The 419,533-nt window shown below is 46.8% G+C and overlaps 13 protein-coding genes across 26 annotated transcripts; 8 read left to right on the top strand and 5 right to left on the bottom strand.

Annotated features, from left to right (window-relative positions):
* The first annotated feature begins 4,215 nt into the window (after positions 1-4,215).
* Positions 4,216-5,978, top strand: LOC143429357 (uncharacterized). Its single transcript, XM_076904922.1, has 7 exons — positions 4,216-4,342; positions 4,417-4,603; positions 4,686-4,814; positions 4,885-5,070; positions 5,150-5,414; positions 5,482-5,668; positions 5,785-5,978. Exons 1-7 carry the CDS (start codon positions 4,216-4,218, stop codon positions 5,859-5,861), a joined length of 1,158 nt encoding a protein of 385 aa, XP_076761037.1. The 3' UTR covers positions 5,862-5,978.
* Positions 5,864-7,308, bottom strand: LOC143429358 (small ribosomal subunit protein mS37). 2 transcript variants are annotated; one of them, XM_076904924.1, is made up of 3 exons: positions 7,170-7,308; positions 6,315-6,444; positions 5,864-6,241 (listed from the first exon to the last, which is right to left on the bottom strand). In XM_076904924.1, exons 2-3 carry the CDS (start codon positions 6,439-6,441, stop codon positions 6,009-6,011), a joined length of 360 nt encoding a protein of 119 aa, XP_076761039.1. In that variant the 5' UTR covers positions 6,442-6,444; positions 7,170-7,308; the 3' UTR covers positions 5,864-6,008. The 2 variants fall into 2 exon arrangements, with proteins under 2 accessions (XP_076761039.1, XP_076761038.1); XM_076904923.1 differs by lacking the exon at positions 7,170-7,308 and adding an exon at positions 6,627-6,730.
* Positions 7,088-13,291, top strand: Zw (glucose-6-phosphate 1-dehydrogenase Zw). 2 transcript variants are annotated; one of them, XM_076904919.1, is made up of 7 exons: positions 7,088-7,368; positions 10,291-10,415; positions 10,509-10,876; positions 11,561-12,159; positions 12,285-12,490; positions 12,595-12,755; positions 12,834-13,291. In XM_076904919.1, the coding sequence occupies exons 1-7, from the start codon at positions 7,353-7,355 to the stop codon at positions 12,922-12,924; spliced, it is 1,566 nt and encodes a 521-aa protein (XP_076761034.1). In that variant the 5' UTR covers positions 7,088-7,352; the 3' UTR covers positions 12,925-13,291. The 2 variants fall into 2 exon arrangements, with proteins under 2 accessions (XP_076761034.1, XP_076761035.1); XM_076904920.1 differs by lacking the exon at positions 7,088-7,368 and adding an exon at positions 9,126-9,324.
* A 546-nt stretch (positions 13,292-13,837) lies between these two features.
* On the bottom strand, positions 13,838-18,356 carry Strip (striatin interacting protein). Of its 2 annotated transcripts, none has more exons than XM_076903754.1 (12): positions 18,037-18,356; positions 17,801-17,917; positions 17,451-17,734; positions 16,882-17,374; positions 16,600-16,810; positions 16,384-16,538; positions 16,067-16,311; positions 15,733-15,960; positions 15,478-15,649; positions 15,197-15,401; positions 14,851-15,105; positions 13,838-14,729 (listed from the first exon to the last, which is right to left on the bottom strand). In XM_076903754.1, the coding sequence occupies exons 1-12, from the start codon at positions 18,037-18,039 to the stop codon at positions 14,701-14,703; spliced, it is 2,397 nt and encodes a 798-aa protein (XP_076759869.1). In that variant the 5' UTR covers positions 18,040-18,356; the 3' UTR covers positions 13,838-14,700. The 2 variants fall into 2 exon arrangements, with proteins under 2 accessions (XP_076759869.1, XP_076759867.1); XM_076903752.1 differs by having other exon boundaries at positions 18,257-18,355.
* A 164-nt stretch (positions 18,357-18,520) lies between these two features.
* On the top strand, positions 18,521-21,850 carry Wls (Wnt ligand secretion mediator). Its single transcript, XM_076903761.1, has 11 exons — positions 18,521-18,981; positions 19,222-19,409; positions 19,485-19,590; positions 19,660-19,784; positions 19,858-20,013; positions 20,099-20,276; positions 20,346-20,473; positions 20,637-20,798; positions 20,869-21,096; positions 21,217-21,370; positions 21,444-21,850. The coding sequence occupies exons 1-11, from the start codon at positions 18,876-18,878 to the stop codon at positions 21,542-21,544; spliced, it is 1,632 nt and encodes a 543-aa protein (XP_076759876.1). The 5' UTR covers positions 18,521-18,875; the 3' UTR covers positions 21,545-21,850.
* Positions 21,851-23,631: 1,781 nt separating this feature from the next.
* Ubce2h (ubiquitin conjugating enzyme E2H) lies at positions 23,632-52,898 on the top strand. 4 transcript variants are annotated; one of them, XM_076903773.1, is made up of 5 exons: positions 23,632-24,307; positions 32,694-32,770; positions 48,555-48,722; positions 48,817-48,945; positions 49,261-52,898. In XM_076903773.1, exons 1-5 carry the CDS (start codon positions 24,255-24,257, stop codon positions 49,395-49,397), a joined length of 564 nt encoding a protein of 187 aa, XP_076759888.1. In that variant the 5' UTR covers positions 23,632-24,254; the 3' UTR covers positions 49,398-52,898. The 4 variants fall into 4 exon arrangements, with proteins under 4 accessions (XP_076759888.1, XP_076759885.1, XP_076759887.1 ...); XM_076903770.1 differs by lacking the exon at positions 23,632-24,307 and adding an exon at positions 24,541-24,669 and having other exon boundaries at positions 32,650-32,770; XM_076903772.1 differs by lacking the exon at positions 23,632-24,307 and adding an exon at positions 24,841-24,879 and having other exon boundaries at positions 32,650-32,770.
* A 7,931-nt stretch (positions 52,899-60,829) lies between these two features.
* Positions 60,830-95,665, top strand: LOC143428708 (inositol 1,4,5-trisphosphate receptor-like). 7 transcript variants are annotated; one of them, XM_076903746.1, is made up of 47 exons: positions 60,830-60,863; positions 68,838-69,024; positions 77,370-77,440; positions 77,611-77,723; positions 77,850-77,936; positions 79,025-79,519; positions 79,649-79,778; positions 80,001-80,212; positions 80,406-80,732; positions 80,808-80,954; positions 81,037-81,338; positions 81,412-81,538; positions 81,613-81,788; positions 81,857-82,012; positions 82,095-82,245; positions 82,345-82,492; positions 83,348-83,687; positions 83,762-83,927; positions 84,006-84,225; positions 84,330-84,868; positions 84,954-85,069; positions 85,142-85,277; positions 85,359-85,616; positions 86,751-86,828; positions 87,587-87,707; positions 87,774-87,940; positions 88,057-88,080; positions 88,511-88,698; positions 88,793-88,904; positions 89,700-89,807; positions 91,133-91,250; positions 91,330-91,562; positions 91,640-91,781; positions 91,849-92,147; positions 92,218-92,727; positions 92,792-92,941; positions 93,013-93,205; positions 93,276-93,398; positions 93,477-93,649; positions 93,725-93,889; positions 93,964-94,144; positions 94,216-94,308; positions 94,387-94,544; positions 94,612-94,777; positions 94,849-95,009; positions 95,079-95,240; positions 95,362-95,665. In XM_076903746.1, the coding sequence occupies exons 2-47, from the start codon at positions 68,927-68,929 to the stop codon at positions 95,440-95,442; spliced, it is 8,421 nt and encodes a 2,806-aa protein (XP_076759861.1). In that variant the 5' UTR covers positions 60,830-60,863; positions 68,838-68,926; the 3' UTR covers positions 95,443-95,665. The 7 variants fall into 7 exon arrangements, with proteins under 7 accessions (XP_076759861.1, XP_076759862.1, XP_076759860.1 ...); XM_076903747.1 differs by having other exon boundaries at positions 79,649-79,787; positions 81,412-81,526; XM_076903745.1 differs by having other exon boundaries at positions 79,649-79,787.
* A 4,743-nt stretch (positions 95,666-100,408) lies between these two features.
* On the bottom strand, positions 100,409-275,126 carry LOC143428794 (uncharacterized). Its single transcript, XM_076903927.1, has 16 exons — positions 274,819-275,126; positions 232,339-232,500; positions 228,992-229,175; positions 199,349-199,465; positions 173,038-173,150; positions 163,557-163,722; positions 129,239-129,367; positions 128,959-129,074; positions 128,332-128,563; positions 124,963-125,097; positions 114,763-114,881; positions 106,858-107,036; positions 106,027-106,188; positions 104,500-104,776; positions 101,513-101,654; positions 100,409-100,817 (listed from the first exon to the last, which is right to left on the bottom strand). The coding sequence occupies exons 1-16, from the start codon at positions 274,949-274,951 to the stop codon at positions 100,622-100,624; spliced, it is 2,562 nt and encodes an 853-aa protein (XP_076760042.1). The 5' UTR covers positions 274,952-275,126; the 3' UTR covers positions 100,409-100,621.
* Positions 275,127-385,085: 109,959 nt separating this feature from the next.
* On the bottom strand, positions 385,086-386,457 carry LOC143429070 (uncharacterized). The gene is made up of 2 exons (XM_076904465.1): positions 386,365-386,457; positions 385,086-385,890 (listed from the first exon to the last, which is right to left on the bottom strand). The coding sequence occupies exons 1-2, from the start codon at positions 386,377-386,379 to the stop codon at positions 385,114-385,116; spliced, it is 792 nt and encodes a 263-aa protein (XP_076760580.1). The 5' UTR covers positions 386,380-386,457; the 3' UTR covers positions 385,086-385,113.
* A 5,418-nt stretch (positions 386,458-391,875) lies between these two features.
* Positions 391,876-393,039, top strand: LOC143429277 (uncharacterized). Its single transcript, XM_076904808.1, has 3 exons — positions 391,876-391,899; positions 392,234-392,722; positions 392,753-393,039. Exons 1-3 carry the CDS (start codon positions 391,876-391,878, stop codon positions 392,957-392,959), a joined length of 720 nt encoding a protein of 239 aa, XP_076760923.1. The 3' UTR covers positions 392,960-393,039.
* Positions 393,040-398,498: 5,459 nt separating this feature from the next.
* LOC143429077 (uncharacterized) lies at positions 398,499-401,155 on the bottom strand. The gene is made up of 4 exons (XM_076904474.1): positions 401,031-401,155; positions 400,733-400,906; positions 400,418-400,550; positions 398,499-400,337 (listed from the first exon to the last, which is right to left on the bottom strand). The coding sequence occupies exons 1-4, from the start codon at positions 401,064-401,066 to the stop codon at positions 399,187-399,189; spliced, it is 1,494 nt and encodes a 497-aa protein (XP_076760589.1). The 5' UTR covers positions 401,067-401,155; the 3' UTR covers positions 398,499-399,186.
* Positions 401,156-401,501: 346 nt separating this feature from the next.
* LOC143429097 (protein phosphatase 1H) lies at positions 401,502-404,672 on the top strand. 2 transcript variants are annotated; one of them, XM_076904507.1, is made up of 7 exons: positions 401,502-401,873; positions 401,986-402,319; positions 402,404-402,661; positions 402,735-402,952; positions 403,033-403,303; positions 403,374-403,633; positions 403,705-404,672. In XM_076904507.1, the coding sequence occupies exons 2-7, from the start codon at positions 402,134-402,136 to the stop codon at positions 403,958-403,960; spliced, it is 1,449 nt and encodes a 482-aa protein (XP_076760622.1). In that variant the 5' UTR covers positions 401,502-401,873; positions 401,986-402,133; the 3' UTR covers positions 403,961-404,672. The 2 variants fall into 2 exon arrangements, with proteins under 2 accessions (XP_076760622.1, XP_076760621.1); XM_076904506.1 differs by having other exon boundaries at positions 401,502-402,319.
* An 8,640-nt stretch (positions 404,673-413,312) lies between these two features.
* Positions 413,313-413,758, top strand: LOC143428783 (putative salivary secreted peptide). Its single transcript, XM_076903907.1, has one exon. It carries the CDS (start codon positions 413,313-413,315, stop codon positions 413,712-413,714), a length of 402 nt encoding a protein of 133 aa, XP_076760022.1. The 3' UTR covers positions 413,715-413,758.
* Positions 413,759-419,533: the final 5,775 nt, after the last annotated feature.

Here is a 419,533-nt window from a genome sequence, read left to right as displayed (position 1 = left end):
ACCGTAGCGTATCGCGACTTTTATTCGGCGTCCAACGAAGCGTGCATTTTCTGAATTGACTTCTAACGATATCTATGATCGTCTTGTATTTCATTGTGTACCTCGATTTGTATATATATACATATATATACATATATAAAGAAAGAAAAAGATAAAAAGAAAAAAACAAAAGAAAAATAAGAAACGGATTGTCCCCCGAAAGCGGTGGACGATTATTATAAAATGAAAACGTCGTTTACTTTTAGTATCCCTTACAAATAAGACACCCTTTTTTCTCGAGAACAGTTGTCGTTCGCGATTTGCCGGATCGGTTGCAAACAACATCACCATCGAGAGTCGCTGCTTATTCACCTGTCCTCTCTCGTTCTGGCTAATGATAATTAACGCGGTTAAGTTTCGTTAGGGTAAAACGCGTTTTCTTAAGTGACAGTGCAAACCTTTGATCTCTAACACGCGCGCATACGACACACCATTATTATTATAGCATAACTCTCATCTAGCGCGCGGGTAAAAACATAACGTGTAGGTAGAGTACGTAAATTAGTAAACGGAATGCGGAGAATCATGCTCGTTGTTACGTCCAGCATCACAGTATCGGTTTTCACCCTTTCGTCGTGCTCGTCGGTCCCTCGAGGATGAACGGAAAGGGAGCGAGAAACTGCCGTCGTTGTACATCCCCTGACACAGGGGGCATCGCGACTTATACATATATAAATATGTATGTATATATATAAAAATATATATATGTACGAATGGTACGATTCGAGCGATTAGCGAGGTGATTCGACGTGTACATGAACACGCGTATAATTATTAGAGGAACAAGGAAGTTGTCATCATCACGTTGTCGGGAAACCCCTGGAAACCTCCGATACGCAACCATAATTGTAACGCGTATTCGCCACGAGTCATGAAAGCGCGAAACTGATATTTTAAAGAAATGCTCTGACTTTATTAATAAGAAACGAAATAAACGCTGCTTAAGACAGTTAATCGGCTATTGTGACCTTTTTCTTGTTGCGCGCGTTGTTGCTCGTTCGATTCTGCGGTCTTTAAATAATAAAAGATGAAGTATCGAATGAACGGTGTGTTTCCGATCCGATGGTTAAATGGGAAACAAAGTGAATGTCAAACATTTACTCGAATACTATATCTTAGATGAAAAAAAATGTGATTCTCCAGTCTTGTCTTGTTTTTTTTAAATATATTCAATGCTTTTCCGGTTGCACAGGTCGGAAGCATCCTGTATCAGTGTACGATACATCTGTAAAGAGAAGACGTATCCTCTTTATCCTTCGTCTCTTTCTATCTCTATATTGTACCTTGCCAGAAATTTATCGATCCGTTTATTCGCAGCGAAGGAAAAACAAGTCAACGGAAATGAATTGGCCGAATCTTTATGAACCGCTCCACGGTGCCGCTGAATGAATAAAAAAAAAAGAAGAAACAAGACATAACGTCGAAGGTTCCGTGACATCTGCGGGAGGTAAACGCGGTGCCGGGCTTCCTGCCAAAGCATTAAATCTTTGTAGTACATCACTGATGGAAATTTCTGACTGAAAATTGGTACGAGCCAGCTACTGGGATCACAGAACTCGAAGGCTTTCATTGAACTCTTTTTTTTCTTTTTCTCTTTTTAATTCCGTCATTTCGTTGAACGTTATTTCATAAAAAAGTAAGAAGGCAAAAATTCTGTTCAAATAACAGGAACCACCCAGAGAAGATTGGCAACTTGTCTAGAATTGCTTCAGAGTTACGCAAGTCGAGAGTTCTTCGTGTGGTTGAATGGAGGAGCACGATCCAACGAAAGGCTCTTGACTTCAAATAGCATCGATGATCCTTCGTCGCTCGAATCCCCATCTACTTCCGGTTCCTTTCCGTTCTTACGCTCACGAAGAGATAGGCTCCTATCTGCTGTTTCAAGTACATACAGCTGGATGATAATTATCGTGCCTGACGGAATTGCCTGTCTAAACTTAAATACGAACAATTGAACATGGTAACAGGTATGTTCGTTGTTTTTATTTATCTCAACTATTCTTAATATAACAAATTAGAAATAAAATTATAAAAATCGATATCAAAATCGTAAATAATTGATCTGAATTAATTAGTGGTCGAATAGACAGTACAACCACTCGTGCGTTAATCGTTCTATCATTGATCACCGATTGTGAACAATGATGTCGATCAAAATCCGCGAACAGACCGGAATAACGTGTCCGCTTCTTCCGGGGAAGCTGAAGGGTTAATTAATCAGAGTATCGGCAACCATCTCCTGTTACATCGCTCCCCCGTATTCTGCTAAGCGAGTCGTTAATCATTGACACTCAACACGGGTCAGACATCGATTTTCGTCCGGCTGTAAGTGTGTCACACTTAGCAAGGCGTATTTTTATCCTGATAGAGAGCGTATAAATTTGGAGCGAAGCTGAAAGAGAAGGCAGGAGCATTTACGCGCACGGCGTTGTCCGCGGTTTGAAATCCGCGGCTCAAAGGTAAACACCTCTGGAACTCTGGAATGGATCGGATTGCAATTATCTGACATTGACTGCTTTTCCGGGTCGGATTTATTTTTAATTCACCGTTACACAGTTTACGAGGCTGACGTCAAGCAGGCTAGGCGTGGATGATTCGTTCCTGTATACTTCGCCAAATCGCCAGTCTACCAGCGATCGATTGATCACCATCTCGCTCTGATCCCATCGACGTAATAATATTAGGCTTTTATATCGTTACCATTCATTTTATGTTCTAAAACATATTCTCATGGTTCTGGATTGATACATTTCCAGGAAGCTTCGATTTCATGATTTTTTTACAGAATGATCTAAGTATTTAAAAATTCAACAGCAGAGTCAGTAGTCTGGATAATATATTATTAGATAATCAATTGTGGAATAAAAAGAATTGGCGTTTAAACATATTCTTTGTAATGGAAACAAAGCGTGAGTGTTCCCAAGAAAAAACTATGTATCACCAGTCATGATCCACGCCACAAATGCTAATAGTGTATCCTGATTAGTCACTGTTTCATTGTGTTTCGAGGTAATTAATACTAGTTCGAAAATACAGTATTCAAACCAATGAAATTGCTCTATAGATTAAATCACTTATCGACCAAATGCTAATATTGGATTGTTTCTTTTAGCCTCTTAACTTCTTATATGTTGCACGGTGAATTAATATTGTTGGGACAATGATCTCGCGAGATGTTTCGGTGTTCGTTGGAAGGTAAACCGGTCTGTAGGAGTCGAAAGAGGAGATCGAACCTGTGTCACTGTTCCTGTCTCGATACCGACCACTTATTTTCGGTCCAACCAAATTCAATGGCGAAAGATACTGGCCAGTTGCCAACAGTGCTCCTGCGGCACGTTGTCTTTTTACAGGTACTCCGAGGACAAGACACCTAATGGGTGTTGCGCTCTTCTAGGGATTCTCCGAGGAATAAAACAAAAATTAGAATTAGGCATTTTTCGATCTTCTGTAAATATTACTTAAAAATTGTTATTACTCTATATATTTTCCTCCCTTTTTTGCAATACAAGTAACAAACTTCGCAGAGGATAAGTGATGCGTGGATAAGTTTCTAATTTAATTTTTGGTTACTATAATTAAGTATGTACTCGGATAGTATATTTTTATGTCATTTATTTATTTGATATTATTAGAATTAGCGACGACATACATATTGTTCGAGTAAAAGATAATAAAATCGTAACTAATGTATGAATACATTTCAAATTGTTTCTGAAATCATCTACTAGATGGCGCACGAGTTAAGTACTCTGCTGCAGTAGTAAATATTCTATGGTTATAATAGGAAGTCATATTTCTACGATTTAGAGATTATGAATAAAATTAGTATACAGAATTGCATTCAAGAAAGTTCGTAAAAGATCAGTTTATATACTGCGAAATGAAAAAATGCACAGCTGTTTCACATATGCAACTTACTTACTTCACGTAATTTCCTGAAAAGAACATGAAAAGGCGTCATAATGCTTTGGCGGTTCTATCCGTTACGAATATAACAGAAGTTCAATTTCTGTTTGTATATAAAAAAATTTAATATAAAAGATAAAATACACTTTTGCTATTGAAAAACTGTTGTACATGTTACGATTAGGATTATTATATTTGATTGTGTATTAAGTAATTTGTCTGGTATTGATTGCATTAAGCATTTGTTGAGTTTAAAATTTGAAATGCATAATGCTAAAAATATTAAGTAAATACAGAATAGTAATCTTTTTGTTTCTTGCCGTGTTTTCTTTATTTGCGATTGATGGAAGTTCAGTATTGAAAAAAATGGGAGAGGAACAATATCAGATAATTAAAAGTATGTATCATTTAATCTTATACAAAAACAATATTAAACTTTTAATTGCCTATAAATTATGCTTTTATTTATAGCAAAATCTTCTGTATCACATCATGGAACTTGTTGGCAAGATGCTGTTAAAACGTTGCAAATTAGCTGTGATAAATTAAATGATGAACAACATTCTCTCCTTGCTTTAAAGTTAACAAATTGTTTTTTAATAGACTCTGGACATACAAGTTATAATTGTCATCTTGTTAACACAGAAAATAAACGCCGGTATGAATTTATTATATTAATATGTTTTATTGTAATATATACGTTAACGGATTGAAAAATGATGTATTTATCAATTTTATAGAGATTGTATTAATAATATGTCAGATAGGGCATTTAATGTATATAATGAATTCTATATACACACTACGCATATGTGCTTTTATTTAAATTATGAAACTTGGCAAAGTGAAACTCATAATACCATTAAACAGTAAGTCTCTTTTTGTAATTAGAAATAAATATATTTTAAAACAATGCTTATAGCAGTTTTTCTGTTACAGATTATATCAAGCTTCTTCACGAATGAAGGAACAACTATTAGAAGCTTCAAAAGTACAAGGAGCAGTACTTGAAAGTCAAAAACAAAGTTTAGAAATGCAGAATGAACTTTTGGACCATGGAAAAGAACTTGGTACTGTATTAAAGTCATCTTCTGAAAGTGTTAACAATATGGTAAAAGATTTTAAGTAAGTGTATGAAATACTCACCAATGTAATATAGGATATTTAATACAATATTTAAGAAATGTTATATTATTGCTTGTAGAGAAACAGCAAAGGATCAGAGAGAGCTGTTATTCCAAATTTTTTCATATTTGCGTTCATTTCAAGATTGGATTATTGGAGAAGTTTCATGGTTTCAATCTATCATGTATTACACAATTAGTTGTATTTTATGTGCTTTGTTCAGTTCTTCTAGGAGGACTGTAGATGCTAGAATCACTCTTTTTACAATTCTGAGTTTAAATATTGTCGTGGAACGAATGTTAGTTCAATATTATGATAATATTAGCCCTATCAATGACAAAAAGGTAGCAAGAAATTTTATTTATGAAATAATATATTGAAATTGTTTTATCAAATCTCTTTTTGATACAGTATAGCTTGGTATCTACAACATGGACATGTAGAAAAGTAGCTCTTTGTCTTTGTGCAGCTACATTATTTTGTACATATTACTCTTACAAGGATGAACAAGTTGAAAATTATAAAGCATTAAAACGTATTGAACATCGATTAAATACCATTGAAGAAGTTGCATCTATTTCAACTGATCGTCCAATACGTATGTATATACTAAAATTTTTTGTAACTAATTTATATACCATAAGTAATTTCAATACTATATTTGTTAATTTATATGCTGTTTCAAATAGTTTTTTTTTAAATATTTTTATACAGGTTATTCTAGCAGATTAAGACTGAAACAGTTGCAAGTACAGGCAAATAAACAGACTACCAGAGAAACTCCCATGTAATATAACTTTATACTTTTTATTATATTGTTTTATTTAACAAGATAAATCCACAATAATGAAAACATGAATTTTTTTACAAATGATTACTAAAGCGTGATAATAAAAATATCTCATATACAGCATTTGAAGGTATTTAATTTATAACTATTAAACAGTTGGGTACATACGTAAAATATGAGTAATTTGTTTATTTGTGAAAGATTTAGCATTAGGAGTAGGAATATCAATTTTTTTTAGTTCTCTTTGGTTACTTGCAAATGATACATAATTCTTATAACACTGATTTAAAGCTTGCGTTTCCTGTGCACATTGTTGATCGTTAAATTTATTATCTGCCCAACATTTAAATAGCAATGACATTTCATATAAACATTTATTGTCTGAAATAAATGAAACTATTAGTTACAGTGGCATGGACAAACATTTCACTAAATTGAAAGGCATAACATTTACCCATATTATCCTTTGAGCTTCCTGAAACTCTGTTTTTTAAGGATAACCGAGATATTTCTCTGGGTGGTACCTTGTCCACATTTTGCGGTGATCTTGCATATTTGAAAACCAATGGAGTGAACTTCATTTTCTATAAAAAAAAGAAAGTAGGTTACACAATTGTATGCTTAAGGTTAACAAAGGTAAAATAAAGATTCTTATAGATTGTTTATATGATTGTAAGTATACTTTCTTATGTCATATAGTACACTGTTAAAAAAATTCCATAAACAACATTTTTTAATTAATTGTTCTGTTTAATTAACAGTATACCTTGTGATTGATATCTACTTCGAGGAAACGTTTCGCAGCAGATGGCGCTACCGATACTAGCCGAAACATTAAATCAATTCAATAGGTCAAACGATTGTTGATAATAGTATAGCAATCTTTACCATCAAATTTCATTTTTGCATCGATATTAGTAGAGTATTAATTACATTTGAAATAACAATATATGTCTACAAAGGAGTACAAAAGTATTATTTTCATGATGTAAATTAATTAATACATTATACGTGCTAGTACACCTGTGTACTACTACGATATAACATATACTAAAATATTGTATTTAGTATATCTTCTTAAGACAAAAAAATTTATATATTTAAAAATCTGAATGATAACATTTAAAATATATATGGAAGTAATTAAAAGATTTATTCTTCTCACAACATTATTTCTATATTAGGTATGAAGAAAGTGTAAACGTACGCATTAAGTGAAAGGAAGGACAGTATGAGACTAGCGGACCAAAATAAAGGGTGGCGGGGTACCGAAGGAACCGAGATCTTCATGAACAAGATTTCAAAATACCAGTTGATCAGTTCATGCGTAAACCATCGCATTACTTGTCCTGACGTAACCTCAATTTTGTGGAAGGAAGTTACATAGTTGGTTTGGCAGTACATAGTATTCCCCGAAACATTGTGAAGAAAACAACTGTGAAGTTACCTTCCACTCACTCTATAAGATTTTCTATATCTTCAAACGTCTATAATGGAAAGAGTACGAAGTAAGTTTTTCATTTATTTATTTATTATATAGCCAACATTTTCTCGCTGTTTACTATGATATATATTTGTTCCATTTAATTTAGAAGCGTATATTTAACATTTTTTAAACTTTTAACATATTATTAATAATTGTAAGTTTTTATTCAGATCGTGTTATATTAATATTTTTCGAAATACTCCATTTACATCACAAAGTCACGCGATGGACTTTTACTTCTATCGCGTGATGTGATTTCAGATAACTGGAAAAAGATACCGCTAACTGCTTGTTTATATCGACTCATTTACACGTTTCTATATTCAGTCAATCTCTGCGATCTATTAGAACATTATTAATATTTAACAACAAATTTTGTATGTATTTATCCGGTAGAGAGCGTTACACTTTTACATTCACACGAGTCATTGTAAAAGTATAACGAAAAGTAGGTCTGTAACTACAACTCAGTACTGGAAGTTATTGCTAACAAATGGTATAAACTTGACCATGAACGTTCATTTATTTTTTGAATCATCTAGTATATTTTATTACGAGATTTAAAAAAGTATACGAATGTTATCATGCTTAAAGAGAAATAGTTTATGAAAATGAATTTGTTCGCATCGTGAAGGTCTCAAATAAATTGAAGAAATAATAGTGCGTATACCAGTAAAACTCTTGTACAATCGTGCTACGAGTCGCCTGAGTCAATGCGTCACGTGTTACCGTTGATAAATGCGCAGAAAAAATGTATGATACATTGGTATATGTACTCATACCGTACTTGAAAAATCGGTATAGATTAGCATGTTTGCTACTGTAAACTGTAGAAAAATAAAAATCAGTAACACTATTGCATAATAACAAATATCATATTCAAATGAAATACACGATGTGCAAATTATTTGTAACGATTCTAAAATAATATAATCTTGTGATTAAGTATGCTTGAGTTCAAGTTCGAAATATATGTTCGTTTTTTATTCCGTCATCTTGTTTTTATAATCTGAATATTGCAAAACTCCATTCATTATTCTTACTCTTCAATTACAGTTAACCGTATATTCGTGTACTACTACGTGCATTACACGCATTACGTATAACGCATTCAGCTCTCGTGCAGTTACCTGTAAAACGTGAAAATTATTCTTATTCTGGTCGGAAGCAAATCACGTTAATACTTATCATAATCAATGTTTATGCTATTTTGATTTCGATCTATATGAGAATATTTGAAAGTCAATATCTTTATTAAAAATCGGCATATCAGAAACTTGATTCTAGTCAAGGACCAATATCGGATGATTATTTTACGCGCGATATGATGTCAGTTCTTACTTGCAAAGTCATTGGCCCGGCAAGATTTACAGATTTAGACATTTTACGTGTCCACATGCATTCATAATTCATATACGTTATTCTATTAGTATAATTAATCAGAATGAGTGTGGAACGTAAAGTTGTTCATACCTCTAAATTCATTTTCAATATATGCAAGATCATGTAAAAGATAAGAACAATATTACATGTAGTCCTCGGTTAATCCTCACTCTTAAAGTAACATATTGCGAGATTGAAAGTAATCCTTCATGTAGTATTTTTTATTCTGAATAATTCACAACTATGATCTCTCTAAGATGACACAAGCATGAAATTGGAAAGTCATGTTGTGACATGAGAGATAGGGAGAGAGAGAAGGTAACTTATATTTAAGAAAAAAGAACCTTAGGATAAGTTATGATTACGATTTACAAATATATCTGAACCTTCTTCAGGTGTGTTTGTATTTCGAAATCTTGCATCTCAAGACTGTGAAATAGTCATCGCGTTAATCGTCGCGATTAGTCGAACTTGAACAGTTGTAGTGATTGGTGGGTTTTGATCGCTCACTTTACCTCCGATCGGAAGAAGTTCCCGGGAAACAATTCGATTTTTCTACAAGTTCTTTTGGAAAAATTTTCCGTTACCATGTTCAGTAAGACAAATTCTAGTGTTTGCGACAGTGATTGTTGTTTTTCATTCACATATTCTGTTATGAATGCAATCTTTTACAAGTTTAAAGAGATTTGTGAAACTGGATACGCGTGACCAAAAGAGAAACAGGATTACAAATTTTATTATAAGTGTGAAGCGAAATTGTTTCTCTCATTATGGAAAAGACTAATATTATTTTACTTAGTTAATTTAATGAGTTGATAAATTGCATTTAACGTTGTAATTGTACATTTGGTGACCTATATATCATACTAACGATATTATGTACCGTCAACATTTCAGCTTCGGTATTTTATACTCTTGCAATTCATCAAATCTTCTGTACCGTTTTTATATTGTTACACAAAAAGTTCGATGATGATTCGTTCAGTTTTCTGATGTTATGTAAGGTTTGTCGGTTTGAACAGAAAACGAATTGGTTTAGGCACGTGTTACGACTCATGCTCATGTATATATGAATATGCATTGTTTAATATTAGTATTTTGTGTTTAAAGACACACCACGTGCGATCATTTCCGTATATGTACGTACATTTTTTAGCTTTCAAAAACAAGTGGATAACAAAATATAAAATAAATTCTATCTAGCGGGAAATGAATAATCTTGTTTCTTTAAGTATACGTATATAATTAAAACACAATTTTTATTATCCTGCTTCACATTAAAATATTACATAATTAATCGTGTACATGCGACGTTTTATCTATGGGCTTAATTCTGTTGCGCTCTTTGACCTGTTTGGCAAAAAGTACACCCAATGGCAGTGTAAAAACAGGAGTAATTGCTGGAAAAACATGAATGACTTTAAAATGACATTGACTACCTCGAACTTTTTAAAATTTTTTCCTAAAACCGTGCGTTTCGTACTCCCAATGTAACGCACTCTAAGAGAATTTTTAGTTACAATCTTAAGGATAATTATAGAATGAACTTTCTCTATTGTAGAAGCATCTACCGAAGAAAGTCTGCGCTTCATCAGGCAGTCCTTGAAATCGGAGGAAATGGATCACATGGAGGGGATCCATTTCGATGGATTGTATCCTCATGTGTTTGTCACGCTCGGAGCTTCCGTAAGTACTAATTGGTTTTTAAATTGGATACGTATTAAATTTGAAACGGTACACGATCTAGAATTTTAATCGATGACTTTGATGAACTTACAGGGTGATTTAGCGAAGAAAAAGATCTATCCAACGCTGTGGTGGTTGTTCAGGGACAATCTTCTACCAAAGACCACCACTTTCGTCGGTTATGCGCGCACGAATATGACCGTTGACCAGTTACGGCAGAAATGCCATCCCTATATGAAAATGAAACCAGGGGAAGAGAACAAATACGAGGAGTTTTGGAGATTGAATCATTACGTGTCTGGCACGTACGACTCGCAAAAGGGATTCGAGGTGCTGAACAACGAGCTAAGGATGCATGAGCAAGGTTTCCCGATTGCTCACAGGCTGTTTTACTTAGCCTTACCGCCCAGTGTCTTTGAAAGCGTAACTGTGCACATCAGAAACGTTTGTATGGGTGAAAAGTGAGTGAAGCAATTGTACACATCAAATGTACGAGTTAAGAGATACTTAACACTTTGACGCACATTTTTGACTTTACGATCGCCCTCAGAAACACAATTTTTTTCGATTGTTTATGACTGCCAGATGAAATCGGGTGTAAGTTATATGTTTGGAAGTAAAAATTATCACATTTTGCCACAGTTTTACTACTATACGGCATTTGCTTTACTAATTCATTGTATTTACTTAATTCATGAAAAAATACTTACAGAATAAATGGTTCGTCTTCACAGAATCATCTTTCGACTGCGTGAACTGAAAGTGACTAAACTTTTGGTACGACTACCGATCGTTGTCGCCGGTGTGATCGACTGTTATAGCAGTCATTTGTCTTTAGATACTCAAATATTCCGAAGCGAATAAAAAACAACTAATATGCTGTCTAGCATGTTATCACTTTTTTTCTAGATGTGTTACTCGATAATTTAACAAGTGTATGTGTTAGTAAACTTCGTACTAACGCTGTTCTTTTTTTATTGATTAAAATATGCACGACGGCTATAACCGTTATTTGCGTACAATATTGCGATCGCCAAGGATCTGACGACTATAGACGTCATTTACGTCAAAGTGTTAAGGAATCCATTTGATCCTATGAATCATTGCAAACAAGTTGATTTCATAATAAAATTCATCTATTTCAGAGGATGGACCAGAGTCATTATAGAAAAACCATTTGGCCGCGATGCGATTACGTCACAGCGGCTTTCTGATCACCTTGGCTTGTTGTTCAAAGAGGATCAAATGTACCGCATCGACCATTACCTAGGCAAGGAGATGGTTCAAAATCTAATGACGCTGCGATTTGGGAATCGAATATTCAGTCCTACATGGAACAGGGACAACGTGGCTTCCGTACAGATTACGTTCAAGGAACCGTTCGGCACGCAAGGAAGAGGTGGCTACTTCGACGAGTTTGGTATCATTAGGGACGTAATGCAAAACCATCTGATGCAAATTTTGTCGTTGGTCGCGATGGAGAAACCCGCGTCCTGCCATCCTGATGACATACGAGACGAGAAGGTGAAGGTGCTGAAATGCATGAAGCCTCTGGAATTGGATAACGTTGTGCTGGGCCAATATATTGGCGATCCAGACTCCAGTGATCCTGAAGCACGGTTGGGTTACTTGGATGATCCCACTGTACCAGCCGGCTCGAATACTGCCACGTTCGCTCTTGCCGTGTTAGGAATTAATAACGAACGATGGGACGGTGTCCCGTTTATCCTTAGGTGTGGGAAAGGTAATGTGGTTTGCATGTATTAATTTGGGAAACTATAATGTTCAAAACATGGACATACAAAAAATATTTTTGTTGTAAACCATAAGCATAATCTGTATCATGAATGTGGAAATTTTCATCGTTAGCTTTAAATGAAAGGAAGGCGGAAGTTAGAATACAATATCAAGACGTGCCTGGTGATATATTCGATGGGAAGGCAAAAAGGAATGAATTGGTAATCAGAGTACAGCCAGGCGAAGCGTTATATATTAAAATGATGATGAAATCGCCTGGCATTACGTTCGACATGGAAGAAACGGAGCTAGACCTTACGTACGGTTACAGGTACAAGGTAACTTAAAAGATGCTGTTTACTTATAGTTGATTCAAAAGAGCATTAGCATTAGTTGGAATTATTTTAAACAGTCTGCTAAATATTAGTGTTTGATTCTATAGGATCTCAAGCTTCCCGACGCGTACGAAAGATTAATCTTGGATGTATTCTGTGGTTCGCAAATGCATTTCGTACGCAGCGATGAACTGTCGGAAGCATGGAGGATCTTCACCCCCCTGTTACATCAAATAGAAAAAGAAAATGTTAAACCACTCCCGTACAAGTGAGCTGTTACCTATAGTAATTGGGAATATTTGCTTATATATATTTTACTAATGTAAATCTTTCCTGTACAAACTAGATATGGTTCTCGAGGACCCAAAGAAGCCGATGAAATGGCAAGGTTAAATAATTTCACCTATTATGGTTCGTATAAATGGGTACGACCCTAGTTGAATCTCGGTAACGTAATGTCAAACGATGGTACGTATATAATATGCAGTTTGCAAAGGTCTACGTTACGAATCATCTGTGATCATAGCATTCCACATATATTTCACGTAAATATTTACACGGTGTCTTTAGAAATTTTATACAGATATAATAAACTATTTTATATATTTAATTTATTGAAAAGTCGATATCACTTATTTTTTGAAACAGTTTTTAAGGCTTGAAACACAACTTGTAACTGGTTAAAGCGTATGCTGATAATGTAATATATACTCTGAAAGACATCAAGTGGAACAAATATGCATATTTAATATGCATGTTACAAGTGCCTTTGAGTAAAATGTAATTGTTTCATTTATAAATTTATATTCTGTCTGATAACATAAATTTATAATGGATATAATATATACCCCGACAACACAACTTCGTAATTTCCTGCTTTAGTGGTAAGAGAGAGAAAGATATATAAAATAGCTATAGGAAAGAGTGAGCCAGATGCGACTAGCCCTACTCTGGAACCCCTGGTACCATCTCTGTGAAAAGTGCTCAAACTGGTCGCACACAATTATCGACAGCGAAGTAAACTACTCAAGAACTACTAACGCCATCTCTGCGGAAACTACTGAAACTAATTTCCGACCAGTTTCAGCGCTCCTGCAAGAAATGGCGCTAGTAGTTCTTCTGTAGTAATCTGGCGGCATCACCGTGATACGCTGGTGCTTTTTGAAGTGTTATGTGATTTACTGTGTTGTTGGGTACATATACGTGCAGGTATATTTTTGTACAATGAATACAGTTTTATATGTTGTCCATCATTTTATTTACTTTTAACGATTGAAATATGACGCCAGCTTTACTTCCCATTGAAAAATTCTTTAAATATACATTACAATAAATAAGAAAAAATTGAATATTATTCAGTCTCTATAATTTATGTAATCTACAGAAAATACTTAATTATTAAATGAAATAATGTTATAATAGCACAAAAGCACAATTATGAGTGCTTCATACATTTTTGTATGATAAATTTATATACATAACTGATTCTGCTATTCAGCTTTCTCTCTTTCTCTCTCTCTATCATTCTCTCATACAGAGATGTCAACTACATATAAACACACCGATCAAACACGCGTTATTCTGTTGTATTTAATAATAAACAAATCATATTTAATTTATACAAAATTAGCAAATTTAAAAAAAAAATGCAGTTGAAACTAAACTAATACATTGTACACGTTAATATTTATGTTTTGCAAATACCATTGTAAATTGTAACACGATAAATATTATCACTGTTACAATTGAAAGGAGTACATATAAAAATTATATAAAATACGGGAAGAGTTCGAGATGGTATACAATACCTAATTTGTTACATTATTAAAAATTAATTTACAGAAACTTAGATGATACAAATTACGAACAGTATGAACAAGATATATTTGAATTTTATCCTAGTACTTCATAATAGCGGCGGATACGGTTATATCTATATATTTACTTACAACTATAATAGTAATAGTAAAATATTGCTACAAGCAATACACATTGCACAAATTAAACACACAGAAAAAGATATCAAAAAAAGAATTACACATGTCTCGTAAATCATCGATCTCGAGAAGTCACTTTGTTTTTTCATTAAACGTTCGATAGATTAGGACCATTCACTATTCGGTGTATACAAACCAAAAACGAATATAGCTCCCAATGCATCGATATGGCAATGTTTTTTTTTCTTTCTTTTTGAACACTTCACAAATAGTAAGTTATAAAAACGTCAAAATTTGATCCAGGTCTATGAGTTGACGAAAATATAATTTTAATATATATATATATATATGTACGTATGTATATATTATATATTATATTACACTTATTATATATTATATTACACTTATTAAAAATTTAAATCTCACATGCTTCAGGGTCCAGTAATTCATCCCAGTTAATACTTCTTTGAAATACTTCTTGCTGTAACCACAATTCGTAATGCTGTTTAAATTCATCGCTTAATTCCACATTCACTCCAAGTACCGATGTAACAGAATTGTCAACGGGTTCCATGTCTTTGTCTTTGGCAACATTAGTATATCGAAGATTATTGAAACGGTCAACGCAAGAACGTAGCACACACTCATCTACCTGGTAATCCCAAGGTCTTGCCTCTAAATCTAAAGGAAACAAATCATTCATACTTTATTCTAAATGTAAATTCCAAGTTGGATATACAATACTAAGCATCGTATACATAGAATACGTTACCATTGCCGTAAGCCCAGTCATCATTTAAGCGATGCCGAACTTTTGCATAAATTGCACTGATAGTCTTCATGTTAGTCTTCCGCCATTGTCGCCCCAAGTACCTAGTTTGCATTTTTATTAATTTCAAGACATACAACTGCATCATTGCGTGCCTGACTTTTAATGTACGCTTCAATATAGGTGCTGACTTAAAAACGACCAACATCTGTGGAAATGAATATACTCGAATTATTTATAAGAGACAAACAAACAAGTTTGATAATTAAACGTAATATAAGTACCATAATTCTACTGTGCTTCCATTTTGTTAATTTGTTAAGAATACGTAATAAATTGATGCAAGAAAAAACGTTTCTCCACGAATATGGTAAGTTATCACCGATCTCAAGATTATCTAAGGACACATCTGGCTGCTCTCCAATAACACACAGAGGAAAATCCAAAATAGAAATACTGCAAATAAATTCACATAAATTGAAATAATTATAAGTGTTCCTTGTGATGTCTAATTCGTTCTTTTTTTTTAGATAACTTACACATTTTTTGCTTCAATGTAAGCTACAATGTTTTGATTTAAAAACTTCAAGACCAGTGGTATGCAATTAGCGAACACTAAATGTTGCGACATAAACTCGAATTGATATATGTGATTGAGTTTAAAATGCTTCAACAAGAGGAGTAGTATGGCTGATACTGCTTTAACAATGATCTCTTTGTGTCTGTTTACATCGATACCAAGTTTCATTGATTGAAATACTGTCATACTGTAAAGAATGAAAGATTAGGATAATTCACGCGTTACTAAATCTATGGCAAGATGATTAAAAGAAATAAAAGTGATAGGGTATTAGTTTAAAATGATAATCTTACGGCATTTGTCCTGGTAAGACGTCGGCCATAATATTGGTACTATCCGTTTTAGCTTTACTAGTTGGTGCAGCTGCTAATAGAATTTTCAATAGTGCGATCATATATTGAGGAACAAATGGTAATATAGCATGGTACACAATCTCCGTCGGCGTTTGACGAATCGGAAACCTTGGAGTGCTTACAGGATTCCTGAGCATTTGTTCTTCTTTTTGAATTTGAACCTCAGCTAGAGACGTATACATATGCTAAAAGTACAACAAATACGTAATTCATTTATTCAAATTTTGAAGTATATACTGTAAGATTATCTAACTTACTCTTTTAAGTGTATTAACACCTTCAAGTATTGGTTGTGGCAAACCTGCCAAACTTTGTCTATCTCCCTCTAAATTATAACCAACAAATTTTAATCTTGATACTTCAAGGAAAGTATCTACATCCTTTTGTCTCACCTTCGGTGTCCATGGCAAACCTAAAAAAAGCACGCAAGTTTAGGTTAGATTAGGTAGAAAATATAATAATAAAAATATTACCTTTTCCTTTAGTGAGTGGTGGAGTATCAGGTCTTGTTGGAGACTGATTGTTTTCATTTCGATAATAAGTTACCAGCTTCCAACCTGATTGATTCATAAATACATTAGCTTCTCCTTCTGCTTCATTGTTTGGAGTATTGTTTCCTATTTCTCCACCTTCGTACTCCATTCCCAAACCTGGCTCATCCAATGAACTTTGCTTCATAAGAAACTAAAAAACAAAAATTATCAGTCGGTAATTCTGAATTTATATACAGAATTTAATAAAAAAATTGAGCATACTCGTCTATAAGATCTATGTGTCTTTTTTTGATTCAGTGTTTCAATCAAATCTGCAGCACTGACAGGAGGAGAACTAGCTCTCATAGTCCTAGCAACTTCCAATGTATCTTCTTGTTGTGTATCAAGACCAGCTTCTTCTCGATATTGTTTCTTTAGCTCTCTTAACGTATTGATACCACCCAAAGATACTAAGATTATCTTCCATAGAAGTAAAAGTACTTTTTTCATTGGAAAATGTGGAGCTAATCCGGTGCAAAAGTATGTCACCATACCGAGAAGTTTAACTACAAGCAGCTCGTCATCATAGGGATGTATTAGATCTTCTTTGAAAGATTCAACGTTATTCTTGTAAATACTATTCTCTAAATCCTTTGCTTCTTCTCTCATCACCTCTGTTATAATGTATAAAACAGATAGAATTATTCTTAAATCAGTAGAATCGTCAAGGCTAACAGATATTTTTCTCATCGCAAAACCAGCTCTCCTGGTGTTCCTACAAATAGAACAGTATTAAACGTGACAAATTCCAGAAATCTATAAAATACTTTTTCACGTGATAATACACATACGTAATTTCAATATTGAGAAGTTCAACAAATGCTGGGAACACTCCAGCCTCATATAACAACATAACATTTGTTCTGGTCCATTCTCTTTGCTCTGCATCGGACTGTACTTCAGCCCAACAACCTTGAGCTAGGTACAAGATGCATCTCGCTGCTTTCATTCTCAATTGTTTATTAGAAACATCCAACTGATCTAATAATTTATAAATTACAGACTTCTGTTGAGTTTCTGTCAAATTTTGCCACCACGGTCTTAATTTATACAACTCCATTTGCTCCTCAAATGCCTAAGAGTAAACACATTCATGTCACATTAGCTCATTCCAAGGTATCACAGAAATGCCTATACTCACAGTAAGATTAACATGTAACTCGGACTCTTCTGAATAGCTGTACAATTCAGCAATTTCATTGGCATGCTTATCAGCATCGTCATAAACAAAATCCAAATCCGCAGAGTTAGATGTCTCCTGAAGATAGAAACGTTAAAAAAAAAAAAAAAAAAAAGAAAAAACACGCAAATGATATTATCTCAATGTTAGCATTTTTTACTGCAGTAGTATATCAATTAATAAATAAATGTATGTACCATTTTATTTGTATTAATTTGAACGATTATTATTCAGAAAAGGATATAAGACGTGTTATTCACGTATCGTGTGGATTGATAAGTAGATCGTGACAATCCAGACACTAAACAGTAGTATAAGCTTCTGTCAGAAAAGGTTAGGAACGACTCGATCCACGCCGATTATCGTTATTTATTTTTAGCAGGTTCTTTGCACTTAGTTGGCAAAGCATTTACTCACTTCGGTGCTAATAAGACGCTCTAGAACTATTTGGGGAAGAACACGCTTCCCATTCCCATTCGTATCCATCGCTACGTCACGCATTTTCTAATAGCGATTGGAGATGCAGTATGCAATATGTAATGCATTTCAATCTTAATCTATGAATCGATAGTTTTTTCCCCTCGACTACTTTTCAGTCGATTGTAAGTAATTTTTTATCGATCGATGGATTTTATTATCGATTTCTTTTAATTACAAAAATAGTCGATGTACGGTATACCGTATTTGATACTGTTGCATGGGCTGTGCGTAGTTTAGTCAGAATTTTATTAATGAGAACTTCAAGCTACGACGGTATTTCTGTATTTTCCAAATCCATTAAACGGTTGTTGATAAAATCAAGGACAAGATGATTGCCTCGCGAAACATTTTTAGAGATTTTCACAAGAATTTCTATAAATATTGGTATCGCACAGCTTCCATTTTGAACACCGAAGCTACTCGAAAAGCACGTTAAACTGCTCTTCACGTACGTACTTTACGGTCAAACGCGTCTGGTTGTGCGTCCTTTCCGATAGCATCGTATTTTGAACAGATAATATTAGAAACAAACACAGTGAATAATCACATTAACAGAATGCAAGGAACAATCATAGAAAATTTGAGCGGTAGAAAGCTTTCAATACTCGTTGTATTACTTATTATCGCACAAGTTGTTTGTTTTCTAATAGGCGGTCTCATTGGTAAGTTAAGAAACGTCAAATAGATTTCAGATTGTTGTAATATATTGTTATAACTAAAGAATAAATCATTATTATTTTACATATATCAAAAAGAACCTGTACGAATAAATAATAATTGTTGTATATATTTTTTTGTAATGTTAGTACATGTATGAATAGCTTAAGAAATTTGTTTACAGTGTATAGTTAAATTTAATGATACCATTTATTAATTGATTTAATTGTTGAATTCTTTTGTAGCTCCAACTCCAGCCGGTAGCCAAAATATACTTGGTACGCCTTGCGAGGATATTCGTGTGAATGGATCTGAACCAGGTGGAGGAAAATGGTTTTATTCAAGGGGAAAAGGAGCTTGCACTGCAGTCGATATGAATCGATTCAGTCTCGACAGTCATCATCAAGCGTATCAAGTTGTTTATACATTTCAGGTAATTTCCTTAAAATATCAGAAACTAAAGAATATAAGTAGTCGTAAATTCAAATGTTTATTACTTCTTTTATAGATGCCCGTACCCAGAAATAGTAGGCAACTTGATTATTCTAGGTGGCAACAAAATTTAATAGGTGTTTTACAAGTGGATATTGTTTATCACAATCAGATAGAAATTGGTAACTTATCAAATATATTTTTACATATGTACCGTATTGAATGTACATTTTAATTGTTATTTTTCACAGCTCCTAGAACTAAGATCACTTTAGACGCACGGCTAGCTTATAGAAATAAAGGGGATCCAGATGATGCCTGGAAACCATATGCTGCTTCTGTAGTGGAAAGAATTTTAGATTGCAGCATTGACGATGTGAATATATAGATTGTTAATATTGTTCTTGGCATAGTGAATACTTCTTTACTTATAGATATTTTCTTCATAGGCAATGGAACAGTACAATTATAACTGTAGTGTTGTACCACTGTTTGAACTTGGCTCTCTATTTCATGATTATTATCTTTTAAATATTCGTCTTCCTGCTGATACAGACAGAAATATCAATCAGGGTTTGGGTCATATAACTGATTTATGGCTTACAGTAAATATATAACATTTAACTTGTAATATTTACATTTATACAAAAGTGTGAAATATTATATGAATTTTTTGTTTTTATAATTTAGGCTATCAATCAAAATGGTGGATTTACGAAAGTGTGGGTCAGTTTAAAGACCATTTATTTTCCAATTGTTCTATCCGTTCTAATTTGGTATTGGAGACGAGTACATATGCTTTCCAGATCACCAGCTCTTTTGGAGTACTTACTTTTAGCACTTGGCATAGCTCTGTCTTTCCTGAACAGTAAGTTGCATATTTTGACCTTTTTAAACTACATGCGATTATTTATATTTAAAGCTAATTTTTTGTTAGTACCCTTGGAATACTTAACACTTGCTTATGACATGCCATTTATGCTTTTGCTGGGTGATATTAGACAAGGAGTATTTTATGCAACTCTTTTATCTTTCTGGCTGGTATTCGCTGGAGAGCATCTTATGGTAAACAAATTATATTTATATACATATGATTTAATTTTGATGTACTAATGAATTCTTTATTTTTATGTACTACCTTCTTTCACAACAGATACAGGTAAGTTAGTTATTTTCATATGACTGTAAGCTATGGAAAAATACAATTTTTTTTTTATTTCTTAATTAGGAAGGTGAACAAAGAAATTCTTTAAAATGTTACTGGCGTCATCTCTCTGCAGTAGGCATCGGATGTCTATCATTGTTTGTGTTTGATATGTGCGAACGTGGAGTACAACTACGAAATCCATTTTATTCTATTTGGGTTACAGATCTTGGGACAAAATTTGCTGTATCCTATTGTTCTAATGAAATTGTATTTCTCGCAGTGAAACTTTACGTTCCTTAACCTAAAAAATCAGTTATCGTTCATCATTTTAGCCGGAGTATCTGCTGGCGTGTACTTAATATTCTTGGCTTACATGATATGGAAAGTATTCATGAATATCAGTGTAAAAAGAGCTGCATTATCTAGCATGAGTTCGGTTCGGCGTTTACACTATGAAGGTGTAATATATCGGTTTAAATTTTTGATGATCGCTACACTGTTATGTGCATCTTTAACAGTTATTGGATTTATTCTTGGTCAGGTATATTAAATTTATAGATGTTACGTTTACAAATTAGGTCTGAGGTATTTAAATCAATATAAATTATACAGCTAGAAATAAATTAATGTAATATGTGCAACGTATACATGTAATATATAGGTTGCGGAAGGACAGTGGAAATGGGACGATGAGATACATTTGGAAATGACATCAGCATTTTTCACCGGTGTCTATGGAATGTGGAATATTTATATTATAGCATTATTGTGCTTATATGCACCTTCACATAAACAATGGCCTATTGAACCATCTGGTAACAATACTTTCTATATCGCATACATTTTCAGCTATCTGGATTCAATTGCAATTAAGTTTTTCATTTGCAGAAAATAGTATTAGCGAAGAAATCGAGTTTTCACGTTTATCTACTGATCCTAATGAAATGCTGTCTTTGACAGCATTCACACGAAAGGCAGCCGCAGAATAAGTAGTGTACATTTTAACAAATAAGAAATAGAACAGTGATCATGCAACAATTCTGTACTTAACATAGCACGGAAGAGCTATAAATACGAATTAAGGATTTTCGATATTTATAGAGAATGCAATGACTGATAATGCTCTGACAAGTAATCACTTAATGCCAAAATTAATTATTTATTACGAATATTTTTTAAGCTTTAGTTTTTCTATAACATTTTAATATTTAACAAATGCGGTTCTTTAAAACTACTTAAAGCTTTATTTTTAGTATTTTCAGGTAAAGTGAATGTAGAGACATTTTGTTTCTAGATTTTTTCGTGTAATATGTAGGTAACGTTATTCTATAGAACATTCCATTTAAAATTCAAAAGTATCTGTACTTCCGAGTAAGATCTTTTCATACATACTGAAAATATTGAACAATCACGTTGCCATATTTATTGTAATAGTCTCTAACGCACTGAAAAATCGCAATACCTATTTTCTTTAATGAAAAATAATCTATTCCGTCGTTTCACAGTACATATCAATATTGGGCATTTATCCGTAATTAACATTTGTAAACATGCATTTTAACGATAGTCATAATAGTATTGAACGCGGGTATCTCAATATTATTTATGTATTTTTTATTATTATTATGCAAAGGTATCAATCTCTGTCTGGCAGTATTAAGTTCCTTCATAAATTTTTGATATTATACATACATATATATTTCATACAAATTTTTACAGATTTTGATGCATTACTAATATAATTGCTAGTATTTAAGACGTATGCATGCGACAAAGTAGACCTGAAGAGAAAGAGGGTGCAATAAATTTATAACACTTTAATAGAATCAATTTAGTGCACTTTAGCCATTTACATAGAGTACTTATATTTGATGCAGCAGAATTAGTATTTTCGATATATTTAATATATTCAGTCGAACAGGTATTAACGATATTCTCGAGCAAATTTTATACATTGTCATTAATTGTCATATTTTTTAAATCATTTTAGGAACAACACATACAAATGTAATTTTTAGTATTATGAAAGAGGACTTAAATTTCTATGTCCATTTGTATTACTGAATTTTGGTATACAGTATTCGATTCGAACGCTTTTTTCTTGTAAGTTGGTCGAAATTTTATACATATTCATAATTTTTATACACTTTTGAAATAAATCAATTTGTTAGAATAACTCTGTTAAGTTATTAAATATTGTGTAATGTGTTACATGCTATATATTAATACTAATTTTATCTTTGTGTAGATACGTCTTTTGTTTCAACGTTATTAAAAACATCCGGATAAAACGCGAATTGTACGACATTTGACTTACCGAACGATTCAATTTCTTTCCAACCATCCCTATAATTTATTCATTTACTCGAGAGACTGCTGTACAATAGAATTTCCCCTACAGAATTTTATCACACCGCGCGCTCATTTAATTCACTTCAATATGTATGTGTGTGAAGGGTTAACTTCGAATATTAAATTTGTTAAGATTTAATGGATAACTGGACTTCGTATTATTCCAGAAAGGTATTTATACGTTTCCTATACAAATATGTTTCACGCTATTTATATCTTCTTTATTGTTTAGTTATATAAATACTAAAATATGATGCTAATTAAATTCAAATTCCACACGTGTACCATCGATGCACATTATTTTTCACAGTGTCGACAAAAACTAGTGGTTTGTATAAACATACACGCTATTCTTATTTTAACATTAAATCATTTAATTGTTTAAAATTTGCATGTTATAATTTTCTATTTATTTTTTTAAATCGTTCGTACATGTACGAGACATTGGACAATTCAAATATATACGAATAATGGGCGTAGTCTTTAGTATGTAAGTAGATTTATTTTTTAAATTGTTAATATATTTTTGTTGACTATGGAATTTGGATTTTTTGGTAATTGTTTAGGAAAAAGTAAATTCAATTCAAAGAAACGTGATAGTAGCTGGTTCTTTTTGATATAATTCTAGTGAGATTGGTTGACCCGAGATAACCAGTGGTGATTGGTGGATCGTAGCAGGGATTTTGTATGGTGCGCGCGCATCCAGTGGCACGACGTAAGAGAGAGGTAGCAGCAAGCAAGAGAGCAGTGCAGAAACGGAATCAGATGTGGTGAAGTCCGTGAGTTGACAGTGGGGTGCACGAGAACAGGCGTTTCGTAGTGGTGGAGGCGGAGGAGGTTTAGGGGAAAGAATTGTTTTCTGTGTGCGCGAGAAACGTGTCGACAGTACGAGACTCTGAACGGAATCGTCGTTGGTGATGGTGAAATGATCCTCTAGCCCGGGGTTTTTGGCTTAGTCCGCTCGGACAAAGAGGAAGACCATTTGTACATCGCTGCTCATCGAGGGATCGTACGTTCGTTCATCCGTAGAAAACATCATTAAACGCTGACGTCTCGGAATTCGTCCCGTGTCGTTTTCGTTCGTGTCGAGCGTCGAACATCCAACGACTGACTTAGCGACCATCACGCGCGCGTGTCTTTGTTTTTTTTCCATCGCGCTGAATAGCTGTTCGGTACGGGAAAACAGAGAGTGTGTTATATCACAGTGGTGAATTGATTGATACCTTCGTGGATTCGGCTGTGGTAAATAATCTGTGGCAGTCAGAGGCCCTTCCTAAACGACAATCGGGCTCAGCTGATTCAAGGACTTGCTACGAAGGGCTCTGCTGCGTTTAATAGACGATAAATATGTCGTCCCCCAGCGCTGGAAAACGACGTATGGACACGGACGTTCTCAAATTGTATCCTTGAAATTCACTTTTATTTCTCCTACTTGCTATTTGTATCTCTGTCTTCTTTTTTTCTTCTTCCTCTTCTTCTCCCCACCTCTTTCTCTCCTGACACTCCCCCCTCCCCCTCCTCCCTCCCCAGCACCTGTCTCTCTTTCTCGTTCTCTTCTCCGTCTCTCTCTCTTTCCCCCCTTCTCTCTACCTCTCTCTCTTTCTCTACCACCTTCCCTCCTTCTCTTGTTCTCGTTCTTTCTTTCTCTTTTGCTCCATTGCACGTGCTTGCAATCGAGTGCAAGAGAGGCCCGCACATGGTTGCGAATGCAAGACTACGCAGTATGCATGTGCATGTTACGGCCGGATCGCTTGTTTATCAGGTACGATCGGTTTATAGGTCGACGAGAAGCAACGCAGTGCAATGTCAATGGTGTTTCGCGACGACGAGGGATATTTAACTTCTCGTTTTGTCGATGACGGGACACAGCTGTTTTTAACCAGCTGACTTTACGTCCCTGCGCTCGTGTGCGCGCAGCTTTATATTGTTCATTTAACGCACGACGGGTATGGTGCGGTCGCGGCTCCCAGAGGTTAGATTTCGTTTTCCCCGTGTATTTTTTTCTGTTTTCCTTTTCTTTTTTCTCGCCCCCATTCGGCTCCTTCGTATCTCTTCGATTCGTATTACTCGTCGTGTTAGTCGTCGATTTCGAACCGGCGGATTCGCGTGACGACTCGTATTTCGAATACCCTTTATATTTATACATTCCTGGCAAGCGTAAATATTTAAAGTCGCGCGTCAAAGAACGGCGTACGTGTAAATGTAACGTCCGTTTGAAATGGAGTGAAACTGCGACCAAACAGTGATTGAGACGTCACCGGTGTGCTTCAACCTCAACCGAAGACTTTACGAAGTGACGCAAAGTGTCAAATCTTTTATTGACGAATGTAAAGCAGGGGTACAGAGCGTGTGAGAGAGAGAGAGAGAGGGAGAGAGTGAGTGAGTGAGAGAGAGAGAGGGAGTCAAAGAAGATGTGATTAACAGAAATGACGCAACTGCAAGAATCTCTTTTCTTCGTAAAATCTTATCTCCCACAAATCGCGCGACGATAGTGACTAACAATTTCCGTTCTCCTTGTCCGCGGTGACCATTTGGGTCAGGTGCAAAGAACAAAGGTACACCTTTTGCGACAGAACGCGAACAAGTGTGTTGTCGTTCTTCAACCTTTCTAATCGTCGTACAAACAAATGGATCGTTTTAACGACGCCAATGTCGTTGAAATGATATCGCGTTGTTTCCTACTTCTATTTTCGATTTGATCCTTGATATCTCACTACGCAACGGTGCTATGAATAATTAACAGGGGCGACGAAAGAATTAACAAATATACGTACGCACATGTACATATATATATGTATACGTATTTGACCTCGATTCGTAAGAAATTGATTTTTGCGTAACGTCGCGTTTCGCTTATCATTTCTGTGCAGACGTCCCTGTACGAATGCGTCAGTTTCTTTTTTTTTTTTTTTTTGTGACGATAGTTTCTATGCCGAGTTCCTTCGTCACCCGTAACATCGATCAGTCTTTGTTGAAGCTTGCATTAAATTTGCAAGCGCTTCGGCGAGCAAAGTGAATTGGACGCGTTCATTTGTACTTCGGCAGGCAGGAACCCCACACGAGTTTTCAAATTTCTGGAAAGCCTTTCTACTCGCGTCTCGAGTGTACGCAGCAACGTTAGCAATAATCTATTTTCGGGAGGGCAGACGCCTTTGCACGTTTGATCCCTATAAATTTGCAATCTCACCATTCGCGTTCAGTTTCAAAGAAACGCCGCGTTTCACGTATTTTTCCGAAATTATTTTGCCTCAAATTTTGTTCAACACGAAAGTATTTCGAAAACAAACAGCAAGTATCGAAAAATTTGCAAAAGTAACAATGTAGAAAGGAAAACAACAGAAATAGGTAGGACTATTTACCTTTGGAAAGAAGTGCTGTTTTTGCGCGCAATAACGAAAACAAAGGAAAATCCCAGTGGGTTAAACAAATTGATGCAAGTTTACCTCGGTTGCAACTTTATATTGACGCTTTTCGAATTCAACTGAATTCTCCGCGATTCAGTCAGATAAATAAAGTTAGATAAATATTTCCGTTTTAATAACGGTGAAAGCTGCTTGCACACGCCACTATAGAATCCGTATTAGCGGGTTTCTGATAAATTATTCGATGGCCTGATTCGTTGATTTTTTTCCTCCATTCGATCGAAGATATCCTTCGAGCGATACGTTCGTTCCTTTCGACGTTCGATATGCATCAGGATAAAACGTTGAGGTGTATATTCCTTGATTGTTAATTCAATGGAACAAAAAGAGCGAACGCGATGGAAATCTATATGTTTCGAGGGCAAACTCCTGACTCTGTTTTAAGTTCTTTGTCTTCTTATTATCTTAAGAGCGTCTCACATCTCTCTCTCTACTTTGCCAACACTTGTGTTCTCTAAATTTATCTTTGCTCTGTCGTCACTGCAGGTTTAGCTACTCGAGTTTTAGTAAATCGATTTTTTTTTTCTCTTTTTGGCTCGTTTAGGATTTTCTTTCGTACAGTTTAAGCTTTTGTATATATACACAGTGGGATTTATGAGGTTTAGTTTGTGTGAATTGTTTCCTGCGAAGTGTAAAATCGAATAGAACAACAAAGTCGATTTATAGGGGTATAGAATACTTAAAACGAAATAACTCGAAGGTATTTCTACATTCGTACTTCGTTTCTCGTTCGAATTTCTTTTATCTATTCACGGATTTCTATGCTTTTGTGTTTTGTGCTCGTAAGAATAGAGGCGTTGCAATTCGTTTTTGAAGATTTTATTAGAGACCGCGAAGGAATGGTAAAACGGTCAAAGTTAATTAACGTTTAAGTCGAAGGAATGTTTCATTGAGCGTTCATTTGAAACATATTCGTCTTCCATTCTATCCTATTACTTTTATGCGAATGTGCACGTTTCGGTATTCTGTGGTCGTAAAGAATGAGGCGTTGGTGTCCTAATAAAAATTTTATTCGTCATCATAGAAAAACTGCTGTACCATTCCATTAAAATTAAGATAGATGCGATAAATAGACGAGAGTGATGGAACTCCTTACGCTAGCTGGCTCATAATGTTGTTGACACAAATCCGGCGGCATTTAAAACACTGTTTAAAGTGTAAAACGTATCTATTAGAGCGTTCATCGTATGATCGCGAAGGCTTACCTTGAATGCCTACATGACACGAATGACAAGGTTTGCTTCCTCTTCTACAATTACAACCGCATATTTATGTACACCTTTGGCCGTTCCCGACATTGTTTTTACCATCGGATCTATTCTTGTCCGAAGGAACCAGCGAACGGTCCAAAATCAGAGACTCGTTTAACCGTGACGACACTAAAATTCAATCGAATTTTCAATTCTCCCTTCGCAACGAGATATCAGCCGAGCACTCGTACATCGCGAAAGACACGCCGCGGGGGGATCAATTGAACAATAACAAGTATTCAATACGATTGCGTAGTCGAATCTAATTACCATGATGCAACCAACGCGACCACCGGTTTTTACAATCCCACGGGTGAATCTACGATTCGATTGCCCAACCGTACGCATCCGATGGGGGCAAAGCGTTACTCGTTTCGCTCCTCCGACGTTTCCCCATTCGAAAGCGAAGGAGACCCGAGCTGTCCGCCGCGGGATCGCGACGAAGGGTGAAAGTTCGCGGAGGTTCGCCGTGGTTTTCGAGACCAACTCCCGTTGCCGTTTCATCGCGCAACTTTTCGCGTAACGGTCGCGGTGAATCACGCGCTCGCAAAAGTCTCTCCCCGTGGACGCGTGCATATATTCGAGTAATTTCCATTAGAGTGGCCAGGTGAGACGCACGCGTCCGTGGTCACCGGAAGTAATTCAATAATGGATCGCGGCGATACTCGACGGGGATGTCTCGGAAGATTCCTTGTCTGTCCGCCGAAATCAAGCTAATCAATTACGGTGGTAATTAACAAGCCTCTCGGTGTGGTGGTTAATGGTCCACCGTAATGGGTTTCGAGGCACGCGAGCACACGCGTGAGAAGTGCATCGTGAGGGGCTTGTCGGGGGGAGGGGTTGCCGGTTCCGCATGCTTGATGCAATTTTACCTGGGACGCTTCGATCGCGCGCGTGCACACGTGTCTCCTCTCCGTCCTCGCTTCCTGTATTCGTTGGTGAAAGCTTCAATTATTGTTCTCTAAATACCGGAGATCGGAGTTAATCAATATCGGGGGAATCTGTTCGGGGATCGGCTCGATTGGTAGGGGACCGAAGAAACGGGGGAAAGTGGATTAGCGAATGCATACAGAGCCGAAGCTTGGAATAGGGGCGATTCAATGCGAATTGATTCTTTTGAAAAATGTAAATAGCAATTGAATCGCTCGATGGAAAAAGAGGATTGAGAACTTTATGCGTCTGTCGAGCCAATTGTTTTTTTAACGGTTTATATGTACAGTCAACCTGTAACACAGTGCTCTTATAACACGGTGCGTATTAATCGCATTATAGGAGGGTTCACTGCAGACGTGCAGAGGCAGACGAACGAGAATTATTTATGCGATCTGAATAGAAGTATGCTTCATCTTCCAAGTAACGTGGATACTTTATACATTTCTTTACTCTTTTATGTACAACTTTCGTACAATTTTCTTAACTATTCGATATTGTTATTAGACGCTTTCGTGAATTTCATTTTTATTATCCGCAGTTTTTAGAACGTTCCTTTTTATAGTCCAGGGTGAGTCAGTTATAGGTGTAAAGATTAGGTTTTTATTGGGTCTTAAACGCGTAGGCGAGCGTTCCTTTCCGTGAAGCTTAAAACAACGCTCACACTTGCAAATTTCCTCAGCCGTTCCCGATCGCTGTGTTCGTTACGCAAAGTGCATTAGCACGATCCGATTTCGGATCGTTGCCAAACGGCGTATAAAGCGAAAAATGGGATACACACCGAGTTCATCTCGAGTCCAATGGTTGACCTTGTTTACGGCCAGGATTCCATCAGGCTTATCGTTATCGATGTGGCCTTTTAGCGTGCGTGCTGCCGTTTCGAATACACGCTGTACTATTTATCGTTCGGTGTTTTGTTATCGTCCAAATTGGTCTTACGATCAGAGAACACGTAGACATTATGCACACAGTGAACAAAAAACGCTCTTTGAATCTCGAACGATTCCCTCTACATTTCTATCCGTGCGTCGTTGGTACATTTTCGTTCCTTCAATTATTCGAGATAAAACCAGTAAACAACAAACCAGAAGAGGTTTTGTACATACACGCGTTCCTTATCGCTTTGCTTTGCGTCAGTGTACGCGAACAAGTCCGAAACGTGATTAAAATTCAACGAACGCGCACTACAAACATTTGCGTTAGCCAGTTAACAGTGGAAATAGGTATAGCGGTTCGACGGGCTGATGGAGTTATCGGGCACAGACGATAAGGGACCGCATCGAGGAGGTTCGTCTTCCAAAAATAAGATACAACCAAGGGCACGAAACGCGTCGAGTCTTTTGAAACGAGAGTGGCGTGTGCGTGTTGCGTAGTCTGACGGGAATCGAACGTCGATTCGCACGTGCAGTTCATTTGAATACGCAGCCGCGGGCTGCTTTCGCGTGTACGATCGAGTCTGTTCAGCGGAGTCCTTCTGTCGAATGGAGTGGCGCGGAGAGAGAGATCGAGTGGCGGTGAGGATGGAAGGAATGGACGTCGGATTACGGAAACAAAGACGGATTGCGAGAGAGTCGGTTAAGGTGGTGGGTGGTAGAGAGACGGACAGAAACAGACCGTAAGGCTGTCCTCAACGAAACGCAGGCTAGCTCGACCGACATTGTAAACAACAACATCGCGCCAGAAGCGAATGCTCCGTTACGGTCCTCGAGATTGAGCAATCGCTTCCGTCCCATTCTGGTGTGCGCACACCTTGCCGTATGCACGTCGAATGCACGAAGAATCGCGCTCGCGGTGGAAACGAGGTCGTTAAAACGGTTTGATAGTCCGCTCTTCGTGTATCTACCTACCTAATTCCATTTTAATATTCCAGAGTCGCGCTCTATCTCCTTTCGCAATTACAGATTTATCATAGACTCGATTAGATTGCGATTGATTAATTCATTGTACACGTATCACGTGTTCAAGTCCGTTAACTGTTACACCAGCTACATGTCGATAATATCGATCTCATTGATCGGAGTTTTTAGCGTAAATCCGTGTATTTGATCGAAGGATCGTCCGCTTCGACTTGGTCGAACTGTTCGCGCCGGGCACGCAACAATGAAATTCCTTGTAGACAGGACCGCGAAGAAACGCGGCACTTCCGGTGGAATAATATACCACGTTCGCCTACCAATATTGCACTCGCAATTACGATGGCGGCGCGCGCGCAGGAAATTATTACAGCTACGGTCAGCTGTGTCTCGTGTGACGTGCGAAGCACGCGTTACCTACGATTCTATTTCCCCGCGTGCTCGAGGCGCGTGTGCGTCCGTTCCTCGCGTAATATCTTCCGTTCGCCCGTGTCGGTTAGAAATGCGTCCGACGATGGAGGCCAGAATCGAGCACGCTCACGGGGGACCACGATCTTCCGTGTAACAAAGCTCTCGTGCCCCGCGCCAGGTGAGAGCTCAGCTCGACGCTCGGCTCGCGTGTAACCGCTTGCCAAAACAAGAAAGTGGTTTACCGTACGTTGAATAACATGACACACATCGTCGTAATTCGATTTTCCTTTTCAACGATCCGCTCGGCCCGTGGATTCCCGTCGAAGGGATTCTAGCCACGTTCGATGAAATCGTTCCACGGAACCGTGACATTTTTCGGCGGCCATCTTGCCGCATCTCTGTGTTCACTGGAGTGGTAGTCGCGCGGTGAACGTTTAAAGATCCGAGTGTTGTTTTACTGCTCGAGGTTTCCCAGTTACGAGTTTTTACACAATTATCTGATGCAGACAAGAACAGCGGTTTTTTTATGTACCCTAACGCGTGCGCTAGCGCGAAATATTGCTCTATAAACTTTCTCTAAAGCCAGACGGTTAGAGTTCCGTTCTTCTGCCCCGTTCTGGTTGCACTGCTCGTTTTCGAACTTGGTTTCCGACCTCGTTCAACGATGCGAGCGCGATTCCTTCGCGGGAATTTCTGTCCTCGGCGAATTGTATTGTGCATGGGATTGGGATCAGTTTTGTGGAAAATTCGTGGTTGAAATCGACGTTGTAATAATCCCTTTGTACGGTACGAAGGGCGCGCTGAACAGGGCGGAGCTCGGTAGGATAAAAGGGCCTGGCGAGTGAAGTTAAATGTAGTTTGAAATTCGACTGAGCTCGCTTGATAATTTCAACAACCGCTGCACGGTGTATTATTTAAATGCGGCTAGGAACCTTTGTTTTCTTTTCTTCCGGCGACGCTTTCAACCGTTACCATTTTTCCACGTTGAAATTGGATGTGTTTTTGAAAAGAACCGTTACCTGCATAAAGCATGAACCACGTGAAGTATTACAAGCTACGTTGTTAGTAACAAAAGCTTCTCTGGCTACTCTTCGTGCTTGATCTTTGAAATAATGATGCAGCCACGGGACGATACTAGGATCTTTGCGCGTTTCGTCCTTCTCTTGACAATTCTAACGGTGTTCGCTTTGAAACGGGAGATCGTGGAAGCATCTGTTCAGTGGGTGGGTCCTACGGGAGGGCCAATCTCAAAGCGACGGGTTTCTCCCGTCGCTGATAACACCATCTACGAGCGCAATCACGATTCATCGCTTGTATTTAAAACCGCGTTCAATTAGAATTTCATCGAGATCTTTGCACGCGTTACTCGTCGAGATTTCTGCGTAAGCGTCATGAAAAAGTAAATCACATCGCGCGGTGTGCTGGCTCGCGTAAAAACGCTTTCCCAGTATCCCACGAGCGGCTCGAAATTACCCGGCATTAGCCATCCAGTTAATTTCGGAAAACTCGTAATCCCGATTGCGTCAGGGACGCACGCGAAGCGTCACGATCCGCTCGTCTCGAAGTCACGCGAGGCCCCGGTGCGTTTCGATCGATCGAGGATGATAATATTACGACCGGACTTCTGACACGGTTCCACGTTCGCACTTCTTTCCACGCATCGATTTCCCTTCAGTTCATTGCACCGTTTTCTCGTCGACGCTTAAATATTTGCGCACGCTGCCTTCGCACGCTTTTATTCGCACTGTGCGTAAGTAAACGCGCCCGAGATCCTTTTGTACTTTTCTTTTTTTCTATCTTCCCTCCTCTCTTCTTTTTTTTCTTTTTTTTTTTTTCTTTCAATCGACCAAAGCCCAATGTGCGGTGTCCTCGGTAGTTTTCTTGCAGATTCATCTTCCTTAACCCGTTAAACGCGCACAGAATAGAAAGCAAGCATGAGGTGACGATACTAGGAGGATTAAACGAATTTTCCGTCAAATTCTACGGTCCACGGGGCAGTAAGTATTGCATACGCTTTGTATAATTTGTGTGTGTGCTTAGATTGTAAGCCGATATTAATTTCGAAGCGTTAAAAGCGAGGAAAATACGAGAGGGTTGCATGATATGGATTTTTCAAGTGATTCTGTGCGATGAAACTTGTTATTCTTCCATCTTGTTATATTATACGTGGCCGTAGGCTATCGAGCTTTTTTATTTTTGAACATTTTAATTAGAAAGTAAGATAGGAAAGTATAACAGGATTTTCCCGCAAAGAAAATCGCCACGCGTAAAAAAAAAGTCCCGCTGCGCTTCCTCCAATATCACACTCTATTTAATTACCATTTAGAAAATGTATAAAAAAACTGTTTACAAATAATCAATAATTCTTTAGACCTTGATTAAATCTTCCAAACAGTCTTCACTTGGATACCCATTTTAAATTGCCCTAATTCGTGGGCAAATAAATACACAATTTTCGAGCCACTGCGAGTATACCTTTCCGTGATTCGTTTGTCCTATTTCACAGTTCCAAATAAAAAGATTACTTCGCATTCTTTTTCATCCGGAGCAGCGAAGAAATCACGACAAACTGAAACTATCAATTTTGTGAAAATTAGTCAGCGACACGTGATGTTTCCGAAATGACTAATTCGAACGTGGCATGTTTGCGCTGCCCTAATTACATCGAAAGAAACATTGGTGTCGTTTGCTTCGTATCGAAAGAGAACGACCATAATTTTCCACTGCGCGCATACTCGGCTGATGTCGTCTGTCATTTCCCGGTAGTGGTGATCGAGTCCTGTTTTATGCGTTCATTGTACGTTTCCAGCATTTGATATTCCAAGGTCGCCGGTTCCTTGCGCACCGGATGCACTTATGCAACAGTGCGTGCATTTACACTTTCCACGATCGACCAGCTGGTATGCAAAAAGCGATATCGACGAACCACCGTTCACCGACGAAAGTTCGTTTGCGTCGCTTTCAACGCGGCTGACAGTATATCGAGACTTGTATCCCGGTATCGACCACGATCGAATCGGCAGGATAGCGTTCTCCAATCTGGCTAGTTCCCTCGCGATCGATCCAGGTTAACGCAGTTGTGGAGCAGCTCCTTCCTCTGCTCCTGCGACGGTCCTTAGATTTCTGTTTCTCCTACAGCGGTACGAAAGAATTCGTTTCGTTGTACTTTTAAAAGCGTTTTTCCAAAGTTATTTGCACAGTGAAAGTTCGCTGCTCCAATCATCGTTATGAGTCATATCTAACCTACATAATGGGAACGCGTTAGACGGTTTCCGTAGATTATCGCGTGCCTCGGATTCGGGTTGGCGTTCGTCATTCTCAGACGGATTCGCGCAGTTTCGTTTTCCGTTCGTCGATTGTTCGAATAGCTGCTCGCGCGGCGTTGGTAACGAAGAAGAGGAGAGAGCAACAGATGTACAAGCAGCGCGCGGTACTTAACGAATGAACGGGGCCGCGTGTATCGATCCGGTCGCCGGGCATTCCGGGATATCGTAACGCGGTGGCACGTTTTAAAATTAATTTCATTGCCTTTCTGTTTTTATTACGTCCTTCGGAAAATTTCAGCCGAGAACGAGCCGCTCGATTATCTTCGCCGCGCGGTCGCTCGCGTGTAATAACGATTACCGTAATCCATCCCGATTTGCAATCGGGAAACGCACAACTCCCTGTTGCAATCGATCGCGAAATTAATTCCTCTTTCGCAGACGGTCACGTTACGTCGTTAATTTATTACGATTCCACTTGATTCGATGTCCTCGATCGAGTGGAAAGCACACGTGCCTGTTCGGTGATCGTGGAGCTGCCGGCCAACTCCTTCGACGACGATCGCGGGCACAGAGTTCGCCCTCGTCGAGTATGCGGCTGTACAATATTGCTAATTGCAGAGGCGAGTTTCACTTCTTCCTTCGCCGATAATTATTGCAGTTAGATAAACTTGAACGATGCCGGTACGCAGGCTCGCCGATGGCCTCGAAACCGCGACAGCCGCGTCGTTTAAATCGCTTCGAAAAGAGCTGAAACGAGCTCGATCGCCTATATCTTTCCAATTATACGCACGCAAAAAAACGATCGACCGCCTCGCCGCGCTTGTAACTTTTCCTCGGCTCGTCTTAATTTCATTTGTTACGCGCGCTTCAGCCGACTTGTTCGAAGCTCGATTCATCGCCACGCTCGTATCGCACTGCCACGCAAATAGACCGCGGTAAAAGTTTACAAACTTGCCGTTAATTGTGTTGCCGCCCCCGAACAATCGCGCGGCGGGTTTCATCGTTGCGCTTTTATAAATCGAAATCGCGTCCACCCTTCGCAGATTGCGGTTTCCGCGCGCGGCTCCCGGCTGAATCGCGATAAAAGCAGATCGATCGTTGTTTACCGGCTGGACGGTCTCGTAATTTCAAAACTTCACCAGGGAATCGGAAACGTCCATTGAAGCTAACTTAAACGTCCAGCTGGGTTGCTACGTAAAGCCAGCTACTCCGTGAAAGCACCGTTCCGAATCATAACTCTCGAGGACCGAAATATTGCAGATTTCCCGGGCTTCGAAAGTTTTCTCGAATCGTTCGGAGGTAACGTTTCCACGGGACGCAGTAGCGGCTCTAAGAGCTGCGTTCTATAAACGCGGATTACCCGCGGCAAAGAAATACCATCGTGAATCACCAGCGCGCGGCCGATCCGAACGTAACGTTGAATTTCCGAAAAGGTTTCCTAACGTCGTCCAATGTCGCAAGTTTTTTCCCCGTTTTTCCTTTTTGTTTTTTCCGAACAACACACGCAACCATGCGAAGGTTGCTGGGTTACCTTTCACGTAGCAGAGCGGCGACTTTCGAAGCGGCGTTTCGATAATTCTCGGTCGAAACCTCTCGCGAGTCTTAACAGGTTACTTTGCAACGCGTTGAAACTCGCCGCGCGGCGGGCCCGCCGCGACTTTCCGCGATATTTCAGTGCGAGCTGAGGCACGCCTGTGATAAAGCCTGGTCCGTGTTTTCCAGATAGATCGATGTAGCTCGGGCGAACGGTCTCGCAGATAAATTACAGGACAGGGACGGCGAGGCAATGGCGAGGATGATAAGACCCCGTTCGGCGCAGCCACGGTCTCAGCCGCTGGTTTTATTTCCACTCGCGCCAATGAGCAAAATTGCGTAACGCGCCGTTACGAGCCACGCAGACAAGCGGTCCCACGTCCCTTTGTACTGGTATTTATTTTTGCTATTGCCATCGGTCGTACGACGAGCGCTTAGTCTCTACCGCCGGGTACTTTGGACGAGTGGCTAGAAATGGCTCTAATGGACGGTTCGTTATCCTTAGCTTTTTATAGCTCTTCGCACGATCGGTAAAAGAGGAACGCGAGCTCGAGGGTGACTATCTACGACGCTGTTCTGGCAATTCCATCGAAGACGCGATACTTTATTCGACTGGACGGTGGATAGGTAGCCAGGTGATAGGATTAATCCACGATTCTCGACGGAGAGACGCCCGTAGACGTGATAGATTCGCCCTGAGCAGTGAACAGCGGGCGTTGAAAAGTGAACGGTGTAACGAGACGCGGAGGCGCGGCTCTGTTTGTACAGAAATTAATTTATCCGGCTGCTCGCTGGCCGGGGTGAACATTAGGATTTCACGCCGCCCCGCTGCAAGTGCAGCGATCGAGCTCGATCTGGCTCGCGAGGTTAACGGTACCGCTGAATGGGGAAAAAGGTTACAACTTCCTCGAGGCTTGTCGAACGGAGCGTCCGTATCTGGTGTTTTACTCGTCTTTGGACGGCGGATCGTATGATCGTGTTAGGTCGTCAAGTAAGAGTCGTTGCAGAACAAATGATCGTAAAAGCGGCTGTAGGAGGCCCGATAAGATTAACGGCGTTGCGTTACATGCGCAACACGCAGGATATCTTGTTGGCTTTTACAAGTATTTTACCTAGACGCCATTGTTCATGGTTTCTTTTTCGCGCGCCTCGGGGACCATTCGCAAATAACGCCTTGGCTTCGAGAGAAGAGGAATTTTTGGCGCTTCCGTGCGCCACGTACGGGAGCACTTCTGCTGGCGTTAAATCCCAGTAGGAATCATTTTCGTTAACACCGCAATCCTCAGAGGAGAGAATTTCCAGTAGCGTCGTATTACCTTCCGCAGTATCACGATCCACGAAACATTTTCATTGGTACCACGTTTAAGAGACGACGCCGTTTCGCACAAAAATTATGGTTCACGGTGTCAACTTTTAATAGCACCGTGCTCCACACCGGATGAAATTCGCGGTACCAGCGCAGCACTCCGGAAGAATCGAAATTCTCGACGTCGCATCAGGCGTTCTTGTTGGGTACCGTTTCCGTCAGAGTCGTAAACTACGCAGACGATTCCTATCGATCGCGCGAACGCGGGACAAGGACCTTCTTTGCGACTGAAACCAATAACCGCAACAATATCGAAGCGGGGGAGGCCAGAAAGCGAGGAACAGCCTAGCTGACGCGGAAAGGCCTTTGATAACATTAATTTATTCTCGTCCCATTAGCCTGTGGCCATTTTTCTTTGACGCCTACCGTCCGTGCACGTTACATGAATCTCCGTTACGTCGAGGCTCGTGCACCAGCTCGGTTTCTACCGCACAAAGCGCGGCCGTTTGGGAATGCCTGTAAACGAGCGGTCGACGATACACGTCGGGGTATACCGTGTTCCGCACGGTGACCAACTTTAACGGGCATCCCTCTAACACGGCTCCGAAGATTCTGTTCCGCGTAGCTTTATGCCTTCTGTACCGAGACCACGGGATCCGGATAACCTTAGGAATATGCATGGGAATGGATTCGCTGGAGGACCACCTAACGGCGATGTGTGTTACAGGATAGAATTTTCACGCTAACGACTCTCGACAGAGTTCTAAATCGAGCCCCTAAACAGCTTCCTCGTGGCTTCACTTCAAACATTCTTGAACGTGCTTCTCGCCAACCTTTCGTTTTACGTAGAATTACAAAGAACGGGACCAAGGTACATGGCCCACGTCTCGAGGGTTTTAGTTGTCCACTTTGCACCCGGAATGGTCCCCAGATGGGAGGTTAAGCAGAAGAATAAACGGTCCGCCTAATCGAATTTATGTAAATAGATAGGAGAATAGCGGTTCGCAAGGTTCTCTTCTATTTCTTTTTCAATTACGATCTTCGAGTTCCACTTCTCACGTTCGGGTGTCATTTTTGTACGAAGCTGCTCGTCCGAAAATTGTGTCGGAATCCGCCGCAGATCCCTGCAGCGCACCCTCCTTCCCGAACAACGCGTATCAATTCCATTCAAGCGCACGATTAATTTTAACGCAGACTCTGAAATTACACCGCCCCACTCGTTGTCTGTCAGAGAGGGACAAGCGTTCTCCGCTGGTCTTTCTGTTTCCATTAATAGTTCACAGCCTCGTTGCTCCACGCGTGGTACTCTCTATCGACGAGCAGATTCTTGACGTCGCGCGCTGCCAAATGCACCATAATTGCACATTAATCGCTTCAGAATTCACCGACGCGTTCGTTGGCCCCTTTCTTCTTTCCGTTTTCTCTCTCTCTTCCTCTCTCTCTCTCTCTCTCTCTCGCTAGGGACTCGAAAACGAGTCGCAACGAAATTGAATTCGGAGTCTAGCTTTGACGATGCTCGAGAGAGATTGATTAGCGTCGTTCAACGCCACTTCCGTTGGTGCTGTTCCTCTCTGTTTTAGCCGCATGCCAAAAGTACGCACGTCCACGAAAAGAGAAGTCGCGTTGCATCCGGCGGCCAAGAAGCTACCGACACGATTTATATGTAAATATGGTCGTCGCGTTCGTTTACATCGAAATCGAAATTGTTCCGAATCTAGTCGATGCGATCTATTTGCGTCTCAAGTATCTTTCTCTTTAAGTATTTTTTTTGGATGAAATCCTGGTTTTTGCTCGACTCGATTCGAAACGTGCCACGGAATTGGGAATTTAAATATTCTGTTAAATCGAATCGAAACTTTCCACTTCGTACTTTGGATGAGATCGTAATTGCATCGTGTCTTAAGTTCGATCGGGTTATGGATGATGGTTTCTTTGATCGAATTTTTCTTTGGATCGGGATAAAAAGTGTTTCACTTTATTGGCGAAACGACTTCGTTGATCAAAATATTTGCACCGCGAGTCGAGGTATTTTTGTTAGTGGCTTTACACGGCTCTGGATTTCGTCAGAGTTGAATTCGTGCTTGCCATTCGACTCCGTAGACTCTAAAGTGGCGTTTCCTGTTGCTTCTCGGTCGGGACAGGTTTTCTCTTCTTGGCAATCGATGTAAAACGAACCTGGACACGGATTTCCTAGTTGCAATTCAATTTTCATACGCCTTCGAACATATTTTCAACTCGCTGGATACTAGTCGACATTCTTATCGTCGATAAATCAGCTGCGATTGATCAGAATTATTTCGCAAAATCACCGAGTTCCACCAACTGAAAAATCATTTCGCGTTAAACAATTTCGAACATCTAAAACGTCCCATCGACGAGTGTGTTTACCGCGAATAAATTCCGAACTCTATCTCCGATCTGGCTGAACTTTGAATGATACGCAGGGAAATAAGTTGAACGGACGGTTTCGCTGATAACCGATTCGCGAATTCGCAACAAAATTAATCTGCCATCTGCCGTTCTCGTTGACGAATTCCGATGAAAATCACCGTCTCCTCGATCCGTCTTAATCGCTTTATAATTAATCGTTGGCAATTAATCCCGGTCGATTACGCAAGCAGCCGTAGCTCATCCTGGGGACCGTTTTAACCGACGAAATTCACGATCAAGGTCCCTCCGTTCCAGCTTCGTGTGCAATTTTGATCGTCCAGCCTCGATGAGACGTCGTCGTAGATAAAAAAAAAAAAGGTCGGCAACCTTCTCGCTATTGACGCGAGCGCGGATATTTAATTGATCGCGCAGCCACCGCGATCGTTCGACGTCGATCTGCTGGTCGCTGAGGACGCTCTTGCGAAACGGATCGAGCTATTGAAGTCGACGCTCGCCTTTTGTCTCGTTTGCACAACGACCGCGAAATTCTTTCGCCAGCCGGCTGTAATCGCGTTTCCCGTCGTCTCCGCTCTTCTCGCGGCTAACGATTTAATTCGCGTCCGATTTGTCGCTGGCGGTTATCGCGCGACGCGTCCTAGTCACGCGGTTCCTCGCCATCGCTTCGTATCTCTTACGTTTCTTCTTCGTCCCGTCGTTCTTCTTTCGTCGCCTATTCCGCTGTGGACATCATCGTCACTTCGCGTATCAGCGATGTTGTATTTAGGTTTTTCATTAAATACGAAGTAGGAGTCGATAGACGTTGCTGCGCTCGTCTTGGTGGCTGTTTGCCGAGCACGGGTTCTATTATCGCTGGCTGATAGGTCGACTGCGATTATTAACGATAGCTGTGCATTATGTAATAGACGGATAAAGGTTTAATACCTGTGGATAATAGCTTAGGACGATGGAGGTCTGTTTAGTGTAATCGGTATTACGAATGGAGTTTGTGTAGTAGACGGATTGCGGGTTTTGCAGCTTGCTTACGATTAATCGAGACAAAAGTATCCAATGTTCAAGATCGGTAGACCGGATTTTACTCTTTCAATTGCGTTTCGATTGTTACGGACGTTTCTGCAAACGTCTGGAAAATTGATAAATGAAATTCCTTCCTGCGAGGGCATTAGATGGAAGAGGAACGTTTCACTTTTCATACATTCTTCAGTTGAACGTATAATTTAGACGGTAAAGTTAAAAGCGATTCTGGGATCTACTTTCCAGAGAGTAAGCGGATATTGAGAATGTTTTGTACGAGAGCCGAGACTTTAATGCCTTTCATGAATAAGAATTAAACTCGCGCGCTTATTATGCACCCGAGCCACCTCCGCGTCGAAACGTAGAAATTTATGCTGCTTTTGGCTCCAGCCAGCAAACTTATGGCCTCGCGCTTTCTGATGAATGTTAGCGAAATGAACGCGCGAGAGGCAACCACGAATTTCCGTAACACGGATCGCGAATTGATGTCCACGTTTCTATGAAACGGCGATCAGTCTTTCCATTTCATCGACTCGTAACCTTTTCTCCCTCGTTCGAGCTATTAAGTACATTGATTGCATCCCTTGATCGATGAGCGTAATCATTTACGGAAGAAATTTGCAAACCGTTACGCGTCGTCACTAATACATCGATCGATCGTGCGGTTGACAAATTTTTCTAGCTTGGAGGGTGTTTTAATGACCGGTAGCGATAGCGATAACGCATTTCTCGTCGCTTGTATCGACGCGGAGGAACGCGCAGATGCAACCTAATCGCAGTTACGTTATCACAATGGCCAAGGAGTATTTGATTGTACGCGAGTGCGTGCCGCTCGATTTATCAGGTGTACGTATCGCGTAGAAAAGTCTCGCGATGATGTAACGTGAATCTGTTGAACATTTTAATTAATACCTACGCCTCGTTCGCGTTTGGAGCCGAGTCTGCATTAGACGGTGGAAAATTGTTGGAAAATCACTGGCGTGTATAATCAGACGTAATAACACTCCAACTCTGCGGACTATCACAAAAAATAAACAGTTTTAAGCGATATCGCGTATAGATAAATTAATAGCGACTTTTAGCGGATTCGGTCTCGCGAACGAATTAACGATCGATCCGCGGGCGCGTAATGCATTTTTTTAATTAACAACTCGGACGTGGAAATTCGAAGTCCGAAACGTGGAATCGCGTTCCGCGGAATCCAAGTCGCGGAAGCATCGAACGAATGGTAAAAATTAAATTAATGCGAGGGACTTATGAAGCATCTCTTTAATTAGCAAGTTTCAGTGCTCGTTAAAATACGCGAAACTGAGTGGTGCAATTTTAAAGGCTTCCTCGAGCCACGAAAAATCCTACCCCGCTGGTATATGCTCATAAACTAAGACGATTAACCTCTTCGCCATAAGAAGCGTATATGTATATATACCAGCAATCGTTCGTTAGAAAGCTGTATCAGCACACTCGTACATATTAATCATTAATTTCCTTTGTGAATCTACTTAAAACTTCACTAGACATTTTCCAAATTTCTACATTCGAATATTCAAACATTGGCGAGCACGATTATTGACCTACATCTTGGACGATTCCAAGGGCTCGCACGTACGTGCAGAAGAGATCGAAACAAAAGTCAAGGCTGCTACCGTTCGAGAATCGAGTCGCATTAATTCAACGTTCGACGTGAATTGATATTGATGAGAAATCGGCGGGCACAGGCCTCGGGTGAAACGTTCACCGCCGTTTCTCGCCAGTCGTTTTTCGTCGCCGTCCCGCGCGGCAATTCCGCTTCGAGCGTCGTGCCACGTTCTGGCTAAGGTGGCCAGGAACATTGGCAATAGCTTCCGTGCTTTATCGAGAGATATATCGCAAGCACGAGGAGCCAGCCAGGGTAATTGCATTTTTTCCCTTTCGCGACACTTAGCATCTGCGGAAGAGAGCCCAGGCACACGTGGATCGATCGGAGCCGCGTGACGTACGTGTGTGGTACGTGACGGAACAGGCTCCATCCGTTGACTTTCGTGTCGTGTAACTCTTTGTTTCTTTTCCAAGTCCATTTCGGGTGCTGGTTGATCGTGTTAGTTCGATATTCCGCTTGGAGATAGCGGACGATTCATTTCTCGACGAAATTCTATTCCTTCGCTGTCCGAGGAAAACGGAGAACGTATAATACAGAGCTGTAATTTGGAATACGCTCGATTTTTTCGTCTCTCGCTCTACATTGGAAAAGTTTCGAACGCGGTTTATTAATTCCTCTGCCAAGATGAGTGTAACTGTTCGATATAGACGGAGATCGATCGTTGAAGTGCCCCCAGCTGAAGTCACTCCTCCGAACTTGTCCGTAACGTCACAGACACACCTCGTTAAGTCATCGTAGGATCGAGTCACAGTCTCCAAGCTTCGATCGTTAACACGCGATTATACGAACACATTGTATATACGGAACAATACTTAATGAATTACGTATTCCCTTAGACGTGGGTAATTGCCGTAAAAAGTGAAACAGGATGAAAATGGCCAATAAAATTCCGGTAGCCAGGTGCGCGCGTTAATCCTTCTCTCTGGCCTGTTGAAGGAACCGACGCAGACGCGTGGATCACCCGAATCTGGCATTATTCTTCTTCTTTCGATGCGTTCGAATTGTTACGCTTCCAGTTGACCCAGTTTCCGCGCGGAGATCGTCTGCGTCACGCTGCGAATTATGTCGCGCATGAGGGACCTTTCCATCTAATCCTATAGAGGCGATCGCGGGGGTGTTCGAGCGATCGCAAAGGGTAAATTCCCGTTTAAGAAGATTTCGTCTCGAGGCGGATTCCAACGACGCGTTCTTCCGCTTTCTTCGACAAAGAGGAGCGGCTGGTTTCGTCGTTCTCGCAGCGCGACATATTCGAGCTCGACTCGAGCATTTTCGAAATCGGTTCGAGGGTCGTTCCGTTGCTGGAAAAGTTCCCAGGAAGACGTCCGTACGCGTCCCGACGGTGATTTCATTTCCTGCTCGTAAATCTTTGTCGCCTTCGCTTACGGTTAACCGCTGCCCGATGGCGCACGTGCGAAACCTGCCGTTCAATGAAACCCCCGGGCGCTCTTAATGGATGTATTTTCTATTTTCTAAATGAATTCCACGGCTCGCGTCGGTCAACTTGACTCTGAGTATCTTTCGCAATTTATCGTTCGTCCCTGGGCACGTTCCATCCCCTTCTTTTTCCCCCGATTTCCTCGGTCTACCAGAGTGTTGGCTTTGGTCCTGGGCTGTGATTTTTAGACGTTCAATTCCATCGCAAATACGAACCTGCTTAATTTATATAAAACGTACAATTTTCGATGTATCGGTGTTCAAAGACGAGGCAAACTCGAAGGCGATCGTAGAAACTTAGATACATATCTATGACCAAACCTAATAGCCACTGGTTGCTCTCACATTGCGAGATTTAGAAAATAAGCTTTCCAACCGCATATGTAACAGACTTACTCGTTGTCGGATATTCCCTGCCATAAAATACGAGGCTACGATCATCGATATAATTCAACGTTTGATCACATTTGTTGGCGACAAAAGTTGTTCGCTGCTCGGTTCGCGAAACGGTGTTCGATTAACCGAACCGCGTGGGCTGCGAGAGCGAGCGAAACCAAACAGCGTCGTGGAAAAAGGGGAAAAGCTGCGCGTCCAATCCCGCGGAACCGCAATGGCCACGCTCTTAAAAATTTAACGAAAAGCAATCCCGCCTCGTCGGTTGCATTGTCGCGGGGTTTTGTTTGCGCGGGCCGCGTCCCAGCCTCCGGGCAGCCGCGAATCGTACGAATGGCAAAAACTAAATGCGTGCCGTGGTACCGCGCGTGGAAAAACTGGGTCACCGTGTCGAGCTTGCAGAGAAGCTTTCGTATCGAGTCTGCATCCAGCAGCGTGGACGTCTTTCGGAACGAAGCGTCCAGAGGGGCGAAGAGCCTTGAGCTGCAGGGTGAAAAGGGTGGCGGGCGCCGTCGCGAATCAGGGCCGCGACGGGGTGGGAAATTCGCCGATGGAACGCGCGACGAAAGTGAAACGGCTGGCCTGCCGATCGCTAACTCGATTCACCTGTTATACAACTTTTACCGTGTAATGTAATTATTTGTCGTGCGAGCATAGACAAGCATTGGTTAATTACAGGCTCGCGAGTGGCATACGTACGCGCGCCTTTCCCTCGAGCAAATTTTTCGTCAAAGTCACGCGCTTGCCGCGATCGAAACGCGAGAGCGTATATTTATACTGTTGTTTTTTTTCTCTCTCTCTCTATCTCTCTCCCGCATAATTCTTTCTTCGTCGCAGCTACAGCAGAAACAAGATTTTAACTCCGCGTTAATGGCGGTTCGTTAATTAAAGTTAAATATATTAGCTTGTTCGAAAGTAAATTTGTAAAAGTGAAACTCCGGCTTCGTTCGATGGTAAAAATTTCTTTTTCAACTAACGATTTTATAACTCGGGGCCACGGATGGTTGGGGGAACGCACGTCCCCGGCGAGAGGAAAAACTTGGCGTTCTTCGTTAGCGTAAACATATTTCCCTGTGAAGTGTATCGCGTCCGCACAGCCACCGTATTAACCCTTGATATACAGGGCGAAATGTAGGTTACGTAACCTGGTGGGACGCAGAGCGAGCTTGATCAAAGCGACGGGTAAAACGTGCGTTTATCTAACCGAACCTGTGATTGTATAATTCGTTCCCATAAATAGACCGGCTGATTACGGAGTTGCAAGTTGTTGAAAAGATCGTCTGCGAGCGATGAGCGGTAATTGCGGATCGTTAGACGAAGGAGTAGTCGCAGCGGCAATTCGAACGGCATTCCGGAATCCCTTTACCCCGTGGAGGATTAGAAAACAATGGCCGTTGGATCCGCGGATGCCAAATTGCGCTCGCCCTTAATCACGTTCGGGATTTCAGGGTCGTTCTGGATTTTGTCGTGGCAGCTTCGTCCGACCCCTCCTATATTTAGTTCGGCTCGTTTAATTAGAATATCTCTGGTCGGTAACGATCCGACCTGAAACTCGTTCGCTACCGCCGAATTGTAGTCGCAGAAACCCGTGCTCTTCTTCGAGGGACAAGAAAAATAGCAGAAGGAAGTAATCGCGCGCGATTTCGAGATTCCCTGTTACGATACGGTGTATCGTTATGTTCTAACGAAGCAACGGTACGAGGGTTGCGAACAGCGAATCGAACACCGTAACCGAATCCGACCACTTCCTGTTTCTGTCTGATCGAATCGTAATGGACCGTAGGATGATCTCTCATTTGCGCGATAACTAAATTATTCCCGCTTACTTCCTCCTCGAATCGATACTTTTCGACGTCCCTCGTTCCTCGTCGATCGTATCGTTACCTCGAGCGTTGAAATTTATTCAGCCGATCCGGTTGATTTAATTTCGAAGTTCGAACCGCGACGACCGGGTCTGGGGGGCAATCCCAGAGTAACGGTAGAAGAGACAACGGACGGAGAGACGGATCCTCGTCGCGTGGTACGCGCATGCTAGAGAATGGCACGAGCAGTTAAGAACGAGTGGACTACATCGAGATAACTTTAATTAAAATTAATGCAGTCGCCGAGAGGAATGGCAGAATTGGTGGAGTTAAACGAGCGTGAGCAAGGCCGGCGAAGAAGCGTTTTATTACTGAATTTTTCCCGCGAGCTGGCCGATTTACCACGAGGACTCCGCTTAATGAACGCTTAAGTGTCTGGAGTTCTGAAAACTAACGAAACACGCATCGAACACCTTAACCGCTAACGAAGATTCAAGGAGCGCGATCTATTATTCCCAATTGGCAATCGACGAATGAAATTTCACTGCGTTTAACAACGTTCAGGAAGTTTTACCAGAGCTAATTTCGCAATGGCGGGACCGGATTCGCGCGATACAAATCGATATCCAACTAGACGCTCGCGAAACGGAGCAAGTCTGGGCGAACAAACCGTCTCGAGGAACGTTTCCTTATTCTCGATCGTGTTATACGAGAACCATCTGAACCCTCTAACCGTACTATAGAAGCTTCGCCATACAACTCCTCGCAAGCTCGTCGAAACTGCACTAAAGTGCAGTTAATAAATCAAGATACGCGATACCACTTAGAAGCGCGTCGCGGGTGCTCCAATAACGCGTGCACCATCCTTTGAGCGACAAAAATCGGTAGCGACCGGACGAAGCGGGCGTCGAAGGAAGAAGCGAGCCAAAAACAGGATCAGAGGAAGGATGAGTCGCGAGGTTCGGTGAACTCTGGTTGCACGTCGGATAGGAATTAACTCCGTTGCCCCGTGCATTCTCGGGAGCTCCGATTCCGTGTGGATATCGATACTTTCACCGTGAATCCACGCGCGCGCGCGTGTCTACGCACAGGTGGGTCACGTTTCTCGCCTACGTATCCTCCACCGCGGCCGCGTAACGCACGCTCGCGTCGTCACGTGTGGATTACAGGTACGCGGGTACCACATCGGGATCCGCGACTATCGAAGGCAAAAATCGGTTCGCCGTGACGGCTGGAGAACCTGGAGCCAGGCCACGGGTCTACGTAATAAGAGGCGGCGGTGGCTTCCTGTTCTCTACTCGCCTTTGGAGCAGTCGAAGCCGAATCGATTCGAGGATAACAGTCTATCGTTACTGGGTGGTGTACGAGATTCACGGAACCGGAGTTCGGTGTTTCACTCGAGTATCCGATCGAGAGGATCGATCTTTGCGTTTCTTTCATCTCGAGCGAGGTATTTTGATTGGTACTGGTCGCAGAAGGTGTGTTTCGCGAGCCAGGAACGTGTCACGTTCTCCGTAGCTTTCCGACATCTTGTTTAATCGAGCCTTTGCTAATTACGATCGTCCGAAACGCTCTCGTAGCCCATAAAATTTGCTCATCGTTAATTGATCCAGCATCGCTCGCCGCGTTATTACCGCAATTTCGTCGCAGATGGCCTGGGAATGAATATATCCGCGTGCACAGCGGATGGAATCGATGCTGTTTTCGCGTGTGTACCATCGCGAATGCCCCCTCCTCGCCCTCCTACGGGTTTTCCGGTTTCCACACGATTATCATGCGATACGCAGTCCGATTTCTCTGCCCGGACGACGGTGCACTGTTCATTTCGAAGAACACCGGCCGTTGATTATTAATTAATCAACATGCCGCGCGAACAAATATCTGGGAACGGTTCGATCGATACGGCTCGATCATTATGTAATATCGGCTGATATTTCTGTTCGATACGCAAACAGTGTTGCATGAAAAGCTCTCCGCTCCTCTTCTTCCTTCCCTGTCCGCTCTGTTCCTCTTCTCTCTCGGTCTGGTCGATTGCGATACAATTGCGGTTCGTCTATCATACGCGACATTGAGCTTCAAAAGCTCCTCTTTTCGTCTGTTGCAAACGTTGCCACACGCTTAATCGACATTTTCGTGCGCTTTTCTTTCTTCAGTCGAACGTTTCCAGCGGACGATTCTAATCCACGATCGAAAGTTTCGTCGCTCCTAGTTGTCGAAATAAATTTCACTTGGCTAGCGCTCTTCTTTGCGTCCACGTTCGCCATGTCCGATCTACTTACCGGTGGTCGCGTTCCAGTCGAACATTCGACACCTGGTTGGTAATAATTGAGAGAGAACGGGCTGCAAAAATGTGCAATTCGAAGCAGAATCGTTCCAAGTTGCACAGTTTCGAGAAGTAGAATCTCAGTTTGGTTAGACCCCGCTGGAGACACCGGAGGAACAGCCGGGGTTCTCGGTACCTTAAGCAATTTCCACGGAGCCAAAGCGAAGCGGAATCGCAGGAATCCGTATTGTTTGATACAGCGGGGGATCTCCTTTTGAAAAGGGAACGCTTCGCTTAAGCTCCGATCTGAAAACACGCCTCGTCGTGTCCTGGACTTTGATGGATTTTCCCTGCGGACAATGGAGTCGGCATTCCATTTCCCGTCCTTCTCCCTGCGAGAAAGAGTTACGCATTCCGCCGTTTTACCGTTGAGCGTTCTAGTTTTCTTGATCTATCGAGAGTTATGATACGGTCACCCACTTTTCCGCCACTGGAATATTATCGATAACCGGCCGCGCGATCGACGGAACTAGAAATCGCTATCGAATTTGTGCCACGATTTATCATTTTCATTGACCTCGTTTCGTTTAAACCGATTAAACGGGAAAGATCGATCGGGAATAATTCATAGCGAATAGCGTCGCAATATGTTACGAACATGATCGTTTCTTTTTTTTTTTTGCTTCTCGCGTAGACAGTTAGCGTATGGTCCTTACTAAATATTATGTACTCGTATTACGTTACAGCGCCTTACGAGGGTGGAATATGGAAGGTGAGGGTTCACTTGCCCGAGCACTACCCCTTCAAATCTCCTTCGATCGGCTTTATGAACAAGGTGTACCACCCTAACATTGACGAAGTCTCAGGTACGGTGTGTCTAGACGTAATAAACCAGGCCTGGACAGCCCTTTACGGTACGTATTTACGTGATTTCTCAAAAAAAAAAAAAAAAAATCTCGTCGTCAATCGTGTCTTGAATGTTAACGTCACCTTTCATCGCTGTTTCAGATTTATCGAATATTTTCGAGTCTTTCCTACCCCAACTGTTAACATATCCTAATCCAATCGACCCCTTAAATGGCGACGCAGCGGCCATGTATCTACATAAACCTGAGGAGTACAAGAAGAAGGTAGTAGGTGAGTTGACGGAGCCAGTAGTACCTAAATGCACAGTACAAATCGAGAAGCGTTTGGTTTCGATTCGACGCGGTCGTTAAGACGGTGTCGAAACGAGAAACGTTTCTCGGTCCGTGTTACGAAATCCGTAAGTTTCCCGTGCTTCGCGAGCTTCGTCTTCGTTCAGAGCTCGGTCTCTCGATCAATTATCCCGCGACGAGGCGTGCAAATGAACCGTCGAGCCCGGTTAAAGGGCTCGGCGATGTTATTTCCAACGCCAGCGAACATTCGAGTGTATTTAGTTGGGATGCAATTTCCTTCTTGATTTCTTGGCAGATTACGTGAGGAAATACGCGACGGAGGAGGCGCTAAGGGACCAGGAGAACAGCGGTACCGAAAACGGGGTGTCGTCCGACAGCGAGTCTTCGATGAGCGACTTCAGCGAGGACGAGGCGCAGGACATGGAGTTGTAACCAAATATTTTACCATCCGTACCCATATCCTTAATCTCGATTCCCTGTAAACTCCGATCGCTCGTCCTACCAAATAGATGCTTACATTTCGAACCTCCAGAACCTCACTATCGGTTTAGCTACGTGGCACACTCGTCACTTTGTTTCGTAGGGGAACCGCGACTATTATAGATTGTTCGTTGATCACGCGGTGGTAAATGATACGAAGGGAAATGAGTAAAAAAAGAAAAAAAGAAAGAGTAAAAGAGAAAAAAGAAGAGAAGAAGGGGAGAAAAGAGGGTACGAGAAATGTGCAGGGAAGAGAATATCGCTTTTGGAGTTCTCTTTGCGCGACGGAGAGGCGCTCTCGTTGTCGTCATCGTTGATTGAAACGAAGGACGCGGACGAGAAAACGATACACGCGCCATTTTCAACTGGGAATTATTCTATGCGTCTTTTCTTTTTTTTCTCCAAATCAAAATTCACGGGTTCGCCGTCGATCGATTAGACGTCGATTCGTTCAAATTGTTAACGTTCTGACTTCGGCATCGATCCGGTTCGACAATCGCGAATCATCGTATCGTTGACGCTCTGCGTCGCGATTGGACGTGCGATCGTATCGCGAGACGGTGGGATGAATTTCCTCGGGGAAGTTAATCTCTTTTTTTTTTTTTAATTTCCTTCTTCCCCCCTCCCTGTCCGATATTTCTTTAATTTTAGTAATTCCGTCTCGATTCGGACTTCTCGTCGCTCTTCCCCTCTCGATCTTTCTCTTTCTTTTTTTTTCTTTTTCTTTTTCTCTCCCCTCTCCCACCCCGATCGAGTCGAGTCAGACGCAGCCGTACATGGGCGTGAAAACGGTGCATGTGACATGAAAGTCGATTCCGTTTACTAAAAAAATTTGTATATCTTACGGGTGTCGTAACCCACGTTACGATGTTACACGCTGCCTCTCTATGAGAGGCGACACACGTGCCGCGAGCAAGCGCAGCGCACGATAAATCATGAATTTAGCCAATCGCTCCCGAACAAACAGGTTCAACCCTCGTGTTTCGATAGACGCTTGCTTGTAGAGTAACGACTCTTTTGTAATTTCACCACGACAGTTGATCACGAGACGATCGTAATCGTAATGAATTTAGAAATCGATGAAAATCGAACGCAAAACCGGGGGGGTTGTATGCGATACACCGAAAATTATTTCTTTTTGTTTAAACCCCCTCAACCCGCCCACTACCAGCCCCAATCGATCCGACACTTCTCAGTCAATCTTTTTTCTTATCTTTTACCGCGACGAGACGATCTATTTGAAGAGTATTCGTTAGCCGTTTTTTGTGTTCAAGATAGACACGAGGTATCGATATAGCGAGAGAGAGAGAGAGAGAGAGAAAATGAAATGGAAAATGGGTACTAGGTCCATGCTCCTCTTTCTGTTCTGTCATCACCATCCCTGAACGTTTCCCTCGTAGGGCGCAGCAACGGGAAAAGGCCTCGGGGACAGTGTCGAGGGCACTGACAAATCTGCGGTATAAACGGCGTTTAAGTAACGATCGTAATGTCGGGACGTCCCAACCGCAGTCGAAATCAGCACGGCCAACGTTTTGCGACGGAGGCGAGACGATCGAAGACGAGACGGGTCGGTTAAGAACGGCCCAGGCCTCCTGTCTCGAGGCGCACGCGAACACGTCGAACGTGCGAGTTCTCGGGGAGTTGCGAGAAGACGAGGACACTGTGGCCACGTACACTACGGAATTGCGCCATGATTCGGAATTGGACGTAGATTTCGTTCGCTCGGGAGGAAGTAGAAGCAATCTGGACACGAGCTAACGTCTAACGATCGTCGCGAAATTTCCGGTGACACCATCACGATTTTTTTTTACCATAAGAGACGAAAGAAGGAAAGGCAGGAAGAAAAAAGAAAAGAAAAGAAAAGCAGGAAGCTAGAGAGAAACAAATTTGAAACGAAACACGATTTAGAGTAATTGTTATTGTTTTTTTTTTGTATAGAGGAGTTTTTCTAGATGCGTGATACGAAATTTCCCTTACCCACCCCCCACAAAATTTTTAGTCGAGGAGGGAGCTCGTGTGAATGAGGATAATTTTTAGTCGAGCGCGGCGCCGCGCGATTGTTTTATTTTTCGTCGAGAGAGCGAAACGACAAGAGAAAGCGGAAGCGGGAAAAAAAGAAAAAAAAAGATGATTTTTGATACGATCGATATTTTTTAGAGGTAAACTTTAACCACGCGTCTGCGCGACATCGTATCCATGTATCGGTTTTAAAAGAATTCTATCGACGTTCACATTAAATCGAGAGCGAGAAACGAAGTTTGGTACAGAGGTTGGAGAGAAGACGTGGAACACAAGTGGGCAACACAGAGTATATTTAGAGGAGGCAAGGAATTATTTTTTATCGACGACACGAAACAGCTCGCGTCAACGGGAGACATGGATTTGTACAAATCTTGGTGCACAATAATATCCTCGTTTAGTTGTAACTCGCTTTAAATTGATCTCTCTCCTTTTACGTGGTTTACGTGTATGCAATACGATCAACTATACGTACGTGTATAGGATATGATATTTTAGTGCCTTCTCAGGCAGAAAATTGTGCCTTATTACGTGGGTCTCGGTAAAAAAAAAGTAAAAAAAAATGGAAAAACGAAAATCTTATTGGTAAACGTATTCAATGAAACGAATGACGAGCATTTATTTAAACGAACACACACACACGAAGCTGTTGAAAATTAATCGTTTGGATGATCGCGGAATTAATATAGCGTGTGCTTTTTATTTTCGGATATCGGAGTAACGTTGAAGAGAGCAGCGTTAAGAGTCGATGAGTTCTTTTTCTTTTAATTCTTCAAAACATTGTTCGGCTACTTTGGCATGTATCAACAACACGATGGAAAAAGAGAAGTAAAAGATACGAGGATAAATAAGAATTTTACCAAAAACGTTTATAAGAAAAAGAAAAAAAAAAGAAAGTGGAATTTCTCGCCTGTACTTTGCAATAGGTTCACTCCTTAGTTTTTAACCGACTTAATATTATCGTTCTGTTATTATTGGTACATGGGCGCGGCTACCGTATCACTGATGCCGATACACTTTTTGTATGCCTCCTTTCGCATACCCGATTTCTTATTTTCCAGATAATATACTTGATCATTATTATTTTTTTTCCTTTTATTCACGCGTGATTTTATTCGGTGAGAAAAGTAAATTTTAGATTCGTGATCGCGATAGCTGCGCCCACAATTTTTAATCGTTACTGCATTTTTCCTTTTTATTTAAGGAAAACTAATAATTACGCGATAGTGAAACGAGAGAAGAGAAAAAAAGAAAAATAAGGAAAGAGAGTAACTGTCGTTCGGAATTTACGATTATTCACAATTATTTAAGACGCGCTTTCATGGAATTTTTTTTTTTTTTTCGTACGATTCGCAGTGGCTCTATCCGTTGGTGAAGTGTATAGCAATGTATTTACTGATTAGAGAAATGATTATTAAAATGGAGTGAAACCAAGATGGCGTTTGTATGGCTTATTAGGCGTTCACATGCCTTTTCGACGTCTTTCTCAGGCACTGTAATAATAGTACATATGTAAATCTCTTTCGTTCCATTTGCTTCATACATCTCTATTAACTACCTCGCCATTGCGATATCTGTGCATCGTTTCTCCTCGCAGTTCCGCGCACTTCAGATGCACAAACGAAAACGAGCGATCAGCTGAACGGCAAGTGCAACTTTTAGTAATCTCTCTCGGTGTTCATCTGTGCTCTGTATCTCTTCATAGGAACACACTCTTCGCTTCGAAGTAATTCTGTGCAATAGCTTTCGAACGTTATCTCCGAGTGCGTCGCATTTTTTTACGAGCCCGTAAAAACGATGTGCGCGATCGATAACCAAAAGGAGGGAACAGAGAGACGGACTAAAAGGAGAAGTTTAATCGTAGATTTTGCGTTCACGATAGATTACAGTGATTGAGGAAAAGTCGTATTCACACAGATCTCACATTATTTACTTTTATACATGTAACATAGGTGTATCGATTAATTATATATGTTATTATTGATCGTATTCGCACAACTTTATTATGTATATGGTTTTACTAACCGATTGTTTAACCAACCGAAGAAAAAAAAAAAAGGATAGTTTTAATAATCATTTTTTATTTTTTTGCAAATGTTGTTTGTCTCTCCTTATGTTTATTACTTACACACTGAACGCTGTATCGCATCGTCTATTTCGTAAGTCAATCAGATCGATCGGCGATCCATTTGCCGCTACTTACACGCATCGCGCGTCCTTCCACCCCCTGCTTTAACCCGTGGAATCCCCCAGCGAACGTCAAACACGTACAACAAATCAGACCACGCTCTCTTCGTTCTCTCTATCATTTTCACGTGTTCCGCTAATTGTTTCAGTCTCCGCAATCGCAGGCAATTTGGTACACGGTATCGCAAAGAGGACACGTCACACAGCTGCTTACGTTACCACGCTAAAATATCTCGACACCTTCCCCGCTAGAGTATCAAGAAAAGAAGTCCGTGTGACGGAAGTAAGATTAGCGACGATCAACGTGTCTTTCACTCCTTTCATCCCCCCGTCCCGTACCTTTTCTATCTCTCCAGGTTTCTATCTCTCGTGTTAACAATACAAAGGAGTCGTTATCTATGATCAACGGAACGCGCGCGACGATTAAAAGATCGTCATCGATTGATTCGTTGACGGTTGTCTCGGAATTGGCTCTGTCCCTCTTGTTTTGTTTCAAGCCGTCGAAGCGACGCGAGTAACGGGGCAACTCCAAAAGCGAGACGTGACGAGGAATGCCGCTTGTCGCTAAAGCGAGTGCCAATTTCTGTTTTAATTTCCCGGTCGGAGCAGGGTTGACGAGCGACGTTTCACACCGCCTCACGACCCAGCCAGCCGACCTGTCGTTAAACGTTTCGCGTACACCGTAAGTTTTCGATCGTGGCTCGCCGCGTTTACGAGGCACTAATCGTAAACCCGCGATCCAGATGCTCGAAGCGTAGCTGCTGCTGAACCACACCGGCCGTTTCCTCTGTCCGAGCAAAAACAGTCGCGCGATAGAGCTAGCCGCTATCCTAATGGTAGAGTTACTCGCGCGGATTCAATTACGGATTGGACCCGCAATCCGTGTACAAAAGTTCCATATCAAAGGAGGAAATACGAGAGGAGCAGCGGATTTTGTTCGTTTCTGCTTCGATCTGAGAGAACGCGTTCAGAACTGTTCGAACGATGCTGGATTTTATTTTCTTTTTTTTTTCTGTTTTTTTTTTTCTGATAACAGCAATCGAATTCTGTTCGCTGTAATGGAAATGCGATCGAGACGGATTGGAACGGACGGGAAAAAGGGAGTCGTGGCTATTCTTGCTACGCCATTAAAACGCGTTCTCATTGTTTTCGGGTCTGCTACCCCTCGGAGGAGAGGCGCCAGGGCCCCTCTTTTAATTTCGCGAGCTGGGAATTATTTCAGCGGCACACACACCTTCTCCCACCTTCGGATAACTCTCATCGAGACAAGGAAATAGCAATATTTTTGCTACTCGTTCATAATAACTATATCGTCGATGTTATCTAATGTGTTAATGACGATGCCAACGTACGCATTCGCAATAATGGTTGATTAAAGCTAATACAGATCTTATCGTTATCGTGCGATCGGGAACGATCGATGCTAGTTTTTACACAGAGACTACCCAACAACGATGCTATTACGTTAACGGAGAATATATTCGATTCGATTGCTCCATCTCCATCGGTTCGTACGAGATTCAGTTGGTTCTCTTTTCCTTTATTCACTGTAATCTAGTCTCGCACGCGCGCGACCAATCGTTCTCGAACCTGTTCCACAATAACTTTAGGAAACGAAGGCGATCGTGTACGAACTCTCCACATGGATATTGAAATTTGCCGTAGCCGTAATACGTAAAAAAAAAACCAAAAAACAAAAAAAAAAACAACCACTCATGCGACGCATGAGTGTCGAGCCGCGGATGTAACGAACTTTTGTAATACCCTCGTAAGAAATTTTCATGGTTCTACGCAGAATCCGATATCCATCGCGGTTCAAAACCGATCCTCGTACACGTCGTCCCACGCGATGTTCTGTGTTTAATGTTTCAGCATATACGAACGCGAACGACCGTTCTTATTCACCCTCGACGAATCGTCAGTAATCGTACTTACCGTCGAAAGGACGACCGCAGCGCGAGGAGCAATGGCGGGCGGTTAGGAGCGTTGGGAACACGCAGTCCGCCTTAACGCGCGTTTCGAATAGAAAACGACGAGCCGCGAATTATATTCTCCGGTACACGCGCTCGATACATCGAGGCGAGCTGTAACATTTTCGGGTTTGTAAGCGTGGCGGTTGCATTGAGACGCGGTGGATGAGACGCGGTAACTGGGGGTTGAGGAACATCCTATTCGACTGTCTGTGAGCCGATTGCAAAATAGTTGATACATGAATACAATTAAATATATACATATATATATATATATATTATATACATTACACATGTGATGAGAACGATCAAGAAGACGGTGGATGCACAATAACAGAGATTTAAACGAGTACGAAGATGAAACGACAAAAGAGAGGAGGCGTGAGCCAAGATGGAAAAGAAGAAACATATTTTCATTTAGTCAATCTCTCGAATCGGCGTTTCTCGGTTACCTCGGTTGGTGGAGGCGCTTTATTGATTTTTCATACGGTCGTCCGGCAAATTTCTGATCACCGAGCACGACGGCGGGGGCTTTGAAAACTTAGGTACCGCGTCCAGTAGAGTATGTCCTCGACTATACGTAGCGTGTAACGTTAGGCTAATCCATTAAGATGCTGAAACATGAAAAACACGATTTTCATTAACTCTGCAGTAAGCCAGCCGATACTGTTCCACGACAGTATGCGAAACCAAAAAATAAATAAAAAAAAAAAAAAAAACAGACGACAGAAGAAATAACGCGGGGTAGAAAATTGCAAAAACGGTGAAAAAGAAACCGTTCTCCATTACAATCCAATGTGTTCAGTTCGATTTTCGCGGAATCGCGTCGAATTAAAAAAGGAAAAGAATAAAAAGTACGACACGTACGTGAAGACGTAAACCACAGACAGATTCGTTGATTAAGCACCGAGTACTGCAGGGTTTACGGGGAATCGGGGTACTCGTTATGCTTTGTATGAATTAAAAGGAACGTAGAGGATTAACGAGACGGCGGTTTTCGGAGCGCTCGTCCACGGGGAGAAGCACGTTTCCCGAGGACCGTGTCTACGTTCCGCGTGCGATCGTTGGATCGAATAATCGGTGTCCGTAGTGGTATATATATTTTCTTATTGTGTAACGGTGATCATTTCGTTAGCTACGCCGCTTTTGACGCGTTAAGGCCTTAGTACGTTAAAATCAGTTGCGTCCGCGCGAATCGCGACTAATCGGGAAACGAGGGATTCCAAAGCGATTCTGTTCATTGCTCGATCGATGGTAACGATCACGATGCCGGAAACGATCGAGTTCCCGCGGGTTCTTCGAAGAGTATATCGCGAGACGAACCGAGAATATCGGCTATACACACGTTCCTCGTTTGAATTCTAATTCGAACTGATTTAAGAGAACTAGAGCCTTAAGCTAGTTGTAAAATTTCCTTAGGTACCTATTGTTTTAACGTATGGATCGTCTGTGTCTGAATGCTCGTATCATTGAACAGACGTTTACGAATAAACGGGAGAGCGACACGCTCCTCGACGAAATCTGGCGACTGTGCGAGCTGTCTCCGCACTTTACTCTTTTTAACAAAAAGAAAGAATGAAAAAAAACAAACAAACAAACGAAAAGGAAACATAAGAGAGACTAGCACGGAACCATGTGGCGTGCGTCTGTTGATACGTTTCATGGATTTATTAAAAAGAATCACAAAATGTCTTTCTAGCTAGTATAGTAACGGTAATTAAGAACTTGCTGATTCCACGTTCTCATGGCTCATGGCGACACAATAAAGAATAACAATGAACACTACACTATTACAAATATTTATTATAAATAAGATATAACAAAATATAAAGGATAAATATATTATATTGAATTAATAATGATTGAACGCGCGAGATGAAATTTTTTGGTACAATAAAATGAAAAGATTAACGTTGTTCAGATTATTTCCTCCTGAAACTGTACGTCTCCCGAAAGCTAACAATTCTACGTGTCTTTTCATACAATTTTACAGTATTCATTTATTACAATTCACGATTTAGAGCGTTCAGTTGCTATTTAAATCTTAATTAACGTGTAGCGATCAAGTAAAAGGTAGCCATGGATCAAGTGGAATTAAGTTCCATATAAAGTCGTCTCGTTTGTAAATTTTACAATTGACTGCCATAAGAATGAATTCTATTTTATCGAATTATATATCTACGGATATCCTACTACTGATACTGTCAGAATAAGGATACGCACAGTGTTTTTAAATATTATATGTGCAAACGTGCGTGTGTATGTGTATGTGTGTCAGTCGAATATATATATTAACACCTTATCTACGAACTACGTCATAGGTAAAGTGTCAATTAAATAAATTGTACAAAATACCTTCAGAAAATCCAAGATACTTGATATTTAGTGGTAACTTTGTTTTTATCAAGTATTATATATTCAAATTTATCGACAAAGAAGGATTTCTGTAAAATTATTCAACGTGCCGCCTTCTATCTGAAAAGTGCTCAAACTGGTCGCACACAATTATTAACAGCAAAGTGAACTACTCAAGAACTACTAGTGTCATCTCTGCAAAAAGTAATAAAACTATTACGCGACTAGTTTCAGTGCTTCTTCAGAAGATGACGCTAGTAGTTTTCAGTAGTTTACTTCGCTGTCGATAACGCTGTGCGACCAGTTTGAGCACTTTTTGCAGAGATGGCGACAGGGGTTCTAGAGTAGGGTTGGTACCATCTGTCTCACTCTTTCTTATAGCTTTCTAATATATCTTTCTCTCTCTCTTAACCCTAAAGCGGGAGATATCTTCCTATTCAATGAAAATTAAGAAATTTCTATATTTAATCAGCAGTACTCTAAAATTCTGTAATTAAGATGAGAGAGAATAGCAGAGAGATGGAAAGAAAAGCGGGAACAAAGTCAGGAAGGCAATAGATGCGTGATATATATTAAATTTTTATCGATATTCGTTATTTTTAGGGGAATTGTTATATTCTCTCTGTAAATATACCTTAGACTATTTAATTGCATCCATAAATGGAAGAAATACTATATCATAATTATTTGTATTATATAAAACTTAAGCGTTATTGTAATCTATTGGACACTTCATTAGTTTCATTGTAATTTATTGTATATTTCAGTAGTTTTATTGTAATTCTAGTAAAACGAATAATGAAGATATTCTGTATCGAAATGAAAGTCTCGAATTTGTATTCTTTATCTTGTAATCTAACTTGTGTGTATGCAGCTACACGCTGGTCGTTTGGCGTCTAACGCATGCACCTATCATCTGCTACTGCATTAAATTAAAAAACGCGGTCAATGGCCCGTGCAATTAATCTCCTGGGCACTAGGTGGCTAGGACAATTGACCTTTCTCGCAAGTAATAGTTGAAACCATAGTGCTTATAAGGGAAACATGCGTCTATGAAATCAGGCGATACTCTTCGCAGATGTGAGGAACTGTCGTCTCCTTTTTGGATACGTCTAGGAGAAGTTGATTTCGTTCTTTCGAAATCCTTCGAATAGACGCTCTTTACGCAATAGTAATCCTGCTCCCTAGCGTTCCAACCCCTATCGATGGCTGTGATCCCCAGGATATGCTTACAACCCTTCTGCAATTGAACCCTTGCGACACCCCAGCCCTGTACCCTATGCCCCTGCCCCACAAAAAACCCTGATCTTCCTTCAAGAACTACATGGAAGATCCTACACAGCTTTACAATGAAGATTTCACCGAGGGATACATCTTACAGAAGAAGGAAATGAAAAAAGTGTGTTTTAGTGTCCTAGTGTTTTATAGGTGCAACAAGTGTAATAATTAAGTGTTGTAATAAAGTGTTGAAATAAAAATATATGTAACAATGAAATATTGTAATAAAATGTTGTAATAAATATATTTGTAACAATGAAATATTGTAATATATATATGTAACAATAAAATATTGTAAAAAAGTATGGAACAATATAATGTAAAGAATATACGACAATAATATGTATAATTTAATTGATTTCATTGTAATTTATTGTATACTTCAGTAGTTTTATTGTAATTTATTGTATATTGTCTGCTTTACGTTAAGAGAGAAAGAGAGAAAGATATATTAGAAAGCTACAAGAAAGAGTGAGACAGATGGTAGCGACCCTACTCTGAAACCCCTGGCGCCATCTCTGTAAAAAGTGCTCAAACTTCTCGCACAGCGTTATCGACAGCGAAGTAAACTACTGAAAACTACTAGCGCCATCTCCTGGAGAAACACTGAAACTAGTCGGGCAATAGTTTCACTACTTTCCACAGAGATGGCGCTAGTAATTTATCAGTAGTATACTTCACTGTCGATATCCCTGTGCGACCAGTTCGAGCCCCTTTCGGAGAGACGATGGCACGTGTAATAATCGCACAGAAATCCCTCCTTATCCACCAGCGATTTACCTTCCGCACACGTTTCAATTTGCCAAGAAAATAGTTGAAAATATAAATTTCCCTCTGTTAAATATTTGCAAATATCCAGGTAACGAATAACAGCTTCCAATCGTTCGAGTTTACATACAAAACTATTCTTCTCGTTCGTTCCTAGTCTCTCACTTTATCAACGAACGATGCTCGCCTTTTACTATCACCGTAAAAAGTAATTACTACATCCAAACTTTCTATAAATTCTCCAAATACCAGCCATATCACTTCTCTACTTGTAGATTAATAAAACTCAATTAAATATATAGGAAAAAGCTAGCGACTCGACCGATCATCGGACGATACGCAGCCATATGTAAGATCGAAGCGACGTCGAGTCGGTTCCAGCACTCCAGTCGTGTCAGAACCACCGTGCGGTGCGGACGTCTCTCGTTCGACCTTCCTCGCCTCGTTGTCGTGTGCACACGTACGCGCGTATATATCAGTGTTACTCTCTGGCCAGTGTTTAACCAGCACCGTTTCCGATACGATTCGACGTGGTGGATCGATTCCAGCCGCGAATCGGACCCTGGTGGACGCTGGTGATCCCGTGCAGAAGGGGAATCACGGGCATCCGTGACACGTACGTGGGAACGAACTATAACCGGGCGATCCCGGACAGTTTCGCCTTTTCCGTGAGGCGCGTCCGGCGGGATAGCGTGCTCGAAATATTTCTGCCCGTTCGTGGAGGTGTTCTCCGGCACTCTGAAACCGGTGCGATCGCCGGCCACGGGTAACTGCGACGAGCCAGCTCGTTCAACGCACGGTGCACCAAAACTGTTGGGGAACGAGCACAGGCGGCGAGAACGTGAGTAAACACGTTTTTTTTCCCTTCCCACTCGCAACGACGATAGTACAAAGTACGAGCCTCCTCGTTGGCTACTGTTCCCGTTCACGTTTCCAATTTCCTCCGCGCGATCGACAACGATCGCGCGTTTCTCGTTCGCGTTACTCTCTTCGTTGGGCCCTCGTTATTTCGATAGGTCAGACCCGCGCACAGAGCGCGGACCCATCGAGGAACGCGGTCCCAACGATTGTGCGCGAGACACGTATCAATAAAGTTTAAATGGATCTGTCAACGAAGCATGGGAACGGGCGTTTTTCACCACGCTCCGCGACGGCTCCGCGCGCACCCGCCTAAATCGAGTGCGCGGTTCGATCGTCCCTAATAAGAAATCGCGCCGTGGACTTTTTATTAGGCGTCAGCTGACGGTATTCAACGACGATGGTTCTTCAGCTGGCTTCGTTTTTGCGGTCGCCACGATGCTCGTTTACTTCGCGTTCCCGACGCTCTGTCGCGGGTACGTTGTTATTGTTATTTGTACCGTGCGAGCGTACGATCGATGGGATCGTAATACCTTTTACTTGTCCTCGTCTGTTGGTCGTCGATTTAACGTATAGCGAGCGTTAAAAGGCGAACGAAAACGTGGCTTCGGATCGACGCGTTCCTCGAAAAGTGGCGAGCGTCCAGTCGACTCGACGACGCTTCGCCGCCGCTTTTGTTGACAATTATCGCGTGGCAGTCGAACATTCGGTCGTTTCCTCGCTCGCGGTTCACACATTAACCGTTGATAAGAATCGCGCGCGGCGCGTGCACGTTATTTGCATCGCGTTTCGCGAGTAAAAACCTGCACGTAACCGCGGGCCACTGACTTCCTCCTCCGCGTCCGCCCGTCGTTTCGACGCGCACCTTTCTCGCGAGGGATCGCAGCCAGTGCACACACCAGTACCGTGCATATTGTTACGTCACCAGTACCGAGTTTCTATTATTAGTTTTATTTCGATGCGAAACGGATATATCGTGTTATGGATCTCGCCGCGCGCGAATCTCGCTAAGGTTAACGACATTTCGCGCGGCTGCCTCGCTGACGGAGTTTCGCTTCGTTCTACACTCGAGTTTTCGATTCGCGACCAACGATCTATCGATATCGAGGAACGGTTTTGCGCGGTCTCGAGCGTCTCCCGTGCGTACGTCGACGACAACCGGAAGCTGCTTCGATTCAGCATCGGCCACGAAGGTCGCGAGCGTGCGAGAGTTTAACGACGAACTCTTTCGCGAGAAATTGTTTCTTTTCAGACACTGAAAGAGAACGATAATCGCTTTTACGTTGTACTAAAGTGTCTGTCTCTTTTAAATAAATACAGACGCAAACTATAAGTGTATTTATGAGTTGTGTATTATTGTAGTGGAGTTATTGTAAGAGGAATATTTTAGAAGCGTTCAGTGAGAGGGCCTTAGCAAGGTTTTAATGAAACGTTCTATTTTTCACTTCGTAGGGTGATAGCCTCTTTTTAGTCGAGTTCGTCGACCCGTCGGACAAGGTCACGTAACTTGAAGACCACGCTGCGTTTTTCATTTATCACACTTTCTCGTAACAAGGCAGCCACCTCTTCCGGTCTTTGATTCGTCTTTCGCGTCGAATACGATGCGTTCCATCTTGTTCTACGTCTGTAAACCGGGGAACAAAAATTCGACTAGCACGCGATTATGCTTCGCGTCGAATTTGAAGCATCCGGAAGGCCTCGAATGCCCAAGAAACCGTTCGAATTCCACGAATTCGTCTATCGAATCCTCGTCTCCTGGATGAATCGATCTACCCTCGAATTTCAAATACTCCGCCCATTATTGTTCCATCCCAATTCGTCCGTTACGTCCGTCTAATTAACTGTTCGTATCACTGTTCCCAGGGATTGTCTCCAGCTCTGAAAATACAGCGCGCCTCGCGGAAGAGCCGATGAGCGGCCTTGAAACGTCCTGTCGGATTCCCCTCCACGGATTTCAAACGACCTACTTCCACCTTTCCCCCCACGGCGTTTCAATTTCTTTCACCGGCGAATTAAAAATACGGCTCACCTCGCGCAATGTCTTCCCTCTGGCGCGCGTGCACGCGCGTTAGAAATATTTATATCGTGGATGCGCATCGGTGTCGCCGTTAAATCGATCCTCGATTCGCCCTCGACGCGTGAGACGCGGCTGTCGAGGGCGAGTCGTCGGGGTGAGACGGTGAAAACGGAACCAGAACGAATAATAATAATAATAATAATATAATAGCAACGATGATAATGGTAAAAAGAGGAGGCGAGGAAACCTTGCTGGAAACTGAGCTTCCTAGCGAGCGAGTGGTAACGCGAGACGCGGGGTCTCGTAATTTTATGAAAACTATATTCTCGTCGAAACGGAATAGGCTTTTGTTGTTACGCAGGGGAATTGAAAAGCGCGCGCTACGAATGGAGAGAGGCCAAGGTGCACCGGATTCAAATCCGTTTAATTGTCGCGCTATTTAGCCTAGCTCGCGTTACGAGAGAACTCCCGTGAAATTTTGACCGTTGTCGCGGGTAACTGGGCTTTTTCGTTAATTCAACGACTCGATGGAGCGAGCTCCGATACGCCTCGTGCCTTTTATGGGGGAAGCTATGAATTTGTAAATTCACTTCTCGAGCCAGCGAGCAAGCTTTAATGCTCGACTGGCCACTGGTTAAGCGGAAGAATTTTCGTCGACGATCGGAAATATTTCGCGAGCCTCCAGTCAAAGGAACTGTGTATTTTGTTGTACTTTTTATGATTAGCGATATAGGAATAGCTGAATTTTTAATTTGAAAAGTGGCGCATAATTTAAAGGAGCCAACGACGCGTAGTATTCGAACGACGCGAGAAACTTGTAACAATTTAAAATTAAGATACGCGCGATAAAGGGGAATTAATTATTCGAAGCGATAGCGATCGCGTACGGCAAAGTTGGAACAAGGTATAAGATCTGTGTCGTGAGAATAATTATGAGCCGCGCGGCGTATCGAAACCCGATTGCCTGGCCGTTTTCAGTCGCAGAAGGTTGAGACGCTTTTTGTCCGTCGCGGGCCACGAATTTTAAACGAGAGACTGAAGTTCGAAACGAAAAGGAATGGCGAGACGCGCGATCTTCGATCTCTCGTGAATAGAGAAAAAAGGAACGGGAAACCATCGAGTGGCAATAAAGGGGGACGAAAAAAAAAGCGGACACGCAGATGTTTCTTTTGTTTCCTCGTCGGATGTCCCAGCGATGGAACAATAATCATCAATTGACTGGCAATACGATCTAATGAAACCGCACGGATGCGCTGGCGACGTCTATTGAAATCGTAAGCTGGTTCGCGGTGCGCGATGTTCAAGCAAATATCTTTATCAATTTTCTATTTCCACATAGTTTGCGAGAAACGCTGGCGCGTTTATTTTTCCTCGTTCTGGTGCAGTCTGGGAAATGCAGGTGCAAGAAATAATTAGAGAGAGGATCGATAAATCGTGACGCGTCGATGCGAGGATATGTTTGATTGATAATTATCGATCCGTCGACGCCATCCGAAGTTACGAGCCAGCTCGCGCGATTCCAGCGAGAGACGCGATGCAAATTGAATATTGCTCGACGATACGGGGAAAAAAGAGGAGGATAAAAAACCGTCTCATGAATATATCGCAGCGCGGCGCGAAGATAAATGATAGCGTGTGTAAAATTCCATTTAATCGCGGATTCGACGGACGATCATCCGCTTTCGCGATGCATCGAGAAGACGAGAGAGAGAGCCGATTCTTCGAGGCTTGTATGCCTCGCGATTCTTTTATGCGAACCGAAGCGAACATATCCGAGCAGTCTGTCTTTCAGACGGAAACGTCCACGTTAACGGGCCGCGAACAATTTGCGAGCGAGCCATTTCCATATAGAAGAGCATCTCCTCGCTTCGAAGCGTTACGAAATCGTATTAAAAAACAGAAAAAAGAGGAGGACTCTGCTCTGTCTCGTGGAGGAGGGAATTTCGTTGCGTTATTCAAGTTTAAACGCGATAAAGTACGATTTACAACGAGCATCCCGCGGATTCTGGTTGTTTCCACTTTTTTCTCGAGGAATTCAAGCAAGAAAAAGGATACGATTTTAATTCTTGATTCACGTATTTGTCAGGTCGTCGAGGTGACGGAAGGTTAACGCGGTTTTTAGTTACGATTAATTGCACGTCGCGAATCGTTTAATTGCACCGCTGTTTCGTGGTTCGCACGTGGCCGGCGAGTGATTGAAGTGATTGAAATCGCGAGGATGGAAAGCTAGCCGGCTATTTAAATTTCCCCCTGTATATAAGTTTCACTGTAAACAGTCGTAGCGACATTTAACGAGGCAAGAGACTGAATGAGAGCCAAACTGGTTTCCGCACCGCTGGCTACGAGCTCGTAATCAATTGCAGTGCCTAAGTTCGTTCAATTTTCATTAACGCGAGCGATCCGTCGCGATGAAATTTATGCGAGCCGCGTTTTTCGCGGCTGTGATTACTCGATCGCTCGCGTACGAACTCGTTACCGTCTCTCCGTGTAATTTCTTCGTTCTCTATCGCGTTATCGTTAATCGTCCAATCGAAATATCGATCTGAAATAAATATTATACGCTCTGCATCCGTGAGTCACGCGAGTCTGCGAGCTCGAGCGCGGTCTTTTTTTTTTTCAATGAATGAACACACCAGAAATAGACGATCGCGGTCGTGAATGAGGTAACACGCATTTTCCTACGTACAAGGAAGTCGAACGTGGCTGTAGCCGCCGGTTCGATGGAGAAAGTACCGCGCGGACGGTATTGTGGGACAGTTTGAACGTGGTTCGACAGAGCACTCGGAAATTCCGTGATCAGGGAAACTGTAATGCACCGTGCGAAACAGTCGAGAGGCAAATTAACCATGGGGAGGCTTCCACGTTTAAAATTGCTAGGAACCTCGAAGACGTTTTGCAATTGTTGCATCTCGAACTTCCAAGCGTCGCAACGGCGCTGTTTTTCTACTTATCGGTGGAGAATCTTGCGTTATTGTCGTTGCGTCTATTCTTACGAGTGTCCAGCGTAAATTTGGCTCCTCTTGTTAAACAGCTGGCACTTTTAACCGTGAGAAAGACCTGAGAATTTCAACTTTATTTCTCTTCGCGAGCGACAAGAATGCGAACGAGGTTCGTTGGCGAAACGATAATCCAGTGAAATCACTAACTCGACACGACGCATCTCTAATTTCGTAATCCGTGTTCGAAGCGGCAATCAGCCACCTGAGAACTGTTGATTCTCGAGGACGGTGCTCGTATAACGTCCACTGATGGAAGCAAATCATAATACCTTCCGGTGCGCGTCTTTGCGCGGCGAAATAGTCAGGCCAGAGCTACGAGCGATTTAATTGCACGACAATGCGTCGACAAATTGCCGGATGACGCTGTCCGAACGATAGAAACTCGCTACGCGATGGACGCTGGGCGATCGTTCTGTTCGATCGACCGTCGAATCGAGACGAGGCATAGAAATCGATTCGTTATATCCCTATCGCGCGACAGGAATATCGAGAAAGGATCCTGGTCGAGGTCCAAGCTTAAGAAGCATAAAATCGATGTCTCTTAAGATGAACTGTGGAGCACAATTCGCTCAGAATCATTGCAAAAGCAAAGAAGACATTTACTACTCTTTTGTTTACAATGTTTTGAATGGAGAGACTCGTAAAACGCAGCTACAGCTGGAATTCGACTGCGTTGTTATCCCCCTCTCCATCTTCGCTTACCCCATCAATTGCTATTTAAGTTTAATCCTTTGCACTTTAAATTATTTTTCAATTTCGTCGCCAACAACTTCTCGCTAATTAAAATGTTCCACTTTGAACATTTACTTCGAAGGGCAGCCCTCGACTGCCGCTTCCAAACAATTTCGCTTACCGATTCTATCGAATATAGCTCTGAAACTTTGTTGTAATTGGCAAAGGAAGACTCGAACGCCAAGCGGTCTCGTCCTCTTCGCATGTTTCGTCTTCTAAAACGCGAGCTACGCGAACGGCGAGTTTTGGAGTGCGCGAGATTGAAAGGGTTCAGCGGGGATCGATCGTTTCCGAACAATCGCGGATAGGAATCTGATTACGCGTGAATCGAGGGCCCGGATTCGAGCGGATCCCCGTCCCGCGCGTGGCACAGAAAACTCTGTTAAAGGTAGTTAAGCGAGGGCAAACTGGTTTAAACGGCGATCGAAGCGGGGAAGAGAAAAGTCGTTCCTTGATCGCGCATTCTTCGACCGAGCAAAGAATGCCGTGGCTATCTCTGAAAATAAACTGACCTTCAACCTTAGGCTCGGGTGTAAACAGCTCGGGTGCGAGCTCGGTTTTGCAGAAGAAATCGATGATGATACTGTTCCTGGCCATGGAAGCCACGGCGGGTACGTTTGCACAGCGCGGAGGAAGATTTAACGAGGTACACACTTGAACGCGATCGGAGGATTACCAACCGTTGGATACGCGGTAGAAATGTTTGCACGCTCGCATTAAAATATGGTCGAACTATCGTTGAATAAATTTGCGGATTAACTTCGACGCGGTGGGACAACCGAAGAATTAAGACCAAGTCTCCCTCGCCTAACGAATTTCGAGTTCAATTTCAACCACCTGCCGGCTTCGTTCAAGAAAATTGGCGAAGTTTCGCCGGGTGTGGATTGTAAATTCCATCCAGGAAGAAACGAAATGGCGATAGAGAAACTTGCGCGACTGGATGTCGAATAGATTTCCGAATTAGCTTTGATACCGCGCGGAGGAACGTAAACTATCGTTACTCCCGAGCGCTGTTCAGAAGTTTCGAGTCGCCATTTCGGTTGATGGCGTTTAATTCAAATTTAAGGACTCGCTAAGTCTGACGGAGAAAATTGGGAAAGTTTGGTTGCTCGCGTAGCGTGAATTCTGCTCGCAGAGGATGATGGGCTACGCGTATTTCGAGTCGTGCGCCACTTGTTAACCTCGCAGTGCCGTTCTGTGGAGATATCATCGTATCTTCGCTCGAGTCCGTGGAACGGGGAAGAGGAAAAATATGGCTGGTTCATTTTTCATCCCCCGAACAGCAGTCTTGAAGGACAGGTTCCGTTTGCGGGGAGGAAATACGGGGCGAACCAATTTCCTTCGTATCATTCTCGCAGTGGATTCAGTTGGACAGGAGAAAGGTGGCAATTTCCATCGCGGGATCCAGTTTAGGCTGACCCATTTCAGAAGGAGACGGGATGCGCGTCGACAAGCGGTCGGAAGTCTCCGGGGGCCGCAAAAATCGCGGCTGAAATTGCCACTGGATGGATGTAATCGTCGCTGGAAATATAGCTGACAAATTGCAACCCAGCCAGGCATGTTTAATCCGTCCCGTTTATTCGATTGGGAAACGCGATTTATCGTTCCGGTTTTCTTCCTGTTTACGAATCGTTTCACGGCTGGACGGCTGGTCGACAAATAATTTGCCGATACAGATGGTAAATAACCGGATTCATCGCTGGGAACGTATTCGTTTCATTTTTATCGCTCCGTAAAAACGTAATAACGTGGCGGTCGTAAAAATTGTATCTTCCCCGTGAATAATATCGCTCGTGCAATCAGAGGCACATTTTTGGACACGCAAAATCGGTGAAACGCACTCGCGAGAATCAGCACATTCGACTCGAGTCCCACGCGCGATACCCATCGAGAACACTCGAATACCACGTCAATGGATCAATCAAAGCTCGAAAGATATTTGAAGTAGATCTAAAGCACGCGAAGCGATCGATGATCGGACGTGCTCGATTCTTCGACGAGATAAGCCTCGAACTGTTAGAAATTTCACGTGCACGCTATCAACGGGCACGCTCAACTTTCCATCACGGAAATCTAACAACCGTAACTCCTCTGTCTCTAATCTCCTCCTAACCGTATCTCCGAATCTTCCACCGACGAAACACCCATCGCGCCCTCTGTTTGATTTCCGTCTGGAGTAACGATCGTTTCTGTCCTGTTCTCCTCGTAGGTGTAGCCATGAATAATTCACTCGGCTAAGAGGCTGGAATTTCTCCGACTTTGAGCAAGCGTGAGAGATTCGAGAACAACAGAGTCAAGATGGGCGAGATCCTTGGCTCCGCCAGCTTCCTCCACCTGGGCGACATCGTCAGCCTCTACGCCGAGGGGAGCGTCTCCGGGTTTCTTTCCACCCTTGGGTAAGTTGAATATTCATTAAACCGTTACGGCTAATTGGCATACCTCCATCGCGACGAAACTCCACTGGTCGGGTTCGTTATTCCGCGATAAAAAGCTCGACTCCATCCCCTTCGCTGAGGGGGTTGGCGCGAGCGTACGAAACAGCGGAGAACGCGGCAATAATTAATGAATCCGTGGATCTCTGGCAGGATCTGCGATTGTTTGATCAGTCGAGTGGGACAGGACGCGTTCTAATAAAGATGGGTACCAGTGGCTTTTGGAATTTACGTGAGACACCACACACGAGTCTTACGGCTCTATCAATCGTTTTCGTCGGATATACGAGTTTCCACAGAGTTTTGGGGATTCGAGAAAATTCTGGGGATTTTGGGATGGTGATTAGTTTACGATAAGAGCGTGGATCGTGGCTTAAGTACGCGTAGATGAAAGGGAGAGGGGAATGTAGGATTTCATCCCTTTGCCCGGAGGGTCTCCTAGTTGGATTCATCAATAAAGCTTTAGCGATCGAGACGACTGTACGTACAGACATCGAACACGGACGAAAAGGATTTCTGCTGGTGGCAAATGATTAATCTCGTGTTAACGAACAACGAATCAGATTCGATTTCAGATAGCCTTTATCGTTTTGTTCATTTATTTATACCGGGCTCGTTGTACGGTATTATGTAATGCGTCAGAATATGAAGCACACTTGTGCTCGTGGTGCGAACGAGTAACCAAACGGATTATTATCGCACATGATCATTTTCATTAATATACATTATCGTTTTCAGGTTTGCCAAAAAAAAAAGATCGTGACGTGCGAAATTCGTGTCGATGTTATCCGTTGGAAAAGAAACGCGCTCGAGAGCCTCGAGCAGGTTCCGACGCTACCGCATATTTATTCAGATAAAGCGTACATTTCTCGACAGAAATCGAGAGATCGATCGAGCTCGTTTCGTCCATTCATTCGGAAGATGAAATTTCTTGACGACCCGCAACGGGGGTGGCGAAGCGTTCGATACATTTTCCCAACCCCTTTCATTCTCTTTTTTCTTTTCTAGATAGAAATCACCATACTCGTGGGACATCAATCGCATCAGCCTGCTCCGATCTCGACCACTTATCTGGCTGTTTCCATTTCACGCTCGATAATCCATTTCCTTATCCACGCCGCCTTCTTACGGGCGGGGAGGGGAGAGCCGGTTATTTCAATAATCTTAATATACACACTCTGTTCCGAACTATTCTCCGCGATTAACCTCCGCGGCGATTAGATATTCAAGGCAAATACTGATATCTCCCGCTCAGAATTCTTTCGACTCGTTGTTTGCAACAGCAAGTCGCTCGAGACCTATTGCACCCGAATTTTACACGTAGAATTCGTTCAATTATATTTTTCGCTAATGGGATACAAGCACCTCTCGGTTGAATTTAAACAGGACACCTTAACTGAAATATGACAGAGCTGTTCCCGATCGTAACAGCGATTGCGCGTTAATTTTCTTTTCGCTCGAATACTGGTTTCAGCAGGAAAAAGTCCGTCCGTGTAAAACAGGTGTTTGCATACGTAATTCCGCTCTCAGACTGCACCGTATCGAAGGGAAAGTACGTGTTATAGATTAAAGTAAACGATAATGCTTCAGTCCTGTGACTCCGCATGTGTCTCTGCACCCAGACTAAAGCAAATATCCCAGAAATCGAACAGGGAGTAATTATTTTTTATAACACAGTTTCCATATAACGCGACGTCAGAATTGGTGCTCTGAGAATGCAATTTTCACGCGACGCGACAAGCTGATTTATATTTTAATTACTTGTGAGTTTCTTGTAGCGCGGTTCCCGTACAACGTGGCACACGAATTGATCGCGTTATAGGAGGGTTGACTGTAAATCCCAGCTCGACGTGGACAGAGTCGCTGCCGTCGAATAAATTCCACCCTTCGACAGGTAGAACACTTGCTATTCTTTGCCAGCTTGTATTATCCGCGCGCTGATGCCTCGTGCCTGCACAAAGATAGTCGACGCGAGTCGATACGCGCGGGTAATAAGGCGATCGCTTTGTGATCGACCCAGCCTGTCCTCCACCCGGCCGCGTAGACTTTTCAAAGGGTATCACCGCCTATTGACGTTAATGTGCATCTTCGAGCCATTATCGGTGAATGCGGCTGGGAGTGAAATAGTCCGCCTGGTAAACAGAAATCGGCTTTCCTTAACCCGTTCGGGACAGAGCAATACAGAACGCATCGCGCGCGCTTTGGAACTAAACTTTGATCGTATCCTCGCGACTGCTCTTTTACTGATCACTGACGATTCAAGTTTGGTAGAAGAGTTCTCGCGAGAGTACCATTTTCACTTAAATTTTGTATCGACGAGCAGCAACGAAAGAATTATCGCTCCTGAAATGTGGTCCTCAGAAAAATGCCTCCTCTCGAACGGTCGAGAATGTTATTCCTCTGTAGATTCAAGGAAATCAATGGTACAGGAAAGTTGTGTGAGATGAAATCTTTATTGGCTACGTTTCCCGGCCGAGGGAAAGCGGTGAAATTTCGCACATGGTATCCTCGGCTATTTTGCGATATCGTGTAACGATTTCTAGGTCGAAAGCCCTGTATTTTTAGATGAATTGTGGGAGCTTCGTAGAGAGACAGTCGTACGTTCCTCGATTTCTTTGAATTTCCAGCGTTACAATAGGAGAGTTCACAGAATCGTATGAATAGAGATTAGAATTAAAGCTACCGCCACTGGTTTGATAAAAATAATTCTTATCTCCGCTCCTTTCGAATTAATCATCTTTTCACGGAAAGTCGAAAGGAATGCGTACAAAAACGCTTCAGAAAATCGGGAGAGCGTACGAAAACTATCGATCGCGGTGGTAAATTTGAATAGAAATGATTTTGACACGCTCGATTCCGAGAGCGGTTAATCGTCAAGTCCCATTTAGTTTTCTCGACCACTCGAGAAATAGGTCAGGCACACTTCGCCCACTCCAGCGGCATTCACCGGCATGAATGGCCACTTAAATAAGATCCCGGCGATCGAGTCCCGCGAATCTGGTTATCCGGGCACGGGGAACGGCGAACAGGCCCGTGTACGCAGTTATTATCTCTCTTTGTGGCATCGAACAGCGATAAAACGCCTCCCGTTTAAGTAGCAACGACAGAGAGCAAGTATGCGCGCGGCTTAACGACGATCGCACGCGGTTTTCGCATCGTTCTTTCGACGTTTCGCTCGTCGATCGTTTCTACCATCGAATTTCTTCTTCCATAAGAAATTTTGTAACTGTACACACTTCCAAGTGTTCTACAGAGAGCTAGCTAATTATGCACTTCCTCTATAAACGATCACGACACTTCTTAATCGAGTTCTGAGCTTTGCAATTAATTACCAGTCTTCTTGGAAGGTATCTGAACATTGTACACGAGTAACATCCCTTTTATTAGAACTCTAAAACTTGGCAAAATTTTAAGTATATATTTATACGTGTAATTGAAGTTTCCTTATGAAGAAAATTCAATTATTCCGCAAGACGTGGTTTTAAGAAGGAGAGTATCCGAAAGTTACAACCGCCGCCCTCTGGAACCGCTAATTACAGTTTTTAAGCGCGCTCATAAATCTCGACGGGAGCCGAGAATCATGCACAATGGTATTACACACGGCGCTCGTATTGTTTCCTTGACGCGAATCCACGAGGCACGCGATAATCGAGTCCTCGAGTTCAGCTCGGTTGTTGAAAGAGATCGAATTTCTAAAGACACCTTGCACCCCTCGCGGTGCGCTCGTATTGTATCGCCGTTGGACGTCTGCTGCCTAAATAGCATACGTGGATAACGAGAAGACATAATTTGTACGCGGGTCGCAGCTCGTCATACTAAATCTCCGGTCCCCTGAATGGAGTGTGTCTGCTAATTCCTGTTCTCCGGCAACATCCTGATTGCGCGGGCACTTGTCGTTCTCCATAACAGTGTGCGCGATGCATTAGCTCGGCGTTGCGTACGAAAGGGGTGTAATTAATGTTCGAAACAATCTCTCTGTCCCCGATACGGTTCCTCGACGAAAGTTGACGCATACAAATTACATCAACCCCTTCAGTGCACAAGGGAGCTGCATGTAATTACCCTCGTACGATGATTTCCGCAAGAGATCTTCTTTATCGACCCACCAGCCGTCCATTATGGTTCACCGTAGAATCCCCAGGAAACGTGTTTACGGTGTAATTTCTCGTTTAAACTTTTTTTTCCGTTGCGTAAAGTAGTTACGAGAATCGCGATTCGTTACGCGGATGTGGTGCGAGCATGCACGCGTGTTCCCGCAGTGGAAAACCACCGTTCACCAAAGAGTTAAACCGTTCCTTACGTTTTGTGTTTAGAGGAAAGAATTACACTTCTGGCGATAAGTTTCTTTTATTCTCGAGATTCTTATCGGCTTAAAGCAATATCTATGTTCGCTTGTCAGCAACTATGACGACCGTCGATTCATTGTTGTTTTCCCCGAGATCCGTTTGAGTGTGTTGCGTGCGTGCGCGATCGTTGCACGATCATTTGCGTCAATGCTTAATTAGCCAGATTAGATTGCCGCCGATAGAGAAGCGTTAATCTCTCCTCTGTCGATCGATGTTTCGAAAAATTCATCCCCTGCGAGGAACGTCGCCACCGGCTCTCCCTTCGTCTCCCTCTATTTTTTCCTTTTTCCTTTTTTAAACACGCTGCAAGCTCGCGCGGACGTCGGTAATTCGAACGATCATTGACGAAGTTATTAATAAAATTATCGAGGGCGTGGGACGGTGATTTATTGATCAGCAGGAAATGCACGGAACGCAGCCCAATAACCGTGCCGTGAATTCCCGCAGGTATTCTGGAAATTCATTAACTCGCGGTTTCTGTACACGAGCGTCGTTTCGCCACGCGTCTTGCCCTTGACACTGATCCATCCACGTCAGAAACGATGAATTTTCAGAAGCTTCAAACGCCATCAGCCCTCTATCATCGTCATTCGTCGTGGGAACGTGCATTCGCCAGTTGCAATATTTTCCATTTCATTTCTGATGCTTTGACAGAGCAGCAACCTCGAGCTGCAATAACGGTCCTAATTTAATCACAGCTGTGGACATGCAACGTTGGACGCGACGTCACGTTGCAGAGGACATGGTATCGGCTTTCGTGCCCATCGCACTGGTCGTTTCATCGTTTCCGCGCCATCGTTTATTACGTATCCGAAAGTTCACCGTGGAAATTCGCGCGCAGTGCACGCGTCTTTCGTGTTCGTCGACCTGGCTGATTCATCCTGGTGGCAATCACGCCTTTTAATCGAACAACGATTTCCACCGTGGGTGGAATCCTGCATCAGGATAATTTCTGAATAATCTCTAGAAGATATGCCAGAGGCGGAAATTCCGATGCTTCATAATTCGCTTGCTAAACAGCGAGGTCGCGAGCGAAGCGTGGAGATTCGTCGCCGGTTTTAGCTGGAATTTATTTACTGATCCGTATATTTATTATGCATTTCGAGAACGTTTTAAATTTCATGCTAGGAAGATTTATGGGTGATTTATAAATATCGTTAAACGGTGAAACGTTGATCGATTATCGTATATCGGCTTTTGAAAGCTCATATCGGATGTAAACTATGGGTTCGCGTGGGTACGGATGGCGGCAGCTGTTTTCTGGTCGAGATGCATTTTAAGTACGTCGCGATTTCGTTGCTGCGGAGATTTATGAAGAAGAACGAGGGATTTGGATATTAACGTTCACTCGTCCATTAGCAGCGTGGGTGGCAGTGTCGAGGTTTCGTTTCGATTACGGGCACATCGCGATGGTGTGTTCTCTGCTCTACTCGTTCTCGCAATAAGCAATTACGGATGCTCGTTCGATCGAGTTGAAAATATTCGTAAACTCGCGAGAACAGTCAGAGAGCGTTAATTACTACCCTCGAGGTGCACTGTGCAACCAACAGTGATTTATAGCTAAAAGGGTTTCTTATTTTCTACACTTTATTCATTTATCACGGGAAGTGGATGGACTGGTAACTTCCTGCGACTTCCGGACTCGTTGATTTATGACTACGAGGATATTTATCGTTAAAGGAGGACTTCTATAAGAAAGGACTCTCTAGGAGAATAAGGGATGAAAAATCTACAAGATTGCAACTTCAGAATATTTCAGAAACGACATAGAAAATTGATCGATAATTAATTTGTTCAGTTCTATTGGGATTTGGGGTAAAAGAAAGACTCTTCTATTTAAGTGGTAATTTTATACAAGTTTATTAAATCTGGTGCGAGTTCACATATCTCTGGACCAATTCCACGTGTTAACCTGTCTCATGATAACAGTTAATAAGCAGATTAATTTCGTTTATTCTAATAAATTAAATTGTTTCTAAAACAGAATAAATTCTAAACGAGATTCGCAAGGGATGATGCGTCAGGGGGCGAATGAATTTCATCGAGCGATATTTTCCTCGCCACGAAACCGACTTCAACGGGTGCATTTTACGGAACGCATCAGCCTTCGAGGCAGTTAAAAGAGCTCACGTTCGCGGATGAGAGAAGCCTAAACGCAATCTCGTTAGCGAACTCGGTATTCTATTAGTGACCGACAACAAGCGATGTGGGTACTTACGGGTAGCCGGACCCGGCGCAAGGGTGCGATCGAGCGTCCTCTAACAACTTTCTTTCCCCGCCTTTAATTACTTTCCACCCACAATCGTTCCTTCGATTCTCCGTGACGTTTCGCGTCGCTCGTTAATCTTTCACGCCGCGTTCCACCCTTTCCGTGGGCCGTCGTCGATGCAACATTCCGCGATCAATATGTTTGCTACGTTTCTGTCCGGTTTCTAAACGCGCTTTTGTCGTCCCTAAATAATACCCGCTTCCGTATCCAGCCGCTTCGTTCGTGTCTATACTCGCGTATCGGCGTTTTTCGCCGACGTAACACACGTATAAACGTGAAACTTCTATCACAGGAACGACAGTGGCTGTACAAAATATCTGTACACGTTCCCAGATTTTCCAACGTGGAAGCCTTCCTCGTTTTTGTCGCGTCGACATAAATGCATTCTGACGTTGGATACAAATGGAAGTGCTCCGTAAATTCTCTGAAAGCTACTAGTATTTTCTCTCCGAGTAAGCTCGCAAATTAGTAGACGAATGGGGCGAGAGATCGCCCAGGAGGAAACTCAGCGAAGAGCTCTCCCGGTGTATTTAAGAATCCAGGGCGATCCCGAAAAAAAGTGGCAAAAATTTAGAGCCACTCTCTGACCATACTCCGACGAGCAGTTTTTAAAAAACATACTCTACGCGTTTAAGAAAAATAAATAGAAACACAGGATCTTCCCTTCTCTGGATTCTCCGTGCGCGATTTAAATCGCGCGTTTCATCGAGCACTAAACTCCGTGAGTGCCTCGAGGGAAATCATCGACGGATTCTTTCGCAGAGACTCCCGCTGCTTTAATGCGGCTCAAGTAATTAGAATATCAAATGAACTGTTCTTTTCTTCAGCGTCGTGTATCGTCAGCCTGTCAAGAGCGCAAGTTCCGGCTGCTTCCGAATAAGTAATCCCTGTGCATCGTTGCTCGTACTCGAGAAGTTCCTCGACCCTTCGCGGAGGGTGGCACGGGGAGCGTGGTTCGCCAGACTTGGAGCATCGCGCGGGGAGGAAAGGCGCGTCGTCTCTCCCGTTGGAGGAGCCAACGTACGCGTGCTCGTCCGAAAGTGCAGGAGGAGCGAAAAGCAACGGCGCGAGCGGATATTTCGAAAGATGAAAGCTCCTCTCGACGCTGCGTTGGCTTTAAAGCTCCCGGGAGAGACATGGCCTGCCCCAATATCGATCTGCACGTTGCTTTCGTTCCGCCTGGACCGCGCTTATTCGACGACTGTCTTCCGTTTCGTCGACCTCGTGCTCTTCTTTTGCGAAGAGAAATACCCAGCGCTGGAACCTCGTCGCGCTTCAGATTTTTCGCGAAATTTGAAACACTTTGCGACGCTAGCGGATGCTCGATATCGGACTTTGCCTGGTTTATTAACGACGTTAATGGGGAAATGAAATTTCAGCCGCTTTGTAGATGATTCAAAGTACGAAAGGAGGGGGACGAACGGGGGTAGCTGGGAGACTCGACTCTCTATTATTGGAATTTCCTTTTTTTATCGCAGCTCTTCCTGTTTGTACTGAAATTTCGAAAGTAATAATGTCAATTAAAACGACGTACTAACGAGATACTAAATAAAATGAGATTTTTCTACGAAATATATTATTAATTACCGAAGTTTTTCGAGCAAAAACAGTGGAGAACCGTGTTAGGTTATATATATGCTAATGGAAGGGCTTGTATGTATAATTTCCTGTACGTAATTTTAATTGCTTTCTAGATTGGTGGACGACAGGTGCGTGGTGTGTCCGGAGGCTGGAGATTTATCGAATCCACCGAAGAAGTTCAGAGGTAAGCTATCGGCGTCCCATTGTCGTCGCAATTGTACGTTAATCGTTGTTTAATTGTCTCTCGATACAATTGTTCCGATTCCCGTATCACGTTCGCGTGCGTACTCCTCTCGTTTATTGCATTTAACGGGATTTTTCGGTTTTTCTTTTTGTTTCAAATATCATTTCTAGATTGCCTGTTCAAAATATGTCCCATGAACCGTTACTCGGCCCAAAAGCAATTTTGGAAGGCCGCGAAACAAAGCGCGGGCGGCACCGACGCCGTGCTTTTAAAAAGGCTGCACGTGAGTTGCTTCTAACGAAACCTTTACGCTACAATTAATTCAGCTCACAGCGAAATGAAAAATTCGCTAATACCGGTGTTGTTAAGTGGATCTCGATTAATCCTCGTCGACACGATGAATTTTCAGCATGCCGCCGAGATCGAGAAGAAACAAAACGAGACGGAGAACAAGAAACTGTTGGGCAGCGTGGTGTCTTACGGCAACGTTGTTCAGGTGAGAAAACGACGGTGGTAAAGCGAGACGGAGTGCGTGGCACCGTTTTGTTTTTCTAATATTCCTCTATATATTTTTACATTGTCCCCGTTATGCGAAGCAAATCAATTTACCTTGCGCGGCACGCTTCAAAAGGTCAGCTTTGCTTTAGAACTCAAGGACGCTCCCTTTTATACCAGGAGACCAGCTTTTCCAATTCCGTAATAATGAAAACGTCAACCGATACGTTTCGAGCTGAAACGACGCAATAACGATCCCAATTCCACCTCGCGGATCAGTCGTTTCCAAGTTTCTTTATTTAAACCAGCGTAGCCCGCGTTTTCTTGGCCGCTTGTTCAGGATTTATCGCAAAACCGGCACCGAACGATAACCAGTCGCCAATTAACAGAATCAACTTCCTCTCCTCGTATCTGCGTCGCGTTCGGCTATCGCGCGAGGCATCTCTGGGTGCCCTTACGTTCCTCTACGCGAAATTTCGCGTCCTACGAGACAGGCAACGTCTCCTAATTGGATGCTGTTTCAAGCGTACGATCGAATTATCAATCGAATTCGCTCGATGCTTTTACCGGAAACAACTACGGGAGCCATGGTTGCGCTGCGAAGCGATGGTCGAACGTATTAGCAGCGGAAAGCGTCGTCTACGAACGCCATTAGATGTCTACTTAACGTGATTCAATAAACCAGCGCTGGCTCTTGCCTTTTTCGAGTAACAGGCATACTTTATGGCCTACCGCTTTGCCCGTGAATTATGGCTGTCTTGGAGATCGATGTACCGGAAAGTGATTTTTGCCGTGACTCTTATTACTTACGAGAAGCTTTTCCTTTGATCTCTCGATCGAACAAAAAAGATCTTTGTCCTTGAATTCTGTTAGCACACCTCCCTGGATAATAGCAGAGTACACCGGTATGATCTCATAACTCTGCAACTAAATATCTTGTTTCAGTTTGCCGTCGCACTCGCGGATAATAAAAGAATATTCTAATAAGATTGTTTCAGCATCCAATTCGCGCGTGGTTACAATTGGTGTCAATTCTGAATGCTAATGTCACTTGAGATTTCCTAAGTTCAGCTAAATTCCACGTTCTAGCTGTTGCATCTGAAATCCAACAAATTCCTGACGGTGAACAAGCGGCTTCCGGCGCTGCTCGAGAAGAACGCGATGAGGGTGTACCTGGACGCGAACGGGAACGAGGGTTCCTGGCTCTACATAATGCCGTTCTACAAGCTTCGCAGCGATGGAGACAGCGTGGTGGTCGGCGACAAAGTGATTCTGGAGCCGGTGAACGCTGGAAGACAAGGCCTCCACGTGGCCGCTAATTACGAGCTGAGCGACAATCCCGGCTGCAAGGAGGTGAACGTCGTGAATTCAGCCACGTCCTGGAAGGTGACGCTGTTCATGGAGCACAAGGAGAACCAGGAGGAGATCCTGAAGGGCGGGGACGTCGTTCGATTGTTCCACGCGGAGCAAGAGAAGTTCCTGACGATGGACGAGTACAAGAAGAAGCAACACGTGTTCCTTAGGACCACTGGTAGGACTAGCGCCACTGCTGCCACCAGCAGCAAGGCTCTATGGGAGGTCGAGGTAGGGGGACGAACGTTCGATGATGTATTACGTTTCTGGAGTTCTGCTTTTCATACGATCGGATCGCTGTCAGTCTTGTATACAAAATGTAGAATCGACGATGGTAATCGATAATGATTGATCTTACAGGTTGTGCAACACGATCCTTGCAGAGGCGGGGCGGGCCACTGGAACTCTCTCTTTCGATTCAAACACTTGGCGACTGGTCAATATTTAGCCGCTGAAATAGACACCGACGAACCACGTGAGACCACAAAAGGCAAGCGTGGTAAGATAGATATCTATGTGTAAAGTAGCATCGACGTGTGTCTTCAGGGATAGTATGCACATTTTACTATACAAAATTATGGTGTATCTATGAACGTTGCGGTATGCATGCACGGTAGAGAAGTCTCTTGCATGTATGGGCGACAACTGTTCGTAACGTGTACGTTTCGCGTGTCAGGGGCGTACATGTGAAATGGATGATCGTGGTTTATAGATCCGCCAGGACCAGTGTACAGATTAGTGTCGGTACCGCATAGTAACGAGATAAGTTCCTTGTTCGAGCTGGACCCAACTACCTTGACGAGGGGCGACAGTTTGGTCCCGCAGTCATCCTTTGTCAGGCTACATCATATATGTACGAATACCTGGGTTCATTCGACCAGTGTACCAATCGATAAGGATGACGAAAAGCCTGTTATGTCAAAGGTATCGTCAAATGGCATTAAAATAAAGGGTTTACAGATTTATAATTTCCATCTGGAGAACGGAGGCAATTTTTATTCAACACAGTTTCGTTTCTACGAGTCTTGAAAAAGTCTCTCGCACTCTCCATGTTGCATTCAACGTTACCAATTATTTGTCGAACGTTCGTATCCTTAAATCGAAATCCTGTTACAAGGTGGGCTGTGCCATTAACAAGGAAGACAAAGAGGCGTTCGCGTTGAGGTCCGTGTCGCCCGTCGAGGTGCGAGATCTCGATTTCGCGAACGACGCCTGCAAGGTGTTAGCTTCGATCAGTAGCAAACTGGAGAAGGGCACGATCTCGCACAACGAGAGGCGGGCGGTGACCAGTTTGCTGCAGGACATAGTGTACTTTATAGCCGGACTGGAGAACGAGCAGAACAAATCGGAAGCGTTAGATTTAATCGTCACCAATGCTGTCAGGGACCGACAAAAGTTGTTACGCGAGCAATACATACTTGGACAATTGTTTAAGATACTTCAGGTACGATGGAACTGCCGGGTACTTTCGCGTCACGAATCCTTGTACGCGTGGATTGTTCACGAATTTTATTCGTAGGCTCCGTTCTTGGAGTCTGAGGAAGGCGAGGGACCATTTCTTAGAATAGAGGAATTGAACGATCCACGACACGCTCCCTACAAATATATGTTCCGTTTGTGCTATAGAATACTCAGACTATCCCAACAGGACTACAGGAAGAATCAGGTACCTCATATTGAGACGCGATTCGATTGCGTTTCGAATTATTAGAATCGAGTTCGCTCATTAATTTCACCTCGTAACGCAGGAGTACATCGCGAAACACTTCGCGTTCATGCAAAAACAAATCGGATACGACATTTTGGCGGAGGACACGATCACTGCGTTATTGCACAATAACAGAAAATTATTAGAGAAGCATATAACGGCAGCGGAAATCGAGACGTTCGTTGGACTCGTCAGGAAGAACATGCACAACTGGGAGTCGAGATTTTTGGACTACTTGTCGGACTTGTGTATCTCGAATAGAAAAGCGATCGCCGTGACGCAAGAGTTGATTTGTAAGAGCGTGTTGAGCGAGAAAAATAAAGATATACTTCTGGAGACTAGGTAAAATAGATACGCTTCGTTAAGTAATAGCAATGCTGTTCTCTGTTCTCTGGTACATTATGATTCTGTTTAGAATGATGAAAACTCAGGTTGAGGTTGAGGAATTAGACGAGAAACAGGAGAACGACGAACCGCGGATCACCTTAATGGAGGAGTACGAAGTTTTTCTAGTGTGGAACAACGGGGCGGTTAGTATTACCGTAAGTTCGTTTGCTTGGGCTGTTCGAAGCTTCCTTAGCCTACAATTTTCTACAAATTTTATTTACGTACGCAGAAGTCGATGTCGTTGAACGAATTATCGAGAGGAGCAAAGATGGGCAACGTTCAAGACGCCGCGATATTGGACTATTATAGGCACCAATTAAACCTTTTCAGTAATATGTGTTTAAACAGACAGTATTTAGCGCTAAATAATTTGTCACCGCATTTGGATATTGGTCTCATACTTAAGTAAGCGAAAGAGTAATGTCGTGGCGATAAAGTCAATTTACGTTAATACTGCGATTAATTCGATTCAGGTGTATGGAGGATGAAACAGTGCCGTACGAGTTACGCGCGTCGTTCTGCCGGCTGATGTTGCATCTCCACGTGGACAGAGATCCGCAGGAGCAAGTTACACCGGTGAAATATGCCCGGCTCTGGTCCGAAATCCCCTCGAAAATGAGCATAAACGAGTACGTGAAACGGGCACGGTTATTATATAAAGCACCAGGCGGTTCGAGGAACATTTATGAAACGTATTGTCTGCTGTTTTAGTTACGATGCGAACAGGATGCGGGATCAAAATAAAGAAGTCGTGCGCGCTAAATTTAGCGCTACTATAATGTTCGTGGAGGATTATTTGTGTAATGTTGTAGCAAAAATGTGGTCTTTCGCTGATGAAGAACAGAATAAGCTTACGTTCGAGGTGAGTGCCGATATTGGGGACGTTCGATGAATTTTATTTGCGAAAACGAAAAGGAAAATAATCGCGATCGCTTAATGATATTTTGGTATTTATTTTCAGGTCGTAAAATTGGCACGCGACTTAATTTATTTCGGATTCTATAGTTTCAGTGATCTTTTAAGATTAACGAAAACGTTGCTCAGCATATTGGACTGCATCTCGGAAAACGATGCGGCAGATGGGAAAATTCCAACTGGTGAAATTGATTGTGAGTGGACCGCAAATATTTTTCAATTCACTCGAAACGCACAATTAACATATCGCTTAAATAACATTCCTTGTACAGCATTATTATATTCCTGTTACTGCAATCCTTTTGTGTTTGTTATTTCACCATTATTCACCTATCGTTGTATCCCTTCCTTCCACATATACACACGTACACAATGTAAATATATGTAACATAAAATGATCGAATTCAGTTTAATTTCTAATTTAACATCCCAGTACCACATCACGAATTAATAATCTAATTAATTTGATAGTATACAATATAATTAAGCAAATACACATGTTAAACATGGACATAAATTGGTATAAGCTTGAGTACAATTAACTAATCGATATTGAAAACCTCCATAAGCTGATTCCGTGGACTCTAGTGAGACAGGTAATGTTCAACTACAAGTTAATGGTGTTTTTAGCTAACGCATTATTTTATTTAATCCATCATTTACACGTGATATCCTACAATTTTCGTTCCACTTGCAGTTGCTTCAGCCAGCACCTTCCTTCGATGTTTTCCTTTTAACAATGCTTGAATTTCGCATTTGTAACGAAATAGTTATGTCTTATTTAATACAAATATCTCAGATAACATTAATAATTATATCTTTTACTTAATTTCTGCAGCATCGGTAGAAGTTACTTCTTCTTGAAAAAAAATATATATATATTATTAAAACAATTTAAAAATCGAATACAAATTTTGAATTATGCTGTATAACATGGCGATTAGATTCTTAAAAATTGCAATCGTTCTACTGAATCGAATCGCTACGCGCTGCTCCACTTTGCTTGATAAACTGAAAACAGATCTAAAGCTGTTCGTAATATTTAATAGCGGAAGGCGGGGTATTGCGATGCATCGGAGACATGGGTGCGATAATGACCAGCTTGACCTTGGGCCCAGCCGGACAAGTATTAGCCGGAAGTTCATCGCCCAGACCGAAACCGCTGTTGAAGAAAGAGTACCCTCTGGTGATGGACACCAAGCTGAAGATTATTGAAATTCTGCAATTCATACTTGACGTTCGGCTAGACTACAGGATTTCCTGTTTATTGAGCATATTCAAACAAGAGTTCGACGAAACAGAAAGAGCTTCCGGTGATCTCAGTCTTGGCCAGAAGACGATCGACTTAGAATTGATCGGTACACAAGCGGAGGGTATATTCGGCAGCAGGTAATTTATCATTCTAGTCGAATTCGAATCTCTTCGTCGAACGAATTGATGGTTGGATGAATTACTCTGTTCAGCGAGGAATGCGTGGCGTTGGATTTAGACGGGCAAGGTGGCAAAACCTTTCTGCGCGTTCTACTTCACTTGGCGATGCACGATTACCCTCCGTTGGTTTCCGGAGCGTTACACTTGCTTTTCAGACACTTTAGTCAGAGGCAGGAGGTTTTGCAAGCATTCAAACAAGTACGTCAGATTATTTTTAATATCATTATAACACTGGAAGGGAGGAGATAGAAGAAACTCATCGAATCTTGCGAACAGGTACAACTCTTAGTATCTGACAGCGATGTCGAGTCTTACAAGCAAATCAAATCAGATCTGGACGTTCTGCGACAGTCAGTTGAGAAATCTGAACTGTGGGTCTATAAATCTAAAGCGTCGGAAGAACACAGCGGTAAGAAGAAGAAGAATAAAGAGGAGGAAGATGATGGAGCTACCCCTCGTAAAGCGCCACCGCAGCTGTCCACATCGGATAAGAAAGGTGTCGACAACGATCATAAATACACGCATGCGTTAAGTAAAAAGAAGGAAATGCAAATTAAAAAGCATTCGTTTAAAAAAAAAAATGACGTTTTCTGATTGTAGGATCAGCGATCGATTTAGATATTGGCCCGCCATTGCCCGCGGACCAGGCGGAAGAATACAAAAAGATACAGCAGATCTTGATTCGAATGAACAAATTGTGCATCCAAACCATCGGCGGTCAAATAAAACCGCGCAAACACGAGCAAAGGCTTTTACGAAACGTAGGGGTGCACACTGTCGTGTTAGACTTGCTGCAGGTTCCGTTCGACGCGAAAGAAGATATCCGAATGAACGAATTAATGCGATTAGCGCACGATTTCCTGCAGAACTTCTGCTTAGGGAACCAACAGAACCAGGTTCTGTTGCACAAGCAGCTGGATTTGTTCTTGAATCCTGGCATACGCGAGGCGCAAACAGTATGTAGCATTTTCCAAGACAATTCGACGTTGTGCAACGAGGTGAGCGCTAAGGTGATACAGCATTTTGTGCATTGCATAGAAACTCACGGGAAGCATGTGCAATATTTGAAGTTTCTGCAAACGATAGTAAAAGCTGAGAATCAGTTTATCAGAAAATGCCAGGAAATGGTGATGCAAGAGGTAAGATATATATCTTAATCGCGCTTAGAAGCGAAGAAATTAATTACGATTTTCGAACGTACGATTAATTAATCGTTCTCGTTAGTTGGTACAAGCTGGCGAGGATGTTCTAGTTTTCTATAACGATCGTGCCTCCTTCAATCACTTTGTGGAAATGATGCGATGCGAACGGCATCGAATGGACGAGAGTAGTCCGCTCAAGTACGTATTCGAACAAATAAAATGGCGGCGTGAATTCTGATTATTGATTCTATATTAATATACACGTTCCAGATACCACGTAGAATTGGTGAAATTGTTAGCTTGTTGCACGATGGGCAAGAATGTTAACACGGAAATTAAATGTCACAGTCTGTTACCACTCGACGATATCGTCGCGATGGTGTCGCATCCAGATTGTATACCGGAAGTGAGTACCACTCCTAATGGATAAAAGACGGAGATTAGAGTTCAAAGATGGAGGTGTGCTTATTTAAATATATTTTCGTAGGTGAAAGAAGCGTATATTAACTTCCTGAACCACTGTTACATTGACACGGAAGTCGAAATGAAAGAAATCTATACGTCGAATCATATGTGGTCGTTGTTCGAAAAGTCTTTCATCGTAGACATGGGAATAATAGCGACGGCCACGCACGATCGTGAACACGCTGATATAGCGCTAGAGAGTTATGTGACAGGTTGCCTAATGAATATCATTACGACGTTCTTTAGCAGTCCGTTTTCAGATCAAAGTACCACAGTGCAGGTATTGTGTGTTCGTCTATTTAAATAACTTTTAAAACGAAATAGTTGCGGTCGATCGTGTCCATAAATACAATCCCAATGGGTTTACGATCTATAATTGGTTTACCGTTCAGTTCATTCTGTTCTTATGAAACTTGTCACACGAATTTTCGAACTAACATCGAGCGATTTATTTGATGGATATGGCACCTAACATTTTTAGCACATTGACTTACCAGTAGAAGTAATTAACTGAAAGAAGAGAATTATCACGTTTGATTAAATGTGTCTGTGTGATTTTAATAGGAGCACATATTTGTTTTTTTTCTTTTTACGATGTTTCTCATTTCTCTATCACTTTTTATATATACTCACAGTAGTATTTATTTCTTTTCGTATTGTACAATCAGTATTTTAAAGCATTCGAATCTTTGAGAAGGAAGAAACTATAAAAATTAAATGTTTATTATGTTTCATTACTCAACTGAAGTGCATCATAACGGAGGTAAACTTTTCGAAGCGATACGAGATTACTAAATTAGAGCTAACGTAATAACTTGATCTTGGGAGTTGTACTTGTACAATAGTAGATATTAAGTATGGCGGTATCGTGCAGCAAGTACTTTTAGAGCAATTCAATCATCGACGTATATTCACGCGTATCTAAATACAATGAAATAAGCGGCCGAACAATAAACGTAAATAACATAGCTAACGTAAAGTAATCACGTGTAACACCTGTGCAATTACTCTGCCGTTTGGTTTATCTGACGATTTCTTGCTTTGCATGAGAGACACATTAATTTAGGTTTATTTAGAAGCCAAGTACCATGTCACATACTCACGGGGGCATTTATTTGAACAGCAACTCGTTACGATTTGATTTCCTCGTATCACGACGCATATATACCTTTCATTTACATTGCGACACTTTAGTTGCCCTTTGCGGTAGGCCAGAGTAACGCTCTATCGTAAATCGTTCGTCGAATCGGTGATGATATATTCTCTTGATGTGTGCTTGGTAACTGGTGACTGCATCAGAGGCATGTTCTGTGTTTTTGGCATGCGACACCCGGGCCTTCTTTGACTCACCAACATTGGTTTACTGGGTCTATGGGTGCTGGGTCTATATGGTGGTGGGTTGATTTACTAATAGAAACATCTCCAAGAGGCTAGACTTTATTGGAGCATCAAGGAGGGTGACCGGATTACTGATACTAATCTCGCTGGCTATGTGAGTACTAAAATCCCAAAAAGCTACTCGAAGTCGATCACGAGCAATTGTAAATACACTGATAGCATTATATTAACCAGGCATTAGATTTAAAATACGAAGATCAAATTAATAACCGTTAGCAATCTTTCGTTTCACTTCTTTTCCTGCACATATCTGATCACGTAAAGAGTTTTAGATAGAACGATTCGTTGTAAATACCTTTCCGTTTCTCGTGTAACTTAATAACAGCATGGATTGAGGGAAACTAAAAGACACAGGGCACCAACGTGCTTCACGATCTCACGATGGCCCCTTCGGCTCTTCCGTTGTTAAATTCGAGGGTTGTAGACGGAAACGAGGTGTTCCTCGACGATTATACTAACACATTCACTGTCTTTAACGACTGAGGCAAGCTTAAACTCTTTCAAGTACTAACTAGCGGATCTTTTATTATTGTACCTCGAGTACTTTCTTTGTATCTATCCTTTTACATTTCACGCAGCATGAACCGATAATTTTAACATACACGAGAATTGTTTCTTTAACGAAGCCTGGCAATGAGTGTGTTATATTACAGACTTGATATATAACAAACGCATTTATTCTGTAAATTTAGACTTCCAGCACACGCATAGTGTGCATTGAAAGGTTTTACTTAGACGAAAACTTGCGAGATAACAGACAGATAGTTCGATTAAAGATACGATGAGCATTTAGCTGCTGAAGTTTGATTAATCGATAACGTTAAACGATATGAACTTTCTTTCCCAAAACAGACACGACAACCTATTTTCGTGCAATTACTTCACGCGGCTTTTAAAGTCTCTCAATGCGCCTGGCTGAACGCTGGACAAAGATTTAACGTTGAGAATTGCATACGAACGTTGTCGGATGTAGGTAAGCCGATCTAAATTATAATCGATATCGAAATTCACGATCGTTCCGCGTGTTCATCTCATGAAGAACGCTATTTGTTTGCACCCTCAGCCAAAGGGAGAGGCATAGCAATTCCAACGGATTTGGAGAGCCAAGTGGCTTCCATGTTCAATAAGGCAGCGATGCTTAGCAGGCAGACGAGCAAGTGGCTTCAAGCCGCGAAACAACCGAAGATAGAACGCACGCAGAGTCAGGTAATTTCTATTGCGAATGCCGTTCAAAAGATGTTGTTTCAGACTTTATTAATCTCTCTAATAACCATTGAATTATTGTAATCGATTTATGATTGATGTGATCTTTGAATACTTAGAGTGAGGAAGAGGGTCAGACACAGGTAAAAGTCACTCATAACAGACTAGCAGTTGAATAAATAGTTTGATACAGTTATAGCAGTCTAGTATGAAAGTGACCAGATGTTTTACAGTGAAATGTGGGGTGTCGTTCTCTTCTTTGTTAAAAAATAAAAGATTTTCCTGTGTGGGACGCTATTTTCGATGTGGATGAAGAAACTCAATTGCGAGATGTCTGGTCACTTTATCTAGTATAGCTTAATAATAGCTGATATTAGTTGACAAGTTGTACATACAACTGCTGAAAAATTTGATACTCGATTTGTACATATTATAGAGTAATCCTTTGAGCACTGAGGTACTCCGTCTGTTGACATTGTAATGGAACTGGTGTGCAAAGGATTAAAAATTATAGAGAAAATCATAATTATCTATTTAAGTTTCATTATTACAGAATAATATATATTTTTTTAGTTAATGCGTTTGGATCGAAGTATCATAGAAGGTCTGCAAGACATAGTATCGTTATTGGAGGAGCAATTGAAGCCGCTAGTACAGTCAGAATTATCGTTGTTAGTGGATATACTTTACAGACCGGAGTTATTGTTCCCAGCGGCGACTGATGCTCGGAAACGTTGTGAAAATGGTGGTTTTATCAAAAGGTGATCAATTTTCTACAGTTACATTCATGTCTGTACGCGTTAACGATAGTCGAAGATACATGTTCTTAGTTAACGATTATTTTTTCTTGTTTAGATTAATTAAACACACTGAAAAATTGCTCGAAGAAAAGGAGGAGAAACTGTGCGTGAAGGTGTTGAGGACGCTAAGAGAAATGATGGCGATCGACCCAGAATACGGAGAGAAGGTGAGTTTCTTACCATTCTGTTCTGCATGAGGTTACGAGAATCATATCTGCCATACGAAAAAAAAATCACAGACATTTATGGAAAAGGGCATTCAGTTGTTTCCGACAAAATGTTATCGATATTAATTAGCGGTAACAAATCCTTCGAGGCATGCTTTACGTTCGCCTATTGGTTGTATTATATCGATGTTATTATTCTTGGCGTTTTCGAGTGATTTTAGCGTTTTACGTTTTTATCAACGTTTACGAACAGCTGTAACGTGTTGATTGCATGTGCAAAAATACGAAATTACCAACGAAAGTAATCGATCTCTTTATCATACCATGTTACTACTTCTCGACGAATCGTGTCGGGAAGCGAGGAGATTGGAAGTTGAGTTGTTGTTCGAAGCATGCCGCCTTTAATTAGGATTTGCTACCGTCAATTAGCACCGCACCTCGTACGACCGATCGAACATGTCATCGTTCTCTGAGTTCTAGTTGGGACCTAAATTTACGAAAACTTTGTGTCTCCATGTTCCACGTTGTTCTTTACATGTTTGCCGAAAAGCTAAATGCCCATATGTTCACGGCACATTTTTAGATGATCAGCGTATACGCGATATTGACAGACTTTTTTAGTTGGCAACGTAACAAAAGAAAAAAAAAAAAAAGAAACAATTCGCGCACAATAAGCTTTACGAATACATTAGAGAAAGAGGGAGAGAGAAAGAGGGACTTAAAGTAACAGTATGGGTGAGTAGGTTTTCGTAGAATAGATATGTAGGTAAAGATGTTTTCATGCTGCAAACGAAGAGCGAGGGTGTCTCGGAAGAAGAAGAAACAGAGGTGAAGCCCGAGTCACAAGTTGGAACAGACTCTGTCGATGAGTCTGAGACACGTCAAATGACTCAGCAAGAGCGGGTAAAAATTAAAGTAGATAACAACGGTAATTTGTGGGCACAACGTATATAAATTGGCAACATGAATTTGATTTATATTAACGAGAATTTCTCTCCACCATCACTCTATCGTTCTTTATTATATACCTATACAAGTCTTTATACTGAATATATTTTCTTCTTTTTTTTTTTAATTGTCGTATAAGTATTTACACCCTAGGGCATCCGGCTGACAAACGAGAACCTTTGTCTGACAATGTATCGTGGCCGTTTAATGACCACGATTGATACTTATACTTTGTACGAAGACACGTGTATTTTAGTAGCTGCTTGCGACGAGCAAATTCGAACCATTTAGTGAAATTCGTTTGAGTACAAGTTATAATGTACGTTGTGTAGGTACCTTGCATGCATATGCTTGATTAAGTTTATTACATATGCTTTGGTTTCATTCTCTACTCTATCATCTTCTCGTATTAATTAATTTCTTATTTTCTATAAGTACAGTATATATATATAAGAATAGCATAGGTGTGTGATTTCGTGTATGAAAATAATTATATATGATTTACGATAAGAGATATGATACTTTTATACTTTACGTAGTGTAAAATATCTTTCCAAGTACGTTCCAGTATGGGCATAGAGTTTAGAGATAGACTTAATTGAATAGTACAGTATGTACATACACTTTTAATTGCAGACAGGGTGTACCAATACGTCCGTAGATCTCTTTACCATTTTTTGTACACAAGCTACATACACGTTCGATAGCACGAGAGCAGCAAAAAAGTGGAGGACTTTGAAATGAAGTTGTATTTCAAGTATCCATTCCTGACATTTATTGATTTACCGACTGACTTTGCTGCTCCCTCATTACGAATATTGATCGTATAATTTCTCAAATTTATGTGTGGTATCCATTCGATTTGTTGTATTTATCCTGAAATATTTTTTATCCAATTTACGCAAATTCTTAATGTCGTGTGCTCTCCAAAATGTACACAAATTTTTGACGCAATGTATGTCTTCTTCTGCACTTTTTTTTTACGCATACAACTCGTACGTAAAATTACGAGAGATACCTGTCAAGATGCCGAAAGCTGCACGTGTATCGTTCGCCTCGAGCACAAGCGATGTACATACACGTCGATTCTACCGTCTCTGTCGTCAGATCAGTCCAATTAGACTGATGTCTCCATAATCGATCGCAAACAACGCACAGACACCCTCTTTGAAGTACAAGGAAAACTTTTTCCAATTCTTATGCACGATGTATTGGTACATCACGATCGACTAAGAGTTTATTTCATCGCACCAACGGATGTCCGTTTTCCTTTTCTCCAGGGAGACGCTCTGAGGCACAATCTGCTGACGCGTTACTTCGGGAAATCTTTTATACAGAAACCGGAAACCGTCGAAATCGGGGTTTCGCATGCCGCTCCGGTTACTCATGGACCAGGGGGTACGTAGACCAGCATTTTGAAAAATAATAATCCAACCCAAGAGTCGCTAAGTTTATTAACAATGTTACTTCCTCGTAGCCAAACTTTTGAGTCGAGCAGGTCGCACGTTGCACGAGATCCAAAGTCACCTCGATCGCGAGGGCGCCTCTGATTTGGTCGTGGAGTTGGTGATCAAAAGCGTGCACTCCCCGAGTATATTCGTCGAAGCTATAGAACTTGGTATCGCGTTGCTCGAAGGAGGAAACCCCATCATACAGAAGAGCGTGTACAGCAAATTGATGGGCGGTGATTTAAGCCAGTCTTTCTTCAAGGCACGTTCCTCTACTTTGCGTACTTTAAACAATAATACAGATAGAATTCGTGTAATCGTTGAATGCACAATGTCCAGGTGTTCTATGACAAAATGAAAGACGCGCAACAGGAAATCAAGTCCACCGTCACAGTGAATACTTCCGATATAGCAGCGAAAGCGCACGAGGACAAGGAGCAGAACAAAGAAATGGAGAAGATATCAAGGAAACGTACATCAGGTACAATAGAAGAAAATTCCAGTTATGCCAGCTTGTATTCGCTTACATCCATTCGTCTTGCACGCAGGGAAACCGAATGGAATAGTGATAACGGATGAATTGCGAGAGGAATTAAATCAGGCTGCGACGTCCACCGTGCAAGCGTACGCGAACGTGCGCAACCTTGCTTCCGGCGAGGATCCTGCGAGTACCGTGGGTCTTGGTAGCGCATTGGAGGACATGATTGCTGAGAAATTGGAAAGGCATCGGACAGGAACAGCTGGCGTGGAAAGGGACGAAGCGCAATTGAGCGCGAAGGTTTTAGTGATGCAGCCCATCTTGCGTTTCCTGCAATTGTTGTGCGAGAATCACAATCGAGACTTACAGGTAATTCTCTCAGAGATGATTCGAGAATGGCGCGCATACATATTTTACAAGTATCGTTCGTTATTCACAGAATTTCCTGCGTAACCAAAATAACAAGACGAACTTCAACCTGGTGTCCGAAACACTGATGTTCTTGGATTGCATCTGCGGCTCTACGACCGGTGGATTAGGACTGCTAGGGTTGTACATAAACGAGAATAACGTTGCATTAATTAATCAGACCCTCGAGACGTTAACGGAGTATTGCCAGGGGCCGTGTCACGATAATCAAAATTGCATCGCGACCCACGAGTCGAATGGATTAGACATCATAACTGCGTTGATTTTGAACGATATCAATCCTTTGGGGAAGACAAGAATGGATCTGGTGTTGGAGTTGAAGAACAACGCCAGCAAGCTGTTGCTCGCTATAATGGAAAGCAGAGGGGATAGCGAAAACGCGGAGCGAATTATGTACAATATGAATCCGAAACAACTGGTCGACGTTGCGTGTCGCGCGTTCCATCAAGAATCTTTGGACGATGACGGTGACGTGGACGACTCCTCCACAGATGGCGAAGAAGGAGTGTCGCCCAAGGAGGTAGATAAATTTCGAGATAAATAAATTTTATTATATATACACGACACAATTATTGTCTTTTCAGGTTGGACACAATATTTACATCTTGTGCCATCAATTGGCGCAGCATAATAAAGAACTGGCGTCGATGTTAAAGCCATCAGAACAGAATAACGCAGATCCAAAGATCAACAAGGCATTGCAATATTATGCGACTCATACAGCTCAAATCGAGGTACAGATAATCCTTAAACAACTTTCAAGTTAGTTCGAGGTTGTTCTTCTAACTTCTTGGTTTCTTTCCAGATTGTTCGAAACGATAGAACGTTAGAGCAGATCGTTTTTCCGATCCCTGAAATTTGTGAACTTATCACCCTGGACACCAAGATCAAAGTATTGAATACCACGGAAAGGGACGATCAGGGTTCGAAGGTGTCCGACTTCTTCGAGAGGACTGAAGATATGTTTAATGAAATGAAATGGCAGAAGAAACTCAGAGGTCAGATATCCACGATATTCTGCATCGCTATTATTTCTTCTCTGTTACCACGTCTTCGTTACTTGTTCAGGTCAACCAGTACTATTTTGGATGAGCAGTTACATGTCGCTTTGGAGTAACATTTTATTCAACTGCGCGGTACTGATAAACCTCATAGTGGCTTTCTTCTACCCATTCGTGGATTCTGTGCCTAGTAAGAGCGATACTTCTCACGTTGAAATCTGTTATCGTGGTGATATGTTTGAGTGTCACATGTTCTCTGTTTCATCAGAACTAAGCTCACACTTATCCGCTCTCATTTGGACGGTGATGCTTGCGTCGGCTGTTATCGTTATCACATTACCCAGAGAATCCGGCATACGAACGCTGGTGGCTTCGACGATATTACGATTGATCTTCTCCGTAGGACCAGAACCAACGTTATGGTTGCTTGGTTTCGTTACGGTAAACGTCAGGCACGATTAAATGCTGGTGTATCGGTTCTATTAACAGTACATGTAACGGATGTGTATTTTTCAGGTTGTATTAAAAGTTGTACATCTCATAAGTATTATAGGTAATCAAGGCACTTTGACAAAGAGCTTAGAGCAAATAGTAACGAACGTTGAACTTTTGTATCATATATCGTACCTCATGTTTTGCGTTCTCGGCATTTGTATGCATCCATTTTTCTACTCAGTTTTAGTAAGTAGCGGAAGTCGTTCAGGCTGAACGTTCTAGAGGAACGGGGCAATACATTACGAATTTTTGTCCTGCAGCTTTTCGACGTAGTGTATCGCGAAGAAACGTTGCTCAATGTAATAAGATCTGTCACGAGGAATGGAAGGTCCATTATACTCACTGCTGTACTGGCGTTAATTCTAGTTTACATGTTCTCCATTATCGGTTTCATGTTCTTTAAAGACGATTTCCTGGTAACGGTCGATGACGATGTTGTGTGTAAGTAACACGTTTCTATAATTACCTTTCTAATTGCGTGAGCATTGATTTTCTATTTATATCAATTGCAGCATCGTACACGGAAGGGAGTGTGGATACTTGCAACGTTGCTGATAAAGAAAAATGCGAAGCAACGGAAACGGTATCCCGATACGCTCGCGAAGGTACCTTCTTTCTAAAATACCATTAACATCGTTCGAAGTATGTCGAAATGTAATTATAATAAAACTTCTCGCGGTTAGTCAACGACAAGGACAGCCAGTCGGAAGTAATTAACATTGGCGGGGAACTGAAGGAACGAGCGTGCGATTCTTTGGTAATGTGTATCGTTACAACCTTGAATCAAGGGTTAAGAAATGGCGGAGGCATCGGAGACATTTTACGAGCACCATCGAGTACTGTGAGTGTAGAAAGGAAACCCTCGAAGAAGCATCACCGTTCGATAACTCATATTAATTACATTGCAGGAGCCGTTATTCGTTGCCAGAGTCGTCTACGATTTACTGTTCTTCTTCATCGTGATAATTATTGTTCTGAATCTCATTTTCGGTGTTATCATCGATACATTCGCTGACCTCAGATCCGAGAAACAGCAAAAGGAATTGATCTTGAAGAATACCTGCTTCATATGCGGTCAGTGTGTTTATCAATTAATTGTACATTAGAATTGTAACGTATCACGCGAATATATATTTTTCTTGTAGGACTGAATAGATCGTCGTTCGATAACAAGACGGTCTCTTTCGAGGAGCACGTAAAACACGAGCACAACATGTGGCATTATTTATATTTCATCGTTCTGGTGAAAGTGAAAGACCCGACCGAATTCACGGGACCAGAGTCCTACGTGTACGCGATGGTGAAGGTAATAGTCCATAGAGCTTCAAAAAATTGAATCGCGCTTAAACTTTTAAGCTCTGTGTACTTTTTACAGGACCGGAATCTCGATTGGTTCCCAAGGTTGAGGGCGAAATCATTGGCAGCTGACGAGGGCGAAGGGGAACAAGTAGAATTAAGAAGCTTACAATCTCAGTTAGAATCCACGCAACAGTTAGTGAAATGTTTGTCTCAGCAACTAACCGAGCTTCGCGATCAGGTACAAAAAATATGCGTAACAATAATAGTTTACGATCATATCATTAGATTTTCTAGTGGAACGTAAGTAGATGTCGTCGTCGATTCTTCTAGCTGTACTATAATGATCTCTTTTCAATTAGATGACGGAGCAACGAAAGCAGAAGCAGCGGCTAGGCCTTTTGAATTCTGCATCCGCGTTTTTGCACACCGTACCGACGTAAATCTAAGATAAGTGTACTTCAGATATATTTCGTTTTTAAACATACGTGAATCTCAATTTGATACTCCAACGATGATATTTAATGCATAACTTTGTGTGTTCTTAAGAAGCATTTAAAGACACAGGGACGTACTACGAGAGTAACACGAAGCATTTGTACGGTTTTGTTCCTAATTTTGCGGAAAGTTATTTACGTAGAATAATAAAACTGGCACATACTAAGGGATAACGTTAATTTCCTTGTTTTCAATTCGGAAAATTGTTGCATTGGCCCAAGAGATTCGAAGTGTCGGCTGGCACTAAATCGGGTACCATTGTCCTTTCAATGATCGAGTCGGTTTCGTTTCGTACAAATAATTTCTGTGGGTACTGTGCGTTACTTAAATAAATGTTTTGGCATAAGCGGAGCATATCGAAAACTCTAATTGAGATTTAAATATTTTTTACGGCTTGTTTTAAACAGGTCCCTGAGAATGTTGATGTTTTTATCCATGAAATGGAGGTGTAAAATAAAGTTGTTTCTTGGTTGTGTTTATAGACGTTTAAGTTTGTAAAATAGAGACATTTTATAATCCACGTATCTTTCAATCGTTGAGTTAATCAGCTTCTCGAGGAGTATGCGCAGGGTAATTTCAAAACATTGATCCAGAGAGACCAGCTGTTGCATTTCTAATTAAAGATACGCACAGATTTATAAACGGGCGTGCGTAGAAGTATTCCAAGGAAAGAATCTTTTTTTATTTTTAATATTAAGATGCGCATATCACGAAAGTTTTAAAAAAGTTTTGATGATTTTTACCAATTTGGGAGGTAAAATCGACGAAGTTTTACACAAATGGGCAGTTTCCCGTTAGCTCGTGAATTAGGCAATAAAGCAATATTAAACAAAGCGTGGGAAAAGCTTTACGACTACTCGCTTTTCTGATGCTGATCAATAATTAAATCGACGAGTCACAGCGACAAGGAATACGAATCACGACAATTGTTGGAACGATCGTTGTGCAACAGGTTTTCATGTGATTGCTCGTAGATATTTATAGGGAATCGATGTCACTAAATATCGTTGTTTAGTCCCGAACGCGTAGATGTAAATTAAAATAATTGTTGTGTCTAAAGTGTGTTGAATGGAAATCTATAGAAGCTGTTATACGACACTATGCACCTGGAGACACTCACGAGCATCGTGTGCAATATGGCGTTACGTTTTTCGACTCGTTAAAGTTTATTTTCCACTAACTAACGTTGTCATCCGGACGTTATCGAACGCCCCTGTCTAGAAACGTTTATACATAAATGTATATGAATATATTGTATGTTGGTAACTTCTCACGTTCTTCTGTTTCTTTTTTCTTTCTTCTTTTAATAGCGAAATTAGGTGTGCTGTATATATATACACGAGTACATTTCGTTGGATGTTATCCGCCCTTCGTAACCAGTACGCGTTAAGAGTACAATTGTCGCAGACTCGAAACGTTGTTTCTTTTCGTGCCAATCTTTAATCGAATATTAGCGAACTGTTATTTAAGACCGTGCGTTCGAAAGAGGAAGAAATTCGCGTACGTGTTATCTGTAGTTGTACATGTTTCATCTTCCGACTGTAGGATGTAAAAATACGTATGTAGATTGTATTAAAACTTGTATGTGAATAAATCGTCCTTTTTTTATCAAATGGACCCTGTGGTTCAGTCGACTGCGATTTGTGGCACGATTTGTAGCTGGAATCATTCGAAGAGGCGTTTAAGGGAGCATCGTTCATGGGTGAAAAAATGACAAGAGGCCCTGGTTCGTTTCTGTTTTTATTTTATTCGTACTTTATATGAAACAATTGACTATTTATTGTGGCTTAAGTATACGCGACTAGTACATACATGTAACATGTATCGTTTCATCGTAAATTAGACGTGTCTTGTGCAAAACCGGTACATTCATTCAAGGAACAGATCGCATTGTAATCGTTGTGAGGACGTGATCGAGTAATCTTAGAAAAGGAACGGTCCGCTCGTGATTCTCTTTCTCGCTCGTCACCGTCGCCCGGCGGCCATTTTGTCGCGCGCTGCCTTCACAGAGTGAACGGGCCCACCGATTTCGAACACAAGTCACTTTGAATCACACGCCTCCCATCCTTGGCCGACGTTTAATTACATTTATTTAACAGGTGTACCCGCCCTTCGTTCATGCAGAGCGCGTCGCCTGTTATCAGTACCGTGTCGATTAATTACACTGTCACTTTCATCCCTGTTTCGACGAGGTTGCTGAAAAGAGACTCCCTCGAGTGTCGCCTCTACTTCGAGTTCCTTCCATCGTTACCCACGAACCTTAACACTTTTACATTTCAACGCGATCGTCGTCGTGTCGATCAGTCGTTCCCGATCGTTACCAGCCTTCCTAACGATACACGCATTAATCGCACTCCGATTAAGGTCAGTCTTTCTACTCGTCCATGGAAATGAACTCCGCGAATTTCCAAAATTATTATCACCGATTTCAGTTCCAACGAACACACGCGCGCCGTTGTTTGCCGAAGGGGGCGCCGGTAAATTATTTAGCTGTGTTTATCCGAACGGTGATAAACGGAAACGCGCAATATTTAATAAGAGCGTTAACATCATTGATAATATTATTGATAACATCGAAGGTTCATAATGATTCGGATCTCGCGTAACGCGGGGACGCGGTGACCACGCGTTATGGTTTATAATCAGCAGTTTTAACAGGCATTAAAGTTTCTGGTAACGTAACTTCATTGTTCCTACGCGGAATTGATACATTGTAGTACGATATAGACGCATAAAATAAATAGCCACGGCCGTAAAACACAACGGACTGTTATACGAACGCAACGGATGAAACAAACAATACTGCTCGTAACAGTTTATACAGACGACGACAGACGATACCGCGGCGCTGTAAAACTCACGAAAACCCCAATGGAGGAAACGTTTCCGCGTTGCTGGATGGTTTATTAAAGATCTAATTAGCCTGTCCGTCGTTATAGTTCAATATATCTCTCTCTGGCTTTAGTCGATGCGTATATTAAACATTCACGTTCTAGTCCTTTCGCCTTAGTTTAACAACCAATCGCCTTTTCTGGAAATCGATCAGAGAACAACCTCCGCTTCGTTGAATCTATTGCGCGCATCGGGAGGAAGGAGGATTCTCTGACGAAGTTCCGGAAGAACGCGTCAACAATTTAATCGAAGCGTGGCCACGGGCACTCGAAGCTCGTTCGTTAAAATACAATCTGTTCACCTTCCGTTTACGATTAATTACCGCGTAATTTACAATAACGTCGAGAGATCTTAAACGATAGTCCGTGATACTCTGTACATATCCTACCAGTGCTATTCCACGTATGTACAAGAATCTATAATTATGTATATAGAGCTTCCCCTTACACGTTTACTTTGGCATTTGGCGCGAGGCAGGGGCGTATCCAGGGTGAGGCATCGTGGAGCAACTGTACCACCCTCGAACTTTGGGCAAATTCAAATTAATAAAAGATACGATACGACAAGTTTCTGGAAAATCGATCGACGAGTTGGTTGTTGGTATTCTCAGCGTTTTGAAAGAAACCAAACATGGAAACAGACCTCCCCATCTTTCGTTTTAAGCTGGATATGCCCCTGACGTGAGGGAGAGGTGACGCGTGGTTTCTCGCTAATTCAAATCCGTGCATCGCGTTTTCTTTTCCCCCTTCTGTCTTCCCTTACGTTAACACGCTATATTTATATTTATACGTGTCTCGCAGAACGGGTCGTTTAGAAAGAAATCATTAAATACATCTGCGTAGTGAACAGTTTAATTCAGTTTCTTCAGACAGTCTGAAAGAGAGTACTCGAAAGAGAGCGCACGTGGAAACTTCTCTCGTGGAAGAAGGCTTTGCAGGAATTTTTTTTTAGAAACAGGTTCGATAGTATATTTAAACGTTTCTTTATAAACGTCTTATTCTGTATATAGATTTATGTATATGCATATGTATATATAGTATGTACATGCTCTATTAGACTCTTACAGTTAAAACGAGTGGTATACACCGAGTGATTTTTAGTACATATATATCTTTCTTCTCTTTCTCTCTGATTCGTTTTTAATTGTTTTTTCGTTTTAATATGTATATATAATATATATAATTTTTTTTTTCGACTAGAGCGTTGAATTCCAAAATTCGATTTTATATAATCCCCTCATTCGATCTTGATTACGGTTCCGCAGCCGCGCCAATTTGTCGGATGAAATTGTGAACGTTGTCAACATCCATCGACGTGTAATAGCATCGAGACACGTACGTTGCGTTAAAATGCCGACGGTCGAAAAAGAAAAAAAAATATCCCGGGTTACGTCGATCGAATCGCATTTGGAATTCTTCTGTTCTCGAATTAACGTTCGATGCTCGTGCCTGCGGAATAAAACCGAGTACCCGCGTTTATATTAATCCGCGTTAATCCCCGATGAATAGCATCTAACGGCGGCGGACAGACGAAAGTGGATCTGATCGCGAACGATTGATGCCAACCCCTCTGAATCGACCGTTGAACGTAATCGTCTGAAGAACCATTCGCGTTGCCAGTTTAAAACAAAATTCATTTAAATGTAACGAGTATTTCCAGACAAGTTTTAAACGCACCAGCTAGTGCGCGATGAAAAGGCGAGTTCATTTCGCGGTAGCTGATTTCAATATTCCATCGGGAGTGCTCAGTGTTACCACCCTGTTCTTCAACTTTTCGGGAACTTCTCCACAATGCTATAGTAAACGTGATATTTCATCAAACCGGTGTAAAACCATTAAAACTTCTATGAGCCACCATTGCGTTCGTTCCTTTGAACGTTTTACCTCAACCGTTCAATTCCCGTTTCGCGTAGATATTTGTGGGGCGTGCAATTCCATGAGTCGACGATCGCTTACAACCGGTCAGTCTCAAGATGGAACACGGCAGAGGTGGTTCGTAGACGTTTGCGTCTCAGTTGAATAAAATAAATCCTCTCTCCTTTAATGCAAATCCTTATACATTTAAACCGTTCGACTGCTCGAGGGATTCGAACGGTCGAAGGAACTTGGGGGGGGGTGGAGGGTGGGGAACACGAGCATCGCCAGTGTGATAATTAATTTGCGTATGTACACGTATGTAACGGAAATTCTTAGGCTCGTTCGCAATAGTTTGCCTCCCATTGTGAACAGGAACTCAACAACCGGCGGTGTAAGCGAGGAGTGTCGCGAACAGAATTAGGACTGGCGCTTCCCGTGGCCCGTTTCCGCTCGAGGAATCGGACACCTGGTTCGGTGCGGGCGATGGTCCGCTCTTGTGCGTGTTCGCGATCACCGTTTGGCTGCGCCATTTCATCGTGTACTCCGGGGCGGTTCTCCCTAGAGCTTGCAATCTGCGAACAGGTACGACAATGATCAACTGAAATTTCTGCTCCACTCTCCAGTTTTCCAAATTTTGCTATTTGGGATTTGGACTGGAGTGGACTCTATTCTTCTTTTTTTTTATCGCTCGTCTGCGAACTACTTGTATTACTTGTTCTTTGTTATTGATCATTCACGAAGAAACGTTCGATCGCTGGATAGAACGGCAACAAACGCAATCTCCGCGCGACACATCCGGTCTCGAACGATTTCCCCATCGACGAGGGATAAATCTTTCTGGACGATCGATTTTTAAGTCGCCACCGTGTCCGTACAAAGTGGTTCACGTGCTATATAAATTACCGCAATAATTCAGAGAGGCCACGGTGTCATAATCTTTCTCCGCGGAAAGTGCCGCGGAACTGTCGTTAGTCGGCGTCGATGGACGAAAGTTTCCTTCAGCTTCCGCTGGGTTACGCGAGCGTTGAAATAACGCACGTCGCGATACGTGTCCTAACGCAACTTCGTGATACGTCCCTTGTAGCGTACATTTTTTCAATGCCTTTTTACTGCTCCCTTCTTGCTGTAATTCTGGCCTAATCAATCGAGTTGGTAAAAAAGAGAAGAATAGAGGTTGCAAGGATCATGGAGTCGCATGAGCGTTAATTGTACTTCTTCATACGACTGGTCACATCGTTCGTTCGCAATGGAACTGAAAAAAACGCACCTGACCACCACGGTGTTCGTTTTCCACGGAAGGGTGAAATTTTTGTGCGTGTCCCTCGAGCAGAATGTGTGCAACCTTGGCCCGACCGGGTCGCTGTTCTGGCTGTACTCGTGTATCGTCAGATTCCAAGCAGTGCAGGGGCCTGAAAAAGAGAAGATGAGAGGAGAATTTCGGCTGTCACGAATTTTTAGGATCGCTGGACAATCGAGAATGTCCGCGACACTCGTAATCGTATCATTCGGTCCGTAGCATTCGTGGTAGCGCTGTATTGAAAAATTAGTAAGTGTGAAATTAAAAGGTGGAGGAGGATGGAATTGCAATTAGTAAATTTGCCGGATCGTTATCGAATCTAGTCGAGAATGGACGCGCTTTCCAGGTGGCCGTGACACGAGCGAAGAGGGACACGCGTTCGTGTCCCGCGAACAACCAATTAAGGGAGGCCGTTTCACAATTAATTGCCGCGGATATAACATTTGACGCGTCGATGAAAAGGATCGGGCCGGCTATCGACGTCCCAACAATCATCGAGAAGGGCGAATAATTGGTGGCGATTCGTTCGCCAGCATACATAGCCGAAACTGTATAATTTTCACGCGTCTCTCGGCGTACTATTTTTCTTGTTTTTTTTTTTTTTTTTTTTATTGCTGTTCACGTTTCAACAATTCCTTTTTTTTCACGGCAAAATTGTTTTGTAGCCCTGTTGTAAACAAGAACGAAACGGTTTCATGGAGGCGTAAAAAAAAATTTATACACGAACATGTGCGGTGTACCTCCAGTTTTTTTTTTTTCTATTTTTCTGTATTACTTTATCCTTCTTTTTTGTTTGCGTTTCATGAATGATAAATCCATCCGCAGTGAGAAGCAGCGGTACAGATTTTTTGTTTTTGGTTGCGCGTATAAAGCTGACGATCCTCTTGATTAATTTTCATGGGACGTTTTAATATCAACAGTTTGGGAAAGTTTTAGAAGCACGAGGAGTTCGTAGCTTTACTTAAACGTCGAACTGGCACAAGTTTCGAAACTCTTTTGTTAATCTACGCAACCTTCAATCTACTGATATCAAGAAGGCACGACCAATCAACGCGTAACACGCTAATGCTGTCACTCGCAGATATAAACGCGTGGATGCACACACACACGTACACGTAACACCTTCGAAAAGGTATCGTTACTTTATTTGCCAATTCAGCCTTAATCTAGAAATATCGCTACCATCACGGTTCGACTGGCTGGCTTTCGGCCATAAAACGCGGCAAATTGCTTTCTAATCCAGCGTTTCCGGAGCTGATCGGGCCAACGAGTAAACAAGAGAACGGAGAAGGCGCTTCCAGATAGCGGCACTGTGACGTTGCTTTTCGACGAGCTAACGGATAGAACACTAAACGAATCCAATCTCCTAAAACGGAGAACCGAACTGGCTGTACCTTTAAAACGAATCGGACGGATAGTTACGTCCGCGTGTTAGGACCGATTACCACATTTTCGTTAATTATCGTTTTTATGCGGGTAGATAAGTAGAACAGTGCTGTGTATGGCCAGACACACTAAAACAAGCGGCTTATCTCGCCAGGGAAACAAGATGGGAGTCGTATGTGGTCGGACGAGTAGAACGAGAGCGCGGCTGACCAGATAGCCTTATTCAGTAGATTTACAGTAAGCGCTTGGTATTATGGCTAACTTAAATAAACTGGAACTAAACCAGGGAACGTTCCAAAGCGGTAATTAACACAGTTTTACCAAGATTTCCTTATCCTCAAATATAATCTCCCAACACTTTTGAATAGAAATTACAATTTAATTAATCGCACGCATAATTGAGATCGAGAATCACAATATCTGAACAACAAGGATAACCTGTACGAACTTGGTGCACACCACCATCGAATCGCACGTTCACACACACGAAACCAGGAACGATAGGGTTGCCATTCTCTGCAAAATTCACCGTTCACGAAACGATCGACGGGCAACGAACAGAAGAACCGTGAACGAGGGAAAGAAAATCGCGCCAGTCGGACAGAGAAGGCTCGTCGCGGAGGAATAGTCGAGTCGCGTGTGTCTCTGCGCGCGTGAAAGACGTTCCTCGAGTTGGCTCGTTGCAACAGCGTCGCCTTTTTGCCGGGTTCTCGCGTTGTTTCACGCCGTGAATGCATCGCGCGGGGGGGAAGGCGAGCCAGAAAAGACCAGGTACCTGCCGGCAGAAAAGGGAGATCGAGGGGGGGAAAAAAAGGGGAAGAAAACCGTTTCCTTTAAAGACTTGGACGAGGACTGTTCCCTCTCTGGCTGTCGTTGTCCAACAGCGTCCAATAGTCTCTTTAATCTCGAGTCCTGCCATTTATTCTCGGGCGGTCACCGTCGCTTCCACTTCCTGCTGCTACCCCGTTCGATGCTCAGCCTGACCTTCGCCAGGACCCACCCTCTACGCGCTCTTTCTGTTTATCCCGTCGCTGTGTGTCCCCCCTCGATCCCTTTCACGTCGCATGCCGGGCTCGCCGGTGCGGATCGAAATTCCGAGGGCGCAGCTAAGACTGGGATTGAACGGAATTCGGTGGCGGTCGCTGGGGGTTGGGGACAAAGCGCGGCCCTGGTAAGTGGGCGCCTTTGATTTGCCGGCGAATCCGCTGACAGCGGATTCTGGGTCTCGATGGGTGGCCGTGAAGAGAGATTGGGAAATTTGGGCAACCCCCGGGTTGGATGCGGTTTGTCGAGTTTGCTTTATGGGGTTAATTGTGATTCGGGCTGGTTACGGTTCGCAGTTGTTTGATGGGTTGCGGTGTTAACAAAAGGTGTCTGGAGGAATTGATTCTGGTCTGGTCGTGTGTCAGTAAAGTAAGGATAGTTTTTAATGACAAATAATTAACAAGATTTATTATTAGCTGAAAGTGACAAATAAAAAGGTAGAGAAGTTAGTGGATACATAAAAAGGATGTGAAACGAAATAATGATTTGTTAGTGTAATAACGGGGATGCAAGAGATGGCTTCTTACGGCTCTGGGTCGATTTCACTTCGATGGTGAGCTGTCGATCCGTCAGGGACTCCAAGATCCACGTGCACCTCTGCTGATAGTACTGATTAAGCTCTAAGCCGCTGCTGGCCAGGTCACCGCCATTGACCTCGCCTTCCGGCTTGCTCGTTGTGTGATAGCCGCAGTAAGTGTCATTGATAAACTCGTAAGCCGCACGGAAATTGAGGCCTGCCTTCGAGGACCTCGACCATTCGATGTATATGGGCGTCCAGCTGCGGATACCCACCGGCAGCCATTCCTGCGGGACGTACCATTCAATTTTATTACACGTGTGGGATGTGCTTTCAAAATTTCACTCGGCGATAAATGCAATACAAACACTGTGAATTGAATGAAACGAATGGAAATGAGTTTGCAATTGTTGCGAGTAATTTATTCTGAAAATTCATATCGACACGTAGAAGCCTCTATTTCGTATCTCCCGCGAGAAGTAAATGCAAATTCGTGTTCGTCTTTCAAAGGAACACCATCAAAGCTTCAACTCGCAAACTTTTTACTCTCAATTTTATGGCTTACTTGTTACTAGGCCATCTCGCGTGAGTTTATAAACTAATTTCCTTCACTCGTAAGAGGAGTCGTAAAAAGCGAGCCGAAACAAGACGCGGCACTGGTGGGTTGAAAAGTGCCCGGGGTAAATCGGGACGAGCCTGTTGAACATCACCGCGATTCCCTCGAACTTCGATCGCGTGGTGGCGTTTCGCGAAACCGTTCGACAGAGCGTGCCCCCCGTTCGATTCCTCGGAAAACAATTTCCACCCTTTTGTCCACGTTGCCTACTTTCCGCGCGGCACACACCACCCGTTATTTGTTTTATTCCGCGGCCAGGTAAAATCGTTCCAAGTAATTCCGCGCCGGTTGATGGAATAGGTGTTGAATAGAAACGGCAGAGAGCATTCAATGTCCCGCCAATACAATCGGCCAGCGGGCCCGTTTGTTCGTGAATGAAAGTTGAATGAAACGGTGGCAGTCGGACGTGAGCGGCAGAAATAAAACGGGGTGGCGGCCGTGGGGTGTGGAGGATGCAGAACAGAGGACCACGTCTGGGTGTTTTGCGAGTTTTTTTTTTTTTCCTAGTCAATCGATCTCAGTTAACATTTCGAGTAGCCCAAGAATCGAGTAGCGGCTCTCGAAACGAGATATTGGTCGATGGAGCTTGTGTCTTCGGGTTTACGATTATTCCTTCGATGTCCAAGGACTTTTGTACCTTAAACTATTTTTTTAACCCAGTGTACTCTTGCCTCGTTCAACAAGCTTTCGCACGCGTACTTCTCACGCTTTTTTTCGAACTTTCCAGCGGAAAATGGCAAGATAAATCAAACGCTATAAATGATACGTATATACAGCTACTGGCGGCGAAAGTTAAAGCACACAACGGCAGCAAAAAGCTACTCGATGGAAAACACGCGCCCTCCTCTGCTTGCACGAGGTGCGCGACAATTCTCACGGGTCGCAGAGGGGGACGAAGTTTCCGTCAGCTCTCGTGTTTACCTGATAATTTCCGCAGAGGCAGGTGACGATGTGACCGGTTTCAGAGACGAGCAGAAGGTGGTCCATGTTCTCCAGGGACTTGTTGCTGACGCAGTTACAGCCGCTGTCCCCGCACTTGGTTATGCAAGGGTTGTTGGGGCTCTGGTTCGAGCTGTTCTCCACCTTCGAGCATAGCAACAACAACGACCCCGTTCACGATCCGGCATTGTCCAACGAACGTGCGCGCACGAAGGAATTCCTGGAGCTTCCGATAACTCCAGGAACAGCTCTCGCGATATTCTTTACCCTCGTCCCTCTATTTTTTTTTCTTTTTTATCCCCACGAACGAATTCTTTTCTCTTTTCCCTCTCGATTCGACGAATTTCACGATGAAAGTGTACGCACGCAGGCTACGAATGGAAATCTTCGGAATTTTTTTAAAAGTAATTTAGATGCTGATTCGTATAGAGTTTCAACGTATCGCCGAGGTATTGGATGCTTTAACGAATGAATCTCTGATCAGTGAGGTTCGATACGTTCGGCTCGAACATCGATACCCAGCTTTTCATCTGCGCTCTATAGATTGCGGGTGTTAATTAAACCGTTGCATCTTTATCACTGGCATCGTGCGTGCATTATTTCTGCGGATATATTCGTAACAGAACTAAAGGAACGAAATTTAAATGAAATTTTATATTACTCTCTAATTATTATAGCTATATTTTGCTCTAAAGATATTTTGTATTTGTTGTACCTCTCTTTCCGTAAAAGAAAAATATTCGACATCGCGTAGAAGGAAACAATGTTTTTAACGGATAACAATTGTTGTTACTTAGGGGATGCAGAACTTACGCGTATGATGACAGACTGATTAACCGCTGGAATGAAGTGCTGCCTGCATTTTATAGGCCCCTCCATGGCGAATAATCGGTGAGGCTCCGGATGCACCACGAAACCCTTCACCGGTGACGTCAATCCGTAATATTCGACGTCGCACACGCTGGTCGGTTGTTGAGTGCCACCCTCGTGCTCTGAAATATCGACAAGTCGTCGTCGTCGCCAGCGAATAGTACGAATTGTCTCGTGGCTGATATTCGGGGGATTAAAAGTATTTTCGATGCGCCATGTTTAAATTCTGAGATAAATTAAATTGTAAAGTGTGTTCCGCGTCCCTCGAACGTGGCATCAAAAGATATCTGCGAAATAAGCGCACGCCTCATCGAGGTTTATTCGTTTCGAAGTCTTGTCTGACCAGTGACCCTCTCATACTACTTCGACGATGGATCTGTTACTTTGCGTTTCTTTTCCACGAAATTTTCTACTTGTTTTCTGCTCTTCAATTTATACACGCGACGCGAAGCAGCCAGAATTGAATCGACACGCGATAGTATTAAGGTAAGGCGAACTGAATCGCGTCATCAGACAGATTTCGAGCGATTTTCGTTTAATCGAAGCAGCAGGCAGTTTGTCGAGCGACGATTTCGTCATCCAACGTTGGCGAGACGCCGGCTAAATTAGCGATGCAATTTCAGCGACATGAATGATACGTCACAGGAACTCGTCACTGTGCGAAAGCTCGCCACGTGTTTGCCACGGCTAACTAAAATTCCACGCGCGATAGAAGCTTGCTAAATAAACGGGCGAGTCAATCGCAGGACCGTTCCTTGGAATTCCGTTCAACGTACTTGCAAGGGGAAGTTAATTTCTCATCCGCTGAAATAATATAAAGGAAACATATTCGCGTTTATAATATTCCACGGAATTCTTTGATTCGATTCCTCTCTAGATTTTTAACGACCCTCGAACGCAGTGAACAAGAAATACTGCATACTTACCTATACTGAAATTGCGAAACGCCGGCGCTTTTTAAATTTAATTAACGACCCTACTTTGTACTCCACGAATGATCGTTGTTCCCCTCGTTATTTAATTATTAAAATTCTGCGAGACTTCAGTTTTTAATTTAACGCACAGTGCCAGGAGTAGCTTGGCTCCGCCTGGAAGGAAACATTTCTTCCCCAGCGTTCTTTCGTGCGAGTTCTTTTTCAAGGGAGCCAGAGAACACGGTCGCGCGTATGCAAAGAAACAAGGAAACTTTCGCTGGGAGGCCACGCTCGACGCTGCGCCGCCTATTTCCGTTAACTTCCCCGCGTCTCGAATTTCTTTTCCGTCCCTCGCTGCGAAGTTGCCCTATCGCGTCCCGTATTTTTAAGGACACTCTCGTTTCGCAGCTTGTTTACGTACATGTAACGGGTGCTTAAAGCGAGCTTCTCAGGAACCGTTTCGAAGAGCTTTTCCGATCGAGGGAACAGCGAACGGTGCGACGCGATTTAAACGCGTTCGCGCTGCTTTTTAAAGGGCGCCGCGCGGCTCATTCTCATTTCGAGGAAAGCTTTTTGGGAAAAGTTTCTGCGATTCGCGCGTTTCACTTTCCGAGTGCAGCAGCAAACGTTCGCGAAACAAAACGCAGCGCCAGAAACGCGCTGCGTTCTCTTTAACGATGTGTTTCGATGTGTTTCGATGCGCGAAGAGAAACGAAATGTAGAACAGGCTACGATATTTAGAAGACAGAGTATCTCGTTTAGTTGCAAATCTTTTTTTCGAAACAAGAAACTGAACGCTTCTTTTACGAAGTTTTAATAAACATCCACGTTGCACCGTTGCACTCCACGTTCCCAATTTTTCGCCGGGAACCAGTTTCGATCGAAACAGGCTGCCTTTGTATAATTCAACGACGTATCCAGCGACACGAGACGCACGGATTTTTAATTGGCTAAATATTTCCAGGTTGCAAAGTTGCGAGTGCCGCAGAGTTTCCTCTACGATGCTTCTTCGAGCGTTGAAAAAATGGAAAGCGACGTGAAGCTGCGTAAACAACGAGTCGATAGGAATCGCCTCGTGGAAACGTGACTCGATTCCATTGTTGCGTCGAAACGTTTCGTACAATGCAAATTACTGAAATTAATTGCAACCCGTCTGGTAACTTTGTTCCTTACAAATTGTTCATAGGGTATATCTTGATTGTCGCGTTATAAAAGTTTTGCAGATTGACATTTAATGGAACCATGGAGCGTGCTGCTTTACTTGCAGTACTTTGGTTTCTGCTGAAGGAAAACACCATGTAAACGTTTATATGTTTGGGTTTCTACCTTTTATTTGTGGAAAAACCGTAGTAGAATGAAAATTTAATGGAATTTCATTTTCCAGACAAAAGCGTGCAACCACGCAATGCGAATACGTACAAGTTCAGTGGTGTATTTCTCGGTTTCCATCGTTCGAAGCATTTCCTTCTCAATTTTCCCTTAATTTATACTCAAGCAACATTTTCATCGAGTATACAACTCTGCCATTATTTCAGCGGGTTGCACCGACAAGAAAACTTTGTGATATCAATTTTATTGAGATTTAAGCACACTTTTAAGTAGTTTCACACGTTAGACACATGTATGTTATAATCTATACTATACCATTGTAAAATACAATTTAATTATGATTTATTGTATGTTTTACTAATTTTAATGAATAAATAAATTATTTAAAACAAATTCAATGTGTATTATCATCATCCCCTAAGTCAGAACTCCTAGAACGACCAATTCCAATCCTCGAGCGAGAGATATCTCGTCAAAATAGCCCTGAACCCAATTAAATTAGTTGTAAGTTTGAATTTCCGCACCTCTTCTTGGAAATGACGTCATCGAGGATTCCTGGAAATGACGTCATTTTCCGAGAAATGGCAAATAAGAATACCTCCTCGGTCATCATGTTCTCCTGATACAAAGTCCAAAAATCGGGTTCTCGAATGAAATATCTGAAAATTGGCACTTCCTGGAAAATGACGTCACTTCTCAGAAATGCCAAAATTCTCAGAATTTTCGATGACGTCATTTCCAAGAAGTGGCACTATTCGGATACCTCCTATGACGTCATGTTCTCCTGATACATTGCCGATTTTTCGACCGAAATCTTGAAAATCCGACTTTGTATCAGGAGAACATGACGTCATAGGAGGTATCCGAGGTTTGCCATTTCTTGGAAATGACGTCATCAGAAATTCCAGGAATTTCGGCGATTCTTGGAAGTGACGTCATTTTCCTAGAAGTGGCACGAATACCTCCTCACTACTTATGTTCTCCTGATACAAAGTCGGATTTTCAAGATTTTGTTCGAAAAATTGGCAATGTATCAGGAGAACATGACGTCATAGGAGGTATCCGAGTTTTGCCATTTCTTGGAAATGACGTCATCGAGAATTCCAGGAATTTCGGCGATTCTTGGAAGTGACGTCATTTTCCAGGAATCGCCAATATTCCGACTTTTTGATCGAAACCCCGATTTTCGGACTTTGTATCAGGAGAACATGACGTCATAGGAGGTATCCGAATAGTGCCACTTCTTGGAAATGACGTCATCGAGAATTCCTGGAATTCCGGCGATTCCTGGAAGTGACGTCATTTTCCAGGAATCGCCAATATTCCGACTTTTTGATCGAAACCCCGATTTTCGGACTTTGTATCAGGAGAACATGACGTCATAGGAGGTATCCGAATAGTGCCACTTCTTGGAAATGACGTCATCGAGAATTCCTGGAATTCCGGCGATTCCTGGAAGTGACGTCATTTTCCAGGAATCGCCAATATTCCGACTTTTCGATCGGAACCCCGATTTTCGGACTTTGTATCAGGAGAACATGATGACCGAGGAGGTATTCTTATTTGCCATTTCTCGGAAAATGACGTCATTTCCAGGAATTCTCGATGACGTCATAGTTTAAATTGGGTTCAGGGCTGTTTTGACGAGATTTCTCTCGCTCAAGGATTGGAATTGGTCATTCTAGGAGTTCTGACTTAGAGGATAATGACAATACTCATTGCATTCAATTTAAATAACTTATTTATTCATTAAAATTATTAAAATATACAATAAATCATAATTAAATTGTATTTTACAATGGTGGGAACGTGGTACACTTGTAATACAGTAGTTTACGCTATACAACTGAATACGTTGATGCGAATATAACATACTTAAAGCATAATACTATAGAATATAATATAAGAATGAATTCTAAACTATTGTGTAAAAAATACATAAATTAATAACGCTGAATATTGTCAATAAAATAATACATGCCAAATATTTTATAGAACACTTTAAAAGTCTACTAAGTTTCACGAAAATCGGCGAGTAATACAAAGGTACGGTTCACTGTGAGAGCTGTGTCCGCGTTTCTTTTCGTAGGCGAAAATTTCATCGGCTGCCACTTTCCGAACGTCGAACAGTTTTCCCCGCGTACGAGAGGATCGGTCTCGCTGGGTCGCATAAAATTTTACGCGGCCATGCATTGTCCGTCGATATTACACCGATCCCCAAAGCGTGGGCGTGGATGTTCCTGGCCGATCAAAATTGTACGAGGGACGTGTATCCTAAGGCGGTGTTCAAGGTCTTCTTCAAAGGAATATTCAACTAATCGAAGAGCAGAGTGTGCGCTCGTGTGTCGTACGTTGGTTTGGATGCATAAATGCATAACTGTGTTGCGGTTGGTCGACCGCAATATGACCAGCACGTCCTCTCCGTTGGAGTCACTTTTTGTCCTCGCGAAGAGCGCAGCGAACAAAGCTGCCATCAGTTTCATTTCTATTACCATTCTTTTGAATTGTTATTTAAAAAAAAAAAAAAAATGATCCATCTCCTGGATTCGTAAATGTTGGAATATCCCATTTCGTATCACGTGGCCGAGCGATAGGTAAAGAGTGGGCAACGATATCGTTCAGGAACGCGAAGTCATCGCCACGCGATGATAGCGGGCAGAAAAATCGGCGCGCGTTAAAACTGGGCGGATGACACTGGTGAAAAATCAGCCCGGCGACAAACTGGCGGCATTGATTTGACGGTGATTGACGGATGTCCCGGTCGTTCGTCAACGTTATTACGTTTACAGGCGGTGTACGCGTGTCTGAATACGCGGGGCACTGATCGATCGATAAGTCCTACTCCACGGGTCCAATTGGAGAACGGCAATCAACCATTGAAAAGTGTGGCGCAAATGTTTTTGATGCACTTCGTATCGCGACACATCGATCTTACCGGTCTCCTCGAGAACGGTTCGATGGAATCGTTACTGGCCGAGACAAAGTCGTAAACAGAGAACGCAATCCTCCTATTTCTTTCGATTCGTCGTATAAAAAAATATACCGTGGATAAAATCTAAACGTTCCTGATTCAACGGGGCCGTAGTAAAAACGGTAAAAACCGAACACGAGAGCTCCAACCGAAACAAATTGAAGGTAACTACATTATTAATTTCATAACCACAATCGAAACGCGTGATAACATTAAAACCACTCTCTCATCTCCATAAATTTGCACAATGAATTATAAAACCATTCTCAAATTATGCACGACGAACTCATACGATCCAGATTGTATTTCAATTATTTCTAGGAATGCATTAACGCCTCAGGAGCAACCGGATTTGCATCCGCGGTTCAACAACGCCGGAGAGAAACTGGCGGAAGGGGTGGTTCAAGCTGGATTATAATTTCATTTCTCCAGACTATTTTGCAATTTTACCATCTGCTTTATTTACGTTCCGTCGTTACCAGCTCCTATAAATCCTACGTTCCCTCATCCCCTGTTTTGGGTCGTCGTGGTCCTCGACCATCGACTAACCCTGTCCTGCGGCGCGGACGCGAATGGGGGATTTTATTAAATACCCATCGATAAGGTGCGACGCGGGGTTTTCGTCGTTTATCATTACGCCGTGCCGATGTGAGAGTGATTTTTCGGCTGGTTGCGTTTTTCCGTGCGCGACACGCGATAAATCCAGTACGCGTTATCGATTCCCGTTTGACAGACAGCTCATAAAGGCAACTAAAATAGGCGCCGCTCCCGTGTAATGAACGCGCGTCCACCTTTCCCCGCCCGTTTTTTCGCTTAATTTCATTCGAAAATTCGATTCGAACGCACGGACACGTTCACCTCGTGTATTATATAATCCCTTTACTTTATTTAACGCGACAGCCGCCCCTCAGTCCGCCGCTTTCCTCTTTTCTTACCCCCCTTCTTTTTCTTTTTAATTTAGCAGGCGAATTTTTTAATGAAATTAAGCGAGACTTTTTTTTTGCCCGCGAGGAGAGACGATATTTTAGAGGAACAGGAGAAAATCTCCGTGTTCGGTGTCTTTGTCCCCAGGTTTTGCTAGTAAGATAGAGGCGCATAACAAAAGACGGAGTAGCATTACATCAAAGACTCCTATGTAAAGGATCACGACAAAGACCGTGGTACAATGTTGAAGGCTTTTCACTATTTTTCGAGCGAAAGTCTCTAAGCTCCGTTATCAGTTACCAAAGCTCTGACTGGCTTTCTAGTAGCTCAACAAATTAATTAATTAAGCTGTCCAACAGTAGACGGTAGAACGAACGGAGAAATGCAAAATTTATTATATTCCCGCGTACAGTTCCCTTTCACATTTGCAGCTGTCCCGACAGTTTAACAACTTCCACTTCGAGGCAATTATCTTCCGTTTTGAAACGAACGATCCTCAAGTTAATTTCACGTCGCGTAACAGTCTTGGGATAGAAAAAATATAGTTTTGAGCAACGTCCAAGTAATTTCTCGATTCCTCCCCGTCCCGTGTCCCAATGAATCATCGAATCATAAAAGGAAACGGCCGTAAACTTTTTAACACCACTTTCGAGCCCTTCTACGCGACTGCTCCATCGTCGTATCCGCGGAGGGATGAAATTTTCGAGGGAATCGGGAAGAGAGAGCCCCCGTTCGAACTGGCGTAGCGGCGACAATCGGACCAATAAAAGATTCATGGCCGTTCGATCGTCCCACCCTATCCGTCTCTTTTTGCCCCCAGCCCAGTAACATACTGTAAATGCACCTTATAGGATAGTTCCGCGTTCCTGGCCGCGTGCCAACCGTGAGCTTCCGGATTAGCGAGCGCGCGAACGCATCTATATTCATCCGATTAAGGGCCAGAGCGTCCGATACGTCCGCTCTCGACTGCGATAATTAGTCGCTGGTAATTAGCAGCTGGGGCGAGGGCACTCGGTTGTGGAAAAGCACCGGCGAAGAATCGGGGCCGAAATAATTGGCGATCGCTCGATCCCGTCCGCCGGTTAATTCTCGATACATCGAATTCCCGGCTGGTTTTAATTAAAAAATTTCTCCTCAAATTTTCTTTCAATTAACCAGTCGCTGATTCTTTCCTCCATTTTTTTCCTTTTTCTGTTTTTTGTTGATAACAGCGAATTAATGGGGAACGTTCCGACGAGAATTCGCAGCCATTGTCTCGCTACGATCGAGAGTGATCGTGTTCGAGGTTGGTCTGGCGGGAGGGTGGAAGAAGTTTAATTCCATCGGGTGTAAATAGTCGTTCGTTGGTGCATGGTTTGCATTAACGTATGAATCGTGGCGTAATCAGATACGGTTAGGGGTTGTTACTGGCTTTGTAGGATAATTAGTGCTGATTGAAAATGGTTCGTTTTATATTTCTATTGTGTAGCTTTAACGGAATTATTAGTACGATTCTGTTCAGTTTCTATTAAGGACGACGAAAGAGAGGAATAATATTCCATGCTATCCTCGTACTCGTTTCCAACGCTACACGAACCTCTTACTTCTATTAACGGCGGAATATTTTCCAAGATCCCATTGAAAATAGCAATGCGGCAAGATAAGAATCCTCGATTACTTTCGTACGTCACGCTCGTGTCGCTGAAAAGATATCAAAGATAGTCGGCTTACCATCGTGGAAGTAATAAGAGACGTCCATGTATTCCTCGTCGGTGGGGCTGTTCGAGGCTCGCCGCAGGACGACCATCATATCTCTGCCATTAGACGAGTATCTCTTCGGCTCCGCGTATCTGGAGAAAGAAAAAATGACCACGTAAAAAAAAGGGGTGGTCGAAAAAAAAAAAAAAAAATGGAAATCGTTTTTCGTGCACCAGACCAGTCCAATCGAGGGTGGCTGTAATTCGCAATCCGTGGCGCGCGGTACCAGCGTCATCCGCGCGCTGGGAACGCCTCGTTCCGTCGAGACCGGCTGTAAATCACGCGGCTGCTATCAGAGACGTCGTAAAGCTCGCGGCTCTATCTACCATCGGATACTTTCGAACGGATGTTCCCCGCGGCTGCGACCCAGTCGAACACACGCCTCGCGTAATTCCGTGGCAAACATATTACGCTTTCCCCGCGATCGTTTCCTCGCGCTCAGTCTGATGAAGGATCCCAGCTACTTCCTTTTATCGTGCCGCGCGGTGAGCTCTCGCAGCGAAACTTTCGATAGAATTTGGAATTTTTCGCCTAACGAAACGCTCGATCGGAGACTCGAGGTTTTCGCGGCTGACACTGTTCCCTCTTCGCGATCTAGCAAGGGCAGTCCCTAAAGGACGAGGTTACCAGGTCGTTTCAGCGGAGAAACTATTGAAATTTCGAAGCCCACTGAAAGATAGCAATCTTATATCGAATGTCGCGAAATATTCAACCATGGCGTCGCTCAGAGGTGAAAGACGGCAAAGGACCATCGAACGTGTCCCACTTGCAGTTTCGAGTCGCGTCTCGAGCTCGTATACAATGAACGCAACGTTTGGCACGTTTGCTCAGCCAGCGATTATGAATAATGTCCGCCTCGATTTGTTCCTCGCGGACATCGAACGGAATCCAGAAGGATTCTCGCTCGCGGATACACAGCGGAGGGATCCAGGGTCCTTCCGTTTCCTTTTCTCCTCACCCTCGATTCCCATTCTCGTTTCTTTTCGCTTTATCGCTAAGTCGAAGCGCCTTGGAAGGAGGTAGCCCGTGAATTATGAAACCAGCGCCTTTATGTCAAAGAGGTACGCGTCTCACAGTGCTTGACAAGCTTACGAAGAGCTGCGCGAAAGTTAGGGGGGTGGCGCACGGGGTTACAAAGCGGCATGTAAATTTTCCACGTCGTTCACCTCCATTTTGCCGGCTGTCGAAGTTGTAAATGGACGCCCTGGGAACTTGCGAGCCGCGATAACCCGCCCGTTGAATCATCCACGAGACACCGTATAGCGATAAGTCAATGTTTGCAGCCTGGTTTTGTCTCGTGACAATGTCTTGCGCGTGGCATCGGACGGTTATTAATAGATGGAATAAATTAACGAGGTTTTTGCAGAGCCTGCGACGCCGCGGTGGTACCCAGCAGCCACTTTCGACTGCGAAGGAGAAACAACGCTGGCGGTGGTCCACGATTTGTTCTATTTGGGAACTCGAGTGACGTCGAGGAGCGCTTATTTTGGGATCGCCGCTATTCGCGGTGTTTGGGATAATAATAAAAGTGATTCTGCTCGGAAGGAAGTTTAATGTGGCTGTAGAAGGCACGTGTATTCGCACATTCGTGCAGAGAGAATCGGGTCCGGCAATAAGTTGGTATTAAATTTCGTGTCATTTAGTGGTATTTTTATGCGCCATAAAAATTGATCGCGGAGGATAAAACGTGGAACGACACGCGGAATAAAATGTAGAACGTAGAATTCAAGATACGTATTCCTTCTGCGTATGGATATGTACGTACGAATACTATTTGTATCCGCCGTAAGTTGCTTCGGGTACGTAGAAGGCGATGTAAATTTCCTGGTTGCACAAAACACGGTACACGCGACTTCCTCCCGACTTCTGAGCCGCGTCGCGCTACGGATTTTATGTATTCCGGAATTGATTCAACCTTCCTCGAGACCCTTCGAACTTCTGATTTTTAATATTTTTCCATCCCACGCGAAAGTCCTCGAATTCTCCGCGAGATATCTCACCATTAATTCTTAAAAACCGTTGTCTTCCCGTGGCCCTTCCAAACTTTCGAAATCCTCGAAAGCGCAAAGACATCTGAAAGTTCCAACCCTACGAGCTCCTGAACTCGTTGAATTCATAACATCTCATAGATCCAAGAGTTAGTTAACGAGTTCCACGGGTGCAAAAGTGGTGTCGTAAAAACTGTTAGCGTTCCATTATACGTCGTGGAAAGTTAGCAGATTAATTAAAAAAAAAAGGAGGAGAAGTAGAAGGGGAAAGAATTTCAGCTGGTAGCCCCGTAACATAATTCCGCAATCATAATACATTGTTTTAATTAACGAAGGAACGGGGCCATCGATAATTGCGCTACTGGGAAACGTCGAGCATATAGGAAAGCGGAAGATTAATTGCGTTATCGACACGGAGCATGGTCTTGTTGCTTAGGAATTTGTGAAATTGGCGAAGTTATAATTTTACAAGCCACCCCGTACGGGATACGTGACCCTCGCACGCGCGTAGACGCAGCGAGCCGCCTCGCAACGCGGCCTCGGGTTTCTTTGATTAAGAACTCGGTGAAAAGTGTATAATTGCGCGGGGCGGAGCGCTCGTTAAAAAACCAGCGATCGCGCGTAAATAACGAAGGCAACTTTAAATACAATTTCGCGCGGCGAAATTGTCCGCCTCGTGCTTCGAACGAGCCGGGAGCCAAGCGCGGACATTATTTACGGCGTCGAGTTGATGTACGTACGAAAGTAATCGCGACGAAAAAGAAGAAGAAAAAAAAAAAAAGAAAAGCGGAATGGAGGGAAAAAATGACGCGCAAAAAGGTGGAAAAGACGTGGTCGAGCTGCGCGAATTGCGTTCGAAGAGGAACGCCGGAACGACGAAACGAACGTGCGAGGAGGGAACAACAAAAACTAGTTAAAATTTCGCTGACAACTTGTACGTTTTGACGTTCCGTTGCGCAACGGTCGAACTTTGATTTTGCCGCTGAAAATTCGTTAACAATCGTCGAGAATTCCAGGCGCATTGTTAAATATCACGTCCGTCCCGTCTGTAATCGCAGAATTTTCGAATACGAATTTTAACCTCGACGAATTTTTGTATTTCCCGATACCACCGCATCGAGCATTCTGTTTGTGCCTCTCGTCTCGTGCTCGAAGTGAAATTCTTCCAGCGAATCGAGCCACGTGATTAGAGGGGCAGAAGAGATCGCGAGGATGTTTTGGTAGAACGATTTTTAAAGCGGGAGATCAAGCGACCCAGTTGGCTCGTCTTCAACTTTCATTCGCGGATTTCGAATATGCGAACGTCGCACGGGAGCGCCGGGGCTTCGTGTGTACTTTTCCTGTGCAAACCAGGTCGGACGGGGTGAACATAGCGAGCCAGACTTTCCGAATGCCTTACTCAGGAAGATTGTCAGACACCGATCGCGGCTCGTACGTCACTCCAACGAGATTTTAACGCCTTTTGCATACGGGCCAGCCATTTCCACGCGTCACAATCGCATACATCTCTCGAAACTTCTCCCCACTGATACGCGCAGAAAACTTTCATTCGATTCGCACGAAACGTTACAACGTTGCGCTCTTCTCGTACCAGTAACTACTTTAAAACTTCTCTGACACCCTGTGTATACCTTAACACAGTTCACTTTCGTTTATAATTGTCCCTAGTACGAAGCTAAGTAGACAGAGCGAGCAAATAAAGCAATTTATCTTAGCCTATAACGATCGTCCGACTATTTTCTCAGCGCTCCACTTACGCAAGTAGTACGACCATATGAAACTCGCGTCGCGCCGTATTTCAATACATCGAGCCACGCAACTAATTACCAATCTAATAGACTAGCAATAGAACAGCATCTTTTAAAACCAATCCAAACGTTAATCCAACAAACATTCCAACAAGACATCCTAATTCCTACATCCTGTGTCCTTAAAGGATCAACGCATATGCCACACAAGCAGTGTCGTCGTGCATTTCATCAGCTCAATGGTAGGCCTGCTTTCATCCAGGACGGCGCTAACGAGCCCCAAATCCAGTGACCAAAGTAAATGCTTCTAATTCGAGGCGGGACAATGTCAGCCGCGTAACCCGGCAGGGCCTGCGGTGATCGGTGATCAATTATTATTGACTCAGCGAGGCCGGAAACCGTGCGCGGAGCTCGCGCAGGCTGCTCGCCGCGAGCCCAGGCACCGGTCATATCCGCGCGATTGAAAACGGTGGGACCGCGAGCCGGAGGCGGGCTGATTTTGCGATCGTCGACGCGGCTTCATTAGCCGTCCTCCTAACGGACAGAGCGGTGGCTTTCAGTCGGCCACCGGTTGCCGCGGGGATTAAATTACGCGACGGCACCGGGGCCGTCGATTGATCCTCGACGCAGCCTCTCGTCCACGCGTGGACGCGGATTAAACGACGCGCGTCCTGTACTCGCCGTGGCCGGATAATCGCGCGCGTCCCACGGTCTTTTTATACCATCGCCTGTCACCAGCGCAGGACCAAATGAACGATGAACGAGCCGCGGCTGCTTTGAGAGAGGAGCGAGCCTGGTTCGAGGGGATTTCGACGTTGATCAACGCTAATGCGGACTTTCTCGATTCGTGGTGAGCAAGTCTGATTGGTGGGTTCGTCGCGATGACTGAACATTTTTAATAATCTTCAGTGATCGACTAACACTGCTTGGGACGACGATTGGACGATGGGACTGCGAGGAGGATAAATCTGAAGCGAACTGCTGCGGTTTGCGAAAAGTGGGGGGAAGAACGTTTCGTCCTGGGCCTGCTAGTGGACTCGTCAGTGAGGATACCTAGCAGGCCCTGGCTTAGACTGGGATATTAGGGACAGGTTAGAAGTTATATATATATCGTAACGGATAGGTATTTGTGTAGTTTTGGGAAACTATAAGTGGTGCAGTCCCTCTAGTGGCGAGTGTCGGAAGGTCGCCATAAATCCATGCGCCATCTTCAAGTGACCCAATAAGCTGGTCTCGTTTAACTTCATTCCAAGTCACTTTCATTCTCTCTTATTCTCTTACGATAATTCTAGATTTTTTCGCTACTTTACCAGGTTAAGCAGGTTGACCCTGCGTTCAAGTGATAAGACCAGGTCTGCGGTTGATCGTATTATTACTGGGACGCAAAGTATTCCAGTCAGTTCTTGCGTCCAGCCGTAAAGTCGCTTTAAATGCATCGTGAAGGTGGTCGGACCGTGGGACCCGGGTGAACAATGGAAAACGTGCCTCCGGTTACCATGTGGGACGGGTCACGGATGAAACACGAGCGTTATTTTACATACATTTTTACGAGATTAGCCGGCGCAAAACATAGCACAGTCCCATAGGCACGCGCGTTCGTCGCGTGCCTGTAGTTAAAGCATAAATCCTGTCTGGCCGGGCGGTCACGTTAGAAATTAAGCTGGATTAAAAACCGTACGCGACATCCTCGAGCTAAGGTGGACAGTTTTTGCGCGAAGACACCGAGGAAGCTGGTTAGGGAATATGTGCTCGTCGGTTCGGATGAAATTGTTCGCGTTCACTTCGTTTTTGTTCAATTCAAGCGGAATGATCGTGGAATTTATGGTAGCGCGAGGGAATTGGAGTAATATCGCGAGGGAATTCGTAGAATTGTTTTCGCGTTAAGTAGTCGCGATCAATCGAAAAGTGGGCAGAAAAACAGCCGCGCAGCGCGATACGGTCTCTGAATCGGAAAAATGTAAACTCCATTTGCCCATACCGTTGCTCTCTGACACGAGACACCGTCTATCCAAGTGCGGATGCGAGGAGAACTCGACCGTCGAATTTATTTATCAAAAACGAGAGAGCGATGTACCGCTTTCACGAGTCGTGTTGCACGCGCAATCACTATTACACGGGGGTAAACGGTGTTCCTCAGTGCGGCACGCCATCGGGTCGAATAGTTCGAGGGCTTGAAAAATTCACGGGAGATCGCAATCCACTTTATTCTTCTGAAATAATAAGCGCACCCCTCTGAAGACGCTTCGGGGAAACGTTCCGCGAATCGTTCCCAGAAACGCGCGTAAATTTTCAATTTACCTATCCATTCGCGGGAAAGCAAGGGAGGTAAATCGAACTACTTACTAAACGAGTGGCCCTTTAAAGCCAAGTAAATAGAAACTCGCTTCTATTTCGAACGTACCTCGCGATCTTTCATTTCCAGGCACTCGTAGAGTTCACCGGAAAAGGAAACCAGCCCCAAAGTATAGCGTACAAAAAAAGAAAACATTCGCATCGTCGATACGAAAAGTGTCAGGAAGCAAAAACCGTGGAGTGCGAGGCACGAGAATTCGATCTATCTGGAAATCACTTCAGGGAAATGATCGGCCGCCCTCGAGCAGGGTCAGCCGGGTTTTTGTCCGAGCGCATCGGCGCACGGGAGCACGCAGACGTCTCGCTTCCGTCTGTTTCCAGCCGCTTGCATAATGCATAGGCACGCCGTGCACTCCGCTCCACTCTCTTTTGCACTTATTTCACAGCCCCCAGCGCCTTTCCCACGAGAGAGCTTGCGATACTTTGCTTGTCACGTCGTCCGTCCCGCGTCTCGTGCTCCTTCCACGACTGGCTGACCAGGGGTGACGGTCCCGAGGGATCTGGCCCGTTGCGTGCACCCGTGAATCGTCCTCGAGATATCGAGACCTCACCTTCGTTCATCTTTCTGGCTTAATTACGACTGTTCCAGCGAGAATTTCTGGTGAACTTCGACCCTGGAAGCTGTTGCGCGGGGGTGCGAGCGGCTGGTTCCACGATCTTTTGGGACCACGGTCGGATCTTTATGTGGCGAGTCGGTTCGTTTTAGTTTCGAAAGTAATTCGGTGATTAGGGCGAGGTAGCTGATATAGGAGAGAACATGGTCTCTTAACCAGGGGAACTGACGGAGATATAGACGAGTGTTGGACTGTCTGCTGGGAAAAAATGAATTAGTAAATTAGCGAGTCGAAGCGAGGAACGTTTCGTGGTATTGGATCTCGTTAGACAACGAGGGAAAATGAGAAACTTCAAATTGGTACGATCGAATTTTGTACGCTGCGATAGATTGTATGGCAGGAAATTAGCCGATCCATTTGTGATAATTGTTCCATTCTATTATTAAAAATGAAGCGCAGCAATTTAATAACGAGAAGTGGACTTCCAAGCGGCGCGAGATGAAAATGACGTTACTTCTTGTTCTTGAAAATAAAACTTTTTCCTTGCTCCCTTACACGGTGCACATCTAGGTTAAGTTTACGTTCGTTACTTTCTCATTACAATTAGGAGACACCGTGGAACGTTTTCGCGTTCGTAACCGGTTCAGAATTAATTAGAATCGTACAAATTTAAAGTTGATCTTCCCAGTTTTCTTCCCGACAGTAAACGCGTCCGCTCCTCTGGCTGCGAAAAAAAAAACGCGGACGAGTTTAAATGTAAATTTACATTTAATCCCGCGAATAGAGAATTAAAGATTCAACGCGGAAAAAGGGCGCGGAGCGGGAAGAACGCGCTCGCGTTTCATCCCCTATTCTTAAGTATCAGGAATTCTAATAGTGCATTACGGTTTAACTCCACAGACACACCATTAACCGCGTTGTTTACGTTCGCGTTGGAATTCTGGCTGTTTCGTATCTCACAATTAGATCCTTCCAGGCCAGCATCTGGACCGATGGCCCAGCCCCTCCTGGACGAACGATTCTCCGGATAGCGAGGGAGAACATCGATCGTGGTTGAAAGGATTTGGAATGTAACCCATTCAGATCGTACCCTTCCACCACCCTCGTCACCCTCCATCTCCTCCTCCGCCTCGTTCACCCTCTTCCAACGCTGATCAATATGTGCGGGGGAAAGTCTTTTTCGTGCTGGGTTTTCCCATCACGTTTTTCAGCCGAAGATACCTCCATTCTGGGCCCCGTGATTCTTCGTCGAGCCACTTTGACGTCTATCTGATTAAAATCGAGCGGTCCGCCCGCTTCGAGGACGCCTGCCTCTTCGAACGTCACGTTCTAATACATCGAATACTAATTTCATCTCGATACCCCATCTCGAGGCTTCCTCGACGTCTTCGCGGATAAACGGAGCGAATACTCCAAGTATCGTGATCGGTGGAAATTTAAACGCGCGACAATTGCGGAATAATTAAATGGCACGCAAATGCATCCGAACCGCACGGTACGTACTCTAATATTTAGAGGGTGAAACAACCCCTCGTTTGGGTTCCAACATTTTTATTTGTATTTACAAAAATATGAATTTGCATAAACATTCACAGTTTATTCATATTTTAGGGGCACGCTTTGCTTTTTAAATATCATAACGCGTACTGCATTTTAATTACTTTTTGCACACTTTTGCATATTTAAATTTGTCACGAACGCGTACATATTTGCAGTTCTCGTGTTATTACACGCGTCGTTGGCCACCGCGTTTCAACAGTGCGATCGTACCAGTTACTTATCTGCTGTGACTCCTTCTAATTTCGCTGCCAGAGAACCCACCCTTATAAATTCGACCGATATTACGAATATCTCCGGCTTACTCGCACGCCTATCAGTCTACGTCCTATTCTACCTCGTTCGATCGCGCACGGTCTCACTCTGCTAAGCGTGCCCGGTAAATACCCGACCCTGACAAGGGCACGAGTTACGCGCGCGCGTTACACGACAGTTAAAGGCATTCTACGGGGTAGAATTTCGCCGATCCTGCGATGTCGCCGTCGCTCACCCTCGTCTGATATCTCCGACGTCACACGCGTCCAGCAATAACTCTCCAAAATTCCGTATCCCTGAAACAACCCCTCCTCGAACCAAATTTACTATCACGGTTATCGCTCTCCATTCGAGGTAAAGGGGGCAGGAAAAAAAAAAGAGAAAGAAGAGAAAAGAGGCATCGCGAAGAAATGTCCGCAATAAAGCACGACGCGTCGTATAAATCGCGATCAGGGGCCGATATTCAAATTCCAGAGGGTGCACAAAGGCAGAAAGGAATCCGTCCATCGCGATGCGCCCTCCCTTCCTCCTCTTCGAACCGCGTCTCGTAATAACGCGCACGAACAGATCGATAGGCATTAAATGTTTTTACGACGTCTCGTCGAAAGGACAGCGTTCCATAAAGCCCGCCTTTCAACGCGATGGAGCCGTCGAGATGCCTGGAACGTACGCGTGCTACACGCGTCCTGTCCGCCTCCGCGTTTCCCACCCCCGTCGACGTCGTCTCCCTCCGCACCCTATCCCCGCGATGTCTTCCTACCCATTACGACGCGTGTACTCCCGGCGTAAATGCAAACGCGCACGTATCGCGGCACTGCCGCAGTCATCTTTCATGCTCGACTTCCGACGAGATGAACGGCATCACCGTGTCTCTCGTTCCCTCGACCGGATGCGGCAATGACGAATAGGTCGCTGGCTGTTTCCTGATTACGCGCGCCCAACCCCATCGACTACGCCTCGTCCCATCCCTGCCTCGTTCGTTCCTCCCCGTCTGTGCAGAGCAGCGGAGACCACACGGCGGCGATCAACTCGCGCTCGTTCTCGCATCGAAAAACGACCCCTACGCACACCCCCGTTATCGTAGCTTGGCTCGTAGCTTGGCTCGCTTCTATTAGATCGGACCAAGGCAAAGAAAGCGTAGACCCTGCCGCTCGCCATTCACAGGTACCTGCTTCCCATTACGTTCGATCGCGATCAACCAGGGGTATTAAAAAGGGGCGAAGAGATGAATGCTGGGTTTTGATGTTGGGTGCTCAGAATTGGGTGCGTCGAAGTAGGTTATACTCAGTAATGGTTCGTGGTCTAGAGAAAGGTCTCTCGTGCGCGAACATTTCGACTGTTTTCTATTTTGATGCGCAGTAAAATCGATGATCGGTGTCGTTAGCGATCAAATGGTGTGGATGAATTATTATCCGCGCCAGTGAAATGGAACTTATCGAATCTCGTCGAGTTTGCGGCTGGCGGTACGTTTCGCGAAGAGGAATGTCGAGCTGCATCGAAATTGGTCGTTGCACGGCCGATGGGGATCGCGCGTTAATTCGAGAAGTTGTTTTGGGGCGCGGTGTGTCAGCTCGCGGGGTGAATAACACGGACGGTTCGCATTTCGCGTGACGAATCGAGTGGAATCCGGAGGACTTCTTAGTACGATATCCGAGTAATAAGCCGCGCACCGTAGACAACGTCGGCATTTCTCGTCTAATAACTGGAGAATCCACTTACGTATCTTGTTGCACGGACTCCCGTGGAAGCCTCTGCGCGGGGCTGCAGATTCTCTCGAGAGATCTCGTGGCGCCAAGCACCCCAGCTTCGGGAAGCCCGTCGAATATCTCGATCGACGATTGGCAGGCCTGGGCGCTGGAACGTTTACAGAGAGCCGTATTATCTTGGTCCCAGGATAGCTGAATATTATATTTGAACGGCTGTCGATGAGCGGGGGACATTTTTTTGTGTACCGTGCGTGTTGGGAAAATAATGTGGGCGACGTTTGCTGAGCAAACCGTTGGCTCGCAGTGAAAATATTATCATCGATCCAAGTATTGTAGACATTTAATAGCGAGTAACTACGTAAATAGCAAAGTAATGATATAGTTTTGCTAATTAGACATTAATGATTGATCCACGGTGTATCTGTTGTATTATTGAAATTTTTACACATTGTCGAGGATTCTTTTTTTCTTTGGTAATTTCGAGCATTATCAAAGTATAATTTTGTGTACGCTTAATCGTAGCTTTTTGTTTGGTCGACAGAAATGGATATGATGTTTGCTGTATATCGCGAATGTACAGCACAGGTAAAACCGAACGGTGTACAAAAAGGTGGATTTTATGAAATATCGACACGTGAGTATGAAACTTCGAAATTAAACCGTTGTAGAGGGCTGGAAATAATAAGCAAAAATTTTTAATTAAAATCGCCGTGGACGTATTTGGCCGTTAATTGGCTCTTTAGAATGCTTTTAAATAAAAATTTATTTTCCACGGATGTCTGCGTGTAATTACTCCGTCCATTCAGTTAAAAGTTTTTAACAACTTAATTACGTGTTTGAGTTCATTCTTCCATTTGTTCTACACAGTAAATATCGTTCGAATTGAGAGAATTCCAACTAAATGTTGCGAATGTGAATTGCTTTTCTTAGTTGGAACGTTCTGTTGAAAACGTTTGAATTAAAAAGTGAAAAGTTTCGAACATAACTCGATAATGGATAAATTTCTGAGAAGAAAACAGGACTACAACGGGAGAAAGGGATAAATATGGTACCTTGTTTTCCTCGATTAATAAATCGATTGATGAAAATTCGAGGTGCCAATAATTTTCGCATAGTTTATCACAAAAGCGTAAATGCATCTATATTTGATGGACGACCGTCAATGGATAAAAGCTCGAGCAATAAAAATCGAGCGGGAATATGGACCGGCGGATTTATTAATCAGAGATACATATTACAGGAATCGGGAAGCGTCGAAATTAATCCAACGTGTACTCGAAATTTTAATTGAAACGTCGGGACTTTAATTCCGCCGGTCGTTTTATCAATCCGGCAACTTTTCGAAACGAATCGCCGCTCAGTCAGAAATGGTTTGTTAAAGAAACAATCATTCAGAGTCCGCGCCCCGCCCCTGCCGATAGATTTATAGATTTACCCGTCGCTGCGGAAACGTTTCAGCGGAATTTGTCAATCAAAACTTCGAGCGGACTTCCGTGACACTTTCGAATAAATTTCCCGTTCCCATTTCAAGTTCGCCTGTTGTCTTAGCGTTGCGAATTCAACCGCGTCCCGGGTAGTTATCCATTGCTAATCACGACCTCGAAACTTCCTATTTGGGCCGCAACATCGGAACCAAATTCGATTAGGTACGAGCCACGCGTTGTTCTATTGCATTTTGCACGCGCGAGGTATAACCAAAGAGATTACTCGATATAAAAGACCCGAGGAGAAGATGGAGAGCGAGTCTCGCACCCCCTCGCGCGCCCTAAATATCTCACGAACGGAAGAGAAGGAAGCAAGCGAAAGAAAGTCGGAGAAAGATCCAACAGGCGCGTTTAACCCTCTCCAACGCCACGGCAGACCATTAAAAGAAACACCTATATCATCTCCACGGATTTACAACGTTCCGTTCGAAATTTATGCCACCTTCAATAAACCCTTCGCCCCCGAGTTCCCAGCTTCTGAACCTCTCGCGCGTTTCTCTCGATGTACGACGGTGTGCGTGTCTTCCCCTAGTTTATTCCCGGTTATATATCTGCCGTCTGAGAAACCCACGGGGGTTTACGTTCGCTCCTTGGCCACGGTTCGTACCCGGTTTCGAGGGCTGCTCGGGGTAGGGGACTCCTCTTCTACCCCGCGCGGCGCGTGTTCCATCCCTTACGAGAACATATCTACGAAGCCACGAATGCATGGTCCGCGCGCGCGTTGCAGCCATTGTGCATGATAATTGAAAATCCCAGGGATACGAGCCAGCCGCATTCCCGTCTGATTTACTGCTACTTCGTATCTATTACTTCCGAGAGGACGGACGGAGAAAACCGGCCGGGGGTTGGACGGGGTTGAACAGCCTGTGTATTGGCAACGCTTCGATGAGTTATGCTGATTGATACGCGCGAACGGAAAACGAGATTCCAGTGACGAGATTTCGAGGAACGGAGATGGGTGGGTGGAGGGTTGGTTCGAGAGGCGAGAAGGGGTTCAGCTGATCTGCCGTTTAAGTAGACGCGCTTAAGCGAGGATGGAACATTTGCTGTTGAATAATACGGTTACGACTTATTTGAGTTTTCTATGAGAAGCGAGGTTCTCTGGGATTGAGGAGCAGTGTCTCGAGGAGAACCGTGCGAGGTGTCTGACGGAAGGGGTTAACAGCGGATATATGCTCCCTTGAATTATATTTAGGTGTTATTTGAATTTTAGATTTACGTCTGTGTGTGTGGAAAACGAGATTCTTTGGGATTGAGGGGCAGGGTTTCGAGGAGGGCCAAATGGGGTGTCTGACGAGGTTAAAAGGAAATGTACGCTTCTGAGTTATCTTTGGATGTTATTCGAGTTTCGGATGGAATATGAACAACGTATTCAGGATACGTTATTCGATCGGAAATCGATGAAACCGCGTTGGTCGATAATGAAACCTTATTCGGGTTATGTAGCCGAACAATAATCTGAAAATCAATTATGTACACCAACGCATCCTGCTCCTTATTGATTTATTAATCCCACCTTTATTAATTCATCGAATATCAACTAAAACAATATCCGAATAGAAAATAATGATTGCCACGGTAATGATTTATTTGCGGCCTACCTTAAACAATTAAAAACAAACGAACGATCGTTACCCGTTATCGGTAATTGAATTATGAAATAATTAATAACCGTAGCCGCGAAGCAGTTTATCGTTAAAGAATATTCGGCGCCTACAAATACTGCGCGAGTTAAATCAGTCGTGCGTGAATTATCCGCGTGACTATTTAACGTGATCGCCGGGAAATTACAGCGGGTGGCGTGAATCACCGCGAACGGAGAGACGGCTGGCGAATAAAACTGGCTCGAGCCGCGAATAAAAACTGGAAACTCGCGGTACACGAGATTTCTGCATTACCTGAGATTGTAACTCGCCAACGAGACGTGTCCAGTGTCGTAAGCACGTCCGCGGAGCACGACTCGGCACGTGGTGGACTTAAGCTTCCCCCTGGTGTCGTGATGGCCAGCCCTGACTTTCTCGCCGTTCACTTCCAGGTCACAGCTACTCGACGCTGAGCCTTGATCCTTCCGATGATCGTGGAGATCGCGATTGTGAAGAACAGTGTTGACGATCGACTTGGTGGTGTCCACTGAAACGAGCATATTCCATTTTCGTGTGCGTGTGAACGCGTAACCTTCGATCGAGAGGAAGCGAAAGTTCACCCACTTCCGTCAGATCATCTGTATTCCCATCTGAACGCCACGCGGTTAGTAAAATTAATTATTGCGCGAACCAATGGATTTTTTCAGAGCGACTCAGAGCGTCCACGTTAATAGCGGACGTGAAAAACGAATTATTTCACGGCTAGCAGTTTGTGGCTTCATCGTGACATTTGTTCAATCGAATTTAACGTTCGAATTGTACAAAAAAATCCTTTCTATACGAACGATACGAGAAATCGAATTGCATTTGATAACGCGGACAATGATTTAAATCCAAAAAGGGAATCCAATTAACAACCACGTTATTTCGTTGAATATTTACCACTTCTATTCGTACTGTCCATGGTAACAGTTGTCGGAGCTTCCGTAGTGATCTCCATGAAAGTGAGACTCGCGACGAAGCCGTTGTAATCGAAAGACGGCAGTTCCGGTCCCGTTCTGAAATGGAAATGCTGCTTCTTAAACGACGCTAGGTTTCCTCGGACCCGGGACACGGTCGAGGGACGTTTCAGTCGTCAAATTGAACGGTTGAATGGAATTTTCTATCGGGTCTGCGGTGGAGATTCGAAAGCGGAGGTGTACAAGGTTTCTCTCGTTCCTACCTGAACTCGACCAGCAGTTTCTGGCCATTGTACGTCAACGATGTTTTATCTTCGCCGCAGATCATCTTGAGAAGGGGGCTCGACGTTGTCGGACCCGAGTACACGGCGATGTAGTCGCTGGTACAATGACTGGAACAAGTAAGAAGCGGAACGCGCGTCAGCTTTCGTGGCTCGGATACGTGATTCGCAAATTGAAGACGAATAGCGGAATAGGAACGATTACTGGACAGAATTTCGTTCGTTCCCGATTCTCGTTCGCATACGAAATTCAACGGAAGTCGGGTACCTCTTTGTACGTCTCGGTGGAAACGTTTCTGAAACAGCGAACGTCGCGGGTGGAAACCAATTAGAAGATTAGACGAGACTTACAATTTAATAATACCCAGCACCGGCTCCCTGTTTTCCAACGGAGGATATTCTCTAACGATATTCCTGGAGTTCAATAAAAAGTCCAATACTTTCGATTCCATCCACAAACGTATTCAAATTTTTATTTTCCCGGATGCAAAAATGCGTTTACCCGGAGAAAACTGAACGGAGAGCGTGGAAAGGCGAACAGGCAAGGGGTGGAGCCTGTGGGATCGAGATCGAATAAAAACTGGTGCATTGAAGCGCGGCGACGGGACCCACGGTTTTGTACTGATTTATCAGCGAGTCCACGAGGATGAACGAGACCCTGGCTCTCCGTGGAAGTTCCACCATTAAGAAAATATCCAATATTACCTAACAGCGAGGCAGAGAGGGACGGCTGCGCCGAATTACCGCGACGGTGCTGATTTATTTTACGGGGAAAGTTCCCGTCGCCGCTTGTCTACACCCGCGATCCCTCGTTTCGTGGATCACGACGATGCGATTTTAATAATCTGCTCGAATTAGAGGAACGTCCCGGGTAACGGCCGGACGGATGCTCTGCCATTAAGTTCTAATTTAGAGCCAAGATTGGATCAGCTGCGGCTGCGCGCGAAGGCGCGACAGGGTGGCGAGCTTAATAGACGGGGGATGATGCTACGTGAAAATCTGCACCGCGAAAACGCGAGCAGCACGATGCCACGGTTTTCTAACCCCCGCGAGACTTTCCTTCACGGTTGTTAAATTGTTCGTTAGCTGGAACAGGCGACGCGAAATTTTGACGAACTCTTCTGTTTTTTTTTTTTTCGACAGGGTTAAGAGGATAACGGGCTTTAAATGTTATTGAGAGTGGAAGTTTGTACATACTTCTCGGTGGGACGGTATTCTGGAAAATTGATGGCTCGTAAAAAACTTGTATTTTAAAGTCCGGTGTCGCATAAAAGTGATAGCCAGCCGCGAATTTTTAATACCAATATCCCACGCGAGCGTAACTTTTATTTTGCATCCACGATGCATATATTTTATGAAAAATGCCACCCTTTACGAGAGTCGCGTTGTACGTTTCAGCGTGTAAAACGTCATAGGAGACAGGGGGATACGAACGGATATGAAGGGATATGCAGCGTTTGTCCACGTTTCCACTGAACCTCAAAGAGCGCCATAATCCCAAAGAATCAGTACAACCGCGATGGTGCTTGAAAAAAATTGCGATCGCACGATGATACTTACAAATACCAGTTCCTTGTCATTAATTCATTATCGAAGCACAGAAAGAGCCACTTAACGACTTAACGTTGCCCCTCGAAATTATCGACGATCATAAAAGTGCAAGAAGCTACGAGTATGAAAGAAAAAAGTAAATAGTCGGTCCACGAATCGCACGGACGGAATCCCCCGTAGTTGCCGAAGAATTTCATTAGCGAGGGGCGTGGGAAACGGCGAAGGAATAATTCTAAACACGTAACAGGTGTTTTCGAACTTTTCTCATAATTTTAATTAATCGCTGTAAGCGGTGGCGTTAAGTAATTAATAGGAAAAGTTCCGCGATGGCTCCGTCCCGCCAGTGTTCGACTACGTCCAGGCTGGCGAATTCCTTTTCGGGAATTCCTTCAACTTCCGGGCGGCGTGCATAGACGGAAGGCCGGGTGCTCGATGTAGCGAGGCGAGACGCGTGGCTCGTCGCCAATTTCTGAATAATTAACCGTCAGGAAGCCGCGGTGAGCCGGGCCATCTCCATAATTGAGTCTCCGCCCTTTCACCCCGCCGCCCTGTGTCCCTTCGTTTCAACCTCCCCCGTACGCGCCACCCCACGTCCTCGTCGTCTCACTTTCTTCCGTGTAAACACATAAATTATGAAACCGTTCGAGCCACGGCCTCCGTTCTAGTGCCCTCGCTCTCGCCCCCACTGGCACCCACCCCTTCTACGCGAAGCCACCCTCTACGATAATTGCGGCTGAAACGGAACGCGATACTTCGTTAAACGGTCGCGTGGAACTAATTACCCCGTGGACAATATACGGGCTACCGTGTTATCTGCGATGGAATTATATTAGCGGGGGCAAAAAGGTAAACAGCCGTGGCGAATTGCGAAGAGCAATTGGGCTGCGCCTGACCCCGTTTCATCTGTCTTGATTACGTTCCACGTAACTCGAGTTAAAGATCATTTAAATCTTTCGTTACGAAATGTCGGTAAATATGTAGTTTCATCGGACGGGCGAAGTGAGCTCACTTTTTACACGCGTTCTATGATTGTCCATCGAACGTGGTGTATAGGTAGAACATTTTTGTTCGCTACGAGATGATATCGTATGATTTTTTTAATCAATTTGATTAAATCGAGGCTTTGTTCGAAGGTGGACGCAATCGACGGGATCGAGTGAGAAATTTTTAATTTACCCAGCCGGATTTGCGGGCGAGTAATTCCGTGGAATTTTAGAGCAGCTTGAGTGCTCACAATAGATCGCTGCGCACTCTTTTTCCCAGCACCCATCGCTCTCCCGTTTCCGCGAATTTCTTTTTTTCTCTCTCTCTCTCTCTCTCTCTCTCTCTCGTTACTCAGCGGGATCGTACGAAATGGAGCCGGAGGAATCCGATTTTGTGATGTTCCAGCCTGCTCGCGCAGAAAATAACGCACAAAACTACCTTTCCACCTTTTACAGCAACCACTGTGTAGGCTGGTTATTTAAAAAAAAATCAAGCCGTTTATTTTCACATCTATTTAACGTAACGTTCCAGCCGTTGAAAAGAGTGTAAAGAACACGATAGAAGTTTTCTAAACGAATACAAAAGCTTTCTGTAGCTGCTACAATAATGATAAAAAAAATGAGAACGCACTGAAATCGAACGAATTTGAAGATTGTACCTGGTTCGAAAATACACTCGAAAGTACACCTCGTCGTTTACTCTTACTGCAAGTTCCTCGAAGGCTCGAATAATTGAACGAACCTAATTAAAGTACTCTCCTTAATGGACGAGTTCACCCGAAAAGGTAAACCGAAATTGTAGACGACGGTGTACACTGTCGTTAGAATTGTCCTCCTTTCTTCCTTTTTTTTTTTTCTCAGCGTTCCCAACCAACGTTGATGCGAGCCGGGGTCGAAGTTCCGTAGAATTAGTTCTTTGTTCGCCGGTAGACTCAAGAGGGAAAGTTCGAATGAAAGAGGAATCAAACCGAAGGATCTCGCGACCTCGGTTCTCGTCCGTTTCATTCCAACCGTTTCACGATCCCGTTCCTTTCGTTACTTCGAGGAACTCTTTTGTTCGAATCGGGCGAATACCTGCTATGAAATTCCCCGCTCGAATTGCCCCGGAATTTCAGAACGAGCGGTGTTCGTCTCTGATCGCGAAAATCTCCCGACAGAATCCTCGCCGCGAGAGAGTCCTCCGCTTCGACGCGCGTACGTTTCGTCGCGGCTGAAACGATCCCCGCGCGAGATAAGGGAACGCGCGGATCGTTGGTATAATATCATCCCCTATCGCACAGGGGATTTCAATGCTTCGAATGGCCCGCTTAATATAACAGCCCCGCGAACAATTCAGAGCCGTTACCGTAATTCGATAACGAGCCACTCGATTCTTTCCTCGACGACCTGTTGGGAACGATACTGCTTCTTTCGAAACCAACCCTCGATCCCCTCTTTTCCATTTCGTAACTCTCGACTTCGTTAATACCTCGATATGGTGTGAACCTTCGTTCCTTCGTACTTCTTCTCTAAGTCTTCCATGAATTATTAATACCATAGAGAAATGTTTATCGTACCCTTTACAAACAACAGTTATCTCTTATAATAAATTCTTAAAACTACCCCTTCGTCTACGTGAACGCAATAGAGAACTCCTCCTTCGCTGACCAAGTTAATTACCCTCGTTGTCCGCAACGACGCCTCGATATTTTTCATCGCGTACGCCATCGACGATAAAGCTCTCGCCAGGGGTGAGAATTCCCTTTCTGATCCTGAGGAGCCGGGGCGCGAACGATCGCGGCATATTAAGCGTCGCAGGATCGCAACGAGTGCAATTACAGTAATAATCCCGCGGATGGCAATAACCAGGGAGAGCGGATGCGTCGGAGGCGCGCATTCGTGCCACGTAATCAGGACCGTGCCAACAGATATTGCACGTAACTGCGTGTAACTAATGTAGGAATCGTACGCGGCCGCGTTAAATTAATTCACCGGCACGGTTTCTGTTCCGCCACGATTAATGCGCCACGCTCCCGCGGGCCTGCATCCGCGTGACGCGCGATTGTCTTCGACGCACGGGGAATTACGCCCCTGGTGCCCGCCGCGGGTAGGGAATTCATCTTCAGGGCGAGGAACCGGCGCAGACGTGTTCGGATATCAAATACGTAAAACGGATACGTTTGCCGTGGATACAGGTGGCGACGCGGGGTGGGTAATCGGTTGCTGGAACGACGGAAACGAACGATGGAAATGCGGAGGGGTTAATGGGACGCCTGGTTGCGAGCTCGCGAGTACCTTTAAAAAATATTCCTCGCGTTTTAGGGGGAGAGTGTTCGAAGCTTCTGGCGAACTTTTAATTATACCACTGCGTTCTTGAGAATTTTTAACAACCAGTTGAATTTCTATTACCATTCATATCGAGAGAATTATTTCGTATTAAAGGTCTTGGTAACTTTGGCTTATTTATAAGATCGCTCGACTTTTTAAATATCGTGTACTTTCTCTCTCTCTCTCTCTCTCTTTCTCTTTTCCGTTCTATTCCTTTATAAGTTGAATTAATATGTTTGCGGACGGAATCTTATGGTAAAAACTATCGAACGTGTAATGAATATTCAAGGGGGAGTAATGTATTCCAAAATCTTAACTAGCTACCGAATAGAATATTCTCTGTATAGATTGATATAACGCGGTGGTTATGTAATTGGGACAGTAATTAATTTACAGCAAGTCTGATCGTAATCGACCCATTTTCCTCGACAGCCGGCTGAATACTGACAATGAGCGAGCACATTCTACTCGCAGGCTTCTATTTTCCGCCTGCCCGAGTATACATATGCATGCTCCACTAGCTCGCCGTCTGACTGAGGCTGGTCTACTCTACTTAGCGGGCTCTCCAGCTCTCAAGTGCATTTATTCCATTAATTCCGTTTTCGATCATGTAAACAGGTAATCAAACCGCATGACCGCGCGCTCCTTCTATTTACAACAGTGTAACAACTATCACGCACTGTATTAGTCTACAAATAGAACCACGTATAGCAGTTATCCAACGTCTAATTAGAGAGGCATAACGTAGATAAACACGATGTTTAACCGTACATGCCACTGTTATTAGTATATCATTACCAAGTATAGGTAATGTAGTATAGGTAATAATATAAAGAATTATAATTAACAATTCGTTCGCCAGTGTAGCGAATTCAAGTCGTCGATCGTTTCGTTTCTAAAGAATAAAAACAAAATAACAGCGAAACAGCAGAGCGAGAATTGTCTCGTTCGTAGCTGGAGCGAGAGACGCCAGAAACTAACGAGAACGTCGGTATTTCAAGAGCAGACGATTCGACTTTTCAAGTAAATTTAAAGACGTCCCGGGGGACGTCGCGCAGTTCATCGAAAAAAGGTTCGTTCTGGCAGACGGGCCGATAATCCGATGCCCTGATCCTTCCACAACCACCGTGCGACATGGTTCGATGCTTTATCGGCTTTCCCGCGTTCGATTCATTCTCGCTGGGGGTTCCGATAGATCGGGACCAGGAGGAATTGGTTATCCTTAATAATGGCTTTCGTGGAAGCCGGCCGTAACTTAGCATAGAATAAGGAAGTGGCCGGATCATCCTATCGCCAGCGGGCGGCTAAATCGTGGCTGAAAGTTTATCACAGAATCTATATTTACCTATTGCTCGAATCGCGTGCTCCTTCCGTAGGGTTTGCGTTCAATTAACCATCGTTAACTTTATCCCAAGTGATCGTGAAATCCATCCATTTGCTTTGGAAATATTTTTAATTTTATCTTACGCTCTTTCTGCATATATTTTTTTGAACTGCTAAAAATAACGATACGCGACGCGTCTCAGAGACGAACAGTCGAACGATTCAGACATCAGACCGCTCGAATCGAAGGAGTACGAGTGTCGAAGTTCGTGAACATTCCATCGAATGTTTTCGCAGCGCTCGCCTACGTAGCGGTCGCTATTGAATTTCCAGCTAAAAGGCCGTTAATTAATAATTCATTATCCAGCGGGCGGTAACGCTCGGGGGATGCGGAGGACACGCGGGGACTCGCGTTTTAGTCGCTTTTAACCGCCGATACGCGCGCTTATGACTGGTTTAGGACTTAATCCGCAGCTCGTTATCTTGTCGCGGGTGCAGCTGTTGTCGCGCAAGTGAAATAGAACTGGATTCCTCTCGCGGGGAAACTTGTAGCCGCTTGCAAATGACCCTTCAGCGCGCATCCGCCGCTATCCCCGGCGCGGCTGCATTGTTATTTGAGACCGCCCTCGCAAAATACGATACCGTTCTGCTATTTGCATTCTCGCGTCACGATCAATTAGTCGAGATAATACCAGGCGCGGGGAACGAAATATTCATCGATATTTACGAATACAAAATCGATCTCGATTTGACAATCGATATGGAAAACAGTATGGACAGCGTTTTTTTTTTTTTTTCTGTCGTTGTTCTTGTATTACATCGACGCGGAGAGTGAATAAAACTGCGAGCAAATATTTTTATATGAATAAATGCGTTCGCCATTAGATCAACGTTTTCATCCGTAGTCGCGCGGGGGGTGGTTTTTTTTTCAGTCGGACTAAAGGCGACGGGCGAACGGAAATCGAAACGTCGACGAATCGACCGCCTCGCATACAATTAAATCGATTCCCTGGTAAATCGGTTATTTCTGCAAATTGAAAATACGAGCGGGCGGAAAAAACTTGTTCGCGCGGCTGATTTCGTTAACTCCGTCCCCGGCGGCCATTATTGACACTCGTCGGGCAATATTCCCGGCGGTCGTCGATAGAAAAATTAGGCAAACCCCCTGCGGGATTTCGATGATCGAGCGGGGCGAATTTAACTTCCTTCGAGATCGCACACAACTCGATTGCTTTTTTTATACACTCGAATTATCGGAGGGGAAAGAGGCAGGAAGAGAAATTGAATATCGTTGGTTCGTTCAGAGTCTTAAAATACCACTGGATTTCATTAGACAATTTATCGTTCGTTGACTTTAATAATAAAATGAAAAATAGAAGCTGCACCCACGTGGTGAACAAATCTTACAACAAAGCCTAACAGATTACGCCTTTTTTCGGGATCGAAGCGCGCTTTACAATTACTTCCTCGTAATAGGTGAATCGGATTCGTTGAAACGCGATTCAGCGAAATTAAACGTAAATCTGGTTCCGTCAGTGACGTCCAATGTTAAAGTGTAATCAGGATTAGTCGGCGAATTCAATTGGAATCCGTGGTATCCGCGTGCCGTGGGGTAATACGAAATTTATACGAGACGGCGGAAGGTGAGCAACAGGATGCGTTGGATATTATTTTCCTGCCGTGCTCGAGAGAAAAACGGGAGCTGGCTGCGTGGCGTCGCGTTTAATTTCATCCTGCTTCAGCTCCGCTTCGTTGTACGACTCGTGCTCATTTCAACGCGGAGATTCGTCGTCGAAATGCGAAAAATTGATACGCGAGAGGAAAATGCGAGGAAGATGCGTGTATACGAAAATGAAAAGCAATCGAATTCATCGATCGCCAGTCGGTAAGAAATTAACCAACCGCTCGATAAGCGCGAAAATGGATTTGCGGCCCCTTGTTTCCCTTCTAACTAACTTTCAGCCATCACTTATTTAACTTTTACCAAAGCTGCGCGTCTGTGTTCGAGCCAACTGCTTTCGCGAGTTTGTCGAACATTTCTTTCGTCCTTCGTACTTTCACGATATAAGAAATATTAGCGACCACCCCTGCGAAACTCCATTTTCGCCTCTATTGTTCGCTCGATTCCATCCTAACCTCTTTTTTTCCATTAAAACAGAGGAACGAATCGAAAATCGTTTAGTATACAAGTTTATATACGTTTGCGTCTAACATATCAGTTTCCTTTCGAACTAGTCTTCTAATGACCCGCTCGTGCAATTTTAATAAGCGTACACGCAGTTTGGAACGTTTGACAGAAGAACGCGAGGGGGTGTCTGGAAATCTGTTCTAAGAGCGTTGTCTACGAGAGCCGGCACGGGTGAAATATTAAAATTTTACGCTCCATTCATAACCGGCTGACTGTATTCCTAGTCGAAGTCAGTATTTCACGGCGATCGTGCCGAGGAATCGCCGTTTCCGGCGAGATTGGCTTTGGCTGAGCGCTCCTTAGAGCGAATTTTCAAGCGGCGTCAGATCACGGGGGTGGAATGGATGACGTTGGGGCGCATTGCTAGGGGCACGCCTTATCTCTAAGCTTTACACTCTATTACGTTTATTAAAAGCACCGTAGGAAGAAGTTTCACGGTCCGAGTCCTAACGGTGGGAATAAAAATGAGCTGTGTTACGTCTCGCGGAACAGCTTCAACGTCTCGCGCTCTCTCTGATACACTGGAAGCCTCCCTGCAGTTACGAAACTCCAGACTCTGATTCAATCAGTCGTCTAATAAATTGTAATCCACCACTAAATGAATTTTGTTAGCAACTACGTATTTATAAGATTGAAGACAGAAGGGTCTACAGACAAAAGGGTGCGTCTTTGCCTCTGAGTGTCAAGAAAATCCCTAGAGGCACAACAATTGAGTAGACTACGATCTATATTCCTGAGGAACAATGATTCAGTCCTTCGATGCTTCCATTACTCTCGTTCTTCGCCTCTGACGATGGCGAATCGCAAATCCTTGCGTGGCGTTCGAAACTTTCGGCCGCAACAGGAACGCAACTTTCGCGAAACCCGTCCGCGTCGAGGCGGTGCGAACTTTCGCCTGAAATCCCGTCCCCTCGGACTTATTTCGTCATTGTCTCGCCCCGTTTTGTCCCGCGATTTAATTGCGGACAATCAACCCCCGGCTGACGCGTTCAACGATCGCGGCGACTCTGATCGCAGTTCAACCGCGACGAACGCGGGCGTCGACGTCGACGAGCGGTCAGGCGTAGTTCGATAATTAAATTCAACGATTCGACGATCAAGTACCCGCGTCTGTGGCGGAACTTTCCCCGTAGGAGTCGTCGCGACGCGAGCCTCGTCGCTCGCAACCCTCCGCGGACTTTCTTACTGGCTCTTCGATGAAAGTTACGTCGCGTGAAAACGCCGCTCGTTACACGCGGCGCTCTTTGCTTGTCGCCACGTTTCACGGGAAACTTTTCACGGGATCAGAGGGACGGAAAACGAAAGGAGGCGTCGAGAGTTCGTCGAAGAAGAATCTCCGCGCGAAGACTGCCCTGACGCGTACCTGGAAGCTCGTAGTACCAAGTCTGAGTCCGCTAAGATTTTGATCTTCTCGAGTATAAGTCCGAAGGTGATCCGCTATGGCTTGGTAGGGATCGTGGAAACTCTGAGAAAAATAATCGTTGAGAAGATGGTGGCTGTTAGTGGCTGGTATCGGCTTGACGAAGTTTATGGGGGTTGGAGTTGCAGGGGTAGCTCTTTAATCGAATTCTTGAGCGTACATCGGTTGGTTCTAGATGATAGATCGGAGATTTATGATAATGCTCGGTATTTTATTGCGGGAGGAGACGTGAGGCTATCTACTTGTTGAGTGTCTGGTTCCAGTTGAACAACGTCTGGACATGTACGCTGGGATTCTACTTACCCAATGGCTGTGTTCGCGCGGTCCTATTTCACTCTCCGGATGTTTGCTGTACCGTTCCATTGTGTCTGACCCTGAACTGGTCTATTCTACTTGGACCGTCGTGAGACTGTACACAGGTTTATCCACTTGCTCCTCGTCCAAGGACACGCGATATCATTCTACTTAAGTGTACGCAATTGGATACTCGTGTCAATTGCTGTGAATTAATAGGCTAATGGGGATACTTGATAATTCAGTCGATGCGATAACATTGTTGCAGAGTCAGTAGCGAATATTCAGATTCCTCGAGTTTTTATAGCTTTCTGATTAGAAATCACTTGTTTCACCGTGTAATTTCTATCGCTATTCCTGGTTCAACCTCGACTTCGCTCGCCACGAGGAAATAAAACACAACCTTTCGATTTCTAGGAGTGGAAGGCAGAATCTATTTCGATGACAAAAGTTTCCAAAGGGACAGAGAGAGAGAGAGAGAGAGAGAGAGAGAGAGAGAGAGAGAGAGTGAGTCAGAGACAACGTCGTACACGTAATCTCGTTGCCCTATCATTTTTACCTTTTCCTCTTGTTCTCATCTCGCTTCGAAAACGTCTCCTCGCATCGAATGAAGTCCTGAAAACTCCGTCCCCGTCTGAACGCGTTTCAAGGATCCTCGAAAGAGAAACCAAATAAAAGCTCGCTCGTGGGACCGAGACGGGAACAAGGTTCGGAATAAATTCCTGTCAACCTGTGTTCTCTTTGCGCTGGTCGTACCAACCACTTCCGGTTACGGTCGAATCGTGATTCGTTCGCAAAGGAACGGAGCGAACGTGAACACGATTTTTAGGTGCGAGAGATAATCTGGAACGGCGATGTTTTCCATCAAACTAGATTCGCAATATCGCGGGGATTCGTTTTGCTCGATAGCGGCAGAATTTTTTCCATCTTTCATTCGCTCGTCCATTTGGTAATGGAAAAATTATTTAATAATTGGAGAACGTCAGGCAGCAGTTCTGACAACGAGAACAATTCGATGGCTCTCCCATAAGGCACGATCGATCGAGTATACGAGGCGCGGGTCCTCTCGGACGTTATAAATAACACCGGCTGTGGAAATCACTTTTATCGTCGCTGAAATAACACCGATAAGCAACACCCCTCGCAGGACATCGCGTCTTTTATTAGACTTTTATGAGGAATCGAGAGATTCATCTAAAACGTCCCAAATAGCCAAATAGTCTACCGCGATGGAAAATGATTCGCGTCCAATGTTCATCGTTAAACATTCGCGGTATTTATCGTTACGCTTTTTCGTGGTATTTGCCTGTTCTTAAACGACTTTTAATAGCAGCGAAAGGCTACCACGTCGATTCTTTCGAATGGACGGATCGCGTCCCAGCAGTTTTATTCGCGAGCGAAATATCACTCGCGAATGCCTTGTCGCGAACGAGAGAGAGAGAGAGAGAGAGAGAGAGAGAGGCTTCGTCGTAAACTGGCAACGGTAATCAGCGTCGCAAACAATAGCCAGCAATAATGGTAGAACTCGCCTGACATTACGGGCCGCGCGTTTAAGTCGATGCGACGGCGGAAGGACGAATAAAATATGCGGGATGGGGTTCGCGGGTGACGCCATCGTCCAGCGATTTTACAGCCACTAAAATTTCATTACGCGATCTTCAGAATTATTTGTCGCGATTATTGCGATTTTACGCGAGCTCATTACACGCGAGTTATATACTTGGCTGATTGCGACCCGTTAAACATTCGATACCGCGGCGTTCCTTGTATATCTTTGTGCTCGATTGCCTCAATAGATTGTCGAGATAATTTATATCATTCGCAGCACTTTTATCCGTCCGTTTTATCGTATTATTATTGCACAGGAGATCCTGAGAACAACGCTGCGCCTACCAGTAACTGTCCCTAATAAATTAAGGGGATTCGAGAGGCGAGGGTGAAGCAGAGGGACAGTCAGACTCGAATTTCTGGCATAGCGGCTGAAACGAGCCAAGTGGTGAGCAAGATCGATCGTCTCGCAATGGATGACTATGCCCAGGGTTTGCATTTGGAACGAGGACATTAAGTCGCGGCGTCGTCACGAGAATTCACGATGAGCACTTGACCTCCCCGTGTGTCTATCGACGGCTACCAGAAAAGAACCCCGCTGACGTAATATTCATTTCGACGAGGCGCGATCCACGCGTCTACGCGACGAACAAACGTCGAGGGTTCCTTTTGGAATGGAATTTTGTCTGCCTTCATTGCAGGTTGCAGTACAACAACGGGGTACAATAATGAAGTAGAACCGTGACATTTGATTGCCTGTTAATTTACGAAAGGACCGTCTGAAAAACAGCGAAACAATTGGGGCAGCAACATTAACAGCGAGCGCAATATCATTTCCTCTGAATTTTCGAACAGTTTTTAAAACGCTACCGCGCAGGAAACAGGATGCACGGTCGTCAGCGATGGGTATTTTTCCATTCGGCTAATGGAACGCCGTTAGCAACGTAATCTATTTTCAGACCCAGAAACGAGAAAGGAGACATCGAAATTTCCCCTCCCCCGCCAGAAAGGAAAAAAGGAACCGGAGACAAACAACGAGAAGCGACAAACGATAAGCAGACGCGTGATGCTGATCGATGCTTCCGTTCGGTTACTTTTTCCTCTCGCATCAGCGCCGAAGATAAATTCCTCCGGTGGCAGAACGCAGAAGACCGAAAAAAAACTATAATAAATAGGGATTACCCGGCGAGGCGTACGCGATATCTTGATTTATTAGAGAAAAAAATACAGTTTCGCCCGCGGAACGAATAAAACCCGCGGAACGAACGTCATACCGCCGCTAACTGTTTTTCGCGCCGGCTAATCGATTCAGCGGGGGAATTTTCCGCGCGGCAAATTGCGCGCGGACAGAAGCAGAGAACTCCGTGGACGGCGAGGACCCGTCTCGCGTTGAATATGAATCGCGAGCACGAGAAAGTTGCGGTTGCGAAAAAGCAAAAAAGAACAGCGACGAGGAAACAGGATCGAAGTTAGTTCGCGAATTAACCGAGAGACGAGGGGATAATCTAACCTATGGAAGGTCGTCGCAACTTGTCCCGTTTTCCAGCGTGGAAAAATCCTTTCCTGCCGTACGGAACGGACATTAAAGGGAAGTCGATTAACTGGCAATTTAATTGCGATCGGTCTACAGAGGTGGTCGCGAGAGAGGAAACCACCCTTCGTTTTGGAAGGGATCGGTTTCCCGTGAAACAAGCCGAAAGAAACGGCCTGTACGTGAACCAGGCCACCTCTCCTCGTTACTTTACCACTGGAATTCTATTCTTATCGCGGCCCTGTTCGGTCGCCTCTTAATTTAATGAAACATTCAACGAACGTGCAACGGCCGTGGCAGCCAACCAGCTTCCCAGCCGCGGCGTCTCGCTCGAAATGTTAAGCGCAGCAGGGCTGGGAACGCGAGTAAGCGTCGGATTCTTGCGCGTCTGACCGTTGTTCCCGGAAGTTCGACCGCGCCTCGATCAGTCGCGGACCCGCGAACGATCGCGCGCTCGTTTCCTTTCGCAGCGGACTCAGAAACGCCGGAATCGATTAGCACGTCGCGCAGAGCTCTGGATACGAACGATATTGGTAGACGTAATTACAATTTCGGAACACGCTCGCGTGGATTCGCGCGGTAATTGGAACGCCCGCGCGGCGATGTAATTTCCATTGGATCGAGGGCGACCTGTCGCGCAAGGAAACGTTGCCAGTCTGCACGTCGCTGGCAAGATTTCGAGCTCTCGTCGTGCCACCGTTCCAGCTCAGGTTTACGTATTCGTACGGAATGAATGGCTAACGGAAAGCACGCGAATCGCTCTCGACATTCTCGCGGGACTAAACGTACCTGCTGTCTGCTCGACTAAGAGTATTTCGTTCGACTTCTCGGACGTTTGGTACGTCAAATCGATTCTCTTCGCGAGCTCTGATGAAACACGGTGACGTGTGCGAGAATAAGCAAACGATGGGAAACTTGGTCGATGCAAGGGCATACGATTTTCAATTCGCGCGAGACTATTGGGAATTAATAAGTTGGAAAGAGCACGGAGAACGGCAGCTGCGCAAGAGTTTTGCGGCGAAAGTTTGTCCGGTGTGTCTATAAGCGATTAAAATTTCAGCCCCGTAATTGCTCGAGTTATTAGGATAGCGGGATATTCTTTTAAAAACCGGCTCTCAAATATTTAAACCGTTGAACCGGCTTGTTAATTGCCCCCGTCCAGCGATACGCTCGTCGTATTTCAGACTTCATAGTCGCTGGGAAATACAGCGCATAATTTATGACCCGTTACTGGTGGCAGATGAATTATTACTCGGTGCAATTCTTGCCTGCCGCCACGTCGTAACGCATTAATCACCACTGCTTAGGATCGTTTCTCTCCTCCAACAATTGTCCCCCTCGAGCTCGACGCCCCCGGGAAGTGACGCTCCGCGATGCGCTTATTAGTTAATTACCATCTTCGAATAATTCGACCGTTACCGTCTCCGTGCGCGGGCGCTCTCGCGGGACCACGCGAATCGAGGGTACTCGAATGGTAACCGAGTAATTGATCGACACAGCTGAACGTCCCGAACATATGTACGGTGTCTTGTTCGTCCGTTTGCTCGCGTCACCGCGCAAACAGGTTGCAGCAGCTACGAGCGGAGGAAACTTTTCCGTTGGGAACTTGGGCTGCCGATTCGATCGTGGATTAATCTTGCTTTCAATTTTATTCCTCGCCGTTCGAGGTACGAGAACGAGGGCCCACTCGAATATTCAAGAACGATCAATTATTGCCCGCGCTTCGAATTCGATTGAGGGACCAGCTCGACGGTATTCCACGCGAGGCGCAGTCGCGACGGTGTACTTCAACTATTACCCGATAATAATCCCGTAAGTCTTTCCTGGCGTGGTTTATCGCTAAATCGCAAACGGCATTACGGAAAGTAAGTTTACCGTGTCGTAAAGCGGCCCCCGTAAAATCTTTCGCGGAAGTAAACTCTAGAATAGACAAATATTACTCTATACATTATCATCTTAACCGAATCTTTATGAAACTTTTTATCAGTTATCGCGAGCCTTGGGTTTAACGAGCCCTTCTTATCTTGCAGCTATCGCTTCGACGAGAGTCTCTGTTTAAAATGTTGTTCCATATATATATATATATATATATATATATTTACGAATTTTCAATTTAAATAGTTTTAATCACCGCCATTTACGTCGACTAATAAGTAGTAAATTTTTGCCCTCTTTATCCACGTCTCATCGAGAAACGTCCCGAGGAAAGGTAACAGAGTTTCACGGCGTGACAGGTGAAAAGCTGGATGAATGTTGCGGATGGCACGAAAGCGATTCATTCTAATTTCGCCTGTGTAACTTCATTATCGCTTTAGTTTAGTTCGAATTAACGCGACAGGCAAATCCGTGTGTAATGTTTCTCAGCATTAATCGGGATCATAACGGATTATGAGACTCTGTCTCGCGAGATTGTTTGCGAACCGGGAATCCACTTAGGCGTTCATGGCTACGAGCTCTGACCACGTTTCATCGGGATTCGAACGAGTTCGCCAGCCAACAGACCCAAGAGTAACTACGTTTTGTCCTTACATTTTACGAATCACTTCAACAGACTCCAATTCCTAATAAATTTCAGCTTCCTTAAAAACAACTTCCACTGTCTACCCAATTCTGTTCAACGTATACGTATCGATCAATCAACACCAAGTACAACGCCCAAAATCCACAGAAACACCGTTTCGCGTGAAAAATTGCACGCGAACAGTGCTCAGAGGTTTCCACCTCTGTTAAATCGCGAAACGGATGTCGTACCCGGTGAAATACGAATTAATCGAGCACGATAATCCCCCGTAACTAGATCCGACCGCTTGATACGATCGTAATCGAATTAATAGACCGAAGACGGGGCCGGTGTACGATTTACAAGCTTGTTTACCAAAGCAATACCGTCGTCTCTAATACTATAGCTCGCCATTACACCGACTAATCACGGCGTCTGGAATCAAAATGGGATTATGATGGATTACCAGAGGGGCGGAAGAGAAACTTGGCCCACCCTCCCCAACGGGCTTCCACCAGGCCTGCCTCTCTCTCTCTCTCTCTCTCTCTCTCTCTCCCTCTCCTTCTCTCTCTCACTCTCTCCCTCTCTCTCTTTCTCATTCTCTCTCTCTCTCTCTCTGTATGGTACGCGTATCGACGGGGGCTGCATTTTGCGGACGCGAACGTGCGCGTATTAGCCGGCGATATCGGTGGCTCCAAGCAACCGGAAGCCGGTAGGAAAACTGGGCATTCGATTCACGTAGCGCCGCGGCAAAATCAATCCGGTTAGTAGCTCGACACGCGCGCGCTACCGGATCGATCGGCGGGACGCGCGGAACGTATTAAACGGGATCGCCCCGCCGCGGAAATCGCCGATGTAAATGGATTTACCGAGGGTCTCTTTATCTTACCCGAATCGGCCCATCCGGAAAATTTATTCCCAGCCCGGCCGTGACGGAACAAGCGAGAGTATCCCGCGTGCGTAAGGATCGATGTTTGAACACCGCTTCGATCGTTCGCGCGCTATGATCCTGTCCCTCGAATCTCTCGAGGAACTCGAAACTACAACGGACACCTCCGCGCGGGGGTACAGCGAGTGCTGAACGCTACGACGGATGACTCTCGATGTACTTCGCGTCAAAAGGAGATTAATTATGGAAAGTTCGAAACGAGACGAACACCTTCCTCTCTGCCACTTGTATCGAGGACAATTAATTGCTGATACTTCGAAGCGTCTCGAAACGAGTTGGTAAGTTTTAGATTTGACGTTTGTTTTTTTTCTAACCAGTTTTCAAGCTTTGGTATTTCTCCAACACGCGCCAGAAAGCTTCGAAATCCTGGCAGCTGACCAAACGAAAAATTCGCACCGTGGTTCCCGATGAAATCACGTCGGGACATGGTCAGAGGCTCTATCTAGCGGCGTGTAAGGGCTCGCGATCTAACGAGGGCCATTTAAGTCCGCTGGGGTAACGAAGCGGAAGCGTGGAATTTCTTTTATCCAGGTTCCACGGAGTACCATAAAGAACTTCTATGGTATGATCGATTCGAAACATAATTCTCGACATGCTCTACATCGCGCGCGGAGTTCAAAACGCTGCCGTTGGCCAGAGAGAATTTATTAAGAGAGCCAGCGCAGGCTGGTATAAGGTCTGGTTTTAACGAGTAAGTCCCATCTTCGCCTAAATGGAGATATATATCTTCCGTTGGGCGCACTTATCCGTTCTTGGCTGACACCAACACGTACGAATTAATGGCTTTGCTCGAACTCTCTTCTAGCCCGGCCTCGTAGTGATGGCTATAAACCACTCGTTGTTACGTGCTCCGTTATTGATCATGATTCCGTTTTCCGGGCCATTTCACGGAATTACGAACACCGTTTGCTCGACGAAGCCTTATCAAGAGCGATTCGCGTTGCTGCTTCGCAAAGGACCCGTTTAAATAGTTAAAAACATTTCGTGTACGCGAGCTTTGGGGGATGAAATTTTGACCAGCTGGATTCGCGTGAAAGATTAAACGAATTGTTTTCGTAAAAAGTAAAATACTCTACGTTTTTTTTTTTTGTGAACTTTCGCGTGTACCAAACTGCTTTTCTTCTGAAAAGTAAAAACGCAAAACCAATTACCTTTTAATATCGTATTTGTTTTCCACGAGTGGCCAGTTCATTTTGAAAGGCACAATGTGTATTGAATGAAATGGAATTACAAACGCTTCTCGTCGCAGTTTTTCCACGCATTTTCGTTCAAAAGCTATGTGGCTAGCGGGCGATTTTCGAAATATTTTTTAAATGCTTCGACGGAACCGTGAATGGGAGCATTGGGTCCAACGCGGGACACAAGTAAATTAGCAGTTTTCATAACTTTTCCAGGCATTACTTTTTCCACTCGTAATACGTAAACAATGTTCATTTAACTTGCGAAATCCTGATTAATAATTCAGACAACTGCGCGGTTAATAATGCCCAATTATGAGTTCGCGCATTTCCATCCCCAGTCGTTCCTCGACGAAACATTTTTCTGGCGGTCAGCGATAACAAGCAGGCGTAAAATATTTCAGCTGGCATTAAAAGCTACGTACGGTCGACGGTATCGTATCGTATCAATTTTTGGACGCGAGCAACGTTCGCGAGACAAGTACAGAGAAAAAAATAGAGCTGAAAAAAGTAAATCTGATGTAAAATAATGATAACACTCGATGGCTCGACCGTGACTGAGTGACACTTTTATATCTGTCGTTACTGTACCAACTTTTCCGTCAAAAAACGCAAACTGCACAAAGTTGCGCGAGTCTGCGCGGAAACCGTGCAAGCCTGACCATCGAGCGTGAGCTGAGAAACGGTTAGAATGGAATTCTTTTTTTTTTGCACCTCTTCAAATTTAAACGCCGTTGCTGAACGCTTCCGCGTTCCAAGTGGCGGTGAAAAGATTCGTCGGTATTAAAAAGGTAGTCGCGGCGGGTCGGTTGCCTTCTGCGCGAAAGAATAGCCTGCGTCAGCTCTGGTTCGCCGGCATTAGACCGAGATTTTCTCCTCGGCACGGTCTAGTTGTACCAAAACTCATTATCTGGATGGCTTCTCTAGCCAGGATTGAATCGAGTTAGTTAGACTAAAACGTTACAGATTCCAAAGGGTCGCTTCGCCATTCTGCCAATGATATCGTAATCGAGTAGACACGGATCCTATCTGAAGCTACGAGCGTCTAATTTAGAAAAGGAACCATCGAACAAAACGTAACAAGTATCAACGAGTAACAGATATAATCTAACAGTTCCGAGATCACGTTCTCCCTAAATTTCGCTGATAAATCTCGCGTTCTCTCCCCCTCGCGAATCCTATTTTCCATTTCACGGGCGCGGATTGCTTCTCCAGGAATTCAGAACTGTCTCGCGAGAGAAGATTTACCTTGTCCTCGATGAGAAGAATTCATCTCTTCCACCAGAACCGCCGTCCCCTCCTCGTCTCGTACATTTTCTCCTGGTAGATTACTCGGTCCCATCCCCGATCGTCGCACCGATCAATCTTCAATTACGTAAGAGAACCGATAGGAGCGTTGACATACCCTCTTAGGATCTTAATAAAATTTTCTCGGTTCCCGCGAAGCGACCAAGACGAAGAAGGCTCGCGAGGGGGTGGACGGATGGGGGCGGGGAGTTTGGTAGCTGGCTAATAACAGTCCTCCATCATTTTCTTCCGATATCTGGTAGCTTATTAAAAGCCCCCGAGGCTTGATCTTCGGATTATTTTCTGGGGATTTTCCGCTCGCGGCTAGCGCCGCTAAACCACGCCCGCAAGGGCTGCGTGTTAATTAATTCTGCGGCACCGGGGTAACCGAGTCCACGGAGCGGTGGACCCGGTGCGGTTTAACGTTGTCTGCGTCGGCGACCGCGGCTGGCTAGCAACGCGGAAAAGATGAATATTTCAAGGCGTTTGGCTCGCCCGTTCGCTTCGAATTAAAGGAAAAATCCTGGGCGAGGGCTCGAGAGCCGATTCGAGAGCGTCTCGATAAAAGCGTTTATCGCGCGCAACGTTTCTGAGTTTGGGGGTGAGCAGTGAGTTGGTGATCTTGGGTAACCATCGAAATTAATTAACCCTTGGTGAAGTTTCCTAGTTATTTCTAAAGCTTACTGATTCCTAGATATTATTTTGTCTCTGTTACTTCCTCTCACTCAAAGGTTTCCCTCAGATTCAGACACCCTTTATCCAACCTCGATGAATCCCAGCGCGCGAAGGTAACACGCGCGACATTTACGTATCCGTTTTCAGGAAGCATCTCTCTCTCTTTCTCTCCCTCTTTCTCTCTTTCTGGTGAGACGCGTCGAAGTAGAAGTTATCGCGCGACAGATTGCAAGGAGGAGAGCGGGTCGGCAAGAATCCACGGTGTTATCTCGTTTCTCGGCCCTGGGTCTTATCTCTTTTCCATGGGGTGCCAGGATATAAATCAATACGTCTTGAGAACTCGAGGAGGACAGACGTTGCGGCGGTCTCTATCGGAGGAGATGGACGGGGGGTCGAAAGTGGTGGTAGAAACGCGCTCGAGGATGAGCGAGCAGGGGCGGGAAGAACCGGGGGCGGTGGATGAAAAGCTAGGTCCGGACGGATCCGGACGAGCCCAGTCCCCCCTTCGTTTTCCTCGAGCCGGAGGGAGATGCCCTCTCGTCACCCTTGAAATCGCTGTCAGGCCCTCAGGTGAGATTCGCATTAGCGAAATTGTCGCCGTGGGTGGCCTGGAGCTCGTAGCGAGGGTCGAGAGAGATGGCGAGGAGTTGGACGCGGTACGAAACGAGCATTTACATTGCTTTGACCAATCAGCTGTCGCGACAATTTAAATAACCGAACTACCACCGCCACCCGCCTCTCTCGTTCTCTTTATCAGCGACTTCTTGCAGCTGTTTCTCGAGGGAGCGCCGTCACCCCCGTTTCACCTCGACCCCTTTCATCCCTTTCGCTCCTCAGTCTCTATCCAGCGTGCGCCCTTCCGTTCCAACCCCCGTCCGCTTCTTTCCTCTTCTAAGCCAGGATCGTCGCGGCGCGGCGGAATGCAAAGTAGCTCGATTATCAGCTGGCAGCCTCTTCATAGATATTTTCTTACGGCTATAATTGGATCCAACGATCCTCGTCCCGACGGTGACGCGGACAGCCTCGTAAGCTGGCGAGGGTAACGCGTTCGCGATACCGTCGAGCGGCCGGATTATCGTCAACCCTCCCGCGCGTCTTCCCTCCTTCTCTCTCTTTTCCCTGCCCGGCCGTTCTCGCGTGTTCTTTTCTTTATTTTTCGCTCCCACTGTTCGCTCCTTTCGTCGTTTCATTCGCGTTTCGCGGCGAGAACGTAATTGCGCGGCGAAACGATACGTTTTAACGAGCGGCCCCGTTGTTCCCGGGGAAACAGTGTAACGGGATATTAAAGGTAAACAAGCGTTTGCCGCTGGAGAAGAACCGGGGGAGTTTAAAACGAGTGTTATTGGCGATCGTTGGGTGTGCGTTTAGGGGTAAAGATTGCTTCGATATTTTAAATTACTAGCTCCGGTCTTCCTTTATTGTCGAAACGGTTCGTTCGACCCTCGAAACTCTCTTGGCGAAAATTTAACAACGACTCAGCTAAGGAGCGTGGTGCAGAGAGAGAGAGAGAGAGAGAGAGAGAGAGAGAGCAGTAATTATATTTAACAATTGACAAGTCCAATATTGTTGGGTGGAAATCTGATGAAGTCGCATTGTAACCTCAACGTTTGTCGTCCAGATATCCGGCAGGCGACCGTGGCAGTAAGTAATAACCATCAATTGTTCAGACGAAGTTAATTAGTCAATTAGTACCGCAGCCGGCGTAATAAATTCTTTTATGAAGCGGCGAAACGCGGCTGCCCCTCCCCTGATGAATCACGAATTACAACGTGCGAACGTTACGCGGCCGACGCGAGATGATATTTACACGTAACGAACACGCGTGTCTACGTACACGCCGCTCGCGTGTATTAAAATGATTAATATTCAGGGCTGCTAGCTTCGTAATTAACGTGGACACGGGGACGGCCGTGATAATGGCGGATTAATAAACGTTTCTTTCATCCCCCTTTTCTTTATTTATATATTAATTAATCCGCGCGACGCGTCCCACTCTTATTGCCGTCGGTACGCGGCGATCGCTTATTAATAACGCGGATGCCGGGCTAATTATGCATAAATTAATTTCGCGGCTATTAGATGCAAATGTGCACGCGGTTGCGCGAATTTGCTTGCCCGGAATGTTCGCCTAGTAGATTTATTAAGCTGCTTTGATGCAGACGCAGTGACTGGAAAAGGTATTCATAGACCGCTCGCTTCTGATTTCGGTGTCCGATTAATGTTTTCGCCCGTATTGAATCCACGTTCGTCGATGAACGCCATCGTTTCTCTGTGGTGCTCGCGTTCTCCGTCTCCGTCACGAGATCCAGCGAATAAAAATCCTTCGAACGCTTTCGAGAAGCATTCAACTACGCCCGTTAAAATCTCGAACAGTCGTGCAAGCCTTCGTTTACACCCTAATCCATTTCATGCTCAACGCTCGAGACTCTGTCACGCGCTATAAACATTTGTACGAAATTTCCACTCCGACGCAGGTTGCGCGGAATTTCGGTTAATTGCGGGGGATGCTCCTTCCGCGAGGGGTTTACGTGCACGTACGCAGACCGTGCGCCGCGTAACGGAGGATTCAAATTTGCTCGTAAATTTTTCCGCTTTAATGGGACCACGTTACTCCGTCGCGCGACACTTGGCCACATTTAATACCAGCGACGTCTCCTGGGGACGTCAGGTTGCGTAATGTATTTTTTTAAGGAATTGCCCGCGACGTTACCGCGCAATTTCATGCACGGAGATGAACAGCTGGCCGGAAGTTACCGCCCGTTGGATGTAACAATGCACGATGTAATTTCAGTTACCCGGCGCTCTCTCGTCCGGGAACGTTCCTCCTCGAGGAGAACGCTGCACCACTCGACGCGTACGCTTTCGTCGCGCGTATTCATTTAAATAATGGGATCGCTTTTGCGCTCGTTACGCGAGCCTGACGCTGTACAAACTACACCGCTGCGTGCAACGAGATCGCGCGGGATGCGCTTGCATGCGATTTCGCTGTTGAAAAATCCAGCTTACGAGGATCGCTGCGCGATGCTTGTCGCGTGTCCTCCGTTGCATTTCGCGGTACATTAATTTACGAATCGCGAAGTTAAACTGGGATTTCAGAATGCATCATCCGACTGCGATGTGCGCGTGGCGTTTCCGGATAGTCGAGACCAGGAGAGTCACGAGAAAACCGACACGCTGACGGCGAAACCGAACCGTCAAGCCGCTTGTCCCCCTTCGATATCTAAATCCAGTGTCGCGTCTCTGAAATACGCTTCTGAATGAAACCACAGACGAAACACCGTGCAAGAGGTCCGCTTAGCATTTGATCTTCGAGATGGTTCACGTCTCGCGAGATACGGCGCCGAACAACCCAACCGCGTCTCGCAAACTACCAGCTCTCTCGCGATATTGCGAGTTACCCCCGAGTTAACCCCGTTTCCGGTGCGATGCTCAGGTGACCGCAGCTCGCGATGGATCATCGTTAAATAAACGTCGCGACACGACGATCCGCCCTTTCCTAGCTTGTAACGCGCGATTTCTATCGTTTCTTACGGCTGACTGAGCAAACGTGGACGTATACTACTGGAAAACATTCTAAACAGTACTCGACGCAAGACCATTCGCCAATTCCACTTCGCTTACGTTTCCTGGCGCGTGTTTTTCGTTTCGCTCGTTACTAAACTAGCTAACAGATCCGTTTGTTAACGGCAGGGACGAGTGAAGGAGGCTGATCGATGGGCAGAAATTCATGGTCGGACGATGAGTTGGCGAGCAAATAAATGTATAAATCCTCGTTGGTCTTCGCGGAAGATTTTGGTCACTGTGTCGCGGTCAGACAGTTCGGGATTTATGCTTGTATTTTGTTTGCGAACGACCGGTTCGTTGCCACATTTTTCTCCGCCGCTGTTCGCCTCCGTGGCAGGGCGCGCGCGCGCGTGCACGCGCGTTCACACGCCGCGTGGGCGTTTTTTTCTTTTTTTTTTATCCAGCCAAATTTCGAACGCTAGTTCGAGGCCGCGCGAAAATCGCCGCAGTTTGTTCAACTGGCGCCTCGACTTGATTTATCGCGCACGGGAAAAATGCGGTTGGATACGTAATGGGAAAGTTACGCCGTTGCCGCGGGCGTAATGTTTCTGAAAGAGAGAGTTGCCCGATTTCCACCTACACGAGCGCACACGTACTTCACTCTTTCTGCGTTTTTTTTTTTTTTTTAATAAACTTCGATGGATGATTTAAAGGTGTCCATAAAACGGTGTCAGTTTATGGAGTGTCGATTTATCAATGGGATATTTGCCTTGGAATATTTGCTACGCTATACATACAAAGGGAGTACAAATTTTTATCACTGAATAATAATATAAATATCGCTTTAGGATATTAAATATTACTCCTCGATATTTTCTGTATCTTTTCCTATATTATAACGAGAATGTATTACTTTGATTAATAAAGTATTATTTTCGAATATGAATCTTCTTGTGTCATATTATTACGATCATTTTGCCTGTCACTCGAAGAAACACGAACGTCCAAGCATTTACGACTCTCCGCTCGTGTCCGTCCGCGCGTATACACGGTCGCACCACTGAAACGCTCATACACTTTTCGCCTGCATTCCTCAGCGCCTTACACGCGGGACTCCAACAAGGAACCGATTCATTTTCTCCGTCCAGGCCGCGCTGCTTCCCACCACAGTGCGTAGCTCTGCGCAGTTTCAAAAGAAATTACGAAACTCCCGGTTGGATAAAGCATTTAATGAAACGGCGGGGGTGGGACGTTTAACGCGAGCAGCCAGCGAAATCCGGCGGATGCCACGAGTTTTTGAAACGCCCGCAGGATACGCGAGCGCTTTCGAAGTTATTGCAAAATCCGCGGCAGAGATTGTCGGCTGTTATTACATCGGTAGAGAAGTTTGATGATGCTCGTTTGCCGGACGTTATTGCAGTTTCGCGCGATAGGGAAACGCTCTGTCTCCCCACTCGCGTTTTTACTTTGTGCGTCGGGCCGGGTAAACAAACGCATAAATATCGCGAGTGGAAGCTTCGCACTCGACGGGGGGAAAAAATCTGGTCAGTGGGTCGGTTGGGGCGGAATATTCGATGTATCAGGAATTTTGCGCGGCAAATAACGACCGCCCGATGACCGGCGATTTTTCTTCGGTTTTTACGGTCCGCGCCTGCTCGACGGAATTTACCAAACACCCTGTTGCGGTGGAACGAAATAACGAACGAGCTTATTTTCACGCGACCGTGTTCCACCGACGGCGAATAAATTATTCCGATAATTAAATGCCCCGAAAATCCGCGCCGTCGTTCGCCCGCGTGTTTACTCGGACAATTTTACCCGGACCCTTCCGATCGATGCCCGGACGGGGGAATTAATGCGTTGATGGGACAAGTAGCTGGACCCGCTCCAGAATTGTTATTCGCGAATCGGTGTCACGTCGCGCATGAAAATGTATCGCTGGACGCGTTCAACTCTTTGAAGCTGCTGGCGTTAACCCGATTCTGCGAATGAAAATGTCTGTCGCGCCGTGAATTATTTGCCAGCGATCCAGGTGATGGGGTGCGCAGCGAGGGGGCTGCGAGGCGCTCGCGCGCCAAAGGGCATCTGCTTAGCGTTCTGGTCCTTTGGATGTGTAAAATATGACCGAGTGCTCGCGTGGGACACACGGTAGCAGGGATGTAAAAAAAAAGAAAATGCGAGAACGTCGACCTGAGGAGAGAGAAAGAGAGGTGGCGAGAGTACATCGCGCAGTAGGTTAAAAAGGGGGAAGAAAATGTCTGCGAGCCAGCAAAGAGTTTCTAGAAACTGAGAGTACGAGCTGTTGACCAGCGAGGTGCGGTTGTCGGTTTTTTATATTCATTTATGTCGCACCTGATTCGTGTATGTATGCATATATATCTAACAATACGTTAAGGGGGTGCGAAGGTTCTGCTGGCTTCGCAGTGCGCGATGTAATCGATATCGTGCGCTGCTTAATGAATGCAAACTCTCCAACTTCGATGGACGCCGAAGATCGACCGCATTTTGCTACCAGTTGAGTCAGACGTGGCTTCAAGTCAAACATTTCGAGCAGAACCGAGGCTACCCTGTATACACCATCAATTTAATTAACAGATTAAAATCCAATATGTTATATGGACCAGCTGGTAACGTAACGAAAAATCTACTTTACGGTCAGCTTCGCGCGTTCCACGCAGCGAGATCCGTCAGAACTTTCAGATTCGCCTTTGACGATCGAGATACGTCCACGAACAGTGTTAATTACACCGTTCTTTCGCTCGCGTTCCCGTTTCTACCCGCGAACTTTAATAACTACAACCCACCGCCAGACTTGGCAACTAATTCCTTTTCATAAAACGCGGGGGTGAAATTGCTGCATCGCAGCGTCGGAGAAAAGCATCCCCCTTCGAAGCTATTCCTCCAGCGATCGATCTCCGCTGATGAAACGGAATCGAAGCCACCGGCTTGATTAAACGTCCACGGGCGCGTTACGTCGATGCCTTAATACGCGCGATGAAAAACGGCGAACGGCAACTACGAGGATTCGACGTGGAAAAAGCAGCCGCGATAAATCGTCCGCGCGGGCTCGTTCGTCGAAAAACGATTTACACGGCAGCGGGATGAAACGCAGGCGATGGTTTGGGGCGGGCGCGCGAGGGTGAGCATCGTTTTCGCTGGGCGACGACCGATTTACGAGGGACCGATGTCGCGAGTCGGCGCGCCATCAAGAATTCATTTCGCAAATTAAAACCGCGGCTCGCGCTGGCTGGCGCGCGAGGGGGTGGAACGTCTGGGCAGCGGGGGTGGCTCGCGAAATTCTCGTCGCGGTTCAGCGGGAAAGAATGGGACGGTGGATCCGCGGGAACAACACGTTAATGGCTCGAGGCGACGAGTGTTACAGCCAATTATCTTCCGCTGCGGGAGCTGCCCTTCCGGAAACACGCGGAATCTCTTTTGCCGCGCGCGTAACGCGAGCGATACATATTGCAGCGTATCAAAGCGCCGTGGGTGGAACTCGCGTGGACCAGGAGACCTTCCGCGGACGTGAGAAACGAGCTTCCGGGCTGCGCTGCCCGAAGCGCGCGTTGCTTTGGTTTGTTTCGTTCGCGGTGATTGAGAGAGACGCCGCGAAAGGATTCGCGCTGTTAGGATAACACAATTATGCTTGCCCCGGGATGGTGTTCCAGGTTAGATATTAATGAACAGCGTTCCGGGTAACGGTAGAAGAAGTTTGTTTTGCGAGCTAATTGCACGCTACCGTTAACCGCGGACTGTGATACTGACCGATCGTATTTCGGTCGCTGAATCATTCTACCGGAAGTATTCGCTGGAATTGTTTCGTTTGATCAAATTATGATTCGACTGTTCGTAATATTATCATCGCAATTTCGAACGAAATTTCCCCTCGTTGGGACAGTGTAACAAGTATCGAAACCTGTGGTCTGGAACGTACAAAGTAGTTTCAGAACTTGTAAGCGATTCTTCCACCCTTGAAACACTGAACGTAAAGTTCCTTAACAAAGCTGTGATTTCTTTTATCGAAGGAAAATGTGAAAGTAATTTTATCTCTGTTTCTTCTTCCCTAACGAAACTACCCTTTACGCGAGGCGCGCTTAGCGTTAAACGCAGAACCACTTTGTATCTCGTGGAAGTAGCGTACGTCACGGAGGACGCCCAGTATGGGAAAGTGCATCGTGACGCAAGGGGTTCGACGTTGCACGGACGAGCGTCCACGCGGAAGTCTCGTCCCCAACAACGTTCACGCGCGTCCACGAAAGGCAGCTCGACCGCGTGGAAACTCGATTCAGCCGGGCAATTTTCCCGACTCGTCCTGTGTCCATCGCGCAGTTCGATCCTCCCGACACATCATTAATTACCGAAACACCGCGGGCTGGCTAATTTAATTAATGTCGCGCGCGGTGCCGCGAAACGAAAAACGCGTCGCTAATGGTATGCAGATTCGCCGGTTTAGCATTTTTACGGGGACGCGCAGGCGGAATTTCTTGGTCGCGGGGAGGATGAAATACGCGGTTCCACCCACCATACTGAAACCTTCCGAATGGTTGTCGCGGCCGGCGTTATTACATTTTTCAACGCCCACCGAATGCGCCGCGCGTAAAAACGCCGCTTCAGCCGTGGGAATATTTAATTAAAAGTACTCGCGACGTGCGTCCCAGCGTGCGTAGACCGCGGATTGGCCTTGCACCTGTTTACTCGCCCTTAATAAGAACCTCTTTACGATTTAATATCGCGCAGTTCTCGAGCGGAGTTCATTTTTTCTATCCCCTTTCATCTTGGCTGGATTTCACCGTGACACGGCTTATCTCTGCTCTCTGCCACAAAGTTTCCGAAATTCTCGCGTAATCCGGTGAATTACCGCTGCGGGGACAGCGGATGTGCTCGAGCACGTATGTACAAACGCCCCGGATACCTTGTCAGGCGCCGTTTCACGTTCTTAACTCGAGTTTTGTCTGCTGCGTGTAATTCGCTGTACCTAAAGTCGGCTTTCTCGTTTTCGCGAACGCGTCCCCTCCGTCCCTGATGGTCTATGCATGAATTTTTTTTTTCGAAATGCTAAACAGCGGTCTTAATTCACTTTAGCTCTAAAATATACGCGCGACCCCGAGTGTTTGAAATACCGCTCGCACGATATAGGATAACAGTTTGTACAGGCTGTTCATGGTGACCGTATAATTAGAGGACTCGCGTAATATCTCGTTATAGAATATTCATGAAAATGGTATCGCGCGATTATTTTTTACTCGCCCCTCGGTGTTTTTATGCAGCGCCAGAGGGTGTGTGGGGGGGATTAAATAATATAATTCCGCCGGGAAACTTAAGGAGACTTGCCTTTTTAATGGCAAAATATAAAGCGACCCAGTTTCCTTAATGATAAAGTGAAAACGAGGAGATTTCAACTTTACGCTGATAAAAAAAAAAAAAACAACCTGACCCAGTTATTTTAACAAGAAAAACGGTATGTCCCGAGTGTTCCCATCTTGAACGTGCCGGCGGGCGAAAATTAATTAAAAATGTGCAACTTTAATCGAGATTCGTTATCCGGGCGATTACTTTAAAAATCACTTGGATTTAAATCCGTCCTTCGAGCGCGGTCGAGAGTGTCCCGTAACTACGAAACGTCTCTCGTCGTGCTCCGCGGAAAACTGGCCGAATCGAGGCGATAAATTCGCAGAGGAAACTGTTGCCGTGGCCTGGACGTCGGGAAGGGTACGCGAGCGTAGTTTCCGTGAGAAGAAAAGCTGCTGGACCGTCGACGATATAGTATACCGACAGCCAATAGCGGCAGAGCCACGGTCTCGCTGCCAGGTGACTCAGGATGGAAGCACAAAAGCTTTTGGGCTCTTCTACCGCCTGTTCCCTTCGTTTCGCGTCGAGCACGCTGGGCGACAAGGGTGTACGTGCACGCACACGTGGTACGAGCGGGAAGCCGCCTCGAATAAACGGGAATCCGCTCTAACTTTATGCAGCTCTTATTAAATTCCAGCCGGCGAGAATCGCTAAGGACGACCCTCGCCGCGCCATTATTTTGCACCCCCGCCATCGTTCACTGTGCACCTTCGATTCTGCCGGCTGAATGGCTGACTCTTAATGACTCGTTCCATTGTCTCCTCTTAGCTTTCAGTGCGCTCGTTGGTTTTTCCACTCTGTGTTAATTTTCATATCGGCAGATTATTTCATTTGGAATTTTTAGGGGGCTTCGATGAATCAGTGACGATGCTCGAGGAAAGTTCGTGAAATCGAGAGCCTTAATAACAGACGAGATTGTCTCTGGATTCGAATAGATCGAACAAGTTCCAGTCTCGCACGATCACTTCGACCTCAACACCCCTCCCAACAACTTTACGCTCCTCCAACCAGTCTCAGAAATCTCATGTTTCTCGTTAGACAGAGGTCGAAAAATGCGCTGAACCGATGGCTGCGTGTAGATTCCAGAGCGGGTGGAAAGTGTGCAGCGAACCGAAGAAGAAACCACAGGGAGGAAGAAGAGAGAGGGTGGCGCGAGTAAAGGAAGCCGCGTGTGCGAGCCAGGCGAGCGAGGCGAAAAAGGGGATGGCGAGTTCGCAGGGAAAAAATCGCTGCCTCGATGTTCTCGCGGTGTAGCCAGGAATAATTTGGACGTTTGCATGGCTGAGGGCTGCGGCTGGCCGTTTCGAGGCACGCATCGAGGGTGGCGCGGCGGGCGATCAGCGTCTTTCAAACGGCGCGGGCGAAAGTAAGGGTTGAATAATGAATCGAAAGGAGGAGACGGGGTCCGTGGCGGCTCGTACGTCGGGGGCCACGTTAAATCCTTTAAGGCTGATCCCTACGAGGTGTTCGAGCAAGTTACCCGGCCGTTATCCGGACGCCGCTTTACATTCCGGCGCCGAGACGGGGGTAAAGGGAATTCAAATGGCTGCAACGCGAGGAACATATTGTCCTCTCTTTGTTGCGGAACCACGCGCCCGGATCCATTTGCCGCGAGGATTGCTCCTCTCCGCTTTGGAGCGGGATTAAGGCGGTGAATTAGGTCGCGTGCGAAATTGCGAGGAAATTAGGTTTGTTCAATCGGCGATCTTGTTCAGTCTCATCGAGCAATTCGGTTATTTCGTTTCCTACGCGGATCTGTCAGACAGCTGTTCGTGGCAACGATAACACGCGAGAAGTTATTACTTTCGAGTCGAGGTTTGGCTTATTCTTCGCCACGCATCGTTCGAGTCAAGGCGCTTCTCGGGTTTGGCGAATCAAGTTGTAAGTAGCCACCCTCGTGAACTGTGAATACGCGGGGTCAAAAAGTGTGAGTTAGTCTTTCTCAATGAAAGTTAGTCGATCGATGACAGCCATTAGCCCAGTTTTGTCTTTGCACGGGTGCATAATGCCGCTGTCTGGCGCAAAACCAGGGTTCTCCTTGCGAGAACGTGTCACTGAGTAATTAACGTTATTAGTGTATATTATTTTCGCGAGGGTTAATGGACGCTGCAACTTTTGCAATTAGTCGAGCATATTTTCTGACGCTATTATCGAGATCTTCTTAATTTTGTAATTATCATGCTCGTGGTAATGAAGCTGATTCGTGTACTCGATGCTTGTTATCCACGTTCGAACGAGTGTTTAACGCATCGTTATGGAAATTGTTGGAACATCGCGGAAGAAGCGTGGCGGAGCGACCTCTTAACACGAGAACCAGGTATTTTCATTTTCCACGTTTGAAAAATCAATCATGCCCCGTTTCCAATTCGCCAGCTCCGACAGTTTCGAATCGTTCTGCAAAGTTTCAAAAAAATTGCCGATTTTCGGTAGAATTTCCACGGGACGACGTATATTGCCTACGAATCAGTTGGAAATTTCCACGAACGCGGCCGTATACGATTAATCGTCGTTTGAAACTGCCGCGAGACCTGGCAGCCCGTACGTTTTTTTCCATTCCCAGCGACGTTTCACTCGAATTCATCACGAATTAGCATGCCGTGGGGAACGGAAAAAAAAGTTGCCACGCCGCGTCCGGTTATTGCGGGAAAGTTTAAGACAATCATGGCTACCGGCGGATCGAAAGTTTCGTTCTGGTTTTGCGTCGCATTTTTGCCGCCCCGTTAAACGACGAAACGATTGCCTTCCCCCTCGAGAGCAAAACGGAGGAATTATTATTATTTTTCGCGGAGTGACACCTGCTGGTCGGGTGGCCCGATGGGGTGGCCGATGAAACGGCGAAGGGTGCGCTGAGCTGTTTGGAATTTCGATCACGTTGCACGGAGGGAAATAAGGTTCGAGCTTGGGGATTCCTCCGACTCGTCACGCGTCGTTGTTTGTCTTGGTTAGAAGTCAGAATGGATTGAATATTCCGCGACAATTTATTACCACCGCGATGCGAAAGCGTCGAACAGAGTCTCGTAAATATTTTCGCGCTTTTTTCGCTCTCATCTTGCGAAGCATTTTTGCAGACGGGAGGAATATCTGAGAATTTTCTCTCGGATCGAGACGGAAGCATCGCGTTTTATCATTTAAACATTATCCCGGGATATCGAAGGGATCCAAGAAGAATTCAGCTGAATTTCAGCTGACAAGATGTTCGATTCGAAAAAGAGAACGTGACTCTTCCCAGTCGCCTTTCAGTTTCAAAGCCTGAGATGGTATTCCGCGGATGAAATAGCGAAAGCTGACTTCGAGGTTCGCATACGTTTGAGGCGGAACGGTTTTGCGAATTTTTCAGCGCCTCTGAAGTCGGATCGCGATCGAATTCAGCCGCGTCCCACGCGAAGAATGATCAGACGCCACGCGTTGCGGACGTTCCTTTGATCCCTCGCGGGGTCGAAGGGATCAGTTTCAATTTTAATTAGAGGGAAACGTAAGGAATTACGCGATGGGAAGCGTTCTTCGACTGAAGCGCAAAGTGCTCGAAGGATGCGCGTTTTCTAGTGCACGCTTCGCGAACGAGACTATGTTTATAGTGAAAACGTGGCAGAATTTACGTTCAATTACTTTTTCTATCCATTCCAAGAAGAACAATTTTCATTCTAAAACGCGTCACGTTTCCATTACAATTAATGGATTAATTAAACTGTCTTTCTTTCTTACCCAAAATAAATGAATTTGACATCGAGTACGATCATGATTAATTTAGAGGCACCTGTAGCCATTTTGGTTCCCAACCGACGCAGAGGCAGAGAAAGAGCCGTCTCGATTAAAGCGACGGCTGTCCTCCTCTTTACCCGGTTTAAAAAATAGCCTGGCAAAGTTTCGGATGGATTGCAGGCCGGCTCCCAATAGCTTTGTCCGTCGCGAGGAGGAATGGCGCGACGCTGAAGAAAGTGAAAGGGGCCGCGGGAACAGAAAGGCGGGACGCGCGTTCGCGTTTCAAAGAAGGGGGAAGTGCTCGGTGTACTTTTGACGTCTGCCCCTCGTATGGAAGTGCTTTCGAGCAGCCGGCGCCGTAAAAAACTAGTCGCCAGCAATGAAGAACGCGAAAGAGCACCGCGTGCCTCGCTCGCGCAGTGATTATTCCACCCCTCCCGCCCTCTTTTCCACCCCGTTTCACCGCTTTCTCCTCAATCCGCGAGCTTTCGGCTCGCAGAAATTACGGGCCGCCCTTTGTCGAGTCGCTCGTTCCCGGAGCTTGTTCGTTTAACGCCCTAAACAACCACCCCTAAACGAGCATCGTCTTCGCGTCCATCGAAACTCGATGTCGTCCACGCGACACTTTTCGTAGATCGTGAATCGATGAAAAAGAAAACCTCTCGTTTCGTGAGATCGAAATGATTTCCGCGCGCGGAGACACGCGTGGTCGACGGACACGAATCACCTCTCGTCGTGAATTGTCGAAGTTTGAAAGCGAGCGACGGCACAAGGGTCGGGAAACGATGCTTTATACATATTCAACGTGTAATCAAATAGAGAACTAATTAAGAGTAGGCACGCGACTAGTTACGAAGCGACGCTGATGCATGTCGCGGGAAAGGGGGTGTGCATGTTCCTTTCTCGTTTCGCGATTGGACGGCGAGGAGCTTGCGGTGCCATTGAGTGAAACGGAAAGCGATCCGATGGTGGCGAAACTTTGTCGTATAATTGAAATGATGTTTGAAAGCGTCGAGTACACTTTGCAGGTCTGCTTGCTCGCTGTTCTAACCCTTCCACGACGGGGGAGTTTAAACGCTGCGGATGTGAAAGTTCAACAAGGGGGCTGAAATACTTGTACCTTCCTATAGATAACAAAGCGAAGGAAAAGTTGGTAAAAAATTATTTACCTTCCAGATAAACCCTGCTAACACTTGTACCAAGAAATATCGTCGATATCAGAAGCGGTGGCGCAAAGTAAACGGGTGTCTCGCTCGAAAACCGTTCGAGTGGAAGACAAGAAAGGCGGTCCGGCTCGAGGGGGTGAAAGTAACTCGATACACGGAATAACAGGAGTTCTCGCGCGTTCCTTCCACCTCGAGGGTGGAGGTGGATGATTCAGGCACTGGCGAGAAACCTTCCGCTGCAGCTCGTCGACAATGCGACGAAACGAGACGCATTATCCAAGCCCGCGTCGTCGAGACCCTTCACAAAGGGTGGCCACCCCCGCGAGCCGTGAAACGCGTATTGACTCGCGACGTTTCCACGCTCCCGTACCCTCGCGGAACACTTTCGATCCCAGCCACGGCTGCCAGCGACTGTTTCCCCACTTATATACGTTCGAAATTGGTTTCGTCCGCGTTCCTCGCCACCGCGCTGCATTAAAATATACCGTTTTCACGCGCCGCGCGACGCTTCCGTATCCTCGCGAGCGCGTGGTTGTTATTTAAATATTTGCGAACGTGTCGAACGCCACAAGTCGCTGTCGCGCGGCTGGAAATGCTATTTGCAGGAATTATCACGCCCACCCGTGGTTACTTTAGTCTGGTGTACGTTGGAATTCCTGAGAATCCACCCCTCGTTACTGGCTTACTTCATTTATCTCTACCAGCAGGGGGCGAGAGGTTATATCTCTCGTTGCGTAAAAATCGTTAATTGCTTCAACTTTTTAATTCGCGGCTCGTTTGGAGAAGACCGTGGAATAATCGAGCGAACGAGAAAAAGCTAATGAAATATGTTGAAATGGCGTACTCACTTGTAAGGGAGAAGCACAGCGGTGAAGTTAATCGCGATGGACATTCGTGGGTCGGAAGTAATTAAGTAGAGACACCGGATGTTCGGGGGATATAGGCCAGGATATCCGGGGCTGGCTAACACGCATCCGTCGTGGCAGTCGGTGTCCTCGTAAACCCAGTCGCACTCTGAAACATAGAGAAAAACGTACGTGCCAACTTCGCGTGAAATAAGAACAGCATTTCCGCTACGTTTTTTATTCATTCATTCTTTTTATTATCAAACGAACGTCTCTCTCTCTCTCTCTCTCCCTCTCTCTCTGACTTCAGAGTCAAATATGGTCTCGCTTTTTCGTATCACAATTGCGCGCGGTCGTTCAATTTTTTCCATTTTTTTTTTTTTATTTACGTCCACGAATTTCTACTCGTCAAACGCATCCCCCTTTTTAATTCTCGCGGACCATTCGCGGGGGAAACAGTCGCGTCGCGGCGAAAATTTCGAGGCGGGGGTGGCGCGATAAAAAGGAGCCGGTCGTGATGGGCCAGACATTCAATTAAAATCCGCGGTACACGGCTCGAAACGTCGCGGGGTATTCGCTGTAAATTTCCCCGTATGCCAATATCAGCTCGCGATTTAATCGCGCCGCCTCGGTGGCTCGCGCGGCGCGCGGACATTACGGGAAAGTTATGGAGCGGGGCTGGCGCAGTTGGACGCCCATCGATAGTTCAAGTGCGGCACGATGATTGAGAAAAAACGAGGAGCCGCGCATGAAAAACGACGCTCGATCGCGGAGCCCGTGAATCGCGATATTACAAACTGACCGTGATACGGCGGCGAAAAAGTTCCAAACCCACGGTACCGTCCATTTCGTTCCGACTGTTTCCCATACACTCGCGCGCGTTCGTTCGACTGCAGGAAATTACGTGAATTATTCGCCAGACTTTATGAACGCGAATTTAAGTCCCCGGCGCTAATTTTGCTAACGCGAAACTGATACCAGTTCTATCGAATCCCATTTGAACTGCGTCGCTAAATTTTAATTATCATTCAATGTCCGCGGCGTCGTTGGGATCCAGCGTCACGTCGGCGAAACGTGGTCTCCATCGCAATTATTTGCTCCGTTCGTAGGTAAACGCGAGGATTAAGTCAAACTGCGACGCCAGGGAACACGGGGTGACATAACCAGGAGCAAATTTAAGAGTTACTTTACTCGAGCATGCAACCTGCCAGAGAAGAGGCGCATGGTCGGGACGCTAGAGTAAATATTATCTAACGAGCAAACCGTGTAACTAGACGTAGTGCGATATTTACGAATCCGCGCCCAGCTGCGTCTTCTCTTTTTTTCCCGAATGCAAAGCGCCGGAGGGAGACGCGAGTGTTGCTAATCTGCTGCGCAAACTGAGCGCAGTCAAAACAGGAACCAGACTAGTTCTCCACGCGGAGGGCGTTTCTTTCCTTCGTCCGCATTAAAACACGCGATGTTACGGATCAATCGCGCGCGTGTACCAAGTTCAGCGAACGTTACTATTAATGGCCGTTGATAATCCCTTGTTAACATCACCATTATGCAAATGAGATAAAGTGATTTGTAATTAGCTCTGTAATCAGATCCGAAGCTGAATAGATTCGATCTAGCGTTAGTTTATCTACAATAATTAGCCTCGCGTAATGGCATAAAATTTGAATCCAATTCACCTCGCTAGATAGAAACGCGACAATGATATCGTATTTGTTCGACAAAGTTGTTTAAAAGATAGTAAGATATCGGGACTCGAAGCAGGAATATTTCATGGATTTCGTAGGAATGCTCGTCTGGTCGAATTAGAATCTGCGAGACGCGAAACGATATTCCCTGCGACGGAGCAGCCGGTGCCGCGGCATTTTCGGCGCCTTTTTCTTCCTGCGCGACGCTGGGGGACGACGGTATATCGTTGTCACGGTTCGTTGTCCGTCCTCTCCGTTCCATGTTTTGCGTTTAGTTTTATATATCCAGGGGATGCAATTGTCATAATGGGTGGGCCCATTAGAGATGGGACGCGTCCAGCCCATGGCGCCCGCGGCCTCTCTGAATTTATATAATGCCATACGCGTCCGCGGTGCTCCTTTTTCCCCTTTCCTGTCCTTTAGCATATTTTTTTCACGCTCGAGCCCACCCTTTCGGCTTCCTGCGTTGGATTCTACTCGCTCGTTTTTCCCCCACCTAATTGTTCGCGTCCAAAGGCGTTTAATTCCGTTCCTTCCTCTCCTCTTTTCTTCTCCCGCCGTCGCCCTTTATCTTTTTCCGTTCCGTCCGGTTTGTCGTTCTCCTCTTCTTTTTTTTTTTCTCTCTCTCTCTCTCCTCCTCTTCCTCTTGTTCCTGGCTGAACACGTCGTCATAATTAAATGGAGTTTCCGCGTTTGTCTTTGCTCACGCGCGCGCGAACGTGCACCGGTACCGAAAATCGTTGAACGCGTCGACGATGGTCGGAAATTTCGAATACTCCCGGAGCTCGATTAATTTGTCGATTCAATTTGTTTAGCTTCGGGACGAGTACGCGCGATTTGGTCAAATGGATTTCATTTTTCTCGTTTTTTACATCGTCGAACGTGCTCCCTTTTTTTAACCGAGGCACGTAATGGAATGCGCGAATGCGAGGAGGACCTTGTTCGCTATCTTTTACACCAGAGCTCGAATTAAATAAAGCGCTATCGTTCCATGCGTTCGTACAATTTTTGCATCGATTTCACTCTCGCCTTCGAAAATTATACACAGAAAGATTTTAGAATATTTTCATTTATCGTACATATTGGATTAGGGAAATATCGCGCGCTTCTTTGAAGCACACATTTTAATCAACGGTTCGAAGAAGCCAAACGAATAATTCTTTTATTTCGTAGGGAACAGTTGGAAATTCTACCGCAGAGAAGAAGATTAAAGAGTCAAACCCATGCAAAGAGTGCTTTAAATATGCTTTCCTACATTGTTTTTTTGCGGTGAGAATTTTTAAATCGTATATTAATGCTCTTCCAGCTGAATAATTTAACATTCACTTAATTCGTGTCTGACATCACATTTACCTTTACTACTGGATTTAATACTCATTACTAATTCCCAGTACAAATCGTTTTTCACGCAATATTCCACTTACGAGCATTGAAATTTTGTACAAAGAATATCGCGATGAAAGAATATTTTTCAGTGCCAGTATAAATGGAAATGCTCAGATTCAAATTATTCGTCGCTCCCTTCGATAAATTTCAGCGCGAAAATTCAGGGGGATGCCACGCTAAAAAAAACTAACAATAACGGAGGTAAAAAAGATAGTTACGTTGCCTGGCCACAAACACATCAGTATAATTGAATGAAGTCAATTTACTTTGTTGCTCGTCGCCTGGCGCGGTTTGTTCCCGATTCGACCGTTTCCGCCCGCATTCGTGCCCTCTGTAACCAGTAGCTATATCGCTCGTAGCAAGGGAAACGGTTTTGATTTCGCATACCTTCCCAGCGTTTGTCACGTCACCGAAAAGACAAAGCGTAAATTTTCTGTACGTCGAATCGGCTGCGCGCGTGCACATTTCGCGATTTTTCCCGTTCTCCATCGACCGCCCCTTCGTAGTTAGCGATTTATCGGCGCGCAAACAGCTCGGTGGCAAAGGGATTCGTATGCGAAGTTTGATTTTTGATGACGCGTCGTATTTACCGAAACACAAACTCCGCGGGCCGTGCGCTCATCAATATTCAACGTCGCTTTATCTAATAACGTTTGATGAAAATTACTGCATGCCGGGGCAACAATCTCTTTTTCAACGTGCACGGTGTTTCCGTTTTTTAAACATCCGCGCGCGAGCGTCCATTTGCCCGTCGATGCGTTGAAAAACGCGAGGAATCCGGTCGTTTGGAACTGATTCGACTCTCGTTTCTACCGTGAACAATTCGAGTTTACAAATTAATTGATTCTCTTCGCCTGTACACGATTATTACAATTCGCGAGTGGTCGATTAAAAAATCGTAAATATTTCATTTTTTTCCGATGCTTCGCCAGGAGCGTTTCTGTTTAGACCGACGGAGTGGAGACGGAGATGAAATCTGACAAATGTCACGACGTGACAACCTCTTAAGTGCGGCGGAACGAGGATGGAAGGGAGAAGAGGCATTTATGCAGCAACCTGTCGAAGACTGGCGCGTTGCGAGAGAAATATATTCCCAGCGAGCCTCTGGAAGAAGCACCGTGAATGTGATAGCTGCAAAATGTTCCTGAGATGAAGTTATGGGCCGCTTAAGAAAGCAATAAACCATACTACTTTCCCATATACTATTCCTTGAAGGATGACTTACGTTACCTCAACATCGCTCTCGCAAACTTCCCCCTTCGATACCAATTCATACAATTTTTATTCACCTCACTTTCTTCTCTCCGTTTCATTTTCCGTCCATACATTGGCTATTAAACAGGTTCGAGTAAAAATTCTAAGAACGTCTACCTCGTACACATTCGAATAACCAATTTAAACCAATCATTATTTCATCTCGTCTCTTCATAATCGACGATTAAAAGAATCTACCAGAGGGTTCGAAAAGTCTCTTTCTCTTCATCTCGTATCTCCGTTGTGGGTCACGAAAGCTTCGAGCATCTCGTTCGAACGTATCCATCGCGCTTGCGAGATCGCGCACAGACAAATCGCCAGGCGAGAGGATCGCATACATAAAAGCCGACGATTGATCTGTTTGTCAATCGGTCGACGGTTCGTTTTTCTCTCTGCTCGGTTACCCAACCCTGGCACGTATCCTCCGGATATCTCTTCCTCGATGCGACAGCCCTTCCGAAAACATTCTGATTTACCAAATGATCTCTCACTCGTGCCTCGGTTGCCTGACTCGTATCGTTTACTCGTACTACCGCGCTGCTCATACGAGCGCAGTTGAAGCATCCCTCGCAGCGTCGCACTGTTTCCAAACCTCCTAAGAAAGAGAAGAAACTGCCTTTGCGCGATTCTCAGTGATTCCCACAGGGTGGAGAACGGAATCTCCGTGGATTAAATCGAAAGGCGCGCGCGCGCGCGGGACGAGAAGACAAAGTAGGGATGGCGGTGGGCAAAAACCGGATTTATACGTCGCAGAGGCGAGAAAAACCCGAACGATTGATCTGTTTGTCAAGCGGCAGCGACATTTCCGTTCGCTCCTTTCCTTCATTCTCGCAGACTTCCTCCGCCTCGCCTCCCACCCTCTGTCATCCGTCGTTCCCTTCCGTTCCGGGACGCGAAACCTCAATAAAGCCAGGCTAACCAACGGCTGCGGCGAAAAAAGAGGAAAACGAAGAAGAGGAGTCGAAGGGGAGTGGAGTCACGTCGCCCTTCTCCGTGGAATCGTACGTCTCGCGCATATGGAAGGGCCTGGGCTTTCTCCCAGGGATAATCGAGAATCGTTGTCGTCTTCTCTCGTTATACGACCGGCGTCACCCTGTGGCGAAGGGCGCAGGGGACGACGCTTTCACCTAGGACCGACGCTTTTACCGCCCTCCACCTTTCTTATTGCGACCACGGGCCACCACGGTTGAAACGACCGCTCCACTCCGCCACTTCTCTTCCATTCCGTCGCGTTTCCAGTCTACGTATCGATACAACCGTCTCCCGAGGCGAGCGCGTCCAATGCTCCCCTGTAAAGGAAACCTTAAATCCGTCCCTTGGAAACGTACCACGCCGTGGCCCACGGAATGGCTCGACTACGCACACCTACAACCCTCTCACGTGTATGAATAATACGCGGCCGGTTCGAGCTTCGCTTTTATCAATAGCCAGTTTTCTTCTTCTCGTTGCTACGAGATATCGAGGGAGGTTGCACTGGGGCGACGCTTTTTACTCGAGAGAGAGAGAGAGAGAGATCGAGAGAGGGAGAGGAAATTATCGTTGCCCTCTTCGCGATGCTTGTATCGGGAGCTGGAGGTGGAAGGTTTTTATTTGGCGGTCGCGTTGAACGGTTGAAATCGAATTTCTATACCCGAGAGAGGGTGAGTCGCGTAGAGGTCTCGAATAAAGGAACGCTCGCGCGACTTGTCGTTGCTGCTCGACCACGGAATCTTATTTAATTCGCCCACGTCGCATTCTCGAAAAATAAAATCTTCGTCTGTCTCATTTATTTAAATACTGCTTGACGCTAAGCTTCCTTGAAATGAAGTTTCCACGGAATCATCCACTGTGTCTTTCTGGACTGTGTCGAACGCTGTGGCTCCGCAAAATGGACACGCATTCGTCACGTCGTTCGCAGGAAATAGGAAGCAGTGTAAAAAAAAAAAAAGAGCGAACGGCTGCGTCGTAAAAATGTGGCACCCGTGTAACCGTGAAGTCGCAATGCCGCTCGTTTCGACGTCCAACTACGTGTATATTCTTCCTACGTTCCTTTTTTCCCTCGTCCCTCATTTTTTCTTTCGTTTCTTCCTTTTTTTTCGCCCCCACCCCCCTCTTCACGTGTCTGCCGCGTCAAACGTTCGCGAGCCCGCCGTGGATTTCATCATTTCTATTTCGTGCACCAGGGGAGAGGTTCAATTCGACGCGTTGTTAATAATCTGCCGGGTATATCGATCGAGAGCAGGTTCGCGCCGCTGCTGTAAGGCTCAATTTCGGTCTCCATAAATTATTCATTGTTCCCGCAACGCGGCGCGATGCGCGTGTAAGTAATACGTATGTCGAATACAATACGGAGAGATAATTGGCACGCCATCGAGCGCGTGGACCTATCGACGCAACGACTCGATCCATCGAACGGGTACTCCCGATTTTTCTCAATTCTGACGACATCCTGTTCGTCGATCAACAATTGCTTCTCGAACAAGACAACGAAGCAGAAGCATTGGCGATCGACTGTTTAATTAATCGTTCGAATCTGTGGTCGCGTTCGACCTTAACGATTCAGAAGCTCGAGTCTGGGATTTACTTCGCCAACTTTCGTTAAGTACCGCAGGGGTTAGGTAGCGCATTAAACAACCGCGTCGTTGAGATAAGGCAGCGTTCTAAACAAAATTGTCGTAACGAGCAATTCCGTTATTATACTGCCGCTACAAATGCGAACCGCCGTGGCTACGGAATTTACGTTAATGCCCAGAGTGCTACACACCGGGAAACATTATCCAATTAGAGTCATTCACACGGCAGTACGTTCCCAAAATATCGGCCCGTTTCCCAATTTGGAACGTGTAATTTCGTTCCCATCGATATCCCGATGGATGATACCCCCGGTTGGAGAATTAAATAGAAACGTTCCACCTCCCCCACCTCAGCCTGCTATTCATATTTCACTTGTCGACGAGTCGAAAATAAAAGCACTGGATTCCTGTGATTAAAAAATTCCGCTCGATCGTGGACGAATTAATTTACCATTTTTCTTTTTTTTTTCTCGCGTTTCAAACCGATCAAACACAAATTTCTGGCTAAAAATCGTTCTCGTCTGTATAGACATTAGGTAACCAGTCGACACACTCGAGATCTGTTCGCCAAACTATGGTACTTATTCGAACTTCGTCTTTCTTATTACCATTATCTTGTTTAAGCGCTCGCAGCCAGATACTCTCGACTGGAAGTTGAAATCACGATCGCAACGTTTCGCCCCTTCGGGTTCGCCCTCGTTCCAATCGACGTCGTCGATTCAGTCGTGCCGCAGCCGTTTACTAATCATTGCCATCCGATAATTCGACGATATTTCCAGTTGGTAACTGCGAATTAATTGCCAGCGACACACGTTAAAGCCATTAACACGTTTTCACTTCTCCATATCGACGTAGCGACTAAACGATCTTCTCGAACGATCTTCATCCACCCATGGCGCGTATTTCTTTCCAATTTGTAGCTACCAAATCAACTTGATCAACGAAATCGAGTGCGTCTTATAGAGAAACGCCATAAACTCGTACCAGTGGTTTTCAAGCGGAGAACACGATCTTTCCAGTGTCGATGTCGCGAGGGCACCGAGCGTAATGGGAAATTACAGAAGTTCCAACGGCGATCGCTAGCCGATGAGTTCGCGCCGTTAACGCTTTACCTCGGACCGTCTAAATTCTACTCGAGCCCAGAACTGCGCCCTTATTCGGTTAAGCCCGGACTGTCCGGCACTTAAGCTCGCATAATTTTCGTTCTAACTAGGCAGAAATTACGCCTCTTCTCTGTTTGCGCAAGGAAATTCGTTCGTCCACCCCGTCCCCTATCGTTTCCGCCTTCGTCCCACCTATCGCTCCACCCTTAAACGGACCGCCGTCTACAACCGTTCCCTCGACCGTTCCAGAATTAACGTCGAGTGCAAACGTTCCACGGGCACGACGAGGGCCCTCGAAAGCTGAGGCTTCCTCACATTTTCTCGCCGGATTTCGCTCGTGGAAAGAACACCCTGCCGCGGTCGCCACGGCACGGAAACCGCCCCCTTCTTGCCTTCGTCTTCTCCTCTCCGCGGTCAGAATTTCGCGGATGATCGACGAGACGTTCCCAGGCTGCGCAGCTCTTCCCGGCTAAGAAGATGGCGTGTTTTTTCAGGACGATCGCTCGCGACGGTTCGTTGCGTTTTGCAATTTCTCCGTTCTAGTTTTTCTTCTCCTCCCTCGACGAGAACTCTTGAAATTCCAGGATCTCTCGCGATGACTTTCGAATCTTTCTTCCCCCACGCTCTCGAATCGATTCAGCTGGAGTTTATTATCTTCTGTCTCCCGTCGACACGGTTACCGTAGGTCGATCCATTAATCTCGATACGCGGGATTCCGCTAGGAACCAGCTCGAAAATCGATGCTGCTCGACGCGAACCGCAGCTTTCGGCCTATCACCGGCGAAAATGAACTCGCTAATGATACGATCGCATAATATCCTGCTGCGCGGTAAAGTAGTATCGGTAACGAAGCTGAATTCTCCTGATCAATGTTTGATCTGGCAGGACAGCTCGACGTGGCCGTACCACTCTGTCGTTGGGTACGATGTCGCTCGCGGGGGCGAGGTTTACGTAACGCTGTAATTTCGACGTGTTGTTCGATCGCTACGGTTATCTTGATTGACTTATGATTTCGCGGCGGGAGTTTACGCTGCTGATTAGAACGCCAAAACCTGGCGCCGCGGCTTTGCGGGCCGTCCTGAGAAATTGCAATCCCCTGTTCGAGCCGCGATTAGCGCTGCAGCTAGGAAATTAAGTTACCACGGAGTTCAACGCGAACGTTCGCGGGTCTTTCGTTAAATCGAAGCATCGTTTTAAAGATAACATCGATTAGGGTAGATCTACAGGTTAAAGTCTTCATTTCATCAGCTACCATTCAAATTTGTTACGAGTTGCAAGTAATAAATGTAGATCTTTCGTCGAGATCGTTCTACGTGCGTTTATAATTTCGATACTCGACGAAAGTATTGTGAAAAATGTCTGTTTTAAAAGTGTTTTATTCCACGCGTACGCAGGCGCGTGTAGAAATGGTCGTAACGAAGGAAAATAGGACGGTTAGGGGATGTAAATCGCCAGAGAACAATTTAAACAGCGATACGAACGCAGTGGAAAAAAGCTCGCTTACCCGTGTTGTTCACCGGATATCCGCCTTTTACTGGCCAGCCAACGGACACGCTCGCCTTGGACGAGAAACTGAAGTACGCCAGAAATTGGGATCTCGTGGTGTTCTCGTTTATCCTGAAAAACAAACATGGACACACAGGCTCAGTCTGGTTCGCGCTTCTCGCGTGGCCGGAGTTTTACGCGTTGAAACAATAAAAGGAGCCGGTGATACATATTATGGCCCGGGTTATTGCGTGACCCGCGTTAGTGCGCGATATTTACGGCCGATCCGCACGCCATGCGCCCGGGAAATTTACGAATCCTTCGTAAATGATGCAGAAGGCGAGTGCCCGCGGAGGAACCGCACAATTTTTTATCAATTTCCGTGGGCGCCGGTTATAAACGAGCGGCATGCTTCTTCCTGGACCTTGAATTTCCATCGCAGCGCGGTAGATAATGCACAGAGTGCCGGAATTCACGGGGGTATGAAAGATGCAAACGAGCGAAAAAGTAGCGAGCAAAAGATCCGCGAGAAAGTTGAAATTAAAAAAGAGTGCCCCGCGTCTCAACCGAACGCGTGTTCTTACTACTTGCTCGATGAAACGCCTGTCCGCGATACTCGTCCGACAACCTTCCTGCTCGAACGCATCAGCGCAACTGACGGACCACAACTAACCTACACCATCGACTTACAAATGTAAACACTGATTCTTGGAACCATTCGGGCAACATTCTTTCCACGTCAGACATCGCTCGAGCAGAAACGAACCGTTGTAACGTTACAACGGAAATAGATTGGTTTCCCATAAGAGGAACAGGATCGAAACGATGCACGCGTTGCAACGTGACTTGAAACTAACAGAGTGCACGGATGTGTTGTTACGCAGAAACAACGAGTGGCGCCGTGAAAGAGAGTATCGAGACCGTTTCGAGACGTTCGAAACTTTCTGGCGATGATGCTTGTACACGCGAGAAGTTCGACTGACGACGACATGCAGGCTGCTTCGACATGCACGCTGGCCGTCAGAGGAATCGCGCTGTCAGGGGAAAAAGCGAGGCCAAGCCGTGATGTTTCCTCGAGATTGGTCGAGCGTTGATCCCAGATCGTTCGTCGTGTCGGATAGCTGTTTAGAAAGCGGGCACGTCCAAGTCCTCCCCGTTCGATGGTCGAGGAATCGATATCTGGACGTACACTCGAGAAAGAGCGAAACTTCCTCGACGAGACTCGTGTCCTACATAAAAACTTATCTGCAGCAGAATGGCCTTGCGCTTCTAAACTTCTCGAGACGAGATAGGAACGTTTTCTCGTTTTTAATTAAATCAATATTTCCGAAGCTGTTTCGCAGCGCGTTTCGAAGCGGTTTCAAAGTTACGTACTTCTTCGATAAGTCGATTCCGTATCCGCTAGGAATACAAATATCGAGATCCTTTTTTAACTGTAATCCTCGCGACTACGAGTAACACTCTTCGCTTCGCACATCGGTGAGCACAGTTTCGAACGAGCAACATTCGCGTGGACGCGTTCGCAACCGAAAGGATTATAAATTCATCGCGCGTTTATTAGGAATGCAAATACCATGAATCAACCGTGTTATTGTAAATCTGTAAACGACAGCAGAGTCGAGGAGTTAATACAACACGCGTAGCGCAAATATCGCGTTTCGATTGTTTGCGTCGACTGTTAATTAAAGTTAACAATTTGTCGTCTCGCGCGAGATAATGCGTTATTGTTCAGAAAATACGCGTCGCCCCGGCGAATCTCTCGACGCAAAGTAATCCTATTATTTCAGACACACGCGGAGGGAGGCTCTATAAAACGTGGCGCGCGTTCGTAAATACAGAGTCTACGCGACGGTGTGCGATAAAATTCGATGTTTACCGAAGCGGTACAATAAATGCGAGGCAGGGCTGGTGGGTGGCGTGTGAAACGTTAAAACGGCGAACGATACGTCGAGGGGGTGCTGCGAGGAAGGCTTCTCCGCGAGGCAATATTGGCGACACGCTGATGACTCCTGTGCCTTGAGACTCGACACCGGCGACCTCAGGGATTTAGCGGTAGAAACTGGTTATCTCGAGGGCGTGGAACGCGATACCAACTAACCCTGGTCCTCTGTAACCGACGTCTTGGTACTCTTGGGCCTTGGCTACGGCTACTGATAATACGCGAGTCATTGGACTAGATGCTAATAACTCGTCGAATTACGCGCGCCGTTAATGATGACACCTGAGAGATATTAGGCTGTGCGCAGAGAATTACTGGGTCATGGACTGACGACCTCTGCCCTTATTGCGCCCGTCTACCAGTCGATTAATCATGACTTCTATCGAGCGACATTGATGAGGCGATGTGTCACTTTTATCCTTCGAGTTGGTTCATAGAATTGATATTGCCGACACGATCGCGATTAGGGTACCGTTCACTGTATGAAGGTCTAATTACGTACTTTTCGATTTTTTTTTTAGTAAAATGTTTTTACTGATGGACGGAAGAAATGATTCACGGATGGATCAAGGATGATCTACGTTTTCAAATAAAATTCCTCTTCATCAGAACAGACCGCGTCCATTTGAGTTTCTCGTTAACGAAAGCCCGCAGACAATTTAGCGATAAGGAATCGACGGTGGAAGAAAGTTGTACCCGGCCACGTAGACGGGTAAGACAAAACGAGCGTGTAGCTGGTGGCCCGTTAGACCTAGGGTGGCCCCGTCTCCGGTGCTTCTAATTGAATTATTTAGTTAGGTCAGGTTAGCTCTAGTTGGGTGAACGTCACAGCAGCCTAGGCCAGAGGTTACTCGTAACTCGTAATTCTGTTTACTTACAATAAATCCTCCTTCGTTCTGCTCTTCGTCAACCGTGGCATTTGATTAGCCGTCGATCACTCTCCTCGCTACCCTTCGGGTTTCAAAGTTTTCCCGCGTTTCTACCCTCCCCCCACGATTTCGTCCGTTTCCGGTTATGCTTATGGGCCCGTTTGATTTATCGCAAACCACTGTTGTTCGAGAACAATATGTCGTTGCACGCCGTGGCCACGAAACGGCGCGCCTTCCTCGTGATTTACGAGCCGCCCTCTTCGAAACTCTCGTTCGACTTTACTCGCGACCGCGTCTCGTTCTCGTATCGACGTTTTATCGGACCTTGAAACTTTTCATCAATCCATCTCGAAATGGGAAAACCGGGGCTATTTACGACGGCGAGCCCTCGCCTCGCGATCCCAGGCCACAAAAGGTCTTTCGCGAGGGCAAAGGGCGGGAGGCGGGGTCGAGAGGGAGTCGCGAGAGCTGGAATCGATCGGCGTGCACGAAAATCTGTCGAAGCTGTCGCGGCGGTAGGAAGCTGAAGGCCCTCTTGTTAACATCGAAAGGGCTGACAAAGGGGCGGGCTTGGCCTCTTAACTTCGCGCTCCTAGACGGTGAATAACCTTTTCTTCGTGCTGGAGAGGAGGCAACGACGTTACGGCAAATCATTCGTCCCTTCTCAATGGATCGATGTTGCTCTTTTTTCAGACGATGAACGCGAGTGTAATGGGTGAGCCGAGAAATTGTCCCGTCTCTCAAGATTGCAACCCCCTGAAGCGCACTTCTTGCGCGAGTAAATATATATGTAAAGCGAACGCGTGAGATTTGAGAAATTTATGTAGATAGACCAATGCGGATTCGGACCAGCCAAGATTGGATTCCAGTTTGCGTGGATTAGAAGGCAGCAAGTGGAAAGGCGGAACGACACCGATTCACGGATCCCTGGCGGCGAGTCGATCCGCGTGCGGTCCTCGAGAGGAAATTAAGAACAGTCGTGGACCCGCGGGGGAATTGTTTGCGGGCGTTCGTTACAGTAACGAACTTCTTTCTTTCGAGCGGAGGCATTCGAATTCCTCTCACGTTCTTGCCCCTCCGAAAATCAGCTCGCCCCTCCCGAAACAGACTCTCCCGTTCTTCACGCGAGCTTCGATCTGTTCGTACGCGATTAAAGGGGTATCCGACTTCATCCCCTCGGCACGTTCGACGATCTGCTGTTAAAGACGCGCTGTCTGCCTCTCCTCGAAACGATACCATTTAAGACGTGGTTTAAATTTCGTTGGAACGTTCCGCGCGATGATTGAACGATAGAAATCTCGACGATTCCATAAAACTGATACACAATCGCAGAGCGCAAGAAGCGTCCACTCGTTTCGCCTTCGATCTTTCAATCTTCCACTCTAATTATTCGCGAGAAAAACAGAGGTTCTCTCTCGCGCTGGTTTCCATCCCCCGCGAGCCGAACCGATACGGGGTTTCATTGTCCAATGAAAACAATGGCGGAAGAAAAAGCAGAAGGGGCGGCGCGGGGTAAAAACGTCGCTACTCCGACAGAAGTCGACTCTCTCCATGCAAATCGCCGTCGAGGAGACAGGTGAGGGCTGGCGGAAGGAACGTGGGAAGGGGACCGGAAGAAAAGGTTGGCTGTTTGCGGACGGAAGAACGCTATCTCGGCCATATTCGGATCTCTTAATTGCGTTATTTGCATGGAGACGAGGCCCGCTCGCGGATCGAGTCCCGTGGAATATCAGCGGCCGGATTTCTTGCGAAAATTTCGCGCGGATTAAACGGACGGCGGCGGGCAAAAAAGGATCGGGGACAACCGGGCGTTAAGCTGTCTGCCGGCGGTAAGCCGCCTCTCCTCTGCCTTTTTCAACCCCTTCCGCGGCCCGCCCCGGCTGCGAGCATGCATTATTTATGCGGCCAGCTTAGAGAACGCGGAGCTTTATAAATTTCGAGGAGGGGGACGTTAATGTCGAACACCCGCTCGATACAACGAATATTTTATCGCCGTCGTTCGCCCCATTCCGACACGGTTAATTTTCCGCCCGTCCGTTGACTCCGTCCGATCCGTCGGTCGACTCGTTTTTAATCGAGAAAGTCGACCGAGCGACGGATCTGTTGGTTAATTTCAGCGCTTCCAGTTACTGCGATTGATGCGATTATTATTTATTTCCGCGGATGGCTACGTGTACGTGTAAATGGAACGAGGATGTTTTTAATTTAACGAACGTTCTTAGAATAACTGAATGTATATTGGATCGGTGACGGTCTCAAGAAGATATCCCCGATTTTCATTGGAAGGTTCACCCGGGAATTGGGTTGCGATGATTATTTAAGTCGATACGTTTCAGATCGCGTTTTAATTGATCTCCATTAATATTTTTGTAGAATCCGAGTATTTAATCTTGATATTTCCAGACACGTTAACGTCGCTAAACCATTTACAGATCGACTGCACGGGCGATTTATATCTGGATTGAAACGACCCAGATTCAATTTATCCATCATTAAAAATTCGTGTCCGCAGTTAACCGGGAATAAGTCCGAGAAAATCGTAACAACGACGCGTGTGTACGTCGAATGGAAAAACGTTTGCGCGTTTGTGAATTCCAGAACGGTTCGCGGGTGTTGTCGTTTCCGATGGCGGAGGGCGTGAGAAACAGAAAATCGCCAATGACGCGTTCGCGATATTTTCCGTTTCGGTTCGGAGGGCTCGCTCGCCGCGTTAAACCCCCGAGAAATCTCGACGCGCACGAGCAGAAACAAGAATATCGGGCTCAGACGTGCATAAAGGGTGCGTTCGAGGGTGAAATCTGTTTCCTTTCGGTATACACCATTTTCTGGGATTACAAAATACTTCGACAGTCGGCTGGCGTCGGGAAAAAGTAAAAGCCTCTGATCGAAAGGCAGTTCGGATGTAAAGGAAATAAAGGACGCGATGGGGCGCGAGGAGGAGCACGGAAGGGAAATTCCACGAAGCCGGCTGAACGAGGTGGGTTCCGAAACAGGGCGGCGGCGAGGATAAGAGGAATAAGAGAGGGACTGGGGGAGGACCGTAGAAGAAGCTCTGTCAATTTCTCCTCCCGTCCTACGAATGTTTCGTCTTCCTCTATCGAGGCGTGAACCCATATTTCCCGGACCAATATATCGCAGATACGTAAGTAAACAAATCTCTCGCGAGGCATTACGGTCGCTGCCGCGCAATACGCTTCGTGGAAATTGCATTTTTATTGATATCTCTCAGAGCGTATGTACCGCCGAAAAAATATATGTGCACGCGCGTATGTATCGCAGGAATCATCGGGGTCACGAGTTTATCGAGTCGAGTGCAGACAGCCCGACCGTGAATAAAATCGTGCCGCTGAAATTTTTCCAGAAATTCGATCGCCGCTGCTCGACCGTTTCGGATTATTTTTTCTCCCCCTTGCACCCTCGCGCGGAAAATCGCGAGAGTTCGCAATTTCGCGCGCGGATCCCCGGAAACGGCGCGAACTACTGGTATAACAAAGTAGAGAAATCGATGGATCGCGAGTCGCGGGGTGCGGGCGCAGGAAATCCGGGGGAGAGAAGTTAAAAATGCGCGCCTCGCCGCGCGTCGAGTGTGAATCCGTATCCGAAGAATCTCGAAGGCGTGCGTATAATGCGTTCCCAGCCAATAAATAAAGGGCGCAGCAGTTGGATGGAGACTCCGTGGAATTTTGAGAAATAAAATACCTCCATGGAGTCGTGTAGCTACGTATAACTTGCGCGTCATCTGTCCCGCTGAATAAAAAGGGCTTTGAAATTTTTATTCGATCCAATTCCAAATGGAATTCTAAATTCTTGTTACTCCACGATCGCTACAATAAAATCGACGGTTCGGAACACGTTCGATGCTTGGAGCAAAAAAATTGTACGAAAAAATCCACCCTCCTCTTCCGCTTCTTTATACACCCTCGCGCGATATCTATTCATCATCCCGGAAATTCGAATCGTAACACCTTAAAAGCTTCCCAATATATCCCCTGTGAGAAAAGAAAAACGCAAGGGCGAGGAGATCCCGATATCAGCGAAAAAGTAACGTCCCCGTAAAATTTATATCGCCGCAGGATCGCAGCCAGGATAGACGGAGCCCCGTAATCTCGGCTCGGGGTTCAAGTGTCCGTGGCACGTCTGCGGATTTAAAGACGATCCGCGCGCGCGACCGCGATCCGATTTGTAATGACAAGGGATCGCGACGTTAAATTGAGGAACGACGCCCGGAGAACACGACGGATCTGGCGACTGGACCGTGTCGGACATGGAAAATAACCGATCCGGCCATTGGCGATGACTTCACGCGGATATGGATGGGACGGCTATTATTCGCCGTATCGACGGAAGAAATCGACGAAGGAGGAGCTGATTCGTTCTATCCGCTTGGACAGTGGAAGCTTGGATCTAGAGATCCTCGACAACTCCACGAACGATCCAGTGGGATCCGCTGGATACGATTTCATCGGCGAGAATGATGGCTGTCGACAGAGAGAGAGAGAGAGATGGGATCGACTAGCAGGGGTAGTTAGCGGAGTTTTTGATTACATCTGAACAGAGTCAAGGGGTGCTTGCGATGTCAGAGTTTCGAGTGGAAAGAATATTGACGCCAGAGGAGTAAATGTGATTATAGTCGACGAGGGAACTGGTAAAATTCTGACAAATAAATTTCAGCCTTCGTTCACTTGGGAATTTCGTTGCAGGATGCTAGTATTTTCTCGAAAACATTCCATTCGTTTTGCTCTTTCTCTCTATTAGTGATTGCGACATTTATGAACGCGGCAGAAGTGAAAACAGACATTTCCGGCGTTCGCGTTTTTTTCTCTCGCGTCAAACTCTCGAGGGTCCCTGACGTCGATGGTTGAAGCGTAACCAGCGAGAAGATAGCGTGTCGGGACGTGTTCCACGAAAAACCATTTAGCGGGCGCGACACAGAAGGAACCGCGCGGAACAGTGCGCGGATCGTAGTGGCTGGTGAAAAAGAAAAAAAAAACAAAAAGAAGGAAAAAAAAAGAAACAGTTTCCTCGAGCGTTCCATTTCCATCGGGCGAACTTTTTCCCGCGGTGTCATTCGATTTTGATCGATCGAAGTCCCTCCGCAGCCCGCGTCGTTTTTCCGTTCCTTCGATGGAAAATACGTTTCCGTTGACCCAGATCCGAGAAGAACAAAACGGGACTCTGCTCAACCGCGAACATCAATCAACGAGAATAATTATTGCGGAAGATTCGGGGCTGCGCGGCCTAAGTATCGTGGATGAAAAACAGAAATTGATTAGCACCCTCGGGAGAAGGGATTCCTCGAAAGGGGAACGAAACTCTTCGTAAGAAACTATTTGTATCAATATTCTACCACAGTTTGAAAATGGTAAATTCGTAACTTAAAGATAATTACTAAATTGGCAAAGAACGGCGAAGAAGAAACAAGAACTATTAACTAAGCGCTTGCCGAGCTGAAAGCTAATTATAAGAAACTTTCATCCCCATTTTCCCTCTTACCACCTTGCGATTAACGCGATTCAAATTATTGCTTATAACGGATTCTAAAGCAATTTTAATGGCCTCGATATTGGTCTGATGTGAAATCGATTTCTGTCTCCGAAATGTCACCATACACCTAACCAGACAGGCTCAGCAAGCAAGCGAGAACGAGAGAGAGAGACAGGCTCGTGGCGTGAAAGAGGGTGCCATTCGTGGAAGGAAGGCATAATTACCGTCGAAACAGCGTCGTCGCCGCGTGCTCGATGGAACCGTGACCCCGACGTCGGCTCTTCCGTCCTTTCCACCGAGGGGGTGGCCGCTGTTTATTGTTCGACGGGAATCGACTCGGTAAGTGGGCCATCCCCGACAACGAAGGCGCGAAACCGTTGACAGGGTGTCGATAACCCTCGAGCCGGAAGGAATGGAAAGAGAGGGCGGGACAGGGCCGCGGCAATCGAACTCGTACAATACCGATAATATCTCCCCTTTGCGGAGGAACGCGGCGGCGAGTGGGCGCCCAGGGTGTGGAGGGTAGTCGCAAACCGTTTCCCACGATCTTCGCCGTCATAAACAGTCCACGTACACCGATGGACCGTCTTTCGATTCTCAAAACCGTCACGCTGGAGCTCGATATTAAAGCCTCCTCTCCCAGAGCGAGCAAGTCCGCGTTGCTCCTTGAATTTCGTGAAACGAGGGATTTTAATCGACGAACTTCCGCGTCTCGCCCTCCTCTTCATTCTAACCGCGAACAGTTTCGGGGAAAGGGGTTCTCCGTGGTTGGGGAAGTTTTTCGACTTGCCAGGGAATTCATTAACCGCGGTGTTATGCCCGACGCGCAACCACTGCGACAGATTATACCGTGATTCGTCGATGCTAAGGGTTGTTCGCGGGTCTTAGCCTGGAGAAGGAGTTTCGCGGAGAAGAGGGGCTCTGGGTTTCGTTGGAAATTCTGTGCTATTAGAAACCTTGTAAACGTTGCGACGTTATAAAAGTTTCGCAGGGTCCATTAAATTATGAAATTTTATACCCGGGGAAGGGGTGAAAGTTGGCGGCTGGCTTCGATTAAAAGGCTAGAGGGAGGGAACCCTTTTAGAAATCAATTATCAAGAACAGCATAAATTCCAGCTACCGTCTGGCAATCATGGAACAATCTCAACTACTTATGGAACACTTCACGGACAGTTCGATTCGTTTTGTACCGTCGCATAGTTAAGGCGTCGATCCCTACCGAGCGCGGCGATTTCGTTTGCTGGCCAAGTTCGGGGGTGTTTCCAATTTGCGTCGCGAAACTTTGATGAGGTTTCGGTCACTGAGTCAGGCCCCATAATCGACGGTGCAGATGGTTACTACATGTCGAATCAATTTCGACCGATCGCATATTTGACGCAATTTGCGGCCACCGGCTGCACCTTCGCCGTCTGATGCGATTAATCATCGACAGCGAATGATAATCGACCCGCGCGCGATGCCTCGTTTTGGCAACGAGCAACCTACCCCCTTCCCGTTATCGTTCTTTCGATATGGTAAACCGATACAAACGACTTCTTTATTTCCGCTCGCGGATTCACCGGCCACGCAATGAAACGCGTTGGTTCGAATGCCGCATTATGGTTGCTCGAACGATCGAATTTCGTAATGGACGCTAATAATGTGGATTATTGTATCAGCTAATTATAGTGAGATATTTGCGTGGGGAAGATGGTCGAACGCAAATCACGTTTCGAGTGATTCGGTTAATTACGTGCGTGCAAAAATCGAGTCCTTTTTCAGTCAACAGAGTTATTGGAAAGAGCGATATAGAACCTAAGTCTCGTACTGACACCAGCACCCCTCAAATGCACTCAACAAACTTGACCAACCATCCACGAATACTTTATAGATCGCTGTATACGAAGTACACTTTCCAACAATTTAAACCGAGCTGCGTGACATCTTAACAAGCCACCCAATACTTTTCACGTTGCATCCTCTTAATTTTCAACCCTTCCTCGTAATATCCGTCCATTTGAACGACAAATACCAAGCGGCTAGCCAATGGGGAATGACTGACGTCGAAGATGGACGACTCTCACGATTTCCTCGAGGGCGATGCGGCGACGTGGGCGCGGTCGTGTCGCATTAAAATGCATCCGCGAATTATAAGCGTTCCGGTAGCGCGGAGTCGCGATGGAAAATCCTGAAAATTAAGTAGCCCCCGAGCGGGTTCGCGTTCTCCGTTTCGCGAGGGGGGGTGGCTTTTGATGCTCTCGCTTCTGAGGCCGGCCCCTCTGTCGGTTCGAGCGAAATTACCTCGGCGGTCGTCGTAAACAGGATACTTGAGAGGATGCCGGATTATAATCCCAAAGGGGGCTCGCTTTCGGTGCGCGCCGCTTTTCCCGCGCGCTCCTCTGCCTCGAGTTAAATATGATTTGCCCCGCGTAGTCCTCCGCGGACCGGGATACAGGGAGGCGGGCGGCGCGCATAAAAGTTTACGTGTTCCCAGCCGACGTTCCTGACCGCGTCGCTTGGTACACGAAATTGCCGCACCTGCTGGAAACTGTCGCTTCGAAACGCTCGAGCCGCCCCTGCGGTTCCGGTTAAAAGGAACACGGGGCCACGTACGGGGCAACTAACTTTCCACGCGACAGCGAACATCGCGACGTACTCGCATACACGACGAATAAAGTATCGTCGACGCGGATGCCTCGATTTTTGAAACACTCCATCCTCTCGCATGGGGAACAATCGATTTTTATACAGTTCTCGTGCAAGTTACGAATGTTGGATGTCGTAAAGATCGTCGATGACGAGTTAACCTCCCCCGTTACCAGCGCCATCTTCTTGCGTTCTCAATGTTTCCGTCGGAGTCCCTGTTGAGGGAGCCGCGAAAGTAGACAAGGTAATATCGACGCCGTTTCCGCGAGCGCCACGGGCAATCTTGAAATAACAGACGGTGTCCTGGTTCCTTCGTTGTCCCATCATTCAACGGGGAACGCTCGCGATACCCAGGAAACGTCACTGCGATCTGTTCCGATTACAACGGGGATCCCGTGGCTCCACGTCGACCGTCGATAAACCTTCTCGAGCGTTTCGAAACGATAAAAAGCGCTCGTCTGTTCCAAGAATGTCCCCTTCCACCCTCTTCGTTCTGCTGATAAGTCGTTCGAGTTTAATCGTGGCTACGTAGACGAAATTTCCATCCGGTTCCAGAGCGACGAGGTGCGTCGGGAGATCGGGACGCGATCGTAGCGTAACGAGAGATACTCTGTTTCTGACGTTCGCGTCGGTGAAATGGAACGAGCGGAGGGTCGGTAGCAGAGGTCCTTCCAGAGTTAATTCTCCGCGACGTACGTTATCTGAAAGCAGCATCTGTCCGATATAATCGGTAATGGCCGCCGACGGGGGATATCCGTCGCGAGGTACCATCGTCGGGTCACGTAGGCACGGTCCAGGACAGACACGCCGCTTTTCATTTGCTACGAGCTGAGACAGCAACGGTCATCCTTTATTCCGCCGCTCGCGAACTGATTTAGCGAGGACGAACGTGAACCATGACACGCCTCGTTTCTTTCGCGACGATTCTGTACCGGTTAGTTCGTTTTTCTCTTTTCTCTTTCGCTTCTTCTTTTTTTTTCTGGACATTCACTTTGAATACGAATTCAGTTTCGTCTCTCCTCTTCTCTTCAAGAATCACAATTTCCACGCAATGTTCGCCTTTCAATTTCTTTGAAGCTTGGCTCATAAAATATATCGCGAGAGATAGAAATTCGTCTCGACATTTGCGGCGTCTTTCCCACAGACGATCGCAGCGATACGAATTTCTTTCTTTCATTTTCAAGAGTAACGTCGCGCGGTTGGATTCGACATTCGTCCGCGTCCAGTGACCGTGATGGGGCACAAACCGCCCGTCGTGATTCTGCTCCCGTTGCTCGACGGTGCCGTTAAAACACAACGCGCCATGAAAAAGATGAGAGTTTTTCCGAGCGTAAAGTATAACCGCATTTCGTTCAAGAGGTAGGATTTCGCTAGAGAAACGAGCGCTCGCATTGGATTGGCGCGGCTGAGTGTTCTCCAGCGTGGTCATTGTACAAGGGGTGAACAGACGGGGTGAGACGAGCAACCAAAGTATCCGGCAGCGGGAAATTTGGAACGTGGCACAGCTACGCGTTGAAATTCATTTGAATTTCGTCGAAATTTTCTTGCTGATGAACCATAGTACAGCTCTGGAACAGCTTGCTCTCTCAACAGTACCACGTATATTTTATACGTACTCGCAACGTTGATACCTTCATTTTTCGATACACAAGCAAACATCTGAAACGTGCACGCTGTGTCCACGGTTTTCGTTACATCGAATACCCCTGAAAACGTCGCTTTTGTTGCCACGGAGTTGCGCGAAACAGAACCGAGCGCGGAGGAAAGTTAAAAGCGAGGGGGAAAAACGAGGGTGCCAATCGCGCTGGACAAGTCGTACGTGATTGGCGTGATAATAATCACGTACGCATTCACTGTTAGCCAGCTGTAGCGCAACTGGTTCGTGTCGCTTCGATCGTTTGCAAACTGGGAGTCGTTAGTTCGTAATTTACTAACCCGTTCATTCTGTTTTTCCTCGATTTTCACGGATTTCGACGAAAAAAAAAAGAGAGAGAGAGATGAGTACCAACCAAATTGAAACCTGTCATTTCTAGATAACGATTAACCCGTCCGATTATCCGAACGTAAATTCCGCGTGGGTCTGAAATTTTCAGGCAACTCGCATAAATCTGGGTCGTCGTGAACCCAGGTTCAGGCTCCCGCGTTGCGAAACCGAAATTCTACGTAAACGGGAATGGAACGCGCGTTACGGACGCGAACACGGGAGCTTTGCATAAAGATAATCGTGCTTTCCAAAGCAGCCAAAGAGGAGAACAGAAGAGGGAGAGAGAGACAGAGAGGGGGAGATGACTGAGGCCATTTTACGCGAAAGCTCGCAACGAGCCTGCGCTCGTACAGAGAGGCGGATTTAAGTGTTTACAAGGTGCACGGGAACTCGCGTAACCCCGGCGATCAGCAGACCAAAACGTTATCCAGACTAGCCAACAGCCGTCTTTGCGTCTTAGGAGAATAGCGGGGTTTCGCCCTCGAGAGAATGGAAAACGGATTTCCGTGGTTTCGTGGACGTCCAACTTGCTGAGAAGCTCCTCGGTGTCCCCGTTAACGAGAACAACAGAGCGCTACAATGACGCCGATTAATGCTCGGAACCGGTGCCGTCCCCCCCGTCGCCATGCTCGCCGCTTAATTGGATGTTTCACCTCTGGATTCGGGCGTCGAGCAAATTTCTCAACCGTTGTTAATAAACATCAACATGGCCGCGTTTGCTTCGCACTTCCGTCGTCGACAGTTTCGAGTAACACCCTCGAATGCAATTTTCGCTACGTTCAAATGAGAAATTCGCGATATTAAAAGAAAAAAAAAAAAAATTCCGCGCTGAGAGCTTTGACCATCGCAGCGAAAAATTGTAGCAGCGGAGAGTTTACAGTGTTCGCCTGAGAGCTGAAATATGTTTAATGTTTTCTTATAATTTCACGTGTAACGCGGTCCGTTTCGCGCGTTGAATTCCAGCAGTGGAGCGCGCGGAGTGAGACTTTTTAATCCCTTGGACGCCGCAGAGGGCAGAAAGTAGTCGCGACCCGTGTAAAATCGGACAAAACGTAAACGAGGCGGTGTGGAGAGCCGCACAGGGGAGCCGCACGGGTCGGAAGATCCTGGAGGATACTTGACACAGGTGCGCCCATCCCTCAAGTAGCTTTCAAAGGTGGAACCTCTTCACAGTTGTAGCTACACGTTCAGAGGATATCGTTCCATTCAAAAGTCAAACAACGTTTTCACTTAACAATTTCACCGTCGAGAAAATCATTCGCTATCAATTTCTTCTCATTTCCTCTTCCTGTGCAATCATTCCTTCTTCCCTTCGTGATCCACTAAATAATAATAATTCCCAATGGTACAACAATTAGTCCTTATCAAACCATTCTAGGTATAAGATGCACCATAGAATGCACTTTAAGATGCAATTGGTCTTTTTGCTCTAGCGGTTCGAGAAGGTACGGTTAGGTTAGGTTTCATTCTGCCACTTATGCTAGATTAGGTACTAAGTCACAAGAACCTAACCTAACCATACCTAAACGAACCTCTAGCTAACTCTAACCAATTGTAAAGGGCATAGAGCAGTGCAACTTTACCCGCTGAAACTGCTTGGGTTAGGCTTGGTTTAGGTTGGGCTAGGTTCTAGATTAGCCTAACCTAAGGTTATGTTAGAGCCTAACCTAATGTAACCTAACCAAACCAGCATAACCTTGCGCACGTAATCCAGTCGGTCCCCGTTTAATGCAACCTAATCTAACACACCCTATCCAGCCAGACGTACTTGCGCGCGACGTGCGCACACAGCTCGAACGTCGAGCGTTTCTCTACCGATGATGTGTGTACAAGGAAGCCTCCGCATTGTGTCGAGCTCACGTTTATTAGTTCGTCCGGTATCGAAAGCAGCGGGAGTGGGTCGCGAGCCGAGCCTCGCCGCGGGATCAAATATCTGCCGAGCAAACCATAATCGGAACCGTGATGAATACCATCTCCGCGGCTGATGAAGTTTACCGGGCACCTCGTTAATTCGAGTTGGATCGCGGTTGCGAAAACGCGGTCCACCATTGCGCGCGAGCCTTTACGGACTGTTACGCTGCCGTGATTATGTCGTTGACTGCGAATTAACCCGGGAGCAGAAGGAGGAGCGGACGCGTGCACGTTCAAAGGAAACGTGTGTTTAACTTTGCCAGACGGGCGTCGATCGACGAGGCTGACGGGGCTTGCCGGAATATGATCGGATTGGAAGTTCATTGTGGCGTTATATGAGCTTCCCGATGTCTCTGCAGGCTGCTGGTTATTGCCCTGTCGTTTTTTTACTCGAACACCCTATTAACATCTGACATACACGTGTCCATTAAAATATTTAAAAAGAAATAAATTAACGTTATCTCTAAAATGGCACGAAATTTTGTCGCACAGTGCGCGCTGGCGAGAGAGCGGAACGCGAAAGAGCACAACGGATCGATAGTCGAAAGTTAGAGTTCCCAGGCAGAGGCGGTTAATTAAAGTCGGCGAAGACTTGTCAGTAAACTCGACGCGTCCGAAGCCGATCGAGAATTCCACGCGAAAATAGTTCCAGGCCGGCAAATCCTCCGTAACAATCGGGACTGCGCGATTAACTTTCACGAGTGACCGAAACGAGTCAAAGCTCGCCCCGGGAATGGTGATTTCCACGGGGCTGGGGCCAAACTCGATCCGCGGACTCGATTGAGGAGCGCGACCAGAGGCGCTGGGTCAAAGGATGAATATATTTAGGTCGGGCAGGACATGTCGAAGGAAAATTAGTTTTGGATAAGGGTATCAAAAGAGGTGGCGCTGGCTCTCTGGTAAACTTAATATTGGCCGTGTCCTATCGGGATTTAGAGGCAACCTGGTCGTCCCTGAAACGCGCGGTCGCGCGCGCTCCTGTTTCACACCCGATCGTTTTTCCGCGCCGTTTCTTTTTCCCCGCCACCCGTCTCTCGCCCTTCCGCCGTTTCAATTCGTGTTCGTTAACTTCGTTGACGCTCGTCGGGGAAATACCAACTTCGCCAGCGTCGTCGTCGTCGTCGACGTGGCCGCCGGTTTCGGACCGGGCTCGCAATTTCCACCCCCTTCACGTTCACGGGTCGCCGATTACGATCCTCGAAATTTCAACCGAGAAACTCTCGGGACACGCCGCCTTACGATCGAACGTTTTAACACTTCCTCGGGCGCTCGACACCCCCCGTAGTCACGATCGTTAACAGGGAGCAGCCACTCCGTCGCTTATCTCCGTCGAGGAAATTTCGACGCGATTTGCATTCGGTTACGGGACGTGGGCTCTGATTCGTCTGTGATTTCCACGACGGGGAAATTTTGCGTCGCGACAAATTCACGAACGTCCTCGACGTTTTCTGGCAGGGGTTGCTCGTGGTTTTAGGCGCGCGATCTTCGTCGTTCGATAGGGGAGCGCAACTTCGTTGGAATCTCCTCGCGCGAATTTGTATTTGAGGTTGAGAGCAAAAACAAATTAGAGAAATTGTACCGTTGCGCGATTTACCGTTTATCGTGAAGTAGGTATTCTATTAAAAGTAAAATTCTTAAAGATCGCGAAGCATCTTCGTCGAAGGTGCTTTTAAAATAACTTTAATGGCGCAAATAACTGGGTCGTAAAGCATCGCGGCGTTCATGCTTAAAGACTCGCGCGATAACCAGCAGCCGGCTATTTTCGAGGGTACACCGGCGGATTTAAAGAAAGTGGAAGAGGAAAAAATGAAGGAACTGGTGGAAGAGGGCGAGCAGAGGGGTTGGAGGAGGACCGTGGCGCGATTAACGACGCTCCGTTTCCGACGGCGAAAGCTCCCTCGTCGAAGTGACCCTGTAATGACGCCGCTAACGTCCGCCGTTAACATTAGTGACAGAGCCGCGTAATTTGCGCGTCGCACATTCGTCTCGGCCCACTTTCCCGGCTTCTACCCCATTTGATTTTCGCCATTCAATTTATCACCCCTTAAACTTCGGCTCCGTTTCTTTAAGCGTGCCACCTTCCTCGAGGAATTGGAACAACTCGCAATTAAGGCTCGCCATTTACCAACCACCTTTCGAGAATCGACGTAATTCTCGAGTCAAAAGAAGAGACTTCAATTGAAACAGCTCTCTAAATCCGATAATTACAGTGTATAAAATGGAGTGCGCAATGCTCAACGAAGTCTCTGATCGCTATCGTAATTAGGAAAAGAAAAAAACGAAAAATAGCTTCATTTCAGTTACGCGATATCGTCTACGTCTGGACGAGGACAAATTCGACGCGTTTCCCCATTTTTTCCGAGCTGCTTCTCTCTCCTCGGAGCGCTGGAACGTTCAAAGGCAGAAGGGGACGCGCGAAAGGAATGTGTGTCGTGGCAGCAGTGCTATCTAAAAGTAGCACGATTAACGACGTCCTGTTCTCTCGACGAATGCGACTGCATCAGGATGGTCTGGTAACGAGGCTACTAAAGCGTGTAGTTAACATTAGCGCCATAGTCCCGTAATTTGCACACTCCAGATCCACTCGTTGCCCTCTTCTTTCTCCACCCTCGCTTCGTTCCCTGGCTCTCCCTCCCGTTCTCCTTCGTCCTCGCCATCCTCAACCCCCCTTCCTTCTCTCGTCGTCTACGGACGATTATGTACACGCGTCTCTGCGCGTTTACCCCTCTGTGCACAGGTGGTAACGCGCGTCTTCCTCCTCCTCTTCCACCTCCTCCTCTCTCCGTTTAACCGTGAACAACGAAAGCAATGGTGGTGCAACGGTGGTGCCACGGCTGGAAATGGCGCCTCGTAATTTTCCCAATGAAGTGTTACGCTACATCGTTTCTCGCTTTCCTAATGCAGCCGCTTCCGGGCTCGACGAAACCGAGCATTAGACGGATTGTGGCCTGAGAAATTGGCCAAGCTTGTTATTTATACGTCGTTTGTATGGTAACGCCAGCAGGATCCACGCGAGGAACGAGGACCACAGTCGAGGCGAGAGCTTTGTCTTTCAGGTTTACTCTGGGTAGAAGAATTTTTCTAGGATTTGCTTGCTGGCTCCTCTTCTTGGAGAAATTAGTCTCGCGTGAGTTATCCTCCGGAGCTTTTAAAACCGTTAAGCGTGATTCATTCGCGGATCCTTTCGCCGTCAAACTTGCTACCGTCATTAATCGTTGAGAAAGAAACGGAAATGTGTTTTGTATTAATAGACGGCGGTGGGCGCATGTAGGTCGTTGCAATCTGTCTGAAAGGAAGAAAACGAGGCTCATCGTCGGGGAGGATTAAACGCTTCACGGTCGCGAAGACGAAGAAAGGACCCTCGGTTCGAGCTCGATGTGAACCGCGAAATGACGATGGCCGAGCGTTCGAACCAGGCCAGCCCACTGCACGCACGTAATATCTCTGTCAGACAGACATAAAAGTTGGAGTAAACAGAGCGAAGTCTTAATCGCAAACTCCTCGTGCCACTCTTGGCTACCTTTTTATACCTTTTATACGACTTTGTTACGCACTCATTAAAAGTTTCCAAGCTGCCGTTTATCTTAATCTTCCGACCGAACTGGACAGAGTCGAAACGGTTACCCGTTCGAATTTCTTCGGATTTAGTAGGAGGACGCGATGAAATTTTACCGTCCTCTTTTCGAAAAACGCGCGTCCCTGTTGGAAACGCTGCTTCGCGATCCGATAGTACGATCGAATCGAAGCGAAAGGTACGAGAACGTTATTTCTTCGAAGGAACAATTCGAATCGAGTCCACGTAAAAGCACGAATGGCTCGGGCGAGAAGCTGGATTTTAAGATTTCGAAATCCTGATAAATTCCGGAAGACTCGAATCCGCGGGCCTGATTAATGCGGGGGCACTTAGCCGTCTACCAAGAGGAATATCTCACCTTTATTATAAAATTACAAAATTCTACGGGGAATTATTCAGCCAGGTCGCCCCTTTCTACGCGATCTACTAAATCTCCAGTTGGAATTCGCCGAAATCTTATCGCCGTGGAATCCTTTCGCCCGTAAATCGTCTCTAATTGGTTGATAAAATATTCGTCAGGTGGCGTCGAATAAATCGCGACTTCGCCCGAACGCGTTCCATTCACCAGGAAAATTTCTCTTTCGCGTCGACTCAAATTCGATGTTACCCTCGCTGCTTCCACCAGCACCTTATCTCGGACTCGTTTCGAATTCCTCGACGAGTACGTCCCTCACATGAGATATCCGACGAGAAATTATTTCGAAAAATGTATCCTGCTAGCATCGCGAGAGAAGAGTCACGTTCCTCCTTGTTTTTCCTTGCTGATGAAGGACAGACGGGAAAAGTTGGACGAAGCAAAAGTGTCGACGAGTCTACAGTGATTAATCGAACGACTCGTTGACGAACGAGGACGTGTTCGTCTGGTCCAATGTCTGACCAGTAACAGGTACAATGCTACTTGAAGATGTGCTCGGATCACCTGGCTGTCTTTCGTATTCGAAATTGCTTAATGTTAGACGGGACGTAGCTAGAGAAGTTTGAATCCCCTTATCGAAACGAGGAACGGAAAGTCTTTCCAGGTTAGTGACGAGCTTACAGGCGGCTCGAAGTTTAAAATGGTTGGAACATGCGTACGTGGCGGATTGAACGCGGGATTTTGCTACGGGGATGCGGCTGGTGGTGGATCGGGTGCAATGGAATAGCGATTAAGGTGAGTAGGGTGGCTTCGTGTTTTTTTTCTTCCTCACGGTTCACCTTATAAGAGTGCTTTGTTTCCGTTCAGCGCTGCGTCGACGTTAGCATATCAATTTCAACTTCTTTATAATAATTCAAAGTTGCATTATCATTGGAGAACGGAGGAAGAGGAAAGCGAACTTGAAGTAGATCAAATAACTCGTGTAAAAGAAATGTATCAATTTCAAGCTGGTACAAACATTGTTTGTATTAAAGAAGAGAAATTTTTAAGGTTTCCTTTGAAGCTCTGCGATCGCATCATCGTTCGAATGGAAAGCAGCAAGGACAGTCCATGGACCATCGAGGTTGCGCTGCCATCCGATTGGGAGATCGTTGCAAAAAAAACGGAGTCCTTTTGACGGGGCCTGTTCTCCGATTGAATCGAGACGCGTTGACGGATCATAATGGATTGAATTTCGATTCGTTTGCTTCCTTCAGTCTGCGCGCGTTTGTCGCCGGTCGGACAATTTCGCCGCGCGACAAATTCGTCGATTGCGAACCGAAGAAGATGCAGACGCGGCACGACCCGCATCCATCCAATCAGCGCGGCCCCCGGAAAAGTGGAAGATCGGGAACCACCGGAAGTGGGCTTACGCGCGCAACCGACATCACAATCCCACGGAATCGTTGGGCTGCTTTTTCTACCCGGCACTTCCCACCGTTTCGACGCCGGTTCTATCCGCGTTCGAGTTTCATTTTGCACCCGAGACGCGTCACGGTCCCGTTGCTTCGAGCGTCGAGCATTCTCCTCGGCAAAACGTCGACCGGAGCTCCTCTTTTCTTTTTTCCTCTCTCTCTTTTTTTTTCTTTCCTTCTTTTTAGATTTTCAACGTCGCAGCCCCCACTCTTCCCGCTGTTCACGGTCCACTTCTCTCACGGCTACTCGCGTAGCTTCATTTATCCTCGAGCCACCCCCTTGGGCCTCTTGCAAAATTATCCGACTTTAACGAGTGGCGCTATTTTAATAAAGCGACGCTTAACGAACGAGAGGAGGATCGTCGAATATGATTACGTCGAGGGGATATTGCAGTAGCTGTTCAACTCAATCCTCGTCCCGGATGTTTCGCAAAAATAAGGTCTTAAATTCCATTTGCTCGACGCGAACAACTTGACGTACGATAGGTTTATTTAATTTAGTTCCTCACTGACGCCACGGTTACTTGTTACGATAAATACGGGAGAAACCAGCGCGGTTAGTTTCAACGAATTTCGACGTGTCGTACAATCGTTTACCACCGCGTAGCCGAGATGCTTTTACAAAAGAAAACGCTGGTACATCGAAACAACCGGCTCGCAATTTACCGTAGTTTCGCACGGAATTTCTCTCTAATACACTGCTGTCTAAAAATTCCACCGAGCGCACATCCGGGAAATACAGAGAGCTCCCCATTGAGCAGCCACTCTAAACTACACGCGTTACTCGAATCCTCCTTTCTTCGCGGGCACAATCGCAGAGAATTCTCCGGGCGTCGTTCCACGGTAAATTCGATACACGCGTCGTTTTTCACCGGGGCCCCCCTTTTTGCCAGCGCGCAACTTTCATCCCGCGGAGAAAAGTTGACGGCGGAACGACGGACGGAGCTGAATGGAGAGAGCGAGCCCCGCGAGCGCGCGGCCCCTTTTCTTCGCCCCCCAGCGTCTTTTGATTCCAGTCTAATGGATCGTATAATGCGCGCCACGGACAGGCGGCTCCGCTCTTTTTCACCCCTCGACGTATCGATCTTATTACGAGCGTCGAAGCTTCCGGAAGTTAAACGGGGACGCGTGGCCGCCGCGCGAATCGAGCCACGGAAAAACCGGACGCGGGGTTTAAAATTGGAAATTTATTTGCGACTCTTTGACCCGCGCGTCGAATTAAATCGCAATTAATTTTACATTTTACGCAGGTCGATTTTTCGCGTGGAAATGAATAAATAATACGAACGTTTTTTTTTTTTTTATTATCGAGGGACTCTTTTTAGCGAGGCGTTTTAATAAAGCAGAGCTCGCGGGACGAGCTGTGGAACGGATTGCGGATGTTCGAGGTACAACGTGGAAATTCGTGTTGGCCACGGTTAATTTATTCCTCCTTGCCCCCGTAACCGGTATAAACTTTCCACTAGACAGCGATTTCGTTTCATAGAATCCTGCTTTCGTGCCAACGCGTCCCCACCTCTTTCCTCGATCCACTTAACTTTTTTCCTGGCCGTACGGAGAGCGTTCTTGGAATACCGAATCGAACTAATTTCGGTGTTCTGGTAATAATGCGAGCGGCTACATCGTTACGTAAACGGAAACGCTTGACAGGACAATTATGGATCCCTGAACGATTGCCCGTATCCAACGAGTGGAATTATTAAAATTGCCTCTCCTCTAATTTGTTCTAGTTTCAGTCGAAAGCTCCGCAACGGGACTCGATATCGTTGTCGTCGGATACTTCAACAAAAGAATGATTCGCTTTTTTCGTTCGTTTATTCCCTTTCTCTTTTCATTTTTTACCTTAAACCTCTTTCGAACGGAACAAAGGGAAATTTGCAAGAAACATTTCTATCGAAGACAAAGGCAGAAATCGACACAGAGCGGCGGAATATCGAGAGGCCATTTCAGCACGAATCGCGTTCACTGGCTCGAAACACGCGACTAGGCGCGCCCACCACTGGCAGAGAAACAAAACGGGTATTGTCTTTGGCGTCTTCAAAGTTTCCCCATTTCGCCAACTCCGATCGTAAGTCGCCCTTATTGTACTTCATATCCCTCCGTGGACGATGGCCACGATTTAAACTGTATTATACACGGTGCACTCCAAACGACGGCGAAGAAAAAAACGATCAGAAGAAAAGAAAGAAGAAATCGAAGAAGAGGAACGTAACGCGCAAACTTTACGAAACGAGGCGGAATTTCTGTCGTATTACGAGGCGGAATGATTCGTTTCGGAATCTTCGATGGCCATCGCGGACGCGATGGTACGCGCGATATCTTCGCAAACGCGCGTGTACCTACAACATGGAACGCGGGTCGTTTGAATTTTAAATCCCAACCGACGAGTTTACGCGGACGCTGGTTGAACCGTGCAATTTGCGATCGCTGAGTAAATTCGCCTTCGCTAATCGACCCGTTAATGCGCCTATTACTTTTGAATGCTCGCGCGGTGCGACGCTCAGCTCAGATACCGATCGACAATTTCGTCTCCGCGCGTGGAATTAATTTTTCGTTCATTTTCAGGCATCCACTTTGATTCGTTGGACTCGAAGGATGTCCGTTCAGTTTTCCTGATGGAATCGCGCGATCAAATTCTCCTGGAATCGTACCACGTTTTATATATCTTTCGCTCTCCGCCAAACGGTCGAGTGTCTGTGTGTAATCTGTGGAATGAAAAGTGGAGCGATAACGAGGAGTCTCTTTATTTCTTGTATAATCGTTCTGTCGTTACTTTTTCAGACAATGAGATTTCAAAGCTGTATATAATATCACTGCGATAATCTCAAACTGACAAAGCGACTTGGATGGTGGATTCAGAAAGCATCGAATCAGCTGGGTCGTCGCGCAGTGAATTAAACATTACTGTCGACTTTTCTCGAGATACAAAGAGTCAGCAAAAATTGAACGCCATGAATCATCCCTTGATGCGTCTATGCGAGCCGCGCGTCCCCAGTTTGCCACAATTTAAACAAATTTCATCGACGATCGTGCACCTTCGACGCATCAAAGCGGCTGGTAATATCACAGAGCGATATTTTTGAGTTAAAAACAGCTACCCTTTCTCGGACGCTCGAGCGTCTCGCGAGCAGAGATCACGCGACGCTTCCTGAATCTGTTAAAACGCGTCAGACTCGTTTCGACCTTGCTAGACACCCAACTTCCACGACAGTTGTTCGCAATTTCCGCCGCTTTGGTCGTCTGAATAATAATACCAAGTCGTGAAGGAAGCAGAAATTATCGTCTGCTGAAACATCGCAAAAATCGGCAAAAAAAAGTTCGATTCACGATAAGAGTTTCATTCGGATTTCAAGCGTGGAACTCTACGATTTCACCGCATTGTTTCCGATTTTCATTGATACAGATCGTTCGCGTTACTCTTTTTAATTCGTCCTCTGTTGCGCAGACCGCCAGTTCGCAGCGAGCGATTATGGTCGACGAGCTGAAAGATTAATCGGCCGATTCCCGTATATTCCAATTAACGTGACCGCAACAGGGTCGACGGAAACAAAGTTGGCCGGCAACTAGTTCGATTATTGCGGAACCGCGCCGGCTGATCGCGCGACAATACATATATGGAATTGATGAACTGTCGTAGGTCGCACGGGACCGCAAAACCGAGACCGATTATACGCGCAATCCAGGCGATTCATTTATCCTGAGAACGCGTTGCGAGGCCGCCTTGCGGATCGTCGAGCCGCGATTACGCGACGAACGCGATGGACCACCGCGAATTCGCGGTGAAGATCGAAACGAGCAATCGGATCGAGTATGTCGGTCGTCTCGACTCTGGTCTTCGTAATATAGAAATCGTGGTCCGCTGTACGCGTCGATGCAACGTTAGGATCGCTAATTGGATTCGAAACGATACGAATTACGCTTACGAGGACTCGCGGCTCGTCTATTACCGTCGAATAAAATCACGAGACTCGAAAGAGTAATTTTATACGGATAGCAAAGGGATTTTCGTCGACTAGATCCTAAACAAGCGACGCGTAGGATCCTCCTCGGCTGGGACCTCGTTTAAGGATCGCGAGGGAAGCGTCCCCGGTTTATGAAAATCGTCCGAGGCACTTTGAGCGCAAAGAGAGAGAGAGAGTCGCGAGGGTCGACGAGGCGGCCCGTGAATAAAAAAGTATCAGATGCGTGGCGAAAATGCTGATGTTTTATGTATACGGCTTTGTATCGCGGATAGTGATTCCGCTATAAATATTTAATAAGCTCCACGTAACGGAAACGTTTCTCAGAGAGGGAATAAGATCTGAGGATGATGGTCTCTGGTTTCTTCCTGCCAATTAAGGATCGCGGACTACGAACGAGACTCCTCTGTCTCGGTGTACGTTTCCACTCGCGGCTACTTCTATTTATTAATCAATTATTCAAATGCAAAAAATTGTCCTCGTTTGGAAAATCGCGATGGAAGCTCGCGACTGAAATTGTTTGGAGCAACTTCCGTTTTCATTACCGTCGTTGGGGGGAATCTTTAAATTATGAAGACGAACGAAGCAAGAACCAAAGAATTGATAAAAAACGAAGCGCAACTCTTTTTCTTTTACATCAGAGTATCTCGCGTAATGTAAAGCAAGACGAGGTGGAGAGTCCTATATATAATAGAAAATATCAAAGATTAAAGTACCGCTGGTAACGTGTAAACGGAAGAGGGTGCAACCCTTCTTGTCGTCCTTTTAATAAATCGAATCACCACAGGAAAACAGCTTACACTGTCAATTAAATATCGTCCACCCTTAACGAGTAACCCCATCGAAGAGTGCGAAGTGGGACGTTAATCGCGTAACGAGGGGGCAATTAACGAGGATCGAGGCGGAGGATTAACGTTCGCGATGATAACCCTAACGAAAAGTAATCGTAGCCCGGGAACGGTCGACGCCAGGGAAGCTGTTTCGTCTCGCGAGAAGGTAAATTAATTTGCATTTAAATGAGCGCGCGCAAAAACGTCGGATAACACGGCGCGAACGGTGGACAAAGGGAAAAAGCGCCAATTAATTACGCGGGGGGAGGGTGGTTGGCTCTAACTGAGAAATAAATTCAACGAATAGCTCTTCGAGAACTTACTACCACCCCCGACTCTGTCCACGAGGGTTGGTTTCCTTGGCCTAGTTCGATAGATAAACGTCGATGCATCCCCATAAAGAGATCTTAATTAACAAATAAAAGTGCTGAGACGAATGCGAAAGGATACGTTGCTTCCACATCCTCCAAACTCTGAAGTTACCACAGAATTATCATACCTTTTTCGAAACACCATAGAAGAACCAGCGCTTAATCACCGTGACTCGTAATACAGAACAGGATACAATTCGTATCGCTCTATCGGGTTCCAGCGCGAGTGATTAAGCGTTAAATGAAAACTACGGCCAGAGAGGGAGAGATTCGTTCTTTTTTTTTTTTTCGCGTAACGGCTAAAAGCTGACGGCTGTTCAAAAAGTGAAATTCGTTACGCGAACAGTTTCGCTGTTCGTTTGGCTAACTGAAACGATGCTGGGCCGGGGTAGTAAGAAGCACTTAGCCGGGTACGTGTTCCTATTCCGTAATGGAGGCCAGAATTCTATCTCGTCCGGCGTATCGTTGTCGAGGGCCCAGCCCCGTCCACGGCAATTCGCGCAACGATGTTAAATCGATTTTGTAAAGCAGCAATTCATTCCGATTGCACTTTTCCATTACAGGCGCGGCCGGGCTTGTAAGCAACGCTGGCCTGGCACAGCGATCGACAAACGATCCCCTCTCACAGTTTCATCCCCCCGCTTTTCTCTATTACCATTTCTGTTACACAATCGCCGTTACTTCGCTCCCGTTTTTTATTCGAACGTACGTACACGAGTTATCCTTGGTTATTAAATTCGACGCACTTACTTTAATTACTATCGCCAAGTAATGTACGCGGGCAGCACGTGTCTCGATATTAAATCGTAGGGGGAGGAGGGAACGTTTAATTAAAAAATGAAGGCTGGATTAACCGTGAGATATAGAAGACTTCTACTTAAGGTTTCCACGGTTTCTTTTTTAAGAAAATCGAACGGGAGTAGAATAAAAATGTTTTACACGCGAGTATGTAAAAACGATCGATCGTGTACTCACTGCATATGAAGAACTGGGACCGATTTATCGGAGAACAGCACGACTGGTCGATTGAATCGTTCGTTGCGACCGCAGACACGAGCTCCACCTTCCAGCTGGAGCCAGCCACCCTCGCATCTGCAACAGAAGACGACGCACACGGATTAGCAGCCGTTCTCTCTCGCTCTCAGCTGAAAATGAACCCCCTCGACGCCACAGGCTCGATCAGTCTTGTCGATCCTCGATCGTTCCTCTTCGTTATCTTAAAATCGCGGACCTCGTCCCGTTCGCGGCTGGTTCGCGCGGGAGATTGATTCGCGCGCGTGTGTCACGGAACGATCGAATTCTAATTGAAAGGCAGAGGAACGTGGGAACTGATTGTTCCTACGGGGACGTTTAAGCGGTGGCGCCGTGGATTCTGGTTGACAAGTGTCGAGTCGTGAAAATTAATAGCCACGAGATATATCGACGTGGTATTGGCAAGTTTGAGATCAACGGGACGGACAGAACTAGTCTCTGGGTCGCGCGAGTCGATACCAATCACGCGTGGTTATGATACTTGATACCGATCGTTCCTCGACGCGGTATATCGCGTTGTCCGTCATTCGTTTGACGGATGACGTGTAAACGTACGCGATGGATTCTTCGTTTCGTATTAAAATGTTACTTGACTCTTCGACCCTTGAATAAATAATTGTACTTTCACGAAGCATTCATCGACGAAGAAATCGCGTGTAGAACCATTCTTAGCGCTCTTACGTTCCACTTTCTCGATTCTCGAGCTGGAATTGCTTCTCAAACGACTTCAAAGGATCCGTCTATCCCTTGCAAGAGGGCTGCGTTCGTAAATGGTTACAAATTCGAGTGGTTACGCAATGAGTAATACGTAACGGGGATTGAATCGCGTTGATTTAATCTGCGTAACACCCTCGTCTTTCCCGAAAGTGAAGGAGGGACGTTTCGTAATACGGTTCGCTGATTATCATCCATCGAGGTTTCTGAAAATTCCAACGTCGTGTCTCGATTTGTAAATCAGGAAATTCGTGCGATCAGTAATCGACGAATCAACTGATTCACCGAAATTCGAGAATAATTTAATGCGAATTCGAAGGGTTCCGAAGGGTGTCCTGACCTTCTTAAAATTTAGATATCCTATTCGCTGCTCCCTCGTTTCTCAGGGGTGCGTAGAAATATTTTAAGCGAAGGTAGTAGAAATAATCTCGTTCGATTGCCCTAATGAAAGTTCCAAGTTGTTAAAGCAGTCGAGGCGCAACGAGGGCAAAGTAAAATAAAACGGATCACTCGCTGGAAGTTGTTGAAATTTTTCTCATAATGTGTAATTAATAACCGGGAGATCCTCGAAGGCTTCTGGAAAAACGCTAGGCACCGATCCGTTAATATAGAAGTTCATCTGGGGGGGGGGCAAAGAAACGGAGAATTCCCTTTTCTCTTAATGCAATCCAGCGAATATCTAGGAAGGCGAGTTGCCCGATGAAACAGGAAGAGTGATCGTGACCTGGTTCCGAGTTCCACGAGACCAGCCGGGAACATCGCTGAAAGGACTCGTTGAACGAGTTTCCAGCCACGTCTGAACCTGTTTATCGGAACCCAGTGTTAATTAACAAAACGGCACCTTGTCGCCAGTTTCGATGCAATTATTTCTATCATTCTGCGTGCTAAGGGAATTCCCTTTAATCTCTATCGCCGTTCGTTGCAATCAAACAGTGAAGGGGAAGGCTAAACGGTGCACGCGATTCGATCCTGTAAAAAGATGGCCGACGTTTCGAGTAACTCCTAGGTTATGTACGCATCTCTAACACACGCTGGAACCTCATTTGATAATTGCTTTCGTTTCTTCTGAACACGGGAATAAGAGGGACACGCGATTACCAATTGCGCGCGGTTCTGACCCTCGACGGAATTAAGACAATTATGGAAATTAATTCTTTTGAAGTCCCGGCCGGCTGGAACCGCGGCGCCATTGGTTTGTTAGCCGGTACATTGAGAGAACGAAATAAAGGGCGTCGTTTCTCGCCGCATTTGCATGATTGCCCCGGTCAAGAAAGTTTCGCAATCATACGTACATATTTCTGCCCTCATAATTGTACAGAAACGCAATCACATCGCTGTGGTTCAGCGTCGCGACGCGCGGATAACGTACAACCGGTTTCTCGAAACGCAACGAAGATGGACGCAACGAATAAAAGTGGAGAGTCAGGGGCGAGCTCGAGCTCTTCGCGAGTTTCACGAGAGAAAAACCGGAACGCGAGCGTGTACAGCGCGGAAAAGTTTCTTGATTAACGGCAAGTGCATTTAATATTAACCTGGATGCACTGCTATAAACTTGCATAAATTCCACGGATTGTTTAACGAGCTACCGGACCCTCGAAACTTCAACTATTTAACTCTTCTTCCGCGGAACTTGTTGCCACCGAATAACTGATACCCCGATCGATTCGCTCCTCGAACAAATTGCCCTTGTAATCAATCGGCCACGCGACTCCATCCGCTCTTCTATCAGCCTTGAAAAATTCTCCAATCAAAGGTTGCACGTTTACCATATTTCAAACGGCCATTTCATCAATCCCTGGCTATCTTTCGCGCAAAAAAAAAAACACACAACAAAGAATCCAGCGTCCGTCTATCGCGAACGGCAAGCCGAAAAGAGGGAGAAAAAACAATTTTTCCGTATCGACTGATAAAAGTCCTCGAGCGCGTACCCAGCTACAGCCTCGAAAACTTTTATCCTGCTGCGGATTAGCCGGGAAATACGCGCGCGTTCATCGAAGCCCCGCGATACAAAAGCTCTGGGCGCGAGGAATCGAATCCGTGGTCTGTCGATGCCACACGACAATTAATTCGCAACCGTACGTCCGATACAATGGTGAACTATGGGGCCACGTATCCGACCCCTGACGCGACAATGGCGCGCAACGCGGCCCTCTGCGTACACTTGGAACGCGCGCGCGCTCTCTCAGCCTGTATCAAGATTCGAATGAGCCAGCTCAGATACACGAAATGGTCCCGGCGATGGTATTACCGCTGGGAAACGCGTCTCCAGGATTGTCTCGTTGATATGTTAATTAACGTTATTGATGTCGGTACGTGCCGCGCCTGGTTCGAGCTGCGACTGTCTATTAAATCCGGCCGGATTTCCACCTTGGTGTATACCCGTTGTTCCGCCCTGCTTGCACCAGCTTGTAAGAGTCTAATTGGGTCGACGGAACTGGCTCATCGGTTCTGCGTCGTAAATGAGAAAAATACAGGGAAAATTGCTAGGCGAGATGGATGTGGAGGCGAATAAAATTTGTACGCGAATCGGAGAGGACTTTCGAATACCTGAGGACTCGCGCGATAGTTCGCACGCGATCGAGCCTGATCCTTCGCCTCGAGGGTCGGCTCGTTAGTTAGAGCGAGACGATTTCCGATTATTCTTCTCGCTTTTTATTTATTCGATAGTTCCTCGATGCATCGAATCGTTCCATTACCGTGATTGACGATTTCGTTTCGACTCGCCGGGTCGTCAAGTGGATTTCCAGGCGATTGAGCGGGAATTATTGTCGTAATTAATTAGCGACCGTGTTCTAGCGTGTTGGTTTTTTCGCGATGATTTAAAGCATCGTGATCGAACGCGAATTTCGGCTAGCAGCGGTCGATGTTTCGTTGCGACGAAACAACGGGGGTGTTCCGCGAGTGTCCATTGTTCGTAGCCAGGCGAGCACGGCCTGAACCCCCGTGTTTCGCTCGCTCGATAAAAATGTAACCGCGAGATGATTAATCCTCGCCTACCGCGCGAGATCTGTTTACCCGATGCTCGCGAACAATGTACCGCGGGGCTGGAAAACACGTGGAAACGGACGATAATTCGCATGAAACGATAACAACGGCCATTCTTTTGTCCCAGCCGAGTGTGATACGCATCTTCGATTTCATCGATCGGGCTTATCGTCCCAACGACGCGTTGGAAATGTAGCGAATCGTGGCGAATCGAGGGCGCATAAATAGGCGTGTTTTAAAGGCTACGTCGACCCGGGGTGAACGCAATTACACGCCGCCCGGACTGTATGACCGGGTAATTGGGCGTTAATTGCGCGATTCGCGTGCCATTTTCGAGGATGGGCACCCTGTCGATTTTATCGGGACAGCAGGCTTGTCGAGGACGAGCGACGAGCTGACTGAGCTCCTGAAGGGTAGCTTCCGTTCTATCGAGGAGACGGGAACGCCTCGCTGGGACGACTTCGAAAGCGGAAGTAATTACATTCCATTTTTATCCGTCAACCGAGTAAATTTTTTCGCTTACGCCACTTCATTATTTCTCGCGCCCTCCTCTCGTCCATCCCTCGCAGCGGGTTGATATTGTTTGCTCGAAGCCGTTCGATGAGGCGAACGAACGAACGACGTTCCACTCGTCCACCGTCGCCCACTTTCGCCCCCTCGATACCGGGTAACGATTCGATATGAAATGAAAAAGATCAAACATCCTTGCGGGCTGCGGAATAATAATGGAGGAGAGAAGAATCCGGAGGATACTTAAAAGGCGGACGTTCGAGAGAGCTCTTCCCGATTGACTTGCAGATTAACTGGTTTTTCGTCGCCACGTTACATTTCGCTGTTTAAACACCCCACGGAGGATTCGAAATTTATTGCCGTTCCTCGAAGATTCTTCCTTAAAAGAACACCCAAATCTAATAACGAAAGAAAAACGTAGAAAAAGAAAAGTTCGAATCGATTTCCATCGCGCATAGTCACGCGAAGGGGTCTGTCTTATCCGCCGTAGAATCTCGTCACATTCGCCCGCGCCATTTTGGATTGCTATCGACGAAACAATTCCGACACCTAAACGGCGCGTTACCAGATCCACCAGCAAGAAACTTCAGCTTGAAGACGACCAGAGCCGGTGAAACTCGCGTCCCGCTTAAACGGACAAGATTGCAACGAGCGGCGTAGAGTGGAAGCTAAGAGAATACCATGAAACATAAGAGACAATGCCGCTGAAAGTGGCTGTCAGATCTGGAGGAGGAGCACGGGACACGACGAGGGCGCGTTACAAGTGGAACGCGTCTCGTAGCCAGCGGAACGACGGGAATAATTGAAAGCTCGTCGTGATCGCTGGATTAAGCCTGAAAATCGGTACTGGTCGGATCCTGTTACTCGCGATTGGCTAGGCGGCTCACTTTACGTTTCACTTTAGCTGCTGGAGATTCCTCGTCGCGTGTCCGACGATAAAAACGCGACTCCGCGGCTGGTAGCGGTTCCACCTCGTCGCAGTGCGCAACAATGACGAAGGACTGAGAAGGAACAGGAGGTTCGTCCAGATTCGACGAGCTATCTCCAGGAAATTGGATGCTTTTATTTCCCACGATCCACCCAGATGCACGGGTGCTTCCTCTCTTCCTCTCTCGCTGCGCCTGCTCCTCGTCGCGTCTATACACGTTCCCCGTTTCAACCGTGTCGGCGCGCACCGTCGTCCATCAAACGAAGTTAACCCGCGACCGAAAAGTCCATTCGATTTCCCGTAGACGCGATCCACCGCGCCGTGTGTTCCGCTGCCTCTCGAAAGAATGCAATTCTTGTTTCGCGTTCGTCCCCGATTACGATCGCGCAGCGGAAAATTAAACGGGAGTCGGGCGAGATCGCATTTTCGAGAATGACGAGCATTTTCGACGCCGCGTTTCGAGAGGTGACGGTGATCTCATCGCTGGGAATCGACGCGGATACGATTCACGAAGATTCGTGCGCGTGGCTGCGCGTGGTGTTTCTGGTTTATCTGCTGCTCGAAGGATATCCCCTGTTTCACTCGTGACTGGCGAACGATAAAGATTAATTCGATGATAGCCATGTTAATTGGCGAAGATCGACGTAACTAAACCTGCGCGCATACTAGTTCCATGTTACACAAATTCTGATCCAATTAGATAAGATCGGTTAGTCGAAGCCTGTGCTATCAGGTGGAACTCGCGTAGTCGCGGCTCGAAATGAACGCTATGTAGTTTTCAGCACCTTGTCCCAATTACGCTCGCACCAGAGGCGTTGGCCGCGTCTCTCAGGTTGCATCGAGAATTGCCAGTGTCGCTGGGCCAAGAAAGTAGCACGTTTTTGAATTATGCAGCCGAGATTTTACCAGGACGCGAACCATCGCTGTGCTCCCTCGGGGATATCGTCGCGCGCTTTCGAGCGGAGTTGCGAAACACTCCGCCGCAATTTGGGAGCTCTTGTCTCCGCGTGGTCCCTGTGATCGTGCCATTGGCACAGGCACGAAACTGTCGACTCGTGGACGACCCGCCCTGCCTGCGAGATAGCGGATCCGGATTTCCTGTTGCTGGAAATTCACCTCGTTACGCTGCTACATTAATCGCGATCCTCAATGTTTCGCCTTTGAAACCTCGAGACGCATCGACGTTTCTTCTCGCGCCTCTTTTTCCGATTATTCAGAGGGTTCAGGCACGAGGAACGCCTCTCGGATTCCAGCGCAGCGTTCCATTATTCCCATGACGATTCAAGCGCCTCGTATAATATGCGACGCTGAGGAGCACGTCAATCGCAGCCGGATGTTAGAAACAACCCCAAAGAAACTCCATCAACCCAGCGCTGGGATCATCGAAAACGGTAAAGGAAGAACCGAAGTAACGAGGTAATTAGCGGGGCTCCTTATGAAGTAATTGCTCTCAAAGAAGTTCCCGGTTGCACAGTGGCAAAACGCGTCCCCGGTTTCACCCGGTGCCGAGAGGACGAGGCGTCGTTTGACGGTGGATCCGTGCACGGGAAGAGGGTAATGCCAGGCGAATGGCGCGGCACCGCCTCTTCGAAATACCGTGCAATTTGCCGCGTCTTGTCGCGGTGCGGCTTAATCGTGGCCGAGGTTCCGCGCGGAGGACGTAGTCGCAGCGACAGCAACGCGCGTCACGCTTGCACGCATCCACGGATTCCTGGGGTCTACGAGGGCGTCAAAAGGTAGATGAACGAAATTAATAACTCGCGCACTAGGAGCACCGCCTCATGTGAAATTTGCATCGAACCGCTTTTGGGATCGCTGGATCCGTATCTCGAATCGTCTGCGTTGTACGAACGCAAGGGAGTGGAATTAAAAAGAGGCAGGAGATAATCGAGGGCAGCAAGAATCTCGTGAAACAAGCCAAGTTTCGATTCCTCGAGAATATTTCACGGCGGTCATTGACTCGTATACATCGGTTGTATAATAGTAATTAGCATTATAAGACTCGAAAACTAGGCGTAACATTGGTAGTAATTGATATGCGATTATATTTTACTGAAGAATGTATGTATACGAGTATGTTCGAGTGTTGGGACATTATAAAAATTGATTAACTCTAATTAATATGGAAGGAATAAGTAATTAATGAAGCATTGCGAGGAGCACCTTGACACTGTGCCAATAGTGGGGGTGCGCAACGAGTGGAACGTGCTCAAGGTCTGCACGGTAATGTTCAGTCGTGCGCGATCATGCGCGATCATTTGACAGTCTGACTCCGTCGCGACAACTGTCATACAGTAACTGTCAACTAGTCGAGATCTAACTAGCCTTGCTAACTCTAATTGCTATCTAATAATTAAAATACCTTCCTAAATCAACTAATACTATATTTTAATCGTGGAATTACTAACACCTATTAATATTAAATAATTTATACGGATTATTCGGGGAACTTTAAAGATTTTAATTAATTTTAACACCGAAATTGGATTTTAATAATTTTATCATACCTTCTAATTATTAATAGAATTTAATTACTATAATACAAGCTTGATTATTCGGATATTTCTACATTATTTTCGATTTTAGTGATGTTTAACTAATTTTAATATCGAAAATAAATTTTTTAAATTAATTTACGACGAATCGCTTATGATTGTGCGCTGACTTTAATTAATTTTAACACCGAAATTGGATTTTAATAATTTTATCATACCTTCTAATTATTAGTAGAATTTAATTATTGTAATATTAGCTTGATTATTCGGATATTTCTAAATTATTTTCGACTTTAGTGGTGTTTAACTAATTTTAACACTGAAATTAAATTTTCTAAATTAATTTACCACGAAGAATCGCTTATGATTATGTGCTACCTGCGACCTGGTCTTCGCAAACTATCCTCTCAGTCGGATGAGTCCTCCATTCAACTACAAACGTACTTCGCATCGAATTAGACATGGATTACCATGCAATATCAGTGAGTACACCTCATTTTTAAGTAGTACTCGATTAGTATTATCACTGAACATAGAATAAATGTAGAAAATGATACCAAATCAAAGTTTAGAAAACGATGCGATCTATCTGATTTGAAAAATAATTGTGAATCTCAGAAATATGACGAGAAAACTGTTTCTTGTTCAGTGATATAGTTTTTGAAATTGTTAAGTTGGGTCCCTGCGTAGTCACCTCCACGGGGTGGGCCTGGGCACTTGGTAACGTTTTCGAGAGATTGCGCTCTCGAAAACGATATCATGCTAAGGACTACGCACGTAGATTTAAGTACAGATGTAAACTCGACGCTAGAACTACCAAAGCATTTAAACTGATTGTCTTATCATATATTAATATCGTATATTATCACATATTAATTGATATCATATATTAATTTTTAAAATTTTCTATGATTTTGCATCAGTTCAAATTTACTTTTCACTTTTTATATTCTATTCTACGCTTTCCCTTTCGAGTATTTTTATTTTTTCGCATAACTATCATTCTACTTTGTTCGCATGAAATCGAAATACATTTATTGCGGGTAGTTCTAACGTCGAGTTAATTGTAAAATTTGTACTGGATTGTATATTGTACAGTTAAGCTAGAGTTAAGCTAGAGTTTAAGTTAAGTTAAGTTTAGGTTCTCGCCGTTGGATCGCCGATGGATCGCCGATGGAGCGCCGTTGGATCGCCGCTGGATCGCCGAGGGATATTAATTATACATTCTTTTACTTGTTTTACTCGTTTTACTTGTTTCACTTGTTTTATATGTATGTAATTCCCCTATTCCTTTCTTATTTCCTTCTAATGAAATTGTAAAGGAATACATTTTCTTATCCGAAGTGAAAGAGCCATTTCTATAACCCATTACCGTCCGTTTATCAAAGTAGAACATAATTGTTCTCTCACAGATCGGTTCGCGTTCAGTCTATACTGATGAACGTGCGTTACATACTTCCTTGAGCATTCTTATTTTCTGCTACGTGAAATCGTTTCACGTATTTTTCTTTTCTTTTCAATTCGTTCGAGATTTAGTAGTCTTCTATAGCCACGCAGCGAGATAGTCGATGCTCAATCAAACTGATGTGGTTTTCGGAGCCCATTGAGATTTCGCAGCCCTTGTCGATTGGTACGCCCGTTGGGTACTCGACTTGGGTATAGGCTTAGCACATTGGACGCGCTCACCGCGGTTCGTTCCGAGTAGCTCCTACCCCGTGTCGCTGGGGTCTTCGGACCTGCTGTAAGACGACTTGGGGCGGTCTGCGAAGTTCGTTCTCGTCGGTGGGCAATGCGTCCTACTGCTAAGCCTCGCTGAATTCTTGATGGTAGCCGCATTCACCATTGGGGAGAGCGTGGTATCAGCTGTGTCGACGTAAGACGTGGCATAAACTTAATTTGCTCGCGATTCGCGTCGGGTATGGTTCACCTAGTGACTAGTGTCGAACCATCGCGATAGAATGCTCTCGCGAGAATGTGACGCAGGTTTATCGGTATTTGTTCGTTTGGGTCGCGTCGCGAATTTTATCTATTCTTGCTTCACACTTAGCTTCATTTCTTAATTTTAATTTAATGTTCTTAGTATCAACATCTTTTTTTATCTATCTTTTCAATATCTATTTTAATAGAAAAATAGAATTTAGATTATCGCATCGTATCCCCTTTTGCGAAACACTTGAAGTATTGTAAAGTGTTTGTAGAGTCACTTTAGAAATTTCACTTTGGGTAAGATAATGGCATTTCTAGTCATCCCTTTCGTAAAGTCCATACTACAATCTCTAAAATCTATGTAAAGAGAATGTATTATGGAATCCGGTTTGAAATTGATAAGTAGAGTCAGTCCTCGGTACCTTCTGTACCGAGAACACCTGAATGTAATGGTGGGTGGATGGGATTAGGGAAATAGGGATGGGTCCCTGCGTAGTCACCTCCACGGGGTGGGCCTGGGCCCTTGGTACCATTCTCCAGAGACCGGTCTCTCGAGAATGGTACCAAGCTAAGGACTACGTGCCTAGATTTAAGTCGAAATTTTCCAAGTCCTTCTCAGGACTTTGAAAATTTCTATTCGATTGTAAATTGTAATTGTATAATTGGATTGTAAATTGTAATTGTATAATTGGATTGTAAATTGTAATTGTATAATCTGATTGTAAATTGTAATTGTATAATTGGATTGTAAATTGTAATTGTATAATTTGATTGTAAATTGTAATTGTATAATTTCATTGTAAATTGTATAATTGATTATGGTATAGTTTAAGTTAAGTTTAATTAGGTTTTCGCCGATGGATCGCCGTTGGAGCGCCGTTGGAGCGCCGATGGAACGCCGTTGGAGCGCCGAGGGATTTTAATTATTATATATTTATGGATTTTAGTTAGATATACTTATATATTGTATATGTATGTAATTTCCCATCGTATCCCCTTCCTAATATCCCTATCGTAAAGTCCATACTGCAATTTCTGAAGTCTGTATTAGATTTTGGAGAATGTATTATGGATTCCGCGTTTAAATGATTAAAGTAGAGTCAGTCCTCGGTACCTTCTGTACCGAGAACACATGAATGTAATGGAGGGTGGATGGGATTAGGGAAATTAGGGATGGGTCCCTGCGTAGTCACCTCCACGGGGTGGGCCTGGGCCCTTGGTACCATTCTCCAGAGACCGGTCTCTCGAAAATGGTACCAAGCTAAGGACTACGCACGTAGAAATAAGTATAATTGTAGATTTAACGCTAGAACTACCAAATCGCTTAAAATAATTTTTATTCTGTAGATTTGACCATTATTTTGTGCATTCATTATTAAGAATTTTCTTGAATTCATACTTTTATTGCGGGTGGTTCTAGCGTTGGGTCATTGGCAATACATTTGACATTTTCCAAGTCCTTTTCAGGACTTTGAAACTGTCAATTGGATTGCAAATTGTATTATTAATTACGTTATAGTATAAGTTAAGTTAAGTTATGTTAAGTTTAGGTTCTCGCCGTTGGATCGCCGTTGGATCGCCGTTGGATCGCCGATGGATCGCCGAGGGATCGCCGCTGGATCGCCGAGGGATATTAATTATTTTTTTTTTTATTTATTTTACTTGTTTTATATGTATGTAATTCCCCTATTCCTTTCTTATATCCTTCTAATAAAATTGTAAAGGAATACATTTTCTTAGCCGAAGTGAGAGCCATGTCTATAATCCGTTACCGCCGTTTATACAAACAGAACAAATTGTTCTGTCGGTTCGCGATTAGTCAGTACTGATGAAAATGCATTACATACTCCCTTGAGCATTCTAATTTTCTCCTACGTGAAATCGCTTCACGTAGTTTTTCTTTCTCTTTTTCTTTATTCGTTCGAAATTCCGTTTTCCATCGCCACGCAGTGAAACAGACGAGACTCAATCAAACTGATGTGGTTTTCGGTGCCCATCGTTATTTCGCAGCCCTTGTCGATTGGTACGCCCGTTGGGTACTCGACTTGGGTATAGGCTTAGTACATTGGACGCGCTCATCGCGGGTTCGTTCCGAGTAGCTCCTACCCCGTGTCGCTGGGGTCTTCGGACCTGCTGTAAGACGACTTGGGGCGGTCTACGAAGTTCGTTCTCGTCGGTGGGCAATGCGTCCTACTGCTAAGCCTCGCTGAGATTTCGATGGTACCCGCATTCACCATTGGGGAGAGCGTGGTTTCGATTGTTTCAACGTAAGACGTGGCATAACTTGTTCGCGATTCGCGTCGGGTATGGTTCACCTAATGACTAGTGTCGAACCATCGGGTAGAATGCTCTCGCGAGAATGTGATGCAGGTTCACTGGTACTTGTTCGTTTCGGTCGCGTCGCGAATTTTAATTCCACTTTTGCTTCTATCTATTCGCTTTAATTTTGATTAGAGTAACTTTCGATTCTAATTATTCTTATTTTTACAAAGTTTCGAGTCATTATACTGTTCAATAGAGTTTAGCATACCGTATCGTATTCCCTTTTGCGAAACACTTGAATTTTTCTAAAGTGTTTGTAGAGTCAATTTAGAAATTTCACTTCTGGTAAGATAATGGCATTTCTCGTCATCCTTTTCGCAAAAGTCCATACTGCAATTTCTATAATCTACGTTAGATTGTAGAAAATGTATTATGGATTCCGGTTGTTTGAAAGTTAGAAGTAGAGTAAGTCCTCGGTACCTTCTGTACCGAGAACACACAGATGTAATGGAGGGTGGATGGGATTAGGGAAATTAGGGATGGGTCCCTGCGTAGTCACCTCCACGGGGTGGACCTGGGCCCTTGGTACCATTCTCCAGAGACCGGTCTCTCGAGAATGGTACCAAGCTAAGGACTACGCACGTAGAAATAAGTATAATTGTAGATTTAACGCTAGATCCACCAAATCGCTTAAAATAATTTTTATTCTATAGATTTGACCATCATTTTGTGCATTCGTTATTAAGAATTTTCTTGAATTCATACTTTTATCGCGGGTGGTTCTAGCGTTGGGTCATTGGCAATACATTTGACATTTTCCAAGTCCTTGTCAGGACTTTGAAACTGTCAATTGGATTGCAAATTGTATTATTGGTTAAATTATATTATAAGTTAAGTTAAGTTAAGTTAAGTTTAGGTTTTCGCCGTTGGATCGCCGTTGGAGCGCCGTTGGAGCGCCGTTGGAACGCCGTTGGATCGCCGAGGGATTTTAATTCTAATTATTTTTCTATATGTTTTATATTATGTATGTAATACCCTTCTTCCCATCTTCTCCTTGGTTATAGATATTTTTATATATATTATATATGTTTTATGTATATTATGTATGTAACACCCTTATTCCCATCTTCTCCTTTCTAATAAAATTATAAAGTAATCCATTTCCTTATTCAAAGTGAGAGAGCCATTTCTATAATCGCGTTTAGTCAGTACTGATGAACACGCGTTACACTCTCCCTTGAGTATTCTAAGTTTCTGTTACGTGAAATCGCTTCACGTATTTTTCTTTTCTTTTCTAATCGTTCGAGATTTAGTTTTCCATTTCCACGCAGCGAAATAGTCGATACTCAATCAAACTGATGTGGTTTTCGGAGCCCATTGAGATTTCGCAGCCCTTGTCGATTGGTACGCCCGTTGGGTACTCGACTTGGGTATAGGCTTAGTACATTGGACGCGTCCTTCGCGGGTTCGTTCCGAGTAGCTCCTACCCCGTGTCGCTGGGGTCTTCGGACCTGCTGTAAGACGACTTGGGGCGGTCTACGAAGTTCGTTCCTGTCGTTGGGCAATGCGTCCTAATGCTAAGTCTCGCTGAATTCTTGATGGTAGCCGCATTCACCATTGGGGAGAGCGTGGTATCAGCTGTTTCGACGTAAGACGTGGCATAAACTTAATTTGCTCGCGATTCGCGTCGGGTATGGTTCACCTAGTGACTGGTATTGGACCATCGGGTTAGAATCCTCTCGCGAGAATCTAACGCAAGTTCGTTGGTACTTGTTCGCTTTGCTCGCGTCGCGAATTCAATCTTGCTTCGAATTAGTTTCTTTTCCTAACTTTAGTTTAATTTCAATTTGCTTCCATCATCTTGAATATCGTATCGAAGAACACTTTAATTTTTCTAAAGTGTCTGTAGATTCAGTTTAGAAATTTCACTTTGTTTAAGGAAATGGCATTTCTTATCATCCCTTTCGTAAAGTCCATACTACAATCTCTAAAATCTATGTAAGGAGAATGTATTATGGATCCCGGTTGTTTGAAAATTAGAAGTAGAGTCAGTCCTCGGTACCTTCTGTACCGAGAACACATGAATGTAATGGAGGGTGGATGGGATTAGGGACATAGGGTTGGGTCCTTGCGTAGTCACCTCCTCGTTGGTGGACCTGGATACTTGGTAACGTTTTCGAGAGATTGCCTTCTCGAAAACGATATCATGCTAAGGACTACGCGTGTAGATTTAAGTCGTTCGTAATTCAGTCGAAATTTTCCAAGTCCTTTTCAGGATTTTGAAACTTTCAATTAGATTGCAAATTGTATAATTAGTTAAGCTATAATTTAAGTTAAGTTATCTTCACTGTATCGCTGCTGTACATATATAAATACATTTACATATCATCACTTCCTTTTTCCCTGATAAAACTTTTAATTATTCTCGCTCTTATAAATCGCTTCGCATTTTCAATACCAATATACCATCCCACTGCGTACTCGCTTGCATATAAGTACCGGATAATCTAGCGTTGCGTTTCGTAAGTTCGCATCCGCGAGTAGTTTCACATTCGCTCGCATCTCAGCCGATTTATCGTTACGCGACGGCATACGCGACGCGGCGCGACGACGCCAAAGAAGCAGCCGTTCGACTGCACCTACGAAGCCAGGTGGAGCGAAGGGTGCGGCGAGAGGGTTGGCTCCAGGCAAGGGTAAGCAACCGATGTCAGTCAGTCAACTGGAAATCGCTTACCTACCCTTCGACCTACCCTCCTCGCCCCTCTGGCGTCTTTCTCCTCGTCTGGTCCCTTCTCTTCCGTCCCAGCCGTCGTATCCTCTCCCGTATTTTACATTTCCCGTCCTGCGGTCCTGGAACGGCGTTCAACAACGCCACTCGACGTGCTTCCGTTTATCCGTGCGAGACGCGAGCCTCGCGACGAGCCCCAACTTCTACTGCAAATCAATTTACCGGGGGCATTCGGACGGAATCGCGCCGAGAACGGATTATAAATTTAAATGCAAACCGACGTGGCCTCCGGGGAGGAACGGACGACGAACCCCGCCACCCCCTCGTTCTTCGTCCCTGTGCTTCACCTCCGTTTCCCCGGTCCCGCACGTCCCGTCGCGAGTGCCAAGATTTTGGGCGATGCAGACGCTCCGCGAGTAATTATCGGTTACCGATTTTGTCTGGATGTTGGTATAGAGAGTCGATAGTTACATGGGCGCTTTTATGGGTGCTTCTATGGCTGCCTTTGGGGCTTCGTGTCCCTGCGCAACGTTCCAGGATGTTCCTCGTGCTGTTTTTTTCTTTTCTTTTTAAGTTCAATTCAATTTATCGCGGAACAAAATTGTACGAATGGATTATCTCGCTTTAGAACGTTCATTTTAATTACGTCCCCCCGATAGGTATCGTCGTTAACGCGGATTACCGTGCCTCAGTGTTTATCCCTTTAATTCACATCGCGCACAGGAGGCTGAAGACCCTCGCGTCGTGAACGAAGAATACGCGGGGGATAATTTAGCTGACATTTTTGCTGATTACAGCGGCGATATTGCGGAAGGTATCGCGCGGGTAAAAGAGATTTCAGGGATGAAGCATTGCGATGGGGAGGCTGAAAACTACGATCGTTATCGTCCGTGGTGTAAAATATGAACAGCGAATCGCGATAAATCATAGACCGTGCTGCATCATGCTAAGCCAAGTATGCGCGACACTTTCGGATAAGCCGCGGCATAAAAGTGTAGCGGAATTTATTGGACAATAGTTCAGCGGCTCAGATAATTGTATTGAGGAGCATACTGCGGTGTGGTGTATTTTATAATTCATATTATTAAACGCGCCTCTCGCTATAATTCACTGAAACTTGCGCGATAAAGAAAATTCAACCACCACGTTGGTTCTCCGTGTAAAAAGCACCAACGAAGAATGATAAAAATTTGTTCGTTCGACTTCTGCATCGAACGGTTCTACGAGAGAACGCGGATCGCCAGTGGTGCGAGTGCGAAATTAGTCGAACAGGTTCGAAGCGAGCTCGAGGCAGATGTTCCCCCGTGAAACTTAAATAAGAATCGCTCACTGCTGTATAATAAGACAATAAAAGTGCGGGTCTTTAACCGTCTTACGAAAACACTTAACTTTCACGGGTGAAACTCGCGAACTTTCATCCCCCTGTTTTTGTAAACATTTCCACCGGGGCTGCTTTACGATGCATTGAAAATCTTCGCGAGCTTGTCCAACCCGGTGAATTAATCGCGGGGAACCGGCGAGTTTCCCCGTGGCGAGCGGGAAATTTCGGTGCAAACAGTTTAAAAACGGTTGATAAATAATAAGGAATTCTCCTTTCATCGCGAGGCCGTGGATGTTTGCGCGTTTACGAGGGATCGCGAGCGCGCGGGGGAGTCCAAAAGTACGAAATGCACGGAGCGAGGGGCACGCGTAATAATATTTAAACGGTAACAGAAGACGCTGTTTAGATTCCATTTCCTTAGTCGCGTTCATAAAACTATGAAAACGTACAAACACCCCAGTTTGCTCGCCTCCGTGTTCATACGGCTTATTTTTCTGTGCTTCGACGCTAGACAATCTTCGAGATAGCCACGCGCTAAACTTCAAAGGAGAAAGGAACGAAAGATTCAGAAGTCGTGAACGGCAACAACTGACGAGATGTATTTCATTCCTCTACACGAGTGAATCCTCAGCGAATCCTCCGCGTACACAGAAACGAAACGACTACAAAAAACAACGGAGAGCTCGTCAGAGAAAGGTGAAAGGCCAAAGGTGGAGGAGTCAGACGCGAACAGCAAACGAGAGAAGACTCTGAGATACCTATGGAACCGATAGTCGCTGAAATTTGCACAATTTCCACTCAGTCTTTGGCTCGCGCGTGTACAAATTTTCATTCGCACTTCCGCTACCTTCCGGGAGCTTTCTCCCAGGCGGAGGCTTGTCAGGAACGCGTCAAACTTCCACGTATGCTTTTGGCATCCGACATTCGCCCCATGCCAAGGCCAGTTCTCTAAAACGCCGCTCCACGTTACGTAACCAGATAACAGCTTCTGAGAGTCGCGGTTGATGCCCGGCTTGGGGTAGCCTCGTTCAATGGGAACGAAGCTGCTTTAACGACGAAGCGTCGGGACGAATTTCGAGCTGAAGCGGAGACGAAAATTCAGAATGAAAGATCTACGCTGCGATACGTTTTTTGGTATTACATTCAGCGAGTTCTCGCTGAATTTCTCTGAGTCACTGCGTTGATCTTCTCTCGTTGTCCTTTGGTTCAATCCTTTCGAATTTTTGGAATTTATGTACGGATAATACGTATCGGAAAGATTGTTCTTGGTCTGAACAGAGTTTTAATTTCGTTTCTGTACCAGTTACACGTTTAATCGAAAATCAGGTTCCCGTTATCTCGCGTATAAAATGCGTTCACCCCGAAACATCGGATCGATCTTCCGTTCCCGATTACTCGCTAATTCAATCGCAAATCCAATCAGGCCGTATCGAAATAACTTCTAACGGATGAACTTTCCCGCTGGATCTGTTTCGTTCCCCGATTGCTTTAGACGTCCGATTTAGAATTCCTGTCCGCGTCCCTATCCGCGAGTAGATCAGAATATCGGGTCGCGCAGCGTTAATTAACGCGCGACGTCATTTCTGCGATGTCCATTTGAAACGCGAGGAAAAGGAGAGGCATTGGCCGGCGTTTCGCGCTCGGAATACGTGTAAAGAAGTCGAGATCCGTTGGAGAGAATTCATTCGGACGGCGCTGAGTTGAATAATCGAGCTTCGCGTTTTTCTTTTTTTTTTTTTTTTCTTTTTCCTCTTCCCACTAAAGCACTGCCAAGCTCGACGAGCGGAATCGCGTCAAATGTGTGCATGCAGGCATCGATGATTTATACGAGTTATTTTGCGCCGTCAGTGTGCTCGTTACGCCCGGTAGATACGAGAGGCAGCAACAGAAAATGAAAGGGCGGAAGGACGACGTCTGTCGCGTCCATGCTGGCGGACTCTCGCGAAGTAATCGCGGGAGCATCCATTTGATTTCGATTAAACAAACATCCTGCGTTCTCCCGTTTATTTAGAGAAAAAAAGAGAGAGCCAGCACTGGGGCTACGGTGAAATATTGGGCCCTGTGGGAACCACGTTATTCATTTTTTTATGCTTTTTCATGGATATTCCATACCGGTTTTACGAATATTGGCTGCGCATTTCATGCAGCTTTAATTATCCGAGATAGGGACGCAGGGAATAATCATTTTTATCTATAATATTATTTCGCGAATCAAGATTCCTCTTGATTTATACTATATTCAACCAGAGCGTGCTGTCTCTGATTAATGTAGAGAAACATCTTCATAAACTTGCGCATCAAAGATGCACAATACGTCGCTCTTTCGAATTCTCGATAGGAAAACCCCGTCGATTCGTCGTGGGACGACAAATTTTCAGACAGCTCTCCAGCAGACCCCTGGGTCTCCGTTTCCATTTCCGCGAGTCGTGCTATCCCTTCGATCGCGCACGCTGGAGAGCTCACGATCGACATTAGTCCCGCGACGAATCATTTCCGCGGCCACGTGCCAACCAATGCGAATTTCGGTCCCATCCACTGGCCATAGTTCACCGTTACAGCCTACTAACTTCGATCAACTTACGACTGAGCCCAGGGCTGCTCGTCATTTTCCGCAGCCGACCTCCTGTTTTCCATACGCCGCGGCGGTGTCACGCGCGCTCGCCGTTTACACTGTTCCCTGCACGGCCAGAGAGGATGTTATGGATGCGACCAGCGTGAAATCAAATTTCTAACGATCGAAAACGATTCCGGGTGCAGTGGCACGGCTCGCTGCGTGCCGCTGCATCGCGCGACTCGCCTCCATCCCCCTTTAAACACCTCCGCCCCCGGTCGCGACCCCCGCCAGGACGAGAATCGCGAACGGTCGTTCGTTGGTCGGCTTCGTCGATCCGGCTCTGCTCGATCCAACATCGATCCAGCCTGCAGAAAATCGCGTGGGCGCAAACGATCGGTCGAATCAACGTAAACCGCGCGGCCACCCTTTTGCGCCCCCGCGCGTCGACTCCCATTTTTCGTCGGAAAATGGTAGCCGAAACAGCCTCGATCCGCGCGATCAGATTTGATTATCTTCGCCAATTGCTCGCTCCTCGTTGGATTAACGACGACTACCCTGGCGCTGGGCGGGAACTGCACGCGTTTCGAACGGGGGGTGGTTATTTGGAAATTCTTTGAACTGGTGGATTTTATGGGGGATGTTGTATACACCCTGGAGTGTGGATTCTTAATACGTTTTTTGGAAGTAATCACCTTTCGCGGGACGTGGTTTATCGATCTCGATGGAGATGGTGTTTCGTGGGAACGAATCGAAACGAGAGGAACAGGAGAATTTTGTCTATTCAGCGGAGTATACTCTGTGTAATTCGATTACGAGTGATTAAGTTCGTTCGTGAACGAAATGTGAAGATAATTAGAAAATAGATGCGCAACTGTTGTGAATTCATTTTATGGAACGCACCCTCTTATTCTTATATTCTTGCACGATCCGTACGTTTTTCATTTCCTGTTCTCTCTCATATTTCCGCGAGCGAAAGTATCGATTTATTCAGACCCATTGGAAAGGCTGACGCGTACCATGGAGCACCCGCGATCTTAAAGCAACACGGTACGAATCGGCCAGGCGGGAACAAAGAATCTGCCGTTGAACATGTCTGGACAGGCGGCAACAAATTCCAGCTGTAACGACCGCGCGGCCACGACAATGGCCGCGTTCGTTCGATCGGATTTTATTTCACCCCGCCACGTCGTCGATTACCAGTCGCCCATAAATCCCGCGATCTCCGCGAGCCACCGTCGCGCCTATCTTCCCTTCGTTCGCTCTTTAAACCCCAGCCTGGAAATTAAATCCCCGCTACCGACTGTCCCCGAAATGAACTCTTGATTAACAACTGTTACCAGCGAACGAAAGCGTTGGAATTCGATGACCACGACGTTCTGTATTAAATCGTTAACCCTCGATAATTGAATCACCCTTCTTTTCTCTTTTCGTTCGCGAGGACGAAAACGGATGCAAACATTTTACAGGAATAATACGGTGATTAGCGATTAAAATCGGTTAATATTTCTATTTATCGTAGCGAGATGAAGAAGCACTACGGTAAGTGGAAATTTCAGAGGTTAAGAGGCGAGGGATATAATGAAGAGGGTGAAATAATAAAAATAGCTCGGTATAAGTTGTAGCGCCGATAAAAGCTGGAAACGTCCTCGCGTTCGAATTGATAAATTGATACATACATTTTCGAGGGGGCGAGAACGAACCGCGATAAGCGAAAACTGTGTCATTTTCTAGCCGTCGACACGGCGACCCCGATGGAGGATATTGCTCCGAAACAGGGGATGCGCCAGGCGAAGCCGCCGCCGCCGGTGATTCCGTTTTTCGTGGATTCGTCGCTAATTACGATGCCCGATAAATTCTCTGCTCATTGGGCGAGATATCGCGCGGATATTTGCTACGTGTCGTCGCGAATGTCTTTATACTTCCAGTCGACTTCGCGAGAGTGGAACGATTTTATTTCAACGCGTTATGAACACTGCACTTCGTATCTCAAATAAATGTGGTCCAACGAAATTCATTTCTGTCTACTGCCGGCTAAAATTGTACCTCTCGAATTGAAATAACCTAGAAACGTAATTCGTAATTCGCGAGAACGTTTGCCAAATTAATCTCTGATTCGATCGTATCAACGAACGTCTACATTTAAGCGAGTCTAACCAACAGCAGCTGTGTGTCGTATCGAATACACTCCACGTTTAGAAACGAAAGAACGACAAAATCGACGTAAAATCCTGCTCGAAGTCCAATCCGAGATATTCGATTTCCATCAGCTCGTTATGCACTATTTCTCCTTAATAAAATCGTGGAAAATGACCAGCCCACGGTCCGCGCGCGGAACCCAGTGGCAGAGAACCATCTAATAACTAATTTATTTCTGGCGAGACAAACTCCATTCAGTCGCGAGCCGTGTAATCAGCAGCGGGAGCCGCGTGTCCACCCCGTTCTCGGCTGGTCCCCGCCTCGCGTTCACGCTGAAACCCTTTCTCATTTACCCCGAGCGGCGCGCGCGGCCTCGATGAATCCTCGAACTCGGACGGCATTGTCGTAATGCGGAAAGTTCGGCAATTGGATACGAAGTTTTCAGAAAACACCGGCCCAGCTCTCGCGGGGCGACGCTCCATGGACTTCGAAGCATCGCGCCGGCTGGCTCGAGCCCTGAATCGGAAACAATGACGCGGTCTGCGCAATCCGCGGCTCGTTAATTGCCGTTCGATTCGACGGACGTTTGTCTCGGATCCTCTTCGAGTCGTGCCCAGCAACTTTCAGTTATTTGTGACGCTTACAAATCTCGCTGGCGTGTATTCTTCCAGCGTCGATGCGAAACGACGATTGGCAAAGAAGAAACGAGGAGCAGAGAACGTTAATTAGAAATACGATTTGACGAGTTGTGCTTAGTCGCGAGATAATTTGTGGTATGTAGAACCACTTGAGTTCTGTATTTGACTGGAAATACGCACAGGAGGAACCGAAAAGCATCGTTTCAGCGGTGGATATTTGCGATCACGCCGCGAGTGCAGTCGACGACGGGATTATTCCTCCCGTGAGATGGAAGTCGATTTGGACGCCGCGTTTTTCAAGCCAGCTGGACGCTCGGACAATGAGGAGGAGACAATTGATCGCGTCAAACAAGTTTCGCCGGATCGATCGCCGGCAAACGTCCACGCGACCCGTGGAAATAGCGCAGCTGCACAGATCAGCTGCCCCTGCTATTTTACGATCCACTGCAACGGACGAAACAATGGTCCCATTATTTATTAGCTAGATTCCACGTGTATTACGCGCATCGAGTTTCGCCGGATCGTGGCGCTCTGCTATCGTACCAACGATTTATCCGTAGTTTAGGATTCCGCCTCTAATCCCACGGACTTTTGCCTCGCGCCATTTTCATCCCCGACTCCGGACCCCTCGTATTTCGTCGATCGTATCGCCTTCGCGAATTATCAACCGTGTTAGCACTGCCTTCGAAGAGTAATTACATTTTTTTCCTCTCCGTTTACCGATCCTCCACTAAATGTTTCGCGAGTAGAAGAGAGATTTACAATCGTCGAATGGAAAAATGGTAATTTCTCATGCAAAATTTAACTCTCAGGCGAGACGTTTAAAAATATTTGCGGTATCAGAGAGAGAGAGAGGGAGAGAGAGGTGGGTTTTTAATTGAAAAAAAGAGAAGCAGATGATATATTTTGTTGCAACATTTTGGCTCTTCTTACGAATTCGTTGCACTGGTATCAAATTGGATACGTTGCATTATATACCACCTGCGCCCGCGATGACAAATATTTCTAGAATTACTACAATATTTCATATTTACTTTCCTGCGGTGAGCGCATATTTCCCCGGATTTTATATTTTCATCCTCGCGCGTTTTTGCAACAATATTTACCGAACAGTATTGCGCTGAATATTATATGCGACTGGCACGTCTCGCGTCACGTTACAAAGGAACAGGTTAGTCGTGGAAAAAAATAAGTATTTTTCCGAATGAAAAGCGACGCGAAATTCAGGCCAGCTGTGTAATTGGCACCGCGTCGGGTGTCGAGTGCTTCTTTCAAGCCGAATATTAACGGGCCGCCATGACGGGACATTTCGCTTATATACCGATGGAGGAATCGCTCTTCAACGAACGCGGCGGACTGGCTGGAGATCGATAAACCACCGCGAAACCCTCCACGACTCAGCAGAAATACACTAAAATTATTCTTCTTCCCTCTTTCGAAGAAATTTGTACATTTATATGTGTTAACCTCCTATACAAACACCTGCTACATTTCACAAACGTCCAGCGTTTTCTTATTTAATCAAATTTTATTATTCAACGCATTTGGCATCATTTCCGAGCAGAAACTTATGCGAGACTCGGATCTGTTCTTGTTTTCCGCGAGTGGTAAAAATCATTCGATACGTTTTATTCGCACGAGTCTCGTAATGGCGCGGCGTGGTCCACAGCGAAGTCCCGGGTAGCTGGACAGAGCCTTCGTTTGCGGATTAGGTAATCTCGTCGTAAAAGTGACGTAATTTATGAAGCTACTTAAACCGTGGCCACGGGCATAATACTCGACCGCAACGAGCGAGGATCGACCCTTCGTGACCGTGGATGAACTCTTCGAACGGGAATAATCGTAGCGCGTGGGGCACGGTTCGCCTTTTTCCTTTTTTTATTCGACCACGCGCGAAACGAATGGCGCGCCTTCCGCACTCGCTCGAATTGCCCGGTTGCGCGAAAAATTAAATCACACCGGGAGTTTAACGCACGTTTCGATTAAACATTTTTCCCCTGTTTAAACTTTCCGGCTGGTTTTAACCTCGCGCGGGGGTGAATAATTTTTAGGATTGATTCGACAGCTAGGCAAGTTGCGAGAATGATTTTCAGTTGGCCTACGAAATTGGCTTTTATTCCCTGCGAATGGAAAAATTGCTGAACGAACGCTAGAAATGTTTACGAAACATTCCCGCGGGGTGTGTTTGGGAATTCAATCTTAACGCAAATTGCTATCTCCGTTTTTTTTAATGGGTGTATCCGTTCCGAAAGAGGTATGGCCCGATAGAGCAGTCACTGGGAAAGTTATTTATTACTGGTCCACGTGCGCGCAACGATAAAAGTCCGCGCGTGTTCAAGGCATTTATACGCTTCACACTGACACTATCTTACTCTCGTTCCGCGGGATCCACGCGTGCATGCAGACCCGCGCGCGTTGTTTAACCGAGACGAGTGGCTGGCAGACGACAAATGACGGCTAGGTGCGCTGGCAAATTACTTTTGCGTTGCCAAATAATACACGAACCTTTAAAACGAGCCAGCCACCGTTTCGAACACCCATCCTAACAAGCCACTCGACGTTTCGTCCGCTCTGATAAAGTTGCTCTTTTCAAGCAACAACTCCCGCAAGAGTTCAAAGAGCTCTTTGAGCCTGGACGTTGTCGCAGGGTAACTCGATTCATTTTTCACTTGTATATTCGCTCGAGAGGTCTTAATTATTAATGACGCTCGGTCTGAGAAAGCTCGATGTCAAACATATTCGAAGCGCGAGAAACATCGAGTCGCGAGTATCTATGAAAAATATGGCGCCATCGTCAGTCACGCGAACGTCCTTCTACGAACAGCGCCATCTGCGATGAGACATTGTCACCGCTGCAACGTGAAACCGGACGCAAAAAGGAGCGTTTCGAGTACAGCGGAACGGAAACGAGTTGCATAATGGCGGAACGGGCACCAATGGCGGGAATTTAAGTGTAATACGCGATGGCGTTTTCGCGCGGGCCGTTAAAGCCGAAGGAACAACGCGCAGCAGGTCTATCGGGCGTTTTATCGCCCGGGACGTTCAACGTCCACGTCTCCTCGAGGCGTGCGCCACGTTGTATGAAGCAGTGGCGACCAGGAACACTGGCGCCTCGCGCTTCTCGAGATTACCATCATAATACTCCGGCTGGGAAAGAACCAACGGACGCATTAGACATCAATTTCGAGGCGCGTAGAACGCGCGCGCGAGCTTACCAGGCGCGGCGTGAACGACGGCGTTGCGAATGGAACGAAATGGATCGAGTAGCTGCATCGAGGGCGAAATTCGAGAGCTGCTAGGTAGAAAGCGAGCGGGGTTTGAAAGGGTTGTCTACTTTTTCGAGCAACGAGTGAGTGGTTTCATTTTAAGGCCGATCGCGTGGACGCGGATGGTCGCGTGGGAGCCGCGTAGCCGTGAAAGGGAGCGGAATTAGATCTGCTCGGTGTTACGAGGGACGGAAAGTTTGCCGGATTTGTATGCGACGCTGTTGTGCCAGCGCTCGCGATGGAACTTAAGGGGGACGATGGGAACGAGCTCTGTTTTTGAGGGAATATCTCGCTGGTACGTTTGTTACTCCTTGGACAGGAGTCGCGAGGTGTAATAAGAAAATGTCGGAGACGAGATACGAACGCGTGGCTCGATGTCAGACGGAAAATATGAGTGGCAACGCGCGGCTACCGAGGTGGTACGCTCAAGGAAAGTGAAGTAGAAAATGACGCGTAAATATTGCAGCGACGCAGCGGTGAAAAAACGCGCGGCCGCTGTGAAATCTTAATGGCAACGAGCGACCCGCAATTCACCCGTTTTCACTTCCAGCCTGTAACCCATCTTTTGTCGCGCGAGCTGGTAATCAAATTCGCGTGTTCATGCGTTGGCGCGCGGAGAACGGAGCGCGCCCCGGTCGCCGTCTTGGAAACGGCGAGCCCTGAGCTACGAAATTACGTGACTTTCATAAACGTCCATCAGCGTCGTTCGCCTTTCTGGTCGACGATCGTGGATTAACGAGGAACGCGAGGGCGATTAAAAAATATGGGGACCGCCAACGGAAGGAAGGAGAGAGCTGGCGGTGGATAGGCGGAAGGGTAGACGCTGAGGGGTACAGAACGCTCGTGAAAGAACCAGCCCTGAGCGATTTTCATACAAATTCCCGTGCCGCCGGTAATCATAGCAAAATTAAGGTCATCCATCACCCACAGGGCCCCATTCTATTCCGCTGCCTCGCTTAATAGTATTCCGCTGAGCGACGTAATTTCACTCCGCGCGGTTCTCCGCCGTGCGCCGTGCCGGATGAAGAAAGATCGACGCGTCTTTCGTTTTCATTGAAACGTACAGCGCGGGTTAGGAGATACCAGTCTAACTGGGTAAACGTTTGAATGTTCCGTACGGGTGGACGGCTTTCCTGAGGGAAACGCGACTCTATTCACGTACGTTTCCGTGTACGCGCGCGGCTACGCCTGGATAAGTAGAATCGACGCGTGCTTGGTCAGACGCGTTGGAGGTTAAAGTTGAAAACAATTAGGATATTTCTGGCAAGAGTCGGTTATTTCGTGCAAACTAAATTTTAAGAGAAAGAATAACTGGTGCTATCAGTGATGTGATAATCGTAAGAAGTTAAAGTCTGCGTATGGTCGGACATTTGAAATTCTGACTGTAAATTAATAATAATACCACGCTCCTGTGATTAAACTAGCGTAATATCTCTTCTGAATAACTCCAATTCGAGATCGCGTTAAGATAACGTACAAATGGAACAGACGCAACCAACGATCAACCGCTCGCAAGTAGTGCAGGTGCGCGCTCGGTCAGGCGGCCGCCAACTAACTTGCTCGCCCAGTCAGACATCCAGCGCCGCGCCTTTTACTTTCAGTTTCACGCTCGTAATTGAGTAACTGCCAGAAGCAGCCAACGACCACGAGCTTTTACGATCGCTGTAAAAACTCGAGGCACGTCTACTCCTTTCCTGTCGACGTCCCTCGCGCGTCTTCCTCCTCCGTCTCTGCGAAAAAGTTCAAACACACGCAGCTCGAATCTTTCCACGGCTCCTTTCCAGACGGTAATTGATCTCGTAACGCACGCGTCGTCGCTCTGGTACAGTCAGCGGCGCATTAACGCGGTCTCGGACGGTATCTCGCGTGAGAAATGCTCGCTGGAAGAACCCGTCGGCCCCACAATTTCTCCGAGGGCCATTGGCAGTTTCTCAAACGGCAACGTTCGACGCAATGTTCGAGGAGCAAGTAAGAAGCAGAGGCGAACACGCTCGACCGTTCCGCGCGGGAGCGTGAACGATATTTCTCGCCCTCGAGCCTGGCCACACCTTCGTCGCGCGGTCTCGTTAACGGGCGAACTTCCGCCCGGCGATTTTATATTTTTTCACACAAGTTCCATTCGCGCGCCGCGCTCTCAGTTCGAGGAAGAACACGGCCGGGTGATAAATCGTTCAAGTTTGAAAAATAAAGCGGCCAGGACCGCGAAAGAAGGATGACGGTAATGAACGGGCCCGGTGAATGCTGAATGTTTCCAGTTGCACTCCGTGGATGAAAACTTCACCGAAAGTCTTTAAGCGCGCCTGGCTTCACGGCCGTTTATTAAGCGGTCTTATATTTTATCCTCTTCAGAGGCGACGCTGCGGGGCGGCTGCGTAAAAATTCTCGACCGAGAGATCCTAAAAGATCGCGCGAAGTCGACGTGTTAAGTGTCGCCGATGTTTGCCGCGATACATCGTGGCGTTACGTCGATTAACGTCAGATTTGTGTTATCTACGAGATAGAAGAGCGAAACGGGAAGCATTGGAACGCCATAACGCTATTGGAACGCCGTACTATTGCTTGGTGGCTTATCAAGTTCACGCGAAATTATTACCGCTACGAGGGCACGCCGGATCGTGGCTGGTAAAAACGTTTTTACGTCTAACAAGCGCATTCTCTTGACCGTGCCTCGTTTCCATGCTCTCGACATTCGTCCTTTGTTGGGCAACCCGACTTTTCCTCCCTCTGGAAAGTACTTCGTCGACTGTATGAATACTCGAACGATGTACAAGGAACCGGAAAAGCGGACCGCCTCGGGAAAAATCAAGAATACGGAGTTCGCCTGGGCGGCGTTCTCCAAGCAAACGTTCTTGCGTAACGGTGGGAATAATTATGGAGCTGCGGAGCGCTACGAAGCTGTGGAAACTCTAAAACGTACCAGCGAGCTGGTAAGTTTGTAAATGTCTGAGTGGCGAGGTAAAATCTGCGCTACGCGAATCATCTCGAGAAAATGCGAATCGAAAAACAGTTGCTTCTGGGACACGTTGTTTAAAATAGACGAGTCTAATATTTCGCTGGGAAACAACAAGGAGAACCCAACGGCACGGTAACCCAAATTAATTTCGACCCCCATTCATTGCTATGCCAACAGCGTCGGGGGCTGATGGACGAAACTATCCGAGCGAAAGCGACGAACACGACGTGCAGTCGCGCTTTAAGCTCCACTTAGACTCTGGCAGCGGACGAAAGAGCAAGGGGAGCGCGTGGGTCTCGTCGAGAACTTGTAAGAACTTTCGCTCGGAGCTTGTCGAAGAAGGCTTCTTCTCTTGCTCTCTCGCGGCGAAATTCGGACGGCTTGGGTCGAGCATCGGCTGCGGGGGCGTTCCCAGAAACAGTAATTTTTCTTCGCAGACCCGTCGACCCGTTCTCCGGGTCGCATTGCTCCGTCTACACACGTCGAGAGGATCTTAAGTGCGGCGACGATGGTCGGCTCGTAAGAGCGGGGGTATGACAAATTGAAACGGCCATCGACGCGAGCGATGTCCAATCATATCGACCACTGGATGCTTCCCTTCGACCGCGCTTTCGAGGACCGCTCCTGTATCCGTGCCTTGGCTTTAAAGGTGGAGAACATTCTGTTCGATATTCTCGTCCGAGAAGTTTAATCTCGAAACGGTGGAGCAAAGCATACATTCATTCGTGCGAGCGATGATTGAATTGCGAGCATGATATCAATTTTATAATAAAAATAGTTTCGGATATTCCACGCGTCGAAATTCGGAATGTTCGTAATTGTCGTAAGAATTTAAATGAATGATAGAAAACGTATATTTGTTGCGGGATAACGATTACTCGTTAGGGATTAATCGGATTTCGATTATAATGGAATTAATTATCGTTTCTGTAATTAACGAAGAATAATATTTGGAAAAGCCGAGGGCGCGCCGAGAGGACACGTTTCGCTCGCCTAGCGCGAAAAAATACAAGCGAAAACGATGCCCCCACTAATTTTACCATTAACAATCTCCGGTTAGTAACGCGTAAGTGGCGAGCGCACTCTAAATAATGAAGCTTGAACAACGTCACGCGTCGTTCACTATTTTCATCCCCCTCCAGCCGGTCGCGTTATTACAACTTCACCCGTCAAGTGACACGTGTAACGAGAAATGGATTGTTGTTTCGCGCGTGGGTGAAAAAAGCTCGATACGAACGAGCGCCACGGGACGAGATTTATTGCAATAACAATTTTCGGTCTGACAAAATCCGCGACCAGGGGTGGGAAACGCGCGCGCGCGCGCGCGTGCGACGGATCCGCGCGTGGGATGTTAATTTAATTAAAACTACGAAACGAAAGAGGGCAACGGGAGAAACGACACGCTTGTCCGGGGTGATTAAAAACATTTTTGATTAATGTTGATCAATGGCCGTAGCTTTCAACCGTGTATCGTCCCAGCTTCCCCTATGGTATTACATTAACGAAATAATTACCAACGCGGTCGTGACGGACAAATATTGTTATAACGGTTGTTTCCCCGCGCTTTCGGCTGTGCCGCTAATTAAATGAAATGCGCGTAAAAGCTGCAATTCTTTCATCGACCGAACGTTTTTAATTCCTTCTCCCCCCATAACTTCGATGGTATATCGTTAAATTCAATCATTTTTCTTCAAGCACACTTAAATTTGCCAATAGTTAACGACTGAGAGATTGAATCGAAGCTGTTGTTATTATTTTCCATCTCCACGCGACTTGTTAATAATCGTCGAATCGATTCGATGGCCCCGCTTTGAAATTTCCATCGCGCACTCCATGCAGGACAGGAATTAAAAATCGCCGGTGGGACACGTCGGTTCCATCGATGGAGCGGATATGAGAAAAGCGACTTGAAACAATTGCTCTTTTGCAAGCTACAAGGGGCCGTTTAAAGCTCGTAAATTCCAATCCATCGGTTCATTACGGATCCCATTTACGATGTCAATCACCAACGGCCATCGTATCGGAAACAGCCGCCCTTTGATCTCGAAAGGAGAAATAAAATTGATATTCAGATCCCTCCCGCCCCTCCGTAACGAGTCGAGCGCGGCTCTTTAAACCGTTTCGATGGTCATCGTGGGTAAATGGCGAAATGGTAAAGTGAGTTACTTACGCGGTGCCGTTATGTCGTCCGATAGAGATCAGCCGATAGATCTGCAGCTCGACCCGCTGGCCAGTGTCAGGCACGAACCTGTACGTACATCTCGAGGGTCCTTCGAGGGACGGCGACTTTATTTGCCCAAAGCCGCGATTCGATTTACTGAACAGCTGTCTGCTGTCCAGCGTTATGTTGCACACTGAAACAGAGGGAAGGGCAGAGTCGGTAAATTGACCGTGAACCATCGAGGAGACTCGAGGAGAAATCCATTAACGTTCCGGTGGATTAAAACCGTGAAGGGAATTATGACCGTGCCATTTTCGATCCGCATCGTTTCGCCCCGCTAATAGACTATTTACTGGCAATGTTATCGACTGTCCGGATAATCCACTGCTGATTATGCGTAATAATGGTCCGAATCAAGTGTTCACCGTGCTGCCTAGTCAAACGTAGACGCGGTTTATCAATTAACCAGTGAAGCGATCGCTCAGTTTCTTAAACTTCCTGTTCGATTGATACTCTCTTCCAAACTAGCCTTAGATTTCCTTGTTTAAATAATTTCAAATAAATGGAACCGTGATACATTTATCCATCCTCTTTTGGTACTCTCGAGTTTCATAAGATGTGACGTATATTTGAATACAGTTTACCGATTCGAGAAACTACCGACCCTTTCGTATTATGTAAAATTATTCCATAATGCGATATTAATCACGAGATAGGAGTTTCTTTCGCGGCGAAACTTCCCCTTTTGATTCTCTTCCGCCGGATAACGGATTATCCGCGGAGCGAAGGATAAAAATACTGTCATTCGGTCCAGCGCTATCAGCCGTCTACATATATAACCATTGTGTCCCCTGGCCAATAAATGATTCGAGCTTCCCCCTAGTCCCGCAACTTTTCGCCCAGTCATCGCTTCTTCCCGCCTAACGCCGGCCATCCCACATAAAGCAAAATTCCAGCGAGCCCCCCTGGCAATCTCCAGATGAAGAACGCCTCTTTCATCCCCTGCCATTTAGAGCCAGGTTTATCGCTTCCCAACTGTAACTTCATCCCAGACACGGGGCTAGCCTCAATGGCTATCCTCTGGAATATTAAATTGTCCGGCTGCACGAGCGGCGATAATTATATCCAGCGTCTCCTTGAAAAAGGTCCGTGGAGAACGGTTCGAATCGATCGTGGAACCGCGCGAGGCGAGTTCGAACCGACGCGAGAGCCGTTTATCCGACGCGTTACCCCGAACGATACGTTTCGCCGTTGGCTACGTGGAATCCGGGTCACGTGGAAGCGCAACACCATCGCGGAGGAAAAATGCCGCGTCGCTTATAACGATTTTCCTTCGCTAACATCGTTCCGTCGACGCCCGCCGAGACAAGACGGACCTCGAAGGCGACTGCCAGTCGCGACACCGACACGCAACCCCCTGCGACTCGCTTCCCTATGCAGTCTGGATCGATTCTCAATTCGTCTACCCTTGGATATCGTGGTAACGCTGTTTCGTACCCGAAAACATCTAAATCCGACTAAAATCTATTATACGCGCGATGTGTACGGTGTATTATTTGACAGAGAGCGAGGCTCGAATTATTGAGCGCAGAGTATAAAGGAAAATTGGAATATCGATGTCATAAAATATATCGTGTCTTTGTCCAATAATTCCTCTGCGAATTAGTCCAAGAATTCGATGTATCGAATACCACTGACAATCCTATTACCTATCCACGTTTCGTGCCTGCCGAAAAAGGAGGAACGTTAACCTTCGAGCCTCCTCGATAACCCTTTACCGTTGAAACTTCGAAAGCATTCCAGGTGGACCGTGAGCGATAAACGATACACGGGCGAAACGTCTCGTATCGTTCGTTTTAACCGTGAAACAGGTTTTTAAATTACCGACGGTCTGTTTAAAAACCGGATCGATCGATGAATCAATTAATCGGAAACTCGTCAGCGAGGCCAACGCAGCTGTCCAATGGCCGCGAGAACGGGACGCGGATTGAAAAAATGGTTCGACGTCGATCGAAGCAGAGCAAGGGTGCATCGATGCTATTAGGGTGCCCCGGTATGATTAAAAGGCGGGAGTATACGTTTTATCCGGGCGCGTAAGAACTGGTCAAAGGGAAAGAAAGGTTTGATAGATGAGACGCGGGGGCAATAATGTCAGACGCAATTAACGTGAGAAGAGAACGAACGGGGTAGATGGATGGAGGGGTGGTAAGAACCACTGACGTAATTAGTTACCGGAAAGAAATGCCTGGGAACACGGTAGTAATTTCGGCGGTGAGATTTATACTTTACCAAACGGGACGAGCGGAGTGGCTCGTTGGCAAACATTCGAAAGAAACCCTGTCCCCTTTTTCAAGTCTACCCCCCCCCCCCCCCGCAGTCTCACTGACGCTCCTTCTCTCCCTGTAACCGTTGCCTCGCTACGACTTTTTAAAATCGCCGCTCATTTCCAATGTTGGACGAGGATTTTTCTTACGCCTCCGAGTGTCTGCGATGCTCCACACGCGAGGCAATATTTATCAAGAGAGAGTTTCGATGAGAAAGTTTGATATTTCCATTGATATTGCCTTGTCGATATTTAGAGATATTTTAGCGAGAACAGCGCGTACCTCGCGGCTGCAAATGTTTCTATTTTTTCCTTTTTTTTTTCAAGTTATCGATCCACGTGCTTCGAGAGGACTTCATTCGACATTTGCTCGAATTTCCATTTGTTCGCGCGGCCGGCTGAAAATGCGAAAGGACCGCAGTCAAGGGGACGGAAAGTGGCTTAATGGAGCAAATCTTGTTTCTAACGACCGTCCGTAGTCAAAGGGACAGCGGTTGCCTTTTCGACGTCATGTAATTACATTCCCCCTTCGCCGGGGTGGAGGTAAATACACGAATCAGACGATTGGGCCAGGTGGCCGTGCGTCGAAGAGTAAACGTACGCGACGGCTGATAGTTGAACCCCTAACGAGTTTCATATCGAAAGGTTCTAATTAGAAGTTGCAGTTTTTTCCCGTCAACGGATTCCGTCGGACTAGTTGTGTTTCGCTGTTCCGTGATTAAAGCTGAGACGCGAAAGAAAAATCTGCTGCCTCCCCGTGGTCGTTGCGCGAATCTAATTAAACAAATAACGCGTGGCTTCGAATAAAATTACAGACTCGATCCGAAGCACGCGAAATATACGATTTTTGTACAAATATAATAATCGAGAGGCGTAAAAAATGTGCTCCACTTGTTATTTGAAACGAAATAAATTAAGATACAAAATTTCTCTTACATACGGGTACCATTGTTTTTTTTACCAAAAAAATTCGTGCTCGTCATAAAAACCACGTAGTTCGCTAATGACCGCGAGACGTAACGAAGGTACTTACTGTTGGCGCAGTATTGCTCCAAGCCGCACTGAACGCATCTGTCCGGCGAGGCGGCGTCGCAGCTGCACCCTCCGGACGGGACGCAGCACGCGCATTCAGTGCTGGACGAATTAAAACTGCACGCGCAGCCCTTCGTCGTTTGCGTCCAAAGGTCCACGTGGCCTGAAACCAGACACGAGGATGGTTAGACACGATAAACGCGATGCACTCGCTCAAACAATTATCTCGGAACTCACGGTTAACGGTTTTCTAACCGTTTCGAATAGGAATCGAATCGACGATTACATTTACTCGACGAAGGCGTCGACGCGATATTTATATTTGCGATCGGGAATTGTTTTCAAACGGGCGTCGTAATTGAACATGAAAATATTTCGACGAAATTGGCCCGTTAACGGCGGCTGCTGCACTTTCGCGGTACACGCATAACGTCGTAAAATCCAATGGATGTGTATTAAAATCGTAGTCGCGCAAATGCACCTGTGGCATTCTGCGTGACGAGCTCGAACCGTATTACATGCTTCGCAATCGTTTCCCGAGGAGTGCTGACCTCGTCCAGAGGCGATGCCAATTCGTCTGGAAAATGCAATTCTCCTGGCAAAGTGACGGGATGCGTCGCGTTTTCCGCATTCTTCTCATCGATTGAAATTGCAGTTCAAACGGTTTTACCCCTTTGTCTCGTCCACGCGATACGTTTTCCACCTAACATTCCGATCGTGGTATTACGTTTTTTTTCTTTTTTTTTTTTTTTTCGTTTTGCGTGGTCACCCACGATCGTCCCGTCCCTGCCCTTTTGCACAGTTTTTAGTTACCTTCGGGCTTGACCGGATTTTCCTTTTTTTCCACGACGAATCGCTCTTACGCTGTCGCGTCCCAGGACACCGATAAATACGATAGAGGAGATAGCAGGAGAACGAACCACCGCGAAAGAATATAAGCCCTGGACGAGCGATGGCTCGTTGTTTTTACTGCACCCTTCGCGTAGCTCGGCTCCGTCAATTAATAAGTAATAAATGATTGAAAACGCGAAGATATCACAGTCGTACTTTACGAATTACAGTGCGATTCTACTTAAACTAAATTAAAATCCGCTACCATCCCCTCGCACGCGATGTCCAACCATAGAGAACAGCCGACGATCGAAAATGGTCAGACTTCGAGAAGCAGAAACGGTTCACACCCATGTGTAACGGAACGATTCGGTGGGTGGTGAAGGGGGCCGGGCAGAAGGGAGATAAAATGGTCCCCGCAAGAAGAAGCAAACGAGGGAAGAAGAGAAGGACGCGCAAACAGAAAATGTAGATCGTTTGCGAAGGGCGGGTTCGGTTTGAGGGGCGTTAGCGTGGACTAGAAGGGATAGAGGATCGGGTTGGATCGGACGCGGTGGAAGAAGACATAAATTCCGTGGCAGTGTAAAAAGGGCGTTAAGAGGAGAAGCCCAGGCACCCCCGATATGTCAATATCCCGAGGAAATACGGGGCGGTACTTGGCCGGAGGGGTAGTAAAAATAAAGCAAACTTTATTGCCGCCAACACCACCACCGCCAGCGCCACCGTCACTGGCGACACCGTCGAAGCACCGCCTCTGGAAATGTATTTCAGAAAAAACGTCCGTGTAGGCGAACGCTTTAGGAGCGTCGAACGCGCGCCAGATCGCTGGTTAGAGGGAGCCGTCGCAGGCACGGATTTCGAGGGATTTCACGGGTAGGATCTAGCAGGGAGCCTGGCGGAGAACGGTGAAATAGGGGCAGGCGGACACTTCCAATTGGATTCTTAATCCATCGATTCGGGCTCGATTACGAGGGTTTTGTTTAACGTCGATACCGAGCGGACCAGAAAAGTCTTGCGGTTCTGCGGGATAAATCGATGGCGGGCAGAGGTGTGATACATCGCAGGGAGGAAGACAGGTGGCGGGTGGACGCGGCAGGAGCAACGGGCGGTGGTATCGAGCGTCAAAAGCGAACGAGTTCGCGATGAGGAGGAGAGAAATCACAGAGGCGCGGGTGGAAATCCCAGCGGAAACAAAAGGCGCAACCAGAGGATCCAGCAGCCAGCCCTAGCGCGCTTCTTCCGTCTGCTAGTTTATTCCCTGGAATCTCTTTTCGCTGGAATTTCCTGCTACGTTCGCCCCCGTATTCTCCCTTTCTTCGTCTTCGCTCGGGACCATTAAGGTCCGTTCGCACTCCCGTGGCGCGACCACGGTAACCCACGTCGCGAGACGCATGAATCACCGAACGAGAAACGCACGACGGCATTGCCACGGGGTTACGAGCCCGCTACACATTTTACGCGGCCATTCGTGTTTTCCTCCCGACTAAACGAGATTTGTTGGCTCTACTTGCCCCGCTGATATCGTGAACCCGTGATTTTCAATTTGCAGCCGCGTTAGTCGCATTTATCGGCGGACTTTTTACTTTGCGAACCGCACTCTCGGATACCACGATCGAGTTCACGCGTTACGCGTTCGAAATCGTGTCAGAATTCGCTCGCACGGCGAGTCATCTTTCGTCGTACGGTATCTCCGGCAACGGTAATTCAAATTCAACGACACTTCTATTCCAAGCTCCTATCCCGCGACCGCCTTTTACACGATGAGACGCGAGAGAACAGCGTTAAGCTCTCGCGGCGAATTAACGACGGCGAGGCTGCGCAAGGGGCCGGGCAGGGCCGACAGCGGCGCGAAAAGATCCACTTAGCGTTCACTTTGGCCAACGTTAAATTCTAATGAACCGGACGCCGGTCAATTTCAGTTAGCCACCTTCCTGTAGATCGTGATATTACGATCCGACGCGGCGGCTGCCGCGTAATGGCGCCCGGATACAGTCGACGACTGCTGCGGTCAGCCCTCCGTAAGTGTCTAATAATTTTCATTTAAACGCGCGCAGGCTGGCTCTTGCGTGCAGCTGCTCGCCCGCCGAGGAAAGCCACGCGCATTAACTCGGTAATAGACGAAACGGTCGATCGTAGCTAAGAGTCGGATAGAACGAGGGCAAGCGCGGCCGCCACGGGGGTTGATTTTCGCCAGGGATCGTTCGTTAACGACGATATTAGACGGGGAACGACCAACTTCCGTCGCGTATCCCGCGCGATCGCATTGTGCGCCTCCGATGAGGAACGCTCGCGCCACGCAACGCGCTCGGATCGGTCAGACGGAAATTTAAAACGCGATAAATTCCCCGGGGGACAATCAGGGGTTGATGTTTCGCGAGATAAATGGCGGTTCGACGAGTTTCGCTCGGCTGGCGATATTTTATACGGCGAACAGAGAGACGGTCACCTCGTTCCTGGAGACTTAAATCGTCGGGTTTCCGGACGGAAGTACATTTCGATCGGGATCCCATGAAATTTGTACAAAATACAGAGCTTGACGAGTAAGCGAAATTTATTGGACCGCCGTTGATACAAGCGCGTCGCGTTGAATTTTTCACGTTCTCCAGTTTCGGCTGGGCGTGAAACATTTTTTTTTTTTTTTCTACCTTTTTTTTCCTCTGTTTTATTCGTCGCGCACCCTACCCGGTATAAACCCGCGCGAGCCCTGTCCACTCCATTGGTTCATCGTTATTAATTTATCAACTTCGATGCCGGAGGAACGCCGGTCGCGTTGTTTACTCGTTTCTGTGATATTGATGATGATTCGATTTGTCACGATCCCATTTCCCTGTTTGCTCCCGCCACCCTTCCTATCCTGCGCCGATGGAGTATCTTCCAGTGGATTTATTTGCTTTTCCTCGTCGAGTTCGGCCAAAATTTTAGTGGTCGAATCGGCGATTATATCGGTCGCGTTCGATAAAATCGTGCCACCTCTTACAAAACGTTACTCCAGCAATCTTGCCTCGTATCACCAGACCAAGATATTACTCCAAATACATTATTAAACAGACATCCGCTCGAAGATGTACGACAGATTGGTTACCCGGAAGAATCTCTTGAAAAAAAGAAAAAACGATTCCCCTGACCCAATTCGAGCGAATACACCCTTCTGCATCGAAACACGTACACTCTACCCTGGCTTTAAGGGCCCACAAAAAAAAGCCACTCCCTTCGAAACCAACACGTCTCCGCGAATACGCGTCTTACGGACCAGTCACGAATTCCCCTGGTCCCAGAGGAACCGTTCCGGTCCCGAGCATATCCATCGTATCCCGATATCTTCGTCCGCTCAACACGGAATTCTCATCTCGCGCAACGCATCGAACTCGCCGCGATCGAATCTATCAACCCACCCTTCGAGCTCTCGTTTTTTTTTTTTCCCGCCCCTCGTTCACGGCCGTTCCCACCGCCGTTGCTCGCAGGCTGCCACCCGCGGCAGCGGGTGTCGATTAGTTCGTGCCGCGGGGGTTCGGTTTTATGACGGTTTCCCGGTCACTGTGCTACTTGGAATTCCATCCGCATCTCCATACATTTGCACTTTAATTGGCTCCGCGCTGGTCCTCGCCCTCCGCCTCTGTTCGCGCTTCCATAAATATGTATAATACCGCGTGCGGGAGGGTGGAACGCGCGTACGCGAGCGTGCACCGCGTCCACGCGCGGCTAAAATCCCAACCCCCTCCTCGTGAAAGTACAGAGGAGCAGAAAGGAGGACGCAATCATTTTCATCGGTCGTCGAACAACGGCGGCACCGAATCGTTGGTAGATCGCGCCGGACGTTGAGTGATAAATGCCCTGCCAAAGTGAATCGGTGCCGCCGCGTATCGCTTTGTTCCGTAATGATCCACCCGGTGGCTGGGCCGAGTGTTGGAATTGTCGGATAGCTGCGAGCGGTGCTCGCCTGCGTATAGGGTTGAACGGTACGATTCGATCGCCGCCACGGTTAATTCTTTCCTCGTTTTCGACGATGACGAGCTCCGGGGGGATTCCGGGGTTGATGGATGTGTTGTTAATTTCCCGGGTCGAGTGGATTCGGGAGGCAACAGCGGTGAGACGGGGCTTGGTTCCCGATGGAAATCGCGGGCTTGCACGGGGTGAGAGGATTGTACGAATGATTCTTGCGGTTCGTTACGAAGAGGGTCGAAGGACGATGAACGATGAAGGTCCAGCTTATGATCCCTTTGTGCGGGAAACGAGAATGAAAACTTGCTTCGTTAAGAGTGTTACTACGATGCGTACGTTCTGGGAACTCGAGGGTATTACTTTTTCCATTAATCATCTCAAATCGATGGAGATTAATACGCAGAAACAGGGGCAGACTTGGACAAGGAATCGAACGGAAAGTTTCTCAGAAGGGTTTCTTCGACGGCGCCCTCTCGTTGATCACTGTCTCGCCGATGGCGTAATAGAATTTCGAGCTCGGACGAAGGCATTGTCGTTCGCTGGAACGAGTTTCGAAGCGTTACCAGCCGGATTTTGGATCACTGCTGGGTCCACTAACGCCACGGAACTCGGACCATCGTCGAAGTATAGCCACGAGGAGACTAATTTTACCGCCAGCCGGACACCTTCGATATAATTTCGCCCCGTCCCATCTGCTCGCCGCCCGATCAAGGAGATTAGTCCACGTGAATCCTGATAGTTACAGTGCGCCGTTACCCAATCTGTTCGAGCATTAACAAGATACCACGGCGAACTCCCTGAAAATTAATTCGCGGCAATTTCCGGTCCGGTTCGCGAGGAAATTTCCAAGCGTTCCGCTTCGTCAGCGCACGCCGTAGGAGAACGTTGGGCCGATCGTTCGAGGGGAATCACAACAAGATTACGTCGTTGCGTTGCAGCCTCGATCAGAGTTGGATTAGCTTCTTATTCGGAGGAACTGCTGTCTTCTTCCGCGATCGATTATTACACTTCGTGCATCGTCGATAAACCAGAGGCTGCTGCAACGATGCGTCGTTACAGATGACACACGAGGGTAGCGCGTTTCTTTCGTCGTTCGAAACGATCGAAACACACGTCGCATCGCCACGCGTGATTAAGAAATGCTGTCGCGTGAATCGAGCAAGACACGCGCGGGATAATTAATCTTGCTAGCCGTCACTCCGTTTCGTCGCGCGTTCCAGCCGAGCATCGTGATTAAAATCGTGTCACCGATCCGTCGATTGGTTGCAGAGGACAAACGAGCTTCCAATATCGAGGCTGCAAGACTTTTGATTAATCGCCCGCGGCGCGAAACGGTCCGCGCGGCTGCCAATTATCGCCATTAGTCGCGAGAAACAACTATTGCCGAGGCGGGGCTGGTCGTACCCTTATAACTGTCCAAGATGACGCGGGCGAGTTATCATAATCGGCTTTGGCTCGATGCCGAACAACCGCGAACCAGGAAATCCGATTTCGTTCCACCCCGCTCGCATTTCACGCAAAACCGTTGTACTCGGTACAGAGGAGCGGTTCGCGTAAAACCAGATTCCACGACTTAACATCAGAATTACCTCGCGCGCGACGCCACAAGTGAGAATTCCACCCTACGCGTTCATCTCGCGACTAATCGCACCGTCTACCCTCTCGAGCAATTAATCGCCGGATTGACTGGCAATTATTGCTCCGATGTTTACCACGGCGATAAACATCGACGCGACGTTAACAGCGATTTCGAGAGGGACGAAACACGCGGCACGAGCCGGCAGAAATTTGTCAATAAAATTAATTTTACATTCTGTCAGCGTCGACGCGGGACCGCGACAATGTAACCGTTAAAATTCACGTGGCGAGGACATTGCAGTTAAACGAAACGTTTTAACGAAGTGTCCAGGGGCACGCGTGAAAGCGCCATCGCCATGAAAAGCCAAATATTTTTTCCAATAATTCGCAATCCGTTCGCTCTTTAAGCGACCGAGCGGAGCGCAAAACGGGCGATGGGCGTGCGAGCACGGAAAAAAAGCAGAAAAAAAAAACAAGAGAAAAAAGGAAAAACCAGCGGCACGCTGCGGCAGGGATCGCGCTGACGCCACGTAGAACAATAATCGAACGGCCACGTATCATGGCGCACGAAGAAAAGCGGTTCGAGTCGTGGACGGCGAAAGATTCGTGGCGCGCAAAAAGTCCGGGTGGGATCGCGCGCGGCGACCGTGAGATCGAGAAATTTCTCTCGTTTATCCGACGGTATTAAACGTCACCGATCGTCCGCCTTCCTGGGGATAGTTATAAATGCGAGCGGGGCTTTGCCCGTGGGACGTGGCTCGTCGATACAAGCAGCGGCCGCCATAAATTCGCTGAGCGAAGGATAAACCGAGCGTTAGCGATTCCCATCGCGAGAATAGACGCGGGACGTGGCCAGAGGATTCCCTCTGTCCATTCTGGCCGCGATACGTCGGGCCATTTGGACTTTTGAAAATGTACATTTTTATGAGGGACCGTCGCGGTGGTATTTGTTGGAATTTCATCCGTGTCGCTGCGGACGGCTGTTACCTGGTCCCATTTCAACGACACGGTACGCGACAATCGGGAATCCTGCAAGTGTTCCACTCCTGCGAATATCAATACGTGAACGTTTCGCGCAACAGTCGTAACAGCGGGACAGCAGGTAGTCAGGCTAAAATATTAAACGACGAGTTTCGAATTGAAGAGCACGGGAGGAACAAAGGGGACATTTTTGTCAACGAAATGGTAATATCTCGCGAGCGTTGTTCGTTCAGAGAAACAACACGGATTCGTCCAATTATGAGACAATTTAGCTCTGCTTTTGTACGACAGAATCGAAGCTATTTTAATTCCTCTTGTTTCGTTGCTTTCTGCGTGAAAATTTCAGGCGTGTTGCTGGGTTACCTGGTTGTTCTCGTCGCCATCTGCTACTCGATAATACTCTGGGCTCGTCCGCATTGATATTGTCCCGTAGACGCGAAGCGTTCTACGTGACGTTTTTCAAATACGCCGCATATGTCGTATCCGCTGTCGCAGCGGAGGCATCGATGCATCGAGGCCTGGTTGAGCCAGCGATAAATATTTGTGAAAATAGCTCCGATAACGGGCTTGCAGTTTAGCTGAACGCGAGAGACGCTGCGATCGGCACTTTCGTAGGCACGGAAGATATCTCGATCGATACCCACGGTGTCGTCGATGAAAACGGCCGGTCGTGGCTTCCTTTCGAGCGAGAATGCGTCTTCTAAGATGCTGATTACATTGTGCTACCTTCCGGAGACGATATTAATAGGTATCCAGGAAAATGTCCGAGTAATTGAAAGAAATCGTTCGACGTAAAAGTGGCCACGACGGATGGCATCAAGGTTCGTCTGAAAAATCTCCTCCCAGCTGATATTAGAGAAAACTAGCTACCGGCAATAAAGATCGGAATTACCTCTTCGGTTCAGTAACCCTCGGAAACACAAACCTGTGATAGCTGATATAAAATGGAACCTATACGTCTACGTGACAGAAAGGATAGCATTCCTTTATGACGCCAGCACGTTCGCGTCGCAGTAAAAACGTGGCTATGTGTCTACCGTAATGACGCGAGAGTAACATCTATTTTCGACTTTTAGTACATATCAAGAGACCGCATCAGGCCGCGTAATGGTCAGAATCAGCCGGGTGTATTTTTACTTTTCACAGCGGCGCAATAGCGGCGGCAGTAAATCGTCCCTTGAAATTTTACCGCGCGACGGAGGAATCGTTCGGTTATTCGTTAGCCCAGCGGATGTTCAAACGCGAAACTCCATCATCTCCGAAAGTTCATCAGCCAAAAACTTTCGGGGCGCTGCACACAAAGCGTGGCACAATCGTTCCCGGGAGGACGTCGAAACCAAACTTGCCCCGTCCTTCCGCGGGCGTGTTCGCGCGTGTAATAACCACGCGGGACGGTCCAAAGTTACCCACCGAGACGCCATTAAGAGCACGGATCCTTCCTTTCCGCTGTGAAGCTGCAGAAGCGGTGCAAAGCTCCGGAAAGTTGCCTCGGACCAGCGCCGTAACGCCTTGCAACGGACGTGGCGAATGTTTTAACCCTTTCAGCGCTAAGACGTTCGACACCGTTAGTTTCTTGCACGCCGCTTCGCTCATCGCAGTTATATTTTCGCAAAAATATACGCACATTTTCCTATGCACTGCGAACAGAACAGTCTTCCACTTTCAACGTGGCAATTTATAATCAATTGAAAATTCAAACTGGAAGAACGACCCTGAAAAGATATCTAAGCCCACGCGTCGATTCTACCGTCCTCGCGGTTGTCTCTAGACTTTATAAACGGTTCAACGTACGTGCTCGCAGCGTGCAGTCAATTTTTCCAAATCCATGTATGGTTTCGTAGCGTTGAAAGGGTTAAAGTATCCCAGCACTCGGACAGAGCCGTCGTTGTCAGGTTTCAACGGCGGTGGAAGAGGAGCTACGTTTAGCGTCGGACTTGAAATATCGCGTTCCTAATGCACTCGGGCAAAAACTAACCGCCCTTTAGCCCCCGGGGGCGGCGAGCAACCAGAGGCCAGGGGAAACGAACCTCGTCGACGCAACAATGGCCGTATATATCAGTCGACGGAACAGCCAGCTCGCCTATGAATCGCTAAGTAAGTAAATCAGCCGGAACGACGCGCGGTTCCGGGGGTGGATCCGGGGAAGATCGACGCGTCGATCGATGGACGCGAGTGGGTCTAAATTTGCGGGGTTAATTGGCGATTCATGGAGGCCCTGGGTAATTTAAAAGAAACGCTTTTATTAATTATCTATCGCTGGATTTAACTGTGCAAACAAATTCGGAGAAGATTGAATCGTTCGTCTTTGTGTGTGTGGGGTTTTTTTTTTTTTTTAGGGGGATGGAACCATCTGGGAGAGTTTAGTATATATTGGCCTCTGCGGTTTGATAGTCGCGAGGGATGAGGAGGCGTGGGAGCTTGATTTAACACGAGGATTTCATTCGGGTATAGTGAATGGCACTAAATTGCTATTCAAAGACATGATACTCTCTGAACTGGGAACTTTCGAACGATTCGAAAGCTTCTGAGTGTTAAATTTCAGAGAAAAGGGGTGACTGGCGAAGACGACGCGATTATAGCGTAGTTTCTCGTTGAATTAAATCCACCCTTGCTGTTTCGCGCGCGTGGCTGTCAGTGGTACTTTTCGAAATTGTTACCTCGAGTTACAATGTTGCCTGCGTTTCAATGATCGCTCGCAATTGCGAAGGAGCAAGTGCGACTCTCGTAACGAGGGAACAACGATTTGATCAAATTCGCTGAGACCTGTTTTCGGAAATTTCCGCCTGGTTTTTGGCGGACATTTTATTCTAAAAGCTCAGCTACTATTTTTAGAAATGTCGTTGACACAACGGGATCAACTTTATTTCGCGCAATGTTACTTCGTTCCGCGCTTTTACTCGGATGCCTGTGAAATCATATCCAACCGTGTAGAAATTGTTGCTGCCCCGGACTCTAATTACTTTCTCGTACAGTTTACATTTTACGCTTCTCGAATCGCGCTGATTAATCATCTCTTAATTATTTAATGCCTTCTCTCGCCTACAGACGCACCGTCGGAACTGCAGCCATTTTTATCACCAGTCCAATTACGCGTCGATACAATACTCGCTGAACAGGCACTCGAAAGCACTCTCCAACTTTTTATCGGAACGTTCCAACAAATTTCTCGGTTCACGAGTTGTATAGCGAACAACTACAATCGATTGCGATCATTTTACCCGCGAGCGAATAAACTTCCGATTGCAGGTGGTTAAAAAAAAAAAAAAATTGCAATCCAAATAGCGGGGTACGAAAAAGAGATTTACGAAAAAAAACACGAACACCACACCGTGCGACGAGTTGAAAATTTTAAGTAACCGTAGGCATCGTATTATCCGCATCCAGTTCCGTGCTCAGGCAGCGACGAACTAATCAATTAAAAAGCAATCGAGGCGCACGAGAATCGCCACCCCCTCGAGCCCGTTTCCGTGCGAGCAAACTGCGTTAAAACGTCACGTCGCTCGTAACAGTATCGCACGTCTGCCGGACCTAGCGCCTAGCGTCCAGCTGGACCGCGGGCGAAACTTTTCTAACGAACGCACCCGGTTTGGAAGTTTGCCGGATCATGTCCGGCCGGGTTGGTCGGTCGCGCGCGCGGAAAGTCCGCCCGTGGAAAATCGGTGGGCACGGTCGACGGGCCAGAGATTTATACGTTCTCGCGGGTCGTGTCGCGCGTCAGAACTCCGTGGTCCAGAATCCTCCGCGCAGCGTAACTAGATCGATAGTCTCGCATTTCGCTCGTTAGAGGCCAACACACATATATAGAGAGAAAGAGAGAGAGAGAGAGAGAGTGAGTGAGAAAGGGGTAAGAGGGATGGAGAAGGAGCCAGGGTCCACGTGTCCTTGTGTCGTTGCGAGATACACGCGCACATGCAGGGGTGCAAAGCGAGCCCTGTGTACGAACTGGGCGAACAGAGACGGAGGAAGGAGTTAGGCATTTTGGGCGACGAAGGGGTTCAGCGAGGGTGGACTGGGGACGAAGGAGAGCTAACACGGTTGGAAGGTGGGACGGGCCGCTGGGATCGGAGCCAACTATTGCCATTATGTGCGGGCCGAACCTGCATTATGTCCGTCGACTACGGTGCATACCAGATATCCTTGAAACGAGCTGTAGCTACAGTTGCTGACGCCTCCAGGAAGACCGTGCCTGTCTGGAGGTCGGCCATATTTGCGCCCAACGAATGCCAATCTTACAGCTGAGGTACGCGGACGGAATTCGAATGGCACCTCGCTTGGACCACGGCTCGCCCGGTCTTTTTCGCTCCGTCGCCTTCTCCAAGGTAAAACTGCTGGAACGGACGCGATATAGAAAGAGGGGGAGCGAGTCGTTGGTCAAAATTAGGTCCCTGCGCGCTTTCGAATCTATGAAGCGGCTCGTCGGGGGTGGCTGCGGACGCGTTCTCCCAGCGTACGTAGCAGGGCGCGTTCGTACGGGCCGTTTTGCACGGGTGAATATTAAATGTGCCGTATAATATCGGCGCTCGTGGAATTCAAATTGGCCTCGTTCCCTTCTTTGGAGCCGTGAGCTGCTCGTGGTTTGCGAGGCAGGTTGAAAGGAACGCACGTACCCTCTTACGACGGGGCCATTAGACGGGGAGGAAGGCGAGTCGGAAACGTCGCGGAGCCGTGCTGCCTGGCGTCGATGAAAATTCGTTGGGCACTAATGCGAACACCGTGGAGGAATAATTCTGGCTCGTAGGCGGCTGGCATTTCGTCGACGAATGAGAAATAGATTCAGGACTCGCGTGATCGTGATGGATGTGGGACCGGCCAGGGTTGGCGGCCCATAAAGGATCCGCCATTTGTAAAGATTAAGGAGACAGACGTTCTCGCGGCTATCTAAAATTGCCACAAAGATCGTACGATTAACGTCGTTCCATGCTCGTTCGATCCACGAGCCGTTTCCACGGCTGCGTTCGAGATTCCTGTTGCGACCAGTTGTCGCGATAACCAAGGTAGACGCTGTTCCTCGTTCCTCTCAGCGGAATCGATTAATGTTACATTAATGGCGTCAGAAAACCACCGTCACGCCTCGATATCCATCATACGGAAACTTATTCCAATCGAAACGATTACCATAAATCCTCTTTCCTTACCCGGGAGGGGAAGTGAGGTGATTTCTTTCCGAAAATAAATTATCGACTCAAGACTCAATAAGCTCGACGATTTTCATAGGGTTGCCGTTCGAGGGTCGCAGTGGAGGGGGGCAATAAGTCAAGTACGGACTTCCGACCGGAAGCCGGATGCCCGAGATTTCAAAGTTGACGGCAATTGCTGGCCAACGACGCGACGGTCCCCTTCTTCTTCCTTTCCCTCTTCCTTTCCTTCTTCATATTCTTCTTATTCTTCTTCTTCTTCTTCTTCCTCTTCCTCTGCCTCCTCCTCTTCTTGCCCTCTGTAGACGCTGCCCTTAAATATGCTTCGAATTTCGAGCGGCTGCTCGTGGAATCCTCGTTGCACTCCCTGGCGAGGAATTCGATTTTAATGATTCGACGATATCGCCGGTTTCTTTCGAAGATCGAAGTCGATCGACGGCACCAGCTTGGAAACGGAGAGGGAACCAAAGCGGCGGCATTCTTGCCTGTTCTCTTGGAAATAGTTCCCGGGTGCTCTCGCGTGGAAACTTACCACCGAGCTTCCTTAATAACGCGGCTTCCGCGGGTTTCCGGCCATTCCAGACTCCGGCAGCCCCTCGCTCGTCGATCCGGGCTTACTTTTTCTTTTTTTTTTTAATAACGCTCGGACGGTTCCACGTTTTCGCTTAGCCGATCTCGTTGTGCGATTCTGTACAGCCACGGGTGAAATCTGTCTCGTAATTTTGCGGGAACGAAATCAGCCTTGCGATGATACCATCGACGAAAATGGAGCCGATCGAATCGAAACGGGGCTACTCGTTTACGGGGCGTGGAACGTACAACAGGTATCTTTTGAAAAATTCACGAGGCAGTGATTACGCGTTACATCAGCCTGATGGAAATTGAAAGAACAGCAGGCTGAATGTCAACCTGTTGTTTCGCGCGAAACACTGACGTCCCGTTTTCCATATTCAGCCGATATCCCAGACAGCGGAACGCGCCTGTCAGTCTCGCAGGGATTCATCCAGCCGTATCGCAGCCCGCATATCCGTGCAATTAACATGTTATTACGTTATCGAAGATAAGCTATCGGTTTTGAAAAGAGTCGCGCGTAATCGACCACCGAGCCGGATAGTTATCGCGGGATAATTATTAAATTACAGTCGAATAGTACGATTAACCGTTTCGCCAGCGTCGTTTGTTTCGCGCACGATTCCCGGTCCTTTCTCTGCGCGTGTATACCGGGCGTTCGCGTAAAATCGCCCCGTCGAACGGACGCGTCGATGAATCCGCGGGGCGCGCGCGATCGATAAAATACGAAAGTAGACGCGGAAGTGGCTTTTGTGCCGCGACCGCAAATCAATTCTAGCGAAACAGAGGCGCGGAAAATATCGTGGACGCGTTCGAGGCGCCTGGCAGAGGCAGTGGAAAACGATTACGCTAGCGGCGAGTGTACGAATTTAAGCCGATTATCGGCAGCTGCAGGAGAGAAAATGGCGCAGTGTCGTTTCGTCTGCGCGTCGTTGTGTCGAAATATCGGGTAATAATGAGCTTCCGCGTCCGGTGATTGCCGCGTAACAGGAACCCGATACGCTGTTTTTGGCTGGAAAATCGGGTCCGGCCTCCCGGCTCGTTTAAAGTGCATCAATTATTCATTGACCGCTACGCGGCCCGTATTTGTAAATCTGTTTTCGAGCGAAATAATGGGACGAATAATATCCAGCCCAGCACGGCGTTATATTACAGCCATTTGGGCATCCTTCATACGTGTCGCTCGGTGTTGCTTTTAATTAAAAATTTCTAAAATCACAATTCGATGCTGCTTTAAAAATCCATGAAAATCCTCTCGTTGGGATTATCGAAACGTGCGATTCATTCGATGTCCACAAAGTTTTCGATGGAAGATTTAAAGGGACGATCTCTATGAGTTTAAACATTTCCTAAACAATTTTTTAGCGAAATTAGAGACTGTGGAATTTTGTTGTTGTATCTCCAGATTATTTCCGTTCTTTACGCGTGTAATTGCAATCAAAGGTGCAATCAAAATGGCACCCCTCGAGTGGGCGAAACGCTTCCCTCCCAGAGGGTTGTATCCTTGTAAAATTCAACAATCTCGCGTAGAATATCCGTTGAAAAGCCACTTTTCGTTAACGCTGCGTATCGCCTCGATGAAATATTCAGGGAAATACTCGACTGACGAGTGGAACTCCCGGATATACTACTGCACGGTCGTGGAAGCTGTGCGTTAATGCTCGAAATGTGCCATTAATTAAAATATTAAACACGCCAATTAAAAAGCCGAAAAAAAGTTGCGCTATAAAGAGAGGAGGACGGTGCCCCTTTGTGAATTATCTTCCAAAAATTACCGTTGAGTCGCTGGAATGCGATTACGGGCTTTAATAACGACGAAATATTTTAATACTCCCCCTGGAACGGCGCGTTTCATTTAGCGAATTAAAGTCGAAAGCTACTTGAGCAATCATCCGCGTCAAAGAGCTGTTCTCTAGCGATAACAACGAGGCGTAGCATTTCGCGTTCCTGTGGACATTTCAGACTTCTTTAAAAGCACCAATCATTTTCCTGAACGAAGATCGAAGCTTGGATTATTAAAAAAGAGCCGCTCGAAATTAGTTAGTTGAACCAACGCTCGCGAGAGACGCGTCTCGTCTCTGCGAGCGGCGAGCGGCAAAAATGCCGGGCTTCGAGCGCGCTGGATGCATTCCTGAGAAATTGTTTTGACGAGCAAACGTTCGCCCCGCGAATACCACGGATAGCCGAGCCGTCGTGAGAATAAATAACCGACGGAGAGCGGCGCGAGGGGTGGCGGTGGCGTTCTTTGGAAAAACGTGACGACTTCGCGGGACGTCGTAAATAAACAGGGAGGGAAGTTTGGTCGCAGCCGCGCCCGGTTACAGGAACACCCGCGCGGACTTCGAGGAGCGTTCAAACAGGGCCGTGCGATTCAAGTTCGGCGGCAGGTCGACGTATCAGAAAACTTGTTCGTTAGTTCGCCAACCCTTGCCATCCCAGCCCCCTGCCGCGCGCCGTTCCTTCTTTCACCCCCCGACCACGCTTCGCTCGCATGAATTATTAAAAGGCTGTTCGCTCGTAACGATCCACTTGCCAGGCTCGAAACGTTGCTCGGAGGTTACTGTATTTTTCGACAGGGCTACGTGAGACGAGAATTGATTCATACAGTTCGGGCCAAATGACCAGCGAATTTACGATTCCTCGAGGATTCCATCCTGAGAATTAATGCGGCCCCCGCGCGCACCGATGAACTTCTCGCCCGACGGACGCGAATGATAAGCGACTTTGTAGCGAGACCAGGGCTGGCGATCGATTCGATTTAGATGAGACGTGCGTTTCAGCGAATTACATTCGGTTATACTGTGGTCACACAGTCGGACAGTTTCGATGTTATACATGTTATAATCTATTGCTACGGTTTCGCTATAATTGTTATATCTATCTGATCATTATTGCCCATGTTTGTTACTCTTCGTTCGTTTGTACAATTAAATGTTTTCGCTTGAAATTTAGACGATCGAACAACTGTCAGCTGACGTGTAACATTGTTCCACTAAAATTTGAGTAGGAAATAAATTGATAGAGGAAGATTAGGAAAAGCGAGAGTCGAAAGTCACGTTTGTCTAGTTGAGAAAACTGTACCACGTTTAATTACATGGTGCTACAGTTTTATAAATCGCTTCGAATTCAGAGGTTTGAAAAGGGATGTTAACGAACCTCGTGCTCGACGCGGGAGCTGGGCAAATAAATTGAGAGGACCACGACACCGGCCATAAAAGCGTTTTGAGTAGCACTTTGCACCGTTGGTTCGGCCATCGTGGCACGGGCCAGTCCGCCCTGCGTCCCTTTGACATAAATTTTTCGAAGGTGCCGTGTTTTTCACCCGCGCCCAAACGACGCGGCGCGGTTTTTATTTGCGGTGCGTGGCCGCGGGACAGACAAACGATTTCCACGAGAGCGAGTCGAACGCTCGCTCGTCTTGAGGTGATATATTCGACGGCGTTGTTGGTCGCCTCGATGGGTCATAAAGCTGACAAATCGTTTCCACTTACAGTTACTTAACTTCCTATGCATGGGGGGTAAAAGACCTCGGCCCGTGCTGTCCGTTGCTTTCGAGCCACCTTATCCGTCAGCTCGATTTATACGCCTCGGATCACGATCGAACAGAAATTCGCAGTTTCTTTCCAATATCCAACGACGAATAAAATTGATGATTTCGATTGTTCAAGCGAATCTACTTTCGCCATTGTGTCTTGAGACGTTGTGTATCCTCGAACAGAAAGGTGTGGCAGATTTATTTCGTAGAACGATGGAAATTATTTATTTCGCAGCTTCGCGAGGATTTCACTGTATCACGTTTCATTCGATGTAATTTCACAGGATATCTCGTTCTTCGTGGATTCGCAGGGTCTCATCAAATTGTCCGACGATGCGTCTTGTTTATAGCAGTCGATGAAACAGAACTCGGCTGGTATCTTGTCGAATAACAGTAAATACAGGCGTAAATCCGCACGAGGATTTACACGTAACTTATGATACCGACAACGGTCCTTCTCCGGGAGCTCTGTCACGCGAGCGCGCTCGAAATCCCGTGTAAAAACGCGAAAGAATTCTTTATTTCTCCATAGGATTGTCGCGGTTTCACTTCGCCGGGCGAACATTGTTGCTCGTTTTTTTTTGGTACCTCGTTTCTTCCAGCTGCGCTGGAAAAGGCTGTATTTACGTATTGCGTTTCGCCTCCATTCTTTCCCGCGAGCCTGTGCAACAGGGTAGAAAAAGTAGACGACTATTCCGCGAATTACAATGGACAATTCCGCGGCAGTAGATTTGCTTTTCTCTCCGGCAGAAATATTAATCTTGCCGCACAACAATTGTTGAAGAACAATTCGAGCGGCTCTGATAATGTTAAAATATCATGGAAGTTAACGAGCTTTTCGAATTGCACGTTCGCGAACACGTATATTTCCACCCCGATACAATGGTAGCTTCAGAAACGAGCTTTCACGCGACTTGACGCAAGGATAACTATATCACGCTGTTCTATATAATAACGAGCAAGTATTTCTTTCTAAAATTTAACATTTTAACGCTGGTTTTCTAGCTAATTAACGCGTGTAACGGAAGCGTACAGGCGAGATGCAATTTCCCATTTGACTCTCTCATAATGGAGAACGTTTTCCAGTGTTCGTCCGCGGGTAGAATCGCCACTCGATAATGCCTTCTGTAATCCCGAAAATGCCGTGGCCCTTTTCAAATTCAAATGCTGAATTGATTTAAAACCACCAGGGAACCTTGATCATCCGCGGCGCACCGTACATCCCGCAAATCCCGCCAACCCTCATATTTCACCAAAGTTCGCCACCCCCGCGCCGCTAGCCAGAATCCCCCGACTTTTCCGCGCGAGCAATCAAATCTTCTAAACATAAATCTCGTATCCCGCCCTACCCACGTTCCAGCTTATTACGCGTGGCTTCGATTATACCTCGAAACGTTTCCGTTGCGGCCGCGCGACGTCTCCGTTCGTTTTTCATCGGTCACGGCGGCAGTTCTCGTTCCAACGGGGGTTGGCAGCGACGCGGAAAGTGGCGGATCGGCTTGAATTTTCCACGAACGAGCCCTGACGGCTGCGGAGGAACGCTGAACGCGGCGCGTGCTGATGGCCCCCTTAATAATCCTAGTATCACTTCTCATTATCTCAGCCAGAGGGCAGGAACAGAACCCATTACGTCTCCGTTCAACGAGCTTATATCCTCTCTCGTTCTCTCTGTCTTTCTCTGTCCCTCTTCCTATCGTCCCTCGACATTCGCTATTCGTACCACACACACACTCTCTCTCTCTTTCTCTGTCTCTCTCTCTGTTTCATTCCAGGCAGTCGCAATATCTGCACCGTAACGCGAATGGCAACGCAATACCGCGGCTTATGCGGGAACGATGCAAACGTTCGCGAAACGACGCTGCTGCCTAAACACCCGACGAGATCATTCGCGTGCTGATTATTCCAATGAAACTGGAGAAACGGAGAAAGGAACCAGCAGGCTACGCGCGTCACTCGCGAGGAGACGTTTCGTTCAAGCTGCGGTTCTACTGGATCGAAAGGACGAAAGGGTGAAACGAGCCTGGACAAGGAGGACCATGAAATTTGCCGCGTTTTTGCGCGCGTTCATCCTCGATGAATTTTTGCATAACAGCCGCTGTATCTACGCCCCGACCTCCGCCCATCGCCAAGCGATTTTAACAGCGGGCACGGCATTCGAACAATTTCCACTCGTTGGACGAGCCGGGCGTTTTTCCAACCCTCGACTCTCGAACGGAGAGCGCGCGGCGTTGGATAATGGAAACGCGGAGCGAGATTGCCAATCAAAATTCTCACGACCACTCTCGCTTCCGGCGGTTTTTAGCGTGTCGCCTTTTACCGGGTCGGTAGTTAAGTTTTCAGCGAGCAGTTACGGCTACGGGATCATTCTTAACTAGCACAATGGCCGTTATTATTCACCGCGTAAAACTGGCTAAAACGTCCCATAAATCGTTTAAGTTAAAGGGTGCACAGCGAAATCGTATCCGTCGACGAGCCTCTCAGTCGATCAAAGAAAATCTCCGATTTAATTCATCCGCTGAAACACGTCTCGAATCTCTCACGAAACCAGCACCGTTCAATTTCTCGTGCAAACGGTAACGTTCCCTTAAATTCGAGCGAGAAGAATATAGTTTAACAGCCGCGATGCTCGTAGCACGCGACCAACCAGTTCGATTCGAAATTCACGATCGGCAAATTATCCGCGCGGCCCCATAAATTTCGCCGCCTCGAATGATATATCGACGGCGCAAGCATATTCCTCGACGAACTTCTCCTCTCGCGGCTCCCTCCGCCCTCAACGGGTCGAGACTTTCGCGAGCGTGCTCGATCGCGTGAACACCAGAATCATCAGTTTATCGCGAAGCGTCGCGAGCAAATCGAACAGCTTGTTCGTCACTGGTCAGTCTTCGTCCGTTAAACAGCGCGTGGCGACCGGATAATCCGATCGTCCAGCCGCCGGATACGGATTCCCGCGGAACACAGCGTCTGAACAAGAGGGAAGCCCTTACCGAGCGACAAGCTGCTTTAATTGTCCCGCGGCGCGGGGCAAGATCGTTATTTCCGTGTCGCGTGCACGCGCGGGGAAACCAGCGACACGGGTAATCCACGGGAACCGTGTATCGCGGGGATTAGGCTGCGTTTCGAGCGGTTCGAATTAACACCGGTGAATCTTTGTAATGCGTATCTATGACGGGGTATCCACGTCACCCTCTGCGTTACGGTGGTTCGTTCGGTTAGAAAGCGGTGGAGATTTGAATGATAATGCGAGCGGACTTCGCTTAGGGGTGGGATTTAATTCGCACGTTACGTGGTAACGCTGATGAGATATTTCGAACAGCTGAAAGAGTTAACGTATGGCAGAGACTGCGGCCATCTTGTTCTCGCGATGTTACTCGCGGAAATTCGAGCCGAGGATGAAAAGGAACAGTCAGATTATTTCGTTTTAATACGAGGGATTCTCAGGTACTTTTGTATCACTTCTCCGTGGGGGCATTAAATTGTCGGACGATAAAGAAAATCGAATGGGCCGCTGGAAAGTTTCCAGAGCACCTTTCGGACTTCCCATGGAGGATCTTTCCAAACAAGCACTATATCACCAAGGTCGCGAGGAACGAGGGTAAGTCCAGCTTTTCTTTCGCCATTCTTTTCGGCTCAGGGTTTTAGCGCGGCCTCTTGAAGGGAAACGGTGCCATTTTTAACGCCTCTAATTAATCGCGCCACAAAAGGCGGGGCAGGGAAAAAAAAGAGCAGAGGAGGAAGAAAAAAGAGGAAGGCAGAAACGTCCATTCACGCTCAATTTTTCTCTCCATTCTTCCGTTGTCCTTACCTAAGCGTGATATTCAATTTAAGCGACACCGCTACCGAACTCTGCGCCGTGGCTAAAAAGAATTACCCTCTGAAAATGAAACGGTTCAACGCGCTCGAACGATTATCGCACTGTCCCCTATCATTTTCACGCGTATCGATAATAAAATCGTCCGTGGTCCACCTAATGCCATTTCATTCCCCTCTCGATTTCGCGTGTACTTAAATTTATCTACAAATTAACAGACGAAAGTGTTACATTTTAATATATCATCTGTGTTCACATTTCGAAAAACGTAATTATCGAAGTTCAAGTTCTGTAGTTGCGTTTGGTGCGATAATTCACAAAACACTTACCAAGGCAGTCTGAATTACCAGAATCCTGTGGGTCATCGCTGCTACTTTCGGATTTCACGGTCTATCACTCTAATTTTTCTATTTCTCACACCCAATACTACATCGCTATCATCGTCACTGTTTACACTTGCTCTACCGCCAATATCATCACGGATAGATAAGTTTCTGATCAATTAAAAATGAAACACGCCTTAAAACTTCGAACGAGTGGCGCAAAATGTCGCGAGACGTGTGCTCGTTACGATCGTCGAAGCTGTACTAACGCTAGACACGCATTCAATGTCAGGACCACGGTCGTAGAGGAACTTTATCTTAATCCCCATTTCACGTCACAATGTCACTTTCCAACCGGAAACATAAACAGCCTAAGGGACCTGTTCTCGAACCGATGCTTCGCTTCTATCAACTGGAGATAACGAAATTCAGCATAAACAACGTTGCCAGGCGAAACATGAGCGAGAGTCGTCGTTCGAGCGCGAAAGGTTAACACAGGCCAAAACTTCGCCTTCTGTTCGATGCCGTTGAGGCTGGCGCGGGGGTATAAATGGCCGCGGGGCGAAGGGACACCGTGGGAAGGGCGGAAAATGGACGCAGAGCGCGGAGTAAAAGGGCGGGAGAGATTGAGGGGCAAAAACGGCGGAAGAAAATGCAGTAAGAGTAGAGGAGGAAGATAGGGGACGTTAGTTAGTGAAGTATGGGAATTTACTAGGGCTGGGGCGGAGGTTAAAGTAGAGTTTAGCGAGACGGAACTTTTAATCTTCCAGGAAGGTGATCGCGGAACCATTCGTACCTTTTGCAGCGGCTAAGTCCCGCTTTCCATCTCGATCTCCCGCCGTGTATCTGATCGCCGATAGAGAAACGACGGGGTCTGAGTTATCTTGTCATTCTTCTCCCGTTACCAGGGCTCGCGTAATCTGTTCGTCCAATCCGCCCTCACGATCCATCGACGTTAACGCTTTAATGCATCGAGTTCGAGCGATTTCGAAAAAGGGAATAATCGACCCCTTTTGGTTTTGAACGCTTCTGTAAAAGCTTTCGACAGTCTGTTAGCCATTCCGTTTTCTGTATTACAACGTTAAACGTGAGCGATTTCATTGAAATATCCGCGCAACGTCTTCGAGAGGCTACGTGGAGCCTGCGGCATATTTAATGAAGCGCGGATGTACAGCCAACACTGCATGGAAGTTTTTGCTATTTACATATATAGAAATAACGCGGCGAGATCGTTCTAGAAAAATAGTGGCTGATCTTTTTTCTTCCGCGCACTCTTCTTCTTTCTTTTGCACCCCTTTTGCACCCTATTCAATATATTTAACACGGTACCATTCAAGATCTCTCAATATCCCCAGCCGTGCTATTCAGTCGCTTAATTCTCAACGGACGTACAGCTGAATTAATAATATCAAATCATTCGTTATCACATTCTTTATCTTTATTCAACGATAAACGAGATTTAGCATTAAACAAAGTATAGATAAATCGAGGAAGGATAGAATGGAAAATCCGCGCGGAGAAAAGTTCGAGGGATCGTTCGAAATTCGTCGACTAATTTAATTAAGCTGTTCCTGAGGATGACAGCGAGAGGTTTCACTTTTCGAGTGGAGAAGAATCTCCCAGTAATGAGCGCATCATCGACCCAGCTGGGCCATCTATGGAGACGGCGTTGTCCCGGGGGGCATCCTCGTCGGCGGACGAGATTAAAGGGCCGGTATTTGTCCTTCGCGTGAAAGGACAGTTCGGACGGAAGAACGCGGAGGTGTCCGGGCCTCGAATACGATTTCTACGCTTCCGGCATTTCCCATTTCCACGGACATATCCGGGTCCCGGGCTCCATCTGCCTCGCGACGCTGCCCGCCTCTTTGAAACACGAGTAAGTGGCGATCTCCTGGCCGAGAAGAGAGGCAATCCTGGGTGCATTAGCCGTGTGTCGCGCGTGCATACCAGCCTCTCTCGAAAGCGTTGCAATCGTTCTTTGAGAACGACTCGTTCTCGAACCGCGACTTTTGTTACGTACCAGAAAAGAAAGGGACTTGGGGGTTTTAAAGCGCGCGCGTTCGACAGCCTCGTCGATTGGAACGGAGCAACTCTTGATGAGAAACTATGTCATCCTTTAAACGATGTTTCTCTGGTTCTGGTAGACGTTCAACTCTTCAAACATCCCTTCAATTAATAGATTCTCGAGGCTGACTCGAGACGACGCGTGGAAATCACGAGTGTAACGCGCGCGACGTCCCAGAAAATGTATTTAAAAACGAAACAAAACGTCAGACTGGCTGTGGAAAGCGATCGAGCCTTTGCGAATCGACGGATTAACGTATTTAAAAACGTTATCTCTGGTTGGGAGACGAGAAATAAATTAAAGGGCCAGCGATCCAATTCGAGCCCGCTCCCCCTAATGCGCAGTCCAATCGAACGGAATCCGATAGAGGCAGCTTGCCCGCGTCAGGGAGGCTCCTATAATCGATTCCCGGGGATTTGGTGGATTCGACGATTCTGGTAATCAGAAGGTGCGACCGATCTTATTGTCGGGGCGAAAGGAATCGGAGGTAGATCGGTATAAATTAGCTGGGTCGAACCTCGCCGTTTTGGTGGCCCAATAATTGGCTTAGCCGGGGATTCCCAAGGCTAGACAATAGCGCGGGTGGGAAAGGGGTGAATCGGAGTGGAGCGAGCAGATTCCGTGGAAGTTCAACGGCGTCGCGAGCTCATTCGCATTCATCGGTTCCCAATTAATTTCTACAAAGCGGGCTGGTTATGAAGCCGCTAATTGCGGCCTGATCGATCGAGATCTCCCAGATGTTACGTGAAACTCTTCGCGCGATTCGTTCCTTCAAAAAAAACTTCTCCTCTCTCTCTCTCTCCCTTAAATAACCCCGCACGTGAATTGAACGTGGCAGCTGCGGGCGTTTCGTTACATCGAAGAAAAGTTTCGATGCTCGACGTCGCTGGATACGGTGTCACTGGCGAAGTTCAGCTGGATCAAGGAAACGCGCGTCGAACGCTAGAAATATTCCACTCTGATCTGTAAATAATCTTTCTAGGCTCTCTTTGCAATTTTTTCATTAAAATTAGCTTCGTAGCCGTGAAATTACAGCGTTTAATTAAGGACGAGGTAGAATCCTGGCAACGATTGTAATTATCCCAGCAGGTCGCGAAGACCCATCTTAAACAGTGCCACGCGAGCCCGCGAAACTCCTTCAACCGACCGCGCCCGTCGTTCTACCCTGCGAGCCAGTCCCAACTCGAAACTATTCCACCAGAAAACCGAACCTCCTTAAACGCCACCGCTTCATCCACCTAAACCCTCTTCGCGTCGCCTTTATCATTCTAGCCGGCGAGCAAGTGGCTCACCACCGCCCCCTGCGACGTCGAGAAACTACCCCCTGCGAGGCGTCGAGCCTCGCGCGAGAACGGAGCGCAAGCTGATCGCGTTCAACCATTTCAGAAGCTGCGAACCAACACCAGTAATCGAATATATTTCCGGACGGTATCGTTCCGTTCCGCTTACATTTCGCGGAACAGTTGGCTCCCATCTCGGCGAATTAACGGACATTATATCGAGTTTTCAAGTTGATCGAGCGTACACTCGTGCCGCTCCCGTGGGGCTCGACTGAGCCGTGCGCTCGGAATGTTTCGCGCATATTGACCATCAGAAATTGCTACCGCTTTGTTTGAGCAGATGTTGCGAGCATAATATGAGCCCCGCTGGCTCGAGTGCGAGCCCGGACTCGCGGTGGCCCGCGCCAGACCGGTTGCTCCCGATGCACGTACGAACTTACTGCCCGTACAAGTCCCGGAACGTTCGACGAACGGTGGAAAACGGGTTCGAGGAACGTGCAAACGCGTTCCCACCGTATACGAAAGAAACACGGTGGACGCGTCCCGAATGTCGAGTCCGGGAATTTTCAAACCGATCCGATATCTATGGAACGTAACGATTGAATAAAGATGTTCCCCGATCGTTTCGATTTTTCTTCCCCCTTCCTTTGCCCATTGTTCGATGGTCTCGCGAGAAATTCGACGACTCGAACACTCGTGACCGCCGTTGTAACGCGAATCATAACGCGCGTCGATATTCGGAGGTGAATTCGGCTGAATCCTCCGAGTGAAGATCTGATCCGAGCCGAGTTCCGCGGGAGGATACGCGAACTAATATAAGGGGAAATTCCGTGGAAATTGTAGCGTGCCTCGCGAGGCGGTATAAAGCTCGCGGAGGCGAAACGCTGGTTTTAGCGAGTCAAGTCTTTTTCCGGTTGAAAGCAGCGCGTGCTCGTGAGGACACATCAGTAAGAGCGAGCGCGGATTTCCAGGCGAGAGAGGAAAACTCGTTTCGTTTACCGAGTCGGACGGAACGAGAAGAGTCAGCCGGAAGACGTCCTGGGTTGCTGCGAAATATTTCATCGTCGCGCTTCGTGATATATCTCGGCAATTTGTTAAACCGTTTTGACGTATCGTTATTAATGTCGGCCATACCTCTGTTCCAACTGCGTCTACGGGAAATACAAATCTTCGAACAAACATTCGACGAATAATATTTCGTTTTTTTCTTTTTTTATTTTATTTGCGAAAGGTACTCAAACCATTCGCGCTCGTTTTTAAATGGCCAACTCTTGAAATCATCGATATTGGTCGTACAAGTCATACGCGTGGAAACGTAGGACGCAATTGTGAACATTCTCGAGTGTTTCGTATTTCAAACTTCACGCAGAGGAGTACGCGTGTGCGGGATACGTAAGTGGTTGGCGAAATTAGGAGAATGCATCGAGAAATCCGAGTGAAAGAGTCGAGGACGTTCTACTGAACGGTGTGCTGTCCTTAATTAAAATAAAATGAACCTATCAATTCTCACTGAAATTTGTAATCCCATGAAAATGTGATCGCGCGTCTAGCGATGCACTCGAAACCTATAAATCGATCAAATTCAACCGCCTCCCCCTCGCAGCAGCGCAGTGAAACGCGACTAACGCAAGTGGAGTACAAGTGAAACCCAAATTGGGAGAGTAGCGTTACGGGGAGCAGCGTTTCGATTAAAACGAGCTGACGTGTCTGTTTGCGAACTGTGCGCGAGCGAGCCGTCCCGTGAATAAAGTCTCGTCAGGTATTATGCCGAACGATTGTTACCGCCGGCTCGTCCCGCGGTGCGACGGTTAAGGGATGAAAAACCGTAGGGGGCGCAGCCTCGGTGCTCGAACCTGCGGTTTCGCGGGCGAACAGCGAACGGAAAAGTTCACGGGAACGCGGCCAGACGCGATGCGCCGTTCGTTTCGCCGTGGTAAACACATTTTTCCCCCGTCAAAGTCGCTCGATGGCTGATAGAAACCGAGCTGACAGGGTGAAATAGAGAATCGATTGAAAACAGGGAACGTTCGAGTGGCACCAACGCCGCTGGACGCTCGTAGGCTTCCACGGTGGCTACGAAAACGTGGCTGAAACGATTCGACGATAGCGATCGAGTTTGACTATCGGTCTGAATTGTTGCGATGCAACGGACGAGCGGCACGATCGAGCTCGAGGAAGCTAAAAGCGGAAGATTTTATTTCTCGACACGATTTTATTTCCACGCGAAAGATTCCGAGCTGTTCGAGTAAGAATTTCGCAGTAAGAGTTTCGTTCGCCTATAATCCAAAAGTACGTAAGCTGAGCCAGCGCAGAAAGGGCGGAGGGAAGTTTTAAATCAGAAAAACAACAAACAAGTTGCGCTCGCGTATCGTAAAACGAATCCCGGTCGCAAACTTTAACGGCCATTAAGTTACACGTTATCAAGGTAGGAACTTTTCCACTCGTTCAGGGGAGGCGGGATAAAAGTAAAATAACACCGTGACAAAGCGGGATAATTCGATCGTTCGAGCACCGCCGCGAACGACCGATAAAATATCCAATCAATCTCAGTTAACGACTCTTTGTACGCTCGTATAAACCGGTTACCGATGAACCAACGCGGAAATTAATTTCTGCGTTCTGAAAACCAGACGCTCGTCGAACGGACGAACGACGACGACGACTCGCGAGCCTCGACTACGATCCTGTGCGAACCCTCGACGAAAGAATTCGTGGGGGTGCTGGAAACAACTGCTGCCGTTTCAACGCGCGTCGAACGCGATTCCGCGGGGTTTAAGGTCCGCTTCCGGCGCGCACCGCGTTTATGGTCGGCGTTACGGGATTATGCGTTGTTTATTACGACCGTAGGATAGACGTAGCAGCTTGCACCAGACATTATTGCTCATCCGGGGGCAATTAAAGTAACCGAATCGCGCGTACGTATAATCGGCTCCCTCTCGCGGCGGCCATTCCGCTTAATAATACAGCTTTTCCGCGGCGAGGGCCGCTGAAACGCAAATGCCACCTACAAATGGGCGAATTCTGCGTTTATTAAAAAGGATAATCCTGGCTGTTGGATAATTTCTGGTCGGTGTAAGGATCATCAGCATCGAAACGAGAATTTTAATAGCTCCTACTCTGCGCGGCCTGTACACCATGTAAACTTACCCTTGTACCAGATATTCCTGAAATCCCAAACGCTCGCATCATATCGTTAAATATGTGTACCTGGATACTGAACGACTGGTAAAAATTTTGTGGAAAAATTCCTTCCTTCTAAATATTCTGTTCGATTTTTATGGATTCTTTAACTCGTCGCGATTTATCGCCGCCTTACGAAGCCTCGTTTCGATCGACGGCGACGCGTACTCTTATCAAAGTTTCGAGACGCTCACCCTGTCCGATTGTCGTACAATTTCCACGGCGACTGTCCTGTCAGGCTCCAGCAATTCGAAGGGAACCGCATCCTTCGCGCCCCATCAAATTCAGGGCGTAAGTTGTCGCGGATGAAAATCCTCTTTGGGAATTGTCAACCTGGCTTGAATATCGTTCCGCCAACTCTGTCGACGCGCATCGTTCCGCGTAACAAGTTGCGAAACGAAGTTCACGCCGGTTCGCTCCCGCGTCACGATATACACGCTCGTGGAAGAATGGTCGTTTAAACGCACGCGGACGTGTCAGTTACGAACAATCGGCGAAAGAGCGGTGTTCCAGCCGCGGCAAAAGAATTCGAACGTGGAACAAGGGAATGGCCGCGCGGATGATTAATCATCCGTGTGCATCAGTATTCAAAGGGTAGAGTCACGTCCCGTCGTGGTGGCATAATAAATTATTGACAGAATTCTGCGGTTCCGCGGCTGGAAAATTATGTATGCAAATGCGGCTGCCTTGGACGTGAGCGTCATTCCTGCGACAGATTCAATCGTGGCAACGATTAAAAACTTCGACTACCAATCAGAGTGGAGTGTCATTGGCTGCTAAGGCGGTGGTTTATGGTGAGCTCGCGGTGTCCTCGAGCGGTAGGTTGCCTGCGTTTGTCCAAGAAAAGGCTGAAGTAATCCTGTCGCTAGTTTTTAGGACATGAGAATGAGTATTAATCCCATCTGCAGTTAGATAGTATTTTACAAAACTTGCAATTCAAATCCAACAGATCTGACCAATGGAAACTGCGACTCGAAGAACGATCGAGTCAGCTAGATCGATAAAGACTCCTAATTATTAGCTGTGCTTTCTCTCCCAGTATTGGAAAACCTGGGGCGAGCCGTGTTAGGTGCCAGGCACCCTCGCCTCGTTTCTCACCTTGGCTCGCGAGCCGTCTACCACGGATATTACTTCCGATCCCTTACGTTTCCTCCTTCATAATCGAGAAACACCGTCCCACCGTGCTCCGACTACCGACTTCCGTCTTTCGTCCCGTTGCCTTTCGTCCAAGTAATTAATCACGACTCGAGGGAGGGGGTGGCATTTTCTCTATGCACTTCTGACGTCTGCGTTAACCACGCTCGATATCTCTTCTCTCGCCACCTATCCAGTAATTCTATGCTGATATTTGCACAGTCGCAATTAACATAACTCCATTTGTCCCCAACTTCCAAGAATTTTAGTCGCAGAAAACCCGTTTCGATAGTGTTCTCGGTGATTTCCATCGGTCGATTTCAGAACGCACGTCCCAGTGCTCTCGCGTGTTTCCAAAAAGCTTGTCGAGATACCAGCCCAAGCCGGAAGAGCACTCAGGCCCGCGTGACTCGATAACAGAGCCACGCGAAATTGTCCGTCGCGATATACGTCTTCGTTCGTTCCCTTTGCTCTCTCGACTGTCGCGGGGAAACGCAAGTGGCCATCCAACGTCGCGGTTCCTTTCTATAGTCTTTCGTCAAATGAAAGGGAGAAACGGGACGAGACAGGCGGTCGCGAGGAAAGACCAACGAGGAAGCTTCTCGTAGCAAAAGACAGTACGGGGACCCTTCGGAAAGCTATCAAAGTCAGCTTGTTACTCGACTCCCGCGGGGGCGTCGCTTACTCCAGACGCTTCTTTCTGTTTCACCGTATCAACGGAATATGGCGGACAAATAGTCCGCACTGTACGTCTTCCTGTGAATCCGTTTATCCGAAACTGTTTTTATTCTCGCGTTTGCGAACCAGAAAATACGCGTTCTCCCTCGCGATACGTTTAAGCATTCGACTGTCCACGCGCAACCACTTCCGCAACAAATCTGCATAATTGTGCGTCTCGACTTAAGCGTCTATCCAGTTGCTGTTGCCCTCATCAGACGTTTTCCTCGTTGACTCACATTCGCAAAGTCTCGCCAGGAATCACAGCTCGCGACCTCAACCCTCGAGTCCGCTGCTGCGATTGATATCGGTAAGAGGGTAAAACGAATCACTCGAGTGCGAGTTTCAAGGAAGAAATCGCTTCGACAGGTGGATAAATAATTCTCGAGTAACTAACGCGCGTATAAATGAAAAGACACGGTACTTTTCGGTGCATCGAGGCACAGGCGCGAGCACAACTCGTCGTCGCGGTGCTTCCGCGGAAAAACCCGCTTTAACGGGGATAACGAGCCAGGCTTGACCGTGTCGACAGACGGTTTACTGCGAGTTTATGGCTCCCGGAGACTCGTGGCGTCGTCCATAACGCGCGGCCGTAAAATTACAGCTCCAGCGAAATCGGAAATCCCACGTACCCGCAGTTCTGCGAAGGAAAATTCCTCGCGTTAATCCCGCGCTTTTGTTCGCGGCGACTCGTAAAGGAATCCGGAAACTCGATACAACCGTGGCGGAGTATACTGTTCCGTGGAAAAAGACCCAGGGACAGAGCGCGAGGGGTGGATAGAGCGAGAGGGACGAAGTTATTCTTTTTTCTCGTCCATCGCCACCTCTCTCTCTTTTTAACGCTCGTACACGCTGCGAAACCTGCCGAGAAATTCAAACGGAAGATCAAACCAGCCGATCGCGGGGATATTTCGAATCGATTTTCACCGCGGGACAAAAGCGACGATCGCGACAGACACGCGCGCAAAAAGTTATTAGTTTTGCACCAGCTTCGACTCTCCCCCGACGCTTTTTGAAAGCGGAGACGTATCGCTTTTTAAACGTCCCCGCGTGTACTTCTTCTTTGTCAGGTGCTAAACGAATATCGGCTAGGAATATCGGATGCTCGATAGACGGAAGGAATTGTTCGATTCGATTTGCCAAACCACCGCTACTCGCTTCTTTCTCTTCTTCTCTCGTTTTAAAGCGTTACGTCTTCGAACGTCTTCGTGTTTTGTCACTGTTTCTACTCTTCTTCTCTCGGTTATATCGTAGCTTAAATTTTACTCAAGCGATCAAGGTAATTCGTGTATCCCCAGAGGTACGAGAAATGGCACCTCAGCCTTCGAAGCCCACAGATTACGATCCAAATGAAGCACGAAATGGAACTCATCAATTCGATCAGGCACTCGATTCTCTAAACCAAATCCTTTCCATCACGTTTCAAGGATACGGTCCACGTGTATCGCGGATTGAAGCGAGTAAGTCGAGCTACCAACGAAGCGAGCCTGAGTGGATGATTACCGAGTAACGCGGGAGACGGGGATGGCATTCTTCCGAGTCGTCGCGGCAGAAGGGCTCGTAGGAACGGTTCAAAGAGTTCCTCTGTCCGTCGAGAGAAATTTTCATTCAAGACGGACAGTCATTGGAGAATTCCCGGGTTTCCGCGTGCGTCGATGTTTTCTCTGCTTCCTCAAACGAAAGAGATTTCAGCACCGCGCCGCTACCCCCTCGTAACCACCCTTCTCGAGGCTTCCAGCGACCGGCGTTACGCGATCTCGCGCGGCTAGGTAAATTTGCTGAAACGATGCCAGGCATCCTGGGCACTGGCGGAAGAAAACATTCGTAAGCGACCCTCTAAGTGCGAGCCCTCCATTTAATCGACGAGGCTAAGTTTACGAAGCCATCCTCCCGCGGTAGGGCGAAATGGGTTTCGCGGCCATGGGAAACAGACACAGCGGTGTTATTCGACGGAAAGAGAGAAACCCACCAGCGGAAGATATTATTCCCTTGGGAATCGCGATCAGCCTTTGGCGTTCCCACCGGACGGTGTACGTTTTGCGATGATGAGAGCGTTTTTTACGGAAAGCGACGAGTGCTTGGAGATTGCTGTGGGCAGAGGGTTCGCTTGAGAAGGTATCGATTACGAAAATACAGAAAAATTGAAAATTCAGACGAGCGATAACTTCTGATAAGGCTGTTTCGCACGTATCGAATGCTCGACTAAATGAAATAAACTTAAAATACAGCTTGGCGAATACATGGTTTTACTTCTCGGCTGAATTCGATTTAAAGAAGAAACCCATTAATGCCTTGGGAGAAAGGGCGAGTAAGATTGCTGCCGTTAGCTCGTTTGTAAAATTCTCCGGTTTTTTACGAGGGGATCGGACGGGGAGATCCAGCTGGTGCCTGGCTGGAAGCTCCGAGAATCCGTGGGAAGCAGCTTGTTCATGACAGTGATATCGATAACTGTCAAGCGGGGAGACGCGTGCGCACCCCTCGTAAACGGGATATTGCCGCTTCCACGGTGAACCAGCCAACTGCCTACTTACTCCCCGGGCATCGGCAAAGTGGATGGCCGTGGCATTTCTCGCGCGTTCCTCGACGGATTGCCCCGAGACTCGGCCATGAATCATGATTAAAATTGACCGATCAGCTTTTTCCCGCGTCTACCATTTACGGGAGCCGAGCAGCCATTACGTTCCACGGCCGAATATTAATAACACGAAACGAGCAGGAATTTCAAATGTCCGTTGGCAATTGTCTGGCGTCTTCAAATGCCACCAATCTCGAGGCGACACCGTCGATGCAAACGAAGATAAAAAGTTATTAAATATTCGAGGAGAAGCGAAGGAGAGCGGGACAGAGGGGCGAGGGGGTGGAAAAAAAAGAGCAATAGTACGTTTGCTCTGCAAAGCCAGCGAAATTTCCCAGCGACTGGCGTTCTGTTTGCAGTAAAGATTAAGCTCCGCGAGGCTACGGAACTTCTCGCCTCTTAAAGGCGACCTCGCCGCTTCCGTGAAAATCATTTGACGCGCGAGTAAACGCGCGAGTAGAGTATATTTACGAGCTCAGCTGGGGGAGAAAAAGTGCAAGTGAGGCGCGACATTTCGAGCGTCTCGACTGGCTACGATTCCCAAGGATCAGAGGATCGACGAGACGGGAATCCGCTGCGATTCCCTTATTGGATCCTTGTTTCACACGGAACTAACTTCGATACCGGCTCCTCTGATTCATTGGCACGACTCTTTCTGCGCGAATGTAGATTATGAAACGTGCAAGGTGGAAGGTCTGGCTACGAAGTCGAAAAATGATACCGACGAGATTCGATCTCGAGGTATCGGGGATGAGAATGCGTCCTCTGGATTTGATTTTGCCAAGAAATAGTGGCGCGGAAGGTGGGCAACTCGGAGAGTGGTCGGTTCTCAAATATCGAAATACCTTTATCTCTCGACGAATCTTGGATGGAGCTTTCAATGTTGGAAATAACAATTTTCCAACGAAACTTGAAACAGAATTTCGACTCCGCGAGAATGATACGGTTCAGAGAGGAATGTATTATCAGCTTGCAATTTTATCCAGCTGAATTTCTATCATCCACGTTTGTAATAAGCTAAACCAGCACCCGACGTATCCATCGCAATTAGCAGTCTCGCAACAGACAAGCCTCGCGACTCCACGGGTATAACGAGCATAAACTTTTTCAATATAACTTCAACCGGCACAAAGCGGCGTTATTTTTCCCCTCCACAGACCCGATTACATTACATTTGACAATTAACCGTCACACGCGAAACGAAAGAAGGAAAAACGAAAGTGGAAAAGTTAGCGTATCGTGTTACAGCGTATTCCGTGTGAACGCAACGGTCGTGGTTGTAAAGACTTATTTAAACGGTTTAATCAGTGGAAGCGGGGAATACTCGTTATCCTTTCGCTTCGATTTTTTCTCCCCCCCTCTCGACTGTATCCTCGCGCTTTGAATACCTACCACGCCGCGAACATGGCGGCAATCTTGCGCGTTTTACGGCGGTTATTTAAATTCAAATTCGACGATGCAAATGTACGTGAAATTAAATCGCGATGGCTCCGCGTTACACGCTTTCTCTCTCTCTCTCTCTAAAGGATGTAACAACAGAAAGTGTGGAATTTATGCGTTAATCTTTGACACGCGCGCGCAATGCGTCACGTTCCATTTCCATTACAAATTAGCCCCGTAAGGTGAATTCGGTAACGAGGGCTGATCGCACAAGATTCCAACCTCGACGAAGAATACGAGGCTCGTGCTCGTCGTAAAGCGAGCTATAACGCGTTTGGTTTATCGCTGGTTCGCAAACCTGAAATTGAAACGTCCTCCCCCCTTCCCTTGGATCCGCTGTTCCTTAGTTCGTCGCGTCGTTGCGTTCCCGCGATATGCGGTCGGGTTGGTTAATTGTCGTTGAACCCACGCAGTGGAATGCATGCACGATGCTACCAAACGAACCCACACCGAGCAGGTACACGCGTATGTCGGGTTAATTGATTATTATCGCAACAGCGAGGAGTGTAATCTTCGAAATACGATCCATTGTCAACCACCGTCCCCTGATTCTACCGATAATGATTTTACTAATCATCCACCTCCGCACGCGGAGAAAGGCAACGCTCATTAGCGCGACGATTCACCCCACTTCGCGCCACTTCCGTTTCACGCGCGCGATTCGAACTTAATATATTAAATCACACCCCCGACAGTTCCACTCGCGCGTAATTCAAAACGCATTGTCTAGCCACGCGCGAGCGGGTAAACAAGAATTCATTCACCCCCAGCAGCCCACAATGGCTCATCACAACGGGCGCGGGAGTTCCTCGACAGACTCGTTCTGCTCCCTTTCGCCGTCGCGAATTATCGCCCGTCATTGTTTCCACGGCGGCCGTCCTAATTGCCGTCACCTGTTTCGCGATTCGACGCGCGGAGCGGTCGGACGCGGCGCGTATTCACGACGCCAGTTGGCCACCGCCGCCGCCGCGGTGCAGTTTCCGGAGATTTCGAACAATATCGCGGCGACTTGGACGAGGGGCGACGCCTGACGCGCGGCTGGTAAATCGCGGGGCCAATTGTATCGCCCGCCCGGCAATTCCACGGGCCCGTGACTAATTGTCCTGGCCCGCGTGTTACGAGTGGCTGCCAGTCGTTACCGAGCGATGACGAGCGCTCGAAATTGCGCGCCCTCCCAAACTGGGGATCCATCCGCGACTGGTGCTCCTGGTGAGAACCCTCGATTCCTCTCCTCTTTATATTTTTTGTTTTTTCTCTCTCTCTCTCTCTCTGTCTGTTTTTTGGAGATCGCTGGATTTATTTGGTAACGACGACGCGTTTCGACGGCGACGGGAGGGCGAACGGCACGCGGATAATTGTCAGCGAGGGCTCGCACGCTGCTATATCGAAGCACGGTCGCTGAAAAAGTGACGATAACAGGTTTTCTGATAACAGCGACTGGCTTTGACGACGGGTTATGAACGCAACGTGAACGCGGCGATAACGAAAAGCTTGCATCGCGATTATAAAATGAAAGTGTCCGTTGGCAATCTCGCGTATCTTTTCGCGAGTTTGGAGCAACCGAATCGCGATGTATCTCTCGACGAAAGCTTCTCGACCGCTCGATGCTTTACAGATCGAAATCCCTTCGCCATTCGAGGGGATTAAAAAAAAACCTCTCCGATAACGAAACGCGAATTATCGAGCAGAATTGGTACCCCGGATGCGTGATCAATCGCGAGATTACCCAGCAGTGAACCACGGACCGTGTAAATAGTTGATCGGGCAGAGATTAAGCACGATTCATTAGAAGGCGCAAAGCTCTTGGAAATCCAGGACGCGGGGCAAGACAAATTATGCCCCGCCTCGTATAAATTCCTCGCGTTATCTGCCCGGCATTATCGCCGCGCGGCGGTAATTAACATCGCTAAACAAATTAACGCGATTGTCCCGGCACCCGCCTACCTGGCCGTCTCCTCGAACGATGTTAATTGAATAACGCGACTCCTTCGCCGGAAGAACGATCTGTTAATTAGAACGATAAGGTCGAAGCGGAGCAAAGGGGGCGAGCGGCGTCCATTATTGCGCCCTGGGCGAATCGGCGCGCCCACCAGCGGCTCGATATTATATTTCAGAGATAATTTCGCCCGCTATCGGAGGTGAATGATAACGAAATTACAATGATTACCATATGGTAATGTGATTCGCCGAAGGACTGGCGCCAGTCACGTGGCAAATTACCGTGTTCTCTAATCCGCGCTCTGTACCGAGCTACCCACCGTGTAGAGTGCATGTATTGTACATACCTGTACGCGGTGAGCACACGCGCGCATCACCGTGCCCAACGGTTCGGTTACCCTGCACAGCTGCCAGCGATATTTCGAAAACGATTAATCTCGATAAAAATAGCTTTCAATGAGAAATAACGCCTTCTGCTGGAAGCAATAGGGTTTACCCCCCTCCCGATTCATTCGAACGGGGCGTAAATCGTTTTCAACCCTCTCCCCGCCAATGATTGCTCTTTTAAGTTGCGCGTGTCTCGCGTTATTTATCCTGACTGGGGTAAATTCAATTTCGAAATTTGCAACGTTTCCTGAAACACGGACCGGACTTCGATTCGGTCAGCTGTTCGGTTTGAAAATAAACAGTGGATTTTCGTCGCTCTCTGCGCGAAGTGGCGAAAGCGATTCGCGTACACGGTTTGTCGTGTCTGACGCGTACCAGCAAGCGTGATACGTTCGTTCGTTACTTTTTACAGCTGGCAAAGAGCGCCCCGCGTTAACAGCGTGGAACGCAACGCGGCGGCGTTTCATTAACTGAGGCAACGCCGTTCAAGAAGTTACTTCATCACCCCTCGAGCCGGTATAGACGCATCATAAACCGGAATTCTTGGAATAGTGGATTCCCCCGGGTCCAATTTGCCACGCGCAATACATTACTCCTCTAGTTGCTAGAATTCTGCCGGGCTTCTAGGCATTCCCATCGGGGCACTTCATCGTGCACCGAAATTTCGAAGAAACGCTCTTCGCCCATCTCCATCCGCAAGTTAAATTAAAAAACTCTCAATCAAATTATGTACAAACACCGCAACGAATGCCGCTTCGAAAACCCGCCAGGCGTCTCGTAGAAGACGTAATATAAGGGAACACCAGCAATTTCCTTGGAAAAATTGCACGTTCCCGGTTCAAAGGTGCTCGAGAAACCAGAGAGGACCAAAAACCGCGACGTAGCGCGGGCGGAATACGAGCGGGGCGCGATCAAGGCCCGTTAATTTCCGCTTAAGGAGCGAAGCAAGCCTCGTTGCGGTCAGAGTTCGCTGCGGTTGCCTAATCTTTCAGCGAAGGGCGCCTCGTAGGGCGGCGTCTGCGTCTGAAAAGTGCCGTGGCGCGCTGTGTATCGAAGGACAGGTAACAGCCGGCTGGTTTGCCCGGGGAAGCGTGCAGGACGCGGCTGAATTGTGGCGAGAGGGGTTGAAGGGCGCAGCGCCCTGGCTGCGGAGACAAATTGTCGAACAGTGCTTGCGGTCGTACGTACACGTGTTCGCCGAAGTTGGGTTACATTTAGAAAACAGGATTACAGTCGCACAGCCCTTGTCCGCCGTCGGGGCGCGGTTCGAGACTATGAAACTGCGATGCACCTGCACACGTCGAGGGCGCGCAGGTGGCCTCTCTCTAGCGGAGTTCGTCCGTTTCGTTTTCACCCTCCGGCTCCAACTTCGTGCGAGCGGAATCAGCGGGACGTGGAACGAGTCGTCGCTGGCGTTCTGGCTTCGCGTTCGCTGAAACATCGCTCGAGAGGGTCGAACGAGGGGCGAACGAAGAGGCGAGGACACGGAGTCGAGGGTGGCGAATGGCGTTCTGATTCGAATTAGAAGAGTCGCCAAGTTTTCCAGCCGCGAGTAAGGGTTTCCTGGAGATCTGCATACATTAAACTCGTCGATCGAAGGTCGAAGTTCACTGGCTCTGACCTGAATTATTACTGCTCGTGCAACTCGGGGATTACGCGGGGCTCCTAAGAAATTTAATCGAAAGCTGTTCCTCGCGGCGATTAAGCCGGGCGAGGAGCACGCGCGCGATGTATAACGAAAAATAATTAAACGATCGGAGAATTGGAAGGGAAACTGGTCGAGAGAGGTGAGAAGGGGTGAAGGGGGATTAGAAACTAGCGGCTTAGACTTTTAAGGGAACACTGCGGAGAATTGTTCCATGGATGAACATGTATTTAAGCGACGCGCTTACAGCACTCTATGTGCTCGAGCGACAAGCAGCACTTTAATTCGGTTTACCAGGCCGTGTTCGCCGAGATGAAAGCCGTGTGTGGGCTCCTTTCAAGTTCGCGAGCACGTTTCATTACGAATACAGGAATTGTTGGCTCGGAATTGCTTATGGAGGAAAGGTTATCATCAATATTGGATTCCTCTATGTGTAGACACGCGCTGGAATACAGAAGGACATCGTTTCCCTTTTCCACGTGCACACGGTCTCTACGTGCCCTTTCTTTGAAAGGGTAAACAGGACCGCGACGTGTTTGCCCGTCTAAGCTAGACGTTTTCGCCTTCGCAAACTTTCTGAATACAACAACCCGGCGCATTCTCCGCGGAGCGTACTGAAATCGTTCCATCGCTATTTCAAATTATGCTCTGAATAATAAATCCTGCTGTTGCGCGCTCCTGGTTGCACATCTGGATCTTCGCCGCTCTACTCTCGACGAGGATTATCATACTTTTGCTATTTTAGCAAAAAAATTCTTCGCAAGAATCTGCAACAATCTTCTATCCTTAGTTTCACGCGTTACTAGAAGTGTATTCGTCCTTCTCTTCTCGCCAGTTCCTCTCTTCGATTCCTCCAAATACCACTCGTTCGAGAAACACCCTCGATAAAAAAAAAAAAAAAAAAAAAATAGGGATCCTTGGATCCACCAGACATTCGTGTGTCGCAAAGGGGATCGTTCGCTTAAAATCGCGTAGAATAATCGAGTGGGACGGTAATGAATTCGTTCCAGGTGCCTCAGTCACCCTTTGAACTCGTTAATAAAACAACCTAACGAAGTCCACGAAAGGATCAAAGTTCGGTTCGTGAGGGAAATTCGTAGCAGCGAGGAGATCGAGAAAAGGCGCGGTCAGTGCCAGTGGATAGGGTGAAGGGACTGGGGTGGACCACTTAGCCAGGGAGAGGATAGCATCGAGGGCGTGACGGAAGTGGGCCGTTCAGTTTCGTAAGAACTTACGACCGGTCTAGAACGGCCGCAACATTCGTCTCTCGTTCGCTGGAGCTGACTCTTGTTGCCGCTTTACGAGCGGTCCTGCCGCAACGTTTTTTACGATCCGCCTTCATTTGCCAGCGAGAACTTTCCGCCGCGTCGAGTCGTTCAACTTTAAGAAATTCCTCGCCTCCGCTTCCTGTCTCCTTGGCGTTCGTCCGTCTCTTCTGTCGCAGCGCACACGAGAGCGAGAAACGGACAGGCTGCAGCGGGACTGGAGAATCGCACGAGGAAACATCGACGCGGTCGCACGGTCGAGATTGAGGGGTGAATTTCATTCAGCGAATCCAGCGGAGCTCGCCAAGCGTTTCGTGGCGACGATCGATCGGCTGGTAACGTTGTTGGGCAACGGGGTAATTTAAATGGGAATGTTTGGAAAGAAAACATCTCCAATGGAAATGATATCCTCGCGAGGGGGTGGGGTGGCAGGGTGGGGTTTGATGGTGAAAAAATATTTACGGTTCGATGAACGAAATGGTATTTCAAGTTTCATATTCTGGCTAGGTAACCGGGGATGGGACTTAATGATGTTTGTGGCAGCCGCGTTGATGCAAATATCCCGTCTCGAATAGATCATGTTTAATGTCGTCCCTTTGAAGCCACGATCTGCACGTGTTTCGAAAAATCTCTCAATATCCGCGTTATTCGTGTAAATTCCCAGGCAGGAGTCCGTCAAAAGGAAATACATTTCCATAATAATTTCCATGGAGATTAACGTTAATTTATCCGCTATTACGATTGCGATAATGTCTGTCTGAAATGTTTCTCGTCTGTTGATCTTCGAAAACTGGACGGGCACGGCGTGGAATATTTGATAAAGCGAAAGGGGCTAAACGTCTGTCTGGTAATTAATTAAAAACATTTAACGCGAACCTCTCCAGCCAAGATTGATACCGACACCGGGGCACGCCTTCCTTCAGCTATAATTTCCGCGTCTCACCCCTTTGCTCGCAGCAAATCTTCGTCCTCTTTCTCTAGCCTCAGCCTCGCGGATTGTCTCGCGTGCGCACGCGAATTATTAGAACGACTCTCCATCTCTCTCGGGTACCCTTGTTGCCCCACCGTTAATTAGACTACAGTCTGCTACTGACGACAACCAACTGCAAAGGAGACTTCAGCAGTGCACCCTTCCCCTACACTCCGCCACTTCGTCCAGCGCCTATCTACTGCCACGGCTTTTCTACGGCTGATCCCAGCTACGTTTGTGGCTTCAATTATTTCGTTGCACCCCCGCGCGACCTATGAACGGCCATTAAGAAGCCTGGAAAGAGAAATTTCGACGCTGGAACGACGCGCGTGGGATCATTCCCGCGTTGCTATCAAATATCGATATCAACGACTACTTTGAAAGGAATTAGACAAAATAATTATGTATCACGGGCTTGAAACCTTAATTAGAGGCCATAGTGAAGGGAAATGTAGATCCGCGTGTATTTCGAAGAGCGAGTAGCTGCTTTACAGGAATAAGCTAAGCGCCTGACCATTGCTATGGTTGTACTACTTGTTCGCCGCTTCAAGTTTTATTCTTCGAATAAAAACTACAAGATCCTATGCATCGATTTCAATGAAACTTTGTGGACATACAGACGTACTCATAAGCTGTAAGAGTCGCGCATTAAATATCGTGCAAGTGTATAATAGTTTGCGAAATAAATATTTAAAGAATAAAAATTTGTAATGCCTGAGAACATCTTGGAATACCTTCGATTCTTGTCATTCTTTTCGAACGAAAACGAAGGTGATATCCTCGAAACTCGCGGACGACGTAGGCGATCGAGACCTGTGTGCGGTCAGACTGCGTGCAGCTTCGAGTTAACGTTTCTCCGGTCGCGCAGGTAATAGTCGTGTCTGCCGGAAATTGAGTTACATCGTGCACGTTTCGAATTGATTTCTGGCCCGTGGAAGCCGTTGTATTTTCTCGGGGAAACGGCCGCGTGATTACCTTTCGATCCGATCTACGTGGATCGAATGATCGCCGGGTCGCGAGCGCCGCGTTCGAACGCGTGAAAGATACCGTCCCCGGAGCGTGATAATTCGATCTCCGCGTGATGCATTGTTATTGATCGTCGGAACCAGCCGGTCCGCGCTGTATAAACGTTAATGGAAAAGAATCACGCGTGTCCTTTTTCTTCGTTAATAAATGCGCCAATCACGACCCGGCCAATTCTTCTCTGTCGGCCGGTAATGTAATCGAGACGCGTCGAACGTCTCTTAAGTAATCGAGCGATCAATCACACCGGGAATTTGCGCTGCCTCGACCCCGAACATTCGAAAGTTTCATAAAATACTCGGCTCGAGATCGAAACGGCACGGCACGCAATGCGACTGTAATAATTCAATCTCAGTTGAAAACAAAAAACTCTATATAATCGGTAATAAATCGAGGAGAGCGATTATAAGAGGATTATTTATTCTGAACGAGAAAAAGTCCCGTTCCAAGGGTAGAATTAACAAGCTCTTCTTTCACCAGTGGCAATAATCGACGTCGAGAGCGTTATAAACGTCGGACCGATGAATCGCCGCCGAAATTAACAGCCATCCGCAGTTTATTCGCTGTCGCGTTGAACGCGCTCGAGCGACACAATTAACCGGCATAAACGCGTGGCGGTACGCTTCAGCCGAATCGATCGTCGATTTATCGGCCAAGATTGCCCCGGCTCTAATAAAACCGTCAGCTGTTCCAGCAGGAAATATCAAATCGCGCCGGTACAGGTTTCACGAGGGCTACGACGACTATTTCCAACGCGAACACACTGACGGGGGTGGCTGCGAGGGGTGGCGCCGGCCCGTGCATTGATTTACAGTGATCGTCGAAATATTCGCGAGTCGAATCGAGTTTCCGTCGCGAGGCGTGCAGGAAGAACGTGGCCAGGAATTTCATTAGCGAGTATCGAGGCGGATCGTCTGGAAGTATGACGAGCGATCGTTCGCTGGAGACTCGCGACGGATCGAGCACGGGTCGATCGTCACACTTGACCCGGATCACCGGCCGCTGATTAAAACACAGGCACGGCTCGCAGCTTTTCCTATTTATCAGCGACACGGTGTCCCCGAAACCTCGCCTTTCCATCGAGTTATTACGCGCACGCGAGACTTCTCCGTCCCCTTCTTTCCATGGCTCCACGTGCGAAGTGCTCGCCATTAATTCTGCTCGTTCGCGAGCTTCCATCGTAACGATTGGAATTTACGATTCGAGCGGCGATCTCAGTTTTCCCGGTCGTTCAACGACACCGATAGCTCGCGCGGTTTTGCAAGTTTTACCAGCTGAGTTTCGAAATAAATCGAGCTACCCGCTAGGTACGACGCGGTCCCCCAGTTTCGACACTTGTCACTAATCACCTTTGAACGAAACAGAATTGGCTACTGCATTGACCATCAACCGCACACGGCTGAAACTGGCAGTTTTCCCTGTTTTTACCTCCCGATTCGCCGACGCGCGGTGAAAAGCGTTCGATTTTGACGAGCCGTGAAAATATGTAAACCGAACGATATGTGTCGATACGGTTATTTGTAAATCAAGCAGCTGCTGGCCGGGAGCACTGTCGTTTCGAGATCAATCGGCACCGAAGAGCAATCGCCCGTACGTGAGAAACGTTTTTTTCCCCTCTCCAAGCGCGTGGAATACGAATCGTTGGCTCGAGCAACGAACGAACGACGTACCTCGCGTTTCATGCCTTGCGACCAAGCGTGGCGAATTTTTCTTCCCCCTTTTCTCACCCTTCCTTCACATATTTTTTTCTATAATCCTTAGACGCTCTGGAGATCGCAATTAGACGACGCGCACGGCGTTAGTAACGAGAACGCAGGTAGAATTTAGTGTGACTCGCGACCTAACGAGTACTTAATTCGACCTACTGGACTGGTCTACGAGGGTCACGCGATACGAACGTTGGGCGTACAAGTTGGGTGCGCGCAAGATTAAAAGGGCGTGTAACAAGAGATTTTTTCATTTAAATGATATATCCTCGAGGAGCTAACTTTGGGGATGAATTGGGGTGGTAGATGAGGGATGTTATTTTATTTTGCTATCGTTGGAAGAGTGAATTAAAATTGGCAATCGTAGAAACTGTGGCTCCTAATATTCAAAGTAGCCACGTTCTATGGTACACTCTACAGATTCGATACGGATGACAAAGAAAAGGTACTTACTGAGCGTGCTCACGTAGATCGGCGTCCATGTGACCTGGGAATGGACGAGCGCCACAGCCACGAAGAGAACAGCCCCGAACCACACACTCGAACGAGTCGCGCACATCTCACTAACTGCCCCGACAATCGCCATTTCCCGCGTTTCAATCAGTTCTCTGCCTTAATATCATCTTCACCGTGGTTCTTGCTCGCTACCCCGTCGCCTCTCCCTCTTTTTGCTCGCACCGTTCCGCCGTGTTATCGATCTTATTGCTCAGCCGAGAAAACCGTCCAACGATACGGCGATCTAATCTATCACGATCAAACGGAATTCTGCAATCGAAATTATTTGATAACCGTGCTACCGCCTGCACAATTAGGTTACACGAGTATGCTAATTTAATTCCGCACGACGATCGATCCTACGTTCGAACCAATTCCATCCCCCTTCCGCCACCCTCTTCGAGCCTTCTTGACATCAAACAGAGCGAGCAAAAATTAAATAACGAGATCGAATCGATACTTGACGGCGTGGCGCCTAAACGAATAACGAGAGGCGAGCTGAACACGGAATAATCCGAGTTTCGATCGACAGAGACGCGGAAGGGTTGACGATTCATGAAACGGCATCTGTCCTCGTTCGCATCGGCGTACGCGATTAAAAATCGCCTGTGTCATTATTGACTTTTAAATTGAAGAAGCTTCAAAATTAGCCCCTCTTATCTGCTACACTTTCTTCCCCATCTTGACTCTCTCGCGACGGGTAAAACTTCCACTCGGTCGTTCCAAGTTATTTTTCATCAGGACAGAATTTTCATTTCTACGTCGCTCCCTCCTCTTCTCTCTCTAAGCCATTACGCTTAAACCACGACATTCTTTCCACCGCATATATACATATATACATATATATATACACAGTGATCGTGAATGAGGAATCTCTCCTCTGTCGCGGCACGTTTCACGGGCCTCACAAAGGCGTGTCACGATCCCCCGTTTCTACGCGAACACGTTCGACCCCCTTCAATCCCTGCGCCGCGATTTTCGTTCGAGAGCCGTCCTTGCGGAGGGAAGCCTTTGTCTGCGCCTTGCTCGCGTTCCTGCTACGCCGCCAGCCAGATTGAGCCTCTACCTGTAACACAACAAGGAAAACCATTTCGTTAGAGGAATTCTGTAACGGTCCAATTCGAAGTACGCGACGCGACAGACGGAAAAATCACCTCGACGAACCACTCGTCGATAACCCGGCTAACAGTCGAGGCGTCTTCTATTTTACTCGCCACCTGAGCCTTACTCAAACGCAACAGAATACGTCCAACGCGAAGAAACCATCCGATCTCGATTGTGTTGTATCGAGCCGCTAATTCCACGATATCGAAGGTACCCAGGCACTCTTAATTTGCGTCGTGGTTTAAGCACAGCGAACGTTCGCCTGCCAGCGGCGCTCGTTACGAGGCGAACAACCGGCTTGCATCGGATTCAAATAAAACGTCTCCGCGACAGCATCCTCGCCCAGTAATGAGGAGAATCCGTGACGGCGTGCACCAAGTACCGAACACCCGGTTCACGACGCGCGCTGCAACGACGCTCGCGTTTTCATCCCGCGGAAAGCGTCGTCAATGTCTCGTTAGCGTATCTGCTCATCATCGACAGGAGCGTAAGAGCACCCTTCCTCTTCACGGGTGTTCCTGGTGTGTCTGGGGTGGTTAGACGAGGGAGGAGCAGAAGACAACGGCCGTGATAGGCCGTCGAGGGCCAGGCAGTATCTTAATCGAGGGTAACGCGAGGACCACGAACCCAGTGTTATCCTATTATTCACGTGTTATCCCCTACGTTTTCAACCGTATCTGCGACTCTGACCGACAGTCAGGGAAGATTATTATAGAACGGACAGACGGAAGCACCGTTGGAGACCCGTTGATCATTTCCACGCTGGTGTTCTCGTTCTACTTGTCGCAGCCTGTCTGACCGTGCATGTGCCTTATCTACTTGCTTGCTGGTCGAGCGCTATCGAGCGTTCTAATGCAGTTTTTCTTTTCTCGTACGAGGAGGATGCGCAAGTGTTTCTGCGACAAGATTGAGACAGGAGAAATACTGCTACGATCTTTGCTATTTACCACTGTTGTAATTCTAATTCACGCGCGATTAATTTGAACAGAAATGATATTACTCTCGTCGAGAATCAGATCGTTTATTAAGAAAATGTCTCGACTCGATGCGTTTTCCATTAACCTCTCGCCAGCTTATTCGATAGGTCAGTCGAGTGTGGGCCCGCGTTCCGGGTCCAATCGTCCAATTACAGGTCGCCGCGTCCATTGGAAGCCAGGAACGGTTCCCGCCAAGTCTGGCCAAGTGTCTCGTTATACGAAGGAGCTCCCTTTCTTTAACTTACCCCCTTCTTCGTGTTGGCGCACGACGAAGTCGAGCGACAGAGGGGCGGTGGCGGGCTCGTCGAACGCGGTCGCGGCTCGAACGAGCCCATTGAAAAGGCGCCGATGCAGTTAACTTAATCCAGGTGCTGATTGGACACGGCAGCGTAGGATCGAGGGGGTGGCGAACGGAGCGGAACTGGAGGAAAAGCGACGAGAGGATACCTGGTCGATTTGACCCCGCGGTTGACCTTAACTGTGCCACGCAATTATGGCCACTTCCGCCTGATAGAAGTAATGCGCCGTTAAAAAAAAAAAAAGAAACTCCCGGTAAAGAGAGGGAATCTGTGGTTATGAGAACGTCACCGACACAAAGGTCGACTTTGGTCCGATAAAAACGCGCTGGCACTCTTTCCACCGCTATTACGATTCCGTGATCCTGGCGTTCGCTGTCTCGACGTTTCCTCCAGCAGCGGGGAACGGTAACCAGGTGTCGTTTCTGTTCGACGGGAGAATAAAAGGAAAATTGTTTCGAGACTTTCTATTCGGTCGCGTCGAAAAGGAGGTGAACGTAGAATTCGATACGCTCGCAGTTTACGGGATTATATTCAGTGTTAGTCGACGATGGGGCGTCGCTGGTATCAGAGGGTGAACAGGAAACGAGGCTGGTAATTAACTTGATTTCCATTTCCGCGGATGGTGTAAAGGGCGATCGATTTTAATCATCAGACGCGCGAAGGTTAAAGTGGAACGGTGTTTGTAGGTGTTTTTATCGAGGCTGGCCTGTTCGAGGAAATGGTAGCTCTCTACGCCCTATATTAAAGGTAATCGTATTGACCAGGCCACCTACCACTTAGCCGGCGCAATAAACGGTAAGTGCACACTGTTGTGCTGACTTTGGATATTGGAATACATCGAGCGCAAGCATCGTACGTTACTGAACTTGTTTCCGAAACTTCCGCGCGATAAGGGACTACAATTTTCTATAATAAAGTATTCAGATCACAGTTAGAGTCACTTCGCACTCTATAGTTCGGCTAAAGTTAAACTACGTTTAATTCTGGGAAAGCCGCGGAACGTTTTGCGAGAGAAACGGGGAGATATCGCCACCGGGGAAGCACTCTGTACGCGGTTTACTCCTCTTGCTCGTGTTTCTTTCCACCCCGTCGAGAAATCGATTTCACTTTCGAGCTCGCAAACTCTATCCGCGCAAATATTTCGCGAGCACATGTACGACGGTACGTTCGAAACGCGATTTTCGACTCGCGTCAGACGCGAAATCCAGGACGAATCGATTGTATCGGCGCGACGATTCGAAATGTTCGATTCGATTCAATTAGGTACCGAATACCTTCAGTAAATTACGCACGGCCGTGAGACACGTGTCGGGCCGTTATAATTATTAATCGAGTCAGGCATCAATTAGCCGGTATATCGATTAATTGCGTATCAGAGGTGTGTCTTGGCGTGCACGCAGCCGCAGAGTTTCGACTGTCCGCGGCTTTCGATGACTGTGCGTTTCATCATTCGATTAATCAACCGTCCCAATCAGGATTGACGGGGCATAACGTCAAATTTCATCCAGTTGTGGGTTTTAATAAATCACGTCTGATTAATACCCGTTCGAAAGATATAGGAGCGCGTTGTTCGAACGCGAGCCGCGTGCCCCGAATCTACCATCGGATACAAACGCAATTACGAAACTAAACACCGATTATAACACTTATGGAAAATCATCGTTCAGAGATATTTTACTCCCGTCCGTGTTCGATATCGTTGCGATTACAGCGGATTCTTAATTTAACCGATTACCATAGAATCTACATGCCGTAAAACCGGCTGTTTCGAACAGCTGGCCAAACAAGGAAGCCACTTAAACGCACGGTTCTCTAATTATTTTAATCCGAGTGCCACTCCAACAGGCGAATTAATCGCAAATTAACACGCTCGCGATTCACTTTGCCCCCAAAGCGTTCACGAAGGGGGAAAATATTTACTTCTCGCGTGTGCCCGTCCACGCGTTAAACCAGGAACAATAGGGCGCGTATCCGGCGCGGGGGCGTTCGTTAAATCGTGTTCGCTTTCTCCGTCGAGCCCATAATGCCTCGTTTGATCGTGTACGAGCAATTTCGTGCCCGCGCGTACATCTTAACCCTCCGATTCCACCACCGCAGCCGCCGTGCCGGAACATTTCAAACTAGAATCGTTCCCTATTTCGGCTGTATAACCGCGCGGCGACGATCTGAATTTATACTGCTCGATACGCCGCCGCGATAGAGGTAAATGCGCCCTGAGTTAATATTCTCGACGCGAGCTGGCTGAAATTCCAGATATCACGTAACGCAACCGTGTTCCGCAAACTTCCGTCGCAGCGGCCACGACGTACGTAATACCAGGCCTGCTACGTTCTCCCACTTTTTATCCGCGTGTTTCACACCAGATTCAATTCCTCTCGTCGTTACGTTCGGCTTCGTCCGTCTCCTCTGGCTTCTCTCGATGGACACTCGAAATTCGTCCATTTTTAATACTGAATCTCGCTTCTAGCTGGATTCATTCTAGCATACCCACTGTACGATGAAGATTATGATCGTAAACTGAAGAAAAAACTGTGAGATCGTAAATTGCGGTTGCATAGTTTGCGCGCTTCAAACGTGTCCGATGCTCCATGTGCTTGTACTACTTACACCTAGAAATCCACTTGGACAGAAACGAGACCATTACTTCTCTCGTCAAAAAACACGGATACATGTTACATTAAACAATTCCTCTACTCTAAACAGTATCCTCTCGCACATCTCTCGTATACGTGGAATACGGAAGAAATAAATAAATAAATCTTGCATCTCGAAACTTCGAGACCCCTTTCGACGAACGTCCACGGTCCCATTCATTTTCCCCATTTCGCAGGGCGTCCAGTGGCGCGAATTTCCGTGCGAGCGTAATCAGCGAATTCCTCGGGACGCCTCGACGCGACACAGAGGAAAGCACGGATTTTGTCGGGCTAATTTGTTCCCCCCGACAGGGGATAATGACACGTTCGTTCTACGGGGTGTCGAGGGTATTGTGCTCGGTCTGGACGTCCGTTCCGTAACCGGAGCCAGCTGACGATATTTGTTTTTCACTTGGCCGCGCGAGGCAAATATCCGACGCGCGGCTGTTTACCCAGCCGTAACACGGCCGGCCACCGGAAACGGAACAACGGAGACGCGCGGCACCGCCCGTCCGCGTAGACGCCAGCGACGCGACAGCGCGCGAATCAATTGCCGCGTACCAGGCGATCTTTGCTCGCGGAACTTTTAACGGGGCGCCGCCACCGCGATTAGCCGCGACCACGGGACTGTAAATATTCCGACGGAGTCCCGGCGGATGCGACAGGGAATAAGATAAGGGAATCACGGTGAAAGTTTTCGGCTCGAGCAGCGGTCGCCGTGGGAATTTCAAGATGAAAAAGGACCGCTGGGACCAGGGGAACGAGAGCTCGCGGATGGGAGACGGTTAAACGGGAAGCGCCAAGCTTCTCGCTCGCCTCTTTTTCTTTCCACAATTTAAATAGACGTGTACAAATCTGGCGAGAGGTTAGTTTCATTCGGATGCTCCGTGAATCTTGCTTACTCGTCAACGACGGCGAGGTTATTCCGCGGTGGTGTGCGCCCTGGTTTCAATTGAATTGAAGCCTCTCGAGTTCGTACAGAAATTTTCGGACGATAATGCGATAATTAAATTTCGAAAAGGAGAGAGAGAGAGAGTTGTGTAGGGGTTGGCGAACGATGAGGAACTCGTGGTTAGGCAGGTGAACGCGAAACGAGGCTAACAATTTCTCGCGTTTCTTCTCTCGCCGCTCTTTGTAACCTTATTCTTCTCATTACGCAGTTGCGGCGGTAATGCGGTGGATTAACAAACTCGTATAACTCATTAAACTGTTTCCCTCGTTGCGACTCGGTTTCGCCTCGCATCATCCCCGCTTGCCGCTCGCGATACTTCTGTGGCGCGCCAACCACGCGAGTTTCCACCAGTTCGCGAAACGTTTCGACGAGCGTTGTAATTTACCGCGAAGAAAAAAGAAAAGGGGGCTGGTCTCTGAACGCGATTCCAGTCTCACAATTAGAGTTACTTAAACGCACACCGCGCTTTTCGAGGACGCGTTTTACAATACAATTCACGGTGGTGATATTTAAAGAGCAACACTTCGCCCCTTTTTAGCTCCTACCAACCCCCGCGTTTATTATAACGATCCAGTTTAAGTTCAAACGGCGGCTGTTTATCGAATCGTAACCTCAATACCGTCCTTAACGAGCCCTCGACGCTCTATTCAACCGCGGACGTTTTCAATGAACACTTTAATGCAGGTTAAGTCCCCCGTCGAGATTCTTTAAACCCGAGCATCCAGTTCGAGGCGATACATTTTCTGGCAGCGCTCGAGGTGGCTATTCGCTTGCTACCACCCACTTGCTAATTATTCCTTCGAATCGCTTGGTATACAATAATTATTAGGCACTGAGGTATTAATTAGCGTACGCGTTTTATCACCACCCCCTGTTAAACTACGTTTCTGAATAGCCGGAAAGTTGTTAGAATTTCCGAAGCACCGGGAACCCAGTCGAATAACAGTTCGAAGTTAAGCCTGGCAGCTTAAGGAGTTTCCCTGGCTCATTTTCGTAATCCATAAACTGTGTCATATCGCGTTAAGATGCCAATGAAAGACGAAACAATTTGCAAGACTACGAACACCTATCGCAGATCGTGAATCGCAACATTTCGTTAATTCACTGGAACACCTTCCAATATTCCTTCGTATAAATTCCTGACGGGACAACACGTAATTAACCCAGCAGCATCGTCTCTGTCCCCGAACGATTATCCAATTCGAGCTGTAACCAGGCTCCAATTATCCGACGGAAACCATGAATCCCCCGTATCAGAATCGAGGCGTCCGAGCTCGAAATCGAGATGAACGCGATTCAATCTGCTCGAGCGTGCGAGAGAGGCGGGCGTTTTCCGCGTGACGGGCCCCCGGTTGACGCGCGTCGATGTAGAAACGGCCGCGATGTCATCTAAGCGCCGCGCGCGCGGTCGACGCGATCAGATGAAAAGCGACGCTTTCCAAGCGGCGACGTCGGCCCTTGACGGTCGTCGATTTCGCTTGGGCCGCCGGTCAAACGCGCAAACCGGCGAGCCGGCCGTCACGATCCGCGGATACAGCCGCTGATTTATCGTCGGTGATTTAGAGGAGCGCTTAATTAATTTACATCCGCGCGAGACTTGCGCGCGACGTTATCGCCACGGTTACGGAACCGTCTGAACGCGATCGTTGCGCGCGCTCGCCCCAGCCGGAAAGAATAACCGCGGGTCAATTAGCTGATTGAAATGGTTTCGGAGTTTACGCGCGTGTGCGAATCTGTGCTGGTATTACACTACGCGCAACGAGAGATTTCCAAGTGATTTGCATTATGGTTACGGTCTCTCGCGAAGTTTCGAATGGCAAAGAGTTCGGTTGGATCTCGCGGAGTTCGAACAGCGGCGGATGCGCGTGATTGGACAAGGGAGTCGTAAGATCGCGAACAGAGGGCGCAGACGTTACGCTACGATCGGCTTAACGGCTCCTCTCTCGCTAATTAATTAGTCAGAATTATTGTCGGTAAATAGAATCGCGTTCAAACATGGTCCTGTTAATGTTGCAAATTCGGTTTCGAGTTGTACACCTATCAGCTATTTGCGTAGCAAAGATGATATTCCATCGGGTATTGACTTTGTTCTCGCAAACCGCTGTAGAAAATCGTACGCGAGCGTTACAGGCCGTACATACCAGCAGCGCTCGGTAAAAATAGTTGTAATTAATAATATCCGAGTGGTTCTTGCGAAACGTTAATGCTCGCGAGTCGGTCAATAAAATCCTACCCTGTGTACTCTTCTGTATACTTTTAATATTATACTCGACAATGTTGCGCGAGCATTAAACTGTTGATATTGATTGCGATCAAACGCGATGCAGGTGAATTAATTCAAATTTTAATTATTCGAGATACGTAGCGTCGCGTCGAGAGGAAGCAAAGGGTGGAGAATCAAAATCGCGCGACACATCGTGCACAAAGACCATCGCGATCTTCGAGGAGAGCGTATTATACCACCTTCGCATAAAAATCGGTTTAGTCGTAGCATTCCAGCCGATGCTGGCGATATTGTCCTCGAATGACAAAAGCGCAACACGCGTTCGCCAGTCAAGTGAGTTCACCGTGAGATCCGCGTCTCTATTCCTGCAGAATACACCCGCGCGTCCATCCGGTCGAGCGCATTGGGTCAAGCGCTCGAGAGAGTGCGCCTGTCCAAAGCTTTAACCACCGTACGAATGGTCGGAGACGCGGCACCGAGATACAACGATACCAACGCGATTTATCATCGTGACAATTTCGAACGTAGCCGAGGACCAGTCGGCTCTGGCCAACCCATTGAGCGTCCAGCGTCCCCCAGGAACCGGTCGTCGAGTCGCAGCCGTTCGAGAACTGCGGCAAAAGTTGCTCATATGATTAATCGAGCCTTTCATCCGCGACTCGGACGCACAGGCATCGTTCCAAGGATTAAACTTGCCACCCAGCGCCCTCCTGCGGCACCCTCCAAGTCCCGTCCCCACGTTTCTGCGACGGGGAATAATATTTCAGACAGTCGACCCCTCTGCATTGTTACTTCCGGCGTGCAAAGTACTTCCGAAGGAGTTGGGACCTGGCTTCTTGAGAGTTTTATACTACGAATAAGAATCGATTGGATCGTCGCTAAAGAGATCGCTTTTGGGGGTTGCCAATGGGTCGTTGGACGAACGCGAAAGATTACTATCGAGTTCTCGAGTGCACGCGGATTGTTTCCGGTATTGTTATCCGTGTACGAATACTTGGAACTGGATATTCCAATAACGTGGCTGAATTATGGTAGATTTCACGTCGCAACGTACTCGCGATCGAAACGAACCGTGCCAAAGTTGATCCACTGATGATCCTGAAATCGAATCGCGTCGCAAAGATCCTCGATTAATCGCAATCGAGGCACCCTCGGCACCGAAATCCGGCGCGTTACGAAAGTTACCACAACTTACGGGCTTCCGTTTACGTCACGGCTGACGAACTTGTTTAATTAGATTACAAACTGCAGGGATGTTGATTAATTTCGAAACGATTCGGGCGAGCTTACCGCCGGCGGATAGCGAGCGGAATACGATTGTCTGAAGGTACGGCGCGGTGCTTCCGCGAAACCTACCGGAAACGTTCAAACATTTTAATTACCTCGCTCCGTTTCTCCCTTCTCTGGCGTATTATGTATCGCGGACCGTACGCATTATTCCCGTGCAATTGGCGACTGCCGCGCGACTCCTCGATTTAATTAAAAGGACGGACGATGCGACGGGGTCAACGACTACCACGAGGGGGCGTGTTTCGACGTGCTGTGCGCGTCGCGGTCGCAAAACGGCCACGGCGGAATTACATTTTCGCGTCCTCGCAAGTTTTCGTTCGACAAATTGCCCCTGTCCCTCCGTTTAGCCGATGGGGAAACGGAAAATGAAATAGCGGGACTCCATTATTACCCCCGCTGTTTTGTTTTTTTTTTTTTTCTTTTCTCTCGCATCGTCGCGCGTACATCGAACGAAGCGGCGGGTATCGAGCACGAAAGGATATAGAACAGGCGAGCGCAACGCGACAAGTGGATGTCTATATTTTATCCGCTCTCGGCTATGCCGCGCGAAACACGGGGGAACGTAGACAGCTATACGCCGCATTTTTACTGCCAGTAAACCATCCCTTATTGTATTCCCGCAGTTTTATACGCGCGCGATCCGTGTACCTCTTCTTACAGGCGTTCCCGCGTCCCGATGAATCAACCCTTGCCCCACATTGCGTCGTTTCGTTCGATTGCGATATTAGATCGTTTCGTAGTATCGATGTTTCCGTGCGTAGTCCGCGCTGTGAATAAACTGTACGATACTCGAGACGATGGTAATAAAGGATACGATACAGTCGAGATCTGTTATCAACGCAAATTTCCAAAAGGATTCGAGTATTTACCAGACAGCAACGGAAGAGCGATTTAATTTAAGGACCGCGAAAAGCTTTGGTTTAGCTACGTTTTGCTCGCCTTGTGATTTTAAAGATCCACGCCTGGTCGCGCGTGTATCTTCGATCAAGATTTTTTCTAATTGGCCCTCGCGAAAGCCACGCGGATAGGGGATGAAACGAGGCCGTGGAACGCGACGATTTCTTAGGCGGGACAGCAGCTGGAGAGCAGCACCCTTTTCACCAGCCACGTTCTGGAGTGTCGAGAAAGCTCGAGGAATCTTCCAATTCGACTAAGAAATTCGAACGTCCTCCAGTCAGTTTAATCGAATTCCACCGCGGTGACAAGAGAGCAACGCGCTCTTTGGATCAAAGCGTGGTATTATACAAACGCACGTCGACACACGGGAAAGAATAACGTCTGACGCTTCTCCTCAAAACCGATCGATACGCGATCCTGCATGAAAAGATGATGGTTCGAAAACAGAGAGAGAGAGAGAGAATCGTCTCTATGGACTACAGAGGCTGAAGTGGAGCCACTGTCGAACGAAAATACGGCTGGGAATAAAAGTCGTGTGTACTATGGCAGATTATGGACGATAGCGTGGCTTAAAGTGGAGAATGGGATACATACGATAAATTTCTAACCTTCGAGTCGACTGTAGCATCGACGATGTAGACCGCCAACTTATTGGCGAACTCGTTTGCGCGACAAAAAATGCATAAATGAACATCGAACGGAATTTGTTCCAACAACTGTAACAACTCTACCGTTGTTCGAGAGCCGTTTCATTGACCCAACAGATTGGTATGTCCAATTCCCGCAGGCTCGTCCAGCGAATCGTTAACAAGGCAATATTCGCGCGGGACGTTTATAATATCGAAGCTTGGTCAGCTGCGCTAACATCGTAGAGCCGAAAGACAAACGTGTTTCAATGGATGGTTGTGCATCTATGTAAATCTGTCATTAATTTAGTTATTCGGCTATTATCGAGTTACGACTACCGCCCCCGAGCGCCGGTTGATCTTGCCCGCCGGATTATAAATTCGAGGCCTGCCAACTTTCCCTTTAAGTGGCGACCGGCTCGATTACCAGCTTCCCATCATCATCGAATTATCCGTCGTAATACATTTATCGTGCCTTTCGTATTTATAGCCGTCGGTGGGGTAGCACCAGCGTCGAAGACCGACGGAAGTGCGTGAAGAATGATTACCTGGCGGAGAACCGGTTCAAACGGCTCATTAATCATCCCCCACCGCTTGGTTTCTTCGTCTTTCACCACTGTACGTGGTTAAACTACTTTCTACGAGCGAGACGCCGGGTCCGCGTTCACTTTTCCAGTACTCCCTTCAATCACCCGCCACGTTAACTCGTGCACCAGTCACGTTAATTGCTTTAACTGTTTGCGCAGCGACCGTTTATCGCTTCGACGGTCTGCGACGGGTCTCTCTTTTGAGTGAAACTTCTTAACGAAATAATTGCCACCGTGGAATTAAAACAACAGTTAAAAATTACGGGAGAATAAAAGTTTCCTCTCGGCTGCTGCAAGCTTCTTTAAACCGTTCCCCCCCTGAAAAGGTCTCGACACGTGTGTACGCGTGCGCTTAAGTCGCGACGAACGTATTCGCGCGGTACGTTTGTAATGAAGTTTGCAAAAGGACTAAGGAGGGACCGCGCGGGTGTCGACGCGAACGAAGTTAAGCTCCAAAGCGGAAAAGTTAAGAGACGATATACCGTGGCGCGTTCGGAATAACGACGACAAAGCCATGGGGTGGCTCAGCGGAGGAGGAGTTCCGGGTAAACGAATTGCCACCCCCGATCGAGCGATGACTCTCAGCTTACCGCGTGCTAAGATTTGGTCGACTGACTGCCGATAATCTCGTCGAGTCGACGATTCGTTTTCGTCTTATCGCGAATACTGTTAACAACGTTAATGTTTATTAAGCCTCTGATCTTTAATAATCGCTTGAGACAACCTCATGAAAACAATCCACGATTCTACGAAGAAATTTGGAAATTCTTTTCCGTCAAACGTAAAACGGAAAACTGTAAGAAAATGAATCGTGACCCAGCTGCAAGCGATCAAATTTCAACCCTCGGTTACGTCTTCGCAAAAATGAATCCTTCAACGAAGGGAACGGCTTACCGAGCAAACGGGACGACAAATCCCTCGCATCAATTTCGCCGAGGGAATGCTAATTAAAAGCACGTTCGTTAGAGGAATTACGAAAATCCACGCCCCGTCCTCCGTGCTCGAACGCCTTGTTCCATTGAGGCTGGTGAGCGACTTCCGGTCCCTACTAAACAGTTCCGAGAGCTCGCATTACGCCAGACACGAGGATAACGTATCGGCGTAGCCTGGTTCGCCCGCGGATAAACTAATATCTCGGTAGCCGTTATCTGTTAATTAGCCCGGCTTCTTGCGCGCCTAATTCCTCCCTTAAATTTCCATAGGACGTTCCGGAAATGCTGGCGCATACGCGCCGCTACGGAACCAGCTACCGCAACGTCTGTTTGCCTCTGTCGGGCTATTCGTGTTACACCGACCTTCCACCTCGCATCAAGGCTGAATAATAAAGTACATGCTGTTTTCAGTGGAGAAACGAAATATTGAAATTTATCCAGGGCATTTTTGTCTCCGTTGGGATTGGCCAGGATTGATAACCGACTGAAATGCAATCAAACGTCGATGGCGTGCGGTTTGAAGCCGGATCCACGCGGACGGTCTTTGCTGGGAGCGTATCCGCCGGGAATTTGAAATTCGGGCTCCCAGTTTCCGCGCAACGACCCGCGCGGCACACCGAGGTTTAAATTATGCCGGTGGAGCGCGTTTGCAGCACTGACGACTTCCTAATGCCGTTCCATCGAGCCCCTTTGAACCGTTCCCTCGCTGCACAGACGTATTTAGAATTAAGGTTAGACCGCCGGTTAATCACCACATATTCACGGATCGATTCGTACTTCTTCTCGAGCTCTCTCTCTCTTCACCCTCGACTCCCTCTCTCGCTCACCCTCTACCGCTCGAAGACTTGATAAAGGTAATTGGTAAAGAATATCGTTAAATCTCGCGTATTTCCTCGCACGAGCCATCCGCGCGATCGTGAAAATCTCATTATCGCGAGTTACGTTCGCGAAGGGTACTCGTCTGGTCCGATTATCCGCCGTCTGGATGGGGGGCGCGTCATATTAAAATGATTCCGATTCAATTTTCAGGATTCCAGCGGGACGAGTGGTAACTGGGTGGAACTGGGACGCTTCGACGGTCGATAAATATGGTCTTTGTTCGGCTGAATCGGCCCGTAAAGTCGTCGTATTACCCCCGAACGCTTTAATTAAATCACGATGCCGCGGGGGAGCCCGTCTTCTGAACTTTAATTGAAAGCCTGCCTCCTACGGCGTTACGTTTCACAGTGCCGTTTAATCGCGACAAATATGAATTCCGTCGCGTTCTTCGCGACGCTGGCCAAACCCCGCTCGCTCAGAGGAATCGTGTTCATCGTCCACGTCTCGTGTTATGCTACTCGCGCTCGCGTTTAATTCACGTCCACGCTTGGACGGGGAATTCTACGACATAATACGTGTATACGAGCGCGCGATGATTTCCTAAAGCGACGAACGCCTCCGCCCCGTACTTCAGCCAATTATTTATCGATAACACGTGGCCACTGATCGCTCGTATAATCGAAGCACCCGAAAGTTCGCGAACGTTGTCGCCACCTATCATGATTTTACGCGCTCATCGCCGCGCAATGGAGTGTCGAGACGGGGCTTTACAATACGCTCGCATGAATCATAAATGTTGTTTCCTACTTTATGGCCCTCGCGTGGCCCCGCCATTTATATCCACTTTATTTTATGCGCTCGTAAACGATAAAACACTCGTTCGTCAGGAAACACTTAAGCGAGCCGGCGATGTTACCCGGACGAATGAATTCGAATCGATCGCGGTGTATCGCGACCGGGCCCTGGTCCCAGGTGCAATTTTCGTCGACTCTCTGTTGGATATCCAGCCTTTTGATTATCATTCGTTGCGCGGCCAATTGGAATTCTTCTATAAATCTCGAGGGCCAAGCATCGAGCCCCTGGAGCGCGTACTTGGAATATTGGAAACGTCAGTTTGCTTGATAACGAATGATTCCCACTACGGTTACCGAGAGACTTGTACGAGCGCCCTTAAACCTCGCCATTTCAACCGATAACATCTACCTTCCAGGCTCTGCAATACCTCACGGCAATAATTATGTCACACACCCGCTTACATTTTCAATTGTTCGCTGTTACTTAAACAAACGTTACACAGGCAAGAGAAAGAATTTCTGCTTACATTCCATCTCGTACTTCTCTCTTCTCATTTCGATCGAAGTGTGTTCAACACCGCTGGAAAGACGAGGAACGCGATGCAATATCCTCCAATCATAAATCTACACGCAAGAAAAATTCGCTTCCGTTCTACGCGCGGATGAAAGAAAAACTTTGAACGTTTAAATGGATTAAAGGATAATTCTTCCACTAATTATTACGCAATTCTACTCGCGGAATCACGTCCTCGATCGATCCACGTTTCACCAGGCGACACCGCGAATGGAAAACCCTCCACCGTGTGGAATAATATTTTACTTCGCTCTCTCGAATCTTTCTCCATCTCCCAACGGTGAGCCAGCAGCGATCGCGCGATTCACCCCGCGGCGCGAACAACCCTCGTCGTCCCGCCGCGTCGAATCTCGCGTATCCAACCCGCGTGTTCGTGCTTACGCTATAATCAGAGCATTCGGCTGCGTAAACCGACCGCGCTATCCATCAACGAAGATTGCTCGCACCCCTAACCAGACGAACAGCCCGCACCTTGAACGAGAACCATCCGCTGGTTCTAATTCGCGTCGTTCTAATGCATACGAACACGCGCTGGTCACGTAGCCGCGTGTAAACGGGGATACGTTCGGCCTGAGAAATTACGTGCTAACCCCCTCAAGATTCGCGGGAACTCCGCCGACCTGGGATATTAATCCTGGACGCGTTATTAGAATTATTTAGAAATGACCAAAGGGAGCTGTATTCGCTGATATTCGTCGTGGAAACTTCTATATGGGGCGCGTTTACGAATTTGCGTGCTCCACGCGCAGGGAGGAACGAACGGAGAATGAGAATTACTGTAATTTCTCAGGGACCAGCGCCAGGGGTGGTTTTTCTCGATGCGAGTGCGGTTTGAATGTTGCAAGTGGTAGCAGGTGTCATTAAATTTTTGGTAACCGTTACACAGGTAACGATACGTAAGTTCGAAGGGAGTGTATAGATTTTATGAAATGGTTACATCTAGATATATATGGTTGGAATTTAAATACATTTACTACCATCGAGAGGGGTAGATACAACGTGACGTTTAAATATGTATACGTTGTACATGTCGCGCGTTGGATACACGCGATGGTATCACACGTTGCGAATTATGGAATAATTAATACGCGTGGTAAGTAACACGCGTCGCATATGCGTGACACTTGCTCCTCGAGGTAGAATCATCCATCAGACTTGACTCCGGCAAGGAACGCGTTAAACTTGAATCAGAGGAATCTTTAGTGAACCGCCGATCAATCCACTGGTCTTTGTTCGACGTTTACCCTCGGCTAGGCGAAAACTTGGCCTGGATCGAGGGTAACGCGTTCCACGCGGCATTTAATTACCGATCAGCCGCGGCTACGAAGCGGCGGGAACTGCCATTAATTCGCCAGTGGTATCGGTAATCACCAAGTTGCTCGCGAGTTTCGCGGGCGCATCCCCCGTTGATTTACGACGTGCGTGAAGATCCGGGTAACTTTCCGCGGCTGCCGCCCGACGAGTCAGAAATTCTCCGCGCGATCGTTCTTCCGACCTGTCAGGTGAATCGAAACTTCGCCAAGAAATATCTCCGCCGCCACCCACGGCCGACCCCCGCCCTCTTTTATCCCGTGACCATTCCGCGCGTCGAGACAGCCTTTGTGCTCGCGGCCCTGCCACGGACGAGTTCACACGGAACGCGTTTCCTTCCGGCTGCCGGGCACGGAACGCGTCGAGAGAGAGAGAGAGACACGCGACCACGGCCAACTTTTACTAAGCTCCAGTAAATTATGGGGTAGAATCGAAGGGCCGCGCCATAGGTTGACGCGACTTTCGCGAGCTACGCGCCGATGGGAACTGACCCGCGCGATGATAAACGACACCCTCGGTTCCTGTGACCCGGGGTCCTCGCCTCGCCCGTTCAACAAGAAATTTCCTGCACCCTGTACGAGCATCCTGACTGCCAGCGGACTGCATCGCTCTCGTTACTCTCGTTAATAACGCTTCTTTCGCGGTGATTTATCTACGAGCGTGGAACAATGGGCGCGATTAGTTTCGATGCGCGATTAGACGGGAGGGTTGATAAATTTTTGAATAACTTGGAGTTAATGAGAGGAGCGTCGCTTGAGAATACTTTGCACTCGAATCTCGCAATGTATCTTGAAACGTTGAACTATGAAATAAATGATTTCGAGGTTCGCGTTTGTAACGTAAGGAACGTGTATGCGAAAAAATGAAATTATGCGTGTTTATTCCACGAGGGAAGCTATCCTCCGCATCTCCGCTCGAATCGACTACTGTAAATCCCTCTCGGCGTCTGACTCTCAGATCCCTCGAACCGCAACGGCGTTCTTTACTTCGAATAAACCACAGTACTTCAAATATCCAATAATTTCGAAATATTTAAGGAGCAGAGCTCCCACGTATACAAACAAGTTTAAATACAAACAGAGATGAGAGTTGTGCGGAGGTCTAAGCCGTAGAGCCGGAGGCGAGGCGATGGTACAGGGTAGAGATCAAGTCTCTGGTATCCGCATTCCACTCGGGATACGAGTTATCGATCAAACACGACGCTCTCGTTATTTGTTCAATGCGTTTCTTCCCTGAAAATCGTACGGAAAACAGGAATGGGATCGTGTCGCGATTCGCTTGATTTTTCAAGGAACGCTGCTACGAATTCCAACGAAATCGCGCGAGGCGATATTACGAGATCCTCAGCTCCGTAAAACGCATACTCGTCCCACGCTAATATCCTCCACGAATGTTTATGCAGCAAAAATAATAAACAATTCCTCAGAACCTCTTCCGTCTTTCCGTAACGTCAAGGTTTACGTACGAATGCGCGAAAATATACAGCTGGGCGTGGGATCGAGGAGAAAGGAACAGAGACAGTAAGCTTATAATGGAACTAGATGATTTGAGTTCTAAAAGTTTCCTTACGACATTAAGCTGGCGGAGTTTCCAGCGGAACTGGTTTCCAAGGGAAAAGTGTAGTTCGCACGCACACAATAGCCCCGCGGATAACTTATTTTGATGGTTTTCGGAGTTCTCCGGGAGAACAACGGCGACAATCTGACGAAAGTAGACCATCGCCCCTTTAGCCGTAGTAAAGGAGTAAGGTTGTCGCTCCGTTTCCAGAAAACGCAGTAAAAAGGGTACGAGGCGCTTGTCCGCGGCAGTTGTCCTTCCCTGTTCTCGTCGGTGTCGGACAGGTAAAAAGAAAGGAAGGTACGCGCGGTCGCGCGTGACTGCGATACTCGAAAGGGGTGGTAGCGGTACGTATCGAGAAACAGGAGGACGCGGTCGACCTCGCAGCCTCCTCGAGGGTGCAGTCGCTCGCATTAATTCGATTGCTAGCACTGTCCGTCGTATATCTTCATTCGCTGTTACGTTAGCCTACGATAAACAACGTTCTCTTCTCCTGTACACGGTTCGTGGGTCGCGTCTCCGGTTGCGCAAGGAGTCGCCGCGAGGAATTAAATAAAGTATGCTGCACGAGCCGGGTTATTGTGTACGGGATGCTCCCGAACCGTGAAACGCGAGGGAGATTATGCCACCCACCCCGGCGGAGTCTGCCTGTCCGTTCGCCACCCAGGATTTATTCTGCCGTGTTGCAGCGGGTAGTCGCGATGCGCGACTGTAACCAACGGGGTGAACGAACCCTGCCGCGCGTTTCGACCTCGAGTATCGAACGTGAACGGCGTCGATGAACTCTGACAATTAATTTTCTGACATTAGGTGGCTGCGATGATCGATCGTTGCTACGATGGTGGAGATATCGTTTTTATTTTTTTTTTTTTTCAAGGATTTTATATTAGCGCCGGGGTTGTTCGTGCTGTGGAAGAATTTCGAGGGCTACGACGCGAGGGGGATGATTTTTGAAGGCGATACGGTGTCGCGATGGTTCGATTCAACAGCGTTATTATTTGAACTCGCGTTCGCGGCGCTACGCGAGTCAGTTTAAACATCAAACACTGGAAATGTTGTCAGTCGGAGAGCGTTAAACGATTAGAGGTTCGGAAGTTGTTCCAACGCGCGCAATGGAAAGTTAAATACAGTTTCGGAACGGCTGACTTTGAAACTTGCCGTTCAGGGAACGTGAAACATTTGTCGAACGGTATGTTAAGCAACGATGATCAACCATGCGCTGGAGTGTTTAAAATTCCCTATTAATTAGTAACCAGGTACCGGGAACAATGAACTGTGCGAAGCAAAACCTCAGCTGTTAATTTCCTATTATAAAACGTAATTAAAGTATAAATTGTAGACATTCGGGGTCTGGTTCGTGGCACTGCCTGCTGAGAAACGGAGCCCACACGCAAGTGGAGAAATCTTCTGTCCTCTTAGGCAGTGTACAGTTGACATTGGAGGAGATAACGTTGGAAAGACTAAGAGAGTAATAAAGACTTTGAGACTGAACGTCTTCTCGAATCACCTCCTACAAAATAATAAAAATGTATTAATAAACGTTGCGGAGTAGAACGTTACTTTCGATGGATTAACTGGTCGCGGCGCTGTTGATCCGTAAATCTGTTCAAACTTTCACGATTTTCAAGCATTTAAATAAGCCCTCCTTAATTATCCACGGTTAAAATAGAACGACGATAAATCTGCGATGGACGATAGGGAACCGAGGTAGTCGTCGTCGCTCGTTGGCGCGGCGTTCGATCTCGCGAAACTTCGCGTGCAAACAGTTTGGAAACTCCATTAATTTTTGAGCTTCGATTCGAGACGCGGTGATGGTACGACATCCCAACCGGCAATCCTGGCAACTTCATTATAACATCCCACGATATCAAATTTTAAAGAGCATCGTTAGCACTGGCTGGGCCCGGCTTAATTTTACATGCTTTCTAATTATTCCAGCTTTGAAATTCTGATCGCCCGCGGGAAACTTTCACGGCGAACCTTTTCCTAAGGGCTCGATGGATTTCAGAAGCTCAAGAACGATTTAAAACGCGATGCTCGAGCTCACACCTTCCCTCTGTACGCGACGCGTTAAAAAAGAACGAATAATTCTCTTTATCAATAAACACCGCGAATATTTACAACGCGATAACGCGCACGGGGAACGCTGCCGCTGGGACGGAGTTAAACGCTGCGCCCATCAACGCTGCTGTTATAACACTTGAACGCGGTCTAGGCATGGAAATAATAGGAGCAAGCACGAATCATCCAATCCCGGGACGCGTCACGATTTCCTCATAAATATTCCTCGTTTTCCGTTGTAATCGACCTCGATCTACGGGAACGACGAGCGAGCGTACGTGAGCAAACGACAAACCCCGGCAACGTTCCTAATGGCTTCGCGCTGGGAGATCGCGAACGCGCGGAGCGAGCGCGAGAAATGAGCAGCGTGCGAGGAAAAAGAAGAGAAGGAGAGAGAGAGAGAGAGAGAGAGAGAGAGAGAGAGAGAGAAAGAAATAGAATCGTCGGACTTTGTTTGGTTCGATAACGGCGGGCAGAACGCGTTCTAGGTACGATGCAAGCACGGTCAGCAGCATATCGCGTTAAACGGGACGATAAAACGGGGCTCGAACGAGCTATCTGTCAATCGGTCGCAATTGTAGCGAACGCAAACGATCCGACCGTGATACTTGCTCGACAACGCGAGGCCACCAGATAAAAGTTAATGGACCATGGAACGGGTCTATTAAATTAATTTCCGCGCTAACCGCGCGCGCGCCCCTCACCGCCCCGCCGTTCCAGCCGTGACATTTTTCGCGATCGCGCCAGAGATTCCTGCGGGAAGAACATTTTTCTCTTCGTATCGCGATTAATGGAAGGATCGATTAATGGAGAGCTCGGAAACAGATGGACCCGCGGGGTTATCCCTCTTCGACATCGATAGACGGACACCGCCGTGAATGATTATCGGAAATAAAATCGCATTTAATCGTATAAATTTTCGTTGCCCATCCGCGAATAATATCGTTCGCGGGTTACCATCGAGTATCGATCGATCCGGCACGGCCGATGCCCGCTCAAATTAAATTATCCCCGGCGAGCGCGAAAGGGTGGCCCTGTCAAGAAGTATGGGGCAGCCACTTTAAATGGGCCAGAAAATCAATGCCAGCTTAACCGTTCTCGTTAGATATCGTTGTCCTCCCGTGTCTCGTTCGGACCGATAAAAATCGGGCGAAAATTGAATTTCTATAATATCGGGGAAACGATGGCGCTAAATGAGGTTTAATATTAACCACCGATACCACGTCCGTTCGATTGGCAAAGTCAATTTACACGAAGGCGGTACATTATTCGTTTCGACGCGCGCGGATTTCATCGCGCGGCAAGACTTCGAAAATACAAGTCCTCGATGTTTACACAACTCTTCCGGGAGCTGATTGAAACGCTGCGTAATGTTTTCCGCACGTGTCGCCGCGACCCGCACTGTTGCGCAACGAAAAACAATGTACCGCCTCGGTTCGAGTTAACATTTAAACGCAAGTATAATAAATTAACAAGAACCTCTGGCCGTACGTAAAATCCACGAACACGTCGCTACTACTGTGGGAAACAGAGGAAGAAAAAGACACGGGCAGCGGACACGGAGAGGAAGGCAGAAAAAACTATTTTCGTACGCAATGCTTTCACGACGCGCACTTTTCGGGGCGCATTTTTTGCGCGAGGGATTACCGCGTAAAATATATTAAAACGGAAGTAATCCGGCCCTCTGATCGGATTTCGTGGTCCCGCCCACGGAGCCCGACGAATCGTTGCAACGAAGTGAACAAAGATTTCGTTACATCGTTTTAATCGGATTATTTAATTGGCGCTCGCGGAGGTAAAATACCGGTCGCTCGCTTGTTCGCGTATCCGGGAGCATTTAGACGGAGCTTTTCAACGGTGGGAATACGGCCGGATACCGTTTACCAAGCCTCTGGCCAATGGCACGTGGAATCGATAAAGAGCAGCTGCATAAAATGCAACGGTAAATTGAAAATAATATATATATATATTTCTTCCTTCTCTCGCGAGGTTCATCCCGCGTACGTGCCAGGATTGCGGTCGCGTTCGATGCGTACGCGTGCACCCCACGCATCCTGCATTATGTAACCATCCCAAGGGGTGGCGACGCGTACGTAAAAAATTCATAATGCGACTCCCGAGTTGGCAAAACAACGCAGCACGATAATCGACCGGCTCTTCCGTTGAACGATACACCCATAGGGATCGATAGATTCGTATCTGTCAATGGTTATTACCCGCACGGACGTTGGGTGTCTTAAATTCTCGTACGCGTAATTGTTTTCAACGAACGTGCCGCTCGAACGTTGCCTGTAACCAGGCAACCACGAATAAATTAAAACGGAGAAACGTACTTCGTCGTATCGAAGCTTCGCAATGGTCACCAATGCGGATCGTTTAAGAGTAACGCGAGAGGGGGTGGCGATTGCGTATCTCTTACCTTGAAATATGGCGGGCTCCCGTCAGGGTTGGAGCAGTCGCGCAGGGGATCGTTGAAATATGGATGGCACAATTGTATCACAGACTCTACGCTAACAGAATGTTCGCGAGATTTTGCACTACGCGACAGGAAAGCACTAAGTCCCGTACAAGTCCTTGGTTCGAACACAACAGCGTAACGATGTTATCCGTACAAGGCGCGAGGCGCGACTGACTTAGCTGCGTCCTAAGCCGTTACGTATCACCCCCCACTCTCCCTCTTCGCCACCGTCCTCGTATCAGTTTAAGAAACTAGAAATTTCCAGATTTTCGTTGTATCTTAGTTGTACCCTTCATTTTCAAGAGTGTTTTTCGATCTGAAGACGTTTGTTTCGATCCACGTTGGTTAACATTCCGCGATTCGACGCTTCGTCGCGTTTAAATTGCTGTTTAGGTGTTTTCTTTAATTAATAATAAGCTAGATTTCGAGTACAATGCGTGTAGGATACGAGAACTGATCGACCATTGTCGATGGACGTACGCGGTGGATGAAAAAGATATTGGTACTGCGGCGCTGTCTCTTGTGCAGCAGCTATAAAAGGGTTTCTAAAATATCGCACAGGGTCTGTAGAAATGATTATATTTATACGATATTCCATTTGTTTCTTGTATTTGCGAAACGATTCATTGGATTTCACTGCGAGCATTAAATTTCTTATCATTTAACAGAGCAGAGGGCGGTTCGAAAGTTGTGTAATGTCAAGAATGAATTATAGCGTCGTCCAATAAGTCGTATAAATATAAAATACCGTATTTTATTATCGTTACTGACATTTGACGTACTATAAAACCGTCACTCCCTCGACGCTGTCCAAGCCGCGAAATTTTGTTGTCGGAACATTACTTCAAATACTCGTAACTCTCGCGCGGGATACTTCCCGAATAAATTCGCCAGTTCCAACATTTATATTTGTTACATCGCCGGTTGGGCGGCAAAATAAATTCGCGGGGCGACTAGAAAATTTCGGGCAACGAAAACACGGCGGCGGTGAAAAAATGAAATATAGAAATCCAAGCGGAAATGGCGACGTATTGAAAAATACGAGCAGATACGAACACCGTTCGCCGTCTTCGAGCGACGTTCCGTACCATCGGAATACAGAACCCTTCGCAGTTCGCGAACTTCCCCTTCGCTCTGCCGCCCTTGTCTCAGGTAATACAGAAAAGAAACGAGCGAGAGCGAGGCAGGTAGCGGAGAGCCATAAAGATTCGAAGATTGAATTAACTCGAGCGCAATCTCTTCGGCAATTTCCCATTCCGCTCGTGGAAACAACCGCCAGCGATAGATTCCGGCTGGCTCGAGTATTTTACTCGAAAGATAATATATCTTCCGCGGCGCAGTTCCGCGTCTGCCCGCGCGTAGTTTGCAAAAGCGCGAAAGGGTTTCGTCGGCAGGTAGGGGGGTGGGTTCGCCGCGGATCGCGGATGCAACCCCGTACCATCGTTTCGTCGCAACCGTACGTACGTACAGGCGATGCTGGGGTGCGATGGCGCGCGCATTGGCGTTGCACGAGGGCGTCGTAGATCATTATTTAGCATAGCCACCCCTGGCGAGGGTGGAAAATATCGGGCGAGAGGAACACGGCCGTCGCGCGGCGGACCGCCATAGAAAATGTAGAAACCGCTGCCACGAGTCCTCGCCAGTCTTCGTCATCCCCGGTCCCGTACGAGCCGACGCTGACAAGGATTTATTATCATCGACGCGGCAGAGACGCGAAACATGATGAATCGCAGAGCCGCGTTACGTTCCACGTGACGCGACGCCCGCAACGACGCGGCCTTCTAATACATTTTAATTAATCGTCCGGGGTGGGATTAATTTGTCATTGGCTCGGGCAGTGATTCCTGCCGATTGATAGGTGCAAGCTGCCAAGAGGCTCGAGCCAAGGCCGGGTTTCCGCGTGCCAAATGGGTGTCGTTCTCTGATTAAGTAGGGCGTAACGAACAGCACCGGACACGGTTAAATCGTTTCGGAACGAGGGATCTACGTGTACGCGTTTCACATATTTTATACGGCTCCGTACGGTATCGCGTCACAGAGGCGTCCGTATGAATAAAAGTCCGCGCCATTTTTATGCGCGGACATGAAATCGGACGTACACGCGCGCGCGCGCGCGCGACCGTCCCAGGCTATCGGAGAAAAATCATCGCACGCGTTTTTTACCTGTCCAGGTAGAGAATTTCGCGCGACGCAGACATCCAGTGTATCCATACGAGATTACGTTGCACGCAGAGGGAATTTCAATTATTTTAATACGAAATCTGCTTTTTTTTTTATCTCCGTTTCATCGATCGACGTTAACCCCCGGAATGTATCGTACGTATTAACGCGCGCGTAGAAATGTCGCGTTCCCGTTTAAAGGTATCAAAATCACCGAACACCGAGCTAATCCTCTTAACAGGAACCCGGATAAACAGCTCGCCAGTTTATCAGCGTCTGGCCATCGTTATCGAATTATTCATGGCGAAAATCCGAGGAGTTCCACAGTTAGTGCAACATTAATCACGCATCGTCCCGGCGGGCTGCAACTGACGCGTCCTACATATCGCTGATTATTGTTTTCAAGCCGACGGTGCACCAGCTACGCACCTCCGCTTCAATCGGCCATTATTTCCTCGTCATCCGCCGCGATGCTGACATCGAATAGACTTATTATCAGGACCGCGATATCAACGTCCCGCCAGCGTCGTGTCCGATCGAGTTCTTCGATCTTCGAACAGTCGACGATGCGAAACTTCTCGCGCGATCCTCTGCCGTCAACGGCCACGCGGACGTCAAAGCGTTCGACGCGGAATATTTATCGACGTTTATCCGGCCGCGCTGCTACGCGGGCTCGTGTCCGGCCGATAAACGATTCGGTTGTTTATGGGGAACCCGCGAGCCATTATTAAATATTTAATACTTTAATCGCGGGCTCGCACGGGCCAAACTGCCCGTACCCGCCTCATTTACACGTACGCGCGCGAAATCTGCGAAAAGATAAATCGCCCCCGCTGTAGTCATAACTCCGAGCCCTCCTCCCCTCTGCGCTCACGTACACGCCACACACGCGAAACTATATCGGGACACACTGGCTGAACATTATTAACGAACCTTTATTATGGTAGAAATTATGCATTCGATATACTCGAACGCGGTATCGGATCGTACGGTGCGACTATTTAAATGTTCCTCCAACGGACGAACGCGGGATTTCCATTTAATTCAATCCGCGTTACGGTCTACATCTAAATATCATATTAAATAGAATATACAACGTTTAGCGAAATTCGTGATTGATACCGTAAGTTTCGCCATCCATTTATTACGGTTAAACAATGTATCCGAATATTTCCCAACGGCGATGGACGACGCCGCGTCCGCGCGGATGGCGCCGACTGACGGTGGTGAAAATTTTTAATGGAATCCCGGTGTTACTCGCCTCGCTCGAACCCCTTCCGCTGACTAATTAATGACCGCTTCGAGCGGCCTGTCGACGGCTGGACGAATTAAAGAGTTTAACCTTGCATCGAATCGATGACGTTGATTGTGCTAATTGACATGCGCTCAGGCATTTCCGCCCAGATAATTGTCGCCCCCCATTCGTCGCGATTTACCAATAAAAGATAGGGGAATTCTTGCTCGCGCAATTAAAACGAGTCGTACACGTATCCCACGATAAAACCCTCTCCCGTTCTCGCAAGACGATTACACGTTTGGTCCATCGGATGACAGAGAAATTTAATAGTCGAGAAATTCTTTCACGCGATAGCTATTTTAATCAAGAATCGATAGATTCGTCCCCAGCGTTCGTAGGCAGAAACTCGTTAGAACAGAAAACCATTAGAATTTTCAACGATGGAAGCGAGACGCATCGGTCGCGCGTCCCACGACACGAGCGCGCCGTTGCGGATGAGAAGCCAGAAACGTCTCTCGCAATAATTCACGTCGGTCGTCATTTTTATTTCAGCCCCTGCGCCGCGTCCTCGTCTTCTCGCGCAACACCTTGGTCGCCGCGCGCTTTGTTTGTAGCCAGGATTTTCTATTCCACGCGTTCATCCATCATCGTCTACCGAGGCTCGATCCATTTTGTTAAGGACTTACGCAGACCGCCCGGGTCAAGCTCCGTACCGCGTTCACTCTATTATATTAGTACATACGTCCGCGAAACGGTGCTCGTTCTTCTCGCATAATTGACGGCGAAAATTAATACACCTAATCAGAGAGCGTCCGCTTTGGCGAGGGATTAATTGAAGCACGCGAAGGAACCGGGACGATCAATTCACTGCGAATTAATACTAGAGCGGCTGTTCCCCTGGAATTACTTCATCCTCTGTTCCATGTTTCATTTTTAAGAAACATCCCAGTTGCGATGTTACTCGAGAGCCAATTAACTTCTGGATAATTGACAAAGCGTTCGCGCGATTAACCATACAGAGCGCAGAATTATAACAGGTTCGCCAGAGGGTGGGCAGCTCTGCGAACTAAGGATTGCTACACTGTTGACATCCGGTCCGACAGGAAGCTAGAAGCTACCTTGCAAGCGCTAGAAACGTCGAGTAAGAAGGATTCGCCGGGGAATGCATCTCTGTACCGAAACAGCGAGGATCGAACCATTGTATTCCCTAGCGTGGCGTTAACGGTTCGCGCGCAAACGGATCTGTTTACAGATGGGACGCCATTATGGGTCCCAGACGCTTCCGTTCCGTTCGATGGCCGCCGTTCTTTAATCGCGGATAAGAAGCCGGCGATCGGTTACTCGAGAGCAACGCTCCAATGGCGAGCATCGCAATCAACGCGGCTCCGACGATCCCTTCGATCTAGAATTATATTCTATCCGCCGCGATCGGTTCAACGTTTTATCCCCCACGAGCCACGTACACTTTTACAACGGCAGATCCGGCCGATACACTGAATCTCACGGTTTATAGCGTTATCCTACGATCGAGCCTGGTAATCCCGCCGTGGAAAGTGCACCGTGGTTACCCGTTTTCCGAAGGATTTCGATAGATGAAATTCCTTCTTAATCCGCGTTAAATTCAGCGCGCGGGACCCGCTCGTATTTGCCGAGCGTACGCGGAACGTTCGGAAATTTCAGTGTACACACGTACGGGTGGTCGGTCACGGTGAGCGCGGTAAGTTCGGGAAATTATTGAGCCCCGGGTCTTTTCCCGGTTTTCCACAGCGGGGGTTAACGTGTCCGCCCTCGCTGGGGTAACGCTCGGGAGAACCTACCCCGAGCGAACGCTAAAAATTTCACGGCGAAATTGCGGATGTCGTATCCCGTATAAAATCGCGCCCGATTCCCGCTGTAGATCGCGGGAGAATCGATAACCGCCTCGTACGATGGGGAACGGGAAATGGTCGTGTTATGTATCGCCGGTTTCGGGGGATGTCTGCTGCGGAATCGTCGTTCTCGGATCTTTCTGCCGAATCGAAAGGAGATCCATCGTATCGCGTACATTTTTACGATTCCCAAGCGATTCAACGATCATCGGATTACGGCTTCAAGCTTCTTATTATCGGAGTGAAAGTTGTTTCAAGCGATGGAAGTCAACGTATGCCGCGACAGCGCGCGATACTCGCGAAGATCGTGGTAAAATATGCGGATGATATTTGCGGAGAAGTAGTCGGGTTCAGAGAATACCCGGAGAGACTTCAGACAGTAATGATATATTTATCTCTCGTCAGGTTCATTTCTCAAACAGCACGATCCTGTTCCCGGTAACGAGATCCCTAAATTTGTCAAAATATCGGAGGCAACAAACGTCGACGTATCCTCCGACGTCAGATACGACAATCGAGGCACGTCCACGTCGATCATTGGATTTGCAGACACGAACCGTCTCGGAGAAGTTGGCGTTTCGCAGACCCGAGCAGGATTGCAATGGCGTATCCGATGCGTCCTACGAATCACTCGTTATCCCGTCCCCCGTGTTGGAAGGGTGCATACGGAATTAATTTCTTGCGCGTGTATGCGCCAGTCGGCCGTGGATCGATAGCCGGCACCGAAACGATGGCAAAGTACACTCGAAACCGCGCGAATAACGCGCGATAAATTATAGAGCGCTCGTCGCGAATGGTGTCGAGGGGTGAATGAGAAAGAGAGCGGGCGCCAAGAGCGTAACTTTCGGGTAGACGAAGTGGATTCGTTGTCAGCGAACGTCGTAAGCCTCCGTCGCGACTTCCACTTCGCGATTGCGAGCTAGGAAATACGCGATTCCGAAACAGTTTCGCGAGGTGGGAAGTTCCGCTGTCGCGAGCGGTGTAATGCAAGTTAATAACGCCCGGAGAACAATTTGTATGCTTATGCTAAACGACGTCTGGAATAATTACTCGCTGCACTCGGGTATAATAGGTAGGCAAAGGATATTTGTACATTTACGGAAAATTTAGCGCAACCTCGGCTCGATTGAGCTTTCGCGACGCGTGATTAGCAACTGATTCGAGGTGGTAAATTTGATTGGTCCTCGGATTAAATGGAAATAAATCGCAGACGTCACTGTACGCTTTCGCGATATTTATAATCGCGTAATTGAAATTACGCGTTTGTCGTCCCCCACGGTAGCGGTGAAATTTTCGATGGTACACCAGAGGCGTCGCTGTTCAAATATTCGGAGCGAAATTAAATTTCCTCGCACGTCCGATTAAAGCGTATGGGTGATAATAACGCGAGAAAAAGCTGAGGCGGGAGGCAGCTCACGGTGAACGAAAAGCGGGTCGTTTGGTCGTAACGGAACACCCGGGACGTATATAACTAGAGTCGTTGCGGGGCGAATTGTAGTCGGGGATGGTTCCTCCACGTATCGTGAATCAAAGGTTGCGTCGCGTCGACGCTCGCCGGGGTGAGAGGTGGGCTTCGAGGGTTGCTGGCGTCGTGTTACCGCCGCGGCGCTTCCACCGCCTCCAGAGACGCGGCGAAAAAAATGATAATGAATATTTCAATAAACCGTGTCCCCTCTGTTAAGAGCGAGATTATGCGCGACGGGGCTTACGATTTTTCAGGCTTTCTTTAAAAAAAAAAAAAAAAAAAAACGGTACACCAATCTGTGTCCCCCAATGAAAGTTTTACACGTAGTTAGGGATGAAAATGAAACGTCAGAGGAGCGTCGCGGACGTCACTCGCGTAATCTTTAAAAATGCATGGTTTTAAATTAAAGCCAGAACAGGAGAAGAAAAGGGGACGCTGTTAATGGCAACATTCAGCACTGAAATCCTTTTAAACCACCCTAAAGCCATAAATTTTCTATGATATTGCGTGCGCGGTGTTCGTTTATTCATGGAATGACGCAACGTGTACTCTCCTCCGCGAATTAACTTTACCAGGAATATTTTGAGCGATCGTTTAATTCCGTTAAATCCGAGACTTCAATGGTATCGTTCCTTTTGCATTCGACTAATGTCATTTTTCGAAATCGCGCCAACTGTCGTGGCCAGACCGCGTCGTACAGTTCCAGCGGACTATTTCAACAATGTTACACACTGGAAATTTCTGTGTAGTCGAGCTTTTTCGTGGAGAATTCAAATGTCTCCCTTCGTGTCTCTCAAGGCGAATTATAACAGGCAAAAGTTACTCAACGAACTAGCTGGTGCTTTATCCGGCCTCCGCTCGCTCTTTGGCCAACGGCTAATATCCCGTTAATGTATCGCACCTCGCTAATACCTTTTTAATGTACGGGTTCGTTGCGAGTTAAGGCAAGATTAAAATCTCTGTCGTAGCGTTCCCTGCCCCCTCGTTCTTCAATAAACAGAGTGAAAAGAAACGGGAGTAGAAAGGAGATCGACGACGAGGTTGGTATTGGAACAAAAAATGGCAAAGTTAGGACAAGGAAATCCTGTTACCGGTGCCTTTGTCGCCATCGAGCCCCGCTTTGACGAATAATGAATAGCTTGTGATCGTATCTTGTTAGGCAAATATTCGACAAAAAGTATCAAACCACCTCCACTTGCAATTAACTACAGTATTACGCTCGCTGGAAAAACATGTACACTTGAAGGTTTATAAAATAAAGATGAAAAGGCGCAATAGAAATTGCGACCACTGTAAATCTGTCTCCTGAAACGAAGCCGTTCCTTCCTTTTGTAAAGTTAAAGGAATCGAGACCTGGCGTGGCTCATGAAAAATGAAATTCGCGCGTAACGCTTAATCCCATCCTCACCCCTCGGCCCCGTTTCGATACTTTGTCCTACACGAAGATTAAACGTCTCGGACGCGCGTTCGCGCGACGCCGTGTAAAGTTCCGGCGCGCCTTTCACGGGTAATCCTCTTTGCCGACTCGTCCTGTTTGTAAACTCGCTCGTCTCGGCGCGGCGTCCCAATGAGGCGGGGCGCCGGGCGTCGGGTTTTCCACCGCTGCCCGTGGGAAACCGCCGCCGTCGCCCGCGCCGCGCGGATACAAAAGGAACGACGTGAAAAGAGAGTACGCGCGTAAAACGGCCTATCGCTCAGACGAGAGAGAGAGAGAGCGACGCCGTGAAACGGACGAAGGGGGTGGAATTTCGGAGGATCGCGGTTGCCTTCTCAATTTGCGAAATTGCCCGTGAAATCGTGCGTCTATGAGCCGAGATAAACGGCCGACCGACTTTCTCTCGCCCCTCGTTCGCCACCCCTGCCTTTCGCGTCGCTTCTTCGACCGATTTCGAACACCCTCGGTCCTTTGACAGCGCCAATGGGGGCTTTGATCGTAGCTGTGCCACGCTCAACGGCGATTTTTGATCGGCTCGTCAATGTTTCTATGCTTGCGCTCTGTACGGATGATTTTTTATTTTCTTTTTTTTTTATGTTAAAGGTTTGTTACATAGATTTTATGTATATGTAATGGAGAGGGTTTTAGTATCGATATCATTGGCTCAAACGATCGAGATCAGTAGTGCTACTTTGTTCGTGGAATAGTACCTTTCAGTTGACGACGAACTCCATTGATGTGGCGTATCGAGTAACGATATCGATTAGAATTCCTGGCCAGTACGTGTTTCGAAACAGATTTCCGCGTGTAACAGGAATTCGTTTCAGTCGGTCGGGTATTAAATCGGTGGACACATGGACGACCGTCATCGATGGAACACTACAGCTGTCCATTTCGGTTTCAAACAACATTTATTTTTTACTTTCTTCTCCCCAACGACTAATAACGTCATTGCACTTCCCAGATGATTGAAAACCAACGACAGATATACACGACGTCGATGAGTTTTATTAAAATCATCCGACTGTTGGACGAAAATAAATCCAATATTATTTCAAGGATTAATCGTGACGCGCATTAAATCATTGAAAATTTTATAGAGAGGATTTTGACGCGCTGCGAAATTTGCTTTGTACGCGGGACGCGGGAAGACAAAAAGCAAACACGGACGAGCAGCCAGCGGGGTGGTGAAAATAAAAAAGAGAGTGGTGAAAATAAGCGATTGAAAAAAATTGACACCTCGGTAGATTGATCGTAACGATCCCGGAACCTTGTAATCCCCGAATGGAACTACCGAAACTGCCAAAAACTGCCGGAACGATTAATCGATCCGACTGACAGGTATTGATTCCGACGAAAGAATTCGATTACCAAAAATTTATGGCCGTAATCGAATCTCCGAGGTTATGTCGTGAACGCCAGGGGAATTCAACGAACCGCCATACCTGGATCGCGTTATATACACCGCGAACGACTTCATTTGTACTCTAATTATCGACGATTAATTCCGAATAATGACTATTTAAATCTATCCGTGGTACGAACCGCGACAGTCCCGCGCAACAGCTTCGGCTCGAACGACGGAACGATAATTACGAGTGCGAGCGACGAAGAGAAAACCAGAGAGAGTCTCAAAATTGAAACTGAAAGTTTGCACAACACAATCCGGAAGGGTGCAACAATGAAGCCCGCTTGTTCGTCACCTTTGCTGAAACGTCATTGCCAGTGGTCTCGTTGGTGGAACTTCTAACTGAGTCCGCATCCCCGACCAACTTCCATTCTCAAGTTTCCACTCGACCCCCGAAGGGATTGGGGATTCGAGGGCGGGGAGGCGAGAGGGAAGCAGAAAAAAAAACGCGGCGAGAGAGTGCCGTGGGCGCTTTGTTGTCTGCATGTCCAGCCTCAGAGAGGGACGAAACGAATTTCAACCCCCTCCGCGGGAACTTTCTTGGCTTCCATTAGCCGCTCCTGCCTCTTCCTTTATACGCACACCCTCGATGGGTACGCTGGTGCTGTCAACCCTCCGCGAGCAGCCCACGAGGTTAGTCGAATTACGTCTTTCCAGTGAAAAGCGAGCATTGTCCAGGAAGACGGGCCTGCGTGCCGCTCGTTTCTGAAATTTGCTTGATGTCCCCGTTTAATCCCGGGGCAGAGGTTCGAATCGAGGGACACGATACAAGTGACACGCCTACTTCTCGGAAGCCACGTTTTCATTAGTCGAGTTAGCCGGCTAACTAAATAACTCGAGTCGCTCGAGTCGAAGTAACTCGAGAGCACTTTATCAATGCGAACCCGTTATTTACAGGAGCCTGCGTGGCCTCTCACTTTTCCAGGCGAACTTGCGGTTCTTTCAACTTTATATTGCCCTCGAGTGCGCCAGCTCTCGAAGTCAATTAATTACGGTAAACATCGAGACTCGATATTACAGTTTAAAACTTGACCTTACGCGTGGACTACCCTCCGTGAAACAAGCGTCAAAATATTCCTGGAAAGCATCCCCGTAAGAGTTTCCTTCTCAACCCTGCGCTTCCATCGGCCACCATTTTCCAGCGGTCAATTTAGAAACCGAAATGGGTGACCCGGTTCGCGAAACTTTGCCGCGCTCGATATAAAGGGGGTGAGTGCAAGTTCGTTTGATCCCGGTGAACGATTAATTCGCGCTCGTTGGCCAGGAGTCGTTGATAAGTTTCGACTTTTTAATTGGTCGCGACGGCGCGTCGAAATCGCGACGGCGGATAGAAATTGCAGAAAGATCGGAACGACGAAACGCGAGGACGCGATGCGTCACGCGAGGGGATGCGCGTGGTCGATGGAAGAAGTTTATCCCCTGCGCGGGGAGGAAAGAATAAGGAGAACGACCGCGGTACGTAGCCGGGATAATTGGCCCACCAATTAAAAGTTTCTGCTGGCCCGAAAACCGGGATTACCTCTTGCCACAACGAATGTATTTCGTTCATCTCGACACCTCGCCGCTGCTTCGCGAATTAAAGCCTTAACTTTCATATCTCGCGCTGTCGATTCCTCGCGGCTTCTTTATCCTTCCCTGGGCATCGTTGGGGGCGCGTATTCTCGATCAAGAGCAGAAAGTCGTTGCTTCGTAGTAACGCATAGAAAAAGTATTAATTGACACAGATAACAGAGTGATCGATAACACTTGGATGAAGATCGAAATGACATTTATCACGATGTATCGTTTATTCGCGGAGAGCATCGAAAAAGAGGAAGAGATGGGAAAATTAGAAGCTTCGAACGAGCTGTTTGCCGGCGAAACAATCGTCACACGAATTTTCCGATCGGACGAGTCGATCCACCGGCCACAGATTGCAGTGTTGCGCGCTGAACGCGAGCACATTTCGTGTTAACGAGCGATCAATCAGGATTTCAACAAGCTCCGGATTAAGCCGCGAACGTAATACTAAATCAATAACGCGGCACGAGTCTAAGGAGGAGCAGATGAATGAATTCTCACGAGAATCTTCCCCTCTGCAGAGCAGCGAGTGGATAAGGTATCGAAATATCGAAACGATCGCGCACGATGCGTCGGATACACGATTGTGCACTGAAATCTCGGTCGAAACTGAACTTTCGTCGACGAGATTGTTTAACTGGCGCAAATTTCACTCGACGTAATCTCATTTTTTCGCTGTTCCCTTTTTTCTTTTGTTAGAAGATACGTGAACACGGTTTTACAGGTGATTCTACCTTACGGCTCGCAATTTGCCTGCGTTACTGCGTGAGAAGAAACGGCGGTCGTAAACGAGGCAACGAGAAAAATGAAGCCCCGCTTAATGAGCGTCGATAAAATCCAAACTATGAAAGAAACGAAATTTCCACCGAACGAAGAACAGACGATCCGCGAGGATTCGTCGAGCTCCTAATAATTCGCATCGTTGATCGTCTAAACGGTGTTTCGAATAATTTATCTAGTCATTCGTATCGTATTATTGCTTGCTATATCGCAATACAGCAAGCCCATATCGTAATGCAATTTCCTACCGCTGCAAGATGTATATGTTTGTTTCACGTTGTTGGACGAACAGAATTGTCCAAGTATTTCGAGTGGAAAGCAGCTGCATTCAATATCCCCCAAGAGTTTATTAGACAATTCATCATTCCCCATTAAAGCAATTATTATCATTATTAAGCAATTAGAGGCAGGACTGTATCAGCCGTCTCTAGTAGCCCTCAATTTGTAACATGCGTGAAGAGACTATCAACGAGGCAATCGCAATAATAAGGCTGGCTGGAAATTCCGGTGGAACTTTGTTACAGCGCCAGCGGTTACTTCTCATGCGGAAACTTGTCGAGAGTTATTAAATCTAATTATCACTAATTTCAGGACCCTCCACACCGCGCATCGAACCAGCAGAATTTCGAGACGATTACCAGCGAATCGAGCGAACGCCAATTTCCATCAGACGAATCGAACGACGATCAGAAGAAGGTATCCGACAATTTCAAATAAAAAAAGAACAGTTCGCGCACGGATAGTCTGTCTCAAGCATTTGAAAAAAATACACTTTGCTTGGTCAAAAGTCAACTGACATTAACAACCTCTAATATCGTTTTTAATTACTCCCTCTGCCAGCTGCAGCGCTTCAATTCGCAAAGACGCGACCCATACCTGAAAGCATCGAGGGTACACTCTTGCATAGCCAGGTATCGAAAGCTTCTCGAAGCTCGACGTGAAACTTTCAGCACTTTTTGCAGACGAAAAATTTGTCGCCACCACCGCGGCTGGCAACGTCATTCACCTCGTTATCCGATACGATTGCTACTTACAATAATCCCCGGCAATTATCACGCAGCGCCGCGTGCGGCCGGGAGCCAATTAGCGCGCGTGCAAAATATTCCATTAAGCCGGTTTCAGAGGCAATCGAGGCTCTCTATTAGCAGCAAATAGAAGCCACCGCGAGGGGCGAGAGAACGAAACCGCTGCTCAGTTCGGAGACAGCCGATTCTAAGACGGTGCGGCGTTCCTGGCAAATTGCACGTCGCCGTCCTGGCCTTCCCGGCGGGCTTATTAAATCTAATCACCGCCAATTTTGCCAGCGCGAAACGCCCCGCCGACCTCCGTCTACTCATTTTGTTCGAGGCGATTACGCTCGTCGGCCGAGAGAGCGACAACGTACAGCCTGAGGAACTTCACAGCCACCCCTTCGTTTTTTCGTTCTCACCTCTTCGCAGATTCGAGACAGCTCTACGCTCGTCGAGCTTCTTTCTACTTTATTCATTTTCCATTTCTCGCCATCGCTAATGTTTACGATAATCTGACGGATCGCTTGATTACGATAGCGTAGTATCGCGAAACAATTCGATCGAGCGTTGATCGCGTGATTTGATATAATAATAATTGGAATAGGTGATATACCGTTCTCAGTGTCGATGTTTTATTAAAAATATTTCTCATTCAGATATTCAGATATTCGGATGATGGAAGTTTCAATTAGACGGGTCGATTAAGAATAGCGGGCTCTCGTAAAGCACTCCTGGCCACCGATAAAAGTCCGTAGGCAGATGCCAGGGATGGATAGAATGAAACGATCTGCGAGGAGATTTACGAGCACTAAATATCCTCGCTGCGACCCAAGGCGCCCTGCGGAAAGTTTCACATTATTTCGCGGAGGAAGTTCCGCGCAGTGGATGCTATCAATTGCAATCTATTAAAGGCCGCGTAAAATATTCGCGAGACGAGAACGGAGGGTTGAATTTTTACGAGATATCGAAACGTGCGAGTGAAAAAATAAGGGTGGCCATAAATCTTCCTCTCGAATGAAACGTCTGTGCGTTTAAAAACCGAAATCGTTCGAAACAGCGAGAAAGCCAATCGATACGAGTCAGTCAAACAACGTGATCATACACTTCACTGAAAAGTAGCAACGGACAAACGCATTCGAGAGCCGCACAGTTGCACTCGCGTCTCTATCCAACAACGTTCGCGTATCGCGCTGGTACCTGGTTAGAAATTATTGCTCGATATAGCGGCAAGAGTGTCGCGTTCTACGTTATTCCCCGCGCCAGCTGTCCGAGGGTAAACGATGGCACGGTCCGTTTCGCACGCGTTTCCTACGTGGCCTCGATGCCACGGAATAATGCACGTAACGGTGGCTCAAAGTGCGCGTCTCAATTCTATCGAATTGATTCCTCGAGGACGAATATTCTGGGTGTCTCCGCGTCGCTTTTCGCGGGCATAAATCTTTCATGAGCTCGCGTATGCGCGTAGGAAGGTACTTTGTGTGTCGCGTGCGAGAGGCACACGCTCCAGGTTCGATGCACGTCTTCCGGCGGTGTCGACAAAATGGCGCGGGTCTAAATCCTCCGCGATGTCGCACGAGAATTGCCAACGTCTTAGGCGCATTCCGTTCAGCGACGATCCTCCGCGTTTACGTCGCGCCACCGCTTTGGACGAATCGATGCGACGGAGCTGAACATGCCTTAAAAAAAGTGTTGCACGCGCGTGCAATTGTTGAATATAATAGAAATTGTGTTGCAGCGGGTGTAAGTGGACGGCGAGAGGAGCCAGACAATAATTGCAAGAGTCAGCGATTTAATTCACCGGGTGCAAACAGCTCTCTCGTTCAATGTAGACGTCGCATAAAAGAAAAAATAGAAATTTGCATCCGGCATCCACGCCAGGATGAGATTAAGTGCTTACGCGCTTGATGAATGGTAAGCTATTGCAGCGGAACGAACGAGATGCTCGCCGGCTTAATTAACACCGTTCCACGCAACCAGACGTGAAAAATTGCCGCTTCGTAAACTCGTTCTTCTTCGAGAACAGAAGCGTTTGAACGCGCCCAAAATTCTTTAATTGCGGAACATACTTCAAGTATCCGTGCGAGACGAGACGAGACGCGACGCGGCACACCTTTCGAACGATACTCGTACAGATTTTTCAACAAATATTCCGAAAGCTCTAAATTCAAAACGCTGCACCCTAATAATCGTTTTTGAGGACAGTTGCAGAAACGTCGCATTTTCAGAAACACGGAGAAAAAGTTCTGCTAGTTGGAAACGCATTATGAACAATCCGTGACAGAGTGACGAATGAATAACATATTCAAAAAAACACGACGATCCATATCACTGCGTAGACGCGCGCCAGGAATTCATTATCGCGAAACGCATTTGCACTCTACATTTTCCTACTGTTTCAACCAAAACGGTTTCTACTTCACTTCTTCGACGCGCGTACCTAATAAAATTTGTCGAAGACGAATGAGAAAGGAATAGACCCTTTATAGCAACCCCCAGATTCTACATCATCGAATAACGAAGCGATTCCGCGCGTACATGTCGCGTATCGGATTCATTTCGACGACGAACGTAATTCTCGCGATTATTATGCAGGTTACACGCGTACGAGGTTTTATCGAGCATCACCCTCCCGCGAATCTGTCGACTGGCGATCGCGCGTGTCTTTCCACTCGAACCTCGAAATATCTTCATTAGCACTACTTGTGTCGTTGGTTACGATCCCTCTTAAGCGCGAGCTCGAGTTCCATTCCGCGTGGACCGTGCGCGCGTGTTCGATCGCCGCCGCGGCAGACACGGGCATTGTGAACGCGGCTATAAACCGAGCCCTCGCTACGGTCCGCGTGCTACCGGGCTCGTGGAAATTCTGCAGGAGCCAAATTAGATTAAACCGTTGTAACCAGACTGCGCCGAATTGTCCCAGCGCCAATTTATAGACGCGCGCCGGAAGCGGCGCATTGTCCTCCCTATTTCGTTAGCTACTCCTCCGCCTGCCCGCCGCGAATTTGCATTCGGCGCCGTGAAACGGGCCGCCGTGGTCCTCGCCATTTTTCGCTCCAGCCTCGCGTCGACACGCGTCCTCGCGACGCTTCTCTCTCGTTACGAGACGTGTCTGGGACGCGCACGAACGCCTCGGTTGTCGCGACGTCGCGAAATCACGAGGACGAGTCCGTGACTCGTCGAGAGAACAGCCTGGCGAGACGAACGTACGAGGACGACGAGCTCCTTTGCGCCTCGCGTCTTTCAATTCTCGCGAGGACCCACGCCGCGTGGCAGGGACTGCAGATTGCGCGGCACGACCGCGCTTGGTAACCGGAAAATATTTTCACCAGGCGTTATTTCGTTGCTTGGGATCGCGTTTAGGATACGAGTTTAGCGACGCCGTCTCGGAGAGCCGCAAACTTCGTTTCCATCGCAATTACTCCCTTTAGCGCGCGGGCTCGGAACGACGGAGATCCTTCCGCGAGGTTTCCGGTGCGACTGCTAGTAGTCGCGCCTCGTCTGTAGTCAGACAAAGCAACGCCGTTACCGCCCCGCGAAATCGTAATCGAATTGCGCGCGATAGCCAACAAAGGGCTCGCAGCTAGAAACGCGAGCGAAAAACGACCCACGGGGTTGCCTGATAATGTTTCTATTGATACTGAGCTTTGTCCGCGTTAAATTCCAGTTTCAATGAAACTTAGTTCGTTACGGTGAAACGCGGCGAACTCGTCTTCTGACATTTCTGTGGAATGTAAGAACACTTGCATCCTTCTGCCTCCGTTCTGTTCGAATTTCTTATGTTTTTATGCGGAGTAGCTTTGAAGGATGGATTCGTAGAAATTTCTACACGGTAACTTCTCCAGATCCACCTTTGATCGTTTCGCTTAAGCAACCGTTTGTTGATCTTTAATTAACTTGAACACTCGTTACCAGCTGGATGAACGGGTCCACCCTGACAAAGGGCGAAATGTTATTTTCTCGTGCGCGGGAAAATAGCTCGCTCTGTGTCCAGGGCTCTATTGCGTGCCACGGGCAAACACGAGCAACCCAAGCTTGTGCACCGTCTACCAAAATGATACGACCTGCGAACGCTCAAAGTTTCCTCTTCCTCCACTCTTCGATTCACTTTTAACATCGATACTTTACATCGCGATCTAAGTGAAGCCTCAAACGATTAACGCAAGTACGATTCGAGATGTTCAATTTTCCAAGTGGTTGAATCGAACCTTCCATCCCCAGCGATATTCAACTCGAATCGCTCTTTACAACGATTGCCATTGATACGCGTTTCATTAACTCGCGCCTCGCAGAAAGGTATATTATTGGTGGGCTACGCGAAGCATATATCCTGGCGCGTGTTATCGGTCAGCAGCGCGGCACCTCGAAACTTTAATTGGCCTGGACGGGCGCGAGTATTAAACCGCATAGGCGTCAATCACAAAGGGCGGGACCAGGCTAGTTACAGCCTCGGTGACACGGGCCAGGATCCAATAGGTGGTTACCTAGCCGACTGCGCTTCCGCAAAAGTGGACCCGCCGAGTGTACACTCTTGGTCGCATTGATATTCACAAAGTGGCCGGGGCTGGTTCAGGCTTAACGCGGCGATGTCACGCCGCGGCCACGTCGCCGCCTGTTATTTCACGCGGCAAGTGTACTTTTGTCAATCGATATGCCAGTGTTTCCTTTTCCACCGGCTGCGTCCGCCACGCCCGCGTTTTATTAATCGGCTGAATCGAGGCTGCGTGCGATCAGCCGGTTCAGCGGCTCGATCGATGAAAAATCGAACGATCTCGCGATTTTCTATCGGTCGAACGTTAATAGCGATACAGAGGCGGGGAGAGAGAGAGAGAGAGAAAGTAAATTAGACGAAGCGCGAGAAGCGAGAGCGTTGATTAGGATTCGTTTTATCTTCAGTTTCGTGTTTGCGTTTATTACGCCGGGAACTTCGAGCAAGTTTCAAGCTCCAGTTTATGACTACAAGCACCACGGAAATCTGATTAATACTTCGCGGACTACGACCAACCGGCTGCCCGACGATTGACCTACTCGAGCCGCGGAACTGCTAGATTTTAGAATAAACTAACAGCTACGTGGAAACTTAGAGACGCGTCTCGCCTCTAATTTTAAATAGCAACTCTTGGGAAACTTTTGAACTTCGACCAAGCGCGGCTACCGCCCCGCGACCCCTCCGTTCGCCGATCGAAGCGTTCAATTGGCCGGAAAATATAAACGAAGAATAAAGTCTGACAACAGGGGTGCAGCAATGTTCGTCGCAGAATTGCCTCGTTAAACCATCGACCTGTACAATCGGGCCTATGCCGTGGCGAGTTTAGAGCCGTGAACGGATAGATCGTTACCCCTGACAAAAGGAAGATCATTCGGTTACCTGTAACCTACTTCGAAACGGTATTTCTCTTCGTTAGGAAACCGACACGCGGTCGAGCGTACATTCGTATCGTTAATAACGCCGTCCCGCTGGCCGCGCCATTATTGATGTAAATCCGCGGGTATTAAACAATGATTTATACGGAATCGCGTAATCTCGACGAGGTATAAAACGCAGGGAAAATTAATATCCCCGTGGCAAACACGGCGCGGTGGTTGTATGGTTTTTTCAAGGAGGATTAACTCGACCGACAGCCTCGTGACGGTGCTTTGGCTTAAGTTATATTAATTGACGTACAAGTTGGCGCGCCTCCAACTGGCGTCGAGTGACGGAAATCAACAGGGGATCTTTTTGCCTCACGCTCGAACACCTCGAACCACGATCGCGATCGCGTTTAATGACTTCTTTCGATCGAGCGTAGCCGATTCCCGCGTAATCGCGCCGTAATTCTGATCGAATAAGAATTTGTTTCGAGAGTCTCTCTCAGCGTGCAGGGAGTAATTTTAAAATGGAAGTCTGGTAATTGTATATCGTCGTGCTTTGCTTTCGAATGATACGTATCGAATAAATAACGCGTCGAACGGTACTGAATCATATTTAGTAATGTCGTGATAATAACCGCAATTTCAATATTGACGAATAACAAAGAAGAGTAACTGTTTAACTGATCGTGATTACGAGTTAATAAGCAAATTTGCGTCGACAGGTGTTCGATGCAGGAGCATTCGGGGAACAATGAACGCCAGGATCCGTTGGCGAACGTCAAAATGGAGCACGAAACGTCGAGGCCTGTCCAAGCGTCCGCAACAGAAGTCGCAACAGGAACTTGCTTTGTTTTCCACCGCGAGTCCTCGTTAATCCGTCAAACCGCCGGATTACTTGACAATTAAATCCCCTCGCAAATGGAGCGTGTAACGTGGACACCTTGGAATAGCTCGCTAAACTTAAACAAGCTAAGTTTAAGAAGAAACTGCGCTAACCTACACCGTCAACGTTTTCCCAAGTTTCATACGAGTGTAATTAAAAAAGAGGAACGTTCGCCAGAGTCGTACATTTGATACGAAAACGTGGAAGATGGTGACCGTGTAACGGACCATCTGACAGGCGAATTAAAGTATTACAAAAATACAAATTTAATTGTCAAACAGTGAAATCGTAGAAATGACTGGAAAGTGATCGAATAAAGGTGTACTTGACAACGTATCGCATGGTGTACGTACATGGTAACGCTATTGGTTTCCGTGGCAAAGCGACGCCGATCGTTTCCAGTTTCTGTTTTGCGAAATTATCGAGGACCCTTGGCTTCTGCCAACGTGATCAACCGCAACAGAGCGTACGTACGATCGAGCTTTCTATCGCAAAAACTGCCTTGGTTCACGGATGACCGTTTGTTACTCGCGTCAAACGTTTCGTGAAACATCTGTCATTGTCTCGTATGAGTCGAGATATCGTCGAGCACGCGTATTAATCCTAGGACAGGCGATAGCGTGTTCTATTTTTATTCAACAAACGGAACGTCCCTTTACGCCAGCCGAATTTTCGAAAATAGCGAAGAGAATCGAGGAACTTTTATCTCGCGTTTCGGTTCTGACACGTTCTACGCGAGACAAACGCAGAGACTACTTATATTTACGTGGAGTAACACGGTTAATATATTTTTTCTTCTTTGTGAAGCGTTACGTCCTACTTTAGCCGGGCGAAAATTTGCAGGAATCGCGGCGGTGTCCGTGTAAAATTTTCTCATAAAGGATTGCTGCGTGGGATCCGCGTCGCGGGAACAAACTCGTTAATTGAAAGCAAGGCGGCTAAAATACACGGGAGGCTAAGCATAACACGTGCGCGAGAACATTTAAAAATTCTACGAATCCAGCTCTCGTTATCCCGAGGCTTTGTGCAAAAAAAAGAAGGGAGCACGGTTTCATCGTTGGAAAAAGTGGGGAATCGCTCGATACTGTATAATCATATTTCACGCAGCAACAGGACCGGAGAGCTGTAAGAACGATCGGATCGGCCGACTGGGCGAAATTTTTTCCCGGATATCGAACGCGCGTTTCATCGCGAACAGTTTCTACACACGGGGAGTACAATTGATTTCGATTTATCGTTCCCGCGCGATTTTATCTCCCATTAGGGGAGCCAAGGAAAATCCTCCGTTGAAAATTATAATGCACGTTCCTCGACTCGTTCGCCGTTGAACCGTTTCACCACTAATTGACGTTTAATTAATAATTACCGCGGTACAGGGTCCATACTTTTATCGCGATTCAACTTTCGTCCAGCTGCGGCTGACGATTAATCTATTTGCACGGTAAAAATGTAAAGCGCGCGCCTCGCAGGGGAACAATGGCCGCTGTTCTTACTCGTTTACCGTATTGTCAGGATTTTAAATAAAATCGGCCTTTGATCGAGTAGCTTAAAGTCGCTAACAGCCGATGGGTTAACCGCGGTGGTGATAACGATTAACAGTGAATCGCAGTGGCCTCGAATGGCGGAACGGTTCGACGATAGCCGAAAGTTCGCGACACGCGCGGATGTTCGCTCGAAAGTGTTATGGATAGGAAGTTGTCGGGACGTGGGCAAACTTGGTCCTGGCTTACCGTGGCGAATTGACCGCAGCTATGGTATACGCAGATGAACAGGGAAAATTACTGTATCGGATATTATCAGCAGGTGCCGCGGCCTTACGCGTGTGGCCACCGAGCGACACGCTTTATCGAGAAAGTTTGAAGAAGTCTGATCAGCAAGCCTGCGATTGCTGCGTTTATGATTTGAACCTTCAAAATCTGACTTCGATCTAGGGAACTGTACAATTTTTTATTATCGAAATTCATTTGCTCGCGTGCTCTGTCCTACCACAATACTCATTTCTTGCGCCACTCCAGTCGACGACCACTCGATTCGTAGACGTGCCTCTAAACAATTGTTTCGATCAGCTATTGAGAAATCTGATCCGCAAGCCTGCCATTGCTGCGTTTATGATTTGAAGTTTCAAAATCTAACTTTGATCTAGGGAACTGTACAATTTTTTATTACCGAAATTCATTTGCTCGCATGTCCTGTCCTACCACAAAACTCATTTCTTGCGCCACTCCAGTCGATGACCATTCGATTCGTAGACGTGCCTCTAAACAATCGTTTCGATCGGCTATTGATTCGCGATTGCTCCCCAGCGACGAGGGTTAACGCGCCCCCTGAGTTCGCACGGGAGCCTCGAATCGATGTTTGATTCAGTCGTGCCCAGTCGCGAGGAGGACGAGAGCGTGCCAGGAGGGGGTGCGACGACGAAGACAGCCAGAAGGGACAACCGACGTTTTCCCGTACGATTTTTTAATCGATGCGCCCAATTACACCGCGCGAATCGTCGTGTTTCACAGCTAATTTCTCGTTACCGTCCTGGATAAAAGCTGGTGTCGATTAACGCGCGGAATTGCACGGATCGCGGCGAGCGCGCGCGACCGAATAAACTGCTGCGCGCACTCCTCGCCCCGCCGTTTAGGGGACGCCCACGGCTTAAAAGCTTATGATCGACGTCCGCGTCGGGGCCATTTGGCCCAATTTTTCCACAGCTGCGGAAACGTTTCTGCGTTTCGTCGATCAGACATCGCCGCGCGCGCTCTCGCGGGACGTTTTACTCGCCGCGGAAAGTTTTTTCACGGATGGTTATTAATCCAGCGGCGGGAAGCGTGGCCACGGCTTTCGAGGGGAATTTCAGAATGTCCTGAGAGCATCCGCGAAGTTAAACGATGTCCACGGAAGAACGTGCGCGTTGAGTTAAGTCTTTTTTAAGAGGATGAGTTTAAAAAGTTCTGTATTAACTAGGAAAACACGCTTCGAGTGACTAAATTATGAAATAGATAGAAGCGGTTTATACCTGCCGGTATGCTTGCTTCTCTTTCTTACTTTCCTTTCTTTATTTTTTTTTTTTTTTTAGTGCCGTAGCGTAAGAAGATTTTTGTGGACAGAGCATTAGGTATAAAGTTGTTTCTGCAAGCATTTTTAGTTCTTCGTGCTTGCACGGAACTTTACTGGGAGCGGCCCCCTCAAAATATTTACCCACAACAAGTCGCTGAAAGTTGCCCCGCTGTATTGGTTTCAAACGCGTCTGACAATACACGGAGCTCTTCCACTTGCGCCCGCCTTCGCTGCTACGACCGTCTTACGTCCCCGCTTCCTACGCTTTCTAATTGCGGACATCGTCCACGTTTCGCTACGTTCTACCTAGTTTTCGTGGAAATACGTCGAGAGAAATCGTTTGAGAAACGCGGCTGGTTGACTGGAAGAAAAATGAACGAGTCCACGCACGAAGCGTCCACTCGCGAGATAAAATTCGGGGAAAACCGCGCGATAAAATTGTACAGGCTCGTTTACGATCGCGGAACAGCATATTAGGGTAATAACGATAATGCGAATCCGTGGCAATTGAAGCTAGAGAAAGAAACACGGCCGCGATTTATAGGTGCGGATGGTTTTTATCGCCCCTGAAATCCCTTTTAAACGGCAGTAATCCAGCGTGCAAATGTACGCGAACTTTTTACGGCCATTTTCAACTGTTCTCCGTCAATAATAGCGCAACTCTAATCCTTCGCAAACTTTACCCGACCGGCGATATTTATATTGTTTCCACTGTTGCCAAAGAACGAGCCGTTCCGATCGTTTTTCCGCGAGGCGACCATCCCCAGCTTCCATCGGCTCTAACGCGACGCTGTCGACTCTCGCGAGAACTTCTTTAATTTTCTCGACCATCCGCCTTCGATCCGACGAGCGAGAGAGAGAGAGAGAGAGAGAGAGAGAGAGAGAAAAAAGAGAGAAGAGAAACGAAAGGTACGCGAACCATTTTCCGCGAAGTTAACAAAGTTCGTCGAGCAAATTTACCAAGAGGGCGTTTCTGGTGAACGCGTCTGATTTGGCCTTGAAACATTTCACGATCGTTGCTCAAAAGAAACGAGCGACGTGGGATCGCGCGGCAAACGAACCGGCGGAATGATAATAACGAAGAATTTCAATTCGTTCGCGTTCGCAGAGCCGGTTCTCCGTTTGGAAAACGGTCAAAGAAACACTTGCGCGAAGTGGTTATTAACCAGTCGGATCGGAACTCGACGAGAAACCGTGGGGATTGTTCGCGTTAAACTCGATTGGCCGGCTTAGTTTAACGATCGAACTCGAACTTTGTCCCAGCCGCGAGTCGAGTGGCATCAATCAGACTAATCGGATCAACGGGACAAATTATTATCTGAACGAAATCGGGGACGAAGCCAGCCGATTCGTTCGCTCGTTCCTCTATCAATTATATCGCCTCGTACGATTGTAACATCTCGAACGAGAAGCTACTTCACTGCTGTCAGGCGGTCTCTGTAACTCGTAACCGCGAACAATCCTTCGCATTTTTTCCACAAACGCAAACCATGTTAAACGCAGCATTCACGTGTCGCCTGTTTGCGATGGCTAACGAGGGCCCCGAATAAATACCGCGTAACTCGAGTTACGGCGTGATTCCCCGTCCTTTTTATACAGCCGTGAAAAAAACCCCGGCCACTTTGAGCGCCGTCGAAAGCTCAATATTTGTCGAATCGTTCGATCGACCGAAGCAAACGGACCCCCCCGCTTGATCGGCAGCAAAGGTTAATAACTACATAACCGATGGATCTACTCACCAAAAATGTTCCTCGACGCTGGCAGCAGACCTGGCGAGCCACGTGACGCATCAGGAACTGGTCGTAAATTAGGTAATCACGTCGGAGACATTCGAGGAACGCACGTTCCCAGTGGCAGAGCGTCAACCTGGTGGACGATTCATATTCATGATGCACAGCTTCGACGAGACTCGCGTTAGTAACTGTCGTACCCGAATGATTCGATGATAATTGGTAAAGAAGAAAAAAGAAATAAAGGAAGAGATCGTTGGTCGACTCGCTCAAACCCTCTCCCCTGGCTCGTCCGCTCGCCGTTCGATTCTCGCGGTGTCGACAAATTCACCGCGCGAGGAGACGTCGGGAAGGTAACTGGACGCGGCTCGTTTGACGCACTCTCGTCATTACTGTTAATTAATCGATCGTTACACGGCTTACTTACGCAAATCAGTTTACATTATACCCGGCCGGACATTTAATATGCAATTTCCGCGCGGGGGCCAGGCGGCGGGAGGCTGCGCCGGCGGATCGCTTAAAACGCAATTTCGTCGAGCACCGCGGTGTAAATATTCATGTAATTTTGATGCACTCCGTTTAATGGGCCGCGATTAAAAATCATTTAACGTCACAGATTTTCAGGCCGCGCGATTATGCGGCCCGCGGACCGGCAAATCCGCGCCGGGGAATAAATACTGCGGAAACATCGCGGGAGGTAAACCGTAATTGCTTTCGCCCGGTCCCCGCGACCGGCTAACCGTGAACGGGGCGAAGAAACGCTCGAGAGGGCGGCGAGGGTTGGGCGCGAGAAGCGACTCTCGACTCGACTACCAACTTTCTGCATTCATAATTGTTGTAAAAGCTTCCGATCGTTATTGCTGCACGCGCGGGACCGAGCTTCCACCGGAACTTCGAAGCGGAATATACGGCGAACTGCCAAGGAAAAAGTAGAGTCGTAAGAAGCGAGCGTTGAGTTCGATGGAGGTGAACGAGTGAGGAGGGGGGGCGGGGGAGGAGGGTGGAAGATCTTTAAAATTGCTCGAAAGGGTTGATAAAATATAGAGGAGCACGAAATGGATACGGATAGTGATACGACGCGGAAGCTTCTTTGGAAATAGTCGATTATCGATAAGTTCGAAACATCGAGAGACTATAAAACCCCCGTGGAGTTTAAGGGAGACGATCGATTGGATCTTTCTTACTGGAATCGAATTTACTGCCGCTACGCTGGCCTGTATCGGCGACAATGAACTTCGCGAGACAATGCACACGACCAGGGGATGTGTACAAGTGGCGCGAGCATGGATGCGACCGGGCGGCGCGATGAGAATTATGTTTGCATAATTTTCAATTTTCCGTGCGCCTTATTACGGAATGGGGGAGGCAACGGCACGCTGTAGGATGATTCACGTGATTACGAAAAACTAACGATCGCCATTCGCGTTAGCCGCGCGACCGATAAGCGAGCGGAACGGCGAAGAACGAAAATCAACGTGAAAATCCGCTTCCGTCGTTGTTACGCGTCGTCTTTCCGCTTTCTCTAATTACCCCGTGTCGATCGAACACACACAACTCGACGCATTCCCCCTCGTGATTGAAACGCCGGCAAGATCATCAGGCCTGCGTCCGTCAGATCGCGCGATTCAATGTTCGTCGTGAAATTTCGTATCGTCCCGTCGATCGACAGCCAATACTCGCGATTCGTTTCGCGATCGTTCCACGACTGGCCGACAGAAGAACCCCCGAGATAGCACAAGAGAAACTACCATCGAACGTTTCACGATTGCTCCTGCTCGAATATTTCACTGGCGCGATACGATCGTCGCACGTATCCCGTGACGAACTCGTCGCTTCTCGATCTTTCCCGTTTCTCTACCACGACCAGAGTTTCTCTCACGCACTCGAACGGATCCGCTCGAAGAGGAACGCTCCACGCTTTTGACACGTGAACCACCCGGGAGTACGGTCCTAGCTCGGTTCGAGCGGCGTCGCTCGTGCGCCCTCGATCCACCTTTTAGTGCGGATCCTGAGAGCGAAGGGCGTCGCGTCGCGAAATGCACTGACTCCCGTAGATTCTCCGTTTCCCGCAGAAGCTTCCAACAGCCCACCTCGCCCCCCGCCCCGCTGCTTGGCCTTGCTCAGCGGAGCTTCAACCCCTCTTTCGACAACCGCCACCCCCTCCGTTAGACGCTTTTAGCGCAAGCGCCTCCGCTTTTGTGCGGACTCTGCCCTATCCTAATTCATATCCGCGTAAGTACGGCTACGTACAGCCGCGCACGGGAGTACGAAAATTTCACGTTTTACCACATCGTCTCGCGGTTCTTACGGATTACGAGTCCCCGAGTAACCGGCCAAGGCCTCTTTTTTATGCGGCACCGAGCGTAAAACGCCGGGACGACCTCTCCTCGCCCCTTTCTGGCAACTGCAACGATTCATTGTCTCTCTTCTTTTATCAACCCTCTGCCCACCGCCCCCTTTCTCTCACCCTCGTTCCGCCGCTAGGCGTTTCTTCGTGCACCGAATGCTTGCGGTCCCTTCCGGAATTCTTCCTGCCCCGAAGAAATTGAGACGCGACTCGCGAGTGGCCGTGATTTTAGGAGATTGCGCCCCGCTCGCGCGTCGCACTTGTGATTCGCGTTCCAAACTGCGCGTAACGGTGCGCGTTCGAATTAATTCGTCGACGTGAAACGATCAGCGACAACGATCGCGATCGCACGAACACGGTCGTAGAACGAGTCGAGTACCAGAGGGTCGATGTTTCGTCATCGCGCAATCGAGTCGAGAGACCCAGGGCGAGATCTGAGTGGAGTTCGATGACGATTTGGAATTTGCCCAAATCGACACTACGCAGCCGCTTCGATGCAAATTGTTGGACGTTTCATTTCCGAATGATCTCAGCGCACATCTCTTGCGCATTCCCCACTCGGTACACAGAGAGCTTGCGTTTATCGTAAAAAGCAGCCTGCACTGCTTTCGAACAATTGAATCGTGTCAATTAGTACGCAATTTCTCATGATCAATCGCTATCAGTCTATCTATGCAACTATCCTCAACATCGATGACGCGATCGCATGAATCCAACGCATGAAAAAAAAAACAGCGTAGTACCAAAACAACGAAGGTACACCAGAAAGCTAGAAAAATCAGCTCGTTGAGTGGACAAATCAATCGCTATCGGTTCACATCATCCAAAGTCCTGCAAAAACACACTAATGAACCACCCCCTCGGGATATACCCCGTATTTTTCCCTGATCGACGAGCAGAACGAGATGATCAGAACCTCGACCACACCAAGAATAATGCGAGGTCACGAATGTAAGCTGGTGATCGAGGATTAAAATTACCCCCTAAAAGAATCCTCGTAGCTTAGTCCCGTTCCCTTGCCACCTCGTCCATTATTTGTCAGCCAGAGCGAACTGTATCCCTCTTTCGTAGCGTTGCGTCGCTCGCTCTTCTTTTTTCCCCGGACCACCAGTTCCGCGTGTTTATATCCCCTGGTTCTTGTTGTCTTTGTCCGTTTTCCGTCGACGGGCGGCGAGCGCGAGGCCCACCCTTTCCATCCAGCGCCGCCTCTCGCCCCGAGCCTTTATTTCATCCGGAAACATCGAGCCCGTGGCTTATAAACCTGGCCAGAACCGGGCAGGGATACGCTGGCGAATTGCACAAGTTTTAATTTCCTCCGGCCGACCGACCCACATCGGCACAATCGTCGAACTTATTGCGCGCTGCCAGGCTCCGCAACGTTATTGCCCCGGCTCGTACACGCGCACGCGATGCAACAACTTCGACCGTACGTTTCCTTCGATCATTCCGTAGTCATTCCGTATCGTCGTAATTGGCAATCTCTGCCCTGGGCGTGATACGCGCCGCTTCGAAAAACGCGACTCCTCGAGCCGACGTATAACAGCGCGCGCGAGGCCAACCGGAAGTGGAGGACGCTCCCGACAATCTCGAACTAACGGCTCGTCCAACTCGATCTCGAGGACGACGCGATCGGTACACCGTTCCCGCACGGTTTATGGGAGTTGGATCTTGGAACAGCCAGAAACTTCGTGCCTCTGTTTTGTTCCTGGATTACCGTATGACGGGGGTAGCGGGGGTGTAATTGAGTTTGTAAGAGGGCTTTTTAGAAGCTCACCGGTACAACGAAGCGGCCCCCGGCCTGTTTTAATAGAGATTGGACCAGCCGAGGTTGGAGCTACGCGTTCTCTAACGCCCTGTATTGAATGGCGCGGAACGGTTATTGTACGGTTGCGTTTTTTCTCTCTCTCTCTCTCTCTCTCTTTCTCTCTCTCTTTTGTCTCTGTTTTTATTCCCTCGTTGCAACGCGAGACAAATGTTTTACGAACGCTTGCCGCTGTAACAAAAGGGACGAATCCGATTACGAAATCGATACTTTGTGTAAATCAGAACAATTTCAAACTGCCGGTCCAGAGTTTTACCGGTCTGGTAACGCGCGTGTTTGAACTTTTTTTTTCCCTCCATCTCGCTTCGATAAATAATATTCATCGACAAAGGTTTCGATAACTCTTTGCGGGAGAGGGACGGGGAGACGGAGAGAGACAGCGGTAGATTTTAAAGCGTATCCATAACAGAAACCAGGATTAATGTTGACTAATGGGCGACGTCGAATCGATTCGATGTTGCACAGAGCGGTGCGCGCGATTTTGGAATCGTAGCTGATTCCGTTAGTCAATTGAAAATATCCTCGAGCGATCGCGCACGTGCCCTGTTGGAATTAGAATGCTTCGATGCATACTTCGATAAAAGTTTCCGGCCTGTGTTCGGCATCGTTCCGCAATAAATGGCCCGATGCGCGTGTAATGAAACTATGTGTAACAGTTGTGTGCGTTAACTTCGCGATTAGAATAGTTGCGAACCTCGAGATCGGTTGATACACACGGCCATCAGCCCCCTGGGCTACCGAATTATTCATTTTTTCCCGTTGAACAGTAGGGCGAGGACGAACGAAAAATATTTTCGAACGCACCGTTACACGTACGAAACGTGGCGGGGAGATGGATGAAACGAGGAGCGTAATCTATCGAGGGAAGGGTCGATGTTGGAAAATAATATCCGATGAACATCGACGAAGGATAGGTTCGTAATATCGCTGCAAGGCGCGCGGCAGTCGAAAATATAGAGCAAGAGTAACCTGACCGTATTTGATCTGCGGATCTGAAACTCTGCCAGCTGGATGAACTTACAACGAAATGAATTGGAGATTGAGTATGCTTCGCGAGGAATTTCACTAGCGCCACCCCTCTGTGCGCGGCACCCGTGCTGGCCGTGCCTCTCCTTCATGAATTTCATCAGTGTGCCTTACGAGCTTCATAAATTCCCAAACAACCGCCGAATCGTTCGCGAACTTCGCGTTATTTGTTTCGAAACTCCATTTCGAACGGCCGTATCCGTCGCGATTTCCCTCTTGTTCGGCAATAATGGGGAATTATTCGTTCTAGGCCGCCGCCGCCGCGTTTCGCATCGCCCAGCGATCGACTCGACGCGATTTCTGACTCGCACGGGGCCACGCGGCACGAGCGCCGATTCCTGGCTGCTTGTTTTCCGTTCGCGACGCCCGCGAGAAAGAAACGGGTCCTCGAGAGCGAAACCTCTGCAAGAGATACGACGAGTCACGGCGCCAGCCTTTGAGGACCGTTCGAGCTTTGATCAACGATAGCTGGCCTCTCTGCCTCTCTGATTGTTCCGCGGTCCTCGTTCATTTCATTCCGGCGAATCGCACGGAACGATGCTCGCTTCGCCACCAGCCATCTCCGATCTCTGCGGTGAAAGTTTTCCGTGTATCTCTGATCGAGGCGTTGTTTTTATCCCCAATCGAATTACCTCGAAAGCGACTGCCCTCCATTGGCGACCTATCGATCGATGGCCAGGATTCAAAGCGGCTGTCGCTGGCGAGGACGATCGATGGCGATTTTGGGGTGAAAGAATGAATGAAGTCTGACGTGTCGAATTAATCTCGAGGAGAGAGAGGCAGGGGGTGACGGGTGAATAATTGAATCGATTAGATATGCATAGACTCGCGAAATGGATTCCTCTGACAATAAACTCCGCTAAGCAATGCGATCTTCCCTCGAAAGCAAGACAACTTATCTCATTTGCATTTCACAGGCGCCAGGATCCCGTACCAACGACTTCCCCGTCACCGTGTCAAGGAGACGCAGACGCGGTCACGGACGACCACCGGCACTCGTCGTAACGCCGTCTGGCAAAAAGTGTTTGGAACTAGTTTAACTCGTTCCAGGCGACCCCTGCCGGTTAATTTATGCCCCTCACGCGCTCGATTCATCCCTGACGTGGCTCGTTCCGTGTCAGTTAATTCCGTTCAACGACGGACACGGGCGGACAAGTGGACAAAGAGAGGAAGAAAGAGAGAAAGTACGTATCCGGAGGCAATGAATATTCCACCGTTCACCGTGTCGATAAAAGAAACTCGTGACCGGTCGAAATGGGCCAACTTCGCGGGGATCTCTCTGTATTCTCTCTCTCTCTCTCTTTCTGTACCATTACTCGGTTACGTTCTTCGTTAAGTCGATCCAGGCTTTAATTCGAAACTGGGGAAGGGGACTAGAAGGAAACATTAAAAACGAGAACACAGAGTGCCGGCCAATTGAGAGATAAACGACGTTGCGTTCTCGCGACGCTACGATGATTCTATCAATTTTTATTGGGACATTCGTCGGTGTTGTAAAAGGTCCTCGTTAATGCGAGAATCTCCAGAAAATATCGAGCATTTTTTTAGCTATCGAATCTTAGCCTGTAGGAAATATTCTTGGCGACGCGATTTTTTCTGTTCTTCTTCCTCTATCGTTTTTAAGGGACGCGAAATCAGGCGAACATGAGACTCGTTCTGTGGATAGTTACGCGAAGTGACTGGAGGAAGGTGGAAATCCATCGACCCTCCCCGCGCGATCCCTTTGTGGCGGCACTCGCCACTAGAGGGACAGCACCATTTTACACTTTCCTGAAAGTACCCGATGACCCATCGTTTCCAATATATAGAAGTTCCGAACTGTCCCTAATATCCCAGCGTCTAAGGCAGGGCCTGCTAGGTAGCCTTACTGATGAGTCCACTAGCAGGCCCAGGACGAAACGTTCTTCCCCTCTCTTTTCCTTCCTTCTTTCTTCCTCCATCTTTACAGCACAGCAAAAACCGAAGCAGCACCAGCCGCTTCACCTTTAATCAACTGGGTGTACTCCGCTCCCGGTAAACGGCGATTCCCTCCCTTATCTGACCTCCCTGGGCCAATTCCGCGCTGGGTTCGCTCGCTCCTCGTGCAGCTTGGTGCCAAGCAACCTAACTGCAGCTACGTACTTGCCACGGTTTTCCTGCCAGAGAAAGGAAGCTGGCAGCAAAGATTCCGAGGTAGATCGACCGGCGGAAGCGTCGAGTCGGGCAGAAGGAGACAGAGGCCACGTTTCAAAGAGGTAACGGGGAACGAACAGCGTTGCGGTCGCTCGTAGTGGCTTTATTTTGCGGAAAGCGTGAACCCTCTTCTGGCGAAAAAATATTACAAACATTTAAGCCGGTTTAAACCTACGTCGAGGGCCGGAAGTTGACTTGTCCGCGCGGAAATGAAGAAGAGGAGGGAAAATCACCGTGTACCCCGGAAATAAGCTACACGGCTGGCCCGTCCACGGTGTTTTCTTTTACCTACTTCACGTTCAATTTCTCTCTTCCGCGTTTCATACCTTCCACGGACTTTGATCGAATGATTGACTTAATTCAATTTCCCACGCGTAACGAAGGGATGTATTAAACACGCTCTCGAGCACCAACGCTGAGCAACGGGTATAAAGTTCACTGAAGATCGTCCCGTTTGGAAGCGACTTTCCTCGACGAAACGAAACCACGCGACCAGTTGAACGAAACCTGCCTCGCTCTCGACATCTTCGTTCTCCTTTGGCCGACCATCGCGACGGATAAACGAGGACCCGTTCGTAATTAGCGAAACAGAGCGAAGGTTGCGCGAGGGTTGCAAAGCGCGCGAAGTCTCGAACGAGCCAGCCCCGAGCGGAAATTCCATCGAACGAGCCGCGCAACCGGTTCGTCGGAAACGCGGGTAGGTTCGCGGCGATACGTTCGAGGATTCCCTGAAGAGCTCGACGCCGCCAGTCAGCTTTTCAGCCTGCACACTGGCGCGATTCAAAGCGATAGAGGAAGGAAAAAAGGGAGGAACAGCAACCGGCGGAAAAATGCTGTTCCCCGCGACTTCGTTCGACCTGTTTCACGCGTGGATTATCGTTCCTTCGATTCCTACCCGGTAGGCGAACAACGTCCGCGATCAAAGGCTCGCCCCAGCACGCTCCGCGAGAAAAAGAGGTAACGCGAGACGAGCCGAGTCTGACGGGGGAGGTTGGAAACGGCGGAGAACGATTCCGAGGAAACGGAGGATCTCTCTGGAAAACGGTCAAGTTTCCGTGGAAACTTTTAGAGGGTGGATTCGAGCCCCGCTATCCTAGAGAAGTTGCACAGTTTAAGTGTGTATAGTGTTCGAAGGGATCCCGAGGAATTGTTCCCCGTAGAAGATGTAACGGAGCAACGAAATCTTGGGATCGCTAAGACGGAGGGGGGCAAGAAGTACAGTTTGCTCGATGGTGACTTTATATACGTGGTATCTTTTAACCCCTCGCGTTCCACGACTTTCTCGGTCGGGCGTACATGTATTTATATACGAACGAACACACGAAAGTGTTATATTTTAATATATTATCTGTGTTCACATTTTGAAAGGCATAATTATCGGAGTTCAAATTCTGCAGTTGCGTTTGCTGTGATATTTTACATAAACACTTATCAAGGCATTCATGGTGAGTCCATCGCTGCTACTTCCGGATTCACTGTCTATCACTATAATTTTTCTATGCCTCACACCCGATACCACATTACTATCATGAATAGATACGTTTCTGATCGATTCAAAATGAAACTTGCGTTATAGAATTTTCAAACGAGTGGCGCAAAACTTGGCGATACGTGTGCTCGCTATTTGACGTCGCAACGTCACTTTCCAACCGAAAACAGAAACAGCCTAAGGGACCTATTCTCGAACCAATGCTTCGCTTCTATTAACTGGAGATAACGAAATTCGACATAAACAGAGACTGTCGCCTCTCGTTCGAATTGCCACGCGAACTTACCGTGGGATAAAAACTCAGACGTATTTTACTTTAAGTCACTGGTACGAATATTGCCCAGTCCCTTTTCAGGACTACCTAACGTGACTATCTCGACAATTTTTTCACACCTGGCAGATCGATTCACTGAACAAGAGGAAGATGCTGGGGAAACAAATGTAATCGCTTGGAAAGCCCTTCGACATCGTATCGTACATAACGAAAAAGCTGCTTATGGTGTTTGAAAAAAATAGGGGTCGCTCGATGGAACGATAGCACGGCGATAATAATAATCGTAGAGAACCGTTCTGATAAGGTATTCCCAGTGAATGGTTAAAAATAGGATGATTCAGCGAAAATGGCCGAGGAGGAGCGTCGGATAGACTTGGAGGAAGTTTTCAACGGGTGTTTCAGCAGCCCTGAATGGGACATCGGCTGGCCCTCGCCAGCGGCCATCGCAGCCGAAATATACGTATACAAATACATACATAAGATAGGGAATAGAATAGGCTCTGTCCGTTATGTGGCATACTGTTGCGTGCCACGACTCCGTGAGTTCAGTTTCGCTCCAAGTTGTAAGATTGGAAAACTTGCTTCCACCGTTTTCTTCCCTCTCCTCTTCTCTTTCGTTTCGAGCGCCTCGCCGCCGCAAAGCCATTCTCCCCGCTTTGTTCGAACACGCTATCTCGATCTCAGTCCTTCGTTAACATCTGTCCGAGGATTCTTTAACTTCTCTCTCTCTCTCCCTCTTGTCTTCTGTATGGAGTGTTTTCTTCTCATTACTTCCGCGCGGAGGGTTGTTTGTTCGTTCGCAGTCGGCGATCTCTTCTTTTCCAGCGGGTTTACTTATCGGTTAGAATTCTACCGCATCCGGTCTACATTCTTAATTAGCCAGAACTCGAATGTTTAATGTATGAATGCTTGGATCGTCGTTTATTTTCGCGCGACAGAGAGGAATTCAGAAGTTCGCCAGGACGAATTGGAAAGGAAAGTCCACGGTGGGAAACTATAATTTTTTAATGCAAGATACCGTGCACACGGGGGACAGGAGAGATATGCGACGCTTTGTTCCAAGAAGATCCCAAGATATTGTAACGATGATACTCGCCGTAGCGGGACAGTCCCTAAGGAACCGCAGACAAATTCGGAGTACGCGTCCGGGGAAAATATAAGAATAGTAAAACTGGGAAGCGTCGCGTGGCGGGGAAGTTACGCGCTGGTCTCGTCCCTGGAAATTTGTCAATTCTCTGCATGCGAATACCTCGCATTCGAGCAACTTTGCCCGCGTGTAACAGCGGCTGGTAACCGGCTACGAAATTCCCACCCGCCGTTAGTCCCGGTCGAGACGTCGCAGCGGAACAAACAGTGAAACTTTACGAAATAATAGGATTTTAAATCAACTGTGAAGCACCGTGGACCCAGAGACGCGCGCGCCCTAAGTCTCGCCCGCGTGCATCCCTCTGCGAACTTCCGGTTTCCGCGACAGAACAGCCTGGACCCGGGATCGTTCGTTTCTGCGCGAGACACGCGCATCGACGCGTTCGAATCGACGGGGATCGCGCGTGGAAACGCGCGTCCGATAGCAGCTCGCGGTCTCTTTCTCCGTTTCGCATTCATAAGGGAGAGCAACCCCTACCTCTGCTCCGCCACTCGCGCCGTTTCTTCCGTCCAGCTTGACGTTTGCCAAGGGAAACCTTTGCATCGTGGAAATCTCACGGGTTCATTTGCCAGTCTGGCTCTGTGTTGTGTAAACAGAAGCCAGAAACATTAGGGAGCAGGAGTTGGGGAGGGTGGCAGAGGGGAAGAAAAGGTAGAGGAGTGAGCAGTTCCGTGCGCTATCTCCAGCCGCGGCGCGGCACTTTGTGCTTCTCTGGAAGCAACGACTGCTGCACGGGAAGCTTCGAAAAAACAACGGCCTCAGCGGTCGACCCGACGAACTGTTGAATATTTAATCCATAGAAAGCGGCTGCTTTATGTAAAGTGGCCCACTTCGCGGCGAATAGATTTGCCTCGCGTAAATATGGAATTAAAAACGTAAACTCTGCGTATCTCTCTCTCTCTCTTTCTCCCTCTCTCTTGGCTCGGTATTACTTCTCCCGCGCGATCCCTTTGTAACGGATCCCGATAGTCTCTTCGCACGTCGAATTTCCAAGCAGAAACGTCCACTCGATGGTTATCGATCTCGGCTGAGACGAGGAGAGAGAGAGAGAGAGAGAGAGGCGGAGGGCGGGGGTTGAAACGATCCGAAAAACGTCCAGCGCGCTTTTCCATCAATTTTTCCAGGGAAAGGAAACGGGCAAAGTTCCTTCGCCGAGAAAGAAGAGGGACGGAAGAAAAAGGACGAGAGGGATGAGGTGGATCCAATCGACGGCTGTTTGACACCTCGCTGGGGAACTTTGGAAAATCGAAATGAAACGTCGCCTGCCGCGAACGTTTCATGCCTGTAGGACCAGACACGTCGAGTGTGGAAGCAGGAACGAAATGTTGACGAACGGGGTGGCACGCGGCGCGAAATGCGAGGGGAGAGGGTTGCGCGCGGAACACAGATCGGCAGACGCGTGCAGCGAGGGGTGGGTGGGCAAGAAAAAGACAAACAAGAGGGCCAGATGAGAACCGTGAACGAGAGGGACGACGAGAGAGGGACAAACGGGGTGGGTGGCGGTAGTCGGTGCAATCAACGGAGCACGTCGATGTCAACCCTCGAACGATTTCGCTGGGGAAACGCGGCATTGTTAAAGGAGCGGGATAAATAAACAGTTCCCGTAGACAATGCCGGGCGTTTTATAACAGTCGGGGTGTCGTAGCAGGTGTCAAACACGAGGCCATCCCCCTTTTTGCATTAATTATCGCGACGAGCCGTGCCCGCTTCGAAATGTTTCTGATCCGCGGCGATAACCGGCTGTCTTCGTCGACGACGGTTAGAGCGGACGTACGACCGTTTTTAATGACGTCTCGTTACGCGTCTAACGCGAAGTGCGAATTAAAAAATTTAATGACCGACTCGAGAGTATGCGGCTCCAGGTATATAAACGTACTGTTTCAATCGTCGCGAAGACACGTCTCTTCGTTTATTCGTATACCTTACGATTCCATGGAACCATCCTTATCATAGGTACTTTTGAAACGTTAAGAATATCCTTGCCATCGTTTCGCCGTTTTAGAATTTAATTAATAATTCCAAGAGAATATTAGAATAGAGCGGAGGGATACGAAGAAGCTGCTCTTATAAATATTGCAAGAGTCTGGACGAGTAAAACTGCCGTTCGAATAGCACAGCGTTGAAAGAAACGAAAGCTAAGAAAGCGCGAACCGAAACTGCACCGATCGAATCGAACCGAAGGGTAGCGCGCGATGCGACTGCGAAGGTAGAGAGATATCTTCGGAGGGTTTCTGCGGAGCGCAGTGTTTTTCCTAATAAATCAGCGTGTTTTGAGAGCGAGCCGGTGCTGCGTTCGCAGATTCGATTTGAATATCGGCGAGGAACGAATGGCAGCGGCCACGCGGAGACGGGACGTCGAACGATCGATCGGTGCGCGATGAAAGGCGGCATGATATCGTTAAACGGCTCGCGTCGTGTAGCGACGTCGCTGGGAAATAGCTCCATCGACTTTTCTTTATTTTTTTTTTTTTTTCTTTCGCTCTGTATAATCTCAGCGGGGAATCACGAGTCTTTGCCAGTCGCTGCCAATTCGGTTTATCCTGCGTCGTGCTTACATAATGCAAGCGCCGGCGCGGCACGCTGCCTGCGGGATCAGCGGTTGCAGTTGCAACTTCGAACGTGGCGCATAAGACGATTCAGCCGAACGTGGCATCGATTTTGCTCGCCCGTGAAATCGCCCTTTCTTCATCTCGATTTTAATTTCCCAGGGAATCGTATCGCGAGAGCGCGACAACGCCGATCGCGTTAACGAATCCGGCGTTCTATTGTTAACCTCGTTGAGGTTAACAGGGCAGACGCCGCGCGTCGAGGCTAAAACGTTTGCTTCACTCTTTTGTCATCCCCCTGTTAACTGCACGGTCGATTCGATCGACGGAAATTCAATATTATTCAAGGGGGCGAGACACGCGAGAAGTAAGAAAAGAAAACAATCGAGCCAGTTTCCAGCGGTCAGAGTGCTCACCCCAATAAAGGAACGGAAGCAACTGTAACTTGATTTATGTGGATGTTTCCTCTTTCAATCGAGCGCCCCTCCGCCCTTCGCGATCTTCATTCCTCTTTCGTGTCCAGCCACGGTCCCGTAGGTCCTACCGGGATCAGATAGAAGCGCGCGCCGAGATACATCGATATACCTTAACATCGAATCGAAACGAGGTTGTTGGGTTGATCGTAAAGCTGTAAACTCCAAGACGGTCCGCGTCGATCAGGCGTCCGCGATTCGAAGCGAAACGAATTTCGTATACAGAGAGTTACGGATGTTAATAAAAAAAAGAAAGAGAGGGAGAAGAGGAATTATTCGGTTCGAAGCTATCATGGCTACCCGATGAGAAGTAAATAGAAAGATCAATCGAGTTTACTACCCGTAGGGCGTTCCTTTTTCCTCTCGATGGTCCCACTGGCGATAAAGTCGCAATCGATGACGGTGTAAACGTCCAGCTACACGGAAAGCTTCGACTTCCTACGAATATTTCAAAAACTGACAACTTCCCGGGTCTCCTATGAACTTTAATAACACCAACGCCGGTTCGCCATAATAAATTATTGCGTTTAACGCGATGATAACTTTCAAGAAGTACGACAGAAATGGCTGCTCTTCGAAGCGATTCCAGTGGCGAACGATATTTACCAGCGAAAACCGACATTCCCCGGTAAAATCGATGTTTTTCAGCGGTCAAGCTGAAAGCAAGACCCAGCGATGTTTTCCAACGAGCACCTCCATTTTCTCCGGGGAACGCTCATTTACCAGCGGTAATTGATATTTTCCGCCAGCCGAATTTCCCATTTCCCCGTAAAAAATTCCCTTCCCCCCCGCGCGAGATCTAAATTCCCGGGTTCGATGGAACCCGATGGCGTCGATCGTACGGTCGAGTTCGCGGTTTCATTTTTCCGCAAGATCGAACCGCGGCCCCTTGCAACCCCTCTCGACGGCACGTGCATCGCGCCATTAAAGCGGAACAACCCTGCCGCGTAATAATTACTGCAAAATTCGTCGAGAAAGCGGAGAGAATCGAAATAACACCGACGAATACATTCGTACGATCGTTACACGCTCCTAACTCCGCGAAGATGAAATCGTAGCTCGTACGATTGATTCGTTAACCCTGCTTTTTGTATCCTCGGAGAAAATAATCATCCCCAGAGGAGAACAGCCTCTTGCTGTTTCTCGTGAATCGTTACTCTATACGCGGACTCGTCGATGCTCTTGTTCCCGACTTTCGACGAGCGAAAATGGAACGCGCGTCGATTAAATTTCGTTACGTTTGTTTTTCCGCCGCTGTAAATACCCCTTTATTCGCGAGCTTCCTGGGCGATGAAAATATCCGTTCTATCCCCGCTGTTACGCGTTTCCCGCGTACTGCGAACAGGCGCGCCGACCGACCATCGATCGGTAGAGAAATAAAAGTCGGGATTAATTTTTTCGCCGTCGCGCCGCGCGAGCGGACGTGACTCGCGTCCACCGGAAACCGGTCCGCCCGGCGACATTATTAATCCGTATAGTACGAGCAGGCGATCGCGAAATGGAATAACGACGGGAATTTAGTTCTCTTAAACGTTCCGTCGACGAACGTACAGCGTACCGCGGAAAATAGCTCGGTTCTGGTTCCTCTGGAAAGCTGCTTACCTAGTAATCATTTTTTATTATTCCCGCCCCGTGTGCTGCGTGTAAATACGTAGCCTCGAGCGCGCGTATTGTTTCCGCCGTTCCTATTTAGCCGAGGAAACGGACCAAGTGAATGAAACGAATTCGAGAACAAGTCGATACGAGTTATCGAGAAAAATATAATTACAGAACGGTGCTGAACCTTTCGCTGGATGTCGACGCATTCATTCGAATCCGTGGAACGCGCGCCCGCAGAAAAAGGACGCGGGCTGCTCGTCGAGGAACGATTTTACGTCAGCGTGCACTCAGACGCGCCATTACTGCAAAACAACGAAATTCGTTCCAACGGGACGCTTCGCTTTCCGAACGTTTTCCCGGAGACAGAGAGGGCGAAGTGACAGGGGCGTAAAATGTGACAAGCGTAGGCTGTAAACGTGGAAATGTAAACGTTGCATCGCCGGCAAGACTGGAGTGCACTTCCCGTCCCGACTTTTCGATTCGCCCTCGGTGTAAAAACGGGCGAACTGGCGAAGCTGGTGCCTTCCGCGGCGGGGCTTCCGCTGTCGCGTCTCGGAACGTGAGGGCTCGAGCAGTCGTGAGGACGTTTCCAAAACCGTCTACTACTTGTCTCGCCGCGAGAAAGCTGAGCGTCGGACGGCGGGTGCGCTCGACTGGACGGGATCCGCGTGGTCGATACGGATACATCAATTTCCGGGCGAGATCGTCGCGGATGAAATGGATTCGGCTCCCCAAGAACTCGATATAAAAATGAAAGTAATGCCCACGGGAAAATAAAATCGATTCGACTCGCCTTGTTCCCTGGAGGGACTCGATCTACATTGCTAAAATCAGGGGGCTACTCTCTTTGATGGACCAGTCGATGCATAAATCGTTAGATAATAAAGGTGGTCCGGTAATTTTTAACGCTAATCTTGGAATCATCATAATTGATACCAACGTACAGGCATGACGATAGCGATTTGTTAAATTATATCACGCTTCAACGGCAGGGATAAAATAAACCGCATTTTATCTGAAAATTCCTCAACTATTTTCAACGATGTTGCACGCTGCGCGGTACGCGTGTTGTACATGGTGACGATAAATCGTCAGAAGGCGAAACACAGCGTGGCTCATTAAACCGAATGGCAAAACGAGCACCAGAAGCCTGCTCGATTCCCATCGCGGCACCCAACGGCGTCCATCGACCCGCTCTCCAACAGGATATAGATCAGCCCACGTATAATGCGATGTCCCAACTTTCCGCCATTCCGACTAGCCCAACTGGCTAGCGCGTTTCGAGGCCAGGGTTGGTGGACCCACCCTGCAACCCTTACAATTTTATTTCGCTATCGAGAGCGAATCGTGGCGCCCTCGTGGAACCGGACACTCGACGCTGGGCACACGGGGCGATAGAAATGAAACGGAACGGTAAAAAACGTCTGCGATCCATGGAGCACGTTCAATGGCGGTAGCAATGACAGTGGCGAAGGGATTCCAGCGAAGACGGTCCTCGGTTGGCGACGGTTCCGAACAATCGCAACAGTTTCGCGACTGCTTCGACGTTCTTCTGTCCGCTCGACGGTTTTCCACGCTCCACTGTCTCGCTTGACGGTCTCTCGCGACGCGCGAGGGGTGCGTCTTCGACGCGCGAGCGTCCACCCTCGCGAACTTTCCGTTATTATCGCCCCTTTCCAGCGGGCCGCGAGAAAAAGCTTTCCCGAACCAGTGCACCGCAACGCCTGTCGCGCATCGCTGGCCATCGCTCTTTTTCTCTCTATTTATACACGGGACCGTTTCGCCGCGCTTTGATTAGCAGTTCCGCTAAAACGTTCGGTCAGCGACGCGACCGCGCTCACCCGTTTCTTTACCGCGGCACCGTCGCGCGGATAAAACAGTGGACTCGTTCGTCATACGCCGGACGAGATTGAAAAGCTTTGCCTGGCCGACCGTGAAACCGGGCTACCAGTTGGTATAACGCGTTATTTCAACGGTTTCGAAAGAAATTTCACGTCTCTCGCGGAGTGGCGAGAGGCGTCTGGGGATGTTGAACTTGAAAACACGCGGGGAAAAATCGAGCGCGTGTAACGTTCCAATTTTTCCGTGAACGATACCGATGGCGAGGAGAACGATGCTTGAGGAATGCGAGAAGAATGCTTGAAATCTTCGAACCGCATTACTGTACGATTTCGATCTAATGACGTCGAAAATTCCAAGGCCCCGAAATCGAACTTCTGGTCCCCAGTTCCGACTCCCGGTACCAAGCATCCCCTCGAATCAAATATCGTCGAATATCGAATGGCAATCGGTGGAGCAGAGAATCGAAGAACGTGGCGGGAAAAAAGGAGCCGAGAGGAGCGAGGAGGACAGCGTTCGAGGGTCGGAAACGCAGTTTCTGCGGAGAATCGGAAGCGACGCGTTGCCGTTCCCCAATTCTATCGAATCAGATTGTTTATGCGGAATATTCATCGGCCAGAGGGTTCGAGGGGGAGGAATAGGCAGGGGGTGCAAGGACCCTCAAAGGGGTGTTCACCCTACCTTGGCTCTGATCGATAACGGAGAAACGACGGATGCTTCTCAGACGAAGACTGCCGCCACCTCGTCGTCAGCCCCGCTTCCATCCCTCGATTCGCGTTGATCCCTCTCGGGAGCTCCTTAATTGCATTGTTCTCTCTTAATGAAGCTGTTTTTGTTGCGCAATAAAGTTAATTAGAAACAGTTCCCGTCACGGAACGCAAAACGTTCGATTTCCTGTCTTAAGGTTTTGCGCCCGTCCGCTCTTTGTTTATAAGCGAGCGTCTGCCCCGTCGACGATCTCTCGTCGTTTTTTCCCTGCTGGATCTTTTCCACATTTTTCTCGCCGATTTTCTCAGAGCATCGCAGCGGCTGGTCGCACATTTGCAGCTTCCCGTCGCGTCAAAACGGCCTCGCGACGTAAGACGAGTAGGAACTCGCGTGCACGCGCACGACGGTATCGTTTCCACGGCCTGGATGGTTGCGAGGGAAAATTAAGCAACTTAAGTATATAGAGACGACCGTGATAAAACCTTGGAATTCCTCTTGTTACGTTATAATAGAGGTCGGTGAAGTTCCTTGGGATATTCACGATGCTTAAGTTCCGCGAAAGTGGGCCACGAAGCAATAACGCGAGGGATCTCGACGTGAAAGTAAAATCTACTCCGCTCCTCCTCTCCTCTAATCTTTAATAAGATAAAAGCGAGTTATTCGCGCGAGCAAATTCGCGAATATCTAATCGCGATGTAATTTATAACGCGAAAGAAAAGACGCTTCGTCCGAGTTGTCTCGATTAAACGCGAGGAACCGTGTCCCCCTCCCTTTATTTACATAAAAGCCCATGTAATATTTAGTTTTGAAAAAGGGGGACAATCGTTAAAATATTATCGCGGGTCTGACGATTGCAAACAAAAAGAAAAAAGGAGAAAAACAGAAAAATGGGAATAACGTTCGAAACAAGATTATCGTCGACGATGCGAGCTTCAAAAGTTTCCAACCCTCCAGCGACCGTTACATCATCCGCGCTCGCTATTATTTTTATAACCGCTGCGTAAAATTACATTAACATCGGGGTTTGCGACCGTTGACAAAGAGAGATAGGAAAAAAAAGAAAAAAACACGCAACGACCCCCAGGTGCGTTGAAAGCACTGAAAACGCCGCGGCGCTCGAACTTTGAACACATCCGCTTTAAAGTGTAATGTCAGGCCAGGCCGGTGGCGTGCTAATCTACTGCCAGAGGCTATCGAACCAATTTACCCTCGTTTCTTCGGGTTTACGCCGTTAAAAAATGAGCCGAGCTGCGGGCGCCTGAAAATTTCCGCTCGTCCGGATTGCGGTTTTTATCCCATTACGCCTGTCTCGCGCGACTCACCCCTTCGAGCGCCTACCACCCCCGTGCTTCGGATCAAAGACAGATCGAAGCGCGCGGAGGAATGGAATTTCTTTCGCGATCTTCTCTCGAAACAACGGGAACGCGGTGGCTCCGTCTATCTGAACCGCGTTCCGTGAATCAAACCGGTGTTATCATTCGATCTCCATTATCACGCTCCGCAACCCCTGATGGAGCTGCGGAGGTAGACGAGGAATACATAGCCAAATGCCATTGTCCTCCATCGCTGTGCAATCTGTGCAACCGTGTCGCGATGCATTCTACGTTTCACCACTCACGTATCAGCATATTTTACCTACCTGCACACGCGTAGAAACGTAACACCCGCAACTTTCGTAGCTCTCCGTCCCTTTACCCTTATTCCACCGCATCCTTCATCTCGTTACTCAACTTCTAAGACCCTTGCGTCATTGTAACGGTAAAATATGGAGCGATCCGAACGATCGTGAGATACACGGGCTTCGACTTAACAGGACCTCCGTGGTGGACGATAAATATCGATTAAGATAGAGGGGGGAAAAAAAGGGCGCGAAGGCAACGAAGAAATATCACGCGCCTAATGTAAATCGTTTAGGTTCGAACAGACCTCCACGGTTGTCCACGCGAGATACGTTTCCACGAGGATTTCACCGTCGAAACCGAGTTCCCTGATTCGATCTGGATAGTTGGCACCAGGTCCGATCTTATAGTCCGCCAGAGACGAGACATATCTATCCGGGCCGTGGAAACTTTTGCCACGAGCTTTAAAACTTGCTCCTATCCCGCGCGGAACTGTGTTCACTGGGACATCGACTCTCGGAACATCCAGCAGGAATCCACGCAGATAAGCCGCGTGCGCGGGCGCGCACGCAAACGGGAAATTCGATCTGGAAAAGTCTGTGCGCCGCGACGCACGATTCCGTGGTATCTTCCGGCGAGCGCGGGTATTTTTTGGAATCCTCTCCCTTCGGGCCGGGCCCGTATCATTCGAAACGAAGCGCAGCCTCGTTCGCGATAAGCGAATCCAGCGGTTTCAAACTAGCCCCCCCCCCCCCCCCCCCCCTCGAACCCGGTTTTCCTTTTATACTTTGTTTGCCCAGAACTTTCCCTGGAGTATCTACGTTTCTCTCTCTCTCTCTCTCTCTCTGTTTCGCTCTCGTTTTTGCATACGGAAAAAAGATTTCCCCGTAGTCTTGATTATATAAACGGAGAAATTTATTAGGGCAGGCCAGGAATAATTAACGGACGACTGAATTTTTAATGTTACGCGACGGTCGTAGATCGCTGAGATAAAGTTAGCACTGGTTAGTTAGCTTTCACAGCGAGGAATCCTTTGCTTTCTATGAATAAGAGAACGAAACCAGTGGACGAGGATAGCCTATGGAGTTAATAAAAGTGATTAATCCACTTTTCTGAGTTGGTTAATATCACGGGCACGTTTATCGGGCCTCCCCATTTCCCGGATTGCTTTTAATAAATTCGAATCGAGGGCTCCGAGTATTGCCGCAATTTGGACGAGTGCGCACGACGGGATGAATTAAAACCGTAGAATCTACGTGATCAATATCTACGTTAAGTACCAGGGACGATTTGCGATAGAATAGGACGCGATTCTGATCGAGGAGGGTAGCATCGAAAAAGGACGACTCCCTTAGCGATATAATGGATGGTATCCGATAGGTCGATAGATCCAATTTAACTGTCGTCGATGCTTTCCACGGTGCTACGTGAAATTCTTCCTTTGCTCGTTACGACGGCATTGGAATTTAATCGCGTAACACGAGAAAATCGAACCGACTCGAGAAACAGACGCTAAACGAGGGGGACTCCTTTTCGAATATCGAGGAAAGCTGTTCCCTCGGAAAGATTCGCTCAGAAGTTACAATGGGTTCGCGAGAAAACAAGCACGGCTCCGAACAACTCTACGTAGATTACAGTGCCAGTGAATCGGTCGGACAAGCGAGGGGTGCAGCAAAAGCGACGTGGAACTCGCGACTAATTTTAGTGCCGGTAAATAACTCGTTCATCGATGAATCGCCGTTTCCTTGGCGAACTTAAATGATCGCGAGACAACGATTATGTTCTCCGCCCTTGTTATAAACCACCCCCTTCGTCGCGATCAAACGGTCGTCGATCGACGCGTGGTTACAAGCCCAGCCCCAGTAAATTTCTTTCGAAGACAATCTGGCAATTTACTCTCGAGGCGAACGCTCGTCGCGTTCCGGTGTTAAACAGCGGATTTTTCAAACGAGACCCTCCGGTTTCCCTTTGAAAGGGGAGCAAAGAAAGACGTAAAGTGGCTTTGAAGTAACTCGGCGATGTTCCGCCACGGAGGTCCCGTGTCGTCGCCGTCACGTAATTTTAATTGCCTATATCCATATTTCCGGGAGCGGAGATACCCCCGGGGGATGAAAAGTCATTTCACCCGACCCTCGACCATTCTCCTGCCGCGCGCTCCGTCTCGCTCGCGTCTATTCAGACGTGAGGAAATGTAACGACCGGAATCAACCGACTCGCCCTCCACGCCAGAGCCCCGATCCACCCATCCACGGGCTCCAGCCCATCCGAGGTCCTTTCTCGAACCGTGGGAGACGCTGGAACGAGCGCCACAGGCCCGATGTTTCCTTCGAGTTTCCTCGCGAATTTCTTTCGCCGCCGGGAGCCTCGACCCAACGGGGGCGCCGTGGCATCCTCTGCGATCCACCTTTATGACTACTGACGAAGTAATTCAGCGACGAGTCACGGAAACGTTCGCTCGGTTCCCTTTGAAAACCGGTTCCAAGTGGGTTATTGGAAACTCGCGGCTCGACGCGTTCCGACAAATTTATTAAAAGACACGCGTAATTTCCTTTGTCCCGTGCGATATAAAATCGTGTACCCGCGCGTGCGCGCGATGCCCCGAAATCGTTGGTGTAACGTGTGAAACAAATAATTCCCGTATAAATCTCTCGATCGCGAATCGAGTTTACGAGCGGTAATCCGCCCTTTCAACGGGCGCGATGAAAACAAAGAAAAATGCTGGCCGAACAAATGACATTAATAACGATTACCGCGTCCCGATGGGCGATAATATCGTATCGCTCTTCGTTTCGGCCATTTTTACAGCCCACGCTCGGCAATAAATTTAATTGCCGCTCGAGGAACGAAATTTCTCAACGGCGACGCGCGCAGGCGACCCAAAGATTCGATCGTGGAAATAATCCAGAATCAGATCAAAGATCGACATTAATCGAAGATGAATATAGCAGATACACGCGCAGCCGTACACGCGCGGCGTGCAACCGTGAACGCGAGCTGGAATGAATTTTGAAATTTTAATCGGCCGTCCGCTCGCGAGCCCGACAGGGCAAATTAATTAAGCGGACGTTTCGACGCGTCGTCATTCCGCGTAATAGCTGGAAATATTTGATTAGCGAATTGTAAATGAACGATCAACGCGACAGCCAATGATTGCCAGCGATCAGAAACGAGGCGGAAGTGTATCTTTCTTGCGGTCCCGTTGTCAAAATTATCCTATCGACGACCGCCACCGCGACCGTAATTCGTCCGTCCTCATTACTTCTTTCGTCGATGGCGCAATCACGACGCGAATACGCCGCGGTTCCCATCGATAACCTCGTCGAATCGCTTCGAAACTTTGCACGCGGGTAACCTCCCAGGCGAAATTAATTACACGCACGTTTCGCCGCGTCATTATCTCGATTGCGCTACCCCCGTATAATTATATGATAATTCCCAGCGGCGAACTTTGTTACGATGGGAACAATTAGACGGTTCGCCTGGTGAAGAGTAACGAAAACGCGCCCGAGAGAAACTGCCCCGTTTCTCTCGTTAACGATGAAAATAGAATCAACATCGACGCGAAGCACCGCTTTCGCGAGCAAGTGTCTGCGGCAATGGAGTCGGTTAATATTCGCAAGTCGCGAAACAGGAAGAAACGATGGAACGGAACGTTACCGGAAACAACACGCGTGCACACCGCCAACGATCGTAACTTTGCGATACGAGCGAAATAATTACCAGCGATCACGAAACGTATGAACCGCGTCGAGTATTTTCAATTTATAATATTTATGTTTCGAGCGACTGTGCGCGCGAAAAAATGAAACGGTCAAATGGAAACGGAGAAATGGAACAAATGCGATCCATTATCACTGAGCGTGGTAATAGGAGGAACAACGCCATCTCGCGACAGCTTTAACCTAACGAGAATAACGAATTAACTGTAGAAACGTCCCTCGCTGTAATCGTATCGTTCTGGCGGGGGCTAATGAAATTTTTATAAATTAGCAAACTCCACGCTCATCCGTTCTTTATTCGCGCTTACTTTTAATTGAACCCTTACCGGTAACAGCTGCGGCGAGTTGGACCGTGAACCGGTTATTGTCTACCGGCTCTGTTTCAGACAGTGGGCGTTCATTAAAACGCCATAAACTTGTGTATACTCTAATTTCTATTTCGTTCCACCGCCAGGAGCAGCCAGAGCGCGCGTATTTGCTTTCCATGCTTAATTGTTTTCACCTGGAGCGTCCCTCGATCTCTCGTATTTTCAACGTACGGTACGTAGCCGGGGATATGCGTGTGTAGGCAGACAGGCCGCCATGCTAATTGTTACATTCGGTCTCCGTGTGGCGAACAAACGGATTCGTTTCCCTATGATGTAACTTGGCGATCGTAATTAATTGCCAGCGTTTCGTTTCGACGAGCAAATTAACAATTAGAACAGCTCTGTTCCGGCCACGGACGAGTTGCGCGAACTCCGTCTACCAACTCGCCGAAAACTCTTTTCCACTAATAGATTCGCGGGTAATTCTGTCTTTATTTTTCCATCGCTCGAAACGAAATTCCTCGCGCGAAGCCAAAGGAAAGTTCCGACGATGCAACAACCGCGAGAATGGATCGGATTATACTCGCGAGCTTTATTTCGAAGCAGAAAAAATTGTCTCGACGCATCCGTACAGTCTATCCGTCTATCGCGTCGCGAGATCTGTTTTCCTGGCCCTATCGCAGCTACGTATCGTTCGAAGATTGACCAATTGTCGGCGTTGTTGGGTCGCTCGTATGTTCGCGTCCGTTGTCGCGCGAACGCGTAGGCCACGGTTTATTTCCACGGTGTGTACAAGTGTAAACGGCGAAGCGGCGATCTGCATAATGCTATGCATTGTGCGACGATAAACAGGCGCGCGCGGATAGGGAACGCTCTGTTTCGCGCGCGCGTTTCGAAATTTCGATATTTCGCGGGTCGTCCGCGTCCCGATTGGCCGTTCGTTCGACGTCGGAAGATTTACGAGCTGCCGTGCAACGCCAGGCATACGAATAAACTTCGCGGTGTTCACGAATGATCGGGACAACGGGTACAACCCTACGAACGTGCCAATCGCAATTAGCATTCCGCGCGAGCGATTATTGGATCGTGCCGCTTGAAAATTCGCTCGATCGACGCGAGAGTTAACGTTTAAGGGTAGCTCGCGTGAGAACAAGGTACGGTACAATCTCTCGAGTAATCAGATTGAGTAATTCTCGCGCATTACCAACGAAACGGGTAGAAGTTTCTGTGTAGATGAATATGTGGGGTTTGCACAGTTTATGTAATAAATAGTTTCGATACCGTCTACAATTTGATGCTATTCCGTGACACTTGAAATCCCAGTCCAACAAGTATTACCACGCGGGTCATCATAGACTACTCTAGATTGGCTCGTTTTGAACAGTGGCGCTGAACTACTCGACACGAACCTATATATTCCCCAAACAAATTAACCCGACGACTTGCAAATAGCTCCTTAAGTATCTTACATTAGGAAGCATACGCTAAGTAAGCGTTTAGCAATTATACTAGCCTACATTGCCGAGGAAGTGAACAGGAAGCAGGTTTCTGGGCGGGTACACATCGCCCGTTTGCACTTCATTACACAGAACACGTGAAAACACGGCCGGCATAGTTGAGGAACCGAAAACTTGCGCCCGCGCTGTTAGCGAGCGCTGATATTGATGTAGAACGGTAATCAAACGAATGCTTAATGAACGGGGGCGTTTATATCGGGGAAGACGAAAGTTTCGGCTACGTTCGAAGGGACACGGAACGCTTACCAGACATTCTTTGATAATGACGTCCCTGGCGACGTTTAATACGCGCTTATGACACTGACTAATTACGCCCAGCGATTCGCCTCGCTTGCTAAATCAGCCCCGGAGTTTCTTGGTCTCGGGCGAGGTCGCTCGCTCGCGAAGGTAAGCGTCTCCTTGGAAAAGGTGGACGTAATTCAGAGGTGAAACGAGATAATGAAACGCGAGAGGCGGTCGAATTTTTGTTCGCAAATGTTTCGATCGTTTCGTAACGTTTAACCAACGATCATTTCGCAAACGAGACGAAGTTGTAGCAAGTTCGAGAAGCCATCCACGCGTGCTTACAACCATTCGTTCTTCCCTTTAAAATTGTCCAAGGTTTCCTTTCAAAGCGAGAGGAATATCGAATCAAGTTTATTTCCATCAAGAATATCCACGTGGAATTCTCTTTTTTTCTGAAGAATCCCCGGAATGTTCGCCGGCAGACGCGTAGCAAGGATTTTTCTCGATAATTTCCCTCGGCCATATTGAATTTCTTCCGCTCGTTCGAAGTATTTATAACATCTGGCCTCGTAAGCGTTTCCTTTTTCCGTGTCGCGAAAACGTGACCGTGCGGCACGTGTGCCAGAAGAAAAAGCCTTTGTAATATTTCAAGGGCTATTCAGACACGCGGTGGAGCCCGGCGGACCATCTCCGGCAAGATGTGCATCCCGTCCCAAGTGTAACCTCGAGCGCGTGACTGCCGCCGTCGTCCGCCTCCCGCGTCTCTGGACACGTTTTTCACCAGTCACCGACAACGTAACGACGTTACGCAGTCGCTCTCCTTTCTACAACCGAAAAACCAACAGTCGCCACGGTCATCCTATTTCAACGATAACGTCGCACTCTGGTAAGACAGAGCGAACCGAAGGTCGATTAAAAAGGCAAGCGCACGGACTCGGCTACGAAAGTCCAGAAAAAGCAACCTCTCAGCCCGCACTCTCTCAGATAGAATATCGAATCGATATCGGGTAGAAAGAAAAAAGGACCCGTGGCGTCCATGGAACCAGACGAAATGGTGGCGTGCATAATTGAAGCCACGGAATGGATACGTCAGTCCGCGTGATTTCGCTGAAACATTGATGACTCGTCATCCGCGAGAGAGGTACGGTCGTGGCCTCGAAAACGCCGCCTAAACGGTCGAGCTCGCGCGCACGGCTCCCTCGCCCTCGAAGCGGCCTCGCTCGAGACCCGTCGATAAGAGAAGGGCATGCATTATGCAGGGAACAAGTCGGTGGCGTCGCGCGACGAGGAGAGAAAGGTCCGCGGGCCTTGGACAGAGAGGGTGCCGTGGCGAGAGCAGGAAGGTAGGGACAGGTCGAATCGAAGGCGAAGCCAGCGAATGGAAGGATATTGCTCGGATTTGCATATCATTTTATAAATTCCGAACAGTGTACCGGGCCTCCTTCGACTATCGGTCGTTCGCTGGCCCGCGTCGTTGGAATTCACTGGGGCGGGCCCCCAGTCGCGCGAGTCCTCGATATAGATTTCGTGTCTCGTCCCGTCGACGTTCGACGGTATTCATGCGTCGCGAGGGGTCGTACAGTTCGGGGTGATCAAGTTGAAAATCGAGTCCGCGCTTGGAGCTACGTTCGTCGCCTGGCCCCCTCCGTTTTTCGCGGACGACTCAAAGGGAAATCGGTCCCGGCGTAGATTAGCCAGATGGTCTCGGATGGAGAAGGAGGATCCGAAAACGACGAGATTTGAGAGCGGGGTTTTCTTTTGGGGGAATCCTCCATTTCGCCGAGAGGGTACTCGAGGGCGGGGTGGTCTCGCCGAGGGTCTCAGAAGGGATCAGATGCGATGAAATACACCGCCACCGGCGCTGGCTCGTAACGGCGATAGAAAATATTCCCATTAAAATCCGAATTTCCAGAGCAGGACTTCATTACGGACGGGATTTTAAGTAAATTGTCAAGGAGGGAAGCCCCTAACGACGGAGAGGGATCCTCCTCTTTGGCGGTAAGACGTTCCCGTCCCGTTTCCGTGATGTTATACTTTACGGCGAGCAGTGCGTCGAGTACTTAAGAAGATGAAAAGTCCCGTCCTCGATCTGAACGTCTATCTCTCTTTCTCTTCTTCGCTCCCTCTCTTTCTTTCTGTTTCATTTCTAGAGACTAGTGGCAGGGGCCAGCGACTGCCACTGTTGCATCCCCGCTACCCTTTCCTCCGAATCACCTCTCGCAAAATCGTTATCCATTACTTCTTCGTTCTCGAATTAATCGACGCGTACTCTTCCGTTTGTAACTTCGTTGAACGAAGTTAGTGCGAATCGTCGATCGGACGAGGTGGAACGGAGTTTATCTCACGACGTTCGGTCCGTGGAAGCCGAGGACGAGTGAAATCGAACGTAGCCGTCGGAGTGAAAAATCGGGACGCCGCAATATCCGCAACCGATTGATTTATCTTCAGTTTCGAGGCTCGCTTAAGGAAAACAGTGGAGGCGATCCAATATCTTAGGCCAGCCAGCTCGGGGTACGCGTTCGAATAGATCTGGTCATCCGTCGCCGCGACAGATTTTCATTCCGCCTATCAGATAACCGTAAATCAACGGAACAGTCCCACTGTTTCTTCCACGCAAGATTTTTTCACGCCCATTTTCGCCATCTCTCCTGAACCTGGCCACGGTTCCTCTTAACCTTCCGAGCGAGCACGCGAAACAGTTGTACGATCGATCGAAACACGACCCAGTTCGCGCGGAGTTCGCGAGCGCGAATCCTGTAACGGTTTTTCGAAAAATTACTAGACGTAAGCTCCTTAGCGTCGAGTATTTAAATAGTGTCAAAAGTTTTCAAGCTGCGATCGGCTTGAATGGATGAAAAGGCAGCGCGCGGTGAAAGGGACTCTTTGTAGGAAGATTTAAGAGAACGGCCGGTAGAGCGAGAGGAAGGGTAGCGCTCGTGGCTCGGCTTTTTTGCATCTTTTCAAAATCTCATCCGGCGAATGAAAGGCCAGCCGGAATTTACGTTTCGCCCTTACGTTTCTCGTTCCGCGGAAATCTTTTCACCTTTATTTTTTTACGCGTCACGCGTTATTCACGCTTTTCCGTCCGATCGAGCGAGGAAATTTCCCTTCGAAATATAGCCGCAAGTGCCACACCGACTGGCGGTTCGAACCGTGTCCAATGTTTCGCGCGCGAAACTATTTGGAAAATGAGAGCATGCAATTGAATGATCGTAAAAATATTTCGACAAGAACTCTGACTTCGCAGAGTCGTCTTTGACTTTTCACAAGAATGCAGAACGAACCTAAACGCTCGTCTTCGTTTCATTTTTACGCGTCGTTCATCGGGTACAGATCGCGCACGGAGACGTGTTGTAATTAGAATCGATCAAATCTCGGACGTCTGCCTTTTCGCCCGCCTTCCGCTCAGGCATTTTTCATCCGTTCTCATTATCGAGTCGACCAGGCTGTTCATTTATTTCCGTATCTAATCGGCGGAGAAATTTGTCAGGGGCGGGATTTCGCGCCTTTAAACGACGCGAGACTTCCGTTCAATCTGGCCGTTTCGTCTGCCTTTCCTTCTTGCCCTCTTACTCATCGGAGATTGCGTCCAGGAGAAGGACGAGCAATCCTTTCGCGGCGTCCTTTGGGGAGCTCGCGTTCTGGCCTCTTCCGGGCCATTAGTATCCGTCCTCGGCTGCGGCGGTCGAGAGAAAAGGCGAGAAACGGAGTGGGTAAGAGGTGAGGTTGAAGAAAGCGTAGAATGTGGAACGCGTAGACGAGGGGAAAAGAAAACAGAACGTCGGGAACATCTCGTGCTCGTAATATCCACCCGTCTCGGGTATACAATGCGAGTTCGGATGAGGCGCCGTGTGTTACGCCGTTCTCCACCGCCGTCCTCCGTGTTCCCACCGCGATCCTTCCTTTTTTCACGGCGCTATTTGTCTTCGCGGTCGTGCGCTGTCTTCTTCTTACCCCGGAGAGACGGTGAGTCGAAGAAAAAACAGAGTCGGCCCGGTTACGTGGCCTAGTAATGCAAGGAAAGCGGTTGCTCGTGTTCCTCGGGTATATACGGACGTGGAGCCGAGGAAAAACGCGAGCGTAGCAAATTGCAGTTTGTTCGGGCTCGTAAAGGGCGAGAAGAGGGCGGAGAGAGAGTGGTACGTATCGAGAAATCGTAAACGGAGCTGTGAGATTCGCTCTGCTGGCTGCGCGCTACCCTGTCTGACCATCGCGCGACTACTACTACTACTACTACTAGACTTCGATGTTTGCTCCTATTATCTAGTTGCTCACATTCGATTCTGGCTAATTATCCGTATCAATTTCTATTATTGTAGGCGTTATTAAGTTAACATTGATTCCGCGTAATCACACGGAATTACTCGACTCGATTTTGAACGACGATGCTGAATCGCAAGCGACTCGAAATGCATGTCGCAACGATCTGTTCAAGAATATTTTCCTTCTTTTTCGTTCACCGTTTCTAAATATTCGAGCAATAGAGAAGTTCCAGAGGCGTTTGTCTACGCTCTCGCTGCATCATTAACGGGCATCGCAAACGATATTTCGCGGGAGTTTCCAAATAACTCGCGATAAATTATTCTCTGTCCCACGAGCGAAAGAAAGAGCAAACGAATAGTTTCGATTCGTCTTTTGTCCCGGCCGCGATTTTCATTCCATCGATGGGTACGCCGCGACTTCCGCCGCGACGCCGCCGTTTCCACGTTGCTCTTTCGTGAAAAGCGCGAGAAATTTCGTACGATGTCATTATCCGGAGATTCGCCGGCCGTCTAACGACTTTCGCCTCCTTTCTTCGTTCGACGATCCCCGTTCGGCTGTTCGCGCGTGTGCCGAAAAGGAAATACCACGAATGCTCGTGAATAGGGCGGACGAAGGGCCATCGAGAAACAAAGAACGCGTCGAGGGCGGCGGGAAACGGAACGAGGAACGGAAGGGTGAAGCGGGCAAGACGCGCGCGTAAACCGCTGTTCAGAACAGACTTTTGTTTAAATACACAGAGCGTATAACACCGGCGGCGAGATCAGGCGAATGTTACCAGGGAATATTCGCGAAGAAAATTAACGAACCCTTCGCACCAATTACCGTGCGGCTCTCTCGGTTCAATTTAGAAATTATTCAAGCGGCACCGCGCGGCCACCGCGCCAGTTAATTTTTAAACATTCTTACACCCTTCTTAATCGCTCGTTCGGAAACGCAATCTGCAAATGGCGCTGCCAACGCGCGACGAGTGTTCTAAAACTGCGCGGATTAACTCGGAGATTGCGATTGCCCATAAAATTCTGATTTTCACCTGCTTAATCAAGACGCCTCGTTTCTTCAGCGACGAGCGATCCTGCGACGCTAACGAAGAATTATATATAACGCTTTCTCGCGTATCTCTCTGGAGAAACTTCTACCAAGAAAATCTGAGGCGTCCACTTAACGTCTTGTTCATAAACCCTCCAACCGTCACCGTCTATTCGTTGTGTCTGCCCGCGACTCGATTCGAGAGAAGTAGCAACTCTCTAACTGAATCCGCCATCCTTCCACGCCCCCCTCAGTTCGGATAAATACACGTCGACAAATTGTTTCTCGAACTTAACGCTACATCACGATCGGACATCCGTCTACTCGACGATGTTGCCTTACACCCAGCCATCTAAATTCGAGACACGACGAAGAAACCGTCCAACCTCTTATCGAGAACCCGAGGGAGACCTTCTTTATATCCCAAGCGACGACGGCGAGCAATTAAATCACTTAGACCAGGCTGTGATTCTTTCTGCTAAAACTAACACCGTGCCATTAACACTAATTTCGTCTCTCAAAACAGAAGGGCAGGGACGAGTGCGCGCGTCGAAAGACATCGCGAGGGGAGACAATCGTTCCCCTCGAATCATCGACATCGATTAATGTTTCCTTCGAGCCGCGTCAACTCGATGACTTTGAACGCATCCTAGTTCCCAGCGAACGACGAGGTTACAACGGGTCTGTACGCCGATCTCTTTCTTTTTCTGCACCTTTCAGCTAGTCTGAGCGAGCGACGAACCGTTTCCTGAACGTCGACGACGACGACGACGGCATCGATCGCGGTGAAACACGGTCCGGTGATTTCATTCGAAAGCCAGAAACCGACGGTGCGTGTCGAGCCGCGAGAAACCCCGGAAAAACCCGGCCGCGATTGCGTTTCCCACGCGTCTCCTTTGTTGCGCGCAGTTTCACCGGACGATCGTTCCGGGCGTTTCCCTTTAAGTGTTGCTTAAACGTTGCATCGCGTGCTACGTGCATTCCCCGCGATCGTTTGCCGCCATTGTTACGAGAGACGAGCGGGGATTGCGAAAAGAAAAAAAAGGAAAAAGAGAAGAGGAAAGAACCGCGCGCCACGTTCTCCGAGGAATCGGGCTTGTTCCCGCGAGTACCCCGTTACCCGATGAGATATTGTTCCTTCGAGCGGACGCGGCGTTACGGCGTCGTTACGCGACCGGTTTAATTAGAAAACGAATTGATCGCGGAGGCGCGGGTGTAAATCGAGATTTTACGACGGTGAATTCGCAATCGACGGATTAATCGGGCCGTTCGAGCCATTTCTCCCGCGAATTTGCTGTCCGAACGATTCTAAACACTGAATATCGCAAACGTACGAGTCCCATCCGCCAGTGTCGCCACAGTGTTTCGCGACGCAACATCGTATGGGACATCGTCGATGATTCACGTAACGCTTGGGCGGAAATAATTAGTCGATCGACTCGAACGGACGCACATCGGCTATCCGCGAGCACGGTTTCGCCCTGGCTCGTTCCAGGACCGTGTCTACGAAAATTTCTGAACAACCGAACCGCGCGAATTACCATGAGAATGGTACTTCCCTTGGGCCCTGTTACGTTTTCGCAGCAGCTCCTTGCAAAAGTGATTTATGTCTCCCGCGCAGACTGTAGATAATCGTTGGCGATGCAATCTGCTGTTCGCCAACGTTCTCTCTCGGTTACGCCGTCCACTGTTCGCCAGTGGCGAGTTTCGCGAAACGGCTGGACAAAGGGGACGCAAGGTGGCGAAGAAACCGGCGCGCGTCATCGCCGCGCGAGCGACGCCCCGGGCGATAGGGTTAATGATGTTGCAGCCATTAATTATCACGGTTAAGCGCGAGAGTGAAGCTGCCGCCCCTCTGGCCGGAAGTTCAAAGCCTGGCGCGTCAACCGGCGTATGCACGTAGACCGTCCCGCACAAACGCGCCGCGTATGCGCATACACAGGCGAGACTTGTGCTCGTAGGTGGCATGGAATGTTCTATAACAGGTGGAAGCCACTTTAATAGCGAGCGGAGTTTCCACGCAGCTTTATTTCGTCGTTACGTGTGCCTGTCTTTTTTCTATCAGAGTAGATCTTTCTGACAAACAGCGACATTGGAACTGATTGGAGTTTAAGAACGAGATTAGATGTACAGAGCGTCGCATTTTATAAGGTAGCTTTCGCATCGCGTTCGTGTTATTAAGCAGCCAGTACACGGACACGCAGCGGGCCCATTACGTGCTCGAACACGCGGCGGAGAATTGAATTCCGTGTTTGCGTACGTGTGCAGTGCAAGTCGAGAAGTGGACTTGAAAAGTTGGAAACTTTTGCCCGGAGCACGTAGTTCGGAAATTCCCTGCACGGAGCCGCCGACTATTGCAGCTCGCGCGGAATCATCTCCGCCAGCCGAGTTCCCGCCGTCCCGTCGGGCTAGATTGCGCGTACAGGCGCGTACGCGAGTAATTGTTTGATTCGCAGCTGGATTCGTATACCAAGTACGCGCGACGCCAGTGCATTTCGAGATTACGCTCGCGAGCTCGCGTGCGAAACGACCGCTCCCGGTTCCTCGCGGACGTGGACACGGGTTCATTTTACAAGTCGCCGATTGTTAAGAGATTACGCGCGAATTATGTCCTCGAGACGCGGCGACGAGCGAGCGTGAATAATGGCCGCGGTCCCCGCCCGCGTAATTAATCCGATGATTAATCGCTCTCGATGAATATCACCGCGCCACTGTGCTTTCGTTCCTATTGTCGGCCGGCGGTGATCCGACTCAATTTTCTGGGCCAACGGGGGAGGGTCGCGAGTTCGAGGGAAAAAGAAGAGACGGTTCTGTAATTAAGAAAGTGCTTTCATAAGGCGCGCGACATGTCGCGCGAAAAAACTTGGAAATACTTTTGATAAATATCGCGAGTTCTATCAGCGAAGAAACTAGTTCCCGACGGATTTCCTTCGCGCTATAGAAAGTTTCGCTTTCCCATTACTGGACGCAAATGGAACGCCGCTCGCGCTTTTTTGCGGCCACCAATCTCGCCTCGATGAAATATTTTCGATCGTCGAGAGGGTCGATCGCGCGCACCCTTGTATCGCGACAGTTTCCCCCGCGAAGGAAGCATTGTCCTTCTCGTTCTCGTAACGACAGCCTCGCAGCGAATCGTAGTAACGAACCGTTACAATTAAAAGCTGGATACAATAGAGAAACGCAACAGCTATCGGAAATTACCGATTCTATTCACAGCGTAGCTTCGCAAAGCTGGAATTCCATTTGGTCGAACGAAACCATAGATTAGGTACCTTCCCGGGGTCGTGACGCGATAGACGATCGCGTCCAACTCGTTCATTCGATTCACGGACCGAAATCGATGCTTTATTAATCCAACTATACCCAGTATCGCCAGTTCGGCACTTTTATTCGCGTCCAATGAAACCAACGGGCGTCTACTCTGTTTAAAAGCGAACAGACTGTTGTAAACTGAATTTTCAAGAGCGAGCGCCCATCGAAAGACAGCTGGCGAACGTTTTTACACTTTGCCAGTTCCACGGCTAAAAAAATCGTTATTTACGATCCGTTAGATCCTTCGCAGCCGCCGGATACGTTTTTCGAAGGCTCACCGTGACGGTGCAGTAATTAAGCGCAGTTGTTTTTGGCGCCGCCTGTTAATTCGCAGCGGTGCGTTCAGCCGGGCGGCGCATTCAACGAGGCATCGCCGATCTCGAAAATGAAGTGCTCGTACACGATACAACCAATTATGGTTTACCAATAAGGGGGTCGGTCTGGTTATCTCTTTATGTGCCCGCTCTCTCTCTCTCTCTGCTACGCCGTACAATCGCCTGCACGATGAAGCCTGGCGAAATCAACCGGATCTGTTATATCGCGGGCCAAGCGAGCCCGGATAACTATAAATTGACGTTTCAACGGCACGTATTCCCGGTGATTCCTGGCTCGCGGCTGAATAATCGCGATCACCGCGCATTGACGACGCGATAAAGGAACGGCGAGGAAGTAAGAATAACGAGCTCGTTACCTACGAGTCATTAAAAGTTTAGAACGTTACGCGATTTTTATTTCATCCCCCGGCGCGCGCGTCGCGATGCCTCCGTGCTATTTGGCGAGTTTTTGATTCGACGGCGAGCGGATAGCCGCTTTGGCAAACAAATTTCTGCTCGTACCGCGATACCTGTCGATCCGTGCTACGTAACAGTCGGCAGTTCCGCGCGTTTCCAGTTAACACTTTATAGCGCGGCTAACCGATGTGGAACGCACCGCGACAAAAACCGAATGCCAGACCTAAACAATCCGTCTGCATCGGTACGTTCGTTTAGGACAGCGAAAACAATACCGGATGGCACGTTGAATCGGAACGATTTGAATTCTTTAAACTCGTTCGCGATACAGTGTTTTTTTCTTTTTTTTTTTTTTTCAACATACCTCTTCCCATATTTCGGATTTGTACCGTGAAATTTCGAGAAACTACAAAATTCTTCGCACAGAATGCCTGCACCGAACGCCTGACGCTTCCACGAAGATCAATCGAGGCAGGAACAATGCTCGCAGTTATCAAAAACCTCGTTGCAGCTCGAACAATATCCCAGAGAAATCCGTAATCTTCGTAGCCCTACGTTTAACCCAGGCGAACAGAATGACACGGGCGCCAGGTGCGGATTGCTCGCTAAGCTCCGCGAATAACCATCGTTTCGACGATTCTGGTCGCTGGTGACAGTTAAACGGTGGCCGCGCGGTGTCTTTCGAGCCTGGGGTATCGAGCGGTTCCGGTTCGCGCGAGCCAGGGGGGCGAAATAACATCGCGAGAGCGCCGCGCTCGCGGAATATCGAAACCGGAGGACCGCGTGGTCCTCTAATTAATTGCATTACTTGTCACGCGCGTTTGCGTTCATTAATACGGCAAAGGCATCCGCGTCAGCGACACGCGCGGCACACTCGATCGTCCCGTCGATTGATCAAAGGAATAGCTGCGACGTGTCCCGGCCGTGTCTCGCAAATCGCAGCGATGGAGCGCGTGTACGCTCGAACGTACGGTATGCGAAGCTCGACGACGAATCTGGCCGAAAGTACGTCGAGCAGGAATGCCACAGCTCGAACGGGATTCCGTACTTTTCAATCCCGATTCCCCCAGCAGGGAAGAATATCCTTCGAACGGCTGCCGCCACGGCGTTATCGACACCTTTCGAATTCGCCAATTACGAGATTAACGAGTCTCGTCGGCAGCCGGGCCGTTTGACGAACCAATTAAAAGTGCTCGCGTTTAAAAGGTCGACGTCCCGATCCTGGTTCGAGGCTCGTTCGTAGAACTCTGTTGATGTAAATTGCACAAGGCGGCTCTTTAAAAAGTGAAGGGTTTATCAAACGAAGAGGCAATCGTCGACGACGCTGGGAATTAACGAACGTTAAAGCAGACAACGGGGCCTCGCGTAAAAACGGGCGACTCGACGAAACGGCGATTAACTGCCTCTTGATTTTCGAAATCGGCCGATCGCGACGACGCGAGACACGGACGCGTCGAGGGAGATCGAAACGCCGGGGGAACGGAGTGGATGAAGGCGCGGCGAGTGGCTCATACGCGAAATCCAATATCCAATCTGCGTTTTTCCTAACAATGCTGTCGAACGAGCTCGTGGAAGGCGTGTAAAATGGTGCACAACTGGACGAGCGCCAACTTGGAAATAAAAATCGCCAATTCCGTTCGTTAACGTTATCGACATTTTTATGTCCCGCCGCCGCCGCCGTCGCTACGCCCGGATCGATAAAAATCAGCCACGCCGTTTCTCGATCCCCGCAACCCTTTTTGCGAAAACTAAAAAGTCCCGTCGTTCCCGTGATCCTACGCGCGTGTACCTGTAGCTCGACACGGATAACGATACGAGGGGAGAGTAAAAGCGGAGGGGGCGTTTTGTTTCTCTGTTCGAGCGTCGTAAAATCGATACAACTGTAACACCCTAGATTAATGCAGGGACAGAGAGAGAAAGAGAGAGAGAGAGAGAAAAAAAAGGCGAGGGAGTTGTTTCGTACACGCTGCAGATCAGGATCCTACATATGTACGTCCATCGCCGCGATGTCTCCCCTCTAATTCTTCGTGGATATCTACGATCGTTTCTATTCGAGCGAGGAGTACGCGTGCCCGTGTTGCGAGATTGATACGAGAATATCTCGAAACGAGAAATCTAGTTCTCACTGAAAAGACTGTACAGACTGGCACAGTGTGTCTGGGTATACATTCGTGACTGTGGTCGGTTGCATCGGCAGGATTTGGTTCCGCAAACGCGAGGTCATCGGTCTGGAATATGACATCCCGGTGGTGGCCGCTACCTATTGCCACGCCTCGGGGATGTCTGTATTGACTCGGGTGTACCGAAGTTCTGCGGAATTCGAGGCAAATAGCTCTGGGTAAGTGTAAGTTGGGGAACTAGACCTCTTCCGATTCATCTCGATTGGTGTTTCGCGAAAGGAGCAATCTTCGAACCAATACACTTCGACCATAACGGCTCGACCATAACTTCCATCGAAATATACGCTCCTCCACGGTGTGCCGAGTTGCAAAAGCGCCGACAGCGTCGCTTCACGAAAAGTAAAATGACGTCGAAGGAAAATTCTAATTTTTCCACCGGACTTCCCTTCGATTCCCCGGAAAAGACTGCCTGCCCCGATCCTGATTTACAGTAACGACTCCACCCCCTATCCGTTCCGTCTCCGGGACGGTCGAAATTCACTAAAGATCAACCAGGATCAACCGGGAAATTCAGCCCGCCGTGGAACTCGTAAAGTAGAATGTGGCGTATCGCGAGTTCCGCTCGGGACGAGGCAAAGCTGCGTGGGTATCTCGGTGACAGGGGCCGACTATTTTCAACCATTCGGAATCCATTACCACGGTTCCATCCTTCTGTGCCTGAAGTCGACTACGGGGCAATGCATCATCCGTAAGTGAAGCCACAGACCGGCGATCGTTTCCTAACTCCGTTCCCTACCCCCCCGGAGCTTTCATTTCTTCCCTTCTTTTTCCTTCCCTCCGCGGGACCAGCGAAGGTCTTTTCCATCCTGTAGAAAACGGTCGCGTGGGGCGGTAGCAGTGGGGTTCAGACTCGTCCCTCCCCCCGTGACAACTCTCGCAGACTTATAAATCAAACCTCACGAGCAAATCGCTACGGAGATCCTGGGATAGCTGCGAACGGTCTTCCAGCTCGTTTTCTTCCCCCGTCGGCGTACCAGCGGAATCTTCTCTTAACGGACCGTTCGCCGAATCGTCCACGCGTTGTTTCTTCCGCCCCCTGTCCCGCGACCCGACGGATCCCACGGAAACCACGGACCTCGTCTCTTTCGCAAAGCTTCTTTCAATGATACCCGAGGTTCTTGTCGGAGCTTTTTACCCTGGATCTCGCGTAATCTCGGATTTCTTGACCGCGACACCGCTGCCAGACGTTGCCGCTCGTTAACCCCGTAACAAGAATTGATACGAGCGTACGAACCTCCTCTAATCGCTCTGGTACGCGCCATTGAATTACCCGTAAATAAGTCCAGGAACAAGTTGAATTACGTACAGGAAAGTGAGTGTACGTGGAGTTTTCCTATCGTGAAAAATGAGACGGAAAGTGCACTCCTCGGGGACGCATCTGTTTAGCGGTAATTCACGATTTCGTTCGCTGTATTTTTGTTACCCGCTAATTAATTTCTCTCGAGCGACGCGCGCTTAATCGCGCGGCCACTGTCCGTTGCGAGAGCGAAACTTTGTCCTACAAAAAACTGACTGCGTAAATTGAAGCTTCCGTTTATCGCTCTTCGCGACAGGTTCGAATCTCGAAACCTGTACGACCCTCGAACATCGAATACGTACGACTTCCGCTCGTCCACGAGAACGTCCTCGCGTTCGATATAGGTGGACGTCTATCCGGAGGCTCGTGTTTGTTCGGTCAGCGATCAGACAAGATCGCGTGGTTAGCCGTCTGAAAGCTATCAAACCGCCATTTCGCTGTGTTTCCCTAAACTGAATGCGTTCGTCGCTGCCGTTCGCCATCCGAGCGGTCAATTCACGCGATCGAGATCTGAGCGTGACGAACCGAGCCCTCGAGCGTCGTTCGCCGCCGCTTCTGTCCTCTCGCTATCGAACGATCGCGATCGACGATCGATTGTCGCGGCCGTTAATCAACAAGAGGAAGCCGGGAACGCGTTTTCCCACGACCCACCGTGCGCACCTCGATCGGGAAATGTATAAATACCGCGGGATACCGAACTATGCCGGACCCATTCAACTCAAGTACCGAATCTGCAATTCCAACTCGACTAATTGGGAGGCACGGATACCTCCGGAGAAGGCTGGTCGACTGATGATACGCCGGTTAGTTAGTTAGTTAACGCCAGACGGCAACTATATATCCGTTACGTCAAGTTACGTAAACATGGCCAAGGGAGCATAACTTCTCAGGCACGCCGACGGAACATGCAAGGCAACTTTAGGGACAATTTAGGGATCAGCAATCAATCTGCAACCGGACGTGCATGAATGCTAACCGCGACGCGCGCCAGACTCGAAACGGTTCCTGAAATTCGCGCAGCCGAAGACGTATTATGCCGGGGCCGACCTGCGTGGATCGTTACGTCGACCCACCCTGGGACTATGATTTCAACCCCTTTCGAGCGCCGTTCTGTCGGATTAATCGCGTTAATCGCGTCGACGACTATCGTCGCGCGTCACGTTTTCGTGTCCAACTCATCTTCCGTCGCGAGAACACGAGAAGAGGTCGAGACGATGTTGCGAACGTGTATCGATTTGTTTCTTTCGTTCGTCGATTCGCTCGCCGTGACGAAGAGCAAGGGCGAGGGGGGAGGGGTGATTAAAATCCGCGGAGGAAATGGAACGAGGTTCGAGGCAAGATTTGAAATTATGCGAAATACCGTTTCGAGATCTCAATCACATTGGCAATGAACCGAGAACCCGGTTCCGATTCAGTTCCGCCCGCGGACTTAACGCACTTTGCAACCACAGACCCATGAACCATCACACGTACGAGGCAATCGCGCGAGCTCTTTTATCGTATCGGGGGGATAGCTATTGTCGAACGGAGGAAGAGAAATTGTAATTCAAGCAGGCAATACGGTTCGTGAACTGAATAACGACGCCGCGGCGAGGGATTTCGATTTTTACAGAAAAATAGCTCGCGCTCCTGACAATCTTTTTTACACGCGCGCGTGCAAATTTCCATCGATAACCGCTTTCGTAACCGCTTTAATTGAAACGCGCGTTTCGAATAATAGACAGCCGTAATGGCTCGTGTAAACTTTGGATTGGCCAATGTTTAAACTCAATCGGCCCCTGCCGTCGAACGATATCGGTGCCACGGGGTATTCCGAGCGCCCGATTACGTTTAGACAACCGTGTACGTATATACCCCGGAATAGGAGGAATAGGAGAGCTTATAAATCCTTTAAATTGAGGGTGACTCAGGTGTCCGTTATGTCACCTATTCCGTGGACAATAGAACGCTCTTCTACTCGGATGGTCTGAATTCTGAGTGACGCAGTCGATACATCGATGCCTCCCGGTTCTCTCATCTCGCCTTTCTCCCTCGCCGTTCCCGCCGATCAGTCTTTACTCGCCCGCCACATATTCCCCTAATCCGACGGGGCACACGTACGCGCCCGGTCACAAACGTGAAACGAATCAGGTCAGTTCATCCCCCAAGACATCCTGCTTACGGATTTAGAACTTCTATTTACGCTTCCATTACCAGCCAGAGAAAGATCCGCGGCACGATCGATAGACGGTTCCCAGTATTTCGAAAAAAAATTCTCAATTTCCTGCCCGTAAAGTTCACCCGATATTTCTCCTATTTTCACCCTATTCCTGGCTACACGTTACACACGGAAACCCCTGCCATTTTCACCGAGGGGAAATTCGATACGAATCCCGAGAAGAGAGAGAGAGAGAGCGAGATCTGATAGAAATTGCCGATTTAAATACAAGCTCGCAGCCGAGGGGTTCTTATCGGCGAATGGTTAGTCGGGGGATCCAGAACGAATCCTCGAAGGAAGGATCACGTATCCTGGTGACGCTTGGCGAGAGGGCGAGCAATGCCAGGCCGTCTGCGAAGAGGGTCAAGTGCAAACCGTCTTGCCGCTCCACGGGATCCACAAACACTTTCGAAGATAGATGCGGTGCCATGGAACACAAATTGCATCGAGACGCGAGTGATCTACGACCCCCGGGGAAAATTACGTCTTACCAGCAGCTTTCCGCGACTTCGAAATTAGACTGGAAATTAACGATCGACCAGCGAACTGTTAACCGTGGCCCGAGCGTAACGGAAGATCGTCGTGAAAAAACGTCCAACGAGACGTTGCAGAGCTTCGAACCCTCTGTTCGTCAATTTTCTGTTCAATTAGCTGCAACTTAGGGATTCCGTTTAAATTTAATAGAATCCTATCGAGTTCAACCCTCGGTTGTCATCCGAGGAGCTACATCGAGCACGCTCGGATGATCTTCTAATGTCGCACGGTCGACGCTCTGAACTTCTGACGCGGTAATTTCGAAAGGCGTTCCACCGGTGGGGGCGAAATGGCGGAAACGGGGAACTTTTTTTGCGCAGCTCTGTGGTTATTCCCGGGAGGCACACTTGGCCGGAAAATCAAGTGAATGCCGTCGGGACGAAAGGAGGAAAAAGTAGGAGGTTCACTTTCCCCTCCCCCGCGGACCTTGCCTTGTGAGATAGCGGACTATTACCCCTTATAATTACTCGACGGCGATGCGTTGTGCCAGGAGATTCTTTAATTACCCCGTCCCTCGTGCAACGATTTCCTTCGTTCCTCGAATAACCAGCGCGACTGCACGCGAGATGGTTTCACGTTTTAGTCGCAGACGATGGAAATTAGGTTCACTTTTGACGGAGTTACGCGAAGCTGCTCGTAAGTGCAACACAACCATACAAAAGGCATCGCGCAGAACGGAACGACGGACAGTACGAACGCAACTCGTCCGGAAGGTACCGCGAAGTTTTTGTTTGATAGAAAACTTCAGCCACTAAGAAACAGAATACCTTCGTGACTCGTACCAATGGATAATTAAAAGCAACCGTGTACCGCGGTACAAATAAAGGGAGAAGTATAGCTTCCTGTAATCGAAAGGAAAGACCAACTTGACTACAACGTGATACCAACGGATAATTAACCATCGTGCAGTGGAAAGTGGCAATTAGATGCAATCGTTCCACGATCGTAGGAACGTGGAAAACACTTGCCAGCTTGATTAGCTGCAGCTGCATTATCGAACGCATTGGGGGTTAATCGAATCTAGGGTAAACGCTTCCGACTGTGTCTTATTTATGTTCGATTCCGCGGAGCAAAATTACGCCTTAACGGGATTTTAATATAGTCTACGTGGAATTGCAACGCGTACGTTCGCGTTTCGTGTTATTAAATCCGTGGCTCGCGACGCGAGGCAGGAATAAGGGAAAGGGGGAAGTTTCTTAAACGCGCCGGTAATCGCGACTTCCGCGACGGTCTTCGCGAAAGTCGCGGAACCAGCAACGAAATATATATCTCCGTTCCGTACAGCGCGCCTCGGAAAAGCGCGAGGTCGAACGCTATTAATTCGCGTGTCATCGATCGCCGGGGAACGAACGACCGTTCGAATATGCGGCGCATTTTCTCGTCGATTGGAGGAGAATTTCACGGGAAATCGAGCAATTCGCGAGCGAGGGAAATAAAGAAACGCGACGACATTGTAGCAAGGCTGGTCGCTACGGCGTTGTAATTAATTCGAGTTCAACTATCTTGGAAAGTTTCGTCGCCCCGGCTCTCTCTCTCTCTCTCTGTCTCTCACTCTCTCTCTCTCTCTTCTTCCAGCAGGATGCACGCGACGCAATTGCTGCAACCTGTCTGCCGTTCCTTCCGTTCTAAGTATCGCCGGCCGAGTTGCTGGGAGATTAGGCGTCGCTCGCATCGCTTAACGCCGTTCTCGCAGTTTAAACCGGTGCCACGACTGACTGCCGGTTGAATTATCAATGAGACTCGGCGCCGTGCCGGAATGCGCTCCATTCTTTGCGAAACTGCCTCCTAATGTATGCGCGGAAAGATAATGCTAGACAGGCGAGAAGTTCCCGGGTACAGTTAAAACAACGGCTTAGCGAGTGGAAAACAAACGTTGACACTTCGATAAGGAACCCAGAGGAGGAACGAGGAGGCAACCCAGGAGTTTCCATCGGGTAATTCCGTTGTCATAAACTGCGAGACGAACGAGCGTTACAGCTTTTTGTTCCAAGTTCGAGATGGAACGAGTGATACCTTATCCCCTATCGACGTAAGCTCGACCGGAAAATGGCCATCAGCGACGCCTCGGAAGACCTCTCGCTTACCCTGATCACCGGCGGTATCTTCTACCAGCGCTGTTGTCTCTCGACACGAACGCGATGCGGGCGCCAGCGAAGAAATGCACGGCTAATCCCGGTAGAGCTGTAGACAGGTGGCTCCTGGTTCGCGAGGTGGCCGTTCAGAACGGAAACGCTCACGCGATCTTGCAGTTTCGTGGCTGGCCTCGACGACGATCGCGCGATTATTACCCTAATTCGCGAGTGGCGTGAGCCAATGGGGGTGCAGAGACCGCGGCAGAGATAGCTGATGATCGCGAAGGTTAACGTACGAACGGACGAACGTCCCGGCTTCCGGTTGCGGTTGGCATCGTTAATCTTGCACGGGGGCGCAGCGTCGATGGCGCTGCTAAACGAGCAAACGGAATTCGGAGCTGTGCGCGGGACAGCTCGGCTGTATTTATCTTCATCAACGTGGATGGCTACGACGAATGTTTTTCGCAATCCTCTACTGGGTGGACCACGCTCCCTTCATTCGTAGTTCAGTCGAAGCCAGAGATTCGAATTGGCAATAAAGTTCTGCGATCCTCCTTTCCAATAGAGTGCGAAGTGAAGGGATTAGAAGAGTAAGAAAGGGCGTGTTACTTGGATGATTTTAGTAAAACGCATCGAAGTTAAAACGAAAGGGATACCATCGTTGGAGTGTGCATACGAGAGATAGTTTCATCGAATCGAACGCATCGAGGCTCCTCGAGTGCACTTATCGAGGAGAAGTCTAGGGCGAAGGCACCCTGGAACACGATTTCTCAACTCTCGAGATGCCTCGGATGGAACATTAAAAGGATCGATCGAGCACGGTATTTTGAATCTATGAAGTGGTTATGAAACCGTAAGCAGCTGTTCGCGGAATGGTCTCACCTACGCGGCTCCCGTTGGGTTTGCACTTTAGAAGAGTAGAACGAAGGGAACGTATAGGACGCTAGGGAAACATCCACTTTGATAGTGGATTTCATCCGCCGCCGCCTCATCGCTGCGAACGGGGAACTCTCATTTCCTTTCCTCCATCGACTTCGTCTTGCAATAACAGCCGGGCTAACCGCGTTCGGGCTTTATCCCACCTTTGAACTCGATCGCGAAATATCGCGTAACAATCTCGTCGTAGCCGGCGCGCCTATCCCCGGGACTTTGCCAGAGGATTTCAAACTGTCGTAACATAAAATTTCGTCAGCCTCTATACGGCAAATAAGTACGTGGCTCAGGGTGGGGAGGAATAAAAAAGTGGAAGCTAACTCGTCGTTTGATATAACGCAGGATATACGGTTCCAGACGAGGCAATCCTCTTCACCGCGGTAATGGTAACGCGGGGTTCGAGGTACCAAAGCGTAGTCTCGCCTCGCTCTGACCAACCTGGATGTTATCTGAGAAATTTATTCGCGATCACGTCGGCCGAGTATGATTAAATAAAGATATCACGTGCCTGGGTGCTCGTTAAAAGCCTTTAGGAGACCATAACTTTATCACGCCTTCCGGATAGTTCTCCGCGATAAAGAGCGGAACACCTTGCATTATGTACACGTATATCCGGGTAACTGGGCCAGCCGGCCGTTCGTTAGGTTAATGTTTTATCGGTGGTTGACGCGCCGCGGAATGAGAATGTCAGGTTTAAGCCGCCACGTTGAAATTCACGGTACGAAACGGCACGGAACGATATGAAACGAGCGGGCAGGGGTTGAAAAAGAGGCACGCTCGGTCGGGTCTACCCTCGTCCGCAGGACGCGGAGCCAGCCGTACGTACCAGTCACCCCCCTCGCACAAATTCACGCTCCCCTGAACCCTGAACCGTGCCTCGATTCAAATCTCGCGCGTTTGAACAATCGACACTGCCGGCTCGTTTCGATTTTTTTCAAGAGTTAACGTTAGGTTTTACGTTTTATCGGTGGCAGAGGCGCGCGGTTGTGCGCGTGCACGGCTCTCCGTCGAGGGGAAACGTCAATCCGAAAGTTAACTAGAACAATTACCGTACGATCGTTCGAATTTCCACGCCGTCGATTCCACGGACGCGGTTCGAGACCAGAAGTATACTTACTCTCGCTCGCAACTTCCCAATAAGCGCGGCCTCGTTCTATTGACGAATCGAGAGATACCGTTTTATCCGCGGGACGCACGGGCGCGGCGGCTACGTTGTTGCCGATGCGCGCGTGCAGCCCACGCGGATCGAAGCGTTTCGAAAAATACCCAGTCCCGCACACGGTGTATCGGCGCTCTTTGTTTTATCGGTACGTCCAATCGGTTTAGAAAGAACGCGCGCCCATAGAAAGCTGCAGACAAAAGTCGCGTCGATCGCAACTTGACAACAACCCGCGCTACGATTGAACCACGTTCGACGGTTTTGCGAAATAACTCGCGTGCGTACGCTGCAACTGTCGATAGTACGACCTGGTCGCAGGCCAGCGTAGCTGCGTAATAGAATGTCACCGTATCGTACGGTTTTTATGTATGGACGCACGGCACGAACTGCCACCGACACGGTTGCACGGTTACAGGTTGAGGACCATTTCTCATTTCAACCTCTTCGCGAGGATCGTATCGAAAGAATATACGTATCCACTTGGCGGCCTGAACCGGAGAACCTTGCAACCCTCTGGGGTATCGTAAGGAAGAAAAACGATTGCCTGCGTTACATTTTATACCGCGCGACTTTTGTGACTGTTTAACTATTCGCGTACGTCCCGTTTGTCACAGCCAGCGTTCTAGAAACTTCGCTCCAGAAGTGGAAATAACACCGAGCGGGGCGCTGTTTTTTGCTCGCGTGCAGAATACGCGTCCGCATCTTTCAAAGCTTTCAGTATCAATTATTCTGTTCGCCAGTAAGAATAAAAAAAACGAAGAGAACGGTGGCGATCAAGTGTACGGTGCGAACACATTTTGGCTCCGCATCGGCGAGGGTCTCTCAGCGAGGCGTTTCGAATATTCATCGAGTCAAGCGGCACAAGTTTTCGGGGGTGAACTGGGCGTTAAGGTTTGAATTAAACCACGTGTTTGAACGTAACGGTAATTAAGTGTGGCAACGAGGATACGCCGGTTCCCTCGCACTCGTTATATCGCTTTTCGACTTTCCACGGTGTTCACGTGTACACTCCGCGTTTAATTATCTGCTCATTAGTAACTCGGGGACGGCTAGTTGCTACGGAGAGATGAATTTATCTTGGTTTTAGAACCATCCTGGATGCCTCTAATTAAAGTCCCCCTTTAAGAGAACCATTTACCTTCGGGTTTCTTAATTACCGTATCATCGAAACGTTGAAATTGGAGACAGAAACTCGGCAAAGGCTAGATTAAGGTTAACGAAGTTCCGTAAGGTATGTTAATATGCTTGAAAAATCCTAATAAGGAAGAATTCGCGTCGAATCGGGCCGCGTGCAATTAATTCGAAATTCGCGGAACAAAATTCACAGGGCATCGTTCACGGTTGAAATCAGAGCGCGATGGACAAACAGACGACATCGAACCGTGAACGCGTTTGTACGTCGCTCAAAGCGGCTGGTAGGCGGGAATAATCGAGCTCCCAGTTTCTGGATGCGCTAACAACCCTGACAAACTGCTATGCAGGTCAACCGCAATCCGTCTTTGAATGTAGTGGTTGCTAAACGTGGCCTAATTTCCAGCTATTTATGTATCTCGTCGCGCCGTCGATGTCTCCCTCGACAAAAAAAAAAAAGAAGAAAAAATTCAATTCCCATTTTCCGCGGTCGAAAGCCAAACAGTTTCGAGCGTAAACATTTCATCCGGTTCGTTATTAATTATTCATCGAGCGAAGCTTGCGCGGGTAAAAATCGAACGAACGATCGAGCGCGTCGTCGGATGAGTCGCGCGGTGAATTTTTGCGGCCTCGCGCGTTCTCTTCGTTTATTCTGGCCGCACTTGGCGACGTTATTACGCGTCCCTTTGTTTATCGCGCATGACGCCGGTGACATTATTGCAATCAACGTGTTCTTTTATCCGCCGCGCACAATGTCGACATTATTGCGAGCCGCGTGTTCTTCTCTCCATTGTACCCGGCGTTGTTACCCGCCAGCTTACGCGTTTTCATTCGTCCCCGTCCGGCACGCGCCCCGTCAAAATTACATTATCGAATTATTGCGCTTCTCACTGAAAAATGAATTTCATTAACCGGGCACGGGGACGCGAACGCGTTTCTACGGAGTTATCCGTGCGTTCCACGAAACTTTCTCTGATTTCCATTCAGAATGCTCTCTGTTCTCCGTCGAGGATCGCGTTAAGTGATACAGAGAAGGAACGAGGAGGGCGTAACGAACGTCTGTATCGGAAAAGTTGCGCACGCGCTTTATAAGCTCGCGAGATAATCGTCTAATTTAAGGTGTACAGGTTTACTTTCACGGAGACAGGGTAAGGAAACGGGCGAACGACGAACGTAGCTCGACTCAGGCGAAAGGAATCGTGCTCGCGATACGAGCTTATCGTTGGAGCAATTCATTTCCTGACTTTTCGAAGTAGACGACTCTCCGCTGTGTATGCACTGCGCCGCACCCTCTGCTTGTTTATTCTCACCGCAGCGACGAATTCGCGACACGGAGACACGCGCGAATTACAGAAATTACATTCTACCCGACAAAACAGAGGGACGAACGTGGAACCGTGTCCATCCCTGAGCAATCTTCTCGCTCGCTGTCCCGAACGAAATTCTCGCAGGGACTTTATTCCTCGCGTCGTTCGACGCGATCGAGCCCGCCTCGTTGCTCCAGCAAATCGAACCGCGCATTTCCGCCTTGATATCATAATGCAATACGGACGCGCTCGGTGCGTGCCATTAGCGCCGCGACTCCGCGAATGATATCCCGTTAAACGGATAAATTAGTCGATCCGCAGAGCCGTAGGGCGAAATTAACCCCGATAGTCAATCCGCTTTTCACTATTACACGGGGGCATCTCGATTACGCGTTTCGCAGTCAGCTTCACGGGCAATAGCGGATCCGGGCCGCGCATAATCCGTATTTCACGAGCGCCGTGCCGCGCGCGGCAGCTACGTGAAAACGAGCCGCCGCGGAGAAACGTTAGAAACGCGGACGATGATCGTCGCAATTATACGCGTATTATCGAGATTCCTCGAGCGGGTGTACGCCGGGTCGGGGGTGCTCTTTAATCGTGATCGAAGGGTAACACCGTCTGGCAACCGTGCGCGCACGAATCAGTGGCAACACCCAGCTACTGTTACGCGACCGATGCCAGCAATTTCGTTCGAACGTGACTCCTGCCGTCGCTGGAGTCTCGGAGAGTGCCAGCGAGCAGAGTCGACGGCAGTTCTGCCCTCTCTCACTCTCTCTCTCTTTCTCTACCTCTGTATCTGATAGAATGCTAGGCTAATCCCAGTGATTAACTTCGTTAACTCGCGAATCGGTAAGGGAAGTCAAGGAGGAGACAGCGACCCTTCCTGTTCCTCGTGAATCCGAGCTTGGCCAGGATTCTTGGCGGACTGGTTCGCGCGTTGCCGGAACGACACGTTTTAGTGGCAACTTGATGTATGTGCATCGCGTTCCACTCCAGTGTTTTTCCGCAGCACTTTCCAACCGAGTTGCGCAAATTGTTGATTGGTAACAAGAGAGAACCCGAGAGGAATACTAACGAAGAGAGGAGATTAATTGATTCTACTTACGGTTGTAAATCAATTAGGAACCGTAGAAAAGCGTTTACGTTCGTTGGATATTTTGCAGGAATCGCGATAACGTTCGCGGTATTCTCGTCGCGAACAATGGTAACCGCGTCCCAAGTAATTGCTCCATCGCTTCCTCGTGAAGATCCAGTGGCGTCTGACTTATCGTCGAGTCGGTCACTGCGCCGCGCAAAAAGAGCCTCCCCCGTCCGACGCCAAGACAACGAGCGAACGGGACGAGCCCGGGGGAGTCCCCCCGGAACAGCCGCGATTTGAGTAAGTGATATTTAAGCGAATGTTAAGCGGCGGTCCGTGCCAGAAGAAATACGCGTTAAGAAACGCGAGCGACGTTCTCGCGGCAAGCTATCAGGCCTGTTCAAAAAGTAACGCGGAGAACCGCGGAGAAGTGGATGAAAATCGCGAGGGGAGACGTCGGTTCGAATCATAAATCTAGAATTATAAAGCAATTCCGTGGAAACCGCAACGAAAACTTGCCGTGGTAAGTTTCGTTCGCGTTTGCGCGCGTTCCCGCGACGATACGGATGCAGTGGTTAGGGGTGGAGGCCGGGTTTTGGTGAACTATTACAAACAGCAGCCCGCTTGTCTTAATCGCGCGTTACTCTTTCTCCTACCCGGCGATGATACGTGTTCTCAACCCGTGCCGCCGTTTATTCTCTCCGTAGTAACTTCCATCTGACGAGGGGCCGTGAGTCGAGCGGATGCATTATACCGAGCGGAACTCGAGCAACTATACTTTCCAGTCGTAGCCCATCGTTATACCCATCCTCGAAGCGACTGTTTTTCGAGAATTACGATTCCAAGCAACACGATCTTCCAACGGAATGCTTCCCCCCTGAGTGTTCCTCGAGCTTCGATCGTGGGGGTAAATTCGACAGAGTTAACCGCTTCTACCCCTCTGCGCGCTGGCATCGATTTCGGCGATGATAAAGCGCGCTGCACAGTAGACTCGACGCCTGGTTACTTAGCATATTAATATCCGTTGGCTACGGTGCAGCGCGGATACCACGGGGGCTTGGATTTCTTCGTTTCGTTCCCGATACGACGGGGAATCCTTGAAGCGTGACCCGTTGCCTCGAGTTATGCCGCGGAACAAATTATCGATAATCCACCGATCAGAAGCAGAGTCGAGGGGGGGCTGTTTATTCGACGCTTTGAGCAGAACGACAGGCGGAATTCGATCCGCGATGAAGTACGAAAGGAATTACCGGTTAAGACTTTCGCGATCCCCGAGGGAGGGAACTTTTATTTCGCGAGCCGTCGCTACTCGTGCGCGCGAACCACGAGGCAGCGACGCTGCTTTTAAACGGCTCTATCTTTCTTCACCAATCATCCCGGATTGATATATCTGCACTATTTCCGCCACGTATCTTTCCACTTCCCTCTCTCTCTCTCTCTCTCTTTTTCTCTTTTTTATTACTTTTCACTCCCGTCCGTCGTCCGTTCGCGCGGTTTCATTAATAATTCATGTCGACGCTGCGTCGAATTCAAGCGCGACGTAATCACGGACAAGTTATATTCACGAGGCGAGGGCAAAGGTTGTAAGGAGAATTAACGTTCTACTCTCTCCCGTGCGAGTCGCGTTTTCGAGTGGTTACGCCAGCGAGTCCTCTCTATTTCAACAAGAGGTCGATAGTTTCCAGATATAAATAGAAGAGTAACAAAAATCGCTCGCCAAGACAAATCCACGTGCGACTAGTCACGAACGCTCTCCCATCGCCCACAATGCGTTCCCCCTTCGACGTAACCCGCAACGCTAATCAACAGCGCGGAGTTGATTAGCAAAGTTCCGTGCTCGCGTCGTGCTTCGAGCCGGCTGGTCGCTGTGATCGCCATCGACTTCACGTGCCGCGACACACCCGTTCGATCCGACTCGCCACGCGTCTGCGGAGACCTCGAACAGAGCGGAGGATCGCGACGCGTGGCGGAATTCCATAAAAAAACCGAAACACCAACGTTCAATGGAACGCTCGTTGCGCAAACGTCAGAATTTCCGCGCGGTTTCGCGGCGTGCGAGCACGTGAAAGTTAAACAAATCCTCCGTTCCGTTTCGTTTCGGGGCCTCGTCGCGCAGTCAGCCGTCCCGCGTTTTCACCGACGCGTCGTCGCTTGGGCAACGAGAGAGGCACCCTCTCGGGCTCGTACGAGGCTCGCGTTAATTCACGCGAGCCAGGCGCGCCCGTGGAATTTCGACAGGGGAGTAAACTCGAGAATGAACGGCCTCGAGCGAGGTACGAACGCCGGTGGAACGTCTGTACGTCGCTCGAGGAAAGATGGATGGACGGTGCAGCGAAGTATCGAGTGGCTGTTGGGTAAACGTACGCGGATAGGGCGGCGCAGTCTTAACGGATGCATCCTGGGAGTGGCAGGGTAGCTGGAGCGCGGTCCGTTGCTTTTCGAGTACAACGGCGCACCGCGGAATCCCACGGGAGAGCGGCAGGGGATGAACGGGGCTGACGTTCGACGCGCGTTCCGTTGGATCTCCAGAAAGCGGAATATGTACACGGGCGAGTTCGTGCCATTTCAGAGACGAAAGGCGCGCGGATCTTTCTTCGTGATCCAGCTTTAACGGAGAGGTTCGCCTCTGTTCACCTGCGAACATGTTCCCGTTGCCCTGAGCGATTTTAATCCCAACGAAAAATTAACCTCGGGTAATCTCTCGTTAACGAGTTTTTGAACGAGGCGACGAGGAGCTCGAATGAAAAGAGGGGACGAGTAGTATATCTTCTGGACGTCCTTTGTCACTGGAACGAGACGCGGAACGACGGAGTTCTCGCGCCCTTCGTTACAGAGGAAATCGTTTCGTCCTTCGAGACGGTCGGTCGGGGCCGCGCTTGTACCGTTCGCGACGCACGTTTTTCGATTTGCCTTGGACGAGCGCGGGGTTCGCAACGAGTCCTCGCCTCGTTGCCCGTTCTCTCGAGAACTTTCCAGATTATCGGGGGAAATGTACGACAGGCCAAGGGGAACGTAGCCGCGCGCCAAATCTATTTGGCCCGGACACGTCTATTACTCCGCCTTGGCCACCTCGCGGACACCAAGGTCGACTTTCGGGGCTCTCCTCACGAGTGGATATTATCGACGTGTTATCGCCACGATGGGATCGTAATCCAGCTTTGCATAACGCGCATGATTCCATGAAATTCAACGAACAACCTTCTTTCCTGCCGCGATGTTACGTGAGAAGTTACTGACCGACATTCCACACCTCGAGTTCCATCCGAACTGTGACGAGCCAGCTGTGTCGGCCGCGTTGAATAAGTAACGCACCTTTAATGAGTTCTTATCGAGTTGTTACGCGCACGGTGAAATCCTTCGCGAAGAACAATGCACGGTGCTCCTGCACTCGTGACGAGACCCGGTGAACCGTATCGCTCGCTCGAGGATTAGCTGGGATCCGCGCGGGAAGGGTGGCGAACCATCGCGCGTTAAAAGTAGACGTACGGAGCTGTTTGATGTACGGCGGGACCCGAGGCACAATATTGCGTCTCCCCTGACACGATATCGGACTCCGGCAACTACTGGAAGTTTGGCGCCGGTGAATGCGAACAAGACTACTTGGACGTGAATATAATCCGGACGTGGCGGCACACAAACGAATACACGCCACCAGCGTGCGTCGCGCGGGTTAATATTCCTGCGGAAACGCGGTCCTTGCCACGAATAAGATTTCTCCCGAGATTCGACGGGGATGATTTTAATTAAACGGTCCGCGTGCTCCTGCCAGCTCGTTGTCATCGCGGGAACAACAACGTTTCCAGCGACTCGTCTCCGTCGTGACTGTGCCGTCGCTACTTGCGACGCACGCCCGAAACCACCCACTCGAAAGGGTAATTTCTCGAGAACGTGAAGTGATCGAGCGTAAAGCGGTGGGGAGAAAAACGAGAGGACGTGGGTGAATCCGCGACGGACCGGCGGTGCGACTCGCGAAATAAAAGGAGAGGACGTAACGCGTGGAAACGATAACGCTGAAACGAAAGAAATAGGGGGCGATACGAGGGTGCGGATGGAGGGTTAAGGGTGAATGTGTGCGGCTAGGGTATTCAACGGTAATACGTTCGCCTGCAGCGGCCCTGCACTCTGTTTACCCCCGACAAATCCCACTAGACACGATATTATCCCTCTTATATACCCTCCTGCGCCGTCATCCAACGGGATTCTACGAGTAGACGGCTGCGCAGCTTTCGCCGAATACCCAGGAAACGATTCGTAAAACGACCCGCATAAAGCTCGACATCGTGGTTTGCGACCTTGTTGAGATCTATGCGATTTGAATCGTAAGGAAGCGGGAAGAAAGAGGGTAGGGGGCTTAAGGACGGGCAGGAACGCCGGTATTTTCCACCGGGGACCCGGGAACAGAAAAATTGGCTCTTTTATATGGTCTTGAAATTGCTCGATAAGGTAGTCCGTTTCTCCCATTGCTGGGAACGAAAAAATGGGACGCATCCGCGAACGCTCGCGTTGTTTCGAGACACAGGAAAAAGAAACAATACCGCTTGCTACGGGAACGACACCGTGTATCTTGATGAAATCGTGCGAATTTCGTATGCAAATATCATTTTCCACGTGCAACCTGCCGCTTTGTTAACTCTTTCTTATCGTCTTATTAAAAAAACTGGAGGAGAAAAGATGAACAAGAGAAGGGGGAAACTACTAACAACGATGCATGCGATTCAAACAGATAACTGTATGGATACAGTGGTCGAGAAGTCAATGGACAGTCAAAGTATAACGAAAACGCGATGAGACGAGTATCGTTCGCGCGAAACTGTAACAACCCTTCCGACGAAGGCGTCGGAGTTAAGTTGGCGTGGTACAGGGGGCGAGCGTTTTACAGGTGGTTTTACATCGCGTTTAAAATGCCGGTGTGCCCGGTCAGATTTATCGACGTGAGGTGAGAAGAGAGAAGGAGAGGGTACGATCCTTGGCAAGGTGCCTCACAGCCGCGGTTTAACCACCTCCGCCTTGTACATCGCGCGGAGATACGCGTCGGATAAAACAATATGCAACGACCCGTTAAACTCGACGAAACACGGCCGCTTTTGAGCAGCGACGACGGACGATTACGATGACACTGTTGAGAAAAAAAGATTGATACCTTTTCTTGTGAAACTAGCACCCCGTTTAAAGGAATGAAGCGAGTTACTTTTTGAATTAATTGAAGAGATAAGGTGCCTCGATGTAAGCTTTATCTTGGCAGGACAATTGCAGAACGTTTGAATGCAGTTACCGAGAGTAGGGTTGTCCAGATATATGCGTAGAGATCGCCAAAGACGAAGGTGAATAGTAATAAGCTGTAATAGTGAAATGAGCTCTATTAACTGATTGATTAATGACAAGGTACGGGGGTTAGTGTCCTCTGTCATTAGTAGATTCAATCCATGACGATTAAACGGGAACACATTAGGAAGACATTACGTTCGAATCATCCTGTTTGGTTGCTGAATTAGCTGTCTGTATCGTGACGTTGCAGCAAGACTGTTCAACGCAACGGGGATCTAATAAATAGTTTGTTAAAGCGACCCAATTCCACGCTATCAATAACCTGCGAGATTCTCTTAATCAAAGAGCAGCTAATCATATCGCAAGAGGGGTTCATCGTTTGGACAGGGAGACAAGTAAAACGAAACACGATATCGCGATAACGACGACGCGTTAAACGCGAGCTTCGAAATTCTTAACGCAAACGAGCGAGTTCGTCAGATCCGCAGCTTCGCGCGGAATTACAACCGGAGAAAAACTTGTGAATACGCCCTAAAGGCCCGTGTCGCCTGCAATTTCCGAAGGCCGGCAACCCTTTCGAAAGTTTTCGCGCCCGTGGCGTGCAGACGTGCCCGAGTTATCGCTAACGAACCTCCCAGCAGAGAGTTTAAAAAGTTGATTCGCGAACTGGTCCCCGAGGAAATTTGTCTTCGGCTCAGATACTGACGTGGCTCAACTTCCGCCGGCCAATTGTCATATACACATTGTTACGTACACCCTGTGTACGTATCCTTCCAGATGAAAATTATACACGACGCTAAATTAAATGTACGCAGTATTGTTAGGTCAATATTTCACATCGCTTCCTCCTTGTACGCGGTAATATTTTCATATCGCGTTGGAACTCTTTGTGAAAACGGTATTGACTCGTATCGATCGTAGGTGTACTCTCCAGGTGATTGAATTTTGCGGACTCACCGCGTTGTACTATACAATAATATTATTTAATGGCCTTTTATAGAATCAACATTGACCATGCCCAAAATTAAATACCACATAACATTGTTCCGCTGCAGGCAGAAATAAAATTGCATTTCACTTTGCGCTTTTGCGTCATTGCTCTTAATGGAATTATTATCGATCGACTGTCGAGAACGATATTGTCACAGTAGCATCCATGAGAATATGTTGAAACGCGATAAAAAAAATTTCAGGACAAAGTTCACCAGTAGTTGACCAAGTAAAATTAATTTCACGAAAGAGGCTAGCTTCTCCATTACGCAATAGAAAACGGTTAGTTCGATAATATAATCGTCAAGTATATTAAGTTGTTTGACACAAGTGGTATTATAAAAAGAACGTTATTACCTTTATACATGAGGCGTAGCGAACAAATAATGCATTCATTATGCAGTCAATTGCCACTGTACTATTAAATGCAAATTAACTTCCTTTAAATCAGCAAAGTACGCGGTAAAGTATAACGCTTTCATGGGCTTTCCACAATAAAAACCCTTTGATTAAAACGGTTAAAAAATGAAAGCGTTTTCACTTTATCCACCAAGTCCTGGCTATATTAAAAGTCTTTTGCGTTCGAAACATTAAAGGAGAACTTTTGTAAAGTGGAACGTTCGTAACGTTGAAAGCCATTATCTGTGAGTGTGTGTGTGTGTGTGTGCCCTCCGAAAATATAAAATTAATGCTACAATTTATTATCCGATTAAATAGATACTCCTATTAATACTCCCGCGTCTCTGAAAATTTATGCAAACACCGCTACACATCCACGGAGTCTACCGCCCACATAAATTTCAACAGATTCAAAGTTACACGCATAGAATCGTGTTAATTAAATGTTCTCTGCATCAGCCACGGTAGAACTAAGATGCTTTGTATCAGCTCCCAGCTAATCTGTAACACTACCGGAGGATCTGAAATAGTCTATCGCAAACTCCGCCAATCCAATAGTTCCCGTTGCCGAATTTTACGTATCTGTAGCTGTTTGTGGCGCATCGCGCAAACACCAAGCAACCAGACGAGAGATCTTACCAACAACGGGATCTTGTTCCGACGCGATATCAACTCCCGGGATAAGCTATAAACGTTACGCAACTTCGAAGCCAGCCATGAATCCAAATAATTTCGTGCTTTGCCTCTCTTTACGCCGCGTTCGTGGCACCGGCTCCATCGATCGCGCGATCGTAAAGCACCGGCGGCCCGTGCAATTTCCAAGTGGCTGTTCCACTGGATGGACCGCAAAATTCTCGCGGAACTTCCGCCGCCATTTGCGGAGCAGGCCAAATAACTTTCCCCTATCGGCGACATTCTACGCACCGTCGACCGCCGCGCGTCGTTCCACGTGCGCGTAACTGCGCGCAGCGCCGCGCGACTTACAGGCGGGCCCTTTCCAAGTGGTTACTTGGTTGCGCGGCGGAGGATCAAACACCGCCGGGCGAGACATTCGTAAAAGAATGTTTAAGGCGAAGAATTTATCCGCGAAGAAAGTACGGTCGTAAGAAAGTCGAGCCACGATCCAATAACAGTGGCGCGCCTTATAACTTTCCCCTTTGTTCGTTCGTTGGTATCGCGATGGGATTTCGATGGCTTTAAAGGAGCGACGATAACCCGCCTCGATGGTCCTTAGCGATGGCGACGCGCTTTTAAACGCTCGCGGGCGACACCTCGCGATGGTAATCTCCAACTATCCCATCGCGAAACGTTTCACCGAATACTAATTTTAACGCGATAAATCGTAATGCCACGGGTACATTTGGGATTTTGGCGATGTCGGATTATCGGATACATCGGATTGCTCGATCGCGGATACACGTTTGTAATCGGATAAAAAGAATGAAACAGAAAAAAAAAAACCGAAACTTTGACAATGATCGTGATTTTAATACGGCGACGCGGTAATTTATCGTAGAATCGAAGGTACACACTATCGACCACGCCAGAGTGTTTGGCACTGGATTATCGAATTTTTTTCCCAACCCGCGATATCCTTTTTATTCGTTAATTTACTAAGAGAATACGAAAATACGTTCGCATTGATTCAGCTTAAAAATCGCGATTATACAGGAAGCGTTGCGCGTCCTTAATTAACGGCATATTATGACCCGATCTTCCGCCTCGCTGAAGACGCATCATTATCTCGAACGCAATTAACTAATTATAACTTGGCCGGCAGCGTATCGACGATTCCCAGCCGGTGTGCACAGAGCCCTATTTACGCTTTTGTGGCCGGCGCGTTTCTGCCAATAGGATTTTCCGTAATAATCCAACACTTTCGAATCCGCTTGCAGATGGCGAAAATTCGGTTTGGATAATTGAAGCGACCCAATTGTTCCCGGGGTCGAACGATCGATGCGCCGTCCTCTCGCCCCTCTCTCTCTCTCTCTCTCTCGAGGCCGCGGGGGAGGTTTCAGAGCGGTCCCGATGGAAGTTTCACCAAGGGAAAGATGCCAATAAGCTCGAATGACGCGAGACACCCAGTTAACGGCCAACCGGGACTGGTCCTGTACGCGGAATGAGATTAAATAAAAAGTATCGATGAATAAAACGATAAAATAATTCCCAATATTTTCGTGCAATTTCCATTAGCGTTGTCGTCGATAAACATTTGAAACGTATCACTGGATTGCATCCTTTGTTAAACAAACGAACGTTACCGCGCGGCGGTTCTAATAATAAAATGGTAACACATTTTTTTAATGGAACACTTTTGTTTTTTTTAATCCCTCATAATGGAACGGCCGCGATAACAGTACAAACAATCGGAATAAAAGGACCAATCGGAAAGTCGGAGGGATTTGTCTGGGTTTCGAATGTGTTCACGTGTATTTATTTCGATACGTAGGAACGTGGTTGTCTACGGTGCGGGCACGGTATCCGTAGGGGTTTCGAGAGTAGCGGAATGCTCGCATATCTTCCGATGCTCGCCCATCCTAGCGTTACAATCGAGAGTCTAGGAGCTTCGGGAATTCGTCTAGACAAGGGTGCGCGCATCGCCGATGAAATACAGCCAACCGAACCGTTCTCTATTATCGCGATGCTTTTCTCTCCGCCTTTTTTTTTCTTTCTTTTTTTACGCCTTCTTATTTGTCCGGGCAAAATATACAGCAGACTGCAGGTTGATAGAAACGCCGTAAGCTTTTAGCGCGTAAAACAGCATGATTCATGAAATGGAAAAAGTGATTTCGTAATGCGACCGTTGGCAGAGCGTGCGAGTGAAACTAATGGAATCGGAGATACTCAAGGATCCGATGTAAAAAAGATGTATTACCCGCGAGGCCTAGTTTGATTGTTGAATAATAGAGAAAAACTTCGTGCCCGATTGCGATGACGAAATATCGGTGCCGGTGTTAACGAGAGCGAACTGACGTGAATTATACGCTCGATGTCGCAATTAGTAGAGGTATGATCGTGCTATTAAAGTCGATGGAAAGTTTCACACGATTTGTCTGAGAGTTGTTATGCGCGCGGATGTCAATTAAACGGCACGAGCCATCGATACAATGGGAACGGTAGCTGTGATTAAAAAAAATCAATGGCAGCGCGAATCAAGGCTATTCTAGAGCTGGTTTCCAGCACTATTTCAGAGCAGGAATCTAGGTTGATCGATACCTCAGGTATACAATAATTACAGACGTTTATTCGTCGCGATATCACGGGTGGAAATAATGGTCAAAAAATGGAAATTCATCGAAAACAATCCGACAAGATCGAATGAGAATCGAAGGAAAGCTAAACAGGAGAATGCTGGTCCGCTCAGACAGAAGCTTAGCTTCAATCAGTCGCCAGTTAAGAGCGTCGACCGCCTGCTATAGGCACCAACTCTTTGCACATGTATTATTCCGTACCACCTGAAAGCTTTTCGTTGTAGAAAAGTGTGGAAAAATCTGAAAAGCTTTCGGTGGAAATCGTAAGTCATTGGCCCGGCCGCAAGCTCATCGATCGCCTCACCAAACACGGGACGTTTACTCAGTTTCGCTCTTGCGCAAAATTAAAGAGCCGAGGAAATCCTATTATCGGTCTCTTAAAGGATCGGCCGCGAAGGAACGCGCGATCGTAACGAGCAATCGAGATCCCGTGCTGAAATTGTGATTGCACTTCCTCGATCCTCGGCTAGAATTTTAACCGGTCCGACTGTCCTCGTTTTTTCCTTTCTACGAGACGTGAAAGGGAGACGTTCACGGAGAAAACGGAACGACTCGTATGCACCTACGTATCTGTTCGCAGATATAATTAAGGACAAACGGTGCTCTTACACTCGGCACGGATTAATTCCCTTTTATTCCGCGGAGCAGTTGCGCGGGAGAGAGAGAGAGAGAGAGAGAGAGAGAGAGAGAGAGAGAGAGAGAGAGAGAGAGAGAGAGAGAGGGAGAGAGAAAGAGAGAGGAAGAAAAAAAGCTGAAGAAAGACGGAACTTGGACCAGGACGTGGAGCAACGGTGAAAGGAAAAAATTAAGAAAACCGGCAAGTTTTTCTGGGAATCAAGGGAAAGGCGAGGAGCTTTAATTGAGAATGAAAAAGGAGGCACCAAGGGATGAGCGCGATGAAAATGAGAGAGGAGAGGAAACGGCAAAGGGGAGAAGAGCGAAAGTATCAGCTGAATTGGAAGAAAATTAAATTCTTCGACATAACTTTTTATCGGGGATGAATAAAACATTGGGCCGCAACAAAATGTTCTTGCTCTTCGAGAATGAATGGAATTTCGTCTAAAAATCGCACGGCACGATTGTTCTGCTTCTAACAATTCCTGATTCACGTTTCAAGTGCAATCTGCATGCTCGAAACGTCAAGTTCAACGGCGATCAGTCGAAACAGGAGCCATTGTCGGAGGCAACTGCCCCGCTGGATGAGGTGAAGTATAAGTCTGTAATCACGTGAAGCCGACGTAAGTTCAATCTACGGAAGTAATTAGTAGAAAGTCGTTCCCATTCACCGTGCGGCTTCATCGCAAGTACGTGTGCCGATATACAGTCCCGGGCTCCCATTGATCCTGAGATCGCTCGGGATGAGACGAAACACCGAACGAGAATCGCTCTGTTTATTATACGAACTATATACGGTAACTTGAAACGAGACGAGAAATTATACTTTTGAAATTAGGTTCTATTCTAAACAGCAACTTGTAAAAATGTCGGGTAACTTCTTAAATAATGAGGCAAGGAAATTAAAACGAGAAGGAGGAAAGAAAGTCGATGGCTAGGTAAGCTTCTTCTGTGAGCGTGCTTTGTTATAGACCTTGGCGAATACGAAATAATAAAAAATAAAATAAAGCTCGGTTACAATGGCGCCCCGGAGGTTTAAAAGACTATCCCGTTCTTTTGTAAAAACTTGCTCCCTTTTGTGTTATATAATCGCTCCGTCCTCTGTCCGCGACTCGCATTAACCGCGCATAATAAGCGAATCGCGTTTCGAAAACTATTTCACGGCCCCGCACGGCTCTTAGCCCGGCCGATGTGCATTATCGCGTAAATCTTTTAATTAGTGACGCGAAATCACGCGTGTTATTAACGCTTCTAAGGGCGTTAATTCCATTCAGCGACAAATTACCTGCGGTCCGGACGCTAAAAGCAAAATGGCCCCTCACAAATCGTCGGCTTTATTTCAACCCTCCGAAACAATATCGCCAGGATACAAATGCGCCTCGACCGCCGCAGGATCCTGTTATCCGCTAATACTACCGCCACACGTGTACACATCCTTGCGCAGTTTCGTTCAAGTCTGACGACCGCAGATGGTCCCCGCGAAATCTCTTGGCATACGCGAAACTTTAACCGGCTCTGCTCGCAAAACATTTCCGATAGAGGATCCCGATGCCCACAAAAGTTAGCGTTCTAGCCAAACGAAACCAGTTCGAGCTCATTCTTAATTAGACTGATATTGTCGGCTTAAAATACACCGTGGATTGGCCTGAATCCCCAGGAAATTATCGATCCTCGGGGACAATGTCTCGAGATATCAGCCACGGTTGGCGCAGCAGCTGTGTCCGGGGCACGCGAAATCGGGGACGATCGGACATTACGCGTCCGTTAACACGAGTCTCGGTATGAAGCGGGCTTAATATATGATTTACGTTTGCGTTAAACCTCGCGGTCGTATATCTTAGATACACAACGCGGAGACAGTGAGCCGGTTAAGTGCAAGCGTAGCAGTGGAACCGGTATGCCCGTGTCATCGCTATGGAAACTATTTCCGGTGAAATTGCGGGGCTTCCGGCGTGGGCCGGTCTTTTAATGCTCCCGGTGCAAAAGATGCGAGATCAACCGGTCAGGCGAAATGAAAGGGATCGCGAGGCATCGTTCCTTGAACTTCTAATGGAAGGCTATCTCTTACGAGGAAACGAGAGCAAAACGAGTCTTGGATCGAGGGGGAGAGAGAGAGGAAGACTCTCGAGCGGCGGGAGGAATGAACGTTCGATCTCGCGATGTAATTGCTCTATTACAGTTATGTAAACAAACCCGTTTACGCCGTTAGAGCCTTACAACCGAGTTTCCATCGGGTACCGCGTCGCACCCAGGAAAGGAGGAAGAATAGAAAGGGGGAAGAGGTGCGCGATCGAACGAGCGATTTTTCATTTCCGAAACGATCGATTCTTAAAACTTCCTTTCGCCTCTGCTCCTTCGTTCTTTCCACTTTCTTGCACCTTTTTTTTTTTCATCCGCCTTTCTCTTTCGCCGCGATTGCGAAACGAGAACGTTCTGCCTCGAAATTTAGCACCGGACGGGTTACGTGTCGACAGAAACGAGAGGACGAACGACCACGCGGTGACTTTCGAACAGATTCCAGCTGCGTAAGGATCTCGACCATCGACTCGTCCGTGCGTGCGCGCAGGAACTCCGCTAATTCGAGGATCTTGCGGAATCTGGAACGCTCGTTCAGCGCTTTCGACACGTCGCTCGGTTATTCCCACGAGGCACGCGTCCAGCCGAAAAAAATGAGTCGAGGCTTTCGATGAAACGCGCAACCATCGCAACCGTTGCTTACGCCATTATCTCGTACCGCGGGGGCGGTTACACGGGTTCGCGCCACTCGAACAAGTTATGAAACTTCTGACGGCGCGGAGATCGCTGTGCGCCACGGATACCTGAATATTTATGTTATCATCACGAGCGTCCGCGCAAGGAAAGGGAGCGAGACGAATCCCGCGTAGATACCACGTAAGATATTACGTATAACGCGATACCGTTCTATGCGTTCGTAGGCCCTCGCGTTTCCCGCGCGCTTCCCGTTTATGCGCCGATGATTACCTGTCCGCTCGGGAGGCGGGCAATTTTTCAGATCGCGGATAAAAGGCTGGTCGTTACCGCGGCGAAACAACGCGGTAAAACTGAAATAATCACGGCGATAAGCAGCGGGATATTTAACTTCGCGGCGGTACCGAGCGCGACGCCCTCAACGATCGGTGAAATTTATCGGGCTGGCGATTTTTGCCACACTTATCGTAATTGTTTCTGCGTTGAGTAACCAGAGAGAAGGTTTCCTATATCCTACAACGGAAACGCGCATAGTTTGAGGACGTAGAGGGAGATAGATACGTACGTGCATCCCGAGGAATGTAAGAGAGCGCCGGCTGCGAAACGTGAAGCACGCCGGGAGGAGAAAGCAGTACAAAACTCGATGAAGTTTTCAAGGATTCCATCCCTTGATTTACGACCGCATAATGTGACGGGTGAAACGTAGAACGCTCGCTTGAAGAGCGAATTGCGATACAGGTTATATTTATAGCGCGCGAGATAAAATCGATTGATACGCGATAATCAGATCTGCATTGTTGTTACATTGTGCTGGTCGGTATGAAGTGATCGCACGATACGATTGTGCGGCTGATTAAATCGCGATATTTAGCTTAACCTTGTCTTCTAATTACCCCGTTCCACGTTCGTAATTCGTTTTCCCATCTTTGAATTAGTAGAAACATCTCGGGGAGGGGATTATACGATTCAACGTAAAACGAAACGAGCGCCACGAGAATCTCTTTAGCGTTCGCGTTATCATCATCGTATCTTCTTCGTTTCCATTAAAGCGTCTTATTATTTAAACGTTCGCAATAGGGACGAGGAAAGGTGGGCCGCGTTAAAAAAAAATTACGTCCCGTCTGCGTTGTTCCGTTTTCAAATGTAAGTTCGCGACAGAAAATCTACTACGAGGGCGAAGTAATCTCGTTTCGCGAGAGTCGCATTAAAAAGGGCCATTACAACGAAACGTCATTGCGGGATCAAAAGGATTTCCAGTTCCACGGGGTTAGACAAAACGTAGAGGGGGCGCGAGGACGGTGCAGTCGGACGCGAAATGCATCTCGGCGAAGGAATCTCGTGTAGCTTTGCCGAAGTGAGATTACAGCATCCGCTGCTCCGTTTATTTCTGCAGCCGCGGTGCGGAAAATTGCCAGCAGGTTGCACAAGCACCTACGAACTCCTACGGACACCGGTTGGATCCGCGACACAGGGAAAGACCTTACGATTTCTCTTGCGCTCGAAACGATCGTAATTAACCGCCGACGATCGCCCCTCGCGGTCTCGAACGTTCCCGCAAATAAATCCGCGTTCGACCGTTACGAGCATGCATACGCAAGCCTTCGAACGACGAAAGGGAGTTAAAAAATGACGAAAGTCGATCTTAATGACGCGTTTGGACACGATTCGATTTCAAGGAATACTCCCAGGACGGTTCGATCAACGTAAATGGCGCTTTCACCTTGCGAAACGATTCGACGCGGTCAACGCAAATTGCGGCACGATAACAATGATTTCTGCGTCAAGACCAGCGCCCTCCGGATGTCTGTGTCTTTCGGAAAGGTGTGTTTCCGCGAATAGGTAGTCGATACATAAAATGCGAACAAAAAGAGGGAAGAGAGTGAAAGAGAAAGCAAACGGGGAAACGACGGACGTGTACAAGCGACGTATTTGTGCTGGTTGTTGGGCAAATGTTACAAATTAAGTTGACCGCAAATATCGTTAGAGGCGGTGTCTGAACAACGCCCCGTACAGAAATCGTACACGGATACAGAAGAAAAACTGTCTGGCCTTTACCTTGCTTCCGGTACGCGTGGAGCACGACTTGGCCCCTCGTTCACCTCGGGCCACGGTTTCTCTGTTCACGTAAGACAGTTTCTGGTTAACCGTGTATCGGAAAGCCGGCGTGTCTCGCTGCAGACACGAAGAGTTAACGAACCGTACGAGCAAATCGCACCGTTTAAAGCGCCGGATGTTCGTGGCTGCGACGACTTCGCTAAAGTGACGAGTCGCCGCGAGACGCCCATGTGCCGCGATTGCGTGCTCCGTCTGCAGCACAAACGTCCCACGAATTTTTCCTTCACTCTGTTTTAAAATAAGATGTTTCAGACGCTAGCAAACAGAGCAGACGCGAAGAAGCCGAGACGAGACAGAAATATACGTGGAATGCCAGGAATTTGTATGCGACTAAATATCCTATTTAAAATGAGGATATTTCAAAAGTATGACTTACATTAATGCAGAGTAAGCTGCGATAGAAAAATATCCTGACACAGATGATCTAATCGAATAGTTTATCGAGCAGTTTCGTACAGCAAGTACTCGCTATTAGAAAGAACAACATACTCGGCGGAAATATTCATCGAAGGCGGCAACAACACGAGTACGCACTTCTAATCAGAGAAGGCTAAACATGATTCATAATACAGGGAAACAATAATCATTTATTTCACAATATGCATTCTGCGTAAACGCCTGTAACATCCAGTTTCCTGTCCCTAGAAACATAGGGACCCGTTAGTTAACGCTTGAAAGATTTCGAGACAATCGTCCAAGAAAGAAAACAAAAACTACCGGTACATACGAAAGACCGTTTAATAATTTAATATTTATTTTGCATAAAAAAATATAATCATTATATACAAATATATGAGTGAGGATGAATATCCGTATCGATGATGTTTATCGTGATCAATGGTGTAAGCCAAGGGATAGTCCACCACTATATCCACCACCGTGACCACCCCCGAATCCTCCTCCGAATCCTCCTCCGTGTCCTCCACCGTATCCTCCACCGTATCCTCCACCGAAACCGCCGCCGCCGCCGCCGCCACCACCGCTAACCAGCACAGGGTAGGACTCCTTAACGAGGACGGGAACCTTGACTGGGTAGGGGACCTCCTTCTCGATCGCGATTGGGATCTTTACTGGCACGCTGACCGGGTAAGGGACACTCACGGGCACTTTGACGGGCACCTGGTACGGCACTGGGACTGCTTTCTCCACTGGTATAGGGATTGTTTTCTCTACCGGGACTGGGTAGGGTTTCGGTACGTGCACTGGAACTGGACGTTCCACGGGGACCTTAACGGGGACCGGGTACGGTACTGGCACGTTCCTCTCGACCGGGTACGGTTGCGGCACGCGAACTTGATTCTCTCTGTGGATCGTGATACCAGTTATGCGGCCTCCGTCGCCACCACCGCCGCCGCCGCCGCCGCCGCCGCCACCTCCCAATCCTCCGCCAAGACCGCCGCCGAAACCTCCGCCATAGCCTCCGCCGTAACCTCCGCCAAGGCTCAGGCCTCCGCCGTGGCCCAGTTCAAAACCCCCTAGGCCGCCGCCGCCCCCAAGGCTCAGCTCCAGTCCTCGTTTGCTTTTTTCCTTCGTCTCAACGGCGGCTTTGCCGCTCGACTCCTTCGCGTCGCCAGCCAGGGCGGTCGCCACCAGGGCGAGTATAATAAGTTTCTAAGGGTAGAATTCTCTGATTAACTGTCTGCCGCGTTGCAAACGCTGCTGACTTTCTCGTTTGTGTGTGTTCATGTGTGCTAGTCGAGTCGTGATTTATGTGGGTACAACGGCACGATCTATCGGGTATCTAAGGTACGCAGAGAAAGCGCGCGGTGAAAGTATCGTAGCACTGTGCAGCGATCGAGGGACAGACGTTAAATTGAGTTACGACGTATTGAAAGCTTTGTTTTGTCAACCTGCGTCAGACGTAGGACGACAAATGACAATGAGAGATAAAAGGTTCTTTCGACAGCGTCCTCTCCGCTCGAAAGAAACGCGGTTCTTTGACGAATGCAATCGCGTATCGTTCGCGGACTTTCTCCGTTTCTCACCCTTACATAATCCCCAGATCCCTTTTTGTCTGCCCGCGAAGGACAATGTGTGATGGACAATGCGTGTGGTGTGTGAATACGTGGAGAACCGCGAGCTCACCTGCGGAGTGCTCATGGTATCGTTCGGAGGTGCACACTGAAGCTACATCGCGCCAATCACTGGAATATATACCGCTGGCACTTTCGCCGTGGCTACTGGCCCACTCCCCGGAAAATCCTACTCGTCCACCGGCACTAAAGTGGACCGATTGTGCTACCACAACCGACGCAAAGGCGTACATAAGGCGTTAAGCCGTTTTCTCACGGGCTACCGGCCAGACGGTTGATTACTACCGGACCCCCGGATCCGCACGCGTAACACATGCCCCCCCGTGCCAGAATCGCTCTCTTTGTCCGTTCACCAGGACGAGGAGGAGCACGCCGATTTATCGTGCAACGAACGCGCCCGCTTGGCCACTCTTGCTCGTCGTCGTTTCTTTTTCTTTCACCTCGGAAGGAGAGGCGCGCGATCGCCGCCTCGTAAAAACGATACCGGACATAATTCCGTCCGAGCCTCCCCAAGGCGTCTTACGTAACGTCCCGTTCTCGATATCCCCGAGGTTTCACGGATCTCACCGTACGAAGAAGAAACCGTAGGGTCTCCTGTTATCCCGTAAGCGAAACCGATCTCCCTTTTTTCTCTTCCTTTCCCCCTTTCCTCGTTCTTTTCATTGCCAGTTTTTCGACCGATACCGTTACAGTGCACGATCCCTCGCCGTTATAAAATCGTTACGTCACACGACGCGGTTTCTCGTACCACTCACCGTAAAACTAATTCGATCGCGATCCACTGGATTGCATCAATGGGAGCTACTCCGATACGATTAGACGTCTAACGAGATTTCGTGGCACGAAGAGCGACTCTCGAGCGACGCATTTAAAGCGTTTGCATAATTGGACAGAGAGGAGATGAACGTAAACGTCGAACCATTAGGGGACGTTCGGTCGATAGGGGTCCGACTGTGAGGATAGTTCGCTAGAAAAATTTAATATCGGGCGCGCAATCGATCGGTGGTTACGCATCCGCGAGTAAATACTTTCCTTCTTTCACCCGACGGAACGCCGCGGTATCATGCAGTTGTGCTCGCGCTCCTGTCTCTCATTACGCGATCAAAAATGCCCCGCGACAAGAAAGTTTTCGGTAATACACGTAACGCCGGTGAAAATCGCCGGATCGTTATTCACGAAAAGAGAGCGGGACTTACGTGCTGCGCGCCCCCTCCCAGATATGAAGTCAGAGCGGACGGTAATTAATCGTAGTGCGCTGTCTTTTCGTCGATTTCCATCGATAACGCAATTAAACGGGGAAAAAGACAAAAAAATACAGAGACAAGGATCGCGAATTCGCTGCGGCGCAATTTACAAAGGGCCGCGCGGCGGCCCGGGAAACTTTCACCTCTTGTCGCGGACACGCGCGCATTATGCACTTAATTGACTGACTCCCGGCACCATGCTAGATGCGTAGTTAATTAAAAAAAAAAAAAAAAGTGATAGATAACGCGATACGCGAAGGAAGTTGTTTAGCCGTCACGGTGAACGACAGCATTGTCGCCAACTTCACCACTGGCTACGATCCTCGCGATCGTTCGCGCGGTTTCTAACGCCGCTAACCGGTGTTTTGCTCGCGACTACCCGCGAAATGTAGCGAGCCACGATGTAGAACAAAAATGACTCTGCGCGCCGGTTAGTCGCCGCGTTAGCTGCTTTCGAGCAACAGGTGACTTATTTTTAAAAACAACGACCGGCAATATTCCAGCGGTAGCCCGAGTTACGGGCCGTCTGACCTGTTTCTTGCCCTCTCGCTGATTCATTGGATGAAAAATTGCCGTTTTACTGCGAGCATTCAAATGCGCCAACATAATTGATTCCGTTTACACGTGGCAGCCGGTGATCAACGTACTGCACGAACATTACAATCTTGCGAATAGGCCGAACTCGTATGAAAAACGTCGCTGGGACTTAATCGATGCAGACTAGCAGCTTGCGCTCGTATCGAATAACGAAGCTACCAAAGGCACGCGCGTCCATCTATCCATGGCAGTCGGCGACTTTTTGCTAGGACCAGTTTTGTAATCGCTTTACGGATACTTTGACATTATCCGTAACTCTCTCTCTTTCTCTCGGTGTGGCCAATATTTTAATCGTATTCGCGAAATTAATGCGATGCGATTTCCCCAGGAACCACTTTCGTTGGCGATATCGAAACTGGCTGAAGGAACGAGGCTCCTATCCTCTACGAAAACCAGATTTATCTTCAGCGATGACAGTGTTCATGCGTGGCATTAATTAGCTGGACGGACACAGGTACCCAATAGCGGTCGGAGATGATCATTATCGTTGTTTCTAGTACGGAGAACCGAAGTGCCGTTAAATCAAAGTGGACGACGTCGCGCGTACCGATCTTGGGGGTTTCCTCGTTAGCATTCGCAAATTGTTGACAAATCCATCGGATAAAGGGTAAAAACAAGTCGAACCGGCGAGGAAAGCAAGAGGAAGGTGAAAGGGAGAACGGCAAAAGGGAAACGACGGTACGCCTTTTACCGTAGACGGCACTCCAGAACGCGAATTATGTTTGCTCCCAGATGTTGGGCACGGGGAGGCAGAAAGGGGGGAGGGCGGGCCTCGAAAAGGGCGAAAAAGGGAAAGGGCGTAACTAGGAAACGGCTTGATAAACACCTTGAGCGAGAACATCCATGCATATATTCATGAGAGCCACGGTCTGGCCGACTCGAAAGCCTTTCCCATTATTGCATAAGGTTACGTTTGCGGTTGGTGAAGCAGAAATGCAGACTTCGCGAAAATTCCGCTCCTGCCGTCTGCCTACGCGCCCCTCGGCCAGACGGATTTTCCTCCTGCCCTTTAAAGCTGTATTACCGCGACGATCGTGTACACCGGTACGGAGTTCGAAGATTTCAGCTGCTTCGTATGCGGCTAGAAATCACGTTCCACGATGATTCGACGGAGAGGACTCGTCAAACGATTTAAGCAGAATGAGAACAGGACGAAAGTATTCAAGGCGTACCGATAATCGGCAGCAGAATACGTAAAAGATTTATATAAACGCGGTAACAAGATGCATATGTATATATACAAATAGCTATGGATTAATAGAAAGCAAGAACTATGGTATCAAGCGCAGGCAAAAATCGTATGGGAGTATAATGGCTCCCACACGTAATGTAATATCAAACATTTAACGAGGTTCCGTGTATGTAATAGAGCAAAGTTTCGCGCAATAAAATAAGCATTTCCCTCGAGCAGATTTAATTTGAAACGATTTCTTAATATACGGCTTCTCCCGCTATACCACTTTCGAGCGAATCTAAATCCACGCTCACCAGTCCGTAGAGTGTATTTCTACACTCTTGACTCACATCGGTGAAAAAAAAAGAAGAAAAAACAAAATAAAAGAAAAAAAGAAATGAAGAGAAATTGCGCGTATTTGTTGACGCGAAACAAACGCGCGCCTGTTCACGGTGTAAATGCATCGGAAAATAGGGATCGAATATTTCACGGATTTCGCCACCTTTCACGCGTTTTAATTATTAGAGGTCAAACGCGGCGTAATGGCTGGGCGAAACATATTACTCTTGGCATGAAAATTACAATTGCGATCGGTCGCAGGAAAATTGGCCGGCTCGTGGCGTCCAACCGTGTTATTAGCTTCAAATTCAATGAATGAAACTGCAACGTCCGCAAAACAAATAGATACCCGTCACGAAAGTTTTGCGCAATTGCCAGGCACACCCGGCCGGCGACGGTCTCGTCTAATTAATGCGCGTCGTTACGTCGCTCGAAACGCGCGTCCTTGTCTTTTATCACATTATTCATTGCTTCTCTCTCTCTCTTGCATTCGGCCGGGAGTACAGGAACGCGAGGATGTGTCATAAATTTCGGCGGACTCCATCCGCGGCGATCGTTTTCGCGTTGACGGTGACGCGGACACCGTTATCGAGCTCCTATCGACAAAACTTCGTTCCCGTATGGAAATCGTTTTTTAGTCGCGAGGAGATTGCGACCGCGGCAAATCACTATAAATTCATCGAAAACAATTTAATCCTGGGCGCGAAGGTGGGACAGAAACTATCGACAAACATCTTCCTCTCGCTTTCCATCCGGCGAGGATCGAGCGAACCCAATCGAACAGCCGCGTCGGTGCGGTCCGCAGGAACGAATCGTTCCGGCCTGGCTAGGAGTCAAATCAATATTTTCTGATTCAAATATGGAGATTCAAATTCAGATATATGGAAATTTATTCCCGCCGATAAGCCTGATAAACCATGGATACGCGTAGATATTCTAATGCCCTCGAACAGGCGAGATCGAGGTACAAAGTCATTCCAAGATTAACTGCGCTCGTGGGACGGCACGAGTGATAACCAAAAATCGCGTTGGGCAACGCTCGAAGCCCATCGCGAATGAACACGCGAATGGTACTCGTCGGATGGCCGCCGCTATATCGAGCGGGGCCAGTTATACGCGAGATCGATCCTACGTCCGTCTCTCCTTCGAGAATATAGGTCGTTTTATTTTTTTCCGATCCCTCGTCGTTAGAAGCAGTCGATGAATAGTTCGCCGGTACGTTTCGAAACGGTTACCACTGCTCAGTAACAAGGAAGTCATTAAAGGATACTAACTGAATTTAACATGAGCTGCGCCAAGCAAGGAACGTTTTATTTTAAACCAAAAAGTTCGAAGCGAAATGTAAGTTGAAGTTAGACACACACACACAGACTCGTACAGAAGGCGAATACAGAGGCGTACAGGGAATCAGTCAGTAAGAAGAGAAGTTCCTTCGTAGATACGACGGAAAGAAAGGTGCAAAGATACGGAGGACGTAGCCTGAACGCTTCGAGGAAGTTCTAATAGTTCGCTTCCCGCTTTAATTAAGCTCTTAATATTAATGAACCTCTCCCTCTTTCCCTGGGATGTGAGTACAGAGATGTAGGAACGTATTGTGAGAAGTAATCGGATTAAAAAGAGACACCGGAGTGGAATCCGTATTAGTTGCTCCGGTTCGCTCTGATGGTTCATCCCGTAATTGAAAACTCGAGGAGCGCGGTACCGTAGGTAAGTAACGAGAAAGTTCGGAGCCGATCGTAGCCTGGATCGAAACTCGATCGACGCTATTTTTCTTGGCTTAAACGCAACTTCGAAAACCCGACGAATTTCGAATTGTCCCGGGCGACGCAACGCGTGGAAAGTACGAGAACTGGTCGTCGTCGTCGTCGTCGTCGTCGCACGCGTTCAAATAGATTAAGAGTCGAACGAAACGGGAAGGTCTGAAAGGATTTCGAGTATTGTCAGAGGCTGCGAAGCGAGCTTTGAAAGCTCGAGCAGCATTAAGGAAGGAATTGAACGAAACGCGAAGCGACTTGCTAAATGTTGGCTGACAAAAGCCGTCGGAGGAAAGCGTCGTCCACGGCGTCGTTCTCTTCCTTTCCTTCTCTTAACTTCCTACTCCGCAACAATTTCATCGGCACGCTCGAGTTGCCCGCCGGACTGGCGGTTGCGTCCCCTATAAAAGCGAGGGTAGACCATCGAGGAACCAGTGTGCTCACTGTCGACCAACATGAACAGCACAGAGAAGCTGAAAGTGAGTAGCTCCAGTAAGGCAGCCACTTGAATTCCCCGTCTCTCGAAACTCCCTACCACCACACAAACGGAACTCTTGCAACCGGTGAAAATTCGAACGTATCACAGTCCTAGATGAGACCCGATTAAGTCGTTCAAAACCGTGGCTCGACGAATCGGTGTACTTTTCTCCCAAGAAGCTTAAACAGCATTTACGTTGCACTAACAGAGACTCCATTCTTATCATCCCTTCATTTTTCTCGCAATTTGTCGTCTCGATAATCCCAAATTATTATCGACAATAACGATTCTATCCAGAAGTAACACTAATAACCTATAATTTATTCTTTCCGCAGTTCTTAGTTATCTGCGGGCTGATAGTATCGGCTGCAGCCGGGGAGACGAAAAAGGCCGCAGAGTCGAGCGTCCAACCGAAGGAGGAGAAGACGAAGCGTGGCCTGGAGCTTAGCCTGGGCGACCACGGCTTGGGAGGAGGTTTTGGAGGAGGTTTCGGAGGAGGTTACGGAGGAGGTCATGGCCTAGGCGGTGGTTTCGGAGGCGGCGGCTTCGGAGGCGGCGGCCTGGGCGGCAGCGAGCAGATATCCGCGGATCACGTAAAGGCAGTCACGGTCACCAAAACGGTTCACGTACCCGAACCGTACCCAGTCGACGTCCCAAAAGCCGTACCGGTCCCCGTCAGTGTACCGGTCAAAGTTCCCATCGACAAACCGTACCCGGTCCATGTGCCTCAACCGTACCCAGTAACGGTCGAGAAGCATGTACCCTACCCAGTCGAGAAGCCTGTACCTTACCCTGTGAAGGTGCCAGTTAAGGTGCCAGTAAAGGTGCCTTACCCGGTCAAGGTGCCTATCAAGGTGCCGTACACAGTATCGAAACCGGTGCCCTACCCCGTCAAGGTGCCCTTGGTCGTGAAGGAGGCTGTACCTGTAGTCGTGCAGGAGCACGGAGGCGGTTTCGGAGGTGGATTCGGTGGCGGATACGGCGGCGGACTTGAGCACGGAATCAGCCTCGGAGGTGGACACGATCTCGGCGGTTACGGAGGCGGTTTCGGGCATCACTGAGGCAAACGTTTCGACTCGAACTCGAGAACCGAAGACTTTGACCTTCCACGTATGTCTTCGTATGTCACCGCTTGCTACAGGGGATAGCAGCGAATTTCGTGAACCAGGGCGAGTTCCTGGCTCGCGAGACGCCGTCTGATCGAAACGTGAACACCCGTCAGACGAGCAAGCACACCGTTCGTAGTAGACGTCAGTCGAATATACCAATATTGTATTCACCGTGATCCCGAGCCTCAAAATGTATTGTATAATATGTTTTTTATAAACGAATAAAGCGATATTTTTTTATACATAACAAAACGATTACGTAACCCAGAGGGGAGGGAGGTTGCACGAGAGGAGGAGAATCGTGTTTGCTGGTTACGCGATCGGGAGGAATCGCGACGGAACTTTCACCAATTAATGTTACGTTATGCGACGAGGTAGTCACTTGTTCTACGGTAGGCAAAGTGTTGGCGGGAAGGAGCCTCGCGTGTGGTTTGTGCGGTCGTTACAGCGAATAGCACCGCGTGCAAATTAATAGGTGAGAAAGGGAAAACGAAATGCACATTGAACTGTGTGAAAACCCGTATTGCGAAATCCAACGTCCACCGTCGGCGTTCGCCGTTCTCTTTGAGCAATCTCATCGTCCTCGTTATCACACCCCTTGTTTCATTCTCGTCGTATATCTTGAGGGAAATCCTCTATTCTACGCTCCGCGTGCTAAAAAATACGAGCTGATAAACTTCCTGTTTGCGCCGTACAATTTCGCGGGATTAAAAAATCTTGTTAAAGCTCGGCGAATATTTGCTTTATAAGGATGATTTTTAATTGGACTCCGTCCGAGTATATTAAAATCATAATTCCACATAATCGCTAGGCGTGGTACCTTCTCTCTCTCTCTCTCTCTTTCTCTCTCTCTCTCTCTCTGTTTCGTTTTCTCTTCGCGAGCACGTTAATCCGGTAGCGAGTAGAAACCGAAAGTAAGCGAGAACATATAAATGATTTTTAAAATCTAGGAAAGTAGGCTTCGTGTAAGTCAAAAAAAAATGCAACACTCGCGTTGGTTAAGTACGCAACTCTGCACGAAGTTAGGGAACCGTGTCGCGCGTACGTAAGCGATCGCGGTTTGCGTGGTTCAGCGGATTCACCAGAACCGAGAAGACGTGTTTGCGACGATCTCTATCCATCGACGAATAGACTTTACGAATATCCGGTCGATCGACCTTGTCCAACGATCAAGGGAAATTACATCGATGCGGTAGAACCACGGTTCCGCGCGGTTGCCCATCGATTGTTCGTTATGTCGATCGTGCAGCATCGTGCCGAGCGTTACACGCGGAGCAGCAAAGAAATTATCGCCGATTTGCAGGAACAAACAGCAGCTGCCAAGAATCGGCTAGCTGTATCTAATTAGCGAAGTCGTTGGTAGATCGTGTTACGATTTGATTTGTCTTACGTCAAACGGGGTACGAGGGATTACGAACGGTCAACCGTAAACGTTTGGACAAAAACTAGACGATAACTGGTTCGTTTAACTATCAAACATTTCCGTCAGTGAAATTGAACGTTTCATAAATGTGAACGTGAAAGGCGAAAGGATTTAACCGCGGTGTATGGTTAATTTTTAAATCGGCCGATCAATAACTGGCGATGAGGCAAGGGTTCGTTACCGCGTAACATTTACCATACCTTTAGGAGACAATAACCATTAGCCAGGTTTATCTCCAGGCGGCCAGGCGAGTTTTAAAAGTATGCTAACCAATGCTTTGGTACACACCAAGACAGGGCAGACGGTTGGTTAGCAAATCCCGTTATTTAACGTGCCGCGTGTCGGGTAATCATATTTAATGGCCTAGGAAGTTCACGGAGGAGCGAGAGAGATTTCTTCGATCAACCGAACGGACCGCATACGGATGGCGTCTAAAAGGGGAACGATGCAGATATGACGTTCCTTCGGCCATACACGACTCCTCAAGTATGTCGACTTGCATACCGTCGGTTAGCTACGTTTCCGTCAATTGTGACGTAAACGTTTCTTTACGCGGACACGTTATTTTTCCCGATACGCCACTTTTGTCCGTTTCACTTCGATCGAACGAAATAACTCGTCAGTGATACGCAACGTGAAATATCGGTGTTTCTGAAATATCGCTGATGATTGCTCGTAAATAGATGTTAGAAAGCTACCATTGACTGTGACTAATGCTTCCGATATTCCACGGCTTCTTATGCAACTTCTCGATGTCGATCGTTTGCATATTCTGCGATGCGCAATATTAGAAGAATTACAGGCGGCGTAATTGAGAATGTGTGTCAAACGAAATGGGATATCGCTCGATAAATACTCGACCGATGTTTCCGTTCCTCCGCTCTCTAATTCTCTAATGAAGAGCATATACGCGTCTATATCTTTCCTTCGATCCTTCAGAAGTTCGTTGCTCCTCCGCTTCCTACGTTTCGAATTTCATGTGCCTCTCTAACGAATACGTAAGCTCCTGTAAATTCCAAATTATTTATTTGCACCGCACGGACAGGCCATTTCTACGCTTCCTCGTTCCCCAGAAATTGGCGCGAAATCATTGAACAGTAGGCGTTTCCGAGAAATCAGAACGTGTGCCGTACCAACCGAGCGCATAGGACGCGTCTAGACGTCGTTGCGCAACGCGTTCTGCCGCGCGACGTGTTTGATTTTTTTCCCCCTTTTCGTTCTCGCTCCACAATGTAAAGAATCGTGACTTGGCGTTTGCATCAATCTCCATTGTGCCTTGCGTCGGGAGAGACTCGGAAAAGGACCAATAACGGGCTCCTTTCACGTTCCCGCCACTTTTTATTCCGATATACGTGGAAATCCTCGCGTTACGCCAAACTGCTTATCCCCGATACGCATCGATTGCGAACCCGATGTTATCGCGTTATTTCCGTCATCCGCGCGACTTTAACAAACCAGCCTCGCGTGTCTGCTTCTTCTACACCTTCTGATCCTGCCGGTGATCGACGTTTAATTCACTGCGACGTAAAGTTTCATTAATGTTCACGAGGTGAAAAGTTTCTTTCGCGTCGCTAACCGATAACCGCGAGTACGGGCACGTTTGTAAAACACGTCACGGTAAATAAATTGCCCTTTTTACCCATCCTTCTTGCCCCCGTGCAGGGTGTCCCTTGTTTTGTCGGATCGTTACGGTGTACGATCGGTTTTTACAAATACCGCGACCGCCGCCCGTTTAGTTACGATTTGTTAGAGAAATCTGAATCTAAAAAATATAGCAATAATGCCCAGTCGAGTGAATTCGAAAGCGAAAGGGTGGAAGAAAATGTTCCGACGTGAAAATACCAAAGCCGCGGTTTTACTTTAACCGCGGATGTGTGAGATAGGCTATTATTAACGTGATTATCATCGCCGAACGAACGTAACGCTGCCCGATATAATCGAGCAGGCTTGCTTGCTACACGTGTGACGAAATATTCGAATCTTTTATTTCCTACTGACTTAGTTTTTCTCCACGCAAATGACGAAACGTTTTTTGTCTGCCATACGGTGCGCTACGCGGATTTCTCATATTTCCCTTCACTTTCTACGTAAACGCATTAACTTCCTACATCGGCGATACCGTGCGAGCAGTGTCGCCTGTCCGCGTGGGAAATGAGAATTTATTATGCATCGGTAACGCCGGAAGAGCGGGACGAATCGAGCCGAGGATACAGCCGGAAGAGAATTCTTCGAATCTGCAACTGTCTCCCCGATGACAAATTACATCCCTTCGTTCGGCTGCCCTTCCCGCTCGTTGATCCGCAGAATTTGTAGCATTCCTAGGTGGCATACCGCACGTCGGGGCAACGTGAAAGGAGTGCGGAATCCTTCGTTCTACACGATCCGTCACGTTCGTCGATAGACGAGCTTGTTTGCACGAGAAATGATCGTCAACGTTACGGTAATATTGGTTCTGTCAACATCTACGCGCCTCGGGTTTGCGTTTTACTCGTAAGCTCGCACCCCCCCATCATTGCCCTCGAAAAGGGTCGAAACAGAGCCGTCAGCGTGCGCGTCCCGGTTGAAACCCGACAAAATCCAATTCACCTGGGTAATACTAGTTTGTAACGTATCTCCTTCGCAAACGTTAGATTCGACTGGTTGATAACGAGGCAGAACGAAAAAATGGACCGTAAATTAATTCGAAAGTGCATAGTCATCGACAAACTTTTCCTCCGCAATTCACGGCACAATTCTAAGGTGAAACGGAGTTGCAAGTAAAACAAGACTAACTCCATCGTAATTACTATAGACCGTAATTTCAGAAGGGTGCGACAAATTACTTCCAGCGTCTAAGCCACGTTTCACCTTGATAAAACTTTATCGAATTCTCGCAAGGGAAGAGGGAACCGCGTGATAATGGCAGAAAATGGTAAACGTTGTTTAATTAACATCATCCAAAATGTAAGCACTTTCTGTTAGTTGCCCACGATGTAGCTGAAAGCTGGTACTTAAATATCTTTGCGTATAATTATTATCTTAACAGTCTCAATGGCACTCCACCGTATTTAATCCCTCCAATGTTACACGCTAACGCCGCGGTAATCGCGGAGTACAAACAGAAGCGTATAAACAACAGCATACCGCGCCGAAGACAAACGCCTGTAATTATATAGCCTCGTTACTTCCATATTACGTGTACGCTCGATCCGTGGAATCCCCGCGTGGAGGCGAGGAGAGAACGGCGACGTCTGAATTCATCGTCGTATTAACCGGTACACCGTGTCGCGGAATTGTAAATGTAACTTTCATCGGAAGTGGACCATCTAGAAATTCCTTGTGTTGCGCAACGCGGCAGCGCGCAGTATTTATACGTCTACTCAGTTAAATTCCACTTGAACTTTTGTCAACAATCTGTCTCGCATGATGCAGAGAGCACCATCGGACCTTTCTGCTCCCCGTACAGGCTTATCCCCGGGTCTCCCTCCGCCTTTTGTGTATCTCTTATTTGCATCGTCGCGGTGAAACTTTCCCAAGTTCCACGCCACCGGAACCACCCATCGCGATCGAAAGTTCCCTGTGCCAAGACCGTCGCGGTTCTGAAAAATCTTTCCGGATAGCGCGCGAGCGTGTGCTGTCGTAACACCTCCGTAGCAGCGTGCGTACACGCGGGCACAAACTCAATGAGATTGCACGGACACCGGTTCCTTGGCATTTCCTATCTTGTACAAGAGATGTTTTACCCGTTACAAGAGCACACGTGACGAGCGAACATTCGATCTCTACTTCCGCGCCGTGCCCAACTCGTTTATTCGTATGTTAATGGACCTCCTCTTATTTTCCTTATCATTTGTTTCTCGAAGGGAAAGCGGTCAATATTATACGATTTCGTAACGCTTCGTAGAGACGTGAAATTACATATCTGTACATTTACATATATTGTTTAAACCTACGTATGTACAGTACTTACGTATGGGATGTACATTTTATTGTATCTTCGGTTTCGCTTTTAGGATTATTATTCTTTTTCTTACAAAACAATAGATTGGACAACACACCATCTACATGCATAAATTTCTTTTAAAGAACTCATTTCATCCGTACAACATAAGGATGCTGTACAGAACCTGTTTCATATCATACGGTTGGAAGATGTACTTACAGTACCATAACATTCTCAATTACCTAAGCATACGTACAATTATTACATAATTATATCCACTAGATGGAAATTACATTAACCAGGATTCGTGATGCTAATCTCATCAACTACCTCTTCACTTTCGTTAATAACTAAATTACCAGTATTTACATTATCGCTTAAATTAATGTCTTTGTCAACCTTTTGGTTTTCGAAATATTTAGTAGACGCACGATCGTCTTCCATTAATTGATTCGCACCTATGCGCGTATTCGTAGATGCTGCAATACCTTTCGTTGTTCCAAGACCATTATTACTCTTAATAATAGTAAGGTTTGTAGTGGCAGTTTGTTTTAAAGCCAAATATTCATCAACCGAGCCCATTGGACTTATCTTCGTAATCTTGCTAGTAGTAGCCTCTGTTATCGATGACGACGATGGTAAATTTTTATTTGGGGATATGCTAAGTCTCGATAGTCTTTGCCGTTCTCTTAATCGTTTACGAATTTCTGACTGAATTTTCGATTCCTTTATTACATTTTGAACATCATCTGTTCGATAATAACGACTCACCCAAGTTTCGGTTCTGTGTGATTTCCGGGGAGAAGTTATTTCTGTTCCTACTTTGCATTGTTATCATTCCATGTCATCCATGTCATCGCAATAATTATCTAAATCAATTATTTCATCCATATCGATGGACTTCTCTTCATCTAAAATTGCTTTACTCGCGGTATCTGGTATTTCGATAGAATTTTGTTTACTCGACGACGAATTATCATGTGCTGTTTTTGGTTTAACACCGTTCTCTTGTTCTTTCTCACGTAAATTTTCATTTTGTGCCGAACCATCGTCAGTTTTCGTAGTTTTTACGTTCTGATCAGTTTTACATAAATTTACATTTTGCGCATCTGTTTCTGAATTTACAGTTTTTGTTTGTTCCTTCGTATGCGACTTCTTCTTTGTTTTTCGCCTCTTGCTGCTAGATTTCGATTGACTATCCTTGTGAGGTCCATTATTATTATGAGTACGCTTAGAAGTTTCCATTTTATGTGCATTATCTGCGTCTTTACTTGTTTCTGTAGTATTCTCAGCTGCTTCATTTTCTTCCGAAATATCTACACTATTTACACTATTTATACTATTTAAATCTCTATTTTGAATATGATTAACTTTGTCTTTAGTTTCTATAACACGTTCATTTTCCAACTTTTTATTTACACGAACTCCAGTATGAGGTTCTCCATCACTGTCGCTAGATAGCAACTCGATAACCGGAGTTGGTTGAACAACTAATACTACATCTTCATCCTCAACAGCACTATTCTGCTGAGCACTAATAATTCTTTCTAATTGCCTCCTACAATTCTCCTTCTCCTTTAACTCATCTTGTTCAGCTTTTGCTACAGCATTTCCATTCGAGGTACTGTTATTTTTGGTAGATTTAGATGAATTTGGTATTATATCCTCTTCTTTCTTTATTAAAGCTCTTATCGCTCTTGCACGCATTTCTAACTCTAACAGATCTAATAAACTATGACCTTCTTTTTCTTTATTTTTACCCACATCCCCCTCTACTTTCACTTGAACATTTGTACAAGTACCATCGGGCCCTTTCTTAAGAACACGTTTATTATCGTTCCTTTTAGAGATTTGAGATTTCCCCTTCTGCTTCATCTTTTCTTTCTTTACTTTACCTTTAAGCGTCTTTGAACCTTCTTCCCTTTTAATTGCTTCCTCATCGCTAAACCATTCCTCTGTGTCAGAGATAATTTCCAAAGAGGGTCCTATTGCCAAGAAATTAGTTCGCATAGAATACCTAAATTATTACCTACTAGTCCTAAAACTTATATAAACCACTACATACCCGAATCATCTGAATCACTTGTATCTGATGATTCTAACATAGGCTTCCCATTTAAAATGCATAATATACGACTTTTTGACATACCACTTAACTCATTAACACACCACTGTTCTAACTGTACAAAATCCATTTTCTAAAAGGAATAATCGCGCAGATCTTACTATATAATAGTTCCTATTACTAGTATGTGTACGATAAATTAAAAATTTGTTTAATGCATCATCAGCATGCAATCGAAAATTATTCATTTATTCTTATATGTACTTCAGACTTGCCAAATATATGTGAACAATGAAAACTTAAGAAGAAGCTCACCTTTAATGCTTGAGGCAACATCATTTGTATTTTTTCTGTTTTAACAGACTTAAAAAGTTGACGAGCTAATTCTTTACGATCTGACAAATAATCTTTAATCGGTTTTAAATCCCTAGCGTCTACCTCCTCATCGGATGATAGAGAAGAGGAACTTCCAGACGAACTACTAGCTTCCTAAAATTTAATTGCACCTTATCAGCCGAATTGCAATGAACTTTTATTTATTGCAAGCATGTAAACATTGGCAAGCTAATACACCGAAGCAATAAAGATAAACGATGTAAGAGACGATAATTACCTCGCTACTACGAACAATTGTCTTTATTTTTGACATATTTTATCTATTAAGTCTTAGTACATAACAAATTCTGGTCAATTACTTACAGAAGCTTGTTATACCTTTAAGATTTACATGTCAAAAACAAAATAGTGTACACACAAATGAATACAATGAATAGACGGAACACCTTATGAAATTTCTAGTCTGTCAACCTGGAATATCGATCGAGCAAACAACAGAAATTATGCCAACACTTTAATTACAAGTTACACTAAAACTTATATTATATGGGAATTAAACGAAGAAATCAGACAATATTTCAGATAACCTTAAACACAATAATTCATTAAATTAATTATAACACCCATCGCAATGACAGTGTTATTCTGAATTGATAATGTTGCATGTGATATGAGAATGACAAGAGTTATACAACACAGACTTTGGACTATACAACACAAATTTGTACTGAATGATAACTCTATATCATACCTAGTTCACGGTTAAACAGCTACCTGCTACTCGTGTCAAGATATAACCTATCCTATTGTTGACAAATAGTTGTCAACAAGGTGATACCACTTAAAGAAAATGCAAACTTATGAATAATTCAAAGTATAATGACTCCATTTCTAAACGTAGTGCTATCGCGAACATAAAAATTCGATTTCTTGTGTAAAATTGACTTTGTGATTGGTAATTGACAGATGACAACTAACCAAATCAGCAATCGCAATCATTTTCTTTGCTGATGTACAGAGACATGAAAATATCTGCTTTTTTACAAATAATAAAATAAAAGCAAGGAACATTCCTAGGAAACCACCTGTATTTAATTTGTATGAATTTAAAATGAATGTAGTAATGACAGTAATTTCTTCCACTTATAAATTCTTACTTTCTTATTGAAACTTTGTAACAAATTTTTGAACGAAAACACAGTGTTTATAAATAATTGTATACAATTAGTTAGACTGAGCGGGACGTTTCCTAGGAATATACAAGAAGCAAATACTATTATTGAAAGTGATATCTTATTCTCAAGATACATGTTATGATAAATTCTATTCAGTGTATTCTATACGGCATCTCTGTTCCTGCATTCACAAATAGCAGCAAAAATGCTGAACAGATTCAAGTCTGCAATTATGAATGCTGTGGGTGGGAGTGAACTTGGCCTACAGTATCCTACAGATTCAGATAACGAAGCAGTAACAGATTATCTTAATTTTAATGTCACCACAGAAGTAGAAAATAAACCTTACAGTAGGCCTAGTTTCTTAGGTTTAACAACTGAAGAAACTCAAGTATGTGCTTCAAAATGTTATTAAATTATTGTCACAACATCTAATATCTAATACTGCAACTTTGAATGTTCCTATAATCAATAGGTAAGTGCAGATCATAGAGTGAGACCAATCATAGTTCCAAGAGACTTAAGCCGATTGCCTTGGTGTGCTGGTTATGCAGAATGCATAAATGCTGGGAAAAGTATATGGAATGAAGATCAAACTTCTGCAACCAGGGGAGACCTCAAACTAGCAGATGTTAATGTCACATTGCCTTATGTCATGTTCTCTATGTTCGATGGACATGCTGGATATCAAGTGGCTTTAACCGCGAGGTTACACTTGCATAGAATAATCCTTGTAAGTACAGAAATTTTGCTAAAAATTTTATTCCTAAAGATATCATTTAAAAATTTATATTACCCTTTTTTAGGGAAGGTTAATGGCAATACCTGGAAATATGTTGCTTAACGAAGATGAAGATGAATTAATAAAAGGAAGAGATTTAGTTGTAGGTGCTATTGAATTAGCATATAGACAAATGGATCAAATGGTAGAAGCTCAAGCTCAAGGTGGAGGTGGGGGGTGCACAGCAATTACCATTCTATTTCTCAATGGTAGATTATATGCAGCGGGTGCTGGTGATTCGAGGTAAATATTTTCACATTTCAAGTGTTGTTTAATATTTCTGATAAAAGTTAGAATAATTAATACGAAACTGTAATTGATAGAGCTGTACTAGTTTTGGGGGATAGTCAGCGTGCACTAACAAGAGATCATACACCAGATTCAGAATCGAATCGAGTCAGGGCATTAGGTTTTCTAAGAAGTACAGAGTTACTGAAAGGCTATTTCACACCACTAGAGTTTAGAAAACGACCCCTACTAAAAGAATTAGGATCTATGGTTCTATATAGAGAGCCTTACATGACAGGTTGGGCATATAAAGTATTAACTCATTCCGATTTTAAGTTACCACTCATCTCTGGACATGGCAAAAGGGTAAATGTTCTTAGAACCTGACAAAATTACGACACATATTGTAGAAATTTAATGTAGCTTTGCTATGCAGAGTCGAGTAATGGGTACTATAGGAGTAACGCGCGGTTTTGGAGATCATGGCTTAAAAGTAGCTGGTACAGGAGTTAACATAAAACCATTCTTATCGTCACAACCAGAAGTGCAATCTCTAAATTTAGACAACTGCAATCTCACAGAACGTGATTGCGTTATCGTAGCTACAGATGGGCTTTGGGATGTTGTATCGGATAGAACAGCAGCAAATATACTCAGAAAGACACTTGCACCTGATACCCCATCGTTGGAATGCAGGTGTGTCTTTTATTAAAAATTTGAATGTATATTCTACTCAAGTGAGAATGATGAAAATATTTGTACTATAGGCTGACAATGGGTGCTCAAGAATTAGTACAATCAGCAAGGGGTAGATTAGTTGGACGAGCTTGGGTTGGTAAATCAGAAAATCTTGAAGAAACGGAAGAAAAGTTTTCACCCATGGCATCGGTTGATGATATCAGTGTATTAGTGGTACCATTGTATCCCTACTTATGTGAACATAAGCAATGGATGAAAACAACGCAACAAGAGAGAAGATATTCCATGGATTCGTTGCACATATCAGTTAATAATTCTGTATAATAGATGATCACAAAACCGTAGGACCTGATTATCTTATGTTATAAGTAGGAATGTTGCAGTTCAGGTTTAATGTATATTCACAAATTAGTATAGTGATTGATTAATCACTAAAATACCATTGCTTTTACATTGCTTTTAACAAATAATATTTATATATACATATTGAATATTTTTAAACTACGTAACAGTTCTTTTCGGAGTGAAAGTTTATTATATACTGCCACTTTCTAAAAGTGTATTTTAAAAAGCGCCATGATTATTTAATGGAACATTCCAATTATAGAGTGTTGAACATGAAATGTAAGTACTTTAATTTTAAATAGTATGCAGTATCCAAAGTAGAGATAAAGTCTGTATAACTTTCAATACGTGTGAATAATAATTTTGCATCGAGAGGAGAGTAAGAAAAGTGAAGTAGGAATAAATTTGTACGAAAATAATCTTACTGTAAGTATATATTTTCTTCAATGATTTTAATGATTTGTCTTGTATTTATTTTTATTCTTAAGTAATTCTATTGAAATATGTACGAATTATTATTAAGTGGTTGATCCACACAAGAGAATAAATGAATACAAACATTTAAGGGTAGATTGCTTTGTTTGAAGCAATCAATGAAAGAAGTGTACGTTTTCTCTAGCGTTTGTATAATCTGTTTTGATTCTGATGTACAATTAGTGTAATTAAGAAGTGGAATAAAAGTTATATTATATTGTATTGCATATACGTTTAACGTATTTAATATGGCTGACTCTATTCGAATTTACTGCACGACGTACTTTATTTCTACCTTCAGTTTTGTTTAAAACGCTTTAATCCAATATATACAACAGTGAAGTGTGTTATTCGATAAAAAATAACTAAAATTTCTTTACGTACCCATTTAGACTGCATATCCAATATCCATTCCACGATGAGAGCGAAAGATGTATCCATTATCCATTGCACAATGGGGGATCCCAAAGGTCACTTTTCTTTTTACACTTATTTCATTTATATTTACACTCTTACACTGTTAAACACACACACCGTATTTCAATTGCAAGGCACATCGATTAAGCGAACCACTCGTACAATTATATAGCACTATAACACTTAAATTAAAGTTGAAAAAGCACAACGACTACTTTTGATACCACCGCGGCGCGTTCAAACCGGCTAACTGACCCCACTGGTTCTCTATACATTCTTGTGCGCATGCGCCGCGTCAAATTCAAATTCAGATTCAGAACACTGTGTAAACTGAGGATAAATTGTTTATGAACTATTTGCAAAGTAGACGAATTATATGTAAAATAATCACACGTAGAATCATGTTTACTGTAAAAATAATATATTCCACTGTTGCGAATATAATATTTATTAATAAACTTTAATTTTATATATTAAAAATTTGATAAAGCTCTTTGGAATTTAATAAATTTGGCCATGACTTGCTTCTAAAATTTTTAATTTGTATAAACTTTAATATGTTTCATATGCTCATTTGATGGTAGCAGGTTTTATACGTTTTATAATTTCATATAGTTTAGCATATTAAAATTGATGAGAGCGGTGGATGCAAAACGACAGTAATTTTGAGATAAACATTAAATTCCTCTTGCAAAATTCAAATGTTCGGTACAAAACGAACAGACTAAAAATATGAATTTCCGTATACGAGGAAAAGCACGCACGTAAACCCTTTAGACGCTTAAAGAGGCAAGTGCATTTTCGCGTCGTCGGTATGGCACACTGTTCAAAACAGTCAACCTTCATAAATTTAATTATGACACGTAACCGAAATAGAAGGCAGCGTTCTGCTTTCATCGGACAAAATTGTAAATTAGTTTCAACTAACATAAACGCTATACCCAAAAGAACGTCTCTCAGTTTCCATAAAGGGCTATTAATCTTAATTGTTCTGTAATTCCACCTGCGACTTGAAACATTATCAATCGCGGTTTTATATCGTATCTAACGAGCGAATTTGTTTCCTTCCAACGGTGCTGAGTCCGCGAAAGGATAACGGGCGAGGGAAATTCTATGAAACGACCAACAATAAAGGTGCAGATGAATTTTAATGCGTCATCAATGTCGTCCCGGACTAAGAGCGACAGCATAAAAGGGCAGAAAGATAAAAAGCATAGCGAATCACCGTAGGAAAGTGCTCTCCTTCGTACGGAAATACGCGCGCTGCCTGTGAAAACTAAAGCTACTCTGACAGCTCCCCGTTGACTCTAGCGTCGTTCGGTTTTAAAACTCCCAGTGCCCCTGAGTTGACAGTTTTCCGAACTCTTCTTTGCCTTATAGGCTATCAAAATTTTCATCACTCCGAGGATATTATTTCAATCTGGCTTAAATAACGATTTATACGTCGCTGAAAGCCTTTTCATTATATCGAAATCAGAAATGCATTTCTACACTGTCCACTTTCTGACAGTATCAAGTGTATGCTAAAAGGTGCGTACAAGGAACGGAATTTAAACCGAGTGTCAAGTTTATCGGGGGAAAACTAATGGCCCTAGACAATTCGACCGACATAATTCACCGTCTACCCTTTAAACGGAATAACCCCGCGCGCGTTACTTTTTTAGCACACGTCATAACGCAGATATGTTTTTTGTGCCGGCGAGTTATGACAGGCTATCTGTCACGGTCATCATCGATGGTAACTTGGAGGATACCAAGGGACGTAATGCTTCTCCTGATAAGGGTGGCGAAAGAAAGGATAAGAGAAAGAAAGAGCGAAAGAAACGGTAACTTACGGTGTATCGGAATGGCCGCAAGTTAGGGGTCTGGTGCGGGCTCGATACATCATCGTTAGAGAACTTTGGACGGCTTCCTGGTTACGCCATTGATGGCTTCCTCCGATAGGACATGATGTATCTGCCTCTCATTGCCGCTACGTGGAACTAGGAGTCGTTCGCAATTTGAAAGTAAAAGTACGAATTAGGTGATACTATGAAACATTTGTCGACGATTGTGTCTGGGTATCAATCACTCGAGCCGTATCGTGGCTGTGTATGACACACTGTTTCTGTTTCTCTGCGTTGATGCATAAATTTTCATTTACCATCGATCGAGCGGGGGCGATAACGTTTCTTTTTGATTGAAGATCTAATTTAATTCGTGCACAACTTCACGCTTATGGGGCATTGTTCGAACGGATCTCTGAGTCATACGGTTGTAACGGTAGTTCTTGTACAGTAATTTGTCTTGCATATTTCTCAGGATTCAAAGTCAGCTTCGCCTCGTTAGTTCCGCAGGTGACTGGTGCTTGTTGTCAACTCTCTTAGTGTCTCCCGAATCTAATGTCCCTTGGCTGGAAACTAACGCCTAGTTGCCGAACGTGACGCAACGGATAATGCGACAAGTTTGCCGTCAAGGGATTATGTGACCAGTTCTCTGCTTGAGTCTGCCAGTACCTTCACGGTTGGTATCCATATTTCAAGGAAGCCGTGTGTTATCCATCTTCTAGGTTTAAGTCAACAAAACTTGTAACTAGATTGAACTTATAAAAAAACCATCGAGTAAAAGTAGTACGCATTCGTGATGCAGCTTGGACTTTATCTCGCAATTAGTTGATTATCTGTAAACAAGTTAAGAAATTGTCGATTACAAAAAACAGCCGGTGCTAGAAGATAAAGATTATAGCAAAAAGAATCATAGCAGAAAAATGAAATCAAAGTGTAGAACTTGATTGAGTAACGTAAAGACGAATGGCGGAGAGGAAAAATAAAGACCAAGCTTTCCTTCACCCCTTCTTGCTTCCTTACTTCCTTCCTGCCTCGCTTCGTTCGTGAATTTTTTGCAACCATTAACTATTTTTTTCTTTTTTCAGATAATGGTGGTCCGTTGTAACGTCTGCAGATTACAGAAGGGGTTGGGAATCAGCGAGAATTTTCTAAAAAGTTTCGCAGTAAAGGAAACGTACTATTACCCGCATGTCGACTGGGATGCATACATCTATTGAAAGCGAACAGGTTGAACTAAATTAAATCCTTTTCCTTCCACCACTTCCTCAGCCTTTGTGCCTCCGTTTCATCATTCTTTGCTTTATCAAATCACTTTACAATCTACTTGTTATTAAACATTTTTTATCCTTTGTTCTGGCTGTGATGCGCTTTTTCGAGATGCGTAGGATTCATCGTGTTGCGTGCACGGCTTCAGAGGCCCACGTAAGCTCACCTGGACTACGGGAACAGTTATCCAATATCAAATTAGCGTACGTCAGGGTAAGTTCTTCCGTGGCGTATGCTCCGCTCTCTGTGCACCAATAACTTCATTTTCGCTGACGTAACTTGTAATCGTATAATCTACCGGGCATCCTGCATGAAACCAATCGATTCAGCTTCTTTACCGGTCACTGTGGAGCGAAAAGTATCTCTTTCATTTTAGTTGCAAGTGATGCAGCTCCAATTTCCGTTAACGTGGAAGGATATGCGCTCGTTGATGCTCGCTTTGAATTTCATTGTACGAAGTGAGATATCTTTATGCGATTAATTCCAAGTTCCTGTGTTCTTCTTTGGAGGTAGAGAAAACTTTCGCGGATTAGAGAATTGATTCTGGATAACGACGAGCAATTGACACATCGCGCGAGCTACTCGCGACGACTTAGCTGTCGTTGCGTAACGAACTCCTTTGTATAACAAGAATTAGTTGAATCATAATCGATTGTTCGATGAATTTGCCTGACGCAACAACATTTCTGTAGACTATGCCGCACGACCGACTCGAAGCTCCATCGCCGAGTAGCAAATGGATAGGTGTTACCTAAGCTGGTTACGGATCCTTCGATAAACACAGACGGACAAACGTTTCCTAATTGTGCTGGCAATTGTTTACGCTACCTCGTAGCACCTTCCGGCCTTACTGCGTTCACGGCAATCCCGTGTTTGCCTCGCCGCTTCTTGCTCGTCTCTGTCACGTCTTCCGGAAGAATGGACGACGAAAATTTCGTAGGAGGATCAGCGACGGGAGGTCTTAATTAAGTCGTTGCCCGTCTAGCCCTCCTCGCAGGAGGAATCTTTTCCTTTATTACGTAATTTTCTTCGAACCGGCGAAAAGTTCTGTTTGCCGTATTAATTTCACCGACCGTGACGACGTTCAAACGGATGTCTCTCTCAGCGGCAGACGAGACGCGTCTAGAAAGATATACACGGGTCCGTTCGATTTTTCGGGCGCGTCGCCTGGAAGCCCAATGAAAACGTCCCCCTTGGACCCTGCGTTCGCCAACAGGTATACACACCAAGCCTCGATCCGGCTACCGTCCGTCTCTCTCATTTTTCCATTTTCCATTTACCCCTTGCCCGCGTTTAAGCGTCGTCGTCGCAACGATACGTCGATTTACTGCGGTTTTACTACTGGCGAGGCGCGGCTGCCAGTTTTAACGATGCATAAACGTGCCGGGACATAAAGAGGACGCGTTCCGTGCGACCATCGCGATGAACGCGAGATAGGATGCACGGACAGGTGAGCCACGCAACGAATCGAGACCGTCGCTTCTCGAGGAAAGAAATATCGGTCGTTTAACACCCCCGTCCTCCGATCCGCGCCCCCGTGAGACCGATACCAGACGAATTATTGCACCGCGCCAATCTACGAGGATTACCCCGCGCAGGGAAAGGGCCACCGGGACGTCGTTCGACGACTTTACGACCGCACACGTCGCGCTGTCCTCTTGAAAGCGCATCGACGTCGCCGCTGCCCTGAGCTTTCTGGGGATTAGCTGGCGAACCTGAACCTGCGCTCGTGGGAACGCGACGCGTACCCATCGAGAATTTCGATTCCACTCGGGGCTCCATCGCGGGGCCCCATAGTTTTCCCGCGCCTTCTCTCGCGCCCTTGTCACGACGAATCGCGGGACACCGCGATGGAAAATAGAAAGATAACAGTTCGCTCGTCAGTCTCGTTTCTTTCTGAACTCTTGGATTTGCGTTTAGAATGTTCGTGGCATCGATCGCGTTGTACGCGCGCAAGTATCTCCTCTATCTGCATCCCGCCAGGTAGGAAGATTGGAATAGTAACGGGCAGCAGGAATCATAGAGTGTCACGATCGAACGTAATAATGCGAACGGATCGATTGAATGTTTAGGATGTTGGGGTTGCGGTTTGCGGGAGCAACTATTTAACCTTATCGTATCGCGACGAATGCAAATTACGTGTACAAATGCAGGCGAACGCGGCGCGCAACGGTACAGAGGGACGATCGGGACACTATAAACCAAAACTATCGCGGTCCGGCGCAGCTCAGTTTCTCTTCATAATGTATCATCGACGAATAACAGATTCATGGTACACCATTTCGGTGCGGAATAAACGGTCGAGGCGATCGATTCTGCTTGTTTAATTACCGCCGGAAGCGATGACTTTCCGGAGACGTGAAATTTCGCGTTTAATTCCCCGATGAACGGAAGAGAAAAAAAGGGGATCTAGTTGATCGATCGTTCGATATAGTTCCCGAAAGGAGACGGGATTAAACTTGAATGCTTCGACGAACGATAATCTGTACGACGCTGAGCAAAGAGTATTTCACAGAATGGAAACATTCAGGCCTTCTTACGGTTATCTCCCGTGCAGTTGGTATCTCGCTATTCAAACATCTTACATACAAACGGGCAATCAGCCGTTGGTGCTTGAATAACCGATAAAAATAACCGTACCCCGTTGGTTACCACCGCAGACATCTCCGTCCGTGGCACGGATACGCCGCACTGTCGTCATTAACAGTCGACTATAATATGTTAATTCCCGAAAAGATGCGTGACGGCATCGAGTAATGGAGAAAACTAGTAGCCGTCAATCCGATTCTTCCAGGGCCGTCCAGGAGGCTGTACGGAACTGCGATGGAACTTTTCTGTCCGCCTAATTGTCCTAACGGGTGATCTCAACGCTCGTTATCCCTTTCCGCTCGTCCTTCGGCCTCGCACCCTCGCGATTCTTTCATTCCCCCGTCCGCAAAGCGATTTATAATTAACGTTGTTCCACCCGTGACTACCCCGTTGTTTCGCATTATCGATCCGTTCGGCCGTGTTTGAATTCACCCTTCTTATCATAATCCAATTAAATTTCACCGTAACGTATTAATTATTCGACGTCCCGCAACCCATTGTGCCGTCAACGTTTGTCGGCTGCGATACACGGTGACGTCCCGAGCGTTCTCGAATGACCGTGCGGAAAATTTGTCGCGCTCCAACCCAGACGATTCGAGTGGCTACGAAAGCGGATTCAACCCTCTCTGCACGTTGGATCAGCATTACCGGATAGCTCGTTAAGACGGCCGAAATCGAGCCCTGCCTCGGATTTCCGAAGTACACAGCCAGATAATTAATGGTAAAAGCGTCGTCCCGGTGATATGCAGACGCCCGAGAGCATCTTCTGTCCGGCAATGCTCGAGACAGGTGCAAGAGATCGAATAGCTCCGTAGCCAACGTTTGTCCATTGAATGAATAATGCGAGCCCATCGTACGCCGTCGTTCCTAGACAGGAAATTCAAGTTAAATCTCTGTTGCCTGTCTGTTTCCGTATGTAAGCGTACCACTGCGAGTGAGACGTTCGTAGTCGAGGTTCTATGCTGAAAAATCTGAGGGTTCATCCGATCGATCGATTACTTTTGTACAATTTTCTCTCTGTTTAAATGTATCTTGTGGATTGGAAGAAAAATTTTATTTTTTCTAGTTTTTTTTTTTGTAGAAATTAGAGTCGAGACACGAACACGTTGTTGGCCGTATAGCATTCAACGACGAGTGGATTTCACGGCTCTTAGCACGGATATTCTGTCACCGTGTATCCAGCAATTGACTTAATGATCCGAGTGAATCTACTCTCGATGCAGGACCTAAGTGCATACACGAGGTAACATATTGGATGCTCACACGGTTAACAAGCATCTGAGCAAACAACCTACAACGGCCTTGACAAAGCGGTTCCAGCCCTCGGAGTCGGTAAAGCTCGTAATGTAGGGCGCCAACTACGAAATCTTCCGTCCCTCTCTGACCAACGGCGGGGCCGTAAAAAGTGTATAAACGAGTGTTTTAAATTCAACCAGCTGAGCGGACAGAACATCGCGAGCGGAACGCAAACATTCGCTCGCAAACAAATCTAACGGTTCGCATTATGCGCGCGCGGAATATGTGGAAGCGACAACATCATTAAAGCGCGGGCAAATAAACGTTTGATCGCGCGGATATTTTCCCGCCCGTAAAGTTACTCGGGGCCACCGCAATTAGCTATTTAAACAATTTTTATAGCGATTCAAAACGTGTACAGGCTGAAATATTTCATAATACGTTATGGAGATGCTTTCAAAGACCTCATACTGCGAAGCTTGCGAGAGCAGCCTGGGCGAAGGTGCACAGAATCCGAGGGCGTGCGCTCGTGTGCGAGCAGAGTACACACAGCGGGATGCAGCGTTAGATCGAGTTGGGTTATTCATGAATTATAGAGATCGTCGTCTATTACCAGATTGAGGCCAAACACCTTACACGCGGTGGTCTATCGTTGATAATGATGATTATCGCCTGTAGTTGGAAAGATATCGGTCTACGAATTGTTTCAGGGAATTATTATTGTACGTCGATTTTCGGAGAAAGCCACGATCGAACGTCAATACCTATTAAAATTTAATACCTAGCTTTATGTTTTGCGAGTACTGTACAGATAAAATTGTTTGCTTACGATACGTAGAACACGTGTGTTTAAATTACCTTCCAATGAATCAGAAATTAGATGTTGATTGTCGCACAAGGCTCTTAGCCTATACAAGATAACGCTTCATACAATTAAAAAGTTCTAAGTGTTTTAGTTTGTACTGCTTTCGGAGAATTCCGAAAATTGAATCGTGACGAACCCTTTGCGTTCAACGCACATCGCACAATTTCTAAACACGAAATGACATATGTTACAAAGCTTTCTGTATACCAATATCTCACTAATTTGATAACGCGACGCGGAGTCTTAGAAAAACGGGATGATTCAAACCACTCGAACTACTTTTCTGAGTCTTATTATTGTTGCATCGAACGTGCGACATGTTCATGCAGCGAAACCTCTTACACTCGATGACTTATTATTTACTTTAATAATTGGCATTTAATTCTGCGAAAAGAATATAGATATCGCGAGCGATAATCGATCGATATCGTCGAATAATACGCGCGATGCAAAAATTGTACATCGACAATGACAATTTCTTAGAACAAATCTTTCCAGAAACAGCGAGTAGTGCGTTTGAAAACAGATCGCGATAAGTTAACTGATAAGCCGATTGTTGGCGATATTTAAACAGCCAACCGGTGTCAAACGCCAGTATTCAGCACTGAACTTGCACGAGTGCAACTAGAAAACTTGATACGTGTCACAAGTGTTGAAAATGGCTGCGCAGAAAGTGCTCTTTTACCTGGCGTTGGTGGTCATCGTCGCCGCTGTTACCGAAGTCAACTCGTCCGCTCAAGTCGGCCAGTATGCTTCGAACGTGAACAAGTCTCACAACTTGTCGGTCGGGTTCAGAATGCCCGGCGACAGGATCGTACTCAGACAGAACGTGGTCAAGAATTCTTCCTGGATGAGAATAGTTACCGAGGAGAGGACCTTCAATGCCTCGCGTTACGACAGGATCACCCTGGTCCAGGCTCTGGACCAAAAGACCGATGGTAACGGTGCGTACGCCAGTATCCTCAGAGGCGGTCCAGGAACCAGCAACGTCACCATGCGATTCAAGAGTCAAAGGGGACACGGAATCAACTTCGTCGTCGAGCTGTACGCCAGGCCCTAAGCTGCGCGCTTCAAGCCAACCAAGCTTATTCAGATGGATTCGCTGGTAATAATCCCGATGGCGATCCTCGCAATTATTAATTTATAACACTCCAATAAAAATGTAAATTTCTATACCTATTTAATTGTTGTCATCGATGAAACATACTCGCATATTCGCTGTACTGGTTCCTAAGTAAACGCGGTTTAAGAATGCGCGACACGAAGTCGGAGATCGAGGAACGGTGAGAAAAAGGAGGAATGATATTCAGGACGGGCGTCGATAATAATGCAATTAACGCTGAGGCGAAACGAGCGTGTCCCCGGCGAAAAACAGATTGGGAGGAATTCACCGATGGAATGCGTTTCTTGTACGCGCTAATCAACCAGACCCCGTTCCCAGCGGTGCCTACCGATAATTCTCCCTCTCGTTCCTTTCCGGTTCTCAAGTGATCGTGCACCCTGGAATCCCAGCGCGGCGCTCGCGCGTACCAAACGCTAGGAGAGATACCCCTCCGTTTTCGAGGCTTACGTACAAAGTAGATTTTGCGCATGCATGCGTAGCGGCACGGAGTAGGAACAACCGACTGGAAAATTGTTGTCGCTTCGTGCGCGGATTCCACCGCGGCTAACATCGGCCCGGGCGAAACTTCGAATCGAGTTGAGGGCCACTGAAATTGGTGGCGGTATCTCAAGCTTGCGAACGACCATTTCGTTAACCTACTTATTCTATCTCCGTTCCACCCTTGGAACCGGTCCGCGAGTATCTAGTTTGCCCGCAGTTCCACCAACCCCCTGTGAACGCGCGGGGCCACCGCTTCAGCGGAGATACGGTCTTGTTTCTCGCGGATTGTTCTTTAATGACGACAGACACTGAGAGGTCAGCAGACATCTGTTTCGTAAATAGGGACGAGCTTCTAAATCACTTTAAATACCAGCGAAATGGAAGCCCGTTTTAAAGCTGCCCGGGTAATAGGGTGAAACCGTGTACCGTTGGCAAGCGAGCGTACGTGAGCGATTCATTAATTTTTCCGCAGGTCGTTGTTCGCATTTTCGATCCGCGAATAGAACTGTCTCTTTAGAATTCCGCGCTGGACTTTGATGTACAGTTATCGACAGGCAGGACAACGGCAGAGGCATCTCCTGGTATTTTTACCGTCGCGGTTGCTAAATATATAGTTGAAGGAAGTAAGTAGGTAACTTGAAGACGGTACGAGGAAACTAGACTCTCGCTAAACGAGTGAAACGCGATCGATAATTTGGTGCTTATTTATAACAATCGGGAAGGAAATGGCTGGATCGAGGTGCTATATAAAAGTGTCGGTAGTATAAAAGTGAATCGTGGCATATGTTCCGTTGCTAAAAATAAAAACGTCGTATACCGCTTTTATGATGATCGACTAAAAATAGAGTTTGCTTGTACAGTCGTATAGTTCCTCTCTTTGACGCCTCTGTGTTTTATTCGTATTTACGTGTATACCGTCAACTCGAAACTTCTATTCTAGATTCTGCCAGTGTTTTTTGCGCGAATATCGACTGAAGCTCGATTGATGCGCCGGGAAACTCTTCGTCCCAGAAAAGTTTGCACAGTGTTATACATTTTCTGTCGCCTCGATGAAAGCTCGAAAGATAATTCGACGATGAAGATTCCGATAGAGAAGCGAGCCGCTATTTTAAATCGGACGAGACTTTCCCTTTCCGTGTAATCAGTTCTGATAAGAAGATCTGTGGCTCTTAAAGTCCACAGCTGTCGGTCAGGTGTAATGCGAAATCGTAAGGACCACCGGGCCACGACCATAAACCTGTCCCGCACGATTTCGGTTATTGCTTGTAAAGTTGCGAAACTGACGAGCAAACATGCGCCGGGTACCAACGCCGGGCAGACAATTCGATGACAGGACTCGACGAGAACGAGGGACCGAATGAAAGCGTGTTTGCACCCCCGGCGCGGCCACAGAAGAACCAGCCGTCAGCTCGAAACCGCAACGGCCATTATCGGGCAATTTTAAACGGGAAGCCGTAGTTACGATTTCAACGTTTTTAAACTTCGCGCCAAACAACGCGACGCGTTCCTTTTATTCCTCTCGAAATCTGTAGTCGAAACACGCCGGGACGGCGACAAAGGTTTTCTTCCCTATCCGAGCAGGCTGAAAGAACGAAGAGACAAAAGGGATTCTGTTTTCGAGATATTTTATTATTCCTCTGCCTCTTTTGTATGCGGCGCGCGAGGCGATACAACAAAGGGGGACGGTGTAAATGTTCAACGTGTGCTACCTGAAATATTACAGACGTAATGCAAGTCAGCCGAGTTATAGACGTTACGCAGCAAGTCTCCAATGAAATGGTTTTAATGGATTGGCTAACTGACTTGCGTTTTCTGTTTGATGCCGGACGCGATCCGGGCAAACCTACTGTAAAAGCTGATGAAGTTAAAGATTCATCCGTACGAGAGCTGAGCGCGCGCTTCTGACGAGTTGCATAGATCAATCTCGGAGAATCGCGCGATGAGAATCGTCTACTAAATACCTGCTATTTTCTAAACTCATTTCAGTATTCATACGCGAGGCTCATCAGTTAAAATCGAGATGTATGCCTCAAAGAACGATAAGTTTGGAACATTATTTCTGCACGAAGGTACCAAAGTGTATCTATATCATTTCGTATCAAACTTAGATATATATATAGATATATATACTATTTGATACTAGTTGTAAGTCCTTTGAAACCAATCCCAGCTGCTGATTAGCCGCAAATGCAAGATCACAGGCTAAGCACCGGTACGATTACGACGTAAGTCAACAGTGTTGCCCCATGCGGTCAGCTCGTTAACCGGTATGAACTGTACTCTGGCCAACTAATCTACGTTTATACGTATATAGAAGAAACACGATCAACTAATATCCTTTGATCGGATTCTCGACGAAGAAAACCGCATTACGGTGGAATCTGTCGTGATTAAAAGGGACCGTCTTGATGATGATTTGCGATGAACATATTAGATGAGAGATTAGGCCGGAGACGTAGGCGTTTAAATTAAACTGCGACAAGTAGTCGTTACATGTTTATGAGAAAAACTATTTTCCAGGCGCTTCGAATTCCTGGTTGTTGCGACAGCGTTGTTTAATTTTAAATGTAACTTCAATTATGTATACAGTGACGGCAGAGATTGAAGTGTATAAAGCGGTAGAGAGAAATTGAAAATTGGAGCGCGTTCTATTAACGCTTGAATCGTGATTATAATTTATATTGAATAAAGTCATATTGGTCGTGGAAATTGTCAGACAACAATTCTGTTAAATCTATTTCGACTTCGCTCCTATGCGTCAACTATTTGACGCTCGATATCGGGGAACAAAAATGACGTTACGATCGTTAAAATCGTCGATATTATGTTTTCAGACACCTCGCCTGTAAAAGCTTGAACGTCTGCCTTCGAATCGAAATTGTTGCCACCGTCGCGAGATTGTTTTATTCTAATCTTATTAAACTGGTTAGTATCCAGTTTACGTTCTATACGTTAGGCTAATGTTCTCGTACTCGTTAATCTATTCGAGGAAGAGAGAAAAAAAATGATTGCCACGAAAACGGGATGGGCCAGAAAAACTAAGTAGCGGAATATTTCAGAATTAAAATTCAGCGGAAACTGGAGCAACGGGTTTAAAAATTCTATACACCGCGAAAGAAAAAGCACCATTCTGATACGAACGTTTCATCCCCCGCTACACTCGTATCTACATACTCTCGATTCTATAGACAGCGTCTATCGCCGTTGCGACAGAAATTTATTGTATCACCTCCAGTTGTTCATCGTGTATTTGTAGCAATATAAATCCATAGGGATTACAAGAACTTAAAAATTTTGAGCAACGCTTGTATTTAAATAACTTAAAAAAAAAAATTATTGTCCACGCGATAAATCACGGCTGCAAACATTTCTTTCTTCCACGTCTGGCGCGACATTACTGTCGGCGATAAATTATAACACGCTCTAAGGAAAATGGCATGACATATCGCGCAAGAGTTAGAAAAGGTAAAAAGGACACAAAGTGGTGGGTGGCGGGACAGGTAGGTGAACTACAGGCAAAGGCAATCATCGTCAAGGGAAACAGGGGTTCACGTCAATAAATACTGACATTTACGCGGCTTTGGTCTATCGATCTCGGGAGAAAATGTCCAAAAGGGAGAGAACGCTCCTTACATTTGTACCATAAATTTCAGAATACTCACGCAGCGTCATTTGCGTTTATAACAGCTTCTATTAATGGTACCTCGCGTTTTCTATTCTTTTCTTTTAACTCGAATCTTATTTTCAGAGTTCCTGTGGCGCACGAATTCGTTTAAGAACCAATTAATATTGAAGTTTAATTACGAGGATAATGAGGCTAGTAAATGAAGGGTGATGCCCAACTAGGGCAATGGTCAAGGGCGTGGCCTCGTCGTCAGGCTATCGCACAGAATCTGGTATTAATATTTCTTCTCTTATTTACCAATCGTTTAAAACTCTCCACAGAGTGCCATAAATCACTTTGAGAACGATCTGCATATTTATGCCTGGGTTATGGCGAGCGAATATTCGGGAGAATCACCTACGCAGGGGGGGTGTCTCAGATATTTTCGCAAGGGTGCCGCCGCATCGACTGTCTCGTACAGGAAAATGTTTTTAGTCGCTTGAAAGGGGGGTGGATGAAGTGGATTGAGAGTGACGTACGCGGACGTGTTTGCGTACGGGTAAAGTAAAGGGTCGGTTAGTAATTTCTCGGACTGGCCAGTGGAAGAGCCTCGCATAGAACAGCCGGATGGCTCGTGTCGCAGACCACGGATATACGGAACTGTATCGATCCAGGCGTTAAATATTTAATCGCAGGAAGAAAGTTCAATACACGGACAAGGACGGTTGTCTTTCGAAGACAGGCTAAACGTACGAAAACGAACGAGACAAGAGGAAGGTGGCACGCAACAATTCCTCGTCTGGCCGGTATTTGCCAAGCCAGAGTTGACTTTCATTATTTAGAGCGGCAGAGAAAAATGAGGATCGTCGACACGTCGTTCCTACTGCGTATCGATCGTAATTTACCAGACAGCTTATTCATATATACGTACCTATATCAAAACCGCGGACTTTCATACGTAGCTTAGTTCCAGTTTACCTAAGTAATTTACCGTCCCCCTAATATCGCGCACTATCACTGATCATTTATTTTTCTCCGCGGAACAGCTTCGCGTTGAATACGTAATAACTCGTACGAGATGCAGCCTGCAGTTTGTAAGCAGAAGCGTATATAAAATATATGTAATTCATAAATAGAAACTGCGCGAGGTGATCTCAAACTTTACCGGAATAACCTCCGGCGGTTGAATCTTTGAACACGGAAATCGTGGACGAAGTGCAACGATTGCTTTTTAATGAACCGCTCTTCATCGCGTAATTTCTTTGAAAGTTATAGAGGAACGTCGTTAAAAATTGTTTTTTCGAGATAGTTTTTCTTTTTCTATAAGCAAATTGACTTTCTAATTGAAAGGAGAAAAGCTTGGATAATACCGAACGAATGATTTGCGATTAGTTTTATCGCGATTATTTTTGGGGAAATTTATGAACGACGAATATTCTCGACGGACGAATGAATATTCTGAATGAATTATGAACGTATTACAGTTTGGTAAACCGTGGAAAGAAACTTCTGCGAGACAATTGTTACGTTTAGCAACCCTTGTGGCAACGAACCATCGATTGTTTTGCGATATTTGACGTGGAGCAATAAAAATGTCGCGATTTACTTCTCAGAAAGTAAGACACACCAATTTTCTACCCTATATTGACAGGCTGCTTGTTACTGGAAAATT

Source organism: Xylocopa sonorina, chromosome 11 (assembly GCF_050948175.1).
Source record: "Xylocopa sonorina isolate GNS202 chromosome 11, iyXylSono1_principal, whole genome shotgun sequence".
NCBI lineage: Eukaryota > Metazoa > Arthropoda > Insecta > Hymenoptera > Apidae > Xylocopa > Xylocopa sonorina.
Note: the sequence above shows the minus strand (reverse complement) of the source record. Positions and strands in the feature narration are given on the sequence as shown.

Bases quoted from the DNA above. Each gene is read 5' to 3' on its own strand.
- LOC143429357 (XM_076904922.1), top strand. From the start codon at position 4,216: ATGCTAAAAATATTAAGTAAATACAGAATAGTAATCTTTTTGTTTCTT. The intron at 4,815-4,884 runs GTAAGTCTCTTT...TTTCTGTTACAG, and splicing joins ACTCATAATACCATTAAACA to ATTATATCAAGCTTCTTCAC. The intron at 5,669-5,784 runs GTATGTATATAC...ATTTTTATACAG, and splicing joins TTCAACTGATCGTCCAATAC to GTTATTCTAGCAGATTAAGA.
- LOC143429358 (XM_076904923.1), bottom strand. From the start codon at position 6,695: ATGTTTCGGCTAGTATCGGTAGCGCCATCTGCTGCGAAACGTTTCCTC. The intron at 6,445-6,626 runs GTATACTGTTAA...TTTTTTTTATAG, and splicing joins AAGTAGATATCAATCACAAG to AAAATGAAGTTCACTCCATT. The intron at 6,242-6,314 runs GTAAATGTTATG...CATTTATTTCAG, and splicing joins AAGCTCAAAGGATAATATGG to ACAATAAATGTTTATATGAA.
- Zw (XM_076904919.1), top strand. The intron at 10,416-10,508 runs GTAAGTACTAAT...ATGAACTTACAG, and splicing joins TTGTCACGCTCGGAGCTTCC to GGTGATTTAGCGAAGAAAAA. The intron at 12,491-12,594 runs GTAACTTAAAAG...TTGATTCTATAG, and splicing joins CGTACGGTTACAGGTACAAG to GATCTCAAGCTTCCCGACGC.
- Strip (XM_076903752.1), bottom strand. From the start codon at position 18,340: ATGCGTGACGTAGCGATGGATACGAATGGGAATGGGAAGCGTGTTCTT. The intron at 15,650-15,732 runs GTAAGTTATCTA...ATTTATTTGCAG, and splicing joins TACATTGAAGCAAAAAATGT to TATTTCTATTTTGGATTTTC. The intron at 14,730-14,850 runs GTGAGATTTAAA...GTCAACTCATAG, and splicing joins ATTACTGGACCCTGAAGCAT to ACCTGGATCAAATTTTGACG.
- Wls (XM_076903761.1), top strand. From the start codon at position 18,876: ATGCAAGGAACAATCATAGAAAATTTGAGCGGTAGAAAGCTTTCAATA. The intron at 20,277-20,345 runs GTAAGTTGCATA...ATTTTTTGTTAG, and splicing joins AGCTCTGTCTTTCCTGAACA to TACCCTTGGAATACTTAACA. The intron at 20,799-20,868 runs GTATCCTATTGT...CTAAAAAATCAG, and splicing joins ATCTTGGGACAAAATTTGCT to TTATCGTTCATCATTTTAGC.
- Ubce2h (XM_076903770.1), top strand. From the start codon at position 24,604: ATGGTTGCGAATGCAAGACTACGCAGTATGCATGTGCATGTTACGGCC. The intron at 32,771-48,554 runs GTAAGTATTGCA...ATTACGTTACAG, and splicing joins ATTCTACGGTCCACGGGGCA to CGCCTTACGAGGGTGGAATA. The intron at 48,946-49,260 runs GTGAGTTGACGG...ATTTCTTGGCAG, and splicing joins GTACAAGAAGAAGGTAGTAG to ATTACGTGAGGAAATACGCG.
- LOC143428708 (XM_076903745.1), top strand. From the start codon at position 68,927: ATGGGCGAGATCCTTGGCTCCGCCAGCTTCCTCCACCTGGGCGACATC. The intron at 79,520-79,648 runs GTAGGGGGACGA...TTGATCTTACAG, and splicing joins AGGCTCTATGGGAGGTCGAG to GTTGTGCAACACGATCCTTG. The intron at 85,070-85,141 runs GTACGTATTCGA...TACACGTTCCAG, and splicing joins GACGAGAGTAGTCCGCTCAA to ATACCACGTAGAATTGGTGA.
- LOC143428794 (XM_076903927.1), bottom strand. From the start codon at position 274,951: ATGGCGATTGTCGGGGCAGTTAGTGAGATGTGCGCGACTCGTTCGAGT. The intron at 129,075-129,238 runs GTAGGAACGAGA...TTTCCATTTCAG, and splicing joins AAACTGCTGGTCGAGTTCAG to AACGGGACCGGAACTGCCGT. The intron at 107,037-114,762 runs GTAAGCCGACTA...TCGATATTTCAG, and splicing joins CTCTTATTACTTCCACGATG to AGCACGAGGGTGGCACTCAA.
- LOC143429277 (XM_076904808.1), top strand. From the start codon at position 391,876: ATGAACAGCACAGAGAAGCTGAAA. The intron at 391,900-392,233 runs GTGAGTAGCTCC...TTCTTTCCGCAG, and splicing joins ACAGCACAGAGAAGCTGAAA to TTCTTAGTTATCTGCGGGCT. The intron at 392,723-392,752 runs GTGCCTTACCCG...GTGCCTATCAAG, and splicing joins CAGTTAAGGTGCCAGTAAAG to GTGCCGTACACAGTATCGAA.
- LOC143429077 (XM_076904474.1), bottom strand. From the start codon at position 401,066: ATGTCAAAAATAAAGACAATTGTTCGTAGTAGCGAG. The intron at 400,907-401,030 runs GTAATTATCGTC...ATTAAATTTTAG, and splicing joins CAATTGTTCGTAGTAGCGAG to GAAGCTAGTAGTTCGTCTGG. The intron at 400,338-400,417 runs GTATGTAGTGGT...TCTTGGCAATAG, and splicing joins AAGTGATTCAGATGATTCGG to GACCCTCTTTGGAAATTATC.
- LOC143429097 (XM_076904507.1), top strand. From the start codon at position 402,134: ATGCTGAACAGATTCAAGTCTGCAATTATGAATGCTGTGGGTGGGAGT. The intron at 402,320-402,403 runs GTATGTGCTTCA...TATAATCAATAG, and splicing joins TAACAACTGAAGAAACTCAA to GTAAGTGCAGATCATAGAGT. The intron at 403,634-403,704 runs GTGTGTCTTTTA...TTTGTACTATAG, and splicing joins ACCCCATCGTTGGAATGCAG to GCTGACAATGGGTGCTCAAG.
- LOC143428783 (XM_076903907.1), top strand. From the start codon at position 413,313: ATGGCTGCGCAGAAAGTGCTCTTTTACCTGGCGTTGGTGGTCATCGTC.